The following is a 576,716-nucleotide window of genomic DNA, read 5'->3' as shown; positions in this document are numbered from 1 at the left end:
TGTATAATCGGCGAAGATGTGGATTGCAGGTCGTTTGTGACGCAGAGTAAGGTAAGTAGTACTTGTTGTTGTTGTAGATAAAGACACTCCACGCAGATTTTGGGGAGTGTTATCGATGTTGATGGTCCTTTCCCGTATATAGATCTGACACATTAAGGTACAAGCCTACCCAACCATTTTGGGAATGATTTAATATGACCACATTGAACCTTTCAGGCCATCCCTCCCTCCACTCCCTAGTTTCATAGAGCTTAATGTCACAGAGCCTCAACTGCTAAGGAAACAAGATTCGCCACGGATAGGTGAGGTTGACAATTGTTTTGGAGAAGATATAAATTGTGTTCGCCACCCCTTGAAAGGGTTGCGCTATACAAGCCCTTGAATAATTTGGGTTTCTTAGTCGCCTCTTTCGACAGGCCGCTATTTTCAAATCAGGGGCTTAAGTGGGATGGTTTGTCCGAACGAGTGACAAAAACTTATGCGTCACAAATAGTGGTGTATATTAAAATCCTTGAAAAACATATTCTTCCTTTTTATATGGGTGAATTCTAATCGTTACACCAAGAACCCAAACTGTTATTCTTTTTATAATAAATGTCCTTCAGAAAGAATTATTTCCGAACTTTTAATTTTTTAGTCCGAAAGAAATTATTAAATCTGTACTTTCAATTTATAAGGATGGAACAAAAGTTCGTTAGGGCCGGACTTTTATTCGTCCTCAAAAAATAAAAGTCCGTATTAAATTTTTATTTTCGGACTTGTAAAATAAAATTCCTGTTTTAGTTTTATTTATAGACTTATTTAAAAAAAGTCAGAAAAATAAAAAGGATGTACGATTCGCCTGAAAACGCTATATGGATCCCCGGGATCCCATAAACTTTCACCCAAGGCAATTTTTTGTTTCGGACTTTTTCGACTCAAAACAATAAAAAAAAAAACTATTAGAATTGGACCCTATTTTAAACTAAATTGATCAAATATCAATACTCTTATGTTCATTTTTATAAAAAAAAATTCCTAAGAGATTGGAGAATATACCTTCCCTTTTCTTATTCTGTTATTGGTCTTGAGATGCGATAGAAACTCCTTTGCCACATGTGGATACGAAAAGGAGAAGAACTTAAACATTCTTTCAATAATCTGACTTATCTGAGAATAATTTATTTGAGACCAATTGCAAAGCCAGCAGCGGGGCATTCATATGGCCGAGTGGATAAAGATATCTGCCTTTCACTAGTATAAAGTGTGAATGTTGGAGATTTCGAATTCAATACTCAGCCCCGAGAAGTTAGCTGATGAAGAAGTGAAATTCAGAAACATGTCCTAGTAACCATCGCCGTTTGCAAACTGTAATTTTTCTCTAATATCAATAACGAGAAATAACTTATTTTCTCTGGAATCATATTCACACTTTCTTTGCTTCTTATCGGAATTTCGCAACAATTCAAATAATAAGAAAAACATTTTGGCGATTTACCTTCGAGGCCACGAAATCAGTGGACAGGGTGCACACTGGGTTTTATCACCTCTGCTGTGGACGCTGGTTAGCAACCAGGCTGTTCGACTATGGAGCCGTAAAATCTACGGCGTACATAGATGACATTGCAGTTGTAATAGGTGGAAAATGCCTTCCAACAATTAGCTCCTTGATGGATCGGGCGCTTCAGGATAAACATACCTGAATGGCGAGTTAAACGCTAACGCTGAGCCTTCGGTTATGGTTTTGCTCACCAAGAGGTGTAAGGTCCCGAATTATACTAAGCATAAGGTCACCGGCAGGATTAATCTTGTAGAAATAACTCTAGATAGTAAGTTATCAAGGAAGCTCAAGGTGGAGGAGAGTGTGAAGGAGGCCTCAAAGGCACTTAATGTATTTAAAAGAATGCTGGGTTGTGTGGTCTATCGCTCTCTCTATCTCTCATTGGGTATTTACAGCGATTGCTAAGCCTGTATACCCTAAAATCTTTGTTAGATGGACAGCCTTACAAAAATCCTACCCCCCAAAAAAGCTAGATATACCCTATCAGCGGGCTTTCAATACTTAACATATCGGGATCCCTAAAAAGTATCCTTATGGACTGTATGCCATTTCGAACATAGCGTTAACAACTGTAACGAGATTCAATGCTTCGGGGCAGCTTGAACGCAGACCATGTCGTTAAAGCAGTATAGCGTCATCTAATACTGGACGAACAGAATATTTGATTTAGAACCTGTGCTTCTATGGGGTTTTGGAACCGCAATGATGCTGAAATAGAAGGCCAAGGTTACAAATGCACACATATTGTTTCGAAGTAATGGAATCACTGCATTGCTTTTAAGCGGAAGTAGCCACTGACTGTGATCAAAGCTTCCCTCGAAGCTTGTACTGTGGACTTCTCTATTAATTTGAACGAAATTATCGAGCACGTTTTATGCTAGTGCCTTGCTCTCGCCAGGCTAAGACTCCAGCTATAAGGAGCAATCAGATCTAAAAGCTTTAAGTGGCATAGGCCCAAGAAAGCTTTTAGTATTTGCCAAGAGAACGGAGTAATTTTAAAACATAAATCCTTGTTTCCTTGTAAGGTTTTTCAAATTGGTTGTTGAGGAAACTTCTGGTTACACTACGGGCTCATTCGGTGATTCTCACGGATCGGCAAGTTGAACATTACTTGCCCTACGTCCGATCAGATATAAGTCAAGTTTCTCTTCCAATTTTCCAATAAACATCGTGTAGTGATTACAATCGTTAAAAACGAGCAATGATCGGCTTACAACATGTTCGTATAGAAACACGAGTTGGTCCATTGCTGCATTACAGTGGAGTAGAATGGTAAGTACTCCAGTGGACCACATGTTCCAACAATTTTTGCAGGGATGTCTGATATGTGACTTACGTTGCTGTCGGTGATAAAATCCTACTTCGTGCTACTTATGCCACCAGCACGAGTGCGAGGACACATACGGTTAGACAAATGCGACATACGACAAGCTCAACCCGCCTACAAAGCGGCGACTCTAATACATTGAAGACTAATGCGAAATCACTTTAGGCTTTTCGTATGAGTACTCCTTCTTCTTTAAAAGTTTATATAATTTATGTGCGCCGGCTTTGCGCTTGACAGTAAAGTCAAGATAAGATCCGATTTTGTTGTTTAAACGTTGTCGCTTTTATTGTATTTCATGGCTACCAGTAGTTCCGGTGATCATCGCGCCGAGTCGGCTACTTGAGTTGGAACTTGCAATACGTTTGAACATACGTACATACATATTCACATACATATATCGTTAAGTAAATACATATTTTTGGGTGTTTTTGTTTTTCTTCTTTCATATTCGTAAGAATTGTTTAAAATTGTTTGTCAATTTCTGGCGTTTCCTTGAATTTTCGATTTTCATAATTCTATTATCCACAACTAAGCGATATCACTTGACTGTTCACTGATCACGTCAGTTTTTAATTGCATTGAACGAACACGCCTACCTTTCATGTCTTATTTGTCTGATTTGTTTTCTTTAATTTTATTTTATTGCTTGGTAACCTTTACCTTTTTTAGGCATTGACAGCCTTGTTTATCAACTTCTTTTTGGTTTTTTTTCGTTCTACTTCTTTATTTGATTTGATTATCATCACTGCTCTTTTACAGCATCATCTCACATCTTAAGTGGTCACGCGTTGACTGTAAAACATGTTGACACGGTCGCAATGGATGGATGGCGTTAAGTGATAAACTGAAAGTGTTTGCTGTCTGTAGGATTAATGGGTAGGAACACTCAGTGCGGCGTGAATTTTAACTTGAAAATGAAAACATAAAACATTGCATGATACTTATCTTTCTAGATAGCTGGGATTGTATTTTGAGGGAATGCATTTTTTACAACTCTGACAAATTTTGGATGGAATTCTTGTTGTGTCTGGAACTTAAGACGTTAGAAAATTCTACTTCATAGCGCAGAGTTAAAGTTGTGTTTTTATACCCAGCTATACTTGTACATAGCGTATTTAAACTTTGATTGGATAACGGCTGGTTGTACAGGTATAAAGGAATTAAGATAGATATAAAATTCCACATATCAAAATCATCAGTATCGAAAAAAACTTTGATTAAGCCATACCCGGTCGTCCGTCTGTCCGTCCGTTAACACGGTAACTTTGAGAAAATATTGAAATATCTTCACCAAATTCGGTATACAGGTTTATCTGGACCCAGAATAGATTGGTTTTGAAAATGAGCGAATCGAAAATTTAGAAAAATGAGAGAATTCAAAATCGAATACCGCCAAGCTAATGAAATTTCGTAGGTGGATTGGTTTTATGACGCAAAGCATAAGTTCCAAAAAGTTTTGGAATAGGGGGGTGGCACCACCCACATTTAGAAGAAGAAAACTTGGAAGGTTAACAATCAAAAGCCGTTGTAGATATTACAATGAAATTTGGCAGAGACACTATCCTTGCCAAATTATATAGACTGAGCGAATCGGTACAAAACCACGCCGACTTTTCCTAAAGGTCTAACCTTAACAAAGTTTGCAATAACTCTGTGATATTTAACTACATTTGACTGATATTCTACCTTAGTAGTTGTATGGTTGAGCTAATAACAAAACTTAAAAAAAATTTTAAAACTGGCATGCCCCGCTCCTTTTTTGTTAATCTTTCCCAAATACTTTTAATCCCAATCCGAACGAAATTTTGTAACAACAGCCTTTTCAAGTACCCAGCTGGGTATGTAATGTTCGGTTTCATCCGATCTTAGTCTTTCTTTTTTGTTATATTAAGCTAAGTTGAAATTGCCGATCAACGATCTTACATAGATTTAATGAGTACACAGTGCTATCAGAACTTGTTTTATGAACAAACGGGAAACCGATTTCAAAAACTGGTTAGGGTATCTAAGTTCAGATATCCCCGAATATTATATACTTAGCTAGGAGCTTTTATTGTACAGTTCATATATTTTCAGTTTTTACACTTAGTATTATTGACAGTGGCGGGTTTTGTAAACGATTGTCCACGACCACGATTGGCAAACAAATGGTGGCGCCACGCCCAGTCTAAAACCAAATCTGTCTAATTTCTTGTTATAATGGTATTTTGGAAGTAAAATAGCATTTATATTGTAACGAATGTTAGTAGCACTGAGCAATGCTATCGTCTCTAAGCCGATGCTAACCAGCGACGTGAATGCACATCAATAATTCAATCATTATGTATCTACATAAACGAATAAATAATTGCGTCTACACATATGTACGTATACGAACATCGGAGCGGCAATGCACAAATCCATGCATATATCTTATCTGAGTTGTCACAAGAGAGAGCAATAATTTGTGCACGTAGTTGTGGCTGGCGATTTTGTAGCCGAAACTAACTAGTAACTTCTGGAAATAGAAGAGCCTAGATGTATGCAGCGTAAACTATAAAAGTGGCGCAAGCGAGTAAGAAGTAATTCAGTTTGATTTGAATTGTCAAGCAGTTACGAGTAAGACGATATCTAGCGAGCAATAGCACTATTATTTTGAAAGTCAGTTTCCTTTAAGATATCAGTTTGGTTATTAAGCCAGCGAGTAGCAAAGTATAGGTGTTATTGTGAAGTACTTTAATAAAGGCCATTTTTCCATCATTCAATGTTGGCGTTATTTATTCAGCAGTTTAGTGATTCGAACTTAGCAGAGGATTGCAAATAAGAGGATTTGCAAGCAATTTCGTTACAATATTAAGTTGTTTTTCGCCACGACACTGACCAATGATATTCGCCCAAGGTTCATTCCCTATAAGAAAAGTAATCTATTTACCAAGTTTTGTGTTGACAACTTAAAAGGTTTGTGATTTATTTTATAGAATGTTGTCCACTATAAATTGCAATATCCTACAGCACGATCAGCTTTTCCAGCTGCATGGGCGTAGGCTGAGTACTTTCCAAAATATCTCAAATTACTTTGTGTAGTACTCCTCACGTGAAATGCTCATCTGGATGCTAGTTTAAACAAAGTAACGAGAGCATTCTTCGCCTGCACTAGACTCTATGGCAAAACAAGGGGGCTATCTCCCAGAATGGTATACTGGACATTTAATACTATTGTAAATCCAATAATCACCTATGCATACTGGGTTTGGTGTCCGAAGAGGACGCATAGAACAGCAATAGAAAAATTAAGCAAACTGCTTCGGCTAGTTTGTATTGGCATAACGAGTGCGGTGAGAATGTGCACCTGCTGATGCACTTAGTGTCTTAGTAGGATTAACTTCCATTCCTATTCTAATAGAGAAAAAGGCAACACTTGCTGCATTAAGATCTCAAAATATATCAGAGTGAAAGAGCGCAAACATGACAGGGCATATGAAAATAATAAGATATATCATAGGATATCCCACATTACAACTGTTTTTAGTTTTAAGCCATCTTTTCATAGACCGGGTCACATTTTATTTTATTTTATTTTATTTATTTATTTACTGTATTAAAGTCAACACAGACACAAAGCGGTCGACTACTGGATACAAGATACAGTACAAATAATAAGAAAAAACATAAGTGTAAAAACAAAATTATAAACAATAAAATTAATTAAGTTAAATTTTAATTTTAATCAATATCTAAATCAAAATTAATATTGAAATAAAAAACTGACATCTTAATAAAAGTCTTTGAAAAATATCATCCCAGACGTGAAAGTATTTCCTTACGGATAGCAGCAACCAAATATTCAAAACTAATACAGTTATACAGTTCATTATAGCGCGAGCACCTATTGCGAATAGGGCCAAATTTGCAAAATTTCGCCGGAGAATGGGTAAATGAAAAAGAGCACAGAGTCTCGAAGTTCTCGCAAGAATAGAAAAATTTAGTCTGCACAAGGTCAGTCGAGTCTATCTCTCCGATAATCAGTTTATAAGGAACATTATCCCTAGTAATGTCCTTCTATTCTCTAAAGGTGGCAAACTAATGCGAAGGAGTCTATTTCTATAAGGCGGGAGATGAGAATTTGATTCCCAGTTAAGACCACGTAATGCAAAGATTAGAAACTGCTTCTGTTACGATTTAATTCGATCTGTATAATTTGTATATCCCGGAGACCAAATACAGGAGCAATACTCTAGCATTGGGCGTACCAATGATGTGTAAAGGGTCTTCGTTAGATAAGGATCGCCAAATTCTTTAGCCCATATTTTAATAAATCCAAGTACACCCAATGCTTTGTTTATGATAGATGAAATATGCACGCTAAAGCTTATTTTCGCATCAAAAAGAACACCTATGTAAATTTTTTTACAGTGTACTTTTTATAGATCCGTCGCCATTTTTTATTTTTTTATTTTTGGATATCAATTTTGTTTCAAAGTATGTGTGGTCACGCTTCCATATTACGTTTCGGGCGATCACTGTTCTATTGGCCATATGTCTGCAAAATTTCATCCAAATCCGTCCAGCCGTTCTTGCGTGATTGAGTCAAATGTAGACTTCTCTGACTTAAACTAGCACCCATTTTTGTGCACCTTTTTTCACGAAATTTTTAATTAATTATATTAATTTTCTGTTTCCTGTTTATTAAACACAATTCGTATGATAGAACATACTATTTCAACCTTAAATCAGCACTTTATTTTAAAAAGAATAAAAGAAATTGAAAATTATTCAAAGGTTAAATACAATTTTTTGTATACATACTATCCCCAGTTTTATAAGATAAATTTTTCTCGCTCCAAAGTTTACTTTCTCATGGAACCTCCCTTCAGTATTTTATTTCATAACGCCCTATATCAGTTTATATTCAATATATTTTGAGGTGAATTGAAACGTTTAGGAATAAATCTGAAATGGAGCGTTCAGCCGAGATAGAGTAATAATTCACTCAGCACACTCCAGATTGTTTTTATCAATCAAATTTTATATGAAAGCGTAAAAAAGTGGATTATATATTTTTCATACAATCTCGGATTTCCGCGAAACTCACGTGGAACTAGTTTCACCCCATTAAGTTTTCCACTCATGACGCCCGGTGTTCCAACAGTTCCATCATTATTCCCTTGGCACCTTCAACACAATACATATAGGTAATCTCCTTCGGGAAAATTCTTACATTTCTCTGGTGCTACTATTGTTACGTCTTGTTTTACGGAATTCTTTACTGCGTATCCCAAATGAGCAACCTTTTCTCTAATTTCCATCTTCATGCCTACCTCAAGTCCACGATCGCAAAGTGATATTGTTTTCATTCCTTCATCCCTGCTAAAGGCTTGCTCCAGTTTAACTGCAACTATTTCTTGATTGCATTTGAAGAAACCTGCCCCTATAAAAATCAAATACATATATTAAGTATATTCCCCCATGTAAATTTTGGTGGCTCCCGCCAAATACATATTTTTCCCGCCAAAAATACATTTTTCTCGCCCGAAAAATATATGTATATTCCCACCATCATATACACACGTACATAAAAGCGGTGCATTACAAACCGGCAAATCCCACACATACTTGCACAAAGTTAGCCCATTGTCCTTTTATACTTGTGTCCCTTGCGGTATAATTTTAAATACATATCCCCACGTCTATATTGTTGCGATACCCAGCAGTAAACTCTGCCACATTTACATGGTTTGAAATACCCAGCAGTAAATTCTGCCGCGCAGCCCAACTGCTCGCAGACTACTCTGAAGTCAGTACAACTGGTCCTAGCCTACGAAACTCCTGATCAATAGGAAAACTTCTCCCTTTGGTTTTCTCGTATAAATAAACACCCGGCAATCCCCAAAATTCCCAAAATAGCTAAAGTAAAATTAAGCAAGTCCCTATTTAGAATGACTACCGTGGTCGAAAATAAGTTTATATCCGAAACAGATCTCTTTACGGATTACTGCGCTCGGTTCGACACAACCCAGATTCAGGATAATACTGAGGCATGCCTAAAACTGAAAGATAAAAGGGACAAGGTACAGAGCGCATATGACGCCGTCGTAGAGTCAGATGGCAACGACCTTCCTGACGGTTTTAAGTCCTCAGCTTTCAGTAAATACCGAGCCTGTCTTATAGATTGTGAGGACACAAAGGCAAGAATTGGTGGTCAACTCCAGCTCAGGGTATTAAGTAATCCCGTCCCCTATAACCACCACTCCACATGAAAATTCCGGGATGCACCTCAAAGTACCCGCCTGTGACACCGAAGTCTTTTACGGGAGTTATGATCAATGGCCTTCCGTGACATGTGAAAGGAGGGATTTTTATGTCCGTACTTACGTTAGGCGTGGATGGATGACCGTTTTAATAATTCAACACACGTTTAGGTTTAATTCATTTAACAATTTAATCTCCTTTCATTATTTGTTGTTTTGCATTAATGTTGTTTAATAATAATAATTTATAAAAGTATTTAATAAGAACTGAATGTGAATTAATAGTAAAAATATAAAGTATTTAGAACATGACGGATGATTTAGACTGTTCGCGCTACGACGGTTGCAAGAAGGCTCTTACTGAATAACTTCGTGTTTGTTCGCCTCTCTGCCTCTGCCTCTCATGCCGGGTGACTCGTATGCGCTTATCCTTATGTTTTAGATATAGGGTGATTCATTACAATGAGTTGATTAATACTATACGACCAATCATTTACAGTCGACCTTTCCTGATAAACTTGAGCGCCCTCGCTCAACTCGTTGTGATTTACAATATCTTCATCATCATTCTCGTGCTCGGGTAGTAGACACCAGGGTTTCAATTTGTCAATTGAATAAACTGAACTATAATGATTTCGAGTTCGTCGTGATTCGGGAAGATCTTCAACCACATAACGATCGTGGTCAAGAACTTTCGTAACTAAAAAAGGTCCTTTGTATCGTTGCTCAAGCTTTCTCGACGTACCAGTGCTCGGTGATTCGCATTTTGCTAAAACTAGATCACCTGCTTCAAAAGAACTCGGCGTTGCATATCTCGCATCAAAACGAGATCTTGCGGCTGCACGTTTTTTGTTGATTCTCTTTGCTACTATTTCACGAAGATTAACTAAATGTTCGTCGTCTAGAGCCTCGTCGTTCGCTTGTAGGCTTAAAATAATTCTATTTCGTAGAATGTCGCGCGGCTTATATCCATACAAAAGTTCGTGAGGAGTACAACCAGTGGTACTGTTTTTCATCGTATTTATGCACCATTGTACACATCGAATGTTTTCGTCCCATTTATTATCGTTTGAGTTCCTCGGCAATAACATACACAAAATTGTGCGGTTTGTTCGCTCCGCATAACCGTTAGCTCTTGGTGTTCGTACTGCTGTTAGAAAGTTTTCAATACAATACTTTTCGAATTGGCGAGACGTGAATGCTGAACCTCTATCTGTCACGACACGTAGTGGCATACCCACATAGCTGCTTGCTTCATTTAACGCTTCAATTACATATTTCGTTGATGTACTTTTAACTGGATACAGCATCGTAAATTTTGTAAAAGAATCTACAATTACTAACAAATGTTCTTTCTCTTTCGTGCTTTTTGGAAAAGGACCCAAATGATCTATGTGGACAGTTCTAAACGGGATCGGTTCAATATCGTTGTAGTGGTACTGCATCTTAGTTCTACCACCTTTTCGTTTATAACTTTACCACTGGTGCAAGGAATCTCATCTTTCCTTGAACCCCGCCAAATGTTTCCACATAACTTATGCGAAAACAACTAGTACACTACATACGATTTACAGAATTTCAAATTGTGAGCTTCAGTGTGTTAATGCGATTAAAGATCTTGGTATTATTTTTGATAGTAAGTTCTCGTTTAACAATCACGTAAACTATATAACTGCTAAATCATATTCTATGCTTGGTTTCCTTAGGCGTAATACTATAAAATTCTCAGATCCGTATACGATCAAGTTATTATTCACGGCCTTTGTTAGGTCGCGTTTGGAATATGCAGTTTTTATTTGGAGGCCAAGCCAGCAGACAGCTGTAAATAGAATAGAGCGTATACAGAAGATCTTTCTTAAATATGCTCTTCGACCTTCTCTGAACCTATGCCTCCTTATTCTTCTAGTCTCTTGCTATTAAACCTTAAGACCTTGTTGGATCGTAGATCTATTATCTGCTTAAGTTTCGCTTATAACATTATTAATGGGTTTATTGACTGCCCGTACTTGCTGGAGCGGTTTCGATTTAATGTCCCTCAACGTTCTCTCCGAAATTTCTATCCCTTTTATGGTGATAATCTTAGAACTAATTATGCCTGTAATGCTCCTATTGCCCGTGCTATACGTGAGTTTAACTCACTGAGCGTTACGGTTTCATTGGATTTTTCACTACCAAGGTTTAAATTTTTAATTATTTTAAACTCTGCATTTTAAGTTCTCCGGTCCTTATATGTATATAAGTTTCATACTTTTCGCTCTACATTGAATTTAAGAACTATTTAATATATTTAGTCTGTAAGGATTTATTCCATTGACTGCAAATAAATGAAATGAAATAATATGCGCAATCTACACAAGGCGAAATAAAGCTTTTTACAAATTTGCGCATTCTTGGAAACCACACATACTCTTGTATTCGCTGTAAAGTCTTTTCGACACCCATGTGTCCGCTTGTGTATGACAATCTTGCACTACTTTATGTCGCAATGCTCGTGGTACTAGCCAAAGAAATTTGTCGTCAACTTTGCGAAAAAGTCTTCCGTTTTTCAGTACGTAGTCTTTATCTTCAGCTTTGTTATTCGTTTTAATGTTTTCTACAATTTGTCGGCAGCGGTCATCTTGTAGCTGCATACTAAAAAGAAAGTCATCGTTGTCTATAATTGCTTTATCGGTACGTAAATTCCCTACTTCAATAATTTTTGCATCTTCACATGGAGCTCGGCTTAGTGCATCGACATGCTCCATGCGATTATTAGCTCGATGTTCTATTTCAATGTCGTAGTCTTGGATTCGTAACCACCATCTGGCGATTCGCGGTATGAGTTCCCGTTTTTCCATAGTCGTTTTTAGTGCATTACAATCTGTTTTAATCTTAACTCTTTTTCCGTAAATATAATATTTAAACCGTTCAAGGGACTCTACCACAGCTAGAGTCTCTAGCTTATAACTGTGAAACTTTTGTTCGTCAGGGTTTGCTGCTCTACTATAGTACGCTATAGGTTTTAAATCATTATTTTTGCGTTGCACTAACACACCTGCCAAGCCCAGTGAGCTTGCGTCTGTGTGGAGCTCATGCTCTGCATCTATACGATATGCTGCTAAAATTGGTCGTGTGATATTAATTTATTATTTAACTGCTCGAATGCGGCTTCTTGTGCCTTTGTTCATTCAAATTTTTGATTCTTACGTAAGAGTTTGCGAAGTGGCTCAGAAATTATAGCGTATCCAGGAACAAATTTCCTGAAATACCCACTCATTCCCAAAAATCTCCTCACGTCTGTTACATTAAGCGTTATAGGAAAATTTGTTACGGCTTGCGTTTTATTTAAATACCTTCTGGCGTTAACTCGTGACCAAGAAAAGTTATAGTTTCTGTCATAAATTCGCATTTTCTTATATTCAATGTTAAACCAGCTTTGCGTAACGCTACTAAAACTCGCTTTAATTTATCTAGAATGTCTTCAAATATTTGGCTACCTACTAACATATCGTCCATGTAAATCATAAGGTCATCTTCCTGGACTTGCTCTTTAATTTTTGCCATTAAACGTTGAAAAACTATGGGTGCGTTTTTTAAGCCAAAGGGCATACGCTTAAATTCATACAACCCATCCGGAGTTATAAATGCCGTATATTTTCTACTTTCAGGGGCAATAGAAATCTGATAATATCCACTATTCATATCTAATACCGTGAAAAATTTATATCTCTTAGCCTGGTGTAATTGCTCTTCAATATTCGGAACGGGAAAATTCTCTTTTTCAACAATTAAATACAAACGACGGTAGTCTGCACAGAGTCTATCACTACCATCTTTCTTTTTGACTAATATGATAGGACTTGCAAATTCCGATGACAATTTTTCAATTATGTCATTATCTTCTAAGCTTCTAATCATTTTCGTTACTATTACTCGCTTCGGAGCTGGCACTCTATACGGTGCTTGCGCAACAACTTTTTTGAATTTACAACAATTTGCATTTCAACTAAATGTGACTAACCGATACCATTTAATCCATCTGAGAATACATCTTAGTAATCGCGCAGTTTGTCAGCCTTATCCGTTGGTCTTCGTTACTTACGTCACTTGTTAATTTACTATAATGTTCATCATTAGGTAATACATTACCACGGACATATGCTTCTAATTTTGATTGCCCATTCTCAACTTTGAAGAACACATCTTTACTAGATATCATATCTTGACCAAGTAAAAGATCCGTTTCTAACATGTTATCAGCCACAATATAAACCAACTTATCCAATTTCATTTCACCAATAAATGTTTCGAGCACACAATTCTCTTGCACCAAATATCTACCTCCGCTTATGCCATTCAAATACGTACTACACTTTTCAGAGTTTACATTCAACAAATCAGCAGTTGACTTACGCACTAAGCTGCACTCGCTTCCGGTATCAATTAATGCTTGAAGAATTTTTCCATTCACTTTTATTTCCTTAAAAAAACATTTTTCGCGTTGTGACATATCAGCCTTTCGAACACTATGTGTCACCTGTTTACGCCCATAATTAACCGATTCCTCACGTTTATGAACTTTACCGCAATCTGAACATCTAGGACGCTTTTGCTCTTTCGTACATTTACTTGATATGTGGCCTGCTTCACCACAATTATAACAAACAATTTTCTTCACCTCGTTAGTATAATTTTGTTGCTTCGATATATTCTTCATATCAGTCTTATTTTCAAAATTTTGCTTAAAATTTGTGAATTTTACACGGTAAGTATACCATTCTTCTATCACTTCTCGCATTTGCTTGGCACTATCAAATCTTTGCGCTGCTATAGCCATTTTCAAATCACGGTGATTCCAACCTTGTCGTGTGTATTGAATGATAGCAGATTCACTTAACATAAATCGGTTGCCCAAAGCATATACTCTAAAACAATAGTCAGATATACGCTCAATCGTTTTGCGTACAGATTCATGCATAATACGATACACTTGCGCTTCGTCATACGCTACACTAAATTCTTTCTTTAAATCAGCCGAAAACTCACTCCAGCTGGTATGTACATTCGGTAAAGCATCTAACCAAACACGCGCTGCTCCTTTTAGTCGACTAAAAACTGCTAATAAAATACATTTTTCATCTAATTGATAAGCATTCAAGACACTTCCAATACGTCCAATAAACTGCTCAACTGTTAACGCTTGTGTATTAGTCGGATCAAATTCTGTTATCATTTCTGCTATTTCCTTGATCGATAGAAAACTATGTATAGGTTGATAACCCGGCGCTGCTACACTTCCATCAGCATTTTTGTTTATACGTTGGTCATTTGTATTAGATTCGTCTGTACTCATTTCAGGTGTCTGTTGCTTATCTGGCTGCAACATACTCATCATAGTTTCCATCATAGTACGAAGGTCGTTGATTTGTTCTTGTAATCCAGAACCCACTGAAGTTGGTGCATCAACTTCGTCTGTACCAATTTCATTTCTCAACCGCACTTCTAATTCCGCTCTAGTGCCTGACGTAATTAATCCTTTCTCGCGCAGGATTACTTTCAGCTGATCAATTCTCAAATCTGCAATTTTCGGCATCGTTCTGTTTCTAATTTTCGTTTATTCGTACTTACGTTTAATATTACTTAGCATTCGTAACAACACATATGTATGTATGCACTTCGTGTCCTTTAGGACGTTTCGCGTTTTGTTTTGATTTCGTGATCAAACTCGTTGCTTTCGTTTTGTTTTGTTTTTATCTTCAAAACTCATTAATTTCGTTTCGCTACGTTCGTTTTATTTTCTTTGATTTTCGTTGCACTTCATATCTCCGTTCATGGAGTAGCTATTTACATTTCGTTGACGTTTCGTTTTGATTGCATTATCGCTGTTGCGTAGATCAATGTACTGTTGACCGTTTGATGTCGCTGATGAGTTGGAAGATTTCAATAATAAGGGTTGAATATACGTATACTGCCTGTTGCATGATGTTTGCTTCTCGCTTCCACTGTCGTTGAATATATTGTTACGAATATTAGCAAAACTGAGGAGTGCTGCCATCTCCAGGCCGATGCTAAGCAGTGACGTGAATTCACATCCATAATTCAATCATTCACCCCTATTGCGAGTGTCGACTGAGAATAGATAATCGACTATTAAGCGATTATCGATTATCACCCCTATTGGGAATGTCGATCGCTCGCTCATTTATCGACTGTGAATACTCTTTTGATCGATTGTCTTTCTACAGCCATTTTGCAGTCGTTGAAGCGTTTAAGTGATAGAAAAAAGTGAAAAAATTTAAAAATGGAAGAAAAAAGTAAAAAAATTTGAATAAAAGTAAAAAATGTAAACCTAAATAATAAAAAGTGGTTATTTTAATTGCAGGTCAAAAGTTGTAAGCAATAAACGGCAAATCGCAAGACTGGTGCTGCTAATGCAAGAACATCCTGATTTAGGCAAAGGCGTGTGTGGGAAAGCCCAGGGAAAATCAAGATGGGAATTGATAGCGGCTGAGCTCAATAGCTTGGGACCACCGATGCGTTCTTGGGAAAAGTGGTTAAAGGTAAACAAATTTGTATATAGCGTCCATAAAGAAAATACTGAACATTCCTTTGTAGGTGTGGACGGACTTGAGAAGTAAAACGAAGAAAAAATGTTCGCAGAACCGAATGGAGTACCAAGCAACTGGTGGAGGCCCAAATAACGTCCATACGTTTTCGGCGATAGAGGAAGCTATTATTAGTTTTTTAAGTATTGACGCCTATATTGATCCCCTGGCGAAGAAATTGGAATGGGCAATGTGGTGGTCCAATCAAGAGTTGGTGGTAGGTCGACTGAAATTGTTGAAGATGAGCAGGAAAATGAAGTACCTGAAAGAAGCGTATCATGTGAGATCCAGGAAAGAGCTGCACTACAGGCAACTCCAGCAAGAAGGTCGAAAAATATAAGCGAAAAGGAAAAAAGGTTAGCACTGTTGGAGAAGCAGATTGACATTCAAAGTAAACATTTTAAGGCCCTGAAAAGAAATACATTAGGTATTAAGAAAAGTGTTGTAAATATAGAAGGATACATGAGGAGGTTAGTTGCGCTAAATTTTGAGGCTGTAACTTTAAAGCAAGAGAAACTAGAAATTGAAAAAGAAAAGTTTAAACTGCTAAAAGAAGAAATTATTAATAAGAAAAAGCATAGGAGAGATAAATTAAGGTTGAAAGAACAGATTTTGGAGTTGGAGAAGGAGAGAATTACCAAGGCACTAATGTGTTAAATAGTAACTTTGAAATAATTGGATTTTTTATGTAGATAGTAGTTTAAGATACATTTTTTATTCACACATATTTTTTTTACATGAAGTGATATTTTGATTTATGTTAATAAAAAACATGAATTTTTTTTAGTTAGCCTTAGTTAATTTAAAATAAGTGTACTCTGAATTTAAAATGGACTGAATATGAATTTAAATAAAAATTGTTTGTTATCATCGTAAAACTAGAACTGCATATGTTGTAAAATATTATTTCTAACTGCCCTAGCTTCTTCGTTTGCCACTGAACCACCTTCATATGTTGTGCTATCTTGGAAATCGTCATTCGGGCTTTGATAGTCAGATATTTCTTCATCTGATAATTGAACATTATAAGATAAACAAATGTTGTGAAGAGCTGCGCATACGTTTATTATTTGTGTAGCTTTCTTTGGCTCATAGTGGAGCGCACGAGCCCCTAACAAACACATAAATCGATTTTTAAGGACTCCAATAGTACGTTCCACAATATTCCTTCCTTGGGAATGTTTTCTGTTAAACATACATTCTGCTGTTCCATCTTCTGGGTTTCGGTATGGCGTAAGCATATAAGGTTGTAGGGCGTAACCTGCATCGCCTAAATGTTTACATATTTTACAACCATAAAATTATGAAAATAAGTTAAGCATTAAGGACTCCATACACCTCCTTGCTAACGCGAATATATTTCTTTTGTCTAATACATTTTTTGTTACACCGCTTTTTACAACACAAATATCTTTCTAATTGTTATATTCAAAACAATGAATATTCTTATTTTCAAGCTCACACTTAAATTTGTACGTATGCAATGGCATTGCATGTAAAAATCTAATGTTCGTATTAACGCCCCAAATTTCTAGTTGAATCACAGATTTTGTTGAAAATGGAATCTGTTGGCTGCAGTACTTTAACATGCAAAGGGATTTGTTAAATCTATACAACAGCAAATTACTCTGGCTGAGTTTAACACAAAATTTTTTTGTGTGTACAACAAGCACATAAAAATGTTCAACTTCTTTTGCAAATATCTCTTGACAAAAGCAACATTTTTTATTTTATATTTCGGATTCGCAATACTGGGTCCAAAACACATCTTTTGACACCCCTCAAAATATTTTTGGGCGGGTATTAAGAGCGTCATGCTGTCGTATTCATTTGCTAAGAATTCATATGGAATACTGTGCCTATGGGTAGACTTCAGAAATCACCACGGACCATTTTCACGTTCACAAATAGGTGTATGGAGTACTTTACATACCTAATATTATATTTCTTTAACCCCTACGGTAGTCATCTTCCAATCGTGGTTTCAATGTGGACATGTTGAAAACGTTTGCATCGTGCGTTGCCCCCGGATACTTGGCATTGACATAGCGGATTCTCATGGCATTATCGCAAATCTATGAAATAACAAAAATTATCAACTCCACGATATTTTCCTTGTAAAAGACTTACTATCATTGCATTCAAACTATAATATCCTTTGCGATTATAGTACAAATGCTGAATGTCCTTTTTTGGAGCAACAATTTTGACATGCGTCCCGTCTATGCAACCTATCACGCCTGGTATTCCACTTTTTTCTAAAAAATAAAGCTTTGCTTGACGCTTTTCCTCCTCAGTATATTGAATTGTCACCCAATTTCTGCAAACGTATTCCTCCAAAGCTGGGAATACTTCAGATAAAACTAGGGATACTGTAGATTGGCCGAATCCTATATTAAAGTCATTGCCTACAGTCAGCTGGTATGATCCGTGAGCACAGAACCGTAAAGTTGCTGCAAGCTATAAAATTGTTGGGATAGATGTCTTTCTAACACCAGGTTGTAGTTTAGCATCTAGCAGTGCCAGTAAATCCGCAAATGCAGCTTTCGGTAAACGAAAGTTTTTCAAAAATCTGTATAAATGGGAGCTTTAATAAATTTTTAACTTTAAGACAAATTAAATCCAGATAGTTACATGTGATCTTCCATTTCCAAAGGATTCGACGAATCCCTCAGCTTGCGTCTTTCCCTTGCCAGCTCTATTAGCCTTGTATGTGCATCTTCATCTTCCTCACTATCACTTAACCACAGCTCAACACAATCCATTTATAATATTTATTATAAAATATCTAATTAAATGAAATAAAAATGTTTTGTTATTTTGGTTTTATCAAACACAGCAAAAATGTAAACAAATGGTAAACAGCTGATTGCAATTCAGCGAGTTTTCTTCTTTCTCGTCTTCTTGCAGCGAGTTATTCACAATGGTACAAATTTTTTCCATCGAGTTACACAATACGAAAATAAAAGACAATCGACTCGGTCGACAAATTTCTATTCTACTGCTGATCGACACTCGCAATAGGGGTGATTATGTATCTACATAAACGAATCAATAATTGCGTCTACACATATGTACACATTCCGACGAGCAACATTTACATACAAGGCAACGGGAGATGAGATGTCACACACAGATGAATTTACTTATACGCTTATGTGTGTGCGGGAGACTGTAAACTACAAACTCACATATGTACATCTGAGAAGCGCTAAAAAGTAGACAATTGTAAACAAGTAGAAACTATATGAGAACTATACACACACGAATATAGTTGGTAAGTTCTGGAAATGGAAGAGCCTAGAAGTATGCAGCGTAAACTATAAAAGCGGGGCAGGCGAGTAAGAAGTAATTCAGTTTGAGTTGAGCTATCAATCAGTTTGATTAAGCACGCGATCTGGCGGCCAATAGTAGAGTTTCATTTGAGTTATCAATCAGTTTGGTTATTAAGCCAGCGAGTAGCAAAGTATAAGTGTTATTGTGAAGTACTTTAATAAAGGCAATTTTTCCATTATTCAATATTGGAGTTATTTATTCAACAGTTTAGTGATTCGAACTTAGCAGAGGATTGCAAATAAGAGGATTTGCAAGTAAATTCGTACAATTTGTGTCAGAAGAGGAATTGTTGAATAAATTCCAGAGGACAACAAGGACATGGCAAAGTTCAGTGAATTGAAGATCCAGCAACTAAAGAAGGAGTTGGAGAGCCGTGGATTGAATACAAGCGGCGTTAAACTTGAACTTCAGGCACGGCTACGAGAGGCAATGGAAGCAGAAGGAATTGATGTGGAAGAGTATGACTAAAACTTATTTTTTTCACATACACACATTTTTTCAATCATGAAGTTCAGAAAAAATATGTATATACAATTTTTATTATTAAGACATTCTTCAAGACAATTTAATGCAAATGCTGCTCATGCCCGAAGATTTCGCCAACCATTTCTCCACCTTCCCAGATAATACATAATAGTTGGACAATACAAAAGTTGTGAGCTATTTGACCAGGTAAGTGAAACTCTCTTGACATATGTACCTGGATATGTCTTCAACATCCCGTACCGTATCGTAATTTAAGATAATGACGATCATAGCTGATGTTGGATGTTGTAGTCGCAGGTGAATATCGGTCAAGTTTGTTTGCGAGTGACCTGTGGTTCAAATAGCTCACATCCGCATGCTTTCTTCCCCTGATGAAATAAGATTATTATGTAGTATCTTATTTTGAATGAGATATGAAGAATAAATGCATCATAATCGCATTCAAAAATTAGTCAAAAATCTAAACCAAAACGATTGAAATATATTCACGAATATGATCAGAAAATGACTGTGAAAAGCAGTCAAATATTACTCTAAAACAATTAAAGCTCAATTTTATAATGATATCAAATATGAATAAAAAGCGTTTCGAAATATGAATCATAAATGATTATTCAAGAATAATCACATTTATGGTACATTTTTCTCCCGACGATACGCTAATATTCGAACAGAAAATGCTTTTAAATTTGAACGTTTTTAATCATCTTAGGGTATGATATTTGAATATTTTTTGATCAAAATTTTCAAAAAATACTGGCTGGGTTATGTTTTAGATATAGGGTGATTAATTACAATGAGTTTATTCATACTATACTACCAATCATTTTACACATGTTCACTGCGGTCTATATCAACCACCCAAAACTCTTGAGCGCCCAAAAACTGTACCACCTCAGATACAAGACCCAAGGAAAAGCCGGCCAGATAATAAAACAATTCTCACTTAATGATGACAACTTTGCTCTGGCGTGGGAAGCTCTGAAATCCCGGTATGAAAACAAGAGTCTTGGTCGATAACCAAATAAAGGTCCTCATGAACCTCAAGGCCATTCAGACTGAAAACAGCGAAGATATTCAGCGATTGCAATCTTCTGTCAACAACTTCCTCCAGATTCTAGCCACCCTACAAGTCTCGGCAGAGAGTTGGGATCCCATATTAATATATCTGGCAACCTCTGTCGCGTAAAACCACCAAACGAATTCACCGCAGTGTGCGGTGGGGCGATCCGAAAACACCGCCAACTGTCAGAGCGGCCATTATACATTTTTCATTATTGTCATTGACATAATTTTGCTTTCGTGAAAAACAACATCGTTTGCTTTTTGATCAAAGTTTTCTGATTAAATACTATTGTCATTGCTCATATAGTTTTGTGATAAAAGTCATTTTTTATAATAATAATTGTTCGATGATATAAGGCGTGGACTGTATCTTGAAATTAAATGAAAATAATTGGTCAGATTTTTTGCAAGACAACTCGTTTCTTTATTATAAAATATAATAATGTTCTGCGCACTAGTGCAGTCTAATTGCGAATGCTCCTCAAAACATGAAAACATATTTCCATCAGTGATCTATATTTTTGGGTACCAAGTGGCGTGATAATTTCTATATGCCCATACATAACGTCACCTGATTCTCTGAGAAACAATAGACCCAGTTTTTGTCTTTTATTACATACATACATAGCCTACTATGCGCATTCAAATGTTTGTTATTGGAATTATACTGCGTTAGATACATAAGACCGTACATATTTAGATGCAGACAGATGTTCTGTTGGTTTTTCAATACAATACCTGCCCTGAATGGGTAAAGGGTGTGTCGTGTAGTTACTGTACATCCTCCCCTCCGCTGGAGGACTCCGATCCTACTGAAATTGGCAGCAAAGCTAATTTGGTTATGGGTCTCATGTATTCACCTTTCGAAGTTTGTATCGTTACTACTGACTTTTGCGTCCTCGCTGGGATGTAGTTTAATGACTTTTGCGAGTACCCAATGTGACTTTGGTGCATTTGGTTCCCGAAGAATGACAATATCACCAAGCTTAATATTCGGCTCATCTTTTCGCCATTTTTGTCTTTGTTGTAAACTAGTGAGGTATTCAGAGTGCTACCTCTTCCAAAATTCCTGCGCCATATGTTTCACTTTGTCCCACTGCTTCAATGAGCTTATATTTATTTTAGGGTCAACATATCCTTCAGTCCTAGCCGTAAATGGTTGACCAATTAAAAAATGACCTGGGGTCAGTGCATCGATCTCACCATCATTACTGGGGCATAATGGCCTGGAGTTAAGGAGGGCCTCAATTCTAGTCATAAGTTAAAGCGGTTTCACCAATAACGCGCTTTAAATGTGTTTTGACTGATTTGACTCCACTTTCCCAGAGCCCACCGAAATGGGGAGATGAAGGTGGTATGAAGCGCCAGACAATGTTATTATGTGCAAAGAAATCAGCTGTCTCAGAGCTGTCGTGTTGCTTTCTTGCTATGTTTTGCATTTCGTTGAGAATCCGCTTAGTCCCCACAAAGTTAGTCGCGTTGTCTGACCATACCTCTACTGGTTTACCACGGCGCGATATGAACCGATCTAACGCGCCGATATATGATTGGGTCGTCAAATCGCCCACCAACTCCAAATGAATTGCCTTCGTAATGAAGCATACGAACAGCGAAATATAGCCCTTCACCTTTCGTGGGACTCTGCCAACCTCTACTTGTAATAGAAAGGGACCTGCATAATCACAGCCCACCTTACTGAATGCGCGCTGAAATCGCACTCTTTCGATAGGTAAATCGGCCATCATTTGTTGTTGTGTCTATACAAGGAGGAGATGGGATGTGTGACAGCCTACGCCACGTAAACACATCTGGAAAAATTACATCCCTCACTTCGTGCCATACTAGGGGATAACCTTCTAAACTACCTACAACCTCCATACGCTCTCTTTTAATATTAATCTTCCAGCGTTCATTATCTGTGATCATTATTTGCATAGTGACTAATGAGCCAGCGCAAAAATAACACTTATCATAAAATACTGATACCACATACTCGCCAGTTTGCGAATTTATATGGGTTAAAAGACCGCTGAGTACGACAACCAGTATCGCGAAGTAATTGTAGAAATTCATTTTAGTTTCTGATTCTTTTCGATGCTTGCTAAGTAACTAAAGTAACTAAAGCAAGAAATGTTTTGTGGGCGCTATTTATATACAGTGGTGAAGCTGATGAAATTTTTTTCATCGGTTTAAATACTTTTTGAAACATTTTGCTACTAAATTGGAAACCTTAAATTTAATATTTTATTTCTTATTTTATTCAATTTCAATTTAAACTGGTTAAACCATAAGTTTAAAATATTAAAATTGTTTTAAAACAAAGCCAAACAAGTAAAGGTGTCCAAGTTCTGGTGTAACCGAACATTATATACTCGGCGTGAGCTTCAATTGCACATTTCATTTCAGATAAATTACTTTTCTACATAACACGTTGCACCGCCCGTTTAAAAAAAGTTTCTCCCCATTTCCTCTTACAATAAAATTTGATAAGTGAAATATCATTGATTCAAAATTATTTTTTGCTAAGTTATAGCTTATTATTCTAGTCTATGACCCTTTTAAACTTGTTTTATATCTAAGTTGCCATGGTCTTTAACCGATCCCGTCCATTGTAACAAGAAATATTTTCTGCTATAAGGAAAATATGTGTACACAATTTCATTACGATATGTTAATTTTTCTTCGAGTTATGGTTGCCGAAACATAGATAATTTCTTAGTCATAAAAGGGGCGGTGTCACACCCATTTTCAAAAATTTTAGTGTTTTCCAATTTAATATTATAATTCAATTTAAAAAGTAAAATTCTATTGATACATAGCTCTTTTTCGCTAAGATATAGCTTATTATTTTCGTCTAAATATTTCCTTTACTTACTTACTTACTTAATTGGCGCTTAACCGTCTAAACGGTTATGGCCGTCCAACAAGGCGCGCCAGTCGCTCCTTCGCTCCACCAACCGGCGCCAATTGGTCACACCAAGGGAGTTTAAATCGTTTTCCACCTGGTCCTTCCAACGCAGTGGGGGCCGCCCTCTGCTTCCATAGGCGGGTTCCGAAAGAAACACTTTCTTGGCCGGAGAAATATTTCCCGCTATAGGGAAACCTGTGTACCCAATTTTATTACGATCCGTTAATTTTTCTTGGAGTTATGGCTCCCGAAACATAAAAATTGCTTAGTCATAAAAGGGGCGGTGCCACGCCCATTTTTTTAAATTTCAAGTTATAAAGCTCTTTTTTACAAATATATACATAGCTTATTTTATTCGTCCACGACCCTTTTAAAAATCCTTTATATAAAAGTGAGCGTGGTCCTTAACCGATTTCGTTAATTTTTCTTCAAAGCATTCCCTATAGTAAAGACAACCGCTCTGCCTAATTTTGTTACAATCGGTTTAACGATTTTTGATTTATTATTAATAATATTTGTAAAATTTATTTTGACACACCGTGGTGTGATGGTAGCGTGCTCCGCCTATCACACCGTATGCCCTGGGTTCAACTCCCGGGCAGAGCAACATCAAAGTTTTAGAAATAAGATTTTTCAATTAGAAGAAAATTTTTCTAAGCGGAGTCGCCCCTCGGCAGTGTTTGGCAAGCACTCCGGGTGTATTTCTGCCATGAAAAGCTCTCAGTGAAAACTCATCTGCTTTGCAGATGCCGTTCGGAGTCGGCATAAAACATGTAGGTCCCGTCCGGCCAATTTGTAGGGAAATCAAGAGGAGCACGACGCAAATTGGAAGAGAAGCTCGGCCTTAGATCTCTTCGGAGGTTATCGCGCCTTACATTTATTTTATTTTTTTTTTTATTTTGACACAAGTGGGCGGCGCCACGCCCATTTAAAATTTTTTTTCAAATTTTTATCAAGAGTCCAATATCAGTCCACACGTCAAATTTCAACATTCTAGGTGTATTATTTACTAAATAATCAGGTTTTTTGTGTTTTCCAAAATGATATATATATAAAAAGTGAGCGTGGTTATCATCCGATTTCGATCATTTTCAATACCAATCTATTCTGGGTCCAGATAAGCTGGTGTTAACGGGCGGACGGACGGACATGGCTCAATCAAATTTTTTTTCGACATTGATGATTTTGGTATATGGAAGTCTATATCCATCTCAATTCCTTTATACCTGTAAAACCAAAAATTTATTTAATCAAAGTTAATTTACTCTGTGTGCAAAGCACGCTGAGTATAAAAAGTTTCAAAAAATCTCAAAATACAAACTTGTAGTCACTTCTAGGTCGCAACAAAAGCAAAAGGTTTCAAAAATATAAAAATAGAAACTGTAATAGAAACGTCTGATTTTAAAGCTTATCCTAAGACGTTTTGCTCGACCAAATTTGTGTTTGCATTAATGGTTCTGATTCACAAGGCTCCCTATATCTCCTTGCATCATACGTGCCACCAGGCAGTTCATTTGAACTATACAAGGCACACGCTGACAACATAGTTTCGCTAGTTATTAATAACCTAAGTGATAATCATCTCAGCGTGCTTGGTGACTTCAACTTATGCAATATTGACTGGTCAACTAATGTTTGTAATTTTGGTCTTACACCTAATAATCTCTCTGCAAATCACGAATTATATTTCATTGACAATTTACTTAGTCTTAATTTATTGCAAATCAACAAATGTGTTAATACTTTAAATAGATTACTCGATCTCATATTTATTAGTGATAATATTAATTGTGAAATCAGTGAATGTACAAATCCCATCACTCACAAGGACAGGCATCACCTACCCATGGTTATTAATTTTAGTTTTTATAGTTTTGCACAGGATACTTCTGAAAGCAGATTTACTTTTAACTTTAATTCGTTTGATTTTCCCAGTTTTAATAGTTTTTTATCTGAAATAGACTGGGAAGTGGTACTTGAAGGACTGGATACTTCTAATAGTTTCCTAACTTTCAAATCTATTCTTTTAAATCACTGCCTGCATAAAATTCCTATGAGACGAATGAGGCCTTACAAACTTCCGTGGTATACGAAAGAGTTGAAAAAATTGAGGAATAAATATATGCGTAAGTTTAAACATACGAAGAACCATTTGTTCTTCATTAAATATAAGCAATACTTGAAGAAATTTAATAATTTGGATAAGCTTCTGTACACCAACTATATTCATACAATCGAGTCTAACATTAAGTTGAATCCGAAAACATTTTGGAGCTATATCAAGTCCAAAAAAGGTTGCTCCAGTATACCGTCTGGAGTGTTCCTTGGTGGCCACTCAGCGCGAACACCGGGTGATACAGCCAACTTATTTGCGGAGTTTTTTAAATCAAATTTTTCTGCCGGCGATAGTTATCAATCGTTTGATGCCTCCTCGAATCTTGACACTGCTCTAAACTTTGGTGCCCTCTGTCTCTCTTCTGATGATATTAGTAATGCTATTCTCAAACTTAAATCTTCGTCTCAAACAGACGTTGATGGGTTCTCTTCAGTCCTGTTAAAAAACTGCCCGACTCTAGTTCTTCCTTTAAGAATAATCTTTAATAAATCTCTTTCGTGCGGTACGTTCACTGACGAGTGGAAGCTCACCTCCATTACCCCCGTCTTTAAAAGTGGTAACAAAAATGATGTGCGTAATTACAGATCTATTTCAAAGCTTTCTACCATTTCCAAAATTTTCGAGCACGCTGTTAATGCCAAGTTGAGTTTTGCGGTTAAGTCTTTAATATCTCCCTTCCAGCATGGTTTTGTCGCTGGTAGATCAACAGTTTCAAATCTTGCTGTTTTTAGTGAATATTGTATTGAATCTTTTTCTGCAGGTTATCAGGTTGATTGCATTTATACGGACTTTTCAAAAGATTTTGACAAAATCCATAATAGTGTTTTAATTAAAAAATTAGGTTGCCTTGGTTTCCACTCTTCGTTTCTTTTATGGGTAAAGTCTTATTTAAGTAACAGACAGTGTGTTGTTTCCATTGATGGACAATCGTCTAGTCCGTTTGTAGCCACTTCTGGGGTTCCCCAAGGGAGTATATTAGGTCCACTTTTATTTATCTTATTTATTAATGACGTAAGTAGTTGTTTTTCATTCGCGAAGTGTTTGCTATACGCCGATGACTTAAAGCTATTTTCTGCCATTAAGACGCCAGATGATGCCTTAATGTTGCAGAATGATATTAATAAATTGCACCAATGGTGCCTGAATTCCGGTATCTCTTTGAATCCGTCCAAATGCTTTCAAATGACCTACTCGAAGTCAATTAATCTTCTAACTACAAATTATAGTATCTCTAATTGTGAGCTTCAATGTGTTAATGAGATGAAGGACCTTGGTGTTGTCTTTGACAATAAGTTTTCTTTTAGTAAGCACATAAATTTCATAACCTCTAAATCATATTCTATGCTTGGCTTTGTAAGGCGCAATGCTACCATATTCTCTGATCCCTACACGTTTAAGCTACTTTACACGTCTTTTACTAGATCTAATCTGGAATATGGCGTATTTATTTGGAGACCAAGTAGTCAAACTGCTATTACCAGAATTGAAAGAATACAAAAAATTTTTCTCAAATATGCCCTTCGTCCATTAAACTTCTCTGATCCTATACCCGCCTACTCTGCGCGACTTATGCTTTTAAGCCTTAAGTCTTTAGATAATCGCAGATCAATACTCTGCTTGTCATTTACGTATGATATTATTAATGGGTTCGTTGACTGTCCATATTTATTGGATAGGATTCGATTTAATATTCCTCGGAGGTGTCTTCGCAGTTTTTATACATTTTATTGTGACAATTTTAAAACCCCTATTCCAGTAATGCTCCAATTGCTCGTGCTCTCCGTGAGTTTAACTCTATCAGTACTGTTGTAAATCTAGACTTTTCTGCTCCAAAAGCGAAACTGCTAAATATGTTAAAATCTGCTTTCTAAGTACTATGTATTATTTTTCAAATAACTATCTCTTAACTTTAGTTTGTATCATAGTCTGTAAGGATTTAAGTCCATTGACTAAGTGAAATAAAGAAATAAAGAAATTTTGTACTGAAAATTCAAAAATAACAATTTTTATTTGTGAAAACTGCTTTAAGTTATCGAACCTTTTTCAATAAATTTTGTTAAACATATACGGCATTATGAAATGATCTCTTACACAGTAGGTAAGTAGAGCAACGCTGTAGGAAAAATCTCTAGTTCAAAACTGGTGCATTTCTAGTACATTCGGAAACTTTAAATGCTGATTCTAGTACGATATTAGAGTATTTATCTATACCTCCGAGCCAGGGGCGGATTAAAGATTTACGAGGCCCGGGACTAAAATGAATATGGGGCCCACTTAAGGGGAGCAAAATTATTTTAAGCGAAAGAAGAATGCGCTTAGAAAATGAAAAGGCTAAAATGCTTATCTTCTTAAAGGCCAATCATAGAATGTAAAATTAAACATAATGCAAATTTGACATTATTTTCCATGTGGAAAACACATTATTATAATGTAATATCTACATTTTTTTTCATGTCAAAAACACATTTCAAAAATGTAAAATTCAAATTATTTGATAAATGAAAAAATAGTATGTTTTTCACATTTTAAAAGTTAAAAAACACATTAGTGTTTTTTCCGTGTAGATATGACTTTTCTAAATAAAATTTTTTTCTATTCGATCAGTTTCTTTCTTTTGAATTTTATATATGTATACGTTAGATCTCATGCATAGGCTTAAAAAGCATGAATTCTACTTACTCCTGAAGTAGGTACTTCGGTTTTTTTTTATCAATTTATCTATGATTAATCTTACAGGAATGCGATTCTGTGGCTTTTCCTAATGTTCACATGTTGTTGAAAATCTTGTGCACGCTTCCAGTAACAACGGCAACGAACGAGAGATCTTTTTCAACTCATAGGCTGATTAAAAACTATTTCACAAACACGATGAGTGAAAATCGATTGAATCGCTGTGCATCACTAAGCATCCACAGTGATGAAATTGTTACCGCTGATGAAGTTTTAGATGAAATTGCAAAGAAAAGCCGCCGCATGCGCTTGAGTGTTTAATGTAACCTTTTTCATATCATATTCTAAATACACGTACTTTAATGTTAAAGCTAAACACAACTTTTTTTTTATTTATTTAACAAAAAAATAAATAAAGTTGTTTTTCTTTTTAATTTTTTATGGTTAATGCGTCGAGCGTTATACAAATTCTAAATCTGTTGAACAACCATCTTTTGTTCTACCAAAATAACAAATACAAGGTTGTTATGTTTATTCCAGCGAAATGAAATGAGCGCGTGTTCTTTTTCAAAGGAAAATTTAACTGTACTTAATTGCTCGTTTCTATATTTTTTACAGTTGAATTGTGGTATTAAGTTATACGCGTAGGTTAAGTAATACGTGTACAATATGACCGTATTTTTAACCCTTTCACACATATCGGACAACAAAAATATTTCCTTGTATAGCAAGAAGCCTAGCAATATTTTACTAGTTTTTTCGTTACAAGTTACTTAATCTTATCTGAATGCAGACACCGGAACCGATTTTCATTTAAAGTGTTTATTATAATGACAAAAGGAAATACCATTTCAAAGAGTCCTTTATATTACGAGTTTAAACTATATAGAGCCCCGATTTCTTGTTGGATGTGTAAACTATCTAATTCAAGTTTTCAATTTTTAAAGCTGAAGTATTTCATTCTAGGACTGGTACAGAAAGTTCTGCAAATTTAGAACTCCCTATAAATTTTTTAGTAACGACATAGTAGGATTTGAATTAATTATTTCTCAATTGGTGTTTTATAGAATTTTTATACCCAGCTGCACTTGTACACAGGGTATTATAACTTTGGATAATGGTTGGTTGTACAGGTATAAAGGAATCAAAATAGATATAGAATTCCATATATCAAAATCATCAGTATCGAAAAAAATTTAATTAAGCCATGTTCGTCCGTCCGTCTGTCCGTTAACACGATGATTTTAGCAAATTCGGTATACGGGTATGTTTTGACCCAGTATATATTGGTATTGAAAATGAGTGAACTCGGACTATAACCAAGCAAACTTTTTACACCTTTAATGAAAATGAAAAAATTGTAAGTCCTTAAAGGAAAATAGATAGACCCACCAATAAGTATACCGAAATGATCAGGATGATCAGGATGAGGAGCTGAGTTGATTTAGACATGTCGGTCTGTCTATTTGTATGCAAACTTGTCCCTCAATTTTTGAGATAACTTGATAAAATTTGGTGAGCGGGTGTATTTAGGTGTCCGATTAGACATTGGCGAAACCGGGCAGATCGGGCCACTATAGCATATATCCTCCATACAAACGATTTGTCATATCTTCCTCAATTTGTTAGCTTCAAACTTCACCTTATGCTTTCGTATATGCACATATTGTTGTCTGAAAAAATGGATGAGATCGGTCGTATATATAGCATATATCCCCCACAACCGATTGTTCATATAAGAAACTTTTCGTAATTTCTGCCCCATTTTAACAGCTAGAAGCTTCAAATTTCACAAAATGCTTATGTATAGAGCATATACTGTTGCCTAAAAAAAAATCATAGATATCGGTCGTATATATGGTATGTATCTCATACAACCGATTGTTCAGATAAGAAACTTTTCGTAATTTCTGCCCCATTTTAACACCTAGAACCTTCAAATTTCACCAAATGCTTACGTATATAGCATATATTGTTGTGTTAAAAACTCATAGAGATATCCATATACTGACTATGACTCAGAGCTCTGGTGAACTGACAGAATAAAATTATATGACGGAAAAACTGGACATCTATAGGCCGTTCTTTAAGAAATCGGTGCCAAAGGAATGCTACCCCACTGTTTTTTAGGCAGAAATTCATGCCGGCAGAGAAGGTCTACGAAGTGGCTTACTGTCGGGCAGTATCCTTATTATATCAAACTGCCAGGTAGCCAAGCTTTCTTTGTAGTCTTACACAATTACTTCGTAGCAATCGGGAAGGCATAAACAATGTTTTGTTAGAATGGCTGCACGAGTATCAGGGACATAAAGGTAAAGAACATGCAGACTGCGTAGCCAAGCACTGCGTAATACATATTGGTGCAAAGTCACACTAGGGAAACCATGAGTTACTGGGAAACAAAGCAGTTCAGATTACACTGAATTGAATACCCAAGGCAAAGACAGACGAAATAGTTGTTAATCCCAAAAACGAGAGCACATACGCATTAAGATAAGCAGAAAGAATCTACGAACTCTCACTGGGTATTATACATACGTGACACTATAGTATACGATATCACCTTAGTAAGTTAAATCTATACGACGTACAAATCTGCCGCATTTGTGAGCTAGATGATGAAACTGCACCATCCATTATCAGAGTGCTTTTTATTTGTTATCAAATAGTTGGATATCAATATATTCGTTATGGTAGTGTTACCAATTTGTTGTCGACGCGTTATCGAAAAGTTATAGATTTTGTTATCAAAAATTTATAGATTTCTTATATTAGTTACCAATTAAATAATAAAATATAATTAAATGAAACACAATCCAATTAAATTCCAATTTTTTATCGGCATGTTATCGATAAGTTACCGATCTTGCAAAAAAGTTCGATTAATTATCGAAAAGTTATCGATTTATTTTCGTAGCGTTACTAATTTGTTATCGGCATGTTATCGATTAGTTAACGACGACTTATCGGTATGCTTTGAAACAGATACCTATTAACCTTCAACATTAAATCCATAACACATTTGTAACCCTTCGAAAACGAAGTCGATAATAACCTGATAACAAATCGGAAAATCTCGGATACAAATTCGCTATCAACTACAAATCGAAAATAAAACAATAACTCGTCGCTTGACGAAATTAACTTTAAAATACATTTAAAAAAATAAAGCTATAACTATCAATAAATAAAATCAGAGGCAAATCCAGATGAATGAAATTTATGTTTGTGCATTAATATAGGCTTATTTTAAATAATGTATTAATAATAATATCTATCACCCATGAAGGTAGCCTGCTCAAACATACAAATTGACTCCGCACTATCGTTCTAATCGAACTTATTTCGCTGCCGCTTTGCAAGTAATACCCATAATACTCATTTAACTACCTAGGCTAATAAATAAAATCAAATTTAATTTACATATTAATGCTTATATAAAATACCAGTTAGCATAAATTTGTATGGAAAACTGATTACTGGTAAGCCCACCTGACTTCCTTCATATTTGTTTTGCACTACTAAAAACCCAATGTTCGTTTTGGTTGGTAAGCATGTCCGGTCGTAATAAAATAATCATGTTTTACTATTGAAATTATCATAAATTTACTATTAATTTTAAAATATATATCTGCATGTTTCTGTAAATGTATGTAATTGCAATCTATTAAAAGCACTCGAGCGCTTGAATACACTAATAATTGTAGACGAATTTTATGATGAGTTAATTAACTATGTATATTGTGCAATAACAAATGCTGCACAATTCCATTTTTGTGCAATTCAATGTAATCCAATCGCTTACTAATTACACGCAAATATTGTAATGAGAAATGTTCATAATAAATAAATACTCAACAAATATGAAAAGTTTAGCAGAAAAGAAAGAGTAAACCAAAAAACATAATTGCTGTTGTTGTAAACACGCATACTTATTTATAATAATTTTTCAGCAACGGATCTAAGAAATTTTTTTGGTGGGGATCATAATTTAATTTGCAAGATGTACACTCTGCACGGAATCAAGGCCAGCGAAACGCGCAAAAACTGGGTGAGTAGTATGGATCGGCGATAAAGGTGGTAGGTATCAGGGATTATATCATTCTACAAATTAGGTATGATCAGTAATCAATCGACAAGTAATAATGTAATGAAGTTGTTATTGTAATTTTTATCACCTATTTCTAATTCCAGTGTGGGTAGTCCTACCAACAATACCCACGCCTACCGATGGCGCTGGCACTGATGAATATCGAAGCATTATGAGATGTTTATTTATATTTTCTTGGCAGAAATTAAATAGATTATGATAAGAACTGAGACCATATTCGACGGTGCCGAGAGTAGCATAACCTTCATGAGTAATCTGGGTGACATTTTAAATATAAGATAGAAATAGTTATTTCAGATATGCTACACCGAAAAAATTAATCTAGTAAAATCAACAGCTCCTTAAAAAACAAAAGCAAAATTTCCAAACGATTTTTTGAATTTTCACGATCTCTGCACAACCTAGCGAAGATTTTTTGTCTCATTATTATCGGGTTATGTAGTGTGCCCTTTTTATTTTGTAAGTGGACTTTCTAAATAACTCCAAATATCTCGATCCCTGTCCCATCTAGAAAACTCTTATTCTAAATATAATAACCCAATTGAGCCCAAATCTTCGTTCAAATGTGCAGATCTCTAAGTTATCGGGAAATAGAAAAACTTTTTTTTCACATGAAACAGTTATTTTAGATATCCTCTTGGGTAATCCTACCAAAAGAAAAAATTAATGAAGTAAAATCAACAAAGCAAGCTTGTTTTCCTGAATAAACAATTATTAAATAAAATTTATCGGTTGATTCAGCGGAATTTTTTGTTTAGAAGAAAAACTTGTAAAGTCATTTCAACAGAAGAAAAACTGTTGGCCTCAAATTAAACCATTGATTTCATTGTTCATTTCAACAGCAAATGTAAATGCATCAGCTAATTTTTAAAAGGAACTTACGCTCACGACGCTCATTACTTTGTTCTTAAGAGCATTGCGCGACAGAAATCTTTGTAATATCAACAGCCACTGTTATATATTGTTACGAATATAAGCAACACTAAGGGGTACTGCCATCTCTAAGCCGATGCTAAGCAGTGACTGTATGCACATCAATAATTCAATCATTATGTCTACACATATGTACGTACACGCAGCGGAGAAGCAACACACAAACACATACAGATATCTTATCTGAGATATGCAATTATAATTGGGGAAGTGTCGCTCACAAATACACGCGCATATGAGAGCTATACACGTATATCTGTAGTTATAAATATAGCAGATAACCAACTAGTAGATTCTATAACAGAACCGCCTAGAAATTTCAAAGAGGAAACCAAACACTATAAAAGGCAGCAACAGTAGAGGCGCGAGAATCAGTGGATTTAAGACGCTATCTAGCGAGCAATAGCAGTATTATCAGTTTCATTTAAGCAAGCTCTTAGTTGCGAGTTATAAGTGTTATTGTGAAGTACTTTAATAAAGGCCATTTTGCGTTATTAAATATTGGAGTTATTTATTCAACAGTTTAGCAATACGAACGTTAGTAGAAGGTTGCGAATAAGAGGATTTGCAGTAGACTCGTTACAATGGAAGAAAAGAACGAAATACCGCAGACAGTGACGTGCACAATATCTGCACAAATATCGACAATGGCTTCTTAGCTGGAGTCACAGGAGGCACGCATTTCAGAAATGCGTCGCAAATGTCATCTCAATTGGAAGAACAGAAAACATATAGGTCATCTCAACTGGAAGCGCAAGAGGCACGTATATCTGGAATGTCCACAAAAATTTCGGAACGGTATCATCGCAGCCCTTTGCGAAATTGGAAGAGCAGGATGCAACAATTTTACAACTCGAGGACAAAATTGATGCCGAGATAGAAGCGCTGAAAGGTCTTATGCAACAGTTACAACTAAATCACCCAGCTGTTCCAGCGAGCAATCCGAAGGTAAAAACTCCATGTTTTAACGGCTCTGTTCCTTTCGAAGTATTCAAGCTTCAATTTGAGAAGACATCAGCAGTGAACAACTGGAATGCTGAAGATAAAGTTGCTGCACTGTTCGTGGCATTGAAAGGGCCTGCAGCTGAAATCTTACGGACTATTTCAGAGTATGAAAGGAACAGTTATGAAGCATTAATGGCCGCTTTCGAGCGACGTTACGGAAACGAGCATAGGACACAGGTATATCAAATTGAGTTACAAAATCGCTACCAAAAAGTGAATGGGACTTTGCAGGTGTTTGCGTCGGATGTCGAAAGACTGGCCCATCTAGCAAATGCGGACGCACCCGTGGAATACACCGAGAGGGTAAAAATCCAGAACTTCATAAATGGAATACGGGATTTGGAAACGAAACGCGCTACATATGCGAATCCAAAGCAACCCATTTGCTGGAACGGTATCACATGCACTGAATCAAGAAACAGCCTCACTTTTGAGTAAGTCAGAGTAAAAAGCTCATCGCGTGGAAGTGGAAAGGCCAGACTGGGTGGACACAATTTTGGAAGCACTGAAGGGTTACAACAGAAAAATGCCGGAGTTAGGAAATTTTTCAAGTGCGGTAACCCACTTGCACGTCATTGCAGCACCGGTCCTGGTAGTTCCAACTTGGGTGGCCGTAAACGCAAAGCGGGAGGAGATGAGCAACAGCGTGCCAGATGTAAGAGAGCTAACTCCAGCTGTTGAATGTCCTGTGATATCTGTATCGCAAATTGGAAGAAAATCGAGTAGTCTTAACGTCAGAGGAAATGTGGATTGCAAAGAACGTGTACTGACTGTCGATACGGGCGCATCTCATTCCTTGATCCGATCTGATTTGGTCAACAGGAGAGTAAAGCCCTTACCCGGAGCAAGATTGTGTACGGTTACTGGTGAGTGTGACCAAGTCCAGGGAGTAGTGGTATGTGAAGACTTAATTGGGGAGGCCATGGTTCTACACAAATCCGTTGTAGCGGAGATTATTGATGAAGTCATATTGGGAGTGTACTTCTTAGTTGACCATGACATCAGGATCGACATGCAGAGAAGGATTATGCATTATAAGAACCAGGTGATACCATCTAACTTCAGTTTGGCGAAAGGGTTCAATAGTAATCGAGTACTGGTGGAGAAGAGTCGACAAAGACCACGAGAGTTAAAGGGAAGGGGAGTTGGTGGAATGAATGGGCCAAACAAAGCAAATTCAAAGATACCTGCGAGAGAAACAATGGCATTGACAAACCCTATTGGACGCACTAAAACGACTGAAAGATTTTTCGAGAAAGGTGAAACGTCAAGACGATACTGATGATGCAAAGTCAATCCGTCAAGATCAAGCTCTGCGAAGTAGTTCTTCATTGATCAAACAACAGAGTGCGAGGGAACGATCCAGGATAATGAGTAGTAAGATGAAACGCAGGTACGATGAGAAAAATAATTCGGAAGGTTTCCGGGAGGTTGATTTGGTACTGCTATACAACCCTCACCGGCGGAAAGGTGTTCCATCCGAATTTTGGTGCAGTTGGGAAGGCCCGTACAGAGTTGTGAAGAAGAACAGTGATACCATCTTCCACATACAAACTATTGGTAAACCGCGAAGTAGAAGAGTGGTACATTTGGAGATGCTAGCGGCGGTTAGATCGAGAGATTTGTCTGATCGGTACGATCAGATTTAGGTGGAGGGCAGTGTTACGAATATTACCAACACTAAGGGGTACTGCCATCTCTAAGCCGATACTAAGCAGTGACTGTATGCACATCAATAATTCAATCATTATGTCTACACATATGTACGTACACGCAGCGGAGAAGCAACGCACAAACACATACAGATATCTTATCTGAGATATGCAATTATAATTGTGGAAGTGTCGCTCACAAATACACGCGCATATGAGAGCTATACACGTACATCTGTAGTTATAATTATAGCAGATAACCAACTAGTAGATTCTAGAACAGAACCGCCTAGAAATGTCAACTTGGAAACCAAACACTAAAAAGGCAACAACAGTAGAGGCGCGAGAGTCAGTTGGATTTAAAACGCTATCTAGCGAGCAGTAGCAGTATTATCAGTTTCATTTAAGCAAGCTCTTAGTTGCGAGTTATAAGTGTTATTGTGAAGTACCTTAATAAAGGCTATTTTGCGTTATTAAATATTGGAGTTATTTATTCAACAGTTTAGCGATACGAATGTTAGTAGAAGGTTGCGAATAAGAGGATTTGCAGTAGACTCGTTACAATGGAAGAAAAGAACGAAATACCGCAGACAGTGACGTGCACAATATCTGCACAAATATCGACAATGGCATCTTAGCTGGAGTCACAGGAGGCACGCATTTCAGAAATGCGTCGCAAATGTCATCTCAATTGGAAGAACAGAAAACATATAGGTCATCTCAACTGGAAGCGCAAGAGGCACGTATATCTGGAATGTCCACAAAAATTTCGGAACGGTATCATCGCAGCCCTTTGCGAAATTGGAAGAGCAGGATGCAACAATTTTACAACTCGAGGACAAAATTGATGCCGAGATAGAAGCGCTGAAAGGTCTTATGCAACAGTTACAACTAAATCACCCAGCTGTTCCAGCGAGCAATCCGAAGGTAAAAACTCCATGTTTTAACGGCTCTGTTCCTTTCGAAGTATCCAAGCTTCAATTTGAGAAGACATCAGCAGTGAACAACTGGAATGCTGAAGATAAAGTTGCTGCACTGTTCGTGGCATTGAAAGGGCCTGCAGCTGAAATCTTACGGACTATTCCAGAGTATGAAAGGAACAGTTATGAAGCATTAATGGCTGCTTTCGAGCGACGTTACGGAAACGAGCATAGGAAACAGGTATATCAAATTGAGTTACAAAATCGCTACCAAAAAGTGAATGAGACTTTGCAGGAGTTTGTGTCGGATGTCGAAAGACTGGCCCATCTAGCAAATGCGGACGCACCCGTGGAATACACCGAGAGGGTAAAAATCCAGAACTTCATAAATGGCATACGGGATGTGGAAACGAAACGAGCTACATATGCGAATCCAAAGCAACCCATTTGCTGGAACGGTATCACATGCACTGAATCAAGAAACAGCCTCACTTTTGAGTAAGTCAGAGTAAAAAGCTCATCGCGTGGATGGAAAGGCCAGACTGGGTAGACACAATTTTGGAAGCACTGAAGGGTTACAACAGAAAAATGCCGGAGTTAGGAAATTTTTCAAGTGCGGTAACCAACTTGCACGTCATTGCAGCACCGGTCCTGGTAGTTCCCACTTGGGTGGCCGTAAACGCAAAGCGGAAGGAGATGAGCAACAGCGTGCCAGATGTAAGAGAGCTAACTCCAGCTGTTGAATGTCCTGTGATATCTGTCTCGCAAATTGGAAGAAAATCGAGTAGTCTTAACGTCAGAGGAAATGTGGATTGCAAAGAACGTGTACTGACTGTCGATACGGGCGCATCTCATTCCTTGATCCGATCTGATTTGGTCAACAGGAGAGTAAAGCCCTTACCCGGAGCAAGATTGTGTATGGTTACTGGTGAGTGTGACCAAGTCCAGGGAGTAGAGGTATGTGAAGACTTAATTGGGGAGGCCATGGTTCTACACAAATCCGTTGTAGCGGAGATTATTGATGAAGTCATATTGGGAGTGTACTTCTTAGTTGACCATGACATCAGGATCGACATGCAGAGAAGGATTATGCATTATAAGAACCAGGTGATACCATCTAACTTCAGTTTGGCGAAAGGGTTCAATAGTAATCGAGTACTGGTGGAGAAGACTCGACAAAGACCACGAGAGTCAAAGGGAAGGGGAGTTGGTGGAATGAATGGGCCAAACAAAGCAAATTCAAAGATACCTGCGAGAGAAACAATGGCATTGACAAACCCTATTGGACGCACTAAAACGACTGAAAGAATTTTTGAGAAAGGTGAAACGTCAAGACGATACTGATGATGCAAAGTCAATCCGCCAAGATCAAGCTCTGCGAAGTAGTTCTTCATTGATCAAACAACAGAGTGCGAGGGAACGATCCAGGATAATGAGTAGTAAGATGAAACGCAGGTACGATGAGAAAAATAATTCGGAAGGTTTCCTGGAGGTTGCTTTGGTACTGCTATACAACCCTCACCGGCGGAAAGGTGTTCCATCCGAATTTTGGTGCATTTGGGAAGGCCCGTACAGAGTTGTGAAGAAGAACAGTGATACCGTCTTCCACATACAAACTATTGGTAAACCGCGAAGTAGAAGAGTGGTACATTTGGACATGCTTGCGGCGGTTAGATCGAGAGATTTGTCTGATCGGGACGATCAGATTTAGGTGGAGGGCAGTGTTACGAATATTAGCAACACTAAGGGGTACTGCCATCTCTAAGCCGATACTAAGCAGTGACTGTATGCACATAAATAATTCAATCATTATGTCTACACATATGTAAGTACACGCAGCGGAGAAGCAACGCACAAACACATACAGATATTTTATCTGAGATATGCAATTATAATTGTGGAAGTGTCGCTCAGAAGTACACGCGCATATGAGAGCTATACACGTACATCTGTAGTTATAATTATAGCAGATAACCAACTAGTAGATTCTAGAACAGAACCGCCTAGAAATGTCAACTTGGAAACCAAACACTAAAAAGGCAACAACAGTAGAGGCGCGAGAGTCAGTTGGATTTAAAACGCTATCTAGCGAGCAATAGCAGTATTATCAGTTTCATTTAAGCAAGCTCTTTGTTGCGAGTTATAAGTGTTATTGTGAAGTACTTTAATAAAGGCTATTTTGCGTTATTAAATATTGGAGTTATTTATTCAACAGTTTAGCGATACGAATGTTAGTATAAGGTTGCGAATAAGAGGATTTTCACTAGATTCGTTACAATATTAACAGTTCTCATAGGTGTTTTAAGAGTGACATTAATAGTTGTTAGTTGACACTCCAAATATCACCCCCATTCCCACTCAAACTCTCACTCACTTCCACTCCACTCCAACTCCCACTGCACCTCCACTCATATATGGAATCTCTGTAATACATTTTGAATGCTTACTTTAAATAATTGTGGAGATAAACCGAATTTGAATGTTTCCAAATAGGGAGCGTGTAACCGCCTCCTCTAAAAAAAAAAAAAAATTCTCGTTTAAACGCCAAAACTACTCGACCGATTTTGATATTTTTTGTTTTTTTTTTTTTTGTTCCGTTAGTTATGGTTTAAGGATGGTTTGGAAATATTTTGTTTTTTTGATAGGAGGCTTTGACCGCTCCCTATTTGGAAAAATTAAAATTCGGTTTATCTCCACAATTATATATTATATATATATAGACTCTGGGGGGGGGGGGGGGGGGGGTACGAAGCTTGCCGGGTCAGCTAGTTCCCAACATTTTTATCATATTTACTCACCTTTAAACCTTACCTGGATTTCCAAAATTATTCAAACCCGAAATCGGCCAAATCGGTCCAACCATTCTAGAATTTAGCGAGACTGATTTTTTATTCATAGACAAACAAGTAGCTTGTTGGTTTTTCAAAAAAATATGATGTAACAAATTAGCAAATATCCCATGAAATTTGAATTCTTCTCCTACCAAGAAAAGGGAGAATTTGTGAAGTTCATCGTATATCAACAATCTTACTTACTTACTTAATTGGCGCTTAACCGTCTAAACGGTTATGGCCGTCCAACAAGGCGCGCCAGTCGCTCCATCGCTCCGCCAACCGGCGCCAATTGGTCACACCAAGGGAGTTTAAATCGTTTTCCACCTGGTCCTTCCAACGGAGTGGGGGCCGCCCTCTACCTCTGCTTCCATAGGCGGGTTCCGATAGAAACACTTTCTTGGCCGGAGCATCATCTTTCATTCGCATAACATGGCCTAGCCAGCGCAGCCGCTGCGTTTTAATTCGCTGGACTATGTTGATGTCTGCGTATAGCTCGTACAGCTCATCATTAAATCTTCTTCGGTACTCGCCATCGCCAACGCGTAGAGGTCCATAAATCTTTCGAAGAACTTTTCTCTCGAAAACTCCCAAAGCCGCTTCATCTGCTGTTGTCATGGTCCATGCTTCTGCCCCATATAGCAGGACGGGTACGATAAGTGACTTGTAGAGTATGATTTTCGTTCGCCGAGAGAGGACTTTACTTTTCAATTGCCTACCTAGTCCAAAGTAGCATTTATTGGCAAGATTGATTCTTCGCTGGATTTCAGTGCTGATGTTGTTGCTAATGTTGATGCTGGTTCCCAAATAAACGAAGTCTTTTACTATTTCGAAATTATGGCTGCCAACAGTAGCGTGGTTGCCAAGGCGCATATGCACTGACTCTTTGCTCGATGACAGCAGGTACTTCGTTTTGTCCTCATTCACCATCAAACCCATCTTTACCGCTTCTTTTTCCAGCTTGGAGTAAGCAGAACTAACAGCGCGGGTGTTTAGGCCGATGATATCAATGTCATCAGCATATGCCAGTAATTGCACGCTTTTATAGTATATTGTTCCAGTGCGGTTAAGTTCTGCAGCTAGTATAATTTTCTCCAGCATCAAATTAAAGAAATCGCACGATAGGGGGTCACCCTGTCTGAAACCTCGTTTAGTTTCGAACGGCTCGGAGAGGTCCTTCCCAATTCTGACTGAGCTGATGGTGTTGCTTAACGTCATTTTGCACAGCCGTATAAGTTTTGCGGGGAAACCAAATTCAGACATAGCGGCATATAGGCAGCTCCTTTTCGTGCTGTCGAAGGCGGCTTTAAAGTCGACGAAGAGGTGATGTGTGTCGATTCTCTTTTCACGGGTTTTTTCCAAGATTTGGCGCATTGTGAAAATCTGGTCGATGGTAGATTTACCAGGTCTGAAGCCGCACTGATAAGGTCCAATCAGCCGGTTCACGGTGGGCTTCAATCTTTCGCACAATACACTTGAAAGGACCTTATATGCGATATTAAGAAGGCTGATTCCACGATAGTTGGTGCATTTTGCAGTATCCCCCTTCTTGTGGACTGGGCAAAGAACACTTAGATTCCAACCGTCGGGCATGCTTTCGTCCGCCCATATTTTGCTAAGAAGCTGCTGCATGCGCCTTACCAACTCCTCGCCGCCGAACTTGAATAGCTCCGCAGGCAATCCATCAGCGCCCACGGCCTTGTTGTTTTTCAATCTGGTTATTGCTATTCTAACTTCGTCATAATCGGGCGGGGGGACATATATTCCATCATCATCGATTGCGGGATCGGGTTCTTCATCTCTGCGCGGTGAATTGCTGCCTCCATTTAGGAGAGCAGAGAAGTGTTCCCTCCATAATCTAAGCACTCTCTGGACATCAGTTACAAGGTCGCCGTTTTCATTCCTACAGGAGTTTGCCCCGGTCTTAAAACCTTCCGTCTGTCGCCGTATTTTTTGGTAGAATTTTCGGGCGTTATTCCTGGTGGCTAGCAGCTCAAGCTCTTCGCACTCACGCCTTTCTGCTTCTGCTTTTTTCTTCCTGAAAAGGCGTCTCGCTTCCCTTTTCAACTCACGATAGCGTTCACACACTCCTCTTGTCGCGCTCGCTTTTAACGTAGCCCTGTAGGCAGCGTCTTTTCTTTCGGTTGCAACGCGGCATTCTTCATCATACCAGTTGTTTTTTCGTGGCCGCCGGTAACCAATTTTTTCCTCGGCGGCAGTATGAAGTGCTTTGGAGATATGCTCCCACTGCTCCTGTATTCCTTCAGGATGAGTTGTGCCCTCAGAGAGCAGGTGTGAGAGTCGAGTTGCGAAATCATTGGCAGTCTGTTGTGATTGAAGCTTTTCGACGTCTAGCTTTCCTTGTGTATTAAAAATATATTTCATATCCTGATCCTATCAGTACACAATTGCAGCCACAGCTCAATAGCTGAGAGGTTAATTAGAGTTCAAGCAAACACACAAGAAATGGCTAAATCAACAGAGCTTAACATACTCATGATTTCACTTTACTGATAAATCGATTTCTTCCTATCGTGATTTCAATACAAATATATTCCGGCTTAATATAAATCTGATTATCAAATTTGGTCAAGTTTTTTAGTCAGTTTTTTCCGCTGGTATTTGCAACATGGATGGGGATACGGACCCCACCTATGCATCCGTCTCCAATATAAGTAGCTATATTTTATGAATTTGTTATATATAAATATGTAAATATTTACATAGTTTGCGGTTTAATACCTCTGCTTTAATTGTGAATAATACAATAACACATAAAATGTATAATTATTTGTTTATTTTGCTGCCATGTTTGTGAGTTTTCAATAAATTGCAATGACACTGCAATTGCTACCATAATTTGTGGTGCTGAGTGGTTTGTTAGAAGATATATTAATATACAATTTTGTTTGAACATACATACCACATACGATTATGTAAAACAATTGTCATACAACTAATGTCATGACACTCAATTAATTTTAAATGAGTGGGTGTGTGGACATGATTTATTATTTTTAATTGAAAATCTAATATTTAGCTGTTCCAAAGATTGACTGTTAGCAAACAATCGCTTAATATGATGAAAACTTTGTGGGGTCTGGTCAGTCTATATTTTGAAAAGACAACTGCTTTTATCCATACAATTTCAATCTCATGCCATAATTTCTCAATTTTTAAAATACTCGAAAATTGGAAGAATAAGTTACACTTACGTTTGAATATTTTATCGTTTTTACCGTTGATCACAATCAAAATGAAATATACGTGATCCCAAAGGCTTTTGTGCTATTCGCTTAAAAATTCAAATTTACATACAAACAAGTGAGGAAAAAACTACAATACCACACCGTATGACCTCTCATACTACATGGATCAAATATGAAGAAGCCAGCATACTGCCTAATAAAGGTTAAAAACATCATTAGTGGGACACGCTTTACAAACAATGCACGGAATGTACGGATTCCAAAAAATTATATTCAATCCGTGCAATTTCTAGTATGTTCAAAAATGTATTTATTTTGGGTGACGTGCAATAGTCTCAATGGAACTAACGCCAATTGACATTAATGCGCTTTTGAAGGAGAATTAATGTCAATGAACTTAATTCCAAATCCAAAAGAGAACTAATGTCAATTGACTTAAGTACGCTTTGGGACTTTTAAACGCGGCCCACGTAAAAAGGAGCTGGGAGTAATAAGACTATGGACCGATTTCTCCAACTCGTCTTAACTTAGTTAAGTCATATTTTTTAATTTTTCTGTTTCACCACCAATGCTTAGCTGAGTCGCAAATTAGCCTACCTGTCAGCTGACTTATTCTCGACTTTCAACAGTGTTGCTGTAGTACAAGTTTTGAGCCGAATTAAATGGCAGTATTGATTTTGTTTCATTATGCAAACATAGAAACCCCGCTATTGTGTGAATTCACTGGGTGGTGTGGGCCAAAAATACTATTATGTATAAAACAGCTGATAGGGTTTTTGTATGTCAAATGGGTTTAGTAGCTAAGTTGCTGAAACCGAAAAAAACTTAGCCTCAAACCTGGGCTAACTCAAGTTGCAACTAAGTTTTAGCCTAAGTCGGGGTGGTGAAATCGGCCCTATGACTTTTGTTGCGTTTGTTAGTCCAACTCTGGCGTTGAGTGATTCTTTATTCCAAATTTTCTGATCATATTAGTAAAACAGCGCCGCAGGTGAAAATTTTCTATTCATATTTTTCATTCTTTCACGTGCGGCGATTTTTTTTAATTTTTAAATTTATTCGAGGATATTTTCATATATACATACATAGATCGCATTCGGAATTAAAAATCGATCCACGCGATTTTCGCATGTACGCTTTTTTTCATAATTAATGTAAAAAAAAATTCAAATCTTATTGAAATAGACAACAAATATTTGGAATTAATTTGTGTGACTTTTATTCTAAAGATCGGTAGTGGTGTCCATTAGAAGTTTTGACATTAATTCGCTTTTGCAAAAAGAGTTAATGTCAAATCGGAGAAAAAGTGTATCTGACATTAATTCTCTTTTGAAAACGGAACAATGACGTTGATTCCAGCATGATTCTGACTTTAATTCTTTTTTAGATTTGGAATTAATGTCATTGACCTTAATTCTCTTTCAAGATCGTATTAATGTCAATTGACGCTAGTTCCATTGACACTATTGCACGTCACTTTATTTTCTTGCATCTTATGATATAAAGATCAACCCTGTTTCAACGGTATTCCTTTCAGTCCTCTTACTGCGCTCACGAAACAATTTTTTTACGCTTCGTACTGATGTATGATATAACTTCGCAATGTTGCGCTCTCGTTGTCTCTTGTCGTAGGACATAAACAGTCCAGTTTTGGTAATGAATTATCGCACTTTTTCGGTATCGAAAAAGTGGACGTGGTTATAGTCCGATTACGTTCATTTTAATAGCGGTCTGAGATGAGTGCCCAGGAACTTACATACCAAATTTCATTAAGATACCTCAAAATTGACTTAAGTTATCGTGTTTGCGGACAGATGGACGGACGGGCATAGCTAAATGAATTTCTTTTTTCGCCCAGATTAATTTGATATATAGAGGTCTATATCTATCTCGATTAGTTTATGCCGTTACGGGGTACCGTTTTGGGAACAAATTTAATATACTCTGTTGGCTCTGCTCAGCTGAGTATAAAAAGGAAATAGCTGCTGTTCACAAAGCTGTACTGCAACCAGTATCCTGGAACTGGTATGAGTGCTTCTTACACTGGGACAGGAAGCGGAACCGTTCATATTTGTGCTCAGTTCCAGCACGCAGCAATAAACAGCTGCTACTTGATATCCAGCGATACCATACCGAAATTTCAAAAGAAAGTTTGTAGACTTTACTGACAGCGATCACTAATATATCTTCCTTCTAGTAGGGCCACAACAAGCACGTAGGGCAGACGAAACATATCGAAACTAAGCACTGGAGAGCTTATTGCAGCATTCGACACATTCACGTTTCGAAAATTCGCCTCACAAAGTGTTGAAGAGCGTGTTTAAGCTAAAATGCTGGGTGTTAACAGCAGAAAACCCTTGCCAATGCTTCGGAAAAACGATAGTAAAAAGTCCGATTACTGGTGGAGAGAAGAAACGACAAATATTAAGTGAAACTGCCTAAGCTCAAAACAAGTTTATATAAGGTCAATTCGTTTGAAACGGCCATTTTCGAAGTCCAGTTATATAAAAAAGTTGAAAAATAATTAAAGGCGCTATTATAAAAACTTAAAAGCAGAAAATGTAGGAGGTTTAAGAATACCCTAAGAGCTTGAAAAAAAAAACTTAAAAATATTTGTGTATTTTTAAGCTCGTTCGATCTAAATGGGTTAAGTGCAACTAAAACGAGTTATTTCACCTTACGGCCCAACGATTCGCAAACTTTCCTTGGCATCTTCAGGGGCGGATCTATATTTTTAACAATAAAACATACCAAACAACAACAGTTAATGATTTAAAATAATCCCTAGAAGAACATAGTTTCATACACCAATAAATTGAAAACATTCACTTACATTGGTATTTAAACATTGAAGCTAAAATACGAATTTAGACATTGATTGTTGTCATTAAACTAAAAAACTGATTTTTACAATTAAAAACGATACCATCTAATGTGGTACACTAGTCATCTAAAACTAACTAAATAATATTAAAGCTCATAAGCATAATAGGTAGCTAGCCGCGATACCGTCTGTGTCCTCTTTCTTGTTCATCGTTTTATCTCTGTTTTGCAAAATCCGTAAGCTCTTTAATGTGTATCGTGTTTTTTCTTTGGCTTCCTTGTCGATAATTTTCGCGTTTGCAAAATCAATCATATGCTTGTGTGTTGTTGCGTGTTGCGAGAGAGCTGTGTTTTGTTTTTGCTTCCTAATATCAGCTTCATGTTCGGCTATTGGCGTGCCCAATGCGCGCTTAGTTGTGCCTATGTAAATTTTATAGCAATTTTCATCGTTGCTTCCTTTGCATTCTATTTTATAAACAACGTTGTTTTGTTGTTCTATGTTGAGTGGGGTTTTTGTTTTTGTGAAGCATCTCGATAACGAGTAGTTAGATCGGTAGGCTATTGTGATATTTTGCTGTTTTGTGCTAGATTTTCTGTTAGCCTGGGAATGTGAGTGACACTATGGTATTGCTTTGTTTCTTTATTGGTTTGGTGATTGATTTGAGGTCTGTTGCATTTCATGTAATTTGTATTGTATTAGGTCCGATATGAGGTGGTTTGGGTAATTATTTCTTTTCAGCGTCATTCTTATTTTCTGTATATTAGCGTCATGAAATTGGCTATGGCTTATTGGCAAAACTTTGTTTATAAAATTTTTGGCAGTATTAATTTTGTATTTTCGTGGTTGCGCTGATAGGAAATTGATTAGGCGCCCAGAAGCTGATGGTTTGGAGTACCAATCAAATATGAGGCCTTTATTAACTTTATGTATACGTGCATCTAGAAAAGGAATGCTGTCGTTTTATTCCATTTCCATAGTGAATTGAAGTCTGCCGTGGTATTGGTTTAGTGTGTTTAGTATTGAAGTTGCGTCGTTTCTTTTGATAATGGCAAGTATATCGTCCACATACTTCACCAAGAATTTAATGCTCTTTTGATGTTTGCTGAGCTCCGAGTATGTATTATTTAGAAGATCGTCCATTATAATGTCTGCGATCGTGGGGGAAAAGAGGTTACCCCCTTCTTTTATCAAAAGAAACGACGCAACTTCAATACTAAACACACTAAACCAATACCACGGCAGACTTCAATTCACTATGGAAATGGAAGAAAACAACAGCATTCCTTTCCTAGATGCACGCATACATAAAGTTAATAAAGGCCTCATATTTGATTGGTACTCCAAACCATCAGCTTCTGGGCGCCTAATCAATTTCCTATCAGCGCAACCACGAAAATACAAAATTAATACTGCCAAAAATTTTATAAACAAAGTTTTGACAATACGCCATAGCCAATTTCATGACGCTAATATACAGAAAATAAGAATGACGCTGAAAAGAAATAATTACCCAAACCACCTCATATCGGACCTAATACAATACAAATTACATGAAATGCAACAGACCTCAAATCAATCACCAAACCAATAAAGAAACAAAGCAATACCATAGTGTCACTCACATTCCCAGGCTAACAGAAAATCTAGCACAAAACATAATTAAACAGCAAAATATCACAATAGCCTACCGATCTAACTACTCGTTATCGAGATGCTTCACAAAAACAAAAACCCCACTCAACATAGAACAACAAAACAACGTGGTTTATAAAATAGAATGCAAAGGAAGCAACGATGAAAATTGCAATAAAATTTACATAGGCACAACTAAGCGCGCATTGGGCACGCGAATAGCCGAACATGAAGCTGATATTAGGAAGCAAAAACAAAACACAGCTCTTTCGCAACACGCAACAACACACAAGCATATGATTGATTTTGCAAACACGAAAATTATCGTCAAGGAAGCCAAAGAAAAAACACGATACACATTAAAGAGCTTACGGATTTTGCAAAACAGAGATAAAACGATGAACAAGAAAGAGGACACAGACGGTATCGCGGCTAGCTACCTATTATGCTTATGAGCTTTAATATTATTTAGTTAGTTTTAGATGACAAGTGTACCACATTAGATGGTATCGTTTTTAATTGTAAAAATCAGTTTTTTAGTTTAATGACAACAATCAATATCTAAATTCGTATTTTAGCTTCAATGTTTAAATACCAATGTAAGTGAATGTTTTCAATTTATTGGTGTATGAAACTATGTTCTTCTAGGGATTATTTTAAATCATTAACTGTTGTTGTTTGGTATGTTTTATTGTTAAAAATATAGATCCGCCCCTGAAGATGCCAAGGAAAGTTGGCGAAACGTTGGGCCGTAAGGTGAAATAACTCGTTTTATTTGCACTCAACCCATTTAGATCGAACGACCTTAAAAATACACGAAAAAGTTTACAAATCGATCGGAACCCAATATAAAATAAAAAATATTTTGTTCAGAATGCTAGAAACAATGATTTCCACCCACAATACTTTATTAGAGTATCGCATTCTTATATGCCAAACCTAAGAAAACCAGCATACTTTACAACTTACATGCAGGTCTAATTTAGGTTAAGTTGAACTGGCCGAAGACCTCACATAGGCTGAATGTGTCCACTGTGTTTTCAGAACTTTTATGACGACTAGACTGAATAACTCCAATTTGGTACCACGACTTACGTTATAGCATAACTCTCTCCTCTTGCAAAATACTACACGTTTTATATGGCCTAGCTTAATTGTTGCCTCGAGATATGTCGCCCCAAATAGCTGGAGCCTTGACGACACAGAACGTGCTCAATCATTTTTTTCCTGCTGCCGGCACCTCCTATATCTATTGTTCTGACGAAACCTTACTTATAAGCATTATAACAAACTAGTGGCCAGTTAGTATACGCATCGTGAGCCTTGAATCTGTGTAGGACCGCGCTTTTCTTCACACCTTTTCTGCTTGATAGATCATATGCCACTCCTGTCTACTTTTGATTTCTCCCAAACGATTTCATCGAGTGCTGCGCCCTCCTTTGCCAACTAGTTGGCCATTTTTTTATCTTCGAAATTTTTGCAGTGGTTCTTTGCTGTCCAGGACAATTTTTGAGGAAGTATTGTGTGGGGCCTTGATTGTCGCCTGACTGTCAATATATATATATATATACACTAGCAGACCCGGCAGACGTTGTTTTGCCCTAAATTTGGCCTATATGCATATATTTTAATAAGGTTTTTCCGTCTAACTCTGCCCTCGCCCCTCTACACTTTTTCCTAATCTTTGTATTCACTCCTCCCTCCGTATTTTTCGCTTTACCTATCTCCATCTTTGTCTCATCCTATTTCTTTCTAAGAGTTCCTCTTCTCTCATGTTTTTCTCATTCTTCTTCATATATTATTGCCAGTCCAAGAGGGCGGTATGTATTTTGTTCCAGTCCCTTTCCGAGCCTCAGTCCCAGTCCCACTCCGAGTCTCAGTCTTAGTCCCAGTCCTAGTCATAATCACAGTCCCAGTCCGTCTCTGGTCTACTTCCCCGAAAAAAGCGTCGTAAATATTAATATAGGCAAATTTATATACGAAATTTCAGGCAAATCGAATAGGATGTATGTAAATAGGTATGTGGGTATTATTTCGGTTCTTTATTTCGGCTTCGCATGCATATTTATCAGTTTTGCCAGGTTGATGCGACTAAATCGAATATCACAATGATCTTTAGAGCTCTCAGCAACAGCTTTCATTTGATATCCATAATACACAAACATCCTAGGGGTATCCGGGTCCACGTTTGGCCTATATCTCCGGACCCTAGTCAGCCAGGGGTATGGAAATTATCCTCTACTAAATCACTCATCAACGGCTTTCATTTGTTATCCATATTGTGTAAACATATTCTAAGAGTACCCGGGTCCACGTTTTGGCTTATACTTCGAGACTGTATTCACCCAGGGGTATGAAAATTATCCTGTACTATAGCACTCATCAACAGTTTTCATTTGATATCCATATTGTATAAACACATTCTAGGGGTACCCGGGTCCACGTTTTGGGCTATATCTCGAGACCCTAGCCTCCCAGGGGTATGGAAATTATCATGTACTATAGAACTCATCAACGCCTTTGGTTTCATATCCATATTATATAAACACATTCTAGGGGTACCCGGGTCGACGTTTTGATCTCAAGACCCTAGACACGTACCGAAAAAAGGTATACGTTGGCCGATTCTCAGACCTACCCAATATGCTCACAAAATTTCATGAGAAGTGGTTCAGCCGTTTCGGAGGAGTTAATCCTCTAAAACCGTGACAGAAGAATTTTATATATTAGATATATACTAGCCTTTACCCGTGGCCCCGCTCGCAAGGAGAAAATAAAATATATGGGCTATTCACGTTCGCCTGCTTATCAAGTTATCTGTTTAATAATTTGTTTGTCTAATGTATTTTATTTTTGTAATAGAGTAAAAAAAAGTACTAAATGAGCTGATAAACTGAAAGGTACGCTTACGTGAATTGTACAATACAGTTTTTTCGAATTAAAAAAATACATTTTGTTTTCAAGTTAAATTAATTGATATGGCAGGGGTGAAGGAATTACTATTAATCGAACAAAGGAGTGAAGCTACCATCACCTAATACCAAAGGATCCCGAAAGCCATCCAGAAATGATACCGTAAGGATCCCTAAATCCCGGAATAGTCCCAAAATGTTCCGATATGACCATGACGGGATCCCATAAGGATGCTGAAATGATCCCAGAATGGACCCCAAATGTTTCCGAAATAGTCCCGAAAAAGTTCCGAAATGAACCTGACGGGATACCGGACGAATCTCGAAAACCATCCAGAAGTGATCCCGGAAGGATCCCGAAATTATCCTGAAATAATCACTTACGGATACCAGAAACCATCCAGATATGTATGATCCCCAAAGGATCTCGAAATAACGCTTACGGGAACCCAGATGGATCCTGAAAATCATCCAGAAGTGATACCGGAAGTCTCCCCAAATGAAACTGAAATAATCCTGAAAAAGTCACGAAATGAACTCGACGGGATTCCGTAAACCGTCCAGAAAGGTACCTGAAGGGTTCCCAAATGATCCCGAAATAGTCCCGAAACGACCATAACGGGATCCCGAAAACCATCCAGAAATGATCCCTGAAGGGTACCCAAATTCCAAAACTGTCCCGAAAAGTTTCCTAATGAACCTGACGGGCTCACGGACGGTACCCAAACACAATGCATAAAATAACACGGAAGGGTCCCTAAATTACCCCGTCATAGTCCCGAAATGACAACAACGGGATCCCGCACGGAGAAATGATCTCGGAAGAGTCCCTAAAAGAATCCTAGAATAGTCCAGAAAAAGTCACGAAATGACCACGACGGGATCCGGAGGGGCCCCAAATAATCCCGAAAAAGTCCCTAAAACCTTGACGGGATCCCGGACGGAACTCGGAAACCATCTAGAAATTATGCCGGCAGGTTCCTCAAATAATCCCGTAATAGTTCCGAAATGGCCCCGACGGGATCCCGGAAGGATCCCGAAAACTATACATTATTGATATACAGTATTGACTTTTGAAGGGTCGCCAAATGATCCCGTGATAGTCCCGAAATTACCGTTCCGGCATTATTTCTGGATAATTGTCCGGATCCGTCCTGGATTCCGTTAGGGTAATTTCGGGATCGTTTGGGGACCCTTCCGGAATCATTTCTGAATGGTTTACGGGATCCCGTGAGGGTAATTTCGAGACCTTTTCGGGGCTATTACGAAAAATTTCCGAAATTGCCCAGACGGGACCCCGGACGGATCCCGAAAAATATCTAAAAATGATTCCGGAAGGGCCCCCAAATGATTCTAAAATTTTCCCGAAAAAGTTCCGAAATTACCTTGACGTGATCCCGAAAAAGTCCCGTCGGGCTCCCGGAAGGATCCCGAAAACTATGTAGAATGGATCTCTGAAGGGTCCCCAAATGATTTCGTAATTGAAAAATTCGTGAAATTACCCTGACGGAATCCCGGACGACTCTCCGGAACCATCCAGAAATGATGCCGGAAGGGACCCCCATGATCCCGAAATTACCCTGACAGGAGCCCGGAAGGATCCCGAGAACCATTCATAAATGATGCCGGAAGGGTGCCCAAATGATCCCGTAATAGTCCCCAAATGACCCGGACGGATTCCGAAAACCATCCAGAAATGATTCCGGAAGGGTCCGCAAACGATCCCGAAAAAGTCCCGAATTAACCAGACGGAGTCCCGGACAGATCCCATAATAAAACTATCCAGAAATGATGACCGAAGGGTCCCCAAATGATCCCTCAATAGGCCCGAGAAAGTTCAGAAATTACCCCGACGGGATCCCTGAAAGATTCCGAAAACTATGCAGAATTGATCTCGTAAGGGTCCCAAATGATTCCGTAATAATCCCAAATCACTCGCGAAATTACCCGAACGGATCCCGAGAACCATTCAGAAATGATGCCGGAAGAGTCCCCAAACGATTCCGTAATATGCCCGAAAAAGTCCCGACATTACCCTGACGAGATCCCGAAAAAGTCCTCAAATTACCCCGACGGGATCCCTCAAGATCTCGAAAATTATATAGCATTGATCTCTGAATGGTCCCCAAATGATTCCGTAATACTCCCGAAAAAGTCGCGAAATTACCCGGATGGATCCGGAAAACCATCCATAAATTATCCCGGATGGTTCCCCAAATGATCAAGTGATAGTCCCGAAATTACCCTGACGGGATCCCTGACGGATCCGAAAAACCATCCAGAATTGATGCCGGAAGGGTCCCTAAATGATCCGGAAATAGTCCCGAAAAAGTGCCGAAATTACCCTGAGGAGTCCCGAAATTACCCTGACGGTATCCCGGACGGATCACGAAAACCATTCAGAAATGATTCCGGAAGGTCCCTAAAATGATCTAGCGATAGTCCCGAAGGGTCCGTAAACGATCCCGAAAAAGTCCCGAATTAACCAGACGGAGTCCCGGACAGATCCCGTAATAAAACTATTCAGAAATGATGCCCGAAGGGTCCCCAAATGAACTCGCAAAAGGCCCGAGAAAGTCCAGAAATTACCCCGACGGGTTCCCTCAAGGATCCCGAAATTTATACAGAACTGATCTCTGAATGGTCCCCAAATGATTCCGTAATAGTCCCGAAAAAGTCGCGAAATTACCCGGACGGAATCCCGGACGGATCCGGAAAACCATCCAGAAATTATGCCGGAAGGGTCCCCAAATGATCCCGTAATAGTCCCGAAATTACCCTTACGGAATCCCGGACGGATCCGAAAACCATCCATAAATGATGCCGGAAGGTTCCCAAAATGATCTAGTGATAGTCCCTAAATTACCTTGACGGTATTCCGTACGGATCCGGAAAAACATCCAAATGATCCGAAAATTACCCTGACGGGATCCCGTACGGATCCCGAAAACCATCCAGAAATGATTCCGGAAGGGTTCCCAAATGATCACGAAATTTCTCTGACGTGATCCCGTGGACCATGCAGAAATTATGCCGGAAGGGTCCCCAAATGATCCCGTAATAGTCCCGAAATTACCCTTACGGAATCCCGGACGGATCCGAAAACCATCCATAAATGATGCCGGAAGGTTCCCAAAATGATCTAGTGATAGTCCCTAAATTACCTTGACGGTATTCCGTACGGATCCGGAAAAACATCCAAATGATCCGAAAATTACCCTGACGGGATCCCGTACGGATCCCGAAAACCATCCAGAAATGATTCCGGAAGGGTTCCCAAATGATCCCGAAATTTCTTTGACGTGATCCCGTGGACCATGCAGAAATGATGCCGGAAGGGTCACCTAATGATCCCGTAATAGTCCCGAAATGACCCTGACGGGATCCCAGACGGATCCCAAGAACCATCCAGAAATGATTCCGGAAAGTTCCCGAAATGATCCCGAAAAGGTCCCGAAATGAACGTGACGGGATCTGGGACAAATCCCGAAAATCATCCCGCAATGACTCCGACGGGATTACAAATAAGGTGAAGCTAATTATAAAAGTATGTTAATAAAGCAGGCACGTTGAAGCGAATGAAGAGTTACAAAAAAAAAATTATTTCTAGTAATAACAATTTATACATCATCTACACACATCCATACAAGGCAACGGAGAGATACTCATAAACACATGTAATCATCAGCCGAAGTCGTACTCGCATATACACACGCATATGCCAATGCGACTATAAACTACAAAAACACACGCATATGCCTAACCGAGAGGCTATAAACTACAAATGCACAGTCACCTAGGCCCTTTGCTCTTTGCCCTTTTCATTAATGACTTGCCACAGACAATATTATATTCCCATACTATAATGTATGCGGATGATGTAAAACTTTGCTACACTTACTATCCTACCGATTTGAATTCCTTGGATCTTCTTCAGACCGACTTGGACTCGTTTCAATGTTGGTGCACAACAAATTTACTAGCTTTAAATTGCTCTAAATGTAAGCATATGACATTTCGCGGAGTGAAGCCAGCATTGAAATCTTATGTAATAGATGGTACGCCTTTGGAGCGTATATCTATTGCAAATGATCTAGGTGTCCTTTTTGATCCGAAATTGAATTTTAACATGCATATTTCATCTATAGCCAACAAAGCGTTGGGTTTACTTGGATTTGTTAAAAGATGGGCTAAAGAGTTCGATGATCCGTACCTCACCAAGGTTCTTTACACATCGCTGGTTCGTCCAATACTCGAGTATTGCTCATGCGTTTGGTCCCCTGTTACTCAAAAGCATATAAAGCGTATTGAGTCAGTTCAAAAGCAATTTTTGATATTTGGATTGCGCGGCCTTAATTGGGACTCAAGCCTCCACCTTCCTCCATACAGAAGTAGACTTCTTCTTATTAACTTACCCACTCTGGAAAATCGGAGAATATTACTGGGGGTATTGTTCATCCATAAGCTCATTATTGGAGAAATTGATTCTGCGGACCTCCTCAGCCGCTTGTTTTTTGCGGTTCCCCCTAGAGTATCCAGACTCTACGTTCCTTTCTATTTACCCCTTTGTCGACGAAACTTTGCTAAAAATAATCCTCTTCTTATCTGGTGCGAGCACTACAATGACTTGTATAGCTGTATCAGTCTTGAATGTACTTTTGCCACTATACGTAATGCAATACTTGCCTATCTAATTTAAGAGATACAAGATAGTTTAATTTGCCGACATTTTATTCCTTCCATAAAAGACAGGAACTATCTCGCTTAAGGATGGAGGAACATTTATCAACATGTATCATTAAGAAGGAACAAGACAGTACTGTGTTGATTGGAATCTGGTGCATTCCAACAACGTAAAAAACATGCTTTTTCATGAGTCACTGACCGGAATCGTATACATTCCGGCAGTATAATCTTATGGGTCAGGCATCGAGCTGATTGGAATCCGGTGCATTCCAACAACACAGGTCATGTTACTTTTTTATGCCTTGTGATGGCGTATCCTCATTACACTACTCTTAGCACTGCCGGATTCCCATGACATGCTGATTGGAATCTTGTTGCATTCCAACAGGAAGATTGGAATCCACTGCATTCCGAAATCATGCTGAGCGGAATCTGATGCATTCCGCCAGTATAAGATTTCGGCATAAGTTCTTATTTCTGCTCATATTTCTTATTATTATTATATTCTGAAATTAAAGAGTAATGTCCTTTAATATTTCTTTGTTTGTAATATAACATTGTTGAAATCTCGATATATCTTAAATTTTATCTTTTGAGTTGTATATTTATATATCTTTTTTATTATGCAGTCGACCATAATTTGTCGTCGACTTTAAATAATAAATAAATAAATAAATAAATAAATAAATAAATAAATAAATATAGCTGGTAACCAAGTAGAAGGTTCTAGAGGAACAAACATCTAGGCATTTGTAGAAATATGCGGACAAAGCAACAGAGAGTATAAAAGCAGAGCAAGCTGAGTAATGAGAATCAGTTTGATTTAACACGCAATTAGTTGTGAAGTATAATTGTACTACTCCCTACGTAGTCTAACAAAGACCATTTTGCAATACTGAATATTGGAGTGATCTATTCAACAGTTTAGCGATTCGAACATTAGAAGAAGGTTTGGAATAAGGGGAATTTCACTAAATTCGTTACGATATTAATAAGATTAAGATTGAGATTAAGATTTATATGTAACCGATTACTGGGATATTACGAATAGAATAAGATTATTGCTCGGCTACATTCATGAAAGGTATGAAGTCTTCCGAACAGCCGAAGACAGTCCCGGCCATTCTTCTGTTTTTTTTTGTGAAAACCTAGACTTCTCTGCCATAAAATAGAAACCCAGTTCTGCGCACCATTTTTCACTAAAATATGTGCAATCTAAATTTTAAACCAAATTTTCTTTGGTCGTATATGCAGTAGAAAATAGTTAAAGATTTAGGCTCAAATTTTTAACCGTGTATTTAAATTAGGTTCATTAAATACAAATGCATCAGTTATTTTTCTGTTTCGTGTTTATTAAAACACAAATCGTATGATAGAACATACTATTTCAACCTTACTGAAAAGGTTAAATCAGCACTTTATTTTTAAAAGAATAAAAGAAATTGAAAATTGTTTAAAGGTTAAATACAATTTTTTGTATACATACTATCCCCAGTTTTATAAGACAAATTTTTCTCGCACCAAAGTTCACTTTCTCATGGAACCTCTTGAGTATTTTATTTCAAAATAATTAGTTCAGTTTATATTCAATATATTTTGACGTGAGCTGAAACGTTTATGAAATAAATCTGAAATGGAGCGTTCAGCCAAGATAGAGTAATAATTCACTCAGCACACTCCAGATTGTTTTTATCAATCACATTTTTTATGAAAGCGTAAACATGTGGATTATTTACTTTTACATACAATTTCGGATGTTCGCGAAACACACGCATAAATATTCCCACCGCACAAAGTTGTCCATTCATGACGCCCGGTATTCCAACAGTTCCCTCAGTACTACTCCCTTTGCCTCCTTCAACACAATACATATAATTTCCCTTGGGAAAATTCTTACATTTCTTTGGTGCTACTATAATTACGTCTTGTTTTACGAAATGCTTTAATTGGTCTCCCATATAAGCAACCTTCTCTCTAATTTGCATTGTGTCTCCCACCTCAAGTTCTTTATCGCAAAGTGGTATTGTCGTCATTCCTTCATCCCTGCTAAGGGTTTTCTGCAGTTTCACTGCAACTATTTCTTGATTGCATTCGTCATCTGGAAAAATTACATCCTTCACTTTGCGCCATACTTGGGGATAACGTTCTGCACTACCTACCACCTCCATACGCTCCCTTTCAATATTAGTCTTCCAGCGTTCATTAGCTGTGATCACTATTTGCTTAGTGACTAGTGAACCAGCGGAAACATAAACGGTATTATAAAATATCGTTACCATATACTCGCCAAATTGCGAATTTATTTGTGTTAAAAGACCGCTGAGTACGACCACAAGGATCGCGAAATAATTGTAGAAATTCATTTTAGTTTCTGATTCTTTTCGATGCTTGCTAAGTAACTAAAGTAACTAAAACAAGAAAAGTTTTGTTGTCGCTATTTATATACAGTGGTGAAGCTGTTGAAATTTTTGTGTGCAAGTGCACGGTTAGAAATCTGAGCCTAAATTTCTAACTATTTATCGATTTGAACACTTTTTGAAACATTTTGCTACTAAATTGGAAACCTCTTAATTTATTATTGTATTTTTTAGTTGTATTCAATTCAGGTTCGATTCGAGCTCAAGGCCAGAACAATAATTTTTTTCCAATGATAATTATTGTTATTTTTTAATTTTTCTAAATTTGAAAAATTGTATTTTGTTTTTGGAATAGTAAGTAGAAAATTTTTCAGACAACCTGCCATAGCTGCGCAGATAGATCCATTTCGAAGGGTGCTAAGCCTTCATCATCAGTACGCTTTAGGCATGCTGCGCTAACCATTTAGCTATACAGCAGCGGTGGTAAAAACAAAAAACAATTGTTGTATTCAATTTCTATTTAAACTTGTTTAAACAATAAGTTTAAAATATTACAATTTAAAAAAAAAAAAAACAAAAAATTTTCAAAAAATCTCAAAATACAATCTTGTAGTCACTTATAGGTTTGAAACAAAAGCAAAAGGTTTCAAAAATCTAAAAAATAGAAACTGGAATAGAAACATCTGATTTTTAAATTATCCTAACAGTTTAATTTTTGTTCTGAAAATTCAAAAATAACAAATTTTATTTGGGAATACTGTTTTAAGTTATTGAATTTTTTCAAAAAATTTTGTTATACATACTGTGATGAATATTAGCAACACTAAGAGATACAATCATCTCTTAGCCGATACTAAGCAGTGACTTGAATGCACATAAACAAATCAATCATTATGCCTACTCATATGTACATACAAGCAGCGGAGAGAAACGCACAAACACATGCATATAACTGAGATGCTCGCAAAAGTAGGCAATCATCGGTTGAAGTATCACTCACATATACACGCGCATATGGCTATGCGAGAAGCTATAATCGTCCATCTGTAGTTTATAGCTGATAAGTTTATAGCTGGTAAACAAGTAGTAAATTCTAGAAGAAGAAACGCCTAGAGGTATGCGAACGAGGCAGCAGAGACTATAAAAGGAGCGAAAGCTGAGTAAATAGTTTCAGTTTGATTTAAGCAAGCTATTGGTTGTGAAGTATCAGTGTTATTGTGAAGTACTTTAATAAAGGCCATTTTGCATTATTGAATATTAGAGTTATTTATTCAACAGTTTAGCGATACAAACATTAGTAGAAGGTGTAAAATAAGCGTAGTTCCAATAAATTCGTCACAATACATATGTATACGGCATTATGAAAAGATTTCTTACACAGTAGGCAGAGCAACGCTGTAGGAAAAATCTCTAGTTCAAAACGAGTGCGTTTCTAGTACATTCGGAAACTTTAAATGCTGCTTCTAGTACAATATTAGAGCATTTATCGATACCTCCGAGCCAGTGGGAAAGTTTGGGAAAAGAAATCATACTCATAGTCGAAGTTACTTTAAGCTGGTAGCAGTTTTTTTGTAGATAACATATTTTTCAAATTAAATATGAAAAATAAGAATCAAGCTGTCCATTTTATAGCTGAATAAAATCTTGTTAGTACCGAACTTGTACTTATTTCGCAATTTAGGTCTAGTTTCGAACCAGAAATGTGTATCACTAGTTACTGACTGAAAGGATTTCAGGGAAGCCCCATTATTATTTTTTTTTTTTATAATTTTCAGGAAGACCGTTATACTCTATATTTTAACAAAATTTGGTTTGATCACATATCTCAAACTTTTTCCCGTGTACCTGCAATACTCTCAAACCACTTATTAATAAAAAGTGGCCGCCATGTTGTGATGGGAGCATGCTTCGCATACCACACCGAAGGTAATGAGTTCAAGTGCCGGCCAAAGCAACATCAAACATTCGGAACAAGTTTTTAAATTGAAACAAGTAAGGAAAGCTAAGTTCGGGTGTAACCGAACATTACATACTCAGTTGAGAGCTATGGAGACAAAATAAGGGAAAATCATCATGTAGGAAAATGAACCTAGGGTAACCCTGGAATGTGGTTGTAAGACATGTGTATCAAATGGAAGGTATTAAAGAGTATTTTAAGAGAGAGTGGGCCATAGTTCTAGAGATGGACGCCATTTAGGGATATAGCCATAAAGTTGAACCAGGGCTGACTCCAGAATTTGTTTGTGCGATATAGGTATCAAATGAAAGGCGTTAATGAGTATTTTAAAAGGGAGTGTGCCTAAGTTGTATATGTGAAGGCGTTTTCGAGATATCGCCATAAAGGTGGGCCAGGGGTGACTATAGAATGTGCTTGTACGATATCGGTATCAAACGAAAGGTGTTAATGAGTATTTTAAAAGGGAACGGGCCATAGTTCTATAGGTGAACGCCTTTTCGAGATATCGCCATAAAGGTGGAACAGGGGTGATTCTAGAATATGTTTGTACGATATGGGTATCAAATGAAAGGTGTTAATGAGTATTTTAAAAGGGAGTGATCCTTAGTTCCATGTGTGGACGCCTTTTCGAGATATCGCCATAAAGGTGGACCAGGATGACTCTAGACTTTGTTTATACGATATGGGTATCAAATAAAAGGTGTTAATGAGTATTTTAAAAGGAAGTGGGCTTTAGTTTTATAGGTGGACGCCTTTTCGAGATATCGCCATAAAGGTGGACCAGGATGACTCTAGACTTTGTTTATACGATATGGATATCAAATAAAAGGTATTAATGAGTATTTTAAAAGGAAGTGGGCTTTAGTTTTATAGGTGGACGCCTTTTCGAGATATCGCCATAAAGGAGGGCCAGGGGTGACTATAGAATGTGCTTGTACGATATCGGTATCAAACGAAAGGTGTTAATGAGTATTTTAAAAGGGAACGGGCCATAGTTCTATAGGTGAACGCCTTTTCGAGATATCGCCATAAAGGTGGACCAGGATGACTCTAGTCTTTGTTTATACGATATGGGTATCAAATAAAAGGTGTTAATGAGTATTTTAAAAGGAAGTGGGCTTTAGTTTTATAGGTGGACGCCTTTTCGAGATATCGCCATAAAGGAGGGCCAGGGGTGACTATAGAATGTGCTTGTACGATATCGGTATCAAACGAAAGGTGTTAATGAGTATTTTAAAAGGAAGTGGGCTTTAGTTTTATAGGTGGACGCCGTTTCCAGATATCGCCATAAAGGTAGACCAGGGGCGACTCTAGAGTTTGTTTGTACGATATGGGTATAAAATGAAAGGTGTTAATGAGTATTTTAAAAGGGCGTATCGGTATCAAATGAAAGGTGTTAATGAGTATTTTAAAAGTGAGTGGGCCTTAGTTCTATAGGTGTACGCCTTTTCGAGATATCGCCAAAAAGTGGACCAGGGATGACTCTAGAATTTGTTTGTACGATATGGGTGTCAAACGAAAGGTGTTACTGAGCATTTTAAGAGGGAGTGGGCCTTAGGTCTATAGGTGGACGCATTTTCGAGATATTGACCAAAATGTGGACGAGGGTGACCCAGAACATCATCTGTCGGGTACCGCTAATTTATTTATATATGTAATACCACGAAAAATATTCCTGCCACGATTCCAAGGGCTTTTGATTTCGCCCTGCAAAACTTTTTCATTTTCTTCTACTTAATATGGTAGGTGTCACACCCATTTTAAAAATTGTTTCCAAAGTTATGTTATGCGTCAAAAAACCAATCCATTTACCATGTTTCATCCCTTTTTTGTATTTGGTATAGAGTTATGGCATTTATTCATTTTTCGTAACTTTCGATATCGAAAAAGTGGGCGTGGTCATAGTCGGATTTCGGGAATTTTTTACACCAATACAAAGTGAGTTCAGATAAGTACGTGAGGTGAGTTTAGTAAAGATATATCGATTTTTGCTCAAGTTATCGTGTTAACGGCCAAGCGGGAGGACAGACGGTCGACTGTGTATAAAAACTGGGGGTGGCTCCAACCGACTTCACCTTTTTTCACAGAAAACAGTTATCGTCCTATAAGCTAAAAAAATAAATAAATGTAAGGCGCGCTAATTTCCAAAGAGATCTAAGGCCGAGCTTCTCTTCCAATTTGCGTCGTGCTCCTCTTGATTTTCCCTACAAATTGGCCGGACGGGACCTACATGTTTTATGCCGACTCCGAACGGCATCTGCAATGCAGATGAGTTTTAACTGAGAGCTTTTCATGGCAGAAATACACCCGGAGCGCTTGCCAAACACTGCCGAGGGGCGACCCCGCTTAGAAAAATTTTCTTCTAATTGAAAAACCTTATATCTAAAATTTTGATGTTGCTTTGCCCGGGGTGTGAACCCAGGGCATACGGTGTGGTAGGCGGAGCACGCTACCATCACACCACGGTGGCCGCCAAAAAAGCTAAGCCCCTACAAAATTTCACAAGGATTGGTAAATTTTTGTTCGGCTTATGGCATTAAATGTATCCTACCCAATCAAAAGAAAAAGGGCGGAGCCACGCCCATTTTGAAATTTTCTTTTATTTTTGTATTTTGTTGCACCATATCATTACTGGAGTTGGATGCTGACATAATTTACTTATATACTGTAAAGATATTCAATTTTTTGTAAAAATTTCACTTTAAAAAAGTTTTTTTTTTAAAGTGGGCGTGGTCGTTCTCCGATATTGTTAATTTTTATTAAGCATACATATAGTTATAGGAGTAACGTTCCTGCCAAATTTCATCATGATATCTTCAACGACTGCCAAATTACAGCTTGCAAAACTTCTAAATTACCTTCTTTTAAAGTGGGCGTTGCCACGCCCATTGTCCAAAATTTTACTAATTTTCTATTCTGCGTCATAAGTTCAACTCACGCACCAAGTTTCATCGCTTTATCCGTCTTTGGTGAGGAATTATCGCACTTTTTCGATTTTTCGAAATTTTCGATATCGAAAAAGTGGGCGTGGTTATAGTCCGATCGTTCATTTTAAATAGCGATCTGAGATGAGTGCCCAGGAACCTACGTACCAAATTTCGTCAAGATACCTCAAAATTTACTGAAGTTATCATGTTAACGGGCGGACGGACGGACGGACATGGCCCAATCAAATTTTTTTTCGATACTGATGATTTTGATATATGGAAGTATATATCTATCTCGATTCCTTTATACCTGTACAACCAACCGTTATCCAATCAAAGTTGTGTGAGCTCTGCTCAACTGAGTATAAAAATATACGCACGACCCTTGTACAAAAATGTTGTTGACCAGTGTAATTATACAAATTTTAAAGTTAAATTAATAAAATTTTATCAATTTTCGAAACTTTTTATTAACAGTTTTTAGAAAATTTCTGAATGTGCAGTCTTGAAGCCCATTCAATTGTAGTGTAATAGTGTACAAGTTTCAAGTAGATCAGAATTTCGGTAAATTTTTAAAAATTTTTTCCCCGAGGGTGTTGCCCATATCTTCCATATGAAAACAAATTTTGTTTATGCGGTGTATGGAAAAAAATGCGAACACCCTCTTGAAACTTGCACATTATTACACTACAGTTAGATGAGCTACAAAACTGCACACTCAGAAATTTTTTTAAAGTTTTTAATAAGTTTGGAAAACTGATGAAAATTTGATTAATTGTTGGGAGCTTTGTGTAAGCTTTGAAATGTATATATATATAATTTGTGTTATAGTTAGAACGATATTTTAAATTGGAATTATTAAAAGCGAATAAATAAACGTAATTTGGGAAAAATACCGTTTTAAAGGGAGACCATATCGCTCATTTGCTGCAACGTCGCCATAACTTAAAAAACATGCTTTTGAGTTAATAACACATAAACGTACCCAATATCATGATGTATGTTGTATAAAAAAATATTCGTGATCAATTAAAAATTTAGCACGTGGTATAAAACTGAAAATATGCCTTTAGATGCGCAATATATGGCAGTTAAAATCTTTGAATGGCTCCTGGAAAATTGTGTTTTTTGAGTTATGACGACGTTGCAGCAAATGAGCGATATTATTTCTCACATAACAGTATATCAATATTTATAAGCTTAATGCCTAAGAAAAGCAAGGAAGAGATTTACATTTTCATGAATATCTTTTAGTTTGTGTAGTAATCTCGCATATAAAATTTAGTAGGTATGTTTTATATGTATATTGAAAGCAGCTAATTGAATAGTTTTTCTTCTCTTAAAAATACGACTACTTTCTTATGTGCAGAATATATGCCCTGCAAATACTCGCTATAGGTATGGTAGTCATGCATTCTATCATTTTCGTTCCTTACATTTTTTAATAATCAACAAACTGTTTTGATAAGTTTAATAAATACACAGGTACATAGATTTGATCTCAATAACTGTATTTTATTTGTATGCTTAGTAGGTACATATCGATGGTTGGTTGCACACAGCTCCCAAGTGACGAATTTCAAATTTTGTATACTATCAAAACTTAGTATTAAACGTTTGAACCACTTGAACCGAACCGGTTCGTCGGTTCAGAGATATCCACGAACCGGTTCACGAACCATTCAAGTTTTGCCTGAGTGGTTCGAACCACTGAACCGAACCGCTTCGATTTTCGAGGCGGATTGCAGCCCTGGCTAAATCAACTCAGCTCTTCATCTTGATTATTTCGGTATACTTAATGGTGGGGCTATCTATTTTCTTTTAAGGACTTACAATTTTGGGATTCGTGACGAAGTTAATATGCCATTTCGTTTTCATGAAAGGTATAAAAATCAATACAGCCTACCAAGAAGAAAAATTACAAGTAACAAATAGCAATAGCAAAAAATAGTGACAGCAAAAGCAACATAAGCGTTGCTTGTTGACAGCTAACAGTGACATGAAAGACAACAATGATGTTGTTGATGATGATGGTGCTTGGCTATGTTATGCTATTACAATTGATACTGCTTTTATTTAACGTTTGTTGTTGTTATTGTTGTAACTAGTGTTTGATGTATACTAAATCGTTAGCTTAATGTGAAAATGTGCTGTAACTTTTTTTGAAAAATTTTATTTTAATGCAGTTTTAAAACTGAATTCAAAATACATCGATCACAAAAAAAAAATATTTTAATTTTTAATTTTTACGTGCTGTGGGCAATGATGTGTAAATGTGCTAAATCAACCTGTCCATAATATCAATCTGAATTACTAGTCATTTCTTTGCGCGCGCATTTTATTTATTTATTTAATTCATTCAGTCTAAAAATACATGCCTTGTTGTTATCGTATTAACGATATAGACACTCCCCGAAGGTTTTGGGGAGTGTTACCGATGTTGATGGCCCTTTGCCGGATATAGATCCGGTACGTTCCTGTAACAAAGCACTATTAAGGTACTACAAGCCCGACCATCTCGGGAACGATTTATATGACTACATTAAACCTTCTAGGCCATCCCGCCATCCCCACCCCTAGTTCCATTAGGAACTTGGGGTCGCCAGAGCCTCTGCTGTCAGTGAAACAGGATTCGCCACGGTTAGGTGGTTGACAATTGGGTTGGAGAAGCTATATATTGCAACCCCTTTAGAGGGTTGGGAACACATCCCCTTGAAACTGGATTCACCCAATTGAGATATGCCTTTGGTGTTTGGAAGCTTAAATTTATATAAGCTGTTATTAAAATTAAAAACACTACTGAATCGATTTGCTAGATGTATAGTCTTAGTTATAGGTTCATTCATAGCATAATTTGTTTTATGAGTTATTTTGATAAATAATCTATTATGCCGAAGATCATGCATTGGAATGTATGGAATGAACAAAGTAGATAAATCAGAGCAATTCTTGCTAAAGTTTATTACTTTATGGGCAAGCATGAGTGAGATAAAAGTTCTTCTGGCATGCAAAGCCTGAAGACCAAGCAATTCTGCTTCCCAAGGCAGTCGGTTCTATGTACCGGAGCGACTCGGGATTTTTCCCGACCAAGGACTGTCATTTCAGTGTGACCCCATCTAATTTGCTTCGTCCCTCCCACAAATTGTCATCCCAGCAGCTCCTTGCAGCAGGACTGCTCCATATTCTCTTACTCCGGGAAGACATCGAATCCAATCCGGGCCCGTCTCCTGACCCCGGTCCCGAGAAATGGGTTTGCTGCATCTGCCGGAAAAGAATCTTTTTAGGACGGTCATACTCTGTTCAGTGTGTCTCGTGCAAGGGATGGTTGCATCGGACAGGTTGTTCTGGGTTTGATCCCAAAACCCGACGTCCACGTAACCTTTATAAATCTTTTGTGGCTCCTTGCTGTTCACGCCTAAGGGCGTCCCGTAGTCTACGCGTAAGCGCCCCCCCCCCCCCCCCCCCACTACCTTCCAGCAGCCCTGCTGCTCAGCAAGCCACAACAAGTACCCGCTGCTGCTCGCGCCCCACGGCCCCAACAACTCAAACAGCTGCTACCACTCATAACTACAATCTTCGTAGTAGAGTCGGAAGCAATGCTGAGCAACAGCCCCTGCCCCCGTTTTCTCTCCCCCCACACCCCCCCTCTTTTCCGGTAGCAATCGTGTAGGTCAGGGAAACAGACTCTTAGTCCCTACCTCCGTTTGCACCGTCTGTCAGCACAGAATATATAGGTTTGCGACATCCGCCCAATGCAGCTCCCTGCCTTGGGTGGTGCCACTTTCCTAGATGTTCTGGTCTCCGTGACGGCAACCCCCCGACGGGTTTCATCGCGCCATGTTGCCAGGTCGCAAACCCAAAATCATCCGGGTACCCCAATGCTTGCCCAGGAACACTCAGTCCCAGGGCCACAACAGCAATTGCGTCCTGGCCTTCCACAACCCAGGCGTAGTCACCCCTCACTTACCCCCAGAGTGGCGGCGTCTCCCCTTATGCACTTCAGTATTCTGCAGTTAAACTGTAATGGACTAACTGGGAAGATTACGGAGATAGTCGATTTCATGAAGCGGCATAACATCCGCATTGCTGCGATTCAAGAGACTAAACTCACAGCTAGATCTGCATTGCAGACTTGCTCTGGGTATAATGTCCACAGGAAAGACCGCGAGAGCGGAAATTGAGGCGGTCTCGCGTTTATCATAAACCACTCTGTGCAATATTATATATTTGATCCTGGCATCGACCGCAGGGACAATACCTTAGAACGTCAAGGCCTATCTGTCCGGTCAGGCGATGCAAACCTAGAAATCATCAACATCTACATCCCTCCTGCCACCTGTTGCCCCAGTGGATACCGCCCTAATATCAGGGCCTTACTCACTGGCAACAATCGCATTATCTTAGGCGATTTCAATGCCCATCATGATCTATATTCAAACTTGCGGGCGGACAGTAGGGGTGAGATGTTGGCGGATCAAATAGAAGAAGAAGAAACGACGTTCTGCACAATAAACGGAGACGCCCCACACGTATGGTAGGAAGCTGTCACAGCTCGCCAGATATCTCAATCGTGAGCGCAGAACTCGTAAGCTGCGACAACTGGCAGCCGATGGTAACATTGGCATCCGACCACCTGCCCATACTTATTTCGCTTGAGCGTACCGCCCCGACTTCATCGTCACTGAAAAACGCACTTTCATAAACTGCAAAAAAAGGAAAGTGGGAAGAATATAAATCCTTTACAGACAACCGCTTTGCTGTCCTCCCTATCCCGACTGATGCCCGCCAAGGGGAGCATGCCTTCCGTAAGGTCATTAAATCCGCCTCGGCACATTTCATTCCCGCCGGGAGAATTCCCGAAATCCGGCCCCACTTCCCGGCGGAGGCCGCAAACTTAGCGAGAGAACGTGACCTTATAAGACAGCTTGATCCAGGCGACCCCCAAATAAGGGATATAAAGCAACGCATCAGATTGCTTGTGGATGAACACAAGCGGGCGAAATGGGAGGAGCACCTAAGAGGTTGTAACCTCTCTACCGGTGTGGGTAAACTTTGGTCCACCGTAAAGTCCCTATCGAATCCGACTAAGCACAAAGTCAAAGTTTCCATCGCCTTTGGCGACAAAGTGCTGTCGGACGCGAAAAAATGCGCGAGCGCTTTCTGCCGACAATATATAAAGCATCCTACGGTCGACAAAGATAGACGGAGAGCCAATAGACACGCACATAAACACAAATTCAGCGCGTCACCAATCACCATCACCGCTAAAGAGGTTGAGGACGCCATTGGTCGTGCTAAACCATCCAAAGCAGTGGGCCCAGACGGCATAGCCATGCCGATGCTTAAAAGCCTAGGGAAATGGGATTTCAAATATTTACCGCATGTCTTCAACCTGTCTCTTTCCACCTTTGTCATACCTGAGAAATGGAAAATGGCCAAGGTGGTCCCGCTACTAAAGCCTGGGAAACCAGCTAACATAGGTGAGTCGTATCGTCCAATATCTCTCCTATCGCCAGTGGTAAAGACGCTTGAAGCCATTTTGCTCCCTTATTTCCAAGCAAATTTGCAGTTAGCCCCTCATCAGCATGGCTTCAGAAAACTCCATAGCACTACCAGCGCGCTAAATGCCATTAGCACCCAGATAAATTGCGGTTTAAATCAATACCCCCACCATAGAACAGTACTCGTAGCGCTAGACCTATCAAAAGCTTTCGATACGGTCAATCATGGCTCGTTACTGCAAGACCTGGAAGGGTCAACCCTTCCCCCATGTCTTAAAAGGTGGACCGCAAATTATCTGGGTGGTCGGCAGGCATCGGTGCAATTTAGAAACGAAACATCAAAACCAAGGAGAATTAAACAAGGGGTGCCACAGGGTGGTGTCCTATCCCCACTTTTGTTTAATTTCTACATATCTAAGCTACCTTCACCACCGGAAGGAGTTACAATCGTTTCCTACGCCGATGACTGCACAATAATGGCCACAGGCCCAGGCCCAAAGATCGATGCGCTATGCGATAAAATAAACGGCTCCCTCCCTGATCTCTCCAGTTTTTTCGCCTCGCAAAACCTGGCATTATCACCGACTAAATCTTCCGCGCCCTTATTTACAACATGGACGTCCTAAATGTCGACCATTTTGAACATCCACGTCGATGGCACTACGCTACCGACTGTCCTACACCCCAAAATCTTGGGTGTGACGTTTGATCAGGATCTACATTTTGGTGAGCACGCAGCCGCAATTGTTCCGAGAATTCAGAGCCGTAACAAAATCCTCAAATCCCTCGCTGGTAGTACTTGGAGAAAAGATAAAGAAACGCTCATGACTACATACAAAGCAATTAGCCAGCCGATTACGTGCTACGCGTCACCCATATGGTCGCCAAGCCTAAAAATCACCCACTGGAAGAAACTACAGGCCTGCCAAAATACTGTTCTCAGAATCGCCACGGGCTGTCTTCTTATGTCCCCAGAACACCATCCGCATAATGAGGCGAGAATACTCCCCATCAGGGAGAGAAATGAGATGCTGACCAAACAGTTCCTGTTGAATACCCAGAAACCTGTCGGACCTTTATGCCGGGAATTGCCCGATGAATCCAGTACTTAACGAAAATTATCCAAAACTCGCGGAAGAGGAACGCATACTCCCTGCACAATAATGGCCACAGGCCCAGGCCCAAAAATCGATGCGCTATGCGATTAAATAAACGGCTTCCTCCCTGATCTCTCCAGTTTTTTCGCCTCGCGAAACCTAGCATTATCACCGACTAAATCTTCCGCGCCCTTATTTACAACATGGACGTCCTAAATGTCGACCATTTTGAACATCCACGTCGATGGCACTACGCTACCGACTGTCCTACACCCCAAAATCTTGGGTGTGACGTTTGATCAGGATCTACATTTTGGTGAGCACGCAGCCGCAATTGTTCCGAGAATTCAGAGCCGTAACAAAATCCTCAAATCCCTCGCTGGTAGTACTTGGGGAAAAGATAAATAAACGCTCATGACTACATACAAAGCAATTAGCCAGCCGATTACGTGCTACGCGTCACCCATATGGTCGCCAAGCCTAAAAATCACCCACTGGAAGAAACTACAGGCCTGCCAAAATACTGTTCTCAGAATCGCCACGGGATGTCTTCTTATGTCCCCAGAACACCATCCGCATAATGAGGCGAGAATACTCCCCATCAGGGAGAGAAATGAGATGCTGACCAAACAGTTCCTGTTGAATACCCAGAAACCTGTCGGACCTTTATGCCGGGAATTGCCCGATGAATCCAGTACTTAACAAAAATTATCCAAAACTCGCGGAAGAGGAACGCATACTCCCCAGGGAAATGCGTGTCACTCTTGCTCAACTTCGTTCTGGATACTGTAACAGGTTAAACTCTTACCTATCCAGAATCAACCCCGATATACAAAATGTATGCCCTCTTGCATTGTATCCCCACATGACACCAACCATCTCTTCAATTGTAATGTGGAACCAACGCCTCTAACACCCCTTTCCTTATGGTCAACCCCTGTTGAAACGGCAAGTTTCCTTGGACTCCCGTTAGAGGATATTAATGAAAATTTGTGATCGTTGGCGGCTATTAGGTGGGGAGAGCATTGCTACAACAACAACCAAGCAATTTGTGCCTGCTGATGTATGATGGGAGGCCGTCTGGCCAGTGAAGCATACGTAAAGCAATTTTTGTAAACATTTTTTGAACTTTCTCAATTTTATAGGAGTTAGATTCATAGAAAGGATTCCATATTATTGAGCAATATTCAATACCACTTCTGACCAAGGATCATAGGGTCCTTAAAGTCATTGGTGTTACGTATACTGAACCCAACCATTGCAACCAATTTTGGAACAACGAAGTCAATGTGACTAGAAAAAGAGAGTTTGGGGTCAAAAATTACACCTAAGTCTTTACTCTCTTGATAACGATTAAGAGATTTAGCATTTAGTTTGTAGATAAAGTATGTGGCAGTTGTCTTTATGGAATAAGACACAACACAACATTTGTTTGAATTTAAAAATAAGTTATTGTCTGCGCATCATCCGGCAAAGGAGTCCAGATCAGAACCGTTAGAAATAGTTTGACAATAAATAGTATTTTTGTGAAATATATATTTTTAGTGTTATATTTCAATCATTAAAGGGGAGGGGTGATGGGGAATAATATTGAGTAAAAAGTGCTAAGTCAGGAGAAAAAATTTTTTTTGAGTGAGGAAATTGTGATAAGTCATAAAATAGCTGCTGGGTTAGCATACATAATTTGTATTTATCTTTTTCAAAGCTTCTTTGAAAAATTATTCAGTTTTTTTTGTCTCCTGTAAAATTCGTATAAAGTGACTTAGCACATTTTCACATTAAGCTAAAGAAATGTTATGACATAAAACACCATTAACAACAACACCAGCAACTAAAATACCTATACACAACATTAGGGTCAGATATAGCAAGAAATAAAATAAAATACACTGCGCATTATGGGATTAATGCCAAATCATTCGCAAAAATTGTGATTATAGTAAAAAGCTTACTGAGTTCTACAATCACAGAAGGTTTTTTTGTGTACAAGTGCAGCTGGGTATAAAAATTAAACACCAATTGAGAAATAATTAATTCAAAGCCTATGTCGTTACTAAAAAATGTATAGGGAGTTTTAAATTTGCAGAACTTTCTGTACCAGTCCTTGAATGAAACACTGCATCTTAAAAAGTTTAAAACTCTCATTAGATATCTTACGGATGCAATAAGAAGTCGAGTCCCTAGGTAGTTTAAACTCGTAATATAAAGGACTATTCGAAATGGTATTTCACTGGTAATTTTCCTTGACATTCAATAGATTGCCATGAGCTTTCGTTTTGTTATTATAATAAACATTTTGAATGAAAATCAATTCTAGTGTCTGCATTCAGATAAAATTAAGTAACTTGTAACGAAAAAACTAGTAAAATATTGCTGGGCTTCTTGCTATACAAGGAAATATTTTTGGTTCACCGGTGCCCATATGTGTGAAAGGTTTAAAAATACGGTCATATTGTACACGTATCACTTAACCTATGTCAACTTAATACCACAATTCAGCTGTACAAATATAGAAACGAGCAATTAAGTACAGCTAAATTTTCCATCGAAAAAGAATACACGCTATTTTCATTTCAATGGAATAAATATAACAACCTTGAATTTGTTATCTTGGTAGAACAAAAGCTGTTTGTTTAACTGATTCAGAATTTGTATAACGCTTGACGCATTTGCCAAAAAAAATTAAAAAGAAAAACAAATTAATTAAAGCTTGGCGCGATTTATCTCCGAGAAGATTTGGGCCGAACTTCTCTTCGAATTTGCGTCTTGCTCCCTTCTGATTTTCCTAAAAATTGGCAGACGTGACCTACATGCCGATTCCAAACGGAAGCTGATGCAAGGAAGATCTAGTTCCACTGAAAAGCTTTTCATAGTGGCAATATGCTTGGAGTGTATGCCAAATCACTGCCGAGGGGCGACCGCGCTTGGACATGTTATTATTTTTTATACCTTTCATGAAAATGATATGGTATATTAATTTCGTCACGAATCCCAAAATTGTAAGCCCTTAAAGGAAAATAGATACCCCCCACCATTAAGTATACCGAAATAATCAGGATGAAGAGCTGACTTGATTTAGCCATGTCCGTCTGTCCGTCTGTACATCTGTCTGTTTGTATGCAAACTAGTCCCTCAATTTTTGAGATATCTTGATAAAATTTGGTGAGCGGGTATATTTAGGTGTCCGATTAGACATTTGCAGGAACCGGCCTGATCGGACCACTATAGCATATATACCCCATATATCCGATTTTTCAGAAAAGAGGATATCTTCCTCAATTTATCACATTGAAGCTTCTAACTTCAACATATGCTTTCTTATATTGCGCATATTTTTGTCTGAAAAAAAGGATAAGATCGATCGTATATATAATATATATCCCCCACAACCGATTGTTCAGATAAGAAACTTTTCGCAAATTTCTGCTTCATTTTAACAGCTAAAAGCTTCAAAATTCATCGATTGCTTAATTATATAGGTTATATTGTTGTCTGAAAAAATCATAGAGATCGGTGGTATATAGTTTAACGAATTTTAGCAAACTCCACTTTACACCTTATACTAACGTTCGTATCGCTAAAATGTTGAATAAATAACTCCAATATTCCATAATGCAAGATGGTATTTTTTAAATTACTTTAAAAGTACTTCACAATAAAAGTTATACTTCGCAACCAATAGCGTGCTTAAATCAAACTTCTTGCTGCTTACTCAGGTTTCGCTCCTTTTATATTCTCTGCTGTCTCGTTCGCATACTTCTAGGCGTTTCTTCTTCTAGAATTTACTACTTATTTACCAGCTATAAACTTACCAGCTATGAACTACAGATGCACGTTTATAGCCTCTCGCATAGCCATATGCGCATTTATATGTGAGTAATACTTCCACCGATGATTGCATACTTTGGTGAGTATCTCAGATATATGCATGTGTTTGTGCGTATCTCTCCGCTGCTTGTATGTATATATGTCTAGACATAATTATTGATTTGTTTATGTGCATACAAGTGACTGCTTAGTATCGACCAGGCATGCTTAACGAACGAAACGATATCATTTCGTTACGATAATCAACGCTAATAAACGAAACGAAGTCACTTCGTTTCGTTTATTAACGTTAAGAACGTCAAATTAACGTTAATTTGACGATCTTAACGTTAATAAACGAAACGGAGTGACTTCGTTTCGTTTATTAGCGTTGATTATCGTAACGAAATCATATCGTTTCGTTTGTTAAGCATGCCTGGTATCGACTTAGAGATGATAGTATCCTTTAATGTTGCTAATATTCGTCAAACTGCCCTCCAACTAAGTCTGATGGTACGGATCAGACAAATCTCTTGATCTAACCGCTGCTAGCCTCTCCAAATGAGCCACCCTTCTATTTCGTGGTTTCCCAATGGTTTGTATGCTGTAGATGGTATCACTGATCCTCTTCACAACTTTGTATGAGCCTTCCCAACTGTACCGAAATTTGGATGGAACACCTTTCCGCCGGTGAGGGTTGTATAACAGTACCAAATCTCCCTCCAAGAAACCTTCCGAATTTTTGTTCTCGTCGTACCTGTGTTTCATCTTGCTACTCATTACCCTGATTCGTTCCCTCACACTCTGTTTTTTGGCCAATGAGCTACTTCGTAGAGCTTGCGCTTGACGGATTGGCTGTGCATAATCAGTATCGTTTCGACGTTTCACAACAGTAGTGTGCACTAGCTTGAAGCCACCCTTGCATTCTTTCTGCGAAATTCTTTCCTTCGTTTTAGTGCGTCCATTTGTGTTTGTCAATGCCAGTGTTTCTTTCGCAGGTATCTTTGATTTTGCTTTGTTTGGCCCATTCGTTCCATCAAACTTTACCTTTGACTTTTGTAGTCTTTGTCGAGTCTCCTCCACCAGCACTCGCTTACTGCTGAATCTGTTCTCAAAACTGAAGTTGGGTGATACACCCTGGTTCTTATAACGCATAACCCTTCTCTGCATATCATTCCTGATGTCATGGTCAACTAAGAAGTCCACTCCCAATATGACTTCATCAACAATCTCCGCCACAACGATTTTGTGTAGATCCGTGATCTTACCAATTAGGATCTCACATATCACTTCTCCTTGGACTTAGTTATACTCGCCAGTGACCGTATGCAATTTTGCTCCAGGTAATGGATTTACTCTCCTATTGACCAAATCAGATCGGATTAGGGAATGAGATGCGGCCGTATCTACAGTTGAACTACCAGCCAAGTTGAACTACCAAGACCGGTGCTACAATGACGAGCAATGTGACCTGGTTTACTCAGGGCCTCAGAGAGCCGAGGCGGGCCCCTTGGACAGTTCGCGTTTACGGGCCCCCCTAATACATAAACTCGATCCAGTAAAAAAAATAATATAACCTACATAAATTTTTCAATTCACATTGTCAATTTTATTCATATAAAATAAGATTTACTGGAGCACTTACATAAATGAAATGATAGATTTCATTGTTTGATTTGCTTACATTACCTTTTTCTAAATATGTACATTTTAAGAGCTTGAATCAGCCAAGGAAAAAACTTCCGTGCTTTTTGGTCTGCGAATATGGAAATTACCGATTTAAAACTAATGCTGCGAGCAACGTAAACAATTTTTCACGCGGGTCAATAGACTAAAAGAACGCTCCCCTTCAGCCACACTAACTTACGCTAAAATTAAACTTATAAGGCGTTTGTTGTCCCTTTTTTCTTCGGTTTCTTTTCGCTTTTTCTCAGCTCGTTTCGCTGCTTCCGATAAATGTTTATAATCCATTAGATATAGTTTATACAAAACAAGTGTTTGGTTAAATAAAACTTGTATATTACTGAAAAAAACGCACAGAATATTGTATGATTATGTATTTCACATGCGAAGCTTGGTATTGTGTTTTCACGTGAAACATGTTGCAAATTGCATAGAAACTATTTAAAATCACACTTTCAATATTTAGAATGAAAATTGTATTCCTGGCATCGTTTCCCATCGTATTGAGTTCTTTTTACGCCTTTTTTCAAAACGTAGTGTCCTTGGCAACATTTTTCGCCAACAAAACTTACACATGCACAAATATATCGCCCATTTACTTCAACAGTAACACTTTCCAAAACACACAAGTTTTCAAGAGAGCCATTTTAAGATTTCAACAGACACATTATTTCGAGACATTAAAGTTTAAAGTTGAGTACTTATTGTAATTTCTGGGTAGTAGGATTATGGCCCGGCCATAAACGAACTCTGTGTCCATAAACAAAACTATACAAATATGATTATAACTAAAAATTAGAAAAAAAATTTCACTTTGAGCCTTTTGCTTCTAAATCCCTCATATATTGGACGCGTAAAGCTAGAAATAAATTTTTATCTCAAGCCCCCAATTTTCCACGAATCATTAAGAATTTTTTACACAATATAGATCATGATGATTTTTTTTTTTTTGTGTATTTAACTGTAAAATCGTGATATTTGGAGTTGTGACACTCTTGAAATAAATGAGTGATGCATTAATTTTTTCATTTCATTTATTTAATAGATTCTTACCTTTAAATTTTATAAACCAGTGCTTAGTGTATGTCTTTAGAAGGCCCGTGAAGAATTACAAGCGAAATTACATTCACAAATTAAAAATTTACCAAATAATTGCACTACTGGCAAAAGAAATACGAAGCTTACAACAATTAACGCGAAACTGACCTATGTAAGCTCTTCCGCGGCATACACATATGTTTGTACAAATTTGCGCAAAACAAGTCAAGTGTACTAATTTTTTCAAATTAACGCTATAGTTTATTATCAGCCTATATTTACAAATGTCGATGGCTTTTACAAAAAGCAATACGACCAAACCGGTAGGGGCATATTTATAGTCGAAATAAAGTGTGATTTTAAGTTAGTTAAAGCATTTTTGACAGACAGATAGTGCTTTTAAAATTGTGCCAACAACGTTTATTTAACTTAAAATCACATTTTATTTCGACTATGACTATGCCCTGTAATATTTGATTGGATGCTTATGATTTTAGTTTAGTGATTTTCAATTATAAACCATTTTTTGTAGCAACAGAATATGTATGTATCTATGAAATCCTAGTTAGAGTCCTGTCAATACTGATTTGCCTTGCCGGGCCCCCAAAAATCTTCCGGGCCCCAGGGCAATTGCCCTGGCTGCCCCCTCTCTTCGCGGCCCTGGGTTTACCGCACTTGAAACACTTCATAACTCCGTCATTTTTCTGTTGTAATCCCTTCAGCGCCTCCAATATTGTGCTCACCCAGTCTATCCTTTCCACTTCCGCACGGCGTGCTTTGAAAACTGGCTTACACAGAAGCGACGCTGTTTCCTGAATCAGAGCATGTGATACCGTTTCTGCGAATGCAGGTTTTGGGTTTGCGTATGTCGCTCGCTTCGTTTCGACATCCCGTATTCCATTAATAAAACTCTGAATCTTTACCCTTTTCGTGTATTCCACGGGTGCGTCTGCATTTGCGAGATGAGCCAATCTTTCAACATCCGACGCAAATTCCTGCAAAGTCTCATTCGCCTTTTGGGAACGGTTTTGCAACTCAATCAGCTGCAGGTCCTTTCAATGCCACGAACAGTGCAGCAACTTTATCTTCCGCATTCCAGTTGTTCACTTCTGACGTCTACTCAAACTGTAGCTTAAAGACCTGGAAAGGAACAGAACCGTCAAAGGATGGTGTCGTTACTTTGGATTACTCGCTGAAACTGCTAGGCGATTTATTTGCAACTCCTGTATACGACCTCTCAAAGCTTCTACCTCGGCCTCGATTTTTTCCTGTCGGCCACTGAAACCTTCATGAAACTGGGTTAGTTTCTCTTCCATGCGCGCTTCCAGCTTAGATGATATACGGACTTCCTGTACTTCAAGTTGTGTAAAGGTCTGAGATGATATATGCGCTGAAATTTGTGCCGACATTTCGGATATACGTGCCTACTGTGATTCCAGTCAAGATGTTATTAGCGACGATATTTCTGAAATATGCGTTTCTTGTGCTTCAATCTTCGATGTTATGCGTGTCTCCTGCGATTCCATATATGTCTTCTGTTCTGCCAGTTGAGATGTTATATTTGTCTTTTGTTCTTCCAGTTGAGATGAAACTGTCTATGTTTGAGCAGATATTGTAGCCAAAATCATGTTCAAGTCTGTGCTCGTAACTGTCTGCGATGTTTCGTTTTTCTTTTCAGTTTTTGTTGTTGTCTCGTCCCCATCAGGATGAGAGACATCATCGCCCACATTAATTCCTTTTTCGAAACGTTTTCTAAGTGGATAGAAGCCAAAATACTAAAATCTACAAGTGCACAAATTATTATAGAAAATTTACGAACATTTTTTTTTCAAATTTTGGCTTACCTAAGTAACTAGTGAGCGACAATGGTCCCCCCTTCGGGTTTAAAATTTTTATTGACTTCTGCAAAAGTAATTGTATAGAATGCTTAAGGTCTCCACCATGTCACCCCCTATCAAACGGGAGTGCAGAGCGCGGCGTACAAACGATTAAAAGTGCACAAAAGAAGTTCTTTTTAGATCCAAAGACAAAAACGAAGTCATGGAATATCAAAATAAATAAGTTTTTGTTAAAATATCGATCCACACCAACTACAACAACTAATTATATCCCAGCTGAGGTCGTTTTCAAATATAAACCGAAAACTCTATTAGATCTCCTAAATCCAAAGATTGCAAACAATCGTAATTTTAGAGAAGGAAAAGAGAAGGAAGAGATAACAAGTTTACATAAAAGAAACAAAACCTTTAAAGAAAAATTTTGTAGGTGGCTCTCTAATGAAAAGGTAAGGAAAGATGCTGAAAAATTAAAAGAATTCAAACCAAATAAAACTATTATCGGAATAGTTGTTAAGAAATTGAGTAGAGTAAGATATCTTATAAAAATAAATAAAATAACTAGAGTTGCTCATCGGGATCAACTAAAAAAATTTCAAGGCAAAGCAGTTAGATTTAATCCCATTCTTATTACGTACAAACAAGTACGTGGTCGAAACAGACGTCATAGCGAACACTCAAGTGCTGAGTCAGTATTCAAACGATCTGAACGTTTATGGAGAAAGTTAGATAATTCTTAATTCGAATTTAAGCTGAGTTATTACATTGAATTTTAGTTCATTTAGTTAATCGGTCGAGGGATGATATGAATGTAAATACATATATATATACATACATATAAAACACTCATAGCTGTAAGTTACTACCGTTAAGAAGTTTATTGTGTAAGTGATGCGTTTTAATAAAGGTATGTTTTTAGTCAAACGCCAACCTTCGCCGTGTTTCTTTCTTGACCGAGTATCCGCATACATATTAATAAGTTTAAGATGTATGCACGGTTCAAGGTTTATATAGATGTTAGTCTAAAAGATTGTGTCTTCTGGTTACTTACAGGACAATTTCGGAGATTATATCAAGACAGTTTGGGATATTTTTTAGGATGAAATCGGAACTATTTGGGCCAGCTCGAAACCGTGTATAGAATCTTTTCGTGACTACTTTTAGAATATCTCAGGATTATTTCGGGATTATGCTTGAAATAGTTTCAGAGTGTGTATGGATTAGATACTTTAAGACTATTAAAGATCCGTTTCGGGATTATTTGAGGAACATTTTCATGACCATTTCAAATTTTTCTAATAGTATTTCGGTACCGTTTAGACACTATGTTCGAGATCTTCTTGGGGCTGTTTTGGATCCATTTCTGGATTGTTTTCGTAATAATATCTTTGACAGCTTTTGGGAACTAACTCCATATACATAGTTTCAAGATTGTTTTCAAAAGTATTTCACTATTGTTTAGGGAATCGTATCGGAAGAACTGCTACCGAATATTTTTTAAGTATCGCCGGAGCTGTTCGTTGTTTTGGGAACTATCTCAAATCATTAAAAAAAAGTATTTCAGGGGAGTATTGGATCCTCCTTTTTTAAGAACTCCACTATATCCTTCCTTCTGTTTATCACCGTGTGCTTATCTCCGCGACTGCGAGTATTTTGCGATTTGTTGGGACTTTTTAAAGACTATTTTCTGGCCGATATCGTTATTTTTTTCAAGATCATACCTTGGCATATCGTGCGGACTGGGACACAGTTTTAGGCTAGTTTTACGAATACGTGAAAGATGAACAGACGTTTAAAACCACAACAAATTAACGCCTTATTAACACTTAACGAAAAATATTGATTACGTCAGCCCATTTCAGTTCGAGCAGTGTTGTTCCCCAGAATTTCGAGCACTTCTCCCAACTCTGGTTTTTGGCAGTGTACAATAGAAACTATTAGCAGTTTGGAAAAAACTAAAAATAAAACTAATTAAGTGAACCCTTCGTACTTTTCTTTATTTATTCACTACTAGCACAATTGAACTGTGCAAATATGCATTTATATAAACAAACAATTACTAGGAAATTTTCTTTTGAAAAATTATAGCAAAATGTTTTGTCAAAGCCACGTTCATTTCATTTCGCTGGTACATGCGTAAATTAATTCCGTTTGTTTAGCTTATTAAAAATTTCCATTATAGTTGTTAATTAAATAGGCTTATTAGGCTCATATATCACCCAAAAATTTCCACAAGCTATAATTGATCGAGGCGGCCGCCGCGGTGTTACGGTAGCATGCTCTGCCTACCACCCTGAGGGTCCTGGGCTCAACTCCCGTGCAGAGTAATATCAAAAATTAAGAAAACTGTTTTTTAATTAGAAAACAGTTTTTCTAATCGGCGTTGTCTCTCGGAAGTATTTAGCATACACTCCGAATGTAGTTCTGCCATCAAAAGCTCCTCAGTGAAAACTCATATGCCTTACAGATACCGCTCGGAGTCGGCGTAAAAATATATACGGGTCGTCCCGCAAATTTGTAGGAAAAATTACGAGAAGCAAGACGCGAATTGGAAGATAAGCTCGGCCGAAAATCTCTTCGGAGGTTATAGCGCCTTGCATTTATTTATTCATTTTATTTATAATGGACCGAGTGAAAAGAAACAAGATTTTCTGTTGTGTAGCCTTGACTTTAATTAAGATGTATTGTTGTTATTTAAATTACTGAAATTTTGACTGAAAGGTTATGACCTCGATGGGATCCCAGAATTGATCTCTGAAGGGTACGAAAATGTTCTCGAAATAGTCCAGAAAAATTCCCGAAATTAACCCGACGGGATGCCGAACGGATCCCGAAACCCATCCAGAAAAGATGCCGGAAAGGTCCCTAAATGATCCAGAAATAGTCCCGAATTACCAAGACGGGATCCCGAAAGTCATCAAGAAATAATACCGGAAGGATTCCCAAATAATCCCGGAATAGTCCCGAAATAATTTCGACGGGATCCCGGAAGTATCCCGAAAACCATTCAGAATTTATCCCGGAAGGTTCCCAAAGTGATCCGGAAATAGCCCGAAAAGGTCCCGAAATGAACCCGGCGGGATGCCGGGAGGATCCTGAATACCACCCAGAAATGATCCCGGAATAACCCTGACATAGTGCAGAAAAAGTCCCGAAATTATACCGATGGGATGCCGGGAGGATCCCGAAAACTACCTACAAATGATCCCGGAAGGGTCCCAAAATGATACCGAAATAGTCCCGAAAGAGTCCTGATATGACCCCGACAGGATCCCGGACGGATACCCAAAACCATCCAGAATTGATCTCTGAAGGGTACGCAAATGTTCCCGAAATAGTCCAGAAAAATTCTCCAAATTACCCCGACGAGATGGCGGACGGGTCCCGAAACCCATCCATAAATGATGCCGGAAGAGACTCCAAATTATCCCGAAATAGTCCCGAAAAAGTTCCAAAATAACCCCGACGGGATCCCGGACGGATGCCGAAAGCTATAGAGAAATTATGACGGTGTTCGAGATCCGTCCTGGAGCCCGTCAGGGTCATTTCAGAAATTTTTCGTAACCTTTTTCGGATCATTTAGGTACACTTCAGGTGCTTACAAAGTGAGCAGTGACACCCTCCGTCACCCTGATTTTCAGGATACGTCCGGGATCCCGTCCGAGTTAGTTCGGTACTTTTCGGGAGTATTTCGGGATCATTTGAGAAACCCTCAGGGATAATTTCTGGATGGTTTTCGGGATTTGTCCGGAAACCCGTCGGGATTATATCGGGACTTTTTTGGGACTATTTTGGTATCACTTTGAGTCCCTTCCGGGATCAATTAAGGACCCTTCGAATCCGGTAGTTCAGCACATGTCCCTTTTTAAATTATGAGCTTTTGTGGCCATGTATTTGCTGAAAAGTATTCGTAATTTAAATTTGGTATGTTTTATCTTCAATATCTAACACAGCTTTTTCGTTTTATTTTTAGTTTTTTAAATGAATCCTGTAACGAACTGTTTTAAATATAATTACACTTTTTTTAACATTTTAACCAACTAAATACCCGAAAAAGGAACACTATTTTCATCTTAAAAATTCTCTTTGGTCTTAGCTAATTGTAGTTTCACTCCTTTGTTCTATGGATAGTAATTCCTTCGCCCCTGTCATATCAATTAATTTAACTTAAAAACCAAATGTATTTTTTTAGTTCGAAAAAACTGTATTGTAAAATTCACGTAAGCGTGCCTTTCAGGTTGTCAGCTCATTTAGTACTTTTTTTACTCTATTAAAAAACAAGTAAGGAAGGTTAAGTTCGGGTGTAACCGAACATTACATACTCAGTTGAGAGCTATGGTGACAAAATAAGGAAAATCACCATGTAGGAAAATGAACCTAGGGTAACCCTGTAATGTGGTTGTATGACATGTGTATCAAATGGAAGGTATTAAAGAGTATTTTAAGAGAGAGTAGGCCATAGTTCTATGGATGGACGCCATTTAGGGATATCGCCATAAAGGTGGACCAGGGCTGACTCTAGAATTTGTTTGTACGATATGGGTATCAAATGAAAGGTGTTAATGAGTATTTTAAAAGGGAGTAATCCTTAGTTCCATAGGTGGGCGCCGTTTCGAGATATCGCCACAAAGGTGGACCAGGGGTGACCCTAGAATTTGTTTGTACAATATGGGTATCAAATTAAAGGTATTAATGAGGGTTTTAAAAGGGAGTGGTGGTTGTTGTATAGGTGGTCGCCTTTTCGAGATATCGCCATAAAGGTGGACCAGGGGTGACTTTAGAATATGTTTGTACGATATGGGTATCAAATGAAAGGTGTTAATGAGTATTTTAAAAGGGCGTGGGGCTTAGTTCTATAGGTGGATGCCTTTTCGAGATATCGCCATAAGGGTGGACCAGGGGTGACTCTAGAATGAGTTTATACGATATGGGTATCAAAAGGTATTAATGAGAGTTTTAAAAGCGAGTGGTGGTAGTTGTATATGTGAAGGCGTTTTCCAGATATCGACCAAAATGTGGACCAGAGTGACCCCGAACATCATCTGTTGGATACCGCTAATTTATTTATATATGTAATACCTGCCAAGATTTTAAGGGATTTTTATTTCGCCCTGCAGAACTTTTTCATTTTCTTCTACTTAATATGGTAGGTGTCACAACCATTTTATAAAGTTTTTTCTAAAGTTATATTTCGCGTCAATAAAACAATCCACCTTACCATGTTTCATCCCTTTTTTCGTATTTGGTATAGAATTATGGCATTCTTTTCATTTTTCGTAATTTTCGATATCGAAAAAGTGGGCGTGGTCATAGTCGCATTTCGTTCATTTTTCATGCCAAGATAAAGTGAGTTCAAGTAAGCACGTGAACTAAGTTCATTAAAGATATGTCGATTTTTGCTCAAGTTATCGTGTTAACGGCCATGCGGAAGGACAGACGGACGACTGTGTATAAAAGCTGGGCGTGGCATCAACCGATTTCGCCCATTTTCACAGAAAACAGTTAACGTCACAAAGTCTATGCCCCTACCAAATTTCAAAAGGATTGGTTAATTTTTGTTCGACTTATGGCGTTAAAAGTATCCTAAACAAATTAAATGAAAGAGGGCGGAGCCACGCCCATTTTGAAATTTTCTTTTATTTTTGTATTTTGTTGCACCATATCATTACTGGAGTTGAATGTTGACATAATTTGCTTATATACTGTAAAGACATTAAATTTTTTGTTAAAATTTTACTTTAAAAAATTTTTTTGTTAAAAGTGGGCGTGGTCCTTCTCCGATTTTGCTAATTTTTATTAAGCGTACATATAGTAATAGGAGTAACGTTTCTGCCAAATTTCATCATGATATCTTCAACGACTGCCAAATTACAGCTTGCAAAATTTTAAATTACCTTCTTTTCTTGTCCAAAATTTTACTAGTTGTCTATTCTGCGTCATAAATTCAACTCATCTACCAAATTTCGTCGCTTTATCTGTCTTTTGTAATGAATTATCGCACTTTTTCTGTTTTTCGAAATTTTCGATATCGAAAAAGTGGGCGTGGTTATAGTGCGATATCGTTCATTTTAAATAGCGATCTGAGATGAGTGCTCAGGAACCTACATACCAAATTTCATCAAGATACCTCTAAATTTACTCAAGTTATCGTGTTAACGGACGGACGGACGGACGGACATGGCTCAATCAAATTTTTTTTCGATCCTGATTATTTTGATATATGGAAGTCTATATCTATCTCGATTCCTTTATATATGTACAACCAACCGTTGTCCAATCAAACTTAATATACTCTGTGAGCTCTGCTCAACTGAGTATAATAAAATACATTAGACAAAAATAATTTTTAAACAGATAACTTGATAAGCAGGCTAATGTGAATAGCCCATATATTTTATTTTCTGGTTGCGGACGGGGCCGCGGGTAAAGGCTAGTATTTATATATATTGACTGCGACTAAGCGCGCTTTATCAAGAATTTCTGCTGCTTTCTTCACGGCTGCAGTTTCTACCCTAAAGACTCTGTAGTGATCTAGTAGCCTGTAGGATATACTTTTTGCTGGATCGACACAGCAAACAGCAAACCGGACTCCTTCCGCTAATTTGAAATTAAGGTACACTTGTGTATAGTATGTTCTGCCATTTCGACATACTTGCGAACCCTCCGGCTCTATTGTATGCCTAAGATATCTTTCTATGCTAGGTACGACATCATGTATTCTTTTATTTATTTATTTATTTATTTATTTATTTATTTATTTAGTCTAGTAACAAATGTTTATTACAGACACTTATGACTAAATTACAGAGACCAACTTATATTAAGCTATGGAGAACACTAGCAAAAATGATTTATATTATTACATATTAAGTAATTTTTTAGTTTAAGTTGAAAAGCGTATTTTGAGTCGGAGAAATCAATATCCAAAACACTTGAGAAGCAATTAATTTCTGATAGGGCTTTGTTAATAGGCGCTTTTGAGTTATAAACAGTTCTACTCAGCCCTATGAAAAAGATTTCAAAGTGGCGGAGGTTTCTACAGGGAGTATTTAAGCATAGTCTTTCAAGAAGCAGCGCGCAGTCAATTTTGCCCGTGAAAAGATCGAAAATGAACAACGAGGCCAAAAGAATTCTGCGACTGTTTAGGGATAGGAAGGATATTAGTTGGCATCGAGACTCATAAGACGGGATCGGTTCAGAGAAACGTAATGAAATAAGCGCGAAGCGCATAAAGATTTTTTGAACCCGCTCTAAGCGGTTGATGTGAACTGCGTGGTAGGGCCGCCAAATGAAAGACGCATACTCAAGTTTGGACCGCACAAAGGACGTATATAAAACTTTGAGTGTGTAGGGGTCAGAGAAGTTTGCGGAGTGGCGTCTGACAAAAGCAAGTATTGAAAGCGCCTTAGAAATTGTGAAGCTGTCGTGAGTGTTAAAATTAAACTTTGAATCGAAGTATACCCCCAAGTCTTTAACTTCAAGAGTCGTACGAAGAAAGGTTTCTGCAATATGATAGGAGGTATGAAATGGCCTCAGCAGTTTACCATACGTCACAGTGTGGCATTTACTTATATTAAGGAAAAGACGGTTCTTAACACACCAGATATAAAGCTTATTAATCTCAGATTGAAGAACAACGACATCATTATAACAACTGATCTCAGAATAGATCTTGAGATCATCAGCAGAAAGCAGAAATTTGGTAGATGAGAAGCAAGAGCTAATGTCATTAATGAACAAGATAAATAGTAAAGGGCCCAGAATACTGCCCTGGGGCACTCCAGATGTGGCCCAAAATGGTTTCGAATAAACACCGTCAATATTTACAACATTACTTCTGTTGTGCAGGTAAGATTTAATCCACTGTAGGAACGTAGAGTGGAACCCATAACAAGCTAATTTCGCAATTAAAATTTTATGAGAAATTTTATCGAATGCCTTGGAGAAGTCTAGGTATATTGTATCAACCTGAAAACCCCGCCTAAATGCCGCGTAGCAATCCTCAGAAAAGACAGCGAGGTTCGTTAGTGTGGATCTGGCCGGGACAAAACCATGTTGATTGGCGCAAATCAGGTGTTTAATACTAAAGTAAAGCTTGTCATTGACAACACATTCGAAAAGCTTCGAAGTTGTAGACAATTTGGAAATAGGCCTGTAATAAGAACAGTTACTTTTGTTGCCAGACTTAAAAATGGGAGTGACGGATGCTTGTTTCCAGTCATCAATAAAAATGCCCGATGCCAATGATTTATTGAATATAATCATTAACGGTCGTACTAGCGAAGGACAATTTTTCAATAGAATAACTGAAAGATTGTCAACATCAGTTCTTCGAAAATTGAACGAGGTTTTCATATTTGATGTAGGAATACAGAAATACTCAAAGAACTGAATTTCAAGCTTTAAGGGCAGGTGATGCAAGTTTGGTGGCGAAATTGAAGACGCAGGTTCCGAGATAACAAAACTAATATTATTAGTTACAAAAATTAAATCAAGAATGCGATGTAAAGAATTATGGAAACTATTAATTTGAGATAAACCAACCCCTCCAAAATTATCAATAAGATACGATTCATAAGAGCTGTTAATATTAGTAGGAGTTAAATAGAGATTGTTTTCAAGAGAGATCCAGCTAACATTAAAAAAAAAAAAAAAAACAAACAGCTAACATTACTTAAATTAAAATCCCCCAGTACACATAGCTGCGTTTCTCCTAAACTTCGCTTAATATTTAAGATATTATTTACATGAGCCTTATAAATACTTTTTGGGCTGGACGGCGGAATGTATGAAGCACAAATGAGCAGTTGACCCAGAGAGCCATGAATCCGCACACAAATTTGATCAAGAAGCGTGTCACTAACAGTTAAAGAAATAAGCGAGGCCTGGAGACCGACCCGGGCGGCAATCAGCACGCCACCTCCTCTATTTAGGCCAGTCTTTGTTGCATCTCTATCCTTACGGAAAACATGATAAAGCTTAGGATCAAAAAATTCAGCATCTAAGAAATTACTATTCAGCCAAGTCTCAATGATGACAAATACATCATACTCCAATAAAGAACTAAATAGGCGCACATTTTCGGTCTTGCTTCTAAGGCCAGAAACATTTTGAAAAAAGATATTGATATATTTGCATGGCATGTGATTGACACTATGAACTAAGTCCGCTGTTGTAGTTTTGCGTCCTTTTGAAAAAAACGGAAGTGGCTGATCGTCACATTGACTGGCCACAACTCAGGCTTCATAACTTTATCAAAGTGCAATTCATCTACACCAAGTTTAAAATTTACATATTTACGGTTAATCGACTCCGACTCCTTAGCAAGCTTGAAACACTGCAGTTGATGCTTATTTAGATTAGTATGTTTAATCACATACTCAATAATATCCTCAGGTTTGACCGAGGGTAAAAAAGAAGAAAGATGAAACCATCTGAAACGAGCAGCTACCCCAAGTTCAGTAGACACACAAGAGCCAATCACGCGCCTCCGTGAACGCCTATGATTGTGGTCCCTATATTGATCTTTTTGCCCTATATTGGATGGCGCTATTCTACTATGGCTTTACGGGCTTCACTTAAGCTGTCCCGAGGCCTTAAGCCTTATTGCTGTTATTAAAGGTGCATGCGAAACAGTACAGGGATGACTTTTGTCCTGGCCAGTACAGCTCAGCTACGATGAAGTTTCCAGTCTCCAAACATCGGATGATTCATAGTTTGTCGTCTAGACGGACCATAAACAAAAATCATGATATGCACAACCGAAAGGCTGAATTGCGCGAGTACCATATGGCCACTGAGACAGCTTATTTGATTCTTCTAACAAAAAAGTACAAACCGCTATAAGTTCGGCTGATGGATTGATGGTGAATGATCACAAAGCGAAGTACCTGCTGTCATCATAAAATAAGTAGGCCTTTTGGGTATTTGCAACCACAAAACTGTTGGCAGCCGTAATTTCGAAATAGTAAAAGACTTCGTTTATTTTAGAACCAGCAATATCATAAACAACAACGTCAACATTGTGGTTCATCGAAGCATAACTCTTACCAACGGATGCCACTTTATATCACGGCAAATAAAAACACGCTCAACAGCTGGCTTCTCGTACCTGTCCTACTGTATGGTGCAGAAGCATCGACAACATCCGATGAGGCGGGTATGGGCTTATTTGAGCGAAAAGTTTTTTGAAAGATATACGGACCATTTGGAAAACCATTTAAATTCTATTGGTTTCCAGGGATCTACAGATGCGACTAGTTGGACTTCCAAAACCATTTAACTCCTATGAAGTGATTTATATTCTATTGAAAGATATCGATGAAAGTGCTGCACCAGTTTTGGATTTACTTAGTATGGTTCAATCGTGATATTTTCACAGGCTGGTTGACACTAAAGATGAATCTTCACAGAACTTGGTTGTTAGTGATGTAATGAGTTTGTGCAAGAGTCCTTGTAGAAGACCACCCGTTATTTCATTTAACTGGTAGAATTACTTTACCCCACTAAGAAGCATGCTAATCGCTCCATACATCCCCAGTCTTTTTAGCAGGGAATCAATATGTCTGCAGGGTACAAAAACGTCTGTTTATTTTTGGGTATCAGAAATTGCTCGAGTATAACTTTTGCATAATATCCTGCGTTGGTAGCAAGTTTTTAGTACAAATAATTTGAAGGTTATGTATGTATGCCATTGTTATCCCGAGGGGCTTATTCATCGAAAAATATTCAATGTAACGGCATCACGCTTCAACGCTATCTTAACGGCTACTGAATATCACGACTCATCTGCCTGTCAGTGCCACCGAAATCGTTGTCAACGCTACCGTTAGACCATGTAGCATGTGGCAAATATTCAAGGCGATATTATTTTAGGTTTTTATTTTTGCCGCTTGAAGCCACAATAAGCAATAAAATTTTGTCAACTACGAACACAATCGAATAAACGAGAATTTTGCTTTTCACGCTTCTTATTAATTCAGCGCTATGTTTCATGTTTTATTTATTGGTATTGTTATTGCTTTTCGTTTTTTTTTTTACTTTTTTGCTATAATTGCTTTATGCACGTTATGCCAAAATCTTATTTATTCGAGTTTGAGTAAATTTGGCATTTTGCATGTTGTCAACAATCTGCAGTTAAATTGCTTTCCAGGCATACATGTACCTGTACAAATGTAGGTATGTATGTATATATGTATAATGGCGGCCTTGTTGGTAGGCCACCGTTTAGTTGTTTAGTTGATTGGTTATTTCGTCGCTACCACCACATTTCGTGTTGCGAATTAATAAATGCCACGAATTTGCGTGCTTCCAGCCACGTTTCCACAAAACATAAACATATAAGTTTATATGATTTTAAACATATATATAAACATACAAACATATACAAAACTATAGATTCAATGTGCTCATATGATCACTTGCTTGTTTAAAATTTTGTGGTTGTCTCTTTGTTCAGAAAGACAGATGTTGTTGATACTAATCTCCGTGGCATTTGCTGTACGGCGTTCCTACGCATCGGACAATGTGGCCAACAGCGCGACTTTTGCGGCGGTGACCAGTTAACATTATCGCACAAAGCCATCTCAACAGAATGCAAACACCATTATTTTCATACCTGCAGAGGAACAGTTGTGGACGGATAATTTTTACCAGCACTATTTTTTTGAGAATCGACTAGAAATTATATTACAACAACAATATACAAACAACAAACCTAAAACTTCACTTATTATTGCAACTAGTAATAAAAGCCGTGATCATTTCCTTCCATTTTTTTTAAATATGCAGAAAACCTCAAAACTAACATCTGTACACCATAGCGTATGAGTGCTATTTTTTTATTCTTTATAATATTGTCGGGAGATTTATGAATTCTCGAAAAATTCTTCTTCTGCTATTGTTCCAATCACTGAACTGTCTAACAAATAAATTCAAATTTTCAATTTATTGAAATGTTCTTATTTATTTACTGCACTACTGTGGTGGTAGAACTCTAAAATTGAAATTATGCGCGTACTTCACTTACAACGGTTTAAAATCAAACTGAATGAATCTTAAATAAATTTACATAAATAGTAATAGTCATATTTTCTTTCAATTCTTTAGAGCACAGGAGTTTAAAGTTGCTGTTACCATAATAAATGCAACTGTTATTGCTTTCATTTTGAAAAATTAGATGTTTTCTCGGACCAAGTTTGATTGCGACCTCGAGATCTGGCAACACTACCGCCCAAGTAGCTGGAGACAGACTCTCGAGAGCGCAGGATACGAACACAGAACGATGCTCTACCGTTTCTTTTTGAAGCTCGCACCTTCTACATCTGCTGTTACAGACGAGGCCTAACTTATAAGTTTATAATGCCAGAGTGCAGTCCCCAGTTAGTATGCTCATCGTGAGTCTTAAGGCTTGTCTCTTTAGAGATATGAACAACTTTGTGAGCTTAACGTCGTACGATTGGCACATAATCTTAGAAATCGTATGACCCTGGCTTCTGTGCACGCCTTTCTTACTTGATGGACCATATGTAACTCCTTTCTCTTTTTGATTTCTTCCAAACGGATTGCGACGTCCACCGTCGATTCATCGAGTGCTGCACCCTCCTTTGGCAACTCAGCTGCAGGTTTGTTACCTTCTTTCGCTTTTTCATTGGGAACCAAGAGGTATAGTCCAACAGCTTGTAGGATCTACTTATTTCTGGATCGACACAGTAAATAGGAGACCCGACTCCTTTTGTTAATTCGGAACCATCGGTATACACGTGTTTAGCTTATTCAGTCATACGGCCTGTACTCATGCTGCCTCGAGACATTAAGCCTTGCTGCAGCTGCTAGCGCTATATTTTTTGTCATTAGGTCTGCAGTTGGGATGTGCACGTTATTTTGGTGTGATTGTCCACCAAACTTACACCCCAAAGTAAAGTATGGAATTGACAATTACTGTAAATATTTCATGTGAGAGTTTTGGTGATAGGTCCCACGTGCAACCCCCACGCAACATCTTAATCCTCTTGCATGCATACTCTTGCATCTCTTTCACATGGAGATTCCATTCTATCAAGTATATTTCTTAGATATTATATGCTGTACTTTTCTTGTAGAGTTACCCCTCCAAGCTTAGGACTTATTCATTTAGGAACCTTATATTTCCTAGTAAATAATAGCAGATCGGTTTTTTCGCGTCATTGGTTAACTCGATTTCAAATGCCCATGCATTTTCATCCCCAAGCGCTTGATCAAGCAGAGAGCTGGTTGTTGAAAGACATATGCCGCTTATGATGAATCAAACTTCATCTGCATATGTCCTGAGTTCGACTGGTCCTCTGGGAGCGTGTTTGCAAAATCCTGCAAAAGCCTTCGCTATTCGTAGTGTTAACGCTTTAATAAATACGCTCTAATTATTTTAAAAACTCTTTTAAATTTAAAAGCCACATGAGAACTCTCGCCAAAATTTATTTGGCCATTACTGTTTTATATACACCTAAACAGATATACTCACATTATCAACGTTGACTCTGCTTCATAAGAGTCCACATATAATGCGATTTATGCCACAACATGAGGCATAGTGACGGTCCGCATATTAATTGTACTACTAAAAATGTGTATGTGTTGAAATTAAGGTGTGACTTAAATAATGTTCCTTATTAGCATTCTTATTAATATTTATATTAAATTAAATATGTTTTTTGTGTGTGTTTAATTCATATTATTTTACACTTTTCACCTGAATACGTGTAATATGAACGTGTTGCTGATTAGATCTTGTCAAGTTCATATTGGTGGTTTACATGCCAATTTTCAACTCTTGTACTGGGCTATGTTGTGGTCATCTTCGAATTTTAAGGTATTGTTACCTATATATAGTTTTGAGACTCCCAAATAAATGTTTATCAAACTATAAAATATCAGGTCAAATTAGAAAGTATCAGGCTATTTACTTATACATTTATACAGGTCATTGTAGTGCGCACACCAAATTCGCAGAGGTTCACTTTTTGCGAAGTTTAGGCGACATAGCGGTAAAAGGAAAGGCACGTAGTGTTTCGAAGTCCTAGCGGGAAAAGCGAAATTAAGCCGAGCTAGCAATTCAGAAGAGTCAATCTCAACGATGATCAACTTATGGATGAACAACACCCTAAGTAGAATTCTACGGTTTTCAAGAGTAGGCAGATTGATGAGAAGAAGCCTACTTCTGTAAGGTGGAAGATGAATGCTAGAATCCCAATTAAGACCGGGAAGTTCAAATATTAAAAATTGTTTCTACATAGACTCAATCCGCGTTATATGATTTTTATGTACAGGACATCAGACACACGAGCAATATTCAAGTACCCGGGCGGACCAAGGAAGTGTATAGGATCTATGAACATGTGAAAGCCGAAAAAATTTATTTGCCCCGTCAATTACTGTCCCTACTTTAAATGTGTAATAATTTTCCTTAAGTTGGCACTGTTGTTATTGCTTTTGTATACAAAATTTCACGCAAGTCAATAGACTCGATCACTCTAGAATTGTTGTCAAAATTATCCAATGAAATCAATAGTTCCAAGAGGGTTGTATCATAAGGAAGATGCGGTTAAAAGTGTTGGCTTTAAATAAAAGTAAGACATGCAGAACATACGTCGCATAAGCCATGGGATATTCTGTAACGGTTTAACCTGTTTCAGAGTCCAGATCGAAGTTGAACCAGAGTATGCGTTCTTTCTCTGCGATGTCTGGAAAGCGGAGTTAAAAGAAAGCCACCGAATCTGTGTAGACGCCTTTGTGCGACATTTCCTTTGGATCTAAATGCTATTTCCTATATGTTTAGATCTCATCGAAGTGTGCAGGTATGAGGTGAAAAACTGGAGAGACAAGAGGAATAACTGTTTATATTAGGGCACATATCATCTAGGGAAGAGCCCAGCCGCTGACACGTTGCTATTATTGTGCAATCATCTGTCCAACAAACTGTGAGCGCTGCTTCTTGTGCAGAAGGGAGTTCGGATATTTTTATACTCAGTTGAGCAGAGCTCACAGAGTATATTAAGTTTGATTGGATAACGGTTGGTTGTAGATATATAAAGGAATCGAGATAGATATAGACTTCCATATATCAAAATAGTCAGGATCGAAAAAAAATTTGATTGAGCCATGTCCGTCCGTCCGTCCGTTAACACGATAACTTGAGTAAATTTTGAGGTATCTTGATGAAATTTGGTATGTAGGTTCCTGAGCACTCATCTCAGATCGCTATTTAAAATGAACGATATCGGACTATAACCACGACCACTTTTTCGATATCGAACATTTCGAAAAACCGAAAAAGTGCGATAATTCATTACAAAAGACAGATAAAGCGACGAAACTTGGTAGATGAGTTGAACTTATGACGCAAAATAGAAAATTAGTAAAATTTTGAACAACGGGCGTGACACCGCCCACTTTTAAAAGAAGGTAATTTAAAATTTTGCAAGCTGTAATTTGGCAGTCGTTGAAGATATCATGATGAAATTTGGCAGGAACATTACTCCTATTACTATATGTACGCTTAATAAAAATTAGCAAAATCGGAGAAGGACCACGCCCACTTTTAAAAAAAAAATTTTTTAAAGTAAAATTTTAACAAAAAATTTAACATCTTTACAGTATATAAGTAAATTATGCCAACATTCAAATCCAGTAATGATGTAGTGCAACAAAATACAAAAATAAAAGAAAATTTCAAAATGGGTGTGGCTCCGCCCTTTTTCATTTAATTTGTCTAGGATACTTTTAACGCCATAAGTCGAACAACAATAAACCAATCTTTTTGAAATTTGGTAGGATCATAGATTTTATGACGTTAACTGTTTTCTGTGAAAATGGACGGAATCGGTTGATGCCACGCCCAGTTTTTATACACAGTCGTCCGTCTGTCCTTCCGCATGGCCGTTAACACGATAACTTGAGCAAAAATCGACATATCTTTAATGAACTTAGTTCACGTGCTTACTTGAACTCACTTTATCTTGGTATAAAAAATGAATGAAATCCGACTATGACCACGCCCACTTTTTCGATAACGAAAATTACGAAAAATGAAAAATATACCATAATTCTATACCAAATACGAAAAAAGGGATGAAACATGGTAAGGTAATTGGATTGTTTTATTGACGCGAAATATAACTTTAGAAAAAACTTTATAAAATGGTTGTGACACCTACCATATTAAGTAGAAGAAAATGAATAAGTTCTGCAGGGCGAAATAAAAAACCCTTAAAATCTTGGCAGGTATTACATATATAAATAAATTAGCGGTATCCAACAGATAATGTTCTGGGTCACCCTGGTCCACATTTTGGTCGATATCTGGAAAACGCCTTCACATATACAACTACCACCACTCCCTTTTAAAACTCTCATTAATACCTTTAATTTGATACCCATATCGTACAAACTCATTCTAGAGTCACCCCTGGTCCACCTTTATGGCGATATCTCGAAAAGGCGTCCACCTATAGAACTGAGCCCCACGCCCTTTTAAAATATTCATTAACACCTTTCTTTTGATACCCATATTATACAAACAAATTCTAGGGTCACCCCTGCTCCACCTTTATGGCGATATCTCGAAACGGCGTCCACCTATGGAACTAAGGATTACTCCCTTTTAAAATAATCATTAACACCTTTCTTTTGATACCCATATTATACAAACAAATTCTAGGGTCACCCCTGGCCCACCTTTATGGCGATATATCGAAAATGCGACCACCTATACAACAACCACCACTCCCTTTTAAAACCCTCATTAATACCTTTAATTTGATACCCATATCGTACAAACACATTCTAGAGTCCCCCTGGTCCACCTTTGTGGCGATATTTCGAAACGGCGTCCACCTATAGAACTAAGGCCCACTCCCTTTTAAAATACTCATTAACACCTTTCGTTTGATGCCCATATTGTACAAACAAATTTTAGGGTCACCCCTGGTCCACCTTTATGGCGATATCTCGAAACGGCGTCCACTTATGGAACTAAGGATTACTCCCTTTTAAAATACTCATTAACACCTTTCTTTTGATACCCATATTGTACAAACAAATTCTAGGGTCACCCCTGGTCCACCTTTATGGCGATATCTCGAAACGGCGTCCACCTATGGAACTAAGGATTACTCCCTTTAAAATACTCATTAACACCTTTCATTTGATACCCATATCGTACAAACGCATTCTAGAGTCACCCCTGGTCCACCTTTATGGCGATATCTCGAAAAGGCGACCACCTTAACAACAACCACCACTCCCTTTTAAAACCCTCATTAATAACTTTAATTTTATACCCATATCGTACAAACACATTCTAGAGTCACCCCTGGTCCACTTTTATGGCGATATCTCGAAAAGGCGTCCACCTATAGAACTAAGGCCCACTCCCTTTTAAAATACTGATTAAAACCATTCGTTTGATGCTCATATTGTACAAACAAATTCTAGGGTCACCCCTGGTCCACCATTATGGCGATATCTGGAAACGGCGCCCACCTATGGAACTAAGGATTACTCCCTTTTAAAATACTCATTAACACCTTTCATTTGATACCCATATATGTACAAACGCATTCTAGAGTCACCCCTGGTCCACCTTTATGGCGATATCTCGAAAAGGCGACCACCTTAACAACAACCACCACTCCCTTTTAAAACCCTCATTAATACCTTTAATTTGATACCCATATCGTACAAACACATTCTAGAGTCACCCCTGGTCCACTTTTATGGCGATATTTCGAAACGGCATCCACCTATAGAACTAAGGCTCACTCCCTTTTAAAATACTCATTAACACCATTCGTTTGATGCTCATATTGTACAAACAAATTCTAGGGTCACCCCTGGTCCACCTTTATGGCGATATCTCGAAACGGCGTCCACCTATGGAACTAAGGATTACTCCCTTTTAAAATACTCATTAACACCTTTCATTTGATACCCATATCGTACAAACGCATTCTAGAGTCACCCCTGGTCCACCTTTATGGCGATATCTCGAAAAGGCGACCACCTGTACAACAACCACCACTTCCTTTTAAAACCCTCATTAATACCTTTAATTTTACACGCATATCGTACAAACACATTCTAGAGTCACCCCTGGTCCACTTTTATGGCGATATTTCCAAACGGCATCCACCTATAGAACTAAGGCTCACTTCCTTTTAAAATACTCATTAACACCATTCGTTCGATGGCCATAATGTACAAACAAATTCTAGGGTCACCCCTGGTCCACCTTTATGGCGATATCTCGAAACGGCGTCCACCTATGGAACTAAGGATTACTCCCTTTTAAAATACTCACTAACACCTTTCATTTGATACCCATATCGTACAAACGCATTCTAGAGTCACCCCTGGTCCACCTTTATGGCGATATCTCGAAAATGCGACCACCTATACAACAACCACCACTCCCTTTTAAAACCCTCATTAATACCTTTAATTTGATACCCATATCGTACAAACACATTCTAGAGTCACCCCTGGTCCACCTATGTGGCGATATTTCGAAACGGCGTCCACCTATAGAACTAAGGCCCACTCCCTTTAAAATACTCATTAACACCTTTCTTTTGATACCCATATTATACAAACAAATTCTAGGGTCACCTCTGGTCCACCTTTATGGCGATATCTCGAAACGGCGTCCACCTATGGAACTAAGGCCCACTCCCTTTTAAAATACTCATTAACACCTTTCGTTTGATGCCCATATCGTACAAACGCATTCTAGAGTCACCCCTGGTCCACCTTTATGGCGATATCTCGAAAATGCGACCACCTATACAACAACCACCACTCCCTTTTAAACCCTCATTAATACCTTTAATTTGATACCCATATCGTACAAACACATTCTAGAGTCACCCCTGGTCCACCTATGTGGCGATATTTCGAAACGGCGTCCACCTATAGAACTAAGGCCCACTCCCTTTTAAAATACTCATTAACACCTTCCTTTTGATACCCATATTGTACAAACAAATTCTAGGGTCACCTCTGGTCCACCTTTATGGCGATATCTCGAAACGGCGTCCACCTATGGAACTAAGGCCCACTCCCTTTTAAAATACTCATTAACACCTTTCGTTTGATGCCCATATTGTACAAACAAATTTTAGGGTCACCCCTGGTCCACCTTTATGGCGATATCTCGAAACGGCGTCCACTTATGGAACTAAGGATTACTCCCTTTTAAAATACTCATTAACACCTTTCTTTTGATACCCATATTGTACAAACAAATTCTAGGGTCACCCCTGGTCCACCTTTATGGCGATATCTCGAAACGGCGTCCACCTATGGAACTAAGGATTACTCCCTTTTAAAATACTCATTAACACCTTTCATTTGATACCCATATCGTACAAACGCATTCTAGAGTCATCCCTGGTCCACCTTTATGGCGATATCTCGAAAAGGCGACCACCTTAACAACAACCACCACTCCCTTTTAAAACCCTCATTAATACCTTTAATTTTATACCCATATCGTACAAACACATTCTAGAGTCACCCCTGGTCCACTTTTATGGCGATATCTCGAAAAGGCGTCCACCTATAGAACTAAGGCCCACTCCCTTTTAAAATACTGATTAACACCATTCGTTTGATGCTCATATTGTACAAACAAATTCTAGGGTCACCCCTGGTCCACCTTTATGGCGATATCTCGAAACGGCGCCCACCTATGGAACTAAGGATTACTCCCTTTTAAAATACTCATTAACACCTTTCATTTGATACCCATATCGTACAAACGCATTCTAGAGTCACCCCTGGTCCACCTTTATGGCGATATCTCGAAAATGCGACCACCTATACAACAACCACCACTCCCTTTTAAAACCCTCATTAATACCTTTAATTTTACACGCATATCGTACAAACACATTCTAGAGTCACCCCTGGTCCACTTTTATGGCGATATTTCGAAACGGCATCCACCTATAGAACTAAGGCTCACTCCCTTTTAAAATACTCATTAACACCATTCGTTTGATGCTCATATTGTACAAACAAATTCTAGGGTCACCCCTGGTCCACCTTTATGGCGATATCTCGAAAAGGCGACCACCTGTACAACAACCACCACTCCCTTTTAAAACCCTCATTAATACCTTTAATTTTACACGCATATCGTACAAACACATTCTAGAGTCACCCCTGGTCCACTTTTATGGCGATATTTCCAAACGGCATCCACCTATAGAACTAAGGCTCACTCCCTTTTAAAATACTCATTAACACAATTCGTTCGATGCCCATAATGTACAAACAAATTCTAGGGTCACCCCTGGTCCACCTTTATGGCGATATCTCGAAACGGCGTCCACCTATGGAACTAAGGATTACTCCCTTTTAAAATACTCACTAACACCTTTCATTTGATACCCATATCGTACAAACGCATTCTAGAGTCACCCCTGGTCCACCTTTATGGCGATATCTCGAAAATGCGACCACCTATACAACAACCACCACTCCCTTTTAAAACCCTCATTAATACCTTTAATTTGATACCCATATCGTACAAACACATTCTAGAGTCACCCCTGGTCCACCTATGTGGCGATATTTCGAAACGGCGTCCACCTATAGAACTAAGGCCCACTCCCTTTTAAAATACTCATTAACACCTTTCTTTTGATGCCCATATCGTACAAACGCATTCTAGAGTCACCCCTGGTCCACCTTTATGGCGATATCTCGAAAATGCGACCACCTATACAACAACCACCACTCCCTTTTAAACCCTCATTAATACCTTTAATTTGATACCCATATCGTACAAACACATTCTAGAGTCACCCCTGGTCCACCTATGTGGCGATATTTCGAAACGGCGTCCACCTATAGAACTAAGGCCCACTCCCTTTTAAAATACTCATTAACACCTTTCTTTTGATACCCATATTGTACAAACAAATTCTAGGGTCACCTCTGGTCCACCTTTATGGCGATATCTCGAAACGGCGTCCACCTATGGAACTAAGGCCCACTCCCTTTTAAAATACTCATTAACACCTTTCATTTGATACCCATATCGTACAAACGCATTCTAGAGTCACCCCTGGTCCACCTTTATGGCGATATCTCGAAAATGCGACCACCTATACAACAACCACCACTCCCTTTTAAAACCCTCATTAATACCTTTAATTTGATACCCATATCGTACAAACACATTCTAGAGTCATCCCTGGTCCACCTATGTGGCGATATTTCGAAAGGGCGTCCACCTATAGAACTAAGGCCCGCTCCCTTTTAAAATACTCATTAACACCTTTCTTTTGATACCCATATTGTACAAACAAATTCTAGGGTCACCCCTTGTCCACCTTTATGGCGATATCTCGAAACGGCGTCCACCTATAGAACTAAGGCCCACTCCCTTTTAAAATACTCATTAATACCTTTCGTTTGATGCCCATATTGTACAAACAAATTCTAGGGTCACCCCTGGTCCACCTTTATGGCGATATCTCGAAACGGCGTCCACCTATGGAACTAAGGATTACTCCCTTTTAAAATACTCATTAACACCTTTCTTTTGATACCCATATTGTACAAACAAATTCTAGGGTCACCCCTGGTCCACCTTTATGGCGATATCTCGAAACGGCGTCCACCTATGGAACTAAGGATTACTCCCTTTTAAAATACTCATTAACACCTTTCATTTGATACCCACATCGTACAAACGCATTCTAGAGTCACCCCTGGTCCACCTTTATGGCGACATCTCGAAAAGGCGACCACCTATACAACAACCACCACTCCCTTTTAAAACCCTCATTAATACCTTTAATTTGATACCCATATCGTACAAACACATTCTAGAGTCACCCCTGGTCCACTTTTATGGCGATATCTCGAAACGGCATCCACCTATAGAACTAAGGCCCACTCCCTTTTAAAATACTCATTAACACCATTCGTTTGATGCCCATATTGTACAAACAAATTCTAGGGTCACCCCTAGTCCACCTTTATGGCGATATCTCGAAACGGCGTCCACCTATGGAACTAAGGATTACTCCCTTTTAAAATACTCATTAACACCTTTCATTTGATACCCATATCGTACAAACGCATTCTAGAGTCACCCCTGGTCCACCTTTATGGCGATATCTCGAAACGGCGTCCACCTATGGAACTAAGGATTACTCCCTTTTAAAATACTCATTAACACCTTTCATTTGATACCCATATCGTACAAACGCATTCTAGAGTCACCCCTGGTCCACCTTTATGGCGACATCTCGAAAAGGCGACCACCTATACAACAACCACCACTCCCTTTTAAAACCCTCATTAATACCTTTAATTTGATACCCATATCGTACAAACACATTCTAGAGTCACCCCTGGTCCACTTTTATGGCGATATCTCGAAACGGCATCCACCTATAGAACTAAGGCCCACTCCCTTTTAAAATACTCATTAACACCTTTCGTTTGATGCCCATATTGTACAAACAAATTCTAGGGTCACCCCTGGTCCACCTTTATGGCGATATCTCGAAACGGCGTCCACCTATGGAACTAAGGATTACTCCCTTTTAAAATACTCATTAACACCTTTCATTTGATACCCATATCGTACAAACGCTTTCTAGAGTCAACCCTGATCCACCTTTATGGCGATATCCCTAAATGGCGTCCACCTATAGAACTATGGCCCACTCCCTCATAAAATACTCTTTAATGCCTTTCATTTGATACGCATGGCATACACATTCCAGGGTTTCCCTCGGTTCATTTTCTTACATGGTTGTTTTCCCTTATGTTGGCACCATAGCTCTCAACTGAGTATGTAATGTTCGGTTACACCCGAACTTAACCTTCCTTACTTGTTATTTATTTTTTTATTTATTTAAAATTATAGTCGACTCAAAAACAGAGCGGTCGACTGCTAAAAATTTAAAGTATAATATATATAAGTATATATAAGATTAATATAAGTGTCCCCAGTGGCGGGTCATCGTGAGGAGCTCAGAAGGGAGCTTACGCGAGGTGCTCAGAAAGGAGCTTGGAGCCGATAAGGGGGCTGACGCGACGTGCTCATAAAGGAGCCCGATGCCCAGTAGGGGGAACGCGCGAACCGGTTGAAGTACCGATGTATCCAATCCATCCTTATACGATCGTGCCTCTTTTCTATGGAAGAAATAATAATTCCACCTTTTTTAAATAATAAATTAGCTTGTATCTCTTAGTTTAGATAGGCGCGTATTGCATTACGTATAGTGGCAAAAGTACATTCAAGACTGATACAGCTATACAAGTCATTGTAGTGCGAGCACCAGATAAGCAGAGGATTATTTTTAGCAAAGTTTCGACGACAAAGGGTAAATAAAAAGGAACGTAGTGTCTGGAAACCCTTGGAGGAACTGCAAAAAACAGTCGGCTGAGAAGGTCAGCAGAATCATTTTCTCCAATAATGAGCTTATGGATGAACAATAGCCCAGTCATATTCTCCGGTTTTCCAGAATGGGTAAGCTAATAACAAGAAGTCTATTTCTGTATGATGGAAGGTGGAGACTTGAGTCCCAGATAAGGCCACGTAATGCGAATATCAAAAATTGCTTTTGAACTGACTCAAGACGCTTTATATTATTTTGAGAAACAGGGCACTAAACGCATGAGCAATACTCGAGTATTGGACGGACCAACGAGGTGTAAAGAATCTTAGTGAGATACAGATCATCGAACTCTTTAGCCAATCTTTTAACGAACCCAAGTACTCTCAATGCTTTGTTGGCAATAGATGAAATGTGCATGATGAAACTCAGTTTCGGATCAAAAAGAACACCTAGATCATTTACACAAGATATACGCTCCAAAGGGGTACCATCTATTACATACGGTTTCAAAACTGGTTTCACTAGGTGAAATGTCATATGCTTAAATTTAGAGCAATTTAAAGCTAGTAAATTTGTTGTACACCAAAAATGGAACGAGTCTAAGTCGGCCTGAAGATGATCCAAGGAACTCAAATCGGTAGGACAGTAAGAGTAGCAAAGTTTTACATCATCCGCATACATTATAATATGGGAATGTAATACTATCTGCGGCAAGTCGTTTATGAATAGGGTAAAGAGCAAAGGGCCTAGATGATTTCCCTGAGGTACCCCGGAGGAAACTCCAAACGATTCCGAGAGATTGCACTTGTAAAAAACTGTTTGGGTCCGGTTAGAAAGATAGCTTTTCAGCCACATTAATAGGTCAAACGGAAAGCCCAGTAAATCAAGCTTATTAATAAGAAACTCATGGTTGACGGTATCGAATGCTTTGCTGAAATCAGTATATATGACATCCATTTGCTGGTTCGCTAAAAATCCGTCCATAACTAAAGAGGTAATACTAGCAAGTTTGTAGTGGTTGACCTTTGACGAATGAAGCCGTGTTGGCAAGGAGATAAAAGGGAAGAGCGCTGATATTGAAGTTGACTGGTAACAATCTGTTCAAAAACTTTAGGAATAGCCGAAAGTTTAGAAAAACCCCTGTAGTTCTCAACTTTTGACCTACTACCTTTTTTATATAGGAGTATAATAAAAGACTGTTTCCTAAGTGACGGGAATGACGCAGACCCCAGAGATAGCTCAAATAATTTTAAAATAGGCTCATATATGTTTTCAGCACAGTACTTAAGCGCACAACTAGGAACACCATCTGGTCGCGGAGAAAAGTTGGACTTCAAAGATTGAAGACTCTGAAAAACAATATTACCATCATTAGCAGGATTCCTAATGGAATTCGAGCTTTCTAAGCGATAGGGGTATTGACCGAAATGAAAATCACTGGATGAATACGTGGACTTAAAGAACTCAGAAAATAGTTCAGCAACGTCGTCATCAGTGCAAGCTTTTTTACAACCAAAGGTTAACGAGGAAGGATACCCAGAAGTTTTCGGTTTTGAATTTCCGAAACTGTAAAACTTTTTTAGATGCTCAAAAAATTTAGCTTTACAACAACTTAAGTAATCTTGAGTTGTCTTGAAAACCAAGGCGGCCTATTCGAACACAGGGTATAGCGAGTAGGAATACAGGTATCAAAGAAGCCGTCAAGTGTACTGTAAAATATGGAGATTGCCGAATCGACATCAGTGCATGCATAGAGATCCGACCAATCATGGGAAGCCAAAAGATCGTTAAGCATAATGAAATTCGCTTTGTAGAAACATCTAGAACGGGGTCGATCCTGTACTTGAATCCTGCGGGGTAGACTAATATCAAGTGATATCTCAAGCGTAGGATGCAGAGGGTCTTCTGGAAGGGATAAAGGTGGAACTTGAGTAAGGGCAGTACCCACCGAGCCATCCACAAATACTAAATCCAGCATTTTGTTCCTACTATTTGGAACGTTGTTAATCTGAAGAAGAGATTAGTCTAACAGGCAATTGAGAGAATCATGTTGAGCAGTGGGAATTAAAAAGTTTGAATCACTCATATTAACCCAACTAACTACTGGCAAGTTAAAATCACCAACAACAACAAGTCGATCATTATCACCTAACTGCGAATGCAAATCGCAGATGGCCGAGCTATGACTAGCATAAACATCCATATCCGAACAAGTTGGAATGTATGAACAGCAAACAATTACGCTAGAGGTACCGAATGAAAGCCTAACTGCTATAAATTCGATATGAGAGATATTGTCCAGCAAAATCAACTCAGATGAGAGGTTAGAATCAACAGCAGTAAGGACCCCTCCCGCTCTAGAAATGCGGTCACGCCGATAAACAGCATATTTATTTGAAAATACCTCACAATTGAAATTATCAGGCTTTAGTCAGGTCTCCGTAAAGGCGACTACTTGTGCCGTAAAAGTAAAGCTATTAAGGAAAAAAGGGGCGAGTTTTGATCGTAGGCCACGAACATTCTGGTAATTAATAATGAGATGGAACGAATCAATAATTACCTTTGTGTTGTTGTTTCTGTGTTCGACATTACATTTTTTGGATTTGTATTAACCGCTATGACAGGTCCACCCCTCGACTTCATGATAAATAAGTGTACCACCGTATGTACAGGCCAAAAAGAAGGATCAAGCACCTTGTTGAAGAATGCATCAGAAGCAGATATTTTAAACGAGGAAATGTCTCTCTCATACTTAAATTTAAATTTATAAACATTGATGTTACTGGTGGGCGACACACCGAGCTTAGAGCAGACATAATTAGCAACGTCATGTTCCGTTAGAGATGCACGTGCAGTGACACAAATATGGCCCTACGAGGTGGCACAGCAGTCACCTGCGTAGTAGTAGCAGATAGCACACCAGAAGATGGAGCTACTGTAAGAGAAGGGGCAGTTAACGCGCTGGTTTGCCTAGCGTTGTTGTTCGAATCAGTGAGTAACGTTTGGTTGCTGGAAGCCACAATTGTTGCCAAACTGTCAGTACCTGTGGTTGTACGAGGTAGAGAAATAGGTGGAAGAGAAGGTAAACCTGGGGAGGTTAATGAAATTAACAGTGGTGTCGTGGGGGCAGTCGCTACAGAGGTACCACTGGTAGTTGGAACGGTGTTAACATGGTTAGAAATCACCGTAGCATCGGTATAGATCTCGGCAGACCGTTTAGGGGATTTCTGAGTCACATTAGCTTGATCTGTCTGTGAAGTTGGAGGTACAGACGTATTGGGACAACCTTGTCCCAGACCCGAAACCAAGTTGGTGTTATTATTGGGCATGCATTTTTTGCATTTTGGTGACTCGGAAATTACTTTCAATTTTTTGAAATGAATCTCCATCATTTTAAATCTTTCGTGCAGGTCACGAAAGCCATTGAAAATATTATTAAACTCTTTCTGAGTTTCTCTCATGAAAGCGCCCATGTCATTTTCTACTGTGCGGCAATCATGACAGGTCCAGTTTAGCCCAATTTTGCTGGATATCAAGTCAACAACTAGACCACCTATGTGCGAGAATCCTGAACACGAAACGTGAGCCATGTTTTCACATAGCCAACAGCAAACATAAGTGTCACCTTGGGATATTTTCCCCTGGGAGGTACACTTCTTTGAACAACAATCCAGCATTATTGTTAGTTAAATCTTATACTATGTTCAAACAGAAAAATAAATTGAGGAAATTTCGACTTGAATTGAGTGCTGTTCATACAACTCGATTTAGCTTACACAATAGTAATTTGATAGCTGGTTGGCTCATCTCTACAGCAAGAACATACCTTTGTTCAGACTGTCAAAATGAACACGCACATTATTAGGCGAATGAAATGGAATGAAAACATAAAACTTTGAAATTTTTGTGTGTTGTAAGAAAATGTGTTCAATGTTTTGGTTTCATTTTGAGTTTGCCATCTTCTTTTGACAATTCCTACTCCAGTGAAATGAAAGACATAAAATCAGCTGATGAGATGCGCCAACCATATAGTTCAGCCATGCGTAACTGACGTTTAAATATACTCAATAAACACACTTTACAATGTTGCATTTGCAGTTTGAAACAATTTATTACGCAATTTTTTTTAAATTGGCAATTTATTATTACAATTTATTATATGACAAATTGCGTAATAAATTGCCCAAATAGTATAAATTGCCAATTTGGTGTGTGTTTGAACCTAGTATTAAGCAAAAAAAAAAGAACACAATAACTCTTCTTAAAACAAACAGATGTGGGATTCGATAACACTCTCTGATTAATTCTAACTGGATTACGATGGTTTGTTTTCTAATTTATATGAACGTCTGTGTGTCAAATGGTTTGCGGTCCACTTCCTTAGGCAAACATTGAGAGATTACTTACCTCAGAGAAAACGCCGTTCTAAAATCCAGCACCACCGGACTCAATCCAAGCTTTTCATGTTCATACTTTTTTTTTCTTGAAAAACGAACGATCTGTTGTCAAAACAACAACTTTGTTCTTGAACTGACAACAATTTTCTTGAAAAGAGAACGGCTGGTCACAAAATATGAACAAACATTCTATTAATGAGAACAATGTTCTTAAATTAAGAACAATATTCTTAAATTAAGTTCAAGAAAAAGTAAGGAGGGTTAAGTTCGGGTGTAACCGAACATTACATACTCAGTTGAGAGCTATGGTGACAACATAAGGGAAAATAACCATGTAGGAAAATGAACCGAGGGAAACCCTGGAATGTGTTTGTATGACATGTCTATCAAATGAAAAGCTCTAAAGAGTATTTTATCAGGGAGTGGGCCATAGTTCTATAGGTGGACGCCATTTAGGGATATCGCCATAAAGGTGGATCAGGGTTGACTCTATAATTTGTTTGCACGATATGGGTATCAAATGAAAGGTGTTAATGAGTATTTTAAAAGGGAGTAATCCTTAGTTCCAAAGGTGGACGCCGTTTCGAGATATCGCCATAAAGGTGGACCAGGGGTGACCCTAGAATTTGTTTGTACAATATGGGTATCAAATTAAAGGTATTAATGAGTATTTTAAAAGGGAGTAATCCTTAGTTCCAAAGGTGGACGCCGTTTCGAGATATCGCCATAAAGGTGGACCAGGGGTGACCCTATAATTTGTTTGTACAATATGGCTATCAAAAGAAAGGTGTTGATGAGTATTTTAAAGGGAGTGATCCTTAGTTCCATAGGTGGACGCCGGTTCGAGATATCGCTATAAAGGTGGACCAGGGGTGACCCCAGAATTTTTTTGTACGATATGGGTATCAAATTAAAGGTATTAATGAGGGTTTTAAAAGGGAGTGGTTGTAGTTGTATAGGTGGTCGCCTTTTCAGAGATATCGCCATAAGGGTGGACCAGGGGTGACTCTAGAATGCGTTTGTACAATATGGGTATCAAACGAAAGGTGTTAATGGATATTTTAAAAGGGAGTGGGCCTTAGTTCTATAGGTGGACGGTGCCTTTTCGAGGTATCCCAACTTAGACTTTGTTTGTACGATATGAGTATCAAATGAAAGGTGTTAATGAGTATTTTGAAAAGGGAGTTGGCCTTAGTTCCAAAGGTGGACGCCGTTTCGATATATCGCCATAAAGGTGGACCAGGGGTGACCCTAGAATTTGTTTGTACAATATGGGTATCAAATTAAAGGTATTAATGAGGGTTTTAAAAGGGAGTGGTGGTAGTTGTATAGGTGGTCACCTTTTCAGAGATATCGCCATAAAGGTGGACCAGGGGTTACTCTAGAATGCGTTTGTACAATATGGGTATCAAACGAAAGGTGTTAATGAGTATTTTAAAAGGGAGTGGGCCTTAGTTCTATAAGTGGAAGCCTTTTCGAGGTATCGCAACTTAGACTTTGTTTGTACGATATGGGTATCAAATGAAAGGTCTTAATGAGTATTTTTAAAACGGAGTGTGCCTTAGTTCCAAAGGTGGACGCCGTTTCGAGATATCGCTATAAAGGTGGACCAGGGGTGACCCTAGAATTTGTTTGTACAATATGGGTATCAAATTAAAGGTATTAATGAGTATTTTAAAAGGGAGTAATCCTTAGTTCCAAAGGTGGACGCCGTTTCGAGATATCGCCATAAAGGTGGACCAGGGGTGACCCTAGAATTTGTTTGTACAATATGGGTATCAAAAGAAAGGTGTTAATGAGTATTTTAAAGGGAGTGATCCTTAGTTCCTTAGGTGGACGCCGTTTCGAGATATCGCCATAAGGGTGGACCAGGGGTGACCCCAGAATTTGTTTGTACGATATGGGTATCAAATTAAAGGTATTAATGAGGGCTTTAAAAGGGAGTGGTTGTAGTTGTATAGGTGGTCGCCTTTTCAGAGATATCGCCATAAAGGTGGACCAGGGGTGACCCTAGAATTTGTTTGTACAATACGGGTATCAAAAGAAAGGTATTAATGAGTATTTTAAAGGGAGTGATCCTTAGTTCCTTAGGTGGACGCCGTTTCGAGATATCGCCATAAGGGTGACCAGGGGTGACCCCAGAATTTGTTTGTACGATATGGGTATCAAATTAAAGGTATTAATGAGGGCTTTAAAAGGGAGTGGTTGTAGTTGTATAGGTGGTCGCCTTTTCAGAGATATCGCCATAAAGGTGGACCAGGGGTGACTCTAGAATGCGTTTGTACAATATGGGTATCAAACGAAAGGTGTTAATGGATATTTTAAAAGGGAGTGGGCCTTAGTTCTATAGGTGGACGCCTTTTCGAGGTATCCCAACTTAGACTTTGTTTGTACGATATGAGTATCAAATGAAAGGTGTTAATGAGTATTTTGAAAAGGGAGTTGGCCTTAGTTCCAAAGGTGGACGCCGTTTCGATATATCGCCATAAAGGTGGACCAGGGGTGACCCTAGAATTTGTTTGTACAATATGGTTATCAAATTAAAGGTATTAATGAGGGTTTTAAAAGGGAGTGGTGGTAGTTGTATAGGTGGTCACCTTTTCAGAGATATCGCCATAAAGGTGGACCAGGGGTTACTCTAGAATGCGTTTGTACAATATGGGTATCAAACGAAAGGTGTTAATGAGTATTTTAAAAGGGAGTGGGCCTTAGTTCTATAAGTGGAAGCCTTTTCGAGGTATCGCAACTTAGACTTTGTTTGTACGATATGGGTATCAAATGAAAGGTGTTAATGAGTATTTTAAAAAGGCGTGGGGCTTAGTTCTATATGTTGACGCCTTTTCGAGATATCGCCATAAAGGTGGACCAGGGGTGACTCTAGAATGTGTTTATACGATATTGGTATCAAATTAAAGGTATTAATGAGAGTTTTAAAAGGAAGTGTTGGTAGTTGACCAAAATGTGGACCAGGGTGACCCAGAACATCATCTGTTGGATACCGCTAATTTATTTATATATGTAATACCTGCCAAGATTTCAAGGGTTTTTTATTTCGCACTGCAGAACTTTTTCATTTTCTTCTACTTAATATGGTAGGTGTCACAACCATTTTACAAAGTTTTTTCTAAAGTAATATTTTGCGTCAATAAACCAATCCAATTACCATGTTTCATCCCTTTTTTCGTATTTGGTATAGAATTATGGAATTTTTTTAATTTTTCGTAATTTTCGGTATCGAAAAAGTGGGCGTGGTCATAGTCGGATTTCGTTCATTTTTTATACAAAGATAAAGTGAGTTCAGATAAATACGTGAACTAAGTTCAGTAAAGATATGCCGATTTTTGCTCAAGTTATCGTGTTAAGGGCCATGCGGAAGGACAGACGGACGACTGTGTATAAAAACTGGCTTCAACCGATTTCGCCAATTTTCACAGAAAACAGTTAACGTCTTAAAATCTATGCACCTACCAAAAGGATTGGTGAATTTTTGTTCGACTTATGGCATTAAAAGTATCCTAGACAAATTAAATGAAAAAGGGGGAGCCACGCCCATTTTGAGATTTTCTTTTATTTTTGTATTTTGTTGCACCATATCATTACTAGAGTTGAATGTTGACATACATTTTTTGTTAAAATTTTACTTTAAAAAATTTTTTTTTAAAAGTGGGCGTGGTCCTTCTCCGATTTTGCAAATTTTTATTAAGCGTATATATAATAATAGGAGTAACGTTTCTGCCAAATTACATCATGATATCTTCAACGACTGCCAAATTACAGCTTGTAAAAGTTTTAAATTACCTTCTTTTAAAAGTGGGCGGTGCCACGCCCATTGTCCAAAATTTTACTCATTTTCTATTCTGCGTCAATAAGTTCAACCCACCTACCAAGTTTCATCACTTTATCTGTCTTTGGTAATGAATTATCGCACTTTTTCGGTTTTTCGAAATTTTCGATATCGAAAAAGTGGGCGTGGTTATAGTCCGATATCGTTCATTTTAAATAGCGATCTGAGATGAGTGCTCAGGAACTTACACACCAAATGTCATCAAGATACCTCAAAATTTACTCAAGTTATCGTGTTAACGGGCGGACGGACGGACATGGCTCAATCAAATTTTTTTTCGATCCTGATGACTTTGATATATGGAAGTCTATATCTATCTCGTTTCCTTTATACCTGTACAACCAACCGTTATCCAGTCAAACTTAATATACTCTGTGAGGTCTGCTCAACTGAGTATAAAAAAAAAACGGAATAATTCGTGTGTACTACAATGTTAAATACAACATTTGGCATAAGCTATCAAGCAGTTGTAGTGGCTCAGCGGCTATGATGTTGCGGTTGCGATCGTGTGGCGCGATTTCGATCACCGTCAAACTCTGAAGTTTTTTAAAACAATTTTTTTATATTCTATTTTTTTAACTCTTATTTTTCGTTGAGCTCCATTCGTATATGCATATGTAATTCTCAATCTTGTTATGTAATGTTTTAAATATATATTCAGATTACTTACTTACATAATTGGCGCTTAACCGTCTAAACGGTTATGGCCGTCCAACAAGGCGCGCCAGTGGCTCCTTCGCTCCGCCAACCGGCGCCAATTGGTCACACCACGGTAGTTAAAATCGTTTTCCACCTGGTCCTTTCAACGGAGTGGGGGCGCCCTCTACCTCTGCTTCCATAGGCGGGTTCCGATAAAAAGACTTTCTTAGCCGAAGCCTCATCGTTCATTCGCATATAGCCTAGCCAGCGTAGCCGCTACGTTTTAGTTCGTTGGCCTACGTTGATGTCTGCTTAAAGCTCGTACAGCCCATCATTAAAAATTATTCGCTACTCGCCATCGCCAACGCGTAGAGGTCCATAAATCGTTCGAAGAACTTTTCTCTTGAACACTCCCAAAGCCGCTTCATCTGCTGTTGTCATGGTCCATGCTTCTGTCCGATATAGCAGGACGGGTACAATAAGTGACTTTTAGAGTATGATTTCGTACGCCGAGATAGGAATTTGCTTTTCAATTGCCTACCTTGTCCAAAGTAGCATTTATTGGCAAGATTGATTCTTCGCTGGATTTTGGTGCTGCTGTTGTTGCCAATGTTGATGCTGGTTCCCAATTAAATGAAGTCTTTTACTATTTCGAAATTATGGCTGCCAACAGTAGCGCGGTTGCCAAGGCGCGTATGCGCTGACTCTTTGCGCGATGACAGCAGGTACTTCGTTTTGTCCTCATTCACTAACAGCGCGGGTGTTTAGGCCGATGATATCAATGTCATCAGCATATGCCAGTAATTGCACGCTTTTATAGAATATTGTTCCAGTGCGGTTAAGTTCTGCAGCTAGCATAATTTTCTCCACCATCAAATTAAAGAAATCGCACGATAGGGGGTTACTCTGTCTGAAACCTCGTTTAGCTTCGAACGGCTCGGAGAGGTCCTTCCAAATTCTGACTGAGCTGATGGTGTTGATTAACGTCATTTTGCCGTATAAGTTTTGCGGGGAAACCAAATTCAGACATAGCGGCATATAGGCAGCTCCTTTTCGTGCTGTCGAAGGCGGCTTTAAAATCGACGAAGAGGTGATGTGTGTCGAATCTCTTTTCACGGGTTTTTCCATGACTTGGCGCATTGTGAAAATCTGGTCGATGGTAGATTTACCAGGTCTGAAGCCGCACTGATAATGTCCAATCAGCCGGTTCACGGTGGGCGTCAATCTCTCGCATAATACACTTGAGAGGGCCTTATATGCGATATTAAGAAGGCTGATTCCCCGATAGTTGGTGCATTTTGCATTATCCCCCTTCTTGTGGACTGGGCAAAGAACACTTAGGTTCCAATCGTCGGGCATGCACTCGTCCGCCCATATTTCGCGAGGAAGCTGCTGCATGCGCTTTACCAACTCCTCGCCGCCGTACTTGAATAGCTGCGCAGGCAATCCAGGCTTTTAACGTAGCCCTGTAGGCAGCGTCTTTTGTTTCGGTTGCAACGCGGCATTCTTCTTCGTACCAATTGATTTTTCGTGGCCGCCGGTAACCAATTTTTTCCTCGGCGGCAGTACGAAGTGCTTTGGAGATATGCTCCCACTGCTCCTGTATTCCTTCAGGCTGAGATGTGCTCTCAGAGAGCAGGTGTGAGAGTCGAGTTGCGAAATAATTAGCAGTCTGTTGTGATTGAAGTTTATCGACGTCTAGTTTTACTTGTGTTTTTTGTTCCTTGGTTTTATATTCAGGTTGCATCATCAAATAAGAAGAATTTCTCAATAAGAGGAATATATTAAAAATGCATATTATGCGTTTTTTTTAATCTTTTGGAGTTTTAATTTTAATAATAATTATTTTTGTTATTAATAACAAAAAAATTATTAATAAAAAAAATAAATAAATGGAAACTACTTGAAAAAACTACCTTCCCCGCTCCGCCCAAAGATCAAGCACAAACCATTCTTGAATTGAGACCGAAAAAGGTTAAATCGACCACAAATCGTTCTCGAAGCGTGAGAACGAAAAATCTTAAATCAAGCCCAAATAGTGCTTGAAATGAGCACAGAAGGTTCGCACATCAATACCAAAGTGGTCATAAAATACGAACGGTGTGCTTGGAAAAACTGTTCTTAAAACAATCCCATCGGTCACGAGTTAAGAAAAAACGTACTTAACATACTTTTGTTCGTTCATTTTAGAACGATTTTTTCTCTGAGTGTAGTTAGTGTGTTACAGGATTTTGGTGTGGTGTGGTTTGATATTAATACCTGACACTTTGCGCTGATAAAGTTATGCATTCTACAGAACCCATGATTGGCCATTGTAAGAGTTTCGCTACCGGCGAAAGAGGGATAAGTCGTCGCGACGCCTAGTTTGAGCAGCGTCGGTTCGACCTTAGAAGTGGCTTAAGGAGGGCGGCAGTCTGGTTAAACCCGTTCACTAAATGAAGATGTCACCTTTCTCAATCTCACAACCTGGGTGAGTTCCCTAGGCCAAATGTCCGCTACGTAAAGACCCCTTCATATTGAAATAAAAAACTGCAAAGCCTTCAATAATAACTTTCTTTTTTAATGGTAACCAGACACGTGCTTGCAGGCAGTCAGGCCGATGTAACATCTGCTGATGAGGGAAACTGGCTGACTTCGCTGTTGAAGATTAAAATGTATATAATTTCATACTCCAATAGGAATATGTTCACCAAACAACCTTGATGGATTATATTTAAAAAACTCGAAGCAAAATCAGTCAATACGCAATCGACGATAGATAAAGCCAAAGCATCATGGACGTACGTACCCTGGTTGGTCAGCGATTAACAGAAAGATTCAAGACCGAAGTCTGACAGCCTGACAACCGGTGTTCAAAGCGCACTTTATTTCAAAAGCACTTAAGCTAATTACTAAAATTGCTATGTCTGAATTTGACTTACCTGCAAAATTTGTTCGGCTTTGCGAAAATGGTCCAAAGCAACGCTAGCAGCAGCAAGCTTAGTAAGGACCTTTCCGAGCCTTTCATTTCATTGGCCTTGCAAAAACTGAATGGATTTCTGCCCCCTATGGAAGAAGAGGTTTGCCAAGGGTAGGTTGGGTAGCTGGATGTGAACGTTAACGATGCGAAAAGCTTAATGTCGTCAACGACAATGGGCACATTTAAACTTGGCTGTCACTTTACAGTTGATGGATACAACCCCGAAAGTCTGAAAGACTTCATCAATTTGGCAGCCGACATTAACATGGGTCAGCCTAGAAGTCCAAAGGAAAATCGCTTTTGCCAAAAAGAAAGGTGCTACCTGAGAGTGAATCGACAATTTCGAAATAAGGTTCTCTTCAGACTTACAAAGATTTTACTCAATAGGTCCCTCATCATACCTGTCCTGCTAAAAGATTAGAAGTCGCGAATTCTTTCAAAAGCAGTTGAGATTAGAAGAGTTATTCAAAATATATATAATATTTTTTGTTAGTCAACTGCTACTATCGACAGGCATTAAATCAATAGCAACAACAGCCTTACGCTGATAGGAACATGTATGTGATTTAATCGATTCACCTTTAGGAATACGCTTCCAATTTGCAAGTGACAGTTCCAAACTGACGTTAAATACAAAAATTCATTTAACGAGTGTTGGGTCATTATTTATAGTCGTGTAATGGAAAAATATGCGTAATTCAGCAGGAAACGCAGACAGGCGACAAAGGCATACATACATCACTGATTGTCGCGGTGCAGACACAGACACATGCAAGCCAATTCAAAATAATGACAGCGAAGCCACCCACAGTTTGAACTTTTGTAGATATAAAGTCGTAAAGGCCGAAACACAATTCTACCTGACAGCGAATTTTTCGCCAAACTTGTTCGTCTTTCCAATGGAAACTCAAAGGCGAATGAAAAACATAATTTCTAAGATCAAAAAAAAAAAACTGAAGTGTACCATTCGTACAGTTCGATGTGTATATATACAGCTGTACGTCTAGGTAAGGTTGAGCTGGCGGGCCTTGCAGACGTCACATAAACTGATAAGGTACGTAGAAAAATTATAATTTTAAATTAACTGAAGCTTGCCTAGTTGTTGGTGGTAATCGATTCCTTTTGGATAGTAAATCGATAACAAACGGAAAACAAATTGGCAACGCTCCCATAACAAATCTAATATTTTGGAAAAGAAATCAATAACTTTTCGAAAAAACTTCATCAACTTTTCGATAAAAATAAAAACTTATAAATTTTTGATATCAAATTTATAACTTTTCAGTGGTAAACCGATATAAAACCCATAAATCATCGAATACCCTTTACGGATAACAATTGCATACCATTTTAACTATAAATCGATAGCTCATCTATACCTCGTTGATAATATACGTATAATTATAACAAATCTTTCCTTTCATTTTCTTTCGTTTCTTTTCTTTCCTTTAGTTTCCTTTCCTGGAGAAAACCCGATACGGGAATTAACTGGAGATGAGACTTGGATATTTGAGAATAACCATGAGACGTTTAAACAAGGTCAACTGTGGGTGGAAAAAGGTAGGGATCGGCCACGAAAGCGATGATGTCAATGTCACGTCTGAAAGCTTTTTTTTCAACACGCGTCATTTATTGTGAATACGTTCCCGCTGGCCAGAGAGTAGATGGGAAATCCTATGTTGCCGTCTTGGATAGACTGCGGGCACGTGTTTTCCATGTGCGACCCGAACTCGCCAAGAATGACTGGATCATCATATTGGCGAACAAGAGCTCGAAGAGATTGTGACCGCGGTGCTAAACGTGCTAACTTTGGAGGACTACTAAGGGTGCTTATAATTATGGGAGAAAGATTGGAAACATTGTGTAGAGTTAAAGGGCGTCCATGGGGAAAGTCGATAGAAAAATTTGTCTTAAAACTTAATTTTCTTGTTTTTTTTTTACACATTCCCGGAACTTAATTGCAACATCTCGTAAGTGCACGGAGTTTCTTCATGATACGTAAATTCCTCATCCATTTAGGGCTACTGAAACTTAGAAGAACGATTGATCAAATAAAGAGCGCTACAACGCCCATTTCCAAGGAAATTAGTATTCATTAAGTTTGTTGTTAAAAATACACTTTAGAAATATCATTGACATATGTACGTTTATTTATCCCAAAGATACAATTCGTCCACGGTCCTGTACTCTATTTTATATGAAAGTGGGCGAGGTCCTTATCCGATTTCGTCCATTTTTGGCAAAAATGTTATAAATTATGATATATGTGCTTTAACGGGTTTTTGAGTTATGGCTGCCGAAACGTGAGAAAATGCTTGTTCAAATAGGGGTGGTGCCACGCCAAGCTCTAAACATTTTTTATTTATTTATTAATTTTCTTGTTACAAATGCAATTTAGAAGTACAAAAGCATTGATATAAAATAGGGCGTGGCCCTTTACCGATTTCGGTAATTTTTTTTGAGACTAATTCCTTATGACAAGGCTAATCAGTTTACTAAGTTTTTTATGACAAATCAAATCGATTTTACAACTATATTTTTCAGAAGTAGGCGGTGTTACGCCCTTTTAAAAAAACTAAAAATAACTTTTGGTTATCCCATGTCTTTTACGCACAGAATAATCATATTTTTGGTGTTTTCCAAAATTGTATATACATTAAAATGGGCGTGGCTATCGATGGCAGATGAGTGCCAAAAAACCCACATACCGAATTTCAACAAGATATCTCAAAATTTACTCAAATTATGATACTAACAGACAGACGAACATGGCCAAGGAAACTTCTGTTTTCACTTTGACCATTTTGATATATAGAATTCTATATCAAAAAAGATAATATACTCCCTGACCTTCGCCCAGCTGAGTTTAAAAATTGTTAATTGTGCTGATTTTACTCTAGAAGGGTTATTATTCAGTTTTTTTTCGCCGACCGCTTATAGCCGGAGCGAAACACGATGCCGGACCTATGTATGTTTCGGCTACTAATGTTAGACATAAAGACATGTCACAAGAGGAATAGTTGGGTAGTATTTACACCCCAAAACGAGATATTGAAAGCAAAAACTCCACTTATTTATTTCATTATAAGAGAAATAAGACATTTTGATTGACATAAACAAATATGTAAATTTATAGCATTTTTTGCTGTTCTGACTGCGTCTTACTGAGTTCAAGTTAAAATATAAATTTTGCTAGTGCAAAATGCATCTAGCATTAAATGCACGCTCAATGAACTTTCTGATTGACACAGACGTGCAATTGACTTTATCCAACAGGCCGCATACACATTTTGCTTATTAAAATGTCATAAACAGTGCGAGGAATTAAGTTAATTATATGTGAGTGTGAGTAAATATGTTGCAGTGTTTGTGCGTGACGACATAAAACTCACCAGCAGACATAGCAAAATGTTTAAAATATGTTTTTGTGATGCGTGCAAAATTTATGCAGAAAAATATTTACGTCGTTGTAGGCAATATTTGAAAAGCGTGCAGCACAGTGAATCTATAAATCTTTTAAATTAAAGTCGCTAAATGTCGTTGTACGTACATCACTTCACACAGAATGCTCCGATATTAAAACGGTTTTTTGCATTTGAAAGCCTAGCTACGTGAGATGAATATTTTCAATATAATTTGAAGTTGCATATTATAGGGGAGCGGAAAATTGGCAAAATTGAAATTTCGCAGGCTCGAAAACTATTTTTTTGAGTATGCGTAGTGGAACTTTTTTTCCTGAGCCCAAATCCTATCGAAAAATCTATAGCGCGATATCGGTTAGTAAATAGACCCAGTCTAACGTACATAAATAGCATTCGCTGCGTTAATTAACTTCGGAAGTACATTTATATGTATGGATGTATGTACATATGTATTTTCATATCATATCAGTTTGAAATATGTATTAATGCAACATAAATAGTAAAGAATGCATACATCTCTTGAAAAATACTCATTCGTTAAAAATATTGAACATTTCCTTAAAATTCTTAAACAAAAGTTTTATTTTTTGGTGTGTTTGCATGTATATGCTAATATTTGTGCACTAAGGAGATTTAGTTCTTCAATAAATTTTGTTGTATGCTGATCGTAAAGACAAACTAAATGAGTATCCATTTTTAATGTTTTTTTTATGGCAGCCCTAAAGGAATTATTTTAGAGAGAACAGTTAGTTCTCACGAATTTTCTTATTAAAATGTGTACGTCAGTTGTTTAAGCTGTGCTAATAATTTATTTTATTTAAAATCAAAATAAAAGTAGGCTTTTTTTATTAATATTTTTTTATCAATATTATTGCAAAGGTAAGTACCATATAGTGCGATTTTTTATATTATTTAGTATAATTTTTCGAAAGGACAAAAAAAAAGAAAAGAAAGGGAAGTATAGCAGAAGAATGGAACGGAAAGGAAAGGAAAGGAAAAAGAGGAAAGGCAAGGAAAGGAAATAAAAGGAGTGGAAATTACAGGGGAGGAAAGGAAGGGAGAAGGCAGAACCGGACAGCGAACGAAACGACAGGAAATGAAAGAAAAGGTAAGGAAACGAAAGAAAATGAAAGGATAGGAGAAAAGAAGACAAGAAAGGAGAAGAAATGAAAGAAGAGGAAAGGAAATGAGAAGAAAGGAAGGAAGGGAAGGGAGGGGAAGGGAAGGGAAGGGAAAGGAAAGGAAAGGAAAGGAAAGGAAAGGAAAGGAAAGGAAAGGAAAGGAAGGAAAGGAAAGGAAAATAAAAAAGGAAAAAAGGGAAAAGAAAGGAAAGCACAGGAAAGGAAATGAAAACAATTAATTGAAATAATTATTCTTAAGCTTTCATCCATGCAGTTTAAAATTTTAATAATAATTTATTGTTACGATTTAAATAAGTTTTTGAGCCGAGCTTTTCATAAAAACAAATAAAATGAGAGGAAATTACAGGGGAGGAAAGGAAGGCACAGGACAGGACCGGACAGCGAACGAAAAGACAGGAAATGAAAGAAAAGGAAAGGAAACGAAGGAAAAGGAAAGGAGAGGAGAAAAGAGGAAATGAAAGGAGAAGCAAGGAAATGAAATGAAACGAAAAGAAGGGAAGAAAGTAAAAGAAGAAAAGAAAAGGAAGGGAAGGGAAAAGAAAGGAAAGCACAGGAAAGGAAAGGAGAGGAAATGAAAACAATTAATTGAAATAATTATTCTTAAACTTTCATCCATGAAGTTCAATATTTTAATAATAATTTATTGTTACGATTTAAATAAGTTTTTGCGCCGAGCTTTTCATAATAAGCAAAAAAAGGAGAGGAAATTACAGGGGACGAGAAGAAGGCAAAAGAAAGGACCGGACAACGAACCAAAGGATTGGGAATGAAATAAAATTAAAGGAAACGAAAGAAAAGGAAAATATAGGAGAAAAGACGACAAGAAAGAAGGAGAAATTAAAGGATAGGGGAGGAAATCTATACAAAGGAAAGAAGGGAAAGAAAAAGAAAGAAGGGGCAAGGAAAGGAAAAGAGAAAGGAAAAGAGAAAGGAAAAAGAAAGGAAAGGATATGAATTATCTTTATTTTTTAATTGAACCATTAATTCAAAATGCAACAAAAAATGGCCATTTTCAAACATTGCAACCTGTGTGAAATAAGGTGCGAGTTGCTAGTCATTACATAAAATGTGCTTAGTACAAAGTGACAAGCAACGAGTGCCTTGGAGTTGCCTGATCGGGGCTGTTCTAAAAATACCTTGAAAACATTTCTAGCGGAATAGACCATTTCTGGATATGCTCATAGTGCATACGGCGATGTTTTATTATGCCTCTTGGGGCCGGGGTTAGATCAAGCAATTGTTTGCAAGGGCACCCAGGTTAGCAAGAACTGTCTGTTTAACATTTCATTATGCTCTTCTATGTTGAGACCCTTTTGCCCGACTGTTTAGATAGTATTCAGGGGCACAAAAAGACGATCCGTTGTATTATTTTGGCAGGCCTGCAGACTTTTCCAGTGTGTGTTTTAGACCAGCCGGGCGGCCCGTAGCACATTAGCGGCAGGCCAATTGCTTTTTAAAATGTTAGAAGCGTTTCTTTACCTTCTTCTCAAGTGTTACCAGCAAGGCAATAGAGGATTTTGGTGCAGCGTAAACGCCCAATACTTGCGTCATCTGTTCCTTCCACGTCCTAAACAAAGTGGGCGCGGATTTGGCCGGTGATATTACTAGGTAGTGCGTGGTGAAGAAATCGGAAAAACTGGGGTGATAACTATCTATTTAAGAAATTAATTTGTCTATTGAAGAGCCAGGTCCTTTTGCACTATCGGGAAAAGGAAAAGATAGTAACTCCTTTTAGAGGGGAAGGCAGCTTGGATATGTAGAAATTAAACAGAAGAGGATATATGAGGGGGTATCGTTCCTAAATTGGGCCGTTGTTTACCGATCATTCAGATAATTTCCGTGCCATCTTTTTAGAAAAGGAAGGTGCGAATCTTCTATGCAGGTCAAGTGCCACAAGTACTCTCCCATTAAGGGGTTTTTGCCGGGTTAGGCCGTAATTTATGTGGGTATTTATGGCATTAAGCGCGGTGGTAGAGCTATGCATTTTTCGAAAGCCATATTGATGGGTGGCTAGGCGCAGATTCGTAGTAAAATGAGGAAGGAGAACGGTTTGCAATGTCTTCGCTACTGGCTAAAGGGGTGATATTGGTCGATATGATTCTCTTTCGTTGGCTAGTTTTACAGGCATTAATAGTGAAATTATCTTTGCCGTTTTCCATTGTTCTGTAATGACGGAGCACTTCTACGGCAAGTTGAAAGCGTCCCTCATCGGCTAGGTCTTTCAGCATTGACATGGCTTTACCGTCTGAGCCTATTTCCTTTTTAAAGGCTTCCTATAACTCTGCCGAAGTGATGGTAATGGACCATACGTCACCTTTGTGTTTATGTGCACGTCTGCTCACATGGAGTCTACCTTTTATTCTTTAGATGCTCTTCCTATTTGGCATGTTTGTATACATGAACAGCCGCATAATATCCATGTTGATATTTCTAATGTGGGCGTCTATAGGGTCGAGCTGTCTCGCGGAAGTGGACATCGTTCGAAATGGGGAGACCTGCGAAAGATTGAATTGTCAAAGTTTATATATCTTCCCAATTCGCCTTTTTAAAATCAATAAAAGTCCGGCCTTCAGAGGTGATGAAATTTGCTGATCGCTGTATTGAGAGAAGCAGCGCAGTTTATAAGTCCTGCTCTGATGATTGAAATGTCTGGCGAGCTGTGACTGTTTTCTGCGATTCGAGTGGGGCGTCGCCATTTGTCGTGCTGAAGTCGCTCGCTCCCTGCCTCTTGTGTCGGCTGGCAAGCTGGAACGCCAGAGGCATACTCATTATTGTAAATAGCCTGATAAGCAGTTTACGCTATGTTTCAATTTAAGTTCCTTTCAAAGTTAAAAAGTATTTATCGACGCTCGTAAGAACTGTGAAGCACCGCTCCTAGCTATTCGAGACCAGACGAAGCTTCGGAAAAGGGATCTCCATTCGTGCGATTTCTTTAAACTAATGCTGGGGAAGCGCCAGCTGCCCATTATGTCATATTATTAATTTTGTTGCGTTCACATTTTTCACCATTCTTGTCCCATTGTTAAAATTCGTGACGTTTTATATATGAAACTTATGCGTATATTAATTTTTCTTTTGCAAAGACCTCACAAATCGTTTGTCGCTAACTGCAATTCACACTTGGTAATGCACTAATAATACTCAAACACCATCCCAACCATGCTTGCATTCCCGCAACTGACACATACATACCCATAATAAATTCTAGCAGAGTCGTCCTCCGCCACCATACCAACGGTACCGTCACATGACTTTTTCATAATTAGTCAAGCGTATTGTATGCATTTGCTGCACGGTTGCATTAATGTGATTTGCGATGGTGCGATTGTCACGCCCCGCATATGCTGTTGATGGTGTTGCTGATGTGGTTTGGTTTGCTACGCATACGCACATTGCTACACTATGAAATATTACTAAGCATTTCACTACAATGCTGTGAATGACTATCAATGTTATTTACTGTTTTTGTTGTATTTATTGCTTTATCTATACAATGCACAGCATGTTGTGTTGAGATTACTACTACTTATTGTTGACTGTGACATGACAATATTTCCTGTAAATACAACATTGGAACCGACTAAAGGTGAGCATTTATGTAAATGGTCTGTTATAGCTATTGCCATTGCATTTATTGTTGCAAGTTGTTTGTTTTTGTTCATGTTGTTGAAATGCTATTGTACTATGTTGTCACTGCAGCGTGACTACTACTCACGCATGCAACGCATTACAACGCAACTGTCAATCACTTTCATTATGCCACAAGCGATTCTTCGGCTCCCAAAGTGTTAAGGTTGTGCTTATATAACATTGCATGACGAGTCATACAAACTGTCAAATGATAAATTTATTATACAAAATTTGCATGTTTCTAGTTAGCGAAAGCATAATTTATAATTCCTCATAGTTCTTTGCATTTTTATCCTCAATATAGTTACAAGAAAGAGAGATCTATGACTAAAGCTCCAATCAATATAAAACGGTAACCTCACACTTTGTGTTATAACTGAATTGTGTAACAAACCTGCCAACCATGTACGCAGCGTGCCTAAGTAGGATTACATGAACACAAACATAGCGCGCCTCCTATTGCATAGAGGTTGAAAAGCAATCAAACTTCCTGGGCCATTTTAAGCAGCAGGCTCAGACGGTATTGCCATGCTCAAAAACCTTTGCAATGAGCGAATCAAATATCTAGCGGATGTCTTCAACCTGGTTTTGTCCACTTTCATCATATACGATAAACCCGCTAACGTAAGGGAATCATTGTCCGATATCTTTGCCATCGCCAGTAGCAAAGACACTCGAAGCCATCTGCTCTCGTATTTCAACGCACACCTGCGACTTGCAAATCATCAGCATGTCTCTCGAAAATTTCAAAGCAACACCCCCGCGCTAAACGTCATAAATACACGGATAAATTGCAGATTTAATCAAAAACCCCACTCAAAAGGTGGACTGCAAACTATCTGTCTGGTAGTCAGGCATGGGTACAATTCTGGAACGCAAAATCTTGACAACGAAGAATTAAACAAGGGGTTGCACAGGGTGGTGTTCTACGCTCGCTTTTGTTTTACTTTTACATATCGAAGCTCCCCTAGTCACCTGCAGGAGTTACCATTGTATCCTATGCCGACGACTGCACAATAATGGCAACAGGTCTCGGCCCAACGCGACACCTGACATTGCCACCGGCCAAATCCTCGGCGACACTATTTACAACGTGGACAAGAGAAATGTATGCATTACGCTATCGACTGTATTACATACAAAAATACTGCGTGTGACGATCGGTCGGGATATACGTTTTGGCGAGCATGCATACATCCGTAACAAAATCTTCAAATTTCTTGTAGCAGCACTTGGGGTAAAGATGAAGGCAATCTCATTACCACTTACGAAGTAATTGGCCTGCCGCTTGCATGCTACGCGCCCCTAATATGGTCGGCGATCCAAAGAAATACACACTGGAAGAAAATACAGGCCTGTCAAAACTTCGCTCTCAGAACTGCTTCCGTTGAAGAAATAAAATGCTGAACAAACAGTTTCTGTTGAATAGCCAGAAACTTGGACATGCTAATAGCCATCTGATTGAAGAGATTCCGCCTACCAGGGACTTAAGAAGTAATCTCCACAAGCATTATACGGCACCTGAGAACTTAGGCGCATGCGGAAGAAAAGCACAAAGAGGCCCTCAGTGATATCCATAAACAGTTGTCAGACCTCTATGCCGGGAATTGTCCCGCGAACCCACTTCATAACAGTAGAGGAAAGCAACTTCTCCAGGGAGACGCGGGTCAATCTAGCTCAACTTTGATCCAGAATCAAAGCCGACAAACATTCCTTATGTTCTGCTTTCAACGTGTACCCACATAACACCAAACTGATTGAAGAGATTCCGCCTCCCAGGGGCTTTTCAATTGTAATGTAGAACCAACGACTCTAACAGCCCTTCCTCTCCGGTCTAGCCCTGATGCTACTGCAAGTTTCCGTTAGAGGATATTGATGACCGTTTGTACAGCAACAACGAGGAGCGAGATGAGACTGTATTCACATGTCATCGAAGGAGCCGTCCCGTAAGAAGTGAAATGGAATTACTAAATAGCAGCTAAAGGTAACGTTTTCACAATACTTTTCGGCTTTTTTCATTGCACTTTGTTTTTATCTGCACTATGCTCACACAGTTCATAATTATACTTTATTCTATTCACGTATATCCCATTTTCAATTGAATATGCAGTACAAAATAGGTTAGGTAGCTCTCTAATGCATTCCTCGACTAGCATTACTTTCGTTACTTCTGATTCCCGAATAGAAGCAGTCTTTTCATTTGAGTCTGATTCTGTCAACAGCTACTTGGCTGCAATACGCCGATTCTTTCTTCAATTACACCACGTTTTTATACCCTTCATGAAAATGAAATGGTATATTAACTTTAGCACAATCTCAAAATTGTAAGTCCTTAAAGGAAAATAGATAGACCCACCATTAAGTATACCGAAATAATCAGGATAAAGAGCTGAGTTGATTTAGCCATGTCCGTCTGTCCGTCTGTCTGTTTGTATGCAAGCTAGTCCCTCAATTTTTGAGATATCTTGTTAAAATTTAGTGTGTATTTAGGTGTCCGATTAGACATTTGTTGAAACTGGCCGGATCGAACCACTATAGCATATATCCTCCATACAACCGATTTTTCAGAAAAAGAGGATTTTTGTCATATCTTCCTCAATTTGTCAGAATGAAGCTTCAAACATCACCATATGCTTACGTATATAGCATATATTGTTGTCTGAAAAAATCATAGGGATGGGTGGTATATATAACATATATATAGTGGTATATATAGTATATATACATATATAGTGTACTAGCAGACCAGGCAGAAGTTGTTCCGCCCTAAATTTGGTCTATCTGCATATATTTTAATAAGCTTTTTCCGTCTAACTCTGCCCTACCCCTCTACACTTTTTCCTAATCTTTTTATTCACTCTTCCCTCCGTCTTTTTCGCTTCATCTATCTCCAACTTCGCCTCTTTCTCAGTCTTCTTCTCTCTTTTCTCTTCTCTCAATTTTTTCTCATTCTTCTTCATCTCTTATTGCCAGTCCCAGAGGGTGGTATGTATTTTGTCCCATTCCTAGTCTCAGTCCTAGTCCCACTCCGAGTTTCAGTCTCAGTCCCAGTCCTAGTCCTAATCCCAGTCCCAGTCCGCCTCTGGTATACTTCCCGGAAAAAAGCATCGTAAAAACTAATATAGGCAAATTTATATACGAAATTTCAGGCAAATCGAATAGGACGTATGTAAATGGTATGTGGGTATTATTAGTTCTTGTCTTTGTTCCAGCTTCGCATGCATATTTATCAGTTTTGCCAGATTGATGCGACTAAATCGAATATCACAATGAACTTTAGAGCTCTCAGCAACAGCTTTCATTTGATATCCATAATACTCACACATTCTAGGGGAATCCGGGTCCATGTTTTCGCCTATATTTCGAGACCTTAGTCACTCAGCGGTGTAAAATTTACTCTGTACTAAAGCATACATCAACAGCTTCAATTTGATACCCATAATGTAAAAACACATCCTAGTGTTACCCTGATCCACGTTTTGGCCTATATCTCCAGACCCTAGTCACCAATAGGTATGAAAGCTACCCTGTACTAAAGCACTCATCAACAGCTTTGATTTTATATCCATATTGTATAAACACATTCTAGGGGTGCCCGGGTCCACGTTTTGATCTCAAGACCCTAGGCACGCAGCGAAAAAAAAGGTAGACGTTGGCCGATTCTTAGACCAACCCAATATGCTCACAAAACTTCATGAGAATCGGTTAAGCCGTTTCGGAGAAGTTAAGCCTCTAAAACCGTGACACAAGAATTTTATATATTAGATATATATATTTTATAGAAGATGTAGATAGACTGAAGCTAAACAATTTTTTTAACAGTGGCAGATTATTAACGTCCAAAAGGCATAACAGCTAAACTCAACAATGCAGTCAAACTTTAGGTGTTAAAATAACTTAAGTTTGTACGGCAGCCATAGTTTTTCCCCATTCCACATTTTACTGGAGGTGTCAGGATTTAACGTCGCATAGCTGCTTACCAATTTTCATTATCATACCATTACGACATTCAGATATATGCAGTATAATATATTCCATTTGTATGGGAGGTGCCACGCCCCTGTTTCCCAATTCCATATTTTCTTGGTGGTGTTAGGGATTGACCTCATATAACTCCTCATTGAATTTCAATGTTCTGGCATGTATACCTTCAAAGGTATGCAGTACTAAAGATTCCATTTGTATGGGAGGTGCCACGCCCCTTTTATATATCGAAATTATTTTTAGCCTAAAACCTTCCCGTTGATCGAAAGAACCCATAACCAAAATTTGGTGATGATTGAAGTGTGGGAAATACGTTTCCAGAGCAAACACACACACACAGAATTTAATTTTTATATATATAGATATATATAGTATATATATATATATTCGCAATTCCAGCCCCTTTTTAACAGCTAGAAACTTCAAATTTCACCAAATGTTTACGTATATAGCATATATTGTTGTCTGAAAAAATCATAGAGATCGGTGGTATATATTATATACCCCATATAAACGGTCATTTTTGCCCCTTTTTTACGGCTAGAAGCTTCAAATTTCATCAAATACTTACGTTTTCGTCATATATTGTTGAAATGCGTGATTCGGAGTCATAGTATTTACATGCAGACCACAAAAAACGTGAAACTTTGCATCCTCACACAAAGTACCTACCTATTTTTTATTATACTCAGTTGAGCAGAGCTCACAGAGTATATTAACTTTGATTGAATAACGGTTGGTTGTACAGGTATAAAGGAATCGAGATAGATATAGACTTCCATATATCAAAATTATCAGTATCGAAAAAAAATTTAATTGATTAATGATTTTCTGGATCACCCTGGTCCACATTTTGGTCGATATCGCGAAAACGTCTTCAAATATACAACTAAAGGCCACCCCTTTTAAAACCCTCATTAATACCTTTAACTTGATACCCATATCGCAAAAACGCAATATAGAATTACGAAAAGGCGTCCACCTATACACCGAAGTCCCACTCGCTTTAAAATACTCATTAACACCTTTCATTTGATTCCCATATCGTACAAACACATTCTAGAGTCACCCCTGGCCCACCTTTATGGCGATATCTCGAAAAGGCGTACACCTATAGAACTAAGGATCACTCCCTTTTAAAATACTCATTAACACCTTTCATTTGATACCCATATCGTACAGACACATTCTAGAGTCACCCTTGGTCCACCTTTATGGCGATATCTCGAAAAGGCATCCACCTATACACTGAAGTCCCACTCGCTTTTAAAATACTCATTAACACCTTTCATTTGATTCCCATATCGTACAAACACATTCTAGAGTCACCCCTGGTCCACCTTTATGGCGATATCTCGAAAAGGCGTCCACCTATTGAACTAAGGATCACTCCCTTTTAAAATACTCATTAACACCTTTCATTTGATACCCATTTCGTACAAACACATTCTAGAGTCACCCTGGCCCACCTTAATGGCGATATCTCGAAAAGGCGTCCACCTATAGACCTAAGGCCCACTCCCTTTTAAAATGCTCAGTAACACCTTTCGTTTGATACCCATATCGTACAAATATTCTAGAGTCACCCTTGGTCCACCTTTATGGCGATATCTCGAAAAGGCGTCCACCTATAGAACAAAGGATCACTCCCTTTTAAAATACTCATTAACACCTTTCATTTGATACCCATATCGTACAAACACATTCTAGAGTCACCCTGGCCCACCTTAATGGCGATATCTCGAAAAGGCGTCCACCTATAGACCTAAGGCCCACTCCCTTTTAAAATGCTCAGTAACACCTTTCGTTTGATACCCATATCGTACAAATATTCTAGAGTCACCCTTGGTCCACCTTTATGGCGATATCTCGAAAAGGCGCCCACCTATACACCGAAGTCCCACTCGCTTTTAAAATACTCATTAACACCTTTCATTTGATTCCCATATCGTACAAACACATTCTAGAGTCACCCCTGGTCCACCTTTATGGCGATATCTCGAAACGGCGTCCACCCTTGGAACAAAGGATCACTCCCTTTTAAAATACTCATTAACACCTTTCATTTGTTACCCATATCGTACAAACATATTCTAGAGTCACCCCTGGTCCACCTTTATGGCGATATCTCGAAAAGACGTTCACCTATAGAACTAAAGCCCATTCCCTTTTAAAATACTCATTAACACCTTTCATTTGATGCCCATATCGTACAAGCACATTCTAGAGTCACCCCTGGCCCACCTTAATGGCGATATCTCGAAAAGGCGTCCACCTATAGACCTAAGGCCTACTCCCTCTAAAAATGCTCAGTAACACCTTTCGTTTGATACCCATATCGTACAAACACATTCTAGAGTCACCCCTGGCCCACCTTTATGGCGATATCTCGAAAAAGCGTCCGCCTATAGAACTAAGGATCACCCCCTTTTAAAATACTCATTACCACCTTTCATTTGATACCCATATCGTACAAACATATTCTAGAGTCACCCCTGGTTCACCTTTATGGCGATATCTCGAAAAGGCGTTCACCTATAGAACTAAAGCCCATTCCCTTTTAAAATACTCATTAACACCTTTCATTTGATGCCCATATCGTACAAGCACATTCTAGAGTCACCCCTGGCCCACCTTAATGGCGATATCTCGAAAAGGCGTCCACCTATAGACCTAAGGCCCACTCCCTCTAAAAATGCTCAGTAACACCTTTCGTTTGATACCCATATCGTACAAACACTTTCTAGAGTCACCCCTGGCCCAGCTTTATGGCGATATCTCGAAAAGGCGTCCACCTATAGAACTAAGGATCACCCCTTTTAAAATACTCATTACCACCTTTCATTTGATACCCATATCGTACAAGCACATTCTAGAGTCACCCCTGGCCCACCTTTGTGGCGATATCTCGAAAAGGCGTCCACCTATAGAACTAAGGATCACTCCCTTTTAAAATACTCATTACCACCTTTCATTTGATACCCATATCGTACAAACAAATTCTAGAGTCAGCCCTGGTCCACCTTTATGGCGATATCCCTAAATGGCGTCCAGCCATAGAAATATGGCCTACTCTCTCTTAAAATACTCTTTAATACCTTCCATTTGAGACACATGTCAGGCAACCACATTCCAGGGTTACCCTAGGTTCATTTTCCTACATGGTGGTTTTCCCTTATTTTGCCTCCATAGTTCTCAACTGAGTATGTAATGTTCGGTTACACCCGAACTTAGCCTTCCTTACTTGTTTTATATTTATCTTAAAAATCGTTTAGGTATGTACATCTGTTCACTATATATCTTATCTTATACAGCCGAGTATTTGGAGATTACGTATGGGATAAGCTTATTGTTCAGCCCCATTCGTGAAAGGTATGAAGTCTTCGGCACAGCCGAAGACAGTCCCGTCCTTACTTGTTGGGTTTGTTCTCCTCCAACACAATACATACTTTCTCACTCTTACCGGGCTCGAATAGATCGAATCGAATCAGCTCAAAATCATTTGTACTACTTTTTGCCTTTGAGATTTTCAATGAGATCCCTTGTATAATCTACCTCCTTATACCAGTTGCCTATAAGCTATTAGTCTTCTCATTTAAAGGGTTTGGTCCATAGCAATTTTCCGATAAGAGCAGTGAACTTCGCTGTTCCATCTCAGTCATAAGACTTATTAAACTTCTTTTCCTGAAACAATGTAGATCAATGAGGCCTTCCACAGTTTGTGTCAAAATTATAACTCTCACTCTAGCACATTTAATAATTTGTTATCTCACAAGTGTTTTACTTAGCTGACAACTTTTTCTCTGTATCTGAGCGGTTTTAGACACTTAACAAACCATTGCCTTTCAACAACTCGACACAAAAACAATTGGTTTGTATACTTTAAATTCGAATAGATGAAAAGGGACCTCTCCTATGCAGGAAGATAGTTTCAAAAAAGCAAAAAGCGTTGCTAACATTATGCTTTAAATCTTGGCAATGCTATGCACGTAAACAAGTTGGCTCGATTTTTTCTGTCTCACATATCAATAAAAAGTAAGGAAGGCTAAGTTCGGGTGTAACCGAATATTACATACTCAGTTGAGAGCTATGGAGGCAAAATAAGGGAAAGTCACCATGTAGAAAAATGCACTTAGGGTATCCCTGGAATGTGGTTGTATGACATGTGTATCAAATGAAAGGTATTAAAGAGTATTTTAAGAGAGAGTAGGCCATAGTTCTATGGATGGACGCCATAAAGGTGGACGAGGGGTGACTCTAGAATGTGTTTGTACGATACGGGTATCAAATGAAAGGTGTTACTGAGCATTTTAAGAGGGAGTGATCCTTAGTTCTATAGGTGAACGCCGTTTCGAGATATCGCCATAAAGGTGGACCAGGGGTAGGTAGGTAGGTTGAACTGGCCGGTCCATGAGGACCTCACATAGACTGATTGAGTCCGTAGTGTTACCAGAAGTTTGTTTTAACGACCAAACTGAAAAACCCTATCAAAAACCAGGACCTATGTTATAAAATAACTCCGTCCTCTTGGCAAATACTAGAAGCTTCCTAGGACTTAAGCCACTTGCTGCTTCTAGATCTGACAGCTGTATCACTCCTAATAGCTGGAGTCTTAGCCTGGCAAGTGCAGGGCACGAGCACAGACCGTGCTCGATCGTTTCCTCCTCCAACCCGCACTTCCTACACCTGCTATCACTGACCAAGCCTAATTTAAAGGCATGTGACGCCAGAAGGCAGTGTCCAGTCAGAATACCTGACATGAGTCTACAGTCCTCTCTTTTTAATGATAGAAGCAACTGTGTTAGTCTAAGGTTGTAAGACCTACACATAATCTTCGACACTTTACAGCCCCGCGCTTGAACCCACGCCTTTTCTGCTTGGTCGATCATGTGCACCTCTCGCCTTCGCTTAATCCCGCCCAATCTAATTGGGACGTCTACGGAGCAAGCTTCAAGGGATGCGCCCTTTTTAGCTAATTCGTCCGCTTTTTCATTCCCATCTATTCCCATATGCCCTGGGACCCAATATAGATGTATGCTTCTCCCTGTCCCGATTCTCTCCAGAGACTGCTTACACTCTAACACGCATTTAGATGCTGTGCTATGCGAGATTATTGCCTTAATTGCTGCTTGACTGTCAATATAAAAGTTAACACGGTTGCAGCTTAAGCTATTCTCTTCCAGTGTTTCTACTGCTTTGGTTACGGCTAATATTTCCGCTTGGAAAACGCTACAGTAATCCGGCAGCCTGTAGGATCTGCTTAATTCCGGATCAGCGCAGTATACCGCAGACCCTACTCCTTCCACTATTTGGAACCATCGGTCTACACATGTATCGCCTCGTCCGCCATTTGCGCACCCTTGCGCCAACCGTCCACCTCTATTGTGGCCTTAAGATCTCCCTCAAAGTGCAGGTAGGGAATCATGTAGTCTGTTCGTCTTGTGACTGAGGACGCTATACTACTATGGCCATATGGTCGGCGCTCAAGCTGCCCCGAAGCATCGAGCCTGGTTGCGGTCGTTAACGCTTTGTTCTTTGCTACCAGGTCTACAGGTGGAATGTGCAGAATGGCATACAGTGCAGCCGTCGGGGTTGTTTTCAGGGCTCCCGTAATGCAAAGCATCGATAGTCTGCATACCCCCTCTAATTTTTTGAGGTATGTTGTTTTTTGTGTGGCTTTCCACCAAACAAGAACTCCATAGTATAGAATAGGGCTTACAATCGCTGTAAAAACCCAATGAGAAAGAGAGGGCGATAGGCCCCACGTATACCCCAGCATTCTTTTACATGCATAGAGTGCCATTGAGGCCTTCTTGACCCTCTCCTCCACGTTGAGCTTCCATGACAGCTTACTGTCTAGGATGATTCCTAGATATTTTGTGCAAGGTTTCTCCTGTAAGGTCACCGCTCCTAACTTAGGCCTGGTCCAATTTGGGACCTTGTACCTCTTTGTAAACAAGACCATATCCGTCTTCTCCGCATTGACTTTCAGCCCGACATTAGATGCCCAGGTATGAATATCCCGAAGCGCCCGATCCATCAAAGAACTAATCATTGGAAGGCATTTTCCACTTATGACAATTGCAACGTCATCTGCGTAAGCCGTAAGTTTTACGGGTCCCTCATCGAATTGCCTGAGCAGTTGGTTGATGACCAGTGTCCACAGCACAGGTGATAGTACCCCTCCCTGCGGCGTGCCCCTGTCCACTGATTTCGTGGCCTCGTACAATCCCCATTGTGATGTAATCTTTCTGCAATTTAACATGCAGCCGATCCATCTGATTAAGGCAGGATGTACTTTAATGTAATTAAGAACATCCATAATCGCCCATTTTGCAACATTATGAAATGAATGTGTTTGTACGATATGGGCATCAAATGAAAGGTGTTAATGAGTATTTTAAAAGGGAATGGGCTTTAGTTCTATAGGTGAACGCCTTTTCGAGATATCGCCATAAAGGTGGACCAGGGGTGACTCTAGAATATGTTTGTACGATATGGGTATCAAATCAAAGGTGTTAACGAGTATTTTAAAAGGGAGTGATCCTTAGTTCCATAGGTGGACGCCGTTTCCAGATATCGCCATAAAGGTGGACCAGGGGTGACTCTAGAATGTGTTTGTACGATATGGGAATCAAATGAAAGGTGTTGATGAAAATTTTAAAAGCGAGTGGGCCTTCGGTATATAGGTGGACGCCTTTTCGAGATATCGAGGACCAAGGGTAACTCTAGAATGTTTGTACGATATGGCTATCAAACGAAAGGTGTTACTGAGCATTTTAAGAGGGAGTGGGCCTTAGGTCTATAGCTGGACGCCTTTTCTAGATATCGCCATTAAGGTGGGCCAGGGGTGACTCTAGAATGTGTTTGTACTTTTGGGTATCAAATGAAAGGTGGTAATGAGTATTTTAAAAGGGAGTGATCCTTGGTTCTATAGGTGGACGCCTTTTCGAGATATCGCTATAAAGGTGGGCCAGGGATGACTCTAGAATGTGTTTGTACGATATGGGTATGAAAAGAATGGTGTTAATGAGTATTTTAAAAGGGAGTGGGCCTTAGTTCTATATGTGGACGCCGTTTCCAGATATCTCTATAAAGGTGGACCAGGGGTGACTCTTGGATGTGTGTGTACGATATGGGAATCAAATGAAAGGTGTTGATGAAAATTTTAAAAGCGTGTGGGCCTTCGGTATATAGGTGGACGCCTTTTCGAGATATCGCCATAAAGGTGGACCAAGGGTGTCTCTAGAATGTTTGTACGATATGGGTACCAAATGAAAGGTGTTACTGAGAATTTTAAGAGGGAGTGGGCCTTACTTCTACAGGTGGACGCCTTTTCGAGATATCGCCATTAAGGTGGGTCAGGGGTGACTCTAGAATGTGTTTGTACTTATGGGTATCAAATGAAAGGTGGTAATAAGTATTTTAAAATGGAGTGATCCTTGGTTCTATAGGTGGACGCCTTTGCGAGATATCGCCTTAAAGGTGGGCCAGGGGTGACTCTAAAATGTGTTTGTACGATATGGGTATGAAATGAATGGTGTTAATGAGTATTTTAAAAGGGAGTGGGCCTTAGTTCTATATGTGGCGCCTTTTCCATATATCGCCATAAAGGTGGACCAGGGGAGACTCTATAATGTGTTTGTGCGATATGGCTATCAAATTTGAGGTATTAAAGAGGGTTTTAAAAGCGAGTGGCCCTTAGATGTATATGTGAAGGCGTTTTCGCGATATCGACCAAAATGTGGACCAGGGTGATCCAGAAAATCATCTGTCGGGTACTGCTAATTTATTTATATATGCAATACCACGAACAGTATTCCTGCCAAGATTCCAAGGGCTGTTGAATTCGCCCTGCAGAACTTTTTCATTTTCTTCTTCTTAATATGGTAGGTGTCACACCCATTTTACAAAGTTTTTTCTAAAGTTATATTTTGCGTCAATAAACCAATCAAATTACCATGTTTCAACCTTTTTCGTATTTGGTATTGAATTATGGCATTTTTTAATTTTTCGTAATTTTCGATATCGAAAAACTGGGCGTGGTTATAGTCGGATTTCGGCCATTTTTTATACCAAGATAAAGTGAGTTCAGATAAGTACGTGGACTAAGTTCAGTAAACATATATAAGTTTTTGCTCAAGTTATCGTGTTAACGGCCGAGCGGAAGAACAGACTGTGTTTAAAAACTGGGCGTGGCTTGAACTGATTTCGCCCATTTTCACAGAAAACAGTTACCGTCATAGAGTCTATTCCCCTGCCAAATTTCAGAAGGTTGATTGAAGAAAACAGAAGATTGGTGAATTTCTGTTCGACTTATGGCATTAAAAGTATTCTAGACAAACTAAATGAAAATGGGCGGAGCCACGCCCATTTTGAAATTTTCTTTTATTTTTGTGTTTTGTTGCACCATATCATTACTGGAGTTGAATGTTGACATAATTTACTTATATACAGTAAAGATATTAAATTTTTTGTTAAAATTAGACTTTTAAAAAAGTTTTTTTTAAAAAGTGGGCGTGTTCTTCATACAATTTTGCTCATTTTTATTTACCACATATATAGTAATAGTAGTAAAGTTCTTGCCAAATTTCACCATGATATCTTCAACGACTGCCAAACTACAGCTTGCAAAACTTTTAAATTACCTTCTTTTAAAAGTGGGCGGTGCCACGCCCATTGTCCAAAAACTTACTACTTTTCTTTTCTGCGTCATAAGGTAAACCCACCTACCATGTTTCATCGCTTTATCCGACTTTGACAATGAATTATCGCATTTTTTCGGTTTTTCGAAATTTTCGATATCGAAAAAGTGGGCGTGGTTATAGTCCGATATCGTTCATTTTAAACAGCGATCTGAGTTGAGCGCCCAGGAACCTACGTACCAAATTTCTTCAAGATACCTCAAAATTTACTCAAGTTATCGTGTTAACGGACAGACGGACGGACGGACGGACATGGCTCAATCAAATTTTTTTTCGATAATGATGATTTCGATATATGGAAGTCTATATCTATCTCGATTCTTTTATACCTGTACAACCAACCGTTATCCAATCAAAGTTAATATACTCTGTGAGCTCTGCTCAACTGAGTATAAAAATCTGGCTGTCTTCCAAACATTCAAATTTAAATACATATGAATTTATGGAAAAAATTTATGACAAGTGAACTCTTTTTCGTTTACCCATTAATTCCGGTCACTTTCAAACGTTATAACGTATATGGGCACCATATTTCAGCTTACCTATGTGCAAATGTGTATGAGCTGTTCTTTCACAATCTAAAATGCAATTTATCATGTTTCACCTTTGTATGAATGCATGTATGTTTGTTCCAAAAGAGCACTATTTCACTCTTTTGAGGATATGTCACAGACGCTTTTGTTTTTCACAAATTTATTGGCACTTTTTCACAGAAGCATAAAAATATACACATACCTACCTACTCGTATAGCTGACGGCTTTTACTTACATATATGCTCTGAGCTTTTTGTGTGAGTTTTCTATCTTATTGCTAAAAAATGGAGGTATTTATCAGGGAATTAGAAGCCAAACCATCAGTGTTTAGAAGTTTTGTCGTCTAAATGTATGTTTGTAGCTATACAACTCAAACACAACACTACTGCTTGGTATGGAATACAACTGTCACCCATAAACACTGGCCTAACTTGAAGTAAAGGATCCAATTTACAGCTGATAATGCATTTACGGATTTGATTTAGGTGCATGACGAAGCCTCGAACACCCGCATACATCTAGTTTTAAACAAAAAAAGATCTAGATATACATATATGTACATAAGGGTAGAGCTTACGATTTTTTTCTCGAACGCAAGCGAGATTTTCGAGACCCGAGAAATCGAGAACTCGTCTTCTCGCGAGCTTCTCAACATAAACCTAATTGCTGAATGGACAGTTTTTATACACTTGGTTTATTTTACTTGTGAATTTTTTGTTGATTATATTGATTTCCAATGACATTTAACTCAAAACATATTTATTATACATGTGGAGTGGTCAACGAAAGAAGCAGTCGTTGCTTGACCGCCGTGGAGATAGAACGTCAACCGTGGACGCTGTTAATACGCTAACCGTGGACGCTGTTGATACGTGCTTTCATAACATATATTCGCTTTTCATATACTTGTACATTTAATTACTTGCCATATATTACCTAAAATATATATGTACTTCACTCTCTATTTAAATAAAATCCTACATTTGGGGGCTCAACCGGGATTTGCGCAAGCTAAAAACAAAAAAACATTACGCTTGTTATTGTAAAGCGAACGTATGTGGGAGTATATGAAAGCAAAAGCAGACAACAACTACCAACAAGAAGAGTTGTTACTGAGACAATCGGATGATGTTAACGTGTGAAGGTGGAACCGTGAGGAAAATAAAATAACAAGTATCAGGTGACGAAAAAAAAAAAACTCTGCTGATATAACTGCATGGTTGTGACCTGATTTGTATGCCAAATATAATTTGTTATTGGCATAACGGAAGAAATATCGTGCATGGTGGTGGCCTGATTTGTATGACAAATATAATTTGTTGTTGGCATAACTGCAGAAATATCGTGCGTGGTGGACAGTAATTTCACGCAATAGAAAAAATTTACTTTATGATATAGCAGTAAGTTCAGTAATTTCAGTGTGTTCAGGTCGCATAATGACAAAGAATCGGCGTTCGCAACGAAGGGACAGTGCGGTGGAGGTAGATTCTAGTACTGATTATGGTACAGTACGCTTCTCTGTGAACGATGCTGAGAATATTATTAAAAAATATTCTGGCGAAGACACGGTTCTAGTATCTGCATGGATTGACGAATTTGAGTCTTATGCAGACGCATTTGGATGGAATCCTTTACAAAAATTTGTGTTCGCTAGAAGATCACTTACGGGTGCAGCAAAATTATACATTGAATGCGAGGCAAAACCAATTTCATATGAACAACTGAAAACAGCGCTCACTCAAGAATTTCGTTCAAAACTAACAAGCTGTGACGTACATAACAAGTTGAGGGAGTCGAAAAAGAGTAAAAGCGAATCTTGTCGTGAATTTTTGTACCGTATGCTTGATATGGGTAGTCAGGCAAACGTAGATAAATTGTCTGTCTTTCAGTACATAATCAATGGCATTACCGATACAGTAGTAAACAAAACGATTCTGTTCGGAGCAAAAACCGTGGCAGAATTCAAAGAAAAGTTAGAAGCATATGAAAAGATGAAAACAATTGGTGGGGAAGACAAGTTTGTGAAAACTAACTCCGGTGAACGACCTCATAGCGATACAAAGAATGTAAAAAAGGGTAATACGACTAAAACGCGGTATTGATTTAATTGTGGTTCGTCAGAACATGAATGTTTCGCTTGTCCTGAAAAGTCGAAGGGTCCAAAATGTTTCGGATGCAATAACTATGGACATAAACGAGTCGATTGTCCAACAGCAAAGAAGGTATCGGCTAATATTCTACAAAAGCCAAACATGATTCGTCCAGTCACAATAAACGGTGTAGTTTTGTCTGGCTTAATAGACACAGGTAGTGATGTTTGTATTTTAAAAAAGTGCCACTTGCGTACAATTTGCCCTCAGGTGACATTCAAAGGTACAAAGCTGTCGCTAAACGGGGTAGGTGCAAATATCACAGCTAATGAGTCTTGTCGGGTCAATGTTAATTTGGATGGTGTTGCCTTTGATAATATAGAATTTTGGGCAATCGAAAATAGTTTTATTACTGCTGATGTAATAATAGGAATGAGCCTACTCGATAAAGCCATAGTGAGCATCGATCGAGGACAAGTCACTATAAATAAGCATGAGAATAATACAGCAACGAAGAGAGAATCCAAAGCGGAGGTAAGCTGTTTTCTGGCGAAAGTGGACACTGATATATTTAGTGCAAGCGAACATGACATCATGGCCAGTAATTTGCCCACCAAGGCTATCCAAAAAACAGTTTTCGACTTGATTGTCGGCTACACCCCAGCCAAACAAGTGAGTACCCCATTGGCAATGAAGATAATACCGATAGATGATGAGCCAGTTTACCGACCTCCACGACGATTTCCACCTGTAGAACGAGACGCCATTGACAAGCAGGTCACTGAATGGCTTAAAGCCGGAGTTGTTACAGAGAGTGTGTCTGATTATGCGAGCCAAGTAGTGTTGGTCAATAAGAAAGACGGCACACTACGTCTTTGTATCGATTACAGGGCTGTCAACAAGAAGATCCATAAAGATAGGTACCCACTGCCAGTAATTGAAGACCAAATTGATCGATTACAAGATGCACATTATTTTACCACGTTGGACCTTGAGAATGGGTTTTTCCACGTAAACATCGAAGAAAAAAGTCGTAAGTACACATCCTTCGTAACGCAAAGCGGCCAATTCGAGTTTACTAAAGCACCGTTTGGCTTGTGTAATTCTCCAAGCGTTTTTCAAAAGTTTATCAACTACGTATTTCGAGATTTGATACGTGATGGAATAACGATCGTATACGTTGACGACATCGTAGTACCATCCCGAAACATCGAAGATGGCGTCACTAACTTGAAGAAAACTCTAGATGTTGCTGCCGCGAATGGCCTAAATATAAAGTGGAAAAAGTGTCAATTTTTAAAGCCAGAAATCGAGTTTCTTGGTCACCGTATATCTAATGGAACTGTAGCTCCCTCGTCATCAAAAACGAAAGCTGTGCTGAATTTCCCGGTTCCGACTACAGTGAAGCAGCTTCAGAGATTTTTGGGGCTTGCCGGGTATTTCAGAAAGTATATCGCTAACTTCGCTATACGAGCGAAACCACTCACGGAGTTAACTAAAAACGACGGACGTATCAATTTAGGTCAGCTGGAACTAGCTGCACTCGACGATCTGAAGAATGCATTATCGTCTAATCCTGTTTTGCGAATCTTCAAGTATGGTGCTACGACAGAGCTGCATACCGATGCCAGTAGGCAAGGCTATGGTGCAGTGCTTCTCCAAGTTTGCGATGATGACAACGCACTTCATCCCGTATTTTATATGAGCAGGTGTACAACCGATGCTGAAAAAAATTATTCAAGTTATGAGCTGGAGGTTCTGGCAGTTATAAACGCTGTGAAGAAGTTCCGTATATACTTACTTGGCCAGAGGTTTAAAATTGTATCTGATTGCAAGGCGTTCGAGTGTACGTTGAAAAAGAAGGATTTAACTACACGGGTTGCAAGATGGGCCCTTTTGCTAGAAGAGTTCAACTACTGGGTAGAGCACCGAGCCGGGACAAGTATGCGACACGTAGATGCTTTAAGCCGCAACCCAGCTGTAAATGTGCTGCAGGAGGAGAACAGCTTTCTAGCTAAATTGTTAGATGCTCAACGTCGAGATGATAGTCTGAATGCAATTTTCGAGATGTTAAAGAGTGGACCTTACAAGGATTTCACCACCCAAAACGGTATATTATGTAAAGTTGTTAATAATAACATGTTGTTTGTTGTTCCAGAGGCAATGAGAGCTTCGGTTATACGCGGAGCACATGAACGTGGTCATTTTGGTTCCCGAAAAATGAAGGAAGTTTTGGAAAAGGAATTTTACATACCCGATTTAGACCGACGCATCGACAGGTGTGTAGCTAACTGTATCAAATGCATACTTTCCGATCGCAAGCGGGGAAAATCAGAAGGTTTGTTACACCCTATTCCTAAGGGAGAAATTCCTCTTGCGACTGTACATGTTGACCATTTGGGGCTGATGCTATCGGTAAAGGGCTATCGGTACATTTTAGCATTAATCGACGGTTTTACGAAGTCCTGTTGGCTATTTCCAACAAAAACCCTAGGTACTGAAGAAGTTATACAAAAAATGGAGATTATTGCAGAAACGTTTGGCTATCCGCATTTTATCGTATCTGACAGGGGTGGTGCATTCATATCAACCGATTTCAAAAGCTACTGCACAAACCATGGTATTCAACAGCACGTCACAACAACTGGAGTGCCCAGGGGTAACGGGCAGGTGGAACGCCTACACGCAGTCGTTATTTCAGCGCTAACCAAAGCTTCATTGGACAACCCAGATAAATGGTATCAAAATGTAAAATCAATTCAGAGAATTATCAACTCAACTTATCAACGATCCATAAAGACAACGCCATTTCATTTGCTGGTTGGTACAGAAATGCGTTGTAAAAATGATACGAATTTGATAGAATTGATTGAAACTGAAATGCAACAACAGTATGAGAACGCGCTGCCACAACGTCCATTTAAAAAAAAAAAAAAAAAAAAAAAAAAAAAAAAAAAGGCTGGAATTACGCAATGAGGCAAAGCAAGCAATAGCGCAAGTGCAAGCTGAAAATGAGAAACAGTTTAACCGAAGACGTCGACAAGCAAGGAAATACCAAGTAGGGGACCTGGTAGCTATTGAGCGAGTACAATACGGGACTGGTCTTAAAATACGCCCAAAATTCTTTGGCCCCTATCGAGTAACGTCAGTAAAGGGATTTGACCGCTACGAAATGCAAAAAGTAGGCGAGCACGAAGGACCAAAAACCACCAACAGCAGCATAGACAAAATGAAGCCTTGGATTGAAGACCTAGTTTCGGATTACGAAGATGACGATGAAACCTGCAATGAAAATGAAGGCGATAGTCACTCGCCTGAGGCAGGCGAGTAATATGGATGACCGAGTGTGGAGTGGTCAACGAAAGAAGCAGTCGTTGCTTGACCGCCGTGGAGATAGAACGTCAACCGTCGACGCTGTTAATACGCTAACCGTGGACGCTGTTGATACGTGCTTTCATAACATATATTCGCTTTTCATATACTTGTACATTATTTACTTGCCATATATTACCTAAAATATATATGTACTTCACTCTCTATTTAAATAAAATCCTACATACATATAGTTTTGTTCACAATATTATATTTTTTTAATGAGACATCGAGATCAAGGCTTCTCGCGAGATTCTCTAATCTCGAATCTCGAAATACTCGTAATACTCGCGAGCTTCTCGACTTTCAATTCAGTCGCTGCATTGGCAGTATTCAATACATTTCGGTGTTTTTAGTTGTGTTTTTGTCGAAATTTTCGCTTGTGCTCCAAAAGAAATCATAAGCTCTATATAAAACAGCCGATGAATCGATTAAATTGAATGTCGAGAAGGTCGCGAGCCTTAGGAGCCTTACTAGTCATTCGAGATTCGAGAATCTCGCCAGAAGGCGAGACCCGCGAGAAATATCTTCTCGAACAAGTTTGAGAAATCGTAAACTCTAATTTGTATGGACGAGAGTAAACAGATATCGAGCCATCGATTTTTCGATATGATTTGGGCTCAGGAAACAAAAGTTCCACTACGCATATCCAAAAAAATAATTTTCGAGTGTGCGAAATTTAATTTTTTTGACTTTTTTTCGACTTTGATTTTTAAGGTTTTTTTCATGACCTACTAAAAAAATTTTCATAACTAATAAAATTCTCCCAGCAACTGTGGGGTTCGATTATCCTTGAATGGTTAAAAAAAATTTACACCCTCAAAAAACTGTAATACTGCATAACCAACTACACTACACTTTTCGACATTACTCTATTTTGGTGCTAAATTTGGAAGTGCTCCAAAAATATTTGTGAGTGACGGCTCAAAATTCTGCTTGCAAAAACACTTATCTAGATAATCGTATATAAAATAAGGTATAATATACCCAATCATTAAAAAACACTTACAACCGAAATCCATTGTCGAATGTTGGGGGAATTAAAACACGTCAGCGAGGAGTTGGTAAGGCACATGCTTTAGCTTCGTTGCAAAAATATGGTAGGACGAATCTAAGAAGGGGCTTCCTGCAAATTGCACCAACTATCGCGAAATAAGCGCTCTTAATATCGCTTATAAGGTTCTGTAGAGAGTATTGTGCGAAATATTGAAGCTCTTCGTGAATTGAATTGGAGCACCGGATTTGGTTTGCTCGCAAAACTTGCTTATACGGCTGTGCAAAATGATGTTGAGCAACACCATCAGCTTAGTCAGAATTGGGGAGGAGTAAATTATATTAGCTGCAGAACTTAACCACTCTGGAACAATATTCTTTAAAAACTTGCAATTACTGGCGTATGCTGATGAAATTGATATCATTGGCCTGAACACCCGCACCGTAAGTTCTGCTTACTCCAAACTATAAAAAGAAGCTTAAAATATGGGTCTAATAATGACTGAGGTCAAACGAAATACCATAGGTTCGAAATAGTAAAAGACTTCTTTTGTTTGGAAACCAATAGTAATACAAACAACAACATCAGTTTTGAAAACCAGCGAAAAATAACTCTTGCCCATAAATGCTATTTTGGACTAGGTATGCAATTGAAAGTAAATTCCTGTTTCGGCCAACGAAATCATAGTCTACAAGTCATTTATCGTACCCGTCCTGCTATATAGTGCGAAAGCATGGAGCATGACTGCATCAGATGAGGCGGCTCTGGCAGTATTGGAGAAAGATTTACGCACCTCTACGAATTGGCGACGGCGAGTACCCAAGAAGATTTAAAGATATACTGTACGAGCTTTACGCAGACATTAACAGTAAAGCGATGTTATGCGAATAAAAGTAGATGCTCCGGCTAAGAAAGAATTTGTATCAGAACTTGCCTCTGAAAGGAGAGGAAGATTGCGTCTCTCACTCTGCTGAAAGGGCCATGTGGAAAACGATATTAATCCCATCGATGTTGCCAATTGGCGCCAGTTAGCAGGGCCAAGAAGCAACTGGCTCGCCTTGTTGGACAGCCATAACGGTTAAGCGCCAATAAAGAAGAAGAAAGAGAATTTTGTAGTGCGCTACTGCACCTCCGCTACTCCGGTAACAAGTACCATTAAGGTCAAGGCTGACCATCTCGGGAGCGATGTGGAAAACGATATTAATCCCATTGGTGTTACCAATTGGCACCAGTTAGCAGGGCGAAGAAGCAACTGGGCGCCTTGTTGGACAGCCATAACGGTTAAGCGCCAACAAAGAAGAAGAAAAAGAATTTGTTAGTGCGCTACTGCACCTCACACTCCGGTAACAAGTACCATTAAGGTACAAGGCCGATCATCTCGGGAACGATTTAACATGAGCACATTCAACCTTCTAGGCCATCCCACCCCCTCTCCCAACTCGGGGTCGCCAGAGCCTCGCCTGCTAAATATGTGTATGATACATGCATATTTGTAACAGGATTCGTTTCCCGTAGGTGAGGTTGACAATTGGTTGCGAAAGCTATAAATTGCTAGTATCATCCGATTGTTGTACTGTCTCGGTGGTGTAAAGTTTACAGTTTAGCTGATAAATCGTTCATATCATTCTAAATATCTCAGCCCTAGAGCCAACAATCCGATTTTTTTCTACTTTTGTTTCTCACGGTGCCTTGAATCAAGTGTACGTTTTAAAGTTTCTAGCTTTATAGGAAGCTTCCAAAAATTTATAACAATATTCCCCATGCTCTGTACGGATTTTTTAAAGATCTCAAAATATCTGGATCTGGGCGTCATCTTGTAGGGTTTCTTATCCTAAATATTGCATGTTATAAAACTCTAAATATAATCAAAGTATCAAGCCTTGAAACATGAAGTAACGTGCAAGGAAAATAATACCTGCTATCGGTTTTTCTTTTGCAGTCGTTCAATTTCTTAGCGTTAATTCCGGGGCATTATATAACTCAGATTAACGAAGCTCCTTAGAGGGAATAACAACGTTTTGGTTAACGGAAAGGAATAGCCGTATCTTGATATCATTACATTGTCCATTGTCCACAACTAACAAATAGGAAAACAGACCGTTGACGTCAATGAGTTGGCTGACGATTTAAAAAAATATTATGAAGATACCGATGAGTATCTGCTAAAGTACCAATAGGGATTGACCGTATATGGTCCCGAGACCAAACATTTATTTAGACCAAGCGTGAAGAGGTAGGCTTATTGAGCAGCAAGAGGCGAATGATGTAAAGATATAGAGTAAAAGATTCTATATCAACAATGCTTAAAAAAAAAAGAAGTTGTAAGTTTTCCTGATGGCTGTAAAGAAAGCATGTTCTCCTAACATGAAATTTTCACAGCCTTATGATGAAACCCGACAGAGCTTGTTCCGACTTTCTCTATCCATCCAGCTGCCTTTTCCATTTCTCTAAGGCTCAACCTCTTTTTCCTCTAATTTTTTCTCTTATAATTATTTCAAGTTTACCTTAATCGAATCACTTAATTTCTCTATTCCTTTCATTCTAGTACGAATCTTCTCCCTTTTCCTCCTACTCTTGCTTCACCTCCTTTTATTTAAGCTTCGCACTAACTATTACGCATAATCTTTTCGTGATTGTACTTCTGTTAAATATCTTGTTCCTACTTTTACTCATATCATTATCCCTAATCTTAGTTTTATTCTCACTCTCCCGTTTCTTCTTGTTCTCTTCCCTTTAAATTTGGACTGCCCTCCAACAACCTTTACTTTTTCTTTCGACTTTCTCGATTTTTTCTTTTCTCTTTTCTATCTTCTACGACCTCCTATTTCAATATATGGATTTATTGAGTATGGCTTTCTTCCGCACATTTTATTACGAAAGTAATAAAAGGGTAGGAAATTTGTTCCATTAATTTTCCATGTCTACAACCTAAAAATTCATGGCCGGATTATGAAGGCCGTCAAATTGTTCTACATGTACTACTGATTTCACCTGCCCATTTTACTGCATCATGGGGTTAGACTGACGATGAAAAAGAAGTTATAATTTTCATACTTACTTCAAAATTTCCATAAAGTAAAATGAACAAATATTTTATCTTTGACATTGTTTTAGATTTTCTTTAATGGTGAGTTACTTGAATCTTAAAGTACTTTTATTTGTAATTTTATTACAACATAGACGCTGTTCGGGCTTAGACTTCAAAATATACAACGCTGTTTCAATTTACGTTTCGGACATTTGGATTATACATACATACAATTTTATTATTATTATCATAATTTTTTTTCATTAGATAAACATTTTGATTATAATTAATAAAATAAATAATTTTCCATTTATTTGTGATAACATTTGGCAACAGGGCACAAATGATTTTATAATTATTATACGTATACTTAATGACTACTTTGTATTTAGTAATAATCATAATTAATAATTACAAACAGTACAAGGAATTGAATGCATCGTAAATATGTAGATATGTATGTAGTTCCAATGACACACACACACATCTACATGCACAAAGCAAATATCCATTATGTTAAATCACTAGCACTTAACACGCATCACGATTACCGGCTCTCACATTCACAACATTCGTTGCTAAAATTGACTGAAGATTTTAAATGTTCATTATTCCACCAATTAGTCCATCCTACTTCAGGTGCGCTTTGTAAGCATCTCGTGCTCTTAAACCCAACGTATCCTACTACGGATGAGATGAACCCATGCGTGGTGGTCCATACAGAGAGTATGGTGCGAAATATTGCGCTAACGCCGGGTGTGGAGCCATCTGCAAACCACTCAGAGTATTAGCCGCAGAACCGAGTGGTGGCGGTAGCATGGACGGTTTGCCGTAGGGATGATAACGTGCAGCTGATAGTGGGCTCAACGGCGGTGTGGGATAGGTGCGTTGAAAGAGTGGATGTGTAGGTGGGATACCACCCGCAGCAGCAGCGCTCAGCACTGAATCCGGCAACGAGGCGGTATGTGTACGCAAATGTTGAAATAGCTCGTCGGACGTCCCGAAACGTTTGCCACAATACGCCGCATCTGTACTGATCCACGAACAAACATACGGCATTTGTGAGGCAGCGGCCAGCGCGGCTAATTGTGCATGATATGATGAAGCAGCCGCAGCAGCTACCGCAGCAGCAGCTGAAGAACTGCCTGATTTACCCTCACACTGTGGACATCCAGCTGGACATGGTTGACCCGCAGCTTTATTTAGAAAATGTGGTGAAGATGGACAACCGGTACAGTAGGGATCGCGACATATGTTCGGTGGCATCATAGCAGCCGGATCGATGCCCTTCAGACGTGCATAATTCAAATATGGATGTAGCGCTGCAGCCTTAAACATTGGATGATGTTGTGACATTAATGCGCTTGCTGTCATAACATCCATTGGATAAGGTAGAACGCTCGTTGGCGTACTGCCCGGATAGCCAGCGTAATATGAGCTGCTGCTAGACATCGAACCTGAACTCGTTGTGGGCACGCCAGCTGCTGCAGCCGCAGCATGTAACGCCTTTACATAATTTGCCTCTTTGGCAGCAGCAATAGCCGAATCTGTGGCAGATTGCAAACGTGACTGACTAGCAGCTGCAGCCGCTGCAGCAGCGCTGGTACTTATTTGTGTACCACTACTCGCATGATTGAGCGCAGCGGATTCCTTCGATGAGGCGCGTTGTTGCGGACTGCTACTATTGCTCATACGTGATTGCAAATCTATTACAGCACCTGCGGTACCAATTGGTGAGCCCTTATGCATACCATTCATGCCAGTCGCTGGCGAATCGCGCTGTGAGCTGGCACTTTGGTTTGAATCACAACGTTGTTGTTGCAGTTGTGCTGCTTGCTGTTGACCATTCAACAGGAGCATGCCACCACTGCCATTATTCTTTGGTGTACGTACTCGGTCACCACCATTGCCGATGAGGTTGCAATTATTTGCAGATGCGCCCGTACTCAGATTAGTAGCACGTTCTGTTTCACCATCCAGTCTTTCGCGCATATGATTGCTGTTATTGTTGTTGCTTATATTATTATTTGACTCGTACGGTTTAAAGCTGGATTTGATGTGTTCAACGGAACCGGTTGAGACGGACGACGAGTGACTGCTAACCGGTGAAGATTTGTCCCGTCCATCTGAGCCGCCAGACTTTAGCGTTGATTTGGTTGATTTTTCTATGTTTGCTGCCAAAAGTTTTGGATTGGTTGTGTCCGCACCGATTGCGCTGCACGTCTGGGCAAGCAGGGCTAAGGGACTGCTTTTGGTGTCCAGCTGTAAAGAGAAAAAGAAAATGTAAACCATTAGAAAGCTTGTACATATAAGGATTCTATATATTTTTAGAAAATCTTAAATATAAAACTTATGATTCAATTTTGATTTTGCGTCTTTAACGCGCAAAAGGAAAATAACTTGATCAAGTCGAGATTAACTCATAAAATGTATCTACATATATTCTAAGCACCATATTGTTAGGGATACGATATCGAATTCAATAGTGTCGATATGGTAATCATGTGAAGTATCGCTTTACAAGTATAGAGTGCCCGATAGTAGCGAATTAAGAAGAGTGGATATTAAAATTATCGATACTAAATTGACAAGACAAATTCGCGCATCAATAATAAACCCTGTAACAAGACCTCCATATTTCTTTGGCTATGTAAAATACTTGTTGCAATAAGGCCAGATTTAGAAAGAGGGCTCTGCCATGAGCCTCCCCTTTGCCAGAAGAGCCCTCAAGTTTTCGTTGCGATTTACGTTTTAATAAATTTGTGTAGCAATACCGCATCTAAACTATAAAAACTCATCTGTCAAAGTAAAGCACTGAGCAAAGCGTTCTAGTAAATCTGGCACAGGAATAATCAATAGCAACTTTGATTGTGAAGTTAGTTTTCTGCTTTTTCTTAATAAAATAACTGAAAATTGTTCTGTGCAAAATTCGTTCTTATTCGTAGAAAAAGTTAGAAAGAGATTAGCGCTTACCTTGCACGTATGCCGCCACCTCTTACCCATCCTGTACGATACTGTAGTCGAAGTATGCCATGCCAAAAAGCAACGCCATAAAAGTATGTAGAATAAAGTATCGGCATCGAATGTCAAAATTATCGGTATCGTGAAGTATCGTATCGAAATTCGTGTCCCTAAGTACTGTCTTAACCAAAAAACCGCACACGCCACCCATGAGCTATTAACGCGACCTACATTTGATTGATTCTTCACGCTGCTCTCACTAACCACTGTAACCCATTCATAAGTGCATATTTCTCACTCATTTCCTATCGTCGCTTAAGATAAAATCCTACAGGATTCCTAGAAAGAAAGAAACTCCTGCAGGCGCCTAAATGACGATCTTATAAACGTCGTAGAGGTTATTAGAACTTGATTTATCTTTGCCCAGGGCAGCGGCCGTTGTACAGTAGTAGCGTTCTCCACCTACCACATCCATGGTCTTGAGTTCAACTTATAGACCAGCTTGTTTAGTATACTCTTAGTTTGTCTCTATGGTTCTGATCATGTTTTTGCAGTTACAATAACTCGAAGCTGTTTGCGCTGATGATTGATCCTACCGCCAGAATAGGGGACAAGTGCAACAGAACATCAGCGCACTTGTCAGTTAGCAAAAGAACCAGAAATAGTATTCAATCAGTGGCACTAAAGCCGTGAAAGGTCAAGCTCAGAAGACTTGTACACCCCTTATAAGCTTCCAAGAGTATCTCTTTAGCCTAGAATATCAATGGCTGAAAAGTGCTCCTCTATGGGCAGGGCAGGTAATTGTTTAAGATTGTGGCGAAGATTTAATTGAGCTTAGAGCTTAAACTTGTAGCTGCCTCACAAGCACTAAACCAGCTTATCAGGTTGTGCACAAAGTTAGTATTAATCCCACAGGAAAGGGAGAGCGAGAAAAATGGTAAGTTTTGCTTAAAGTAAGTGGCATAAAAAGTAATGACATCAGATATAAAAGAAATAAAAAACGGAAGTAAATGAAGTGCTACACTACACAGACGGTGTTTATAGTGTGAAATCATACATTGGCACATATTAAGTGCTTTTTGTAGTAACCGCTTAAGGCCTAAATTTCAGCTCGCAGCAAACTCAAATTAAATTTTCTAATTCATATCTGAACATAATAAAAGCAAAGCCTAAATTAGCTGATATGAAAGTGGTAGGCAATAAGCAATAAGAAGCTCTAAACTTCCATAGAAGGCTACCGATCGGATACAACTACACAGCACTAGCTCCTACGCACAAAATTGTCTTATGCCGAGTTAAGCGTTTATTACCTGCCACCACAAAAATATACAAACTCAAATATTAATGTACAAAGCCGTCGGTCCACGCCAAACTGAAAAATTTGCTAAAAAGGGGAACGCTTTAATGTGTAATGCATGCGTTTTCGCATCAGATAAGCAAAGAAGCAATAAAGCCGGAAAGTAAATGTCGAAAATTCATGAATATTTAAGATGAGAATGTCGACAACAAGAAACAAGATGGTCGATATTTGTATGAGGTTTGTCTAAATGATCTTCATTATATTACTAAAGTATCTAACATGCTAGGCACATATATGTACTAAACACTATTTAACCCCAATCCTATATACAACAAATAATAACGTATTAAGGAAATTAGGGAAGTTACGGAAACCAAAAAACAAAAGCAATATATAAAAGCACGTTTGAAAGATTCATCGAGTTCTGACAATAATAACATACATACAATAAACATTACATCAGCTTTTCTCAAAGAAGTAAGACCAAGTAACAGGCGACGAATTCTTCTCTGTGATGAAAGCTTAAAGCTCGTTCTTTTAAGGTAAAAAACCTAAATCAGTTTCAATCTGTATAAGTTGATTCAAGCAAAGGGATTTGATCAGTGCTGATACCTTTCCTCTACACAGATGAGTGGCTTTCTCAAATTTTAATTATTGTTAAGTTAAGCGTCGTTTTCTCATGTGAACTTAAGAACTTATCTGCCCTATACACACAAGTTTTGTTCACAAAAAATGTTTTATCGGACAGAGAATAAGTTAACCAGGGCTCTCTAGAGGGGTTGAATTTAAATTTTCGGTAACAACCGATTCCGACAAGCTATTGTTTTATTATCGAATCGAGAGCGAATTATGATCGTCGAGTTTTCCATATGTTATCAACTTGACATCGTCTTATAATTCCTATCCTACAGGCTCGTTATCGAAGGCATACACATGTGTGATCGTGTTTATATTGAAGATTTATAGGTACTTGTGTCATAATAAACTGACGAGTTAACAAATCGATAAGATGCCGATGGCAAATTGGTAACTTTTTGATAATTTATAGAAACATTTTTAACAAAATCGCTAATTTATCGATAACACGCCGATAACAAATTGGAATTAAATTGCATTGTATTTAATTTAATTATATTTTACTTTAGTTTATTTTCATAAATTTTATTTTATTTCATGTTAATTTATTGAATTTTGTTTGTTCAATTTTTATTTTCATCTCATTTCTTTCATTCTTTATTTTATTTTATTTTATTTTATTTTTTTAAATTTTATTTTATCAATTGTTTTTGTTTTTATTTTATTTTAATTCATATTATTTTATTTTACTTTATTTTATTTTCTTTTTTTATTTTATTTCCTTTTTTATTTTATTTTATTTATTTTATATTATATTGTTTTATTATTTATTTCATTGTATTTTATTTCAGTTTAATTCATTTTACTTTATTTTGTTTTATTTTATGTTATTTTAATTCATGTTATTTAATTTTACTTTATTATTATTTTTTGTAATTTCTTCTAACCCTTCTTATTTTATCTCATTTCATTGCGCTTTATGTTATTTTATTTAATTTTTTATTTTATTTTATTATATTTCGTTTTATTTTAGTTTATTTCAATTTTATTTTATTTCATTTTATTTTGATTTGTTTTATTTTATTTTATTAAATTTTTTTTATTATTTTTAATTTAATATTATTTTATTTTAATTATTTTCATTCATTTTTTGCACTTTATTATATTATATAAATCTAGTCAAATAATGTACAAAGACGTCACAAATAACAAACCCCTAAAAAGGAACACATTTCAAATAAAAAAAAATGTTTTTTTTCAAGAAAACCGCAGTGTAGTTATCACTTCCTGCACTTGCATGCAAAAACATTGTGGATATGCTCAGAGCCTTTTATTTGTATGAAGATGACTTGTTTGCCTTGTGTTTCTGTATGATTTCCCTCATATCAAATGTACCGATACCACACACTAGAACTACACTTTACGCCTACACTTACACGTTCTATACAATATTCCAAAACCCCACACTACGCCTACATTTACATTCTTCATAGCACTTATAAAGACTTCGCCTACACTTACACTCAGTGTGCGAAAATGTCTACACAGCATAAAGCAATATTAGACTTTGACCCCTAACCTCCTAACATATTTTGACGGCTATAATCCATCCCGGCAGACATGGTCAAAGCGCACTATTTTTTTTTTTTTGAATTTATTTGACAGATATTTATTTGATAGAGAATTTTCGTTAAATCGCTCTTCGACCAAATATTTGGTTAGGGCGGTATTAAATCAAATTCTGAGTTAGTTGGGTATTTCAAAGCTGCAATATTCACACATTAACTTTGAGTTTGCTTTAATTTTGAATTTTAAGACGCTTCCTTCCCACAAGTTTGGTCTTTTCAAAGGTAAAAATTTTTCCATAAGATTGTTTGAAGATACAGTTTTCAAATGCCTATACCATTTAAAGCTCGACCGCAAAAGAAAGTCTTCTTATTGCTTAATCATATTGCTTTATTGAAACTCTGTACAACTAAAGCCTTCAAATTGTTTAAGTTTATAATCTTAAATTTCTTAAATATTTTATTGTGTTTAGGCTATGACTTCTTCAAGCTAAACAATCTTATAAGCATTAGTGTGCATACTTGTCAGTGGTTCAAAAGTTGGAGTGGTTTGAGTCCATAATTTACTAAAGATTTAAATTTCTTTAACCATTGAGCTTTTTATTCATAGCACCTAGCATATAGCTGCCTTTTTATCTTTAAAACATATTAAAAATTTGGTATTCTCATAGGTAATTAAAGTTGGGAAAACCTTAAAAAATTTAAAAAAAGAAGTCCTTCAGATAAATAAAAGTTTGTCTTTTAACCCTAAGAGCTTTTTCAAACTATAAGCTTTCCTAGAGCTTTGGAAAGCTTTGCTTCTGGCTTTTCCTATTTCGCAAGATCTTTCAATGTAGGGCAGTTTTTAAACCTTGAACAGCAATTTAGTTTCAGTTTAAAAATGTGCATTTTCGTTTGGTTTGCTGGCTTTCCTCATGCGTAAAACATCAAGCCACTTATTTCTCCCCTATAATGGCCAAAATAAGTGTAAGTAGATATGCCAGATATGATATACATATAATGGTACATAAAGCACATAAGTTCCAATTTACGATACAGCATCTTAAGCGACTGAACGTGACTTTGCTAATCGGCATATTTGTATCCTTAAATCGTGCATCACGGAAGAGTATGAAAGTATCTACACGGTTAAAAGTTTGTGTCTAAATTTAAAAACTTTTTCGTACAATATACATATATGACTAAACCAATTTTGGTTTAGATCACAAATTTGTAAAGTATTTATGAAAATAACAGCGTTGAGTTCAGTTTAATTTGAAAACATTTTGGTTTAAAATTTAAACATCACATTTTCTCAATTTTCAACCAGATCGCATTCAAATTTAAACTGTGTTGATCTTAAATATACATTAAATTAGTGATATAAGAATACAACACATATTAAATCCATTTTCATAACAACTAATATGGAGCTAAGTGCCACCTTTGTCCAAACGTAAAGGACATGACGGACTTCATTGAACTTTTGAAGGTGATGGAACTGTTTCTTATATTCATGGGCCATTTTGGCACTTCTTCGGTCCCGTTTCGTGAACATTTCGAAATGACTCCAAAATCATTTTAAATTAATATCATAGCGAATTCGGAACTATTTCACGATCAAAACTTTCAGTTATGTTTCAAATTTTTTGGGTTTAAATTGAAATTTGTTTGAGACCCAAATCAGTTTTTGTTATTTTTTTTTTAAATTTTTTTTTTTTTTCATATTTAAACTTAAAATTATTCGAAAAGCTTGAGCTGTTCAAAATTTCTTGCAAAAATTAAAATTTAGACTCAAATTTCTCACCGTGTGCCAACAAACAAAAGAATATGACTAAGTCGTAAAATAAATAAATGGGATGCCAAAGCGTATATTCTTTGAATTTGAGTCATTTGGCTAAATGATAATTGGAATACAACAAATGGCAAGCAAAAACAAAACAAGGGCTATTAAAAATGGGAAGAGGATTGAGGATGAATAAGGTAAATGTAGCAAAGAAAGTCAAGACAGTAATAAGTCAACGTAATGTTTATGGCTTTAACATTTTTTCATTCCAGTGTTGCCAACTGTTTCGAACGACCAGAGCAAAGCAAAGCGCAATGGACAAGTGCTGCTTCTTTTGAATTGTCTCAATCATTTGCGATCATTTGCTACTTTAAGAAGTATAAAAGCGTATGTCCACCACTTTTATGCATAATAGGCTTTATACATACAGTGAAATCTCCCTTTGGCGGACACTCACCGTAAGTCAACTATTGTTCGCCCAAGAGAGGTGTCCGCTCAACGGAGTGGGTAGTTATTATACTGCTTCATTTGAAACGTTAAAGCCTCAATAGAGTTGGAAGAGCTGGGAAAGGGCGCCGAAATGTCGAAAGATATGACACACGATAAAACACTCCGTAGCACAGAGGTTCGTGACTCCGCTATTAAGCACTATTCGTTTTGTAGCGAGTTATTTACCCACTTGCAGTCTTCAATAATTGCCGCTAGATGGGTCTATCTTTCACGTTCAACGTTACGATGGGAGTTTTTAAAAAATGCTTTAACAAAAACAGTCAAAATTGAATCTGAAAGACGATGGAGCGCCAGAACACAAGCGGGTAGAGAATGTAGTAGAACTCTTAGAACAATAAGCAGAGGACACGTAACAGCCCAAGTGCCACCAGGAGCGAAGCTATATTTCTGTTGCAAAATATACTAAATTTTAGTTTCATTTCTGGTATGAGATCTTAAGAGGATTGATGGCGTGCAGCTCAGACTACAAGATCCGGGATGAATTGTAGAGAAGCGTATCATGGTCTTAAATCAGACATCGGGAAATAGTAGTACAATTGTGCACACTCAATTCACACGTATTCTTATTCTCTTTAGTTTAGTTGTCGCTGAGAATTTGGCGCAGTAACATTGATTGTGTTCGTCGCTCGCTATGTTGACGAATGTTATTAGCAAGCAAATTGGAAAATATTTAATGTTGACCAACCCTTTTGCGCAAATACAATGTATTTATAAATTTCATTTATGTTTGTAGGTATGTCCACATGATGCCACCTTGTATGATTCCGCCATGGTATAAACCTTTGCTGGCCATTTTGCGCATTAAAAATATAAAACAAACGATCTTGTTTTGTTGCTTGCTAATTAGCGAATGAACTACGCAAACCGATGCATCAAGCGATGTGCGCGATTATCGCGCTCTCTCTAACATATCTGCATTGTGATTTTGCCGATGCCTGTCTTAAATGATTAGCGACTGAACTATCCGAAATTCGATACACTCTCTGTGAAGAAGCAATAGAAAAAACAAAGTCTCTTTGTGAAAAATGAGATATTGATATAGTAAAACGTGTAAGAAGGCACCGCAAGATGCTCGGAGAATCGGCTAGAGATGTTGGTCTTTTCGCAGAATGTGAAATTTCTCGCTTTATGAAAGATCGTCTCGAACAAGAAATACGTACAAGTTTTACACGACTAAATTACCTTTATTCTAGGTTTAGATTTCTCTTAGACGTGTAAGAAGGCACTGCAAGATGCTCGGAGAATCGAATAGAGATGTTGGTCTTTTCGCAGAATGTGAAATTTCTCGCTTTATGAAAAATGTTCTCGATCGTCTCCAACAAGAAATACGTACAAGATTTACACGACTAAATGACCTTTATTTTAGATTTAGATTTCTCTTAGACGTTGCAAATTTGTTAAACAAGGATAACATCGATTTAGAAAGAAATTGTAAGAACTTGGGTGAATTTATAGTACAGATTTCGATGGCACAGAACCTTTTATCGAAATATGTGACTGCAAAATATTACTTCGAATTAGAAAAGAAATTGAACCTAAAACTCCGTTAGGATTACTTACTTTTATAATCTCGTATGGAGATGTTTTTCCAAACTTGCGATTGGCACTTCATATACTCTTGACTATCTTAATATCAATTGCTAGCTGCGAACGTTCATTCAGCAAATTAAAACTCATTTTGACATATTCGCGATCAACGAAGAGGCAAGGTCGCCTAAGTGCCCTAACATTATTTAGTATGGAAAAAGAAAAAATTGAAATGGTAAATTTTGATGATATCAGTGACATATTTGCTTCCTCAAGGAAAGGAAAATTTGCACATAGATATTAGTTTTATTAATGTATTATAATCATATTATTATTAAATATGTATTTGAGTCTACTTATAGATGATATCTACAGCTTACGACTTTATTAGTTTATCAATTTTTGAATATATAAAGTTATATTGTTTTCGTGATATAGGGGAGAAAATAAATATTTGTCCCGGACACAAGAAAACCTCACTACGCCACTGGTGTCCGCTCAGTAGAGGTTTTCCATCCCATTTTATATCTAACTGTCCGCGTCCGGCGAAGAGAGTGTTCGGCTAACGGATGGAAATGTGATTTTGAAATTGTGCTTAAATTTGGTGTATGAAAAACTGCGCGGTGAAGTTGTCCACCTCATAGAGGTGTCCTTTAGGAGGGTTCTCACTGTACATACGTATGTGGTTATAGGGAAGAGAGTTGGCATTGTTTTTTGTTGCGCAACTTCTTTTGCGATAAGAATTTATGATTTCGTTAATGTATTTTTATGATTTTCTTTGGCGATTTTGAATAACTTGCCTTTTTTTATTCACATTTGGTATTTATTTATGTTTCTCGTGTTTACTTATATATTTATATTTTTTCTTACACTTTTTAAGTGTAAGCACATTTGTTTGCCCATTTTTGCTCATTTAGGGGTTTGTTCGCATGCAATTTTCACTGTTTGCTGTCGCAAACATAAGATATTTACGAGTTCTTATTGCGTTTCATAAGCCTTTGCGTTGGAAAATCTCATTTGCTGCACATAATTCTTGTTTAATGTGTTTGGGGTTGCAAATTTTTTTATACTCAGTTGAGCAGAGAGAGTATATTAACTTTGATTGGATAACGGTTGGTTGTACAGGTATAAAGGAATCGAGATAGATATAGACTTCCATATATCAAAATCATCAGTATCGAAAAAAAATTTGATTGAGCCATGTCCGTCCGTCCGTTAACACGATAACTTGAGTAAAGGTATCGTGATGAAATTTGGTATGTAAGTTCCTGGGCACTCATCTCAGATCGCTGTTTAAAATGAACGATATCGGACTATAACCACGCCCACTTTTTCGATATCGAAAATTTCGAAAAACCGAAAAAGTGCGATAATTCACTACCAAAGACGGATAAAGCAATGAAACTTGGTAGGTGAGTTGAACTTATGACGCAGAATAGAAAATTAGTAAAATTTTCGACAATGGGCGTGGCACCTCCCACTTTTAAAAGAAGGTAATTTAGAAGTTTTGCAAGCTGTAATTTGACAGTCGTTGAAGATATCATGATGAAATTTGGCAGGAAAAATTAGCAAAATCGGAGAACGACCACGCCCACTTTAAAAAAATTTTTTTTTAAAGTCAAATTAAAAAAAAAAGTTAATATCTTTACAGTATATAAGTAAATTATGTCAACATTCAACTCCAGTGCAACAACCATGGTGCAACAAAATACAAAAATAAAAGAAAATTGCAAAATGGGCGTGGCTCCGCCCTTTTTCATTTAATTTGTCGAGGATACTTTTAATGCCATAAGTCGAACAAAAATTCACCAATCCTTGTGAAATTTGATAGGGGTTTAGATTCTAGGACGATAACTGTTTTCTGTGAAAAAGGGCGAAATCGGTTGAAGCCACGCCCAGTTTTTATACACAGTCTACCGTCTGTTCTTCCGCTCGGCCGTTAACACGATAACTTGAGCAAAAATCGATATATCTTTACTAAACTCAGTTCACGTACTTACCTGAACTCACTTTGTATTGGTGTAAAAAATGGCCGAAATCCGACTATGACCACGCCCACTTTTTCGATATCGAAAATTACGCAAAGTGAAAAAAATGCCATAATTATATACCAAATACGAAAAAAGGAATGAAACATGGTAATTGTATTGGTCTATTGACGCAAAATATAACTTTAGAAAAAAACTTGGTAAAATGGGCGTGACACCTACCATATTAAGTAGAAGAAAATGAAAAAGTTCTGCAGGGCGAAATCAAAAGCCCTTGGAATACAACTACATATACAACTACAACCACTCCCTTTTAAAACCCTCATTAATACCTTTAATTTGATAACCATATCGTACAAACACATTATAGAGTCACCCCTGGTCCACCTTTATGGCGATATCTCGAAAAGGCGTCCACCTATAGAACTATGGCCTACTCAATCTTAAAATACTCTTTAATACCTACCATTTGATACACATGTCATGCAAACACATTCCAGGGTTACCCTAGGTTCATTTTCCTACATGGTGATTTTCCCTTATTTTGTCTCCATAGCTCTCAACTGAGTATGTAATGTTCGGTTACACCCGAACTTAGCCTTCCTTACTTGTTATTTTTATTATCCTCAAATACCACCAGCGAATGATAGAGTTTATGTGTACATATATACGCCACACTTGCTCGTTCGAACCTAATGCTGTCACATTAGCGGCTATACCATAGCCGGCGGGTTGCTTGCTAATTTGGGCGGTGAACAGTAGAATTACTTATTTTGGCTAATTTATGAGGCTATACTTTTTGCGCAGCCTGCAGTTTTATGGGTATTTTGGAAACTGTGGAAGAGTTTGTCGACTTTGTTTATGTAAAAATTTTTTGCCTTGACCCTAAGGGCTCAATCGAAGTTCTTAGAAAAAAGCTAATGATAGACGAACTTTGCAACTATCAACTTGTTGGGTAGTTTTTTTAGATCTTCAAAACTTTTTGCTTAACTTGCCCTGGTATGTTCCATTGTCACGGTTGGGACAATTGTAAGCAATATTTCATCTTTGTTGAAACAATTTGGTAGAACCAGCTGGGGATTTCTAGTTATAAGTGATAGGTTAGAACCATTAATATTAATTTATTACTGTTAGAGAAGCACTATTTATATTGTTGCAAATTCGAATAAGATTAACAATTGTCACGGGAAGGACAAAAACGTGGCCATAACTTGTGTCATATATTAATAAAACTGCGAATATATGGACGTAGCTTCTTTTGCTTAAATACTTTTAGATATATGAACACTTTCGAATTAACTTCTCTTTGAGATTATATTGCTGTAATCTGAAATATTAGTGACACGGGTGGGACAAGTTCGAATTAAAAGCATTTCATGAACTTTTTTCTAGTAAATAAAGTATTGTGGCGAATATTAGCGATTCCGACACTTCACTATGCCGGTAGAAAATAAATAAATGCACAACCACAAACGCAGATGTAAGCAGATGAGACAACAAATGGCTACGCAGACATGTACATATTAACCAAGGGCTTAGACTACATTACTCACTCATATACATAGAAGACAACAGTGAGTATTAGATGCAAAGATTTGAGAGAAGTTAATAAGCAACTTATTGAAAAAGTTGTGGGCGAAAATTCTGGGCCCAAAGAGAAACAGGAGATCGAGGCAATTGAGAGAATATAAGCAGTGCAGTATGGGAAAGAGTTAGGCAGTTTGAGTTTAACACGAAATAAGTGAAGTAGGCGGGTACATTAATTTGCGAAGTTTTACTACCATAGTAGTACTAAAAGTAGTACTAAGAAGCATTTGGCATACAGAACATTCCAGTTTATATATTCGACAGTACAATGATGCGAACGTTAACAGAAGGCAAGGAACAATCGAAAATCCTTGAAACACGTAACAATTGGTGTCAGGAGAAGAATTGTTGAATAAAATCCAAAGTTTCAGAGGACAACAAAAAGTTGGCCAAGTTGAGTAAATAAAAGATACAGCAACCGAAAAAGGAGTTGGACACCCGCGGCTTGAATACTTCAGGTAATAAGACAGAACTACAACCAACACTACGAGATGTCATGGAATCAGAAGGAATCAACATGTAAGTGTATGTTTTTCATCTTGATGGCGATGAGTTAACAATAAAATTGGTACAGAAAAAAGAAACACCGCAGACAATAACAAACACAAATTTTTACATGATATTGGCCTAAATATCTGCACAAACGTCCACAATATTTTCACAGCTGGAATTGAGGGAGACGCGTATTTCATAAATATCATTACAAAAAACATTCAAGATTGAAGCACGGGAAATAAGTATTTCAGCAATGTCGAGATAAATATCACACAAGATAGCAACAGAACTGGGAGAACAGAAGACATTTATGACATTTGAGTTGACCGAGCAGTTGACAGCTCGTATGTACTTAAGAGGACGAATGCATGAGTTGCAACTGAATCGCCACGCTGTTTCAGCGATTAACTCGAAGGTTAAACCCGCATCCTTTGACCGCCCTATTCAAGTTACGGCCTTAGCAAGTTAAGTTTCTAGAAATGCTTCTGATTTTTAAATACTAAAATAGTTTTACAAAAATATTTGAAAACGTATAGTAATATCCAGGGCTGCCCAAAAATGTTTATATTGAAGTGCAAATCGTAATACATACACAAAATAATGTGTACACTGAAACTTTTTTAAATTGAAAAAAAAAGAAAATTTATTTTAAATATTTAAAGAATATTGAGGGTCCCCTTAATAAATGAACTTTGAATTAAAACGTTTCTCAGTGCTACAATATTTTTGAAAAATTGTTTGTTGTCAATTTGCTAGTGTAAATTTGAATATCATAGCAAAGTGCTTTTTCTTTGCACTTTCATATGAAATTCAGGCACTTTCATATGAATCGCATTTAGTATATTTGAGGGCATATTCGAGTGCTATCAAACTTGTTTTATATTTAAAGTGTGAGTTTATATATGTGCTTATTCTTCAGGACAAAACAAAAACAAAAGTGCTATAAGTGTATAGGTGTTGAGCAGCTCTGGCAATATCTAACCTCACAAGAAATTAGCTCAATGATAAGGGCAGGAAGTGATTCCGGTTTCATTAGATTATAAAATGAAAATGAATTTCCATACATTTGAGCAAATTTTTCTATGATTTTGTTTTCATTTTATTACTCCATAGAACTAAAATTGCGTCCCCGCGTGCACATTTCTCATTTCAACGATGGGGGTGCATTCCCCTGGTTTATATTTCCAATAAACATTTCATAAAAATTCGAACGTTATAAAATTATAAAAGTGGCAGCTATTCGCGATACAATAGAAGTTATAAAAAGCTTTGGAAACAATTAGCACACACAGTGTGCATCAAATGCTTTATAGGCAATTTGTGCATATGCTCATAAATAACTCGTCATAATGATTACACTCATAAAAGTATCACTTGAATTCAGTCATAAATTTTATTACGAAATTGAACAAAGTGTAGGCCATAAAATTGGTACTGATATTGCATTTAATTAAGCTAGCAAAGTACAACTAAGCAATGTTTATTGTGGCTCTTTGCCTAGCAAAATATATACATATAATGCATCGAATTTGAATAAATTCTATATAATTCTGCGCCTTCTGTTATCGTCCGAATCACACAACTGAATTCGAAATACCCCGATAAGCGACAAAAAATCACATAATGCATTAAAACTACTTCACAAGGCAGTTAACATTAAAAACGTTAGCAGAGGTGGGCACACTTCCTGAATGAATATATGTCGAGAGGTTTCACTGCAAATATTCTTCGGCTTATGTAGATGATGCAGGTTAATTTGTAAAAATAGTAAAGAGCATATGAAATCTGGCGGAGATTTATTGTATAGACCACAATAAAACCTAGAAAAGTCGTGTCTGTCTATTAAATATTCCTTTGAGAAAAACTACACTACCTCTTATTTGATCAATGTCGGAGTAACTGCAAAAAAATTTAGGCCAATTAAGTTCTAGTTTCATACGGAGAAAAATTACTTTGAAAAAATTTCTGAATTAAAAAAAATACCGAAAGTAATGCAAAGAGTGTAGTATAGTACATCTGGCCATTATATAAAAGCGCTGGGTGCGTGAAATTTCTAAAAATGTGAGCCGTAGCATAACCTGATTAAAGTTCAGTTGGTCTTACTTATCCTAATATGAAAATATCATTTGTAAAGACATGAGGGGTTGACTATCAACTGAAATTCGACGCGGCCCACTGTTTTATTTATTTGTCTGATTTATGAGGACTGTGACGACTAGTACGTTAGACCTTTCTTTTTTCGGTTCCTTTGCGAAGATTTATTACTAAATCGGTATTTGGTAATGAACTATCCCTTTTTTTCAAATTTCAAATGTGGACAAGGTGGGCATGGTTATCGGCGAATTTTTCCCGATATTAATACCGATTTCTACTGAATTTTTGCGCAAGTTGGACGATACTGATAATTTTAATAAAAAAGAAGTCTATTAGGGGTGAACTTAGGTAAGGTTAGGTTTAACTGGTCGGTCCACGAGGACCTCACATAGACTGAATGAGCCCAAGTGTTGCCAGAAGTTTGTTTCAATGACCAAACTGAAAACCCTATCAAAAACCTTAACCTATATTAAAAAATAACTCCGGCCTGTTGGCAAATACTAGAAGCTTCCTAGGACTTAAGCCACTTGCTGCTTCTAGATCTGACAGCTACATCACTCCTAATAGCTGGAGTCTGACCCTGGCAAGACCCCTGACCCCCAGAACGAGCTCGATCGTTTTCTCCTCCAACCCCCACTTCCTACACCTGCCATCACTGACCAAGCCTAATTTAAAGGCATGTGACGCCAGAAGGCAGTGTCCAGTCAAAATACCCGTCATGAGTCTACAGTCCTCTCTTTTTAATGATAGAAGCAACTTTGTTAATGTAAGGTTGTAAGACCTACACATAATCTTCGACACTTTATAGCCCCGCGCTTGCACCCACGCCTTTCCCGCTTGGTCGAACATGTGCACCTCTCGCCTTCGCTTAATCTCGGGCAGTTTAATTGTGTCAACTACAGATGGCAACCTTGCTACTGCTTAAGAACAAAATCGAACAAGACTAACGAATGAATGCAAAAGGGAGTCGAATCGTGCAACCGTAGCAAGCGGACGTAAAATTGAAGTTTGGTTTTCTTTCTAATAAATTCTATATTAAAATCTCAATTATAATTCTTTAAATCATTTCATTAAATAACTAATATTAAATTCTTAAATATGTGTTTGATTTATTCGGCTATTCGACAGTCAGAGTGGAATAAGAATATCCACAGCTATTAGCATTAAATAGCGACGCCTACAACGTATATATATACATATGTACATCTATCAGAAACGATACAATATAGAGACATTGCATAGACGAAAAATCGTGTGAGGCAAGCTTCACAAAATTCTAGTAGGTCACATTCACCACTTTCCACAGCAGAATTTGTTAAGCTACCACAGTCTGTATTTGTTATTTAATAATTATTTGTACACTTTTTATTCAGCTAATGTGTTCAGAATTTTAACTTTTACTCACTAAAACTCCAATCAGTGTATTTCTGTGCGTAAATTATGTTAAAAATTGTGTTAAAGTTTTTGGTGTGGTGAAAGTGGCCTACTAGAATTTTGTTACGCTCCGCTGTTTTCCACCGAAGTTCGCGCATGCAATATCTTTATATTCAAAAATTTTAGCATCCATATAGGTGTATAAAAATTTACGGCTGCAGAACAGCACAAACAACGAAGTAAACGTACGTAGAGCAGAGAATCTGCGAAGCAACCACGCATTGAGTGGACACACAACATTGCAACGGAGAAGTCGGCAGCGCAAACGCAGGAATTTGCAAACGGCGCAGGGCAGAACTTTTCAACGAAAATTTTGAGCGATCGACGCAGGGCAAAATTCAAAGCAGAAACGACCTTAGGAAAGCAGCAAGGCAAGGCTGTGACAGCGAAGACATTGTTTTTGTGCTTTTTTTTATTTGCAACGACAAACGGCAACAAGCAGAAGTGTTATTTGAGCAGTTCAAATAATAACGACGTTGCAAAGAAAAGCAAAATCAGAATCTAAATTATATGACAACAAGAAGCAACTTACGCTCGTTACGCTATATACGTACATATGTATGTAAGGAGACAAACATTTGGTGGAAGATTCTAGACGTGCAGTACGCTATTGCACAAACGAAATTAAATAAAATATATTTAATAAACAATAATAAAATTTAAAATGTTGAAACTTACATCGTTGAAAGTAACGCAATTAAATGCACTTCTGAGGGCTGATGGAGTGACGATAAGCGGAACAAAAACGCATAAAGTGGCGAAACTTCAAGAGTTGTTACAAGGCGATGAAATCGACCAAGAAGAATTAGAAGAAAGCTCGTGTTCGAACGTGAATGAAGTACAAACGCAAATTGATGGGCTCAAAGATGTTTTGTTAAATTTAACAAAAGCCATCAATACAATGAATGTAAATGGTCAGGTTTCTAATAACAACACAACGATGGAGTCGGTACAGCAAATTAACAACGAGGGTAATGGAAGTGTTAATTCAGGTAATGATCAAATTATAGTGCCCGTGGTAAAACATATGACGATTCAAGATATGGTGGGTGTTATGCCGGATTTTGATCCAATTAAAAGTTCGATAACACCACAACAGTTTATTCACAAGGTAGAGCAGCTAAAACAGTGCCACAAATGGCAAGAAACAATGGTGTTAATTGCGATCCAGCATAAACTTAAGGGTATGGCGAAAATGTGGTTAGACGCGCAACCAGTTTACAGCACATGGGTGGAATTTGTGAATGCATTTTATATTGATTTTCCGACTACAGTAAATGCAGCTGAGGCTCATAAAATGATGGCGAAACGAAAGCGTAAAAACACAGAAGATTTTATTGAATATTACTATACAATGGTAACGTTGGGCCGGCAAGGTGCTATTGACGAAGATTCAATTATTACGCATATTATTGGTGGACTAGGAGATGTTTCACTGTCAAAGACGTTAGCAGCAATCAAATTTAGATCATGCAGTGATTTGTTGGCAGCACTAAGAAGCTTAAAGAGTTCAGGTAATTCAACTGTAACAAGCATGAGCGCACAGTCAATGCAACAATCACCGAAGACGGAGCAGAAAACGAACGTTAAGCCTACAGGTCAAATCAAATGCTATAACTGCAACGATTTTGGGCACATATCGGCTAAATGTACACAGCCGCAACGTAAACCAAAATGTACTTCATGCTTCAAAATAGGTCATAACGCGAAAGATTGTAAGGTGAAACCGACAGTGATGGCTATAGATAATGATAATATCGGAGAGAAACCAGTGACAAAGGCATTTATTGTCGAGGGTAAACAGTTCGAGGCCTTCGTCGATACAGGTAGCGTTTGTTCCTTAATTCGAACAACAGCAGCAAAGGGCATGCACGCACAACATACAGATAAACGTTTTATTGGGTTCGGTGGATGTGAGGTACACGCATCAGAAAAATTAGAGGTACGTGGAGTGATGGGTAATGTTCAACGACTGGTAACGTTATATCTAGTGGGTGATGACATGATACCATACGACATTCTAGTGGGTCGTGATGCTCTGAAGGAGTATGGCTATCACTTAGCAAATGATCACGACATACTACAAATAAATTCAATCGAAAATGAGTTCAACTTATCAAGTGAAATAATGAGCAAGGAGAAAGGTGAGGTTTCAAAACTTTTACTAACGTATCAAGACTGTTTTTCAGAAGATATTCAACAAATTGAGCGGTGCAAAAATACGCAAATGTCGATTGGGGTTACAACGAGTAAACCAATTTTGGGAAAACGATATCAGGTTCCATTTGCGCAAAGGCCAGCACTAACAAATATTTTACGGAAGTTGCAAGATAATGGTATTATACGACCGAATAGTTCTCCTCATGCAGCATCGGTTTTGTTGGTTAAGAAATCGAATGGAGAAGACCGGATGTGCATAGATTTTCGAGCACTTAATGAGGTGACGGTGAAGAAAAATTATTTAATGCCGGTTGTTGAAGAACAACTAGCACGATTGGCAGGCAACGAGTTTTTCAATACCCTGGATATGACATCGGGGTATTACCAGATTCCAATGGCAGAGGAATCCAAACAATACACAGCATTTTTGACACACGAGGGGCTGTTAGAGCACAGTGTTATGCCCTTTGGATTAGTTAACGCGCCCATGGTTTTTCAGGAGGTGATCGTTAAAGTTATTAAAAAAATGAAACATCGAGATAAGGTAATTAACTATGTTGATGAAGTAATTATTGCGACGCAAACTTTTAACGAAGGGTTGGAAGTTTTACGGGAATTCCTTGAGGCTATCCGATGCGAAGGCTTAACATTACGTCCATCTAAAAGCACGATTTTGGCAAAAGAAGTCCAATTTCTTGGACATATTATCGACAAAAATGGTATCAGATCAGGTGAAAATAAAACTAAGGTAATAGAAGAGTTTCCTGTGCCATCGAATTCGACAGCAGTACGTCAGTTTCTGGGTGTTACTGGATATTTTCGGAAATTTGTACCGAATTACGCTATCTTAGCACGACCTTTAACAGCATTGTTGCGTAAAAATAGTAATTTTGTATAGCAGGATTCACAAATCAGGGCTTTTAACGATTTGAAAACGGCTATTACTAAGAAACCAGTTTTGGCTATGTACGATGCAACGAAAACGCACGAAGTACATACCGACGCAAGAGCTTTAGGTTTATCAGGCGTTTTAATGCAAAATGAGAACGACCAATGGAGACCTGTTTTTTATTTTAGCAGGCAGTGTAACGACGCTGAGCGAAATTATGCAAGCTATGAGCTGGAAGTTCTGGCCATAGTGGAAACTTTACAGCGATATCGAACGTATTTAATGGGCCAACATTTTAAGGTGGTTACGGATTGCAACGCAGTTGCATCCACAAAGGCAACGACACCGTTGATTCCACGCATAGCCAGGTGGTGACTGAAATTACAAGAATACGACTTCGAATGCATACATAGGGCAGCAACGAAAAACGCTTTAGCTGATGGACTCAGCCATCATGTGAGGCAACGACAGTCGCTGATTCGGTTTATACAGTGGTTAGCATATCAGATGACTGGGTGGCTGCAATGCAACGGCAGGACGAGAAACTAAAGGATATCATTGAAATCCTCGATGAGAAGTCTGGAAATAATGTGAAACAACTTAAAGATGATTACGTCGTCGAGGGTGCTAGACTTTACCGTAAACTAGGCAACAAGAAATTGTTAGTGGTACTACAAGGGGTGAAATGGCGAGTCAACGGTCTTGTCATGACGAAGCAGGTCATTTCGGAGTAGAGAAGACTATCGAACGGTTGAGCAAATACTTTTGGTTCGCACGTATGCGAGTTTACGTCAAATCGTAGATCGACGCTTGTCCGGAATGTTGTTTAAACAAAGTCAAGGGCGGAAAACGAGATGCGCAACTCCATCTGAAGGAAGTGGTTCCGATTCCTTTCCAGACGGTACACCTTGATCACCTCGGACCATTTGTGAAAAGTAAGCATGGCAATTCGTACGTTTTGGTAATTGTATGTGCGTTTACGAAGTATGTGGTACTGAAAGCTTTACGAAATACGAAGACAGCTCCAGTACTGACAAAATTGCGTGAATACATGACCACTTATGGGCGACCACAGAGTTTAGTAACGGATAGAGGGAAGGCTTTTACCTCTAAAGAGTTTAGCAAATTCATGACAGACTACGGCATCCATCATGCCAAGACAGCAGTGCGCACGCCTCGCTCCAATGGTCAAGCTGAACGCGTAAACAACACAATTTTGGCTTCACTTAAATGCAGTAGTAAGAACGAGAAGGATTGGGACGACGCATTGTACCAGCTTCAGTGGTGCATCAATTCACAAAGCAACGCTACTACCAAACAAAGTCCGAATAGCTTGGTGTTTGGGTATAAACTACGACATGTTACCACCAATAGACCCATACAGGCTATACAAGATGACGATGCTACTGGCGAAGAGCTTTCCAACGAATTCAGATCCAATGAAGTTTGTGAGCGTATACATAACGAGCAAAAGAAATGGAAAGAAAGGTTTGATGGAAAGCATCGAACACCACGGCAATATAACATAAGTGATTTAATAGCCCTTGATAATATACCTTCTCCAACAGGTACGTCACAAAAATTGGAACCGATATACAAGGGTCCGTATCAAGTAACAAAGGTGCTACCTTATGACCGCTATGTGGTTGAAAACCTACCAATGCACAAAAGTCGGGTAGAAATTACACAGGCGTTTTCACCAACGCCAACATGAAACCTTGGTGTACATTAGGTCCTGAGCAAGATGACGAAAGAAATGAATGGTGTCCAGCATACCAATCGTCCCGGAGTGACGATCTATCAGGAAGGGCCGAGTTGTCAACTACAGATGGCAACCTTGCTACTGCTTAAGAACAAAATCGAACAAGACTAACGAATGAATGCAAAAGGAAGTCGAATCGTGCAACCGTAGCAAGCGGACGTAAAATTGAAGTTTGGTTTTCTTTCTAATAAATTCTATATTAAAATCTCATTTATAATTCTTTAAATCATTTCCTTAAATAACTAATATTAAAATCTTAAATCAAACACAGATTTATTCGGCTATTCGACAATTGGGACGTCTACGGAGCAAGCTTCAAGCAATGCGCCCTTTTTAGCAAGTTCATCTGCTTTTTCATTCCCATATATTCCCATATGCCCTGGGACCCAATATAGCGGTATGCTTATCCCTGTCCCGATTCTCTCCAGAGACTGCTTATACTCTAACACTCATTTAGATGCTGTGCTATGCGAGATTATTGCCTTAATTGCTGCTTGACTGTCAATATAAAAGTTAATACGGTTGCAACTTAAGCTATTTTCTTCCAGTGATTCTACTGCTTTATTTACGAATATTATTTCCGCTAGGAAAACGCTACAGTAATCCGACAGCCTGGAGGATGTGTTTATTTCCGGATCAGCACAGTATACCGCAGATCCTACTCCTTCCACTACTTTGGAACCATCTGTGTACACATCCATCGCCTCGTTCGCCATTTGGGCACCTTTGCGCCAACCATCCGCCTCTATTGTCGCCTTAAGATCTCACTAGAAGCGCAGATAGTGAATCAGGTAGTCTGTTCGTCTTGTGATTGATGATGCTATACTACTATGGCCATATGGTCGGCGCTCAAGCTGCTCCGAGACACCGAGCCTTGTTGCAGTTGCTAACGCTATATTCTTTGCCACCAGGTCTACAGGTGGAATGTGCAGAATTGTATACAGTGCAGCCGTCGGGGTTGTTTTCAGGGCATTGATAGTCTGCATAGCCCCTTTTTTTTGAGGAAGGTTGTTTTTTGTGTGGCTTTCCACCAAACACGAACTCCATAGTATAGAATGGGGCTTACAATCGCTGTAAAAACCCAATGAGAAAGAGGGGCGATAAGCCCCACGTACATCCCAGCCATCAGTTACATGGATAAAGTGCCGTTGAGGCCTTCTTCACCCTCTCTTCCACGTTGAGCTTCCATGACAGCTTACTGTCTAGGATGATTCCTAGATATTTTGTGCAAGGTATCTTCTGTAGGGCCACCCTTACTAGCTTAGGCCTGGTCCAATTTGGGACCTTGTACCTCTTTGTAAACAAGACCATATCCGTCTTCTCCCCGTTGGCTTTCAACCCGACTTTAGATGTCCAGGTATGACTATCCAGAAGCGCCCGATCCATCAAAGAGCTGATCGTTAGAAGGCACTTTTCACTTATGACAATTGCAATGTCATCTGCGTAAGCCGTAAGTTTTACGGGTCCCTCATCGAATCGCCTGAGCAGTTGGTTGATGACCAGCGTCCACAGCAGAGGTGATAGCAATCGGACAAACCATCTCAGTGGATGGTAATTCAAGGAATTTGAAACTAAGGGTACATCTCTACCTTAGAATCCTAAGATAGCGAATAATCGGTCTTATTATCTTCTACTTTTTGTCAAATATTAATGCTGTACCCATCATTGTTGATGGTGTAGTAGATATTGGTAATACGATATGAGAGGACTAGCGCTGAAAGACCTCGATTATGCCACAATTCGCTTGAATCGGTAGAAGACCAATTAACTAACGGGGTAACTATACAACAATAACAGCAACAAAATCAAATGTCGCTTTTCTCATCAAACCACATGCATTCTAATTTTTTTTATCAAAGGTATATCATTGCATATATTTCTAAATGATCGATTGCGGTAGAGGGCGCGCAAAATGAAGGAAGCACAGACATTAAAACATCCAATAAGAAAGAAAGCAACCAAAAATTTTCTACCACGTATTAAAGTTATAAATTAAAATCAGGTGAAAATGATTGTGATTCGTTAGCTACGAAGAAGAGATTGCATTTGACAGTTAAGCATAGACAGCAGTTCGGTTTATAACAGTTAAAAACGGCTATCCAAAAATCAAATAGGGCTTTCTTAGTGAGATTAATTTATTTTGATATTTTTTCGGTCTTTCACAGTAATACATTTTTATTTTCAGATATTTTATCAGTATTACTGAGATCGTTTAGTGTGACTTGCTGCCTAAGTTTTTTTTGAAACTGTTATTTTCCGACCGAAATAGGTTTCGGAATAGTACTTAAATCAAATTCTTTGGTATAAGGGAATCCAGAATGTAAGCGAAAGCTTAGATCTAACCTTTGAAAGTGTTTTCTACACTCTAGCACAATTTGGGAACAATGTATATAGATAATAGAGTCGATATGAGCGAAATCAGACAGTTAATCAATTAAGTAAATAAAAAAAAATAAAAGGAAAGGATAGAAAAGAAAAGAAACGTAAGGAAAGGAAAAAATAAAAGAAGGGGATAAGAGAGGACAGATCTGAAGTCAACACTGAAGCAAAAAGGCGAACTGGAATGACGTGTGTCAATTTGTTATGGAAGCGTTAACGGTTTGTTTTCAACTGCACCTTGACGTGAGGGCAAGGCCAGTCAAGGTAGTCATTATCCGTTGTACAGTTCAGCAGTTCGTGTCATTTTAAAAATTTGAAAACAAATCAGCTTAGCTCTGTCATAGTTGAAGAACTAATTTTTCTGAAACTACCATCTCACGCAGATAATGAGTGGACATGGCGGTTTCAAAGAGTATTTATGGAAGCGTAGGATAGAGGAAGATCCTCATTGCCCAATGTGTACCACGGAATTAGAAAACGCAGAACACGTCATGTTCCACTACCCCCGTTTCCACGCAGAAAGACTCACCTTGCATGGAGTCTTTGGGGAGGAACCTACCACGAGAAATTTGGTATCACATACAACATGCAACAGGAAAGAGTGCTGGACTGCAGTGAGCAAAATGGCATTTATAGTAATGACAGCCCTAATGAATGCTGAGAGGGAGCGCAGAGAAATGCGCATGCGAAGCAGTGGCGATTAAATGGACACTCAGAGCAAATAGCGGGAACCTGGACGCAGGGACAACAGTAGCCTCTTAAAAAATGAGAAATATGGAACGCCACCCTGAAGTAATGCGAAAGTGGTGCCGGGGTGGGCGACGGTTCCAGGACGGGGCTGTTTTTTAGTCTACAGACACACGGTTGCTGCGACGGCAGCAATTATGGTGCATTAGGCATTTTTCAGCCTCCCCGCAAAAAAAAAACCCTGGTCCACCTTTATGGCGATATCTCGAAAAGGCATCCACCTATAGAACTAAGGCCCACTCCCTTTTAAAATACTCATTAACACCTTTCATATGATACCCATATCGTACAAACACATTCTAGAGTCACCCTTGGTCCACATTTATGGCGATATTTCGGAAAGGGGTCCACCTATAGAACTAAGGCCCACTCCCTTTTAAACCCCTCATTAATACCTTTAATTTGATACCCATATCGTACAAACACATTATAGAGTCACCCCAGGACGCCATAGTACGAGAATCGCATGCGGAAGACCAGTCGGTTCAAATCACTAAGTTGCTATGTATGGCATGTGATGCTGCCATGCCCAGAAGTCGCGGAAAAGCACAGCGCACTCCGGTATATTGGTGGAATTACGAAATTGCGGAAGAGCGTAGAAAATGTCACAAAGCACGAAGAATAGCGCAGAGGGCACGCTCATCACCACGATATGCGGAGTTACACAGCACCTATGTCGCACAAAGAAAGGCACTTAAAAATGCCATAAAAAAGAGCAAGAAGATATGCTTTAGTGAACTGCTGGATAATGTCGGCGTAGATCCTTGGGGATCAGCCTACAGAACTGTGATGGCCAAAGTTAAAGGACAGATATCACAGCAACCTACGTGCCCGATACTGATGAATATTATTGTTGAAAAACTTTTCCCGGCGCAAGATTGCTGGACTTATCCAAGCGAGGATCTAGAAAGTACGGAAATTCCGCAAATTACAGAGCAAGAGGTGCTGGACGCTGCAAAAAGAGTTAAAATACTCTTTAACACCTTTCATTTGATACCCATGTCATAGAAACACATTCCAGGGTTACCCTAGGTTCATTTTCCTACATGGTTATTTTTCTTGTATGTATCCACGAAAAAGACAATTTTGTCTCCAAAACTCTCAGCTGAGTGTGTAATGTTCGGTTACACCCGAACTTAGCCTTCCTTACTTGTTATTTATTTGAGGCGATGTAAACTCAATTTCCATTTTCCTATAGATGCCGTCTTAAGCTTATTAATTTTTACGAATATGTTAAAGATGAACAGACGATTAAATCGGACGAAATTAATGTCCCATTAACACTTAATACTAGATCTTGATTATGCCAACCCACTTAGCTTCGAGCAGTATTGTTGCTCAAAATTTAGTGCACTGCCCCCAACTATGGTTTTGGAAACAGATAGAGCTAATTAAGTATTTTCTCTATTTGTTCCTTAAAAATACAGTTATTGTACACATATCACATAATCGTTATCAAATTAAGAAATCTATTCACTTGTGCAAATGCTTACTTATGTATGTATATGCAAATAAACAATTTGCTTTAGATAGAGCAAACGCTATTTGTTCAATTATTATTATACCTGAAATTTTATGAGGAAATTTGCCCAATAACTTCTTCAAGCTATAATGGGCGGAGTAAGCAAACTAATTAGCATTTACCTCAATTCATTTAAACTTAGCTAAAAAGTATTCTAATTTCTGAGAACTAGAGGAAAATTTTGTATAAATAGCGCCCAGAAAATTTAACTTGCTTCATTTTAAACATAACAATCGACGGGAGAGTCTTAATATAAAATGAAATTACGCAATTCTATCGCGATCGTGTTTGTGGTCCTTAGCAGCGTACTGACTAATACAAATTCCCAATATCGCATTAAGGGTGGCAGTAATTGGGATATAAAGGATAGCCGTCACTTGGTATCAATAAATGATACCACGAGATATCTTTGCACTGGTGCTTTGATCACTCTGCGAAGGGTGGTTACAGCTGCGCACTGCTTGATAAATTTACTCGTGAATGACATCAGCGTTGGAGCTGGTGTATCGGATTTACGTAATTTTCCCGAAAATGGACAAATTCGCAAGGCAAAGCGTGTACATTTGGCAGATGGATTTGATCCCGAAACATTTGATATGGATATAGCGGTGATTGTAGTGCTTACACGCTTCTCCCGGAGTGATGAAGTAGACAAAATAAAACTTTGTTGTACTGCATTAGACCCGGGCATAGAAATGCAAGTTAGTGGATGGGGTTCGAAAACTCCAGGCAATAGCCCACTTTCGTCTATACTCCAATCTACTATATTTTATGTATCAACAGAGGACACATGTGCGAATCGTTATGCGTTGGAAGGATTACCTTTAGCAGATTCACAGTTTTGTGCTGCAAGTGACGTAGCTCATACGTGTAAGGGAGATTCTGGTGCACCGGGCGTTGTGAATGAACGACTTTGTGCTGTGGCATCATATATGGCAGAGCCTTATGACCCCTATTTTCCGACTGTATATATAAATATAAGTAATCCAAATATTCAAAATTTTCTAAAAAATTTGCCACGAGATTAATTGTACAAATAAATGTTTATAATTGCTATTAAAAAACAAATTGAGTTGTATACAATTAAAGTGTGACGCATGCAAATGCCTTAGGTTGTGAGATCAAACTTTAATCATAGCTTTAAAGTTCCTTCGTTAATGAATATAAGATGAAAAAGAGAAAATTAAGAAATAAGTAAGGGAAAATTGACCGATCCATGACGGTACTGATCCAACCAAACTTATGGAAATCAATGTATTTGTTATTGATATCATAGCATACTGCCTTTGACATAACCTTACAATAGCCAATTAATTCGTTTTTGGTTTTCCGCCACATCGATAAGCTGTAAACTTCGCTAATTTATTCACATTTTGGAGTTATTATTTTTTGTTTTGAAATGTTTTAGCTAAGTAGGTGAGTTTTTGATTGTGTTACTTTTTTGCATTTATTATTTTACTAGCCTTTACCGCGGCCCCGTCGGCAAGGAGAAAATAAAATATATGGGCTATTCACGTTAGCCTGCTTATCAAGTTATTGTTTAAAAATTATTTTTGTCTAATATATTTTATTTTTGTAATAGAGTAAAAAAAAGAACTAAATGAGCTGATAACCTGAAAGGCACGCTTACGTGAATAGTACAATACAGTTTTTTCGAACTGGAAAAATACATTTTGTTTTTAAGTTAAATTAATTGATATGAATGGGGCGAAGGAATTACTATCCATAGAACAAAGGAGTGAAACTACAATTAGCTAAAACCAAAGAGAATTTTTAAGATGAAAATAGTGTTGCTTTTTCGGGTATTTAGTTGGTTAAAATATTACAAAAAGAGTAATTATAATTATAACAGTTCGTTACAGGATTCATTTAAAAAACTCTAAAATAGAACGAAAAAGCTGTGTTAGATATTAAAGATAAAACATACCGAATTTTAATTACGAATAATTTGCAGCAAATCCATGGTCATAAAAGCTCATAATTTAAAAAGGCATGTGTGCTGAACTATCGGTTTCGAAGGGTCCTTAAATGATCCCGGAAGGGTCCCAAAATGGTACCAAAATTTTCCCGGAAAAGTCCCGAAATTATCCCGACGGGATCCCTGACAAATCCCAAAAACCATCCAGAAATGATCCCTGAGGGTTCCCCGAATGATCCCGAAATTACCCTGAAGGGGTCGCGGACGAATCCCGAAAACCATCCAGAAATGATCCCGGAAGGGTCCTCCAATGATCCCGACATAGTCCCGCAAACCATCCAGAAATGATACCGGAAGGGTTCAGAAAAAGTAAACAAATTACCCCGACTGATTCCTGGACGGATCTCAAAAACCATCCAGAAATGATTCCGGAAGGGTCTCCGAATGATCCCGACATAGTCCCGCAAACCATCCAGAAATGATACCGGAAGGGTCCCCAAATTATCCCCAAATGGTTCCGAAATTACCCTGACGGGGTCCCGAAAACCATACAGTAATGATCCCGGAAGGGTCCCAAAAGGATCCCGAAAAAGTTCCGAAGTCACGGGATCCCCGACTGACCCCGAAAACCATCCAGAAATGATGTCGGAATGGGCCCTAAATTATCCCGAAATAGTCTCGAAAAATTCCCGAAATGACTCTGACGGGATCCCGGACTGATCCCAAAAACCATCCAGAAATGATGCCGGAAGAACCCGAAAGGATACCGAATAAGACCCGAAATGACCCTGGCCCTAAAATCATCCACAAATGATGCCGGAATAGTACCGAAAACGTCCCGAAATCACCCTGGCCGGATCCCGAAAGGATCACGAAAACCATCCAGAAATGATGCCAGAAGGATCCCCAAATTATCACGAAATAGCCCCAAAAATGTTCCGAAATTACCCTGACGGGATCCCGGACGGATTCTAAAATGCTCTCAGAAGGGTCCCCAAATGATCTGGAAATAGTTCAGAAAAGGTCACGAAAACCATCTAAAAATAATGCTGGAAAGCTCCCCAAATGAACCCGGAATAATCCAAAAAAAGTCACGAAATTACCCCGACGGGATTCCGTAAACCGTCCAGAAAGGATCCCTGAAGGATGCCCGAATGATCCCGAAATAGTTATAGTACAATCTCCATTGTGATGTAATTTTCATTCAGTTTAACATGCAGCCGATCCATCTGGTTAAGGCTGGATGTACTTTAATGTAATTAATACCATCCATAACAGCTCATTTAGAAACATTGTTGAAAGCCACGACAATGTCTAAGAGGACTCCTAGAGCATATTCCTTATATTCCAGGGCTTTCTCTATGTTTTTTACCACCCTATACAATACCTATTACCAACCGTCCTGTACTAGCCTCTTGCACTCCATCGAACTCCGCAGCATGGGCCATGTAGCAGGATGCCCGGATAAATGCCTGCTTATTATTTTACTCAACGGCCACCACTACGAGGTCCTCAGTAGTGTAATTAGGCACCATATATGAAAGCAGTTGTTTCCTTACCATTACTACAGCTCGCTAAGTCCAGAAACCTTTCCTCCCGATGAGAGCCACGGCTCCTGGCTCAGCGCCACGTCAAACGAACTCTACTCAAGGGTTAGGAGTTCGCTCGGCGCCACTTTACTGTATTGGAGGTTTATCTGTAGGACTCGCAGCACCATTGGGTTCTTTGTCCCCCTCCAGCACCTTTGTCTTGCCGTCGTCGCCCTCCTTTGCCCTTTTGGTTTAGAGTATTCGAGGCCCCCTTCTGCCTCTCGTAAATGCTGTGCTGGGTGTTCCTCTGTACGACTCGCATCACCGTTTGGCTATTGGTCCTCTTCTAACACCTTCGTGGTGACGTCAGCTACCTCCACCTTCCTTTTTATCTTAGGCTTTTGAGGTCCTTGATGGCGGCCACCGTGGTGTGATGGTAGCGTGCTCCGCCTATCACACCGTATGCCCTGGGTTCAACTCCCGGGCAAAGCAACATCAAAATTTTAGAAATAAGATTTTTCAATTAGAAGAAAATTTTTCTAAGCGGGGTCGCCCCTCGGCAGTGTTTGGCAAGCACTCCGGGTGTATTTCTGCCATGAAAAGCTCTCAGTGAAAACTCATCTGCTTTGCAGATGCCGTTCGGAGTCGGCATAAAACATGTAGGTCCCGTCCGGCCAATTTGTAGGGAAAATCAAGAGGAGCACGACGCAAATTGGAAGAGAAGCTCGGCCTTAGATCTCTTCGGAGGTTATCGCGCCTTACATTTATTTTTTTTTTTTGAGGTCCTTTTCGACTTCGCCCACTTCTAGCGTGTTAGAATTTTTATCCTCGGGACTTGTTTTCGCATGTAAATTTTGCCTGTACCAAAGGACATTTTGCCAGCTGCGTGTATAATATATCCTCCGCCTGCTTGCTTATTTGGAAGAGGTAGAACTAACCTTCCTCCGAAGGCCGAAATACAGAAAGTACCTTCCAATCATGTGCCGGCATGTTCGGATTCTGATTCTGCAGAAGTTGCAGTGTATCCTTCGACTTCATCACGCATGGTATCCATACTTTAACTTTTGGTACCGTGGGGATTTGCGCTTTATCCACCACCTCAAACCGCCCGTTCGTGCCTTGCACGCTATCATCTTCACATCATTATACCTTGGACAATCCTTAGTACTGCACGCTACTGCGAGAGAGCTCTTTTACTTCCTCTGCTCCGTACCCTTCTCCACTCCACTACTCCGTTTTCATTTCAATTCTTTTCCAACACAGAGTTCATTTTATCAGCACTACTGTCGCTTCCCGAGTCCCTCTTGTCACTCAGTCCTCCTCTTATCATCGTCCTTATTACAATTTGGTAATGAGTCGTTGATCTTGGTCGTACGACCACCTGCCCGACAAGGCGGGCTAAGCGGTCCAGTATTATATACGAGGAAAGACCCATCCGCCACTGCAGCGCCCCTTACTGTGGTAAGACCATCAATAATTCCCGAGGTGGCCCGGTATCGGGAAGGCTCCGTTCGAATACAGCCGAATTTAGCGCCTGGCTGCAAATCATCCAATAGGCACGGTCCGCATAACACCTTGGATTAGGGGGTTGGCAGTTCTTGGTCACCGACATCCCGCCGCCCTACTATGAGGCGAAACGGCGTGGATGCCAGCCCTAAACAGCACCGCCTCATATTCGGGCACTATGGAGTTCGGCTAAGCCCTCACACCTACTCACTATTCGTATACCTTATTATTCGAATACCTAACCCTACTATTAGAATACCTTTTATTACTATTGGATTAAGTATTTGCAACAAAACCAACTAAGTAGTACCAGTATCATTGGGTGCAGTGAAATAACTCCTAAATGAAATAACTCCCATGAAATAAGTCCCAATAAAAATGAAATAACTCCCAACTTTAATAAATGAAATAACTCCCAAAGAAGGAAATGAAATAACTCCCAATATTTGCCAGTTATTTCATAATGAAACCACAATTCCCAACAAAAAATGAAATAACTACCAAATGAAATAAGTCCCAAAAAAATTAAATAAATCCCAAATAAAAATTTGAATTGGTATCTTTATACTATATAATCAGTTACAATGAGATTGGAAAAATACAGCAAACTATTATGTAGATACATATGTAAAAGTTACAATTACAAGAAAACTTGAATAGTGTCGTCGACCTTTTCACGGCAAATTGGGCAGTTAAAGCTTTCTAGTCCTTCGGAAATACTCTTAGCTTGCAGCATTAGAACACAAGCGTTGCATATTTTTAAATGTTTGCACGGCATCAATAGTACATTGGGATCAACCTCGAAACAAATTACGAATAAAATTTGAGAGCGCGGTATTTCTGATGGCTTTGATGCGGAATCTTGTTCTTCCTCCGCCTCTTCTTCAAGATACGGTTGGTCTCAAAAAAAAATTTTCTTCTGGCTCCATTTTTTGGATACACCATTCGATTAACAAACGCAGTAGCTGTTATGATTCCAGAACGTAGATTTTCGTTGGCTTTAGCAACCAGTTCAGCTTTTTCAATAAATTTCCGTCTTTTTTTAGTTTTTCCCAAAGCTCCACTACCATTAGCCGGCATTTCGAAATTTCGGGACATATTTAACTCCTCTGTTTGTAAAACTTTGATAAATGTATAAAAGTTTCCCTGTTTTGGTATCATTTTTGCCAGCGCTTTATTATATCCCTCGATGGCCGATGTCTTCCGTGTTGTTGTCGCAAAGACTGACATTCCATCTGATCCAATCTTTATTCGATATAAATAAAAAGCAAAAAACAAAACGAACAACGAACTATACGCGAGACTTGTATGAGATTTCGGTAAAAGTCTAGTAGAGGGGTCAACTGCTAATACGTGTCCAAAAATATCGAAAGAGGTGTAAAAAAAAACGCTTATTGTCCTCGACAACAATAATCCGTAGGCGAAAAATACAAATTTTATCTGTGTCCGGAGATATTTGCAGTTGAATTTGGCAATTTTCATGTTGTAATGTTGTTGTGCACTGAAACACATTTGTACGCAGAAGGACATCACCGTGGCGGTAGCCACGGTTATACCAGAAACGATATAATATAGAGACATTGCATAGACGAAAAATAGTGTGAGGCAAGCTTCACAAAATTCTAGTAGGTCACTTTCACCACAGCAAAAAATTATCCACCATAGATTTTTCTGTTAATATTTTAACATAAATTGAGCGAGAGCTTATAAGCCTTTTTTGTATGTTAAGCCTTATTTACTTTGTCAGGTGTTTTTTGTTTTGATAAAGGGTTATATAGTTATAAATACATCAGGTTATTCAAATTTTGCGCCAAAAATGAAAGAATTCAAGAAATCAGCGATCTGATTTTCGATTTCGGTGCGGTAAAGTTTCACGAAGTTTATTTTAAAATTAATATAATTAAAAAGATGCCTAAATTGCGAAAATGCTGTGTTAAGGGTTGTGCCAAAGATAGTGAAATTGTACGAATGTTTTCCTTTCCACAGGACGACGCTGAAGCCGCCAAGTGGAAGGAAAACTTGAAAATTTCACTATCGGAGGAGCTTCCCTACACTCGGTCCTACGTGTGCATCCAGCACTTTGAAAAAGTGCTCTGGGTATCAAATTTTTAAAAAATGGGGCTATCCCAACCCTCAATTTGGGTAAGTTGTGTGTGAAGTGCTAATTAACTTTTAAACAGGTATCTGTTAAAAAAAATATGGTAATGTTATACAAGACGGTACACCCCTTAATTTTTATCGAAAATTATCAAAGGTGGTATCAAAAAACGCGTCTCGACCTCCGTTTTTAGAATCCGAAAGCGAATTTTTATTTCGGTCAAAAGATATAAGCAAAAAATCGGTTGAAATTTTCTTGTGGTTGTTGTTTTTTGGCAGATTTGTTATATACACACACACACTAATGCAAAAAGGTTTTCTGCGCGCATTTAATTTTGATCCCCAAACCGGTGTCGGAGCCACCCAGGGTAATTTTTTATAAGCGCGGCCGAAGGCCGCCAACGCAGAAAGGTGTTCTATACAAAAAAAACTATGGATCGGACCTCATATTTCGGACCCTCTCGGGGTAATTTTTTGGTTTTTTGTGAATAACTTTCGATAGAAATAAAATTTTCGCTTTCGGATTCTTAAAACGGAGATCGAGACGCGTCTTTTGATACCACCTTTGATAATTTTCGATAAAAATTAGGTGATGCACCGTATTGTAAAACGTTACCAAAAATATTTGTATTCACGTCATATCCAACCAAGGATTTTCCTCAGTGCAGCGCTACTGAAGACTTTTGAGGAATGTTTTGTTTCATTCCTGCAACAAAAACACAAAAATTGTTGTGTTATACCCTTCCCTGCAGTCGAACCAAATAGTTGTACCTATACTAGAAGAATACCAGTTTCCCAAATAGTTAAGAGTTCTGTCTCTCTTCCATATTAGCAACACGGCAATGCCATACGAAATATCAATTGCCGTTCTGTATCTCATCGTAGTGCTCACGGAGATGTTTCCTAATTCCTCCTGAAGTAGTACGCGGTGGTTGACTCTGTCAAAAGCTTTTGACAACATGATGGAGTTTTGGTTAGTTCAGTCCGCAATATATCTGGGGTCATGCTGATGGCTGATCGGTAGATACCATTCACCATCGTTAACTGAGTTTCCGGGCATTGGCATTGTGATTATTCTTGCCATTCTTTATTATTCTGCATGTGTTAGGTAGCTGATGCCCTTATACTCAAGCTGTTTAAGCATCGGCATAGCTATTAATGGCTTCTTTAATCTGCAGACGCAACGATGAGGTGTGTGTACGCGTGTTTGTGTTTAGCCTGCGTAGCGCAACCCTTCAGGTTGCCAGCGCAATATATAGTTTCTCCAAACCCAATTGTCAACCTCACCTATCCGCGGCGAATCCTGTTTCACTAACAGATGAAGCCCTGGCGACTTGGGGGTGGGGAGGGAGGGAATGGCCTGAAGGTTTAATGTGGTCACATAAATCGTTCCCGAGATGGTCGGGCTAGCACCTTAATGGTGCTGTGGTACCGGAGGGTACCGGATCTGTATCCGGCAAAGGACCATCACATCGATAACACTCCCCAAAGCCTTCGGGGAGCAACCTTATCGCTACAACAACAACAACATTCTAGTCAATGAACTACAATGTTTGCTGACTACTTTGGCTTTTGACTGCAGGGTTATTTATGTAAAAACTTCCATAAACCAATGGTATACTAAATATACAAAAAATTATAAGTCACTGTTATTGTTATGCCCTAAAAATCAGAGCACTAAGATGGGTGGAATGTTACAGTTGTGGATTGTAATAAAGAATATATGACTCCGTTTTCCTTTGGATCAGCATTTTCTGGTTCTAGGCCAACTGTCGCGGGGCTAGTCTATGCCCTGACATATTTTTGTAAATAATAAGTTTATAACATTAGTGTTACATTATAAATTCAACTGTAAAGATTTTTTGGGGGATCTTCTGATCAAGTTTGTATAATATATCAGAAGGGCATATGTTTTACTTCCGACTCTCAACCGTAAATCATAACAACATAGCTGCAGAGATACAATTAATGCAATTATAATCCTTGTGTATTCCTTTATTTACCATTCCTCAACACATTTTCATGCAGCATAAACCATTTAATTTTGTTGCTGATTATAAGAAAATATTATGTCACTTCAAATATGTGGTATGTTTTGGAACCTTCGAACAGCAACTTTAAGTCATAAAGTGGCTGCGTGCCACTTATGGAAAGTAATTTGTGATTGGATAGATGACTATGAATGCAAATTAAAACTAACTACACGATCAGGGGATGTATTCAGTGAGTGTAACTTTGGAAATGTACATTTTCCTTTCATATAAATTATTGAACAAAAAGTGTATATTTTAAAACACACAGTTACTGAATCTATCCCTTGTACAACATACTTGTTCAAAAAAATTTGTTGGAATAGTTTGAAAACATTTGTTTTTAATTAGGCCACGATGACGTTGTACACACATGGAGTGAGCAAGACCACGAGCGGCGGTGCTGTATTCCTGTGTGTAAAAATAAGGAGCAAAAGCAACAACCACTTTATGCGTTCCCAAGGGACCAGAAGCTCCGCAATTGTTGGCTTTCGGCTTGCAATTTGCAAATTCAAAACACCAATGGACTCTTCATTTGTGCTCGCCACTTCCTTCCCCAATATTTATCTAGATATAAAGTCTTAAAGGGTGGTTTACCTTCCCTTAATCTACAACCCGACAGAAGCCGTTCACCTAGTGTTGCTTCTGATTTCGGTTCTCCTCCCTCAGTGTCAACCCCTAATGTCAAGCCCAAAGAAAATAATACTTCCCAAAACACTGATCAAGATAGTTTCATTTTAATAGAATTTCAAGAATATTTCGAAATGGCAAATCCAGACCAAAATAAGAGCGACAATGAGTCTACTGACATGCGCGAAAAATTTGCAAAAGCTGCTCGTTACTTTATGAAGACTAACGCCAGCCAAGCAAATGAAATAGCACAACTTAAATCCCAATTAAAGGACAGCACCAGACAGGCAAATGAAATTGCGCGATTAAAGTCTGAATTAGACGATTTACGACGACGTGCAATAATTCCTAGCGAACGAGCTAGTGCAGATGCTATCACGTTCCCGAAACTTATCGTGAGATGGGAAACACCATTTTACGAAGAAGAAAAGGAATTAATACTTAATTTAAATTATTTATCCCCAAAAACATATACATTCATGCGAGACGAGCTGAAATTCTATCTCCTTAAAACTGTTTTACCTGGGGTTGATGAAAATGTTGTGACGAACTTGAAAAAAGTGGTCCAAGAAATGTTCGATACAGAAAAAATGTGTGTCCTCTTATTCGACGAAATCTGTATCCGGGCAGGCTTAGCGTACAACAAACCCCGAGATATAATTGATGGCTTTGTGGACAGTGGTGGCGGCGAGAGAAAGCCGGACATTGGAGACAAATGCTGTTTTTTTATGATTAAGGGAATGTGTTCGAAATGGAAGTACGTCCTTTCTTACTACATTTCCAAAGGCAGCGTATGCGGTTCTAATATCAAAAATTTTTTCCTAGAAACCGTATCCACTATAACGAATATTGTGCTTAATATTAAAGGTGTTGTATGCGACGGGGGCTCTTCGAATATCACTTTATATAACATGTTAGGAGTTTCGTCGAGTAGGCCTTATTATGAGCACAATGGCTCCAAAATTTTTTGTATGTACGACTATTGCCACCTCATTAAGAATGTACGCAATATGTTCATAAAGTATAATGGTGATACAGTAGATGGAACTACTAGCTTCAAAGTAATCACGGACATATATGAAATGGACCAAGCGAAACCAAACTTCAAAATTTGTCCCAAAATAACAGAACTACACGTTTATTCCAAATCCTTCGACAAGATGAGTGTTTCACGCGCAACTCTGCTTCTGAGTCATTCGGTTGCTGCTGCCATTGATATGGCCAGGAATCAAAAAATGTTCAAAAATGTGGACGCTTACAAGTATGCCACTGCCACTCAGTTATTCGTTCAACGAATGAACGATTTATTCGACGAGCTTAACGCTAAACGTTTTAATGATTCTAACCCACTAAAATGCCCTTTTAGGCGCGATAGCACAGCCAAAGTAGACCGTTTAAAGACGCATCTTGATTTTTTACGCTCAATAAGTCCACCACAGCAGAACATTAAATGCATTGAAGGTTTCATTTTAACAATCACCTCAATGATTGAATTAAGTCAGGAACTTTTTGAGCGTCATAAAGAAATTTCTTTCCTTTTTCCTGGAAAATTAAATCAGGATGCGTTGGAAAACTACTTTTACCGACTCCGTGCTAGTCAAGCCCTTAATACGCATCCCACAGCGCACGAAATTCAATATATTGTGGCACGCTTATTGACTTTAAATATAATGCGGCGCAGATTTGTAAAAAAAGGCAACAACTGCGAAGACGATGATGACCAAATCCTAGACTGGGCTTTATCTGCCGACGATAATATTTTAAATATCTCTGATAGTAACAATGCTGAATTTGACAACAGTCTCAGTACAACCGAAGAAAGTACAAAGGAATCCGGTGAAACAATTTTACATATTTCTATGGATGATATCAATGTTCCAGATGGAAATTTTCCACAGGAAATTCCGCCCCCTACAAGTGCAACGATATCTGACAGGCTATGGTGTTTACAAAAATATGGCTAATAAATTATGTTGTCAAAAATGTAAGGATGTCTTTACTAAGACTCAAGGCGAGCTAGATTTGTTTCCCGAAGCCCTAATTAAGTCCCGAAGCTACAAAGATGCCAGCGACTTACGGCTTATAAACCCGAGTGATATGGTCTTTGCCGTGTGTCAAAGGCAGATGGACTGGTATGCCCAGCTTTTTTCGAAGTGTGCACATATCCCAAATGTTAAAAGTTGTATGCTATCATTAATTGTTAAATATACTGAAGAAGTTTTCCCAAAATGGTTTTCTGAAGTCCCTGAATGTAAAGATCACCGTATTAAGCTATTGGACTTTTTAATAACGGTGCTTCTTTACAAGAATTCGAAGTGGATAGCACATGAAGAAATGTTGAAAGCGCAAGGTGTCAAGCGTTCTAAGAAATTACAATAATGCGAACGCGCGAAGCAAATTGCAAAGCCGAAGCAATAAATGGAGCAAGGACATTTTATCACGTTGTATCTATTTTTTCAGCATATCGCACGTTTTATTGTAATTATTGTGTAGATGCAAATGACAATTTTCATAATTCCAGATTTTCTGATACCTTAATAAATTAAAATACTTAGTATTTGGATTTATTCTGTTTACAATAAAACGTGCGATATGTTTGTAATTAATTTTTGAGTTGTGTTCTTTATATGTCTTTGTTCAGTTTAAATATATACTTTCTTCCCAGGTAACCTAGGGTTTACATCAGAGCCTAGTTTTAAAAATATTTCCATTAAAAAAATAATAATAGGAGATATTTTTAAAACAGGTGAAAACAATCTGTATACATTTTGGAAAACAACCTACGTACATATATAATAAAAAATTAAATAACAGTAAGACTCCATATCGGTTGTTTCTCAAATGAAACAGGTTTGATTTAATCATTTGATTAAATCGTGAGAGGAAGTACCATTGCACTAAAAGGTATTTTCGAAAATCTTGTTTATGATTGTTTGCCTCGAATAAATTCGCAAATTTGATTATTTGATCATTTGTAACATTTTTCATTAAAGGTACTAATGTGGAATAAATATAAATGATTAAAAACAGAACCTGGAAGCTTCCTCATTTGAAATATATATTGGAAAACCACAATCTCATTCCAAAAAAGAGTCCCAAACATGGTTGTCACACCATGTTTTCATTTGGGATCAAAATTCATCGAATAAAGGGCCAAATCTCAAAGATATGGACAAAATTTTGGTATTCTTTAATTGGCTTACAAATAGTTCGACAATTCACAAATGTGTCGAATTCGTTGTAAAGTCTTTAATTTCAGGTTGTGGTAAAGTACAATGCCACACACACCTTCATTTTAACAATTTATCATAAATTCAGTCCTAAGGGTTAAAAAAAAATGTGTCCAATAGCTGGGTTCCATTTTTTTTTTATTTAATCCTTTACTCTGCCGTTTACCAGTACACCAGAGTCTTCCCACATCCAATCCCTCATCAAGGAAGTCGGCTTGAATGAGGTGCTGTGAAGGAGATGAGGGTACAATAGACCAATGGTCGCAGTGCAATCCTTACTAAAGTATCTTAACCTTAGCGGACCGTTCCGGGCAAAGGATCATCAAAAAACTATGGCACTCCTGAAAAACTTCGGGGAGTGTCTTTATTGCTGCAGCAAGAACCACACGATACCTTCGGCTGCTAAATAAACAGGATTATCCACTGTTAGGTGAGGCTGATAATTGGGTTGGAGGAGCTATAAGTTAGGTTGAGCTGGTTGGTCCGTGAACACCTCACATAGACTGAATGACTGTAGTTTTTGCTAAGTGTATGGCAGAAAGATCGGCCCAACAAATTATAGGGAGATATTTAAATTAGTTTAGCGCAAAATTGGTGCAGAAGCTCGGACTACATATCGCATTTATCTTATTGTAATTAAAAAGCAAATGTTTTTGAAGTTCAGCAATACGAATTATATTGCAAGTCTTTGCAATTATGTTGTTTCCTAAAACGTGAAAATCCTAGTCAGTAAGCAATTATTCAGTTAAAAAAAAAAAATGTAAGGCGCGATAACCTCCGAAGAGATCTAAGGCCGAGCTTCTCTTCCAATTTGCGTCGTGCTCCTCTTGATTTTTCCCTACAAATTGGCCGGACGGGACCTACATGTTTTATGCCGACTCCGAACGGCATCTGCAAGGCAGATGAGTTTTCACTGAGAGCTTTTCATGGCAGAAATACAATCGGAGCGCTTGCCAGACACTGCCGAGGGGCGACCCCGCTTAGAAAAATTTTCTTCTAATTGAAAAATCTTATTTCTAAAATTTTGATGTTGCTTTGCCCGGGAGTTGAACCCAGGGCATACGGTGTGATAGGCGGAGCACGCTACCATCACACCACGGCCCCCTGTTTCGGAGGGACCCGCGGGTCATTTTTCAGGTTTTCGTTAATATCTTTTGAACGGTATAAATTTTTTCTTTTCCGCCTTCGGATTATTGTTGTCGAGGTCATTATGCGTCTTTTGACACCTCTCTCGATGTTTGGTAGCGTATTAGCAGTCGACCCCTCAACTAGACTTTTACCGAGATTTCTTTAATAGAGCTTACCTTCTTTAGCCATTGTTTCTCGAAATATTCCAAAAAGCTTGCAAAGTGCTCGAGGTTTCCAATATCGTCCTTAATTTTTAGAAATGTGGCCACTATATGCTCGGGGGGCAACAGAGGAAGTGACAAAAGCTTGTGGTATTCCAATGACGCCTTACTGTTTTGTCGAATCAATTGAGCAAGTTGTTTATGCTTTGTAGTTATTTGGCATCGTATCGCGTGGCAAAAATGGAACCAACAGCCGTACAATTTTGAATCTAAAAATGAGGCTTTAATAGCCTTCCTTGGGCTCCCTTCATAATCGGCGATGAAGGTCGCATCATTTAAGTTCAAAACATTCAAATTTATGTAGTTGAATAAATGTGTATAGCATTTTGTTGACTTTTTATTTGTCAAAATAAACAAGTAAGGACGGGACTGTCTTCTGCTGTGCCGAAGACTTCATACCTTTCATGAATGGGGCTGAACAATAATCTTATGCCGTTCGTAATCTCCTAATAATCGGATGTATAAGATAAGAAATATATAATGAACAGACCTACATACCTAATCGATCTTTAAGATAAATATAAAATAAACAAGTAAGGAAGGTTAAGTTCGGGTGTAGCCGAACATTACATACTCACTTGAGAGCTATGGTGACAAAATAAGGGAAAATAACCATGTAGGAAAATGAACCGAGGGAAACCCTGGAATGTGTTTGTATGAAATGTGTATCAAATGAAAGGCATTCAAGAGTATTTTATGCGGGAGAGGGCCAAAGTTCTATAGGTGGACGCCATTTAGGGATATCGCCATAAAGGTGGATCAGGGTAGACTCTAGAATTTGTTTGTACGATATGGGTATCAAATGAAAGGTGTTAATGAGTATTTTAAAAGGGAGTGATCCTTAGTTCCATAGGTGGACGCCGTTTCGAGATATCGCAATAAAGGTGGGCCAGGGGTGACCCTGGAATTTGTTTGTACGATACGGGTATCAAATGAAAGGTGGTAATGAGTATTTTAAAAGGGAGTGGGCCTTAGTTCTATAGGTGGACGGCGTTTCGAGATATCGCCATAAAGGTGGACCAGGGGTTACTCTAGAATGCGTTTGTACAATATGGGTATCAAACGAAAGGTGTTAATGAGTATTTTAAAAGGGAGTGGCCCTTAGTTCTATAAGTGGACGCCTTTTCGAGGTATCGCAATAAAGGTGGACCAGGGGTAACTCTAGACTTTGTTTGTACGATATGGGTATCAAATGAAAGGTGTTAATGAGTATTTTTAAAAGGGAGTGGACCTTCGTTCTATAGGTGGACGCCTTTTCGAGATATCGCCATAAAGGTGGACCAGGGGTTACTCTAGAATGCGTTTGTACGATATGGGTATCAAATGAAAGGTGGTAATGAGTATTTTAAAAGGGAGTGGGCCTTAGTTCTATAAGTGGACGCCTTTTCGAGATATCGCCATAAAGGTGGGCCAGGGGTTACTCTAGAATGCGTTTGTACAATATGGGTATCAAACGAAAGGTGTTAATGAGTATTTTAAAAGGGAGTGGGCCTTAGTTCTATAGGTGGACGCCGTTTCGAAATATCGCCAGGGGTGACTCTAGAATGTGTTTGTACGATATGGGTATCAAATGAAAGGTAGTAATGAGTATTTTAAAAGGGAGTGGGCCTTAGTTCTATAGGTGAACGCCTTTTCGAGATATCGCCATAAAGGTGGACCAGGGATTACTCTAGAATGCGTTTGTACAATATGGGTATCAAACGAAAGGTGTTAATGAGTATTTTAAAAGGGAGTGGGCCTTAGTTCTATAGGTGGACGCCGTTTCGAAATATCGCCAGGGGTGACTCTAGAATGTGTTTGTACGATATGGGTATCAAATGAAAGGTAGTAATGAGTATTTTAAAAGGGAGTGGGCCTTAGTTCTATAGGTGAACGCCTTTTCGAGATATCGCCATAAAGGTGGACCAGGGATTACTCTAGAATGCGTTTGTACAATATGGGTATCAAACGAAAGGTGTTAATGAGTATTTTAAAAGGGAGTGGGCCTTAGTTCTATAGGTGGACGCCGTTTCGAAATATCGCCAGGGGTGACTCTAGAATGTGTTTGTACAATATGGGTATCAAATGAAAGGTAGTAATGAGTATTTTAAAAGGGAGTGGGCCTTAGTTCTATAGGTGAACGCCTTTTCGAGATATCGCCATAAAGGTGGACCAGGGATTACTCTAGAATGCGTTTGTACAATATGGGTATCAAACGAAAGGTGTTAATGAGTATTTTAAAAGGGAGTGGCCCTTAGTTCTATAAGTGGACGCCTTTTCGAGGTATCGCAATAAAGGTGGACCAGGGGTAACTCTAGACTTTGTTTGTACGATATGGGTATCAAATGAAAGGTGTTAATGAGTATTTTTAAAAGGGAGTGGGCCTTCGTTCTATAGGTGGACGCCTTTTCGAGATATCGCCATAAAGGTGGACCAGGGGTTACTCTAGAATGCGTTTGTACGATATGGGTATCAAATGAAAGGTGGTAATGAGTATTTTAAAAGGGAGTGGGCCTTAGTTCTATAAGTGGACGCCTTTTCGAGATATCGCCATAAAGGTGGGCCAGGGGTTACTCTAGAATGCGTTTGTACAATATGGGTATCAAACGAAAGGTGTTAATGAGTATTTTAAAAGGGAGTGGGCCTTAGTTCTATAGGTGGACGCCGTTTCGAAATATCGCCAGGGGTGACTCTAGAATGTGTTTGTACGATATGGGTATCAAATGAAAGGTGGTAATGAGTATTTTAAAAGGGAGTGGGCCTTAGTTCTATAGGTGAATGCCTTTTCGAGATATCGCCATAAAGGTGAACCAGGGTGACTCTAGAATGTGTTTGTACGATATTGGTATCATATTAAATGTATTAATGAGAGTTTTAAAAGGGAGTGGTTGTAGTTGTATATGTGAAGGCGTTTTCCAGATATCGACCAAAATGTGGACCAGGGAGACCCAGAGCATCATCTGTTGGATACCGCTAATTTATTTATATATGTAATACCTGCCAAGATTTCAAAGGTTTTTTATTTCGCCCTGCAGAACTTTTCATTTTCTTCTACTTAATATGGTAGGTGTCACAACTATTTTACAAAGTTTTTTCTAAAGTTATATTTCGTGTCAATAAACCAATCCAATTACCATATTTCATCCCTTTTTTCGTATTTGGTATAGAATTATGGCATTTTTTTCATTTTTCGTAATTTTCAATATCGAAAAAGTGGGCGTGGTCATAGTCGGATTTCGTTCATTTTTTATACCAAGATAAAGTGAGTTCAGGTAAGTACGTGAACCAAGTTCAGTAAAGATATGTCGATTTTTGCCCAAGTTATCGTGTTAACGGCCATGCGGAAGGACGACTGTGTATAAAAACTGGGCGTGGCTTCATCCGATTTCGCCCATTTTCACAGAAAACAGTTAACGTCATTAAATCTATGCCCCTACCAAATTTCAAAAGGATTGGTAGATTTTTGTTCGACTTATGGCATTAAAAGTATCCTAGACAAATTAAATGAAAAAGGGCGGAGCCACGCCCATTTTAAAATTTTCTTTTATTTTTTTATTTTGTTGCACCATATCATTACTGGAGTTGAATGTTGACATAATTTACTTATATACTGTAAAGATATTAAATTTTTTGTTAAAATTTTACTTTAAAAAAAATTTTTTTTAAAAGTGGGCGTGGTCCTTATCCGATTTTGCTAATTTTTATTAAGCGTACATATAGTAATAGGGGTAACGTTCCTGCCAAATTTCATCATGATATCTTCACCGACTGCCAAATTACAGCTTGCAAAAATTTCAAATTACCTTCTTTTAAAAGTGGGCGGTGCCACGCCCATTGTCCAAAATTTCCCTAATTTTCTATTCTGCGTCATAAGTTCAACTCACATACCAAGTTTGATCGCTTTATCTGTCTTTGGTAGTGAATTATTGCACTTTTTCGGTTTTTCGAAATTTTCGATATCGAAAAAGTGGGCGTGGTTATAGTCCGATATCGTTCATTTTAAATAGCGATCTGAGATGAGTGTTCAGGAACTCACATACCAAATTTCATCAAGATACCTCAAAATTTACTCAAGTTATCGTGTTAACGGACGGACGGACATGGCTCAATCAAATTTTTTTTCGATCCTGATGATTTTGATATATGGAAGTCTATATCTATCTCGATTCCTTTATACCTGTACAACCAACCGTTATCCAATCAAACTTAATATACTCTGTGAGCTCTGCTCAACTGAATATAAATAGGTAGGTACTTTGTGTGAGGATGCAAAGTTTCAGGTTTTTTGTGGTCTGCGTGTAAAAACTATGACTACGAATCACGTATTTCAACAATATATGACGTAAACGTAACTATTTGATGAAATTTGATGAATTTTGAGGCTTCTAGCCGTAAAAAAGGGGCAAAAATGACAGTTTATATGGGGTATATAATATATATACCACCGATCGCTATGATTTTTTCAGACAACAATATATGCTATATACGTAAGCATTTGGTGAAACTTGAAGCTTCTAGCTGTTAAAATGGGGCAGAAATTGCGCAAAGTTACTTATCTGAACAATCGGTTGTATGAGATATATACTATGTATACAACCGATCTCTATGATTTTTTCAGACAACAATATATGCTATATACGTAAGCATTCGGTGAAATTTGAAGCTTCTAGTTGTAAAAATGGGGCTAAAATTGCAAAAAAAATACATATATACTATGTATATATACTATATATACCATCATATATATATTATATAAAATTCTTCTGTCACGGTTTTAGAGGCTGAACTCCTCCGAAACGGCTGAACCGATTCTCATGAAATTTTGTGAGCATATTGGGCAGGTCTGAGAATCGGCCAACGTCTACCTTTTTTTTCGCTACGTGTCTAGAGTCTTGAGATCAAAACGTGGACCGGGTACCCCTGGAATGTGTTTATACAATATGGATATCAAATGAAAGCTGTTGATGAGTGCTACCCCTGGGTGACTAGGGTCTCGAGATATAGGCCAAAACGTGTACCCGGATACCCCTAGAATGTGTTTATACAATATGGATATCAAATGAAAGCTGTTGATGAGGGCTATAGTACAGGATAATTTTCATACCCCTGGGTGACTAGGGTCTCGAGATATAGGCCAAAACGTGGACCCGGATACCCCTAGAATGTGTTTATACAATATGGATGTCAAATGAAAGCTGTTGATGAATGCTATAGTACAGGATAATTTTCATACAACTGGGAGGCTAGGGTCTCGAGACATAGCCCATAACGTGGACCCGGGTACCCCTAGAATGTGTTTATACCATATGGATATCAAATGAAAGCTGTTGATGAGTGCTATAGTACAGGATAATTTTCATACCCTTGGGTGACTAGGGTCTCGAGACATAGCCCATAACGTGGACCCGGGTACCCCTAGAATGTGTTTATACAAAATGGATATCAAATGAAAGCTGTTGATGAGTGCTATAGTACAGGATAATTTTCATACCCCTGGGCAACTAGGGTCTCGATATATAGGCCAAAACGTGGACCCGGATACCCCTAGAATGTGTTTATACAATATGGATGTCAAATGAAAGCTGTTGATGAGTGCTATAGTACAGGATAATTTTCATACAACTGGGAGGCTAGGGTCTCGAGATATAGCCCAAAACGTGGACCCGGGTACTCCTAGAATGTGTTTATACAATATGGATATCAAATGAAAGCTGTTGACGAGTGCTATAGTACAGGATAATTTTCATACAACTGGGAGGATAGGGTCTCGAGACATAGCCCATAACGTGGACCCGGGTACCCCTAGAATGTGTTTATACAATATGGATATCAAATGAAAGCTGTTGATGAGTGCTATAGTACAGGATAATTTTCATACAACTGGAAGGCTAGGGTCTCGAGATATAGCCCAAAACGTGGACCCGGTTACCCCTAGAATGTGTTTATACAACATGGATATCAAATGAAAGCTGTTGATGAGTGCTATAGTACAGAATAATTTTTATACAACTGGGAGGCTAGGGTCTCGAGATATAGACCAAAACATGGACCCGGATACCCCTAGAATGTGTTTATACAATATGGGTGTCAAATGAAAGCTGTTGATGAATGCTATAGTACAGGATAATTTTCATACAACTGGGAGGCTAGGGTCTCGAGACATAGCCCATAACTAGGACCCGGGTACCCCTAGAATGTGTTTATACAATATGGATACCAAATGAAAGCTGTTGATGAGTGCTATAGTACAGGATAATTTTCATATAACTGGGAGGCTAGGGTCTCGAGACATAGCCCATAACGTGGACCCGGGTACCCCTAGAATGTGTTTATACAATATGGATATCAAATGAAAGCTGTTGATGAGTGCTATAATACAGGATAATTTTCATACCCCTGGGTGACTAGGGTCTCGAGACATAGCCCATAACGTGGACCCGGGTACCCCTAGAATGTGTTTATACAATATGGATATCAAATGAAAGCTGTTGATGAGTGCTATAGTACAGGATAATTTTCATACCCCTGGGTAACTAGGGTCTCGAGATATAGGCCAAAACGTGAACCCGGATACACCTAGAATGTGTTTATACAATATGGATGTCAAATGAAAGCTGTTGATGAATGCTATAGTACAGGATAATTTTCATACAACTGGGAGGCTAGGGTCTCGAGACATAGCCCATAACTAGTACCCGGGTACCCCTAGAATGTGTTTATACAATATGGATACCAAATGAAAGCTGTTGATGAGTGCTATAGTACAGGATAATTTTCATACAACTGGGAGGCTAGGGTCTCGAGACATAGCCCATAACGTGGACCCGGTTACCCCTAGAATGTGTTTATACAACATGGATATCAAATGAAAGCTGTTGATGAGTGCTATAGTACAGAATAATTTTCATACAACTGGGAGGCTAGGGTCTCGAGATATTGCCCAAAACATGGACCCGGGTACCCCTAGAATGTGTTTATACAATATGGATATCAAATTGAAGCTGTTGATGTGTGCTATAATACAGAGTAAATTTTACACCGCTGAGTGACCAGGGTCTCGATATATAGGCCAAAGCATGGACCCGGATACCCCTAGAATGTGCGTGTATTATGGATATCAAATGAAAGCTGTTGCTGAGAGCTCTAAAGTTCATTGTGATATTCGATTTAGTCGCATCAATCTGGCCAAACTGATAAATATGCATGCGAAGCCGAAATAAAGACAAGAATTAATAATACCCACATACCTATTTACATACGTCCTATTCGATTTGCCTGAAATTTCGTATATAAATTTGCCTATATTAGTATTTACGATGCTTTTTTCCGGGAAGTATACCAGAGACGGACTGGGACTGGAATTAGGACTAGGACTGGTACTGAGACTGAGACTCGGAGTGGGACTGGAACAAAATACACACCACCCTCTGGGACTGGCAATAAGAGATGAAGAAGAAGGATAAAAACTTGAGAGAATATAAAAGAAAGAAGGAGACTAAGAAAGAGATAGAATGAGACGGAGATGGAGATGAAGCGAAAAAGATGGAGGGAGGAGTGAATAAAAAGATTAGGAAAAAGTGTAGAGGGGTAAGGCAGAGTTAGACGGAAAAAGCTTATAAAAATGTATGCAGATAGGCCAAATTTAGGGCAGAACAACGTCTGCCGGGTCTGCTAGTATACTATATACGTAAGCAATCGATGAAATTTTAAGCTTATAGGTGTTAGAATGGGTTAGAAATTGCGAAAAGTTTCTTAGCTGAACAATCGCTTGTATGAGATATATACTATATATACAACCGATCTCTATGATTTTTTCAGACAACAATATATGCTATATACGTAAGCATTCGGTGAAATTTGAAGCTTCTAGCTGTTAAAATGGGGCTGAAATTGCGAAAATATATATATATATATACTATATATACCATCATATATATACTATATATACCACCATATATATACTATATATACCACCGATCTTTATGATTTTTTCAGACAACAAGATATGCTACATACGCAAGCATTCGTTGAAATTTGAAGCCTCTAGCTCTTAAAATAGGGCAGTAATAACGAAAAGTTTCTTATCTGAACAATCGGTTGTGGAGGATATATACTATATATACGACCGATCTCATCAATTTTTTCAGGCAACAATATGTGCAATATACGAAAGTATATGGTGAAGTTTGAAGCTTCAATTTGATAAACTGAGGAAGATATGACAAATATCCTCTTTTTCTGAAAAATCGGTTGTATGGAGGATATATGCTATAGTAGTCCTATCCGGCCGGTTCCAATAAATGTCTAATCGGACACCCAAATATATCCGCTCACCAAATATTATTAAGATATCTCAAAAATTGAGGGACTAGTTTGCATACAAACAGACAGACGGACAGACGGACATGGCTACATCAACTCAGCTCTTCATCCTGATTATTTCGGTATACTTAATGGTGGGTCTATCTATTTTCCTTTAAGGACTTACAATTTTGGGTTTCGTTACGAAATTAATATACCATTTCATTTTCATGAAAGGTGTGAAAATACTGGAAAAATCTAGTAAAAGTAACACGAAATTATTTTGGAACCTTATTAATTAATATATAAAAAAGGGTGAGGAAGGGGGTGGGCGGGGCGGCGCCGGCGCCGGCGCGACCGGGCGTAACGCACCCCCCCCCCGCCGTTTCTAACCTTTTCGTAATATTCAATATGAATTAAAATCGACTGCTTAAAACATCCAAGTGGTACAATTAAAGTCTGTTTATTGTTGTTGTTGGGAACGTTTTCACCGATCAGCTTGATTATCTTATCAGATGCAAATACGCAGTACGCAAAATCCTTCGAGTTATGGCAAACTTTATAAAAGGGTGTTTTCTCTTGGCCATCGTGCAAAGTATGTCCAAAGTTATTGAAAATATTTTCTTTTTTAAACATATTAACAGCATCAGTTGGGGTCTTCGGAGATGCTGCAAACACTTTGGCTGTCACATATTTGAGACCACGCTTGATTTTATTAAAATCAACATTTTTCGTCGATTCCTGCTGGCTTTATTAACAAAAGACATTTTTTAACACCCAATGTGAGTTTACACATGCATGTAACACTATTAACTTACCTCATGCATATTTCTTGAAAATTCTCTCGGATTCCGCTGACAGTACTAGATGCACCAAAAGTACTTGTGGAATGTAAACATCTATCCTTTATTTCATTAAGGGCTTTGAGTTCTTCATATATCTCATGTTGATCATTATTATGGCTATGCTCTATGAAGTTTCGGCCTTTCGACACTGTCCGTTTTCCAAAGATACTCGCGATTTACAATTTGTTGCGTAACACGTATATAATATTTTACCATTACTTTCAGATTTTTTAAATAAAATTGTTTTTCATTTTTTATGTACAATAATCTGCTTTTTCTTCTTTTTCCACTCACTATCAAGACTTGCAATTGTTTGCACTCTCACTAAGCACTGATCTATAATAGTAAAATTCTAACAAGAACTGATGGCGTACAGATTGATAATTGAAAAATAACTCATTGTTTTTATACAGATTGCTTTACACCAGTTATAGAAACTGTTAGAAGAACGTCAAAATTTGATAAAATTGTATTTTTAAGAAAATGAAATAACTCCCAATAAAAATGAAATAACTCCCAATCTCAAAAAATTATGAAATAACTCCCAAGGAAATTTTATTGGGGATTATTTCATTTGGGAGTTATTTCATTATGAAATAATTACCAGCAAAAATTATGAAATAAGTCCCAATGAATTGGGAGCTATTTCATTTTTTTGTTGGGAGTTATTTCACTGCACCGAATCATTGCTTACATAGGTAAATATATGTATGTACGTATACACTTGTATGCTCATACGTACAATCGATAGCCCTGGGGTAAATAGGTACATTTTCGCAAAGTTATTATTCTTATAGCGGAAAAGCTAATACAGATATTCCCATAACAAGCTATTCGAATAGAAAGCTTTTATTCGAATGGTAAGCAATTATTAGAATTATTTGAAACGAATAATATTGTTACGAATTTCGGGGAATTCCGATTATTTTCCACCGTCTGCTAATGTTCGTGTCGCTGAACTATTGAATAAATAACTCCGATATTCAGTATTGCAATATGGTCTTTATTTAGTCTACTTTGGCAGTAGTACAATTATACTTCAATATGTACTTCATAACTAATGCGTGTTTAAATCAACCCGATCCCTGATTCCTCAGCTTGCGCTGCTTTTATACTCTAAGTTTTTTCGTTCACCCATTTCTCCTAAGGTCTAGTCATTTCACGAACAGTTCGGGAACAGTTGTATCTCATGCTTGGTTACCAGCTATATACATATATATTTGTATATATGCGTGTTTATGTGTGAGTAACTACTTCGGCTGATGACTACATGTAAGTATGTGGGATATCTCTTCGTTGCCTTGTACATAAGTGTCGCTGCTTACTGTGTTTTGTTGTTGCGATTATTTAGTTACAGCAGAGTGATGTCAATATTCGCCACAATATTATTCGTTTATTCGAATAATGTTAATTCAAATATTATTCCAAAATAATCCCAATCTCTAATCACTATTGTCAATCTCGAATCCTTTTCAGTTAAAATAAACTTTGTAAAATTACCGCTGGTACAAAAATATACGTTGATAGAAAATTTCGCTTTTATAAAATATTTTATTGCTGACCAGCAAGTGATTTTCAAAATCAGAATTTATATCACTTGAACTAAATTTTACACCGACATTAATGTCGTTTAAGAAAGGTAAGTGAACGATAATTTTGTCCTGAAAACCTCATTTTTGCCAAAATTGCTGATGGTGGACATTGAATATTAGCCGACGAATACAAAAATTGAAATCATCGAACCATAGAATGAAAATAAATCATATATCACATGTTCAATTTAAAGTACCTGTTAATTGAACAATTTTGGATTAAAACGAGCTTTATACCAATTTCACACAGAGAGCTAATGAAATAATTAGTGAAGTTTTCTACATTAAAACCCTTATTGAACTCAATCTTCCATGCAAAATACAAATTCCTTATAAACTCATTATTGCTTTATTGAATGCCAAAAAAATGTTCGCTGCAATGCTTATATGGCTTTTTCAAAAATTGGCACACGTGTATTTTGTTAGGTGATATATTCTCATGTATTTTATTTTGATTGCCTTAATAGTTGGTTTTTGTGAAAGCGTACTATTTTTTTTTTTTTTGGGCTGCTGACAGATGTGAATGATTAATGAAGCAAGTAGTCCTGTGTGAAAAAGAAAACTTATTTATTTCATTAGGCAAAATTGTGATTTGATTAACTGCTTTTAGTCTTATTTGACTTTTATTGCCACATCATTGCATAGTCAGTGAGTTGTATGTTCCTCTTCGCCAATTTTCTGTCATATAATTAATCGATAATATTTATGACATAAATTATGTTCATATGCAAAGTGAGCGAATGTTACAGATTTCTAAATCCTGATGCATCAACCAATCAAATGGATATAAAACTGATAGGAGTCTGTACATTAGTAATTGAGCAAATAAATAATTCTTTATAATAAGTGATAGCAGTTTATATGACTTGATGTCATTCGTATAGATACACACCATTAGGGTGTTCAATTTTACTACCATACCGAAGATCCTCATCTCCCAGGCAAGCAATATCAAAAATGTAGAAACAAGTTTTTTCAATCAGAAACAAGTTTTTTAAAGCGGGGGTCACCCCTCGGCAATGCTTTGGCAAACACTCCGCGTGTATTTCTGCCATGAAAAGCTTTTCGGCGAAAACTCATCTGCCTTGTAAATGACGTTAGGAGTCGGCGTAAAACATGTAGGTCCCGTCCCACCAATTTGTAGGGAAAATTAAAAAGGAGTGCAGCGCAAATTGGAGGAAAAGATTTTCTGCATTAACATAGCCAAAAGCAGTTTCAAACATCTCAAAGAGAAAGGTGAGCACATAATCACTTCATTTTCCCCGCACTCTCAATTATCGATTGTTATCAAAAAATCTGACATCGTTTAACAACCAGATTATATATTTACAATTTATGGAGTGGAGTGGAATTTAGAGTAGACGAAGTGACCCCTTTACCCTTTGTGACAAAAACGCCAAGCGAAAACTTAATTGTCAACTTATGGAAAAGAAGATACAACTTTTCGCATATGAGATAACCGCAGCCACCGGAAAACTTCTCGTGCACACAAACTGGAGATGAGATTGTATATAACTATACAATGATACAATATGTGCAGATTACAACTTGACTCGCTTCCTGCGGCGCCAGTTTTTATAGACCATGGTGCATCTCATGGTGAATGAGGACAAAACGAAGTACGTGCTGACAGTGAGCAAAGAGTCAACGCATTAGCGCCTTGGAAACCACTTAACTGTTGGCAGCCATAATTTCGAAATAGTAAAAGACTTCTTTTTTTTGGTAACTTGCATTAACACAAGCAACAACGCCATCTCTAAAATCCAACGAAGGATCCCTCTTGCCAATAAATGCTACTTGGGACTAGGTAGGCAATTGGAAAGTAAAGTCCTCTCTCGGCAAACGAAAATCATGCTCTACAAGTCATTTATCGTAACCGTCCTGCTATATGGTTTTAGAAGTATGAACCATGACAATATCAGAAGAAGCACCTCTGGGAGTGTTCGAGAGAAAAGTTCTTCGAAAAATTTACGCACCACTACGCGTTAGCGAGGACGAGTCGAAAAAGATTTACATATGAGCTGTACGAGCTTTACGCAGACATCAACATAGTGCAGCGAACTAAAACGCAGCGGCTACGCGGGCTAGGCCATGTTATGCGAATGAAAGATGACGCTCAAGCTAAGAAAATATTTCTGTCGGAACCCACCTATAGAAGCAGATGAAGAGAGCGCCCCCTCTCCGCTGAAAGGACCAGATGAAAAACGATTTAAACTCCCTTGGTGTCACCATTTGGCGGACCGAAGAAGAGCGACTGCCCCGTTATAAATTCCGACTGAGGGAAATATATGAGCACTTTATGTCAATTTAATTCTATTTATCCATCAACTGTTTTCATAAATTATTTATTGTCACTCACCAGATGATCGCAATGTCGCAAGTCATTTCGAAGTATAAACAGAGCTTTAAAGGGCCCATACTTAGCATAGACTTGACTTGAATTGAGAACTGTCACTTACAGTTCTGTTAAATGAACATTGCCTGTTACTGATTACTCAAAACTTAGCAACACTTAACTTGACTTAGAAGTCTGTTGAATTTTGATTTTCTATGTAAGTTCTAAGTGACGTTTACATTTTGAGATGCTATTTGTTTGTCTCCATTTCATTTTGACATTTTGTCATACAAATTGACATTTATTGATTATGATGCCAGATTGTATGCGCTAAGTGGAGTATAATCGTGGCTAAGTTGCTAGTTTTACGCCATGTCAAGTCAAGTCTATGCTAAGTATCAGTAATGGGCCCTTAAGATTTCATTTCAGAGTCAATAATCGGATGGCATCGATTGTTTGTACATACATATATCGACGATTTTCATGAATGTGAGAAACATACTACACGTAATGTAAACAATTCGTTCTAATGTTTGCCGATCTCGTGATTTTTGAGGAGCAACGTGATCTGTGGTTGTGACCTTTCACTAACAGCGGTTTTTATCCGTGACTGTGACTGAATCAGAACATATGCCATGGCAATGGGCGCTTTTAGAGAGCACAATTTTTGTTGATATGTTGCAAACATGTGTCCATCAGTTGTGTGAAAAAAATTTTGTTTTATGAACGTCGAGTTGAGCCAGCGTGAAATGAAATAATTAATCTTAAACATAAATAATAGAACAAAAACAATACTAAGTTTCTTTGAAAACCGCTTTACCAACGCACAACTTTACCATATTATGCCATACGAAGTATGGACCATGAATAAACAAAAATATGCAAAGCAGGCAATTGGGATAAGGTTTACAGCAACTAAGGCATGACGTGGCTGAATGCGTTTGTAACACTTCAACTATCGTAGGAGTGCGGGTTCAAATCCCACTACCAGGAGAAAAGGCTTTGAAGAGATTTACAAGGTATAATCGAAACAGCTGTCGCATTGTCCGTCCTGATGTCACTTTGTTTAAATTTTTCCCGAATTTTTAATTAAATTATAAATTGCTTCAAATAAATGTTTTTATACATTTAAAGCAATAAGGGTAATCCCCGCTTAAAAACTCATTAATCTTAAATTTTTTTTGATTTAGTGAAGTTAATCGACATATGTGAGAGAGTACGTAGTAAGAAATATATTTTAAAAGTAGCAATGAAGGCATGATTGAACGTTGTATATCTATTTTGAACCGATATGGTGTGAAGCTGTGGAAATTAATAGAAAAGAATCGAAATAAATATGAATGTATATGTAATAAACATTGAATGAAAAATATATATAAATATATACTAACTGTTTTAATATTTGGGTTTTCCCCCTAATAAAAATTTCGTTACGACATCCCTGTTAAATATTTGTGAGGTTATTTAAGCTTGGAGCCATTCACGATAACTGTCAACCGTTTCCAATCCAGATATGTGATAATATCTGCCATGTTACTGTCAGTTTTGGGATTTAGATACACAAACAAATTTCAATTTTTTCAGTCTCGATAGAAAGAAATCCTTTATTTAATTTATAAGACACACACTAATGTTTTTGTTTGGCATATCTACCATGGTTCCCCCTTCAACTTCTCTAGCGGAGTACTTATTTCACGCGCCATTTTTTACAAATCGAGACTCTATGTCTAAGTCAACCTCCATTTACGTCTTTTAACAATTTCATTTGCTATTTAGGTTGAATCATAAAACCAGCTGCCGCAATAAAAACCGATTTAGCTGTATGCTGTAAATTATAACGATGTTATATTCCAAATACTGTCATAATTCACGTTAAGTATACAAAAAACGGGATGGAGAAAGTATGTTCATAAATGAACCTACAAAACGAATAGCTAGCAACAGCAAAAGACGGCACAATATTAGACATGGATATACATGAGACATTTTTCAAGTACTTTCATATAAGTAATTATGACGAGTATGATATATGATACATATGAGTAACCAAATAACATGTAGCATTAATAGACGGTATCAGATATCTACTAAACGCCTATGTGCATATGTATGTATTTACATTCTTTCTTACCGTGATAAAGTAGTTGTAAGGCCAAGTTAATAGCCCACGTAGCGCAGTGCAGTGAGGCATACAGTAATCCATTTCGAGTGAGATGTTACAAGTCTTCACAATTTCATACAAAAACATGTACATGTACAGGTGAACTTTATTTTTTTTATGACATAGGTACTTAAAAAAGATATGATCGCCTAATATTTATATTACGATGATCCGGTGATCGGGTTATCGGATTTTTCAATGTTCAATACGACTTCGATCAGTATTTTCAACGCAGATGAATTTTTGCTGAGAAGCTTTTCGTAGAATAATGTATACGCGAAGGGCGTGCCAGACCATTTTAGAAGAGCGACCCCAATTCGGAGAAGTGTTTATGAAGTATTTTGATGTTAGCTATCTCGTATTTGAGTCTGAGACCCTTGATTCCATCTCAAATAAATAACTTTAACTTTGTATATGTATGTCTAATGAGAAGCTCCATATACCCCGACGATACCAAGCCGAACGGGAAAGTTGGAGGTGAAGTTTATTGAAGTGACCTAGACCTCCAAGTCTCCTGCAGACTACCCAATCACTGTAGTATCTTCCAGGCAGAAGTAACAGCCATCATGGAAGAATCAGTTGGTATAGGGGCAGTTGGTATTTCTAGCAAAATCTTCAAGAGATAGCCTAACAGAATCGTGCACACCTCACATGAGTACCTTGGCACAGGGACATCGACGGAAATAGCGTTGCAGACTAACTTGCCAGGCAGGATACGACCAGGCAGATTCTTTCTGACCAAGCACGCATAGGTATGCTGCTTGCAACGTGCAAGCTAATGCTAAAGGAGCACATCCTCCATCAAGCCGACGAACACTGAGGTGTCGGAAATCTAGAGAAACCTGACCAAAATGGGATCCGAAAAGATAGCGTCATGTTTACACCCTAAGTAGCGATAAGATTTCCACACTTGTATGAGAACTAAAAGGGCACTGCCTAATACGTAGGCATGCAGAAAGATTGGGAGATCGTCGTTGCTGCAACAGCTGTAACAAGGATGAACCATGTATGTCTCTCTCTCTAACGCGACCTCTTTCATCCCGTTTCCCTTCCATTTTCATATGCCTTTACCGCTCCCTACATTCTCTCATTCCCTTTATATTAACATTCTGTAAATCCATCTCCTTCTCCCCATATATATGACGCTTATTGGGCGTGCCTGTGGAAATTAACTTTTATTTCATCTATTTTTCCTAAATCAGTCGTAATGTTCTTTTTTATCTGCCGTCGAATACGGTTGTCGACAGGAATACTTTCTTGGACAGAGCGGGTTCATGAATTTAGATAAGTTTGAACTGGCTGATCCGTGTGGATCTCATATTATCTGAATGAGTTCGTATTGTTACCACATATTTGCCCAACGACCAAACTGTAAAAAGATATCAGAAACCAGGACGTGTGTTATAAAATAACTCCGTCCTTTTGTCAAGTACTAGAAGCTTTCTAAGACCAATGGTACTTGCTGATTCTAGATCTGATAGTTGTGTGTAGCTGGTGTCTTAGCCTAGCGTGGGCAGCGCACGAGCACAAATCGTGCTCGATCATTTCCTTCTCCAACCCGCCCTTCCTATATCTACTATCACTGAAAACGCCTTATTTAATAAAGAATACCCATTACAAGCCTAGAGTCCCAACCTTTCAATGATAAGAGTAGCTTTGTTAGTCTAAGGTTTTAAGAACTGCACAGGGTGTTCGAAATTTTACAGTCCCACGCTAAGTTTCAAGCCTTTACTGCTTGGTCGATCATGTGCAGCTCTCGCTTTCTTTAATCTCACCCAAACCTATTGAAACGTCTCGGTACAAGCTTTGAGGTATACGCCGTTTTTTGGTCTGAATCTATTAATATATGCCCAGGGATCCAATATACAGATATGTATATTTCTCCATAACCCGGCTTGCTTTCTCTATAACACACTTTTCGCTGATATGCTTTGGGAGACTATTGTATTAATTTTTATTAAATTTATGCTGCCAGTTTAAGAATCAATAAAAGGCGAAATAGTTAAAATTAAAAAATTAATGGAATTGAAACGAATTATTTAAAACAAGTAAGGACGGGACTGTCTTCGCTTGTGGACTTCATACCTTTCATGAATGGGGCTGAAAAATAACCTTATCCCATTCGTAATATCCAAATAATCGGCTGTATAAGATAAGAAATATACATATAGTGAACAGATGTACATACCTAAGCGATTTTTAAGATAAATATAAAATAAAAGAAGTAAGGAAGGCTAAGTTCGGATGTAACCGAACATTACATACCCAGCTGAGAGCTTTTGAGACAAAATAAGGGAAAATCACCATGTAGGAAAATGAACCTAGGGTAACCCTGGAATGCGTCAAATGAAAAGTGCTAATAAGTATTTTAACAGGGAGTGGGCCTTAGTTCTATAGGTGGACGCCTTTTCGAGATATCGCCACAAAGGTGGACAAGGGGTGACTCTAGAATTTGTTTGTACGATATGGGTATCAAATGAAAGGTGTTAATGATTATTTAAAAGGGAGTAGGCCTTAGTTCTATAGGTGGACGCCTTTTCGAGATATCACCATAAAGGTGGACCAGGGGTGACTCTATAATGTGTTTGTACGATATGGGTATCAAATGAAAGGTGTTAATGATTATTTAAAAGGGAGTAGGCCTTAGTTCTATAGGTGGACGCCTTTTCGAGATATCACCATAAAGGTGGACCAGGGGTGACTCTATAATGTGTTTGTACGATATGGGTATCAAATTACAGGTATTAATGAGGGTTTTAAAAAGGAGTGTCGGGTACAGCTAATTTATTTTTATATGTAATACCACGAACAGTATTCCTGCCAAGATTCCAAGGGCTTTTGATTTCGCCCTGCAGAAGTTTTTCATTTTCTTCTACTTAATATGGTAAGCGTCACACCCATTTTACAAAGTTTTTTTCTAAAGTTATATTTTACGTCAATAAACCAATCCAATTACCATGTTTCATCTCTTTTTTCATATTTGGTACAGAATTATGGCATTTTTTAAATTTTTCGTAATTTTCGATATCGAAAAGTGGGCGTGATCATTGTCGGATTTCGACCATTTTTTATACCAAGATAAAGTGAGTTCAGATAAGTACGAGAGCTAAGTTTATTAAAGATATATCGGTTTTTGCTCAAGTTATCGTGTTAACGGCCGAGAGGAAGGACAGATGGTCGACTGTGTATAAAAACTGGGCGTGGCTTCAACCGATTTCCCCCATTTTCACAGAAAACAGTTTTTATTTATTTATTTATTTATTTGGATTAAAGTCGACACAGATACAATGCGGTCGACTACTAAGTTGTATAAAACATAAAATTAATGTTACAATTAAATATAATTAAATATAACCATACATATGAAAGAAAGTACAAAATATCAGGCCAGACGTGACAGTATTGAATTATGTAACTCGGAAAACGAACATTCAAAACTGATGCAGTTACAAAAGTTGTTGTAGTGAGAACACCAGCTTCGCAGTGGATTATTTTTGGCAAAATTTTGCCGGCAAAGTGGTAAATAAAAAGGCACAAAGTGCCTAGACGTTCTACCAGGAACAGCAAAATTTAGTGGGACTAACAAGATCAGATGAGTCGATCTCGCCCATAATGAGCTTGTGAATGAACATTACCCCGAGTAAAGTTCATCGATTTTCTAAAGTTGGCAGATTTATAAGGAGAAGCCTATTTCTATATGGTGGCAAATGCACACTAGAATCCCAGTTAAGACCACGTAGTGCAAATATAATGAATTTCTTCTGTACTGACCCAATACGCTTTATAAAGTTTTGATACCCTGGGCACCAGACACACGAACAATACTCTAAGGTTGGTCGTACCAACGATGTGTAGAGGGTCTTAGTCAGATACGGATCATTAAACTCCTTAGTCTGTCGCTTCACAAAACCGAGTATACCCGTTGCTTTGCATACTATTGATGAAATATGCGTATTAAAAGTCAGTTTAGGATCAAAAAGAACTCCTAGATCACTTACGACAGATATACGCTCCAAAGGCGTGCTGTTTAACGTATACGATGTCAAACTTGGCTTCACTCGGTGAAATGTCATTAGTTTGCACTTCGAGCAATTCAAAAGTAGTAAATTTGCAGTACACCAGCATTGAAATGAGTCTAAGTCTGCCTGGAGAAACTCCACACCGGAAGACTCCGAAGGCAAGTATGATTAACAAAGTTTAACATCATCCGCATACATAAGAGTTCAAGAATGTATGAGAGTTTGTGGTAAGTCATTTATAAACAAGGTAAAATGTAACGGACCCAAATGACTACCCTGAGGCACACCAGACGTTACATCAAACAACCTAGAAATACTGTTTTTAAACAAAACTTGTTGAGTCCTATTCGCGAGATAGCTTTCGAGCCACGCAAGTAAATGCTTCGGAAATCCAAGTAAATCAAGTCTGTAAACTTAAAGCTCATGAAAAGAAGTAAACTCTAGCAAGTTGGTAGTAGTTGATCTACGCGGCACAAAACCATGATGGCAGGGTGATAATATGGAGCTACACATGTGTTGAAATTGACATGTAATTCTTCTGTCAAATGTTTTGGGAATAGCTGAAAGCTTAGCTATACCTCTATAGTTCTCGATACTAGACCTACTACCTTTTTTGTGCAAGGGCATAATAAATGATTTCTTCCAAATCAATGGAAAAGTGGCAGATTCCACAGATAGTTGGAATAATTTATGTATCGGCTGAGATAAGTTAACTGCACAGTATTTGAGTACACAACTAGGAACACCATCTGGACCCGGAGAAAAAATCGGTTTCAAATCGAGAAGGCTCTGAAGAACAATATTCTTATCAATTACTGGATTAGGAATGTAATTAAAACTTTCCAAGTTGTAGGAGTGTTGACCGGGTTGAAAACGTTTAGATGAGTAGGTCGACTTGAAGAATTCTGCAAATAATTCAGCAATATCATTATCAGAACTTGCATTCTTGCAACCAAAAGAAAAGGTAGCTGGAAAACCAGATGTTTTCCTCTTGGATTAACAAGACTGTAAAATCTTTTCGGATTGTTGAAAAATTAAAATTTACAACTGCTTAAGTACAACTTATAACATTGTTGGTTTCAGGGATGCACCTTAACGTTAAGCTAATCGTTTATCAAAAAATTTCCACCGTTTCTGTTGAAACACTTCGAAATATTATCGATAAAGAAATTATCAAGATAAATTGTATCCCGTTTTTAACCGAAACGAAAAGCTTTCGTTAACGTTAAAAACGTTAACAAAAACGTGATACTTTATGTTTGAATTGTGCTGGCAATGCTATAGCCATGGTGAAGCCGTAAGGTGGTAACAGCGAGCGGACATACACACACAAACTCCGTGTAATTTGTTTGTGTAATTCGTTGGTGGCAATGTCAAAAATACTCGGAGAAATGTTCGTACTACCAAAATTCATGAGAAAAGTTGCAATCAGCTTGGCTAATGCTTTCACCTTTAATGACTCCGCCATCAATCAGCTTTGCCAGCATAGTTTGATATTAATAATCAACATAAACGATTTGATTTCGTTTTGATCATAGTACAGGTCTACAAGTAGGATATGTAGCAGCACGCTCACCTGATAAAATGCTTGTTCTTGTTCGTTTTTTTTGTGGATGCTATTTGGCACTGTTGTACTTCTTAGGTCCAAGAAAAGTGTATTAGCTGCTAACGAAAACTGCGTAAAATTTTTATCGTAAAATTACAAAGAAATGCCCTTATTTACTTTCAAACGAGCACTTAATTACATCCACCTTTAAAATCCATATGTTTTGGAAAATTTTATTTAACAAATTGTGATACTTTATTACCGGGGACGATTGCTAAAACACGATCAAAACCGTCGGGGGAGGTATTAATAGACGCGTTTTTGCCTCGCTTCCAATAATTCAAATACTTTTTCGCCTTTGGACTATAGATAACAGGAAAAAAAGCATCTTTTCATTTCTCTTTCCACATTTTTGGACGGGTTATTGCAGTCAACCTCGGTTTCAAACTGTTTTTCGCGGAGAACTTTTGAACGGGTAGAAAAACTTAGCACCCGTGTTTGTATTCTTAATACTGTAATAACTGCGCGTCCTCAGATATCCCAATTCAAGACTTTTGAATAATTTTCTGTAGGACCCATATAGGTCCACTACATTTTCATACCAAATTCGTTCAAAAAATTTACCATTACAGCAACCCATATCTGATATTCCGCTCTTTTTTTTGTTTCCCTGCGTCGCTTCCAACGACAGCAACCCCGGTAATTTTGACACTTCGTTCAGTATCAAAAGCATGTTCCACGCAGGTTCCACTGAGTTCCACAATAGTTTGACACTGACCGAAGTGTCAAACTGCAATGTGTTAGAAAAGGAAAGGAAATGCTTCCTTATCATACATATCATACTTGTAAACCTGTACTATGCGTTTTGATAGGGCAGAAAGAAACAAAATCATTTCTTTAATTTGACGTTCTTAACGTTAATAAACGAAACGAAATGACTTTGTTTCGGTTATTAACGTTAATTATCGTAACGAAATGATATCGGTTCGTTGGTTAAGCATGCCTGGTTAGTTTAGACAATGAAAGTTGCAACGAGCAACCGAATATTTAGAAAAATCGACAGAATATCCTGATCTCTTGAAACATTTATAAAGCCTAGATTAAACATTATTTAGTCTTATAAGTTGTCTTATGAACCAAGGTGGTTTACATGTTCCAGCACTAACACATCGAAGAGGAACACAGCTTTCAAAGAAGCCATCAGGAATACCGTAAAACAATGAAGTCGCTGAGTCGACGTCATTACTCGAATAAAGATCTGACCAGTCATGAGTAGCAATCAATTCATTGAGTTTTATGAAGTTCGCCTTATAAAAACATCTTGATCGGGATCGAGATTTTAATTTTGTAAAGCACAGCTCCTTAGGAGGCTGAACAATATCAATTGCTATTTCAAGCGTAGGATGTAACGGATCTTCTGGAAAAGATAAAGGAGAAATACGATTGAGAGCAATACCTACTGATTCACAAAAATACCAGGTCAATAATCTTATTTTTACAATTTAAAACATTGCTGATCTGTACGAGAGATGTATCTAAAATATTCTTAACGAAATCATGCTCACAGGTGGGAGTCAACGTGTTTGAGTCGCTCAAGCTAATCCAATTTACGGAGGGTAAGTTGAAATCACCAAGAACGACTAAGCGATCTTTGTCTCGCAACTGAGAGTACAAATTTCGAATAGCTAAATTATGGCAATTGTAAACATACATATCCGACGGGGCGGAATATATGAGCAACAAATATATAAGCTAAAACATCGTAGTGAAATCTTTACTGCTATAAACTCAATATCAAGTACGTTGTCCGACAACAGCAACTCGGATGAAAGGCTTGAGTCCACATCAATAAGAACACCGCCTGCTCTAGATATACGATCACGCCGGTAAACGACGTAGTTACTTGAAAAAAGCTCAGCGTTAAAATTGTCAAGTTTTAACCAGGTCTCGGTGAAAGCAACAACCTGCGCTGTAAAAGCGAAACTGTTAAGAAAAAAGGTATTTAATTTAGATCGTAAACCACGAACATTTTGGTAATGAAAGATTATAGAGAGTGAGTCGGTGACTACTTTTTTGCTGCACCCGAGGTGAAGGTCATAGAGTTTTTTGGCACTATATTGGTATTTTTCTTGTACAAATCTATGCCCCTACCAAATTTCACACGAATTGGTAAATTTTTGTTCGACATATGGCACTGAAAGTATTATAGACAAATTAAATGAAAAAGGGCGGATCCACACCTATTTTGTAATTTTTTTTATTTTTGTATTTTGTTGCACCATATCATTACTGCAATTAAATGTTAACATAATTTACTTATATACTGTAAAAATATTGAGTTTTTTGTTAAAATTTTTATTTTTTATTTTTTTTAAGTGTTGGTGTGCTCGTCATCCGACTTTACTAATTTTTATTTAGCACACATATAGTAATAGGAGTAACGTTCCTGCCAAATTTCATCATAATATCTTCAATGGCTGCCAAATTACAGCTTGCAAAACTTTCAAATTACCTTATTTTAAAAGTGGGCGATGCCACGCCCATTGTCCAAAGTTTTACTAATTTTCTATTTTGCGTCATAAGGTCAACCCGCCTACCAAGTTTCATCGCTTTATCCGTCTTTGGTAATGAATTATCGCACTTTTTCGGTTTTTCGAAATTTTCGATATCGAAAAAGTGGGCGTGGTTATAGTCCGATATTTTTCATCTTAAATAGCGATCTGAGATGAGAGCCCAGGAACTTACATACCAAATTCCATTCAGAGACCTCAAAATTTACTCAAGTTATCGTATTTACGGACAGACGTACGGACGGACGGACATGGTTAACGAATTTCTTTTTTCGCTCAGATAATTTTGATATATAGAAGTCTATATCTATCTTTTGTACGAGGATGCAAAGTTTCACGTTTGTTGTGGTCTGCATGTAAAAACTATGGCCACGAATCACTTATTTCAACAATATTGTTACGAATATTAGAAACACTAAGGGGTACTGTCATCTCTAAGCGGATGCTAAACAGTGATTTGTATGCACATCAGTAATTCAATCATTATGTCTACACATATGTCCATACGAGCAGCGAAGAAGCAACGAACAAACAAATGCATATATCTTATCTGAGGTGCTCACAAGAGGGGGCAATAATTTGTGCAAGTATTACTCACGCGCATATGAGAAGCTATAAACATAGTTGTGGCTGGTGATTTTGTAGCTGATAACTAACTAGTAAGTTCTGGAATGGAAAAGCCTAGAAGTATGCAACGGGAAATAAAAAAATATAAAAGGCCGCGACAGTAGAGGTGCAAAAATCAGTTTCATTTAAGCTATCAATCAGTCTGAGTTAAGCAAGCTATCAGTAAGCGAAATATAAGTGTTAATGTGAAGTACTTTAATAAAGGCCATTTTGCATTATTGAAGAGTGGAGTTATTTATTCAACAGTTTAGTGATTCGAACTTAGCAGAAGGTTGCAAGTAGGCGGAGTTTCAGTAAATTCTTTATAATGTATGACGTAAGGGTAAGTATTTGGTGAAATTTGATGCTTCTAACCGTAAAAAAGGAGGCAGAAATGACAGTTTATATGGGGTATGCTGAAATATATGGGACAGAAATTACGAAAAGTTTCTTATCTGAACAATCGGTTGTATGAGATATATACTATATATACCACCGATCTCATCGATATTTTCAGACAACAATATGTGCAATATACGAAAGCATATGCTGAAGTTTGAAACTTCAATCTGATAAATTGAGGAATATATGAGAAAAATCCTCTTTTTATGAAAAATCGATTGTATAGGGGATATATGCTATAGTGGTCCGGACACCTAAATATACCCGCTCACCAAATTTTATCAAGATATCTTAAAAATTGAGGGACTAGTTTGCATACAAACAAACATACGGACAGACGGACATGGCTAAATCAATCCAGCTCTTCATCCTGATTTTTTCGGTATACTTAATGGTGGGTCTATCTGTTTTCTTTAAGGACTTACAATTTTGATATTCGTGACGAAGTTGATATACCATTTCATTTTCATGAAAGTTATAAAAGGGATCTGTCCGACAGTGCCCGTATGACTATAACTCTCCATACGACATGCTCAAACAAAAGGGATCGCTCCAAGTCATATAAAGAGATCAAAACTCGCTATAGTCGCTTATTCCCTTCTTTTTGAATGTAGCCTACCTACAAACAGTAGGTCACGCAACTGGGTATATAATTTTCCATTTCGCCCGAACTTAAACTTTATTACTTGTATTTAATAATTTTAGAATCTTCGTTACGAAAGCTAGAAGATAACACTGTGACCACCTCCTTCCTAGCACTCCTTCCGATTGAACCCTTGAAATTTGTTAAAAATGTAGCTTTATATCCTTTCATCTCTACAATAACAAATTCAATATAGTAAGCATTTGCATAAAGATGAAATGTGCGAACGAGACGCGCCGTAATAAAATAATGTCGAATAAAGAAAACAACAAGCAAAAAAAAAAAAAAAATGAAAGAGACACAAGGCAAACGTGTACTTATGCAAAAATATTTGGCATAATCAAAATCATAAATGTCATTAAATTTCCATAAACGATTTTGTCTGCGATAGTCAAAGAAAAAAACGTGTTTGGAATGCAGGCAACAAAATACAGTTATGAAAGCGTTCATCTTTCAGCTCTTTGAACCGGATACGCTATAATGCGGCGGATATGTAGTACCTATCCTTATACAAATATATTTTATGACATGTGTGCGTCTTTATTTTTATTTTTATAAGCTAAATTGATGTTTTTTTTTTTTACGATGCGCTGCAACCCCACGTTTAGTGAAGTTAAGACACAACATTTTCGCTTTTGCTGCAGTTCCTCTCTTTTAATGCGATTTTATCGGTTATTTTATAATTCCAACTCGTGTTTATTTATTTTTTCTTAGTGAAGAAGCGAGTGAAGGAAATAAAAAGAAATACACAAAAAAAAAAATCGCTATCCTTGTGCGATAAAAAGGAAGTTTATGTGTGCATCTTCATTGAGTATTTGCTGAAATGGCGCTGACAACGTTATGCAATAAATGTACATGTGTGCATGTTTATATACCCTGCAATAAATGCGATTAGTCTAAGATGAATCCGGAATGAGTTGCAAAGGAATATGGGACTAAAGCACGTTTTGATCTCTTTATATGGGTTGGAGTGATCGCTTTTTTTTTAAGCATGTCCTACGGAGAGACCAATTGCAACTGTTTATGTTTGACAGGGTAGTCTCGGGCGGTTGCTCTTTATCCCTATGCCGGTCGGAGGGATCTTGGGATCTTTTTTCTGCGTTATACCCTCACGGATACTGTTCGACAGGTTCTCTTTGTAACCCTTTGAGTAGTGTCGGAGAGGTTCTCTTTGTATCGCAACAGGTACTTTCGGACATAACTGATTAACCACAACTTTACTCAGAATAGTTTGAGTGCAGGCCGTATGGCCTTAGCAGTATAGCGCCATCTCATATCGGGCAAACGGAAAATTTGGCCCCGTGTCTGAGCTTCGAAAATGTTTTGGGGGCCACAATTGAGACGAACGGTTTGCGCCAGGGCGCAGAAATGACAGCACATATCATTTACGTGTACATCGATGGCTCCAAGTTAACGGAAGAGGTGGGGTCTGCTGTTTACTGTGTCTATCCAGAAAAAAGTTCTACAGGCTGTCAGATTACTGCAGCGTCTTTCAGGCGGAAATTATAACCATGAAGAAAGCAGCAGATATTCTGGGGGAAGCGTCAGACATTACTTCGTTAAAAAATGTTTTGGAAAGCAAATAAGTATTGGAATAACTTAAGTCAGGCCTGTAATAGGTTCCCAGTCATAAAGTGATAATAGGGAACGAAAAGACCGATGTAACGGCAAAGGAGGGTTGAAACCACGATAGACATCACAATCCGTTTGTGAGAAATCAATCAGGCTCCAGCCATTAGGGGCGGCAGAGTTGCCAGATCTCGAGGCAGCAATTAAGCTAGGTCCTATAAAACTTCTAGTATTTGCCAAGAGAACAGAGGTTTTCTATAACATAAGTCCTGGCACCTGATTGGGGTTCTTCTGTTTGCCCGTCAAACAAATTCTGGTAACACTATGATCACAATCAGTCTATGTTAGGTCTAACCTAATCCCAACTTTACCCAAAAAAGGGACTAAAGGGAATAGATTATGCGCCAGTGTATATAGAACAGTCGCAGACCACACTCTTTAGGGATTTATCGCCCGATTTTTTCAAGGGTAAGTTCTACTTCAGCCTGTCTTAAAGGATTCGCGCAAAAAACTTTGTACGTTTGTTGATGCATGTATTTAATTCATGGGATGTAAGAGCGGTTTCACAAAGCTGTACGAGCTTGCTTGCTTCATCTAAGAATGCCATTTGTGTGTATGTGTGTGTACGTGTAAGTAAGAATGCGAGGGTGTGCAAATTGTTTATATCGTTGCAGATATTTAAAGACACAATTTCCGTTTTTATGCTTATCCTGTAATTCATGTTTATAGCAGCTATATTTTTTGCGATAATGTAACGCCCGCTCACCAACCCATTTTTCCACCCCTTCCTTGACAAGATCTATGCACATTTCTTCACAAGCATTTTTGCATTTCTTAAGTTTCATTTCATTCGTTTCTATAGAAATTGTGCACATAACGCAAGAGTTAACCGAGGAAAATATGCGAAATATTTAGGAATATGTAAAACGTTGGCGAAGATAAAATTTTGATTTAGAGAGCTTAACTTAAGTGCACAATGGGATAGCAGACCTAATTTTGTGGTCAAAGCCAGTTATGTATACACTGGGCGTGTCATAAGTATATGGCGAGTTTTGTGAAGGTTAGCGTGTTCGTTAGCGAACGAATACCAAAACCATAATTCTGAAAAATCGCAAAGTGATACTAAGGGCTTCTGGTTTACGGCTATAACAGCCTTCGAATTTCTTATACTAAATGCGGATTGTTTATATTTTGAACCACTAACCAAGTCTTATTAATTTGCCAATAATTTTCCATTGTTCAATTGTTAAATTTTTTTCATTTTACAAAATTTGTGATATCAAAAAAGTAGGCGTGGTTATTATCTGATTTCTTCAACACAAATATATTTAAAATTCAGTTTAGCCCATATAGTAAATTTGGTGAAGAATTCTAAATTTTTGCTCAAGTTATCTTGTTATTTGGGGATCGGTTAAGATATTTTTCAATGCCGAAAATGTTGGTAATTAAGTCTATATCTATTTCGATTCCATAATGCCATTACAAATAGCTGATTACAATGAAAGTTATAATAAATACCCTTATGTACAAGTACACACTGGATGTAAAACAAGACTGATGATTTTGAAAGAGGCTTCTTACTGTAAACTTTTTTACGAATTCGGTCTTCGGGTCGAATTTGACCCCTTTGTAAACAAATTATTATTTTAACTTTTCTGGCAGAAATTTTGTGCTTCACAATCATTTGAGCATTTTTTAGCGGGAGTAACAAAATTGTATGGTAAATAAGTTGTATAACTTTATTTTACTACTGAGGTCAAATTTGACCCGAAAAACTTTCAAGGCGCAAATTTTGAAGAAGGCATGAAGGTTAATACAAACTACACGGTAGGTCCAACGTTACAAAATTACGAAAAGTTTCTTATCTGAACAATCGGTTGTATGAGATATATACTATATATACCACCGATCTCAATGATTTTTTCAGACAACAATATATGCTATACACGTAAGCATTTGGTGAAATTTGAAGCTTCTAGTTGTTAAAATGGGCAAGAAATTGCGCAAAGTTTCTTATCTCAACAATCGGTTGTATGAGATATATACTATATATACCACCGATCTCAATGATTTTTTCAGACATCAATATATGCTATACACGTAAGCATTTGGTGAAATTTGAAGCTTCTAGCTGTTAAAATGGGGCCGAAATCGCAAATATATATATATATAGTACGGCCAATGCAGTGATTAAATTGAATTTCGAGAAGCTGGAGAGCCTTACGAGTATTTCGAGAATCTCTCTAGAGGTAAATCTCTCAATTTCTCGAGTATCAAAATTCTCGCTTGTATCCGAAAAAGTCGTAAGCTCTATTTATAATACTGCCAATGCACCCACTATTGAATGTCGAGAAGCCCGCGAACTTTTCGAGAATTTAGAGAATATCACGAGAACCCAAGTTCTCAATTTCTTATTGCATATGTTCGAGAAGAAATTGTAAGTACAAATTCTTAGTTTCATAAAATGATAGCTGCTTTTTTATGTATATGTAGTTCTTCTATTTTTCGTTAACTACGTATCTACAACTAATAAATTTTCGGGATAAAAGTATACGTGGTAAGTGAAAGAGTTAAACAATGAAAATAATTTTTTTTGACAAACTGACTATCACCTCGTCTTTGTCGACGCCTTATGATTCTTCAGATAAGAAACCAAGTTTCTCAAAAAGTAGTATTTTCATGACTATTCGCCGATGCTCTACACATGGTCATATCCAGCAAAAGTTCTCCACCGATAAAAATACACGGAATCAGATCGACAACGTTATTTTAGACGGACATTATGCCTCCAGTGTTTTAGATGTTCGCACGAACAGATAACCTTATATTCACTCGGATTACTTCTCGCTGCAGTCAAAATAAGCGCCCGCTTCAGCAAAGCTAAACGCAAGAAACAAAAAACCCGTTAGAGCTAGACGTATTTTTGGCTCCACGGTAGGAAAGCTAGACGTCGAAAGACTGCAACCGCAGCAGACTGCCTTCGATTTCGCAACTCGACTTTGACATCTGCGCTCTGAGAGCGCACGTCGTAGGAGCATATCAGTAAAGCACTTCGTACCCCGCCCAGGAAAAATTGGTCACCGGCGACCAAGAAAAAACAACTGGCACGATGAAGATGATGATGGAATTAATGTTGCCACACAAGATTATGAAGAAGTGAGAATAACAATAACCAGAATAAACAAGTAAGGACGAGAATCATACCTTTCATGAATGGGGCTGACAGTAATCTTATCACATTCGTAATATCCAAACCGGCTGTATAAGATAAGAAATATATAGTGAACAGATGTACATACCTACGCGATTTTTAAGATAAATTTAAATAAAAAAATAGGTAGGTACTTTGTGTCAGGATGCAAAGTTTCACGTTTTTTGTGGTCTGCATGTAAAAACTATGACTACGAATCACTCATTTCAACAATATATGACGTACGCGTAAGAATTTGGTGAAATTTGAAGCTTCAATCTGATTGAGGAAGATATGACAAAAATCCTCTTTTCTGAAAAATCGATTGTATGGAGGATATATGCTATAGTGGTCCGATCCAGCAGATTCTGACAAATGTCTAATCGGACACCTAAATATACCCGCTCACCAAATTGTATGAAGATATTTCAAAAATGCTCCGCCTACCACACCGAAGATCATGGGTTCACGCCACGGGCTAAGTAACGTAAAAATTTTAGAAACGAGTTGTTTCAATTAGAATACAATTTTTCTAAGCGGGGTTGCCCCTCGGCAGGGTTTACCAAGCACTCCGAGTGTATTTCTGTGATAAAAACCTTCTCAAGGAATACTCATCTGCCTTGCAGATACCGTTCGTAGTCGGCATAAAACAAGTCCCGCAAATTTGTAGGAAAAATTAAAAGTAGCACGACGCAAATTGGAAGAGGATAGTTTGGCGCTCTTTAGGCTCTTCCGAGGTTATTGCGCCTTACATTTATTTTACTTATATTTCAAAAATGGAGGAACTAGTTTGTTTTCGACAGACGAACAGATAGACAGACGAACATGGTTAAATCAACTCAACTCTTCATTCAGATAATTTCAGTGTATTTATTAGTGGGACTATTCTTCTCTTTTAGGGAGTTACAATTTTTAGATTCGTGACAAATTTGATATACCATTTCATTTTCATGAAGGATATAAAAATCACGTCATAGTAATGAGCTAGTACAAGTTGACGCGAACTGAGTCTCTTTTCATAAAAGTCTTAAAAAAATAAATAAGTAGACATAATCTCGTTAATATAATCCAGATATTTAAAAACATAAACTTCTTTCGGAAATAAACTTAAGAAATAGGCATTTGATAAACGATCTGTGATGTGCATATAAATTAATTAACTTAATTACATATTTGCTAAACGGGCCCGGTCTAGCCGGTCGGCAGCGCAGCAATCAACCAACATATTTGCTTTCTAAATTTTCCGATGAGCTCATTACATTCTGAAGACACACCAAGTCACAGTGATAACTACTAAAACATAGTAACCATCAGGCGATAAGAGCCGCGAGAAATGAAAAGAAGATTATTTTTTACCACAGTGATAGGCTAATTTTCTCACGCCAAATGGGTTCAACAAGTTATGTTAACTCCTTGTAAAATAAGGAGTTAACATCGAGTGCAGCGTAGGAAGTATGTATTTATGTCTGATGAGTGGGATTATGCTTCGGCTAAGAAAGAATTACTATCGGAACCCGCCTATGCAGGCAGAGGAAGAGGGCGGCCCCCACTCCGGTGGAAGGATCAGTTTGAAAACGATTTAAATTGCCTTGTTGTGACGAATTGGCAAAATTTAATCCAACGTAGAAGCGACTGACGCAGAGTGCGATTTATACATTATATTTAGCGACACGTTAGCGAACAAAAAGCATAGCATTGGTATAGTTGTTTCAAATAATTTCTAGCGATACAGAAAGTTACTGAAGGTTTAGGGAGTGTTGTTGATGTTGGTCATATTCCAGACGTAGACCCCGCCCGAGCCGCCACTTCTACATTGAGGTTTATCTGTCTGGGGAACAAATTGGTATGGATTGGGAAGTGGAAGCTATAAGGCTAGACATATCATTGGTATGCTGAAATTAATGCGGTTATCTCTTTCTCGTTAAAACAATATCTGGGCAAAATATGAGATACTGAAAATATCACTGCTAGTTTCATCAAAACATGCTTCTACGGAATCAAGTTAATTCTAAAACTTTATCAGAACGTGAAGCACTCAGAAGGGTCCACTGAGGATAGTTTTTAGACGCAACAATTTAATAAGGTTGTGAAAATCTAATCGTCTGGTTGGTGTCTTATATGCTAGTCATATTATGTCTTGTGACATAAGACTTGAGAAGACAGTCTGGACACCTTAGTGTTCATCCAAATATACTGGGAGTGACGATCGATCAGGATCTACATTTTGTCGAGCATGCACCCGCAATTGTACCCAAAGTCCAGAACCGCAACAAAATTCCCAAGTCTCTTGCCGACAGAAAAAGCAAAGATAATGAAACGTTCATAACTACCCAGCGGTTAGGGGGCTTAGAATATATCCGCCTGTCGTCAGAGGCGACTAAATTCCAAATTGATTCAAGGGGTTGTGTAGCGCAACCCTCTCAAGGTATTGCCATAGCTTCTTCAACCCATTTGTCAACCTCACCTACCCGTTGCGAATCGTGTTTCATTGACAGCCGAGCCTCTGGCGACCCCAAGTTCCTCATGGAACTAGGGAGTGGGTAGGACGGGATGGCCTAGAAGGTTTAGTGTGGTCATATAAATCGTCCCCGAGATGTTCGGGCTAGTACCCTAATGGTATTTTGTAACTGGAACGTACCGGATCTATATCCGGCAAAGGACCATCAACATCTTTATCATTAATACAACAACAACAACCTGTGAAACAATTGGCCGCTCGCTTGCGACCCCAATATGGTCACCGAGCCTAAAAGAAGCACATCGGAGGAACCGCGCCAGATTTGCCAGGAGATGAATTCTTATGTCTCTACACAATAAGGCGAGAATACTACCCATAAAGGAGAGAAATGAAATGCTGAACAAACGGTTTCTACTGAATACTCAGAAATCTAGGCTTCCGATTGAGGAGGTCCCCCTCCCAGGAACTTAAGAAGTCATCTCCGTGAGGACTATACAAAAATCCGGCACTTAAGAACTCAGGCGTTGGAAAAAAGGAGCATGAAGCCCTCAGAAACATCCATGAAGTGGCGTCGAACAACTATACCAGGGATTACCCGGCGAGCGCCGTTGTTGTTGTTGTTGAAGCAGTGCTTCGCCGCATCCAATAGGCGCGACCGATCACAAGTTGTAACGGGAGTCCAAATAAACTTGCACTTTCAACAGGGGTGGACCATAGTGAGAGGGGTGTTAGAGGCATTGGTTCTACATTGCAATTGAAGAGATGGCTGTGTGATGTGGGCACACATTGCAAGCAGGACATACATTATGTATGTCGAGGTTAATTATGGATAGGTAAGAGTTTAACCTGTTTACAGTACCCAGATCGAAGTTGAGCTAAGCTGACGCGTGTCTCCCTGGGGCGAGTGCGTTCCACTTCTGCGAGCGCCGTTCTTAACGACAAATACTCCAAACTCGCAGTTATGGAAATCAACCTCCCCAGAGAGACGCGCGTCACTTTAGCTCAACGTCGATCTGGATACTGTAATAGGTTAAACTCTTACTTATCCAGAATCAACCCCGACATATCCAATGTATGTCTTGATTGTAATTTGTATTCACATGACACCAACCATATTTTCAATTGTAATATGGGACGAACGCATTAACACCGTTATCTTTCTGGCCGAATCTTATTGAAAATTAGTGAGTGCTCGACCTATAATTTTATTTCTACAACTTTTGATTATATTTTTTGTTCCTCCACTGTAAACTATAAGCTTAATAGTAGGAAGACGCTTGTTAAGTTTGCATTAAAAACACTTGTGTCAATAATTACTTTAAAGTAATTACCAAATTGTTATTGTCACTATTTAACAAACCAATTAACACAAAACATTTTATTGCATGAAATATGTTTTAATTTTTTTTTTTTAATAATAGTCATTGGTCGCAAGTGTAAGAATTACAATACAAACATGTACATACCCATTAAGTTACTGCTAATCTACAAGTCAACGAAACAAAAAAAAAAAAAACGACCTAAGTGTTTGTACAATACTGGGAAATTTGTTATGGAATAAAGTTAGTACTTTATTAATGTACATATTCTTACAAAAAACGCTATCTTGATAACTACTACGTAAATATACATATGTACAAATGAACATCGTACGGGTATATGGCAAATATCATTATGAAGCTGATGACTCTATTAAGTGCCACTGTAGTGTGAAACAATTACTCGACTGTAGATACTCGGGAGTTTGAAAAAGCAATTTTTGTTTCTCCTCGAAACGAGGTCTGAAATTTCGGTGTTTAGGAGCCTAAAAACGCTTCTAAAAATATGGGACTATACAAATAAGATTGTTGTCATTTCATTACCCATATGTCAAGGATATTTGATTAAAATTTTTCTGATTTGTATAAGCGTGCAACCACTGAAGCTGTTCCGAGGCATGCAGTATCTTCGCATATGTTGGTGCTATCTTCTAGGCACTAGGTTTGCGGATAGAATATAGAGAATGGTATACAATAATGTTACTGACGGGAAGAATGTGTATGGAATAGGCCATAGCCTAATAAAAATGCACGGTCGGATGCTGTATTATAGCGGAAAGCTTCTTTGAGTTGTACTCCAGATGTTCTAGATGAAGGTTGGGGGAAAACCCCAAAAACTGGACATTTTGAAATTTTGTGCTTATTGAAGAGGATTTGAAGATGCTTTAGATTCACAATTCGGTCCGCCTTTTCTGTTATCTTTTTCGGGAATTTTTCCGGGGTAGATTGATAGCAAAACTAACTTATGGTGCGACCTCTTCCAAAATATCTAATTTATCGGACAATTTGCTTGAAATTCGGTACAGGGGTACCTCTTTGCCAGTCACATTATTACTAGGCAGCCTTTGGAAAAAGAAAATAAGAGATGAATGTGGGAATTCGAGAGGGGGGGGGGGGGGGGGGGGGGGGGGGGAAGAGAAGGTGAGGGAGATCAATAAAAGTGTGAGTAGGATATGGGTATAGAAAAGATGAAAATGCGAGAGAAGTTGTGAGAAAGGGGGAAGATATGGAGGAGATACAGCAATCAAACATGGAGAGGATGAGGGAGAGGCAAGAAGATAAAAAAGTTTATTTTGTCCTATATTTAAAAAAAAGCTAGTTTAAAAATTGTATTAATTTTACTTAGTATTGTAGTATGGTATGCAAGCAAAGATATTGAAATCGGTCGGTCAGCTGAAGCAGGTATTCGATATTTGGTATAGATTCCACACTTCAGAAAATTGAGGTGAGAGGCAATGCGGTGGGATGGGGAGTTGTAACGGACTTGAGTGGAAATGAAAACTTTAGTGGTAATAGGAGTGAGTGTGGGAGTAGGAATGGGAGTGGGAGTAGGAGTGAGAGTGGTAGTGGGCCGCGAGTGTGAGGGGGAGTGGGAGTATGAATTTTGGAGTCGTAGTGGGACTGGAAATGGGTTTGGGTTGTAGAAGGGTGATAAATGGAATAAGGGATGGACAAAAATGGTATGAAAAATGAAAGATATGGTAGAGGAGTGTGAGATAGATAGTGAAGAGAAGCTAGGCTAAATTTTTAAAAGTAGGCAAACAAATTTTCGGTCAGAAGGGTACTCTAGTATTGTTTATTTTAAATATTGTACTTTCTATATATCTGTTCTGTATTCTGCCGCAACTTTTTTTTTCCAAGATGTCTTACTCTATTGCGTTTTGTTGTGAAATTATGAGGCTGGATTTTGTACTGATAAACTTTGAGTAAACCGTTTGCCAAAAGCGTAAACCATTAGTGAAAAAAATTAAAAGGTGTGCTGAAAAATATTCACTCAGTATGATGTCCTTCTGTTTATGTTATTGGCATATGCAACCTTGTGACCTTTTTGTACTCAACTGCTAAATTTTTGCTTTGCAGAGCTCATTCTTATGACAAAAAGGCGAATCAGGTTCACCCTAATGTACTCATTTGAGTATATACATATGTATGTATGTTTGACTTTATTTTATTTGACATTTATCTTAACAATTCGACTCAATGTGAAATGTCGACAAACTGCGTTAATAACTGAACAAACTACTTTCCATAAAAAGCAATGCACCGCAAGAGGCACGATATTTCATAAAGGGAGATATAAGTATATAATTGTTTAAAAATATATAAATACTGGGCACGTTAAATACCTAAGAATGCATGATACAAAACTCAAATATAAAGAAACGCTCAAACATATAAAGTAACTTGACTACCAAGTTATAAGGCTCTTGCTGCTGAAGCTACAAGTTATTTGTTATTTGCGATAATTGCTTGGACGTTTTAAGCGTGAACTTGTGATTTGAGATAAATCCGATCAGTCGCGAAAAGACTAGAGAATATTTGTAAATAAAGGTGTTTTTTCACGCATCCATTGCCAAACATTTCTGCTTAAACCGGCGCGTAGACTCAAAATCGCCAATTGATTATCTACGGCGCGAAAGTATGTTCACTTAGCGGGACTTCTGCACGGACGATTAAATCTTTCGCATTGGAAAGCTCGTAAAGATATATCCTTTTTTACGGAGCTATAGATTTTGTTCCACGCCATTTTCCAAATATATACATAAGTTTTGCAGGGGTACCAAATTCAAACGTTGCAGGAAACGGACAGCCTTTTTCCGTGCTGTCATATGCTGATTTGTTCCTTTACCTTGTGTCCTCTGTATTACTTTCTTACTTCGTCATAGTCGGGATGTGGAACCTAGCTTAAGTAAATAGTGTCGACCTAATTTTTCTCCCTCTCAGTGCTACCGCCGGCGCCCCTATAGCATTCCTCATCGTGCGACTTGCCCTTGCGAGCTGGATGTAGCCTATAGCAGCATTCGAAGTTGTACTGAGTGAATGAGAAACATATATGTACTAGCAGGACGTGTGACAGGTTGTTCTGCCTAAATTTGGCCTATCTGCATTTTATAATAAGCTTTTTCCGTCTAACTCTGCCCTCCCCCTCCCCTATTCACTTTTTCCTGATCCTTTTATTCACTCCTCCTTCCGTCTTTTTCGCTTCATCTATCTCCATATTCGTCTCATTCTATTTCTTTCTCAGTATCCTTCTACTTCTCTCTTTTCTCTTCTCTCACCTTCTTCTCATTCTCTTCATCCCTTATTGCTGTCACAGAGGGTGGTATGTATTTTGTTCCAGTCCCAGTCCCACTCCGGGTCTCAGTAACGGTCCTAGTTCTAATCCCAGTCCCAGTCTGTTTCTGGTTAACTTCCCGAAAAAAAGGATCGTAAATACTAATATAGGCAAATTTATATACCAAACTTTCAAATTTTGATTTTTTTCTAAAAAAAAATCATAACTCAAGATGGCTAAACCGATTTGGGATTTCAAAATCAACTAACCATCATCTCTCCTTCCTGTATCTTCCTAAAAATTTCATGGCAATCTTTCTATCCGGTTCTCGAGTTATGGAGTGACAATCAAAATGTACACTTCTTTTTATATACATAGATACAAATTTTTGCTTATTACTTGCAAATATAGTTTTTTTTTTAATTTTTTTCTACCAAAACGAATTCGAAAAAAGAAAAATACTATGTTCAAACAGAAAAATTAATCGAGGCAATTTCGATTTAAATTGAGTGGTGTTCATACAACTCAATTTAGCTTACACAATGGTAATTCCATAGCTTGTTGGCTCATCTCTACAGCAACAACATACCTTTGTTCAGACTGTCAAAATGTGCGTGTTGGTATTAGGCGAATGGAATGGAATGAAAGCATAAAAATTTGAAATTTTTGTGTGTTGTAAGAAAATGTGTTCAATGTTTTGGTTAAAAGTAAGCCCAATATGATATTTTTCCTATAATTATATCAGAAGCTATGAAGATTTTTTGGCCAAACCCTACAATCAAATGCAAAATATCCATTTTGTAAAAGTGGGGACCTCGAAATCGGACTTAGAGCTATTTTAAAAATTTTACAACTCGAGGACAAAATTGATGCCGAGGTAGAAGCGTTGAAAGTCTTATGCAACAGTTACAACTAAATCGCCCAGCTGTTCCAGCGAGCAATCCCAAGGTAAAAACTCCGTCTTTTGACGGCTCTGTTCCTTTCGAGGTATTCAAGCTTCAATTTGAGAGGACTTCAGCAGTGAACAACTGGAATGCTGAAGATAAAGTTGCTGCACTGTTCGTGGCATTGAAAGGTCCTGCAGCTGAAATCTTACAGCCTATTCCAGAGTACGAACGGAACAGTTATGAAGCATTGATGGCCACTGTCGAGAGACGTTATGGAAGCGAGCATAGAAAACAGGCATACCAAATTGAGTAGCACTGAAGGGATTACAACAAAAAAATGCCGGAGTTATGAAGTGTTTCAAGTGCGGTAACCCAAGTCACATTGCACGTCATTGCAGCACCGGTCATGGTAGTTCCAACTTGGCTGGTCGTAAACGCAAAGCTGGAGGAGATAAGCAAGAGCGAGTGAAATGTAAAAATCGAGATCTTGCCCCAGCTATTGAATGTCGTGTGATACCTATCTCGCAAACTGGAAGGAAATCGAGCAGTGTTACCGTCAAAGGAAATGTGGATGGCAAGGAGCGTGTACTTACTGTAGATACGGGCGCATCTCATTCTTTAATCCGATCCGATTTGGTCAACAGGAGAGTAAGGCCATTACCTGGAGCAAGATTGCGTATGATTACTGGCGAGTATAACCAAGTCCAGGGAGAAGTGGTATGTGAAGTCTTAATTGGGGAGGTCATGGTTTTACACAAATTCGTTGTGGCAGAGATCGTTGATGAAGTCATATTGGTAGTGGATTTCTTAGTTGACTATGACATCAGGATCGATATGCAAAGAAGGATTGTGCAGTATAAGAACAAGGATGTGACACTTAACTTCAGTTCCGAGCAAGGGTTCAGCAGTAAGCGAGTGGTGGTGAAAGATATTCGACAAAAACCACAAATGTCAAAGGCAGCAGATCGGGCAAGGATTGATGGAACGAGTGAGCCAAACAAAGCAAAATCAAAAATACCTGCGAGAGAAACACTGGCATTGACAAATCCTAATGGACGCACTAAAACGACGGAAATAATTTTCCAGAAAGGATGCAAGGGTGGTTTCGAGCCAGCGCGCTCTACTGTTGTGAAACGTCAAGACGATACTGATGATGCAAAGTCAATCCGTCAAGATCAAGCTCTGCGAAGTAATTCTTCATTGGCCAAACAACAGAGTGTGAGGGAATGGTCCATGATAATGAGTAGTAGGATGAAACACAGGTACGACAAGAACAATAATTCGGAAGAGTTCTTGGAGGGAGATTTGGTGCTGATATACAACCCCTACCGGCGAAAAGGTGTTCCATTCAAATTTCGGTGCAGTTGGGAAGGCCCGTACAAAGTTGTGAAGAATATCAGTGATACCATCTACCGCATACAAACCATTTGGAAACCACGAAGTAGAAGAGTGGTACATTTGGAGATGCTAGCGGCGTTTAGATCGAGAGATTTGGCTGATCGGGACGATCAGACTTAGGTGGAGGGCAGTGCAACGAATGTTAGCAGATACTATCATCTCTAAGCCGATGCTAAGCAGTGAATTGTATGCACATCAATAATTCAATCATTATGTCTACACATATGTATGTACACCCAGCGGAGAAGCAACGCACAAACACATGCAGATATCTTATTTGAGATGCTCCCAAAATTATGCAAATATAATTGTGGAAGTGTCGCTCACAAATACACGCGCATATGAGAGCTATACACGTGCATCTGTAGTTATAATTATATAGCAGTAACTAAGTAAATTCTGGAAGAGCCTAGAAGTATGCAAACGAGAAATTATAGAGTATAAAAGGCCGCAACAGTAGAGGCACGAGAATCAGTTTGATGTAAGACGCTATCTGGCGAGCAATAGTAATGTTATTTTGGAAGTACTTTAATAAATGCCATTATGCTTTATTGAATAGTGGAGTTATTTATTCAATAGTTCAGTGATTCGAACGTTAGTAGAAGATTTGGAAGAAGCGGAATTTCAGTAAATTCGTTACAGTATATATTATGTCTGAGAAACTCTACTAGGTGAGCTCTGATACCGAGTTCTTTAGAAAACCATGTTTTTTTTACATGTATATACATATGCACTTCAAATTTATATGGACTCATTAGTGTGTAATTTTGTCTACACTTATGAAATTGTTGCGCAAAAAATTTGAGATGCTAAATTTCAGTTTGCATTATGCTCAGTTGCAGTCGAAGCGTGTCTCTACACTACACTATTCTCCACTTCTATAACCGAAAAGGGTGTGTGTCCGCAATTCATCGTAACCGATTCAGCTATAGGTTATGCAATATGACCAACAAATGTGAGTGTCTCCGCTATTCAGTACAAACGGTTTTATAGCGAGTTATTCCCCACTGAGCGTTTTTTTTTTAGCAAATGTAAAAAACGGCTGTTGTTTGAGCGGTACTGAAGGCGAGTACCGAGTCGATTCCAGATAACATATGCCATATCTAGGTCGCTCCCCAAACATGTGTGAATGTTTTTTATCTCTACAAAAACAACTACAATAGCGGTATCTGATCGATAGTTCTCATTCACTGTCGCGTTATTATATTCCATACCACTGATCGCTCACCTTACTTTCCACTCTGACGCTCCTTTTTTAGTACTGTTGGTCTAAATAATTTTGGAAAAGTTTCAGCTTTTGGGTTAGCTACTGGTAAATTTCGGGAATATTCCGCGACCATTTGTGGACTATTTCAAAGTTATTCGGGGATCATTTCATGACTTTCTTCGGGGTTTTATGGCGTCATTTTGGTATTTCTGGATTACAGCTGGACTATTTTGGATTCATGTTGGTCCATTTCGAGATAGTTTTTGAATTGGTTTTGAAATTGTATCGGATCCATTTCGGAACTAATTTGGGAACTGTGATCGGAATCAATTTGGGACAATGTTTGAAATTTTTTCTATTGGACTATTACGAGATTGTTATAGAGACCTTTTCAAGATTTATTGGGCCTATTTCGGTATCGTTTAGAGATTGTGGAAGAGATTTTTAATTAGTTTTCGTAATAATATTGACGATATTTTGTGACTATTTCCAGATAATCATCGTATAGTTTCAGTGTTGTTTCGACAACTTTTCGGCACTAGTTCCGACTGCTTCGGGAATGTTTTCGGATTCATTTCTGTTTACGCGGTGTAGGCTGTCATCCGTCCCATCTCTCTCCTTTTTTATACGTAGCTCTATGAATGTATATATAACCCGTATCTTGCATTGTATTCGATTATTGAATTATATTTTTATATTGAATTACCCACAAAATCAATGAATTGTATTTACCCTTAAATTCCCTATTGGGTCTCCTCATGGACGTGTGGCAGCCTCCACCGCGAAAATCCACCAAATGGAATTCGCCGCAACTACATAGTAGCGATACGGCAGGATCGCTACCTGTCAAAAAACCACCACCGTTCGGCCATATATATCTTTTTTCGTGCGAAGTACAATTATTAAAAAAAAATCTTCACCATCATCGTTTTCTCTTTGAGCTACCGAAAATTGCACAAATTTATCTAAAAAATTCTTATACCTTTCGCGAAACCTTTGTATGCTCACCCGCGAAGTTTTGATAAGCTTACTCCGCAAAATCATCAAGTGTTTACAAGGGTTGAATAAACCAAATACATCATTGTGAGTTCTCCGCCTACTTGTATGCGGCAAAATCTGTATAATTGCCTTAACATTTTTTGGAGTGTGAAATCTAATTGAAATCGTTCAACTATTTAAACATTAAAACCGAGTTTGGCTGTGCCAATACATTGAAACTATATTATTCGTAATTATTTAAGTGGCAAACACAGTTTGTATTGTTGTACGAAGCCAAATAAAGTGAAGCACTTGAACCATCACCGAGTTGTCCATTATTTGATCTGCAAAGTACAGGAAGTTATAGTACATTACCAGGTGGAGATCCGCAAAGCCAAACCTGACGTCTGCAATAACACCAGGGAATTTCCGTCCCGGAGCAACCAGTATCACCACTAGCCATCTAACCCTATCCAAACCAGGAATTGGTGAGTTCCAGCGTGCCACATTGAACATATACAGCAGGTGAGTTGTATTGCATAAATACCAGTGTAACTAATTTCAAGGCTGTACCTATTGCCGAACTATTTCGAGATGGTTTTTGGAACTATTTCACAACCATTAACCCAGCAAACACAGTTTCTGACATTAGAGAAATATTGTAATTTTACATTAGAATTCTAATGTAGTTCTCTAATGTATTTTGATTCGAAAACTAGGTTATAGAACAAGGTTAGAATTCGACTGTGAAACGATTCGAATAACTCTAGAAATGCGATGTTATGATCATTGTCACAGCTATCGATTATTTGCACGACATAATCTCTCATCCTTAGTGTTATACAAACAAAGTAAAAATAGTGAAAAAATGTGTGGAAATAATATAAGCTGCGAAATAATGTTTTTTATTTATAATAACAAACACTACTGAGTGAAAAAAAAGTTAAAAAAATGCCCAGCAAACACAGTTTCTAACGTTAGAGAAATATTGTAATTTTACATTAGAATTCTAATGTAGTTCTCTAATGCAATTCGAATGAAAAACTAGGTTAAAATTCGACTGTGAAACGATTCGAATAACACTAGGAATGCGATGTTATGATTATTGTCACAGTTATCGATTATTTGCACGACATGATCACTCATTCTTAGTGTTATACAAACAAAATAAAAATAGTGGAAATATTAAAAGTTGCGAAATAAGTTTTTTATTTATAATAATAAATACTAGTAAGTGAAGATGAATCAAAAAAGGTTAAAAAAGGAAAGCGAGCAGATTAAGGGCTACTTGAATGGCATGAAGAAAACGCTTCCTCATCCGTAACTCAAACCAACGCTGAGCTCAATCTTTAAGTACGTTTTTAATTTATTATAATAGAAAAAGCCTTTGAAATATGTTCATTCTTAATACATAAGCTTGTAACCAAATAAAAGTACTTGATATAATGAAACAAAAAAATCCGCTCTTTTTAAATAATTGAACTTAATTGCGCATCACTTCAAAATTCTCATTAGAAACTCATTAGAAATTGACGTTAGAATTCGACTAGAATTCTAACCCTTTTCTCGATATCGAGACGAAGTCCTCTTTTTGTCGAGAATGCTATAATTCGCGACAGTTTCGCAAATCGTCCTCTAACCTTCTACCTCTGAGAAATACTTTAGAATTCGATTCGCCTTCTAATCGTTTTCTAACCTAAATGTTTGTTGGGAAGTGATCAACTCATAAAAAAGTGTGAGGGAGGAGTATTGGGCCCCAACATCCAGCATATCCTTCTTCTATGGATAGGTCCGGCTTTTTTCGGACTAATTTGCGATTGTGTGTGCTATAATTTCGGGACTGCAATAGTTGGAGGCTGTATTTCTTTATGGAGGCCGCCGTGGTGTAGTGGTAGAGTGCTTACCCTACCATACCGAAAGTCCTGTGTTCGGTTCACGGACAAAGCAACATCTAAAATTTAGAAACAAGTTTTTTCAAATAGAAAACAGTGTTTCTAGGAGAGGTCGTCCGTCTGCGGTTATTTGGCAAACACTCCAAATGTATTTCTGGCATGAAAATGTTGCCAGTGTAAATAATCTGCCTTGCAGATACCGTTCGGAGTCGGCGTTAAACATGTAGGACCCATCCCAAAAGTTTGTAGAAAAAAGTAAAAGGAGCACGACGCAAATTGGAAGAGAAGCTCGGCGTAAAATCTCCTTGGACGTTATCGCACCTGTTTTTTTTTTTTTTAATTTTATTTCTTTCAGGCGGGACTGAGCAGCATGTATGGTATCATGGACATTTTTGAAAATTTTATGGTAATCCGAACATTTATTAGCTGTTATGGAGCTATGGGGTATCGATCCTCTGAGTTTCTAAGCTTATTTGCAGTTTGATAAAATATATTCATGTATGAATGAAAGCTGAAAGTTGATGATTGTTTTAACTTAGAGCTTTCATTTAACCATACAACGTACATACAAGGTACACAATCGTACTACAACCCCATTGTCTACATTGTCCACATTTTTTCACTCTGACATTCAATGCGATAAAGCGACGAAAGTTGGTAAATGAGTTGAATTTATGACGCAGAATAGGAAATTAGTAAAATTTTGGACAATGGGCTTGGCACCGCCCACTTTTAAAAGAACGTAATTTAAAACTTTTGCAAGCTTTAATTTGTCAGTCGTTGAAGATATCATGATGAAATTTGGCAGGGACGTTACTTCTATTACTATATGTACGCCTAATAAAAATTATCAAAATCGGAGAAGGACCACGCCCACTTAAAAAAAAATGTTTTAAAGTAAAATTTTAACAAAAAATTTAATATCTTTACAGTATATAAGTAAATTATGTCAACATTCAACTCCAGTAATGATATGGTGCAACAAAATACAAAAATAAAAGAAAATTTCAAAAAGGGCGTGGCTCCGCCCTTTTTCATTTAATTTGTCTAGGATACTTTTAACGCCATAAGTCGAACAAAAATTAACCAATCCTTTTGTAATTTGGTAGGGGCATAGATTTTATGATGTTAACTGTTTTCTGTGAAAACGGGCGAAATCGGTTGATGCCACGTCCAGTTTTTATACACAGTCGTTCGTCTGTCCTTCCGCATGGCCGTTAACACGATAACTTGGGAAAAAATCGACATATCTTTACTGAACTTGGTTCACGTACTTACCTGAACTCACTTTATCTTGGTATAAAAAATGAACGAAATCCGACTATGACCACGCCCACTTTTTCGATATTGAAAATTACGAAAAATGAAAAAACTGCCATAATTCTATACCAAATACGAAAAAAGGGATGAAACATGGTGAGGTAATTGGATTGGTTTATTGACGCGAAATATAACTTTAGAAAAAACTTTATAAAATGGTTGTGGCACCTACCATATTAAGTAGAAGAAAATGAAAAAGTTCTGCAGGGCGAAATAAAAAACCCTTAAAATCTTGACAGGTATTACATATATAAATAAATTAGCGGTATCCAACAGATGAAGTTCTGGGTCAACCTGGTCCACATTTTGGTCGATATCTCGAAAAGGCGTCCACCTATGGAACTAAGCTCCACGCCCTTTTAAAATACTCATTAACACCTTTCATTTGATACCCATATCGTACAAACAAAGTCTAGAGTCACCCCTGGTCCACCCTTATTGCGATACCTCGAAAAGGCGTCCACCTATAGAACTAAGGCCCCCTCCCTTTTAAAATACTCATTAACACCTTTCGTTTGATACCCGTATTGCACAAACGAATTCTAGAGTCACCCCTGGTCCACCTTTATGGCGGTATCTCGAAACGGCGTCCACCTATGGAACTAAGGATTACTCCCTTTTAAAATACTCATTAACACCTTTCTTTTGATACCCATATTGTACAAACAAATTCTAGGGTCATCCCTGCTCCACCTTTATGGCGATATCTCGAAACGGCGTCCACCTATGGAACTAAGGATTACTCCCTTTTAAAATACTCATTAACACCTTTCTGTTGATATCCATATTGTACAAACAAATTCTAGGGTCACCCCTGGTCCACCTTTATAGCGATATCTGGAAAATGCGACCACCTATACAACAACCACCACTCCCTTTTAAAACCCTAATTAATACCTTTAATTTGATACCCATATCATAAAACACATTCTAGAGTCACCCCTGGTCCACCTTTATGGCGATATTTCGAAACGGCGTCCACCTATAGAACTAAGGCCCGCTCCCTTTTAAAATACTCATTAACACCTTTCGTTTGATGCCCATATTGTACAAACAAATTCTAGGGTCACCCCTGGTTCACCTTTATGGTGATGTCTCGAAACGGCGTCCACCTATGGAACTAAGGATTACTCCCTTTTAAAAGACTCATTAACACCTTTCTTTTGATACCCATATTGTACAAACAAATTCTAGGGTCACCCCTGGTCCACCTTTATGCCGATATCTCGAAACGGCGTCCACCTATGGAACTAAGGATTACTCGCTTTTAAAATACTCATTAACACCTTTCATTTGATACCCATATCGCACAAACGCATTCTAGAGTCACCCCTGGTCCACCTTTATGGCGATATCTCGAAAAGGCGACCACCTATACAACAACCACCACTCCCTTTTAAAACCCTCATTAATACCTTTAATTTGATACCCATATCGTACAAACACATTCTAGAGTCACCCCTGGTCCACCTTTATGGCGGTATCTCGAAACGGCGTCCACCTATGGAACTAAGGATTACTCCCTTTTAAAATAATCATTAACACCTTTCTTTTGATACCCATATTGTACAAACAAATTCTAGGGTCACCCCTGCTCCACCTTTAGGGCGATATCTCGAAACGGCGTCCACCTATAGAACTAAGGCACACTCCCTTTTAAAATACTCATTAACATCATTCGTTTGATGCCCATATTGTACAGACAAATTCTAGGGTCACCCCTGGTCCACCTTTGTGGCGATATCTCGAAACGGCGTCCACCTATGGAACTAAGGATTACTCCCTTTTAAAATACTCATTAACACCTTTCATTTGATACACATGTCATACAAACACATTCCAGGGTTTCCCCCGGTTCATTTTCCTACATGGTTATTTTCCCTTATGTTGTCACCATAGCTCTCAACTGAGTATGTAATATTCGGTTACACCCGAACTTAACCTTCCTTACTTGTTTGATATGAGAGCTCCAAGCTAAAATATATTTATGGTTAAATGTATATATGTATGCCTTATTAATATAAACTCAAATGGCTTTCAGCTGGATGTTACAGTCACGCAAATACTGTAGTAATGTGCCTTTTAAATATTTTATAAAATAAATAGGAGTAAGCTAAGCAGGGTTTAGTGGTTCGAACCACTCAGGTAAAACTTGAACCGACGAACCGGTACGGTTCAAGTGGTTCAAACGTTTAATACTAAGTTTTGATAGTATACAAAATTTGAAATTCGTCACTTGGAATCTGTGTGCAACCAACCATCGATTTGTACCTACTAAGCATACAAATAAAATACAGTTATTGAGATCAAATGTATGTATGTATTTATTTATGAAACTTATCAAAACGGTTTGTTGATTATTATAAAATGTAAGGAACGAAAATGATAGAATGCATGACTACCATACCTATAGCGAGTATTTGCAAGGCATATATTCTGCACATAAGAAAGTAGTCGTATTTTTAAGAGAAGAAAAACTATTCAATTAGCTGCTTTCAATATACATATAAAACATACCTACTAAATTTTATAGGCGAGATTACTACACAAACTAAAAGATATTCATGAAAATATAAATGTCTTCTTTGCTTTTCTTAGGTATTAAGCTTATAAATGTTGATATACGGTTATGTGAAAAATAATATGGTCTCCCTTTAAAACGGTATTGTTCACAAATTATGTTTATTTATTAGTTTTTAATAATTATAATTTAAAATATCGTTCTAACTATAACACAAACTAGATATATACATTTCAAAGCTTACAAAAAGCTCCCAACTATTTATCAAATTTTCATCAGTTTTCCAGACTTATTAAAAACTTTCAAAAAATTTCTGAGTGTGCAGTTTACTAGCTCATCTAACTGTAGTGTAATAATGTGCCAGTTTCAAGAGGGTGTTCGCATTTTTTCCATACACCGCATGAACAAAGTTTGTTTTTATATGGAAGATATGGGCAACACCCTCGGGGAAAATTTTTTAAAAAATTAACGGCAACTCCCATCTACTTGAAACTTCCACACTACAATTGGATGAGCTTTAAGACTGCACATTCACAAATTTTGTAAAAACTGTTAATTAAAAGTTTCGAAAATTGATAAAAATTTTACTAATTTAACTTTAAAATTGTTATAATTAAGCAATTTTATCTTAGAGCTTTATTTTCAAGCAAAGTGGTGAATTAAATAAGTTAAGTGATTTTTGTTAAAACATTATTTTGAATCGACCCGAACAATTTTTTGGGTGGTTTTCGGTTCGGTTCAAAGCCCCAAATTAGCGGGTGGTTGGGTTCATAAACCGGTACGATTAGAACCGGTTGGCAGCCCTGAAACTAAGACAAATACAACAAAGAGTAATAATAACAAATGTGCGCAACCATAATAATAAATTAAGGCAAACTAATAAAAGCGACAAATAAGCAAAGCGACAAATAAGTAGAGCACACATTGTGCAAATAGTTAAATATGTGCAAGAACTAAAGCATGGAAACTCGAACCTCTCTTAAAGGAATGGAACGCACAGTAAATAAAACTTTCGAGTATGACAGTGTCGGTGTGAAAACAATGTGGCGCATTGTCATAGTCAAAATAAAATCGGTTTTAAATTTAGTTGCAGCTTTTTTGACAGATAACTCATAGAAATTTATGTCAAAAAGCTGCAACTAAATTTAAAATCTATTTCATCTTGACTATGACTATGGCCAATTTTGGTTGTTGCACTACTGACTTCAAGTCCCGCCACATAAGCAGTTTTTCATATAGATGTATTTTACTCAATCTCATGCATTATGATTAGATTGCACGTATTTTTCATGGTGAACGGTACATTGAGCGACACTGGCGCCATCTGACATGAAAAAGTAGCAAACTCCCAAATTTTGTTGCAAGCAAAGCATAAGAAGAATAATTTGACATTTGCTTTGGCTAAGGGTGGTGGCACACTTTGCAAGTGAAATTATTTTTCCCACTCGTTGGTAACTTTTCTAGCATTTTCCGCAATTCAAAACTGCAATATACCAAACGAATACCATACAAAGTATGTTAGCAAGTACTTTCTTGTATAGGGAGAATTTTTATAAAAGTGCTTAGCCAAATTTTGAATGTGAATGCACAAGGCGAAATAAACTTCAATTGCCAAGTCTGAAGTCACTTAATGCATAAGCTTGTTTTAAAGGCATTTATATGAAAAATTTCACTGTGCTGCGGTCTTTCACCTGTCTGCTTTTATTTTATCATGCACAAAATATCAAAATACCGAAAATCCTAATAATTTGAAAGAAGTCCCAAATGTCGTTTGCTGGATGGCGCATTTTGTATACCGAATGCCGGAACTCTATGCCTAACTAGGGATGTGTGAATGTAACAGTAAATATGGTTAAGTGCCAGCAAATAAATGAAACGAATATAAAAGCTTGGCAGTTGGAAAAGTATGGTATAAAAGGCAAATAAGCGTTTAAATACGCACAAACAAAACTACATATATATTTATTCTTACATAAATATTTACATATGTATGTAGGTATGCACTTGTATTTACTCAACAAATTAAAACTACGACACTAACTGCTTATGTAAATAAAAACGCAGCCAATATGAAAATATAATATACGTATATATATCTATATATTTAAGTAATTCATAAACGCGATGAGACCCCAAAAGCCCAATCAACAACAAATAGCTAGCGGCAGCATACGCTATGAACAAGATTGCCACTTTGGTTTATTTGGATAAAAAATTGTCCTTTTTGTTACCTTTTGTTCGGGCAACTCTTCTTCAAATTATTTGCTGTTATGGTACAAAACCGCCTGCTAAGGCACCCATTGCCTTAGTAGAAATTCATATTGAGCCTATCCGAATAGAGAAAGTAGCCACATTTGGTACACTTAGAGTAACGAATATTTCACACCCAATGTTAGAAAGTATGACGCGGCATCTGTAGGTTGTAAGCAAGCTCATAAATAAGTATTATGCCGCGAATCGCACTAGTTTGGTACTATCTCATTAAGTGATGGTACTAATGCTAATTCTGTACCCTTGCACTGCTTTCAACTGACACTTTTAACATCGTGATGTCCTACAAAAAAGCAGACCTTATGAACACGTTTGTAACTGGTTCAGTCGTAGGTGGTTCAAACATATTCGCTGCCTTTGGCTGATTAAGCACTGTTTTATAAGAATTGCTGTCGACTGTCTGATCCTGCATCCGAGAGCAGCAGTTCGGAGGTAGTCATTAAACCTGTAATGCGAAACTGGTTTATTTCGTGACTATCTTAATTTTCTCTCCAGGTTATATATACATTGCAGTTGAACGAAAAATGGCACCGATGGAGGCGCAACGTCATAATCCGAAAATCGTACAAACCAGTCTTTACATGAGGGTGGATTTGTTGGAAAGCCCAACTAACAAAATGAATATTGCAATGGACTTGTGCAAACAGATATGTGTGCTCAGCATAGACGAAACCTATCTTACCTAGGAAGTGCGACTCTAGCTCTGTTCCTGATATTGAATTTAAGGCCTGGAAGGATTTAACTGTACTAAGTATATGATTTGGGGTCAAAATCAATTTATTTTTATTATGATTTATTTAAGTAAAACCTTTGAGTAATTTTGTTAATCATTAAAAAGAAGCAATAAATAGTCAACCAAAAGTAGATTGTTAATTTTTAGAGGCCACAAGTTAAACAGCTCTAAAATTCTTTTTAACCGACAGCCTACGTCTGTCCAAAGAACTCCTATTTACATTTATTTATTTTTTTATTTTTTTAAAGCTCTATAACTTTTATACTTTCAACTCTCATAGATGCAGTTAGATAAGAGGAGCCAAGTAGTTTACAAATTGTAGGTCGCGTTGTGGATCTCGGAGGAAGCGACCTAAAAATTAACCAATCAATTTTTTTTCGATGAAAAGATTTTCTTTTTTTTAATCTGAAAAAATCTACTTAAAATAATTCATTGCCTTCGTTATTTCTTATGACGAAATATTATACCGTAATTTTGTGCTCATACTTCCTCAATAAATTTTTTCGAAAAACTTTCCAAAGGCTTGAACTGGGGGGTGAAGTTATTCCAGCTTTGAAATCATTTTTGGTTTGAAACTGCAAACGGTTTGAAAACCCCTCTGGTTAAGTATTTACTTTGATGGGAAGAAATAAATTTGTTAGAACTTTGGTCCTTTCTCTATACGATTCCTCCTCTTTCATAATGAATTTTTATTTCGACAAAAAAATGCCATGGCAACCATGGCAGAAACGAAATGACACTTTGTCAGCTTTATTTGGCTTTAAGGCGCGCAATAAGGCATTTTAATTTTTTCTTGACAGTCGATAGCATCCATCAAACAAGCTGACAATGACATATTTTGACAGTGACGGCATGACATGACAAATGCTACTGTGAGAGTTACACAACTTGACTACCCTAAAGCATTTTAAATTAGAAGAAGGAAGGGAGGAGAAATATGTACATAAGTTCATACCTATGCATACATAGTTGGTATGTTTAAACATTACATATTACATTATGTATGTATTTAGCTCCAAAAGCAATTTATCAGTCTGCATGCACGATAGATTGACAGTAGAGACATCATCATTATCATCCTACCACTTTTGGTATGAATTTCGTGTTAACGCCAATATTTGCTTATGTTATGGTTAAGATATTTGATTTAAATGGAAATGCCCTTCAGTGTAAGTCGCTACTTCTGAAAACTAATTAATTCTATTTATTCATTGGTATGGAACTAATTAGATGTGTGTACAATGAGTTACTTGAGTTATCAGACATTTTTTTCGGTTATATAAAGGTGTAAGATTTGTATAAGATTTATCTAAATATTAAAAAAAAAATTGAACTAAATTGGTACTTGGCGCGATTTACATCTGAGGAGATTAAGACCAAGTTTCTCATTCAAATGATTTAAAAAACCACTGCCGAGTGGCGACCACGCTTAGAAAAGCGTTTTCTAATTGAAAAACTTGATTCTAATGTTTTGATGTTGCGGGACTTGAACCCAGTATTGAGCCTACCTTTTTAAAACATTCCTTCCTTCTATGGATCTTTGCATGTTTATCTGGCGATTATGTGCGCAATATCTTCGGGATATTTTCAGGACTATTTCCTAGACTATTACGGATTTGTTTTCGGCATCATATTGGGGCTATATTTAAATTTGTGCGCGCATATTTTAGTAATTTATAAATCTCAGGGATATTTTTGAATAGTTTTCGTAGTAATCCAATTATTTATTAGTTATGATGGAGCTATATGCTATGAGGGACCGATCCTCTCAGTTCTTTCAGTAAACTTATTATAACTCCACCTTTACTGTATGTATCTGACAGTGTATCATCAGTAAGTACTCCTGATCCATTGGTGGATCTCTAAAATCTTTAATCTATCTCTACAGGGAAAATAAGCCTACACTAAGGAGAAGCTCGTGTAGGTAGGTAATGTTATGCGAATGGGCAAAGTCTAAAGCAATGGCTTTAAAGGTCTAAAGTTATGACTATTCCTATTGATTCTTGCATTTCGAAACTAAGATGGGGAGACAGGCACAACCCTTATAGTGATCCTAACGTTGAACCCAGCAAACATTTGGAGGCATAAAAGATTCAGAGAGGAATCCTAAATCGGAGGGTTTACGCTCTTTATGAGCTCATTTAGGAGTCTGCACTGAACGAATTCTGATTTCCCCCCCCCCCCCCCCCCTTTGGGTCGTAGGGGCAAATTTTGAAAAATCCCACTTTGAAATGCCTATGTTTTTTCTTTTTGGAGTTTATTTTTCTCTTTAGAAATTTATTTAGTCAGAACATATGTAAATGAAAAAATGAATTTAACTTAGTAATAGAAAAGAAATTTAAAAAAATTATTAGAAATTAGCGTTTTTACAACCCCCTTTTAAAACCAAGGCATCACTGTGATGCATTTGCATGTCGTAAACATAGTTATGTGGGTTTTTTATTCAACCGTTTTAAAAAATGAAGGTATCACTGTGACACAATTGCAGATCGTGAAATTGCTTGTGTTGTTTTTTTTAAGCCACCACAAGACACAGAAAGTAGAATTGAAATTGCCCCTACCCAAAAGTTCGACCCAAAGGGGGGGACATCAGAATTCGTTTTAGAGGTATGGTTCCTTCGGCAAAGTTTCATATTTTGATCCCTAGAATACGATTTTCATAGAGCAATGAGCGATTTTTAAATCGACCCGCCCTAATGTATATATGTATATAGCTCTTGAAATACATAGCAGTAAACATTGACTCAAAACTAACTTTTAAGGAGCACTTCAGGGCGGCGAGGGAGAAAGTTTCTAAAGTTAGTGGAGCCCAAAAGCGAATAATGCCCAACATCGGCGGTCCAGGCGAAGCTACCCGTCAGCAATTATATCACGTAACCAACTCGATAATATTATATGCAGCACCAGTATGGCACGGATCTAAAATGGTCCACCAAAAAGATATTCCAACAGCCTACCGTATTACTGCTATACGAATTGCATGTGCTTATCGGACGGTGTCCTACGACGCTATCCATGTTTTATCCAGGAAAATCCCAGTAGATCTAGTTGAATTGGTCGATCTGTATGGCATTGGAATCAGCCGACCATCTGAAAAAAAGCGCAAGGTACGAACAATAGTTAAGTGGCAAGAACGGTGGCGGAATGGTACGAGAGAAAACAAGCCTAATTAAATTACCACCATACAGATATTCAACGGGCACGGCAACTTCAGGGAATATCTACATAAGCGTCGGACAGAGGAGCATACTTTCTCTCCACACTGTCCCTCCGAATTGGAAAGCGCAGAACACGTAATGCTTTACTGCCCTCGTTTTCATGGCGAAAGACTCTCTGTACACAGGGTTTTTAGAGTGGAGCCTTCCATAAGGAATTTAGTTGATTCATAAATGATGAAATGAAAATGTTTGAGGGGAAGGTATATGTACATATATACAAATACAAAAGAGTTTTCTCCAAAGTTTGGTTTGTATATACAGCTATCTAAAACAATTTATTTTGCTTTGAAGTGTACATTCATCAAACCAACTATCTACAAAGCATTAGTACTTTTTGTTTGCTAAAAAAAAGCCAACATATCAAATTAAATGACATTTGAGCATGAAACAACAAATATGCAATGAAATGTGTCAAAAACACTAAGCTGGAGGCAACAAATCAAAGTTAAGCCAAGCCAAAGTAAACTCATCGTTAGCAATGACATAAAAATTTTGCGCCTACATATAAACATATATATGTACATACATAAATCGTATATGTAAATTTGTATACAAAAGACAAAAGTACTCACATAACATATCACTACATTCATCAATTACGAATTGCCAATGACTTATGCCTGAACTTTTATTTTTTTTCACAGCAAAATAAGTAAAAATACACCAACAAGAAAGAAGAAACAACAGTAGTCACTACCTCTGACATACCTCAAACTGACAAGTGAAAAGTGCAAAAAACATCACATCAATCAGTCCACAAAATGAAAATGGAAATGGAAACCTTCAAGTGCTAAAACAAATCGGCAAGAAGGCGCAGGTGATAATCGGCCTGTATGTACATATGTAATACATTAGATGGGTGCTTATTTTATATAAGATTTTTAACTGTCGGACATAAATTTGATATGTCTCCGGTGTAACTGAACATTGCTTAGGGTCGTTTTCTTCGTTCTGTTATTCACTTATCTATAAGATAACGAAATTTTCGTTCATTCGCGTGGTGCTAAAAACGAAAATGTCAGATGAAGCTATCTGATACATTGCTATCCTCCAGTTAATATATAACTTAACTGGAGATGTTGAAAACGGCCCTTAAACACTCGACTGAGTTTAGTTCGTTTTGCTTCCGTTTTTTCGAAACTAACTATAATTAAAATTGGGCGTGTTTATTAATCGATTTTCCCTGAATTTATTACAAAACAAGGAAGGAAGGCTAAGTTCGTGTGTAACAGAACATTACATACCCAGCTGAGAGCTTTGGAGACAAAATAAGGGGATATCACCATGTAGGAAAATGACTTAGGGTAACCCTGGAATGTGTTTGTATGACATGTGTATCAAATGGAAGGTATTAAAGAGTATTTCAAATGGGAGTGGGCCATAGTTCTATAGGTGGACGCCTTTTCTAGATATCGCCATAAAGGTGGACCAGGGGTGACTCTAGAATGTGTTTGTACGATATGGGTATCAAATGAAAGGTGCTAAAGAGTATTTTAAATGGAAGTGGGCCTTAGTTCTATAGGTGGACTCCTTTTCGAGATATCGCCATAAAGGTGGACCAGGGGTGACTCTAGAATGTGTTTGTACGATATGGGTATCAAATGAAAGGTGTTAATGAGTATTTTAAATGGAAGTGGGCCTTATTTCTATAGGTGGACGCCTTTTCGAGATATCGCCATAAAGGTGGACCAGGGGTGACTCTAGAATGTGTTTGTACGATATGGGTATCAAATTAAAGGTGCTAAAGAGTATTTTAAATGGAAGTGGGCCTTAGTTCTATAGGTGGACTCCTTTTCGAGATATCGCCATAAAGGTGGACCAGGGGTGACTCTAGAATGTGTTTGTACGATATGGGTATCAAATGAAAGGTGTTAATGAGTATTTTAAATGGAAGTGGGCCTTAGTTCTATAGGTGGACGCCTTTTCGAGATATCGCCATAAAGGTGGACCAGGGGTGACTCTAGAATGTGTTTGTACGATATGGGTATCAAATGAAAGATGTTAATGGGTATTTTAAATGGAAGTGGGCCTTAGTTCTATAGGTGGACGCCTTTTCGAGATATCGCCATAAAGGTGGACCAGGGGTGACTCTAGAATGTGTTTGTACGATATGGGTATCAAATGAAAGGTGTTAATGAGTGTTTTAAATGAAGTGGGCCTTAGTTCTATAGGTGGACGCCCTTTCGAGATATCGCCATAAAGGTGGACCAGGTGTGACTCTGGAATGTGTTTGTACGATATGGTTGTCAAACGAAAGGTGTTAATGAGTATTTTAAAAGGGAGTGGGCATTAGTTCTATAGGTCTACGCCTTTTCGAGAAATCGTCATAAAAGGTGGAACAGGGGTGACTCTGGAATGTGTTTGTACGATATGGGTATCAAATTAAAGCTATTAATGAGGTTTTTAAAGGGGAGTGTCCCTTAGTTGTATATGTGAAGGCGTTTTCGAGATATCGTCCAAAATGTGGACCAGGGAGACCCAGAACATCATCTGTCGGTACCGCTAATTTATTTATATATGTAATACCACGAACAGTATTCCTGCCATGATTCCAAGGGCTTTTGATTTCGCCCTGAATTTTCTTCTACTTAGTATGGTAGGTGTCACACATTTTTTGACATGCATTTTTTTCATTTTTCGAAATTTAAGCTATGCCCTTACCAAATTTCACAAGGATTGGTTAATTTTTGTTCGACTTATGGCATTAAAAGTATTCTAGACAAATTAAATGCTCCATATCATTACTGGAGTTTAATGTAGACATAATTTACTTATATACTGTAAAGATATTAAATTTTTTGTTAAAATTTGACTTTGAAAATGTTTTTTTTTTTTTTTAGTGGGCGTGTTCGTCATCCGATTTTACTAATTTTTACTTAGCACACATATAGTGATAGGAGTAACGTTCCAGGCAATTTTCATCATGATATCTTCAACGAATGCTAAATTACAGCTTGCAAAACTTTTAAATTACCTTCTTTTAAAAGTGGGCGGTGCCACGCCCTTTGTCCAAAATTTTACCAATTTTCTATTCTGCGTCATAAGTTCAACCCACCTACTAAGTTTCATCGCTTTGTCCATCTTTGGTAATGAATTATACCATTTTTTCGGTTTTTCGAAATTTTCGATATCGAAAAAGTGGGCGTGGTTATAGTACGATTTCGTTCATTTTAAATAACGATCTGAGATGAGTGCTCAGGAACTTACATAGTAAATTTCATTAAGATGCCTCAACATTTACTCAAGTTATCGTGTTTACGGGCAGATGGACGGACGGACGGACATGGCTAAATGAATTTATTTTTTCGCCCAGATCATTTTGATATATAGAAGTCTATATCTATCGCGATTAGTTTATGCCGTTACGGATTACCGTTATGCGAACAAAATAAATGTACTCTGTGAGCTCTGCTCAGCTGAGTATAAAAATACTCCTCTTTATAAAGGAAATAAATGTAAAGGAGAATTAAACAGGGGCTATCCCAAGATGGTGTCCTATCCCCAATATTTGTCTTATTTCCATATCTCGAAGCTACCTTCCTCGTCGGAAGGAGCTACTAAAGTTTCGTACGTGGATGTCTGCACGATAGCGGCAACAGGTTCGACCCCATCCATAGATGGAACATGCTTTCAAACTAACAGCTATCTCCTAGTCTATCTAGTTTTGTCGCCTTGCGTAAATTGATACTATCATCGTGACAAATCTCGTTTATTTAGCAGAAAGAGGATTGGAAGACCCAGTAGGTTCAATGTGGTCATATCAAATCGTTTCCCCGATAGCCGGGCGAGTATCTTAATGGTGTTATTTTCCCAAACAAACAGGATCAATATTACGCAAAGGACCATCAGCATCGAAGGAATAGACAAAAAATTTCGAGGAGTTTCCTTATCGCTGCAAGAAGAAGAAAAATACCAAATATCCGCCGACCTTACATACGGCATAGTCGGCAATACTGAAACCTACGTCGATGGCACTACGCTTTCGACTGGCAGGCACACATAATTACTGGGCGCTACATTCCATAGTCACCTACATTTCCATGAGCATTACAGCCTATACTGCTCACAAGGTACAGAGTCCCAACAAAATTCTCAAAGACAAAGAAATGTTTATAGCTACTTATAAAGCAATTGGCCAGCTGCTTGTTGCTTACGAGTCTCCGATATGGTCGCAAAGTATAAAAGAAAAAACTGGAGGAGGCTCAGTCCTGTCGAAACACCGCACTCAGTACCGCCACGGAAAGTAATATTATGTAAGAAGAAAGTCTACACAGCCTAATCTACACTTCTTGGTCAGCAAAGTTTTATATCTATAAATGTCTGTAAAACCCCGTTCTCAGAGTCTGATACCCGAAACTCGCAGTAGAGGAAAGCAGGTCTACCAGGGAAACGCGTCTTACTCGAACACAACTTCGGTCTGATTGCTGTACGTACACACCGCATCAACCATCATGGCATCAATCATGTGTGCAATTGCAATGTAAAACTGCAAGTTTCCTTGTACTCATGTGGCAGACTTTGAAGATAATTTTTGAATGGACCCGCCTTTTGGATGGGGAGAAGATTTTTTCACACAACAAAAACAGCTCGTATTATTTGAAAAAGAATAACGCATAAAAAATAGTTTAAAATAAAACAAGTTTTTTTACTTAGTCAAAAGCATATACTATGGGACCGTTTAGTATATGTAAGGTCGTTAATGATCGGTCAGTTCACCCTGGTCAGAAGCATGTTTCCATTATTGCAACTTTTGTTCTTATTTCATGTCCAAGTTTTATACCTTTGAGATCATTAAAGACGGGTTTCCGAGATCTTTTCAGTTTGGATACATAAATCTATAAAGCACCTTTCCGACTTCATTTATGAGTCATAGCAGGATCATTCCGGGCCTTTTTGCAATATGTTATGTTTTTTTTTCATGACGGTGTGAAGTAAAGTTACAAAAAAGTAATCAATGTCAAATTTATCCTTGAAATAATAAAACGATAAAAAAATGCTTTAAGCACCAAGTACTTGTTAATTCGATGTATGAACATAATGTATTGTTTTTAAATTAACCAAAACTCGCTCAGTAGTTGAAGTTAAACCACAGCAGAGGCAAATTTACCAAAAGCACATAATTTCGGGATTTCGTAGAAGAGCTGTGGCGGCTTCTTATCTGTAACAACCGATACCGACAATTTATTGTTGTATTATTATCAGCAAGTTATCGGTTTGTATCGGTCTTTTGTTCTTATCGGCATGTTGTAGTCGTGTAACACACCTGTGGTCGTGTTTATAGTGAAGTTTTATTGTTGTCTGTTTCATATGAAACCGATGAGTCGTTGATAACCAACATATAGCACGCCATTAACAATTTCAAGCGGTCCAAATAATTCTTTCCTTTATCTTCATAATTCCCCAAAGTCCCTAGCAGCAACTCACTTTCTAATACTAGGTATTTAGGTTATTAATGGGTATTGGGTATATTCTATGTGGGCCACTACTCACATCACATTCAGAATTCTTATCAACTTATGTAATTAAAAGATTCGAATAAAAAATATTCCATGTAAAACCACTATTTTATAAGTTAAAATTTTCAAAATTTTTCAAACAGATCAAAACAAATGTGAATATTGTAAAACAAAAAAGAGGAAACAATTTTTAACTATTTCAAATTTCTTGTTACCTTAAAGTTACTACTATTAACTATTTTAGACGTAAGCTGACTTGTAAATTCTTAGCTTAAAATTTTCTACTACAATTAAATTAAATTTTTTTACTAAGCGGGGTAATCCATAGAAACTGAGTATAATTAAAATAAATCTAATCCCCGCAGCATCTGTCTCTGCGCAACCGCGCACACCTATGATGTCTTCAAGATCGATTCTCCAATCATTTCAATCCGCGATGGGTACGGCTGGATAACAAATGGATACTTCAAACTAATTCACATGATCAACCTATCTCGATATGAGGAAATAGCAAGTCGCCTGAAACTCGAAACATTAAAACTAAACGAAACCAACGATTATACAGATGTTCTCTCCTACCACTTGGAGAAAGTTCAAGCTCAGCTCAGTGAACTAAAAGGCCCGAAAGATAAACGGCCTAGACGCTCAATTAATTGGATATGATCGGCTAGGAAATGGATTGCCGGTTCCCCTGACGCTTCGGACTGGGATAAAATCCTACAAGTACAGGATTCATTAATATCCAATAACAATCAACAATACAAGGTAAACTCTGAAATATTTAAAAAATCTCATGAGCTATTGCAGACTGTCAATGGCATCATAACGTGGGCATGATCACATTATGAAGATATCACAGGCAATCATACACAAGGCAAGGATTCTGAGGGACGATGTCAACGAATTGGTCCAAGCCTGTCAGATGGCTAAAGCAGGGGTGGTCAACAGCAACCTGCTAGACAAAGAAGAAATCAACAGAATCATAAGCGAGATAGAGGTCCTCCCTTATAACAATGTTATAGAAGCCATTGAGTACGGAGAACCTTCCATCTACACAAACGGCACAATGCTACTCTACGTTTTGGCCATGCCTAAGGTGGCCGAAACAAGATTCAACCATCTAATCACCAGGTCAATAACAAAGAACGGTCATCGGGTGGAATTGCAATACAGTTCAGTCCTAGTTAACAAGGAGCAAACGTATGGCATCAAGGATAGTTGCACCCACCTTACAAGCGCAATGGTATGTAGGCAAGAATCATTGGACCTATTTCGAGAGGGTGATTGTGTGCCACGCCTGCTTAAAGGTGGAAAAATCAGTTGCCGATATATAAGCTGGAATGACTCAACGATTGAGGCAATCAAGGAGGACACGATCCTCTTGGACAATTTCAATAAAACTATTTGGTCAGACAATACTTCCAATGAATTGAGCGGCTCATATATTCTACAGCTGTACAACGAAACGGTTAGAATCGACGGTAGAAACTACTGGAGCACAAGCAGCTCAGGCATCCAAGTACTACCTCCTGTGCTGTCCACTATTACAAATGGAAGTCTCGCAGTCAACATCAACCTTGTCCATGAGATGACAACAGGAAACATGAAGCTTCTTCGATATCTCAGAGGAAAAACAGACTGGTTTATCACATCGGAAATCGTGGGCTTTGCTATGTTGGTCACAGTCATTTGGTTAATTTGGAAGAGAATTACAGCAACATTAAACATACCTACCTTGAACATTCTGGAATTGAACAAGAGCTTCCGCGGACATAGGCGCGAGGACTCACCCCAAACACCTAATCTACGGGACGCAGATCTTTAAAGGGGGAGGAGTTAACATGCTCAGCCACTGCCAATTCAACCCATTCCCACGTTCGATCCGCAACGTCAGCACATTTTGTGTCCCACCGATCGTTGCATGCGCTACAGCGTAAGCATATTTGTATTTCATCATGAAATGCAATACCAATAATTTAATAAAGCAACGCTTGTGGGAAATCAAGGCCACGGTCATTCTCACCTGTATTGTAACACACTTGCGTAAGGGTTGCGCCGCTGCCGCCGGCTCTGAGGTTTCTTTGGCAAACCGCCAAGAACGTTTGGGCAGTTGCTGTCGGGGATCCGTACAACTAAGTCGACTTGTCAGTTATATACAACCATTTTTGAATAAAGTATGTTTGTTAACTTTAAATTTCAGTGCTTACTAATTTCAACTTCCTAGTTTGTTTGGAGCGAGTTGGCTCCTTAATTTTTTTAAGTGAAAGGATCCGAGATCCTTAAGTTACATATGTACATATGTACTGTTACTTTCATTCAGAAAGATCCTGAATGTGGCATTTCCATTTTACAACTAATATAACTTATTGTTAATTGTAACGAGCACTTTTAAATTATTTTTGAGTGTATATTTAAAAAAAATCCAGTCCAAATATGTTGAAAACGCTATTATGAAAAATTGTGGAACGCTGCGTATGAACAACATTTAAGAAGAAACTTGTGCATGTGTAGGTACATAGCTTTTTAATGCCAATTTCACATAGGGTCTTAATGAAATAATTAGTCAAGTTTTCCACACTAAAGCCCTAATTGAACTCAGTGTAATTGAACTTATCTCATTGTTGCTTTATTGAATGCCTAATCGAGTGAAAAACCCAGTCGGTTTTGCTTGGTGCTTCGAATTTTATTGTCAATGTTACAAATGACAATCAAAAATAAATTATTTTCAATAATTAACGAAAATTTGAAAAAACAGGAAAAAAATTTAAAATTTCATTTTCGCTGCATTTCCTGCAAAAGATAATATGGCTTTTTCGAAAATAGGCACATATTTGGTTAGGTGCAATATCTATGGGTAGTTGCGCATGCATTTTATTTTGATTGTATTTATAGTTAAGAAGGAAACGGCTGTTTTCCATTTTAACTATTTTTTGTAAAAACGAATAATTTTTTGCATGAAAAGGGAATTTTAATTATTTCATTCAAAATAATCGTTTCGATTGAGTTTCTGTGTAAAAACGGTATAAGGGAGCTCCATTCAAAGCTCACACACTTCGAAGTTATGCATGACTTCTGATTTGCGCATTCATGTATACGTCAATAAATTGAGCCTCCCCAAATCCTGAGAAAATCTTTTGTAAAAGCCATATACATATGAAATATGTAAAAGTCTTAAATTGCAATGGCGCATATGTAGAGGGCGGGAATTTTTCGTGTTTCTGAATATTGCATTTTTTTAGTTGATCGCTGATTAGATCTTAGTGCCTGAGCTTCACATACATTACATGTGCATTCAACTCAGTTTGTGGCATATATTTTCTTTTTTAATAATAAGACAAATTTACTACGCTTAAATAAAATTTTTTAGCTTAAGTTAAGGTCACTGTTCAAATTGATGTACTTTTGTGCAAAAACTGCACATCAAAATTTCGAGGTAAGCCAACGTTAATCAACAAAGGTGATTAGAGTAATAACGTATAGAAGAAATATGTTAAGCAGCTTTGCTTGCTACTTGTTTGCATTAACCTCTTATCAAGCTCATCACTCAAGTTGATTTTTTTGCTACTGGGTTTTTGATAATTTTATTTGCATTTTTCCAGCTAACGTTGTAAACCACATGCCTGTAAGCACATACATATGTGCATATATAAAAAAATTTATTTATATTTCAATATTTCTGTAAGCAAAAAGTACATCAAGGTTAGCAGCTGTCAAATAAAATATTTTGCTCACTAGTTGATTGACTGATAAATGGAATTTTTTAGGCTTAGCGAAAATATTTCATACTTATTTTGGCTGTTTTTATAATTCATGTGCCTGTGTTTGTAAGCGAATGAAGACTAATGACATAAAAAAATTAATAATCTATGATCATTTCATCGGTAGATCAGTCAAATAATGACATTGTTTTTACGCCCTTCATTTCGATCAAATAAAAATTAAAAAAAAAAAAAAACAAGTAAGGAAGCTAAGTTCGGGTGTAACCGAACATTACATACTCAGTTGAGAGCTATGGAGACAAAATAAGGAAAATCACCATGTAGGAAAATGAACCCAGGGTAACCCTGGAATGTGATTGTATGACATATGTATCAAATGGAAGGTATTAAAGAGTATTTTAAGAGAGTAGGCCATAGTTCTATGGATGGACACCATTTAGGGATATCGCCATAAAGGTGGACCAGGGCTGACTCTAGAATGTGTTTGTACGATATGGGTATCAAATGAAAGGTGGTAATGAGCATTTTAAGAGGGAGTGGGCATTAGGTCTATAGGTGAACGCCTTTTCGAGATATCGCCATTAGGGTGGGCCAGGGGTGACTCTAGAATGTTTGTACGATATGGGTATCAAACGAAAAGTGTTACTGAGCATTTTAAGAGGGAGTGGGCATTAGGTCTATAGGTGGACGCCTTTTCGAGATATCGCCATTAGGGTGGGCCAGGGGTGACTCTAGAATGTGTTTGTACGATATGGGTGTCAAATGAAAGGTGGTAATGAGTATTTTAAAAGGGAGTAATCCTTAGTTCTATAGGTGGACGCCTTTTCGAGATATCGCCATAAAGGTGGACCAAGGGTGACTCTAGAATGTTTGTACGATATGGGTATCAAACGAAAGGTGTTACTGAGCATTTTAAGAGGGAGTGGGAATTAGGTCTATAGGTGGACGCCTTTTCGAGATATCGCCATTAGGGTGGGCCAGGGGTGACTCTAGAATGTGTTTGTACGATATGGGTGTCAAATGAAAGGTGGTAATGAGTATTTTAAAAGGGAGTAATCCTTAGTTCTATAGGTGGACGCCTTTTCGAGATATCGCCATAAAGGTGGACCAAGGGTGACTCTAGAATGTTTGTACGATATGGGTATCAAACGAAAGGTGTTACTGAGCATTTTAAGAGGGAGTGGGCATTAGGTCTATAGGTGAACGCCTTTTCGAGATATCGCCATTAGGGTGGGCCAGGGGTGACTCTAGAATGTTTGTACGATATGGGTATCAAACGAAAGGTGTTACTAAGCATTTTAAGAGGGAGTCGGCATTAGGTCTATAGGTGGACGCCTTTTCGAGATATCGCCATTAGGGTGGGCCAGGGGTGACTCTAGAATGTTTGTACGATATGGGTATCAAACGAAAGGTGTTACTGAGCATTTTAAGAGGGAGAGGGCATTAGGTCTATAGGTGGACGCCTTTTCGAGATATCGCCATTAGGGTGGGCCAGGGGTGACTCTAGAATGTGTTTGTACGATATGGATATATAATTAAAGGTATTAATGAGGGTTTTAAAAGCGAGTGGCCCTTAGATGTATATGCAAAGGCGTTCTCGCTATATCGACCAAAATGTGGACCAGGTGATCCAAAAATCATCTGTCTGGTACTGCTAATTTATTTATATATGCAATACCACTAACAGTATTCCTGCCAAGATTCCAAGGGCTGTTGATTTCGCCTTGTAGAACTTTTTCATTTTCTTCTACTTAATATGGTAGGTGTCACACCCATTTTACAAAGTTTTTTCCAAAGTTATATTTTGCGTCAATAAACCAATCCAGTTACCATGTTTGATCCCTTTTTTCGTATTTGGTATAGAATTTTGGCATTTTTTCATTTTTCGTAATTTTCGATATCGATAAAGTGGGCGTAGTTATGGTCGGATTTCGGCCATTTTTTATAGCAAGATAAAATGAGTTCAGATAAGTACGTGGGCTAAGTTTAATAAAGATATATCGGTTTTTGCTCAAGTTATTGTGTTAACGGCCGAGCGGAAGGACAGACGGTGGACTGTGTATAAAAACTGGGCGTGGCTTCCACCGACTTCGCCCATTTTCACAGAGAACAGTTACCGTCATAGACTCTATGCCCCTACCAAATTTGAGAAAGATTGGTAAATTTTTGTTCGACTTATGGCATTAAAAGTATTCTAGACAAACTAAATGAAAATGGGCGGAGCCACGCCCATTTTGCAATTTTCTTTTATTTTTGTATTTTGTTGCATCATATCATTACTGGAGTTGAATTTTGACTTAATTTACTTATATACAGTAAAGATATTAAATTTTTTGTTAAAATTTGAATTTAAAAAAATTTTTTTTTTAAAAAGTGGGCGTGTTCTTCATCCAATTTTGCTAATTTTTATTTAGTAATAGTAGTAACGTTCCTGCTAAATTTCATCATGATATCTTCAACGACTGCCAAATTACAGCTTGCAAAACTTTTAAATTACCTTCTTGTAAAAGTGGGCGGTGCCACGCCCATTGTCCAAAATCTTACTAATTTTCTATTCTGCGTCATAACGTCAACCCATTTACCAAGTTTCATCGCTTTAACCGCCTTTGGCAATGAATTATCGCATTTTTTCCGTTTTTCGAAATTTCGATATCGAAAAAGTGGGCGTGGTTATAGTCCGATATCGTTCATTTTAAATAGCGATCTGAGATGAGTGCCCAGGAATCTACATACCAAATTTCATCAAGATACCTCAAAATTTATTCAAGTTATCGTGTTAACGGAGAGACGGACGGACGGACGGACATGGCTCAATCAAATTTTTGTTCGATACTGATGATTTTGATATATGGAAGTCTATATCTATCTCGATTCCTTTATACCTGAACAACCAACCGTTATCCAATCAAAGTTAATATACTCTGTGAGCTCTGCTCAACTGAGTATAAAAAAGTCAGTATTAGTTACTCACAAAGTTCAATGTGTAAACATTAGGGTGTACATCTAGAGAAGTAATGCTTTTAAAACAACTAGAGCAGGCCCAGATAAAACACAACAGAGGTAACTTTACTAGAAACAAACAATGTCAGGTCTTATAAGAAAAGCTTCGTCGGCGCTTATTATCGACAGCTAATTTTTATCGTCGATTAATCGGTTTGTTATCGACGTATTACAGATGTTACATCGATTTTATATTTAAACTCCAGTTATTAGGGGCGGCAGAGTTGCCAGATCTCTCAGCAATTAAGATAGGTCCTAGAAAATTTCTAGTATTTCCCAAGAGGACGGAGTTATTCTATAACATAAGTCCTGGTACCGGATCGGGGTTCTTCCATTCGGTCGTCAAACAAATTCTGGTAACACTATGGACACATTGAGTCTATGTTAGTCTTTATTGACCGGCCAATTCAACCTAACTTTTATCGGTATCTGCTTCACAAGAAACCGATGAGCCATCGTTAACAAATCGATAACACGCCAAGCGATAACTTTACGTTAGGTTATCGCTAATAAATCGATATCCATTCGATAATAAACCAATAAAGAGTCGATAACAATTTGAAATCGTATGTTATCGCTGGAATGTCGATAACTCGTGAAAACCACGCCGTTAACACATTTTCAATAAAACTTTCCTTTCCGGCCAGCGTGATGTGGTGGTAGTGTGCTCCCCCCGGAGCTCCAGAGATCCTGCGTTCAATTCCCGGGAAAAAGCAACAACAACAAAATTTTAGCAATATTTTTCAATTACAAACAATGGTGAGCGAGGTCGCCGCTCAGCAAGGATTCGGCAAGCACTCCGTATGTATTTCTGCCATGAACAGTTTCTTATTAAAAGCTCAAGTGCCTTGCAGATACCGTTCGAAGTCGGCGTAGAACATATAGATACCGTCCCGCCAATTTGTGAGTAAAATTCAAAGAAGCCCCATGCAAATTTAAAGAGAAGGTTGACCTAAAATCTCTACGGAAGTTATTACGCCTTGCATTTATTCATTTTTAATTATGTATTATAGTGGAATCATTGGTTTGTTATCGGCTTGTTATCGACGGATTATAGATGTGTCATTGATTTTTAATTGAAGTTTTTTGGTACCTATATATTTCACAACAAACCGGTGAGTCGTCGTTAAAAAATCAATAACACGCTGTTAACAAGTTGGTAACACTTCGATGACAAACTGATACATTTGCGGTAGGAAATCGATACGCTTTTAATAAGAAATCTATAAAAAGTTAATTACACTCCGAAAGCTTGTGTTACCGCCAGCAAATCGATAGTTTGTCTATATCCCGTCGGTAACACATTTTTAAAAACCATATATGTAATACTCCTATATTGCTAATAGAAAATGCTCGCAATGTGTTTTCAATTCGATATCAAAACAAGAAAGCCTATAAAATTTTTGTGATTGTAGCAACATAAGTGTGACAAGAATATATTAAAATTTAGGTATATTAGATTATTGAATACAAAAACAAAAACGTTTAAACAGCAATATATCGGCACTCTGATGTTGGGGAATGTACCTAGCCTTTTGTAGCAATATAGGAGTATTACATATATGTTAAAAACCTTTCTTTTGCTTTTCTTGCGTTCCTTTTCTTTTCCTTTCTTTTCTTTTCTTTTTTTTTTTCTTGGCCTTGCCTTGATTTGCTGTCTAACTTCGCTCATATCAAGTCTACCAGGTACATTGTTCCCACATTCCGCTACAGTATATTGACCACACTGCCCCTAACATTCTGTACTACCCCATACAGTATACCAATTACACACACCACGCTGAAGCTAACACATTCTGTATAACTCCATACAGTATAACAATACGACATACTACATCTACTCTTACAGTATAGTAATACCACAAACTACGCCTGCATTTACGTTAAACCCTTTAAGCCCGCACGTTGCGTCGGCGCAACGTTTACGGCTTCGCATATATTTCAAAGATTTTCGGAAAATTTAAGAAAAAAACAACTAAAACTTAATAAAAATGAACTTGCTTAAAATACGTTATACCTATATTTGAACGTAGTAAAGATTTATACACATTTATTTTGGTTTGAATCCCCCAATTTTTTGGGTGTCTTTTGTTAAATTATTAAAAAATACTTTCGATTTAAAAGTTAAGAAAATCTCATCGTTATCAGTATTTTGTCTAAACAAATTACCTAAAAATTTATTTCGCAAAATTTTATATTGCAACATATAGCATATATACTCAATTAAAAGTTTACGTTGCGCAAATACAACGTTAGGACTTAACGCTATGCATTTTTCCAACCGGCAGCATTCAGCTCTGTGAGCAGCTGATATTTTTTGTTTGCATTTTCTGTTAAGAAAACGTGTGACGTACTTTCTTTGCAAAATTTTTTCTAAGAGAAGTTTATCTAAAGTGATATAGAAAATATAGTTAAATCGGGCCAAGGGGGATGAAGTCGTAAATAATATAAAAACGCGACTTTCGTTCAAATGATATTGCTGCCTGAGACTGTAAATGCAGTTAGTGATACAGAAGATGTGGACGAAGATGTACAGCTGCTTTCAGATCAAGCCGAGGAAATTCGTTGGGAAGTGGAAATACTTTGCTTGTTCAATGACGACAATGATCGAATTGAAGAAAACCAACTTTGAGAGTCGGCTCCTGAGCAAATGATCATGACAGAAAAAGCTAAGTGGAGTAAGTCCTCCAAATATAAATTTTCATAACAGTCTATTAATTCTTTAACTGAATATTATGGAACCTTGTTTGAAAAACTGGGTAAGAACATATATAATAAAAAATAGTTGTGCAATTTGTATCCGTCTCAATTTTAGTAACACTAAACCCTTACGAGCTCTTTAAACTATTTATTGATGATGACGTGATTGACTTAGTACAAATAACTACAAATAACTTCGCAAATATATTATTATTATATTGTAGTGATACACCATTTTCCAAAGATTTGACAGAAATTCAGACGTTCATTCGAATTTTGTATGTTACTGGATTCAAAACCATGCCATAAGAAGCTACTGGTTGAATTGCCCGTCTTTTGAAAGTGCTTTGAGCAATACCTCAATTAAACATATTTTATTTATTATCATGATTTCCTGTTTTTGAATTTTCGCACAAAGGAAATAAATTTTTGTAAAAATAAAATGAACTGAAAAGTAAAAACTTGTATATCACTAAGACCTAAAGTTGCAACCAACGTGCCCCACCACACCAATGGGTTAGGGCAGCAAATTTGTTTTGGTTTTTTATTCTTAATTGGACCAATTTTTTGACCACAGAAAATTGGTCACCATTGAAATTGACCCAGCCCTTCTATCCTCAGGACTTTAATGGGTTAAATGGATACATATATCATGAATATAGTTAGTATACCACTCACAAAGATTACGCTTATGCTTACGCTTACAACATACACCTTACGCTCACATTTAGGATTCCCCCACGCCGTGAACGAAGATGTTTACACGTCAAAAATGCAGACTGTTCCAGAAGTCTTAATATACGTGACCCGGCCTATGAAAAGGTGGCTTATGACTCAAAAAAGAAATTGCGAGAAACAGCTGTTAAAGATAAAGAAAAACTATCGAAACCAGAAAAAAGTGGAAAAATTTGTTTGAGTCATAAGCCACCTTTTCATAGGCCGGGTCACATATTTTATGAGTGATTGAATCACATTTACTTCACACTCAGTACAACAAGAAAACCACTGCTGCCAGTGATGTACTTTTCCCTTAGAAAAATCCAACGCATACCGATTTTAGTGTTATGTGCAAAAGTGCAAATAGTAAAATTAATTTCAACGTACACATACATACACACATACATACATATTTAAGCACAAACGTCAAATTTCATTTCATGTGTGTCGCACACACATTGTCTCATTGTCAAATCATTTACGTTGATTGAAAATTCAAAAGAATTAGTTGACAAGTTGTACTTTGCATTTGTTCTTTAAACAGCTTTGTATTCTTATTTGTGTATATTTTGTGTTGTGTTTCCTTGCGGGTGGCTTCGCGATTGTTGAATTATACAGGCAAAGTTTGTACATTCAAATATGTGCACCCAATAAACAACAGAAAATATTTGTCAATGGTTTTTGGGGAAATATTTGAAAATTTGAGATTAAATGTTTTATCAAGCACTTGTCAAACATTTATTTCCAGCTTCAACATAATTTGAACAAGTTTTGTGTGTTTGTTCGCTGCGAACCAAATAACCAAAAACTATGTCAGCGATATCAAAGAAAAACAAGGGGAGTATAAAAAGAGAAAGGTAGAGCGAGAGAGAAGAAGAGCGTGCCTACAGAGGAAGAAGTGAAGTGAAAGGAATATCGATGACAATTTTTGAGTGATCGCACATATTGGAAAGGGCGAATCACTGCTACAAGAAGAAGAAGCACAAGGAAGGAAGGAGAACCGCGAAAAAGGAGGAGAAATAAGAGATAAAAACATAAGAGATAAGATAAGAGAGATCAAGGCATGGCGGAACCAGGAACCCTTCGACAAGTCTGCTTACGGCGCAGTATGATTGACAGTAGTCCATCGATTTACAAAAATAAAGTATAAAGTCTAATGCTAAGATTCAGTATGTTCTTCTTCTTCTAGTTTTGTTTTCATTGTTTTTTCGTAATTATTTTCATGATCAATTATGACCCAGAATAAAGAACTTAGGTGTTGACTGTGTTGTGGCGGCCACCGTGGTGTGATGGTAGCGTGCTCCGCCTGCCATACCGTATGCCCGGGGTGCGAACCCAGGCAACATCAAAATTTTAGAAATAAGGTTTTACAATTAGAAGAAAATTTTTCTAAGCGGGGTCGCACCTCGGCAGTGTTTGACAAGCGCTACGAGTATATTTCTGCCATGCAAAGCTCTCAGTGAAAACTCATCTGCCTTGCAGATGCCGTTTGGAGTCGGCATAAAACATGTAGGTCCCATCCGGCCAATTTGTAGGGAAAAACAAGAGGAGCACGACGAAAATTGGAAGAGAAGCTCGGCCTTAGATCTCTTCGGAGGTTATTGCGCCTTACATTTATCTTTTTATTTAGTTTGCTGTATTTGTAACTTTACTAACTAATACAGTCGTGGCTAAATATATGTACTAAGATTGTATTTTATGTGTTTGAAATAAAGTTTATTCTCATTTTCAAAACAGGTTTTCAAATAGAAACTAAGTAGATGGTCATACTGAATACAAAAATAAGATCGAAATCAAAACAACAGAAGTGTGAGTATCATTGTAGTTCTTAAATACCTATAAAATTGAGATATTGAATCAAACAACTGATGTTTTAAAATGCTTGTTGGGTATTAATGTCTTAGCATATGTTAATTCGTTGAGGAATTCAAAAATATTTTGCATCTATTTTTTTTTATATGTAAGAATGTATTATATTTAATTTGATTACAAAGAACACCATTTAATGGTGTTGGCGCCTTTTTGACAGCTCGTAGAAATTTGAAACGCTTTGAAGTTAGGCGTTGACGAGGTGGAGCACACCTCAGCGGAGTAAAGAAAAAATATACAGGTAAGTCGTATATACACTTATGTTCAAAAAACAAGGCAAATAAAATAAATTGCTTTTACTATGCAATAAATAATACTATTTGGGTTTCAAATATACTCTTACACCTTATGCAAAACGCATCGCTAAATAATTCAACCGTGGGTGAGTTGTAATTATTATATATGTAAATACAATTGATCACTTGGAAGGCAGCCTATAAGCGTTTATCCGCTGGTTGCAAATTGGGTTCAGTTTTTAGGGGCATTCCACGGTTGGTAAGGGACAAGATTAACTAAAAACAAACTATAACGTATTCAGTTAAACTATTATTTTCATTTATAATCTCCTATTTGTAGATGAATGCATGAAACATCGATCGATATGAGGCATGAATTCGAGCCATGTTTGCATAACAGTATAAATGCACGTTTTTTTCTTTTTAACATGTGTATTTTCTCTGGGAGCATGCATACCCTATTACTCCATTTGTACTACTTTAGTATGCTTATGGCTGTATTAGTGCGAAAAGAATACAAAATCACTAGAAAAATATGCATGTATACATCCATGTGTATGTTTCTTACGTACGAAAGCACTATCCCTGCATTTATCAATAGGAATTTGTTCTACACGAGCCGGACCCGTGCGCATCTTGCGCAACCAATATAAAAGTCTCTTATCAAATATCAACAGAAATCAGCTGTTTTATCAATCAATCATCTATCAATGAAAACTTACATGCGCTTGTGCTGCCATCTGGCAAATGTTATCAACTGCCTATAAAGCAGTGTCAGTTCTAATCAAATATTCACAATAGTGTCATAGTACAATTAGATTTCTTTGTGTGCTCACAATCGTTTATTTTTAACAAATTATTTTAATAAAATATAGCTTAACAAAAGCACTACGACCAAAATTGCCCAAAGCTCGCTAATACCCCGAATCTCCATATTTACAACCAAAACTTTATTTATAGATTTGGATTCCAAATAAGAGCGAAAAAGGGACCCGTACATAAATACAGCAATTAGAAATAATATATACTAGCATGTAACCCCCGCCCAGTATAAAATGAAAATGTAAATATGTATGTATTTAAGTACATATGATTTTGTGCTAATTAGAATTTGACTCTACAAAAACAATGCAGGGGTAAATAAGCAAACTTTAAACGCTAATATCTCATGAACAAATTAACCAATTTAAATTTTTATAATTTTGTGCAAACATGCTCACGAAAAGCTTTCATTTGATATATATTTCATTTATGTACGTATTGTAGTTTAGCCTAGCCAAGCGCCGTGTTTTAGATTAATACTATAGAAGAAGATGATATGTAATTATAATAATAATAACATTGATTTGATGAGATATTGGGCTACTTGAAGCTATCAAATTGTATTATATGGACCATTAATACACATATAACTCTTACCAGTTTGGTAGAACCCCAACATCCTGAAAAATGTATTCACAAGAGTTCAATGGCGGCATAGCGTCCTTGGCCAAAAGGTCAGCGGTCGTCATAAATCTTCGACATAATCGAAGTTTATTGCTCCAAGTTGCCCAATCTCTCATAAGTTATTCATATCCAAAAGTTCTTTTCGAACAAAGGATTATTTCAAGTACATATGTACATTTCGTAAATATGAGTACAAATAAATTTTTCAACACAATAAAGAATAATCAAAGAGTCCTACTTAATTTACGTTCTGACGAAATTTAAAAAAGTGTATTTTTACAATCAAACGATCATTGATACAGCATGCATATTTCATGCATGCATAAAGATTTTTCCACTCGGGTACCAATATATTGTTCATTCGTTTTCACTAATACAGCACGCATATATAAATTTGGTGGATTTTGGAGTTATCAAGTTTTTCGTGTAGGAACACGTTGAGAGCCGCATATGTGTGTGAAAAATCCAAAATAGGCATGCGTTTGTACGGGACAGCAAAAATCACCGGAATTTGTGGTTACAGTGAGTCAGGTGAAAGTCCAGCAAAACTAATAACAGTTGAAAAACCCCAAACTTGTCTTTGTAGTACCCCAGCAAAAAGTGTGCCCGTAAATTTAAGTAGGTAGTAAAATTGCCCTATCTGTGACGATGAAACACGTGAAATCTTTAGTAAAATTTCTTAAGATCATGGGGAACTTTTTTGACCATTCCATTCCGTTCGTAGCTATTTATGTGATTGCCCATACTGGTAAAACTTATAGGGCAAATGTACACTTATTTTAGGGCTGCACTGTTCGTTTTTGGGGAATAAGATGGGATTCTTTGTTGCTGGCCGACGATTTCCGTCAATGTATTTTTGCTGATTTTTTTCAGTTATTTAATATGCAGGAAAAAAGAACGTTTGCTTAGGAAATAAGGGCCGGTGCTTCTTTGATTTTGTTAATTTGAGTTTTTTTTTCTATACAATTTTTTTTTTCTTTTTTTAAAATTTTTTTCCTAGGCTGATTGGCAGTTCCATGAGGACCTCATATATGTAGACTAAATAAGTTCACAGTTTTTTTTCCTAAGTTGATACTAACTTTAAATTCGTATCTCTAGGTACCTTGAGGTGTGATATATTTAAAAAACAAGTAAGGAAGGCTAAGTTCGGGTGTAACCGAACATTACATACTCAGCTGAGAGCTTTGGAGACAACATAACGGAAAATCACAATGTAGGAAAATGAACCTAGGGTAAACCTGGAATGTGTTTGTGTGACATGTGTATCAAATGGAAGGTATTAAAGAGTATTTTAAAAGGGAGTGGGACATATTTCTATAGGTGGACGCCATTTCGGGATATCGCCATAAAGGTGTACCAGGGGTGACTCTAGAATGCGTTTGTACGATATGGGTATCAAATGAAAGGTGTTAATGATTATTTAAAAGTAAGTGGGCCTTAGTTCTAAAGGTGGATGCCTTTTCGAGATATCACCATAAAGGTTGACCAGGGGTGACTCTAGAATGTGTTTGTACGAAATGAGTATTTTAAAAGGGAGTGTGCCTTAGTTCTATAGGTGGACGCCTTTTCGAGATATCGCCATAAAGGTGTACCAGAGGTGACTCTAGAATGCGTTTGTACGAAATGGATATCAAATGAAAGGTGCTAATGATTATTTAAAAGGGAGTGGGCCTTAGTTCCATAGGTGGACGCCTTTTCGAGATGTCGCAATAAGGGTAGACCAGAGGTAACTCTAGAATGTGTTTTTACCATACGGGTATCAAATTAAAGGTATTAATGAGGGTTTTAAAAGGGATTGGCCCTTAGTTGTATATGTGAAGGAGATATTGACCAAAATGTGGACCAGGGTGACCCAGAACATCATCTGTCGAGTACCGCTAATTTATTTATATAAGTCATACCACGAACAGTATTCCTGCCAAGATCCCAAGGGCGTTTGATTTCGACCTCCAGAACTTTTTCATTTTCTTCTACTTAATATTGTCACGGTTATTGGCATCGCTGAGCTGTACCATCACTAAGGCGATGCTAAGGCCATGCCAAGCAGTATTTATGTCAATAATCAAATCATGTATACACATATATAAGGCAGCCGAAAGAGATGTCACACCCAGATGCATTTACTTATGCGCCTATGTATGCGCGAGAGACTGTAAACTACAAACATTCACATCAATAATTCAATCATTATGTATCTACATAAACGAATAAATAATTGCGTCTACACATATGTACGTATACGAGCAGCGGAGCGACAATGCACAGACACATGCATATATCTTATCTGAGTTGGCACAAGAGAGAGCAATAATTTGTGCACGTAGTTGTGGCTGGCGATTTTGTAGCGAAAATAACTAGTAAGTTCTAAGAAAGCGGGGCAGGCGAGTAAGAAGTAATTCAGTTTGATTTGAGATTTCGATTAAGCGCTATCTAGCGAGCTATAGCAGAATTATTTTGAATAGTAGAGTTTCATTTGAGCTATCAATCAGTTTGTTTATTAAGCTTGCTATTCGTTGCAAAGTATAAGTGTTATTGTGAAGTACTGTAATAAACGCCATTTTTCAATTATTCAATATTGGAGTTATTTATTCAACAGTTTAGCGATACGAACTTAGCAGAGGGTTGCAAATAAAAGGATTTGCAAGTAAAATCGTTACAATATGGTAAGTGTCACACCCACAAAGTTTTTTTCTAAAGTTATATTTTGCGTCAATAAACCAATCCAATTACCATGTTTCATCTCTTTTTTTATGGCATTTTATTAGTTTTTCGTAATTTTCGATATCGAAAAGTGGGCGTGGTCATTGTCGCATTTCGGCCATTTTTTACACCAAGATAAAGTGAGTTCAGATAAGTACGTGAACTAAGTTTTTTTGCTCAAGTTATCGGTGTTAACGGCCGAGAGGAAGGGCAGGCGGTCGACTGTGTATAAAAACTGTGCGTGGCTTCAACCGATTTTGCCCATTTTCACAGAAAACAGTTATCGTCCCAGAATCTAAGACCCTACCAAATTTCACATGGATTGGTAAATTTTTGTTCGACTTATGGCCTTAAAAGTATTCTAGACGAATTAAATGAAAAAGGGCGGAGCCACGCCCATTTTGAAATTTTCTTTTAGTTTTGTATTTTGTTGCACCATATCATAACTGGAGTTGAATGCAGACATAAATTACTTATATGCTGTAAAGATATTAAATTTTTTGTTAAAATTTGACTTAAAAAAAATTTTTTTAAGAAGTGGGCGTGTTCGTCACCCTATTTTGCTAATTTTCATTTAGCACACATATAGTAATAGGAGGAACGGGCCTGCCAAATTTCATCATGATATCTTCAACGACTACGAAATTACAGCTTGTAAAACTTTTAAATTACCTTCTTTTAAAAGTGAGCGGTGCCACGCCCATTGTCCAAAATTTTACTAATTTTCTATTTCTCGTCATAGCGTCAACGCACCTACCAAATTTCATCGCTATATCCGTTTTCGGTAATGAATTATCGCACTTTTTCGGTTTCTCGAAATTTTCGATATCAAAAAAGTTGTAGTCCGATTTCAAATTTCATCAAGATAACTCAAAATTTACTCAAGTTATCGTGTTTACGGACGGACGGACGGACGGACATGGCTAAATGAATTTCTTTTTTCGCCCAGATCATTTTGATATATAGAAGTCTATATCTATCTCGATTAGTTTATGCCGTTACGGATTACCGTTATGCGAACAAAGTTAATATACTCTGTGAGCTCTGCTCAGCTGAGTATAATAAATAATGAGAGCTTTTTGAAAATCGATGCAAATATACGATTTCCCATGGAATGTCCGATAACAAAAACATACATACATATCTATGTAGGGACTATCTGTTAATGTATGTACTCATATGTATAAATGTATGTAATTACTTTTGATTGATATCGACATATTTGGGTGTTACGCCAGCGCAAAGATGTCAAATTAAAGAATTTTGCAATTTTTGTTATGCTTTGTTTTTTGCTGTTACTGAAACTGTCAAAAACACTCGATTCGGCGTAATTACTCGCTAGTTTTTTAAAGTATTTTCTTTGTATATTTTAACAGATGTATTTACTGACTTACATATGTGTGTATCTGTATGTATATATATAAAATTGTAATATAAAATTTAATTTGAGTGCTATGCAAAAAACCTACACAGCAATGAAAGACAAATTGACATGGCATGCCAGCTGTTTGCTGCGTCTGTCACAATGGCAAAAGCGACATAAAAAGTGTCATGCTGTTTCCTTGATTAGATGATTGAGAGTTTATGTCATATACATACATAACTACATATGTAGCTAAGTATATACATTAGACTGGGTCGATTTATTAACCGATATCGCGCCATCGATTTTTGGATAGGATTTGGGCTCAGGAAAAAAAGTTCCACTACGCATACCCAAAAAAATAATTTTTGAGCCTGCGAAATTTCATCGATTTTTATGCAATTTTTTTTCATTTTCAAGGCTCCAAATAATTTTTTATGTATTTTTTTTTTCTTGTCAATTCGTAAACGCAAAATTTGGTAAAAAAATCGACTTTTTTTCGCAGGCTCGAAAATTATTTTTTTGGGTATGCGTAGTGGAACTTTTTTCCTGAGCCCAAATCCTATAGAAAACTCGCACCGCAAGTTTGATAAAAATGTCTCCCCATTTCCTCTTACAATAAAACTTGATAAGTGAAATATCATAGATTCAAAACTATTTTTTGCTAAGTTATAGCTTATTATTCTAGTCTACGACCCTTTTAACTTGTTTTATATCTAAGTTGCCGTGGTCTTTAACCGATCCCGTCCACTTTTACTAGAAATATTTTGTGCTATAAGGAAAATATGTGTACACAATTTCATTACGATCTGTAAATTCTTCTTCGAGTTATGGCTCCCGAAACATAGAAAATAGCTTAGTCATAAAGAGGCGGGGCCAAGCCCATCTTTTTCAATTTGAAGTTTTTCCTATTTATTGTTATAAATCTACTTAGGAAATTAAATACCATTGATATAAAGCTGTTTTTTGCATAGATATAGCTTATTTTATTCGTCCACAACCCTTTTAAAAATAATTTATATAAAAGTGGGCGTGGTCCTTAACCGATTTCGTAAATTTTTCTTCAATGCATTCCTTATAGTAAAGGTAACCTCTCTGCCGAATTTTGTTACGATAGGTTTAACGATTTTTGATTTATGATTAATAATATTTGTAGAATTGATTTTATCACAAGTGGGCGATGCTGCGCCCATTTTAAACAATTTTTACAGATTTTTATCAAGAGTCTCAACATCAGTCCACATGTCAAATTTCAACATTCTAGGTGTAATATTTACTAAATAATCAGGTTTTTGTGTTTTCCAAAATTTTAGATATATAAAAAGTGGACGTGGTTATCATCCGATTTCGCTCATTTTCAACGCCAATTTATTCTGGGTCCAGATAAACTAGCGCACGAAATTTGGTGCAGATATCTCAATATTTACTCAAGTTATCCTGCTAACGGACGGACGGACGGACTGACATGGCTCAATCAAATTTTTTTTTCGATACTGATGATTTTGATATATGGAAGTTTATATCTATCTCGATTCCTTTATACCTGTACAACCAACCGTTTCCAACTAAAGTTAATATACTCTGTGCGCAACGCACGCTGAGTATAAAAAAATTTCAACCACAAGCTTAAAATGTATGACTAAAGATATAAATATGATAAGGATGTGTTAAAACGATATTCCGAAAGACCAAGTATCAGAATAAATTCGCCTTTCAATCTGTTTTTATACTATACTAGTGTTCCAGGCAGACTTTGTCCAGCCAGAAAATTTGTTTGCCTACATTAAAAAAATGAGACTCGCTTCCCCCTTCTCTATCTATACCATTCTCGTCTAATTTATCCTTCTCATTCTTGTCCATCCCTCATTCCATATAACTTTCTCCCACTACAACTCCAATTCACACTGCCGCTCTCACTCCTGCTCCCACTCCAACACTCACTCCCACCCCCACTCCAACCCTCACTACTGATCTCACTCGCATTCCCACTCCCACTTTTACTTGCACTCCAACCCCCGCTCACACTTCCACACCAACACTCGCACCCACTCCCACTTCTACTACCACTCTAATCATCACTCCCATTTTCACTCCAATTTCCATTCCAACTCTTATTTTCACTGATAAAGTGGACCTACTTTTCCATAAATTAATCTTTCTTAACTATTCCTTAACCATAAAAAACAAAGAATGATCGAAATCGGTCAAGCCGTTTTCAGTTTTAGCAAAACTAATGCACAGCAATTCATTTATATATATATAAATTTTGTAACGAATTTTGAGAAATTCCTGATTATTTTGCAGCTTCTGGTTACGTTCGAATCTCTGAACTGTCGTATAAATAACTCAAATGTTCAGTATAGCAGCACGTTCTTTATTTAGACAACTTTGGGCGTAGTGCTTCACAATTACAATTATCGCGTACTTCACTAAAGCGTATTAAAATCAATCGTTCGCCTATTTTCCCTAAGGTTTAGACGTTTCACGAAAATGCCTTCTAGAACAGTTGTATCTCATGCTTGGTTATTTAGCTATATACATGTATATCTGTAGTTTATGCTTTATTGCCGTCTATGTGTGTGAAGTATTCTCTCCATTGTTAGCTGCTGGTTATGTGTGTGTGAAATATTATATTCGCTTCAAGCTGCTGGTCATGTGCGTGAAATATTCTTCGTTGCCTTCTATGTATGTGTGTATATGGCTTACTGTTGTTGCATAGCATTTATTTACTAACCGCACAGTGACGCATCGAAATTGCTTGCATTCGCCACAATATATAGATATCTCCTGAATCATAGGCTTTGGCTTGACAGCTACATAGTTTAGTAATATATAATGAATCTTCGTTATTTTATTTTATATCATAAGAAGAAGAGATACCTAATCATTTAATTAGCAGTGGACACATCGTGCAATTCATTTAAGACGGATGGAAAAGGGACTATGTGCGTGCATATCAACTAATATGGAGCTAAGTACCACCTTTGTCCATGCGTAAACATTTTGAAGGGGATGGAACTGTATATAAATATTCTTGAACCATTTTCGGACGACTTCGGCACCGTTTCATGGACATTTCGGGACGACTTCAAAATCAAATTCGAGACTATATCGAAAACAATTCGGAACAGTTTCAGGATCGTTTCGGTTCAGGTTCTTTTCGAAACCAATTCTCTTTGGCCACACGAACAACAAGCTCATACGCGAAAACATTTTTGCTTAATGACCGGCACTATTTATCTCTAATTGTGGCACTTTATTTATTACCATCAATAAACTTGAAATATCTTTGCAATGCTGGTTACTTACGAGGGCTGTTTGATAATTAAGCAAATTTACAAATTTTTGGCGTAATAAATTTAAAGACAACACTGCGTGCATTAATCGCCAACTATTCATAGGCTGCTGCATTGTCATCGATAGCCTCATAAATTTCTACAAAAATTTAATATATGTAGTGTGCTGATTATTCCTATTTTTTTCTAAAAAAACTATAAACGAAACCAAGAAAGGGCTTGATAAATAATACGGGAAATATGTACTATCAATTTCTATGGAAAGACTTGGTTCCCTTGTGGTTGTACCAGCACAAGTGACCCTGGAAGTTTATATCATCCAAAAAACGTGATCATGCCATTAATAATCGGTAAAATCCATCGAATTATATTCAACAATCGAAGAATGAAATTGCGTAAGGTAAGTTTCTAGAAAAGTGGTCCACAACGCCGGCAGAGCTTCGAAGCCCAATGCACCTTTTTTTGTGTAGTAGTATGTGTTAGAATTAATGAATGAGATGTTAACTGCTTGAAGTACACGATTAAACTGATTGACTGCTCGCTGCGCTCACACGACATGTAGGCGAACGCAGAACAGTTTTCCGAAGTTCTAGAAAAGCTATCATATCCAGCATTTTCTTCAGACTAAGTCCCATCCGCTTATTTTCCTTTAATAAAAATGGCTGGGCGGTTTGCTGCTCGGGTAAAGTAAGAGCTTGGTAAAACTTTATTTATGGAAGAACCCCAAACTTGAGAAAAGATATTACAAAACGTGTCGAGCTTAAATGAGAATATGCGGATACGTAGAACACTGGTTTTCTAAAGAAATAAATGTGTATGTAAAAGTCACCAAAAATCAAAAAAATATCTTATTAAAAATAAATAATATCGGAAATAATGTATACATAAAATTATGTAAAAGCAAATTATCATGGATGTTCTATCAATTGCGTAATTTGTATCTTAGGTGATTAGTTAAGTTTACTTTTTACTTTTGGTTGACAGCTGACTACATCTCAAATAAATAAGCAGTGCAATTAGGCGATCGAAATGATTTTATATACACAAGCATATATACATATATACAGAACGTACTTTTAAAATCCAGTAAATGAATAAACTATTTTACAAAAATGTCCCCCAATAAGTTAATGCTGTTATTAGTTGTTTTTCGTAGCATTGCTTGTCACTGTCTGTTATATCATACTGCTGCCTGTTGTCACCCAGACAAAATGTGGCACATTAATCAATCTCAAAATTTTGACAATTGCAACTTTGCATGTGGCGGCAACAAAATGTCGAACAAATTATGTAAAATTGCCACAAATACTCGTACGCTTGGGTGGTTGTAAGCGGCTGAATAGAAAATTTGTGTGAAACTTAATTAAACGAAAATCAACACAAATTTAATATAAGTAAGGCTTGGTTCTACAGTGCAAGCTTAAACTTCAGGGAGAGTTTAATCATGGTAATGTAGATGCCTAAATTTAGACTAGTAGTTAAAGTTTTCAGCTTTCACTGAGAAGACGGCATATTCTGCTTAGAGCATACCGTGGTAAATAAATGCACAGCAACAGCAAAGCAAGCAGCCATACATATATGTATACAGCAAAGCTAAGAGCGAAGAGAATATTTCACATATATGTAATCAGAAGCTAAGAGCGAAGACGACGGAGAAGGAGAAACAGTCAAACATATATGTAATCAACTAAGATCGAAGATGATACTACTCACGCATACACATGAATATAACTAAAAAACCAATTATATGATACAGAAACGAGGAATATATAAGCAACTATTCGAGAGGGATGTTTTCAAAATTTTAGACCCTAGGAGTAATAGGCAAACGAGGCAGCTGATTGCATAAAGTCAGGGCAAGATGAGAAATAATCAATCAGTTTGATATTAACACGCTATTGTGAAGTACGCGAGTAATTTAATTGTAAATTGCTACTACCATTGTTTTGTAACATTTTGCTTTACTGAATATTCGAGCTATTTATTCAACAGTTCAGCGATTCAAACGATAACGGAAGGTACAGATAGAAACCAAAATCCCCCAATAATTTGTAGAAAAACTTAAAAAAAGGAACACATGCAATATGGAATAGAAAGTCTATCTAGATTTTAAATAGTGCCATTTAAATTTAATTTTTTGAATAAGTTGACTTTAGAACTATATGCGATAAGCTCGTAATTCCTACAGGGCCTCGCACATAGTGATTTTTAGTTTTGTGTGGGCTTTTCTCACTGCAAAGCTTGTCACTTGTCCAGTGTCTTATGCGGTACTTAATCAACATGAAGTTGACGGGTTAATAAATACCATTATTACTGATTTATAGAAGTTATAATTTATGCGGTGACAAATGTTGCAGTAAATAGCTGAAAATTCTGTACAAAGCATGCGCACATTCATATGTTATACATATGAATTGTTTTCAAATTCAAATTACCATATTGTAACTTATTATTAAATGGTTAATATTTGAAATCAGCTGTCACTTAAATGTATGGTATGTAAAATGGGGTGTTCCCTTAAAATAAACGATAATTTTTACAGTCTTACTCAATCAAATGGTAATAATACGATCAAAAATTTTGGCTGAATTTGTAGGTAATGGTAAAATTTTTTTATTCAGTGGGAAGTACTTCGTGAGGGGAACAGAGAGAACTGAGCGTAATCAACAGGGCGACATTATTTTGAGAAAAGAAAACGCCATTATTTCTTTGGCTTTTAATAGGATGTTCTGGACTTCGACCCCTGTGCAACTTACAATTAATCAATTTTGAATATCAGATACAAAAAACATACTTTAATTTTTCCAGTCCCCTTAATTATCTCTTATAGGAACTAAAATTTATTTGTAACATCTTTGACTATGGTGTTACCGGTTGAAGAGGTGGGACTGAAAAAGATTGTTATTTCGAAGTTTAAGGCCCAGTCTAATGTATATGTTAGCTTTTATATGCATTACTTACAAAACGTAACATATTATTAGTAGTTTTTAATGACTGACTACAATTCTAATAAATTGATCAAAACTTATTTTAAATACCTAATAATTACATACCACTTGTTAAAGGCAAAACTGGCAACACTTACCTGCAAAGAAAAAGTATACAAAAATTTAATTAGTTTTTAATATGGATACATTTGAATGTCATGAGAATGTTAATTAAGAGATCTGCCTTAAATAAATTAAATCTCGAATTAAAACACAGCGACTACGCTGAATAGGTCATGCTCGGCGATGTTAAGATGATGCTCCGGCCAAGGAGATGTTCTTATCGACAGGGCCGCCGAGAGTAAATACGGGCCCGGGAGCAAACAAAATACAGGCCCCTAAACTAAAATGAACAAATTCTCAAAATCAAAATGACCGTGTTTTACATATTATATGCTGTCTTTCTCTTGGTGCTTCAATACAGAGCATGCCAAGTCCTGTAAGGTGTTCTGGAGTTGAACACGATCAATGGAAGTTCTTTATCCTTCCAAGAACACTGAAGGAGCGTTCAGCACTAGCTACCGTAACAGGTATCGTGCAAAAAATACGTAGAGCAACACAAATGTTAGGAAAAATTGTAGCTAGATTTAGAGCACAGATAGTATTCGACAATTCAAATGGTGACATATTTTCGTTAAAATTTGCTGAGTAAATGTGCTTCAAGTGGGCCATTTCATCTCCTAAACTCTCGGAAACGTCTAAATTGTATTTGCTGACAAATTGAACGGCATTTTCACGTATTGAAACCTCATCCATGTATACAAATTGCCACAAAAAAGAAAAAGTGTTTTCCAAATTTTTCATGACAGCAAATCGTTCGGTAATACCTGCAATAACCGAATCAAATATCACAAAAAAGGTGTTGTTTGTGGAATCAGTCTCGTGATCGTCGTTGATTGTCTCGTTCTCTTCACATTCATACAAATGTATTTTACTATTCCTTTTTCGAACGTCAGGAAACTTTGGTGAGATTCCCAATCCAGTGGCGTCTGTTATGCATTCGCATAAAATGTTTTCCTATTGATTTCTGATCAGATTTAAATCAGAGATCAAACTTTCTAAGTTTATAATTTCGATACCGATCGTAGTATCCCTAGCTTGCAGAATAATGTTTCCTTCTGTAATAACTGTCAAAATCTTGAGCCAAATGGAGGAAAACAAAATACATTCAAACTTGCTGATGTATTGAATAACGCCATTAACATCACCATATGTTTCCGCTGTCAAATTTAGCCCAAGTAACTCGTTTAGTGCCTGTTTCAATCCTTGGCTACGATTTGCACAAGGCTTAACTGCCTCAACTTATAATTTATTTATTTTCTGTAAACAAAAAGCTTGGATAGCATTTTGAGATTCCCGGGCCCCTCCAAAGCCCGGGCCCGGGGTAAATGACCCCCTCGTCCGCCCCCGCCCCCCTCTCGACGGGCCTGCTTATCGAAACCCGTTTGCGGCAGCAAAGGGAAATGACCGCCCCACACCATTGGAAGGGCCAGGTCGAACACGTTTGAGTTAATTTCTTAGGTCTTACCAATTGGTGCCAGACTGCATAGCGATGAGGCGACTGGTGCGACTTTTTGGACAGTCAAGGCAATTTAAAAGGTTGACCGACGGTTAAGTAAGTAAATACTAAAAACAAAAATTCAATTGGTCAAACCAAAGTATGTTTACGAAAATTTTCCACTACAAATGTCCTGATTTTTTTCAGATCTTGTTTTAATGCACAAGTTCTCAGAAAAGGTGATAGCTCTAGTGTAAACCAAAGTTTATTTTTGAACCAAACAGATCTCGAGTTATGAGAAATTGAATTTTTACCTTGCCTGATTTCTTGGTAACTTTCCTAAAATTTTCATAAATTAAAAACAGATTGATGGCAGACTTTGTTCTGGTTTGAGTAGATGCTACTCTCTGCTACCTCCAACTCTGTACCCATTTTCTGTATTATATTATTCATTTTCTCCCTTTGCCTTTCTCTCTCTGCGTCTCTCTCTCCCTCTCCATCTTTTTAGTAACTTCTTTTCGCTCTTTGACTGGGTGCCAACTATCTCTACCTCTTCTTCTTACTCTTTATATTTCTCAGTCTCTTTCTCTCCTTTTTCTTCTCTCTAGTTCTTCTTACTCTTCTCCATCCATTTTCCCAGTCCCAGTCCAAATTGATCATAAAAGAGGGAAACATTTAGTGATATATATACGATTTTTTACACCCTAACTCATAACAAAATAAAAATAAAAATTTTGCAAAAAACATTTGTTTAACATTAACAAATAAAAAAGGGTTGATTGTCAAAGAAAGATTTGATTATCACAGCAGAATTTTTAAAAAAAGAAAAGAAAAAAAAATAGGGGATGGACTACCCTTTGTATGTTTAGGAGCATAAAAAATAGGTTTTGGCCGATTCTCAGACCTACCCAACTTGCTCACAAAATTTCATAAGAACCGGCCGAGTTATTTCGAAGGAGTTTAACCACAAACACTGACACGAGAATTTTATATGTATTAGATATTCATAAACTAATTGAAGTCTTAGCCTGTCTGCTGGCTCAACACTGGCCAGTAACAACAAAAACGCTCTGGAAAATTTCGTGACGAAAGGTTCGAGACTTTGTTTCTATCTACATATATATTAAAAAGTTTACACTCTGCGGAATCGGATGAGAGACCAAGCCATGTTGCAGAAGGAAAAACTGAGGTTAAAGTGAAATTTGTTCCATTATTTTTACAATACAGTTGACATATTTAAACAAGCTCGTGACCCTGATTATATTAACAACAAAATGTGAACTTAAATCAAAATATCGTATCGTCATTTATCGCTTTTATAAAATCATCACACCTTATTTTCGTCAATAGTCGCTAATCTCACACTATTTTAGTTGCAGCGTCACTAATTTAAATTGTCTATTGAAATTGTCATTTTAAATGCAAACATTAAATATTTATGCATATTGACTTTATAATTAGCTGCTGGCATGATAATTGTGGTCAGCAGTTGAAATATTTTGTGGGAAACGTGCATAAGTACATAAGTATGTATTAACCCACAAGCAGGTAGCCCCATAGGGTATATAGTGCAGATGATAAAAAAGTTATTTCTTTCATTGATTTTCGTCAATGTCGCCATTACTAACTGAACTACTGAAATCTATCCAGCTTTAACCGTAATTTTGTATATTTGTGAAGGTTTCTCAAGCTTGCCCTTTCGGGTTATTATAATGTATAAGAATTTTCGATAAATCTTGCCTTTCATTACGACCGAATCACAGAATTGTCGAAAAAATACACGCAACTGCTGTGGTGGTAGAACTTCACAATGTCTCGTTCGTCTACTTCTCCTCAGATCAAAACTTTACGCAAAAAGCCTTGTCGATTAGTTGCTTATTTACTTCTCTCAAATCTCTGCATCTTTTATTCACTGTTGTTTCTATAAATATCTATGAGTAAGGTTGTCTGCTCTGCGCTTTTTGTTGCTATGTATATGTGTGTAACAGACATCGGCGTTTCATAGATCAATTGATCAGACAAACGGGTTACGCTCTTCACACACACAGGTTGCGCTCTTTGCTTTCCAAATGATTTATTCGTCGCTGAACAAGTGGCGTAGCAGCAACGTGTGTGGCTATCGCATGTTTAAGCAAATGTTAAAAATATACATGAATGTACGTATAATTTTTTTGGTTAGCATAGAAAATTGTTCGCTTTGCATATTGCGCATCAAAAAAATAGAAGTCTTCGTTAGTTGCTGTCTAACAAGTGACTGACATGAAAACGAATTGGTTCGCGCCATCAATGCGCTCTCACTTATCTATACACATGCATTTACAAATCTGCCTACACTTGGTGTATAATGTCGTCTACGCTGTTAACTTCTATGTACGTTGTTTTTTTTTTTTTTTTTTTTTTTTTTACGATGAGGAAGGAAGCATCGAAAGCCTCATAGTCAGTGTGGGACTTAAACCAAACTAAACCTCTTACTGTCTGAGTACCATTTACCCCCCGGTACTACCGTCAAGTATTCCGTCGGGAGGTAGGTTGAGCACTAAGCTCTACGTCTGTCGGGGTCACTTTGCTGTACTTAGATAGTGCCGCGGTATGGTTAACACTGGGACTGACACGCCCTGCTTACTACCTGAATGTGCTTGACGCATACCCCTTCTACGAATATTTCCAAGCATACCTTAAACACTGTGCATATAGTGCTTGTGCGTTCGACTATGTGTGCGTAGCTATTTGTTGTCTCATCTGCTTTCATTGTTGTTGTGGTTGTGCAGCATTTATTTACTACCAGCATAGTGATGTGTTTTTGTTTGTTTTTGCGGGTTGAGATGGAAATGCCGAATGTACCATAACTGCTGCCGTCACAGCAACCATGTGTATGTGGACTAAAAACTAACCCATTTGTTACCGTCGCCCATGCAGGGACCGTAATATCTGTTATAAGTTTCGCTGTCCTTCTGGCCCGTTGTTCAATTTCCCACCGTTCCTACCACAATCTAAACGTTTCTTTCCTGCTCTTTTTCCTAATTACTTTTTTGTTTTCCATAACCGTCTTATGTCCAGCGCTAATAGTTCGATGGAGATTTTTGCGCCAATCACTTGCACGGCTGGTATTGATTCATAGGCTAATGTTCGCTGTACAGCTGTTAGAAGCTTACAGCGATTCTTCTTACGAAGTGTGTTTGCCCAAAGTTCGGAGCCGAACAGTAACGTGGTGATGGGGTGATATGCAGCAGCAGTCTCCCTTTTCCTTTCTGCCGGTCCTCCGATGCCTTCTCAGTCCTGGTTAGATGACTTCTCAGTCGCACGTTAAATTTGCACCCAATACGATATTCGGAAGTCGAACTTACTCCTGGATAGTTGACTACCTTCTTTGATGCTATATTTCCGGAGAAACTTTCAAAGCTAACTTCTAGCGGTATATGTTTCTTGTTAGAAGTATCAATTCTGTGTTTTCTGCTTCCAACTGGAGTCCGCGGGAGTCTAGCCACTCCTTTGCGCTTATCATGACTAGATTGAGCTTTATACGTGCTTCTTATGTGTTTCGGGCTGTCGTAAGCGTATTCAACTAAGAATGAATAATCAGGCTTTTCAAAATTGAAAATTTCATCGTAATTGCTGTGCCACTGGTCAAGACCTAGAATTGATCCCTGTGACTTTATTTGTACACTGACCCTCTGAAATTTGATTTATACGGATGCAATCACTGAGGTAGCTTCTGATGACGTGCTGAAGGTAGCATGGTATTTTTGTCGAAATTGCCAACATTCGCCATAATAATCTCGGTTTATTCTAATAGGCTTAAAGTGAGGACCTCACATATACTGAATGGATCCATAGTGTTTTGACCAAAGAAGAGCTTCCACAGTCGGAATTGCATCTTGTATGAACTTTGTCTGAATTACATGTGAGTTTGGATCGTGCTGAAGTTACTCCGAACTCAATATTTTTGATTATGTCCGAAATGATCATAATATCTATGGTCACAAATCATAACAGCCTTATCCTAAAATCACGCCATCGAAAGGTTGTTAAAATCACTTCGAAACTTTGGTCATACATACATATATTCAAGTTAATTGAAAATCAGTGCTCCAAATATGCATAGTGATGAGTATACTTAAAACCTTTAGATTCGTTTGTGTTTATTTAGCTAACTAAACTTTGGTGGTTCGGAAAGCGAGGAGTAAGTTTTTTACAATTTTAATTAATGTGGTCTTTCAGAAGAACTGGGCGTGCTAAGAACCTGTTATTCCTTGGAATGTATTTAATTGGGGGTAAGCACTTGTGCCTTCGAGGGAAAGCCTGCCTCATTTTGCACCCTATATGAACTAATTGGGGGCGAGAACTTGGGATCTCAGGTATTGCGTGGATGTTGAGCCACCTCATTTTTCTGTAGGAAATCCAGATATGTACTCATTTGAGCGCGAACACCTGGGCTCTGAGGTACAGGCTGCATGTTGAACCTCCCATTTTGCTTTGAAAAACTCATACGTACTCAGTTGGGGGCGAGATTTTGTAGCTCTGAGGGAACAGCTTCCTTGTTTTGCCCCCACCAACGAGCTGAGAATTACATGCGCATCCAAAGAGTAATGAAATAAACACGTGAAAAATATTCAAAGCCAACATCATTCAAACATTGTATGTTGCTGTTGTATATGCAAAAACACATACGAAAGTTTATGGGAGGGTTGCAGATGTTGGCAGTCCTTAAATGAATATAACTCCTCTACGCTCCAGTAATAGCACCATATCGTAATAGTCCGACTGTCGTGTGAACGTTTTCTCTGACCCTTCGCACCTTCGAACTTGTGGATTTCAGTCGTCTATTACGACAGGCATGCATTACCGTGAAATATTCTAGGGCCCTTAATCGGCCAGGCAACTTATTTTGGCTTAGGCGATTATGACTTGTTAATAAATATATTAAAAAACCATATAATTTAGTTTATTTTACTTCAGTGAGTTTACATCCAAATATATATATTTCTTCTGTCCGTGAATTTGTGACTGAACTCTCTTAGACGACTACACCGATCTGGATGGCATTTTGTTGTATGTTCAAGGGGACTTGAGTATAGTTAAGAGTCACAATTTAGTCCGACAAGTGGACCTGTGACCGTCCTATTCCAACAAATCTAATTTATGTGGAGATTCGCTTGATATTCGGAACTGTGGTACGTTTTTGACCAAGATAATATATGAAAAATCAGAAAGTGAACCAGGGGCCGATCATTTCTAAATAAAATTAGGTATAATGCGATTTCCTTGAAAATGGGTAAAGGGGTACTTCCGTGTTTAGCTCATTATTTGAAAATTTTCTTTCCGGGAAGTAGACAGAGAACGACCTATTCCAAAAACCTTAAAATCTGATTGTCCTAGATCGTATCAAGGGACGATTTGCTTGTTATTTGGTAAAGGGGTACCTCCTTTCCTGTCTTAATATTTAAAACACTTTTACTTCCGGGCAGCGGAATAGTAGCCGTGCCTATTCTAAAATATAGTCTTTATTTATGGTGCGATTTTCTTGAAATTTGGTACCGGTATTCCTCTTCAACAAGCTTAATATTTGGGAGCTTTTCTCTGGCAAATAAACCAGAGACCGACCTACGGTGCAAGATACGGAGAAGATAGAGGAATCAAACGTTGAGAAAAGTAGTGAGAGTCAAGAAGATATAACAATTTTTTTTTGCAGAAGTCTCAATATGACAAAAACCTCTATTTTCTGGGAGGGTAGATACATCGCAGGGAAGAATATTGTCATGTAAGAGCACGGCTCAACTATTTATCTATATCTTCTATATAAAAATGATTAGAAGATAAAGGATTGTCCATGCGTTAGTTTCATATAGTTATTTATGTAGACGTTTACAAAAACAGGTATATTTATTCGGTTGGTCAGGTGGAGCGGATATTCAATATTTGGTATAGAGTTTCCATATATGAGGAATTGAAGTGAGAGAGGTAAGGAAATTAGGAGTGGGGGAAGGAATACTAGTGGAACTGGGAGTGCGAGAGGGAGTGATTGTGGATCTTGGAAGGGAAGTGGGAATGGTAATGGGAGTCGAAGTGAGAATGGAAGTGGGAGGGGGATTCAGGTTGGAGCGTGAGTGGGACTGGGAGCGGAAATGGGAATGGGTTTGGAAGAGGGATGGAGTAAAACGGAATAAGGGATGCACACGAATAAGAAGAACAAGTAAGAAAGGCTAAGTTCGGGTGTAACCGAACATTACATACTCAGCTGAGAGCTATGGAGACAAAATAAGGGAAAATCACCATGTAGGAAACTGAACCTAGGGTAAGCCTGGAATATGTTTGTATGACATGTGTATCAAATGGAAGGTATTAAAGAGTATTTAAAAGCGCGTGGACCTTACTTCTATAGGTGGACGCCTTTTCGAGATATCGCCATAGAGGTGGACCAGGGGTGACTCTAGAATTTGTTAGAACGATATGGATATCAAATGAAAGGTTTTAATGCGTATTTTAAAAGGGAGTGGGCCTTAGTTCTATAGGTGGACGCCTTTTCCAGATATCGTCATAAAAGTGGACCAGGGGTGACTCTAGAATTTGGTTGTACGATATGGGTATCAAATGAAAGGTGCTAATGAGTATTTAAAATGGAGTGGGTCTTAGTTCTATAGGTGGACGCCTTTTCCAGATATCGTTATAAAGGTGGACCAGGGTTGACTCTAGAATGCGTTTGTACAATATGGGTATCAAACGAAAGGTGATAATGAGTATTTTAAAAGGGAGTGGGCTTTAGTTTCGAGATATCGCCATAAAGGTGGACGAGGGGTGACTCTATAATGTTTTTGTACGATATGGGTATCAAATTAAAGGTATTAATGAGGGTTTTAAAAGGGTGTGGTGGTAGTTGTATATGTGAAGGGATTTTCGAAATATCACACCCATTTTACAAAGTTTTTTTTTAAGTTAAATTTTCCGTCAATAAACCAATCCAATTACCATGTTTCATCCCTCTTTTCGTATTTGGTATAGAATTATGGCATTTTTTTCATTTTTCGTAATTTTCGATTTCGAAAAAGTGGGCGTGGTCATAGTCGGATTTCGGCCATTTTTTATACCAATACAAAATGAGTTCAGATAATTACGTGAACTGAGTTTAGTAAAGATATATCGATTTTTGTTCAAGTTATCGTGTTAACGGCCGAGCGGAAGGACAGACGGTCGACTGTGTATAAAAACTGGGCGTGGCGTCAACCGATTTCGCCCTTTTTCACAGAAAATAGTTATCGTCCTAAAATATAAGCTCCTACCAAATTTCACAAAGATTGGTTTGTTCGACTTATGGCATTAAAAGTATCCTACACAAATTAAATGAAAAAGGGCGGAGCCACGCCAATTTTGAAATTTTCTTTTATTTTTGTATTCTGTTGCACATGTTGACATAATTTACTTAAATACTGTAAAGATAGTAAATTTTTTGTTAAAATTTGACTTAAACAAATTTTTTGTTAAAATTTGACTTAAACAAATTTTTTGTTTAAGTGGGCGTGATCGTTCTCCGATTTTGCTAATTTTCATTAAGCATACATATAGTAATAGGAGTATCGTTCCTGCCAAATTTCAGCATGATATCTTCAACGACTCCCAAACTGCAGCTTGCAAAACTTTTACATTACCTTAATTTAAAAGTGGGCGGTGCTACGTCCGTTATCCAAAATTTTACTAGTTTTCTATTCTGTGTCATAAGTTCAACTCACCTACCAAGTTTCATCGCTTTATGCGTCTTTGGTAATGAATTATCGCACTTTTTCGGTTTTTTCGAAATTTTCGATATCGAAAAAGTGGGCGTGGTGCGAACGAGAAACGAAGCCGTGTACTCTAGTGAGTGTATATATTTCAGTTAGTCTAGACACGAAAACTCCTGTCAAAGAGACTAGTCCTAATATGAATTAGCACAATGTTTTCGGATAAGCATATATTTGTTAAACACTTATACATATGTACGTATGTAAATATCTATGAAACAACAAATAAGAGCAGTCAACTAGATGACCCTTTAAGCTGTTATAAGTAGGTACCCACTTATTGTTGTTGTTATTAAAGCTGTCACATTGACCTAATACGCGAGAAAGTTTTCAGCCAAATAAATTTTGAGTCGTTGAAACGTTACCAATGTACATACATATATACATATGTGCAATATATGTATGTCTATATGTATATATGTATTTGCATAAATGCGGGGCTCAGATTACCCTGTAAGCCAACTAGTCGCAAACTACATCATCAACCATTGGCACAACTAGTCAATAAAAAACTTTGTGATAGGAATCTTACATGTACAAAATGTACTTAAAAAGTATGTACCCATTGCAATTATGATGTTTTAAAGTTATTTGAAATCCGCCATATCACAATTTATATTAAAATTTTAGGTATATGTAAGTATAAGTATTTAAGAGTTTTCAACGTTTCATTTCTGGCTGCGGAGTCATGGAAATTAGATAACTAATGTCTGTAAAGCTTTCTCCAATTCCGAAAGCTCCAGAAATTTTCAAGAATTTATTCTTGATGTTGGTGAAAGCTTAGATATTTTTCAAACTAATTCAATCTCTTAGAATATATTTGAAAACTGGTCATGTTTCCTAACTAGTTTGCTTTTTGCCTGCGTGGTATGTATTGATATTCCCCAAACAGACCTAATGTGCATGTTAATTTCAATTTAATTTTTTAAATTGATTTGCAAATCACAGCACAAAATCATTGTAAGCAATACACAATGCTTGCGCTTATAAAAACCTGCACATACACAAACAAATTTTAGTTAAATTAATATGTTAATTCTACACATCGCTATATTGGTGCGCTCACGATAAATGAGTTAATACAATTTAGTAAAATGAGTCATATGTTTTGTCATTGACACTCACAAGAAGTCAATTTGTGGTAGCTAACGAACCAGTTTGCATCCAAATTTATGTAGGTCTACATATTATTTGGCACAGGTATATATATTATGGTAACCCTTAAGATTGCGAGTACAAATCCTACAAAAAATGCAACTAGTCTGTGATGAGTCCGTCCGTAATGAGTCGCAAAGGACTGTGCGACCATAGCCAGTTTTGATCTCCTTATATGGGTTGAATTGCTCGCTCTTGTTTGAGTATGTCCTAAAGAGAGACCAATTGTACTTGCTTCTGCCTGAACATTTAGTGGCGGACTGGGCTCTTTATAGCCATACGGGTACGATTGGACACGTCATTTAGACCACAGACTAGAGGGGATCTTTTATACCCTACTATATAAAAAAGAGACCATTCTCAGACTACTCTCTATAAGGATTAATATTATTTAAATATATTTAATTTAATAATTTTTTACAATATAATAAATGTTTCAGACTTGGAAAATTGAAGTCAGTGTTTCTATTATTCAAATTAAAAAAATTTTGACATAACACGTTTTTTATGAACTGACCAACATTTTGTAGCACAATAAGGTTCACCCTAATATGTATACATTTATATCATGATTATGATAATTTGTGCTAGCGTTTGTGCTGGGTTATGTTTGCATGCGTCTAATAGTTGTAATATACAGACATATTAACTATAATAAATTTATCCGTACATATCAACTTATTATCTACGCATTATATCGCATGCAAATTTAAGCGACAATCAATCGCATTAAAGCTGGTAAAGCGTGAACGCTTGAAAGCTGCTCAAAGCACTAAAGTGTTTAAGTACACAAATTAAATTGACTTGTTGCTTTGCTATTGTACTTCTATCTCAGTAAATTGACTTAAATATGTCACGTACGGAAATTTCTTTCGACCAATTATTTCTCTCACTTTCATTCTCAATCGTACTCTTTCTTTCGTTCCGCTCACTCACCCATCTCTTTCTCTGCTCCGATTCCCACTCCTTTTTCTCTTTTTCAGCTTATATTTTTTGTATAACATTCCATTTCCCTATCGTTCTTCCTCTTGATTACACCCCTTTTCAAAACCCTGATTAACACATCGTAATGGTTACCCATATTGTGGAGGCACATTCTGGGATCTCCTGGTCCACATTTTGGTCTATATTTCAGAAAAAGGTCCACATATCGAACTATAACCCAATCAAATCAAATCGCAACATAAACGAGATTTTTTTTGGAACAGGTCGGTATCTGGTCCTCACAAAGGTAAACTTGGTGAAAGGGGTGCACTGTACCGAATTTGAAGCAACCCGAATCATAAATTAGATTTTTCAGAATAGGTCGATCCTTGGCCCACTTTCCAGAAAGAAAAGTTTACAAACAATAACCCAGTAAAGGAGGTAGACCCGTGCCATTTCAAATAAATCGCACCATAAATATGATTATAATAGGACGGCCCCAGCTTCCCAGCATGAATGGTTCTCCTCTATTAACTTGGCCAAAGAGGCACCCCTGTAAAATGCTTAAACGAATTACCTGCAAATATTAAGAATTGTGATAATAACTTATTTAAGAAAAGATTATATGCTCACGCGAAATCAATGAATATAATATAAATATTAGGATTCGAATGAATTTGTGTTAAATGTTTTAAATTCAAATAGTAATTTAAGTTCAATTTCATACACAGTACATATTGTTAATTAATGCAGTAATGTTTCTAAGTGTTGATCTAGGCTCTAAGAGTCGTAATAAATAAATAAATAAATAAAATTTCAAGAATATCGCAAACTAAATACGATTTTTAAGAATAATTCGGCCTCTAGTCCAACTGCCGGCCCCTGGTTCGTTATCAGTAAGATTAGTATGGAAATGTACCCCAATTGTGAATCTTAAGTATTCTTATTGTTCTATATGTGGAAATAAATCAGTTGCTCTCCTTTCCTGAACATTATGACTTTTTTAGTCGATTGCTGTTTTGAACTAGGTATGTGATATATTCTTGTATCAATATCTACGAAGGTACATGAAAAGTTATACAAAAATTTTGTTTGTAATAAAACTATTTACATTTTGAAAATTGTGGTAGTCTTTGAGAGTATATTAGCAAGGTGACATAACCCAAATATTGGAGGGATCATGATTGTCGTTTTCGGAGCAGTCTGTCTAGTAGAAGAAAGTGCTGATGCACCTTCTATCATTACATCAACAACAGCAACCCTTAACCCGTGTCACCGCTCACCATTCAATAGCAACTTAATGCACATTAGCAACTGCGAATATTAGCAACTTCGGTACGTCACTATGACGCTTGTAATAATAGCTGGACAACAGAAACAGCAAGGAAAGCAGATGAAATAGAAAACAGCCACACATAAATGCACACAACAGTAAAGAGCGTATATTACTTGGGCATATACACGCATATACATAGCAGGCAGCAATGAACATGCGATACCGGAATGTACACAGCAATGAAGAGTGCATGTGACCTTATAAAAACTTCGCATATACATGAATATACCTAAATCCAATATGAGATACAGAAACGAGAAATAAATAAGCAACTAATCGAGAATGCTGTTCGTGAAAAGTCTAGACCCTTGAAGAAATAAGCAAACAAGTCAACTGGAAGTATAAAAGCAGCGTAAGCTAAGAAATCTTCAAAAAGTTTGATTTTAAAATATGTAAGTGAAGTACGCGAGTTATTTAATTGTGAAGTAGTACTACCATAGTTCCGTTCTAACAAAGGAACATTTTGCAATACTGAATATTTGAATTATTTATTCGACAGTTCAGCGATTCGGACAATAACATAAGGTGCGAAATAATCAAGAATTTCTTGAGATTCGTTACAATATATTCAACGTTTGTTGGCAAACTAAGAATTTTCCAGATGTTGCCAGTTGCTGGCTTTGCCATGTTGTGTTCCTGGTATTTCAGTCGCCTACAACAGGGTTTATATTAATTTTAAATATTAGAAATGCAAATAATAATTAATGAAAAACAAGCATATAGTTAAAGAAACACTTTTCATTATTTTATTGCTTGTAAAATCAAGGATTATGTACGCTAATATGAGGGTTGGGAGGGAGTGCCAAAACTGCCGGGATGGATACCAAAAGATTTGTCAAATTCTCTGTATCAATAACCTTATACAAATTTGTGACATATGTGAAATGTTTGCAAAAACACAAGCAAATGTTCATATAGTTGTTGGATTGTTCACTATTTTCTTGAACAAACGTATATTCAGCTAAGCAGGCAGGTGTTCCACGTGCGGGCATTTTTTTAAGAGCGCTCGAAGACTGTAAATTCATAAAATTGTTCAACGTAGATATTTTATGAAACCCGCCCCAGACGTTCTTATATTTTGGGTTTTTGTAAATATCTTTTGACAGAGGCTAATTTTTTGGGCGATAGACATTCAGAACCTGGCTGCAGATTCATTTTATGGGCCTTTAACCAGGAGTCTGCATTCCATAGCACAGTTGTGATCTCATTGCATATGCGAAATGGCAATCACTTTCAATATTTGGAGACCCCTGGTTCAGGGTAAGAATGTACACAAATCTGACGACTAATTTCTATAGAACGCTGTTTTCTAATATATCTAAAACAGAGATGCCCTCCGCAGTTTGGAAAAACTATTTGGTATCAATTACATATCGTGTGAGCGCAGCGACAGAAATTCATCAAATCAAGCAGTCAATCAGTTTTCGTTTGTACTTCAAGCAGTAAACCTCTCATGCGTCAATTCCATGCTCAAACGTTCGTCATGTAAACGTATACTACTACAAAAAAGTTGAGGAAGTATTTGAAGCTCGGCTGGCGTTGTGCACATCTGGTCTAAAACATTATTATATAGGTTTACAATTAAGATATGTTTGTTGCCTTCTCTTTCTAACACACTGCCATTTGACACTGACTGAAGTGTTGGGACCGACACAGACATGCAACAATTAGCGAAAAAAGGAGCAAAATTTCAGATATGGTTCGATGTGGTGGTGAAATTTTGAACAACGCATGAAATGTGTAGTGGATTATATGGCACCTATCGGAATTGTAGAATGCGGTATCCAAAGACGCATAGTTATATCTATATTAAGAATCCAAACACGGAGGTAAAGTTGTTCTATGCTTTCAAAAGCTATCTGCGAAAAACAGTACTACAGCTTGTACACACACTACTACCCTATTTTGTACCGAAATAGTGCAACGCTGCCGAATAGGCTACACAAAAAAGGAGATAGAACAAGAATTATGGTCAGGCGAGCGCAGCTGTGAACGAACAGCTGACACATATCTTACTTGTAAACCTTTACAATGGTTTAAAATATGTATACTAATATTTCGCTATGAACTTATCTTGTCCAAGTCCAGCCGCTGTTATGGGAAACCACATTAGTGGTACAAAAACTAAAATGAGTAGTGAAGCGTAATACGACAGCTACAGCACTTAAACATGTTAAAAATAGTTGCTTGAATTTACTGACAGTGACACTTAAAGCTGTCAAAGCAGAGCTGTCATACTCATAAATATCTGAATAAATACCAAACTTTTCTGCTCACAAGCGCACATTAATTTTAAAGTGACAAGTTAAATTGCAACCGACAACTTTCACTCAGCCAAAGGAATGTTGTGGTGTTGCAAATATTTCCCACCAAGCATCCGCGACAATTTAGCATAAACTTTATGTTATTACAACATTACATTTGCAACAACGGAAGTTGCCACTATATCATAAGAGACATAATAAATTAAAAAATGTGATCAGAAAGCCACTCTTATGTGAAGCAAATAAATTGTTGCCTTTCACGCTGAACTTGTTGACATGATTAAAATACTTTTGTGAATTATTTTTTTACTTAGTGTATTGCAAGTATACATATATTGTTGTTGATATTACAAACTCAAGGAAACTAATGAGTGCGTGAACAAATGTGTCGTTATTGCTGTAATTGCACATTTGCATTCACATTTCATTATCGTGAAAAATTTTTTGACAGTTGCATTCACAATCGTGCATCTTATCGTCTCTGTTGTCTTTGTCATCTTTACTTTTTCCTTTACAGCATACGTGGTGGTACTTATTACAATTGTTACTTTTGTTGCTTTTGTTGTTATTGCATGTTTTCGCTGACATGAATTGTCAACGCATGTGTTATGCTTAATTATAAATAAAATGTAATTAACGCCTTGCTTCCCAAATGGGACCAAATACCATTGCTGTAGGCAGTCATAATGACAAAACTCACAACAACAACACTTGCAGTGACATCCACAGTAGCTGCGGAGAAATCACGCATGGTATACTAGGCTAGGTCGAAAACCATTTGATAGCCACTACAATTAAAATCCTTTTAAAGGTATGGAAATGGCGCCAATAGTTTATTTATTGTAAAGCGCGGTATCCACATCATAAGAAAAAGCTCAAGAAAAATGTCGTATATATTTCTTGTGTGAAAATAGTAGCACCCAAAAAATTTTAACATTTCGTTTATCTCCATGTTCTCATTGAAGCGTCGTCAGTTCCCTACACGACATGAAAGTCAGACTCAGCAATGCATCAGAAAAAAATTGTTTAATTTAGAATGTTAGAATTTAAAATGCGTTTAATTTAAAGGCAGTACAATACACTAAACAATAGAATAAGAACATCTGTGCTCAAATAAAACTGATCCAAAAAAATTATTAATATAGTCACTGTTTACCCCTGGTATGTAGCCGATTGTGTTCTTGCAGGGTCTATGCTGAAGAAATAAAGAGAGGCACATATATATCTTGGCGAAACCAGGGGTTGTATTCAGTAAGTGTAAGTTTCATACAAAATATATGAAGGAAAAGTGTACATATTAAAAATCGCAGTTAGTTAATCTACCCCCAGGGCTCTCCGATGCACGTTGGCTAAGAAATCTTTACGAAAAGGTAGCTGAAGCCAATGAGTTTTCTTAAGAGGTGGATGCTAATTGACAAACGATATTTTTCTTGAACAAACGAAAATTTTCGTTTTGTATGGAAGTTTTCATTTCCATCAACTTAGTTTCTCCAGGAAGAATCGCTTGAGCACGTGTTGTGTTCATATCCAGCTATTCAGATAAGTCCTTGAAAACTTTGAGTATTTGCCAAGAGGACGCAGTTATTTTATAACATCTGCAGAGGTGGCCCCTTTAATCTAATCTAACCTACATTCAGAGAAAAAATCGTTCTAAAATGAACGAAATAAGTTCAAAATTAAGAAAATTCGTTGACCAAAGGCTGTAAAGTACGTTTTTTCTTAACTCGTGACCGATGGGCTTATTTTAAGAATAGTTTTTCCAAGCACACCGTTCGTATTTTATGACCACTTTGGTATTGATGTGTGAACCTTCTGTGCTCGTTTCAAGCTCTACTTGGGCTTGATTTAAGATTTTTCGTTCTCACGCTTCGAGAACGATTTGTGGTCGATTTAACGGTTTTCGGTCTCAATTCAAGAACGATTTGTGCTTGATCATTGGTGGGAGTGGGAAGGTAACATTTATTCATTTTTGTATCATTATATAATTTGTTTGTCATTAATAAAAAATATTTATAACAAAAAAACTATTGCTAAAACCCAAAAGATTAGAAAAAACACATAATATACATTTTTTCATATATTTTTCTTATTAATAAATTCTTCTTATTTGATGATTCAATCTGAATATATATTTAAAATATTTCATAAGAAGTTTGAGAATTACCTGTGCATATGTGAATGGAACTGAACGAAAAATAAGAGTTAAACAAATAGAATATAAAAAATTTTTTTTTGAAAAACTTCAGAGTTTGATGGTGATCGAACTCGCGCCACATGATCGCAACCGCCACATCGCGGCTATGATTGATAGTGCCAAATGTCGTTTTTAACATCGTAGTGCACACGAATTATACCGTTTCTTTTTTCTTGAACTCAATTTAAGAATATTGTTCTTAATTTAAGAACATTTTTCTCATTGATAGAATATTTGTTCATATTTTAAGACCAGCCGCTCTCTTTTCAAGAAAATGGTTGTCAGTTCAAGAACAAGGTTGTTGTTTAGAGAACAGGTAGTTTGTTTTCAAGAACAAAAAAGTGAGAACATGAAAAGCTGAATTGAGTCCGGTGGTGCTGGATTTTAGAACGGCGTTTTTCTCTGAGTGTACTTTATAACATAATTCCTGGTAGCTAAATGGGCATTTTCCGATTGGTTGTGAAAAAAATTCTGATAACAATATGGACACATTCAGTCCATATGAGGTCTTTATTGACAGGCTAGTTCAACTTAACCTAAGCTAACTTAGTTATCTCATAACCGGTTTTAAAAATGACAATCCGAAGTTTTATATATTCTTTCGATACACTTTTGAGTTCTGAAGTCGTTTTACATAGTTTGACTAGAGTTGTATACTATCGATAGTGCCACCATAGATAGAATTGATACAATAGAAACAAGTAAGGACGGGACTGTCTTCTATCTGCTGCGCCGAAGACTTCATACCTTTCATGAATGGGGCTGAACAATAATCTTATCCCGTTCGTAATCTCCAAATAATCGGATGTATAAGATAAGAAATATATAGCGAACAGGTGTAGCTCCGATCAAAATGATTTTTTCATGAAATCTTCTGTGATATATTAGAATAAATATCACCAAGTTTAACGTTTTTATATTGGAAATTAAGGGAGAAATTGCCAAAAATCTTTCTATCTCAACGATCGGTTGTATGGGATATAACTATATATAGCTCCGATCAAAGTGATTTTTTTCAAGATATCTTCTATGATATATTAGAATATATATCACCGAGTTTCACGTTTATACTTTCTAAATTGCGGCAGGAATGACCAAAATCGTCTTATCTGAACGATCGGTTGTATGGGAGATATATGTTATAGTGGTCCGATCCTACCGGATCCGACAAATGTCTAATATAATACAAAAGTACATTCTTGTGCCAAATTTCATTGAGATATCTCAAAATTTGAGGCACTAGTTTGCGTTCAAACAGACAGACGGACGGACAGACGGACATGGCTATATCAACTCAGTTCGTCGCCCTGATCAATTCGGTATACTTAATGGTGAGTCTATCTTCTTTATTTCTCTTCTATATTTATATTTACAAACATCGGACCAAAGTCAATATACCATTTCATGTTCATGAAAGTTATAAAGCTGTTGATAGTCTTCGATAGTATCTAAAAAAACAAACCATCGGTAGGACTATCGATAGTAATATGCAGTTAAGTTTTTTTCTAGAATGAATATTTGAACTGCTAAGGAAGTCATATTTACTTTTACATCTGAATTCATAGTCGGATAAACAAATAGGTTAATATTTCTGTTGGACTCATAACAATGGACATTTTTTGAAACTATCAAAAAACCTATGGTCTTCGATAGCCTCAAATTAAATGAACTATCCATACTGCCATAGATAGTTTTGTAAATCTACTGCTAACCGAGCTGTGGCTCATTAAAGTATGATTCTCCTTCAGTTCTGCAGGTCAGCCACTGGACAGGGGAATACTTATGGCCGTTGTAGCAGGGACAACCCCTGCCTTTACACATTATATATAATTTTAATATTGCCATGTCATTGGAGGTGGTGTCCTGCCACACGTAGCAAACTAAATATTTTGAAAAATTTCACACCATTGCCCTTACAACAGCGGGGTTCTGCCACACACTGCAGATCTTTGGGGTATATTTTTTCTCAACATACCCAACATTTAAATGAAGTGCTTTGAGAAATATCCGCCGAACAGGTCCATGATAAAAGGGTAATAAGAAAGTGCATGCCAAGTTGGGTATCTTGCCACTGCTAGAGCAACAGGGACTTGCTTCACTAGCGTAAAAAAAGGGAATTCGTCAAAACGACGGCAGAGCTCAAAAGTTTGTTAGAAGGAAGTGCGTGGATTCTCGAAATCAGTATAATGACAGTTACAAAAATTGGATGTTCAAAATAATCATGTTAAAACAACAGAATTAATGCGTCTGCATGGTGGTTCTCATGAGAGTCATCATGTACGCTTGAGCTTAAGCCGCCAGGTAAAAAAAATCTGCTGTTTTAAGAAATATCACACAGAAATATGTTATTTATAAACCTTCACCTTCACAACCTTATTTATAAACCTTCAAACTTAAACATTTTTTTTTTTTCGGTACCGATCCAATCTAATGCAGACGTTACATTGTGGAGGTAGCTATGTTGACATGTTGCATATGCAGATTATGCATTGCCGATTTGTGTACACTGAGTGAGCGTTGGCTGACAGTAAATGTGAGTGGATTTGTCATGACTTAAGTAAAATTGCACACTACCAATTTATTAAAAAAACAAAACATGCAAACTAATTTTATGAATAGGTATGCGTTTATACATATACATATGTGAGGCAAATAGCAACATTATCACCGCTTCTGTGCATCTGTCATTACAATTTTTTGCGTCGATGGACAAATGTTGCATCTATAGAGCAATGCAAACATTTTTGTCAAACTCCAGTTTGAAGATCGTACTAATAAGCAGTGTCTCAGGAATAGAGATCGTCTTTACACATTAGAAGCAGTTGAAGCGGACGGAGGCCTTCTTTACCATGATGCAAGTGGAGTTAGCAAGCAAATCTCTCTAGTTCCGAGTTAGTTCAGTCGGAGGTGGTACCAAGATAGTCAAAGCCCTTGACTGATTAGCACTGTTAGTACAAGTGTGGCTGCCAACTTTCCCGCCCTGCATTCGATTAGCACTAGTTCGGAGCTAGTCATTCAACTATAGTGTGGAACTGTAGCCCTGAGCTACTGTTTCCTTCTTTCTGCGCGAATTTCGAGTGAATTTTTCCAGACACCTAAAGAGAGTGAATTCATTGTGGCGCTCATCCTGGGATCAGCTTACCTAAGTTCGGCGCTTACAACTGCAAAGTATCTTGTAAATTACTAGCATCTAAAACTCTGCTTAATATTAGATTAAGCTCCGATATTAATGTCCCATTCATCAAGAAAGGCAAATCCTTAAGAATGCCCTTTGAGCAAATCCAATATTCAAGTAAATCTAAACGAATATAAGGTGTACAAATTTTTCATTTAAAATCAAACGCCAGTCATCAGATGCTGCTTTGCCGGGGATTTCACCAATGGTTAGTTGCAGTAAGACCACCGCGCAGAAGGAGTGAAAAGAAGCATGCGTCTGGCTAACGTAGAGGTATTGATTCCTAGCTTACCTAGACTATCGTTTACTATAAAATCATTGCTCACTGCAGCGGGCAGCTTGAGACCAGGTCGTATGGCCATAGTAGAAGATGATGTATTTTCTATTCAAAGCAGCGCCAGACACATTTCTAGGGCGATACGGTCAGCCCTTTGAATTCACACTGGCAACAACTTTTTCAATGGGATTGAAACTATTCAAATATTCCGATAGCAAATCATTTACTATAACACATCCTTTGGTAAGCTCCTAGGCGACAGTACTCTTTTTTAACCCCCCCCCCCCCCCCCCCCCCCCCACTTCTGTCTTGCTCATGCTCTCTCTCTCTCTCTTAGAAAGTCCAGCTTCAAAATTGCATTTGTTTCTGAACTTTTTCTGGATTTCGGTCTTACCTTCTTTAGCTTCTTACGATTATTTGATCAGACAAGTTACAATTCGGTATTTGAGAGCTTCTGCATTTCACTTACAACACTCCAAGTAATAAATAGTTACATGAATATCTCCCTGTCCCTTGGATTTGTATTTAAATGACATGTTTGTGCTGGTAATTAAAATTTTATTTTTTCCATCTTTTTTTACACGTCAAAAGTGCCACTTCCCATAGTTATGCATTTAAGTAATTTTTGAGTGTGCAGATTTGCATAAGAAAAAGCTGTAACCTTGTCAACGAGGAAAATGTAAAAATGTCATGCAATACTTACACATATACACATGCACACATACACTTGAATTTGCATTCACTGCAGTATACAAAAGTCAGCCGTCAATTTAAATGAGTGGCGTGGATGAGTGAATATGCAAAAGGCAGCAAGGCAAGTGACAGCATCTAAGGCAGCTGCACCAACAACAAAACAAAAACATCAACCAATTCAAACGACAGCGTGTACAGAATATTCATTAGCGTTGACAGTTGAAATGCTAATTATTGTCAAATTAATTTAGCCAGCTGTCAGCTTAAATGCATTAAGCGCACAAACTCGTACAAATAAATTGAATACATATCTATATATTTGATACCTACATATACTTATATGCATAAATATACATATACATACATATTTGTAAGAGTGCTTGCTGTTTAAAGGGCAAAATAAAATTCAACAAACTTGTAGTTAACGGAAAAACATAAGAAAATGTATGCAATAAAAGTTGAGAAATAAATAAGTGCTGACAGCCAAGACGCTGAGATAAAGGGATATGAAAATGTAGATAATTATGTATGGAATGTAGAGCGAAATCGCAAAGGTGCTGTTTGTCTTACATAGCCCCGAGTTGAAAAATTTCTCTTACGGTTTCCTTATGATTTATACATGTAACCGACTAAGGAAAATTGCTCTCTCCCCGAGCAAAAGTAACGCTCTGCAAGTCACTCATCATATTTGACCTGATGTATGGGACGGGACTGTGGATGGTGTAGAGAGAAGATGAGATGGCCTTTGTGGTGTTCGAGAAATAAGTTCTCTGAAAGATTTAAGGTCCTGTCCGTAATGCCGCCTAGTATCGAACGAGGTTGTATAGTGGAAAACTGTATAAGCTTTACACCGGCATGAAGATAGTGCAACGAATAAAAGCCAATGGACGAAGACGCTCTGGCCAAGAAAGTATTTTTATGGACTAGCGCATGTGGAAGCAAACTAAGGCGCATATCTCTCCTGAGTTCGGATAGGCAGGCGTTAGTTATTGCGAAACAGGGATAGCTGGCGTGATTTGTTGTGAAACAGCCACAAACGCCTAGGCGGTTATATTGTGAATCGATTCCCGAATACTTAGCTTGATGAAGATTTTTGTTGACTTCTGATCCTCCAATTTCACAGTGATGCCCGATACAGATTGTTACAAACAGGTTTCTCCTTGAGATCATGACACTGGCAAATTTTTTATTATAATATTTTTTGCTTGTTTGAGTAACATGGGGGGAGGAAATAATTTATACACTGACCGGGTGTAGGACTCCCTTACTCCATGAAGGGCTACCCACTAAAATCTAAACTCACATGGCCCGCGCCAATTCCCAAAACCTGGGGCCGCATCCATTTTCTCGTTTGATGAGAAGTAAAGGGCTCACATATGTGCTGACCATATCCAATCTGTCGCTTCGGCAGGTTATGTTATTGAAGACACTGCCCGGGGATAGGTCGCCAAGTATCTCTTCCTTCCTCCTTCGTTGTTCAGCGAAGTGCTCGCATTGTCCACATTATATGTAGGCAGTTCGGGATTACAACTTTGCCCATTATGTGGAGATATTGCAGAAGTAACCGCAACCGGTTAGAAATTGAGTCAGGTAAAAGTCGATCTGTCCATGTCGTTGTCTCAGCCTTCTGTACTGTTCAGGAATTAGTTACCTGCTTCGTACAACAATTTCTCCGAGGGTCTAGACTTTTCGCGAACAGCCGACTCGAATAGTTGCTTACATTTATCTCGTTTTTGCATCTCATATCTGCTTGTTTATATCTTATTCAGGCTTCTATGCACATGCGTGTATATGTGTGAGTAATATCCTCTACGTTTTTAGCTGCTGTTTGCATGTATGTGTAATAACGTCTGAGCGCTTGGTAAGCGCAGTGGGTACAGTACTCGTATCTGGTCCAAAACAAATCGGTTCAAAACCTTCCTAAAAATGTTTATTTATTTTTAATGCAAGTTTAGAGTTCTCTGGTTTAAAACTGAAAACCAGTTACACGCACTATTTTCTTTAAAATCCAGTATAATATAAACCAAATAAAATTTTTCCATATCTTTAGTACAAACTGGTCTTAGAATCATACCCAAAATTTTGCCGTGTACATGTAGCGAGATAAATATATTCGAAGGTAAAAAAAATTGCTTTTTTCTCTAAATTGACCGCATTTTTAGTAAGCGCTCGAAAAAACCAATCAAATGCCAGCCACTCCATGCGACAACTTAATGAATTTCGCATTTGACAAGTACTGTTGCCTGCCTGCTGACATGATTACGCTGTTTAGGCTATGCACACCAAGTGGGCGTTAATGCGTTAATGAATGAATAAACGTGAAATGGTAGCTAAATGATGTGTTTATACATATATATCTATATATTAGGGCGGGTCGATTTAAAAATCACTCACTGCTCTGCGAAAATCGTATTCTAGGGATCAAAATAAGAAACTTTGCCGAAGGAACCATACCTCTAAAACGAATTCTGATGTCTCCCCTTTGGGTCGAACTTTTGGGTAGGGGCAATTTCAATTCTACCTGCTGTGTTTTGTGGTGGCTTAAAAAAAACAACACAAGCAATTTTACGATCTGCAATTGTGTCACAGTGACACCTTAATTTTTTAAAACGGTTGAATAAAAAACCCACACAACTATGTTTACGACATGCAAATGCATCACAGTGATGCCTTGGTTTTAAAAGGGGGTTGTAAAAACGCTAATTTCTAATAATTTTTTTTTAATTTCTTTTCTATTACTAAGTTAAATTCATTTTTTCATTTACATATGTTCTGATTAACAATTTTTGTTGTTATATCGGCCTACTGATTTAAATTATAAAGTGAAAGTAAGTATTGTCGAAGCTGGTACCAAAGACATGCCGTTCAGATTGGCAGGCATATAATGCAGGAAGGAGTTGCATATGATCAACCAAGCAGGAAAGGTGTTGACCCAAGCGCGTGGCTGTCGTGGCGTGACTAAAAAAGGCACTCTTATCACTTCAAATAGGCTCGTGAAAAAATTCTTACAGGACACTTCCTTTTTCATATTTACTAAAGGTTACCGACAAAGGGTATATAGAGTCTACGTAATCTAGGTAAACACCTTTGCTGGGTGGCGCTCGGTGAGCCCCGTTATCTCCGTTGTCAATATACATACATACCAGACCTGTAAAGAAAAAGTACCAGTACAAGTACAAGTATCAGTACCTCGAAAATGAGTACAAGTATAAGTATCGAAGTACTTATACTTGAATTGTTGCACTACAAGTAAAGTACTTGTAAGCACTTTCGAAGTACTTTGATAAGTATTGAACGGTTTTGAAACGGATCAAACAGCACGAACACTTAACTTTGACAAAATGGTTGAAGAAAAGTTTTACGGGTATTTTAATGATACATCAACAGATTTCAATATGCTTTAGAGTTATCCTCTTATGAATGACCTATCACTCAAACTGAATACGGCCTTAGCTTCCTCCGACCCAGTAGAGCGTTTATTTTCCTTAGCAGGCATTGTTTATAGTCCCAGAAGGCAATCAATGACGGACTTTTCGTTTGAAAAACTAGTACTAACGAAGGCAAACAAAAAACTGCTTTAATATTATTAGCTGTTTATACTTATTCAATATGTTGCTTTACTTCTTGTTGCTTTCTAATATGAATTTTCCTCATATTTTCATTTTCCATTTATTAATGAAACTGGTATATTTTATCAGGAAAAGAACTTTCGTGTACTTGCAACTATTTCGTCAGTATATCTACTTGTACTTTTGGATTCGTAGTACAGGTACTTATACTTTGTACTTAGATTTGATATACTTGACTACTTATACTTATTTCGTACTAGTACAAGTATGTACTCATCCCTATAGTCCAACAGTAACGAAACTTCTAGTTTTCCTATATTCCCGTTCGAGGCCTTTGATCACAGTTTGTGAATGGTCGCACCTATTGAATGGGGCGAAGCACTGTTAACTCAACAACAACAACTGTTAGCCCCAACTTAGCTAGCTAATCTGATCCGATGTCATTTGTTCTCTCTCCTCCACATTGATCTTTCAGGGGAACTTACTGTCTGGAATAACTGTCAGATGTGTTGTACGTTGGAACTAGTCCTTACCTGTCACCACAGTTTTAGTTCTGAGCCAAAATTTTTGGTTATAAGCTACTCATCACACCGGCAGAGGTATTTACTGATATTAAGTATTAGCAAATATCAATTATGTACTTTTCTTTCCCATTGACATGTTTTAACCCACTAACAACAACTTTGAATTCCCAATAACATGCACATGCATTACAAAAACACGCATACAAACTAGACTAAACAAACGAACAGGCCTGTGAGCAAATACAGGCAGACATTGCCACCCATTAACTGTCAACTCAATTTTAAATGGCACTTGCCACATTGACAAGTGACAGCATCATTTTGCTGTCATACCAAAAAAAAGATAACAACACACATGTATAAAATACAAACACACAAATGTAAGTATAGCTATGACAAAGTCGGCACAGAAAATGATGAATGCGGAGAAAATACGATTATGTGTGTGCTTGGTAAACAAAAATGGCGGGTTGGTGTAACATGTAACAGACAGTGGTGATGTGTTACTGGGGACTTTCGTCTGGATAAATACATAGCTTTTCTATTATTCCAAGCTTATACATACGTACAAAACAGCTATGAGCTAACTTATGTGGGCAATAAAATAGGTACCAAAATAATCGAAAAATGTGTGAAACTAATGGCGTTTTTTTTTCTGAAAACAATGTTGTCCTCTTGGTTTTTCTCTGCCCTCGTGAGTTTCTGCGTCCCTTTCACAAAATATTTTCTACATAATACATAATTCATACATAGTATATTTTCTACATACAAAGAGAACAATTTTGAAAATCGTTAGGCGACGTGCTTCAAAAGTTAGAATTTAAGAGTGCAACATGAGGGTAACATTTTCTTCTGAAAAGAAAACGCCATTAATTTTGGAAAAAGATATAATTAATAAAGAAAAAGTATAGTTGCGAATCTTAAGAAATTTCTGTTATAGTTCGAATCGCTGAACTGTCGAATTAATAACTGAAATATTAGTTATAGCAAAATATTTCTAAATAAAATTACTCGCGTACATCACTTAAAAGTTTTAAAATCAAAGTGATTGCCTCGTTCGTCTTTTTCGTCAAGGGACAAGACTTTTCGCGAAAAGCCTTCTCTCGAATAGTTGTTTATTTGTTTCTCGTTTCTGTATATCTTATTCTCTATTGCCTTCTATGTATGTATATGTGTGCATTTGGCTGAGTAACAGGCACTCCTAATTACTGTTTCATTTGATGTTCACTGTTGCCTTCTATGTATATGTATATGCATGTGTATGCGAACAGCCTTCTCGAATAGTTGGTAATTTATTTCTCGTGTCTGACCTATCGGAACTGTTAATATTCGAAATTTTTCTTGTTCTGCTATACGAATAGCACAACTGTTCCATACTACAAGGCGAATTCAATATAGGTTAGATGGTAACATCCCTTCAGCTGATTGCCAGTGAAACAAAATAAACGATAACTTTCTTTTGATTTGATATTCTGCTGTACGGACTTGCACTGCATTTTGTCTACCATTTAGGTGTACATATTTTAATGACGATAAGTGTAAATATATGCATATAAAATATTTATTCATGTATTTTGCTTGGTACTGTATAATAAGTTCTAGGTTAATTGAGCTTTGCCTAGTGTGATGAATTTGCGGTTGCATTCATTTGAATGTCAAATTGACGTTGATGACTGTAAATATGTATAAGTGCAATATGTATCTGGGCATGTGAGTGAGAGGGCACTGGGTCAGTAACGGGTTAGTACAGGGAATTTTTTGCACAACAGCAGGCTTTCACAAGGAACGTTTGCCACTTTGAATGCGTACTATATTGTACTTGTTTAACAAATGCAAATACTGTATTTACGCATACATTAGATTGCTTCATTCTCTATAGGAAAAAAAGACGTGACTACAAAGTACTCGTCTAGTTTGAGGTGTAAACATAAAAGTGTAGGTACTTCTAGAAAACCAATGTTTTAAGTTCACTAAAGCACGTCCAGGCGTTGAAGTTAAACCAAAACAGAGGTAATTTTACTAGAAGCAAATAATTGCTTGTTGGGAAGAACTTCGTCAGGATCGTGTCGCTAGTAACCGGCTTAGGCCCGGTTTTTCAGTAGTTGGTAAAGCTAAGCTTAAACTAAGTTTGCTTACACTCTAGTCAAATTTCAACTCCAGTTAAAATACTGAGCAGTCACAGTTTAAGGCTTTTTTGTGCGGCAATATTGGTTTTTTATTATCTTTATTTAATTATTCTTAAACTAGATAGTTCTCGAGTTGATATCCAAAATCATTCTCCAAATACTATCCAACCATTGAGAAATTTTTAAAAATTTAGAATTCATCTCCAACGTTATTATTATTATCAAACTATTATCCAAACTTTGAAAGATTTTGAGAAATGTACAGTTCTAAAATGAATATTCAACGCATTTCTGCAGTTGATATCCTACATTGAATATCAAGTTGAGGTGGAGTTGAAAAATATGTAAAAGGTGGTACCACCAAAACCAACAGCTGTTTACTGTGAGAAACAAACACCTAGTTGATAGTAGTAATGAAGCGTAATTAATGAAAAATAAATTATATATATTTTATTTTATTTTCGTGAAAATACTGTAGTATGGAATCTTACATTTGAGTCCAGTTAAAGAATCACAAGTTGGGAATTCATGTTTTCAACTTAAGTAATAGCATTTTTTGCTTAATAAAAAATTCCCTCTTTTGCTGAGTACGCTATGATTCTCGAGTTGAGCCACTGTTTCGAAAAAACTCTTGAGATTTTAGACGTATGCCTAGTTATCAACATGAGCTCTAATAGTACTCAAGCCCAAATGCTTGTTGGGTATATTCGACGCCAATTCGAACGAACGCAAATAACTGATAGGTTAACTAGAATTTAACCCTGGCAGATCGGCCGCTTAAGCTCAGCTTAAACTTCATTTAAAATAGACTGAGAAACTGCAGAATAAGTTTTAGCGTAGTTAAACTGACAAACTGAGATGAACTTGTACCAAAAAACCGGGCCTAGTTATCAATAGCAATTTAAACCGTCGAGCTATTGGTTTCTTAGCGGCTTGTTGTCGATAGGTTACAGATGTGTCATCGATTTTATATTGAAGTTTTATCATTAACCGATGAGTCGCCGGCACCACGCCGATAACAAATTGATAACACTCCAAAAATAAATCGATAACTTTTCGATATTAATCGATAATTTTTTGATAACAAGTCGATAAATTTTCGAATTAAAGTCGACATCTTGTTGATAAAAAATCGATCACACATCACTAAAATATGTTATCTATAGAAAATGTGTAAATCGATAACTAGTCTTTACTTTGATAAAACACTTTTAACGAACCGATAACTCGTCGATTAGATATGGATAACATGCATATAAATCGTCGATAACGAACCGATAAATAACAGATAAAAAACACGTTTTGCGCTGTCAAAAGTTGATTTGAAATTGAAAAAGGTATGGTATGTGTTTCCTTATCATGGTCCTTCCCAGGACCGAAACCCCACAATAAAGACCAAGGAACTCGTTGACTGTTGGCTTAAGAAGAAAAACAACACACGTTTTCCGTAGTTGGCGCGAAAAGCGTTGCCGCTTTTCAACTGGGTATGGGCAAATGACACTTAGATCTGATGGCACAAGCTCCACTGACCATTTTGTGTCGAAGACCTGATGCATTTTTCTTAAGAACTCTTGGCCTCCGTGTCTCACCATTTCGGTGGGAACTCCATAATTACCCAGCTTTATCTTCGGAAAGCTCATGTGTATTTAAATATTTTTAACCATGACTGAATAAAAGTCGTAAAATATAGCAAACTTCATGATTACGGTAAAGGAAAATGGGAGCACCCTCGTATATCATAATCCATAGGCATAAGTGCATACATATGTATATGTGCATTTGATTGCTGCAATTTTATATTAGGTATATTGTGAGAGTGAGAACTTTGAGTTCCTATAACAAATATTGCAACCCAGTGACAATAACAATACTGCCAAGTGCTATCAACAACAATACAAGAAACAATCCATTAAACAATAATACAATCATGAACTTAGGAATACAAAAGTTCCAATGTCAATATGACAGTTGCACCCTTTATCAACAACGTGGCGTATCTTTAACTCCCCACTTTTTTAAAACAATATTCTTGTAAACGCACTTAACTACAGATGGACACTATAATACCCCACCCGCTTTTGTTCGTTTATATAATTGCTGTGCAATTTTATTTTACTTTACCACAACTCAACCGCCTACCAGGCAGTCAACGAACGCCACCACTCATGATATTTACACAGAGAGGCCAACAGCACTTGAGCTGACAGGTACGACTGTCATTTTGTCATTTGTTTGCTTATTTGCGTCAGCTGGGTCTGTGCACTGCACTATTATTATTATTTTCATTGTATTTATATGTGTTGAGTGATATATTAATGCCATTTTCATATTTTAACTGTCGTGTCGCGATCCAGCGCAACCACATACATATTATGAATGCATTTTGATGGTCACCATGACTGTTGCTTTTATACCCAGCTGTACTTGTACACAGGGTATTATAACTTTAATTGGATAACGGTTGATTGTACAGGTATAAAGGAATCGAGATAGATGTAGACTTCCATATATCATCAGTATCGAAAAAAAATTATTAATATATATCTTCACCAAATTCGGTATACGTGCTTATCTGGACCCAGAAAAGATTGGTATTTGAAAATTTAGAAAAATGGAAAAAATTAGATAAAGCAAAAACGAATACCGCTAAGCTAATGAAATTTGGTAAGAGGATTGCTTTTATGGCGCTAAACATAAATTCCAAAAAAAAATTGGCATATGGGCGTGGCTCCTCCCACATATAGAAGATGAAAATTTGGAGGTATATAAACTCAGTGAAGATAATCAAAATTGGGGAGAGATAATGCCCACTTTTCCTAAAGGTCTAACCTTAACAAAGTTTGCAATAACTCTATGGTATTTAACTACATTTGACTGATATTCTACATCAATAGTGGTATGGTTGAGCTAAGAACAAAACATTAACAAATTTTTAAAGTAGGCGTAGCCTGCCCCTTTTTTGTTACCCTTTCAAAAATACTTATAATGCCATATAACTGCAGATATACATGTATATAGCCCAATAACCAAGTATGAGATACAACTGTTACAGAAAGCATGCTCGTGAAAATTCAAGACCTTAGTAGAAATAGGTGAAAAAAACTAACTGAGAGTATAAAAGCAGCGCGGCGCAAGCGATAACGAATCAATTTGATTTAAACAAGCAATTAGTGAAGTACGCGATAAATGTCAAGTACTATCCCAAAGTAGTGTAAATAAAGAACTTTTGCTATACTAAATATTTGAGTTATTTATTCGACAGTTCAGAGAATCGAATGTTAACAGAAGCTGCAAAATAGTCAGGAACTCCCCAAAGTTCGTTACAATATTTATACAGAGAGGCTAACAGCACTTGAGCTGACAGGTACGACTGTTATTTTGTCATTTATTTGCTTATTTCCGTCAGCTGGGTCTATGCACTGCACTATTATTATTATTTTCATTGTATTTATATGCGTGGAGTGACATATTAATATTATTTTCATATTTTCAACCACATACACATTTTGATGGTCACCATGAATGTTGTTTTTTATTGTAGCTGCTGCATTCGCACATATATAATTTTATTTATGATTACACATTTGTGTCAGTCAATTTATGGGTCACACAATTGCATTACTATTTAAGTAGTGTGATTTCACAGCTGTCAAATTAATTGATGTTATAAAAAGAGCAAATAATATAGCTACATTTGAAAGCTAATTAAATTTATAACAGTTCCAGCTAAATTCACGTTCCTTTTTCGAATTAATTTGACCACAAAGCAACAAATAGTTAACAGTGGGCGCTTTCAGAGAAAAAGGTTTTTATTGATAAGTTGCAAACATGTTTCCGTCAGTTGAGTGATAGCAAAATTCTTCTATAAACGGGGGGTTAAGTCATCTGCCAAATGACATACTGTGCTTAAACTTTAAGGAAAAGGGCTTCTTAAACAATTTTTCGCACTTCACCATAATCATAGGAGGAAAAATTTTGTTCATAACCAACAATTTAAAATGTCAAAGAACTGCCAGACAGCCGAGTAAACACGTTGAGCAAATGTAGCGAAGAAAACTTCTGCTCAGTTATTTGACAAATTTTTCGACACCAATAATTATGTTTATTTGAAACACACCTGCCAAAGAAGTACTTTGTACTCAATAAAAGTGTCATATATGAAATACCGAGATTCTATATCCAATGATAATCAAGATATTGCAAATTTCTTTGCATAATTTTTCTAATCTAATTATTCTACAAATGGCTCTGCTCAGTTACAAAATTATCCATAACAATTGCAGTACCACAACTTAATCACCACATCAACTATCTCTTATGAAGTGGTTTTATTTTATCTCAAAACCTTTAAGGAATCTTTCGAAAGCGGTTCAGATATGATTCCTACATGTTAAAAAAAAAAAAAGCGCTGACTATATTCATAAGCCTCTATCTTACTTGTTTAATACATCTGAGAAGTGTGGAATCTTTTCTCGTTCTTCTTCAAAAAGCGGGAGTAGGTCTTTTATTTAAAACTATCGCGGCATTGCTAAGCTCTAGGCTATTCCAAAATTATTTGAAGCTATTGTTACCAGCCAGCTCAAACTTGCGATCTATACACCAATTGCTTGTTGCCAACACGGATTTTGCAAGGGAAAACCTACAAATACGAACTAGCTCGAATTCACAACTCAGGTATCGATAAGTTTTTTATGGCAAATCGATATGTGATGTATATTGGAACGATTTTCCGTCATCCCTTGTCAAATTTGTTTTCGAGACAAACGGGTCTCACGAAAGTCGACACTGATGATGCCACATCGCCGAAACTGTTTTTTTTCGAAATCTAATTTGACAAGGGATGACGGAAAATCGTTCCAATATATGTACATCATTTATTCACCCTGTCGGAAAATCAAAAAAACAAAATAAGTCAGCTAATCGATATCTTTTGGATACATTTTCGATAACTTGTCGAAAACTTTGTGATAATATACAGATAACTTTTTGATAAATCATCGATAGTTTTTCGACAACATGTGGCCAACTTTTCAGTAATACATCGAGAACTTTTTGATGATATAACAATAATTTTTCGATAGATAATTGATAATTTTTCGAAACTAAATCGAACAAACATATAGATCACATAAGCCAAAAATATTTTCATTTGAAATGAAAAAAGTTTCATTTGATTTAAAAAAGTAATTTGACTTGAAAATATATAGAAGCGCTCAACTCGGTTGCATCCGAAACTAGACATGCTCACAGGTTTTATTAAAATTTTCTACAAATTTATATGAGGTTTTAAAGTCATAGCGCATACGACGAGTGTCATTTGATGTTTAAAATTTTTGCCATTTACTACAGAAACTATATCATTACACAAAGCAATCTAAATTCAGAAAAGGACCTAACCCTCAACATGCCTTTCAACTGCCCTTTAAAGTCACTATATTCCAATCCTTTTCCTTTCTATTCATCTTCTCAACTAACAGTAATTTCCTTTTCATATGTCAAATTTGTTAGTTTTAACTGCAAATTGTATTGTACCGCAAGAGGTTTCACCTAAAAAATTGTGAACTTTGCAAAACCCGGCAATCTTTTAAACTCTTATCAGAGTCATCTACACAAAAGCTGTCTGCCTGTCGGTCTGTCTGTCTATTCAACAGAAATGTTGTACACCTAGTTTTATTTGAATTGCACTAAATTTTTTTGCTTACTTACCCTGTAACATGAACAAGATTGCATTTTACATTGCAGGTAAATATATATACGCATACATGTACATATGCATATTTGCATACGAAAGTGTTTGTATTTACATATTTGTAGGTACTTGCACATAATGGAAAAACACAATACAATGGCCCAAGAGAAATAACAAAACTGCCAAAAGATTCTTCACGCCGATAGGTAAACTAAAGCAAGAAATATATCGCTCATGGCAAAAGCGGACAAACAAATATATTAAGAGATAATGTAGCGGGGGTGTTGTTGGAGGTGAGGAATGGTTATTCAAATTACAAGTTTAACCATTTGAAGCAAGCCCGCTCAACTCATAAGAGTTTGGAACAAAGTTGGTGAGAAAAAGCGAAGAGTACACAGTTCAATTTGTAAACGTATATATGTATCAACGAAGGGCAAACGTGGATTTTGAGGCAAGTGTGGGTTTGGGTGTGGGTGAGCAAATCAAGGCAAGGTAACGAAGGGAAAAGTAAGTAAACGAGAGGAAAGGGAAGGAAAGGAAAGGAGAGGAAGGGAAAGGCAAGAGAATCAAAGGAAAGAAATGAAAGGAAGGGAAAGGAAAGACAAGAAAATGAAAGACAGGAAAGGAAAGGAAAAGAAAATAAAATAAAGGAAAGAAAAGAAGAGTAAAGAAAAGAAAAGAAAAGAAAAGAAAAGAAAAGAAAAGAAAGGAGAAGAAAAGAAAAGAAAAGAAAAGAAAAGAAAAGAAAAGAAAAGAAAAGATAGTAAAATAAACAAGTAACGAAGGCTAAGTTCGGGTGTAACCGAACATTACATACTCAGCTGCCAAATTACAGCTCGCAAAACTTTTAAATTACCTTCATTTAAAAGTGGGCTGTGCCACTCCCATTGTCCAACATTTTACTAGTTTTCTATTCTGCGCAAAAGTTAACGTTTTGTTATCAAAAAGTTCTCGATTTCTTATCGAAGGATTATCACTTTGATTTCAGCAAATTATGGATTTGCTATCGACGACACTTCGGTTTGTTATGAAACAGATATCGATAAAACTTCAATATAAAATCAATAGCCGATGACTCTGCGTTAACAAGCCGGTAAGAAACAGATAAAAAGCATACAATTTTGGTTTCCGGTAAAATTACCTCTGTAAAAATTTAATTTTAAGTTTAAGGAACAAATTCTTGGCTTTCTATGCTTGGTGAGAGATCCGTTGATTTTTGCGTAACAACACTTCCCACTATATCTAAATTATATATAAAACGGTCAGTTGTTACCGGTGTGCTTGAAGGAAAAAGATTTTGGAATATATCAATAAAAAGGTTTTACGGTTGAACGTTCTTTAATTTCCCATCAGATTTTATTAAGGTGGCAACACTTTCTTCAGATTTTGTTAAAAGCCTGACCTATTAGCAGTAGTTTATGAAAATAAAAACAGCATAGAATCGATAATAGCGAAGTTCAGACATCCAAAAGTAGCCAGACCATCTCACCCCATATTCGCAGTCACTTAAATCATGAGCCAGTCACCACTGTATAATACAAAGGCAATCAGCTCTGCTGTCACTCCGTGAGGTGAATAAAAGCTCTTATATCATACGAATTCTGGCTCACACGTGAAAATATGACTCGTTCCGTTGAACATAATATGCCCCTTAATGAAGCTTTTTAACCGAACTAGTGTTTACAAGCCCCACGCTTAAAGCCTGTTCTCATTCGTGTTCTTTGGAGTGCTGCTATCGTTCTAAGGCTTACCCATCACTGGTATATCCATATAATGTGAATATGTGTATGTACATACATATATATAAATCTAACTTAAAAGAGGTGAAGCAGCCAAGACAACACCTTGCAAGGTGTTGCTATTCATTGATAATACGCTTTAGATAAGCTTAACATGGAAATGAATGGCGCTGGTGGAATGCAACTTTCAGAAGAAACGCAAAACACACACACACCCACACTGAAGAAAGGGTAAAGAGAAATTTGAATGAGTAAAAGTGCAAAAAAAATGTTGTGTAACCAAAAGGGAAATAAAGAAGATCGTAAGTAAGGAAGGAAAGCGATTGCTTACATTTGCGAATACAAAGTTAAAATTGCAAATGTGAGTTGTACTTTTTCAAAAGTAAAATCATATACAACTGCATGCGACCACGGTAGTGGTAACAACATAGTTTCAAAATATATACACCTGGAAGAATGATTGGTAACACTAGTGAGCTTGAGGTAGCCGCCTACAGGGTATAGCATGTGCATGTGTGTGCAAATGGGGATTCGGTGGCAAATTTGGATTAGTTCCTTCCATCGTTGCGACAAATGAGAGAACAGGACGGCTTTAAGTGACTTGGCTACTATCGACAGGAGGGATATCGGAAAGTATGAATCTCCTTGGTTCTGGTTTCCCAAGCTTTAATAGCGGTATCGCACTCGCCATTATCAATTTTTTAGTGAGTACGAAGATGTACAAGTTGCGGACAAGCGCCTGGTAGCTCAATCCGTCATTTTAAAAGTTTTTTACATCGCCAAGGCAATCCCGTCCGGACCTACTGGTTTTTAAGGCTTAGCATTTTTGATAGCTTCTTCAACTGCTTTGGTGGTGATGGTACTGGAGGACGCTCTGTGTTTATGTTTTTGTGCGCATCTTTTGGCCTGTGGTCTGAATTTGTCTATCGTACAGCAGGTTATAATCAAAGATAAATCAATCTAAAATCATTTGAGAGGGACTTTGCGCATGACCATAGCTTAACCTGCCGAGAAGTTACAGCCTATTTGCCGGCTTGTGTTAAACCATAAATTGTCCGATGCGCAAGTTTATTTCCTGATTTGAAGACCACCAGGTTCTGCTCGTCCTACAGAGCCACGTTCTCTCATCAAAGTCGCAGCATTCAGAAGTGATGAAACCTGCTTATCATTTCAGTCAGAGGAGTATGGGTGGAGGTTGGTCGGATGCTAGGGATAGTATCGGCAGCGGATTAACGCAGTTGATGAGGCTTTCGCTTTCGAAATGACTAGCTAAAACTACGTTCATAATTTGGAACGTCCTCTCGTCTATTTGGTCTGGCAACACTTTCCTTTGCTGTTTGCTTGCAGCCTGAAACTATGCGATTTTTGATAGTGAGTAAAACTCTAAAGCGGTGGTAACCACTGTAGCTGCAGGTAACAGGGAGGATGAAGATTTTTTTTGATTTCAAGATGTGCATCGCTGAAGGGACAGCCGCTTGGCAGCATGGTGCAACAAACGCAGACAGGAACTGCAATGGGCAGATGGAGCAAATATATATGTTCTGTATTGGCAAACGTTGCCATGGGGACAGTGTCTAAGAATATATTTCCCTGTTCTTCTCGTGTACTGGTGCTGAAAACGGCACGGGCTGGTACGCGGTATAAGCATCGTATATAGTAATGATGGGGGCGGCGGTGTGAGCTAGAACACTCCTTCGATTGTAATCACCCTTTGCACGTAACACACTGACGTGAGTGCGACCATCCTAAATTTATTATTTTCCAGCAATAGCAGTCAACCACTTCTCTTCTGGTGCGGTGTTCGCCAAGTGTATGGGTTCTTCTAGATTTCAGCGGCAAAACACCTGCCAGTTTCGCTTCAGTTACATATGTTTTAACTCTTTCATTTCATTACATCATCATATTGTAACGAATTTACTTGCAAATCCTCTTATTTGCCCTTTTGCTAGGTTCGTATCGCTAAACTGTTGAATAAACAACTCCAATATTGAATAATGGAAAAATGGCCTTTATTAAAATACTTCACAATAACACTTATACTTTGCTACTCGCTGACTTAATAACCAAACTGATTGATAACTCAAATGAAACTCTACTATTGGCCGCCAGATCGCGTGCTTAATCAATAACTGATTGATTGCTCAACTCAAACTGAATTACTTCTTACTCGCCTGCCCCGCTTTTATAGTTTACGCTGCATACTTCTAGGCTCTTCGATTTCCAGAACGTACTAGTTAATTTCGGCTACAAAATCGCCAGCCACAACTACGTGCACAAATTATTGCTCTCTCTTGTGACAACTCAGATAAGATATATGCATGTGTTTGTGCATTGCCGCTCCGCTGCTCGTATACGTACTTATGTGTAGACGCAATTATTTATTCGTTTATGTAGATACATAATGATTGAATTATTGATGTGAATGTTTATAGTTTACAGTCTCTCGCGCATACATAGGCGTATAAGTAAATGCATCTGTGTGTGACATCTTTCGGCTGCCTTATATATGTGTATACCTGATTTGATTTTTGACGTAAATACTGCTTATCGTGGCCTTGGCATCGCCTTAGTGATGGTATAACTTAGTGATGTTAATATCCGTGACACTGCCCTCCACCTAAGTCTGATCGTCCCGGTCAGACAAATCTCTCGATCTAAACGCTGCTAATCTCTCCAAATGAACCACTTTCATTTTGGTTCGTGGTTTGGTAGTGGTTTGTATGCGGTACACTACATCGTTGATCCGTTTTACAACTTTGTATGGGCCTTCCCAGTTACACTGCAATTTCGGGGACAAACCTTTTTTCGTTGTGGGTTGTATAGCAGCATCAAATCTCCTTCCTGAAACCCTTCCGAATTAATTGCTTTATCGTACCTCGCTTTCATCTTGTCACTCATAATCTTTGCTCGTTGCCTTACCAGATCGAGTATCTCTCTCAGCTCTTCTTTCAAGACACCAGTGGATTTCTTGACATTCCTCTCCGCATCGGCATCTATCCCATACTTCAAATCAGCTGGCAGTCGAAGGTCATTGCCATAAATTACCTTTGCGGGAGTTTGGCCCGTTGCGTCATGTACTGCCGATCGGTAGGCCATCAAGAATAATGATATGTGTGTATGCCAGTCCTTATGGTACTTGTCTACAAATTTCCTTAAATTCTCCTCCAATGTTCTATTGAAGCGTTCCACCATACCATCGGACTGAGGATGCAATGCAGTTGTCCGTGTTTTTCGAATGCCCAACTTCTTGCACATTTCTTGGAACACAGCTGATTCAAAATTCCTGCCTTGGTCAGAATGTAACTCCATTGGTGCAACCCATTCGTTTTTAACCACTTCTGCTACTGTTTCTGCTTCTTGGTTTGGGTTGGGTATACCTCTGGCCATTTCCTGAAATAATCCATAACCACCAGTACGTATTTGTTTCCGCGGTTTCTAGTAGGAAATGGACCTGCGACATCCATGGCGATCCTTTCAAATGGTGCACCTGAAATATACTGCTTCATCTGGCCATGACTTCGGGTTTTGGGCCCTTTCGCTCTGTTGCATACCTCGCAGTTGGCAATCCACTCGGTGACCGACTGACGGCAACCAACCCAATTGAATCTCTGCTTAATTTTTTCGAGTGTCTTCGTGATTCCAAGATGACCTCCACTTGGACCATTGTGCAGCTCGCTGAGCACGTCAGGAATCCTCTTCCTGGGAACAACTATCAGTTTCTTCTTGCATTGACCATCCTCACTCTCCCATACTCGATGCAAGCAACCGGATATCAATTCTAAACTGTTCCACTGTGCCCAATATGACTTCGCAATGGGAATCTCTGCTGACATCTCCTCTCTACTTGGTCTTTCGTTTCGTTCGAGACCTTGCATAACATGTGACAGATCTGTATCTTCTAGCTGACACTTTCTTAGTTGTTCCTTGTCCCATTCATCCGTGCACGTTATAGTCATTAGCCGGACATCTATAATGTCTTCTTTAGCCTCGGCCTTTGAGCAGTGCTTGCATTCCAGACTACATGGTCTTCGTGACATTGCATCAGCATTTCCATGGGTACTACCTTTTCGATGCTCAATGGAAAAGTCGTAGCTTTGTAGTCGCTCGATCCCAATTGTCCTTCCGGATTACGGAACTGCAGAAGCCATTTCAACGCTGCGTGATCTGTCCTGGCACGGAATCGCTGGCCGTAGAGGTATTTGTGAAAATGTTTAATGCTCTACCAATGCCAACAGCTCTCTCCGCGTAACACAGTAGTTCCTCTCTGGTTTTCCAATCGAACGGCTGTAATATGCAACTACCTTCTCCTGTCCATCGACCAGTTGTGATAAAACGCCTCCTATAGCATATCCACTCGCATCTGTATCTAGAATAAATGTTGCTCCTGGAATCGGATATGCTAACATTGGGGCAGTGCACAAACGCTCCTTCAATGTTTGGAAAGCCACTTCTTGCTCCTTCTTCCATTCAAAATCTTTGTTTTTTCTTGTAAGCTCATGGAGGCTATGGGCTACGCTGGAAAAATTTGGTACAAATCGGCGGTAATATGTGCACAGCCCAAGAAAACTTCTCAATTCATGTAGGTTCTGTGGTCTTGGCCAATCTTTTACAGCCTCTTTTTTTTCGTTCGCAGTGCAGATCCCTCTGTCGTTACCTTGTGACCCAAATAATTGACTTCCTTTTTAAACAACGCACTCTTTTTGGGACTTAACTTCAGACCAGCGCCAGCTATTCTCTGAAAAACTTCCTCCAAGTTCTTAAGATGTTCATCAAAGTTCTTGCTCAATACGATGATGTCGTCCAGGTACACCAAGCATGTTTTCCAATGTAGTCCTTTCAGTACCTGGTCCATGAGTCTCTCAAAAGTAGCTGGTGCATTACAAAGTCCAAAAGGCATCACTGTAAATTACCAAAGACCATCGCCGACACTGAAGGCTGTTTTCTCATTATCTTCCTCCTTCACCTCCACTTGCCAGTAGCCGCTTTTTAAGTCCAGCGTGGAAAACCATTTCGTACCAGATAGCGAGTCCAGAGTGTCGTCAATTCTTGGCAATGGGTAGCTATCCTTTTTCGTTACGTCATTCAACTTCCGGTAGTCCACACAAAACCTCATTTTTCCATCCTTCTTTTTTACAAGTACTACCGGTAAGCTCCATGAACTAGCTGATGTTTCGATGACGCCGCTGTCGCTCATTTCTTGAATGATTTGACTCACAACTTCCCACTTCGCCAGTGGAACACTACGTGGAGCTTGACGGATCGGCCTCGCATCTCCAGTGTCAATTTGATGTTTCACAACATTGGTGCGGCCTGGTTTAGAATCATCCTGGTCAAATATGTTCGCGTACTTTAGGAGCAGTTGTTTTGCCTTACTCTGAGATGCTTCCTCTAGCCCCTGCATCCATGCCGTGATGTCATTTGAAAGATCAGTATTACTAGCTGAAACGTGTTCCTGGAGCTGTTCACAGTTAATAACTACTTCAGCCTCTTGGCATCTTCCCAAAATAGCTCCTTTAGTCAGTTTGAGCGGTGACTTGAACTCATTGAGTATTCTTACCGGAATACGTCCATCTTGCTTTGTCATAGCCAGGGTTTTTCCTACAAGTATGTTTAGTGCTGATTTGTTTGCTGCTTCGACAACCCACAATTTTTTTTGTCCCACAATGTCCATCAACCTTTGCCCAGATGACTGCTTCGGATTTTGGTGGTATTTGCTGACTCTCTTCCACCAGCACTCGTTTACTGCTGTAGCCTCTCTCGTAGCCGAAATTAAGTGGTACATCCATGTTTTTATATCGCATCGTCTTGCTTTGCATGTCGATCTTGATGCCCTGGTCGGTTAAGAAGTCCACTCCAATTATGATTTCATCAACAATTTCTGCCACTATAAAATTGTGTACTACCGTGACGTTCCCAATTGCGACTTCACATTCTACTTCTCCAATTAGCTGGGTGTCCTCTCCCGTGGCTGTACGTAATCTTGCTCCAAGCAATGGTCTTATCTTTTTGTTGACTAAATCCGCTCGAATGATGGAATGAGATGCACCTGTATCTACAGTCAGTAACCGTTCCTTTCCGTCCACATGTCCTCCAACAGTAATATTGCTCGATCTTCTTCCAATCTGCCAGATAGAGATTATGGGGCATTCAATTGCGGGAGCCAGCTGTCGCCCCTTGCGGCTGACTCGATTTAGTTTAACGATTGAGTGGTCTTGGATATTTGCTCATCACCTTCTGCTCTGCGTTTACGACCACCCACATTGTTGGAGCTATTGGGACCGCTGCTGCAATGTCGTGCAATATGACCTGGGTTGCCGCACTTGAAACATTTAATAACTCCGGCATTTTTCTGTTGTGATCCCTTCAGTGCTTCCAAAATTCGATGTTATGCGTGTCTCCTGCGAATCCAGCTGAGATGACATGTTGGTGGATATTTGTGATGACATTTCTGACATTTGTGCCGATATTGCAGCCAATATCATGTTCAGGTCTGTGTTTGCCATTGTCTGCGGTGTTTCTTCCATTTTTGTTATTTCCTCGCCATCAAGATAAAAGTCATACTCTTCCACATCCATTCCTTCTGCTTCCATTGCCTCTCGTAGCCGTGCCTGAAGTTCAAGTTTAGCGCGGCTTGTATTCAGTCCACGGCTCTCCAACTCCTTCTTTAGTTGCTGGATCTTCAATTCACTGAACTTTGCCATGTCCTTGTTGTCCTCTGGAATTTATTCAACAATTCCTCTTCTGACACCAATTGTAACGAATTTACTTGCAAATCCTCTTATTTGCCCTTTTGCTAGGTTCGTATCGCTAAACTGTTGAATAAATAACTCCAATATTGAATAATGGAAAAATGGCCTTTATTAAAATACTTCACAATAACACTTATACTTTGCTACTCGCTGACTTAATAACCAAACTGATTGATAACTCAAATGAAACTCTACTATTGGCCGCCAGATCGCGTGCTTAATCAACAACTGATTGATTGCTCAACTCAAACTGAATTACTTCTTACTCGCCTGCCCCGCTTTTATAGTTTACGCTGCATACTTCTAGGCTCTTCGATTTCCAGAACGTACTAGTTAATTTCGGCTACAAAATCGCCAGCCACAACTACGTGCACAAATTATTGCTCTCTCTTGTGACAACTCAGATAAGATATATGCATGTGTTTGTGCATTGCCGCTCTGCTGCTCGTATACGTACATATGTGTAGACGCAATTATTTATTCGTTTATGTAGATACATAATGATTGAATTATTGATGTGAATGTTTATAGTTTACAGTCTCTCGCGCATACATAGGCGTATAAGTAAATACATCTGTGTGTGACATCTTTCGGTTGCCTTATATATGTGTATACCTGATTTGATTTTTGACGTAAATACTGCTTATTGTGGCCTTGGCATCGCCTTAGTGATGGTATAACTTAGTGATGTTAATATCCGTGACAATATTATTTGCTGTTCTTTGAAACGTGCGCAAGAAAATTTTCAAAACTCCCACTTTTCAGTTTATCCAATATGGCAAGGTTAGTCTTAATGCCTACAAACAATTCGACTTTGAACATTTTCTGTTCCCTTCAAAAATTGTCCAACAAATTTACATTAAAATTCTTATACTAGTTCGAGTTTGTCCCCTCGCATGCTTTCAACTGACACCTTTAGCATCATGATGTCCTTCGAAATGGCAGAATCCCTTGCATACCTTTTGAATGCGTTCTTGATTGGCTCAGTCGTACGTGGTTCTGAAATAGTAGCTGCTTTTGATTAATTAATGTAAGTACATAGTTCAGACTAAGGCGCTATCGGCACAAGTGTGGTTACCAACTATTCCGCTCTGATTCAGATCAGCCTCAGATCGGAGGTAGTAACTAAATCTGTTTTGCTAAACTATCGTGTTGCGTGATTGTGTCTCACATGTTTTGGACTCGTTGTACTACATATCTGCATTTAATAATGCAGAGGCTGCGGAACCTTCCTAAAGAAAAGGATATTCTCTTCTTTGTTGCTTTGGGAACTCTAAGGTATAGCAAAATAGTTGATCACTTCTGCCGTTATTTTGAGAGAGTGAGTTTTCGTTTACATAAGAACACACAAGATTTTTAGTGCCTTAAGGATTAAGGGTGATCGTTTCCGCGTAGGAAACTTATTTAAGAGAACGAAAATCGACACTGATGATGGCACAACGCCGAAACCGGTTTGTCTCAAAACCAAATTTGACAAGGGATGACGGAAAATCGTTCCAATATACATCATTTATCCACCCTGTCGGAAAATCAACCAAACAAGATAAGAAACTTATTTACATAGAACGAAGTTTCACTTTTGAGCCGAAATTTGCATTTCTTATTATAGAATTTTTACAGAAAAAATTTCCTGCTGGGCAAAATCAAATTCCCTAACCACTCTGTACCGCACCACTTACAGCACACCTTTCATCCTTTGTTGTTGTGCGCTTACAAATTGCACTTTTGTTAATGCTACAGAATTGCAACTTCGTTGCTATACAACAATGTTATTATTGTTGCCATACACTGGATGGTGGCACCAACGCCATTGTTGCCGCCATTGTTAACAGTTTGAAGCGTTGCAAATGAAAAGGAAGTTACATTGCAATTTGTTGCTTTTGCTTTTAGATTATTTTCATTTTCGTTGTTTTATTTATTTTGGATTTCCACACATTGTTCAGCATTAACCAGGCCACAGCTTGTTATGCCCTCCCTGCTACTTCATAATTATATATGTATGTACATTCGTGTACATGAGTAGGTGGTTTGTATGTATGTGGGTGTTGCTCTGCAATAATTTATGCCATGTGGCATTGAAGTTGAAGATGGTGTGAAGTGACTTCAAATGTGGTTTTTAACACATAAATAGCGGAAGTTGGGCGCTAAAAGCAACACTTTTATTCCGGCAAACTTCAAGGGGATAAATAAAATGTCTAGTTATTATTATTATTTTTTTTTTTCTGAACACAGTCCAATTTGGCAAACGGCATCCTAAAGAAGTCATTTTCAGCTCGTTTCATTCCGAATTAATTTTTTTAATCGACAGCTTTGTAACAATATTTTCAGGATTCTATATATATATGAATCTTATATCGCAAATAATAACAATTTACCGGTCTTGTGAAGTTGGTTTATTGAGTTTGTTTGCTTGTTTTTTTTTTTGTTTCGACATTTATGGGCAACGCATTCTGCTAAAGTGAAATTAGAACCAGTATGTGAAGTTAGGTTCAACTGGACGATTCGTGAGGACTTTACATAGAGTGAATGAATCCATAGTGTTACCAGAAGTTTTTTCAAAGACCAAACTGAAAAATCCTATGCTATAGTACAATAACTGCATCCTCTTGGCAAATACTTGAAGCTTTCTATGATCTAAGCTATTTGCTGTTTCTAAATCTGACAAAACGAGTATTAATGTGATACACTAAACAAGACTAGAAAGGAATCATAAAAACAGAAATGAATAGAAAGGAAAGGAACGGAAATGAAATTAAAGGAAACGAAACGAGAGGCAAGGAAAAAATAACAAGTAAGGAAGGTTAAGTTCGGGTGTAACTGAACATTACATACTCAGTTGAGAGCTATGGTGAAAACATAAGGGAAAATAACCATGTAGGATAATGAACCGAGGGAAACCCTGGAATGTGTTTGTATGACATGTGTATCAAATGTAAGGCATTAAAGAGTATTTTATGAGGGAATGGGCCATAGTTCTATAGGTGGACGCCATTTAGGGATATCACCATAAAGGTGGATCAGGGTTGACTCTAGAATTTGTTTGTACGATATGGGTATCAGATTAAAGGTATTAATGAGGGTTTTAAAAGGGAGTGGTGGTAGTTGTGTAGGTGGTCGTTTTCCGAGATATCGCCATAAAGGTGGACCAGGGGTGAATCTAGAATGCGTTTGTACAATATGGGTATCAAAAGAAAGGTGTTAATGAGTATTTTAAAAGGGAGTGGGCCTTAGATCCATAGGTGGACGCCGTTTCGAAATATCGCCATAAAGGTGGGCCAAGGGTGATTCTAGAATACGTCTGTACAATATGGGTATCAAAAGAAAGGTGTTAATGAGTATTTTAAAAGGGGTGACTCTAGAATGTGTTTGTACGATATGGGTGTCAAATTAAAGGTATTAATGAGGGTTTTAAAAGGGAGTGGTGGTAGTTGTATAGGTGGTCGCCTTTTCGAAATATCGCCATAAAGGTGGACCAAGGGTGACTCTAGAATACGTCTGTACAATATGGGTATCAAACGAAAGGTGTTAATGAGTATTTCAAAATGGCGTGGGGCTTAGTTCTATAGGTGGACGCCTTTTCGAGATATCGCCATAAAGGTGGACCAGGGTTGACTCTAGAATGTGTTTGTACAATATGGGTATCAAAAGAAAGGTGTTAATGAGTATTTTAAAAGGGAGTGGGCCTTAGTTCTATAGGTGTACGCCTTTTCGAGGTATCGCAATAAAGGTGGACCAAGGGTGATTCTAGAATACGTCTGTACAATATGGGTATCAAACGAAAGGTGTTAATGAGTATTTCAAAATGGCGTGGGGCTTAGTTCTATAGGTGGACGCCTTTTCGAGATATCGCCATAAAGGTGGACCAGGGTTGACTCTAGAATGTGTTTGTACAATATGGGTATCAAAAGAAAGGTGTTAATGAGTATTTTAAAAGGGAGTGGGCCTTAGTTCTATAGGTGTACGCCTTTTCGAGGTATCGCAATAAAGGTGGACCAGGGCTGACTCTAGACTTTGTTTGTACGATATGGGTATCAAATGAAAGGTGTTAATGAGTATTTTTAAAAGGGAGTGGGCCTTCGTTCTATAGGCGATCGCCTTTTCGAGATATCGCCATAAAGATGGACCAGGGGTGACTCTAGAATATGTTTATACAATATGGGTATCAAAAGAAAGGTGTTAATGAGAGTTTTAAAAGGGAGTGGTGGTAGTTGTATATGTGAAGGCGTTTTCCAGATATCGACCAAAATGTGGACCAGGGTGACCCAGAACATCATCTGTTGGATACCCCTAATTTATTTATATATGTAATACCTGCCAAGATTTCAAAGGTTTTTTATTTCGCCCTGCAGAACTTTCATTTTCTTCTACTTAATATGGTAGGTGTCACAACCATTTTACAAAGTTTTTCTAAAGTTATATTTCGCGTCAATAAACCAATGCAATTACCATGTTTCATCCCTTTTTTCGGATTTGGTACAGAATTATGGCATTTTTTTCTTTTTCGTAATTTTCGATATCGAAAAAGTGGGCGTGGTTATAGTCCGATATCGTTCATTTTAAATAGCGATCTGAGATGAGTGCTCGGGAACCTACATACCAAATTTCATCAAGATACCTCAAAATTCACTCAAGTTATCGTGTTAACGGACGGACGGACGGAAGGACGGGCATGGCTCAATCAAATTTTTTTTCGATCCTGATGATTTTGATATATGGAAGTCTATATCTATCTCGATTCCTTTATACCTGTACAACCAACCGTTATCCAATCAAACTTAATATGCTCTGTGAGCTCTGCTCAACTGAGTATAAAAAGGTGGATAGATAGACCAATATGACAAACCAAACCGAAGCCAGACGGCGTATTTCTAATTTTGTTATTGATGGGTTAACGTTTCCTTGTCAATAACAGCCGTTACCGACAATTTATCGGTTTGAAAACTGGTACAAACTCGAATATTTGTTCGATAGATAATCGACAATAAATCGATGATTCGATACCAAAACAATAACTTTTCGATATTTCTTGCCATTACATTTGCGATAAAAAGTCAATATTTTTTCAATAAAAGAACGATAACTTGTCGATGACAGACCAATAAATTGACGATAACACTCCGATAATAATAACAGTGCGATAACTTTTCGTATTCATAAACGAACTTTTCCGAACCCTGCCAAAGGTTAGGTTAGGTTGAACTTGCCGGTCCATAGGGACCTCACATAGACTCATTGAGTCCGTAGTGTTACCAGAAGTTTGTTTTGACGACCAAACTGAAAACCCCTATCAAAAACCAGGACCTATGTTATAAAATAACTCCGCCCTCTTGGCAAATACTAGAAGCTTCCTGGGACTTAAGCCACTTGCTGCTTCTAGATCTGACAGCTGTATCACTCCTAATAGCTGGAGTCTTAGCCTGGCAAGTGCAGGGCATGAGCACAGAACGTGCTCGATCGTTTCCTTCCCAACCCGCACTTCCTACATCTGCTATCACTGACCAAGCCTAATTTAAAGGCATGTGACGCCAGAAGGCAGTGTCCAGTCAGAATACCCGTCATGAGTGTACAGTCCTCTCATTTTAATGATAGAAGCAACTTTGTTAGTCTAAGGTTGTAAGACCTACACATAATCTTCGACACTTTACAGCCCCGCGCTTGAACCACGCCTTTCCCGCTTGTGCGATCATGTGCACCTCTCGCTTTCGCTTAATCTCGCCCAGTCTAATTGGGACGTCTACAGAGCAAGCTTCAAGGGATGCGCTCATTTTAGCTAGTTCATCCGCTTTTTCATTCCCATCTATTCCCATATGCCCTGGGACCCTATATAGATGTATGCTTCTCCCCCGAACCTTGGCAAAATTATTCCAAAATAGTTTTTAAATGATACCGAAATATATGTACAAATAATCCTTTAGTGTGCCCGAACATATTTCCAAAATGATCTAGAAATTAAACCGAAAATAGCCTCAAGAAACCTAAAAATGGGTTCGAGATGTTTTAAAAATACTGTCGGAATGTTCCCAAAATTTCTAAAAAAACACTCGAAGTGATCACAAAATTATTCGCAAATACTACAGGAATGATTTCAAAATGGTGCCGCCAATAGTACCTACATGACCTAAAAAATATACGAGAGGCACTTAGTATAATTTTTGACATCTTTTAGTCGAGAAAATAACCCAAATAAAAAAGCCCCTACCATTGATCTTATATGATATATGCAAAATACTTGCTTAAACTGAACAATGGCACACATAAATCCCACCCAACTCAGCGGCGTAGGATATATACGCGGCAGGTATGCCTGTCGGTAGAGGCGACATAAATGCTCAAATGAATCAAGCGATTGTGTAGGGAAATCCTTTGAAGTGGTGCCAGGACAATTAACAGATTCTTCAACTCAATTGTCAACCTCACCATCCTTCTTCTTAAGCAGCCATTTTCATCGAAGTAGGGGTGGGGCGCAGAATAGCCTCGAAGGTACAATATGGTCATATTAAACCGGTCCCGAAATGATGGTTGGGCATATACCTTATTTTGCTTGTTACCAAAACGTACTGGATCTATTTCCGGCTAACGATCATCAATATCGATAACGCTCCCCAAAGCCTTCGGGGAGTGCCTTCATCGCTACAACATTTTTCAGTGATATCCTAAATCAAAACTGAAAATCGTTGTAGGAGTCCATCCACTGTCTGACCACTATCGACCGTAACATTCCGTAGGTTTTAAGACGAGTTACATGTCATCAAAACGGCTTTAAATAGCTACTTGGGCGACCAGGGTCGCAGCCATTTCACCTACCTCACCTACCATCCACTATCTCGTTTTTGCTATCCATGAAACATTTCTGGAGAGAAGTACATTTATAGCTCTAGATGCTTAAATTCATACTGTGGCGAATGTCTACTATGCTGTTAGTAAATAATCGCAACAACAAAACACAGCAAGCAGCGACACTTATGTACAAGCCAACGAAGAACACTCCACACTCATAACTAGTAACTCGAAGTGAAGAGATACCACACATACGCATATGTAGTCATCAGCTAAGAGCAGAAGTTGATACTCACACATACACACGCACATGGCTAGTATAAAAGCATAAACTACAAATTCACATGTATATACATAGCTGGTAACCAAGCATGAGATACAACTGTTCGCGAAACGACTAGATGTTATGAGAAATGGGCGAACGAGAAAACCGAGAGCATAAAAGCAGTTCAAGCAGAGAAATCAGTAATCGGTTTGATTTAAACACGCTATTAGTTGTGAAGTAATGTATATTGAAGTGCTCCCAAAGTAATCTAAATAAAGAACTGTTCAGCGATACGAACATTAGCAGAAGGTGCATACTAACCAGGATTTCCCTAAATTCGTTACAATACGTATGCCTGTATAATTACGCATATATTTGAATTTTTAACACATTTTGACCTTCATGTCAACCGGTGGTAAATTCTTCCAAGTACAAACATAATAACGTCAACACAACCGTCAGCTGCTTCCCACTTTCAGAAGCGCCATTGTGATTCAGTAAAACAAATGAGTGCTAAGTAAGGTCAGATAAAACAAGCAACAGAGCAATAATGTTTTATGACCAGAGTTGAGGAACACATACAAGTGTATGCTTGTACAATTTTAATATATAATTTTTTTTTTGTATGAATGAGCGCTGTTTATAAATCGCGTGACAATGCAAACAATAATTCCGTGGCTGGTTGCTGTCAGTTGAGGTAATAAAATCTTGTACGATTCACACGGCAGCAAAATGCAGAAGTAGCAGCAAATGTACAGCAATGCGACACTTTTTGAGGCAGCTGTTTGTAGTTTTGGGATTGGCAAAGACAACAACGGCAGCGGGAAATGCTTGGTTGGCAGGTCGAGTGACACATGCACTACCAACCGACGACATGACATTAAAATATGGCAAGCTGTCATGACGGCAACTTGTTGGCGGTTCGGTTCCGACTGCAATTAAACAAACGAAAGCAAAAATTCAACGTGTAAATGAGAAGGATTAAAAGAGGGGGAGATAGTAGTTATGTACTACGCAGTTGTAAAAACAAATAAAAGAGATATTCGTATTATATATATTTGTGCATACAGTGCCAGATAAAGGTGATTAACTAAGTACTTAGCATTAAAAATATATAGAATGATGATGATGTTCACATTAGGGTACTCCTATTATAGTCTTCACAAATCTCTTATTATCGCTTTTTAAAGTAAAATGTTATAGGCTGCATCCAATTGGAAAAGGCAGTATTCTGCCATGTTCTACTTTATGGTGCGTATATCCAGAAATCAACATAGTATATGTGATATGCTTAGTCCAATTTGGCGTGGATCCGCCCTTTTTCATTTAGTTCGTCTAGAATACTTTTAATGCCATAAGTCGAACAAAAATTTACCAATCCTTGTGAAATTTGGTATGAGCATAGATTCTGGGACGACAACTGTTTTCTGTGAAAATGAGCGAAATCGGTTGAAGCGAAACCCAGTTTTTATACACAGTTGACCGTCTGTCCTTCCGCTCGGCCGTTCACACGATAACTAGAGCATCGATATATCTTTACTAAACTCAGTTCACGTGCTTATCTGAACTCACTATCTTGGTATAAAAAATGGCCGATATCCGACTATGACCACGCCCACTTTTTCGATATCGAAATTACGAAAAATGAAAAAAATGCCATAATACTATACTAAATATGAAAACAGGGATGAAACATGGTAATTGGATTGGTTTATTGACGCAAAATATAACTGTAGCAAAACCTTTGTAAGATGGGTGTGACACCTACCATATTAAGTAGAAGAAGATGAAAAAGTTCTGCAGGGCGAAATCAAAAGCCCTTGGAATCTTGGCAGGAATACTGTTCGTGGTATTACATATATAAATAAATTAGCGGTACCCGACAGATGATGTTCTGGGTCACCCTGGTCCATATTTTGGTCGATATCTCGAAAACGCCTTCACATATACAACTAAGGGCCACTCCCTTTTAAAACCCTCATTAATACCTCTAATTTGATACCCATATCATACAAACACCTTCTAGAGTCACCCCTGGTCCACCTTTATGGCGATATCTCGAAATGGCGTGCACCTACAGAACTATGGCTCCCTCGCTTTTAAAATACTCTTTAGTACCTTCCATTTGAAACCCATGTCATACAAACACATTCAGGGTTACCCTAGGTTCATTTTGCTAAATGGTGATTTTCCCTTATTTTGTCTCCAAAGCTCTCAGCTGAGTATGTAATGTTCGGTTACACCCGAACTTAGCCTTCCTTACTTATTGATTATTCTAATTCCACATGAGTGCTAATACTATATGCTCCCCCGCCATCTGTAGTATTTAAGGATTCGACTGATATTCGAAAATCGAGCGAAACTAACAGCCTCTTTGTGCATGTCACAGTTGGAATCTTCAATAATATTTCTCTTCTATGTTTTGTTTGATGCTGCGCTAATGGAGGCCATCCATTGATGTTCTTCCTATCTAAGTAGCAGGGCTTCGACTCATCGAGTAGATGAGATCACCCACAAATCGCTTTCGATATCCTCTAACAGGAATCCAAGGAAATAGTTTCAACTTAATAAAACCAAATGAGAAATTGGTGCTAAACGCATTGCAACTGAAAACATGGTTGGTGTCATGCGGGAACACATTACATCTTTCCTTCTATTATCGTTCGAATCAAGTCGAATTTTATTACAGCACTACTACGGCAATAGAGCTTCGCAATTCAAATTATTCGCGTACGTCACTTACCACCAGGCCCAACGAGAGGGGAGGAGGAATGGGGGGATTCCCCCCGGGCCCGAAGTTTCTCAGGGGGCCCGTGATTTAGAGAAACTAAGATATTTTTTTTAATTCAGGAGAGTCTTTAGTTGTTCCTAGTGCAAATTTTAAGCCAAATTTCAAAAACAACGAATATTGATAATGATTTTTTGCCTGGGCCTTCGAGCAGTGAGGAGACAATAAAAACATCAAACAAAAATGTATGTATACATGAATCGGGAATCGTAAAGTTTTCGTGGTGACACTGATGAAGGTTCATTTTAAAAAAGTCTTCCAACAATACCACCAACTCTGCATCAAAGGCCAGATTATTTAAGCGATATCGAAGTTATCGGTACCGTGAATAATGAAAGAGGCCTAGCTTTCAAAGGCATCTAAGATCTCATAAGCCATTATGATCCGATACTTAGAGATCATTTGGAGAAGGTTAGGGTTTCACAACAGCAGCACAAACATTTAAAAGTTGACTATCTTTCCCCAGACATTCAGAACGAGTTTATAGAAATTTGTGCAAAGCACGTGAGTGAAACAACATTAGATCAACAAAAGAAAGCAAATTATTTTGCTATTATCGTTGATGCTACGCCTGATGGTAGTCACGTTGACTACGTTCATTTTGCGCTAACTCCATTTCAATTCGAAAGCAAAAAATTTTAAAATTAAGGAACGGTTTGGCTTTCATGAATTGTAACCAAAAAACTGGTAAGGAAATCGCGTATTTAATTTGCATTCTCTAGGTAAACATGAAATCCCAATTAAAAGATTGTCGTGCACAAGGGTACGATAACGGCGACAATATGAAAGGAGCTTACAAGGGAGCACTACGTAACATTCTCGACAAAAACTCGAATGCTGATTACTCGCATTGTGCAACCCACAGTCTCAATTTATGTGGTTTTGATGCTGCAGAATGTTGTACGGCTGCAATTACTTTCTTCGGAGTTGTACAAAAATGTTTTACTATTTTCAGCAGCAGTCCACAACGATGGGACATTCTCAAAAAAAATGTACCTAGCTCTCTTCATAGTCTTTCAGACAAAAGCCAAATTTGACTGCGCAAGCATTCTCAAGTACATGAACAAGTTCGAATGTATCTTGCTGTCCTCAATTTGGTTCAAAATGCTGACTACCATTAATGAAAGAAACATGGTCCTCCAAGCTAGAGACGCCACTATAGATGTTGAGGTCCGCTTATTAGCTGATTTGAAGTTGATCAGGAACCAATGGGAAACAACTTTCAAGGAATGCAAAACAGTTGCTATTCAATTGAACATCTCGCCAAAGTTTCCGGACATTCGAAAGAGAAAACCCAAAACACGTTCTGAAGATAATTTAAATCTGATGATTACGGATGATTCAGAGTCTGATTTTAAAAACAATACATTCCTGGTGATCGTTGATTCGGTAATCACTGGCATTACTGAACGATTTGCAGCTATGAGAAATTTGAGGGAGACGTTTTCCTTTTTGTGGCAATTTGAAGACATGGATGAAACTACGGTTCGGGCGAGCGCAGCAAAATTTTTCGCAAAATACAAGTCGGACATTTCTCAAAGCTTAGAATGCGAAATAATTCACTTTTTTTCAAAAAACTGTTGTAAAAACGTTGGGGATTACAGTTTTTTGAAAAAAAAAAAAATAATAATAATTTTTGGGTTTTGTGGAGTGTTTTGGTCGAAGAATTTACCCTTTGGCCATTTTATTTTCGCAGGCTCGAAAATTATTTTTTTTGGGTATGCTTAGTGGAACTTTTTTCCTGAGCCCAAATCCTATCGAAAAATCGATGGCGCGATATCGGTGCATAAATCGACCCAGTCGAATCTACATACATACATATGTTCAAAATCTGTATACAATTTTCCCCAACATTTGTGTTGCTTTACGTAACTTTTGCACTATACTTGTCACTGTAGCTAGTGCAGAACGTTCCTTCAGCTTCCTTTCAAGAATCAAAAACTTTCATCGATCGTGTTCATCTCAAGAGCGAGTTTCAGGACTTGCCACGCTTTGTTTTGAATCCGTTTTGGCAAGACAGTTAAATTTTGATATTATTATAAGAAATTTTGCAGCGAAAAAAGCAAGAAAAGCCACTCTTTGATATCCGAACCTTCTATATTGAATAATTAAAATTTATAATCATCGTTAAATTTATCAGAAATGTATAAAAATGTTACCAAATAACTAGAAAAGATTATTTGAAACAACATGACAGTTAAAAGGGAATTTTATTTCTACGTTACAATAAAATAGTATAAATAGTAAATATTCTATGTTAATTTTATTTTCAGCTCTTAGTCCAAAAATCATTTAGTTGATGTGCAAACATTTTCTTGATGTAATCCATTAATAATGATTCATGAATGAGACGTCATTAATTAAAATTAATCAAATGTATTAGTGGATTTTTTATAGGGGGCCGTAAAATGTTTAGTCCCGGGCCCGGATTTTCTCTCTACGGCCCTGCTTACAACGTGCTAGAATAAAACAAACTGATTATTCCTTTGATTGCGCGGCCTTTGTACTGTCAATTAGCTTCTCGTTCTTTTCTCCCGAATAGTTTGGGGTATTAGACTCTGAGCACGAGGTTCACCGGGCATAAGACTTTACCGTCGGCAAGAAAGTGCGACTTAGCGCTTTATTAGGCCGATTCAATTCAAGCGGCTGAATCTTGCGTACCGGATTTCGTCGCAATGCTTAATATAGTACCCCCTTGTATGCGTGGAAGACGGGTCTGCACAAATCAGCTGTAAATTAACATCACCAGATTTTTGGGAGTTTAACAGATATTGTTGGATTCATTTTTGTGTATTGATTTTGCGACAGATATTATTTGTAAAGCATTTATTATCGTTTCATATCGTATAGTATTTCCACCTCTTGGTTTAGTTTATGTTCAGGTGCCATTAGTAGACATCACGCCATTACTCTGAGCGCGGTGTTTTGACAAGCGCGGCACAAGAGGACAGTATATATCTGGATATCATCCGCATATGCGTGAATACTCGCATGTCGACATTCAGAGAACACATTATTCACAAAAAGACTAAATAGAAGGGGTCCAAAAATGGACCCCTCGGGAAAACCCGACGACAGTGGACGTAACATAGACAGTTTCAGGTCAACCTTCACACGCTGGGACCTATCTGTATGGTAGCTCTGCATCAGTTGCACAGCAGATGAATAAATCCAAAGTGATTTTGCAGTTTAAGACAAAGAAGGTTATGTTGAACAGAATCAAAAGCTTTAGAGCAACCCAGTAGGCACAGAAACGTTAGAAATTTTTTGTCAAAAGCAATTCTAATATCATCAAGTATTTCTATCATAGCTGTAGAGCAGCTGTGTTTAGCTCTAAACCCAGACTAGAAAGTTGATAAAAGATTGAACTCATTGACATGGGAGTAAATTTGCTCAGACATTATTGATTCGGCAACTTTCGACAAGGCCGGCAATATACTGATAGGTCAAAAATCACTGGGCGTAGCAGCAGATTTGTTTTTGGCTACAGGAAACACAGTGGCAATTTTCCACGCACTAGGGAAGCAAGTAGTTGTGAAATTATGGTTAATTATGTGCGTAAGGGTAGGTAAGATATACGGTAAAATAATTTTTAAGAATTTGATGGGGATGCCAACTTCACCCATAGCATTGGACCATATTCTATACAAGTTTTTCTCCACATCAAGCTCGGTAACTGCACGGAGCTCAAACATTCGACTTGGGGGATAACATCACAGTGGGCTGTGGACAAAGATGAACGCGAACAAGGGGCTAGGGAAGGGAAACATTGTACAAACGCTTCATTCAGGGCCTATGGCGAATAAGATACATCATTATATTTATATTCTGTTTATTGAATCAAATCTTGGTCTAGTCGATTGAAAAATTTAAAATAAAATTGAAGGGAACCACAATCAATGAATAATAATGACTAGGTAAGAATCGTTCTTGGCGTTAGCATATTCCTTTAGTTTCTTTTAAGGACGCATCTTTATAATAAAAAAGATCTATACATAAGAACTTCAAGAGCGACTTTACACTCAAATAAAATCGGAAGCAAAAGTTTTGTAATAGCCAAAAAAAGCACAAAAAATAGGACAAAAGGAACCAATTTAATTCAGTGTGAAAAAATATTTCTGTGGAGTTTTGACAAAACAACTTATCTCAAGATAGGAAATATTTTAGATATTAATTGCATGTAATTTTGTCAATTGGTATGCATTTTTTGGTCTTACTGGTTTATTTCTATGATGTTTAGTTAGAAAGTTACAGTATCCGAAAAATCAACTTAACTCATTTTTTTTCCAAACTGCGTCGGTGAAAACAACTTTTCTCAGTTAAGTCGAAAAACTCAAAAAACTTCAAATAATTGTAATCATTGTAGTTTTCCTATAACAACTTATTTCGATTTAAGGCGGCCATGAAAATAAAAATCGTATTTCACAAAGCAACCTTTTTCCAAATAAATTGTTATGTCAAATTGCAATTCATTTTTTTTGGCAACTTATATTGAAATAGGTTGTTTTGTGAAATTAGTATCGGGGTAATTGTGAAAAAACAAGACGTCTTCTTTTGAAATACGTGCTTTTGTAAAAGTGAAAAGAGTGTTCAATATATTTTTTATCTATAAATAAGTGCTTTTGCCAAGTGCTGTATTGAAAAAATTTCAAAAATAAGTGATTTCGGTTACAATAAAACCATTAAAACTAAATATGCAAAGGGGACGCCAGATGGCAGATATGGCTAGGAAAGTGTCTAAAAATACAAATCTAGTTAATTTATCAGAACCAAGTGTGTCAAAGCCATATTTTCATGATGATGGATTAGTGTTAGAGCCAATACCTAATGAGACAACGACATCTTTTGATACTGGTGTTATTGATATACTAAATTCATATAACGTGCAACAACTTAATAAGAAAAACAGTGAAAGTGATACAGAAAGTCCAGAATCTTGTGATAATGAAGATATTTTATGAGACAGATTTTCTTTACTCGGATAATATACCATATACTCAGTTGAATTTGAGTTCTACTTCGGAGAATATCGAAGACAGATCAGTAGTCGCAAGTTATAGTACTAATTGGGATCTACCCGAAGAAAATGATTCTCCCCAAGAATGAAGGAAATGAAAAAACTTAATAAGCAAAACAAAAAAATGGGTAAAGAGTACTATACTAATAAAAAAAATGCCAGCTAAACAAATTGAAAGGTTAAAAAAATGCCGCAGGAACTGTCACTTAAAACTAAACTTTGACCGGCAGAAAACCCCTTTTAAAAATTATTGGAGTTTGGGTGACTACACTAAACGCCGACAATTTGTATCAAGTTTAATTGAAGTTGAGGCGAAACATTCTGAAAATTTTCGAAAATCAGCAAATCCTCGAGATCGCAAATATAACTATTTGTATCACTTTGAGATCAGTTCCGCAAGACATCGGGTATGTAAAATGTGTTTCTTAAAAATATTTGGGGAAACCGAACAAATGATCAAAACAGTAATTTAATACAAAGTTCAGCTGGAGTGTGGTGGACTTATTAAGGGGGAGCGCCGCGGAAAACACGCTCCATCACACAAACTCTCAATCGAAAAGCATAATGAAGTTTAGGAGCACATAAGCAGCATACCAAAATATCAAAGTTATTATAGCCGTAGACACACCAACATGTTGTACTTCCAAAGTGATCTCAATATTTCGAAGTTATACAATCTGTATGCGGAAAAATTTGATGATCCAGTTTCAAAATCGAAATATTGTGAAAATTTTCGTTGTTTGAATATCAAACTCAAAAAGCCGCAGCTTGATTTGTGCAACACTTGCGAGAAGTTTATGTTGCAAATACAAAATTCTTTGGACGCCGAAGAAAAATCTAGTCTTAAGTCACTACAAAAAGAGCATCACGACCAAGCAGACTTTGCCTAAAGCTGTAAGAAAGCCGATAAACAACTTTCTGTAGCCGACAAAACTGTCATGATGTTTTCAATGGATTTACAACAATGTATGCCGACTCCACGTATAAATGCATCAGTGTTTTTTTACAAGCGTCCGTTATAGACATATATTTTCACAATGCATGAGGGATCTACAAAGAAAGCCCATTGTTTCATTTGGAATGAGACAATCGCAAAGAGGGGATATAGGGTCGTGTATTTTTAAATGCCTTTCAACGGTACCTCCGATGGTCAAACACATTATTTTATATAGTGCCTCATGCCCTGGGCAAAATCGCAATGCCAATATCTGTGCAATGTTCCAAATGGTTTTAAAAAGCACAACTATTGAAATTATTGACCACAAATTTCTTGCAGTTGGTCACATCCATATGGAATGTGACACAGTATATGCCCAAATCGAAAAAAAGAAAAAAAATTCTTCAGGATCTATCCAACATCCAGATGATTGGGCAAACCTTATCGCAGCTGCGAACAAAAAGTATATCGTTCACGAACTAAAACAAAACAACTTCTTTGATTTTTCCGGCTTGTTAAAAAATAACTTTAATTGGAAAACAACAAATAGCTCAGGTACACACATACTTTATTTTATCAAAGTCTGAGTGAAAAATCATTTTAGGTCTGCTGGCGTTTCGAGAAGGCTCTATCTCAGTAATCTACTATACTGTAACGAATTTGCTGCAAATCCTCTTATTTTCAATCCTCTGCTAAGTTCGAATCACTAAACTGTTGAATAAATAACTCCAATATTGAATGATGGAAAATGGCCTTTATTAAAGTACTTCACAATAACACTTATACTTTGCTACTCGCTGGCTTAATAACCAAACTGATTGATAACTCAAATGAAACTCTACTATTGGCCACCAGATCGCGTGCTTAAGCAAACTGATTGATAGCTCAACTCAAACTGAATTACTTCTTACTCGCCTGCCCCGCTTTTATAGTTTACGCTGCATACTTCTAGGCTCTTCGATTTCCAGAACTTACTAGTTTGTTTCGGCTACAAAATCGCCAGCCACAACTACGTGCACAAATTATTGCTCTCTCTTGTGACAACTCAGATAAGATATATGCATGTGTTTGTGCATTGCCGCTCCGCTGCTCGTTTACGTACATATGTGTAGACGCAATTATTTATTCGTTTATGTAGATACATAATGATTGAATTATTGATGTGAATGTTTGTAGTTTACAGTCTCTCGCGCATACATAGGCGTATAAGTAAATGCATCTGTGTGTGACTTATTTCGGCTGCCTTATATATGTGTATACATGATTTGATTATTGACGTAAATACTGCTTATCGTGGCCTTAGCATCGCCTTAGTGATGGGATAACTTAGTGATGCTAATATCCGTGACACTGCCCTCCACCTAAGTCTGATCGTCAGACAAATCTCTCGATCTAAACGTTGCCAGCCTTTCCAAATGGACCACTTTCATTTTGGATCGTGGTTTATCGATGGTTTGTATGCGGTACACTACATCGTTGATCCCTTTTACAACTTTGTATAGGCCTTCCCAATTACACTGCAATTTTGGGGACAAACCTTTTTTACGTTGTGGGTTGTATAACAGCACCAAATCTCCTTTCTGAAAACCTTCTGAATTAATTGCTTTATCATATCTGGCTTTCATCTTGTCACTCATAATCTTTGTTCGTTACCTTATCAGATCATGTATTTCTCTTAGCTCTTCTTCCAAATTACTAGTGGATTTCCTGACATTTCTCTCCGCATTGGCATCTTTCCCAAACTTCAAATCAGCTGGCAGTCTAAGGTCATTGCCAAAAATTACTTTTGCAGGGGTTTGGCCCGTTATCTCATGCACTGCTGATCGGTAAGCCATCAAGAATAATGGTATGCGGGTATCCCATTCTTTATGGTACTTGTCTACTACTTTCCTTAAGTGCTCCTCCAATGTTCTATTGAATCGTTCTACCATACCATCGGATTGAGGATGCAATGCAGTTGTCCGTGTTTTTCGAATGCCCAATGACTTACACATTTCCTGGAACACAGCTGATTCGAAATTCCTGCCTTGGTCAGAATGTAACTCCATTGGTACACCATACCTTGCAACCCATTCGTTTTTAACCACTTCTGCTACTGTTTCAGCTTCTTAGTTTGGGACTGGGTATACCTCTGGCCATTTACTGAAATAATCCATAACCACCAGTACGTATTGGCGCATGGCGATCCTTTCAAATGGCGCACCTGAGTTATATTGCTTCATCTGGCCATGACTTCGTGTTCTGGGCCCTTTCGCTCTGCTGCAAACCTCGCAGTTTGCAATCCACTCAGTGACCGACTGACGGCAATCAACCTAATAGAATCTCTGTTTAATCTTCTCGAGCGTCTTCGTGATTCCAAGATGACCTCCGCTTGGACCATTATGCAGCTCGCTGAGCACGTCAGGAATCCTCTTTCTGGGAACAACTATCAGTTTATTCTTGTATTTACCATCCTCACTCTCCCATACTCGATGAAGGCAACCGGATATCAATTCTAAACTGTTCCACTGTGCCCAATATGACTTCGCAATGGAACTCTCTGCTGACATCTCTTCTCTGTTTGGTCTTTCATTTCGTTCGAGCCCTTGCATAACACGTGACAGATCTGCATCTTCTAGCTGGCATTTTCTTAGCTGTTCCTTGTCCCATTCATCTGTACATGTTATATTCATTAGCCGGACATCTATAATGTCTTCTTTAGCCTCGGCTTTTGAACAGTGCTTGCATTCCAAACTACATGGTCTTCGTGACATTGCACCAGTATTTCCATGGGTACTACCTTTTCGATGCTCAATGGAAAAGTCGTAGCTTTGTAGTCGCTCGATCCACCGTGCCAATTGTCCTTCCGGATTACGGAACTGCAGAAGCCATTTCAACGCTGCGTGATCTGTCCTGACACGGAATCGCTGGCCGTAGAGGTATTTGTGAAAATATTTAATGCACTCTACCAATGCCAACAGCTCTCTCCGCGTAACACAGTAGTTCCTCTCTGGTTTTCCAATCGAACGGCTGTAATATGCAACTACCTTCTCCTGTCCATCGACCAGTTGTGATAAAACGCCTGTTATAGCATATCCACTCGCATCTGTATCTAGAATAAATGTTGCTCCTGGAATCGGATATGCTAACATTGGGGCAGTGCATAAACGCTCCTTCAATGTTCGGAAAGCCACTTCTTGCTCCTTCTTCCATTCAAAAGCTTTGTTTTTTTTTTGTAAGCTCATGGAGGCTATGGGCTACGCTGGAAAAATTTGGTACAAATCGGCGGTAATATGTGCACAGCCCAAGAAAACTTCTCAATTCATGTAGGTTCTGTGGTCTTGGCCAATCCTTTACTGCCTCTATCTTTTCATTCGCTGTACAGACACCTTCTGTAGTTACTTTGTGGCCCAAATAATTTACTTCTTTTTTAAACAGCGTACACTTTTTGGGACTTAACTTCAGACCAGCGCCAGCTATTCTCTGGAAAACTTCCTCCAAGTTCTTAAGATGTTCATCAAAACTCTTGCCCAATACGATGATGTCGCCCAGGTACACCAAGCATGTTTTCCAATGTAGTCCTTTCAGTACCTGATCCATGAGTCTCTCAAAAGAAGCTGGTGCATTACAAAGTCCAAAAGGCATCACTGTAAATTGCCAAAGACCATCACCGATACTGAAAGCTGTTTTCTCTTTATCTTCCTCCTTCACCTCAACTTGCCAATAGCCGCTTTTCAAGTCCAGTGTGGAAAACCATTTCGTACCAGATAGCGAGTCCAGAGTGTCGTCAATTCTTGGCAATGGGTAGCTATCCTTTTTCGTAACGTCATTTAACTTCCGGTAGTCCACGCAAAACCTCATTTTTCCATCCTTCTTCTTTACAAGTACTACCGGTGAGCTCCATGGACTAGCTGATGGTTCGATGACGCCGCTGTCGCTCATTTCTTGTATAATTTGACTCACCACTTCCCGCTTCGCCAGTGGAACACTACGTGGAGCTTGACGTATCGGCCTCGCGTCTCCAGTGTCAATTTGATGTTTCACAACATTGGTGCGGCCTGGTTTGGAACCATCCTGGTCAAATATGTTCGCGTACTTTAGGAGCAGTTGTTTTGCCTTACTCTGATAGGCGTCCTCTAGCCCCTGCGTCCATGCCGTGATGTCATTTGAAAGATCAGTATTACTAGATGAAACGTGTTCCTGGAGCTGTTCACAGTTAATAACTACTTCAGCCTCTTGGCATCTTCCCAAAATAGCTCCTTTAGTCAGTTTGAGTGGTGACTTGAGCTCATTGGGTACTCTTACCGGAATACGTCCATCTTGTTTTGTCATCGCCAGGGTTTTTCCTACAAGTATGTTGAGTGCTGATTTGTTTGCTGCTTCGACAACCCACAATTTGTTTGTCCCACAATCTCCATCAACATTTGCTCAGATGACTGCTTCGGATTTTGGTGGTATTCGCTGACTCTCTTCCACCAGCACTCGTTTACTGCTGTAGCCTCTCTCGTAGCCGAAATAAGTGGTACATCCATGTTCTTATATCGCATCGTCTTGCTTTGCATGTCAATCTTGATTCCCTGGTCGATTAAGAAGTCCACTCCAATTATGATTTCATCAACAATCTCTGCCACTATAAAATTGTGTACTACCGTGACGTTCCCAATTGCGACTTCACATGATACTTCTCCTAGAACCGTGCTGTCTTCTCCAGTGGCTGTACGCAATCTTGCTCCATGCAATGGTCTTATCTTCTTGTTGACTAAATCCGCTCGAATGATGGAATGAGATGCACCCGTATCTACAGTCAGTAAACGTTCCTTTCCATCCACATATCCTCCGACAATAAGATTGTTTGACCTTCTTCCAATTTGTGAGATAGAGATTATGGGGCATTTAGTTTAACGATTGAGTGGACTTGGAGATTTGCTCATCTCCTTCAGCTCTGCGTTTACGGCCACCCACATTGTTGGAGCTATTGGAACCGGTGCTGCAATGTCGTGCAATATGACCTGGGTTGCCGCACTTGAAACATTTAATCACTCCGGCATTTTTCTGTTGTGATCCCTTCAGTGCTTCCAAAATTGCGTCTACCCAGTCTGGCTTTTCAACTCCCACTCGATGAGCTTTGTACGCTGGCTTACTCAAAAGTGAGGCTGTTTCCTGAGTCAGTGCATGCGATACCGTTTCAGCAGACGTTAGTTTTGGGTTCGCATATGTAGCCCGCTTCGTTTCCACATCTCGTATGCCATTTATGAAGCTCTGGATTTTTACCCTTTCAGTGTATTCCACGGGTGCGTCCGCATTTGCAAGATGAGCCAATCTTTCAATATCTGAAGCAAACTCCTGCAATGTCTCATTTGCTTTTTGGTAGCGGTTTTGCAACTCAATTTGGAATATCTGTTTCCTATGCTCGCTTCCCTAACGTCTCTCTAAAGCGCTCATCAATGTTTCGTAGTGGTTCCGCTCGTACTCTGGGATGGTCTGTAAGATTTCCGCGGCAGGCCCTTTCAGTGCCACGAACAGAGCTGCAACTTTATCTTCAGCATTCCATTGGTTCACTGCTGCGGTCTTCTCAAACTGTAGCTTAAAGACCTGGAAAGGAACAGAACCGTCAAAGGATGGTATTTTTACCTTTGGATTGCTTGCTGAAACAGCTGGGCGGTTTAGTTGTAACTGCTCCATACGACCTTTTAACGCTTCTATTTCGACATCAATTTTGTCCTCGAGTTGTAAAATTTTTTCATCCTGCTCTTCCAGTTTCACAAAGAGCTGCGATGATACTTGTTCCGAAATTTGTGCCGACATTTCAGATATACGTGCCTCTTGCGCTTCCAGTTGAGATGCCAAATATGTCTTCTGTTCTTCCAATTGTGATGTTATACGGGTTTCCTGCGATTCCAGTTGGGATACCATATACGTCGTCTGTTCTTCCAGTTGCGAAGAAATTTGTGTTTCCTGTGCTTCAATCTTCGATGTTATGCGTGTCTCCTGCGATTCCAATTGTGATGACATGTTGGTAGATATTTGTGATGACATTTCGGACATTTGTGCCGATATTGCAGCCAATATCATGTTCAGGTCTGTGTTCGCCATTGTTTGCGGTGTTTCTTCCATTTTTGTTATTTCCCCGCCATCAAGATGAAAGTCATACTCTTCCACATCAATTCCTTCTGCTTCCATTACCTCTCGTAGCCGTGCCTGAAGTTCAAGTTTAACGCCGCTTGTATTCAATCCACGGCTCCCAACCCCTTCTTCAGTTGCTGGATCTTTAATTCACTGAACTTTGCCATGTCCTTGTTGTCCTCTAGAATTTATTCAACAATTCCTCTTCTGACACCAATTGTAACGAATTTGCTGCAAATACTCTTATTTGCAATCCTCTGCTAAGTTCGAATCACTAAACTGTTGAATAAATAACTCCAATATTGAATGATGGAGAAAAATGGCCTTTATTAAAGTACTTCACAATAACACTTATACTTTGCTATTCGCTGGCTTAATAACCAAACTGATTAATAACTCAAATGAAACTCTACTATTGGCCGCCAGATCGCGTGCTTAAGCAAACTGATTGATAGCTCAACTCAAACTGAATTACTTCTTTCTCGCCTGCCCCGCTTTTATAGTTTACGCTGCATACTTCTAGGCTCTTCGATTTTCAGAACTTACTAGTTTGTTTCGGCTACAAAATCGCCAGCCACAACTACGTGCACAAATTATTGCTCTCTCTTGTGACAACTCAGATAAGATATATGCATGTGTTTGTGCATTGCCGCTCCGCTGCTCGTTTACGTACATATGTGTAGACGCAATTATTTATTCGTTTATGTAGATACATAATGATTGAATTATTGATGTGAATGTTTGTAGTTTACAGTCTCTCGCGCATACATAGGCGTATAAGTAAATGCATCTGTGTGTGACTTATTTCGGCTGCCTTATATATGTGTATACATGATTTGATTATTGACGTGATGGGATAACTTAGTGATGCTAATATCCGTGACAATACTATATCTGTATATCTTTAAAGAACTTTATGAGGTTTTTCTTAGCGCCCTATGCCAGTATTTTTTTAATAACACCTTATTTTTTTCAGCATAAGCTCAAAACATTATCCACTAAAATATGGGATTTATAGAAAAATTCTGAGATAGAGCGTTATTAAACGTTTTTCTTAGATTTATCGTTTTCGAAATTGCAGCGAAGATAGATTGATAATACATTCAGACTTCGATAATATCTGTAAAACTATGCGAAGTCGTTTTGCTTTTACAAATCTGTTAAGCATTATCATATTATCGCAAGTTATAGTAGAAAATATTTTCCCCGGGTTCACAAGTTGTCAAAAATGGATTTAAAAAATGGAATTAGCAGCACACTTCAAAAATTTCTTTTTGAAATAGTCATAAAGAGAAGTTTTCAAACCCGGAGGCAGCATTTTAAACTTTTGATGATATATATAAATATATACTTCATTTATTCACTTTTAAATTATGTTTTCCCACAGGCGAGAAATTCGAATAGAAAAAGATACGCTGGTTGCGGTATAAAAAGTCTACACCAGGCGTATTGCATTATAAGAATTCCTTTGACTGTAATGAAAGTTTCAAGGAGTTAAATATTAATCAAAGACGACGAAAAAATTTGGAGTTTTCGTTAAATAATTGCTACGCAGGACCTCTGGCTATTTCTTCCAGCAAGAAGAAAGACTTGTTGAATGTGTTACCTTTTATAAATACAGAGTTCCACTGTTACTACAAAAATTTAAAAGTTTAAGGCGATTGCGAAGTGGAAGTAGACTCAGATATTGATGAAATCGAAGAAAATGAATAACGAGATTTTAATAATAATAATAAAATTTAATATTTTAAATAAATGCATATTTAGCTATTCATAAAAGTTATTGCATTTCCATAAAAAATATGTGTTTTTTTCGTTTCACCTTATTTCACATTTGTTTGCTTGGCTAAGTCTTACAAAACAACCTATTTTAAAATAGGTGGAAATTTTTATCTATTTTATGTAGAAAATAGTTTTGACAAAACAACTTAATTGAAAAAAGTATAAGTTTTACATAAAAAAATTTTGACATAACAACATATATAATTTTAAAAGCATTTTAAAGAAAAGTACTGCATTAAAAATTAAGAAATACATTTCAAAATGCGGGGCAAATTTCCTTTTATTATATCCGCTGTATACTTTGCCTTAAATATCTTTCAGTTTTATTCAAATCACATATTTAGCTCTCCTGAGAAGTTGTCAGATTTGAGATAAGTTGGTTTGTCAAAATTCCACAGATTTCTTTCAGCGGTGCTTTTCAAATGCACAAATTACTTTTTCACATAAAATCATTTGTTTTGATTTTACTTTTTTCTGTTATTGCAGCTACCGAATTTGATGTTGTTGTTGGTATTTTTAGTTGCATTAATGTATGAGCGTGTTCAACATTTTCACGCTATGCTTTTGTCATCGCAGTTAGCAGAATTGTTAACGCTCTGGTGTTGAGGCAGCCAGCTAGTCAACCAAACAACAAAAAGACGGCAGCGACAAGTGCAAAAATGTGACTTCCGACACCGACGATATTGCGGCAAAAGGCAAGAATACATTTATATACATACATACATATATACTTTTATAGAAAAATAACAACAACTATTATACTTATAGTAAAATCTTTGCCAAACAATAAGAGCAGCAGCAAACGAGCAACAAAAGCGGTGGCATGACAGTGACAGCTTGCCGTCACAGAGTTGCAATCGTAAAATCGTACAAATGTTGGCACTAACGATGGGCGGGGTGTTGAGTGGGAATGAATAAGAGGGGTGGGGTGGGGGTGGGCGTTCTTATGATGACTAGATGGTTGTAAGTATGTTGGTATGTGTACGTGTCAGTGTGCCAAGTTGGCAGGACGTCGCTCGGTTTAGAGCGAACGACACGGACATGGACATGACAAGCGACAGCAAAAGTATTTTGCAATGCGTATTTAAACTCTGATTGTCGGGGTCTTGCACTATTTTTCATACCATTTTGTTGTCAGCATGTTTTTTTTATACGTTCATCATCATGGCGGTAGGGTTTTGTGTTATGTTAAGTATTTTTATATTCAGCGTGCTTTGCTCACAGAGTATATTAACTTTGATTGGATAACGGTTTGTAGTACAGGTATAAAGCAATCGGGATAGATATAGACTTCCATATATCAAATTCATCAGTGGCGAAAAAATTTGATTGAGCCATGTCCGTCTGTCCTAACTTGAGTAAATTTTGAGGTATCTTGATGAAATTTTGTATGTAGGTTGCTGGGCACTCACCTCAGATCGCTAGTTAAAATGAATGATATCCATATAACCACGCCCACTTTTTCGATATCGAAAATTTTGAAAAACCGAAAAAATGCGATAATTCATTACCAAAGACGGATAAAGCGATGAAACTTGGTAGATTGGTTGACCTTATGACGCAGAATAGAAAATTAGTAAAATTTTGGACAGAGGGCGTGGCACCGCCCACTTTTAGAAGAAGGTAATTTAAAAGTTTTGCAAGCTGTAATTTGGCAGTCGTTGAAGACATCATGACGAAATTTGACAGGAACGTTACTACTATTACTATATATGTGCTAAAAAAAATTAGCCCACTTTTTAAAAAAAATTTTTTTAAGTCAAATTTTAACAAAAAATTGAATATCTTCACAGTATATAAGTAAATTATATCAACATTCAACCCCAGTAATGATATGGTGCAACAAAATACAAAAATAAAAGAAAATTTCAAAATGGGCGTGGCTCCGCCCTTTTTCATTTAATTTGTCTAGAATACTTTTAATTCCATAAGTCGAACAAAAATTTACCAATACTTGTGAAATTTGGTAGGGGCATAGATTCTATGATGATAACTGTTTTCTTTGAAAATGGGCGAAATTGGTTGAAGCCGCGCCCATATATACACAGTCGACCGTCTGTCCTTCCGCTCGGCCGTTAACACGATAACTTGAGAAAAAATCCATATATCTTTACTAAGCTTAGTTTACGTACTTATCTGAACTCACTTTATCTTGGTATAAAAAATGGCCGACTATGACTACGCCCACTTTTTTATACTCAGTTGAGCAGAGCTCACAGAGTATATTAAGTTTGATTGGATAACGGTTGGTTGTACATATATAAAGGAATCGAGATAGATATAGACTTCCATATATCAAAATAATCAGGATCGAAAAAAAATTTGATTGAGCCATGTCCGTCCGTCCGTCCGTCCGTCCGTCCGTCCGTCCGTCCGTCCGTTAACACGATAACTTGAGTAAATTTTGAGGTATCTTGATGAAATTTGGTATGTAGGTTCCTGAACACTCATCTCAGATCGCTATTTAAAATGAACGATATCGGACTATAACCACGCAGACTTTTTCGATATCGAAAATTTCGAAAAACCGAAAAAATGCGATAATTCATTGCCAAAGGCGGTTAAAGCGATGAAACTTGGTAGATGGGTTGAAGTTATGACGCAGAATAGAAAACTAGTAAGATTTTGGACAATGGGCGTGGCACCGCCCACTTTTACAAGAAGGTAATTTAAAAGTTTTGCAAGCTGTAATTTGGCAGTCGTTGAAGATATCATGATGAAATTTGGCAGGAACGTTACTACTATCACTATATATGCGCTAAATAAAAATTAGCAAAATTGGATGAAGAACACGCCCACTTTTTAAAAAAAAATTTTTTTTAATTCAAATTTTAACAAAAAAGTTAATATCTTTACTGTATATAAGTAAATTAAGTCAAAATTCAACTCCAGTAATGATATGATGCAACAAAATCCAAAAATAAAAGAAAATTTCAAAATGGGTGTGGCTCCGCCCATTTTCATTTAGTTTGTCTAGAATACTTTTAATGCCATAAGTCGAACAAAAATTTACCAATCCTTCTTAAATTTGGTAGGAGCATAGATTCTGTGACGGTATCTGTTCTCTGTGAAAATGGGCGAAATCGGTGGAAGCCACGCCCAGTTTTTATACACAGTCCACCGTCTGTCCTTCCGCTCGGCCGTTAACACAATAACTTGAGCAAAAACCGATATATCTTTACTAAACTTAGCCCACGTACCTTTCTGAACTCACTTTATCTTGGTATAAAAAATTGCCGAAATGCGACCATAACCACGCCCACTTTATCGATATCGAAAATTACGAAAAATGAAAAAAATGCCATAATTCTATACCAACTACGAAAAAAGAGATGAAACATGGTAACTGGATTGGTTTATTGACGCAAAATATAACTTTGGAAAAAACTTTGTAAAATGGGTGTGACATCTACCATATTAAGTAGAAGAAAATGAAAAAGTTCTACAAGGCGAAATCAACAGCCCTTGGAATCTTGGCAGGAATACTGTTAGTGGTATTGCATATATAAATAAATTAGCAGTACCCGACAGATGATTTTCTGGATCACCTGGTCCACATTTTGGTCGATATCGCGAGAACGCCTTCACATATACATCTAAGGGCCACTCGCTTTTAAGACCCTCATTAATACTTTTAATTTGATATCCATATCGTACAAACACATTCTAGAATCACCCTGGCCCACCCTAATGGCGATATCTCGAAAAGGCGTCCACCTATAGACCTAATGCCCACTCCCTCTTAAAATGCTCAGTAACACCTTTCGTTTGATACCCATATCGTACAAACATTCTAGAGTCACCCCTGGCCCACCCTAATGGCGATATCTCGAAAAGGCGACCACCTATATACCTAATGTCCACTCCTTCTTAAAATGCTCAGTAACACCTTTCGTTTGATACCCATATCGTACAAACATTCTAGAGCAGGCATGCTTAACCAACGAAACGATATCATTTCGTTACGATAATCAACGTTAATAAACGAAACGAAGTCATTTCGTTTCGTTTATTAACGTTAAGATCGTCAAATTAACGAAATGATTTCGTTTCGTTTTCTGCCATATCAAAACGAAATCAAATCGTTTATGTTGATTATTGATTTCAAACTATGCTGGCAAAGCTGATTGATGGCGGAGTCATTAAAGGTGAAAGCATTATCCAAGCTGATTGCAACTTTTCTCATGAATTTTGACAGTACGATCATTTCTCAGAGTATTTTTGACATTACCACCAACGAATTACACAAACAAATTACATAGAGTTTGTGTGTGTATGTGCGCTCGTTGTTGCCACCTTACGGCTTCACCATGGCTATAGCATTGCCAGCACAATTCAAACATAAAGTATCACGTTTTCGTTAACGTTTTTAACGTTAACGAAAGCTTTTCGTTTCGGTTAAAAACGAGATACAATTTATCTTGATAATTTCTTTATCGATAATATTTCGAAGTGTTTCAACGGAAACGGTGGAAATTTTTTGATAAACGATTAGCTTAACGTTAAGGTGCATCCCTGTTCTAGAGTCACCCCTGGCCCACCCTAATGGCGATATCTCGAAAAGGCGTCCACCTATAGACCTAATGCCCACTCCCTCTTAAAATGCTCAGTAACACCTTTCGTTTGATACCCATATCGTACAAACATTCTAGAGTCACCCCTGGCCCACCCTAATGGCGATATCTCGAAAAGGCGTCCACATATAGACCTAATGCCCACTCCCTCTTAAAATGCTCAGTAACACCTTTCGTTTGATACCCATATCGTACAAACATTGTAGAGTCACCCTTGGTCCACCTTTATGGCGATATCTCGAAAAGGCGTCCACCTATAGGACTAAGGATTACTCCCTTTTAAAATACTCATTACCACCTTTCATTTGATACCCATATCGTACAAACACATTCTAGAGTCACCCTGGCCCACCCTAATGGCGATATCTCGAAAAGGCGTCCACCTATAGACCTAATGCCCACTCCCTCTTAAAATGCTCAGTAACACCTTTCGTTTGATACCCATATCGTACAAACATTCTAGAGTCACCCCTGGCCCACCCTAATGGCGATATCTCGAAAAGGCGTCCACCTATAGACCTAATGCCCACTCCCTCTTAAAATGCTCAGTAACACCTTTCGTTTGATATCCATATCGTACAAACATTCTAGAGTCACCCTTGGTCCACGTTTATGGCGATATCTCGAAAAGCCGTCCACCTATAGAACTAAGGATTACTCCCTTTTAAAATACTCATTACCACCTTTCATTTGATACCCATATCGTACAAAAACATTCTAGAGTCACCCCTTTCCCACCCTAATGGCGATATCTCGAAAAGGCGTCCACCTATAGACCTAATGCCCACTCCCTCTTAAAATGCTCAGTAACACCTTTCGTTTGATACCCATATCGTACAAACATTCTAGAGTCACCCCTGGCTCACCCTAATGGCAATATCTCGAAAAGGCGTCCACCTATAGACCTAATGCCCACTCCATCTTAAAATGATCAGTAACACCTTTCGTTTGATACCCATATCGTACAAACACATTCTAGAGTCACCCCTGGCCCACCCTAATGACGATACCTCGAAAAGGCGTCCACCATAGACCTCATGCCCACTTCCTCTTAAAATGCTCAGTAGCACCTTTCGTTTGATACCCATATCGTACAAACATTCTAGAGTCACCATTGGTCCACCTTTATGGCGATATCTCGAAAAGGCGTCCACCTATAGAACTAAGGATTACTCCCTTTTAAAATACTCATTACCATCTTTCATTTGATACCGATATCATACAAACACATTCTAGAGTCACCCCTGGCCCACCCTAATGGCGACATTTCGAAAAGGCGTGCACCTATAGACCTAATGCCCACTCCCTCTTAAAATGCTCAGTAACACCTTTCATTTGATTCCCATATCGTACAACTAGAGACACCCCTGGTCCACCTTTATGGCGATATCTCGAAACGGCGTCCACCTATGGAACTAAGGATCACTGCTTTTCAAAATATTCATTAACAGCTTTCATTTGATACCCATATCGTACAAACATATTCTAGAGTCACCCCTGGTCCACCTTTATGGCGATTTCTCGAAAAGGCGTTCACCTATAGAACTAAAGCCCATTCCCTTTTAAAGTACTCATTATCACCTTTCATTTGATACCCATATCGTACAAACACATTCTAGAGTCAGCCCTGGTCCACCTTTATGGCGATATCCCTAAATGGCGTCCATCCATAGAACTATGGCCTACTCTCTCTTAAAATACTCTTTAATACCTTCCATTTGATACACATGTCATACAACCACATTCCAGGGTTACCCTAGGTTCATTTTCCTACATGGTGATTTTCCTTATCTTGTCTCCATAGCTCTCAACTGAGTATGTAATGTTCGGTTACACCCGAACATAGCCTTCCTTACTTGTTGATATTGAAAATTACGAAAAAAGAAAAAAATGCCATAATTCTATACCAAATACGAAAAAAGGGATGAAACATGGTAATTGGATTGGTTTATTGACGCAAAATATAACTTTAGAAAAAACTTTGTAAAATGGGTGTGACATGTACCGTATTAAGTAGAAGAAAATGAAAAAGTTCTGCAGCCCTTGCAATCAAAGCCCTTGGAATCTTGGCAGGAATACTGTTCGTGGTATTACATATATAAATAAATTAGCGGTACCCTACAGATGATGTTCTGAGTCACCCTGGTCCACATTTTGGTCGATATCTGGAAAACGCCTTTACATATATAACTAAGGGCCACTCCCTTTTAAAACCCTCATTAATACCTTTAATTTGATACCCATATCGTACAAACACATTCTAGGGTCACCCCTGGTTCACATTTTTGGCGTTATCTCGAAAAGGCGTCCGCCTATAGAACTTAGGCCCACTCCCTTTTAAAATACTCACTAACACCTTTCATTTAATACCCACATCGTACAAACACATTCTAGAGTCACCCCTGGTCCACCTTTGTGGCGATAGCTGGAGGAGGCGCCACCTATAGAACTAAGACCCACTCCCTTTTAAAATACTCATTAACACCATTCATTTCATACCCATATCGTACAAACACATTATAGGGTCACCCCTGGTCCACCTTTGTGGCGATATCTGGAGAAGGCGTCCACCTATAGAACTAAGACCCACTGCCTTTTAAAATACTCTTTAATACCTTCTATTTGATACCCATGTCATACAAACTCATCCAGTGTTACCCAAGGTTCATTTTCCTACATGGTGATTTTCCCTTATTTTGTCTCCAAAGCTCTCAGCTGGGTATGTAATGTTCGGTTACACCCGAGCTTAGCCTTCCTTACTTGTTTCTAAACATATTGTTACAATTCATTTTATGTACACGTATTTGTTTAACTCATTGTTGGCACTAGATATTTATTTAGTTTTATTTTTGTTGTTAACATATACTAGCTCTTGCTTTATTTTTGTTACATTTTTGTTCTTTATTTTTCTTTGGAGAATTTAAGATATGAATAAGCATTGTTGGTATTGTATCTTTATTATTTTGTGTATTTCGCAACATGCCGCTACTGCTGTCAACAGCACAAAAGATGTCGTGAATCCGCGTCAACTCACACCAGCACTGTGCAGTTCCGTTCACTTCACCTAACCCCAACCCATAAAGTTAACTCAATTCAAAAAAAAACTAAACTCAAAGCATGGGCTACTTCATCTAAACTTGTGTCCGCCTTTTCGTTCTTTACCTTTTGTGTGTTACATGTCCTTTTCAGTTTTCTGACATTTTTTCTGATTATCCTTGTTGACGTTAATATTTTGTTGTTATATATATTTTACTCTTTATGTATTTACTATGTTGCGGTATTTTTGAAAATTTTCTATTTTTAAAAACACTTTTGTCCCGTATTTCATTTGTTACAAAGAGTTAGATTAGATATACGTCAAGCGTTATGTCAGTGTTTTATTGCTTAAAATTTGACATGACAGTCATATGTAGCACTATTTTGTTTGAGTGACGTACTGTTAGACTGACTATCTAAGTGACAGACAGACTGACAGCTGAGCAAAGAGTCAAAGAAAATGACTACACAAATTTTGTAGCGTTTTCTTTTCTGAAAATAATGCCGCCCTGTTGGTTGTTCTCAGCTCTCTCATAAGTTTTTAAACTGAAAGAAAAAAAAAATGGTGAAATCAACCGAATTATGGGTTATCACAAATAGCTGTTGAGTGAAATTTGCACAAATTGTTGATTCTGAATTAACTGACTTCACGGTCAAATCAACAAACAAAAGTTTATAAAATGTAAGAACAGCTCTGTTAAAAAATACAAACAACAAATTGTTTTCTAAACATTTTCATGCTACTTTTTCCAGGACTTAATCCTAGGCTTCGGCGTCGTGGGCGTAGCATGCTAGCATCACATCACGGTGGCCAATAAGCTTTGTTGAGCTGACCAACAATTGTTAGTCACCCTTAAAATACTATGGCGAATGTTTACATCACTATGCGGTTAGTAAATAATCACAACAACAAAAAACAGCAAGCAGCGACAATTATGTACAAGGCAACGAAGAACATTCCACACACATAACCAGCAGCTTAAAGCAAAGAAACGATCTCATATACACATATGTAGTCATCAGTTAAGAGACGAGCTTCTCATTCACAAATACACACGCATATAGCTGAATAACTAAGTATGCGATGCAACTGTTCCATCTTCGTGAAAAGTCTAGATCATAGGAGAAATATGCGAACGAAGCAACAGAGAGTATAAAGGCAGCGCAAGTTGAGGAATAACTAATCCGTTTTGATTTAAACACGCTATTAGTTGTGAAGTATAATTGTGAAATACTACTCCCAAAGTAGTCTAAATAAAGATCATTTTGCAATACTGAATATTGGAGTTATTTGTTCGATATTTCAGCGATTCGGACGTTAGCTGAAGATGTATAATTATCAGGAATTTCCCAAAATTCGTTACAATGCCATGAAAACTGTTAAAATATAACAGTGGCAGTTGATTTTACAGAGATTTCTATATCAACAGAAAAATCGGTAAGATTGATTTGAGAATCTGTCAATTTTACAGAATATTGTTAACTTGAGACCAACAATTTCTTTTCTTTTGAATTGGCCAAACCAAATTTGTTCTCTCAATAGAAAAACGGTTGCACTAACCATGATGCGATCAATTTAAATGAATAACTGTAAATTCAAGAACAACAAACCTGATTTGTTGATTTGACTAGCTTCATTATAACATTTTTCAAATGAAAGTGATCCCAAAGAGGATAAGTTAAAACAAGGGAAGTCAGCCTGCTACTCATAGCCAATTGCTCTATGTTTTGTAATTATATTTTTTTTTTCAACTAGACGTGCATAAAATGCCTTCTATACATTTTCGGGGCGTATTTGTGTTTATTTTAACAATTGTATTTAATTGATTAATTAATTCCCTTTTCAAAAATCACAATTGTACAATGTGACTATAGCTTATAACTTATTTAAATTTTTCCTTCTAGATCATGCGTTTTCCTAGCATGTGCAATCGAAGAAGACTATTCTGTGAAGTATTTCAGAAATCTGTCAAACACTGCAGCTTGGGGAGCTTTGCTCGTATTCTTTACCTATTTCTAGTGCTTCCAGAGTGAAGTCCCTAGTGGGTGTGCAAAAAGCATTTTAAAAATCCAATATGATCAATAACAGTATTAGTGAACGGTGTCAATCTCGGCTTCTTTGGCTGACATGACATTTATTATGAGGTGTTCTCTCCGGAAAACAAGCTGGCGATGAGGCAATCCTTGCATATACATATTCTATGGCTGTCATGAGACGTTGCTTTAAAATGGCTTTCGTTAATTTAGCACTGCCTATTACGCACTGTCAGAAAGACTGTAGCTGGATTTTTATTTGCCCTTCGGAATCAAAACTAGTTTAATTTACCTGGAAAGATTCTTTTTTCGAGGAATTTGAAAAGTCCTTGTTAAAAAAGCTATTGACACTTATTTTCAAACAGTCCCATTTTTTCCACCAGAATTCACTCTGGGACCTTCTAGGCTTCCTGCTAGGATTATGTGAATGGTTCGTTGAGAAATCGTGTCTGCTTCTCTTAGTACTCTCAGTTCTGTAGCAATAATACGAGATAAAGCTTGTCTAGGCACCCTACAGGATTCCTACAAGAAGCTTTCCACTTTCATTTTAAAAAATTGGAACACACAATTCGGAAATTCACTAACGGCCATCAGTATAACTAATTCTATGATTGCCCTTAAACTATTGTGTATATCAGATCCTGCTCTCTATCAACAATTCTCAATCAAACATACATTGATGACCTGCTGAAAATGTCAACATTGTATGACAGCCTTTATATTACTTTCAGTATATGAGAGTGCGCAGCAGTGACACTCCTTGATTTACCTTTCTCATCAGTGTTATGCGAACATGTTTTTTGATTGAAATTGGAAATGCGTTCGTTTTAAAATGACAATCAGCGTCAAGTCAAGTTTGACATATGTCACTTCGCACTTTCACGAAATGCGACAATCAGATGAAACATTTGCATACGATTTTTGAATGGCGATGTTATGAAGAAGGTGAGTCCGCTACGCATATGTATATCTGTATGTACTTTTGAACATATATCAAGAAAAGTCGATTCTTTAAAAAACATATGTACATTGTACATTAACTAATGTTTTGTAACTGTAATGAATATCTTACCAAATACCATTTTGAGGACTTCAACTTTATATCACAAGACTCACCTGAAAATATAAAAGAAAAAAGTGAGGTTACAAATTTATATATGCTAATTTCTGGTTGATTACACTTTTCTACTTTAAAAACCGAATAACTAAGCAAGTGGTGACTCACTTCTTACTTAAAAGGAAAACCATTTTTTTAGATCCATACCAACAGGTTACTCATACGCCCCGACATAACGCTTATATATGATAGCAATAACAAGCAAAATAATTTTTGGAAATCTTGTTTAAAAATTCCATGGCTCAACTATATTGTTGGGTCATCTCTACAGCAACAACATACCTTTGTTCAGATTGTCAAAATCTGCATGTTGGTGTTAGGCGAATGGAATGTAATGAAAACATAAAACTTAGCAGTTTTTGTTTGTTGTAATGTAATGTTGTCAATATGTTGGTTTCATTTTGAATTTCCTTTTGACAATCGCTACTACACTGATATGAAAAAAATAAAATCAGCTTTTGGGATGATCTAACCATATAGTTGAGCCATAAAAATTTCTTTCCAGGTCTTACGTTTCAGCAGACTAATTATACTTATTTAAAAAATTTTGCTTTTGGGGGTTGAAACTTTACTTTCGGTCAGAATTTTTTAAACTTTTGTGAAAATAAAGTTATATACCAAGGTTGTAAGAACGAAAAAGGCAGAAAAATAAACAAATTAATATACACACGAGATCGGTCCAAGAGAGGAATAGGAAGAGGAATTGGAATGGGAATTGGGATAGGAATATGAAAGGAATAGGAATAGAAATAGGAATAGCAATAGGGATTATAATAGTAATAGGAATAAGAAAACGAATGACAGAAGGAATAGGATTACGAAAAGGAATAGGAGTATGAATAGGAATAGGAGTAGGAATATATATAGAAATGGGGAATAGGAATAGGATAAAAAGTAGGAATAGGAATAGTTGTAGGAATAGGAATAGGAGTAGAAACAGGCATAGGAATGGGAATAGGAATAGAAATAGGAATAGCAAAAGGAGTTATAATATGAATAGTAATAGCAATAAATATAAGAAAAGGAAGAAGGTTACGAATAGGAATAGCAATGGGAATTATAAAGCAACAGGCGTAGGAATAGGAGTTAGAAAATGAATGGCAATAGGAATACGATTACGAGTAGAAATAGGAGTATTAATAGGATAAAGAGTAGGAATAGGAATAAAAATTGAAATTGAAATCGGAATAGCAATAGGAGTTATAATAGGAATAGCAACAGCAATAAGCCACCGTGGCGGCCACCGTGGTGTGATGGTAGCGTGCTACGCCTATCACACCGTATGCCCTGGGTTCAAGTCCCGGGCAAAGCAACATCAAAATTTTAGAAATAAGATTTTTCAATTAGAAGAAAATTTTTCTAAGCGGGGTCGCCCCTCGGCAGTGTTTGGCAAGCGCTCCGGGTGTATTTCTGCCATGAAAAGCTCTCAGTGAAAACTCATCTGCCTTGCAGATGCCGTTCGGAGTCGGCATAAAGCATGTAGGTCCCGTCCGGCCAATTTGTAGGGAAAATCAAGAGGAGGACGACGCAAATTGGAAGAGAAGCTCGGCCTTAGATCTCTTCGGAGGTTATCGCGCCTTACATTTATTTTTTTTTATTTATACGTAGCGAATTTCTTATTTTAATCAAATTCAAGTATCCCTTTTTCAGGGATGTGGACGGGGAGTGATATATTCGAAACAATTTTTGACTCTACACGGAATCGTCTCACAGCTTGGGTATTGTGCTTCACATATACATAACAATTGTCATTACTCATGAGGCATACAAGTCATAATCATTGATAAGTCCACCTATTTGACATTTTGCTAAATGGATTTGAAATTGAACTTTTTTAACGGTTTTGTATACCATTGGATAGGCCTGAACTCATTGTCTTCGCATGCATATTGGATTATGTGCAAGGCGTCAGTCGCGGTGTGGTGGTAGCGCGCTCAGCCTACCTCTCAAAGCGGACTCCTCCGTCCGCAGTGATTTGGCAAAACCTCCGAGTATATTTCTCAATGAAAACTTATACGCCTTGCATATGCCGGCCGGAGTCCGCGTAAAACATATAGGTTCCGTGCCGCCAATTCGTAGAAAAAAATAAAAGGTTCACGACGCAATTTGGAAGAGAAGCTCAGCCTAATAATTCTATGTACAAACACACTCCAAATTGGCAATTTATACCATTTGGGCAATTTATTACACAATTTATCATATAAATAAATTGCCAATTTCAAAAAGAAAGGCGTAATAAATTGTTTCAAACTGCAAATGCAACCTTGTCAAGTGTGTTCATGTCAAGTAACAAAACGTGAAATAAAAATAAAATAAATCAATATTTTGTTAAAAGTGATGGCGAACAACGTAAATGGTGAGTAAATTTGAAATTTTAAAAGCCAACCGTGAATCCAAACATGATTCTATGGCTTTAAATAACAATACAGGTTTAGAATTTTCCCAGTTTTTTATACTCAGCTGAGCAGAGCTCACAGAGTATATTAACTTTGTTCGCATAACGGTAATCCGTAACGGCATAAACTAATCGAGATAGATATAGACTTCTATATATCAAAATGATGTGGGCGAAAAAAGAAATTCATTTAGCCATGTCCGTCCGTCCGTCCGTCCAACCGTATGACCGTAAACACGATAACTTGAGTAAATTTTGAGGTATCTTGACGAAAATTGGTATGTAGGTTCTCAGATCGCTATTTAAAATGAACGAAATCGGACTACAACCACGCCCACTTTTTCGATATCGCAAATTTCGAAAAACCGAAAAAGTGCGATAATTCATTACCAAAGACGGATAAAGCGATTAAACTTGGTAGGTGCGTTGACCTTATGACGCAAAATAGAAAATTAGAAAAATTTTGGACAATGGGCGTGGCACCGCCCACTTTTAAAAGAAGGTAATTTAAAAGTTTTTCAAGCTGTAATTTGGCAGTCGTTGAAGATGTCATGATGAAATTCCGCAGGCACTTTACTCCTATTACTATATGTGTGCTAAATAAAAATTAAGCAAAATCGGACGACGAACACGCCCACTTTAAAAAAATTTTATTTTTTAAGTCAAATTTTAACAAAAAATTTAATATAATTACAGTATACAAGTAAATTATGTCAACATTCAACTCCAGAAATGATATGGTGCAGAAAAGTACAAAAATAAAAGAAAATTTCAAATTGGACGTGGCTCCGCATTTTTTCTTTTAATTCGTCTAGAATTCTTTTAAGGCCATAAGTCAAACAAACATTTACCAATCCTTGTGAAATTTGGTAGGTGCATAGATTCTATGACGATAACTGTTTTCTGTAAAAATGGGCGAAATCGGTTGAAGCCACGACCAGTTTTTATACACAGTCGATCTTCTGTCCTTCCGCTCGGCCGTTAACACGATAACTTGAGCAAAAATCGATATATCTTTACTAAGCTTAGTTCACGTACTTATCTGAACTCACTTTATCTTGGTATAAAAAAATGGCCGAAATCCGACTATGACCACGCCCACTTTGCCGATATCGAAAATTACGAAAAATGAAAAAATTCCATACTTCTATACCAAATATGAAAAAAGGATGAAACATGGTAATTGGATTGGTTTATTGACGCAAAATATAACTTTATAAAAAACTTTTTAAAATGGGTGTGACAGCTACCATATTAAGTAGAAGAAACTGAAAAAGTTCTGCAGGGCGAAATCAAAAGACCTTGGAATCTTGGCAGGAATACAAGCGTGAAATTACCAGGGCGAAGAGAAACTCATGGAAAAGTTTCTGTACGGACATAGAGTGCTCCAGTGAAACAGCACGGTTGAAAAAAGTCCTAGCAAAGGGAAACATAGTCCAGAGACTAATAAAGAAAGAGAACGGGGAATGGTCACGTGATAGTGAGGAATCCCTTGAGGTGCTTCTCGATACACATTTCCCATCGGGAGACGGTTTAGAAGAACCAGCAGACATCACTCACACTTCGATCACGGAGCTAGTGGTGCCGGGCTTGGTGACCGATACCAAGATCGAGTGGGCAGTGAAGACGTTTTCTAAGTTTAAATCGCCGGGCCCAGATGGTATATTCCCGGCCATGCTACAAGTCTCAAGTAGGGCGGTCGTGGAATGGCTTAAAATAATATTCGATGGGTGCATAAGACTGAATCATGTACCGCACTCTTGGAGAACTGCTCGTGTAGCTTTTCTACCAAAGGCGGGGAAGATCGGTCACGTGTATCCCAAAGACTATAGACCCATTAGCTTAACATCATTTCTGCTCAAAACCTTTGAGAGGCTGATAGATGTGTACATAAAGTCCAACGTGGATGAAAAGCTGCTCTCCACAACACAGCATGCGTACACCAAAGGCAAGTCGGTAGACACCGCATTGCATAGGGTGGTAATAAGCATAGAGAAATCCCTGGAATATAAGGAGTATGCTCTAGGAGTCTTCTTGGACATTGCCGGGGCTTTCAATAATGTTGCAAAATGGGCGATTATGGATGGTCTTAATTACATTAAAGTACATCCTGCCTTAATCAGATGGATCGGCTGCATGTTAAATTGCAGAAAGATTACATCACAATGGGGATTGTACGAGGCCACGAAATCAGTGGACAGGGGCACGCCGCAGGGAGGGGTGCTATCACCTCTGCTGTGGACACTGGTCATCAACCAACTGCTCAGGCAATTCGATGAGGGACCCGTAAAACTTACGGCTTACGCAGATGACGTTGCAATTGTCATAAGTGGAAAATGCCTTCCAACGATTAGTTCTTTGATGGATCGGGCGCTTCGGGATATTCATACCTGGGCATCTAATGTCGGGCTGAAAGTCAATGCGGAGAAGACGGATATGGTCTTGTTTACAAAGAGGTACAAGGTCCCAAATTGGACCAGGCCTAAGTTAGGAGCGGTGACCTTACAGGAGAAACCTTGCACAAAATATCTAGGAATCATCCTAGACAGTAAGCTGTCATGGAAGCTCAACGTGGAGGAGAGGGTCAAGAAGGCCTCAACGGCACTCTATGCATGTAAAAGAATGCTGGGGTGTACGTGGGGCCTATCGCCCTCTCTTTCTCATTGGGTTTTTACAGCGATTGTAAGCCCTATTCTGTACTATGGAGTTCTTGTTTGGTGGAAAGCCACACAAAAAACAACATACCTCAAAAAATTAGAGGGGGTATGCAGACTATCGATGCTTTGCATTACGGGAGCCCTGAAAACAACCCCGACGGCTGCACTGTATGCCATTCTGCACATTCCACCTGTAGACCTGGTAGCAAACAACAAAGCGTTAACGACCGCAACCAGGCTCGATGCTTCGGGGCAGCTTGAGCGCCGACCATATGGCCATAGTAGTATAGCGTCATCAGTCACAAGACGAACAAACGACATGATTCCCTACCTGCACTTTGAGGGAGATCTTAAGGCCGCAATAGAGGTGGACGGTTGGCGCAAGGGTGCGCAAATGGCGGACGAGGCGATACATGTGTACACCGATGGTTCCAAAATAGTGGAAGGAGTAGGGTCTGCGGTATACTGCGCTGATCCGGAATTAAGCAGATCCTACAGGCTGCCGGATTACTGTAGCGTTTTCCAAGCGGAAATATTAGCCGTAACCAAAGCAGTAGAAACCATGGAAGAGAATAGCTTAAGCTGCAACCGTGTTAATTTTTATATTGACAGTCAAGCAGCAATTAAGGCAATAATCTCGCATAGCACAGCATCTAAATGCGTGTTAGAGTGTAAGCAGTCTCTGGAGAGAATCGGGACAGGGAGAAGCATACATCTATATTGGGTCCCAGGGCATATGGGAATAGATGGGAATGAAAAAGCGGACGAATTAGCTAAAAAGGGCGCATCCCTTGAAGCTTGCTCCGTAGACGTCCCAATTAGATTGGACGAGATTAAACGAAGGCGAGAGGTGCACATGATCGACCAAGCAGAAAAGGCGTGGGTTCAAGCGCGGGGCTGTAAAGTGTCGAAGATTATGTGTAGGTCTTACAACCTTAGACTAACACAGTTGCTTCTATCATTAAAAAGAGAGGACTGTAGACTCATGACGGGTATTCTGACTGGACACTGCCTTCTGGCGTCACATGCCTTTAAATTAGGCTTGGTCAGTGATAGCAGGTGTAGGAAGTGCGGGTTGGAGGAGGAAACGATCGAGCACGTTCTGTGCTCGTGCCCTGCACTTGCCAGTTAAGACTCCAGCTATTAGGAGTGATACAGCTGTCAGATCTAGAAGCAGCAAGTGGCTTAAGTCCTAGGAAGCTTCTAGTATTTGCCAAGAGGACGGAGTTATTTTATAACATAGGTCCTGGTTTTTGATAGGGTTTTTCAGTTTGGTCGTTAAAACAAACTTCTGGTAACACTACGGACTCAATCAGTCTATGTGAGGTCCTCATGGACCGGCCAGTTCAACCTACCTACCTACCTGGCAGGAATACTGTTCGTGGTATTACATATATAAATAAATTAGCGGTACCCGACAGATGATGTTCTGGGTCACCCTGGTCCACATTTTCATCGATATTTCGAAAACGCCTTCACATATACAACTCAGGGCAACTCCCTTTTAAAACCCTCATTAATATCTTTAATTTGATACCCATATCGTACAAACACATTCAAGAGTCACCCCTGGCCCACCCTTATGGCGATATCTCGAAAAGGCGTCCACCTATAGAACTAAGTCCCACTCCCTTTTAAAACACCCATTAGCACCTTTCATTTGATATCCATATCGTACAAACACATTCCAGGGTTACACTAGGTTCATTTTGCTAAATGGTGATTTTCCCTTATTTTGTCTCCAAAGCTCTCAGCTGAGTATTTAATGTTCGACTACACCCGAACTTAGCCTTCCTTACTTGTTAAAATAATTTTTTTTTTTTTTTCAATTAAATTTTAAATTCAAAACACCACCAGCTGTCAAATTGCTATTGTGTAAGTTAAATTGAGTTGTATGAACACCACTCAATTTAAATCAAAATTGTCTCAATTTATTTTTATGCTTGAACATAATTAAAATCACTTCGGAGGTTATTGCGCCTTGTATTTATTTATTGTATGTGCAATAACCGCCTAATGTGACATTATCATAATTTCGCAAACTGTTAGGCAATTCGAAATGTCTCCTAATAGTCCTTTAATAAAATTTGATATTGGAAACCATGGAAACAGCTCAAGTATTTAAATTTTACATGAATAGAACACTCTTGTGAATTTTCCATGTCTCTTCTTCATCGTATCCATTTGAATCACACTCATATTCCTTTTTTTTAAACTCTTCTTTATAATTTAATGTACCGTAAAACGTTTTGTATAAAATTTGTCAAAATATCACGTTTTACTTATGCATGTATGTATGTATATTGTTGCTTGCACTGTGACTGCTTATGAACGCAGATAAATTTATGGGTCACAATTATAATCAACGACGAATCCAAATAGAATTGCCTGTAAAATCGACCAAAAAATAGAAAGCTCACTCCATAAATGGTGCGCGAACTGTGCACGACTCACAACAACCCGTCGGCCATATTTTATAATAAAAATGTATACTTAAGTGTGCTGTAAAATGCTTTAAAGCAGCCATAAATTAAACGATCAATTCCGTTAATAAGCGGGCAATAAATTAAAAACGCACCAACGGGCACACAAGTAATAAAAAAAATAAACTAAATAAATTCAAAAATAAAACAACAAAAAATAACACATTAACAATTCAGTGCGATCGTCAATAAATTAGGGGAGGGAGGGGTAAGGAATTTGCAAATGCGATCAAGCGTTCAAGCGATCAAGCGAGCGATGAAACAATTTGTTTGTGTATTTTTTTTTTGCGTTTATTTTCTAATATTTTATGAGGACAGCGAGGGCAAATTCATTTCATTTATATTAATAATTTATGCAATAAAAAATTAAAAAACAACAAAAAATAAATAAAATAAAAAAAAACTTGAACACATTAAAATATGAATTGCGACGAAAAATTAATGGGCGAAATTAAATGAATTCATTTGGTATGCACGTGCGCTAAACTGAAACCGAAAATGATAACCATAATAGTTTTCATTTTATGCAACAACTACATTTAGCCAGAGGCAATGCATACAATGAAATGTACAAATGTGAGCAACACAATTTTGCATAAATGGCACTGCTGACAAATCGATAATTACGTCAAAAATGGGCGTTAAAAGGTGCACATAAAATAAAAAAAACTGCATTAAATACTGCGAAAGCCACTGGGTGCAGGGTAGTCCGGCTAGTGTTTAAAATTGTTTAAAAAAATAAAAACTTAGTTAATGGTTTGTAACCGGTGTAAGTAAGTAAGTAAGTAAGAAATGGATTATAAGTGAGCGTGGTTGCCAACCGATTTTGTTCATTTAGTAAACGATTTTCGATTTGCGGCTTGCAAAGTTTTAAATTTACTTCCACTCACTGTGGGCGGTGCTACGTTCATTTTCCAAGATTTTACTAAATTTCTATTTTTCGTCTAAAAGTCAACCATATATCAAGATGCGTCATTATATCAGTTATCATTACCAAACGAATTATCGCATTTTTTTCATTTTTCGAAGTTTCTATACCGATCGATTTTTTCAAAGTGGTCGCCAACCTATTCCCAGTGTACATATATATTACATTTAGAACAATCTCAATGCCAAATTTCAATATGTTATGATTTACGCTTAAAGACTTTTAAATTTTCTTCTTCTAAATGTGGGCAGTGTCACGCCCATTTTTCGAAACTTCACGAAATTCCTGTTTTTAGTCAAAAAGTCAGCCAACATAGTGAGTTCCAACATCTTATCTATCTGTGTTAATGAGTTACCTTAGTTCTTTAAATTTCTATATCGTTTTTTTTTAAATGGGCGTGGTCGCCAGCCAATTTTTCAAATTTTATAATAGCAAGTACAGCCGCCCTGCAAAATTTCAAAATGATATTTTCAAAGGCTTTGGAATCATGGTTTAGAAGATTTTCAAATTTTCTTCTTCTAAATGTAGGCGGTGCCACGCCCATATTCCACAATTTTTCCAAATTTCTATTTCCTATCATATGGTCAACCTATATATCATTCATGATTTCATCAGTTTGAAGAGGTTTGATAAAGAATTATCGAAATTTTTCTCGATATCGAAAAAATGGGAATGTTACGGCTCCGGTCGGCATTCGCAATCAGATTAATTTCCGCACAAAAAATTTTTATGGTAGAAATAAACTTTGAGCGTATGCGAGAATTTGTTTCTATAGATTGCGATTTTGCTTTATTCGCTTCCATGACACCACGGCGGTCGCTGTCATGTTCGCCAGGGCTGGAAACTCGGAGAGGAAATAGGTCTATCTCCTTACAACCCTCTACACTACAGCTCCTGTACTTGTCGTTAAACTGTATTCCTATTGTCTCTGCGTGTGTGCCAAATGGTCAGTGCCCTGTAATGATGGATGCGATCCTGAATATTTCATACGATTTCTCAACGCGGTCAATGTCATTGTGACCCAACTCTACTTTACTACGACTTAAAGTGAGGTGAGTCATCCAGAGGCCTCATAAGGAATCCTAGTGAATGTCCCTAAAAATTACAGTACAAAATTTGGGAAGTCGCAGCAGATTTCCAAACAATAAATTTTTAATGATTTTGCAAAAAAAAAACAAAAAATATTCAAAAGACAATAAATGAACTACTCTATACACCGTATTCGCAATAAAGCTGGCGTGGGGTGCCAATATTGGCGCTATCGATCGCATATGGAAATCTCATATACCATCAACAACAACAAAATCATTGCACAGCCCATGAAATGTTGTCAGCAAAGTCGCTGCTTTTGGGGAAGGTCACGGCATAAATGGTAGGGCAGCTGTAAGCTTTGAAAATATTTACAACATCAATGAATATTAACGAAAATCTCATAAAACAGAAAAAGCAGCAGCAACAAGCAACAAAAAGCGACAACAACAACAAATCGAAACAACCTGCAACAACAATATACATAAGTGCATACATTTGTATGTATGTACATAAATCTGCTTATAAAGTTGTAATGAAAAATTCTCAGCCATAACGAACACTCCTCAACAATAATCGCTAACAAGTTAGCCTATAAATTACATGTGGGTAATAATGCTTTTGCGGGCTTTTATGAAAGTATGAACGCATTGAGTGAGACAATTTGTTTGGTTGTTTGTTTATAATGAGTCGATGAAATTTAGTGAAAAATTGCAAAAATGCCATGCAGTCAAAATCAAAACAAAATTAAAAATGCAATATTAAAAAGTTAATTTATGTGTTAACTCACTGTAAATTTTACAGTGGGATATGAATGTAAATAATGTATTCAAATTCTGGAATTTCCTCAGACTAAACCATGACGCAATATAACAGACTGGTGAAGTCAGTACAAGGTACAACAACACGCATTTGACGGTCCTCATAATGTGCTCAGGAATTTGAACGTAGTAGGGAGGGAAAATTTTTGGTACTATTTTGATAGTTTTTTACTACTTAAGTAATGAAATATGCCCCACTTAGTGGTAAATAGACGAATTCTATGTTTGTATCTCACCCTAAGAAAAGGGAAATTGAAAGACATGAGAAAAGGAAAGGAAGAGTTAAATTCACAAAAAAAAAAAAAAAGTTAAAAAGTAGAGGAAGTTAAAAAGTAGAGAAGGAAGAAAGACAAATAAACAAGAATAGAAAATGAGCGTCAAAGTAAAAACAAGGATTATGCTTTAAGGAATAGTAGGAATAAGAGGTCTACGGGAGGAGTAAAAATTATATTTAAGTCAGATAAAGAGTAGTAGTGCCAATGAAAGTAAGATAAGAGTGAATCAACAACAACAACCCGTGGCGAATTCTGTTTCTTTAACAGCCAAGAATCTGGCGACCACACGTTCCTTATGGATCTAGGGGGTAAGAGGGCGGTATGGCCTTGAGGGTTTCCTGTGGCCTAACTAAATCGTTCCCGAGATGTACGGGCTAGTACCGTAATGGTGCTTGTTACAGGAACGTACCGGATCTGCATCCGGCAAAGGACCACCTGCCTCGAGATTTGGCAACTCAGCCGCTCCTAGTAGCTGGAACCTTGACCTGGTGAGCACAGGACACGAAAACAGAACGTGGCTAACCAGTTTGCACTTCTCATATCTACTGTTACTGACGAGACCTAACTTCTAAGCATGTGACGCCAGAAGGCAGTATCCAAGTAATGTGCACAACGTGAGCTTTAAATCTTCTCTTTTTAGAGATATGAGCAACTTTGCCAATGTAACGTCGTAGGATTTGTACATGGTCGTAAAAATTTTGCGGCCCCGCGCTTCTATCTACACCATTCCTGCTTCGTGGGTCATATGCAGCTCCTGTCTCTTTTTGATTTCTCTCAAATGGATTGGGACGTCTAACCTCCTTTGCCAACTGATTGGTTTTTCACTACCTTCTATCCCTTTATGGCCGGGAACTCAGTATAGATATATGGCCCGACCTGAGCGAAGTCTTTCTAATGCTTCTTTACATTCCAGGACAGTTCTTACTGAAGTACTGTGTGAGGTTATTGCCGTGATCGCCATCTGGCAGTCAATAAATATATTGACATGAGCTTAAGTACGCTGCCTTCAAAATTTCTGCTGCTTTCTTCAAGCCTTCAATTTCTGCCTGAAAGGCACAGCAGTTATCTGGCGGCCAATAGGACATCTTTACTGCTTGATCGACACAGTAAACAGCAGACCACACTTCTTCCTTTCATTTGGAACCAACGGTATACACCTGCATAGTGTGTTCCGTCAATTATACATTCTTGCACCAACCCTCCAGCTTTATTGTGGACCCAAGATGTTCTTCAAAGTCAGGTACGGCCTTTATCCTCGAAATTATCCAGAGAAAGATATGACGATGATTGCGAAATGGTCCCGAAGGAAAGTCAAATTGATTCTGAAAACAATTTGGCAACCATTCTGAAGTAGTCAAAAATTTATCCACAAAAAAGTCCCAAAATGACGCCAAAAATAATCTCAGAACGATCCCGGAAACCAAGCAAAATCTTAATTTTCTTTTTTTTCTCTGTCTGTTCATTTCTCCAAACTCCTCTTCTTCTTCTTGGAAGAGAAGCTCTCTCTACACATCCTCGAATATATATCGCACCAAGTTATTATTATTTCCGCGGCAGGTATCCTTGTCGTAAGAGGCGACTAAAATACCCAAATTTTTCAAGGGGTTGTGTAGCGCAGCTCTTTCAAGGCAGCCCTATAAGAGCAAAGGACCATCTTTCCTTTAGTATTCTCTTTAATTTAACATCTCTATTTGTGTTAAATGACTTGGTATCTGTCATATCAACTCAACCAATGTTTTGGGAGTGTCAGGAATGCGCTAGCAAAGACGTATACTCTACAAAAAAGAAACGTCACACCGAAAGGAGAGTATATTAAACTTGAGACGATTTTTGATAGCATTAGTTTATGCAATTTCTAGTACTCGAAATCCAGGCAAACAACTGCAGGCACTAGAATCATGTGCATGCAGAGCATACTTGAGTAAAAGAAGAATAGCTGCTATGTTGAATCAAATCGCCGAAGATGGTATCTTTATAAAAAACGCCACCACCTCTCTCAGCATGGAAAAGAACTTCCTCGAGCCCTTGAGACAAAAGGAAGCCTCAGGCTGAAAGCATAAATGAGTTATATTAGTAGAACTTCTGTTTACTATTATATACCGGAAACGATATTAAGAACTAAGTCGTAGATAATGAAATATACGTGAAAAATGCCACCATCTTTCTTAGGACGGAAAAGAATTTCTCCGAACCTTTGAGACCAAAGACTTTTGGGAATCACTGTTCATTGAAGGACATTGTACCATCAAATATCTAAAGCATATAATTTATTTCTAAGCATTTATTCCTAGCTTAACTATTAATCAAAAACTAAATTATATTTACTATTCATTGTCGCATTTTACCAAAATTCTTCGCATTGCTTTCTCTTCGTATTCGCCTAAAGCGTAGAAACACTATTTTCTAAGGGCCAACGGGTCTATGAAAAGAAATAAATGAGACGTATGTAGATTTTTCATATACACATAATTATATATTGCTCATTTTATTATACTCAGCGTGCTTTGCACACAGAGTATATTAACTTTGATTGGATAACGGTTGGTTGTTCAGGTATAAAGCAATCGGATAGATATAGACTTCCATACATCAAAATCATCGGCATCCAAAAAATAATTTAATTGAGCCATGTCCGTCCGTCCGTCCGTCCGTCTCTCCGTTAACACGATAACTTGAGTAAATATTGAGATATCTTCACCAAATTTGGTACACGAGCTTATCTGGACCCAGAATAGATTGGTATTGAAAATGAGCGAAATCGGATGATAACCACGCCCACTTTTTATACTCAGTTGAGCAGAGCTCACAGAGTATATTAAATTTGATTGGATAACGGTTGGTTGTACAGGTATAAAGGAATCGAGATAGATATAGACTTCCATATATCAAAATCATCAGGATCGAAAAAAAATTTGATTGAGCCATGTCCGTCCGTCCGTCCGTCCGTTAACACGATAACTTGAGTAAATTTTGAGGTATCTTGATGAAATTCGGTATGTAGGTTCCCGAGCACTCATCTCAGATCGCTATTTAAAATGAACGATATCGGACTATAACCACGCCCACTTTTTCGATATCGAAAATTTCGAAAAACCGAAAAAGTGCGATAATTCATTACCAAAGACAGATAAAGCGATGAAACTTTGTAGGTGGGTTGAACTTATGACGCAGAATAGAAAATTAGTAAAATTTTGACAATGGGCGTGGCACCGCCCACTTTTAAAAGAAGGTAATTTAAAATTTTGCAAGCTGTAATTTGGCAGTCGTTGAAGATATCATGATGAAATTTGGCAGGAACGTTACTCCTATTACTATATGTACGCTTAATAAAAATTAGCAAAATCGGAGAAGGAACACGCCCACTTTTAAAAAAAAAATTTTTTAAGTAAAATTTTAACAAAAAATTTAATATCTTTACAGTATATAAGTAAATTATGTCAACATTCAACTCCAGTAATGATATGGTGCAGCAAAATACAAAAATAAAAGAAAATTTCAAAATGGACGTGGCTCCGCCCTTTTTCATTTAATTTGTCTAGGATACTTTTAACGCCATAAGTCGAACAAAAATTAACCAATCCTTCTGAAACTTGGTAGGCGCATAGATTTTATGACGTTAACTGTTTTCTGTGAAAGTGTGCGAAATCGGTTGAATCCACGCCCAGTTTTTATACACAGTCGTCCGTGTGTCCTTCCGCATGGCCCTTAACACGATAACTTGAGCAAAAATCGACATATATTTACAGAACTTAGTTCACGTACTTATCTGAACTCACTTTATCTTGGTATAAAAAATGAACGAAATCCGACTATGACCACGCCCACTTTCTCGATATCGAAAATTTCGAAAAATTAAAAAAAATACCATAATTCTATATCAAATACGAAAAAAGGGATGAAACATGGTAATTGGATTGCTATTATTGACTTTGTAAAATGGTTGTGACACCTACCCTATTAAGTAGAAGAAAATGAAAAGTTCTGCAGCGCGAAATAAAAACTCTTTGAAATCTTGGCAGGTATTACATATATAAATAAATTAGCGGTATCCAACAGATGATGTTCTGGGTCACCCTGGTCCACCTTTATGGTGATATCTCGAAACGGCGACCACTTATAGAACGAAGGCCCACTCCCTTTTAAAAAGACTAATTAACACCTTTCATTTGATACCCGTATCGTACAAACATATTCTAGAGTCACCCCTGGTCCACCTTTATGGCGATATCTCGAAACGGCGTCCACCTATGGAACTAAGGATTACTGCCTTTTAAAATACTCATTAACACCTTTCATTTGATACCCATATCGTGCAAACAAATTCTAGAGTCAACCCTGATCCACCTTTATGGCGATATCCCTAAATGGCGTCCACCTATGGAACTATGGCCAACTCCCTCATAAAATACTCTTTAGTGCCTTTCATTTGATAGAAATGTCAAACAAATACATTTCAGGGTTTCCCTCAGTTCATTTTCCTACATGGTTATTTTCTCTTATGTTGTCACCATAGCTCTCAACTGAGTATGTAATGTTCGGTTACACCCGAACTTAACCTTCTTTACTTGTTATATATATAATATTTTGGAAAACACAAAAAACCTGATTATTTAGTAAATAATACACCTAGAATGATGAAGTTTGACGTGTGGACTGATATTGAGAATTTAGATAAAAATTTGAAAAATGTTTTTAAAATGGGCGTGGCACCGCCCAGTTGTGGTTAAACCTATCATAACAAAATTCGGCAGAGAGATTTCCTTTACTATATGGAATCCCTTGAAGAAAAATTAAAGAAATCGGTTAAGGACCACTCCCACTTTTATATACAAGATTTTTAAAAGGATTGTGGACGAATAAAATAAGCTATATCTTTGCAAAAAAGAGCTTTATATCAATGGTATTTCATTTCCCAAGTGGATTTATAACAATAAATAGGGAAAACTTCAAATTTTAAAAAATGGGCGTAGCACCACCCTTTTTTATGACTAAGCAATTCCCTATGTTTCGGGAGCCATAACTCTAAGAAAAATTAACATATCGTAATGAAATTGTGTACATTTATTTTCCTTATAGCAAAAAATATTTCTAGTAAAATGGACGGGATCGGTTAAAGACCACGGCAACTTAGATAGAAAACAAGTTTAAAAGGGTCGTAGACTAGAATAATAAGCTATAACTTAGCAAAAAATAGTTTTGAATCAATGATATTTCACTTATCAAGTTTTACTGTAAGAGGAAATGGGGAGACATTTTTCTTTTAAACAGACGGTGCCACGTGTTATGTAGAAAAGTAATTTATCTGAAATGAAATGTACAATTGAAGCTCACGCTGAGTATATAATGTTCGGTTACACCCGAAATTAGACACCTTTACATGTTTTTCTAATAAATACGCAACAGTTTAAAAAGAATAATAATTCATCAACATATGAAAAGGAGCGAAATGGCAAGTAACAATATGAATTAATAGACATAAATAACAGTGAAACTGGCGTCGTGAGACCACCGACACGTAGCGACAACAAAAGAAATGATAAATATTGTCATAAATTAATGTCGTGTCGTGTAATTTTTCAGATATTCGAAATTAAATATACCTGTACCTATACTTACAGTAGCGGGCATAAAAATATTTCACAAACTATAATTATTATAGATATTCAATAATTATACCTTTCATGAAAATGAAATGGTATATTAACTTCGTGACGAATGTCAAAATTGTAAGTCATTAAAGGAAAATAGATAGACCCACCATTAAGAATACCGAAATTATCAGGATGAAGAGCTGAGTTGATTTAGCCATGTCCGTCTGTCCGTCTGTTTGCAAACTAGTGCCGTAATTTTTGAGATATCTTGATAAAATTTGATGAGCGGTTATATTTAGGTGTCGGATTAGACATTTGTCTTTGCGTTCGTATATTGCATATATTATTGTCTGAAAAAATGGATGACATCGGTCGTATATATAGCATATATACCCCACAACTGATTGCTCAGATAAGAAGCTTTTCGTGATTACTGCCCCATTTTCACAGCTAGTAGCTTCAAATTTCACGGAATGCTTGCGTTTACGTTATACACTCTAAAGCGAAAATCGTAAATTTACTACCAAAATGGTAGTAGTAGTGGCAACACTTTGATCACTATAAATGTGTAATATTACACATTTTTATTTTTATAAATCCTTATTGAATTTTACGCAAAAATTTTGTAATACTTTAGGCAGTTGCTTATATTTACACCCTAAAAACGCGATTTTAAACACTAAGGGCCTAATTTTTGGTAGCGAAAAAGTCGCAAGAAGCCATCGAACAATTGAATTTTTGATACACAGTGGTGACACCTTCAACCACGGCGTCTTTAGCATAATAATTTTTTTGAAAAAATGGACTGCATAGACATTGTAGCTTGAAAACTTTTTATTGCATTTTGGAAACAAACATTCAAACAAATTGGAACTCAGTTCCCTATGCGCATATAAATGCAAATGAAAACTCCGTAATTTGCAGAACTGCTTTGCACACACTTTACACACAAACATTTCCAATATATTTGTAAAGCTTATTCACTTATTTATATTTACATATATTTTATAGTTTATTCACCTATTTATTATTATATTTTAAAGCTTCTTTAATTCTTTCCACCACGAGGCGACGAACGCGACGATTTTACAGAAAATGAAAATTTACAGTTACCTGAAGCAAAATACGGTAATAAGTGACCGAAATTGACACATTGTTGTATGAAATTACAAATCATGTATACTTTTGCACACTTCTTGCGTAAAACTGCGTACTTTTCGTGTGTAAATCAAAATGTTACACGTTTTTTATAGTAATATCATCCATTACTTGTTTTATGCCGACTCCGAACGGCATCTGCAAGGCATATGAGCTTTCGCGGAAGAAGTACACTCGGAGTGCTCGCCAAACACTGCCGAGGGATGATCCCACTTTGAAAATTTTTCTTCTAATTGAAAAACCTTGTTGCTTTGCCCGGGCCGTGAGCCCAGGATCTTCAGTTTGATAGGCGGAGCACGCTACCATCACGCTACTACCACGGTGGCCGCCGAATCCATAACTAGGAATCTACTAAACTTTTGACTTTTTTCCAAATTCGCTACAAATGCAGACCATCGAATACATTAAGGATAAATATCATCCATTTTATTTATCATATGAAAATTACCCAGAAGCCCACTCCGCCCACCAAAAATTGTAATATTTAGTAATTCCTTTTATTATTATTTTGGCCTTTGTACAAATCTTCTTGTGCGCGCTCATAAACAACAATAAGTGAAATCTTCTAGCTAAGAAAAAATATATTCCAAATTACTTAGGATTCAAATGCTTTGTCGGTAGCTACTCGTAAGTACCTACTGCCACACAAAAGTTCGGGGCAATAACTCTTTGTTGGCATTGTTAAAGTGAAATATTAAAATTTATAATCTTTTGCTGGTGCCAGCGAAACGTAACCAGAAAGTATGTTAAAATCCATGAAAGAACAAGTAAGGAAGGCTAAGTTCGGGTGTAACCGAACATTACATACTCAGTTGAGAGCTATGGAGACAAAATAAGGAAAATCACCATGTAGGAAAATGAACCTAGGGTAACCCTGGAATGTGGTTGTATGACATGTGTATCAAATGGAAGGTATTAAAGAGTATTTTAAGAGAGTAGGCCATAGTTCTATGGATGGACGCCATTTAGGGATATCGCCATAAAGGTGGACCAGGGCTGACTCTAGAATGTGTTACGATATGGGTATCAAATGAAAGGTGATAATGAGTATTTTAAAAGGGAATGGGCTTTAGTTCTATAGGTGCACGCCTTTTCGAGAAATCGCTGGGTATCAAATGAAAGATGGTAATGAGTATTTTAAAAGGGAGTAATCCTTAGTTCTATAGGTGGACGCCTTTTCGAGATATCGCCATAAAGGTGGACCAAGGGTGACTCTAGAATGTTTGTACGATATGGGTATCAAACGAAAGGTGTTACTGAGCATTTTAAGAGGGAGTGCGCATTAGGTCTATAGGTGGACGCCTTTTCGAGATATCGCCATTAGGGTGGGCCAGGGGTGACTCTAGAATGTTTGTACGATATGGGTATCAAACGAAAGATGTTACTGAGCATTTTAAGGGGGAGTGGGCATTAGGTCTATAGGTGGACGCCTTTTCGAGATATCGCCATTAGGGTGGGCCAGGGTGACTCTAGAATGTATTTGTACGATATGGATATCAAATTAAAAGTATTAGTGAGGGTTTTAAAAGCAACTGGCCCTTAGATGTATATGTGAAGGCGTTCTCGCGATATCGACCAAAATGTGGACCAGGTGATCCAGAAAATCATCTGTCGGGTACTGCTAATTTATTTATATATGCAATACCACTAACAGTATTCCTGCCAAGATTCCAAGTCTGTTGATTTCGCCTTGTAGAACTTTTTCATTTTCTTCTACTTAATATGGTAGGTGTCACACCCATTTTACAAAGTTTTTTCCAAAGTTATATTTTGCGTCAATAAACCAATCCAGTTACCATGTTTCATCCCTTTTTTCGTAGTTGGTATAGAATTATGGCATTTTTTTCATTTTTCGTAATTTTCGATATCGATAAAGTGGGCGTGGTTATGGTCGGATTTCGGCCATTTTTTATACCAAGATAAAGTGAGTTCAGATAAGTATGTGGGCTAAGTTTAGTAAAGATATATCGGTTTTTGCTCAAGTTATTGTGTTAACGGCCGAGCGGAAGGACAGACGGTGGACTGTGTATAAAAACTGGGCGTGGCTTCCACCGATTTCGCCCATTTTCACAGAGAACAGTTACCGTCACAGAATCTATGATTCTATCAAATTTGAGAAGGATTGGTAAATTTTTGTTCGACTTATAGCATTAAAAGTATTCTAGACAAACTAAATGAAAATGGGCGGAGCCACGCCCATTTTGAAATTTTCTTTTATTTTTGTATTTTGTTGCATCATATCATTACTGGAGTTGAATTTTGACTTAATTTACTTATATACAGTAAAGATATTAAATTTTTTGTTAAAATTTGAATTAAAAAAATTTTTTTTTAAAAAGTGGGCGTGTTCTTCATCCAATTTTCCTAATTTTTATTTAGCACATATATAGTAATAGTAGTAACGTTCCTGCCAAATTTCATCATGATATCTTCAACGACTGCCAAATTACAGCTTGCAAAACTTTTAAATTACCTTCTTGTAAAAGTGGGCGGTGCCACGCCCATTGTCCAATATCTTACTAATTTTCTATTCTGCGTCATAACGTCAACCCATCTACCAAGTTTCATCGCTTTAACCACCTTTGGCAATGAATTATCGCATTTTTTCGGTTTTTCGAAATTTTCGATATCGAAAAAGTGGGCGTGGTTATAGTCCGATATCGTTCATTTTAAATAGCGATCTGAGATGAGTGCTCAGGAACCTACACACCAAATTTCATCAAGATACCTCAAAATTTACTCAAGTTATCGTGTTAACGGACGGACGGACGGACGGACATGGCTCAATCAAATTTTTTTTCGATCCTGATTATTTTGATATATGGAAGTCTATATCTATCTCGATTCCTTTATATATGTACAACCAACCGTTATCCAATCAAACTTAATATACTCTGTGAGCTCTGCTCAACTGAGTATAAACAAGTAAGGAAGGCTAAGTTCGGGTGTAACCGAACATTACATACTCAGTTGAGAGCTCTGGAGACAAAATAAGGAAAATCACCATGTAGGAAAATGAACCTAGGGTAACGCTGGAATGTGGTTATATGACATGTGTATCAAATGGAAGGTATTAAAGAGTATTTTAAGAGAGAGTATGCCATAGTTCTATGGATGGACGCCATTTAGGGATATCGCCATAAAGGTGGACCAGGGCTGACTCTAGAATTTGTTTGTACGATATGGGTATCAAATGAAAGGTGTTACTGAGCATTTTAAGAGGGAGTGGGCCTTAGATCTATCGGTGGACGCCTTTTCGAGATATCGCCATTAAGGTGGACCAGGGGTGACTCTAGAATGTGTTTGTACGATATGGGTATCAAATGAAAGGTGGTAATGAGTATTTTAAAAGGGAATGGGCTTTAGTTCTATAGGTGAACGCCTTTTCGAGAAATCGTCATAAAGGTGGACCAGGGGTGACTCTAGAATATGTTTGTACGATATGGGTATCAAATGAAAGCTGTTAATGAGTATTTTGAAAAGGAGTGATCCTTAGTTCCATAGGTGGACGCCGTTTCGAGATATCGCCATAAAGGTGGACCAGGGGTGTCTCTAGAATGTGTTTGTACGATATGGGAATCAAATGAAAGGTGTTACTGAGCATTTTAAGAGGGAGTGGGCATTAGGTCTATAGGTGGACGCCTTTTCGAGATATTGCCATTAGGGTGGGCCAGGGGTGACTCTAGAATGTTTGTACGATATGGGTATCAAACGAAAGGTGTTATTGAGCATTTTAAGAGGGAGTGGGCATTAGGTCTATAAGTGGACGCCTTTTCGAGATATCGTCATTAGGGTGGGCCAGGGGTGACTCTAGAATGTGTTTGTACGATATGGGTATCAAACGAAAGGTGTTACTGAGCATTTTAAGAGGGAGTGGGCATTAGGTCTATAGGTGGACGTCTTTTCGAGATATCGCCATTAGTGTGGGCCAGGGGTGACTCTGTAATGTTTGTACGATATGGGTATCAAACGAAAGGTGTTACTGAGCATTTTAAGAGGGAGTGGGCATTAGGTCTATAGGTGGACGCCTTTTCGAGATATCGCCATTAGGGTGGGCCAGGGGTGACTCTAGAATGTGTTTGTACGATATGGGTATCAAATGAAAGGTGGTAATGAGTATTTTAAAAGGGAGTAATCCTTAGTTCTATAGGCCTTTTCGAGATATCGCCATTAGGGTGGGCCAGGGTGACGCTAGAATGTGTTTGTACGATATGGGTATCAAACGAAAGGTGTTACTGAGCATTTTAAGAGGGAGTGGGCATTAGGTCTATAGGTGAACGCCTTTTCGAGATATCGCCATTAGGGTGGGCCAGGGGTGACTCTAGAATGTGTTTGTACGATATGGGTATCAAAAGAAAGGTGGTAATGAGTATTTTAAAAGGGAGTAATCCTTAGTTCTATAGGTGGACGCCTTTTCGAAATATCGCCATAAAGGTGGACCAAGGGTGACTCTAGAATGTTTTTATGATATGGGTGAGTAAGGGAGTAATCCTTAGTTCTATAGGCCTTTTCGAGATATCGCCATTAGGGTGGGCCAGGGTGACGCTAGAATGTGTTTGTACGATAAGGGTATCAAACGAAAGGTGTTACTGAGCATTTTAAGAGGGAGTGGGAATTAGGTCTATAGGTGGACGCCTTTTCGAGATATCGCCATTAAGCTGGGCCAGGGGTGACGCTAGAATGTGTTTGTATGATATGGGTATCAAACGAAAGGTGTTACTGAGCATTTTAAGAGGGAGTGGGCATTAGGTCTATAGGTGGACGCCTTTTCGAGATATCGTCATTAGGGTCGGCCAGGGATGACTCTAGAATGTTTGTACGATATGGGTATCAAACGACATGTGTTACTGAGCATTTTAAGAGGGAGTGGGCATTAGGTCTATAGGTGGACGCCTTTTCGAGATATCGCCATTAGGGTGGGCCAGGGGTGACTCTAGAATGTGTTTGTACGATATGGATATCAAATTAAAGGTATTAATGAGGCTTTTAAAAGCGAGTGGCCCTTAGATGTATATGTGAAGGTGTTCTCGCGATATCGACCAAAATGTGGACCAGGTGATCCAGAAAATCATCTGTCGGGTACTGCTAATTTATTTATATATGCAATACCACTAACAGTATTCCTGCCAAGATTCCAAGGGCTGTTGATTTCGCCTTGTAGAACTTTTTCATTTTCTTCTACTTAATATGGTAGGTGTCACACCCATTTTACAAAGTTTTTTCCAAAGTTATATTTTGCGTCAATAAACCAATCCAGTTACCATGTTTCATCCCTTTTTTCGTATTTGGTATAGAATTATGGCATTTTTTTCATTTTTCGTAATTTTCGATATCGATAAAGTGGGCGTGGTTATGTGTGTTCAGATAAGTAGGTGGGCTAAGTTTAGTAAAGATATATCGGTTTTTGCTCAAGTTATTGTGTTAACGGCCGAGCGGAAGGACAGACGGTGGACTGTGTATAAAAACTGGGCGTGGCTTCCACCGATTTCGTCCATTTTCACAGAGAACAGTTACCGTCATAGAGTCTATGTCCGTACCAAATTTGAGAAGGGTTGGTAAATTTTTGTTCGACTTATGGCATTAAAAGTATTCTAGACAAACTAAATGAAAATGGGCGGAGCCACGCCCATTTTGAAATTTTCTTTTATTTTTGTATTTTGTTGCATCATATCATTACAGGAGTTGAATTTTGACTTAATTTACTTATATACAGTAAAGATATTAAATTTTTTGTTAAAATTTGAATTAAAAAAAATTTTTTTTTAAAAAGTGGGCGTGTTCTTCATCCAATTTTCCTAATTTTTATTTAGCACATATATAGTAATAGTAGTAGCGTTCCTGCCAAATTTCATCATGATATCTTCAACGACTGCCAAATTACAGCTTGCAAAACTTTTAAATTACCTTCTTGTAAAAGTGGGCGGTGCCACGCCCATTGTCCAAAATCTTACTAATTTTCTATTCTGCGTCATAACTTCAACCCACCTGCCAAGTTTCATCGCTTTAACCGCCTTTGGCAATGAATTATCGCATTTTTTCGGTTTTTCGAAATTTTCGATATCGAAAAAGTGGGCGTGGTTATAGTCCGATATCGTTCATTTTAAATAGCGATCTGAGATGAGTGCCCAGGAATCCACATACCAAATTTCATCAAGATACCTCAAAATTTACTCAAGTTATCGTGTTAACGGACGGACGGACGGACGGACGGACGGACGGACGGACATGGCTCAATCAAATTTTTTTTCGATCCTGATTATTTTGATATATGGAAGTCTATATCTATCTCGATTCCTTTATATATGTACAACCAACCGTTATCCAATCAAACTTAATATACTCTGTGAGCTCTGCTCAACTGAGTATAAAAAGTCCATACAAATAACTACTACCACAATAACTTAAAGTTCGCCAAATTAAAGAAGCTCATACGTATGAATATAAAAATGTGGCAGCGCCAGCGGACCAAGCTCCAGCATGCACATAGCCATCGGCAAAACAACAAACAAACAAACGCATTATTTACGATGCTTGAAGTTGTAAATCATAAAGTAATAACAGCAACACCACGAACAACGAGCGAAAAGCAATTCCAGTTTTTGTATATTTACACGTATATTATAGTTGGTATGTTTTTTTGTGTTTTTTCAAGAATTGTAAATTTTGCAAAAACCATAGAGAGGAAAAAATATAAAAATAGTAAAGATATATTTATATTGTTTACCAAAATATGCAGGCCATACATAATTTATGAGCTTAGACGTAATTATTAGCAGTGTAGGTATCCATAAACAATGCAAGAATTGAAAAGATGCGGAAATGCGTATCCAATAAGCATTGATATGTACATATTTTTAACTAATAAAATAATTTTAATCAAAATTTTAAGTTAAATGGTTTTATTGATATTTACGTTAAGTAATAATACTAACAGCTAGAAAATAGTTAAGTAGGTCCTAGGTACTAGTCATCACACTCCTGATCGATCTGGGGCGTTGATCAGACAATTAAATAAAAGCGCTGGGCGCGTGAAATTTCTAAAAATGTGAGGCATAGCATAACCTGATCAAGGTTCCGTTGGTCTTACTTATGACTATCAAGAAAAATATCAAGAAGAATTTCCGAGCTCTAAGCCACACATATATATTAATAATAAAAATGCAATTAATTATACTTGCATAATTGCATTTTTATTATTAATATATAATTGAATAATTGAAATCGAAATATCGACAAAATAAATAAATACAACATATATGGTATAATTAATTGCATTTTTATTATTAATATATATGTGTGGCCTAGAGCTCGGAAATTCTTCTTGATATAACTTTTGAAAGGCCGAAAATAAAAATAAAACCAACATCTATCAAGAGAAATTTTACGCGTCCAAGCTTTTATTCCATTGTCTGACCAAAGCCATAGATTGATGAGGTTGTGATAATGATAATAATAATTCTATTCTTTATTTAATTACCTATTATTTCTCATTCCTGATAAATTGTTACAATCTAGGTCCTCAATACATAATCCTTCCAAAGACTTTACTCGACTCAGCGCCACGTATGATTGTCCCTTCTCGAATTCCAAAGTATTTTTCACTTCTACCGGACTGTATGTAATATTTGTTCCAAATATGAACCCAATCCGACCACAAATACGATTTTTTTTTAATATATCGATCCTTGCGCCACCTAGCGCCGATTTCTATTCATGCAGGTATTATGTGTACCAAATATGAGCCAAATCGGACCACAAATACGATTTTTTTTTATATTTCGATCCATGCGCCACCTATAGGAGTTTTTTTTTTTTGCATTGTCATCGGGTTCTGAACTATATTCCATATTTGAATAAAATTTTCCACCTGGACCTTCCAATAGAGTGAGGGCTACCCTATTGCTCTGCTTCCTAGGAGAGTTCCGATGAAACTACTTTCTTAGCCGGGGCATCATCGCTCTTTCACATGGCATGACCTAGCCAGAGTAGGCGCTGTGATTTGATTCACTCCCAGAGCGGCTTCATATGATGCTTTCATGGTCCATGCTTCTGCACCATATAGCAGGACGGGTACGATTAGTGAATATGAGCATATTTTTTGTTTGCCGAGACAGGATTTCAAAGGGTGATTCTACGCTGGATTTCAAAGCCGATGTTGTTGCTTGTGTTAACCTTGATTCCAAAATAAACTAAGTCTTGTACTATTTCAATATAATAGATGAAAACAGTGTTGACATGACGCAAACCCTTTGCTTGATGACAGTAGTTACTTCTTTTTCTAGTTTGGAGCAAAGATGTTGAGATGCGGGTGCTCAGGCCAATAACGTCAGCATACGCCAGTATTTCCACGCTTGTATAAAATATTTTTTCATAGCAGTTAAGTTCTGTAGCTTGTATTATTTTGTCCAGCATCAAATTAAAGAAATCACACGAAAGGGGGTCACCCTGTTCGAAACCTCGTCTAGTTTCGAACGGCTCGTAGTGGTGGTTCCAAATTCTTGCTGATGGTGTTGCTCAATGTCATTCAAGAGTGGATAAGTGTAAATTTTTCGCGGATTTATCCAAGATTTGGCGAATGGTAAAAATCGTGTCGATGGTAGGTTTACCAGGTCTGAAACCGTACTGATAAGATCCAATCAGCCGGTTCATGGTGGGCTTCAATATCTTGCACAACGAGCTTGACAGGACCTTATAGACGATTCCGTGACAGTTGGCGCAGCTTGTAGGATCCCCCTTATTGCGAACTGGGCAAAGAACACTTAGATTCTAATAGTCAGGCATGCACTCGTCCGACCATATGTTGTAAAGCAGCTCCAAAAAAGTGTCGATGGAAAGTACGTTATACTTACTCGTATCGTACTCATTAAAAAGCTAAGTAAACTTATGAAAATTAGTCCGTTACTTATTAAAACTACTCACTCAAAATCGCAATTTCATCAAAACCATGGATATCTAGCAAATGAGACATGTTTTCATATAAGTTTCCGAGGTTTACATTGCTTCCGAGCATTGCGAGAGGTTTGCGAGCATTCGTGAGTTGCTCACTTATAAAGACATTGGTCTATGATGAACGTGTAATAAAATTGCGATACGCCAAATCCTGAAGAAGAAGCCTCCGTAGTTGAAAGCAGAGGACTTTTGGATTGACTTTTTGCACAACGGCGAAAGTCGCCTAGGCGGTTGTTTAAAAGTGCAGTGCAATATTATTTTTGGAGCATTTTTTATGGGATCGTCAAATCAAAGAAAATCTTAGAATACAATTTGGCGGGAATGGTAAGAGCAAAATTTACAAAAGTAGAGGAGACTTTATTGAGTAATCGATATCTCGATAGCTAAGAAGGTACTTGTACGAGGTAATAGACAACGAAAAATACTCATTACTGGAGCAAAGTACGGAGTTACCCGTATCGAAACAACGCTAAGCACGCCACCATCACACCACGGTGCCCGCCTGGCTCTGTTTGACGATATATACAATTATTAATCTCACTTTAAAAATACTAATGAAAACTGTTAGAATATATATACTAATAGTGGATGTGGATATTACAGAGATTTCTGTGCAGGATTGTCATAAGAGCATAGTCGTTTGCGCCGTGAGTGTAAGCTTCTCTTTAAAACTAGCTATATCTAATATTTATAGTTGTTCGCTCTTGAAGTGAGCAAGGAAATCAGTTCTTTTAACAGAAAAATCAGTTAGATTGATCGAGAATGTGTAATTTTTACAGAATATTGTTAACTTGAAACCAAAAGTGTTTCTTCTGTTGAAATGATATGTTGTGTCCTCTTCACAAAAAATTCCATTGAATAAACCATAATGCGATCAGTTTTGCTGAATAACTATTAAATTAAGAACAATAACCCTGATTTGTTGAATTTACTAGCTTCATTTCTTTCGTTGGAAAAAATATATTGCAGCGATAAAATGGCATTGTCTTTGACTCTTTGTGCAATGTTTTTTTTCGAATCTTCTTTTAAAAAACAATTATACTTATTTTTAATTAATGTATACTTTGCTAAATGCACCCAATATGTTATTTAATACTTTACTCATAACTTTTGCAATCAATTAGCTCCGTAAAATTAATAAAAAAAAATTCTTCTATAAAGGCAATCAATTATTAACCATTGAACCTCATCACAAATCTTTCACTTTAAATCACGTCAATGCCGTTGTGAGTGGATATTTTTGAGTACAAAAATTATGTCGGACTAAGTTTGCAATTCATTTTGCCTCGTCAAAATTACGATTCCTGTTGTTGTTAGGAATATTTGTGCAAACCCTGACTTTGTGCACTCTTTAATCAATTTTCGAATATAATATTTTGCACCATATATCATAGCAATAATGGGCGAATATTAGCATCACTATGATGTTAGTAAATAATCACAACAACAAAAAAAGCAAGCTGCCACACTTATGTACATTAAAGCAAGGCAATGAAGAATATTACATACACATAACCAGCAGCTCGAAACACAGAGTATTTCACATTATGCAGTCAGTAGATAAGAGCAGAATCTGTTACTCACACGTACACACGCATATAACTAGAAGTAAAACAAAAACTACAGATATAAATGTATATAGCTAAATAAACAAGTATGAGATACAACTGTTCCGGAAGGCATGTTCGTGAAAAGTCTAGACTTTAGGAGAAATAGGTGAACGAGGCTAACTGCGAGTATAAAAGCAGCGCGGTACATGCGATAATAAAGACGTTTGATTTAAACACGCTATTAGTGAAGTACAATTGTGAAGTAGTACTCCCAAAGTAGTCAAAATAAAGACCATTTTGCAATACTGAATAGTGGAGTTATTTATTCGACCGTTCAGCGATTCGAACGTTATCAGCAGGTGTATAGAAATCAGAAATTCCCAAAATTCGTAACAATAACAATACTTTGGCGTGATTTACCACTGAGTAGATTTGGGCCTATCTTTTTCCAATATGCGTTGCATAACTTTTAATTTGTCATAAAAGTTGACAGGGCGGTACCTACATCTGTTATGCCGGCTCGGAATTATCACTGAGAAGCTTTAATGGGAGAAATTTTTCGGAGTGCTTATCAAACCACTGCCGGTATGCACTGCAAGAAAACCATGATTGTCGCTTACCTTATTCTCGACTAGCCTTTGTGGGTTAAACATAAATTTCAAGTTTGAATATATATTTGGGGTATTCACGACCCTTCATTAACAACTTATATGCCTAACAAATTATTTGCCTTCAGTGTATTTTGTTTTTGTAACCAGTTTGGGACCATTTCAAGGGAGAAGTTGAACTGACCGATACATAATGACCTCGCATGGACTTAGTGAGTTTATCTTAAAAATTGCCCTCTTCAAAGTTCTCTCTCATTTGAAATGTATATATTTATTTTACTCCAAGGTTAGTTATTTTTTCTATACAAACTTATTCCAAAACAAGTAAGGAAGGTTAAGTTCGGGTGTAACCGAACATTACATACTCAGTTGAGAGCTATGGTGACAACATAAGGGAAAATAACCATGAAGGAAAATGAACCGAGGGAAACCCTGGAATATGTTTGTATGACATGTGTATCAAATGAAAGGCATTAAATAGTATTTTATGAGGAAGTGGGTCATAGTTCTATTGGTGGACGCCATTTAGGGATATCGCCATAAAGGTGGATCAGGGTTGATTCTAGAATTTGTTTGTACGATATGGGTATCAAATGAAAGGTGCTTATGAGTATTTTAAAAGAGAGTAATCCTTAGTTCCATAGGTGGACGCCGTTTCGAGATATCTCCATAAAGGTGGACCAGGGGGACCCTACAATTTGTTTGTACAATATTGGTATCAAAAGGAAGGTGTTAATGAGTATTTTAAAAGGGAGTTATCCTTAGTTCCATAGGTGGACGCCGTTTCGAGATATCTCCATAAAGGTGGACCAGGGGTGACCCTAGAATATGTTTGTACGATATCGGTATCAAATTAAAGGTATTAATTAGAGTTTTAAAAGGGAGTGGTGGTAGTTGCGTATGTGAAGGCGTTTTCCAGATATCGACCAAAATGTGGACCAGGGTGACCCAGAACATCATCTGCTGGATACCGCTAATTTATTTATATATGTAATACCTGCCAAGATTTCAAGGGTTTTTTATTTCGCCCTGCAGATCTTTTTTATTTTCTTCTACTTAATATGGTATGTGTCCCAACAATTTTACATTTACAGTTTTTTCTAAACTTGTATTTCCCGTCAACAAACCAATCCAATTATCATGTTTCATCCCTTTTTTCGTATCTGGTATAGAATTATGGCATTTTTTTCATTTTTCGTAATTTTCGATATCGAAAAAGTGGACGTGGTCATAGTCGGATTTCGTTCATTTTTTATACCAAAATAAAGTGAGTTCAGATAAATACGTGAACTAAGTTCAGTAAAGATATGTCGATTTTCGCTCAAGTTATCGTGTTAACGGCCATGCGGAAGGACACACGGACGACTGTGTATAAAAACTGGGCGTGGCTTCAACCGATTTCGCCCATTTTCACAGAAAACATTTAACGTCATAAAAACTATGCCCCTACCAAATTTCAAAAGGATTGGTAAATTTTTGTCGACTTATGGCATAAAAAGTATCCTAGACATATTAAATGAAAAAGGGCGGAGCCACGCCCATTTTGAAATTTTCTTTTATTTTTGTATTTTGTTGCACCATATCATTACTGGATTTGAATGTTGACATATTTACTTATATGCTGTAAAGATATTAAATTTTTTGTTAAAATGTTACTTTAAAAAAATTTTTTTTTAAAAGTGGGCGTGGTCATTCTCCGATTTTGCTAATTTTTATTAAGCGTACATACATGCCAAATTTCATCATGATATCTTCAACAACTGCCAAATTACAGCTTGCAAAACTTTTAAATTACCTTCTTTTAAAAGTGGGCGGTGCCACGCCCGTTGACCAAAGTTTTACTAATTTTCTATTCTGCGTCATAAGTTCAACTCACCTAGCAAGTTTCATCGCTTTATCTGTCTTTGGTAATGAATTATTGCACTTTTTCGGTTTTTCGAAATTTTCGATATCGAAAAAGTGGGCGTGGTTATAGTCCGATATCGTTCATTTTATATAGCGATCTGAGATGAGTGCTCGGTAACCTACATACCAAATTTCATCAAGATACCTCAAAATTTACTCAAGTTATACTGTTAACGGACGGACGGACGGACGGACATGGCTCAATCAAATTTTTTTTCGATCCTGATGATTTTGACATATGGAAGTCTATATCTATCTCGATTCTTTTATACCTGTACAACCAACCGTTATCCAATCAAAGTTAATATACTCTGTGAGCTCTGCTCAACTGTGTATAATTAACTAGAGGCTTTATTGTATTAGTTTTGGCTCCCATAACGAGTTATAGAATTATTGCGCCCCTAAGTGAGGTACGCTATGTTTTTAACGCCATACTCTTTGCGATGAATATTTGCAGTTTTCGATGCGTCCTTATGTCTTTAGTAATAAATGCTGAACAACAACAACAGCAAGGCAAGCAGATGAAATAGAAAACAGCCACACATATGTACATGTACACAGCAATAATGAGCGCATATTACTCAGGCACAAACACACATATTCATAGAAAGCAACAGCGAATCTGAGATACAGATACGAGAAATAAATAAGCAAATATTTGAGAAGGCTGTTCGTTAGAAGCCTTGACCCTGAGAGAAATAGGCAAACGAAGCGACTGAGATGATAAAAGTAGCGCAACCTAAGGAATATTCAATCGGCTTTCAAACGCTGCAAGTGAAGTAAGCGAGTTATTTAATTGTGAAGTATTACTACCATAGTTGTGTTTAAACAAAGAAAATTTTTCTATAGTGAATACTTGAGTAACTTCGAAAGTTAACAGAAGGAATTTTTTACGATTCTTTGCAGTATGTTTCTCCCGGGGATACCAAAATTTAGATAACAAGCAAAACAGTGCTGATGCTCATAAACGCGTAAAGAATTTGGCATTTTTGTTTACTTTGAAAAATTTGGATTCATTTGCTTGGTTTCAAAAATAAAAACTATGTACAATAAAATCATACGTTGACTAAAATATTAAATTAAATAAATACACACAGCAATAACCCACTAACGCCCGATTTTTTGTACAAAAATGTCCAGCACTGTATGCAGCAAACATTCGGAGTCAAAAAGTGTCATAAAATACACCTGAATTGGAGTGATTGATTCATTATCAACTCATTTCAGACCCACAAATGAGTGTATTTCCTTCCGTACAGTGGTCGGTCGATCAGACTATTACTACGCTAATAATTTACTTCTCATATGACTCTTTTCGGAGTGATTTTTATGCATTGTATGTATAGGGTATTAGGATTGCCCCGTTCAGGGCGGATTTATAACGCTAGGCATTACAAATGGGATAGCATATTGGGGAGCCTTGTTGGGAAGTACCATGTCTGGAATGGCACCTCTGAAAGGTGGAGCGACGACAGCTCTAATCAAAGACACATGAAGGTAATTTGTTGTTGCAATAAAAAAATTCAAAAATACTTAAAAACATTGTTTATATGTTGATAATTACGAAATTATTAGGCGCAGGCGTCCATGAAATAAAAACCGCCCATATCTACGTACATATTTATTTACAAAGGGAACAGCAGGAAAAGTTATGATTTTACTCCAATTTTCACAATTGCTTTCGCTTTCCTATTTGACATAAAGTAAGAAACGTAAAGTCCGAACGAAAATCATAGAGAATACCATTGCTAGACGAAATCGTTTAGAGGCGAATCGTTCGTCTTAGCTGTCGTTCGCAATACAGAATGAAGCCCTTAATTCGAGCGAAAATTTTTCCAAAATAAAATATGAATATCTGTTCTAAAATTGCTTTTTTGGCTGATCTCTCTTGCCATTAAGCTCAAAATTTTCACCATATGGGAGTCAAAAGGACTTCCTAAATAAGCCCTTTATTTTGAAAGTGGTATAAGTCATTTCATGTCGTTTAAGTTCAGGGGAAATTTGTTGGTATCTCTCCTCGGCTCCTGTTTGTTAGAGTCCAATAGCCAAAAGATGCAATTCTTATTATTAGTATATAATTGTAGAACCATCTATATATGCGTCCGTTCAGAAATAACAATGCGTTTAAGATCATGAGTTGGAAATGAATCATACCACTAATAAAGGGCTCATATGATCATATTTATGGCGCTCATATTCATCAAATATTCCGGACTCATACCAGATTCCGAAAATGTTTGATTGGTATTATTCGATACATACATATAAAAATCAGTGTATGACAGAAATTGTAGAAATATATCAATCACAAAAAAATTTATATAAAAAATACGTCTGCAATTAACCTTAATGTTTTAATATGTCTAACTCTTTATCGCCTCACTGTAAAAAAAAAAAAAAAAAAACAGTGAAGCAAAACGAAAAAACATGTTAACAATGAATATGTAAAAATATAAATACCCTACCTTGGTGGCGAGTTGGCATATTTCTAAAATGATTTATGATGTCTGTGTATAATTAATTTTAATAAAAATCAAATAAACTAGACTTGACAGCTGTCAGTGTCATCATTTGTTTGTAGAATGCAATGCAAAACTGCGAGCGCGAAAGTCCAACGCCGAAGTCAAATTTATTCAGTAAGTGAGTGAGTGAACCTGGTACATATGACAAGACATGAGTTTATGATTTGTAAAAAAAATAATAATAATAACCGCAATATTAAAACGCTGATGCAAATGACATGACAGCGAAGCAGGCACACAACAAGATCAACTTACCAGAAGAAATCATCAACGCGATTTGCTTAATTACAGCTTGTTGATAATTTGCTGTCAAAAAATGTATGAAAAATTGGAAAGACAGACATGCGGTATTGTCATATACATTATTACATAACATTAAAATCAAATGCTTCAAATACGCAGTTATTTTTGACTTGCCTGAAGCTTCAGTAATGAAATAATACGAAGATTATCGCTTTCCGATTCAACCCTGACTACATACATATATTCTGATAGAATGAGATGTTTCTCTCAACTAACTTGTAGTTTGATTTCTAATTTCTACTCTATGACAATGGCAAGGGCGATTTCTTTACCTGCAGAAGATCAATTCAAAAACTATTCTTAAACAAGTAAAGGTGTCTAAGTTTGGGTGTAACCGAACATTATGTACTCAGCGTGAACTTTAATTGTACATTTCATTTCAGATAAATTTCTTTTCTACATAACACGTGGCATCGCCCGTTTAAAAAAAAATGTCTCCCCATTTCCTCTTACAATAAAACTTGATAAGTGAAATATCATTGATTCAAAACTAATTTTTGCTAAGTTATAGCTTATTATTCTAGTCTACGACCCTTTTAAATTTGTTTTATATCTAAGTTGCCGTGGTCTTTAACCGATCCCGTCCATTTTTACCAGAAATATTTTCTACTATAGGGAAAATTTGTGTACCCAATTTTACTACGATCCGTAAATTTTTCTTCGAGTTATGGCTCCCGAAACATAGAAAATTGCTAAGTCATGAAAGGGCGGTGCCACGCCCCATTTTTTAAATTTGAAGTTTTTCCTATTTATTGTTATAAATCCACTTGGGAAATGAAATACCATTGATATAAAGCTGCTTTTTGCAAAGATATAGCTTATTTATTCGTCCACGACCCTTTTAAAAATCTCTGATACAAAAGTGGGCGTGTTCCTTACCGATTTCGTTAATTGTTCTTCAAAGCATACCTTATAGTAAAGGCAACCTCTCTGCCGAATTTTGTTACGATAGGTTTAACGATTTTTGATTTATGATTAATAATATTTGTAAAATTGATTATATCACAAGTGGGGGGTGCCACGCCCATTTTAAATTTTTTTTCAAATTTTCATCAAAAGTCTCAATATCAGTCCATAACAAATTTCAACATTCTAGGTGTGTCATTTACTAAATAATCAGGTTTTTTGTGTTTTCCAAAATATTATATATATAAAAAGTGGGCGTAGTTATCATCCGATTTGGCTTAGTTTCAATACCAATCTATTCTGGGTCCAGATAAGCTCGTGTACCAATCAATATTTACTCAAGTTATCGTGTTAACGGAGAAACGGACGGACGGACATGGCTCAATCAAATTTTTTTTTCGACGCTGCTGATTTTGATATATGGAAGTCTATATCTATCTCAATTCCTTTATACCTGTACAACCAACCGTTATCCAATCAAAGTTAATATACTCTGTGTGCAAAGCGCGCTGGGTATAGAAAACGAAGGAGTACACTTCACGCCTAATAGGGTCTACACACGATGCGTCTGACACGCGAGTCAGCTGTGTACGTGTTGACTCGTCATGAAAATTAAACTCATTTGGATTTTCACGGGTCAGCCAGAGTAATGTGTAACGAATACCAAAATATTTTCGCCAACACATCGAAACAGACTCTTGACTTTGACTCACTGTGTGTCGACCCTATACGTATTCGCTGTGTGAAGAAATCTGAGAATTTGCCATTACTATTCAGGCCTGGGATCAATTCCCTAACTATGCAAAACTGAAAAATGTACACTTATTGAAAACTCATTTGCATACACAATTTACACTTTAAATGTTCATGCGATTCTGTAGCGTATTGTGCATATTATTTTGCTGAATGAGCGCTGAATGTAAATGTATCAGTGAGAAAATGTTTATGAAACGCCATGAAAATAAAAAAGTTATTCTGCAACAGTGCGTATGAGTTTTTTATGTCACAATAGTGTACACTGACTGTCAAGAAAACTCACGAAGGGTTTATCAGTGATTTTTCTTATTCACATTTTAGCTGTACAGAATCAGATTTTCAAAGCTTACACAATTTCTTGTGTACACTTTAAAACACACAGATAGTGAATTGGACGCCTGATAAGGCCCTTTTCTGAGGTCATTTTCAACATATTTTATAACTTCTACTCGGAAATTTCAGAAAACTATTATAGATTAACGAGAAAGAAAGATAAAATTGGTCTAGCAAATTAAGCTGCATAAATAGCAGCCGCTCAAGCATTTTTTGAGTGCTCATAATTTAAACCTTATGTAAGGCATGCAACCGATTGAGGCAATTATGTGGTGAAAGTTGATTGGAAGATAAATGGAAACACATTTATAAGATGTAATGAAGGAGAGCAACAACAAAGGGAAAAAGATCCATGCGATGTTGACGACGAACATAAAGAGCGTAATAACTTATGAGCAATGCTCTATGTAATTGAAATAGTAATAAATGAAAGAAATTCTTAATGAAATATGATTATTTGTTCAGAAGTTGCCCTGATATACATACATATGTATATGTATGTACACTTTCGGCAAGCGGCTTATAATTTTCGACATATCACAGTCATAAAAGACTCCTATTGGATCATTTTTCTGAGTCCAAAAGTACCCCTACATATTTTGGACTCATTTCGGACTCTTTTTTAATTATGTGTTCCGAGAATGTTTGAGGAGAATAAATCATAAAGTTTCTTGTTGCTCCCCTTGTAAATTTGTAAAAACGCTTGGTTTAATCACATCTGTGAATTTTATATATACCAGCAGACCCGGCAGACGTTGTTCTGCCCAAAATTTGGTCTATCTGCACACATTTTAATAAGCTTTTCGGTCTAACTCTGCCCTACCCCCCTCCCCCCCCCCCCCCTCTTCACTTTTTCTTAATCCTTTGTCACTCCTCCTTCCGCCTTTTTCGCTTCATCTATCTTCGTCTCACTCTATCTCTTTCTCAGTCTCCTTCTCCTCCCCTCTTTTCTCTTCTCTCAAGTTCTTATCATTTTTATCCCAGAGAGTGGTATGTATATCTCTATCTTCGTCTCACTCTATCTCTTTCTCAGTCTCCTTCTTCTTTCCTCTTTTCTCTTCTCTCAAGTTCTTCTCATTCTCCTTAATCCCTTATTGCCAGTCCCAGAGGTTGGTATGTATTTTGTCCTAGTCCCAGTCCTAGTCCTAATCCCAGTCCCAGTCAGTCTCTGGTCTACTTCCCGATAAAAGGGATCTTAAATACTAATATAGGCGAATTTATATACCAAATTTAAGGCAAATCGAATAGGACGTATGTAAATAGGTATATGGGTATTATTAACTCATGCCTTTATTTCGGCTTCGCATGCATACCAGTTTTGCCAGGTTGATGCGACTAAATCGAATATCACAATGGAAATTACTTTAAAGCTCTCAGCAACAGCTTTCATTTTGTATCCATATTACACACTCATTCTAGTGTTACCATGATCCACGTTTCGGCCTATACCTCGAGACCATAGTCACCAATAGGTATGAAAACTACCCTGTACTAAAGTACTCATCAACATCTTCAATTTGATACCCATAATGTAAACACCCATCCTAGTGTTACCCTGATCCCTGTTTTGGTCTATATCTCGAGATCCTAAGTAGTCACCAATAAGTACGAAACCTACCCTGTACTAAAGCACTCATCAACAGCTTCAATTTGATACCCATAATGTAAAAACACATCCTAGTGTTACTCTGATCCACATTTTGGCCTATATCTCGAGACCCTAGTCACCTATAGGTATGAAAACTACCCTTTACTAAAGTACTCATCAACAGCTTCAATTTGATACCCATTATGTAAAAACACATCCTAGTGTTACCCTGATCCACGTTTTGGCCTATATCTCGAGACCCTAGTCATAAATAGGTATAAAAATTACCCTGTACTAAAGCACTCATCAAGAGCTTTCATTTGATATCCATATTGTATAAACACTCTCTAGGGGTACACTGGCCCACGTTTTGGCCTATACATCGAGACCCTAGTTACCCAGGGGTATGAAAATTACTCTCTACTATAGCACTCATAAACAGCTTTCATTTGTTATCCTTATTGTATAAACACATTCTAGGGGTACCCGAGTCCACGTTTTGGCGTATATATCGAGACCCTAGTCACCCAGGGGTACGAAGAATACCCGTATCAAAGTACTCATAAACAGCTTCCTTTTGATACCCATATTGTAAAAAAACACATCCTGGGATTAACCAGGTCCACGTTTTGATATCAAGACCCTAGCCAGAACGGGATAAAAAGTATCCTATGTCCGTCTCCTGGTTCTAAGGCAACCAATTGTCAGCCAAATCAGTTCATCCGTTCTTGAGTTATACATAGTGTAACTAACATCACTTTCTTTTATATACATATATAGATTAGCCTATATAACAGCATTTACGTATTTTGGACTTTTTTGATTGCAACAACAAATTGCCTTCAATTGCCATATATCAAAATCATCAGTATCGAAAAAAAATTTTATTGAGCCATGTCCGTCCGTTCGTCCGTCTGTCCATCTATCCGTTAACATGATAACTTGAGTAAATATTGAGATATCTTCCCAAATTTGGTACACGAGCTTATCTGGACCCAGAATAGATTGGTTTTGAAAATGAGCGAAAGCGGATATAACCACGCCCACTTTTTATATATATAAGATTTTGGAAAACACAAAAAACCTGATTATTTAGTAAATAATACACCTAGAATGTTGAAATTTGACGTGTGGACTGATATTGAGACTCTTGATAAAAATTGGAAAAAAAATTTTAAAATGGGTGTGGCACCCCCCACTTGTGATAAAATCGATTTTACAAATATTATTAATCAAAAATCAAAAATCGTTAAACCTATCGTAACAAAATTCGGCAGAGAGGTTGCCTTTACTATAAGGTATGCTTTGAAGAACAATTAACGAAATCGGTTAAGGACCACGCCCACACTTATATAAAAGATTTTTAAAGGGTCGTGGACGAATAAAATAAGCTATATTTTTGCAAAAAAGAGCTGTATATCAGTGGTATTTCATTTTCGAAGTGGATTTATAACAATAAATAGGAAAAATTTTAAATTTTAACAAGTGGGCGTGGCACCGCCCCTTTTATGACTAAGCAATTTCTATGTTTCGGGCGCCATAACTCGAAGAAAAATTTACATATCGTAACAAAATTGGGGACACATAGTTTCCTTATAGCAGGAAATATTTAAAGAAAAAATGGAAGAGTCCGTTAAAGACCACACCCACTTTTATATAAAAGATTTTTAAAAGAGTCGTAGATGAAAATAATAAGCTATATCTTAGCAAAAAAGAGCTTTGTATCAATAGAATTTTACTTTAAAAATTGAATTATAACATTAAATTGGAAAACACTAAAATTTTTGAAAATGGGTGTGGCACCGCCCCTTTTATGACTAAGCAATTTTCTGTGTTTCGGGAGCCATAACTCGAAGAAAAATTAACATATCGTAATGAAATTGTGTACACATATTTTCCTTATAGCAGAAAATATTTCTAGTTACAATGGACGGGATCGGTTAAAGACCATGGCAACTTAGATATAAAACAAGTTTAAAAGGGTCGTAGACTAGAATAATAAGCTATAACTTAGCAAAAATTAGTTTTGAATCAATGATATTTCACTTATGAAATTTTACTGTAAGAGGAAATGGGGAGACATTTTTCTTTTAAACGTGCGGTGCCACGTGTTATGAAGAAAAGTAATTTATCTGAAATGAAATGTACAATTGACGCTCACGCTGAGTATATACTGTTTGGTTACACCCGAACTTAGACACCTTTACTTGTTTATATGTGCTTTTAAAAAGGCAAACACAAATTAATTAATGATGCAAGGTGGAAATTAATCTCAATATTAACGAATTCATTTTGAAATGCTAAAAAAATAACAAATTTTGAAACAGAAATACATAATACTAATTGACAGACAACTTAAATAGCAGTGCCAGTAAGTCAGTAAAAAAAAGTATAACAAACATATAAATTATACAAGTACATTAATAACGTCAGAATAACGTGTATTTTGGCAGCAAATGCAACAACAACAAGTGTGCGCATGAGAACACGAAGTACAAATGTCAGCTGAAAATCATTAATATAATTAAAACTGTCAGTTTAGTATCGGCGTAAGTTCTGTTTTGCATTACTTATTCACTAAGTATACAGATACATATATATCAAGAGGGTACATATATATATATTAGGGTGTGCACTTTTAAACAGTTTGGAGCTAATTAGCACACTGAGGCCACTAAATTTGTAAGAAGCATATATGTGACCCGGCCTATGAAAAGGTGCCTTATGACTCAAAAAAAGGAAAAACTACTAAGGAACTGAAGAAATGCATTGTTTATCTTTAACAACTGTTTCTCGCAATTCCTTTTTTGAGTCATAAGCCACCTTTACGCCGGGTCACATATAACGCGACTCAATACAATGAGTCATTTTTTTTTTCTCGTACGATTAAAGCTTGGATTTCACTAGATCACATTTGAACACAAACTTGGAAATATCAATGAAAACGGTGTGTCATGCAACTTCAAATGGGTCTTCCGTCTTTTTCGACTACAAAGGACAACTAAATCAAGTTCGCCATTCAAATTTTATTTGCTTGTGCTTGGTTATCATTTGGTCAAAACTACTTACATTAAAAACTGCCTCAAGTTGACCCGCTGGTCAGTTGGGGTCAAAAGCGTTTTCATTATGTCCTATTACTGACACGAAGCCGATAAAGCAGTGCGCGGTCAAAAGCCACGCAAAATTTTTGTTCTCATTTATTAAAAATCCCATTTTAATATTTCCCATTGCTTCTCACGCTGTGGCATTATTTAGCGATGGGACACCAGTTGGCAAACGAAAGTAAACCGCCAATATGTTAGCAAATAAAATTGTATGGCCGAATTTGACAAACTGCTCGGCAATTAACATTTAAACTTATTGGGCAATTGATTGCCACTTTGTAGTAAAAACGGACGGCAAACTCATTCGACGTTGTATAACAAGCTGTTTTCATTGATATGACTATGATTGTGGTGAAAACCAAGCATAACATGTTGGCAATTTATTTTCGTTTGCCAAGTGGCGCTCAATTAGTTAATAATGATACTGCGTATGAAATAACGAAAATTCTGTGAAATAAGTGAACTCAGTATTAAAGCGTGGGACTTAACCGTGCACTACTTTATCGACTTAGAGTCAGTAATGTTACATAACAGAAACACCTTTGACCCCAACTGACTACCGGTATAGTTGAGGCAGTTTTTTTGATGTCAGCCATTTTGAGTAAATTTAACACATTTTTTTCAAACAGGGAAACAAAAAACTGGAAATTCTTACATATGTATCATCTAATTGACACCCATAAGCATAAATATAGCAACGTGTACATAATTGAAACTACAACGTGATAAGTGATAATTAAAACATACGCTTTGCCTATTTCAAAAGAATTTGGAATTTTTTTACCCATTTATTGCATCTACGTGGACAACCTACACACATATTTACATACTTCGATATATAAGAGTGGGTCGAAAAAAATATGCAAAAGGGCGCTGGTATATATAAAGCTTATGAAATTGCCTCCGCGGTATAACACCTTTAAGGGGTGTACAACAAGGCTTCAGAACGTGCTACTCAATTTTTAAGGCCTAGCGTTGAAAATCCGCCCTGAACGTGCTATCCTAATCCCTTATATAATGCATACAAATTACTCCGAAAAGAGTCATATAATTAGTAAATTATGAGTTGTTTACAAGCTTAATAGGAATCTTAATACTCCTATTTAGGGAACTGACTGGTCTCAAATTTAGGGCGACAATTGCAAGAAGGGAAATACACTGTTTTTGGGCTCTTAAATAGGTCCATAATAAGCGTAAAAAATCCGGTTTAGGTATTGTTGTTGTTTTGTGGTGACATATATCCTCACCGAAGGTTTTGGGGAGTTTTATCGATGTTAATGGTCCTTAGCCGGATATAGCTTCAGTGCGTTTCAGTAAGATCCATCCCGACCATCTCGGGAACGATTTAATATAACCGCATAGAACCTTCTAGGCCATCCCGCCGCACATCCTAGTTCCATGAGAAAATTGGGGTCGCAAAAGCCTCGCCTGCTAAAGTAACACGATTCGCCACGAGTAGGTGAGGTTGACAATTGGGTTGAAGAAGCTGTAAATTGCGCTGGCAGCCCCTAGAATCCCTTTAGGTGACAATTTTTTTGACTCCGAATGTTTGCAGGCAGAGCATAGTAACTTTGTATAGTTTTGTATGAGTAAAACTTAAAAACCCAAAGTTTTAGCTTGTTGTACCCAACGAACGTTTTAGGTTACTGTTGATGGCGCAACAGCTATAAAAATATATACTTTCTTTACAAACAAATACAACTACTTATTTTAAGTTCAATAAATGAGTATATCCAATGCGTGTTCGTGTCGGTACTTTATAACAAAAGTGAGTGCTGTCAATTCTTCACTACCTCTAGTTCATGGTGTGACGCAAATAAGTGCCAAATCGTTCGCAAAAACTATGATTATTTTTACAATCACAGAAGGTTTTGCTTTTTTTGTTTTTGTTATCTGTGTCAAGCCAGATGATGTTGGCATTAATTTTGATGAAAACTAGCACAATATATTGCTTCCTTCAATAAGTTTACCGAAGTTTACTGCAAAGTTTGCCGTTCAACCTGAGTGTGGATTATTATGAAGTTCTTCTTGAGTTTCTAACTAAGAAAATCCAGCGTTCGATCCAAAAGGCGGGCAAAGGCAGACTTGATAAAGTTTGCTTTGTTATCGTCCGATTTCACTCATTTTCAAAACCAATAAATACTGGGTCAAAATAGAACCGTTATAGGGTCCATTGTTAAGTATCTACTTTGAATTTATATACTTTAAATTTTGAATGAAAATTTTTTTATTCAAAATATTCCTTTTTGAAGCTATTATAAAATGGTACTTTTTAACAGGTTCCCTGTCCCATGTGTCATATATGATTCATGTTAGCAATTTTGTACCGTTTCCAATACAAAATATAGTGTCGGTTTTTCGAAATGTTCGATTTCGAATAAGTGGGCGTGGTTATAATCCCATTTCGTTCATTTTAAATAGCGATCTGAGATATGTGTCCAGGAACTTACATACCAAATTTCATTAAGATATCTCAAAATTTGCTCAAGTTATCGTGTTTACGGATAGACGGAAGGACGAACGGATACTGACCATAAACCACTAACTCATATTCTAAATTCAAAAACCGATAGATCACCTCGTCAAATTCAACATCTTGAATACATAGCTCAATTTACTACTGATATTCAATTTGTTTCCGCAAAAGAAGATATTATTGCTGACACACTATCTAGAATTCCTGATATTTATGATATTTTAACTAAAATATTAATATTCAAATTTTATATGAAGAGCAGCAAAAAGATAAAAATCTTTCTGATATGTTATCTAATAAAAATTTTAATCGTAATTGGAAACAAATTTGGTGCGAAACTTCTCAACAACCATTTAGACCATTTGTTCCAAATTCTATGCAAAAAATTATTTTTAATAAAATTCATTCTTTCGAACAACTAGACGTCTAATTCAATCGAAATATGGCCAAGTATGCGGAAAGAAATTAATAATTGGACAATGTGTATTAATTGCTTAAATTGAAAATTTCAAAGTATACAAAAATTCCAGTTAAGAAAATTGATATACCTTCCGGTCGTTTTCAACATATTCATATGGATTTTGTTGGACCGTTAGCTTTTCAAAAGAAAATCGGTATATTTTAACTATTATTGATAGACATACACGTTGGCCTGAAGCATATCCACTTAAAGATATTTCAACAAAAACTATTGCAACTATATTTGTACAAAATTATATTCCCCGTTTTGGCATTCCGCTTAATATAACAGTTGAACAAGGTGCACAATTTACTTCAAAATTATTCACTGAATTAACAAAATTATAAGGTTCACATAAAATACATACTTCTTCATATCATCCACAACCAAATGGAATTATAGAAAGAATCCCAGAACATCAAAAACTTCAATTGCAGCGTCTGACGATTCAATACATTGCTCAAATATTTTACCTTGGATTCTTTTAGGTTTCCAAACTGCAATTAAAGAAGACCTTAAATGTTCCTCTGCTGAACTTGTTTACGAACAAACGTTAAGACTACCTGGGGAACTAGTTGTTTCTAATAATACTGATGAAATTGATAATACAAATGGAACTCTCTCTAAACTAAGAGAATATTTTTCAATTGTTCAATGAAAAAAGTTTCATCACAATAAAGAATATAGTTTTGTACCAAAATTTTTTAATAATTGTAATTTAAAATAAAACAAATTTACAAGCACCATTTGAAGGACCATTTAAAGTTATTTCCAAATTTGGAAAAACTTTTAAGATTCAATATGGAAATAAAATTAAGAGAGTTTCAATAGATTTACTTAAACCTGTACATATAAATAACAAAGTTATTATAAAATTGTACTTTTTAATAATCAATAAAATTTAAATTTTTTATTAATAAAATACATACATATATTGGCAATCGATTACATTTGATCATTATAATACACCCGTATAATGAATTTGTTCAATTCATCGTGTTAACGGACGGACAGACTGACCGACGAACATGGTTTAATTAAATTTGTTATCGATACTGATGATTTTGATATATGGAATTCTATATCTATCTTGATTCCTTTATACCTGTACAACCAACCATTATCTAATCAAAGTTAATGTGTACAAGTGCGGCTGGGTATACAAATGCTATATAACACCAATTGAAAAACAAGTAAGGAAGGTTAAGTTCGGGTGTAACCGAACATTACATACTCAGTTGAGAGCTATGGTGACAACATAAGGGAAAATAACCATGTAGGAAAATGAACCGAGGGTAACCCTGGAATGTGTTTGTATGACATGTGTATCAAATGAAAGGTATTAAAGAGTATTTTATGAGGGAGTGGGCCATAGTTCTATAGGTGGACGCCATTTAGGGGTACCGCCATAAAGGTGGATCAGGGTTGACTCTAGAATTTGTTTGTACGATATGGGTATCAAATTAAAGGTATTAATGAGGCTTTTAAAAGGGTGGTAGTTGTATATGTGAAGGCGTTTTCCAGATATCGACCAAAATGTGGACCAGGGTGACCCAGAACATCATCTGTTGGATACCGCTAATTTATTTATATATATAATACCAAGAACTGTATTCCTGCCAAGATTTCAAGGGTTTTTTTATTTCGCCCTGCAGAAATTTTTTATTTCATTCTACTTAATATGGTAGGTGTCACACCCATTTTACAAAGTTTTTTTCTAAAGTTATATTTTGCGTCAATAAACCAATCCAAATACCATATTTCATCCCTTTTTTCGCATTTTGTATAGAATTATGGCATTTTTTTCGTTTTTGGTAATTTTCGATATCGAAAAAGTGGGCGTGGTCATATTTGGATTTCGGCCATTTTTTGTACCAATACAAAGTGAATTCAGATAAGTACGTGAACATAGTTTAGTAAAGATATATCGATTTTTGCTCAAGTTATCGTGTTAACGGCCGAGCGTAAGGACAAACGGTCGACTGTGTATAAAAACTGGCGTGGCTTCAACCGATTTCGCCTTTTTCACAGAAATAAGTTATCGTCCCAGAATCTAAGCCCCTACCAAATTTCACAAGAATTGGTAAATTTTCGTTCGACTTATGGCATTAAAAGTATCCTAGACAAATTAAATGAAAAAGGGCGGAGCCACGCCCATTTTGAAATTTTCTTTTATTTTTGCATTTTGTTGCATCATATCATTACTGGAGTTGAATGTTCACATAATTTACTTATATACTGTAAAGATATTAAATTTTTTGTTAAAATTTGACTTCTCCGATTTTGCTAATTTTTATTAAGCATATATATAGTAATAGGAGTAACGTTCCTGCCAAATTTCATTATAATATCTTCAACGACTGCCAAATTAAAGCTTGCAAAATTTTAAATTACCTTCTTTTAAAAGTGGGCGGTGCCACGCCCATTGTCCAAAATTTTACTAATTTTCTATTCTGCGTCATAAGTTCAACTCACCTACCAAGTTTCATCGCTTTATCCGTCTTTGGTAATGAATTATCGCACTTTTTCGGGTTTTCGAAATTTTCGATATCGAAAAAGTGGGCGTGATTATAGTCCGATATTTTTCATTTTAAATAGCGATCTGAGATGAGTCCTCAGGAACCTACATACCAAATTTCATCAAGATACCTCAAAATTACTCAAGTTATCGTGTTAACGGACGGACGGACGGACGGACATGGCTCAATCAAATTTTTTTTCGATACTGATGATTTTGATATATGGAAGTCTATATCTATCTCGATTCCTTTATACCTGTACAACCAACCGTTATCCAATCAAAGTTAATATACTCTGTGAGCTCTGCTCAACTGAGTATAATAAATAGTTGAAAGCCTACTATGTCATTACTAAACAATTTAAAGGGAGTTATAATTTGCAGAACTTTCTGTACCAGTCCTTGAATGAAATTCTTCAGCTTAAAAAGTTTAAAACTCTAATTTGATATCTTAGAGATCCAATAAGAAATCTGGTCCCTATGTAGTTTAAACTAGTAATATAAAGGACTCTTCGAAATGGTATTTCACTGGTAATTTTCCTTGATATTTAATAAATTGCCATGAGCTTCCGTTTTGTTATTATAATAGACGCTTTAAATGAAAATCGGTTCGGGTGTATGCATTCAGATAAGATTAAGTAACTTGTAACGAAAAAACTAGTAAAATATTGCTAAGCTTCTTGCTATACAAGGAAATATTTTTGGTGTCCGATATGTGTGAAAGGGTTAAAAATACGGTCATAATGTACACGTATCACTTAACCTATGTGAACTTAATACCACAATTCAGCTGTACAAATATAAAAGCGAGCAATTAAGTACAGTTAAATTTTCCTGTGAAAAAGAATAGCAAAATATTTAACAACCTTGAATTTGTTATTTTGGTAAAACAAAAGCTGTTTGTTTAGCTGATTTAGAATTTTTATAACGCTTGACGCATTAACCATAAAAAATTAAAAAGAAAAACAACTTAGTTAATGATTGGCGCGATTTATCTTCGAGAAGATTTAGGCCGAACTTTTCTTCGAATTTGCGCCTTGCTCCCTTTTGATTTTCCCTACAAATTGGCAGACGAGGTCTACATGTTTTATGCCGATTCCAAGCGGAAGCTGATGCAAGGAAGATACACTTTCACTGAAAATCGTCAGAGTTACGAGTACATTGGCAGCAAATGCAACAACAACGAGTTTGCGCATGAGAATACGAATGTCAGCTGGAAATATTAATATAATTAAAACTGTCAGTTTAGTATCAGCGTAAGTTTTATTTTGCATTACATATTTATTCAATATACAGATACCTATCTACATAATCTTCTAAAAGAGTGTGGATTATTAGTTCTTCTTGAGTTTCTAACTAAGAAAATACAGCGTTCGATCCAAAAGGGAGTCTATATCAGACTCCCTCCTATAATGTTATACCATCGATTTGGGGACGCAAAAAGCTGGCAAAATAGATACGTTAAAAGGGAGGGTGCAACTGTGTGTAAAAGACCACATAAGGGGAAAAAGCTTATGATCGCCATAAACTAGGGATTTATTTTGCATGCGTTTCAAGTAGCTCACTACTTCCGTTCGCTTGCAGCCAAGTATCCTCTGAGTAGACACTGAACATCCGTTTTGTGGTCAGCTCATGTGAGAAGGCGACAACCTCAGTCATAAATCATTTAAAGACTAGCAGAGGGACTTCATCATCAGCATCTGATCACCACAAGATGCGGCTGCAAGCGGGCGTCTGTCTTTGATCAAGCGGCTCGCTATTTAAACGTGCTAGCTTCATCCCCTCTGAACAGGTTGTACGCTGGGCTTGGGCCCCGCTACATAAAACCACACTCCAATGAAAAGGAATACAAGGCATCGGACAAGAAGACGATCCTTTACTTATGACGACCCCTCAAACATTTACATGCACCTGGAATGTTCATTCTCTTAACAGGATAGGTGCAGATGCCCGGCCGGTTGATGTCCTGGTTTAAGCAAAAGAATACATCACGACCATCCGAGAAATGTGATGGACGAATCAGAGATGAAAGAAAATCAAAAATTTAGTCATATACTGGGGTGGTCATGCAAGTAAGCGCAGCTTTGGCGGAGGATGTGTGGTGGAAGAGACTTTATCGCCATGTACTGACGTTCAACACCCGTGGACGAATGTCTCACCACTATTCGGATAAAAGTGAAAAGAGGTGAAATGCGCTTTCTATGAACGCTTCGAATGCACATACTAGCGATGCCCCCGCTATGATATAAAAGTCGTGCTTAGCAACCTTAACGTCTGGGTGGGCACACGGCCGGAAAGTTCAGCCTCAACAATGAAACCTCTGCTTATGTCGTCTGCATGCGTCGCTTTCTATTCATGTATGTAATATGTATTCCAAATATCCATGCGCCATCTATGGGAGTTTTTTTTATATTATTATATTGTCATCGGGCTCTGAGCTATATTCCAAGTTTCAAGCTTGTAGCTTATAGGGAACTTACTTAAATTTTAATTACAAAATTTGTTCACAACGGCCGTGCAGGCTCCCGTAATGGCATAAACTAATAGAGATAGATATAGACTTCGATATATCAAAATTATTTGGGCGCAAAAAGAAATTAATTTAGCCATGTCCGTCCGTCCATCCGTCTGCCCGTTAACACCATAACTTGAGTAAATTTTGAGGTATCCTAATGAAATTTGGTATGTAAGTTTCTGGGCACTCATCTCGGAGCACTATTTAAAAGGAACGAAATCGAACTACAAAAAAAAAAAGTGAAAAAGTGGGATAATTCATTACCAAAGACGGATAAAGCGATGAAACTTGGTAGGCGGGTTGACCTTATGACTCGGAATACAAAATTAGTAAAATTTTGGACAATGGGCGTGGCACCGCCCACTTTTAAAAGAAGGTAATGTAAAAGTTTTGCAATTTGCAATTTGGTAGTTGTTGAAGATATCATGATGAAATTTGGCAGGTATGTTACACATATTACTGTATGTGTTCTAAATAAAAATTAGCGAAATCGGATGACGAACACGCCCACTTAAAAAAAAAAAAAGTTTGTAAGTCGAATTTTAACAAAAATTTAATATCTTTACAGTAGATAAGTAAATTATGTCAACATTCAACTCCAGTAATAACAAAATTACAAAAAGAAAAGAAAATTTCAAAATGGGCGTGGCGCCGCCATTTTCGTTTAATTTTTCTAGAATACTTTTAATGCCATAAGTCCAACAAAAATTTACCAATCCTTGTGAAATTTAGTAGCATCTATGACAATAACTGTTTTCTGTGAAAATGGACGAAATCGGTTGAAGCCACTCCCAGTTTTTATACACATTCGACCGTCTGTCCTTCCACTCGGCCGAACACGATAACTTGAGAAAAAAAACGATATATCTTTACTAAACTTAGTTCACGTGCTTATCCGAACTCACTTTGAATTGGTATTAAAAATGGACGAAATCAGACTAAGACCACGCCCACTACCACCAAATTTCGGTAAATGAAAAAAATGCATAATTCTATACCAAATACGAAAAAGGCGATGAAACATGGTGATTGAATTGGTTTTTTGACACAAAATATAACTTTAGAAAAAAACTTTGTAAAATGGGTGTGAAACCTACCTATTAAGTAGAAGAAAATGAAAAAGTTCTGCAGGGCGAAATCAAAAGCCCTTGGAATCATTGCAAAAATACTCTTCGTGGTATTACATATATTTATTAAATTAGGGGTACCCCACAGATGATGTTCTGGTTCACCCTGCTTCACACTTTGGTCGATAACTCGAAAACGCCTTCACATATACAACTAAGGGCCACTCTCTTTTAAAAATCTCATTAATACATTTAATTTGATACCCATATCGTATAAAAACATTTCAGGGTTACCCTAGGTTAATTTTTCTACATGGTGATTTTCCCCTATTTGACAAAGGATGAAGGAAAATCGTTCCAAAAAACATCACACTTGGTCTACAATTTCGTCGATATTTCCCAAACGTATGTGATATGCAATTAAAAGCCACTTATAAACCATCCACGAAACCCTTCCTTGGAACTCATCTCTGCTCCAATTTTTAGTATTACCATTTGTATGTATCCATGAAAAAGACAATTTTGTCTCCAAAGCTCTCAGCTGAGTATGTAATGTTCGGTTACACCCGAACTTAGCCTTCCTTACTTGTTTTAATTGTAAACACTTTTTATAAATTTTTGATGTTACAGTGTCCGGGAATTAAACCCAGGACCCTCAGTGTAGTAGGCGGAGTACGCTACCACCACACCACGGTGGCCGCTAATTAAGTAAGTAAAATGTTTTTAAATTTCTGTTTTTTGAAAGAGAAAAGTGAAAAATTTGTCTAAAAAGCTGGTCCGAAAAAATAGGCACACTTTTGTGACTTTCGCTCCATGTTGTAGTGTAGAATGTCGAACGTCAAACATTTGCGGTGTCACATATTCGTATATCGGTATTAGATATTGACGTATGTACTTGCATTCAAAGTTAAATACATGTCTACGCTTACGGCAGGTAATTTACAGACTTTGACAGCTGTCAGACTGATATGCGCCTTTTTCATCTTCTTCCGTCGCGTTGTCTCTTACTACCACTCAATATGACTCATGGATTCGCATTTGCGTTTTATTTATTTTCGCTGTCAAAGTGTTTTTTTTTTTTTTTTTGTTATATTTGAGTTTTTTCACTGTTTATTTACTTTTTAAAATTTGAAACATAATTTATTGTCAGCATAACAATTTGGGAAATCCTTAGTATCCGCGCCCTCTTTCTAAGCTCGCTGCCATTAAACGCAGATTATGTAAAGTTATGTTTTATATAAGAAAAGCCAACCAATAATAATCCAGGCACAGTCTTTCTGACTTATGTCAAAAAATCCCTTGTCAACCTCATCCACATTTTCAACTCAATGTTTGTGAAGTGTGTCACAATAATGAGAATATTCAATTATGCTTACATCAGTGATGCCATGGCGGAACCATACAAAGTTGCAGCACGGTGACATACCTACAAACATAAATAAAAGTTCCATGCACTTTGTTTTTGTAAATTGATGGACTAATGTCAAAATCGTACTGCACCGGAAGTTGATTTTTCAAATTTTTTTAAAAAAGTACAAATCAGCTGTCGCGGTGTCGCCACCAGTGTAGGGACTTTACTACATTATTGGTAGATCTACCAACTTTTTAGCCCATTTTGCCTTTGTAAGGAAATTAAGAAACGATTCAATCTCGAAGACGAAAAATTACACCTTTTGGAATATTTTGATGCAAAAAATATTCAATCTAGTCAAATGACAACCATTGTTCCCTTACTTAAAGCTTTTCCATTTCACAAGACTTCCACGGAAATTCTTAACAAGGAATGGCGATCATTAATGTTATATGATAAGGAAAAAATAGAAGAGATATTTTCCGACGATATTCTTAAAGGATGGATAAAATTGGGAACTGGAAAGAGTCTTCTAGAAGAAAATTTGAGTGAATAAATGTGCTCCTTAGCAATATGACCTCACAGTAGTGCAGCCGCAGAAAGGTCGTTCTCTATAATGAACGACGTAAGAACCGCCAAGCGTAATGGATTAAAAATTTCAAGAATTTCCAATCAAATATTAATAAAAGAGTATTGTATCGGACGGACTTTTTTTCAGCCTCCAATTGAATTAATAAGATTTTATAAAAAAAATTAATTTGTAGAGGGTGATTTGGTTCCTTGTATTTAATAACACCCATAAGGCACTAGAATCTTCTTATTTTTTTCTGACAATTTTTTTTTTTTTTGTTGAAAATTTGGTTTTTATTTTGAAAAATTTGTGCACAAATTCAATACAAGAAATAAATTTGTTTATGAAAGAAAGTAGTAGTCATCTACTCGCAAATATTTTCCGGCGCTATTTTCATCAGTTTTTTATGAATAATTTTGAACGAAAATAAAAAAGTTTTAAGTAAACGAGAACATGCCAGTGTGGCAGAAAAATACTGGTACATTGGCAAATTGTTGTTTTAATGAGATGTATCGGTAAAGTTTCCTCAGTATTTCAAGCTCAAAATACAGAAAAAAAGTAAGTATCATATAGGCATAAGCTATATATATACAAATTTACATTAATTTTTTGTTTTGTTATATGTTTTTTTTAAGTGTTATTTCCGTGAAATGTGCTTCATTTGTTTTAAAATAAAATATGAATTGTTTTTTACAAATATAAATATAAGGAAAGCTATTGTTTTCTTGGAAAAAAATCTCACAACTTCTACCACTATTTTAATGTTTCGTCTACCAACATTCTCTTTTTAAAGGTCCGTGCACTGGCTGCCACCTTGTATAGTCCGCCATGAGTGATGCCCTCAAGAGCACGGTTGCCACAGCCTGTTGGTCGCCAAAATTCATCGAAAAAAAGGACCAAATTTCAAAAAAAAAGTACCAAAATTTATTTTCATTTACTGGTATACAAACAATGTAATAATGAACAACTTAAAAAGTACAAAACAACACGACGTTGCAAACAAAAAGTGCTTCAATTAAAATTGATGATAATTAAATGCATTTTATCACATATGGGAATATTTTTCAGTCTTATAAACATATGTATGTGTATATATTTAAAACCTTAAAGCATATATGTTTAAGATATATTCTGGGCTACATCGAAAAAACCGTATAATAAAAACAGTTTTATAGCGTTCATTGTATAACTTTTCTAGGACCAGCCTATGTTTTTCACCGACCAAACGTAATGTGGAACTGGGTTTTGCGTACAAAGTTCTTTGGTTAACATTACGTGGTTGATTGAAATAAACTCCAGTTTATTGCGTAATTTGGTTTTAATAAGAGACAGTTCAAAAAATTTTCGCTCTGCGGCCGCCAAACTGTGTGGCAGACTCAGTAAATCATACACAAAACCAAGCAATTCTTCAAAACAATTTTCGCTCATACCATTTCTATAAATGCTTACTTTTTCCCAAAAATCTAAATCGTCTATATCAGGCTTAAAATCACAATTTAACAGTCTCAAAAGCTTCCATTGTTTAACAATGGTATCTTGATCGCACTTTATCAAGTACGAAAAGTTATTTATTAACGATATTATAGAAGTTTCGGCTTCTGCTAATACCTTGTCGAGAGTAATTGTACATAAAACTTGTATATCACATCTAGAAAAATCAAAGCGTTTTTGTATTTGCTTCAAGAGTTCAATATAAAAATCTAAAATATTTTTTTGTATCGCAAGTTGTTGTACATCTGTAAATTTATCGCTTTCAAGAAATACTTCAGCTTTACTTCCAACAAAAATATTTTTTAATTCACGGTAGTAAGTTTTATCACTAAAATTAAAATTTTTCAAGCATGAAATATTTTTTATGTACTCATTATGCATGAATTTGTTCAAGATAAGTTTAAAGTGTGCTTCAATTTGATGGTATAGGAATGGCAGACGAATCTTTTCTGATTGGAACTCTTTATTTAAGGTATTTAAAATTTTAATAATATAGGCGAGAAACAGCATATACGCTTTTATTTCGGGATCTGACATTAAATTTGCTAATTGTATTGCACTAACGCCACTTACTTCGAGACACGAAGATAAAAAATAAAGACGCAGTGCCTCCCGTTGTTCATTTATCCGAACTATGATACTCTCCAGAGCGAGCCAACGAGTAAAAGAAATGCCAAGATTTTGTGTGGCTTGACACCACAATAGTCCTGAAATTCTTTAAACTCATTAATTCGCTTTGGGCTATGAGAAAAAAAATTGTATATATTCCTATACAAACTCTCGATTTCTGCCGGTAGTTGCTTGCACGCATAGCTTGAACATAAATGTAGTGAGTGACAGGTGCACTTAATATAAAACAAATTAGTATCATTCTTTAATTTAGTTTTAAATCCATTCCATTCCGATGGGCGGGGATCGTATTGGCTCCATCAGTGGCGAGCCCTATCAAATTACTTATTGGCACAACGTGCATTTGAAAAAAAAAGCGCTCGCGCATTTCTTCGAGTACGACAGAGTTTATTGCCAAACGGAATGGATATGTTATCATGATTTGGCGATTGACCACAATTTACCGACACCCCCAAAGAGGTTGAAGAGGCCATTTGGCACGTTTGTGTTCATTAACCAGCCGCATAGTATCCAAGTTAAGATTCCTTATAAGAGGGTCTCAAGGATCGAGTTGTCTCGCTAGTTCACTTTCTCTAGCTGGGTTTGCAGCTTCAGCCAGTAAATGTGGTATGATTTCGGGTATTCGCCCAGCCGGTATAAAGCGGGCCGAAGCTGAAGCGATGACTTTGCGGAACGCGCCTTCGCCTTGTTGGACATCAGTCGGAATGGGGATAGTTTGCTTTTTTGAAATAAATAAAAGTTCGCCTTCCAATGGTGATGAAATTAGCTGATCGCTGTATTGAAAGAGTATTGGCAGGTGGTCAGATTGTAACATAAGCAACGCCAGCCATTTAACGCAGTTTATGATTCCTGCACTGACTATTGAAACATTTGGCGAGCTATGACAGTTACCTGCGATTGGAGTGAGAAGGGCACCGCGATTTATTGCGCAGAAAGTCGTATTGTCTATTTGCTGCGCTAGCTCCCTGAATCTGGTGTCGGTTGACAGGCTGAAATACGAGAGTATGACCGTCTGACAAGAGTATGACCGTCTGAGGTGGATCCCTTTCCGGCATATGCAGCAGAACCCCATCCTAGGATCGGACATTGGTTCAATATCTTCCCTGAGCTGAAGGGTATGGAGCAGTCCATCTGCAAGGTGCCGATTCGAGAATGACAATTTGTGGGAGGGACGCAACAAATTAAGTGGGATTGCACGGAAATGACAGCCATTGGTAGGGAAAAAAATGCCAGTAGCTCCGGTACATAAAACTGTGGGAAGCGCATATGGCTCCGCGGTAATTAGCGTAGGTGGCAGCACTTTTCTTTCTAGTAGATTGGGTAAGGAAGAGTATTTGGCGATGAATTCTGTACCACATATCGGACTACAGCGGACCTCGCAAGTGATCATGTCACATTTTCCCCCGTCTAATGTAGCCTTTGAATGGCGTTGATATTAGTTTTTGCACTGTCATTGGAATCCTTCGTTATTTCCGAACAATGGAAAATGGCAACGCTAATTCCGCTACTAAAGCCTGGCAAACCAGCTATCGAAGCCGAGTCTTATCGACCGATATATTTCCTTTCGCCAGTAGCAAAGACATTGGAATCCGTTCTGCTCCCTCACATCAAGGCAAATCCTCGCCTAGCCACGCACCAACATGGCTTCCGTAAAATGCACAGCACAACTACCACCCTCAATGCCATTAACACGCAGATTAATTACGGATTAAATCAGCAAAAACCCCATCATATGACGGTGCTCGTGGCACAAGACCTGTCAAAAGCTTTTGACACAGTCAACCACGGCACGCTACTCCAAGATGTAGAAGGCTCACACCTTTCCGCTTGTCTAAAAAGATTGACCGTTAGTTATCTGAGTGGTCGGCAGGTGTCGGTTCAATTTAGAATCGAAATTTCTAACCCAGAAAAATTAAACCTGGGATTGCAAAAGGTGGTGTCCTATCCCAGCTTCTGTTTAATTTCTACAATCAAAACTCCCTTCCCCACCAGTAGGAGGCACAATCATTTCCTATGCACGATTATGGCTACAGGACCTGGCCCTTCAGTTGATGAATTAGTTTCCAAAATAAACAGTTATCTCCCCGATGTTTCCCGTTCCTTCACCTGGCGCAACTTGGCTTTATAACCGACAAAATCCACGGCCACCCTGTTTACGACGTGGAGGAACAGATGTCGCAAATATTGGACGTACGCGTCAATGGTGTCACACTACCGACTGTCAGTCACCCAAAGATCTTAAGGGTAACGTTCGATAATACTCTAACCTTCAAGGCTCGAGATTGTTTCTAAAGTACAAAGTCGCAACAAAATCCTCAAGTCGCTTGCCGGCAGCACGTGAGGAAAAGATATAGAAACGTTGCTAACCACGTACAAAGCAATTGGCCGGCCGCTCATGAGCTACGCGTCACCAGTCTGGTCGCCTGGTATTAAAAATACACACTGGAAAAGGCCACAGACCTGTCAAAATGCTGTAATCAGAAATGCCACCGTATGTCTCCTTATGATCCCCGAACACCATCTACATAGTGAGGCCAAAGAGCTCAATATTAAAGAGCACAACGAAATGCTGAACAAGCAATTACTTAATTGTCACTAACCAGGACATCCTAGCAAACAACTGCTTGATCTAGCACCACCTTCACGGGGATTAAGGGAACATCTCCTAAAGCACTATGACGAGATCCGACACCTGCCAACACAGCCGTTTGATCCAGGCAAGCATAAACAGGCCCTTAGCCAAATCCACACAGAATCGGTAAACGCCTTTGTCAGGAAGCACCCGGTGAACCCCGTTATTAAACGGTTTTATTTAGGTTGACTTGACAGGCTGCACGGCTGCACGACCGGCCGTTGTGAACGAATTTTGTAATTAAAATTTAAGTAACTTTCCGATAAGCTACAAGCTTGAAACTTGGAATATAGTTCAGAACGTGATGACAATGCAATAATACGAAAAACATCGTCGCTAGGGTTGTGGTCCGATTTGGCTCATATGTGCGTTGGACGTGTAAAATTTCTATTGATAGTCATATATAAGACCAACTGAACCTTAATCAGGTTATGCTACCCCTCACATTTTTAGAGATTTCACGCGCCCAACGCTTTTATTTAATTGTCTGATTAAAGCCCTAGATTGATGAGGAGTGTGATGACTAGTACCTAGGACCTACCTAATTATTTTCTAGCTTTTAGTATTATTATTATTTCATGTAAGTATTGTTTTCAATAAAACCGTTTAACTTAAAACATTTTTTTTTTATTATTTTATTAATATGCAATATCCCACCCTTGCAGAAGAAAGCATATTACCAAGGGAGACACGAGTCCCCTGGCCCAACTTCGTTCTGGATACCGTAACAAGTTAAACTCTTACTTGTCCAGAATCAACCCCGAAATACGTAATGTACATATGTCGTGCATGCGATGTGTCCCCACATGACACCATCCATCTTTTCAATTGTAATGTGGAACCTACGCCTCTAACACCTATCTCCCTATGGTCCGCCCCTGTTGAAAAAGCCAGTTTCCTTGGACTCCCGTTAGAGGACTTTGATGACAATTAGTGAGTGGTCGTGCCCATTGAATGGGGTGAAGCAGTTAATACAACAACAACAACAACAACAACATTAATTTTTGAAAGTGCAGTCAGTCAGTCTACACAAGTACCTTCTCCATTAAATGACCTGACCAAACCCTTATGACCATTTCCTTTCTCATATTCCTCCAACCTTCGAGAAATGTATAGTTTCGTTAAGAAACGACGCTTGAGATGATTTATGGGAGTTCTCATTCATTTATTAGGTAAAAACAAAATTCGATGTATTACAGGGTGTTCCAAAATTTTATGTCTTATTTTTAGTATCTTCTTTTGGCTCATTTCCACCTTTTTTACGAAATACTCTATGTACATTTTTAAAATATAAAATTTCGTATCACTTACCGCATTCGGTGCGGCCAGATATTCTGGCCGCAAATATTGATTGCTGGACTGCAGCAATTTATTGTAATTTGTTAAATCCACTTTGCCGGCTTTGGTTGTAGACCCTGGATGAAGCGAAAATGAAGCAATAATACTTCACTTAGTAGCAGCGATAAGTAGTTGATCTAAACTTGTTCAAACAAGTTGTAAATACAAAACAGAAAAAATATTACAACAGAGAGCGACACTCAGTGCAATGCAGCTGAGAATGACTTGCGCACGCGCGAAATGAGAGCGCATGTATTCGTACGACGTCACCACTGAGTATGTTGTTGAGCTAATTTTCGTTGTTGCTTTTTTTCACGGCTTTATAACGGTGAGCGACGACAGTTGCTGTGGTTATTTGTAGGTATTTTTATTTACGCTTTGATGGCGGCGCATGCGTTGTAAATGCAATACGCTTTGTTGTAAACATACGTGTTTAATGCAACAAATCTTCACTAACGGTTTATGCTGCTGCTGTTGATTTATATATTTTATAATTAACAAATGCAATGCAATTAATTCACTCTTTTTTCGTTATTGTTGTTTAATTATTTTTTTTTAGCATAAAACTGCTCCACATCTATGTATTGTTGTTGTATTTGAGTACATTGCGCGTTTATTTGAAATTGTTTATATATGTATATACATATATATTTTTTTTTTGCATTTATGGCATACAATTTACAAATTTATTACGGTTTGCATAAAACATAAACTTTTTTGCGTAACCTGCAAATAAAATGGTGTTAGTATGTGTAAACATATATGCAGGTATGTGTGTTTGTGTGCTCGTAAACTCGAGCTCGCATGTGTGTGCCCACAACGAGTGGGAGGTGCGCTATTTCGCATTATTAATTTATATGAATTTTCATTAATTTTGCAAAAGTTGCACAATAATTTCATCACGATAAATTTATTCAAACGTTTTTGCCGTTGTTACAATAATTCATTTTTATAGGTTTTTTTTGTTGTTGTTGTACTTTTTATTTATTAATTGTTGCCAAATTTGCTCATTATACCTTTCATGAAAATGAAATGGTATATTAATTTCGTCACGAAACCCAAAATTGTAAGTCCTTAAAGGAAAATAGATAGACCACCATTAAGTATACCGAAATAATCAGGATGAAGAGCTGAGTTGATTTAGCCATGTCCGTCTGTCCGTCTGTCTGTTTGTATGCAAACTAGTCCCTCAATTTTTGAGATATCCTGATAAAATTTGGTGAGCTGGTGTATTTGGGTGTCCGATTAGACATTTGTCGGAACCGGCCGGATCGGACCACTATAGCATATATCCTCCATACAGCCGATTTTTCAGAAAAAGGGGATTTTTTTCATATCTTACTCAATTTAACAGATTGAAGCTTCAAACTTTACCATATAATTTCGTATATTGCACATATTGTTGCCTAAAAAAATTTATGAGATCGGTCGTATATATAGTATATATCCCCCACAACCGATTTTTCAGATAAGAAACTTTAGGTAATTAAAAATTAAAAAATAAATGTAAGGCGCGATAACCTCCGAAGAGATCTAAGGCCGAGCTTCTCTTCCAATTTGCGTCGTGCTCCTCTTGATTTTCCCTACAAATTGGCCGGATGGGACCTACATGATTTTATGCCGACTCCGAGCGGCATCTGCAAGGCAGATGAGTTTTCACTGAGAGCTTTTCATGGCAGAAATACACCCGGAGCGCTTGCCAAACACTGCCGAGGGGCGACCCCGCCTAGGCAAATTTTCTTCTAATTGAAAAATCTTATTTCTAAAAATTTTGATGTTGCTTTGCCCGGGGTTTGAACCCAGGGCATCCGGTGTGGTAGGCGGAGCACACTACCATCACACCACGGTGGCCGCGTAATTTTCGTAATTACTGCCCTATTTTAAGAGCTAGAGGCTTCAAATTTCAACGAATGCTTACGCATATAGCATATATTGATGTCTGAAAAAATCATTGAGATCGGTGGTATACATAGTATATATCTCATACAACCGATTGTTCAGATAAGAAACTTTGCGCAATTTCTGCCCCGTTTTAACAGCTAGAAGCTTCAAATTTCACCGAATGCTTACGTATATAGCATATATTGTTGTGTCAAAAAATCATAGAGATCATTGATATATATAATATATATATGATGGTATATATAGTATATATACATAGTATATATATATTTTTTTTGCGATTTTGGCCCCATTTTAAGAGCTAGAAGCTTCAAATTTCACCAAATGCTTGAGTGTATACCATGTATTGAATTCTGAAAAAATCATTGAGATCGGTGGTATACATAGTATATATCTCATACAACCGATTGTTCAGATAAGAAACTTTGCGCAATTTCTGCCCCATTTTAACAGTTAGGAGCTTCAAATTTCACAAAATGCTTACGTATTCAGCATATAATGTTGTCTGAAAAAATCATAGAGATCGGTGGTATATATGTATATTATATACCCCATATAAACTGTAATTTTTCCCCTTTGTTACGGCTAGAAGCTTCAAAATTCATCAAATTTCATCAAATAGTTACCTTTACGTCATATATTGTTGAAATACGTGATTCGCAGTCATAGTTTTTACACGCAGACCACAAAAAACCTGAAACTTTGCATCCTCACACAAAGTACCTACCTATTTTTTATTTTATATTTATCTTAAAAATCGTTTAGGTATGTAGATCTGTTCACTATATATTTCTTATCTTATACATCCGATTATTCGGAGATTACGAACGGGATAAGATTATTGTGCAGCCCCATTCATGAAAGGTATGAAGTCTTCGGCACAGCCGAAGACAGTACCGTTCTTACTTGTTTTTCATTGCAGGTATGACGATGACGTTGGCATTGGCTGACGCTCGGCTGCTTCACTGTTATTTGCACTAATTGAGCAATAAATTATAATTTTTTTGTTGCAATAAATTTTATAGCCGTTCTTTTTATGTGGATATTTATACATGCATGCATATGTGCGTTGTAGTAATTTTTGCAACAAATTTAAGAAACTAGCGAACACAGAAATACAAATTATTTCTCGAAACATCTTCATAATTTAAACGTCACCGTAAGTACGTATAAGTAAAAAAATTAGATTGCACTTTAAAGTTTAAAATCTTTAGGTTAGGTTGAATCGGGCCGGTCAATAAAGACCTTACAAAGACTGAATTTCTCCATAGTTTTGCCACAATTTTTTACGTCCTCTTGCCGAATACTAAAAGTTTACTAGGACCTAGCTTAGAAGCTGCTTCGAGATTTAGCAACTTTTCGGCCCCTAGAAGCTGGAGCCTTGATCTCACGAGCGCAGCACACCAATACAGAGCCATTTATTTCAGCAGCTCGCACTTTCTACATTTTGCTGTTACTGACGGGACCTAACTTATAAGCATGTGACACCACTTAGCGATCCCTATACGTCTTTAACGATGCGAGCCATTATGTGAGCCTAACGACGTAGTATTTACACATGATCTTAGATATTTTGCTGCTCAGCTGAGTATAATAAATTTTCAGGCAAAAGAAGCAATCACATTTGTGTACATAGTTAAGAAAATTTTTAGGTACGTATTATGTAAGCCGGGACACCGTGGGATTCAGAAAACAGGGTTGCTATTGTAGCAATAAAGACCCTCTTCGATGGTTGTGGGTAGTATAATCGATATTGAGGGTCAACGCGAAGAAACTGAACGTACTACATAAAACGCAATTTCACGATGTAAAGAGACATGGGAAATATTTGGGTTGATGTTAAGATTTTTAAGAGCTTTACGGGACTATGTACAACTAGAAAAATATTGGGCGAATATTAGCATTTTCGAAACGTCACTGTGCCGCTGGTAATAAATGCTGGGCAACAACAAAAGCGAGGCAAGCTAATGAAATAGAAAACACACACATGTAGACAGCAATAAAGAGTGCATATTACTGAGGCATTTACACATATATACATACATAGAAGACAACAGAGAATATGAGATGCAGAGATGTACGCATCAGTTAAGCGGCAGTTACCCACGAACGTACGTACCAAAAACGTTTCAGCTGACACGACCTAACTTATGAGTGTGCAATGTAAACGAAAACTCACCGACGTTCAACGCACGTACGTACGTAGCCCAGAACGTAGAAATCAAAACAATTTTGATTTTTTCCATAAGAACGTGTCAGCTGATCGCTCTCTCACAAGACAGAGTTGCCTATTAATATTTTGTGTGCTATGTTTGGACCAATTGCAGTTATTATACAAAAAGGCCTAATGGTTGTTTCAAATTTTGTTGAAATATCCTAAAATTATTATATAAAATTGGAGGTTACAAACAAATGAACTAGAAATTCTTATTCAGTATTTGTTTCTAACATCCGCACCATGAAAAATTGTAGTTCCAAAAGTTGATGTTGGCATAAGCATGCATGTAAACTGGTCAATGGCAACAGTGCTTTGCTGTAAACAATACACACATAAATATGTTATGTACATGTACACAGACGCACACATTGATTCCTACGGGCTTGAGGGTTCGGTAAAACGTGTTTCGTACGACAAACGTCCGTACGTACGGCACACGTCAGTGGGTAACTGCCGCTTAGATAGCGCATTTCATCTTGTATAAACCTTATCCAATATGTGATACAGAAACGCGGAATAAATAAGCAATTATTCGAGAAGACGTTTAGATCCTGGGAGAAATAGGCGAACGAGACAAACTGAGAGTATAACAGCGGATCAGTCGAAATGATGGTCAATCAGTTTGATTTTCATACGCTATAAGTGAAGTGCCACGATACATTAAATTTTTAAGATCTACTGCCATAGTAGTGGTGTAAATAAAGGTAGTTCAATGATTCGATCGATACGAGAAGTCAGAACTGCAAATCGACCACTTCCTGAAATTCGTGACAATATGTTGAATGTAACTATGAAGTTTTAACAACTCTACTATAAACTCGACCATTTAAGAACTATGTAGGTACAATTATTTACAATTTGAATAACAATTAGTAACAAAACTTATAAACGACGGAAGTTTCCTTCGTAATGTTAAGAACTGCTATTAATTAACGGTTACTTCAAAGACTATTAGCATACTAAGCAAATTTTTAATAGTAGGACTTAATAGGGTTTACTTTAAATATTTCCGGTAGCATTTTTTATAAACAATAATCGACTGCGCTAAGCTTTCGTTCAACAAATTATATCAATCTATCGGGTACTTAGTTAATGTAGCATATTTTCTTTTCAACTAATGTTATGTTACTTAATAGTTTCGACACGCTAGCTTGACTTCATCTAAAACACTAACATTAACGTTTCCAGCACATGCAGAGTAATAAATGTCCATATGCTATGTTAAGTATCTATGCACTGAGTGTATAACGAGTAGTCGTTGGTATGACCGCCCATGCTTGAGCTTCAAAACTCATAAATCATAATTTGCGTCCACTATTATGTAGCCATAAGTGGGTCTACTCTATTGTAGTTTATTAGATTCTTTTTTCTTTCACAATTTTGTATAATAATTTTTTATGTGTTATACTCCTAATGTACTTTTTACGAGCTCATCATAAGCTTTTGTGCATTTAAGTATGTAATTTTTTACGTATGTATGGAAAGTATATGTAGCCGCTTTACTTTCTATTTATGCTTTTAATTTTATTATGAAATGTGGCATTTAATTTATTATGAACACGTATAGCGGATGTGGTAAAAGACGATGCGGGTCGTCGGGCATAAAAATACATAAACACACATCTAATTGCACGTACTTGTACTGTATACTCGAGGCAAACAAATTACTCAAGATCTGACTTCTTTTCATTTCCCTAATGTTTACATATTTTGGTTTTTATCTATTAAGTATCATACCAGTAAAACCATAACAATGCTCTGAGCTTGTTCAATTTCCATCTTGGATATTGTACTATCCATACAAAGCGAAGAGCTGATTGTAAGGGGATAATAATAGATATTCCAAACCAAGTAGCAACTAAAGCTATACGGGTCTTATTCCGAACCAAAGTCGCTTGCTGAAATATAAAGTGTAACGACGTTGCAATATCGAATGCATTATATCAAATCCTTCGCACGATAGTGCTGCTATATCTGGTTGTACTAGTACCCACTACGACTGCGGATAAGAGGTTCAGAATATGCCCGCCGTACCTATACCGGTGGAAAAAGGCGATTAAAACACCACGCTCAAAACACCACCAATCCATGAGTGGTATATTACTCGAAAGGGAAAAATGAGGCCACGTGTAACACTTCCGCGACCTTATCACGGTCGTTATTAAAAACTGTACCCGCAGGGAGCAGGAAAGCAGTTGTATATACTCTATCATATGATACATGTAAGCATGGCCTACGGTTCAGGTCCTACGAGGGAGAATCGCGGGACTGTGGTTTCACCTCGCATGGGAGGGAGCTCAGTTTTATGTCAGAACATACTCAACGGTGCTACGCAGTCTTTTCTCCACTGAAATTGACAATAAAGCATTCTATCTGGAGTAATGCGGTCTCTTCAGCATTCGAAGTTGACAATGAAGCATTTTCTTCGAAGTAATGTGGTCTTTTAAGCCTTAGAAGTTGATAACGAAGCATTTTCTTCGAAGTAATGCGGTCTTTTCAGCCTTCGAAGTTCACAATGAAGTATTTTCTTCGAAGTAATGCAGTCTTTTCAGCCTTAGAAGTTGACAATGAAGCATTTTCTTTGAAGTAATGCGGTCTTTTACGCCTTAGAAGTTGACAATGAAGCATTTTCTTCGAACTAATGCGACCTTTTAAGCCTTAAAAGCTGACATTGAAGCATTTTCTTCGAAGTAATGCGGTCTTTTCAGATTTAGAAGTTGACACTGTAACTCTTTAATATTGTTACGAATATTAGCAAAACTAAGGAGTGCTGCCAGCTCTAAGCCGATCTAAGCCGTGACGTGAATGCACATCAATAATTCAATCATTATGTATCTACATAAACGAATAAATAATTGCGCCTACACATATGTACACATTCCGACGAGCAACATTTACATACAAGGCAGCAAGAGATGAGATGTCACACACCGATGAATTTACTTATACGCTTATGTGTGTGCGGGAGACTGTAAACTACAAACACATGCATATACCTTATCTGGGTTGTCACAAGAGAGAGCAATAATTTGTGCACGTAGTTGTGGCTGGCGATTTTGTAGCCGAAACAACTAGTAACTTCTGGAAATCGAAGAGCCTAGAAGTATGCAGCGTAAACTATAAAAGCGGCGCCAGCGAGTAAGAAGTAATTCAGTTTGATTTGAATTGTCAAGCAGTTACGAGTAAGACGATATCTAGCGAGCAATAGCACTATTATTTTGAAAGTCAGTTTCCTTTAAGATATCAGTTTGGTTATTAAGCTATTCGTTGCACAGTTTGAGTGTTATTGTGAAGTACTTAATAAAGGCCATTTTTCCATCATTCAATATTGGAGTTATTTATTCAACAGTTTAGTGATTCGAACTTAGCAGAGGATTGCAAATAAGAGGAGTTGCAAGTAAATTCGTTACAATTGGTGTCAGAAGAGGAATTGTTGAATAAATTCCAGAAGACAACAAGGATATGGCAAAGTTCAGTGAATTAAAGATCCAGCAACTGAAGAAGGAGTTGGAGAGCCGTGGATTGAATACAAGCGGCGTTAAACTCGAACTTCAGGCACGGCTACGAGAGGCAATGGAAGCAGAAGGAATTGATGTGGAAGAGTATGTCTTTCACCTTGATGGCGAGGAGACAACAAAAATTGAAGAGAAAAACGAAACATCGCAGACGGTTACCAGCACAGACTTGAACATGATTTTGGCTGCAATATCTGCTCAAACATCGACAGTGGCTTCTCAACTGGAATCGCAAAAGACAGATATAACATCTCAACTGTCATCTCAACTAGAAGAACAGAAAACGTATATGTCATCACAAATGGAAGCACAAGAAACGCGTATTTCAGAAATGTCGTCGCAAATGTCATCTCAACTGGAAGAACAGAAGACATATATGGCATCGCAACTGGAAGAACAGAAGACATATATGATATCTCAGTTGGCTCAGCAGTTGAAAGCGCAAGAGGATCGCATATCATCGCAGTTGGAGGGTTTTAGTGAACGACAAGATAAAATGGAAGCTGAGATGGATGCTTTGAAAGATCGGATTCAGCAGTTACAATTAAATCGTCCAGCAGTTTCAGCGAGTAATCCAAAGGTAAAAACACCATCCTTTGACGGTTCTGTTCCTTTCCAGGTCTTTAAGTTACAGTTTGAGAAGACCGCAGCAGTGAACAACTGGAATGTGGAAGATAAAGTTGCCGCACTCTTCGTAGCATTGAAAGGACCAGCTGCCGAAATTCTACAGACGATTCCCGAAGGAGAGCGGAACAATTATGAAGCATTGATGGCTGCTGTAGAACGACGTTATGGAAGCGAGCATAGGAAACAGATATTCCAAATTGAGTTGCAAAACCGCTACCAAAAAGCAAATGAAACATTGCAGGAGTTTGCTTCAGATATTGAAAGATTGGCTCATCTCGCAAATGCGGACGCACCCGTGGAATACACCGAGAGGGTAAAAATCCAGAGTTTTATAAATGGCATACGAGACGTGGAAACGAAGCGAGCTACATACGCGAACCCAAAACTGACATTTGCTGAAACGGTATCACATGCATTGACTCAGGAAACTGCCTCCCTATTAAGTAAACCAGCATATAAGGCTCATCGTGTAGAAGTAGAAAGGCCAGAATGGGTAGACACAATTTTGGAAGCACTGAAGGGATCACAACAGAAAAATGCCGGAGTTATTAAATGTTTCAAGTGCGGCAACCCAGGTCATATTGCACGACATTGCAGCACCGGTCCCAATAGCTCCAACAATGTGGGTGGCCGTAAACACAGAGCTGAAGGAGATGAGCAAATCTCCAAGTCCACTCAATCGTTAAACTAAAGCGAGTCAGCCGCAAGGGGCGACAGCTGGCTCCCTCAATTGAATGCCCCATAATCTCTATCTCACAAATTGGAAGAAGGTCAAACAATCTTACTGTCGGAGGACATGTGGATGGAAAGGAACGTTTACTGACTGTAGATACGGGTGCATCTCATTCCATCATTCGAGCGGATTTAGTCAACAAGAAGATAACACCATTGCATGGAGCAAGATTGCGTACAGCCACTGGAGAAGACAGCACGGTTCTAGGAGAAGTATCATGTGAAGTCGCAATTGGGAACGTCACGGTAGTACACAATTTTATAGTGGCAGAGATTGTTGATGAAATCATAATTGGAGTGGACTTCTTAATCGACCAGGGCATCAAGATCGACATGCAAAGCAAGACGATGCGATATAAGAACATGGATGTGCCACTTAATTTCGGCTACGAAAGAGGCTACAGCAGTAAACGAGTGCTGGTGGAAGAGAGTCAGCAAATACCACCAAAATCAGAAGCAGTCATCTGGGCAAAGGTTGATGGAGATTGTGGGACAAACAAATTGTGGGTTGTCGAAGCAGCAAATAAATCAGCACTGAACATACTTGTAGGAAAAACCCTGGCTATGACAAAACAAGATGGACGTATTCCGGTAAGAGTACTCAATGAGTTCAAGTCACCATTCAATTTGACCAAAGGAGCTATTTTGGGAAGATGCCAAGAGGCCGAAGTAGTTATTAACTGTGAACAGCTCCAGGAATACGTTTCATCTAGTAATACTGATCTTTCAAATGATATCACGGCATGGACGCATGGGCTAGAGGAAGCCTATCAGAGTAAGGCAAAACAACTGCTCATAAAATACGCGAACATATTTGACCAGGATGGTTCCAAACCAGGCCGCACCAACGTTGTGAAACATCAAATTGACACTGGAGATGCGAGACCGATCCGTCAAGCTCCACGTAGGGTTCCACTGGCGAAGCGGGAAGTTGTGAGTCAAATCATTCAAGAAATGAACGACAGCGGCGTCATCGAACCATCAGCTAGTCCATGGAGCTCACCGGTAGTACTTGTAAAAAAGAAGGATGGAAAAATGAGGTTTTGCGTGGACTACCGGAAGTTGAATGACGTAACGAAAAAGGATAGCTACCCATTGCCAAGAATTGACGACACTCTGGACTCGCTATCTGGTACGAAATGGTTTTCCACGCTGGACTTGAAAAGCGGCTACTGGCAAGTGGAGGTGAAGGAGGAAGATAAAGAGAAAACAGCCTTCAGTGTCGGTGATGGTCTTTGGCAATTTACAGTGATGCCTTTTGGACTTTGTAATGCACCAGCTACTTTTGAGAGACTCATGGACCAGGTACTGAAAGGACTACATTGGAAAACATGCTTGGTGTACCTGGACGACATCATCGTATTGGGCAAGAACTTTGATGAACATCTTAAGAACTTGGAGGAAGTTTTCCAGAGAATAGCTGGCGCTGGTCTGAAGTTAAGTCCCAAAAAGTGTGCGCTGTTTAAAAAGGAAGTCAATTATTTGGGTCACAAGGTAACGACAGAGGGCATCTGCACTGCGAACGAAAAAATAGAGGCTGTACAGGATTGGCCAAGACCACAGAATCTACATGAATTGAGAAGTTTTCTTGGGCTGTGCACATATTACCGCCGATTTGTACCAAATTTTTCCAGCGTAGCCCATAGCCTCCATGAGCTTACAAGAAAAAACAAAGCTTTTGAATGGAAGAAGGAGCAAGAAGTGGCTTTCCAAACATTGAAGGAGCGTTTGTGCACTGCCCCAATGTTAGCATATCCGATTCCAGGAGCAACATTTATTCTAGATACAGATGCAAGTGGATATGCTATAGGAGGCGTTTTATCACAACTGGTCGATGGACAGGAGAAGGTAGTTGCATATTACAGCCGTTCGATTGGAAAACCAGAGAGGAACTACTGTGTTACGCGGAGAGAGCTGTTGGCATTGGTAGAGTGCATTAAACATTTTCACAAATACCTCTACGGCCAGCGATTCCATGTCAGGACAGATCACGCAGCATTGAAATGGCTTCTGCAGTTCCGTAATCCGGAAGGACAATTGGCACGGTGGATCGAGCGACTTCAAAGCTATGACTTTTCCATTGAGCATCGAAAAGGTAGTACCCATGGAAATGCCGATGCAATGTCACGAAGGCCATGTAGTTTGGAATGCAAGCACTGTTCAAAGGCCGAGGCTAAAGAAGACATTATAGATGTCCGGCTAATGACTATAACGTGTACGGATGAATGGGACAAGGAACAACTAAGAAAGTGTCAGCTAGAAGATACGGATCTGTCACATGTTATGCAAGGGCTCGAACGAAACGAAAGACCAAGCAGAGAGGATATGTCAGCAGAGAGTCCCATTGCGAAGTCATATTGGGCACAGTGGAACAGTTTGGAATTGATATCCGGTTGCTTGCATCGAGTATGGGAGAGTGAGGATGGTCAGTGCAAGAAGAAACTTATAGTTGTTCCCAGAAAGAAGATTCCTGACGTGCTCAGCGAGTTGCACAATGGTCCAAGTGGAGGCCATCTTGGAATCACGAAGACACTCGAGAAAATTAAGCAGAGATTCTATTGGGTTGGTTGCCGTCAGTCGGTCACCGAGTGGATTGCCAATTGCGAGGTATGCAACAGAGCGAAAGGGCCCAAAACCCGAAGTCGTGGCCAGATGAAGCAGTATATTTCAGGTGCACCATTTGAAAGGATCGCCATGGATGTCGCAGGTCCATTTCCTACTAGCAACCGCGGAAACAAATACGTACTGGTGGTTATGGATTATTTCAGTAAATGGCCAGAGGTATACCCAATCCCAAACCAAGAAGCAGAAACAGTAGCAGAAGTGGTTAAAAACGAATGGGTTGCCAGGTATGGTGTACCAATGGAGTTACATTCTGACCAAGGCAGGAATTTTGAATCAGCTGTGTTCCAAGAACTGTGCAAGAAGTTGGGCATTCGAAAAACACGGACAACTGCATTGCATCCTCAGTCCGATGGTATGGTGGAACGTTTCAATAGAACATTGGAGGAGCATTTAAGGAAAGTAGTCGACAAGTACCATAAGGACTGGGATACACACATATCATTATTCTTGATGGCCTACCGATCGGCAGTACATGACACAACGGGCCAAACTCCCGCAAAGGTAATTTTTGGCAATGACCTTCGACTGCCAGCTGATTTGAAGTATGGGATAGATGCCGATGCGGAGAGGAATGTCAAGAAATCCACTGATGTCTTAGAAGAAGAGCTGAGAGAGATACACGATCTGGTAAGGCAACGAGCAAAGATTATGAGTGACAAGATGAAAGCGAGGTACGATAAAGCAATTAATTCGGAAGGGTTTCAGGAAGGAGATTTGGTGCTGCTATACAACCCACAACGAAAAAAAGGTTTGTCCCCGAAATTGCAGTGTAACTGGGAAGGCCCATACAAAGTTGTAAAACGGATCAACGATGTAGTGTACCGCATACAAACCACTACCAAACCACGAACCAAAATGAAAGTGGTTCATTTGGAGAGATTAGCAGCGTTTAGATCGAGAGATTTGTCTGATCGGGACGATCAGACTTAGGTGGAGGGCAGTGTTACGAATATTAGCAAAACTAAGGAGTGCTGCCAGCTCTAAGCCGATCTAAGCCGTGACGTGAATGCACATCAATAATTCAATCATTATGTATCTACATAAACGAATAAATAATTGCGCCTACACATATGTACACATTCCGACGAGCAACATTTACATACAAGGCAGCAAGAGATGAGATGTCACACACCGATGAATTTACTTATACGCTTATGTGTGTGCGGGAGACTGTAAACTACAAACACATGCATATACCTTATCTGGGTTGTCACAAGAGAGAGCAATAATTTGTGCACGTAGTTGTGGCTGGCGATTTTGTAGCCGAAACAACTAGTAACTTCTGGAAATCGAAGAGCCTAGAAGTATGCAGCGTAAACTATAAAAGCGGCGCCAGCGAGTAAGAAGTAATTCAGTTTGATTTGAATTGTCAAGCAGTTACGAGTAAGACGATATCTAGCGAGCAATAGCACTATTATTTTGAAAGTCAGTTTCCTTTAAGATATCAGTTTGGTTATTAAGCTATTCGTTGCACAGTTTGAGTGTTATTGTGAAGTACTTAATAAAGGCCATTTTTCCATCATTCAATATTGGAGTTATTTATTCAACAGTTTAGTGATTCGAACTTAGCAGAGGATTGCAAATAAGAGGAGTTGCAAGTAAATTCGTTACAATATTGTTGAAAGCTCTTTTAATGCAGCAAAATCTCCAAAATGGTCGGCAAACTTGAGTCAATATTTCAGAGCTGGGCTCTTGAGCTAGAACATCCGTTTTTGTTCGTTTTGAAGGAAAATAAGATGTTTAGGGCTTCGTGAGAGCTCTATCAAATTAGCATAATCCCCTGCATAGAGAAAATTAGTATAAACTTACTAACAAGTATAGTTTGTTTAGTAATGTAAAAGAGTCCATTTCTTGGAGCTACTACTCTTGCCACCAGTGTAGTTACATGTAAAATATATGTGGGGAGTTTGTTGGAGTGGCCGACAGCATATCTAATATCTAATCTAATCTAATATCTAATATATATTATAAATGGGAAAGTTTGGATGTTAAGATGTTTGGATGTTTAGATGTTTGGATGTTTGGATGTTTGGATGTTTGGATGTTTGGATGTTTGTCCAGACGTTTGTCTTTGTGACTCAATAACGCAAGAACGGCTGGACCGATTTGGATGAAATTTTGCACACATATAGCCAATAGTCTAGAAGGATCTACTAGCTATATATTTTTCAAAAGGGGCGTGGTCCCCGCCCCCTAGGAACAGTTATAATTTAATTATTATATTTTTTCGTCCTTGCGACTGAATCACGCCAGAATGGCTACACGGATTTTGATGAAATTTGGGACACAGACAGTAGTCTACTAGCGAAATTTTTTTCGAACATGGAAAGAGGGGTGGGGGTCCCACGACCCTTCGTGAAATTATTTTTCATAATTTTTACACATTATAACTTTACGTATACTGGCCTTCACCAATATCACAGACTCAAGGGGTCAAATAAGTCGAGGGCTTACAAAGTAAGCAGTGACACCCTCCGCCCGCCCCCCTTTATCTCCCCCTCTGGTGTAAAATCCATAAATTGTTATAACTCAATCTAAATTTTCTCCTAAATCAATAGTTTTTGGTATCTGGTACATACAGAACGAGATCTAGACAATTTTGGAGGAACGATCAGTGGTCCTCTCCTCTACTTCCGCCATCCGCCCTCCATCAATTGTTTTTATTAGCACGCTTCTATTAGCTTTACCTGTATGTTTCTATCTAACTTTTTATTCGCTCCAATGCGCCTGCTGCCTTATTAACATGGTTTTATAATTAGCTTCACCTTATTTGTAATCCCGTAAGGGTCATATCGAGACCCTTCCGGGATCATTTCTGGATGGTTTTCGGGATCGGTCCGGGATTACGCCGGGGTAATTTCGGGACTTTTTCGGGGCTATTTCGGGATCATTTTGGGACCCTTCCGGGATCATTTCTGTATAGTTTACGGGATCCGTCCGGGATCCCGTCGGGGTTATTTTGGAATATTTTCGGGACTATTCCGGAATCATTTCGGGACTATTTCGCGATCATTTGGGGACCCTTCCGGCATCATTTCTGGATGGTTTTCGGGATCCGTGCGGGATCTCGTCGGGGTCATATGGGGACTTTTTCGGGATCATTTGAGGGCTCTTCCGGCATCATTTCTGGATGGTTTTCGGGATCCGTGCGGGATCTCGTCGGGGTCATATGGGGACTTTTTCGGGATCATTTGGGGGCTCTTCCGGCATCATTTCTGGATGGTTTTCGGGATCCGTCCGGGATCTCGTCGGGGTCATTTGGGGACTTTTTCGGGATCATTTTGGGGCTCATCCGGCATCATTTCTGGATGGTTTTCGGGATCCGTCCGGGATCCCATTAGGGTAATTTCGGGACTATTAGGGGATCATTTGGGAACCTTTCCGGCATCATTTCTGGTTAGTTTTCGGGATCCTTTCCGGGTCCCATCAGGGTCATTTCGGGACTTTTTCGGCATCATTTAAGATTGGTTTTCAGGATTCGTCCGGTATCCGTCAGGGTAATTTCTGGACTTTTCCCAGACTATTTCGGGATAATTTTGGGACCCTCCCAAGATCATTTCTGGGTGGATTTCGGGATCTGTCCGGGATGCCGTCAGGGTCATTTTGGGACTATTAGGTGATCATTTGAGGACCTTTTCGGCATCACTTCTGGATGGTTTTCGGTATCCGCTCAGGATCCCGTCGGAATTATTGCGGGACTTTTTCGGGATCTTTTGGTGTCCCTTCCGGCATCATTTCTGGCTGATTTTTGGGATTCGTCCGGCATCCCGTCGGGTTCATTTCGGGACTTTTTCTCGACTAATACGGGATCATTTGCGGGCCCTTTCGGCATCATTTCTAGATAGTTGTCGGGATCCGTTCGGGATCCCGTCAGGGTCTTTTCGGAACTATTAGGTGATCATTTGAGGACATTTCCGGCATCATTTCTGGATGGTTTTCGGGATCCGTCCGGGATCTCGTCGGGGTCATTTGGGGACTTTTTCGGGATCATTTTGGGGCTCATCCGGCATCATTTCTGGATGGTTTTCGGGATCCGTCCGGGATCCCGTCGGGGTCATTTCGGGACTTTTTCGCGACTAATACGGGCTCATTTGGGAACCCTTTCGGCATCATTTCTGGATGGTTTTCGGGATCCGTCCGGGATCCCGTCGGGGTCATTTCGGGACTTTTTCGCGACTAATACGGGATCATTTGGGAACCCTTTCGGCATCATTTCTGGATGGTTTTCGGGATCCGTCCGGGATCCCATTAGGGTAATTTCGGGACTATTAGGGGATCATTTGGGAACCTTTCCGGCATCATTTCTGGATAATTTTCGGGATCCGTCCGGGATGCCGACGAGGTCATTTCGGGACTATTTCGGGATCATTTGGGATACCTACCGGCATCATTTCTGGATGGTTTTTGGGATTCGTCCGGGATCCCGTCGTGGTCCTTTCGGGACTTTTTTTCGACTAATACGGGATCATTTGCGGACCCTTTCGGCATCATTTCTGGATAGTTGTCGGGATCCCGTCACGGTCATTTCGGGACTATTAGGGGATCATTTGAGGACCTTTCCGGCATCATTTCTGTATTGTTTTCGGAATCCTTTCGGGATCCCGTCAGGGTCATTTTGGGACTTTTTTGGGGCTAATACGGGATCATTTGGGGATCCTCTATGGGTCGTTTCGTGACTTTTTCTGTTTTATTTCGGGATCATTTGGGGACCCTTCCGGCATAATTTCTTGATGGTTTGCCGGATCCATCAGGGTCATTTCGGGACCATTTTGGGATCATTTGGGGACCCTTCCGAAATCATTTCTGGATCCGTCCGGGATGCCGTAGGAGCCATTTCGGGATTTTTTGTTACTTTTCCGGGATAGTTTTTGGACCCTTCCGTGATCATTTCTGGATCTGTGCGGGATCCCATCTGGGTCATTTCCGGACTATTTCGGGATCATTTTGGGATCCTTCCGGAATCATTTCTGTATGGTTTTCGCGATCCGTCGTTGATTCCCTCGGAGCCATTTCGGAACCTTTTCTGGAGTATGTCGGGGTCATTTGGGGACTTTTTCGGGATCATTTGGGGCTCTTCCGGCATCATTTCTGGATGGTTTTCGGGATCCGTGCGGGATCTCGTCGGGGTCATTTGGGGACTTTTTCGGGATCATTTGGGGGCTCTTCCGGCATCATTTCTGGATGGTTTTCGGGATCCGTCCGGGATATCGTCGGGGTCATTTGGGGACTTTTTCGGGATCATTTGGGGGCTCTTCCGGCATCATTTCTGGATGGTTTTCGGGATCCGTCCGGGATCACATCAGGGTAATTTCGGGACTATTAGGGGATCATTTGTGGACCTTTCCGGCATCATTTCTGGATAATTTTCGGTATCCGTCCGGGATGCCGACGAGGTCATTTCGGGATTATTTCGGGACTTTTTCTCGACTAATACGGGATCATTTGCGGACCCTTTCGGCATAATTTCTGGATAGTTGTCGGGATCCGTTCGGGATCCCGTCACGGTCATTTCGGAACTATTAGGGGATCATTTGAGAACCTTTCCGGCATCATTTCTGGATAGTTTTTGGAATCCTTTCGGGATCCCGTCAGGGTCATTTCGGGGCTTTTTCGGGATCATTTAAGGATGGCATTCAGGATTCGTCCGGGAATCCGTCAGGGTAATTTCTGGACTTTTCCGAGACTATTTCGGGATCATTTTGGGACCTTCCCAAGATCATTTCTGGATGGATTTCGGGATTTGTCCGGGATGCCCTCAGGGTCATTTTGGGACTATTAGGTGAGCATTTGAGGACCGTTCCGGCATCACTTCTGGATGGTTTTCGGTATCCGTTCAGATTCCCGTCGGAATAATTGCGGGACTTTTTCGCGATCATTGGGGTCCCTTCCAAAATCATTTCTGGATGGTTTTTGGGATTCGTCCGGCATCCCGTCGGGGTCATTTCGGGACTTTTTCTCGACTAATACGGGATCATTTGCGGGCCCTTTCGGTATCATTTCTGGATAGGTTTCGGTATCCGTTCGGGATCCCGTCAGGGTCTTTTCGGAACTATTGGGATATTATTTGAGGACCTTTCCGGCATCATTTCTGGTTAGTTTTCGGGATCCTTTCGGGGTCCAGTCAGGGTCATTTCGGGACTTTTTCGGGATCATTTAGAGATGGCTTTCAGGATTCGTCCGGGAACCCGTCAGGGTAATTTCTGAACTTTTCCGAGACTATTTCGGGATAATTTTGGGACCTTCCCAAGATCATTTCTGGATGGATTTTGGGATCAGTCCGGGATGCCGTCAGGGTCATTTTGGTATTAGGTGATCATTTGAGGACCTTTCCGGCATCACTTCTGGATGGTTATCGGTATCCGATCAGGATCCCCTCGGAATCATTGCGGGACTTTTTCGGGATCATTTGGGGTCTCTCCCAAGATCATTTCTGGATGGATTTCGGGATCTGTCCGGGATCCCGTCAGGGTCATTTAGGGGTGCGTTCGAGATCCCGTCAGGGTCATTTCGGGACTTCTTCGGGAATATATCGGGATCATTTCTGGATGGTTTATGGGATCCCTCCATGACCCCTTAAGGGTCATTTCGGGACTATTAGGTGATCATTTGAGGACCTTTCCGGCGTCACTTCTGGATCATTTGGGATTCCTTCCGGCATCATTTCTGGATGGTTTTCGGGATTTGTTCGGGATCCCGTCGGGGTTATTTCGGGACCTTTTCGGGGCTAATACGGGATCATTTGGGGATCCTCTAGGGGTCGTTTCGTGACTTTCTGTATTATTTCGGGATCATTTTGGGACCCTTTCGGCATAATTTCTTGATGGTTTGCCGGATCCATCAGGGTCATTTCGGGACCATTTTGGGATCATTTGGGGACCCTTCCGAGATCATTTCTGGATCCGTCCGGGATGCCGTAGGAGCCATTTCGGGATTTTTTGTTACTTTTCCGGGAAGTTTTTGCACCCTTCCGGGATCATTTCTGGATCTGTGCGGGATCCCATCTGGGTCAATTCCGGACTATTTCGGGATCATTTTTGAATCCTTCCGGAATCTTTTCTGTATGGTTTTCGCGATCCATCGTGGATCCCCTCGGAGCCATTTCGGAACTTTTTCTGGAGTTAGTCGGGATAATTTAGGGACCCTTCCTGGATATTTTCTGGATGGTTTCTGAGATCCGTCCGGGAGCCCGTCAGGGTAATTTCGGAACTTTTTCGGGACTATTTCGGGATCAATTTGGTACCCTTCAGGCATCATTTCTGTGTGGTTATCTGGATAAGTCTAGAATCGTGTCGTTGTCATTTCGGGTTTTTTTGGGACTACTTCGGGAACTTTTGGAAACACTTCCGGGTCGTTTCTGGATGGTTTTCGGGATCCGTCCGCGATAGCGTCGGGGTCATTTCGTGGCTTTTTCTGGATAATTTCGTTATCATTTTGGGATCCTATCAGGTTATCAGCTCATAAAGTTCTTTTTTTTTACTCAATTACAAAAATAAAATGCATTAGACAGAAAAAAAATTTTAAACAGATAACTTTATAAGCAGGCTAACGTGAATAGCCCACATATTTCATTTTCTCCTTGCGGACGGGGCCGCGGGTAAAGGCTAGTCTAATATATATTATAAATGGCAAAGTTTGGATGTTAAGATGTTTGGATGTTTGGATGTTTGGATGTTTGTCCAGACGTTTGTCTTTGTGACTCAATAACGCAAGAACGGCTGGACCGATTTGAATGAAATTTTGCACACATATAGCCAATAGTCTAGAAGGATCTACTAGCTATATATTTTTCAAAAGGGGCGTGGTCCCCGCCCCCTAGGAACAGTTATAATTTAATTATTATATTTTTCCGTCTTTGCGACTGAATCACGCCAGAATGGCTACACGGATTTTGATGAAATTTGGGACACAGACAGTAGTCTACTAGCGAAATATTTTTCGAACATGGAAAGAGGGGTGGGGGTCCCACGACCCCTTCGAGCAATTACTTTTTAATAATTTTTACACATAACTTTACGTATACTGGCCTTCACCAATTTCACAGACTCAAGGGGTCAAATAAGTCGAGGACTTACAAAGTAAGCAGTGAAACACTCCGCCCCCCCCCCCCCCCCCCTTTATCACCCCTCTGGTGTAAAATCTATAAATTGTTATAACTTAATATAAATTTTCTCCTAAAACAATAGTTTTTGGTATCTGGCACATATAGATCGAGATCTAGACAATTTTGGAGGAACGATCAGTAGTCCTCTCCTTCTACACCCGCCATCCGCCCTCCTTCAATTGTTTTTATTAGCACGCTTTTATTAGCTTTACCTATATGTTTCTATGTAACTTTTCATTCGCTCCAATGCGCCTGCTGCCTTATTAATATGGTTTTATAATTAGCTTCACTTTATTTGTATTTCCGTAAGGGTCATATCGAGGCCCTTCCGGGATAATTTCTGGATGGTTTTCGGGATCGGTCCGGGATCCCGCCGGGGTAATTTCGGGACTTTTTCGGGACTATTTCGGGATCATTTTGGGACCCTTCCGGAATCATTTCTGTATAGTTTTCGGGATCCGTCCGGGATCCCGTCGGGGTTATTTTGAGACATTTTCGGGACTATTCCGGAATCATTTCGGGACTATTTCGCGATCATTTGGGGACCCTTCCGGCATCATTTCTGGATGGTTTTCGGGATCCGTCCGGGATCCCGTCGGGGTACTTTCGGGATCATTTGCGTACCTTCGAGAGATAAATTCTTGTGGTTTCCGGGATCATTACGGGACTTTTTCGGGGTTATTTTGAGTCCCTTTAGGCATCATTTCTGGATGGTCTTCGGGATTCGTCCGGCATCCCGTCGGGGTCATTTCGGGACTTTTTCGCGACTAATACGGGATCATTTGGGGACCCTTTCGGCATCATTTCTGGATGGTTTTCGGGATCCGTCCGGGATCTCGTCAGGGTAATTTGGGGACTTTTTCGGAATCATTTGGGGGCTCTTCCGGCATCATTTCTGGATGGTTTTCGGGGTCCGTCCGGGATCTCGTCGGGGTCATTTGGGGACTTTTTCGGGATCATTTGGGGGCTCTTCCGGCATCATTTCTGGATGGTTTTCGGGATCCGTCCGGGATCCCGTCGGGGTCATTTGGGGACTTTTTCGCGACTAATACGGGATCATTTGGGCATCACTTCTTGAAGGTTTTCGGGATCCGTCCGGGATCTCTTCGGGGTCATTTGGGGACTTTTTCGGGATCATTTGGGTGCTCTCCCGGCATCATTTCTGGATGGTTTTCGGGATCCGTGCCGGATCTCGTCGGGGTAATTTGGGGACTTTCCCGGGGTCATTTGGGGGCTCTTCCGGCATCATATCTGGATGGTTTTTGGGATCCGTCCGGGATCCCGTCGGGGTCATTTCGGTACTTTTTCGCGACTAATACGGGATCATTTGGAAAACCTTTCGGCATCATTTCTGGATGGTTTTCGGGATCCGTCCGGGATCCCATCAGGGTAATTTCGGGACTTTTAGGGGATCATTTGGGGACCTTTCCGGCATCATTTCTGAATAATTTTCGGGATCCGTCCGGGATGCCGACGAGGTCATTTCGGGACTATTTCGGGATCATTTGGGATACCTACCGGCATCATTTCTGGATGGTTTTTGGGATTCGTCCGGGATCCCGTCGGTGTCATTTCGGGACTTTTTCTCGACTAATACGGGATCATTTGCGGACCCTTTCGGCATCATTTCTGCATAGTTGTCGGCATCCGTTCGGGATTCCGTCACGGTCATTTCGGGACTATTAGGTGATCATTTGAGGACCTTTCCGGTATCATTTCTGGATAGTTTTCGGGATCCTTTCGGGGTCCCGTCAGGGTCATTTCGGGACTTTTTCGGGATCATTTAAGGATGGTTTTCAGGATTCGTCCGGGAACCCGTCAGGGTAATTTCTGGACTTTTCCGAGACTTTCGGTATCCGTTCTGGATCCCGTCGGAATCATTTCGGGACTTTTTCGGGGCTATTTCAGGATCATTTGGGGTATTTTCCGACATCATTTCAGTATGGTTTTCGGGATCCATCCGGGATTCCGTCGGGGCCATTTCGGGATCATTTGGTGTCCCTTCCGGCATAATTTCTGGATGGTTTTCGGGATCCGTCAGGAATCCCGTCGGGGCCACTCCTGTACTTTTTCGGGACTAATACGGGATGATTTGGCGAGCCTCTTGGTATCATTTCTGGATGGTTTTCGGGATCTGTACGGGAACCCATAAGGGTAATTTCGGGACTTTTTCGGGGCTATTTCTGAATCATTTTGGGACCTTCTGGATGATTTTCGGGTTCTGTCCTGGAATTTTAGTATCATCTTGGGGCCCTTCCGGGATCATTTTAGGTCTCTTCGCAACCGGTAGTTTAGCACACATGTCTTTTTAAATTATGAGCTTTTATGGCCGTGGATTTGCTGCTAATTATTCGTTATTAAAATTGGGTATGTTTTATCTTCAATCTAACACAGCTTTTTCATTCTATAATCGTGTAAGGAACTGTTATAACTATAATTACACCTTTTGTAATATTTTAACCAACTAAATACCCGAAAAAGCAACACTATTTTCGTCTAAAAAATTCACTTTGGTTTTAGGTAATTGTAGTTTCACTCCTTTGTTCTATGAGTAGTAACTCTTTCACCCCTCTCATATCAGTTAATTGAATTTAAAACAAAATGTATTTTTTTAATTCGAAAAAACTGTATTGTACTATTCATGAAAGCGTGCCTTTCAGCTTATCTCCTCATTTAGTTCTTTTTTTTTACTAAATTACAAAAATAAAATACATTAGACAAAATAATTTTTAAACAGATAACTTGATAATCAGGCTAACGTGAATAGCACATATATTTTATTTTCTCCTTGCGGACGGGGCCGCGGGTAAAGGCTAGTATATTATAAATGGGAAAGTTTGGATGTTTGGATGTTTGGATGTTTGTCCAGACGTTTGTCTTTGTGACTCAATAACGCAAGAACGGCTGGACTGATTTGGATGAAATTTTGCACACATATAGCCAATAGTCTAGAAGGATCTACTAGCTATATATGTTCAAAAGGGGCGTGGTCCCCGCCCCCTAGGAACAGTTATAATTTAATTATTATATTTTTTCGTCTTTGCGACTGAATCACGCCAGAATGGCTACACGGATTTTGATGAAATTTGGGACACAGACAGTAGTCTACTAGCGAAATTTTTTTCGAACATGGAAAGAGGGGTGGGGGTCCCACGACCCTTTCGAGCAATTACTTTTTAATAATTTTTACACATTATAACTTTACGTATACTGGCCTTCACCAATATCACAGACTCAGGGGCTCAAATAGGTCGAGGGCTTACAAAGTAAGCAGTGAAACACTCCACCGCCCCTCCCCCCTTTATCACCCCCTCTGGTGTAAAATCTATAAATTGTTATAACTCAATATACATTTTCTCCTACTTCAATAGTTTTTGGTATCTAGCACATACAGATCGAGATCTAGACAATTTTGGAGGAACGATCAGTAGTCCTCTCCTTCTACACCCGCCATCCACCCTCCTTCAATTGTTTTTATTAGCACGCTTTTATTAGCTTTACCTGTATGTTTCTATGTAACTTTTCATTCGCTCCATGCCTTATTAACATGGTTTTATAATTAGCTTCACCTTATTTGTAATCCCGTAAGGGTCATATCGAGGCCCTTTCGGGATCATTTCTGGATGGTTTTCGGGATCGGTCCGGGATCCCGCCTGCGTAATTTCGGGACTTTTTCGGGATCATTTTGGGACCCTTCCGGGATCATTTCTGTATAGTTTTCGGGATCCGTCCGGGATCCAGTCGGGGTTATTTTGAGACATTTTCGGGACTATTCCGGAATCATTTCGGGACTATTTCGCGATCATTTGGGGACCTTTCCGGCATCATTTCTGGATAGTTTTCGGGATCCGTCCGGGATCCCGTCGGGGTACTTTCGGGATCATTTGCATACCTTCGAGAGATAAATCCTTGATGGTTTCCGGGATCATTACGGGACTTTTTCGGGGTTATTCGGAGTCCCTTTAGGCATCATTTCTGGATGGTCTTCGGGATTCTTCCGGCATCCCGTCGGGGTCATTTCGGGACTTTTTCGCGACTAATACGGGATCATTTGGGGACCCTTTCGGCATCATTTCTGGATGGTTTTCGGGATCCGTCCGGGATCTCGTCAGGGTAATTTGGGGACTTTTTCGGGATCATTTGGGAGTTCTTCCTGCATCATTTATGGATGGTTTTCGGGATCCGTCCGGGATCTCGTCGGGGTCATTTGGAGACTTTTTCGGGATCATTCGGGGGCTCTTCCGGCATCATTTCTGTATGGTTTTCGGGATCCGTCCCGGATCTCATCGGGGTCATTTGGGGACTTTTTCGGGATCATTTGGGGGCTCTTCCGGCATCATTTCTGGATGGTTCTCGGGATCCGTCCGGGATCCAGTCGGGGTCATTTCGGGACTTTTTCGCGACTAATACGGGATCATTTGGGAACCCTTTCGCCATCATTTCTGGCTGGTTTTCGGAATCCGTCCGGGATCCCGTCGGGGTTATTTCGGGATTTTTTCGAGGGATCATTTGGGAACCCTTTCGGCATCATTTCTGGATGGTTTTCGGGATCCGTCCGGGATCCCATCAGGGTAATTTCGGGACTATTAGGGGATCATTTGGGGACCTTTCCGGCATCATTTCTGGATAATTTTCGGGATCCGTCCGGGATGCCGACGAGGTCATTTCGGGACTATTTCGGGATCATTTGGGATACCTACCGGCATCATTTCTGGATGGTTTTTGGGATTCGTCCGGGATCCCGTCGGGGTCATTTCGGGACTTTTTCTCGACTAATACGGGATCATTTGCGGACCCTTTCGGCATCATTTCTGCATAGTTGTCGGGATCCGTTCGGGATTCCGTCAAGGTCATTTCGGGACTATTAGGGGATTATTTGAGGACCTTTCCGGCATCATTTCTGGATAGTTTTCGGAATCCTTTTGGGATCCCGTCAGGGTCACTTCGGGACTTTTTCGGGATCATTTAAGGATGGCTTTCAGGATTTGTCCGGGAACCCGTCAGGGTAATTTCTGGACTATTCCGAGACTATTTCGGGATCATTTTGGAACATTCCCAAGATCATTTCTGGATGGATTTCGGGATCTGTCCGGGATGCCGTCAGGGTCATTTTGGGACTATTAGGTTATCATTTGAGGACATTTCCGGCATCACTTCTACATGGTTTTCGGTATCCGTTCAGGATCCCGTCGGAATAATTGCGGGACTTTTTCGGGATCATTTGGGGTCCCTTCCGGCATCATTTCTGGATGGTTTTTGGGATTCGTCCGGCATCCCGTCGGGGTCATTTCGGGACTTTTTCTCCACTAATACGGGATCATTTGCGGGCCCTTTCGGCATCATTTCTAGATAGTTGTCGGGATCCTTTCGGGATCCCGTCAGGGTCTTTTCGGAACTATTAGGAGATCAATCGAGGACCTTTCCGGCATCATTTCTGGATAGTTTTCGGGATCCTTTCGGGGTCCCGTCAGGGTCATTTCTGAACTTTTTCGCGATCACATAAGGATGGTTTTCAAGATTCGTCCGGGAACCCGTCAGGGTAATTTCCGGACGTTTCCGAGACTATTTCGGGATTATTTTGGGACCTTCCCAAGATCATTTCTGGATAGATTTCGGGATCAGTCCGGGATGCCGTCAGGGTAATTTTGGGACTATTAGGTGATAATTTGAGGACTTTTCCGGCATCACTTCTGGATGGTTTTCGGTATCCGTTCAGGATCCCGTCGGAATCATTGCGGGACTTTTTCGGAATCATTTGGGGTCCCTCCCAAGATCATTTCTGGATGGATTTCGGCATCTGTCCGGGATACCGTCAGGGTCATTTAGGGATGCGTTCGAGATCCCGTTAGGGTCATTTCCGGACTTCTTCGAGACTATATCGGGATCATTTCTGGATGGTTTACGGGATCCGTCTAGGAACCCTTAAGGGTCATTTCGGCATCACTTCTGGATGATTTTCGGTATCCGTTCGGGATCCCGTCGGAATCATTGCGGGACTTTTTCGGAATCATTTGGGATGCTTCCGGCATCATTTCTGGATGGTTTTCGGTATTTGTCCGGGATCCCGTCGGGGTTATTTCGGCACCTTTTCTGGGCTAATACGGGATCATTTGGGGATCCTCTAGGGGTCGTTTCGTGACTTTTTCTGTATTATTTCGGGATCATTTGGGGACCCTTCCGGCATAATTTCTTGATGGTTTGCCGGATCCATCAGGGTCATTTCGGAACCATTTTGGGATCATTTGGGGACCCTTCCGAGATCATTTCTAGATCCGTCCGGGATGCCGTAGGAGCCATTTCGGGCTTTTTGTTACTTTTCCGGGATAGTTTTTGGACCCTTCCGGGATCATTTCTGGATCTGTGCTGGATCCCATCTGGGTCATTTCCGGACTATTTCGGGATCATTTTGGGATCCTTCCGGAATCATTTCTGTATGGTTTTCGCGATCCGTCGTGGATCCCCTCGGAGCAATTTCGGAACTTTCTCTGGAGTATGTCGGGGTCATCTGAGGACTTTTTCGCGATCATTTGGGGGCTCTGCCGGCATAATTTCTGGATGGTTTTCGGGATCCGTCCGGGATCCTGTCGCGGTCATTCCGGGACTTTTTCTCGACTAATACGGGATCATTTGGGGACTCTTTCGGCATCATTTCTGGATAGTTTTCGGGATCCGGACGGGGTCATTTCGGGATCATTTGGGGTACCTACCGGCATCATTTCTGGATGGTTTTCGGTATCCGTCCGGGATCTCGTCGGGGTCATTTGGGGACCTTTTCGGGATCATTTGGGGGCTCTTCCGGCATCATTTCTGGATGGTTTTCGAAATTCGTCCGGGATCCCGTCGGGGTCATTTCAGGACTTTTTCGCCACTAATACGGGATCATTTGGGAACCCTTTCGGCATCATTTCCGGATGGTTTTCGTTATCCGTCCGGGATCCCATCAGGGTAATTGCGGGACTATTAAGGGATCATTTGGGGACCTTTCCGGCATAATTTCTGGATGGTTTTCGGGATCCGTTCGGGATCCCGTCGGGGTCATTCCGGGAATTTTTCTCAACTAATATGGGATCATTTGGGGACCCTTTCGGCATCATTTCTGGATAGCTTTCGGTATCCGGACGGGGTCATTTCGGGACTATTTCGGGATCATTTGGGGTACCTACCGGCATCATTTCTGGATGGTTTTCGCGATTCGTCCGGGATCCCGTCGGGGTCATTTCAGGTGTTTTTCGGGATCATTTAGGGTACCTTCCGGCATCATTTCTAGATGGTTTTCTGGATCAGTCCGGTATCCGGTCGGGGTCATTTCGGGACTTTTTCTCGACTAATACGGGATCATTTGGGGACCCTTTCGGCATCATTTCTGGATGGTTTTCGGGATCCGGTCGGGGTCATTTCGGGACTTTTTCTGGACTAATACGGGATCATTCGGGAACCCTTCCGGCATCATTTCTGGATGGTTTTCGGGATCCGTTCGGGATCCCGTCGGCGTCATTTCGGGACTTTTTCGGGATAATTTGGGTTCCCTTCCGGCATCATTTCTAGATGGTTTTCGAGATTCGTCCGGGATCCCGTCGGGGTCATTTCAGGACTTTTTCGCCACTAATACGGGATCGTTGGCCGTTTCGCCATCATTTCTGGATGGTTTTCGGGATCGGTCCGGGATCCCGTCATGGTCATTTCGGCACTATTTGGGGATCATTTGGGAACCTTTCCGGCATCATTTCTGGATAGTTTCCGGGATCCGTCGAGGATCCCTTCAGGGTCATTTCGGGACTATTAAGGGATCATTTGAGGACCTTTCCGGCATCATTTCTGGATTGTTTTCGGTAACGTTCGGGATCCCGTCGGGGTCATATCGGGAGTTTTTCGGGATCATTTGGGTTCCCTTTCGGCATCATTTCTGGATGGTTTTCGAAATTCGTCCGGGATCCCGTCGGGGTCATTCCGGGACTTTTTCTCGACCAATACGGTATCATTTGATGACCTTTCCGACATCATTTCTAGATGGTTTTTGGGATCCGTCCGGGATCCCGTCGGGGTCATTTCGGGACTTTTTCTCGACTAATACGGGATGATTTGGGGACTTTTCGGCATCATTTCTAGATGGTTTTCGGGATCCGTCCGGGATCCCGTCAGAGTCATTTCGGGACTATTAGGTGATCATTTAGGACTTTTCCGGCATCATTTCTGGATGGTTTTCGGTATCCGTTAGGAATCCCGTCGGGCTCATTTCGAGACTTTTTCGCCACTAATACGGGATCATTTGGGGACCCTTTCGCCTTCATTTCTGGATGGTTTTCGGGATCCGTCCGGGATCCCGTCAGGGTCATTTCGGCACTATTTGGGATCATTTGGGAACCTTTCCGGCGTCATTTCTGGATAGTTTCCCGGATCCGTCGGGGGTCCCTTCAAGGTGATTTCGGGACTATTAAGGGATCATTTGAGGACCTTTCCGGCATCATTTCTGGATAATTTTCGGGATCAGTCCGGGATCCCGTCGGGGTCATTTCGGGACTATTTCGGGATCATTTGGTGTTCCTTTCGGCATCATTTCTGAATGGTTTTCGGGATCCGTAAGGGACCCCGTCGGGTCATTTCGAGACTTTTTCTCGACTAATGCGGGATCATTTGAGGACCTTTCCGGCATCAGTTCTGAATAGTTTCCGGGATCCCGACGGGGTCATTTCGGAACTATTTCGGGATCATTTGGGGTACCTACCGACATCATTTCTGGATGGTTTTCGGGATCCGTACGGGATCCCGTCGGGGTCATTTCAGGACTCTTTCGGGATCATTTGGGTCCCTTCCGGCATCATTTCTGCATGGTTTTCGGGATCCGTAAGGGATCCCGTCGGGATCATTTCGGGATCATTTGGTGTACCTTTCGGCATCATTTCTGGATGGTTTTCGGGATCCGTCCGGAATCCGGTCGGGGTTATTCCAGGACTTTTTCGGAATCATTTTGGGTACCTTCCTTCATCATTTCTAGATAGTATTGGGGATCCGTCCGAGATCCCGTCGGGGTCATTTCGGGACTTTTTCGGGATCATTTAAGCATGGTTTTCAGGATTCGTCCGGGATCCCGTCAGTGTAATTTGTGGACTTTTCCGAAACTATTTCGGAATCATTTTGGGCCAAAATGATTCCTGGATGGATTTCGGGATCTGTCCGGGATCCCGGCGGGGTCAGTTAGGGGGCCGTTTGAGATCCCGTCAGGGACATTTCGGGACTTCTTCGGGATCATTTCTATATGGTTTTCGGGATCCGTCCGGAATTCCGTCGGGGTTATTTCACGACTTTTTCGGAATCATTTTGGGTACCTTCCTCAATTATTTCTAAATAGTTTTGGGGATCCGTCCGGGATCCCGTCGGGGTCATTTAGGGACTTTTTCGGGGACAATACGGGATCATTTTTGGACCCTTCCGGCATCACATCTGGATGGATTTCGGGATCTGTACGGGAACCCATCAGGGTAATTTCGGGACTTTTTCGGGACTATTTCGGGATCATTTGGGGACCACTTAGGGTTCATTCCATGACTTTATCTGTATTATTTCGGGATCATTTGAAGACCCTTCCGGCATCAATTCTTGATCGTTTGCCGGATCCATCAGGGTCATTTCGGGACCATGTTGGGATCATTTCTGGATCCGTCCAGGATGCCGTAAGATTCATTTTGAAATTTTTTTTTGTTACTTTTTCGGGATAGTTTTGAAACCCTTCCGGGATCACATTTGGATCCGTGCGGGATTCCATCGGGGTCATTTTCGGCCTATTTCGGAATCATTTTGGGACCCTTCCGGAATCATTTCTTTATGGTTTTCGCTATCCGATGTGGATCCCTCGGGGTCATTTCGGATCTTTTTCGGAGCTTTTTCTGGACTATGTCGGGATAATTTAGGAACCCTTCCTGGATGGTTTTTGAGATCCGTCCGGGAGCCCGTCAGGGTAATTTCGGAAGTTTTTCCGGACTATTTCGGGATCAATTTGGTACCCTTCAGGCATCATTTCTGTGTGGTTCTCTGGATAAGTCTAGAATCGTGTCGTTGTCATTTCGGGTTTTTTTGGGACTACTTCGGGAACTTTTGGAAACACTTCTGAATAGCCCACATATTTCATTTTCTCCTTGCGGACGGGGCCGCGGGTAAAGGCTAGTATATACATATGTAAGAAGTGGGAGCGCTAAAAATTAGCAAACTAGGTATACAATTAATGACGCAACGGACAGATCCAACACCATGTTATGGCAGCAAGAAAATATGTAAGTGTGTGTAGAAAATATTCGGCGTTCTCCTATATGTCGTGTAAGCGTAGCGACAGAGATTAAGTAAAGCACAGTGTCAATCAGTTTTAGCTTGTCCTTAAAGCAGTAATGTTTGGCCGATCACGTGATTTCTGAGGAACAATGTTATCTGTGATTGTGACCTCTCAGTCACAGCGGCTTTTAACCGTGACTGTGACGAAAAAAAAAACAAATACTAGGCCAACAGGAATCAGTTTTGGTGATTCCATACGACAGAATGACACTGCTAATACGCGTCCAAAAATATCGAGAGAGGTGTCAAAAGACGCGTATTGACCTCGACAACAATAATCCGAAGGCGGAAAATATTTTGGGTCTGTCAAGAGATATTTGCGAAAGAAATTGAAATTTTTCATGTGTTTGTTGTAATTTTGTGATACCCACAAAAAAAATTGTGAACATAAGTGTTTTGCGCGGATATAGTTTTGGTCTCCAAACCGGTTTCGGAAGCACTCCGGGGTCATTTTCCGGGTTTTTGTTAATATTTTTTGAACGAGCTAAAATTTTTATTTTCCGCCTTCGGATTATTATTGTCGAGGTCAATACGTGTCTTTTGACACCTCTCGATATTTTTGGAGGCGTATAAGCAGGGTCATGCTGTCATATAGAATTATCCCAGTTTTATATTTTCCCTGCGGATTGTGTTGCGGATTGTCTGCGTAATTTTTTGGGACATCTACTGTTATTCAGTCGCAGCTTAAGTAACTTGCTCATTGTATTGGTTCATAGCATACAAGCGGTTTGTTCCTGTGATGAGAGCTATATTTGAGTCTGTGATTGGTAACGGAAAATAAATGCTGTCACAGGCAATCAGTCATGAATATTCCTTGTAAGATGTCGCTGAAGTGTACTGTGATATTTCAGTAGCTGTGGCAAAATCACATGTACACGGATATTTGCCAACTCTATAAAGCAGTATACCATCCCATGAGCGAATTCCTTGCTCACACATTCTCTTTCTAAACACAAAATAGTTACTGCAAAACAAGGTGCGTATGTATTCGAAGTTCTGCCGACCTTGTGCCCTACTGGGGTACATATATGACTCAAATACGCTGCAGTTAAAACCAAGCTATCCTGGAAATTTAGAGGCCCCCAGCAGTATATAACCGGCGCAGGTATGCCTGCCGTAGGAAGCGACCAAAGTACTCAAACACGCAACCCTTTCAAGAGGTTGCCAGCGCAATTTATAACTTCTCCGAACCAGTTTAAAAACTCACTTACCCGTGGAGAATCCTCTTTCTATAGCAGCCGAGGCTCCGGTGACCCCAGTTTCTTCATGAAACTTGGGGTGGGGAGGGAATGGCCTCACATTAAATTGATGCCGAGATGGTCGGGCTTGAACCTCATTTTTGCTTGTTACCGGAGTTACCCGATCTACATCATGAACATCAACATGGATAACACTCCCGAAAACCTTCGGGGAGCGTCTTTATCGCTGCAACAACAACAACAACTGCAAAAAGGGGGCAGTTGGCATTATTATGCCGTAGTAGTAATTGCAAGCAACTTATAGCTACATCAACCGGCACCGGAAATATTCATTATCTGGATTGCGGGACATTGGGAAATCATAGGAAATGATATGAGGCTCATAAGCTGGCATGTCGGGGCTCAGCGGAAGCAGGTGGAGGAATAGCCAGCGTCGAAATAGGCATACCGCTGGTGGTAGTCAAGAATTCCTACTTCGGAGTTTTTACGGGAACAAAGCTCAACAGAAGTGAAAGAGCAACACGGGTTGTGCAATTTCAAGAGCTACATGGTCAGATTGCAATAAAGGGAGGACAAGTAGTCTACTGGGTAGATCTAGAGCCGATGGACATATGCCTAAGATCATATTTAAACATGCACTTACAACAGTTTTGTTCCAGTGTTTCTCTTTACTTCGTGCTGCCAGGTGCCACAGGTGTAAGGTTTCCTTTGTCGGTTCTCTATAGTTTGTTCATGACTATAGAAGTGAAAAATGTAATGTATGGGAAATCTGGTTCTTTAGCTACCGATAAGAAGCTAAGTGTTTTAAATTAATCTCGTTCCGTGTAAACTGGGACTGAGGTTATAAAAACATGTTCAAACCTGATTTTGTAAACAAAGCTCGGTTTTAGCTCATCATCAAATTAATTCTTCTCTCGTTCATCTAAATGGTACTGACACATAATATACTGGTTGAAAAAATCATATTTTTTTGATGAGTCATCTTACTGTATGTAAGTAAATGCATATACAGTGAAACCTCCTTTGGGCTGACTCTCATCGTACAAATATTTTGTTCTATGTGTATCCCACTACGAAACGTCTTAAACATGATTGCATATTTCTGTGGGCAAGAGTCAAATAGCCGAAGTCTTAGACCTCGCCATCGAAAGGTTGCAGAAAATGCTACAAATCTCGAATAAAAATCTTATATATACACAAATATATACAAATATCATGTAAACAATTATCATTCACAAATAATAGTCCTTATGTACATCATGAAAATGCTGTTGTTGTTTGTTTTGTGCGCTTAATAGTGTTACAAGGCTGCGCAATAATACATATACATATATATGGTTCTATTCTGAACTAATTTTCGTTTAAAAGAAGCAAAACGGATACAGAGGCTAACACCAATGACCTTGAGCGGGTAAGAATGCAGTTTTCCTTCAGATATGGGGGTTCCCCTACTGTTTATTTTAAAATAAAGATATAACAGAACAATAAACATAAACACACAAGTGCTATTGCACTAAAAAGCGTTATTACAAAAAAATGGCAGGGTTATTAACGAAAATTTCCAAATTTTACTAGAAATAGCTTATTACCTGCATCTACGCACTTTTACAAAATCTTTTATATAAAAGAAAGCGATTTAACCGATGTAGTCCACTTTACTGAAAATATTGCCTGGGCATACATGTGCACCACATTTTTCGTCGATTTGTGGCTCCAGAAACGTTATGAAATGCATTGTAATAAAGTGCCACGCCCATTTTTCAAGATTTCAATTTTTCCCATTTCTTGTTATAATGGCACAAAATACGGTTGCTACAAAACTATTTTTGCTAAGATTTAACGACCCTTTTTAAAGTCATTTATATAAAAGTGGGCGTGGTCCTTAACCAATCTTATCCATTTTTACTAGAAATGTTTCCTTCTATAAGGAAAATATTTGTACTCAATTTTGTTACGATATGTAAATTTTTCTTCGATTTATGGCTCCCGAAACATTGAAAATTGCTTAGTCAAAAAAGGGGCGGTGCCACACCCATTTTCAAAAATATTGGGGTTTTCCAATGTAATGCTATAATTTAATTTAGAAAGTAAAATTCTATTGATACAAAGCTCTTTTTCGCTAAGATATAGCTAATATATTTATAAAATAATAATATTTGTAAAATTGATTTTATCACAAGTGGGCGGTGCCACGCTCATTTAAAAAAAAATTTGTTTTTCAAATTTTTATCAAGAGTATCAATATCAGTCCACACGTCAAATTTCAACATTCTAGGTGTATTATTTACTAAATAATCAAGTTTTTTTGTGTTTTCCAAAATGTTATATATATAAAGAGTGGGCGTGGTTATCATCCAATTTCGCTAATTTTCAATACCAATATATTCTGGGTCCAGATAAACTCGTGTACCAAATTTGGTGAAGATATATCAATATTTACTCAAGTTATCGTGTTATCGAACGGACGGACGGACGGACATGGCTCAATCAAATTTTTTTTCGATACTGATAATTTTGATATATGGAAGTATATATCTATCTCGATTCCTTTATACATGTACAACCAACCGTTATCCAATCAAAGTTATAATACCCTGTGTATAAGTACAGCTGGGTATAATTAGTATTTCCAATCATCATATCTCGACTTAGGCGATTATGACTTGTGACCACAGATTTATAGAACGCAAATTTGGTTTTATTCGTGAATTCCCCTTTTTTGATAGGAAAATTCATATGTACGCAATGGTTGCGACGTTTTTCAAACGCCAGTATGTATCTAACGAACACTTCGTTGACGTGTTATAAATTCATATGTATTCTCACATTTCGTCCACTTACCATAGCGGAACGATACAAGGTGGCATGGATACATAAACTTCCGGCGCAGTACGATTTTGAAATTTGTCCATAGAATTTACAAAAATAAAGTACATGGAATTTTTATTTATGTTTGTAGGTATGTCACCATGCTGCCACCTTGTATCGTGCCGCCATGCCGCTTACGAAGAGTTCGCGCCCGTCCGAGAGAGGTTTGTGATTGCTTTGTTATGAAAACAAATCTCAATGTCCGCTGACAAGGAAACCGCGTCCGGCCAAGCATGGCGCAACGATACAAGGTGGCAGCATGGAACAGCTGATTATAAACTTTTTTTATTTGATTTGATACATCAACTTCCGGTGCAGTATGATTTTGACATTTGTCCATCGAATTTACAAAAACAAAGTACATGGAATTTTTATTTATGTTTGTAGGTATGCCACCATGCTGCCACCTTGTATCATTCCGCTATGCGGCCAAGTGAGTAATTGCCTATGAGAGACGGATGTTTTGTACAAATTTTACTTAAAACTTGGTGCATCATAGAGGTGTCCGTTAGGAGAGGTTTCTCTGTATTTATGTAATATTAAATCATTTTTGTGTTATTTTTCGCAAATATTGCGGGCTGCTGATAATTGCCTCAGTGGGTGTTTGGCTTAATTTCATTGCAATTTACGCGAAATTAAAATTGCAGGCGCGCGCATTACATACACACATACATACAACGTACCGCAGCTTTCGGCATAATTTTCATCATACGCCCCACTAGCGCTACGTGCAACAAATTTGCGGCGATAATTGGTTATTTTTTCAATTATAAAATAAAAATTTGTTGTCGTTGCTTAAGCGCATTCGGCTGATGTGTGAACGTAACTTATACTATGTACAAACACACACCAAATTGTCAATTTATACCATTTGGGCATTTTATTACGCAATTTATTATATAATAAATTGTAATAATAAATTGGCAATTTAATCAAAATTGAGTAATAAATTGTTTCAAACTGCAAATGCAACTTTGTAAAGTGTGTTTATTGAGTAGATTTAAACGTCAGTTACGCACGGCTCAACTATATGGTTGGCTCATCTCATCAGCTGATTTTATTTTTTTCATTTCACTGTCGTAGGGTTTGTCAAAAGAAGATGGCAAACTCAAAATGAAACCAAAACATTCAACACATTTTCTTGCAACCCACAAAAATTTAAAGTTTTATGTTTTCATTCCATTCCATTCGCCTAATACCAACACGCACATTTTGACAGTCTGAACCAGGCATGCTTAACCACCGATATCATTTCGTTACGATAATTAACGTTAATAAACGAAACAAAGTCATTTCGTTTCGTTTATTAACGTTAAGAACGTCAAATTAATGAAATGATTTTGTTTCGTTTTCTGCCATATCAAAACGAAATCAAATCGTTTATCTTGATTATTAATTTCAAACTATGCTGGCAAAGCTGATTGATGGCGGAGTCATTAAAGGTGAAAGCTTTAGCCAAACTGATTGCAATTTATTTTTGACATTACCACGAACGAATTACACAAACAAATTACATGGAGTTTGTATGTGTATGTCCACTCGCTGTTACCACCTTACGGCTTCACCATGGCTATAGCATTGCCAGCACAATTCAAACATAAAGTATCACGTTTTTGTTAACGTTTTTAACGTTAACGAAAGCTTTTCGTTTCGGTTAAAAACGAGATACAATTTATCTTGATAATTTCTTATCGGTAATATTTCGAAGTGTTTCAACGAAAACGGTGGAAATTTATTGATAAACGATTAGCTTAACGTTAAGGTGCATCCCTGGTCTGAACAAAGGTATGTTGTTGCTGTAGAGATGAGTCAACCAGCTATCAAATTACTATTGTGTAAGCTAAATTGAGTTGTATGAACACCACTCAATTTAAATCGAAATTGCCTCAATTTATTTTTCTGTTCGAACATAGTATTATAGTAATTAATTTCGAATTGAATTAGTAGCTTGCGCGAGCACACACACACATATGTGTGTACGAGCATATTTGTATGTATACATATATCGGTGTTAAAAACAATTTATACACAATAGTCGTTTGAAATCTGATCACTGCCATGTAATGATCTGTTAATTGGCGCTTTTTTAACAGTAAAAATTTGCTGTTATTTGCTTATTTCACTTTATACAAATTTGTGTTTGTAGGTATATAATGTATCTTTAAGACATCATTTTGTGCAGTTTTAAAGCAGCGAAAGAAATAGAGCAAGTAAAATCAACAAATCAGGTTTGTTGTTCTTGAATTAACAGTTACTTCAGTAAAATTTATGGCATCATGGTTGACTCAACGAAGTTTTTTGTCAGCCCGACAAACTTTAATTCAACAGCAGAAAAACTGTTGGTATCAAATTAACAATATGCTGTAAAAATGACAGATTCTCAATCAATCTAACTAGGGTTTCTGTTAAAAGCACTGATTTCATCATTCATTTGAACGGCGAACAACTGTCGAATGCAACAACTAACTTTAAAGAGAAACTTGCGCTCACTACTTTCTTATTACGACTATCGCGCACAGATATCTCCGTCATAATAATTGCCACTAGGTATGATCACATTGAACACTGCGGCTGCAGACGACAACCATAACAAAGCAAGTATGTATTGGCTATTTGATTACTTTGAACGCGGCAGCTACAAATATAAATTATAGTAAACGGCAGCGAAAAATTTAGAAACATTTATTAATGATGTTTAAAAAACGAACAAGAGAATGATTTTAACTCATATTATCTACTGTTTGCTTCTATTTTACTTTTTATTGACAAAATAAAAAGGACGCCACTCTCTGTGTCTTGACAATAATAGTGCGGATTATACTCATGATGCTGGCTACAAAGCAAACTCTGTCAAATTAATTGTTTCCATTTTGGCGCGACAATCCATCGCGTATGCCGTTGTAGCCATCATAGTCATAAGTGATCAAGTAGCCAAAGCTTGGCTATTGTTGTAGTCAAGCTTTGATTTATTGTGGTTGTGGTGAGTGGAAGGCACGCAACACATTAAAGCCCCCATTACTGAAACTTAGCATAGACTTGACTTGACTTGGCGTAAACTTGGCAACTTAGCCACGATTATACTTCACTTGGCACATACAACCTGGCATCATAATCAGCGTTGAAATTTATTTTTAAATAAATGTCAATTTGTATGACAAAATGAAATGGAAACAAACAAATGGCATCTCAAAATGTAAACGTCACTTAGAAGTTACATAGAAAATCAAAATTTAACATACTTCTAAGTCAAGTTAAGTGTTGCTAAGTTTTGAGTAATCAGTAACATGTAATGTTCATTTAACAGAACTGTGACAGTTCTCAAGCCAAGTCAAGTCTATGCTAAGTATCAGTAATGGGCCCTTAAAAGGGGTTACACTGACATGACAGCTTTTGGTGGGGAAAAATTCCGAGTCGCTGCGGTACATAGAATCGGCTGTCTTGGGAAGTGTATGGGTGTGGTCTGTAGACGCCATGTTGTATGTAATCAGAATAAGATTTAATCTGGCGACAGTGGCATTTTTGATTGATTTCTGCTCTGTCGCGCCGATAATAATGACCCTTTAAGAACGCATATAAGAATAATTTAACAGCTGTCACTTTGTAACCGCCGTCGTTAATGTAATCAGGCATTCTCTTATATTTCAATAAATCAACGCTTGACGACAACCGTAGCCAAGCATTGGCTTCTTGATTACTTTGAAAGCGGCAGCCACCAATATAAATTACAGCGAGCAGTAGCAAAAAGTTTAGAAAAAAATTATAATTATGTTTAGAACACGCCCAAAAGAATGATTTTAGCTTTTATTATCTATTATTTACTTCTATTTTAGTTATTATTGACAGAATAAAAAGTACGCCACTCAGTGTCGCTTCCCAAAAATAGAATTAGGTTGAGTCTGGCTACAACGGCTTTCGTGATTGATTGTCATGCTGCTTTGTCGCGCCGAAAATAACGACACTCATAAGAACACGTGTAAAAATAATGTAACAGATGTCGCTTTGTAGCTGCCGTCGTGCATGTAATCAAACTACATAGTTTTCATTGGTAATTTTAGGGTAACTATTAAATGCTAGTTATTGCAGCAGATGCGGCCACCGTGATGTGATGGTCTCGTGCTATGCCTACCACAGCGAGAAATCTGGGTTCAAGGTCTGGAAAAAGCAACAAAAAAATCTTTTTAAAAAGTTTTTATTTGTACTTGTTTTTATTAGAGATGTGGCTATCATTTGATGAACGTTTTGTTTTTTTTTTTTTGTTGATTTAACTTTTAAACGGTTAATTCAGAATCAACAATTTGTGCGTAGCTGATTTAACTGCTGTTTAAGATGGTTAAATATTGACAGATAAATCGGTCGAAGCAACCAAAAGTGCGGTTGATTTTAGCTGTTTAGTTTATTTCTAGCGTTGTGCTAGCGGCACATTTGTAATTGGAAAATTGTGAGTTCATTTATCACGAACTTCTTTGGTTATCTTTGTACTTTTTTTTTTCTTAACAATTTTTTTTATATTTTGTTGTAGTACTTTTCTTTCATTTCGTTTGCTTGCATAGCATCTTAGTAAAATTTATCTTTTTTTTCATTTGCACAAACCAAATCAATTTTGTTTTTTCACTTCCACGCTGACTTGGAAATTTCCAATTTCTATGCTAAGTCAGTCATTGAATTTTATTGCGACTCATAAGCGCTTTGTTGTAATTAATGCAGGTCATAAATGCCTTTTTATGTTGTTACGTTTTTTATGGACTGGCTTGCGCGCTTTTTTTCCTCGTTTCTTGCTTCTCTTTTTGTTTTTTTTTTTTTTTTTTTTTGTTTTTTCTGCAATTATTATTGCTTAGGCGACATCCGGCCGTTAAATGGCAATTTCAATAAATATCGAATGATACTATTTAATAAAGCACTTCCGTTGTTCATTATTTTTATCAATATTTATGATATGCGCTAACATTTTAATAAGATTAAGTAATTTTATGGAGCAGTCATATTTGTTTACGACAGAGAAAATTATTGCACTTCAGCAGTTTAATACATATTTTTATATAAAAAAATATTAAATTAACTCTTTGTTTAAACCACCTTTTCCCACTCACTTTACATGCAACTTCTAGAACATTGCTAAATTTTCATACTCTAATATTTGCTGTTTTCATTTCTTCTTTTTGTTTTTTTTTTTTATACTTTGTTTTTATTATGTTTTTCACTTACGATTTTCGTCACAAGTATTAAATATATTAACGTCACAATATGTTTATTATAGCGGCGGCCCGCGCGCGCCACTTTGTACGTGAAATAACAAAATTCGACTGAAAATCTATAAACATTCGCCACATTTACTGCATTGGCAGTAGTTAGTAGTAGTAGTGGGGGCAGTAGCGGCATAAAATGCTTCACACGACGACGACGGTTGGCATATAGTGTCGACTTGCGGCGGTGGCGGTGGATTCTCCCATATATCGCATACAATATTCATCGTCGCTTGCCACACACCAACAACGACGCCAAAAACTTCTTCGGCAGCCTTTGAGTTTTGTGTAGCAAACGATAAAAAAATGATATATGTATGTTTGTAATTGAGAAATAAATTTATTGTGTATACAACAAATAAGTAAACACAACAATACAAAACAATAAAATACTTGCTGCTTGTAAATTAGTGTTGCTATTTGCCTTTGACCAATTTATGCCGCCAATGCATTCACTCTTACATAAGTAAACTTGTTATTGTGGTTACTACATATTTGTTATTGTTGTTGTTTTCAACAAGTGCTCCGACAACTCTTTAACAATGTAAAATCTCTATCTCAATTAATAATTTAATTCGCTTTTTGACCACCCTCTTTCGTACTCAACAAAACTCATTTCGCGTAGCTTTTTTCCTTTTCCAAGTTTCTTTTCAACTCACTTTTGCTCATCTGGGCCGGTCATGCACGCCTTCGGTCTCCATCTCATATTCTCTCTCTCGCGCTTGCTCGCCAAAAAGCGTGTTACAGTTGTACTCTACTTATTTATCTTTTGTTATTATTTAAAAACTCGTTATTGCTTAAATGTATTAAATGTTTATTTTATGGATGTGTTGTTGTTGATGATGTTGTTGTTGTTGTTGTTGTTGTAGCAGTGCTTCGCCCCTTGATTTTGTCGTACTCAGCTGTGAGAAGATTGTGCACACTGCGGGAAACTGGTGAGCAGCGTTTATTGGGAGTATTAAAAATGTATTAAATATTTATAAAAATAGTAGCATATTAGTAAATAAAAGAATATTTTGGTATGTAAAAGCGTAGTAGGGGGTTATAGTTACATTTAATCGCACATCCTCACAATAATCAACAAACCAAAATTTGAAAAAATGCTTATGTACATTTTTACAACCTTTTAAAATTATAGGCTCAGGAAAATAAGGGTTTAACACCCGAGGTTGGTTCCACAACGCAATTAAAATGGTGTTATGTGGGCACACGTTACAATGTCCTCATACTAACCACCCTTTGAGTATGCCGTGGTCGATTCTGGGCATGTTAGAGTTTAACCTATTACAGTATCCAGCTCGAAGTTGAGCTGAAATGATCTTGTACTCGATACATGTAATAATGCAAAAGAATCGAGCAAAGTAAGGATACCAAAATAAGTATCGCGGGAAAGTATTCGATATTAACTCGTATCTTTTTCATTAAAAGCTCAGTAAAACTTATGAAATATAATCCGTTACTTATTATAGCAATTAGCTCAAATTCGCAATAACGATGAATACCTCGCAAATGAAACGATTTTTTCATACAAGTTTACAAGGTTTACACTGCTTGCGAGGGACTTGATCCTGAACACCCCACCAAAAAAGGAGCTCCCCATAAACTGCACAATTACCTTATCCTTGTTAAATGTACATTATATTTCTGTTTTTGTGTGTTGGCGTAAATAATTAAAATGGACTTTATTTTTTGTGTCAGCTGGTTTGTGATTTCATTTTTTAGGTAGCATTTCTTCACGAGAAAGATTAAAGGCCAGCGTGTCAACAAACTGATTGGACCTTATCAGTGCGGCTTCTGACCTGGTAAATCTACTATCAACCAAATCCTTACAATCCGCCAAATCTTGAAGAAGACTCCAGACAGTTATTCCAATCAAAGATACTTCTTTTTTGTTATCTGATTCGTTTTTATTTGTTATTAGTTTCTTCAGGCGAATCAAAGATACTTTTTACACCTTTCATACAAAGGGAGTAATACATTAAGTTTGGTCTGAATCTCGAAGTTGTAAGTCCTTAAAGGAGTACAGTTAGACCCACCGATAAAAGTACGGACGTGATCAGGATGATGATCTGAATTGATTTAGTCATGAGCGGGTATATGTAGATATATTGGTTTCTGATTCCAAATATGTCGGAACCGACCGGATAGGACCACTATAGCATATGTTCCTTGGCGAGCTCTCTGGCGCTGATCGATCCCCCTAGACAAAAGATCTTTAAGCGCTTACGAGCCGATTATGCTCCACAGCTTTGCTAGGCTGGTCAGACCTAGGTAAAAATAAGAAAAATTCTATTGGTCCTGAGATTTTTCGAGATTATCGACTTAAATACAAGAATAAAGCTTAATTAAGATTAATTCTTAAAATGAGTATGACATATTTAAAAGAAATGAAGACTGAAGTTCTTCGCGTTTCAAAAATTGGCGGACTGGATCTCTGCTATAGCTTGGGTTGAGTTTTAAACTTTTGGTTCTATACCTCAATCAGGCCACCAACAGGTCACATAGAAGAAGCAACATACACCGAAAACCGCGAATGACCGCTTAGCTTCAGTTTTCAGATTAGTTCGACTTTTCACTACGTTAGGGTAGTAGCACACGCGGTAATTTGTTCGACTTGGGAAAGCTTTTGCTTTTCCACTTTGTAAGAACACACAAATGATAAAGGTTCACCAGCTAAAAATATGTGCCTACGTATTCACATTTGTAACAGGAGCCGTAACGTGTAGGTGATATTTACCCATGGTTGATTGGCTATAATTATAATAATTGATTATAATCAAAGTGATTAAATGAAAGGGGCTAGTTGGAGATAGGGCCGCCAACGTTAGGAAAAGTCAAACGGGGAGACTTGGGTGTTGATGAAGAGTGAAAATCAAAATAAACATTTCAGACGCTATTTTATGGTTTCGCAAATAAACAACAGATGTTTGAGTATAAGGCTAAGTGATTTTTCTAACCCTTCTCATACGTACATATGTACATATATCTTCAATTTAAGCATATGGTTATAATCATTTGGAACCTACTAAAGGATTTTGCATACTGATTTCGCTTATTATTTTAGACAAGCGAAATATATAATTTTTGTTTTGAAAAAATCGACACCTTTTTCGGGTAAATGCTTTTTAACAACTTGAGAACAATTTGAAAACATGCTCGACTTGGGAAATTTTATTTGAATTCATTGTTCTTGAAAAAGATATGCAAGGGGGGCATAACTTTTCTTTTAGTGTTTTGTTTTAATAACTTGGTGAATTCGGTTATGCAGAGCTTACAGAGTATATTAATTTTGTTCGCGTAACGGTAACCCGAAACGACATAAACTAATCTAGATAGATATAGACTTCTATATATCAAATTTATCTGGGCGAAAATAGAAATTCATTTAGCCATGTCCGTCCGTCCATCCGTCTGTCCGTAAACACGATAACTTGAGTAAATTTAGAGGACTCTTAATGAAATTTGGTATGCAAGTTCATCTCAGATCGCTATTTAAAATGAACGATATCGGACTATAACCACGCCCACTTTTTTGATATCTAAAATTCCGAAAAACCGAAAAAGTGCGATAATTCATTACCAAAGACAGATAAAGCGATGAAAATAGAAAAGAAAAAAAATTAGTAAAATTTTGGACAGTGGGCGTAGCACCGCCCACTTTTAAAAGAAGGTAATTTAAAAATTTTGCAAGCTGTAATTTCGCAGTCGTTGAAGATATCATGATGAAATTTGGCAGGAATGTTACTCCTATTACTATATGTCCGCTTAATAAAGGACCACGCCCACTTAAAAAAAATTTAAGTAAAATTTTAACAAAAAATTTAATATCTTTACAGTATATAAGTAAATTATGTCAACATTCAACTCCAGTAATGATGTGGTGCAACAAAATACAAAAATAAAAGAAAATTTCAAAATGGGCGTGGCTCCGCCCTTTTTCATTTAATTTGTCTAGGATACTTTTAATGCCATAAGTTGAACATAAATTTAACAATCCTTGTGAAATTTGGTAGGGCTTTAGATTTTATGACGCTAACTGTTTCCTGTGAAAATGGGCGAAATCGGTTGAAGCCACGCCCAGGTTTTATACACAGTCGTCCGTCTGTCCTTCCGCATGGCCGTTAACACGATAAATTGAGCAAAAATCGATATATCTTTACTAAACTCAGTTCACGTACTTATCCGAACTCACTTTGAATTTTTATAAAAAATGGCCGAAATCCGACAATGACCACGCCCAATTTCTCGATATCGAAAATTACGAAAAATGAAAAAAATGCCATAATTCTATACCAAATACGAAAAAAGGAATGAAACATAGTAATTGGATTGGTTTATTGACGCAAAATATAACTTTAGAAAAAAACTTTGTAAAATGGGTGTGACACCTACCATATTAAGTAGAAGAAAATGAAAAAGTTTTGCAGGGCCAAAAGAAAAACCCTTGAAATCTTGGCAGGTATTACATATATAAATAAATTAGCGGTATCCAACAGATGATGTTCTGGTTCACCCTGGTCCACATTTTGGTCGATATCTGGAAAACGCCTTCACATATACAACTACCACCACTCCCTTTTAAAACTCTCATTAATACCTTTAATTTGATACCAATATCGTACAAACGCATTCTAGAGTCACCCCTGGTCCACCTTTATGGCGATACCTCGAAAAGGCGTCCACCTACAGAAGTAATCCCCACGCCCTTTTAAGATACTCATTAATACCTTTCATTTGATACCCATATCGTACAAACAAAGTCTAGAGTCACCCCTGGTCCACCTTTATTGCGATACCTCGAAAACGCGTCCACCTAAAGAACTAAGGCCCACTCCCTTTTAAAATACTCATTAACACCTTTCGTTTGATACCCATATTGTACAAACACATTCTAGAGTCACCCCTGGTCCACCTTTATGGCGATATCTCGAAAAGGCGACCACCTATACAACTACCACCACTCCCTTTCAAAACCCTCATTAATACCTTTCTTTTGATACCCATATTGTACAAACAAATTCTAGGGTCACCCCTGGTACACCTTTATGGCGATATCTCGAAACGGCGTCCACCTATGGAACTAAGGATTACTCCCTTTTAAAATACTCATTAACACCTTTCATTTGATACATATGTCATACAGACACATTCCAGGGTTTCCCTCGGTTCATTTTCCTACATGGTTATTTATCTTGTCACCATAGCTCTCAACTGAGTATGTAATGTTCGGTTGCACCCGAACTTAACCTTCCTTACTTGTTTTTAGTTTATTGTAGTAATAATGTCCATTATCACAGCTGTACTTGTACACAGGATATTATAACTTTGATTGGATAATGGTTGGTTGTACAGGTAGAAAGGAATCGAGATAGATATAGACTTCCATATATCAAAATCATCAGTATCGAAAAAAATTTAATTGAGCCATATCCGTTCGTCCGTCCGTCCCTTAACACAATAACTTGAGTAAATATTGAGATATCTTCACCAAATTTGGTACATGAGCTTATCTGGACTCAGAATAGATTGGTATTGAAAATGGAAGAAATCGGATGATAACCACGCCCACTTTTTATATATATAATATTTTGGAAAACACAAAAAACTTACTTGATTATTTAGTAAATAATACACCTAGAATGTTGAAATTTTGACGGATGGACTGATATTGAGACTGTTGATAAAAATTAAATTTTTTTTTTAAATGGGCGTGGCTCCGCCCACTTTTGATAAAATTAATTTTACAAATATTATTAATAATAAATCAAAAATCGTTAAACCTATCGTTACAAAATTCGGCAGAGAAGTTGCCTTTACTAAAAGGAATGTTTTAAAGAAAAATTAACGAAATCGGTTAAGGACCACAACCACTTATATATAAAAGGTTTTTAGAAGGGTCGTGGACGAATAAAATAAGCTATTTCTTTACAAAAAAAGAGCTTTATATTAATGGTGTTTCATTTCCCAAGTGGATTTATAACAATAAATAGGAAAAACTTCAAATTTAAAAAAAGGGCGTGGCTCCGCCCCTTTTATGACTAAGCAATTTTCTATGTTTCGGGAGCCATAACTCGAAGCATAATTAATGGATCGTAATAAAATTGGGTACACAAGTTTTCCCTATAGCAGGAAATATTTCTAAAAAGAATGGACTAGATCGGTTAAAGACTACGCCCACTTTTATATAAAATATTTTTAAAAGGGTCGTAGACGAAAATAATAAGCTATATCTTAGCGAAAAAGAGCTTTGTGTCAATAGAATTTTACTTTCTAAATTTAGTTATAACATTAAATTGGAAAACACTAAAATTTTTGAAAATGGGTGTGGCACCGCCCCTTTTGTTGTCTAAGTAATTTTCAATGTTTCGGGAGCCATAACTCGAAAAATTTACATATCGTAACAAAATTGGGTACACATATTTTCCTTATAGCAGGAAATAGTTTTGGTAAAAATAGATAAGATTGGTTGAGGACCACGCCCACTTTTATATAAATGACTATAAAAAGGGTCGTAGGCAAAAATAATAAGTTAAATCTTAGCAAAAAATAGTTTTGTAGCAATCGTATTTTATGCCATTATAACAAGAAGTGGGGGAAAATCAAATCTTGAGAAATGGGCGTGGCACTGCCCCTTTCTTGCAATGCATTTCCCAACGTTTCTGGAGCCATAACTCGACGAAAAATTTAATGCACACGTATGCGTTTTAGCAAGAAATATTTTCAGTAAAAATGTACTAATCTAATCTAATAAATCGCCTTCTTTTATATAAAAGATTAAAATTTCAGAATAGAACCATATGTATACATATGTATTATTGCGCAGCCTTGTAACACTATTAAGCAAACAAAACAAACAACAACAGCATTTCAAGTGTACAGCGGGGTATGTAATGTTCGGTTTCACCCAAACTTAGACTTCCTTACTCGTTTTATCATGTATTTGGTGGCATGGAGTTGCTTTCTTTGCCAAATAAGCGCCCTTTTGCATACGTTTTTAACACGCTTATACTTACATATAAGCTTCACTTGTATCTTTTGAACCAAATAAAATAAAATGTTACGTATACGCACCGGTACCCTCATTTTCTAGGGATATGTTTGTATGTAATTGGAAGGATTTTGATTAAGCAACGATCTTATTTATATTACTATTCATTCATTAAAATGTGTCTATTGCAACGTTTACTTTTTGGCGCTTATGGCTCGGCACTACGAATCTTTATTATACTCAGCCAACAAATTTAACGGAGCTTTTAATAACCATGCGCACGCTCTCTGAGGGCGCATGTTGATTTGACGGAAGTTTAGAGACTGTTATGTCAAAACGCCAACTTTCACACACAAAAACACATACCCATATGTACTGACACAGAAGTAACCGATAAATAAATTATTTACTCTGAGGTTTTATGACAACATTTCTAGTTCTTTCGATACACAGTGCAACATAATTTTGCAGACGAAGAGAGTTCAACTTAAAAAACATCCAGGCACATTTTTGTTCATATGTTCGTTAGTATTTTTTGTGTACATCATATACCTTTATGTTTTAATAATAAGTAAAAGAAAGGGATTAAAATATTATGGGATAGTAAAATATTTTAAAATAATTTGGTACTACATTTGACCGGCTAGCACGAATTAATAATATCGCTTTGACGACTATTTTAAATAGTCAAAATAGTACTGCATTTTAAGGAGCTCTTGAGAACAAGCTCATAACATAAAAATATGAATTATGTTATTTTTAGATATATGTAAAAATCGATAAATAAAATAATTTAAAAAAAAATTTTAAGTTAAACGGTTTTATTGAAAACAATACTTACATTAAGTAATAATAATTAGGTAGGTCCTAGGTACTAGTCATCACACTCCTCATCAATCTAGGGCGTTGATCAGACAATTAAATTAAATGGTTGGGCGCGAGAAAATTTCTAAAAATGTGAGGCGTAGCATAACCTGATTAAGGTTCAGTGAGTCTTACTTATGACTATCAATAGAAATTTTACGCGTCCGACGTTTTTTCTGAGCTTTAGTATTATTCATACTTCATGTAAATATAGTTTTCAATAAAACCATTTAACTAAATAATTGCTTTTAATTATTTTATTTTCAAGTTTTTAGTCTTTATTTAATTGTCCATTATTTCTCATTCTATATAGTTCATTTAGTGACTCATTATTACAAGGACTCCTTCCTGAAAATTTGTTACAATCTAAGTCACCACCTAGCGCAGATTTTTTCTTCTTATTATTGCATTGTCATCGGATTCTGAACTATAATCGAAGTAGCTTATCGGGAATTAATTAAAAAAATCGTTCACAACTGCCGTGCAGCCTGTCAAGCTAAATAAAAGTTTTTAAAAAACAGGGCGCGCCTAAAATTATTCCACACAATTTAGATTAAAAATCATACAGAATTAGTACCCGTATGTACCTAAATGGTGAATAAAGGAATAACAACAAAAATGCAACACTTCACCTAGGCGGCGATTTTAAAGCTGACCAACACGATTAGCTCAGTCAGAATTGGGAAGGACCTCTCTGAGCCATTCAGACATTGTGATTACCTATCGTGCGATTTATTTAATTTAGTGCTGGAGAAAATAATACAAGCTGCAGAACTTAACCTCTCTGGAAATATATTATATAACTACTGGCGTATGATGACACTGATATCATCGGCCTGAACATTCGGGCCTGAAGCGGAAAAGATAAGCCTAGTGGTGAATGAAGACAAAATGAAGTACCTCCTGTCATCACGCAAAGAGTCATAGCGTTTGCACCCTGACAGAAACGCCACCTTTTGCAGTCATAATTTCGATATAGTTTTGGAACCAGTATTGAAATTTTGTCAATAAATACTACTTTGGGTCTAAGTAGGCAACTAAGTGAATAGACACTTATCGTTCCCGTACCCATGAAGATGATGAAGCGGCTCAGAGAGTGTTCGAGAGAAAATTTCTTCGAAAGATTTACGGACGCGTTGGCACCGGCGAGTACTGGCTAGGCATGTTATGCGAATGGAAAAGTAATGTAAGGAATTTACTGCAATTCCCCTTATTTGCAATCTTCTGCTAACGTTCGTATCGCTAAACTGTTGAATAAATAACTCCAATATTGAATAATGGAAAAACGGCCTTTATTAAAGTACTTCACTATAACACTTATACTTTGCAACTAGCTTGCTTAATAACCAAACTGACTGATAGCTTAAATGAAACTAAACTCTCGCGCCGCAACTGTCGCTTTTTTATACTGCCTGATTTCCTCGTTGCATACTTCTAGGATTTTCCATTCCAGAACTTACTAGTTAGTTATCAGCTACAAAATCACCAGCCAAAACTATGTTTATTGCTTCTCATAATACTTGCACAAGTTATTGCCCTCTCTTGTGAGCATCTTAGATAAGATATATGCATGTGTTTGTGCGTTGCTTCTCAGCTGCGTGTACCTACATATGTGCAGACAAAACTGTGACCTTTCCAATCAAGACTTCACATACCACTTCTCCCTGGACTTGGTTATACTCGCCACTAACCGTACGCAACCTTGCTCCAGGTAACGTTTTTACTCTCCTGTTGACCAAGTCAGATCGAATTAAGGAATGAGATGCGCCCATATCTACAGTCAGTACACGTTTTATGCCATCCACATTCCCCCTGGAGGTAAGACTGCTCGATTTTCTACCAATTTGCGACACAGACATCACAGGACATTCAATAGCTGGAGCTAACTCTCGATCTCTACATCTTACTCGCTCTTGCTCATCCCCTACAGCTTTGTTATTAAGACCACCCATGCTGTTGAAACCACTAGGATCAAGATCGCAATGACGTGCAATATGACCGGGCTTCCCGCATTTGAAGAATTTGATAACTCATCCACTCCGCTTTTGCGATCCTTTCAGCGCCTCCAATATTGCATCTACCCACTCTGGCTTTTCTACTTTCTACTGAGAACTGGCTTACACAGAAACGACGCTGTTTCCTGAGTCAGAGCTTTTGTCACCGTTTCTGCGAATGTTGGCTTTGAGTTTGCGTATGTAGCTCGATTTGTTTCGACATCCCGTATGCCATTTATAAAGCTCTGAATCTTTACCCTTTCAGTGTATTCCACGGGTGCGTCCGCATTCGCTAAAGGTGCCAGCCTTTCAACATCCGACGCAAACTCTTGCAATGGCTCACCAGGCTTCTGGAAGCGGTTCAGTAACTCCATTTGGTATATCTGTCTCCTATGCTCAGTTCCGTATCGTCTCTCTAGAGCACCTATCAATGCTTCAGAACAGTTCCTTTCGCCCTCTGGAATGGTTTGCAAAATCTCAGCTGCAAGCCCTTTCAATGTCATGAGCAGTGCAGCAACTTTATCTTTAGCATTCCAGTTGTTCACTGCTGCGGTCTTCTCAAACTGTAGCTTAAAGACCTGGAAAGGAACATAACCGTCAAAGGCTCCATACGACCTTTTAATCCTACTTCTGCCTGAAATTGAGCGATTTTTGTATTCTGTGCTTCCAGCTTTGATTATATACAGACTTCCTGCTCTTCAAGTTGTGTAGATATCTGCGATAATATCTCTGCTGAAATTTGCGCCGACATTTCGCATATTCGTGCCTCTTGTGCTTCAATCTTCGCTGTTATTTCAGATGACATTTCTGCAATACGTGTCTCCTGTGATTCCATATTGGATGCCATATATGTCTTCTGTTCTTCCATCTTGGACGTTATGCGTGTCTCCTGTGATTCCAGTTGAGATTCAATTTGCGACGACATTGATTACTCTCGATGTTTGTGCAGATATTGAAGCCAATATCATGTTTCATTTTTCTCTTAAATTTTTGTTGTCTCCTCGCCATCAAGAGGAGAGTCGTACTCTTCCACGTTAATTCCTTCTGCTTCCATTGCCTCTCGTAGTCGTGCTATAAGTTCGATTTTAATGCCGCTTGTATTCAATCCATGGCTCTCCAACTCCTTCTTCAGCTGCTGGGTCTTCAATTCCCTCCACTTTGCCATGTCCCAGTTGTATTCGAAGTCCTCGGAATTTATTCAACAATTCCTCTTCTCACACCAATTGTAACGAATTTACTGCAATTCCCCTTATTTGCAATCTTCTGCTAACGTTCGTATCGCTAAACTGTTGAATAAATAACCCCAATATTGAATAATGGAAAACGGCCTTTATTAAAGCACTTCACTATAACACTTGTACTTTGCAACTAGCTTTAAACTAAAACTAAACTCTCGCGCCGCAACTGTCGCTTTTTTATACTGTCTGATTTCCTCGTTGCATACTTCTAGGCTTTTCCATTCCAGAACTTACTAGTTAGTTATCAGCTACAAAATCACCAGCCAAAACTATGTTTATTGCTTCTCATAATATTTGCACAAATTATTGCCCTCTCTTGTGAGCACCTTAGATAAGATATATGCATGTGTTTGTGCGTTGCTTCTCGGCAGTGTGTACCTACATATGTGTAGACATAATGATTGATTCGTTTATGTATATACAAGTGACTGTCTGCTTTATTGTTGTTGTGACTTCATTTACTTAGCATCAGACTAGGGATGTGAATATCACTTAGTGTCACTCATATTCGCCACAGTATTTTTATCGAAACACGTCTATGGTAGCATAGGAAGAGGGCAACGCCTACTGCATTAAAAAAATCAGGTGGAAAACGACTTGAATTTTCTTGGAGTGAGCGTATTTTTTACAAGAGAAATATGCGAACGAGGAAATAGAGAGTATAAAGGCAGCGCAAGCTGAGGAATAATCAATCAGTTTGATGCTCCGTTTCCAGACGATAAACCTCAAATTGTTGCATAGTGTTGTTATACATAACTGGCTCATTTGCTCACTCACTTTGTCGGCCATAATTATTAACACGCCATAACGCCTTTCGTGCGACTTGGGTACATAACATTTTACTAGAGTATGCGCTTGTGTAGGGTGAATTGTAAGCATTGCATTTGTGTTTGTTAAATACTCTCTTAAGTAAAGAACGAGTTTCGCCGAACGGTAGTACGAAATGCATTTTTACTATACATATGCTTTGGTGGTAAACACTAAACAGCTGTTTCAGCTTGATATACAAATGTAAGTATGCGTATGTGTCTGGTAGTCAGGAGAATGCAAACTCAGAAGTTGGAAAAGCATATGAAATATTGAAGTTTTGTATGATTAAAAGTATGCGCCATCTTTAAAGTAAAATAACAGCAAGTAAATATATGTAGAGGGTACAATGAAACATATATACATCTATTTCTATACATTTGTGTACAATTTTCGATGGTGTGTGTGCAGTTTACTCGCACAGGGCAAGTGAGAGATATGAGCCAAAATTTATGGACGTAACACACATGCGTTTAGTTTCGAAATTCTTTTGTTTCGTTTCAACGTAAGAGATTATTTATCTCAAAAAGATACGGAAGGATACTAAGTTCGTGCTTGAATTATGGCAATAGATGTTGAACACCATAAACTATTTTGTGTTGTAAATCACAAAACGAAGTGATGGGTGCTGGCTATAAACAATGTACGTACCGAAGTGAGGCAAGAGTACAGTACGACGAAACCCTGAGATATTACTATGCATTACCAAATGGTTCACAAAAAACTAAAAAGTATTTCTCACTATTTTTCTTAAAATCCACACATAGTTGTTGCAAAATATTTGCGGAATACTTGATATAAAAACTGTCCTTGTCAGGTCTCAGTATCAGCGCCTCGCTAAGCGGATTTCATTCAGGCATCACAAGGAAACATTCTGTGCCAGTTGTGACACACTCACAGTTTCCTTCATTGATTTGCATTTATTCCAAGCGATAATATAAAATACAAGGCTGAAAATCGGCCCAATTTTGCCCTCTTGTATTAACCCCATTATTTCCGGAAGAAATTATTGAACAAATTCGTAAACATATGGATTTTTATTTCTTGCTTTTCTTTTTCTTTCATCCCATACTTCCATAGGCGGGTTCCGGTAAGAATGTCTCTTTGGCCGGAGCATCATCTTACATTCGCATAACATGATCTGAAAAGCACAGTCGCTCTGTTTAATTTTCTGGACTATGTTTATGTCTGCATAAAACTCATAAAGATCATAATTGAATCTTCTTTGGTTCTCGCCGTCCGACAAAGTGTAGAGGCATGTAAACCTTTCGAGGTAACCTTCTCTCGAATATTCATAGGGACGCCTTATCAGATGTTGCCATGGCTCCAGCTGGGTGAATTGTTGAACATGATTTGCTTTTTCCGAGAGAAGACTTTACTTCGACAAATGCTTTTCAATCCAAAGTGGTATTTGTTGGCAAGAATGTTTCTTCGGAGTTCTTTGCTATTTCAAATTATGGCTGTCAAAATTGACTTATTTCATTTTATCCACATTCATCTTCAAACCCATATTTTTCCAGTTGGAGTAAGTAGAATTCACGGTGCAGGTTGTTGCTGTTGTTGTTGTTGTAGCCGTGATTCGCCCCATCTAATAGGGGCGACCACAGCAGGTTGTGGTGCTATTGGTCAACGTAATTTGCACAGCCGTATAAGTTTTGCCGCTTTGGTCGCTTCTTTTCCTCCTGTCGAAAGTGGCTTTAAAATCAAAGAAGAAGGCGCATAGTGAAAATCAGCTTGGAGATAGACTTATTTGGTCTGAAGCCTTACTGAAAATTTAATACTAATACTAAGAAGGCTGAATACGGGATTAATGGTGCAGTTTTTGTGGACTGCAGCACACTTAGATTCCAATCATCAGCATAGACATTTTTTCGTGCGCTGTACATCCTCGCCGCCCAATTTGAATAACTTCGCAGGCAACTACGCAGCACCCGCGGTTAATAAGTTATTTGTCAAAGTCGGGTGGGGGAACAATAATTTCATCATCATCTATTGCGAGCTCGAGTTCATCATCGTTTTTGAACATTTCATCGCTTTCTCCATTTGAGAGCACAGTGTTCCCTCAATAACCTTAGTAATTTTTGGACATCAGCTAACAGGTTGTGGTTTCCATTCTTACAAGGGATTTCCCTGCGTCCTATAAGCAGCGTCCTTTTTAACTGTTGCAACATGGCATTCTTTCTCATACCAGTGGGGTTTTTGCAGCCTCCGACAAGCATCGGAACGAAGTGCATTTGGGATAACATTGCTCCAGCACTCCGTCGGGTACACTTGTGCTTTTAGGCAGCAAATGTGAGAGTGGAGTAGCGAAACCGTTGGCAGTTCCTTGCAGTTCAGCCTTTCGATGTTTTGCATTCCTTATATTTTTATTTTTTGCTTTTGTTGTCGTAAATCGGTGCGCACATCTTAAACACTGGAGGCATGCCTTCTGTCCATCGCAAAGAGATAGATCCGATGGCGTGTATTTCAATGAGGAATAGCCATGTTTCTTCATGTTTATTTCAATTCTTGAACTTTGCGCTGGCCATGTCCATACTTCGAGCAGTGGCGAAGTCGATCAGCCTCAGTTCTAAAGGAAAAGTTTCTTTAAGTGGGAGATCAAACACTTTCTTATCCCACCCTGGCGCTAAAGTCGCCAAGTACAACTTATATGTCCTGGCGGAAAAGCGCTCTTGTGCGTTGTGAATGCGTCTTTCATTTCATCGTCTTTTTCCTCCTGCTTTTCTTATGATTAATTTTAATTATTTACTGTATTAACCACAATATTATTCTTTCAGAATGAAATTAGTTTTGTGCACACTTCTTCCCGGATAAAATTGGCTTTCCTCCGCCTGTGGTCAATCCAGCCAACAAAGAATTAAGCTTTTATTGTAAATATTTAAAATTCAGTTTGGGGTTGCAACAGTTTCAGTAAGGAAACGCTAAGCCTTTCATGTTATGAAACACTTCCAACAACTTCGATTACACATTTATTAACAAAATTACAAATATTCGCAAAATAATTCATTTGTAGCAACTGAGCGCTATAAACCAAACAAACCCCTCAAATAAAATTATCGTTCACTATTTCGAGATCATTAAAACTGATATCTACACTAAAATATTATTCATAAACACTTCATTAAATTACAAAGTTGTATGTCTGCTGCAATCATTGCCTTTGATTTTATGAATTTATGGACGAACATTTAAACTTGTACAGCTATATTCCACTTAGCCTCAATTTAACTTGGCTGCGCAATAAAAATCGTTAAATACAAAATTTATTTGTTTACTTTATGCATTTGATATGCCAAAGTCCCACGGCGACACTCAATTAGCGGAACATTAACTTTCTGATTTGCAGTCATTTTTTTGCATTTACCTCTTTTTGGACTTTTTTTATTTGGTTTGATTTTATGTTATGATTATTATGGACTCATTGATTAAATTTTCGCATTTGTATACGCTTTATTGATATTTCCCTTTTGAGCTTGATTTGCATGTTTATTTTATTCGATATTATACGACAAATGGAGAAAACCTTAACTTGTCAATTTTTAGAGCTCATAATTAAAATGCAAATATATATATATATATATATATATATATATATATATATATATATATATATATATATATATATATATCTTATACAAAATATTCGGAATTGTTTTGTTATATTAAAAAATGCCAGTTAGTCATTGAAAATACAGTATCAGAATCATGATCCAATTACTAGAGGTTTGTTCTCCAATGATGACAGAGCTTTGAGACTCCCAAATTGAAAAATCCGGACGGGTTGCTTTTACAAAGTAAGGAAAACGGGAAATAATTGAATCCCCTTCAGCGAAAATTGTAGTAGAAAAGTACCTTTAGTAGTGATAATAAATTTATAATTGCCAAGAGGTTTTGGGTGTATTAATTCATTTTCAACTAAATATTTCGTGAATTGATAAAGAGCTATGTTGGTGTGGTCATTCTTTCATAATTTGTTTGAAGAATGCCGTACGTTAGAATTTTATGCAAATTTTATCAACGTTTTTTTCAACAACTCCCTATCTGAGCATAAATTCAATTCATTTGTTATAAGAGGGACTTAATAAAAATCATTCTGAGATAAGGCGCTTTTCAATCTAATTCTAATATAGGGCGTTTTTGTGACAAATCCTGAAGTGGGAAATTTTTGAAAAATATTTTGAGATAGGCCGACTTTGAACAGGCAGCCGACCTTTATGCGGTCCTGTTACACAGGGATTATTCACCTTCTTATTCTGACATTTCGGAAAACTGTTTTCCGTTAAGTATTCATGCAAGTGTTCCGGCTAAACCGGTAGTTTACAATAATCGGAACAAGTTCGTTTTTGACGCTGAACGATGAATTTTAAATAGGTTTCGGTTTCGTATGTTCGTAGGTTTACGAAAGTGTACGATTCCTTGGTATCCGTACTTTTCATAAAATTACCTATATGCAGCCACACTAGTAGATCATGGCATAGTTAATACATTCCTCATAACATAAAAAAAATGGTTTTAAGAAACTATACAGTTTAGTACTTATCGGGTATTTGTAAACTGATTGCATTCTAATTCTACTACTAATATTTTCCGATAAATCGCAAAGAAACAACACAGTTAACGGATGTCAATTCGATTTGGGAGCAAAATGTCTGTAATTGTCAAAAAATTTGCCAGCCGAGCAAGCCTCTTGTGATTGAATCATGGAACGAAACAAGTTCAAAATTAAGAACATTCGTTGACAAAAGTCCGTTAACCGTCCTGTTCATGAATAATTTTTCTTCTTAGTTCGGATGGGTGGGTAACCGGGTACCAAGGCAGTTCATACGTGGGAACTACTTGTGGTACCTGGGTATCCCAGCCATGAGGACTAGTAATAAAAAACTAATTTATTAAAAAACCATCTTTATGAAAGTATATTTGAAAAAAGTTTCTCTCCTTTTTTTAGAAAACTTATTCCCATAGGATTCCACAAAATTTTAACTCGTTTCTATTTGTAGATTGTTTAAAAATGGCTTTTGAATATACAAAAGGTACCCGGAGGGTTAATTACGTTTTATCTTAACCCGTTACCGGTGGGCTAGTTATACCCAGCTGTATTTGTACACAGAGTATATTAACTTTGATTGGATAATGGTTGGTTGTACAGGTATAAAGGAATCGAAATAGATATAGACTTCCATATATCAAAATCATCAGTATCGAAAAAAAATTTGATTGAGCCATGTCCGTCCGTCTGCCCGTTAACACTATAACTTGAGTAAATATTAAGATATCTTCACCAAATTTGGTACACGAGCTTAGCTGGATCCAGAATAGATTGGTATTGAAAATGAGCGAAATCGGATAATAACAACGCCCACTTTTTATATATATAACATTTTGAAAACACAAAAACCCTGATTATTTAGTAAATAATACACCTAGAATGTTGAAATTTGACGCATGGACTGAATTTGAGACTTTTGATAAAAATTTGAAAAAAAAAAAAAATTTTAATGGGCGTGGCACTGCCCACTTGTGATAAAATCAATTTTACAAATATTATTAATCATAAATCAAAAATCGCTAAACCTATCGTAACAAAATTCGGCAGAGATGTTACCTTTACTATAAACAATGCTTTGAAGAAAAATTACCGAAATCGGTTAAGGGCCACGCCCACTTTTATATAAAAGTGTTTAAAAAGGGTCGTGGACGAATAAAATAAGCTATATTTTTGGAAAAAAAAAAGCTTTATATCAATGGTATTTCATTTTCCAAGTGTATTTATAACAATAAATAGGAAAAACTTCAAATTTAAAATAATGGGCGTGGCACCGCCCCTTTTATGACTAAGCTATTTTCTGTGTTTCGGGAGCCATAACTCGAAGAAAAATTAGTTAAGAATAGAACCATATGTATATGTATTATTGCGCAGCCTTGTAACACTATTAAGCACACAAAACAAACAACAACAGCATTTCAAGTGTACAGCTGGGTATGTGATGTTCGGTTTCACCCGAACTTAGACTTCCTTACTTGTTTTAAGAACAGTTTTTCTAAGCACACCGTTCGTATTTTCCGACCAGTTTGGTATTGATGTGTAAACCTTCTGTGGTCATTTCAAGTACTACTTGGGCTAGATTTAAGTTTTTTCGTTCTCACACTCCGAGAACGATTTGTGGTCGGTTTGACAGTTTTCGGTTTCAATTCAAGAACGGTTTGTGCTTGGTCATTGATAGGAGTGGGAAGGTAATATTTTCAATTAGTACCCATTTTTTTTCATTAATAAAAATATATTTATAACAAAAAATTATTATTAAAATGCAAAAGATGGAAAAACGCATAATATGCATTTTTGTATATATTTCTCTTATTGAGAAATTCTTCTTATTTCATGATGCAATCTGAATATATACTTAAAACATTTCATAACAAGTTTGAGAATTGCCTGTGCATATGTGAATGGAACTGAACGAAAAATAATAGTTAAAAAAAATAGAGGATAAAATTTTTTTTTTAAACTTCAGTTTGACGGTGTTCGAACTCGCGCCACCCTATCGCAAGCGCAGTATCATAACGGCTAAGCCACTACGACTGCTTGATAGCTTGTGTCAAGAACAAGGTTGTTATTTTAACAGGTCGTTCGTTTTTCAAGAACAAAAAGTAAGAACATGAAAAGCCTAAATTGAGTGCGGTGGTGCTGGATTTTAGAACGGCGTGTTTCTCTGAGTGTACGTGTGCCAATACCGATGACGTGTAATGGTGTTAACTGAACTACCGACAATTGACATTAATTCGCTTTTGAAAGAGAGAGAGGCCCTACTCAGAATAATTGTGTATCCTAAATATTTATTTCTAATATAACCTTAAGATATGTTCAAACGTTTAACTCCCTAGCATACCGGGAAATAATTTAAAAGTCCACAGCTGAATTTCAAAACTTGGATGAGGTTTTTAAATATAACTTTCACTACACCATCTAGCAACGGTTTTTCCCTTATGCCGCATTGCCATCGGGTTTCGAAATATATTTCAAGTTTTCAGACTCAAGCCCCAGTTAAAGCCATTCAAGAATTCATTGCAAAATTTCCCATTTTGTATCGTTTGCGGACAAACCTGAAACGGTGCTAAAAGGTATTGAGTAAAAATGGAGTGAAGGGGAAAGGCCGAAAGCAAAACGTACCTTATTCGTCAAAAAATGAGAAAAAGTTCAAGGTAAGAAGGAGCAGGAGATAATCGGAAAAATAAAAAAAATACTTGGAGTTCGCCAAGTGTCACTACAGGCGGCACAATTCCTTTGCTTTGCCTTGCTTTTGCTTCGCTATCCTTTCCTATCCGCTCCTCACCTCTCCTTTCCTTTCCTTGCCTTTCCTTTTCTTTCCTTTTAACTTATTTTATTTCATTTACTAACAAGGCTGTTGCCACCAACAAGAGAAGCTTTACTTAAGGCATGACGTGGCTGAATGCGTTTGTAACACTTCACCCATCGTAGGAGTGCGGGTTCAAATCCCACTCCCTATGATGTCACGTTTTTTAAATTTTTACCAAATTATTAAATAAAAATTATAAATTAAAAATTGCTTCAAATAAATGTTTTCATACATTTAAAGCAATAAGGGCAACCCCCGCTTAATTCATACGGAACGTATTGTCACTTTTTTTGTAAGCACTTTGCATAACAGCAACGAAAATTACAAATTTGATCATATTTGCTGCCTCTGGCGCTATACTACATTTGATGGGATCTTATTGCGTTTGCCTGAGGCCTACTGCTTTTCTCAACACAACAACATCAAACACACGTAGCGTTCATGGTGTGAGTGTAAACATTCTTTCGAAATTTTTTTTACAGCCTACAATTTTCATATATATATCGAATTGTTTATACTTTAGAATTGTAGTTTGGCCGTAAAAGGGGAGCGAAATTTTTAGCTTGGCTATCGGAATCGATCACATAAAATTCCGAATGTTATTCTTGGAAAAAGTGGCGCACAGATATATGAAAAAGGAACCTACTCTTTACATTAAAAGTTCACGTTCTCCTCAAATACAGATTCAAAAAAATCTACTACGGAGTTGATCGAGTGCAGGCCTTCTGGCCACAGCAGTATAGCGCCATCTAATATCGGTCAAACGGAATATATGGTTCGGTGCCTGAGTATCGAAAGCGATCTTGAGGCCACAATTGAGCTGGTGGGTTGGAGCCAGGCTGCAGAACATTTTATGCACGTGTATACGGATGGTTCCAAATTAATGGAAGGGGTTGGGTCTGCTGTTTACTATGGTGATCCAGAAATAAGTAGATCCTACAGGCTGCTAGCTTACTTCAGTGTTTTTCAGGGGGAATTATAGCAATGAAGAAAGCAGCAGATATTCCGAAGGAAGCTGTAGTCGCGTCAATATATATATTGATAGTCAGGGTGCGATTAAGGCAATAATCTCACAGAGTACTTCATCAAGATGTGATCTGAAATGCAAAGAAGTAATGCAGACTGGACACGGCCTTCTGGCGTCACATTCTTATAAGTTGGGCCTCGTCAGTAACAGCAACTGCAGGAAGTGTGAGCTGCGGGAAGAAACGGTTGAGCACGTCCTGTGTTTGTGTCCTGCGCTCGTTAGGTCAAGGTTCCAGCTATTAGGGGCGGCAGAGTTGCCAGATATCTAGGCAACAATTAGGCTGGGTCCTCGAAAACTGTTAGTATTTGCGAAGTGGACGGAGTTATTCTATAACATATGTTCTGGCACCTGATTGGGGCTCATCCGTTAGGTCGTTAAATAAATTCTGGTAACACTATAGACACATTCAGTTTATGATGTGAGGTCTTTATTGACCGGCCAGTTCAACCTAACCTAGTCGCAGCGAAGAGAGAGAGGTTTCACTAGTTTTATACATATAATAGTCCCATTTAATTTACATTGAACCATTGCAACGCGGTAAATATACCAAAGTATAATGGAACGTCGGTTGTAATATTTCAGCTAACAGGTCTCATACGTTTAACGCTTTGTTGGTACTATTTTATTGCGACAGCCAACAGCTAACAGGCAGCTTGAGGCGGCACCAACTGTAAATTGCAGTGTCACGAAGCGTTGGTGGCAGCAAACCGTAAACCGCTAATCAGAAACAAAACTATAAAGCTAGTACGCAATTGCCGAGCTGAGGTGAGAAGTTACTAAAAGTCTATCTCAATTTGAAGCTTCGCAGTATTATTATTATCGGCCTCACTATTTATTAAGATTGTGCCTAACCATCCTGTGTATTACTGTATGTGGAGGCTTTTGTTGTATTTAAGTCCCACCTCAGGCTTTTTACTCTACCTTGCCAAAGCGAAGCATTCGCAGAGAATGTGAGCCAGCGTTACATACTCCAGCTAATAAAAGCAGCAGATTTGTATGTCTGATAGATTTAACTTACTCAGGCGATATCGTAGACCACAATGTCCTGTATAGTACTAAGTGAGAGTACGCAAGTCCCCTCTGCTTTGATTATTGAATTTGACTGTGACTCTCGTTGCTGGCAGTGTAAAAAATATATGACCTGCCTTTGCCATAATCATTCAATCCAGTGTTTTATGAACTGGTTTCCTTTACACTTATTTATAATTTCCCTACTTTGTACTATCTTGAGTCCACAGAAGGTCTCTGGACCATATAATGCTGCTATAGCACCCTGCTTGGCTATGTAGTCTGCATGTTCATTACTTGTTTGTCCCTGATTCCCGGCAACCCATCCTAAAAAAAATTTGTTTTTTTTGTGGCCAGTCAATTAAGATTCCTGAGCATTCATTTACTAGCTTAGACAAATTGTGGGTAGCATTCAATTGGTATCGATTTCTTTAAGTTCGGTTCGGAAGTTTGTTTTTGATAGGCTGCTTGCAAGACCGGCTGTTAAAATTTTGTAAATTCATCAACTTTATGTCTGTGTTCAAGGACATATTTTCCAAGTTTTAAATAAAGCAAGTGTTTAAAAATTGTTTATCTTCCTTTTATTTTAATAATTTTGTTTGCATTATTTGTAACCCGCTGTAAAGCAGTTGGTTGCTACGGTGTCTGGGTTTAAGCCAATTTAGCAAAAACTCTCTGTTTAGCATTGCGTTATGCTCTCAACTATTGAGCTTTTTTTGCCTCATTATGTTCAGGGGTCATTAGACGACATTCCGTGGCAGCCCTGAGTGCTGACGCGTAGCTCAAGAGCGGCCGGCCAATCGCTTTCTAAGTGGTTAGAAATGTTTTTTTTCTTCCTTTTTTCCAAGGTGCTGCCGGCAAGCGACTTGAGGATTTTGTTACGGCCATGTACTTTGCACACAATTACAATGGCATGTGCATGAAGGTGAGAGTGATCGAACGTTACCCCTCAGATCGCGCCAGCTGAAGAAACCTGATAAACAAGAGATAGCTGTTTATTCTAGAAACTAATTCGTCTATTGGACGGACAAGTTCTGTTGCCATTATCGTGCAGTCGTCGGCGTAGGAAATTATGGTAGCTTCTTTTGGTCAAGAAGACAGCTTTAATATGTAAAAGTTAAACAGAAGATGGCGAAGGAATCTACCTTGGGGCACTCCCTGTTAAATTCTCCTAGGTTTTGAGATTTCGTTTCTAAATTGAACTTGCTTATTTTATTAACTGCACAATGGCTCGTAGTGTACGTGTGGAAGCAGAAGAGAAATATTAGGCACGTATGCCGCCCGAAAAGCCTACGTTGATATAAATATAGAAGGGTTTAAATGCGTTTGCGCAGTGAAATCAACATAAAATACTCGAGGCAACAAATCTTGAAAAGTAGCAGTTGGTGTAGGAACAACGACTACTGCACTGAATAAAAAGAGTGACAAACACAAACACCGACATGTCATTTTAAAAATACTTGTGAGCATATATAAACTCATGCGAGGTGTGTTCAAAAAGTTGCGCGAATTTTGTGTTTTTTCAAAAATTATTTATTTATTCATGAATATCTATTTTGTCCCCTTCAAAGTAATCCCCCATGAGATATTATACAATTGTGCCAACGGTTTTTCCAATCTTCTAAGCACTTTAAAAAAATCATTTTTTTTTTATCTTGTTCAGTTCCTCCTTCGATGCCGCCTTTATCTCGTCAATCGTAGCGTAGCGTCGTCCTTATATGGGCCTCTTCAGTTTAAGGAACAAGAAAATGTCACAGGGGGCCAGATCTTGGGAATATGGTGGCTGCGGCATCATTAGTTTGTTGTTTTTGGCCAAAAAGTCGCGTCGAAATTGAACAATTTTAGTACGAATTTCGCGGCGACCCGTCTCATGCCCAAATCATTGATAAGAATCGAATGACACGAGCCAATCGATATGTCTAAGTCCTCTGCAACTTCTCTAGCGGTGATTCGACGATCGGCTAATACCATTTTCTTCACTTCATCAATTGTTTCGTCTGTTGTTGAAGTGCTCGTGCATTTTGTACCACCGTTGCTTCGGTCCACAGTCAACATTCGGAATGCCTCCGCGCACTTAATTTCGTTTTTATACTCAGTTGAGCAGAGCTCACAGAGTATATTAAGTTTGATTGGATAACGGTTGGTTGTACATATATAAAGGAATCGAGATAGATATAGACTTCCATATATCAAAATAATCAGGATCGAAAAAAAATTTGATTGAGCCATGTCCGTCCGTCCGTCCGTCCGTCCGTCCGTCCGTTAACACGATAACTTGAGTAAATTTTGAGGTATCTTGATGAAATTTGGTATGTAGGTTCCTGAGCACTCATCTCAGATCGCTATTTAAAATGAACGAAATCGGACTATAACCACGCCCACTTTTTCGATATCGAAAATTTCGAAAAACCGAAAAAGTGCGATAATTCATTACAAAAGACAGATAAAGCGACGAAGCTTGGTAGATGAGTTGAACTTATGACGCAAAATAGAAAATTAGTAAAATTTTGGACAATGGGCATGGCACCGCCCACTTTTAAAAGAATGTAATTTAAAAATTTTGCAAGCTGTAATTTGGCAGTCGTTGAAGATATCATAATGAAATTTGGCAGGAACGTTACTCCTATTATTATATCTACGCTTAATAAAAATTAGCAAAATCGGAGAAAGACCACGCCCACTTTTAAAAAAAATTTTTTTTAAAGTAAAATTTTAACAAAAAATTTAATATCTTTACAGTATATAAGTAAATTATGTCAACATTCAACTCCAGTAATGATGTGGTGCAACAAAATACAAAAATAAAAGAAAATTTTAAAATGGGCGTGGCTCCGCCCTTTTTAATTTAATTTGTCTAGGATACTTTTAACGCCATACGTCGAACAATAATTAACCAATCCTTTTGAAATTTGGTAGGGCATAGATTTTATGACGTTAACTGTTTTCTGTGAAAATGGGCGGAATCGGTTGATGCCACGCCCAGTTTTTATACACAGTCGTCCGTCTGTCCTTCCGCATGGCCGTTAACACGAAACTTCAGCAAAAATCGACATATCTTTAATGACCTTAGTTCACGTGCTTACTTGAACTCACTTTATCTTGGTATGAAAAATGAAAGAAATCCGACTATTACCACGCCCACTTTTTCGATATCGAAAATTACGAAAAATTAAAAAATTGCCATAATTCTATACCAAATACAAAAAAAGGGATGAAACATGCTAAGGTAATTGGACTGTTTTATTGACGCGAAATATAACTTTAGAAAAAACTTTATAAAATGGTTGTGACACCTACCATATTAAGAAGAAGAAAATGAAAAAGTTCTGCAGGGCGAAATAAAAAACCCTTAAAATCTTGGCAGGTATTACATATATAAATAAATTAGCGGTATCCAACAGATAATGTTCTGGGTCACCCTGGTCCACATTTTGGTCGATATCTGGAAAACGCCTTCACATATACAACTACCACCACTCCCTTTTAAAACTCTCATTAATACCTTTAATTTGATACCCATACCGTAGAAACACATTCTAGAGTCACCCCTGGTCCACTTTTATGGCGATATTTCGAAACGGCATCCACCTATAGAACTAAGGCCCACTCCCTTTTAAGATACTCATTAACACCATTCGTTTGATGCCCATATTGTACAAACAAATTCTAGGGTCACCCCTGCCCACCTTTATGGCGATATCTCGAAACGGCGTCCACCTATGGAACTAAGGATGACTCCCTTTTAAAATACTCATTAGCATCTTTCATTTGATACCCATATCGCACAAACGCATTCTAGAATCAACCCTGATCCACCTTTATGGCTATATCCCTAAATGGCGTCCACCTGTAGAACTATGGCCCACTACCTCATAAAATACTCTTTAATGCCTATCATTTGATACGCATGTCATACAAACACATTCCAGGGTTTCCCTCGGTTCATTTTCCTACATGGTTATTTTCCCTTATGTTGTCACCATAGCTCTCAACTGAGTATGTAATGTTCGGTTACACCCGAACTTAACCTTCCTTACTTGTTCACACAAAATTTGATGCAGGTACAAGCAAAGCAGTTGTCAACAATTAAGTAAACATTAAAAATAGCCGAGCTTGTCAGCATAAGTGAGAGAAATGAGTACCAACATATAAAAAAAAATAAAAAATGTAAGGCGCGATAACCTCCGAAGAGATCTAAGGCCGAGCTTCTCTTCCAATTTGCGTCGTGCTCCTCTTGATTTTTCCCTACAAGTTGGCCGGACGGGACCTACATGTTTTATGCCGACTCCGAACGGCATCTGCAAGGCAGATGAGTTTTCACTGAGAGCTTTTCATCGCAGAAATACAATCGGAGCGCTTGCCAGACACTGCCGAGGGGCGACCCCGCTTAGAAAAATTTTCTTCTAATTGAAAAATCTTATTTATAAAATTTTGATGTTGCTTTTCCCGGGAGTTGAACCCAGGGCATGCGGTGTGATAGGCGGAGCACGCTACCATCACACCACGGTGACCGCCACATCCACCAACATAACACCACAAAAAAATCGAAATTCGAATATACGTAACCCGCGGAAATTCAAAATTCGCGATACTTTTTGAATACACCTCGTATAATGGAATATTTTGCTTTTGGTTGACAGGAACAGCTGTTATGCAATAAAATTTCGCGCGCCGACTCATAAATGTAAAATTTTCCAATATATTTAGATATGTGAGCACGTATTTTATACTCATATCCCCTTTGGCTCCCACACTCATTTATGTACCACACACAACAATTGACATGTACTTTTATTTTATTTGTTTATTTTATGTTTTGTATAAGTGTGCGTGCACGTTGCATGCAATTTAGTGTGGCTGACTTCCACTTTAGCTCTTCTGCTCAACGACAGTTGCTGTTGTCACATGCGCGAACGCATCTGAAATTTATATGCAAATGAAAAATTATAAATTATGATAAACGTCAACAGTTGTCCGGGCTTTGCCATGTTTGCAAGTATGAAGTGACAGCAACAAAACGCAATAACAACAACAATGAAACAACAAAACGACAATGACAAACAGTGGCAGTGTCATTGCAATTGCATTCATTTATTATGTTGCATGCAACAAAGCACATGTGAGCGTGCACTCGTTAAACTGTAAATATGTAAATATGTTTGTAGAAATGCATAAAACTCTTCGCTTATTTGATGGTAAAAATTATGCGCTTACAATAATAATAACAATAATACTGTAATAATAATGCATATTGTGTACAGTAATATCAAAACAAAGCCCAAACAACAAAGAAGAAGAAGAAGAAATACAAACACAAAACCACAAGTGTCGCCTGCAGCTAAATCAACACAATGCCTCAACTCACACACATATTCACTTTTATGACTCTATGTAGGCATATAAATTTTGCTTGTGTACTGCATATGAGCTTAAGTGGAAACTCGGCAGTAAGACACCGACCTCTGCAGACAAAAAAACTAGTTCATGTCTATGAACGAAGCCTTCCGAAAAGCAGTGTAAAAATTTTAGTTTTTTAAGATATTCAATGGAAGACTTGGACGTTAAAAAACGAAGATACAACACAGCAACATTACAGCGGAAGAGATACTGTTGTAAGGCCAAGCATCACCTATGCTTCCCTAGTTTGGTGGCAGAAGGCCACGCAAAGCAAACTGCATCGATTAGTTTGCATTGGCATAAAGGGGGCGATGAGAACGTTCTCTGCTGATGCACTTTGTGCTTTAGTGGGAATACCTCCCTCCCCTATTCTGATAAAGGAAGAGGCAATACTAGGCGCACTAAGACTTGCAAATATTCCGGAGTTGAAGCCATGAAACATGATATGGCATATGAAAGTAATAAGAGAATTCATAAGATATCCCACATTACAACTGCGTGACGTTATGTCCCCTAAGCTCAGAATCTCACGGATCTTTGAAGTGTTCATTGTGGGCAGGACCCACTGGGAAACAGGGAATCCCTATAATGACCCTGACTTGGAGGTCTGGTTCACGGATGGATCGAAATTCGATGACAGAAGAACGGCAGCTGGCATCTATGGGCAGAACTTCAAGAAATTGATACCAATGGGATGCTACCCCACCATATTTGAGGCAGAAATCCATGCAATAGAAGTATGCGGTAGAGAATGTCTGCGTAGAGGCTTAACATCGAAGAGCATCAACATTATGTCGGACAGCCAGGCGACCCTGCGTGCCCCGCAATCCTACACAGTCACATCTAAGCTAGTGAATGACTGCAATGAAACTCATAAAAACTTAGGAGCCAAAAACAAGGTTTTGTTGGGATGGGTTCCCGGACATCGGGACATGAAGGTAATGAACATGCAGATTAACTAGCAAATCAGGGTGCAGCATTCTATGGCCCAGAGCCCTTTTGTGGACTTCCAAAAGCCCGCTGCAGGGAAACTATAAGTAACTGGAAAACTATAAGTAACTGGGAAACTATAAGTAATTGGGAAACTAAATAATTCAGACGTCACCAGATTGACTGCCTAGGGCAAAGACAGGCCAAACTGTTGATACTTCCGGAAATGAAAGTATCAGTCAAACTCATTAATCTAAGCAGAGAGGACCTAAGAGCTTTCACTGGGTACTATACGGGACACCGTGGTCTACAATATCACCTAAGTACGTTAAATCTGTTCTGTGAGCTGGAGGATGAAACGCCGGTCGACATTCTCTGCGAATACGTCGCTCGGGCTAGGCAGAGACTCTCCCATCTAGGTGGTATGACTATTAGACCCTATGTGATATGGAGTAAAAAGAGGTACTTAGAGGTACTTAGATACATCAAAAGCCTACATATATGGCCTAGAAGATTTATTGTGGTCATATTAATCGTTCCCGAAATGGTCGGGACCGTAATGGCGCTTTGTTACCAGAACGTACCGATTCTATATCCGGCAAAAGGACCATCAAGAGCGCTAACATCCCCCCCCTCCGCCCCCCCCCCCCCCCCCCAAAACATTCGGGGTGTCTTTATCGTTAATACAGCAACAACAATATTAGTTGCGGCTATGCACTTTATGAGCAATGGCGGTTGTATGCGAATAGAAGTTACGACTGCTATCCAAAATTAGAATCGAAAGGATATCTCATATAGAAGTGAGTTTCGATATGTAGTAATTAAACAAAAGTTCGATGGATATAAGTGTTCTATCCACTAGCTAAAGAATGTATGATTATCCTTCGTTGTATTATTTCCCAGGCTTTACTAGCCAAGCCTTTTTTCATTTTTCAGAAATGCGAAAGGACAGAGGTTTAACTAGCAGAATACACTAGCAGCTTACCATTGAGCCCACGGTTTTGGAGTGACTGATCTTTTCGGCTTCGGAAATCACTGTAGTTGTGGCGGTAACGGGTCAAATATTAATTTTATTTCTTCACGCTTGCCAGACTGTCTGAATCTTTTCTACCGAAAGACACATCGCGAATTGTAGAAATAAAGCGATTGAACACCCTATTCTGAAATAACCTTAACGCCAAAAGAGACCTATATTTTGTCTTGAATTTATGCGGATTTGACAAGGACTTCCCGTTGCCGAACCAGTATTATTGCAGGAGCAGTTGAGTGGAAAATTTCCGATACTTATGACCTGGTATGAGGCGAGCGGAGTCAGAGTTCAACATCAGTGGGAATTAATGGTTATTGGGATTTTTTTTATTTCAAAGATTGGTTGCTGCGATAGTCAGGTACCTCAGCAAAGTCAGGATTCCTCCAATTTATATGCATTTCGTAGAATAAATTTTATCCTCTGCCATTATAAAAATAGAATTTGAAATAATTTTTTTACATTTCAAAATCATAAACAAACAACAAATGAGGAATCGTACATGAGGAAAAGGCTGCGACTACGCTATAAGCAAACCTGTTTGTACAAATATGGGAAACATATGAGGTGAGCGTAAGGTTTTACGTGAGTACCTGTCGACGTTGGCCTAACCTCATCGATGCACATGTGTCAAAGCAGATTTGGCCAGCCCCCAAGACTCGCATGCCTTGGTCCAAATCGATGATGAGGAGGCCTATATAAAACCTCTTCTATTGTAAGCGGCAACTCTTACCGCATTCGGATATCAACCACAACCACCACGATACTCGCGAATGACTACCGCAAACGAGCAGAAACGGAGCAAGCCCTGCAAGCTGTCTGCTCCCCGTGGTACCACTTAAAATATTGGTCTGGCTTGCGCAGCCGAAGCTATTTCCGGTTGAGTATCCCCTTACTCCGGACCTGCCGCCTAGGGGGGAGGTGAAACCGCATATTCACGAACACACTCACAAGTACCTCCCACGATCACCAATTGTTGACCCGCCGTCTACCAACTCCAAAAATCTCCAAATCATACCTGTTGAGCAAGTCAATAGTCCGACTAGTGTAGTGTATGCACCCTTGCCCATTCAATAGTTATTCCCCAACTGCTGAGGTCCCTGATGCCCGAGTACACCGGACACTCACACAACACATGCGACCAGTCCTTCCGCAACGCATCAAAACGTACGAGACGTATAAAAATCTCCATCTAATAATATGTTTGTTACACACAATCGTTTACTATCTGAAGTTTTTAACGAGTACGTTACGATGACAAGCCGATTCGTCTTCGGAAGGTCTTAATGAAATGTTCATATAGTCGGTCGTATGCCTTCACCCTGTCACCTGTGGGTCACCCTGTCTGAAAGTTCGTCTAGTTTCGAGTTTTGCGGGAAAACCAATTATAGTCATAGCGGCATATGGGAAGCTCCTTTTCGTGCTGTCGAAGGTGGCTTTAGAACCAAAAAGAGGTTTTGTGTGTCAATTATTTTTATTAGTTGGCGCAGTTTGCAGGGTCCCACTACTTTTGGACTAGGAAAAGAACAATTCGATTCCAATCATGGGGTATGAACTCGTTTGACCATACTTTGTATAGAAGTTGGTTCATGCGCCTCACCAACTCCTCGCCACCGTATTCGAATAGCTCCGCAGGCAATCCATAACCGCCAGCGGCCTTGTTGTTTTTTAATCACGTTATGACTATTCTAACTTTGTCAGAGAAACATTTATTCCATCAGCATCGATTTTGGGGTCGCTTTTATGATCTTCCCTGGGCGTTTCATCATTTTCTCCATTCAGGAGCACAAAGCAGTGTTCCCTTTATAATCTAAGCACCCGACGGACACCGGTTACTAGGTCACCATTTTCATTCTTAAAGGCATTTACTCCGGGCTTGTGTGTGTAGTCTAATTTATTTAAAAGTTTAATTTGCTGGCGTTTTTTCTGATGGATAACAGCTCAAGCTCCTCATACTTATGCTTACAGCCTCTGCTTTTTTCTTTATATTCAGGCGTCTTGCGTCCATTTTCAGCTCGCCGTAGCTATAAAACCCTCCACATTTTGCTTTCGCTCTTAACGTGGCAGACAGCGTCCTTTCTTTCGGTTGTAATGCAACATTCTTCATCGTACTAGTTCCTTGAAGGGAAGTGAGTAACTAGTGATACAATCTTCTGGTTCAGAACTAGACTTTAAATATCAAATAAGTACTAGATCGATAGTAATTAGATTCTCACTATTTCAAAAATCGACATATTAGGTTTTCATATTTAATGTTTTCTTTAAAATAGGAGTTTATATTTCAAATGCAGATATTAATGGAGTGGTTCGGAAATATCGAAAAACAAGTAAGGAAGGTTAAGTTTGGGTGTAACCGAACATTACATACTCAGCTGCCAAATTACAACTGGCAAAGCTTTTAAATTACCTTCTTTTAAAAGTTGGCGATGCCACGCGCATTGTCCAAAATATCACTAATTTTCTATTCTGCGTCATAAGATCAACCCACTGACCAAGTTTTGTCGCTTTATCCGCCTTTGGTAATGAATTATGGCACTTTTTCAGTTTTTCGAAATTTTCGATATCGAATAAGTGGGCGTGGTTTTAGTCCGATTTCCCAGGTACTTACATACCAAATTTCATTAAGATACCTTCAAATTTACTCAAGTCAAATACCTCAGCTGGTTAAGGAGCTTATAATATACCCGCGGCAGGTATGCTTGTCGTAGGAGACTACTTAAATACCCAATCCATTCAAGGGGTTGAGTTGCGAGATCCTTTACAGTGGAAGCCGACGCAATTTAAAGCTTCTGTTAACTGTTAACCTCACCTACCCGTGGCGAACCCTTTTTCTTTAGCAACCGAGGTTCTGGCGACTCCTATTCGCTCTTGGAACTAGAGGTTTGCAGCGGGATGACTTATAAGGTTCCCGAGCAGGTCGGGCTTATACCTCAAAGGTGCTTTTTACCGAAACGTACCGGATCTATATCCGACAAAGGGACATCAACATTGATAACACTCTATAAAATCTTCGGGACGTGTCTTTATAGCTACAATAACAAACAACAACAACTAGTTCTAAATGTTTCTAAATTTGTAACTAGTTCGAAACTACTGGAAAGGTAGTGCAGCGGTACGAACTGCTTTTATGCAATCGCTTTCCTGAAAGACATCCTCAGGTAAACATTAAAAGTTCTAACATACAAAATACACTTGACTGCCTAAGTAGGTTTTTGGACTCAAGCTTGTTGTGGCGGTAGTCAACAACTAGTTTATTTAGCTCCAGGATAGTTGCAAAAATGTTGCATCTCAGCATATTTAGGTGGACGCACTAAGTGCAGCGTGGTTGATGTCATTATTTCTCTTCACTTTTATGCTCACCGATTAATGTAATTAATTGCAGGAAACATTATATTGCTGTATGTATTAAAATATTTATTGTGGATTTGGAGCTGCACTTAAATGCATGCAAATATGTGTACGCAGTTTATTGGGTGCAATTTTCAATTGACAGTTACTCATACGCCACGTAGAGCTAATACCATTATATTTTGTTCTACCGCATCTTGCATGTGCGTTATTTTTTAGCAAAATAATAGGGCGAATATTAGCATCACTATGCGGTTAGTAAATAATCAGAACAACAAATACAGTAAGCAGCCAAACTTATGTACATGTACACATTAAGGCAAGCGACACTTACGTACGTAGAAGCCGACGAAGAATATCTCACATACACATATTTAGTCATCAGCTAAGAGCAGAAGTTGATACTCACACATACACACGCATATGGCTAGTAGAAAAGCATTAACTACAAATATACATGTATATATCTGGTAACCAGGCATGAGATACAACTGTTCGCAAAATGACAAGACCTTAGGAGAAATGGCTAACCGAGAAAACCGAGATTATTAAAGCAGCGAAAGTGGAGGGATCAGTAATCAGTTTGATTTAAACACACTATTAGTTGTGAAGTGAAGTATAATTGTGAAGTACTCCCAAAGTAATCTAAATAAAGACCAGTTTGCAATACTGAATATTGGAATTATTTATTCGACAGTTCAGCGATTCGAACGTTTGCAGAAGGTGCATAATTATCAGAAATCCCCAGAACTCGTTACAATAATAATGTCCACATTGAAAGTTCATTTTAGATTCAAACCTTTTTTAACGAGTAGCACGTTATCAACTTTCAATTCTATCGCTTGTACAGTGAGTACGTATCACACGCACTCTTTAGTACTCTTTTTAAGAGTGCGTGACAAACATACTTACTTTAATAAGTATCAAGTAAAAACAATTAACTTCGATGATCTCGCTTTATTGACGATATATCAAAAACAGAGCTCAAAAGAGAAATGCATTTGTATATATACTTGATTGATCTTACTTACTAAAGTTTATCACTAATTATGTACTAATACTTAGAACAAAGAGAAAAGGTTAAATTTGTTTATACGAATAGTAGCCTAAAAGAGAAATTATGTAGGTAAGTTAACATATCTAGCAATAAGAGTAAATATAGATGAAGAGAATAGAGTGGGTGGGTATAAAGATGTAACTCCTCCACCGCTGGTTTTTAAAATACTCCTGGATTTTAAATTTAATTGGTTAAAATTTAGTGTAATTAGACTTATGTATGTATATGTGTTGTTATTCCAAATACTTAAAAAGATATATATTTTTTTGTATTTTTTTTTTTTTTAATTCAAATTGTCTTAGTGTACTAAGTAATATAAATTACGATTAAAAGTATGTATTAAAAGTAAAAAAAAAAAGAAGTATACAAAGATTAGTTTTTGCATTAAGATTTATTTTACTAGTAAATACATCAGTTTTGCTTTTCTATTGCAATGACTACAAAATATTTGTATTTTCATTAATCGGTCTATTAATATTTTTTTTTTTTTTTTTTATTTAAATGTTTTTTTTTTTTGTAATTTTAATTATTTTTGATCTTTAATGTTGTAAAATTTTAATGGACGTTTAATATTGGATTCATGAACGTTATTCAGTTTTGCTTTCCGAAACTTGGGTTTTTCTTTGTGCCTTACATTTAGATAGTTCTTAATAAAACCTTCACATCTATTTTCGATATAATTTTCTCTATTTGCGTTCGCTTTGTCTATGCTTTTAAATTTTTTTAATTCAATTCTATTTTTAATTAATTTTTTATCAACTATATGATTGTGAACGCTGTTTGGCGTACTTTCAATTGTTGAATGGTACGACTTATTATATAACTCTATAGCTTTACTAATTTGATCTCTAATAGGTATCCTATTTTCTATATTTAAAGCTCTTACTTTTTCAGTTATTGTATTGTTTAATCTCTCCACGTCGGAGTTGCCAGTATGGCTATTTGACTTTGAAAAGTGAATGTGTATATCTTCCTCTCGACAAAATCCTTTAACATTAATAGAGTTGAACTCGTTGTCACATACTATTTTCTTCATTTTGCCAAACAGTGAGATATACAATCTGAGTTTTTCAATTAATGTCTTACTATTTCTATCTTCTAAATAGAACGCCGCAGCATGCTTTGAAAATTTATCTAAAAATATAATAAATGAATGTTTTGAATTGATATAAGTATCAATGTGAACTATCTCATTTGTATCGGATGGTGTTTCTGTGATTGAAAACATCTTTTTAATAGGGTCCCTGTCGTATTTTGCTGCACTGCAAACATCGCAATTATTAATTACTTTATTGATTATCTGTTTAAGGTTAGGATAATAAATTTTGTGCTTAAGGTGTTGGTAGTTGGGTATAATACCGGAGTGACCAGATTCCCTAGTGTGAAACAGAGAAATTTGTTTGATGGCTTCTTCTTCGCTTGCCAAATCTTTGGCCAAATAAGCACATTTAATAAATTTAATGTTTTTGCTATTTTGAAATAGTTTTATTATCGATTCTTGGACGGTATTATAAAGTGATTCACTCAATTCGGAATAAATAGCGGTCTTACCAGGTTTAATGTTTCTTCTTACTATATCAGCTATGTTATCAGGAATGTCGTTCCATTCAATATATATTCTTTGATTTCCTAATACATTCTCCTTCTCTCTTACTTTTTCCTCTACAATAAATATTTGCGACCTAAATCGATTAACAACAGTATCTAATATTGGAAAATGGTCATTGAATTATTCTTTCTGTGAATGTATTGTAGCCATAGTTGACATATTACAATCCTGATCTTCTAACGCATTGATTTCGTTCGTATATGAATTGATTCGGCTTAGGAAGTCGGCAATTTTATTATCCTTCCCCTGGATATAGTCAATTTTGGCTTCGTATTCCCCTAGTTGTATCAGCCATCTTTGAAGACGGGGATTAATATTTTTCCCATTGTACTTTGCTTGTAACCACTTTAGTGGTTGGTGATCAGTATGCAAATCGAATTCTGTACCGTATAGATATGGCCTAAAATAGTGAACAGCCCAAACAATGGCCAAAAGCTCTTTTTCGACCGTTGCATAGTTTTTTTCATGGTCGTTCAGTGTTCTGGAAGCAAAGCATATAGGGTGACCATCTTGAGATAGTACAGCACCTAAAGCAAAATTACTAGCATCCGTTGTCAATTTGAATCTTTTATTAAAGTTGGGATATCGCAAAATAGGATGATCGGTTATTAATGACTTTAATTTTTCAAATGCTGATATATATCTTGGATCATTTACATTCACTACTTTATCTTTTTTCAAATAAGAAATCATGGGATAGGCGATTTTTGCGTAATCCCTTATAAACTTCCGGTAATATCCCGTCATTCCTAAGAAAGACCTTATTTGCTTATCCGTTGTTGGTAATTTTAATTTTTGAATTACATCAACTTTACTTCTATTTGGTTTAACTCCTTCGGGAGTTAGGATATGACCCAAATATTCGGTTTCCTTAACTAAGAAATTGCACTTATTGATTTGTATTTTAAGTTGAGCTTTCCGTAGTGTTTCAAAAATTAATTTTAAGTTAACTAAATGTTCCTCTAAAGAGGTGCTAAACACTAATATGTCGTCCAGATAAACGACACAAATTCTATTAATATACTTTTGAAGCACTGAGTTCATGAGCCTTTGGAAGGTTGATGGTGCGTTTTTGAGTCCAAACGGCATTCTAACAAACTCAAAGTGCCCATGTGGGGTTGAAAACGCAGTTTTTCTACGATCTTCCTGCTTTACCACAATCTGATGGAAACCTTTTGCAAGGTCAAGTGTGGTAAAGTACATTGCTCTACCCAATTTGTCCAATATCCCGTCGATATTGGGAATTGGGAACTTGTCTGAAATTGTGTTTTCATTCAATTTCCTATAGTCTATCACTATCCGCCACTGTTTTGATCCTGTGCTGTCTATTTTCTTGGGAACAATCCACAGTGGACTATTATAGGGCGAACAAGATGGTGTAATAATATTTTGTTCTAACATTTCGTTTATTTGTCGATTTATCTCTTGTTCATGGACCTTAGGATAACGATAAATTCTTGAAAAAATTGGATTATTTGTTGTCGTTACAATTTCATGTTGAATGTTTTGGGTAGCTGTAAGCTTTTCTCCTTCCTTATAAAATAAATCTTCATAAGCTAAAAGTACTTTTTCAATTTTAATACGTTCTTCGGTGTTTAGATGTTCCAAATTTAATTGTTTTACTATATTCGTTGGAACCGGATTTAATGTCGAAATATTTTGAATATCGAATGGATATTGATGGAAAAATAGCTTGTTGCCATTTATCTCGAGGAAGTCATTTTCGAAATCTATTTTCGCCTTGAAAGGTTTTAAAACGTTTTGCCCAATAATGGCATTGTAATTCTCATTTCTTAAATTGACAACTTTCCATGATATAGTCCCTTGAGATTTAAATTCTTCAGGGAGTGGAGTAATAATTTTACTAGTTACTCGATTGATTCCATTTATTGTTCTAAAGTATAATTCTTTTTCCAGATGTTCTACAGAAAAATTATTTAAAATATTTGGTCCAATCAAACTTGTAGTTGAACCAGTATCTATTAAACACCTAATTTTTTCCTTTTGAATGGTGATTGTAATCACCGGTAGTCGTTGGTAAGCGAGTCCTCTAAAAAATTTTCGGACTGTTCAACGTTTGTAATATCCATAGGCTCAGCTGTATTATCGATAGGAACTGACTTACGTGTTTTATTAATATTTCGAGACTGAGCTGAATAATTATATCTATTGTTTGGCTGATGATTGCTTACAGCTTGTCTAGAAGATGGTTGCAAATTTTTAAAATACTCATCTTGTCGTCCATTAAAATATTTAGAATATCCTTGGTAACTATTATTTGTTAGCGTCTGATTGCTATTTCGCGATAAAGGTATCTTATTATTATTACTAGTGCTAGTTTGAGCAAATATTTTGTAGTTAATATCATTTGGTTTAAATATTTTTGCTTGCTTTCTATGTCTAAAATCTATACATCTTAAATCATCAAGTAGTTTTAAATTAGAGTATCTTAAAATTATGTCATTTAATGTACTATTCGTTTCAATATGAGCTCGAATCGGGCCATCTATTTTCTCTAACAAAATATCTACTAAATCTCTATTTACGCTGTTAGGTGAATAAAGTGAAGACTGTCTACTATCAAATTCATATAGTTCATTTAAATCGAACTTTGCCTTCTCAAAAATTGAAAAAAGTTCTCGTAAGGTAGACACCTTAACCATTCTACAAAAATTAAATATTTCACCATAAGTGTGACGAGGTCTAAAATACTGCTTCAAACTAGTTTTAATTTCCTCCCAACCAGCGTTTTCTCCTAGCTCTTGTATGGTTTTTCCAGCATCTCCTATAACTTTTTCATTTTTTATTATTTGAAGTCCGAATTCTTTTAATTGAATGTTTCCCTCACAAAGCTCAAACGTTTTTTCTACTGACCTGAAAAAACCGCCAACATTCTGGCTGTCATCCAATGGACGTATATACCGAAACTGGCTTAACACATCTTTTGGACTTAAGTGAAGAGACATGTTTGTTGCTATTTGCTGCTGTAGTTGATTTGTTTGCTGTAGCTGTTGTTGGTTTTGTTGTTGCTGCAGTTGTTGATTTTGTTGTTGCTGCATCACCAGAGCTTCATTTTGTTGTTGCAAAACTTGCTCCAACTCAGCGATTCTTTGTTTGAGTGCTTCTAGGTTCTCCATATTCATCAACGGTCTATTTGAGTCAAATATATTTTGTCGTCTATTCATTTAAATTCTTTACATCAATCGTTATTTCTCTTTTATTTTATTTTTCACTTCTATAATAATTTAAAATTATACTGCTTCTTCTTTCTTAAAATCGTTTGGTTGTTTGTTTCTTTTTTGCATATATGAATGTACACTAGTTAATTGTTTTTCACTCTCCAATTGTTCTCTCATTCGCTCTTTGCTTGTTAATTCAAAACTTGAATATTGTTTTTGTTTATCATGTACATATAGATATATATGTATGTGCGTAACTATTTTTTTTTTTCTTTAAAATTCCTAATTGTTTTATGTAAAAGTTTTCAAACTGTAAAAAGTGGCGCCATAACCAAAATTTCTCGTATGATTTATTTTTCACCACTTTTGTAACTGATTTATGAGCGTCATAACGGTACTCATAGGTTCTGTTATAATGTTTTTCCAAATGTATTTTCTTCGGTAAATTAAGTTCATTTTTTTTTATAAATGATATATGATTTTTTTTTTTTTTTTTTGAATTGAATTTTCACACTTCACTTTTTATAACAGTATTAATTTTCGTATTTTTCTTGGTTTTAATAAACAATTCTTTTAAAAGAGTTCATTTACGTTTTTTTTTTTATTTTTTTGGAATTTAAATTTCTTTTAGTTATCCTACCGACTGCGCCACAAACATACTTACTTTAATAAGTATCAAGTAAAAACAATTAACTTCGATGATCTCGCTTTATTGACGATATATCAAAAACAGAGCTCAAAAGAGAAATGCATTTGTATATATACTTGATTGATCTTACTTACTAAAGTTTATCACTAATTATGTACTAATACTTAGAACAAAGAGAAAAGGTTAAATTTGTTTATACGAATAGTAGCCTAAAAGAGAAATTATGTAGGTAAGTTAACATATCTAGCAATAAGAGTAAATATAGATGAAGAGAATAGAGTGGGTGGGTATAAAGATGTAACTCGTGCGAAACTTCTTTGCCATAAGAGCATAGAAATCAAACTAAATGAGTTTATCGTTGATTTTGACGTAGTGGTCGTTGTACTCTATCGTATACGTATACGGCCGCTAAGATGCTAAGCTCAAGTCAATTCTTGTTAATGTGTAATATTGATTCCCATAATCCTAATACTAATTGGCGGTTAAGCATCTAGGCGAATTTGGCCGTTGAAAAACAAGCCACGTCAGTTATCCCTGTTTCCCAATTACTGACGCCAGTTGTGTGCCTCAAGGGGATCAAGTCTTTCGCCACCTGCCTCCAATAAATAAAAAATAAATAAATGTAAAGTGCGATAGCCTCACAAGAGATTTTAAGGCCGAACTTCTGTCCTGATTTGCGTCGTGCTCCTTTTAATTTTTCTTACAAATTGCGGTACGAGACCTACGTGTTTTATACCGACTCTGAACGGCAGCCACATGCCAGACAAGTTTTCACTGAGAACCTTTTCATGGCAGAAATACACTCGGAGCTCTTGCCAAATACTACCGAGGCACGACACGGCTTAGAAAAACTTTCTTCTAATTGAAAAGTCTTTTTTCTAAAATTTTAATGTTGCTTTGCCCGGGGCGTGAATCCAGGATCTTCGGTGTTGGAAATACCGAAAGAAATATAACCCTTCCGAGGGGAGAAAACTAAGCATGAGAATGAATTGGATAGGAAAGGGTGTTGGAGATGCAGAGAAAGTAAGAGGAAGGTGAAGAGGAGAGCATTGGGAGATAAAGGTGTATATTATAGGGTTGGATAAGAAGTGAGAGACAAATTGATATGGATGTGTGGTTCTGATCTTGCGGATATGTCCTCTTATTATCTTCAGAAGTAGGCCTGCAACAAATATTTGTGAATAACAACTTGTACATAATCGGAGACCGTACCAAGTTATGCAAGGTGAAAAAAAACTTAAGGTATCAGAGAAACAACTCTTTATTATGCAACGGAGTTTATTTTCGGAGCTAAAATTTTACGAAAGCTTTTCCCATATTTCGCAAGGAGCCTTTTGTATGCTCTCTACAACATCTGTGAGGGGGGTGCATAGTTGTGTTTATGTTTGTGCGTTTGTCTGATGGCTCGTCGTCTAACTTTTTCTACTCACCCAAGAGAGGATCTTGCTTTTCAATTGCCTACCTAATCCAAAGTAGTATTTATTGGCAAGATTGATCCCTGCCTGTTTTTATACTCAACTGAGCAGAGCTCACAGAGTATATTAATTTTGTTCGCATAATGATACCCCGTAACGGCATAAACTAATCGAGATAGATATATACTTCTATATATCAAAATGATCTAAGCGAAAAAGCAAATTCATTTAGCCATGTACGTCCGTCCGTCTGTCCGTAAACACGATAACTTGACTAAATTTTTAGGTATCTTATTGAAATTTGGTATGTAAGTTCCTGGGCACTCATCTCAGATCGCTATTTAAAATGAACGAAATCGGACTATAACCACGCCCACTTTTTCAATATCGAAAATTTTGAAAAACCGAAAAAGTGCGATAATTCATTGGAGTAGCACGCAAATGCAAACGGAGTAGAAGAGTGGAGAAGGGTACAGAGCAGAGGAAGTAAAAGAGCTCTCTCGCAGTACCGTGCAGCACTGAGAATTGTACAACGCTTAAGAGCAGTAGTCGACCCAACAGAAGTGGAGATCGAGCGCTTGGAATGGGCCCATGAGGCGGTGGAAGTAGGTCGAAAGCAGTTTAAAAGGTTTGCTGCGAGAAACCCTCGGTTCTACAACCGGTACAAGGAGGAAGAAGCGCCGAATGGCAGAATAACGAGGCAAAGTTCGGCGGAAGGCGGCAAACCTGCTTTCAAGAGGCAGAAAGGACCCAGTCCTAGAGCCTCGAGGCAGGGCAGTCGTATAGACAAGACAAGTATGCCCATAGCTGTAAGACAGATGGGCCTAATAGCGACGTAGCAACTACCTCGAAAGCTGCGAGTCAGGGGGAAGTTCTAACTACGGAAGTAGGAGATAAGCCAAAGGGAGATAACGCTAAGACTCCGGCTTTATCGGAGGTGCTAAAGGGAGTTAACGCTACGACTCCGGCTTTCTCGGATGTGCCAAAGAGAGATAACACTAAGACTCCGGCTTTCCCGAGAAGATGAGTAATGTGGCAAAACAGTCACTGACTGTGGCGTTGGTTGATCGTAGCAGTCCTTTCGGAGAGATGACTACTGATAGGTGGAGATCTGCGGAAAGAGAGCTTATTAACTTAATGCTTAAGATGATGCGGGAACAACCAAGTAAGCCCCTTCCAACATTTGATTAGGGGGGATGGTAAAATGGTGTGAAGATGACAGCGTGCGACAACATCGCCAGCTTACGGTGGCTGGAGGAAGTGGTTCCAAACCTCTAAAGGCAAGGCACGAACGCGCGGTTTGAGGTGGTGGGTAAAGCGCAAATCCCCACGGTACCAAAAGTTAAGGTATGGATACCATGCGTGATGAAGTCGGAGGATATACTGCGACTTCTGCAGAATCATAATCCGAACATACCGACACAGGATTGGAAGGTACTTACTGTATCTCGGCCTACCGAGGATGGTCAGTTCTACATCTTCCAAATAAACAAGCAGGCGGAGGATATTTTGTACACGCAGCTTGGCAAAATATCCTTTGGCACTGGCAAAATCTACATGCGACTCAGGAAAAGAAGTCCCGAGGATAAAAACCCTAACACGCTAGAGGTGGGTGAAGTCGAAAAGGACCTCAAGGGAAAAAAGACAGGTGGATGTTGCCGACGTCACCACGAAGGTGTTAGAAGAGGACAAACCGCCAAATGGTGCTATGAGTCGCACAGAGGAACACCTGGCGTAACAGTTACGAGCGGCTGAAGAGAGCCTCGAATAATTTAACTAAAAGGGAAAGGGGAGGACGACGACGTCACGACGAGGGTGCTGGAGGGGGACAATCAGCCCTATGGTGCTGAGAGTCTTACAGATAAACTTCCAACACAGAAAAGTGGCGTCGAGCGAACTCCTCCTAACACTTCAGGAGGGTTAGTTTGAAGAGGGGCTGATCCAGGAGCCGTGGCTCTCATCAGGAGGAAAGGTTTCTGGACTTAGCGCGCGCGGGTTTGGCGTTTACTACGCGCAAACGGAAGGACGGGTGCGAGCTGTAGTAATGGTAAGGAAAAAGCTGCATACATATATGCTGCTTAATTACACTACTGATGACCTTGTAGTGGTGGCCGTGGAGCAAAATAATAAGCAGGCATTTATCCTGAGATCCTGCTAAAAGCCCATGCTGCGGAGGCTCCACCGATGGAGTGCAAAATGCTAGTACAGGGGGAAGGGCGCAAAGGGCGGTTAGTCATAGGCGCAGATGTAAATGCGCACCACAATGCGTGGGGAGGAGCAGATACGAGTGAGAGAGGCGAATCTCTATTTTGTTACATCCTGCAAACCAATTTGCAGATAGCCAACAGGGGAAATGTCCCTACGTACATTGGGCCATGATCCAGCAACGTTCTGGATATTACATTGAGCTCCGAGCGTGATATATCAAGGTATGATTGGATGGTTCTTAATAGACCATCCTTCTCCGAGCATACGTATATCAGTTTCAGCATCCCTCTAAAGAGGGTAGAGAAGGGAGGAACCTTTACAAACCCTAGGTCAACGAACTGGACTAAATTCCAGAAACAGGTAGAAACAAAACTGGGACAACCCAAAGAGGTTGCTTATGTGGAGGAACTGGAGGAGTTGAATGAATTCCTAACAAGGAAGCTTATGACTGCGTATAACAATGCTTGCCCTCTAAGAAGATTCAGAGGAGCTGAGTTTCTAAGAACACAGGTAAAAGAAATGTTTAAGCTCGCAAAGACCGCGGAAAGCGAAACGTGTCGGGACGAGTACAGGGATCTACTGGGGAACTACAAGCGTGAAATTTCCAGGGCGAAGAGAATCCTATGGAAAAGTTTCTTTTCGGACATAGACTACTCCAGCGAAACAGCACTGTTGAAAAAGGTCCTAGCAAGGGGAAACATAGTCCAGGGACTAATAAAGAAAGAGAACGGGGAATGGTCACGTAATAGTGAGGAATCCCTTGAGGTGCTTTTCGACACACATTTCCCATCGGGAAACGGTTAAGAAGAGCCAGCAGACATCAGTCACACTTCGATCACGGAGCGGGTAGTACCGGGTTTTTGACCGATACCAAGATCGAATGGGCATTGAAGACGATTTCTAAGTTTAAATCGCTGGGCCCAGATGGTATATGCCCGGCCATGCTACAAGTTTCAAGTATGGCGGTCGTGGAATGGCTTAAAATAATATTCGATGGGTGCATAAGGCTGAATCATGTACCGCATTCTTGGAGAACTGCTCGTGTAGCTTTCCTACCAAAGGCGGGGAAGATCGGTCACGTGTACCCCAAAGACTATAGACCCATTAGCTTAACATCATTTCTGCTCAAAAAATTTGAGAGGCTGATAGATGCGTACATAAAGTCCAACGTGGATGAAAAGCTGCTCTCCACAACACAACATGCGTACACCAATGGCAAGTCGGTAGACACCGCATTGCAAAAAGCATAGAGAAAGCATTGGAATATAAGGAATATGCACTAGGAGTCTTCTTAGATATTGCCGGGGCTTTCAATAATGTTTATAAATGGGCGGATATGGTTGGTCTTAATTACATTAAAGTACATCCAACCTTAACCAGATGGATCGGCTGCATGTTAAATTGCAGGAAGATTATATGACAATGGGGATTGTATGAGGCCACGAAATCATTGGACAGGGGAACGCCGCAGGGAGGGGTGCTATCACCTCTGCTTTGGACGTTGGTCATTAACCAACTGCTAAGGCGATTTGATGGGGGACCCGTAAAACTTACGGCTTACGCGGATGACGTTGCAATTGTCATAAGTGGAAAGCGCCTTCCAGCGATTAGTTAGTTGATGGATCGAGCGCTTTGGGATATTCATACCTGGGCATCTAATGTCGGGTTGAAAGCCAATGTGGAGAAGACGGATATGGTCTTGTTTACAAAGAGGTACAAGGTCCCAAATTGGACCAGGCCTATGTTAGGAGGGGTGACCTTACAGGAGAAACCTTGCACAAAATATCTAGGAATCATCCTAGACAGTAAGCTGTCATGGAAGCTCAATGTGGAGGAGAGGGTGAAGAAGGCCTCAACGGCACTTTATGTATGTAAAAGAATGCTGTGGTGTACGTGGGGCTTATCGCCCTCTCTTTCTCATTGGGTTTTTACAGCGATTGTAAGCTCTATTCTATACTATTGAGTTCTTGTTTGGTGGAAAGCCACACAAAAAAAAACCTACCTCAAAAAATTAAAAGGGTATGCATACTATCAATGCTTAGCATTACAGGAGCCTTGAAAACAACCCCTTCGGCTGCACTGTATGCCATTCTACACATTCCACCTGTAGACCTGGTAGCAAAGAACATAGTATTAAAAAGTGAAACCAGGCTCGGTGCCTCGGTGCAGCTTGAGCGCCGACCATACGGTCGTAATAGTATAGCGTCATCAATCACAAGACGAACAGACTATCTGATTACCTATCTGTGCTTCGAGGGAGATCTTAAGGCACAATAGAGGTGGACGGTTGACGCAAGGGTGCGCAAATGACGGACGAGGCGATACATGTGTACACAGATGGTTCCAAAGTAGTGGAAGGAGTAGGGTCTGCGGTATACTGTGCTGATCCGGAAATAAGCAGATCATACAGGCTGCCGGATTTCTGTAGCGTTTTCCAAGCGGGCATATTAGCCGTTACCAAAGAAGTAGAAACCCTGGAAGAGAATAGCTTAAGCTGCAATCATGTTAACTTTTATATTTACAGTCAGTCAGCAATTAAGGCAATAATCTCGCATAGCACAGCATCTGAATGCGTGTTAGAGTGTAAGAAGTCTCTGGAGAGAATCGGGATAGGGAGAAGCATACATCTATATTGGGCCCCAGGACATATGGGAATAGATGGGAATGAAAAAGCGATTGAACTAGCTAAAAAGGGCGCATCCTTTGAAGCTTGCTCCGTAGACGTCCCAATTAAACTGGGCGAAATTAAGCGAAGGAGAGAGGTGCACATGATCGACTAAGCGGGAAAGGCGTGGGTTCAAGCGCGGGGCTGTAGAGTGTCGAAGATTATGTAGGTCTTACAACCTTAGACTAACAAAGTTGCTTCTATCATTAAAAAGAGAGGAGTGTGGACTCATGACGGGTATTCTGACTGGACACTGCCTTCTGGTGTCACATGCCTTTTAATTAGGCTTGGTCAGTGATAGCAGATGTAGGAAGTGCGGGTTGGAGGAGGAAACGATCGAGCACGTTCTGTGCTCGCGCCTTGCACTTTCCAGGCTAAGGCCCCAGCTATTAGGAGTGATACAGCTGGCAGATCTAGAAGCAGCGTGGCTTAAGTCCTTGGAAGCTTCTAGTATTTGCCAAGAGGACGGAGTTATTTTGTAAAATAGGTCCTTGTTTTTCAGTTTGGCTGTTAAAAGCAAACTTCTGGTAACACTACGGACTCAATCAGTCTATGTAAGGTTCTCATGGACCGGCCAGTTTAACCTAACCTAACTCAGCAAGTTTAAGCATACCATAATCGTTAATATACACTAAATATGAATGAGTCCATGGCAGCACTGAGAGCATTTGAAAGACTTGTTGATGATAGTGTAAACAAGCCTACTCAATTACATACATATGTGATCCAACTACAAGATGTTTCATGTCAGCTCCATAAATTTAAATTGGTATACAACAAAAAACTTTATGTAGCAACATCAATTAATTTCCAAATAAAACACAAATGAAACATATGTTGGTGGGTACAAAAAACAACCTCACTAAAAGCAACCCAAATATGTCCACACCCACACATACAATTTTTACAAGAAGGATACTTGACCCGACTTTAATTGAGCACCAGAAAATGAAGTGGTCAGCGAACAGTTTTCAAAGCATATTAAAATTTTAACAATTGCAAAAAGTAAACAAACATAACGAGACTTTTCATAAGGTACTTAGTGAGTTACACACACGCAAATCTGTTCTAGGTGGTTCAAAAAAATAATTCTCAAAAGAGATTCAAAAATTTACTGTAAATTCAAATAAAAGTAACCCAAATACTCACACCTCGATGAATTTGATAAAATAACTGTAAGCTAAGCAAAGCTAAATTAAAGCTCACAAAAACAGCAAAAAGAAATATTTACATGCACGGGTACACAGATCATATTTATTTATGTGCCATTAGGATGTCCATTATTTTTTTTTTTTTTTGTATTGACTGTAATGAAGTATATAATACTAATCTACATATTACTTTCTTATCACACAACGGATTTTTATTCATTTTTAATTTTTCTTGCTTTTTTACGTTATTATTATATCCCCGACAAGAAAATATACGCCAGGAGCTAATTTATTATACCTAGAATGCGTACTAATATGCTTGTGAAGAAAATTACACAATCTTAAAATGTGCGACGGTTACTTGGCTCCACATATGCAAAATCTTTAATTAAGACTATTCCGCATTCAAAAATATTTGTGAGTTTTGATATTTTAGTATCTTTTGAGGAAAAAGTACCATCCTATACTGATTTTGGCATTAAATTTAGAAATAAATAGTTAATGGAAGAAATTATTTACCACAGGCGTCAATTTTTAATACAAGTCATAAAATTTCGGGAGAGGTGTCAAATGAGGCGTGATAATTTCGGAAGCAATAATCCGAAGGCGGCAAAGTAATAATTTTACTCTGTCAATATATTTTTGCATAAAAAAAGTTTAAGACTTTCATATGGTTGATGTAATTTTGGTGATATTGTTGTACACAGAAAAAAATTAACAAAAAGGCGTTTTGCGCTGATAAAATTTTCACAAGTTACGCAGCCGTCTAAGGGTAATTATTCGGTTTTTTTCAGAATATCTATTCATAAAGGAACAACTTTTTATTTCCGACTTCTAATTATTGAATTACATTACAGAATTCTTGAATTCAATTCTGCTGGAATTTCCGTTTGTGTCTTCTATTCCCCTTTACATTTGCCAATTCGTCTTAAAGAAAGCGTGAAATAAAATACGGAATACAACAAGAATTAGCAACAAAAATTTTAAGAACTGCTTGGTACGTGCGCTGCTGAACTACTTCCCCCCTTTATCAACCACTTAGTCTATGTCATGATCGACTTAAGTTCAATGATTTTCTAATGTAAAAGGGACTTACACTTTGCAGGCCCGTGTACAATGCTCAACATTCTAGGTCACTTCTTTCCTATGGAAAATTATTCTAAACTCCCTTCATTTATGCTGACTTTGCGAAGACAAGCCTAAATTTGATTTAACCTGATTATCATTGAATGTCCTGCACACTTATTAGTATCGAGGTTAGACATATCCCTATTCGGTTTCGGGTCTATTAAATTAAACGGCTTTAACTGTTCGGGCCACCTTACAATTAACGTTTGCATCATTTTGGCCGTCAGATCTGTCTTAATGCAAACCACTTTTCTTTACACCATTCTTACAAACTATATAAACTATTCAACATGAATACGAGTGTATGAGTGGATAACCTTGTGGCTTCCTTTGCTTTAAGGAGCCCAACTCCGCTTTTACTACTTATTCATTTATGTTGCGAGATTTAAGTAATTTTTTAAGAACGAAATTAAGTAAATTTTCTTTAAAAAAGGTTGTTCATGTTCAATAATCAATTTTAAATTGACGGCTGATAAAAAACAGAGAATTTTTACAAAATGTTTGCTAATGACTTTTAAATAGAATTGAATGATAATTATCCGCCACCGGATTATGATCAAAACGCGTTTTCAGGTACTCCTTTGACAAATTTTGTGGTATTGTAAGTTTTTGTCAAGTAAAAAATTACCATTTTTTATACATGGAGTCAAGTAACCACGGCTGTAGGGAACAGGCTCAACTTTTAAAATTTCTAAAAAATGTTTTCATAGCGCCAATCAATACCTTTTTTCATGCGGTTACCCTGAAAACTTTGTTTAATATGTCTATGACAGCCCAAAATTTTAAATCTCATTTTTAATTTAGGCAAGATTTTAACTAAAGAGTAGTTTAGTCAGCGACTATGATTACGGGCCATAGAGTTCAAACGATATCGTCTTTAAAGTGGTATGCTATATGAGGGATATATTCATGTTTCAATCACAAGTTTCCTCGGTTGACAATATTTTTGACGATTGCAGCAATCTTTCTCCCAAATCGAATTAACATTCATTAATTGTGTTTTTTCTTTTCAAATTAATGACAAATATTAATAGTACAAATAGGAGGCAAACATTCACAGTGGCTAGATAAGTACTGAACTACATAATCCTTAAGTAGTATTTTTCTAATTTTATGGTAAATTTATTTGATATACCTGGATCTACTACTGTGGCTGAACAAAGGAAACTTTATGAAAACTAGGGACACTTAGGAGTCGTGAACTTCCGTAAACCAACGAATATCCCAACCTAAACCGGAATGTGGTTGACCGTCAAAACGTCGAAAGTCGTAGAAAATCGACTCATTTAAAAATGCCATTAGTTATTATCAGAAACGCTATAACGAAATGTTGTACTCCTTGAGCATTTTCGGAACATTCCTTTATATTCTAGTATTTATTTGATCGTTTCTATTATTGTAATTATATTTATATATTTAGAATATTTGGACCGCGTGAAGTAATATCAAAGGATTGTATTCCGCATATTTTCAATGAACGGTTTATCTGGAACGATTCCCTGAACTATTGAATAGCTCTGTTAGCTTTCTGAAGTTTCCGAATACATAGGTAAATGCAATCCCTGTGTAGCAAGATTGGACCTTAGCTGAACTCTTCCGTCAAAGCCAAAAAAAAATAAAAGTTCTAAGAAAATTATCCTTTTTTTAATTTTGTCGACTGCTGAGGGGAATATAGCCGTTGTTTTTGTTGTGTTAACAGTGCTCCACCCCATTCAATAAATGTGACCACTTACATATTGTCATAAAATTCCTCTAATGGGTGTCCAAGGGAACTAGCAGTTTGGACCATAGGGAGGTTGGTGTTATAGGCGTAGGTTTCACATGACAATTGAAAATATGATTGGTGTTATATGGGAACACATCGCATGTAGGACATGGACTACGTATATCGGGGTTGATTCTGGACAAGTAAGAGTTTAACCTGTTACAGTATCCAGAACGAAGCTGGGCCGAAGTGACTCGTGTCTCCCTTGGTATTGTGCTTTCTTCTTCTGCATGAATAGGATATTGTATATTGATAAGGGGGTTCACCGGACGCGACCTGGCAAAAGTGTATGTGGAAATGGCTTAGGACCTTGGTGTGGCAGGTGTCGAATATCATTATAGTGATTAGGGAGATGTTCAGTTAACCCTCTTGGAGGCGGGGCTGGACCTAGCTGTTTTTTGTTTCACCTTGCCACTTCGAAATCGCTTTATCTCAAAATATGTTTTCAAAAAAATTGCAGCATTTATTTTAAAAGCGGCCTATTAATTAAGTTGAAGATCGCAGAATTTTCTTTTCATAAACGCCAAATAACATGTCAAATGTATTGCATTTGTGTTCAGATAGGACGTTTTGGAACAAATTCTGAGATAGAGCGTTTTTATGTAAAACTCTGAAGTACAGCGTTCTTCAAACAAATTCTGAAATTCTTTTTCATTTCACGAAGTATTTATTAAAATAAATAATTTCCCCAAAACAATTTGGAATTGACAAAATTAGTAACACTACTACTATACTACTTTAGATGCTTTTCCACTGCGGTTTTTATTATTTATTAAAAATTATTCCCCACATTCCTTGGTTCATTTAAGCAACACGTCCTGATATTTAAATTTCGGAATGTCAGAGCAATGCTGACATTAAAGAACAACCCTCTATCGACGTACCATACGAAAAGTAGTAATTTAAAAATTTTTAGAAAGAAATTCAATGTAAAACTTTTGGAAAGTGCTTGTTCTGAAGTACGAGAGAATGCTAGCGCGAGTGAAGTCACTAGTGACAATTTTTGTCTCTTATATTGTTTTGCCATGGGGTTCTGAAGTAAGTTCTTAGTTGCAAGGATATAGCTCTACGCGAAGTTATTCAAATACCTGTCGCAAGATTGCACATGTGTTAAAAGGACTTTCCAAATATTTTGATCCCTGTTCCATACAGACAACTCTTTTACTGCAACCTAATAGAGCCCAAATCTTTGTTAAAAATTTCATGTTTCTGAGTTATCGGTCTGTTCCTTAAAACTCAAAAGATAGATTTCCAAACTCGGACGATTTTTTTAATTTTCGTGGTCCCTGGATCACTTTACGAAATTTTGTCTCTCTCATGTGAAATTGTCATCGGATTATGATGTGTATCGAAGTTTGAAAACTTTAGCTTCCCGAGAAGTGACACAAAAATGGATTGAAAGTTTCCCAATTGTATACTAAAATTTGCGAAGAAACATGAAGCGAAGCTGATATAAAGGAAGTAATAAAAAAAGTATATTACAAATGTCCATACATTTAATTTTTCAAGGCTTTCTTAACACTGCACCTATTCATTATAAAATATTTGCACTTTTTCTAACCTTCGAGATTTTTTGTCTGTTGGGTTTTGAATGAGCGGTTTTAAAAACAAAACCAGCTTGAACAAATAATGAACCGCCTAATAATAGACATCACAACAACATAACCAAAATTATAGCTTTAGTAGCAGCAACATGAGCTTATGAAAGTCAATTCTAAATATTTAACTTGCAAAAATGTGGCATAAAGTTCATTGCAAAGCATGTTTTACAAGCTCCCAACTCGCAGCAGACGCACACACGCAAGAAGTGGATTTGAATATTTGAACCCAAATATGCTCATTTGTATGCCCACATTTTCATATGTCCATTTGAGGTGACTACCGAACCGAAAAAAGGGCAACTGCGGTTTCTACCGTAGCTACCATTTCGACCACATACTTACTGTTGCCAGTTTTCAGTTTGTTGGCGTGTCAGTTTGACCTCACAAAAAAGGATATGCAAAATATATGAGTGTCGAGTTGTTATTGTTGTTGCTTTTATCGAAGCTTTATATGAACTCGCAAACATGTATACGTGCTTTCGCTACCATGCCTTCAACTAAAAAGATTCAAAGTAAATTTTTGTGGTCATTTAATGTGGTTAACATGGATTTGAGAATAATATTCCATTTAACGAAAATGTGTGAGCACAAATTTGAATGAAATTGTTCGTATATTTGCAAGTGGTCAAAGCAAAGGTGGAGTATATTTTGGGTTTTACATATCATTTGAAGTGTGCTTTGTTTATTGGAAGGGGTACTACTGTATGGAGTTTATTTAAAAATGATTTAAGTCCCTAATGTGTGCTGTTATATATAACGCATGGTATTTATTAAGGGATGTGTTTGAAAATGCTTTAAAAAGTATTTTATAAAGATGTGCTACTTTCTGTCGAATTTTATAAATAGGAAAAACAAAAATGAATCCCAACATAATATGAAATGAGTTTTAAGCGGGGATTACCCTTATTGCTTTAAATGTATGAAAACATTTATTTGAAGCAATTTTTAATTTTACAATTTATTTAATGATTTTGGAAAAATTTAAACAACGTGACATCAGGACGGACAAGGCGACAGCTGTTTCGAGTATACCTTGCAAATCTCTTCAAAGCCCATTCTCCCGGGAGTGTGATTTGAATCCGCACTCCTACGATGGTTGAAGTGGTACAAACGCATCAAATTGCCTATGGAGAAAACTATGTAGTATGGACTGTGAATAAAGAAAAATATGCAAAGAAGGCAAATGGGATAAGGTTTACAACAACTAAGGCATGACGTGGCTGAATGCGTTTGTAATGCTTCAACCATCGCAGGAGTGCAGGTTCAAATCCCCCTCCCGGGAGAAAAAGGTTTGAAGAGATTTACAAGGTATAATCGAAACAGCTGTCGCCTTGTCCGTCCTGATGTCATGTTGTTTAAATTGTTTCCCAAATCGTTAAAGAAATTATTAAATGAAGTTGTAAAAGGTCGATGTCTGTACATTGAAGATATTAAAGAAAAATTTATGAGAGTGGTTCTAATTATGCCCACTGAGCCCAAATCCACAGATTGTTAAATTTTTGTTTGTCTAGGTGTCCGTGTGTTTGTACTCGCATCACTCGGAAACCACTGCAAAGAATTGAGTGTAACTTTCACTGCTGCTTTAGCCGAGGTCTAATTTAACGTCCAGGGTACATTTAAAATCCCTTAACCAAAGGTCTTGAGACCCAAAATATCTTTTAAATATATTTGTACTATATGGGTTGTTGTTGTTGTACTAAAAGTGCTTCGCCCCATTCAATGGGCACACCACTCACAAATTGTCATCAAGGTCCTCTAACGGAAGTTCAAGGAATAGGTGTTAGAGGCGTAGGTTCCACATTAGAATTGAAAAGGTGGTTGGTGCCATGTGAGGACACATCGCATGCAGGTTATACATTACGTACATATGTGGGGGTTGATTCTGGACAAGTAAGAGCTTAACCTGTAACAGTATCAATGGTGACTCGTGTCTCCCTTGGTAATGTGCTTTCTTCTTCTGCAAGGGTGGGATATTGCATAATAATAACTGGGTTCATCGGGCGCGTACTGGCAAAGTCGTTTACCGATTCTGTGTGGATTTAGCTTAGAGCCTGCTTATGTTTGCCTGGATCATCACTACAATCTACAATATGGGTCGTTGTTGTTGTAGTTCCTATCAACCAGCACCTGAGGCTCCCCGCACTCATACGGTTCTGCCTCATGCTTTTTTCCTTCTAAATAAGATTATCTTTTTTCTTCGCCTCAAGATAACGGTCCAGCAAAGAAGCGTTACATTTCCCAACGTGCCAGTCGTTTTCGCGGACTCGCTGGAAACCTGTCGTGTCAGTATCAGCTGTATTGCTCGTTGACATTTTCAGGTCGAAGATTGTTTTCATTGAGCAGGCGTGAGAGCCGAGTGGAGAAATCATCATCTGTGTGTTTCATGAGCAGATTTTCAACGAAAAACTTTCCTTGTGCCAGTGTGCGCATTTTCTCTGCTGCACAGAGGCGTTTACGTATCTTGACTGCCACAACGTTGCAATCCGAGGCGATATTTAGACCTCGTATAGTGTACACATCCAGAACACTAAAGCTATGCCTGCCGTCAATCTTGCCTTAGGCCAGAGGAAAGCAAGCATTCAACTGCAAGCAGGTTAATGGTTAAAGCAACTGCAGTTCCCCCGAGTTATCTGTGGTTCGTACATCTGTAAAACCTTTTATAATATCACGAAATTGCCTGACGATAACTACGTAGCAGTTTTTGAAATGATGTTAAGCTCATGAATTCTTAAATATTACGTAAAAATTTAACACACCACAAAAAATACAAACAGTCAAGGAGCTTGGTGTAGTTGGTTTTGAAAACAATTATTATCTTAGGCAGTGATTGGAAATCTTATATATTATTTCTAATTGCTGTTTTTATGTACAGGTCCCTATTTCGCTCCTATTTGGAATCCAAATCTATAAATAAAGTTTTGGTTGTAAAGACGGGGATTCATGCTATTAGCGGGCTTTGGGCATTATTGATCGTAGTGTTTCTGTTTAGCTATATTTTATTAAAATAATTTGTTAAAAATAAACGATTGTGAGCACATAAAGAAATCTATTTGTACTACGGCACTACTGTGAATATTTGATTATAACGAACACTGCATTACTGGCAGCGCAAGTGGTAAGTTTATAGAAGTTTGATTGATAGAACAGCTGATTTCTGTTGATATTTGATATGAGACTTTGGGTACGCTTACACAGCCACCGTTAACCTGAAAAATTGCAACTAGCTGATGAAATCGGCCGGGCTGGTGTTGAAATTACAACCGATTATCGGCCGGCAGCTTTTTTTCTTACATTCTACTTTTTCGCAAAAATACGCTTGCGTTTATGCTTTTATGTGCTTATCCCATAAAGGGCGCCTGTTTTGTACACAATTAATCAATGTTTCAGTCCACCGCACAAATAATTAATTTTTCACAGTAAATGCACGCAATTTATCGGACGATACAATTGAACAAGCGCGAATTTATTGGCAGTGAAAAACGACAACGGCCGACAAAAATTCGGTGATCGGTTGAAATGTACGCACGCTCATCTAAATACATGTGTTTATTTTTATCGGACGATTACGACCGGCATCGGGCGATCAAACCCGGTGGCTGTGTAAGCTTACTCTTTTATATTTGTTGCGCAAGATGCGCACGGGTCCGGATCGTACTATATATTTGTCTTTAGTATTTTGTTTGCTCTTTTACAAACATGAACAGAGCAGAGTCGTAGCATAAAAAAGTCAGCGGATTGGGGGATCAGAATATACCCGCGGTAGGTATGCCTGTCGTAAGAGGCGACTAAAATACCAGATTCAAAGTGCTGTGTAGCGCAACCCTTCAGGTTGCCAGCACAATATATAGCTTCTACAAACCCAATTGTCAACCTCACCTATCCGCGGCGAATCCTGTTTCACTAACAGACGAGGCTCTGGCGACCCCAAGCTCCTCATGTAACTGGTGGTGAGGAGGGAGGGAATGACCTGAAGGTTTAATGTGGCCACATAAATCCTTCCCGAGATGGTCGGACTAGCACCTTAATGGTGCTGTGGTACCGGAGCGTACCGGATCTGTATCCGGCAAAGGACCATCACATCGATAACACTCCCCAAAGCCTTCGGGGAGAAACCATATCGCTACAACAACAACAACAGCATAAAAAAGTGATAGCTTTTCTTGTGCTCTGCTACGAGCTACGTCGTGTTTTAAAGTGGAGCAAATAGCAGATTAAAAACTTCAAACGATATGCTATTTGTAGTGGATAGATGTTTACGTCGATCACTTTATCGGCGGCGGCAGCGTAGCCTCTATTATATACCGGCGCTGGCGGCGCGCCGGCGTACGCCTAGAACTGCGAGTTCGAACTCATACCTTCGTCGACGTCACTTTCCTAGAACTCTAGGTGTAGCTCCGAAGACTTTCTAACGGATGTTTTTGTCGCGGTATGCTGCCGAGCTACAATAGAGGACCCCCTTGAAACGTTTGGGAGTGACTATTCGGCCAAGGATGCCGCCCTCGTAATCATAAGCAGTATAAGTGGATATCATTGGGTAACTCATAGGTGAAAATTGTATAATCCTCGGTGCATCTACAAGATTAAAATTTTACAAGGACCCTGGATAAAGTTTTTAAAATGTAGACAAAAGTTTGCAGACGTTTGTGTTCACAACAATTGATTTCAAGTGTCCTCCTTAAATCACAACGATATTTTAGAATGAAAGTCGACCGATTTTAAGTCGAAAGATGGTACCTGCTGTTTTCCGGTCTTATGATATAAGAGCTAATTATGGATGATCGCGTAGCTCCAGTTTTCAGACTAGTTCGACTGTCCACTACGTTAGGGTAGTAGCACACACGGCCATTAGTTTGACTATCTTGGGAAAGCTTTTGCTTCGCCACTTTGAGTGTTCTTGCGAAGGACAAAGCCTCACCTGGTAAATATATGTGCCTACGTATTCACATTTGTAACAGGAGCCGTCACGTGTTGATCATATTTAAACATGGTTGATAGGCTACATCAAATGTGATACATTCCAAGGGACTAGTTTTAGATAGGACCGCCAACTTTAAGAAATGTCAAACCGAGAGACTTGGGTGTTGAAGGACGAAGTGTGAAAATCAAAATTAACATTTCAGGCGCTATTGTATAGTTTCGCAAATAAACAACAGATGTTTGAATGTATGCTCAGTGATTTTTCAAACCCTTCTCATACGTACATATATCCTCAACTTAAGTATGAGGTAGGAATCATTTCAAAATAGTGTTTATGCCCCTAGAACCTACTAAAAGGCTGATTTCTTTCAGCCAATCGCAATAAACATTTTTTGTTTAATCTTTTTTTTTAACAATTTGAAAACATGTTCGCCTTGGGTCATTTTATTTGAACTCATTGTTCATTATTAATTTTCTGAAAAAAATATGCAAAGTGAGCATATAAATTTATTATATAACTTTTCTTTTATTATTTTGTTTTAATAACTTGGTAAATTGGGCGATGCAAAGTCCGTGTTATGCTAACATCGAAAGAGCCGTTTTTTTAAATAACTTTTGAACAGTCAGAAATAGTTAAATTTCGCAATTAGTTTCTTATAACTGACAGTGATGCGCATCCGTTGGTGCCACTTTCGACCATATGCGACCAATTTTCGACATGAACAATAAATGGCCTAAACAGTCTTAAAAGAGTAAAAAATATAGTAACGCACCGGACGCCGCCGCTGCCGCACCGATATTTTTGACATTCGCCGGCGGCGGCGTTTGTCGGAGGCGTATATCTCTAGTAGTGGAGCGAGAATAAAAAAAAAAGCTAATGCTATTTGCTCGAATGGGGGAAATTTTTTATTTTCTCGCGCTATTACTTATTTATAACAACTTGAACTGCAGCGTGGGAACAGAAGTGAGTGTTCCTATGCTAAAACAATAACAACAGAAACAAGAAGCTACAACAACAACTTCAACAACTCTGCATAACAATGCAAAAAAGAGCAAATAGCAAAAATTTTTTTTTCTCGCTCCACTGCAAATTTCATTTCGTTTAGAATTTTTTTTCCTCTACTTGCTCTGCTCTTAAACTTGACACAGCTCGGAGCAGAGAATGAGAAGTGCTATCATTTTTAAGCTACGGTTGCGCTCTGCGCTCTGTTCATGTACAGAGCCAGAGCAATATCCGAGCATATTTCTCGCTGCTACTGCTACTCTGGAGTAGCAAATGTAAACACCTGGCTTAGGCTTAAAATCACAAAAGCCACTTTCACGTTGTAAACGATTTTTACTTAACGGAATTATAATTAAAATTAATATAATGAATTTTTCAACTCAAGTTAATTAATGCTTTTAAAATTAGCTTTAGCTATAAATCCTTGCTCGATGATATAAAATAAATAGCAGATAAGCATATCTACATTCAATTTATAGCTCATAATTTATTTAGACCTACTTTTCATACTAATAAATGAATGTGTTTCTTTCCCCACTTTGTTTATACGAATATTAATGGCTTTAATTGAAATTCGAAGTTAATTCGAATGAAACCCACTCTGATGTGTTAACGTTGAGCTTGAAATGTGCGCTTAGCAATTTGCTTAACATTTAATTTACGTAATATCAGTTTTAAGTCAAAGCCTAATTAATATTTTATCTATATTCATCAGCTCAAGAGCAGAAAATATTAACAAATTTTATATGTAAATTAAAATTTATGAAATGGCCTTTATCATCGTCTCGCTTCAACCTTTTAACTCGTAAATTTTGAATGAATTTATAATTATCTTTGCTTGTTTAAGATGTCGAATTAATTAAAAATTATATTTAAATATTTTAAATGGGTGATATTAGTCCGTTTTGCTATTTTTCTCTTGTTTGTCGCATACCTTAAAAAAACTTTGAGAATTTACTATTATTCGAAATGTTTAGTATCTCCATTTAAATATTCTAAAAAGAAATATATTATCTGAATTCTTTAAGTATAAAAAAATTAAATAAATTATTAATCGCCACTAAATTTTATTGTTAATGTTTCACATGGCTATTATGCTGTTTTGCCGCTTTCAAAACTAATTTTATGGTGATTTCTTTTCTACGCGAAAATGTCGCCTTCACGCCAACTCTTCAAAAAGTTGTGTTCTGTTGTAAAATCAGTGTAGCCTCAATATAGGGCATCATTATCTTTTGTCAACAATTTCACAGGGCGAAGTGAGTCTTAAAAATGTTTGCCCCTGAAAGTGGCGAGATTTTCGTGTAGAAAAGAAATCACAATTAGATACTATTTTGTCTTTAATGGGGATGTCCACTTAAACTTTGATATTTAGATACTAGGCAGTCTAAGTATGAAAAAATAAAAAAAAGGCGTGAGTACCAACTATCCGTGAAGTTCGATGTGTAAACATACAGTTTTACGTCTGGAAAACTTTTTGTTAATTAACTAGAGCGTGGGGTTAAGTTAGACCACAACACAGGTAACTTTCCCAAAAACAAATAATTTCAGTTTATTAGATTAGCTGCTTATCGGCTGAAACCGATACCGGAGAGTTAGTATTTTACTATCGGCTTATTACCGAAGGCAAATCTATCGTCACGTTATCGTTTTTTTATCGTCTGGTTATCTCCGAGTCAACGAATTCTTATTGGTGTCTTATCGACTTGCAATCGACGGGTTACAGAGTTGTCATCGATCTTATTGAAGTCTTTTCGGTGTTTGTTTCATGACAAATTACAGAGTCATTGTTAACAAATCGATAGCATGCCGAAAACAGATTCCGAATACTCCAACAGTTTACGATAAAAATACGATAAACGAGAAGTTTTCAATGAAAAAACGTTAAAAGATCGATAACTTTTCGGTTTCAAATCGATAATAAAAAGATAACAATTCGATGACAACCTGATAACTTTCCGATAGCAACCCGATAAGTTTTTGCTAACACGTCGATAACTTTTCGATAATCTCTCCATAAATCATCGGTAAATTTCCATAATTTTTCGACAAATTTTTAATAAAAACACCGGTGGCATTCCGATAACAAATTGATAACACTCGACAAATTTTCGGTAATAAATCAATGACAAACCGACGAATCGTCGATAAAACTTTATAGCTTTTGTTATCGTAGGAAAGTTTAAGGCACTTCGATATAAATCGATAACTCGTCTATGCCTCGTAAATGTATAGTACGCTCATATTCCTTCGATAAGAAACTGGTAACTAACCAATAACCGGTTACTGATCGAAAACTTATCGATAACAAACCATTAAACCCTCTAATAAAAAATATTTAACACGCCGTCCAGTCTCGGTTCCAGCTTCGGTTTCGAATTCCAATGATACCTTTTCTTTCCATTCATATGCTTTACTTTTCTTTAATTTCCGTTTCGTTCCTCTCAATTCCTTTCTATGTTTTTCTTCTGAGTATGAACGCAACTAGGCGTGCAACGATTCATAGGCTCGTTAGGGCCGAAATGACTGCTTTCGGTACAATATTCAAAGCATCTGCACATCCAATAATGCTGACAGTGCGCGTTCCTTGAAGACGAGCAACCTATCAATGACAGATAGCAGAGAGTTCAAGGCAATTTCGATCGATCTGCTTAACTGTATGCGTGTTGAGCTTGCGTAAGAAGAGCCGGGTCAATTGATCTCCTGAAATAATCTTGCGAACGTCCTTCTAAAGTTTTTAGAAGAGAAGAAAATGAGCTTATTGGCTTAAAATCATTTGGTTTAGAGTGAGGGACTTTTATCGCCTTTGTTATAAAAAATACCTAAACCTTTCTCCCAAAATGCTGATAAGTACGGGCTAGCATCTTATTTTGGGCGATTTCTTTCACCAGCTGGGATAGTCATTACTTCACCAATTTTGATAGCAAACACACCTGCGAATGCTGGTAAGCCTGTGCCCAAAAGCTGGAATGAACACGACTCTGCGATATAACTAAGAGATGTTGAAGATCTAGAGAGTACCCTTCTAAATCCTCAGCAGATGTTAATATAAATCTCGTAACATAGATAGATCCAAGAAGCTAACTGGGACACTCAAAAAGCTTTTGTGTACGAATTTATATTGGTTTTGTAAAGGTTCCGTAGTCGTCGTCTTTAGTTTGGTTAAAGGCTCCTATGCGAGCTTTTGTAAGTTTATCCAGTTGAGACTACTACCAAGGTGGTTTAGGGGATTCCTTTTTATTTAACACCGGACAAGCCTCATCGAAAGTAGTGTTGCAATGCTGACTAAAAGCGTTGAAGTGCTGATCCAACTCTTCTCTTACTGTGTTGATACACCACCATATGCACCAAACCCCAGTTTATCTTCTTCATATTATGTAAGAGCTTGAGACCATTGCGGTTTCACAATTATTACACGTCTTGTAACACAAGCAAACTTCCTCTGGAAAGAATACTTGTATTTTTAATTTAAAACCCTCAAAGAAACAATAAATGTCACTAAACTGATGTCAAGTTCACATAGCTCTTTTCTTTGTTACATACACTTGCAATTTACTTAGATTAGTGCCTAATAAGTGTTTGTAAAGTGATTCACCTCACTCATTTGTGTTGTTGTTGTTGTTGTAGCGATAAAAACAATCCCCGTGATATCAATTTTGATAGTCCTTTGCCAGATATAGATCCGGTACGTTCTGGTAAGAGCACTATTAAGGTACAAACCCGACCACCTCGATAACGATTTAATATGACCACATTGAACATTCTAGGCCATACCACCCCCACACCCTATTTCCATGAGGAACTTGGGGTCGCTAGACCCTCGGCTGCTAAAGAAACAGGCTTCGCCACTGGTAGGTGAGGTTGACAATTCGGTATGAGCAGCTAAAAATTGCACTGGCACCATATTGAAAGAACTGCGCTACACAACTGCTTGAATAATTTGGGTTTTTAGTTGTCTCTTACGACAGGCTTACGTTGCAATAGCAAATATAAACTACGGATCGTGAACAACTTCTTTCGTTTTTAACATTTCATTTTCTTTCCTTATTTCGTTTTGTATTGATTGATTGCTGGTTTGCTATTCAGTGTTGAAAAAAATAAGCTACAGTTTTTGATGTTGCATATTTGCAATAACGTGGCAAACGCATAGCGTTATATTTTGTTAGTATATTGCACAAAATCATGAACTCGGCTAAAGTTTTATGCCTGCCATGTAAAATTTTTTATTACATTTTTATTTGCAATCTAAGCCGGCGATATTCATTACTTTTAACTGCTTTTAAATGCTTCAGATGTGTAAAAGAAAGCACTAAAACTGAATATGGAATTAATAAAGCTTGAGGAAGGATAGCTAGAAATAAAATTGAGCTGTCAAAATCATCATAACTTTACTAAATATGCGTAGTTATTTTGAATTTAACAATATTTTGCAAGAACATATTTTTATAGGTAGTTCGGACGAGTGACGCATTCATTAGAGGGATCCGCTTTGTCTTGCAAACGGTGCACGGATTGCGCGGATTGTTAGGTCACAACAACAAAATACACGCAAAAAACTATATGCAATCCTTGTATGTATTGAAATGAAAATCAACCCTGCTTAAACGGTATTCATCTTATTTTGCTGACGTAAACATTGAGCAATTGTTTTTATATTATTTCGTCGTATTTTGTTGTTTTAAGTGCCAATTCTTAACGCTTCGTACTGATGCAAGCTATAACTTCGCAATGAGATGTTCTCTTAGTCTTGCATATTTTATCCACCTTGCAAGAGAAAGCGAATCCCCATATTGTGTGTGGTATATTGCATTAATATGCAATGGTTTTTCATATACATACATAGCGCACATATCCAGTAGCACAAGTTTATGCACCCAAAAAAATGTATGCAACGAATCAAAAAACATATCGATGGATATTCGACACTAAAGGTCAAATTATGTATGACGCCGTGACACCACTTTGCGTCGCAGTCACTCACATTCACAATCACCACCACTATGTAATACGAAAAATTTTATAAAGGCATTCAGGGGTACTGTCGCTCACTGAAGTGAATGAATGCTCTACTATAATAGGAATTTTGGTTCACACGACAAAAAATCACTCGTTGTGTTACACATAAAGGCCCGAACACATAAGAATAACCTATTTGACTATCCCCATGCAAACACATGCAGTCAACTCATTTGTCAGCGCACGATGCTGATGTGTTTGTATGGATATCGTCAAATGGTTATTCTTATGTGTTCGGGCCTTAATTTGCCTCTAAAATATTTAATGAGCACAAAACTGCAATGTTTTTTAACATCACTGTACCTCATAAGTAAATTCATAAATCTTTTAAATTATTTTTATGCATAAATTGTATTTCAACAATTAGGTAATAATTTGGCAGTTTATCAAGTTATTTTTATTTAGTAGTATTATTGCCTAATCGGAAATAAGCGTTCATTAGTGAACCATGTAAAAGTGACAAATTTATTGTTCCCGGTTTTTATTTCCATATATTGCATTCCACTTCAGCTCCCTAACGCTTTAAAATGCTGAAGAGCTGCTGGTTATGCGCATATTGTTATTGGTTTCGATATAGCGACTATCTTAGCTTTTGTTATAATGTTTATATTTATATTTTTCTTTTTTCTGACAATTTGTTAGTGACATCATTTGTTGATTAATTAATATTATTTTTCTTTTATAATCATTGGCTTTTGATTGAAATTTATGAGATTGCCTGTTTTCGGTAACATGCCATATATTTTTCAATATTTTAAAGCCAAGATATATTGCTATTGTCAACTTTTTAAGTGGACATTGTTATTATCATAATTTAGCTATCGACATATTTTTAGCTTGAATAATTTGATAATTTTTATACTCAATTGAGCAGAGCTCACAGAGTATATTAACTTTGATTGGATAACGGTTGGTTGTACAGGTATAAAGGAATCGAGATAGATATAGACTTCCATGTATCAAAATCATCAGTGTCGAAAAAAAATTCGACTGAGGCATGTCCGTCCGTCCGTCTGTCCGTCCGTCAGCCCGTTAACACGACAACTTGAGTAAATTTTGAGGTATCTTGATGAAATTTGGTATATAGGTTCCTGGGCACTCATCTCAGATCGCTATTTAAAATAAACGATATAGGACTATAACCACGCCCACTTTTTCGATATCGAATATTTCGAAAAATCGAAAAAGTGCGATAATTCATTACCAAATAAGGATAAAGCGATGAAACTTGGTAGGTGAGTTGAACTTATGACGCAGAATAGAAAACTAGTAAAATTTTGGACAATGGGCATGGCACCGCCCACTTTTAAAAGAAGGTAATTTAGAAGTTTTTCAAGCTGTAATTTGGCAGTCGTTGAAGATATCGTGATGAAATTTGGCAGGAACGTTACTCTTTCTACTATATGTATGTTTAATAAAAATTAACAAAATCGGAGAACTTTTTTAAAGTCAAATGTTAAAAGAAAAGTTAATATCTTTACAGTATATAAGTAAATTATATCAACATTCAACTCCAGTAATGGTATGGTGCAACAAAATACAAAAATAAGAGACATTTTCAAAATGGGCGTGGCTCCGCCCTTTTTCATTTAATTTGTCTAGGATACTTTTAATGCCATATGTCGAACAAAACATTACCAATCCTTGTGAAATTTGGTAGAGGCTTACGTTCTAGGACGATAACTGTTTTCTGTGAAAAAGCGCGAAATCGGTTGAAGCCACGCCCAGTTTTTATACACAGTCGGCCGTCTGTCCTTCCGATCGGCCGTTAACACGATAACTTGAGCAAAAAATCGATATATCTTTACTAAACTCAGTTCACGTACTTATTTGAACTCACTTTATATTGGTGTAAAAAATGGCCGAAATCCGACTATGACCACGCCCACTTTTTCGATATCGAAACTTACTAAAAATGAAAAAAAAAATGCCATAATAATATACCAAATACGAAAAAAGGGATGAAACATGGTAATTGGATTGGTCTATTGACGCAAAATATAACTTTGGAAAAAAACTTTGAAAAATGGGTGTGACACCTACCATATTAAGGAGAAGAAATGAGAAAGTTTTGGAGGGCGAAATCAAAAGCCCTTGGCATCTTGGAAGGATAACTGTTCGTGGTATTACATATATAAATAAATTAGCGGTACCCGACAGATGATGTTCTGGGTCACCCTGGTCCACATTTTGGTCGATATCTCGAAAACGCCTTCACATATACAACTACCACCACTCACTTTTAAAACAGTCATTAATACCTTTAATTTGATACCCATAACCTACAAACACATTGTAGAGTCACCCATATCGTACAAACAAATTCTAGAGTCACCCCTGGTCCACCTTTATGGCAATATCTCGAAAAGGCGTCCACCTATAGAACTAAGGCCCACTCCCTTTTAAAATACTTATTAACACCTTTCATTTGATACCCATATCGTACAAAAAATTCTAGAGTCACCCCTGGTCCACCTTTATGGCGATATCTCGAAAAGGCGTCCACCTATAAAACTAAGACCCACTCCCTTTTAAAATACCCATTAACACTTTTCATTTGATATCCATATTGTACAAACGCATTCTATAGTCACCCCTGGACCACGTTTATGTTGATATCCCGAAAAGGCGTCCACGAATAGAACTAAGGCCTATTCCCTTTTAAAATACTCATTAACAACTTTCGTTTGATACCCATATTGTACAAACGCATTCTAGAGTCACCCCTGGTCCACCTTTATGTTGATATCTTGAAAAGGTGTCCACCTATAGAACTAAGACCCACTCCCTTTTAAAATACTCATTAGCACCTTTCATTTGATACCCATATCGAACAAACAAATTCTAGTCACCCCTGGTCCACCTTTATGGCGATATCTCGAAAAGGCGTCCACCCATAGAACTAAGGCCCACTCCCTTTTAAAATACTCATTAACACCTTTCGTTTGATACCCATATTGTACAAACGCATTCTATAGGCGTCCACCCATAGAACTAAGGCCCACTCCCTTTTAAAATACTCATTAACACCTTTCGTTTGATACCCATATTGTACAAACGCATTTTAGAGTCACCCCTGGTCCGCCTTTATGGCGATATCTCGAAAAGGCGTCAACCTATAGAACTAAGACCCACTCCCTTTTAAAATACTCATTAACACCTTTCGTGTGATACCCATATTGTACAAAAGCATTCTAGAGTCAACCCTGGTCCACCTTTTTAACGATATTCCGAAAAGGCGTCCACCTATAGATCTAAAGCCCACTCCCTTTTAAAATACTCATTAACACTTTTCATTTGATACCCATATTGTACAAACGCATTTTAGAGTCACCCCTGGTCCGCCTTTATGGTGATATCTCGAAAAGGCGTCAACCTATAGAATTAAGGCCCACTCCCTTTTAAAATATTCATTAACACCTTTCGTTTGATACCCATATTGTACAAAAGCATTCTAGAGTCAACCCTGGGGTACCTTTTTAACGATATTCCGAAAAGGCGTCCACCTATAGATCTAAAGCCCACTCCCTTTTAAAATACTCATTAACACTTTTCATTTGATACCCATATCGTACAAACAAATTCTAGAGTCACCCCTGGTCCACCTTTATGGCGATATCTCGAAAAGGCGTCCACCCATAGAACTAAGACCCACTCCCTTTTAAAATACTCATTAACACCTTTCATTTGATTCCCATATCGTGCAAACACATTCTAAAGTCATCCCTGGTCCACCTTTATGGCGATATCCCTAAATGGCGTCCACGTATAGATCTATGGCCACTGCCTTTTAAAATACTCTTTAATACCTTCCATTTGATACCCATGTCATACAAACACATTCCAGGGTTACCCTAGGTTCATTTTTCTATATGGTGATTTTCCCTTATTTTGTCTCCATACCTCTCAACTGAGTATGTAATGTTCGGTTACACCCGAACTTAGCCTTCCTTACTTGTTACTTTTGTTTTATTATTAATTGCGTAAATGTTTGGTATATCATCTCATATTCAAACCCCGAAAATACGAATACTTTAGCCTATTCAGTTTTAGCCTCAATAATAATATAATCTATATGTGACCTGGAATCATGAAACGATCCTATTGTGCGAAAACAAGTGTTCGACAAAAACGCGTTTAAAGTTGTGTTTTAGCTTGACTCTGTGTAGCGGCCGACTGTTGTGAACGAATTTTGTAATTAAAATTTAATTAACTTCCCGATAATAAGCTACAAGCTTGAAACTTGGAATATAGTTCAGAACCCGATGACAATACAATAATAAGAAAAAAATCTCCTATAGGTGGCGCATGGATCGAAATATTTCAAAAAATCGTATTTGTGGTCGAATTTGGCTTTAAATGCGATTTGTGAAAAAACTAACAAAGATAGACCATTGCGCAGGGGCTCTGGGCAATTTGTCGATGGAGGATGCTCTGCTGGATAGCGACGGAGAGGATCCCAACTTCACGGTGATAGAGGCAGGGGAGTCTGAGCAAGCTCATGCTGAGGTTGCTCCAGATAAACCTGCACAAAAGTAAGGCTGCCTCGGCTGCTCTCATCAGTCGCCTTTCTAAAGGCGACGTCGATGTGGTCCTTATCCAAGAACCCTGGGTGAACAACTCAAAGATTTGCGGATTGAGGGCCACTGGGTTTAAGCTCATCCGAGCTGCAGATGAAGGTAAAGTGAGAACATGCATTTTAGTAAAGTCTGAGCTAAATATCTTTCTCTTGCCTAATTATAGCAATGGTGACGTCACAGCGGCCAGCTTGGCAAGCGGAGGCACCCAATTAACGCTAGCCTCCGTTTATATGCCGTACGACGCAGAGGAACCTCCTCCGCAAAAGACGGTAAAGGATCTGGTGGCCGACTCAAGCAAAGGCCATCTGCTAATTGGGACAGACACAAACGCCCACCCCGTGCAGTGGGGTAGTTCCGATATAAACACTCGGGGTGAGTCACTTTTTGAGTACCTTCTAACAACTAACCTTGTAGTTTGCAATGTAGGTAATGAACCAACTTTTATTACTAAGAACCGTAGAGAGGTTATTGACTTCACTATTTGTAGCGAAAGCGTTTATGGGTGGGTTAAAAAATGGCGTGTTCTTGAGGAACTTTCCTTTTCAGACCACCGTTATATTGAAGTAATGTTAGAGTTCTTCGTCGATCAGCCCATTGCGAGACGTAACCCACGTAATACAAACTGGGAACTACATAATGAGCTGTTAGCAAGAGAACTACCAGAACTGCCCCCACAAAGCCCTCATCAACGATGGAGCTAGAGGATCTGGTAGAAACCTTCACATCGGCTTTCTGAAAAGCCTTAGAACAGGCCTGTCCATTGCCAAAACCGCGCGGTAAGCGTAAACCTCACTGGTGGTCCCATGATCTGGACCTACTTCGTAAATCCTGTAGAGAACAGTTTAGCAAAGCCAAATTCTTTGATAACGGGTCACTATGGCTAGAATACAAGGACAAACTAAGAACCTACAAAAATTCCTGAGACAAGCGAAGAGAACTTCATGGAGAAACTTCTGCACTGGAGTCGAAAGTGTCGTGGACACATCTAGGCTACGGTGCGTGCTTTCTAATACGCAAACAGCTATTAGCTTTCTGCGGAGACCGAATGGTACCTGGACCAGCACAGAAGGGGAAACTCTAGAGCTGCTCCTGGACATACCTGCAGCAAACCAAGCTGTGAATATACCCATCACTGAGGAGAGAGTGAGGTGGGCAGTCAAAAGTTGTAAACCTTTTAAGGCTGCTGGACCAGACGGGATTGTACCCGCTCAACTTATCTACTCTTTGGAGGTATCAGCCAACTGGCTGCGGCACATATATACCGCTTGTTTGGCTATGAACTATATTCCGTGTGCATGGAGGAGCGCCACGGTCATATTCATTCCTAAGGCAGGCAAAGCCTCTCATTACTAGCCGAAGGACTATAGACCTATCAGTCTTTCATCCTTCGTATTCAAGACCCTAGGGAGAATAGTTAGCGATTTTCTCACTACAAGCATTGATAGGAATCTCATTTCGGACTATCAACACGCGTATACCAAAGGTAAATCTACCGAGACTGCGCTACACAGCCTAGTCTCTACTATAGAAACATGCTTGTTCGAAAAGGATTATTGTCTTGTGGCCTTCCTAGACATTGAAGGAGCATTCAGCAACATAAGTCCAGACGCCGTTAACATTGCTTTAACTGATCTGGACGTAAATAGACCCCTAGTGGGACTAATTGATGAACTGCTCAGGGGAAGGAAAGTGCTTTCCTCACTGGGGAAGGTTGAGATAACACGATTTGTCGCAAGGGGCACGCCCCAGGGTGGTGTCCTTTCCCCCTTACTATGGAACCTAACGGTAAACTCGCTATTAAGAGATACTAGTTGGGGGAGCGGGAAGGTCGTGGCATATGCTGATGGCCTAGCGATTATCTACAGAGGCAAGTTCCCTCAAACTTTGTGCGACTTGATGCAGGTAGCATTGCGAGAGGTTTCCTTGTGGGCTTCCCGATGTGGACTCAGCGTCAACTCCGATAAAGTAGAGCTTGTCTTATATACCATACGATACAAAATACCATCGTTGAACCTACCAGAACTAAATGGGGTGCGCCTAAGCCTGGCAGATAAAGCCAAATTTTTAGGCGTAGTTTTAGACAAAAAGCTGAACTGGAAGGACAACGTTATCCAGCGACAAAAGAAAACATACATTGCATTATATACGTGTAAAAGAGCAATTGGCAAAAAATGGGGACTCACCCCCAACATATGCAGATGGATTTATACCGCGATTATCAGACCCATACTGCTGTATGGGGTAGTCGTATGGTGGCCAGCCTTGAGCAAGGCGTCAAACCTAAACTTGTTGGGTAAAGTCCACAGATCCAGCATGATAAGCATAAGCGGGGCTCTAAGAACAACGCCTAGCGAAGCTCTTCAGGTCATTCTTGACATCTTTCCACTGGATCTGGCTGGTCATCGAGCAGCGGCAACGTCAGCCCTGCGTCTAAGGGAGTTGTCGTGCTGGAACAACAGGACCACAGGACACTCAAGTATACTAAACAAATACGGTTTTCTTCCTCCTAGCACGGATCGCTGTGCGACCACAACAGTTGCGGAAACCAACTTTAAGATAAACATACCCAGCAGGGATGACTGGACGGAGTCGGATAAGTGCCTTGCTTTGGGCAACAGCATTTCCATATACACGGACGGCTCCAAGCTAAACGGGAGAGTTGGGGGTGGAGTATACTCAAGGGACCTTGACCTCCAGCTCTCATTCAGACTACCCGACCACTGCAGTGTATTCCAGGCAGAAGTTGCAGCCATAATGGAAGCCGCAGCTAGGATAGGGACATACATTGTCGGCAAAGAAATTTTTATCTTCAGCGACAGCCAAGCTGCCATAAAATCTCTGGGCTCCCACTCGTTCAATTCTGAACTAGCACTAAACTGTCGCCGAACTGATCCGATGGCTCAACAGAACCGTGTACACCTCACATGGATCCCTGGACATAGGGATATCGAGGGAAACTGCATTGCAGATGAACTCGCTAGGCAGGGTACAACAAAGCAGGTTCTTCCTGGACAAGAACGCTTAGGTATTCCCCTGTCCACATGCAAGCTAATGCTAAAAGAGCACATCTACCGTCAAGCCGACGAAAAATGGCTACAAACACCGGGATGTCGAACGTCGAAAGAAACCTGGCCTAAATGGGATCCTAAAAGGTCCCGTCACGTGTACAACCTAAGAAGGGATACAATTTCCACACTTGTGGGGGCACTAACGGGTCATTGCCTCATAGGTAGGCATGCAGAAAGGCTAGGAGCGCCTTATCGTCGTTTCTGTAGGAGTTGTAAAGAAGATGAGGAGGAGGAAACGGTGGTTCACCTCATTTACAACTGCCCAGCGCTAAGCGGAGCACGGCAGCGCTTTCTGGGAGCTCCATTTCTTGATACTATGAGTCAGGTTGTGGAGCATGACGTCAGGGACCTGGTAGCTTTCATCAGGTCCTCAAAATGGTTCGAAGAGGAGAGGTAACGGTGTTTTTCGTGGTATCACAACGGGCCTAGTACTACTGGCCTAAGTGTGCCCTCGGGCAGCCACCCCAACCTAACCTAATCTAACTTAACAAAGATAGAAAACTGTGGAAAGAGCGTTAAATTTCCTATAAGAATCACTCAAAAAGTGAACAACGGTATTTTCGCACAATAGGGTCATTTCATGATTCCAGGTTACATATATATAAAATTCAAATTATGAATGTATGTAGGTATAAATCGAGTGGGGTTTTACACGGATCGACCGATCACAACCAAATTTGCACAACCCACTATAAACCTTTCAAAGATGGCCATAGTGTAAAAATAATTTCAATATATACAAGGAGCGTGGCATCTCCCATACAAATGGAATTTTTTGTACTGCTTAACCCTGAAGGTATTGACGCTAGAACATTCAAATTCAATAAGGAGTTATATGATGTCAATGCAACACCACCAAGAAAATGTGAGGTGAGGAACCTGCCATACAGATGGAATATATCATACTGCAAATCTCTGGATGTATTAATGGTAGGATAATGAAAATTTGTAAGGAGCTATATGACGTTAAGTCCTAACACCTCCAGTAAAATATTGCAAATGGGATTTTTCAGAACTATGGCTGCCCTATAAACTTAGGTTATTTAAACAGCTAAAGTTTGACTACAGATTTGAGTTTGGTTGTTATTCCGTTTGGACGTTTAGTAGTCTGCCGCCGTTAAAAAATTTTGTTAACTTCAGTCTGTCTACATCTTCTATATCTATATAAAATTCAAACAAACCATACAACTTATCAAACCATTGACGCAGTCGTGGAAGAATCGCAAATGTGCATTATCCGGTTGAGTTTCTTAACTCCTTGGAGCCATCAGGAATTGCTCCTCATCGATTGACGCTTGAAAAAGGGTCCATAATAATTATGCTTTTTAATTTGGATCCTCCGCGCTTATGTAATGGGACAAGCCTTATCATCACAAAACTTTTACCGAATATTATTGAAGGGGAAATTTCGAAAACAACAAAATTTTCATACTAAGGATTCCATTAATACCAACAGGTATGCCTTTCAATTTTAAGCGGCTCCAATTTCCTGTTAGGTTGGTTGGCTTTCGCAACGTCTATCAATAAAGCTCAAGAGCAGTCATTAGCTGTAGTAGGAGTCAATCTTACCAACTCATGTTTCACCCTTGGCCAATTATAGGTAGCCTGCTCCAGAGTCGGCTCATCGAAAAACCTTTTTATTTATACTCAAAAAAATATTACAAAAAATATTGTATATACTATAAATTCAGCAGTACCTAAATTCGCAAATACACAACCTTAAAATAAGTTTAAATTTTTGTTATTTATTTTGCATACTTTTATTGAAACGTGAGGTGAACCTTTATTAGAGCTTTTCAAAGAAAAATAAATGAAACATCTGGACTTTCCTTGAAACCACGCTTAAAAGATACTTCATGTCCTTGAAAATATGAGTTCGTAATACTAATACTATTGGGATGTTCCATCGTCACGAGTGGGACAATTGTACCCAATATTTCATCTTTATTGTAGCATTCTATAAAACCATCTGGGTATATCCGCTTCTAATAGGTAGGTTCTATTATTGCTGCTATATAAAAACAATCAGAGAAATTCCGCTTATTTGCAACCTTCTGCTAACGTTCGAATCACTAACTGTTGAATAAATAACTTCAATATTTAATAATGCAAAATGGTCTTTATTAGACTACTTTCACAATAAAAATTCTACTTCTCTACAGATAGCGTGCTTAAATTAAACTGATTACTGATTCTCAGTTTTACCTCCTTTTATACTCTGTGACTTCCTTGCTTGCATACTTCTAGGCGTTTCTAGAATTTAAATGATTGCCTACTTTTGTGAGCATCTCAGATAAGATATATGCATGTGTTTGTGCATCTCTCTCCGCTGCGTATACGTACATATGTGTAGACATAATGATTGATTCGTTTATGTAGATATAAGTGACTGCCTTCTTTATTGTTGTTGTGGCTTCATTTACTCAGCATCAGACTGGTGATGTGAGTATCACTTAGGGTCACTAATATTCGTCACAATATCTTTTTATATTTGCAAATTATATTAAATTTTATAATTGTCCTCCGGTTGGAAATTAGCCCTATCCATTATTGCAGTTATATAGATAGTATGCACTGGCCGGTCCATGAGAACCACACATATATTTAATGAGTCCTTTGGGTAACCAGAAGTGTGTTTAACGGCCAAACTGAAAGAACCATATCAAAAACAAGGACCTATATTAAAAAATACTCCGTCCTCTTGGCAATACTAGAATCTTCCTAGGACCTGCCACCGTGGTATGGTAGTACCGGGTTCCGCCTATCACACCGAAGATCCTGGGTTCAAGCCGCGGGCAAAGAAACATCGAAAATTTATAATTTTTGGCAGTGAAAATTTATCTGCCTTGTAGATGCCGTTCGGAGTCGGCATAAAACATGTAGGTCCCTCCCGCCAATTTGTAGAAAAAATTAAAATTAGCATGACGCAAATTGGAAGAGAAGCACGGCATGAAATGGTTTCGGAGGTTATTACACTTTGCATTTATTTTTATATATTAAATGAAAATCAAATGTTATATTAAGTTTGAAGAATCTCAAAATTGTAAGTCTGTAAAGGTTTAGAGATAGACGCACCAGTAAGTATAATGAAATGATCGGGATGATGAGCTGAGTTGATTTAGCCATGACCATGAACGCAAACTTGTCCCTCAGTTTTTGAGATATCTTAATAAAATTTGGTGAGTAGGTACATTTAGGTGTCCGGTTAGACATTTGTCGGAACCTGCCGATTTTTCAAAAAAGAGGATTATTGGCATATCTTCCTCAATTAATCAGATTTTAGCTTCAAAACATCACCATATGCTTCCGTATATTGCACATATTGTTGTCTGAAATAATAGGTGGAGATCGGTCGTATATATAGCATATATCCTCAGTAACCGTTTGCTCAGAAAAGAAGCTTTTCGTAATTTCTCCCCCATTTTCAGCAAAACAGCGACCATTTCAAAAAAAATTTGATGGTAAGAAAACTCGAAAAACGTCGGCTTTCCTCATATGCGCCATTGCAATTTTTATTTTTTACCCAGCCTTTTATTGCTGATTAATGGAGGTATTAATAAATCGAATACACAGTTCGGTAGCTATTTAATTGGGATGACCAATGGAACTCATAACTTCAAAACTTTAGACTTTTGAGTAAGCTCTCTTTCGATGTAGGTACGTAATTCATTAATGATGAATTGGGGAGCGAGTTACGAATAATGGGTGCCTTATGGGCAACGAGATACCAAAACCTATTCAACAAGGCTCATTGAAGGATCCTCCTTAAGATATGGAGTAAGTATAACCATTAAAAAAACACTTAAAAAAACATTTTCATAGCGAACCGTGCTTACAAGTACCGAAAAAATTTCACAATTAAAATTTCAGTCCTGAAATTTCGAGTAAGTGAAAACATTTTGTAATTGGATGCACTTGGTTGTATAGAGGAGCACGTATCAACGTCAAGTCACGCAAAAAGTAACGGAAGAAATGTCAAAAAAAATGTGCTTTGACATCCGCGGGCGTTATCACATGTGCCAAAAATATTACTTGCGCATTGTTTATACTCCCGCCTCTGTTACTTGTTTTCGAAACATAACATAGCAAATCGGTAAAATGAAAGGATGTAAATGGGATATGTACAATACACTCAAACACATAAACACGTCCCTGTGTACGTTGAAGCATCGTCAAAAAGGCTTGCGGGCTTTCACTTGCAATCACTCATTCACGCATTGCGGTGACGTTATAGGCCCAAAGGCAAAAATGCGACAGCGACATCAAAAAGTATTTGACCAGAAAAAATTCGTTTAAAATTCCACAAAAAATACACATATGCTTCTTTATGTTATATATGCTTCTTTTGTTGTTGGTAGATGGCATTTGAACGTTTATTAATGTGTGTGCTTGTGTAGCAGCCCAACATAAAAATTTACATTTTATGCGTTTTTTTTCTTTTTATAACTTTCGGTTGTCAGCGCTTAACTACTAAAGTCGCCACATTTAAAGCATTTACAGTCGGTTGGCTCACGCAGTCTTATATCCATAGTTGCCATTTCAGGTGAGGAAAGGCGAGTACCATCCGGATCGTAGCAATGCGTCAAAGTGATTATTTTTTCCTTGAGAAAACTTTCACGGCAACAATAGCACTCCTGAAATAAAAAGAAGTACTTAGCGTGAGTTATGTGGCGATATGAAAATATGACATAAAGCCACAAAAAATTGAATTTGATAAATTAATTTATAAATATGTCATGACAGCGCAATGCATACGCCCATCCTGCAGCCTCATAATGTTGCAGATAATCCTATTTCCACTTACACGCCACGCTTACCTTGAGAAAGCCTGTTGGCGTTATGACAGACGGTTGCACTTGACTGTTACATAGTCCCTCACATTTATTTACTATCACATCTGCATTGCATGTCCTCTGCATCCTGCCAAGCTCATCGAACTCTTCTTTGATCAAATGTATTTCCGATTTTAACGTTTCACAATTTTCATCACCCGTACCTTGTGAGTAACGCATCGCTGTCACGTGTCTTTCAACTGATCGGCTCAACGCAAAAATGAACACTAAGAGCCATGATATAAAGACACAAGTGGGCGTTGCGTAATTTTGCGAAAACATATCGGCCACACTTCACTTGCACGTATTTTAATATTGCACAATACTCTTTGGTACAAAGGATACGCGTCCTATGAGTCGCTTGGCGACACTTTTCGCTTTGACTTTTGATTTGGCGTATTTATACTACTTGCTGCTATGTTCGTGGTTCCATTATTATGCTGTTCATACATGATTTCTTATTTTATATACCATTATTCTGCCATGTCAAAGGAATATTTATTGTATTATTATGGTTGCATTGATTGAATGTTGATGTCGTTTGTTATTTAGCTTGCGCTTTTAGTGGCACTTTTATGTTTGTAGTCGTTAAGTTAATGAGCTTGATGCAAGTATTAAATAAGCTTTCACATAGGGTTAAAATCGATAAACACGAGTAAGTTAGTAACTTATTTAGCATTTGTTTATGATTAAATGGTTGAATGGCTTGATCCCATCAGACGGTGGCGTGACCTTACACTAAAACGATGAGCTGATGATTTGACATAGTTTGCTATAGTTTGATGTCCATTGGAATGACAAGCAAAGTTTCAGTCCCATCTAGGCCTACTTAATACCATCCGATCTTTTCCTTTTTGAATACCACGCCAGTCACTTCTTCTAACTAACTGGCGCCAATTGGCTACGCCAAAGGAAATTGAATCATGCTCCACCTGTTCCTTTTGGCGAAGTTGGAGCCGCCCTCTTCCTCTGCTTCCATGAGCGCGTTGCAATAAGAGTACCTTCTTGGTTGGAGCTTCACCTTTCAAGCGCATAACATGAGCTAGCTAGCGTGGTCAGTGTGTTTTAATTCGCTGGACTATGTTGAGGTATGCGAAAAGCTCGTACAGCTCATCGTTAAATCGTTTGCGGTCACCAGAGCGTAGAGGTCCGTTAATCTTTCGAAGAACTTTTCTCATGAACACCTAATCTGATGTTATCATGGTCCATGCTTCTGCACCACATAGCAGGACAAGTACGATAAGCGACTTATGGAGCATGATTTTCGTTTACCAAGACAGGGCATTATTTACCAATTGCCTTCCTAGTCTAAAGTCGCACATACTGGAAAAAGTAACTCTTCCCTAGATTTCACAGCTGACGTTGTATTTCGAAATAATGGCTGCCAACATTGATGTCGTTGCGAAGGCGCAAATGTGCTGACTCTTTGCTGGATGATAGCAGGTACTTCGTTTTGTCATTAATTGCACGTTAAATCCGTATTTAATACAGGACCGCTGACCCCGCCTTGATAGGCAGGTAGTCGTACGACCAAGGTGAACGACTCAATATCTAATTTTAATAACGATGACGATAATGGGAGGATTGAGTCGCAAGCTAAAGACGACAAAAAAGCATTAAGCAATGCGTCGGACTAGGGGAGCGAGAGTAGTGCTGATTTAATGAACTCCGTGCTGGAAAAGCATACAACTGAAAACAGAGAAGTAGATTGGAGAAGAGTACGGGGCAGAGGAAGTAAGAGGGCTCTGTCGCAGTACCGTTCAGCACAAACGCTTGGTAGCAGTGGTCGACCCAACAGAAGTTAATTAGAAAAGTTAGTTAAATTGATTGAGAATCTGTAATTTTTACAGAATACTTTTAGTTAACTTTAGATCAACAGTTCTTCTTCCGTTGAGATGATCATACAAGTTTGTCTTCTTGACAAAAAACTCTGTTCAATCAATCATAATGCTATAAATTTTACTGATTAGCTGTTAATTCAAGAACAACAAATCTGAATTTTTGATTTTACTAGCTCCATTTATTGCAGCGTATGTAAGAAAAGCGGGCAAAATCGATAAAGAAACACGCCCACTTTTGAGCAAAAAACTGAAACTATTTGAACTATACGATAGAAGCTCTCACCTAAATGTTAAATGTTAGGTTAAACCCGAACTTAAGTACGAGCTATTTCCATACACTTACAGAGTTTTAATAATAAATGTTTATGCATAAATATCTGTATACGTATCATCGACCCCATTCTGTGTCATTAGAGTCAAAACAAACGACGACGTTGTTGCAAAATCACTATTTGTAGTCTGTAATTATATCGCCGATACGCCCACATGCAGTACTTGCCGTCTTTGTTATTACTCTGCAGTGAAATGCGTACATCTTGAATCTTCTGTCATAAATAGATCACACTACTCCGAAAGAGATGCCTCGGGGCAGCTTGAGTGCAGATCATACGGCCATGGAAGTGTAGTGTCACCAAATATCATACGAAGCTTCGGGGTCGCTTAGCGCCACAATGGAAGTGAAAGGTGAAAGCACAAAGGCGCTCAGATGACAGACGAGGTGATACACTGCTGTACACCGTTGATTCCAAAGCAATAGAAGGAGTAGGGTCTGTGGTATACTGAGCTGATCGGAAAATAAACATATCCTACTAGCTGCCAGATCGCTGTAATGCTTCTCAGTAGCCGTTACCAAAGCAGTATAAGCACTGGAGGAAAATAGCTTAAACTTTAACCGCGTCAAATTTTACAACGTGGGCCAGTATCGTGTGTTACGATTCGTATCGAAACCAAGTTTTCACTCAAACATTAAATCAAAATAGCTCTGAGATCGTGAGTCCAATTAATGACATACATATCGGAACTAGAGACTTCGCGTACTAGTTGGACTTATAGTTTATCCTAATTTGTATAAATAGTTTGGCAGTTTCATATTTATAAATTGAGTGAAGAATGGATTCCGATACGAATCGTAACACACGATACGGGCGCTGGGCATATGGGAATAGATGGAAATGAATAATCGGATGAGCTACCAAAACACGGCGCATTATTCGATGCTTGTACCGCAGACGTCCCTATCAAATTGGGCGAGACTAAAAAACCGCGAGAGTTGCACATGATCAACCAAGCCTGAAAGGCGAGTAATCTTAGACTAGCAAAGTTGTTCTTTTCATTGAAAATATTGGACTGTAGGCTCATGATGTACACAGTTTTCTGGCGTCACATGCTTTAAACTAGTCTTGCCAGTTATAGAAAATCTAGAAGTGCGGGTTGGAGACGGAAAGGAACGACGATGACGCTCGCCAATCTAAGACTCCAGATAAAAGGAGTGACACAGCTGTCAAATATAGAAGCAGCAAGTACCATAGTACCTGGAAAGCTTCTTATATTTGCCAAGAGGACGGAGCTATTTGATAACATAGGTCTTGATTTCTGATAGGGTTTTCAGTTTGGTCATTGAGCAAACTTCTAGTAACACTATCGACTAATTCAGTCTATGTGAGGTCCTTACGGACCGAGGAGTTTAATATAACATAACATCGTCGGAAAGGGATAAAACCCTAAAGGGAAGAGAGGTTAGTTTTTTGGTTACTTGGGGCGGCACAGCGACAAGAACTTGACACAGCAATTAAGATGAGAACCAACAAATTTTTTTAATTTTTTGTATTTGCTACAGAGTTATTTTAAACCGTAAGTACTGGTGCCTAATGAGTTTCTTTCTGCTTGGTCGTCAAACAAAGGGCAAGCACTCCGAGTTTATTTTTGCCATGAAAAGCTGCTCAGTGAAAATAATAATAATAATAATATATAACATGTAGGTCCCGTCCCGCCAATTTGTCGGAAAAACTAAAAGAAGCACGACGCAAATTGAAAGAGAAGCTCGGCTTAAAGTCTCTTCGGAGGTTATCGCGCCTTATATTTATTTATTTTATAATGACTTTATTGTGATGTGGAAGGGGCAAATTGGTGCAGTTACCGAGAAGCTGGAAGAGTAGATTCCACTGATCTAACTTCACAGGGATTGCATTAGGAATTTGACTAAGTTTTAGAAACATTTCAAAATAGAGCCGGGAAATAAAGATGTCCCTCGTAGTTTCAGAATTCAAGAGCTTGACCAGGATCACACTCTTATATGGTATATTGATGACACGTAGACGCTGGAGGGAATCGGAGCGGGGATCTTCGGCCTCAGAAACAAAATGTCCATACCACTAGGAATATATGCGAGCATTTTGGATACACAAATGAGGGAATTGTGTTTCTCAGCTACACTTAGGCTACACTTAAGGCAATATCTTTAATATGAGATTGAACCACCAACAGTCGTTGGGTTCAAGTAAAGGTCAAAATGTCTTGGGGCTAATAACATCATTCGTTTGGATTGGATGGAAACGAGCAAGCAGACGTGCGGGACAGGATAGCAACGGCCGAAATGCAAGTATGGCATGAGCCCATCATGCCTATAGGGTAGGTTACACACTAAAACAGAAGAGCTGAGGCAAAGGCAGATCCGCCTCAGAGAACAACACTGGTGCAGAACTTCGGCAGGCAAAGGCTCTAAAAAAGACACAACTCAAACGTTATTCAGCCATGACTAACCTCCAAAAAAGGAGCGTTAGAAATGTAACAGGCATACTTATATGTCAATGCCGACTAAAGACCCACATGCACAAACTGGGTATACGGTATAATAGTCTCTGCCGGATCTGCGACAGTGAGGATGAGACAGCACAACACACCTGCTTGAATGCAATGCAGTTGCGAGAAGAAGATCAAGGATCCTTGGATCGCTAAAATTAAGAAGTAGGCACATACACTATCTAAAGCCGAGCACCACTCTGGATTTCTCCACAAAACTCGGTTTGAACAAGATGCTCTGAAGAGAATGCGGGCACAATAGACCAATAGGTCGCAGTTCATTATCTTACAATAATCTATTTATCAGCGAGCAAGCTGACGGGTGGGCAAGATGGTAACGGGCGAAAAATCAGTAGGACCTGAGCCCATCATTCCGATATGGATACACACTAAAAGGGAAGAGCTGGGGCAAAAGGAAGCATGCCTCAGAGAACAGCACTGACACAAAATTCTAGGAATTTGACAGGCAAAGGCACTAATAGGAGGATACAGCTCAAAGCGTTATAAAGTCGTGATTAACCTCCCAAAAAGCAGCTTAAAAATTTTAAAAGTCCTACTCACAGGTCACTGTAGACTAAAGACATTGTAGACTGCACGCACTTTGTATGCGGTCTAATAGCCACATACTGCTTGAATGCAATGCAGACGCCAGGAGAAGATTAAGAACCCTTGCACCGCTTAAATATGGAAGTAGACACATACATTATCTACAGCCGAGCATAATTCTGGATTTCTTCACAAAACTCCACTGGGACGAGGTGCTTTGAAGAGAATGGGGGCACAATAGGTCGCAGTGCATAACCTTACAACAATCTATTAATCTATCTATGTCTTTATTGACTAGCCAATTGGCATCTCGTCTTTTTTCAAAAAGGTACTTGGCTGACTAGTTGGACTTGCAGAGTAGTTGCGAGTTATTTTACAACTAGTTGGCACTCAAATTTATCTCAACAATGTAAAATATTTGTATTCATAACATTGAAATAGCAACCAACAGATTTATAGTAAATGTTTTTTATATCGTTTGAGGCCACTGTACGAGTTCCACGCTCTCCAACAGTGGCATCAACAAACATTTAAGTATATAAATATGTAATTAGCATACCTTGTAATTATCTCATAATAAATATTTATTTATTTTCTTACCACATTGCGGCATGCACCTGCATTTTGTTGTAGAGTACAATTTTACCGCTATCCGAATAAAAGGAAAAGTTTTAAATATCTGATTCATATGCGCCAATGCACGCCCAAGGAGAAGACCAATCAGGTAATAGACGTATTCTATGAACGTTTAGAACTCTCATACCAGCGCTTCTTCCGCCATGATATCAAAGCCGTGCTTAACGCCAGAATGGGCAAAGAAGGTGTTATTAGGCTCATGAACTATCGCCCTATCTCGGGTGACGTTTCAAAAATCACATATGTCGGAAAAAGTTTCCATAACGCCCTATTTCAGAACTTGTTTCAAAAAGTCACGGCGAGCAGAAAACTGAACCGAGACGCTTTTACAAGACGAAACAAATAAGGACGGCACTGTCTTCGGCTGTGCTGAAGACTTGATACCTTTCATGAATGGGGGTGAACAATAATCATATTCCATTCGTAATATCCGAAATAATCGGCTGTATTATAGTTAGGTACTTTGTGTGAAAATGCAAAGTTTCACGTTTTTTACGGTCTGCATGAAAAAGCTATGTACATGAATAACGTATCTGAACAATCGGTTGTGGGGGATATATGCTGTATATACGACCGATCTCACCCATTTTTTCTGACAACGATATGTGCAATATATGAAAGCATATGGTGAAGTTTGAAGCTTCAATCTGATAAATTGAGGAAGATACAACATAAATCCTCTTTTCTGAAAAATTCGGTTGTATGTCGGATATATGCTATAGTGGCCTGATCCGACCGGTTCGACAAATATCTAATCGGACACCTAAATATATTCGCTCACCAAATTTTATCAAGATATCCCAAAAATTGAGGGACTATTTTGCATACAAAATTACAGACGGCTAAATGGCTAAATCAACTCAGCTCTTCGTCCTGATCATTTCGGTATACTTATTGGTGGGTCTATCTATTTTTCTATACGGACTTACAATTTTGAGATTCGTGACAAGGCTAATATACCATTTCCTTTTCATGAAAGGGTAAAGATCCAGTAAGATCAAAGACGGCGACCTTATGGAGGGAAAAATTTTCTGTCCTGCTACTTAAGTGGATACAGCGATGTACCGCTCAGTGAAGTTGAGTGCGAGACCTTAATCGATAATGATGGAGTTAGTATAAGTCAGAAGATCAATAACTAGATTTTAAAAAAAACTACGCCGCGGGCGTTGACGAATTGTCTACGGGGCGACGAGTTGATAAGATGTGTTTATCAGCTTCTTTGAAATTATCTTGGGACGAGTTCATGCTTGTAGACTGGAACCTAAGCTTTATTTGCGCAGTCTACTAGAAGGAGGATGCTGAAAGCTGCGCTAACTTTCATGGAATCACCCTTCTTAATATCGTATATAAGGCCCTATTTTGCCTATTGTGCGAATTATTAAAGCCCACCGTGAATCGGTTGATTGGACCTCATCTGTGCGCGCCTGACCACGTTAAATCTACCATCGACCAGATTTTCACTATACGCACAATTTTGTAAAAAAAACAAACAACGAAAAAAATAATAGATAGATAGATAGATAGTTATTTGAGGATCGCACTGCGACCACTGGTCTATTGTGCCCTCATCTGCTTCACAACACCTCATCCAAGCCGACATCTCTGATGAACCCTAGCAGTTCACCTGGCTTGAGGGATTTGATGTGAGTATGCTCTGGCCATGGTGAGCCCATAAACTTAGCTCTACGTCTTGAGATTGCATCGCACTCCAGGAGGACATGGTCCGCCGTCTCCGCTGATCTGTCACAAAATCGGCATGTGTTGTTTGATATTATACCCAGCTTTTGCATGTGGCTGTTCAGTCTGCAGTGTCCTGTAAGAATTGCTGTTAGAGTTCTTAGGTTATTTTTCGAGAGGCCTATAAATGCCCTGTATCGAGTTGTGCAATAACCCCCTAACAGTAGCTTAGATTGTCTTAGGCCTGGCATATTACGCCAGTGTTCTTCCCTCTTTTCCTTTTCTTCTGCCAATAGATGCCCCCTAATTTCCTGCGGGCCCACTGGCAGGAATGGCTCAGGACCAATAGGTCGTACCGTTGCTGCCTCTCTGGCCAGGCTGTCCGCCTGCTCGTTTCCCTCGACTCCCCTGTGGCCTGGAACCCAGGCCAACAGTAATTCATTGTGTGCTCCTAGTTGGTTCAGCTTTTCCACACACTCAAGGACTAGCGCTGATTTTATTTCAAATGCTGAGATGGCCTTGAGGGCGGCCTGGCTGTCACTGAGTATGGCAATTTTCTCATTGGAGTATTTTCGCTGAAGGTTCAGGTCCGCGCACTGGCTTATGGCAAATACCTCTGCTTGAAAAATGCTCGGGTATGCTCCCAGGGGTATTGATATTTTGGCTCTGGGTCCAAAGACTCCAGATCCAATCCCCTCTGGGGTCTTCGAGCCATCGGTATACCATACTATACTGTTTAGCTGCTGAATGCTCTCAATTCTGCTTTCTTCCCACGTACCCTTGTCTCCCAGTTCTACTTTATATCTTTTCTCATATACTATGTGCCTGAGGATGTCATCCCTCGGGAGTTGAGAGATTGGGATCTTCTCTCTCAATTCCTCTATGTTCCGGGACGATATGACTTTACCTTTGCCCGAGCCCTCCTTAACGATATTAAGGAGGGCTCGCTTGGCTGATTGCTCTATCGATATATGCAGCGGGGTCAGATCGAGGATAGCCTCCAGCGCTGTTGTGGGGCATGTGCGCATAGCTCCCGTGATGCACACACATGCCAGTCGCTGAAGTTTTGACAGTGCTTGCCTCGTCGTTGCCCGAGTTGTTCTCGATGCCCAGGCTATTGAGCCATATGTTATCATAGGTTTTACTATCATGGTATACATCCATCTTAGCACGTGTGGGCTACAGCCCCATGATTTGCCTGCTAGACGTTTGCATACCATGATGGACCTCGTGGCCCTAGTCTTCATGGAGTCGAAGTGTTGTCTCCATAAGAGCTTGGTGTCAAAAATGATCCCCAAGTATTTCACTGCGGTTCCATATTCTAGTTCCACGCCATCTATTGTTATTGCTCTCAGGGCTGGTAGGACCCTTCTTCTGGTGAAGGGGATGATGGTTGTCTTAGATGGGTTGATGTTAAGGCCCACATTGGCGCACCACTCCCTTGTAATATTCAATGCTCTTTGTATTATGTCACAGAGCGTACTCTCGAATTTACCCCTCGCAATTATGACGATGTCGTCAGCATATCCTTGGCATCTTATGCCACTGTCTGATAGCCTTTGCAGGAGTTCATCCACTACTAGGCTCCACAAAAGGGGTGACAGGACACCTCCCTGGGGGCACCCTCTCGTGGTAATAACCTTAACTGCGCTGCTGCCTACTTGAGCTTCAGCGATTCTTGTACGGAGTAGACTGTCAATCCATCTCTGGATAGGCAACTGAACTCCTCTTCTCTGCAGTGCTATGTTTACGCTTTCGTGAGATGTGTTGTCAAAGGCACCCTCAATATCAAGGAAAGCGCAAAGCACTGTTTCCCCTGTTTCGAACGCCCTCTGTATTTCAGACGTTAACTGGTACAGAGCTGTGTCCGTGGACCTACCCGCTCTGTAGGCATGCTGGCTATAATGTAAGGGCCAGCTCTTGAGGGCGTTCGACCTGATTTCTTGGTCTATTATCTTTTCCATTGCCTTCAAGACAAAGGAGGTTAGACTTATTGGTCTGAAGGACTTTGCTTGTGAATAGTCCTTTTTACCTACTTTTGGTATAAATACCACTCTTGCTCTTCTCCACATCATGGGTATATATCCCAGTGCCAGGCTATCTCTCATGATTCTGGCGAGATGTGGGATGATCCGTGTCCCTTGCTGCATTAGCGCCGGGTAGATGCCATCCACCCCCGGAGATTTGTATTTCTCAAAAGATTCCACTGCCCATCTGACTCTGGCCTCACAAAAGAGGGAGTTGGCTAGTTGCCAGTCTGATGGGGTTGGTTTAACTCTGGGGAACACAGGTTCCGGTACTTGCGGGGAGGCCTCAGGAAAATGCGCTTGCAGCAAGGCCTTAGCTCGCTCTTCCACCGTTTCGGTATAGGTACCGTCTGGGAGCCTAATTGCTAGGTCTGTCTGTCTCTGCTCTTTGGCTAGGGCCTTGTGTAGCCTTGCCGCTGCAGGCGTGCTGGAAATTCCCTCACAGAAATTCCTAAAACTTTCCATTTTTGCTTTTCTTATCTCCTTATTGTACTTAGTTAGATTTTGGGTGTATTCCTCCCAGTTGCCGGTTCTCCTTGCCTCGTTAAAGAGTTTCCTGACTTTTCTCCTAAGCAGCGTCAGGTCATAAGACCACCAGGGGGTCGCCTTTTTACCCTTAATCAAGGAGACACGGCAACTGGAGTTATAGGCGTCTATCATTATTTGATTTGCCCTTTCCACCCTGCTCTCCAACTGGGTACAATTGGTACTTCTGCCTTTACTCTTAAGGCTATCTATGTTAGCTTCTATAATACTTTTGTAGCTGTCCCAGTCTGTTTTCCTGGGATTTCTTCTGGGGTTGCTTTGCCCCGATACTGCGCCCAGCTCAAACCTTATGATTCTGTGGTCCGAGAGGGAGGGTTCTTCTGAGACCCTCCATCTCGAGATCATATTCTCAGTTAGGTTGTTGCCGAGCGTTATATCAAGGACTTCTGCCCTAGCTCTCGTAACAAACGTCGGTTTACTCCCGACGTTGTATATACTTAAATCATTGCTGGCTATATATTCTAGCAAACACTCACCCCTTTGGTTGGTATCACTGCTGCCCCATTCCGTATTGTGGGAGTTTGCATCGCTTCCTATAATAAGACGAAGTTTCGCTCTTCTGCAGTGAGCCACCAGCTTCTGTACGTTATCTGGGGGGACCATGTTGTCGTCCCCCGGGAAGTAGGCTGCGGCTAGCACAATGCTGGAGTCCTCCCCGTTGACTTTCGCATTTATTTGTACCGCCACCAGATCTCGACTTAAAAACTCTGTAATGCAAAAATAGTTAATATCTGCTTTAAGCATTACACATGCTCTAGGTCTCTGCTGGGAGAGATCCCAAATTACTCTACTGTTACTTACATTAAGGCCCCTCACCTGTCCCTTGTATGCCCAAGGTTCCTGTATGAGGGCTATGCCCAGATCATCCGAGGCAAACCTCCTCGCCAGTACAGCCGAAGCTGCAATGGCGTGGTGGAGGTTGATCTGGGCTATCTGCATGCTTATGCCGGTCATTTTGGCCCGGCCGGCCTCATCGGGTCGTCGTAATCCGACAGCCCGCTTTCGCTATCATCCCGCTTGTCCAGTGCCAGCTCTTGGAGGTCCAAGCCCTCAATGAGCTCCTGTGTGGTGGGTATTTGTTGGTCCGCTTGTTCCGCGACCTCTTCGATATTACTCGCTGCGGTAGAAGAGTTTGTAGTCTCACGAGCCTTGATGGTGTCGGTGCTCGCGTCCGACATGTCTTCGTCCGACATCTTATCTATGTCGGCGTCCTCTACCGCCTTGTCTTCCTGCCGCTCACTATTTCCTGGTAGCTTCTGCCTCCAGGGTCTTACATGGATCAAGCCGTACCTGTAATGCAGCTTGAATCCATTCCTACGTGTGAGCTGGTAGGATTCTTCATCTATGCCTACGTCTAGACGTAGGCCCGTTTCTTCCGCGCTGCTGTTAATAACGCGCCACCTCTGCGTCTTAAGGCCCTCGTTCTGATTAGCGAGGAGCCGTATCGCAAATTCTCTGGGGCGGTCCGCACTTCTGGGGAGGAACATTGTCACGTTATGCGTGGGCGGTATGTCATCCCCGCGCCTTGTGCATAATTGTGCCCCCGTCCATCCCTCAAGTGTTGGCACTACTTCCTCGAGCCATCTTGCGGTTTTCTCGTCCTCGCAATCAACAAGGAGGAGCCCTGCTCGGAAGTACACCCCGAAAAATACTAGAGCATGCCCACACCCCCTGAACACTCCATCCATAATTAGCTCCTGGAGATTTGTCAGGTCCTCTTGACTTAGGGCATCCGCCGGGTAGTTCCTGGGCAGCACAGCCACTCGGGTACCCCTGAGGGCGTCCGAGTAGCTCTGCTGTCTTGGCGCTGCTTCAGCGGGTCCCCCAGTCGCCCTGGTCAAATCCTCCCGGCGCCTGGCTGTCGTGTTCTGCGGAGCATGGGCCCGTTGCCTCTTTGAACTGGGAGTCTCCTCCGGTGTGATCTGCCCGATCCTACGCTTCCCAGCGGGAGCGGGTGTATGCTGGCCAGCTGCCGCTGGCTGTTCTTTACCTCCGACTTTGTTTCTCCGTTCGGCGGTCGCTGTACTGTGCTCGTGGGCTGGTTTATGCCTGTGCTTGTCTGCCCTGGCTCTTGCGTCCCTGGGCGACAGGCCCTCCTCAAGGTATCGGAGATACCATTTTGTCCCAGACCCACTTAGTCCCAGGCGCCATTTATCTGTTAGCGATCCTGGTCTGCCCGGTGGTGGTAGTGCAGGTTGCCTGCCCCTGTTATGCCTTCTGTTAGGCCGCTTCCACTCTTCCCGGTTCCGCTCGAGGTCGCTCCTTTTCTGGGACCTATCGCAGCTGCCTTGTGAGCTGCTTCCAGAATCCTGCTTCGACGGTGAGCGCCCATGTTTACTTGGCTCCCTAGAGGGCCTGCCATGGTTATCTTTGCTACTTTCCCTCATTTGTGTGGAAGTACCGTCGGTGCTACACTTAGTTGTGGCATCTCTTTCCTCGGGGGGCCCGCGCTGCTCTATGGTGGTACTGGGCCCTCCATGGTTCGCGGGTTTGTTTTTAGACGCCTGCCCCTCCTGCTCCCCTTTTTTGATATGCCCGCGCTGCTCACCAGTGGCCGAGATGCCTCTGGGGATCGCGGGTTTCGTCGTCTTTTGCTTGCTATGCTCTTGTGGCCCGCTTTGATTACCTTGGGTTTCTGTAATGCCCTTAGGGTTTACGGGTTTAAGAGCCGGTTCTCTGCGCACTCCAGCGCTGGTGGAGGGAGATTCCTCGTCCCTCATATGCTCTATAAAGAGCATTGCCTCCTCTCTCGAGAGGCTCTCCAGGAATTTCCTGGAGTACCTGCGTGGCCTGCTGCTGCTTTGCCCGCTGCTCTTCTTGGAGCCCGTCTTCTTTGTTGCGTTACTGTTGTTGTTTGTTTTTTTTGTTGTTGTTTTTATTTGCTTTGTTTTCCATCTTTGTCGTACGACAACGTGCTTGACGCGGCAAGCGTTGTTGTCAAATTATTTACATGGGGAACTGGGTTGGTCCGCCGCGGCAGAGCCCCTTGACGCGGTAAGGCCATGATTACTCCCCAAGGTGGCCCGGTGTTGGAGAGGCGCCGTTATAATACAGCCGGTGTTGTGAACCTCCTGGCTGCAAACCAGTCCAATGGGCACGGTGACGCATGACACCCTGGATTAGGAGGTGACAGTTCCTGGTTACCGATAGCATTCGACCACATTTGTCAGGTGAGCGCGGTTGCGCCGCTCCCATCTGACCAATTAGTATCAAATGCGATCGGCATAAGCCCCTGCACCGCTACAAGGTGACTGTCTTCGCAGAGGAAAAAAAAAAAAAAAATAATAGATACATCTCTCAACTCCCTGGCGGCTTTGAAGCAGCCTTCACCAGCACGGGAAGGTGCAGCCTTTATATCGCCAAATCTGAAGTAAACTTATATGGCTATTAAAAATGACATTGGGCAACACCATCAGCTCAGTCAGCATTGGGAAGGACCTCGACACGAAACACTGTTTTATAAGAGCGTGCAATTACTGACGTATTCTCACGAAATTGACATCAACGGCCTGAATACCCAAGCCGTAAGTTCTGCTTGCTCCAAATTGGAAAAAGAAGCGGAACATATGGGTTTATTGGTGAGTGGGAACAAAAGGCAGTACCTGGTGTAAACAAGCAACGAGTCAGCGCATATGCACCTTAGCAACCACGCCTCTGTTGGCAGCCATAATATGGCAACTCTAAAGGATGTGGCGGCCACCGTGGTGTGATGTAGCGTGCTCCGCCTACCACACCGTATGCCCTGGGTTCACACCCCGGGCAAAGCAACATCCAAATTTTAGAAATAAGGGTTTCAATTATAAGAAATTGTTTCTGAACGGTGTCGCCCTTCGTCAGTGTTTGGCAAGCGCTCCGAGTGTATTTCTGCTATGGAAAGCTCTCAGTGAAAACTCATCTGCCTTGCAGATGCCGTTCGGAGTCGACATAAAACATGTAGGTCCCGTCCGGCCAATTTGTAGGGAAAATCAAGAGGATCACGACGCAAGTTGGAAGAGAAGCTCGGCCTAAAATCTCTTCGCAGTTTATTGCGCCTTACATTTATTTTATTTAAAGGATGTCCTGCTATATGGTGCAAAAGCATGGAAAGAAATTGTTTGAAAGTTTTACTGACCTCTACGCGCTGACGACGGCAAGTATCTTTGTGGGCTATAAGCCGTATACATAACGCTTTCAGGTAAACCTTATGCGTGTTGACATAAATACGGAAAAATAAGGAGTAATATAAGAAATACACCATACAACAGATACTCTATACAATTTTAAGGCCAGAGTAGTACAATTGTAAATAGATGCATTTTATTACAACATCTTGGCATTCAAGCAAAAGACACGACTTTTTGGACGCTGCAATATAGTATAGCTTCTCCAACCCAATTGTTAACCATACCTACCCCTGGCGAATCCTGCATATTCAGCAGACGAAGCAATGACGACTCCCATTTTGCTACGGTAGTTGGAGGTTGGATAACCCATAAGAGTAAATGTGGTTATATCAAATCATTCCCGTGATGGTCGGTGTTTTATCTTAACCGCGCTACTTCCCAAATCTTTTTTAGGGTCGCCTTATGCTATGCCTTATGCTATGAAAACCGTCCTAAATTAAAGCATGGGAAGTTCAAAAGTTTTTTTGAAACGGTCTAATTCATATCCACATTATATTTATCAATTCTCATTTACAGCCTGAAGAGTGCACGGAAATACAGAGCAAACCCCTCAACCCATTTGTTCAGTTGCTAGAAGGTTTCGCTATATTGAAATCAAACCGCCAAGAGGTAAATACTTCACCAGCCAGTTTACTAGTCGACAGCTAATTCCGCGAAAGAGGAAATTATAATTCGTGCCCTTTGGCAGATTTATCTGATTGAATTAATGCGCAGTCACAAGCACACACACAAAAATAGGGGGGTAACTGCAATCTAGTAGAAGGAAGCAAAAAACAATCGCAATACTAAAATGTATAGCACTAAAAGACTATTCCACAAATCCATCGTCCACTTTCACGCCATACCAACCAGACCACCGAAAAGCTCAAATCCCTCGGCCTTGATTATTTGGCTGGTTTTTGCGGTGGTATAAAACACATGTTTGTATGGCCAAAACAACAGTAAAAGGACAAACATATTCGATTATGTGTAAGTGGGTTTATGCTGCTTTTAAAGCCAGCTCTGTCCATTCAATAAAAGCACGCGTGTGGTATGAATGGGGTTCGTTTGTAAATTTTGTGCCTCTTCTTTTTTATTCAGTTACTTGCTTTATTTAATTTCATGTTACCCTCTTTGATTGCTATGTGTTATAGGCGCTTATTTTTGAATTTCCCATGTTTCGTAATACTGTGGCTCGATGTGGTCGACTCAATGCCGGCAACGCACATGAGCGCAGATAGGGCGCACCAACAACTAACCAAGATGTGGCAGCAATCACTAGATTGCTAAAAAACAAAAAAAAAAAAGAAACAAAAAATTAAACGAATAAAACAATAAGAGCGGAATATCGCAATTCTGTCAGATCCATTTGCCCTCGTTCATTTAGCAGTTATGTTAACATTTTTGACAGCTCTTTGGCTTTCGGCCTTTTTGTTCTGCACACACACACATTCAGTGAAGTGGACACAAACACTTTTGTATTAATACGTGTCTGTGATTCCCTTGGGCTTTTCGCGGTTTTTTTTCCAGTGGTGGGTAGCAGCTTAAATATTCTGATGTTGACACCATAATGCTAGTGCCTTACCCGCTAGCAAAGCAAATTGATGCCACCATTCCCTACCACCACCACCTCTTAACAATTATTTTGGAAATAATACAACCTGGCACCAGAAATACATTTTTTTAGAAGGACAAAACTAAGAGGTCAAAACTCAGAAATCAAATTTCAGAAGTCAAAATTCTGAAAGTAATCAGACGACAGAAAAAACATTAAATTGTTCTCAAAATTTAGAAACCCTTTTTTATTTGGAAGAATTATATATAAAGAAAAAGTAGTATGATCTAAAATTTTAAATTGTGTGCAATGGCAAGCATGTAATTAATTAAATCCTTTCGCGTTTATCTTTTACAATATTATACAAACGCTGGTCGAAGTCTTTATTTTTTTTTTTTTTGCTTTTCCGTTAGGGTGTGTCCCAACCGCACTTCGAATGACGTTGTGCTACCCTTCGATAGAATTATTTGTACGGACTTCCCTAAATTTGGTGATATTATACATATTTCATAATTCGACACCTTCCAGGCTGAAAAAAAATTCAGTAGAAAAAAATCAGAAAGTAATCAAACAGCAAAAAACATAAAATTTTGCACAAATTTTTACATATGTTTATATTACTTCCTAAATTTTGACTTCTGAAATTTGACTTCAGAATTTTGATTTCTGAATTTTTATTTCCGAGAAAAGGGTTCTGACTAATGTTTTCTGCAAAAATGTGTTTCTGAATTTTTGTTTTCTGAATTTATGGGGGGAAGCGTATTTACACTACGAATTCACTGGAGCCATTGAGCGCCAATGCCGCCATAAACAGTATCCGCTCTAATTTGGTGCACGTTGCAGCGTTACACAGCATAAGTTTCTTGCCACATAAACTTTCTGTGCCTAGTAGAGAAGGCAATGACCCTTTTTTTGCATGGAAACAGCGATTTCCCCGTTGCGAAGTTTGATACAATTCTTGAGTTGGGTATGCTGCAGGACATAATACTCACTCGATTTCTGTATTCAAATAGCTCGCATTAGTGATTATTTTTGCGTTGGTTTCTATTATTGATATCCTATCTTAAACTTTCCTCTAGATATCTCCAATAAAAACTGATGCTAAGCTTTCTTAAAAATTGGAAGTGCCTAAGTAGGCGTTGCCGAGCCCCTCTTGGAAATTAAATGGTTTGTTAAGCGTAATACAAAGCTTTATAGTTTGACAGCCCCAGCGTAATTTTTAACTTTACATACTCGAAACGAATCCTGTTGCAAATATGAATGCCTAATACACACATTGAGCAGGCGAGGATGCGACGACTTCAAATTTCTCATGGAAATAAGGTGTGGAGCGGTGGAATTACCTAGGAAGTTCAAAGTGGCCATATCAAATCGTTACCTAGTACTTTAATGCTTCTGGGACTATCTCTTACATTACAACAGCAACGCATTTCAAGTCTCCTTAATGGGATTGCTCTTCCATATTTGAGTCGTAGCTACATAATCTAAAGAGGTATCCCGTTATATGTACCACCAATACGTTTTTTTCACAAGCGAGAAAGCTGATGAGAAGCTCTTGTAATAAATAAACTTTGCCAAGCTCAGTATTTAAATTTGTATACCCAGCTGAGCAGAGCTCACAGAGTATATTAATTTTGTACGGTACTCCGTAACGGTATGAACTAATCGAGATAAATTTAAACTTCCATATATCAAACTTATCAGGGTGAAAAAGAAATACATTAAATCATGTCCGTCCGTCCGTCTGTCCGTAAACACGATAACTTTAGAAGGTAATTTAAAAGTTTTGCAAGCTATAATTTCCTGGAAAAAAGCCCATTGGTAGGAACCAGACATCTAAAATTTCTATTAACAATTTAAAAGGTTTTGAAAATAGCATGAAAGTTAAGCCAAATATTCAGATATTCGTTGAAAACTAAAACTCAAAGACAAACAAATTTTTCTTGTCTCAGAAAAAATCTTACACTTTGAAATTTTCGTTCTTTCTCTGATTTTTGTTTTGAAAAATTTGAACAACTGAAGGGTTCAGGGAGATAGTTGATCCCACCTTCAAAACCCTTAATATGAATCCAATCAACTCCTAAAATGATATGGAGTTAATAAGTAATCGTGCTATAGAAATAAAAAACGAAATAAAAAAAGTGGTTGGAAAAAAATTAGTGTCAGTTAAAATTAATGCCGCTACTCGGCTTGACCGCTCAATATTAGCCATTAACCTACAGTATGTTGAAATTCAAAATTCAAAATTAGTAGTAGTTGCAAAAACTCTCGGAATGAGACCATTGTCATACCCACACACTGGGGACAAAATAAAAAGGACGGTACTGGAAACTCTTGAAGAATATGATATTAGGCTGGAGCACATTTATAGGTATTGTATACATCAGGGCGCTAAAAAAATTGCTAAACCCCTAAAAACTGTGGTTCCAAGAGGTATCGCGCCTGTTACGGTATCTGACGGAATCTTTGGGTTGGAAACACGGGTATATATACAACGAAATTGTTGCGGATTTTAATTTAGAAGTTATAAAAAATAATTTAAACTATTTTTGAAATTTGAATACTCAAATCAGCTACTATTTTGTCGCGAATCGACCTGAATTCCCCTCGAAAGGCATCCGGCGGATACGAAATAGGCATGAATATTAAAGTCGCACTAAATACTAATATTAGGTGCAATATAATTTATATAACGATCTGTTAAATAGAGAAAGTTTGTTACTTAGTAACGTCACATTGCTTAGCGCTATTTATTTAGATCATCTTTTAAATTTATTACTATCCGAACCGCAAAAGTCATTAGCTAAGGCAAATTTAAAAGCTACTGCCAAAAAAATTTTCATTCTCAACCAGGTAATAATTACAGGATGCAAAATTTTAGTATAGATTATTATACTCAGTTGTGCTTACTCCCTGTTTTGCCCAGACACACAACTGAGTGTATTATATTCAGTTTCACTATACTGCGATTTCTTTATTTCAAATAAATCCTGTTTATTCTCTAGAGCAATTAAACTTCCACATACAAAAATAGTGAACAATTACACCAGAACCACTATGATGACCAGGAGCTCATAAACGCTCACCAAAGCTTAAAACTCAGTACCTTTTTGGTTGAGATGGCTCAAAATATAGTAGCTGTAGTTCCTCATAATGAAGTTTCCGAACTTACTAATATACTTGCTGAAATTGACAACTTAGAAAGCCTATTGCCGGTATATGAAGACATTTTTACTTATTATCAAAATATTCGCTTTACATCTCCTGAGCTGTTTGAATTAGCCTTAGTCATTCTTCATGTCCTTGCTACGCAAGTATCAATAGAAAGATAATTTTCTTTTTTGAATTTCACTTTGGATGAAGGAGGTACAACTTAAGTGATGAAAAGCTTGAAAACCTATTACTTGTAAAGCTTAACTCATAAGTTATTGTTCACTTTATTATATTCAAAAACAAAATTTTTGTGTTGCTGAAAGACAAAAAAAAAGTTTAAAAATCACCTTTTTGTTGATTTAGGGTTTTTTGTTTTACATTTTATAGTTTTTTTCATTGAAATACTAAACAAATAATATTTGTTAACAATTATTTTCAATCTCTGGTAGGAACCGTTTGTTGGTGAAACATTTTTTTTTTTTTATACAAATATAAACAGTAATTTCTTTTCCCCGAAACAATGCCATTCCCAGCTGAAGACTGGAGGTCCGTGAAGCTACATAGCTGTCACCCTACCAAAAAAATAGGTACTAGATCGATCTTGTTGCGATCGACGGATGGCATTCCCATAGCGTTTTGGATGAACGTCCGACTTGACGTCCCAATATCGAGAAGGCTTACTCTTACGACGCAGTCAAATCTGTTCTCTGCGGAAACCTGCTCTAGAGACACCTCATGCCCCAACTAGGAGATCGGTTAATTAGGATGTCTGAAGGGCTCACCAAGGGTCGAGATTTTTCTTACTCGAAACGACGAATCTCTAAGTAGCTAAAGCTTAATTCATCGCTATCTTATATGATATTAAAATGGACCTTGATATTGTGAGTTTGCCCTGCCATGACACCCAATCAATATATGTATAAAAAACGACTACCAATTATTTTAGTTACAGTGTTTTACCGTACGTTTTTCAATTATCTATTTTTGTACAGCTGACCAGAGCAAAATAATTACTTTCCATACACACACGCTCTAATGCCAATTTAAACAAAATTCAGTCATTAAAAAAAAAAATTATATCAAATGTCAAAAAAGTTAAAAATCACTTCCTAAAGATTATATAGCGAAAGAGGAAAGTGGATGAAAGCAGAAAAGCAATGTTTAAAACGTCGAAGTCATTTGTCTTCATCATTTTGTTAAAAATTTAAATTTTTCACTTAAGACGATCTATGTGCACAATTTGTACACTCTTGGTGAAGGTAAAAAGGGGCGGTACACTGCAAAACTGTTATACATGGATGAATGAATAGATAGAAGAATGTTGTATACATAAACTTTAGGATGGTCCACAAAAATTATAAAAAAATTACAAAATTCTTTATATCCACCTTGTATCCAACGACATATCATCCGCTGTATTCTCTGCTTGTATCGCCTACAACCCAACCCTTTGCAAATCGGCTGATTGGACCTTTTCAACGCGGGGTCAGACCTGGTAAAGCTACCATCGGCCAGACTTTCACTATGCGAAATCCTGGAAAAAACATGCGAAAAAAGGTTTGACGTAAATCACCTATTCGTAGATTTTAAAGCCGCCTTTGACAGTACGAAAAGGAGCTGTCTATATACCGCTATGCCTGAATTTGACTTCCCCGCAAAACTTATACGACTGTGCGAAATGGCGTTGGGCAACACCAACATTGCAGTCAGAATTGGGTGGGACCTCTCCGAGCCGTTTGAAACTAAACGAGGTTTCAGATAGGCTGACCCCCTATCGTGCGATTTCTTTAATTTGATGTCGGAAAAAATAATACTAGCTGCATGACTTAACATCTTTGGAACAATATTCTATGAAATATTACAGTCATATTATAGACCTGAACGCTCGCGTCATAAGTTCTGCTTATTTCAAACTGGAAAAAGAAGCGGAAAATATAGGTTTGATGGCGACAAACCAAGATCCTTCTATATAGTAAAAGACTTCGTTTATTTGGGAGCCAACATTAACATAAACAGTAACATCAGCTTTGAAATTCAGTGAAGAATCACGCTGGCCAAAAAGGCTTACTGTAGACAAGAAAATTGAAAAGTTAAGTTCTCACACGGCAAACGAAAATTATGCTCTAAAAGTCAATTATCGTACCCGGAAGATTGCGGCCCCACTCCGCTGCAAGGGCCAGGTTATAAACGATATAGACTTATTTTATGTGACCAATTGGCGCCATTTAACTAAACGAAGAAGAAACTGTCTGCAGTTAGGTCTACTTTTCATACTGGCGACTTAGCAAATATTCCAGTGGATATAAAGACAAGTACATTTTCTCTATACAGCCGATCTGAAAGCTATTTTGGTCGTTACGATTGCAAAAGAAGCAGCAAACCTCCAAGGTTATGAAACATCAAATATTTTGGTGTTTGAATACACGCCTTTTTTGAATGTTTATAATCTTTTCGCATAACATATTCAAGACATCAAAACGCTATGAGCTCAAAGTACTATACTGATTGCCATGGGTTAAACAATCTGGTCGAAGATAAAGATCTCGGAATAATATCCCATTCCAAGTTCACTTCTCACATACATATAAAGCTCGTTATATCCGAAACTGGCAAAGAGATCCAAATCTGCAAAGTTGGGTAATGCAGTAATGGAGATAGGACATGTTTTTTTGCATGGATAAAAAGGCAGTCTAATGTTGATATTGAGCATGGAAGTAAATTTTCGGGATTTGTGAGATTTGAAAGCTATATCGGTATCCCGAATAAGAACAACTTTTAAACTTTCTTTTTGAAATAAGACAGCAAGTTGTTCTTGCACATCTCTTAGACAATTCACCCCATTTTTCAGCTTTATAGTTCTAGCGAGCAACAAGCAGAAGTAACCAAATTTGTGAGAATAAAAGAATATTGAGTTTAAACTAGAACTTACCATTTCTTATCGCAGATTCTAGAGTAGACTGAGCCGCCATATCTCTCTCTCTTAACCAAAGTATTTGCCGTTTCGCTCTTGCGCTATGGAATGCAGACCCTCGCTCTAAACGGAATTATTAATAAAGAATCTTGTTGGGTCTTATATCAAATTAATTTCTAACTCTGTATCGACTGATAAGTGGCATACCACCCTATTTCGTCCACCTTAACGCCTTATTCATTGTTTGTTTGAGGGACGCCCTATCTGAGAATTCGATACAGGAACTCCCTATCTCAGAATTTGTTTCAAAAACGCCCTACCTGCGTTAGAATGCAACACATTTTAACTTGAATTTACGACAAAAACTTGAACGCGCTCCTTAACTTAATTTTAAAATAAAGTACTTTTAAAACCATTTCTGAAAGAGGGTGTTTTTGAAAAATATTTTTGCGTTACGTCTTTACGATGTCAAGACATGGCAACCCTTCACCAACTCTATTTTTCATATATTTTTTTTTTAACAGTGCTTATTTCAGTTATGTGCCAGTTACTGAGCAGCATTGCCTCCGCGACATTCCGCCTTTATTTTCCTCTATAATTGCTTTGAGCGATGTACGAAACAATGCTACTCGAAAAAAATTTGGGCAACACTTGACAGGGCGTTAAGTCACGCGCAATATCTCTTGCAATTTTGCATTAACGGTTTTCTTTAAACATACGACTCATCTTGTAAGCTACAAAAAAAAAAAAAAACATATAACCAAGGGTTCCTGACGCACAGCTAATTCTTATACAGGTTGATCGTCTATGTTATCGTTCGTGAACTGGTTACCTTCTGCAACATAGGAAAAACCCTCATTTTCAGTGGTTTCATCTGACGAAGGGCGCTAAATATCCGCACTTCCGTCATTAAAACAAGTTCCTCATTGACTGGCTTCGTCGTTGTCTTCTCGAAGTAATGCACTTATATCTTCGTGATCAAATTACGACATTTTTGGAGGTTATGGCGTTGCAAAAAGAAAAAAAATTTACCTGACGTACCACGTACTGCTGCGAAATATATGCCCCTTTTTAAAATCTTAATGGAACACTCCTTTTCTCAGAATATTTTTCACAATACACTTTTGGGTTTAGTTAAAATAATCTCGGGATTTCCGGAGCTTAAAAAAAAACGGGTACTCTGCGATATTAACATCCCTAAAAATTATGTATGTAAAATACGCTTCACTCATTCACTTACCCTGGCACTAGTTGACTGGTGCAACAGCAAAACATTAATCAAGTGATTTATGGGCAGACAAAACGGTGTAATTATTAATATTGAATTTCAACTTGGACATAGCATTAATTTTATTTCTCTTTGTTGTTTCCTATTTTCCTTTGTTCCATTTACTCATTATTCAACCCTCAATCCTAGACAAGTTAGTAGTTAATCAGCGGTTGTTTGTAAGATTTGCGAAAATAATTAATGAAATGCTTTTAACTTGGCATTCATACCGAGATATAAATATACAATTAGCATATCATATATTTATGTATTTATGAGCAGTAAAACCTGCGAGTTAAACAAATTATTTAATAACAACTTAGGCAACAACTCATTTTTCATGGCAGGCGTTGTCATACAAACGTAGTTAATCTGTCATTTTGATTGAAGTAAATTACTATGAGTGTATCTGGTGTATGTGCGCGTGTGAGTGTGTGTGACATGGTGAATAGTAATGTATTAAACTAAAATAAAATTAATTGTTATTAAAGCAAAGGTGACACTTTGCAATTAATCATAGAAGCGGCATTTTGGAGAACAATCGCGAAATGCACGCGAGTACAGATATTAACGCTCTTATTACAATGATTACGACAGCAGTGGGCAAGTCTATAGGAGAACAGCTGACGGCATAAATCGGTTAGAGTATAGAAAAGAGACGTTCAATGTAGCAGTTATCGGCACATAATAGTCTATCCTGTTGAGGATAAGGTCACACCTGGCAAGAAGGCTAGAGTGCCCGAAGTCAGAAACCCTTATATGCTATAACTCATGCCGATTTGTGCCAAAAGCTTACCTTTTAGCTTTTTACGTTCTTCTCATTCGGTGGTGCTGCTAGAAAACGCTTAGGAAAGTAATTGCGTGTTTTACCTCGATTTCCTATCTCATTTTTAACCCTTTCTAACAGTCTTCTTTGGGTTTTGTGGGTCTACGTCTTGCCCACCCCTGGATTTGATTTGAAAATATGATCCCGCTACCATACCCGCTAAATGGGCATATTTTACTATTTTACTCATAACTAGGTTAGGTTAGGTTAGGGTGGCTGCCCGAGGTCACACTTAGGCCAGTAGTACTAGGCCCGTTGTGATACCACGAAAAACACCGTTACCTTTCCTCTTCGAACCATTTTGAGGACCTCATGAAAGCTTCCAGGTCCTTGACGTCATGCTCCACAACCTGACTCATAGTATCAAGAAATGGAGCTCCCAGAAAGCGCTGCCGTGCTCCGCTTAGCGCAAATGAGGTGAACCACCGTTTCCTCCTCCTCATCTTCTTTACAACTCCTACAGCAACGACGATAAGGCGCTCCTAGCCTTTCTGCATGCCTACCTATGAGGCAATGACCCGTTAGTGCCCCCACAAGTGTGGAAATTGTATCCCTTCTTAGGTTGTACACGTGACGGGACCTTTTAGGATCCCATTTAGGCCAGGTTTCTTTCGACGTTCGACATCCCGGTGTTTGTAGCCATCTTTCGTCGGCTTGACGGTAGATGTGCTCTTTTAGCATTAGCTTGCATGTGGACAGGGACATACCTAAGCGTTCTTGTCCAGGAAGAACCTGCTTGGTTGTACCCTGCCTAGCGAGTTCATCTGCAGTGCAGTTTCCCTCGATATCCCTATGTCCAGTCATCCCTGCTGGGTATGTTTATCTTAAAGTTGGTTGTCGCACAGCGATCCGTGCTAGGAGGGAGAAAACTGTATTTGTTTAGTATACTTGAGTGTCCTGTGGTCCTGTTGTTCCAGCACGACAACTCCCTTAGACGCAGGGCTGACGTTGCCGCTGCTCGATGACCAGCAGATCCAATGGAAAGATGTCAAGAATGACCTGAAGAGCTTCGCTAGGCGTTGTTCTTAGAGCCCCGCTTATGCTTATCATGCTGGATCTGTGGACTTTACCCAACAAGTTTAGGTTTGACGCCTTGCTCAAGGCTGGCCACCATACGACTACCCATCCATCTGCATATGTTGGGGGTGAGTCCCGATTTTTTGCCAATGGCTCTTTTACACGTATATAATGCAATGTACGCTTTCTTTTGTCGCTGGATAACGTTGTCCTTCCAGTTCAGATTTTTGTCTAAAACTACGCCTAGAAATTTGGCTTTATCTGCCAGGCTTAGGCGCACCCCATTTAGTTCTGGTAGGTTCAACGATGGTATTTTGTATCTTTTGGTATATAAGACAAGCTATACTTTATCGGAGTTGACGCTGAGTCCACATCGGGAAGCCCACAAGGAAACCTCTCGCAATGCTACCTGCATCAAGTCGCATAAAGTTTGAGGGAACTTGCCTCTGTAGATAATCGCTAGGTCATCAGCATATGCCACGACCTTCCCGCTCCCCCAACTAGTATCTCTTAATAGCGAGTTTACCGTTAGGTTCCATAGTAAAGGGGGAAGGACACCACCCTGGGGCGTGCCCCTTGCGACAAATCGTGTTATCTCAACCTTCCCCAGTGAGGAAAGCACTTTCCTTCCCCTGAGCAGTTGATCAATTAGTTCCACTAGGGGTCTATTTACGTCCAGATCAGTTAAAGCAATGTTAACGGCGTCTGGACTTATATTGTTGAATGCTCCTTCAATGTCTAGGAAGGCCACAAGACAATAATCCTTTTCGAACAAGGATGTTCCTATAGTAGAGACCAGGCTATGTAGCGCAGTCTCCGCAGATTTACCTTTGGTGTACGCATGTTGATAATCCGAAATGAGATTCCTATCAATGCTTGTAGTGAGAAAATCGCTAACTATTCTCTCTAGGGTCTTGAGTACGAAGGACGAAAGACTGATAGGTCTATAGTCCTTCGGCTCGTAGTGAGAGGCTTTGCCTGCCTTAGGAATGAATATGACCGTGGCGCTCCTCCATGCACACGGAATATAGTTCATAGCCAAACAAGCGGTATATATGTGCCGCAGCCAGTTGGCTGATACCTCCAAAGATTAGATAAGTTGAGCGGGTAAAATCCCGTCTGGTCCAGCAGCCTTAAAAGGTTTAAGACTTTTGACTGCCCACCTCACTCTCTCCTCAGTGATGGGTATATTCACAGCTTGGTTTGCTGCAGGTACTTCCGGTGCGTTGGTCATATTTCCCGGGAAATGTGTGTCCAGGAGCAGCTCTAGAGTTTCCCCTTCTGTGCTGGTCCAGGTACCATTCGGTCTCCACAGAAAGCTAATAGCTGTTTGCGTCTTAGGAAGCACACACGGTAGCCTGGATGTGTCCACGACACTTTGGACTCCAGTGCAGAAATTTCTCCATGAAGTTCTCTTCGCTTGTCTCAGGACTTTTTTGTAGGTCCTTAGTTTGTCCTTGTATTCTAGCCATTGTGACCCGTTATCAAAGAATTTGGCTTTATTAAACTGTTCTCTACAGGACTTATGAAGTAGGTCCAGATCATGGGACCACCAGTGAGGTTTACGCTTACCGCGCGATTTTGGCAATGGACAGGCCTGTTCTAAGGCATTTGAGAATGTCGATGTGAAGGTTTCTACCAGACTCTCTAGCTCCATCGTTGATGAGGGGCTTTGTGGGGGCAGTTCTGGTAGTTCTCTTGCTAACAGCTCATTATGTAGTTCCCAGTTTGTATTACGTGGGTTACGTCTCGCAATGGGCTGATCGACGAAGAACTCTAACATTACTTCAATATAACGGTGGTCTGAAAAGGAATGTTCCTCAAGAACACGCCATTTTTTAACCCACCCATAAACGCTTTCGCTACAAATAGTGAGGTCAATAACCTCTCTACGGGTTTTAGTAATAAAACTTGGTTCATTACCTACATTGCAAACTACAAGGTTAGTTGTTAAAAGGTACTCAAAAAGTGACTCACCACGAGTGTTTATGTCGGAACTACCCCACTGCACGTGGTAGGCGTTTGCGTCTGTCGCGATTAGCAGATGGCCTTTGCTTGAGTCGGCCACCAGATCCTTTACCGTCTTTTGCGGAGCAGGTTCCTCTGCGTCGTACGGCATATAAACGGAGGCTAGCGTTAATTGGGTGCCTCCGCTTTCCAAGCTGGCCGCTGTAACGTCACCATTGCTATAATTAGGTAAGAGACAGATATTTAGCTCAGACTTTACTAAAATGCATGTTCTCACTTTACCTTCATCTGCAGCTCGGATGAGCTTAAACCCAATGGCCCCCAATCCGCAAATCCTTGAGTTGTTCACCCAGGGTTCTTGGATAAGGACCACTTCGACGTCGCCTTTAGAAAGGCGACTGATGAGAGCAGCCGAGGCTGCCTTACTTTTGTGCAGGTTTATCTGGAGCAACCTCAGCATGAGCTTGCTCAGACTCCCCTGCCTCCATCACCGTGATGTTGGGATCCTCTCCGTCGCTATCCAGCAGAGCATCCTCCATCGACAAATTGCCCAGAGCCCTGCGCAATTTGACGTGGCGGAAACCAGACTTTTGGCGTCGGAGATTTCCGCTTCCACTTCGGGTGCCTCAATGTCCGTGTCCAAAGAGGCACTCGAAAGGGATGCGCGCTGTGCGTCCCCACGGTATACGTGAATTACGACCTCGGCGAAGCCGTAAAATACACTTCCTTTGCTCCGTCTAAAGGGCTCGAGAGCTTCCTTATTCAGGGCTAACACGACCTGTCTCCTAGGTCCTACAGCGTCCTCGACTTGGATGACACTCCAGTCCTGCGTTGGGAGAGCCGGGTTCATCAGTTGCAGCATCCTGAGAATTCTCAGTTTCTACTTTAACCGCTGGAACCCATGCCCTGGCCCTTGGCCGAGCCGGCCCTTCCAGCCGATCCTTCCAGTCGACGACCTCGATAATCGCCCCGGGATAGACTTGTCCCAGCTTTGCCGCTGCTGCCTTGTACAGCGCAACAGACCTTGCGTCCTCGCAAGCGAGTACCTTGATTTGGCCCTGGTACCATCCTGCATCAGAACCTCGCAGCGGACTACCCGGAGACTCCATCAGCACGTCGAGAACGGCGTTACCGATTTCATTCCGGACGTACGGCCACTGGTCTTTAGGGATTGCACCACGGTCATTCCCTCGGTCCAGGATTCCTATAAGGATCCGGCCCTTGGCTACCTCGGCAAAGCTGGGTTTGACTACCGCGGGGTAATTCTGGTGCCTTTTCCGCCGTGGTTTGATGTCCTCATCGGACCTTTGACGCTTATATGGGGTTGCGCTTGTTGGCAGAGAACCCCGAAAATTCGGCAGTAGAGCTCACGCCCTTTCCACCGAATTCCTGGCGTTCTCTGACAGCGTTTCCAGCGGAACACCCTCATAACTTGACATGACTTTTGCAGCCCTTCTCTTGTTCCTGTGGAACGATCCCTTGTGGGACTCTTCTTGAGAAGGGGTCCGACCCGTAGTTGCCCTCGCGGTCGTACTCCCGGATGATGTCTTCATTATGGCTACTTTCTCCTTTGGCTCAGTGTGACCAGATCGTGGGACCCCTGTCACAGCCGTGGGGAGAACAGTCGCCATACCAGCGTCAGACGGGCGCCCAGCATCAGCAGGCGCGTCAGTGTTCGCCGTTGCCAGCGCAACTACCTTCGCCGCCATACTGGTGCTTGCCCCCGTCCGATCACCTAAGACTGTGTTGACTGAGGTTGCCCTCTTGTCGTCCATGGGGAGCCGACCCGTCGTTTCCAACGCAGTCGCTCCCCCGGTTAAAGTAGCTGTTGCGGCCCCGTTTTCTCTTGGCTCGGAGTGGCCAGGTCCAGAGACCGCTGCCACAGCCGTGGGAAAAATGGTTGCCGTTCCGGCGCTTGGTCGGTGTCCGGCAACAGCAGGCGCGTCAGGGTTCGCCGTTGCCAGCGCAACTCCCTTCGCCGCCATACTATTGCCGACCCCCACAAAGTCGCTCTTCCCTTTAGCGTTGGTAGCATTGGTAGCCCTCCCTCGTTCACTAGGGCGTATGGATGCCAATGCTGTTGTCCTTCTCCCTGTGGAGGAGGACGAAGTATCTTTTTCTTTGTTTTTTTGTTTTTGTTGTTCATCTTGTTCGTACGACCCCTTGCTAGACGAGGCCAGCTTAGGGTCACCCTATTGAAAGGGGGAAAAGTGTCGTCCGCCGCGGCAGAGCCCCTTACCGCGGTAAGACCATTTCTACTCTCTGAGGCGGCCCGGTGTCAGAGAGGCTCCGTACAAATACATCCAGATTAACTTCCCGGCTGCAAACCATCCAATGGGCACGGTGCCGCATAACACCCTGGATTGGGAGGGGGCAGATCTTGGTCATCGCTCACCTTAGGACTAGGCCACCGCAGTCATGGAGATCCATGTGAACCTGCATCCTACTGGGTGGCATAGTCCCGTGGTCAGCGACTAAGCCCTCGCATCGCGGCAAGATGTCTGCCCTTCGCGAGGGTACTCATAACTAACATTTTTGTTTAAATAACAAAATGATTAATGACAGTGAAAATAACTGAATATTACTTATAAAGTGTATGTATGTAGATGCCTTTTGAGAAAAGGTGTAATAAAAGGTGTAATAAGTAAAAACTTATATTGGATTATACTCTTTAGATAAGAACATTATACACTATTGCCATTAACACCATCAAACGATAATTCCAACAAACATGCTGATACGACCGCCGTGGTGTAATGGTAGCGTGCTCCGTCTACCACGCCGAACATCCTGGGTTCACGCCCCGGCCAAAGAAACATCAAAATTTTAGAAAAAATTTATTTCAATTAGAAGAAATTTGTTCTAAGCGGGGTCATCCCTCGCTAGTATTTGGCAAGCATTTCGAATGTATTTCTGCAATGAAAAGCTCTCAGTGGAAACTTATCTGCTTCGCAAATGCCGTTCGGAGTCGGCATAAAACGAGTAGGTCCCGTCCCGCCAATTTGTAGGAAAAATTAAAAGGAGCACGACGCAAATTGGAAGAGAAGCTCGGCCTTAAATCTCTTCGGAGGTTATCGCGCCTTTCATTTATTTTATTTTTTTGTATGCTGATGCACATGTACAGAGGAGTTTGATATTGTGATGAGCAATATAACTTTTAGTTACATTAATCACAGTCATTATTGGTTTACCTGAAAACAATGAATTAACCATAAATTCTAAAGAGTCTAGAACTTGGAACTACTTCAAAACCTACGTCCTCTCTCCACAAACGAAAATAATGATCTACAAGTCACTTATCGTATCCGGCTTGCAGAAGCATGGACACTGACAACATAAGATGATGATGCGACGGCAAATGCCGCAGAAAATTTAATAATGTGCTGTATACGCAGGATAGGCCAGGTAATGCGAATGATAAATGATGCTTTGGCCAAGAAGGTGCTCATACCGGAACCCGGTTGCGGAAGCAGAGCAAGAGTGCGGCCTTCACTTCACTGAAAGGAACGCTTGTTGTTGTTGCGAAGGTTTTGGGTAGCGTTATCGATGTTAATGGTCCTTTGCCGGATATAGACCCGATACGTTCCGATAAAAAGCACGATTACGGTATTAGCCCTACCATCTCGGGAACGATTTAAAATAACCGGATTGAGGAACTTTGGGGCGCCAACCTCGCCTGCTTAATATGTGTATGATATATTCATATTTGTAATAGCAATCCCTTCGCGTATGTTGGGTTGACTATTGGGTTTCAAAAGCTGTAAAGCTATAAAGCTTCGCTTATCAATCTTGAATCCTGCTGGAACGGCCTAGTAGAGCACGATTTAAATGCCTTTGGTATTACCAGCTGGAACAAGTTAGCCCAGCAAGATAACGACTAGCTCGACTTATTGGATGGTTAAGCTCCAATTAAGTAAGTTACCTAGCGCCGGAAATGTGATATTTAAAAACTCGACCAAACATAAAATCTTTTGCGGTCGACTTTTAATTAACTTTGCAATAACCTTCAGACCTGTAATTTTGATTATAGCTTAGAGCCCTATTACAAATCAATATTTGGGATAAACAATTCTACTAGGTATCGATATGATTGAAGATATTTAAAAATTATTGGAGAGCACATTGAATTTTCCGATCAAATTTAATTAATTAACTTCCCACTGAGCTAGAAACTTGAAACCTTACATTAGTTCAGGGCAGTGAGATATTGCAACCAAAGGTGAAAATAATGTCCGCTACGTGGCGCGTCGAGATAATAAGAAAATTCATACGAGTTTTGGAATACTGCGATCGGCATTTGAGTAACTTTCCGTTGACATAGGGACTTGAAGTTTTAAACGTGATGCAGATCTCAATAATAGCTTAGCACATATGACAAAACATTTCGCAAGTCGTCGCACGGACCTGGGTATTTAGGAAATTTTTAAGGATAGGATGGAATTTTGCGATAAATTTGCCATACTCTCTATTGAGGTACGAACTATGTACCTGATACTTAGTTGAGAACCCGGTGACAATGCATTTAATAAGAAGCGAGGATTGCTTTTGGTTGGGCATGAGCTGAAATATTAAATAATTTCCTACCAAACGGGAAAATCTGCAAACTGGCAACCTGACATATGGATTAGAGGCAATGCTAAAGAAATTCCGCTTATTTCAAATCTTCTACTAAGGTTCGAATCACTAAACTGTTGAATAAATAACACCACTATTCAGTAATGCAAAATGTCCTTTATTAAAGTACTTCACAATAAATAACTCTACTATTGGCCGACAGATTGCGTGCTTAATCAAAACTGATTGATAGCTTAAATGAAACTGATTTATTGCGCCTCGACTGCTGTTGCCTTTTATACTGGTATCACTGATATTCTTCACAACTTTGTACGGCCCTTCCCAACTGCACCGAATCTTGGATAGAATACCTTTCCGCCGGTGAGTGTTGTATAACAGTACCAAATCTCCCTCCAGGGAACTTTCCGAATTATTGTTCTCATCGTACATTCGTTTAATCTTACTACTCATTATACTTGATCGTTCCCTCGCACTCTGTTGTTTGGCCAATGAACTACTTTGTAGAGCTTGCTCTTTAGGGATTGGCTTCACATACTCAGTATCGTTCCGACGTTTATCAAAAGAAGTGCGCGCTGGCTTGAAACCACCCTTGCATTCTTTCTGGAAAATTCTTTCAATCGTTTTAGTGAGTCCATTAGGTTTTGCCAATGCCAGTGTTTCTCTCGCAGGTACTTTTGATTTAGCTTTATTTGGCCCATTCGACCATTAACCTTTGCTCGATCCATTTTCCTTGACTTTCGTGGTCTCTGTCGTATCTTTTCCACCAGTACCCGATTACTGCTGAACCCTTTCTCGAAAACAAAGTTAAGTGGTATATCCTGGTTCTTATAGCGCATAATCTTTATCCGCATATCGATCTTGATGTCATGGTCAACTAAGAAGTCCACTCCCAATATGACTTTATCAAAAATCTCCGCCACAATGAATTTGTGTAGAACCATGACCTTTCCAATTAATACCTCACATATCACTTCTCCCTGGACTTGGTTATACTCACCTGTGACTGTACGCAACCTTGCTCCAGGTAACGGTTTTACACTCCTGTTGACCAAGTCAGATTGGATTAAGGAATCAGATGCGCCCGTATCTACAGTCAGTACATGCTCCTTGCCATCCAGCTTTCCTTCGACGGCAAAACCGCTCGATTTTCTCCAATTTGCGACACAGTTATCACAGGACGTTCAGTAGCTGGGACAAGTTTTCGTTCTTTACATCTGACACGCTCTTGCTGATCTCCTGCAGCTTTGCGTTTACGGCCACCCACATTGTTGGAAATATTAGGACCAAGATCGCAATGACGTGTAATGTGACCGAGCTTCCCGCATTTCAAGCATTTGATAACTCTTCCACTCCGCTTTTGCGATCTTTTCAGCTCCTCCAATATTGCGTCTACCTACTCTGGCCTTTCTACTTCCACACGGCGTACTGCCTTACACAGGAGCGACGCTGTTTCCTGAATCAGAGCTTGTGACACCGTTCTTGCGAATGTTGGCTTTGGGTTTGCGTATGTAGCTCGCTTTGTTTCGACGTCCCGTATGCCATATATAAAGCTCTGAATCTTTACCCTTTCAGTGTATTCCACGGGTGCGTCCGCATTTGCAAGATGTGCCAATCTTTCAACATCCGAGGCAAACTCCTGCAAAGTCTCATTCCCTCTTTGGTGACGGTTTTGCAACTCAATTTGGAATATTTGTTTTCTATGCTCGCTTCCATAACGTCTCTCGACAGCGGCCATCAATGCTTCATAGTTGTTCCGCTCTCCTTCGGGAATCGTCTGTAAGATTTCGGCTGCTGGCTCCTTCAATACTTCGAATAGAGCTGCAACTTTATCTTCAGCATTCCAGTTGTTCGCTGCTGCGGTCTTCTCAAACTCTAACTTAAAGACCTGGAAAGGAACAGAACCGTCAAAGGATGGTGTTTTTACCTTTGAATTGCTTTCTGAAACTGCTGGGCAATTTAGTTGCAACTCCTGTATACGATCTTTCAAAGCATCCATCTCGGCCTCTATTTTATCCTCTCGACCACTTAAGCCTTCATGAAACTGGGTTAGTTTTTCTTCCATATGCGCTTTCAGTTTCGATGATATACGAACTTCCTGCTCTTCTAGTTTTGTGGAGATCTGAGATGATAGCTGTGCTGAAATTTGTGCCGACATTTCGGAAATACGCGTCCCCTGTGCTTCAATCTTAGATGTTATGCGTGTCTCTTGCGATTCCAGTTGGGATGCCATATATGTTTTCTGTTTTTCCAGTTGAGTTTCCATCTTGGATGTAATCTGTGTCGACATTTCTGACATACGCGTTTCTTCTGATTTCATCTTGGATGTTAAACGTGTCTCCTGCGATTTCAGCTGAGATGCCACTGTCGGTGTTTGAGCAGTTATTGCAGCCAATATCATGTTCAAGTCTGTGCTCGTAACTGTCTGCGATGTTTCGTTTTTCTCTTCAATTTTTGTTGTTGTCTCGTCGACATCAAGATGAAAGAAATACTCTTCCACTTTAATTCCTTCCGCTTCCATTGCCTCTCGTAGTCGTGCCTGAAGTTCGAGTTTAATGCCGGTTGTATTCAAACCACGGCTCTCCAACTCCTTCACCAGTTGCTGGATCTTCAATTCATTGAACTTTGCCATGCCCTTGTTGTCCTCTGGAATTTGTTCAACAATTCTTCTTCTGACACCAATTGTAACGAATTTACTGCAATTCCGCTTATATCAAATCTTCTACCAAGGTTCGAATCACTAAACTGTTGAATAAATGATGCAAAATGGCTACTTCACAATAAATAACTCTATTATTGCCCGACAGATTGCGTGCTTAATCAAAACTGATTGATAGCTTAAACGAAACTTATTTATTGCGCCTCGACTGTTGTTGCCTTTTATACTCTCTGATTTCCTCATTGGCATCTTCTAGTCGCTTCCATTTCCAAAATCTACTAGTGGGCCATCAGTTATCAAATTTCTCAGCTGTAACTACAATTGCACGATTTTTTAGCTTCTCTCATTGCATACATTCGGGAGTATCTCATATATATGCATGCGGTCGTGCGTTGCTTCTCAGCTGCGTGTACGTACATATGTGTAGACATAATGATTGATTCGTTTATGTAGATACAAGTTACTGTCTGCTTTATTGTTGTTGTGACTTCTTTTACTTAGCATCAAACTAGGGATGTGAGTATCTTTTAGTGTCATTAATAGTCGTCACAATATGTATGTACACAATAACATTAAGGTGAAATATATAAAATAATGTAAGAAGTTATTTTCCTTAAAATTTAAGCATATTATGGCGAATATTAGCATCACTATGCTGTTAGTAAATAATCGCAACAACAAAGCAAGCCACACTTATGTACATGTACACATAGAAAGCGACGAAGAATACTCACATACACATATGTAGTCATCAGCTAAGAGCAGAAGTTGATACTAACGTACATATACGCATATGGCCAGTAGAAAAGCATAAACTACAAATATACATGTATATAGCTGGCAACCATCCATGAGATACAATTGTTCTCGAACATATTTTTGCGAAATGACTAGACCTTAAGAGAAATGGGTGAAGGAGAAAACCGAGAGTATAAAAGCAGCGCAAGCTGAGGAATCAGTAATCAGTTTGATTTAAATACGCTATTAGTTGTGAAGTACGTGATATTGAAGTATAATTGTACTACTGTTATTGTTGTTATTGTAGCGATAAGGACACTCCCAGAAGGTCTTGGGGAGTATTATCGATGCTGATGGTCCTTTGCCGGATGAAGATCCGGTACGTTCCGGCACCAAGCTGGGCCGTCTGGGGAACGATTTGTTATGACCACATGCGACCTAATCCCGCCCTCCCACCCACTACTTCCATCAGGAGTTCGGGGTCGCCAGAGCCTCGGCTTTTAATGATACAGGATTCGCCACGGATAGGTGAGGTTGACAATTGGGTTGAAGAATCTATATATTACGCTGGCAAACCCTTGAAAGGGTTGCGCTGCACAAAACCTACGACAGGCATACCTACCGCGGGTAAATTCTAACCTCCAACCCGCTGGGAGAATAATTGTACTACTCCCAAAGTAGTCTAAATAGAGACCATTTTGCAATACTGAATATTGGAGTTACTTATTCGACAGTTCAGCGATTCGAACGTTAGCTTACTTACTTACGTAATTGGCGCTTAACCGTTTAAACGGTTATAGTTCATGTTATGGTTCAGCAAGGCGTGCCAGTCGATCCTCTCTCTGCCAACCGGCTCCAGTTGGGCACACCAAGGGAGTTTAAATCGTTTTCCACCAGGTCCTTCCAGCGGAGTGGGGCCGCCCTCTACCTCTGCTTCCATATGCGGGTTTCGATAGAAACACTTTCTTGGCCGGAGCGTAATCTCTCATTCGCATAACATGGCCTAGTCAGCGCAACCGCTGCGTTTTAATTCGCTGGACTATGTTGAAGTCGTCTGCGTATAGCTCGTACAGGTCATCGTTAAATTTTCTTCGGTACTCGCCATCGCCAACGCGTAGAGGTCCATAAATCTTTCGAAGAACTTTTCTCTCGAACACTTCCGAAAATTCGTTACAGATTTATTTAATTTGGCAATTGGCTAAACTCGCCGATCATAAAACAAAATTTCTATCACTAAATTGACGGAAACAAGTTTGCAACGTATCAATAAAAATTGTTTTCGCTGAAAGCGTCCAATGCAAATGCATACTCGTTTTAGTATTTGACAGTTTGCAGGGGCAATTGATTCAATAAATAAATGTACGCGATTTTAATTGAATTCATTGGTGAAAAGTGTATTTTTTCCAATATTAGTGACACATTAAACTGCTCATTTTTCAAAAGCTTTATTGTACCTCATATTTTAGCATGAAAATATAATAGTACTCTGTACTGAAATGTTTGTCGATGTTCATATGTATGTACGTATTAGACATATCTACACATTTTTAAAGTGAAATGGCGATGAAAGCGCCATATTTTAAACGGGAATGTATCTACTAATAATGGTTATAGGACAAGACACAGATTGGTTAATAAAGCATCTCACACCTAATACATAGATCCCTAGGAAGGAAGAGAAGTAGCATAATAATCGTACCATTATGAACGGATATATATCCGAAGGCCGAAAAAAAAAATTTGTGCCTCTGTCCGGAGATATTTGCATTTGAAATTGGCAATTTTCATGTGGTTATTGTATTGTTGTTGTGCACTAAAAAAATTTTGTGTACAAAGGGATTTTGCACGGGTATAATTTTGATTCCACCTAATTGGTGGACTGGTCACGGTAATTTTTTATAAGCACGGCCGAAGGCCGTCAACGCAGAAAGGTGCTCTGCGCAAAAATACTATGGATCCCACCCCGGTTTCAGATGGACCTGGGGTACTTTTTCGGTTTTTCCTGAACGAGTTAAAATTTTTATTTTCCGCCTTCGGATTATTGTTGTCGAGGTCAATACGCCTCTTTTGACACCTAATTCGATATTTTTGGACGTGCATTATCAGTCGACCCCTGTTCTAGACTATTACCCGAAGTTGTACCTCTGTAGAGATTTGATAAGTCATCCGCCTCCATGTCTGCCATAAAAAGATTCCCAGATAAACTTCACAGTTCAGAGACGCTATAAAAAAAAGGTCTAACCAACCTTGGAATAATTGAAATTAGCAGAGCTCAAATTGGAAGAGAATCATAGACCTATTTTCTCTGTTTATGCGCCACGCCAAAGATTTCCTACTTCAAGACCAAAAGTGGATAAGTAAGAGATAATTTTATTGCAGTATCCAAAGCAAGAGCATTCAACAAATTATAATTGGGAAATGAAAGACTCAACACGATTTATATCACTCTGGCGTTGTTGTTGTAGTGATAAGGACACTGTCCGAAGGCCTTGGGAGTGTTATCGATGTTGATGGTCCTTTGCCGGATGCAGATCCGGTACGTTCCGGTAACGAGCACCATCAAGGTACTAGCCCGACCATCTCGGGACCGATTTGGTATGACCACATGAGACCTTCTAGGCAAAACCGCCCTTCCACCCCCTAGATCCATCAGGAGTTCAGGGTCGCAAGAGCCTCGGCTGTTAATGAAACAGGATTTGCCACGGGTAGGTGAGGTTGACAATTTGGTTGGAGAAGCTATATACTGCACTGGCACTCTTCGATACTATTATAGGATGAGAGTGTGACTAATCTCTACTGTTTATGATAAAACGAGAAGATATATCGGTCCATAAATGCCTTATTTTTTTTCAACACCGAAACCACTCAAATATGCCTTAACTTTCAGTTTCCGCGTAATCATAATCCTTAATATCGCGCATAAGGTTCTATCCAGCGTACTTTGCGAAAGACTGGAAGCTTAAGTCAAGGAACAGATGGGGCATTAACAGTGTGGCTTCAGACTTGGTAAATCTACTATGGACCTGATCTTAACGATGCGCCAGGACCTGGATAATACTAACAATAAAAGAATCGACACTCATCATCTTTTTGTCGACTTCACATCAGCCTTTGAAAGCGCGAAAAGAAGTTTATTCTATGCTGCTAAGACTGAATTTAAGTTCCTTGTTAAATTAATAAGGCTACGCCAAATGAGCTTCAAGGCTTCGCTGGCTATGGCATGTTATGCGCATGTACGAGGACGCTTCGGCCAACAAAGTATTGTAACGAATTTTCGAAAATTCTGCTTATTTGCAACCTTCTTCTTACGTTCGTAACGCTAAACGGTTGAATAAAACACTCCTTTATTAGATTAATTTGAAAGTACTTCGCAAGTAAACTTCACTTCGCAACTGATAGCGTGCTCAAACTGATTACTGTCAGCTTTTGCTGCTTTTATACTCTGTGCCTAAATGTCTAGACGTTTCTTCTGCTAGAATTTTCTACTTGGTTACCAGTTATACGCTGGCGTGTTTATCTGTAGTTTATAGCCATATGCGCGTTCATATGTGAGTACTACTTCAACTGATGACTGTGTGTGATCTGTGTGTGAGTTATCTCTTCGTTGCCTTGTATGTATGTGGGTAAATTATGATTAATGTGTTTATGTAGCTTGCTCTAATGTTTTTGTTGTGATGCATGTACTTAGTAACAGCTTAGAGATGTAATATTCGTCACAGTATTTAAACCGACTGGAGGGTGGGGCCGTGTGTAGAAGTCCACGAAAGTGGGGAAAGCTTCTGACCGCCATTCACCTGGGAATGGCCCGAGCGATTCTTTTGCATGCGGTTCAAGCAGCTCACTACTGCCGGTCGCTTGCGGCCAATGTGAGAAGGCGACAACCTGCCTAGGCCACTCTGACATAATCGGTTTAAGGGCTAGCCAGGGGAGATCTCATCGGCAGCGTCTGTACACCTCTAGGTGCGGCTGCAAGCGGGCGTCTGTCTTGGAGCAAGCGGCTAGCTATATAAACGTGCCAAGTAATATTTTCACCCCCGCTGAGCGGGTTGTGCGCTGGGCTTGTGACCCGCCACGTAAAACCATACCCCAATGAAATATAACAACAAGCCTCGGATAAATACACTCTCTATTGATGACGACCATGGCAAACGTTTGAAGGACAATGAATTGAGGGCATGCACCTGGAACGTCCGCTCCCTGAATGGGATTGGTGCAGATGCCCGGCTGGTTGATGTCCTCTGCAAAGCAAAATCTGACATCACCGCCATCCAAGAAATGCGTTGGACGAAGCAAGGAAGAAAGAAGATCAAAAATTGTGACATATATTGGAGTGGCCATACGAATAAGCGCAGTTTCGGCGTCGGATTCGTGGTGGGAGAGAGACTTTGTCGCCAAGTTCTGGCGTTCACACCTGTGAACGAACGTCTCGCCGATATCCGAATAAAAGCAAAATTTTTTAATATATCATTCATCTGCGCCCATGCGCCGACAGAGGAGAAAGACGATGAGGTGAAAGATACTTTTTATGAACAATTAGAACGCACATACGAGCGCTGCCCTCGTCACGATATAAAAGTCGTGCTTGGTGACTTTAACGCCAGGGTGGGCAAAGAAGGTATTTTTGGCCCTACAGTCGGAAAGTTCAGCCTACACAATGAAACTTCTCCTAACGGACTGAGGCTGATTGACTTTGCCAGTGCTCGAAACTTGGTCATATCCAGCACGAGGTTCATGCATAAAAAGATATATCAAGCTACATGGCTGTCTCCTGATCGAAATACTCGCAATAAGATCGATCACATTGTGATAGACGGACGGCATGCCTCCAGTGTTTTAGATGTGCGCACGATCCGAGGACCTAACATCGACTCGGACCATTATCTCGTTGCAGCCAAAATACGCACCCGCCTCAACGCGGCTAAAACCAAAGAACAAAAAACACAAGGAAAGCTAGACGTCGAAAAGCTTCAATCACAACAGACTGCCCATGGCTTCGCAACTCCACTTCGACACCTGCTCTCTGAGAGCACAACTCATCCTGAAGGAATACTGAAGCAGTGGGAGCATATTTCCAAAGCACTTCGTACTGCCGCCGAGGAAAAAATTGATTACAGGCGACCACGAAAAAACAACTGGTACGATGAAAAATGCCGCGTTGCAACTGAAAGAAAAGACGCTGCCTAAAGGGCTACGTTAAAAGCGAGCGCGACAAGAGGAGTGTGTGAGTGCTATCGTGAGTTGAAAAGGGAGGCGAGACGCCTTTTCAGGAAGAAAAAAGCAGAAGCAGAAAGGCGTGAGTGCGAGGAGCTTGAGCTGCTAGCCACCAGGAATAACGCCCGAAAATTTTACCAAAAAATACGGCGACAGACGGAAGGTTTTAAGACCGGGCCTGTAGGCTTTAGGAACGAAAGCGGCGACCTTGTAACTGATGTCCAGAGAGTCCTTAGATTATGGAGGGAACAATTCTCTGTTCTCCTAAATGGAGGCAGCAATTCAGCGCGCAGAGATGAAGAACCCGATCCCGCAATCGATGATGATGGAATATATGTCCCTCCGCTCGATTATGACGAAGTTAGAATAGCAATACCCAGATTGAAAAACAACAAGGCCATGGGCGCTGATGGATTGCCTGCGGAGCTATTCAAGTTCGGCGGCGAGGAGTTGGTAAGGCGCATGTAGCAGCTTCTTAGCAAAATATGGGCGGACGAAAGCATGCCCGACGGTTGGAATCTAAGTGTTCTTTGCCCAGTCCACAAGAAGGGGGATACTGCAAAATGCACCAACTATCGTGGAATCAGCCTTCTTAGTATCGCATATAAGGTCCTTTCAAGTGTATTGTGCCAAAGATTGAAGCCCACCGTGAACCGGCTGATTGGGCCTTATCAGTGCGGCTTCAGACCTGGTAAATCTACCATCGACAAGATTTTCACAATGCGCCAAATCTTGGAAAAAACCCGTGAAAAGAGAATCGACACACATCACCTCTTCGTCGACTTTAAAGCCGCCTTCGACAGCGCGAAAAGGAGCTGCCTATATGCCGCTATGTCTGAATTTGGTTTACCCGCAAAACTTATACGGCTGTGCAAAATGATGTTGAGCAACACCATCAGCATCAGAATTGGGAAGGACCTATCCGATCCGTTCGAAACTAAACGAGGTTTCAGACAGGGTGACCCCCTATCGTGCGATTTCTTTAATTTGATGCTGGAGAAAATTATACTAGCTGCAGAACTTAACCGCACTGGAACAATATACTATAAAAACGTGCAATTACTGGCATATGCTGATGACATTGATAGCATCGGCCTAAACACCCGCGCTGTTAGTTCTGCTTACTCCAAACTGGAAAAAGAAGCGGTAAAGATGGGTTTGATGGTGAATGAGAACAAAACGAAGTACCTGCTGTCATCGAGCAAAGAGTCAGCGCATATGCGCCTTGGCAACCACGCTACTGTTGGCAGACATAATTTCGAAATAGTAAAAGACTTCGTTTATTTGGGAACCAACATCAACACTAGCAACAACATCAGCACTGAAATCCAGCGAAGAATCAATCTTGCCAATAAATGCTACTTTGGACTAGGTAGGCAATTGAAAAGTAAAGTCGTCTCTCGGCGAACGAAAATCATACTCTACAAGTCACTTATCGTACCCGTCCTGCTATATGGGGCAGAAGCATGGACCATGGCAACAGCAGATGAAGCGGCTTTGGGAGTGTTCGAGAGAAAAGTTCCTCGAAAGATTTAAGGACCTCTACGCGTTGGCGACGGCGAGTACCGAAGAAGATTTAATGATGAGCTGTACGAGCTATAAGCAGACAACAACATAGTCCAGCGAATTAAAACGCAGCGGCTCGCTGGCTAGGCCATGTTATGCGAATGAAAGATGATGCTCCGGCCAAGAAAGTGTTTCTATCGGAACCCGCCTATGGAAGCAGAGGTAGAGGGCGGCCCCCACTCCGTTGGAAGGACCAGGTGGAAAACGATTTAAACTCCCTTGGTGTGATCAATTGGCGCCGGTTGGCGGAGCGAAGGAGCGACTGGCGCGCCTTGTTGGACGGCCATAACCATTTAGACGGTTAAGCGCCAATTAAGTAAGTAAGTAATTTAAACCGACACCGCAGGTTGGAAGGAGAGGAAGGGAGAGGTTGGTGGAGGAAGGCTTGACTTCTTTTGGTGATCTAAATTGGCACGAAATAGGGATAGGTGGCGTGGCTTGTTACGAAATGGCCAAAATCGTTTAGACGGTCAGCGATAGTCACCGATGATGTTGATGATTCGAGTGGGTAGCGTCAGGTAAAGAACCTTCTTTGCTTTCTGCCAATATATTAAACCAATAATATATAACGTTTCTGGCACTGTGACAACTTTTGCAAAGTTTTTTCTAAATGTTTGATGTTGCTCCGACCGAGAATTGAAGCCAGGACCGTCGGTGGGATAGGTGGAATATGCTATAATCACACCACGGGGCCCACACTTGGTACAACCACCTCATTTTTCCACATATTTTCCTGTATGAAATTAGCCGCAACTTTCTTTCCCCTTACCAGAATCGTGCTATACTCTTTCTGAGCTACTTTAGTAAAATAAACGTACATAAGTGATCAAATCCATTCACTGTGCGCTCTCCAAACCTTGTACGCCATTGGCAACGCTGCCGTTGTTGCTATAATAAACTTATTTGAGGCGCACATTTAGCGTGATCGTAAAATGCTTTGCAATATTTGATGGTGTAGCTATTTCTGATGTTGTTATTGCTAGCATTTCCGTTGCTGTGTATGTGTAGCCGTAGTCAGGCAATGAAAATCTCCTTGTGTGCTACCGTTAAAGGCCACCAAATTATGGCAATCTGCGCGCCGCCACCATCACTTCTATTGACTATCTTAATAATGTTTTAGATTTTATAATACCACAAATGTTGAAATTAATGCATGAAAGCGATTTTGCCATTATAATTTGGTGTTTGGAATTTACAAGCCGCGCCACTAATAAATATATAACAACAACAAGCAATAGCCATGAGGCATTCAGCAATCAGCTGTTGGGTACGTTTCTGTTGTTGTAGTTTCCACTGCTCGAGATTATTAGCACGAAATTGTTTATTAGCAATTAGTGAAAATATTTTGTATTTCAAATTAACTGATTTTTAATGACCGCGAAATGTAAAGCTTTGCAGCAGCGACAAGGCGGTGAAAGGCGGCAACGTTTACATATGTCCGTATGTATGTGTGTATGTGCATGGTAACAAACATAGATGACATACTTTCATATGATTTCGGTATGACACTCCCCATGAATAGTTCGCATAAATGTTGTTGCCATAACAAAAACTGTTGCATGTCACTACTTTGTTGCTCATAGTCAGTATTTTTCTGCAATAAAGATTGTTGTTGCAATGGTTTTACAGTAAAACTTTGTGGCTAAATGAATGAATCGCCGACATTAATTGAGTCTATGATGCCGCGCACAGTGTGAAGTCCGCAGATAAGATATGGCTAAAAGTATGAACACTAAAAAAAAAAGATTGAGTATTCAGCTTCTTTGACTGTGGATTTAATTTTTAGCAGTCTTTATTAATGTATGCAGAGGTATAAAAAGCAACAAATCGTGTGTATAGTCCTTCAAGAGATTGTGGCGCGATTGATCCCTTTCGTCTGCAGTATGCTGTAATTTGTATCCACTTGTGCCTTATGGCTATAGTGATGATACAGCAAAATATAATGAAGTATTTCCCAAGGGGTAGAAAGAGAATCTGGCAAAATGTACCCATATGCGATATTCAAAGATCCGTCAGGCATATTGAACATCCACGTCGATGGCATTACGCTACCGAAAATGTCTTACAACCAAAAATACTGGATGTGACGTTCGATCACGATCTACATTTTGGTGAGCATACAGCCACTGTTAAAGCCTGCATTATCATCCCTAAACCTCACCTGGAGAGGTCGCTGGTGGAAACTCGCTGCAAGCACTCGTTGCGCTTCTTTTCCTTTTTTGGACTTTGCTCTACTAAAAACGGTTCCGTTAAATGGCATCAGTTCCTTAGAGCCTATAAAAGAGCTATAGGCTCTCCCTTATTCTTTTACCAGCGACCACCAGGTGAGTGTTTTACCATATAATTTATTTTGTGATTTACATATATTTTGAATAAAGGCCTGTGCGACAGGCTATCATATATATATATATACTTTATATCTTTGGATATTTAATTTATCTGTTTGTTGTTGGACAGCTAGGCACAGCTGGTAAGTTTTCCGTTTCATTATCGCGAGTTTCAAAAACTGGCTCCCCATAGGTTCCCCGTTTCCGGAATTCACGAGGAATTCCGGCTCCATTTATCCCCGCTCGAACATGGTCCTTCGAGCCGGATCTTGAAACATTTTTCATTTTTTTTTGGTAATAAAACCAGCTGCCATTAGTTTTTCCTTTTGCCTATACGCGTCCAACAACAAAAATTCATATCTTTTGTCTTTTCCAACAATGTTGCTTTTTTAAAACCTGTCCACCAACAATTGCCAAGTCCCATTGGAAACCAAACAAACACACACCATACCAAAATCCATTGTGAATAAGCAGTGCAAGTAAGAAGCTGCTTGTTTACATTTTGTTTTTGACATTCAGAACTTAGCCACCAGGAAAAACGATTTTGGTAAAGTGGCTGGAGAAAACACAAGAAATTCGTGTTTTTATTGGACATTTTGCGGCCGCGATCATCTAGAATTTCACCAGGACAGAAAAGGAAGCACCCGGAGCAAAAGAAACGTGTTGAAGGCACAACGACCGCTCACACAGGAAGGTAACTGGTTCTGAACAAAAGGTAAAATTATTGTAATTTACGTGTATCTATCAACATCACACCATAAACGGCATATGCTGCTCGTGAGTTGCTTATTTCCCTTTCCAACTTTCCGTCCACAGCATATAACCCGTCTAATCTACCGGAAAGGAGGTCAGCGACAAGGAAACGCAATAAGTAGGTGAGCGTCAACCAGTTTTCGCTCCGACTCACCAAAAGAGTGTGGCCAGGACCACAATTAGAATACCGGTGCGATAAGGCTGTTAAGCGAACAGTCCCCACCGGTGGCCAGTGAATAAAAGCCTTATTAGTGAAAGTGATTCAAAGTCCCTGAGTAGCAGGGCAGTGAGTGAAAAAAGGTGCCTTAAAAGAGGTTTAATATACTCCCCAAAGAAAACGCTGAGCATACTAGGCCAGTTGTGTGTGTGCAAAAGTCCCTGAAAAGCAGGGCAGTGAATTGAAAAAGGTGCTTCAAAAAGGGTGAACCTACCCCACAAAAAAAGCAGAGTAACCAGGTAAAAGTGCTTGTGAGTAAAGTCCCTGAAAGGCAGGGCAGTGAAGCGATAAAGGTGCCTAAAAAGAGGGTGAATATACCCCAAAAAAGCAGAGCATACTAGGCCAGTTGTATGTGTGTGAAAAAGTCCCTGAAAAGCAGTGCAGTGAATTGAAAAAGGTGCTTGAAAAAAGGGTGAACCTACCCCCCAAAAAAAGCAGAGTAACCAGGTAAAAGTGTTTTTGAGTAAAGTCCCTGAAAAGCAGGGCAGTGAAGCGATAAAGGTGCCTAAAAAGAGGGTGAATATACCCCAAAAGAGCAGAGCATACTAGGCCAGTTGTGTGTGTGTGCAAAAGTCCCTGAAAAGCAGGGCTGTGAATTGAAAAAGGTGCTTTAAAAAAGGGTGAGCATATCCCCCAAAAAAGCTATACGGAGTCATCAAGAGGCAGAAGGTCAGCCACGGTCCAAGATTTCAGACGGTCAGCTATAAAACGGGCATAGATAGAAGGAAAACGTGTGGCAGTTACAGGCCAGGTAAATAATTTATACTGTACTGACTTCCCCACGTCTGTCTGTGTAGATATCGGCCAACACGAACGGCCAACCGCTTTGGAATCGGTTCAGCAGACCAGCACCACTTTAAAGGCCGACACGTACGGCCCACCGAATTGGAAAGATATTGTGTAGCGCAACATTTTCAAGGCCCACACGAATCTTTGGGAATGTACAAGCAGTAAGTCGACAAAACGTTAGGCACTAAACGGGTGAGTTTTTTTTTACTTTGCCTATTTTAAACAATTTTAGTACTTAGTTTTAGTAACCCCTCAAGCTGCGGCGAACGCAAAACCCCTCTCTAGCTTTCCACCCCCCTCCCCAGTGTTAAGGCAATTTTACCTCCCTTGTGTACCCACACGACCGCGAGGAGTGGCCGATTTTTTTCTGATAGGTATTTAGTTTAGCAAGCCCCTTACGTTGCGGCGAACGCAGTACTCCCTTTCTTGCTCCCCACTCCCCTCAACAGCGTTAAAGCCAATTTACCCCCCTTGCATACCCACACGACCACGAAAAGTGGCCGACTTTTTCTGAGGTTGAATTGCAACCTATCTTACCAGTTTGCGAATATTTATTTATCCTGGGTCCTTGAACATGGCCAACGCACAGGATTTCTCTCGCGCTTGTGATGCACTTCTGGAGTTTGAAAATCGGTTCAACGAATCTCCAGGGGCGCATCACACGGTGTTTTATCTCGATATTCAAAAGGAGGAACTTAAGGCCCTTTGGGATACAGTGAAAAAGCCTTTCAGCAGCTATTCCCGAGATCTTAATGACGACGATGACGGGTCCGCGGCCTTGCGAGAAGCGAATGTTAAATACCAAAACTGCTACACAGCATATCTGACGTGCGCAGCCCTGATGGGTGAGACCATCCATAACCTCACCCTTATCCATCAACCCTCTTCCACGGTAAATCACCTCTCACACGAGCCTGATTTGACGGTGCGCTCTAGCGTTAAACTTCCACCGTGCGACACCGAAATTTTCTATGGTGACTACACTGCATGGCCATCCTTTCGGGATCTGTTTACGGCCATATATATAAATAATACGCGGTTAAGTGAAGTGGAAAAGTTATACCATCTAAATCACAAAACTGGGGGGGAGGCCAGGGATATTGTGAAGAAAACCCCACTCACGAATGAGGTGTTTGCCATTGCGTGGCAGAACCTTACCGATAGGTTCGATTATAAGAGAATTATGATCAATTCTCAGCTGAAGATATTATTTAATCTGCCATCTGTGACAGGAGAGCGGGTAGCTGAAATAAAAAATTTACAGCGATCTGTAAATAACTGCATCTCAATACTGCAGATGCATGGCATTGACACCGACAACTGGGATGCAATCTTTATTTATCTGGTATCCAGCAAGCTGCCGGACGCTACACTAGCCTTATGGGAGCAGGGAATTACCAAAAAAAGCGAAATTCCGGCGTGGCAGGATCTGGACAATTTCCTGACGAGCAGGTTCCAAACCTTGGAGACAGTGTCGGACATTCAAGGAGTTCGAGTTTCCCGCGGAGCAATCAGTCGGCACTCGACATCCACCCACGAAAAAAGGAAGGTATCAGCCAATCACGGCAATGTTTCGCAGGCAGGCTGCAGGATGTGCCTCAATGTTCCCCATACTCTGAAGTCGTGCCCCAAGTTTTTCGCAATGAAGGTAGAGGAGCGCTGTAGGGTAGTAAGGAAGTACAATTTATGTATGAATTGCCTCGCGCATTCACACGTTGCACGTAATTGTACTAGTACCTTTAATTGCATGACTTGCCATCAGCGTCATCATTCACTCCTGCATCGCAATCCAAATGGAAACAGGCAACCTCCATCCAATGCCAGTCCCTCCCCCCAACCTAATACGACTCAATCATCTCAGGACCCAACGACCTCAGGGAATGTAAATGCGTTATACGCGGCGAATTTTAAGAACATTATTTTAGGAACCGCCATGGTACACGTATGTCATAATGGAGTAGCATATGAAGCCAGAGCTCTTCTGGATTCGGGTTCAGAAGGGACCTTTATCATGGAGCGCCTCCAGAGACGCATTAAACTTCCAACCGGCGCTGCAAACACCAAGGTAAGCGGCATCAATGCCACGTCCGCTGCAAACGTGCGTAAAGTAGCACTGTTCATTTTAGGATCACCTGTCGACCCCCAGCTCCAAATCGAGGCAAGAGGCATCATTCTCCCCCAACTGACAGGTAGTCTTCCCCAGTTTTCTGTCGACCAAGCCTATCTTGGTCAACTCCCACCGATGCAGTTGGCCCACGTCAACTTTCACAAAAGTCAGCAGGTCGACATGATTATCGGTGCTGACTTGTACCCCGCGGTAATAAAAGGGTGTGTAAAGAAGGATGTCTTAGGCTCCTTATTAGCTCAAGAAACAGTGTTTGGCTGGATCCTAACTGGCTCAGCCCCACTCCCCCTCCAAAACGAGTTCAGAGTCTTGCGTCTCCCTCTATACGGAATTTTCCAGCGCCCAGTTAAAGCAGTTTTGGGAATTAGAGTGAGTTCCCTGACGACACTAAGATTGGACAATCGCGAAGCGGCGCAGTGCAACATTTCATCCAGAACGAAAGCGCTATGTGTCGAAAACCGGAGTTAAAGGAAGAGTACCATAGGGTGCTGCGGGAGTACATCATGCTAGGGCATATGAGTCCAGTGAAGCCCACGGAGGGCAGGAACTCCTCAATTTCCTATTATCTACCTCACCATGCAGTCATCAAACCGGAGAGTACAACCACGAAGGTGCGCGTGGTCTTCAACGCTTCCAGTCCCACGTCGAATGGAGTTAGTCTGAATGATGTTCTCTACCCTGGACCAGTTCTACAGGCCGACCTTACTGCCCTATTATTAAAATGGCGCTTTTTTAAAAATGTGTTCAATGCAGACATCGAGAAGATGATTTGGCAGATCCTGTTATACCCCAAAGACACCCAGTTTCACAGGATAATTTTTCGGGAGTCCCAGAACGATGAGCTGGTAGACTACGAACTCCGCACAGTGACTTTTGGAGTAAACTGTGCCCGTACTTAGGTATCAGGATTCTCATCCAGTTAGCTGACGATATCAGGGTTCGGTTCCCTTTGGCTTCCAGGATATTGAAGCAGCATATGTACGTCGACGACGTTCTCGCAGGTGCCCATGACCGCGAGACAGCACTACAAGCTCGTGACGAGCTCATAGAAGCGCTCAAAGGAGCTGGATTTCCCCTTCGGAAATGGACGTCAAACTCGAAAGAGACCTTGGCAGCGTTACCAAAGGAGCACCTGCTAAAGGAGGAGTTCCTGGAAATTGATGAACTCAGTGAAGCCAGGATGTTTGGTATACGGTGGAATACGGTACACGATATGTTCCATTTTAGCGTCCAGGAAATCCCTACAAAACCAAATTACACCAAACGTGAGGATTTGTCTTATGTTGCCAAATTATTTGACCCCGCGGGATGGTTAGGACCCATAGTAGTAGAAGCCAAAATCTTGATGCAAGACATATGGCTTACGAAGATTGATTGGGATGATAGCCTCCCTCCAGACCCTCACCGGCGATGGGAAACTTTTCTAAAAAATTATACCCACATTTCAAAAATTAAAATTCCACGGTGGATACATTTCACACCGTGGCATGAAATCGAGTTCTACGGTTTTTGCGATGCCTCGGAAAAGGCATATGCAGCCGCCCTGTATGTTAGAGTGTACGACCGCACAACAAACAGGTCTCCTCATGTCAGTTTACTGGTAGGCAAAGCCAAGGTGGCTCCAGTTAAAACCGTCTCTTTACCACGGTTGGAATTATGTGGAGCATTGCTTCTGGCCGAACTTATCCACGCTTTGCTCCCCCAATTCGAAGTTACGCAGCCGACCATCTACAAATGGAGGGACTCGACCATCGTGCTCTCTTGGATGAAGAAGCCATCGTGTTGCTGGACAACCTTCGTGGCGAATCGGGTCGCAAAAATTGATGAGCTCGTCGGAGTGGAGGGATGGAATCATGTGGAATCTAGCGATAATCCAGCGGACCTGGGCAGTCGCGGTGTGACTCCGCAAGAGTTGGCGGACAGCACGCTCTGGTGGCAAGGCCCCAGATGGCCTATCGACAGCCACTTTTCTGGCTGCATTTGAGCGGTTCATATCTCGGCGAGGCTGTCCCCACCAGGTGTATTCGGACAATGGGACGAACTTTGTAGGAGCAAACAAAGCATTAAGGCAAGACTTTCGGAATTTCATGACTGAAGCTGCTCGGCATACCACTATGTCATATGCCCATCAAGAAATCCACTAGCATTTTATCCCACCAGAAGCACCCCGCATGGGAGGACTATGGGAAGCAGGGGTGAAGAGTTTCAAAACCCATTTCCGCAAAATTTCAACTACCATGCAATTCAAAATGGAGGAATTATCCACTCTACTGGCTAAAATAGAAGCCTGTCTGAACTCGAGACCGATCAGTCCGATGTCTGACAACCCCGACTGCATTGAACCCCTCACCCCTGGACACTTTCTGATTGGAAGCCCCATACTCGCGAATGCAGAACCAGAGGTTCAAGGAACACCGATGTCAATCGTCAACCGATGGCAAAAGCTCAAAGCTATTCATCAAGGATTCTGCCAACGATGGAAGGGAGAGTACTTGAAAGAGCTACATAAGAGGGTTAAGTGGCAACACCCCCAACGAAATCTTGAGGTTAACGATCTAGTAATTATCAAAGAGGATAATTTACCCGCTAATGAATGGCGACTTGGTAGAGTGGTGAAGGTTTTCCCAGGCCAAGATAATCGAGTACGGGTGGTAGAAATACGCACAGCCCGTGGTGTGATTACACGGCCAATATTTAAATTAGCCCTACTACCTATCGAAATCCCTAAGAAACCAATTCTCTCTTTTCAGCTTTCTTTTTTCTTCTTTCTTTTTTCTTCTCTTAGATAAAAGTCGTTCAAACGAAAATGGTCCGAGCCAATACTAAAAACACCCATCGATGCTCCTTATGTCAGCACAACCACCGACTTCTGTTCTGTCGCCAGCTGCGCCGTATGGAACCAGAGGAGAGACTACGCGCCGTCCTCCTCCACCGCCATTGTGCCAATTCCCTGTCACCGCGCCATGTAACGCGCAATTGTCCGTCAGCCGGGCGATGTGACCGATGCCATGAGCAGCATCACAGCCTTCTCCACCTATGGGAGACACCACGGCGAGAGGATGACGTGCCACAGAGCCTTGACGAGGTTGAAAATCGGCCAAGTCAGCGACCGCGACCATACCGGGCTCGAGAGCTGTCGAAGTCAAGTGAAGAAATACTGGAGATTGATGCCAGCGATGAAGACCTCCAGCAGATAAATGCTCTTGTGCCAGTCACCGTCGAAACACCGGTACTCAGACCACCCCTGTCGGGTATCCGGTCCATAGTTTCTCGGCCGCCTCCTTCGCCCCACCAGCGTCGAGCACAGCGACACCAACGAAGGCGCGTCGGACAACAAGGTCCACCCCGAGGGCTAAGAGACGCTCGAGAGCGAATTCAACGTGCTGCCAGAAATGCTACGGGTTTTTCTGTCCTTATGCCTACCGTGGTGACCAAAGTAAAGACAAGGGGACGAACTCATGCAGTACGCGCGATCCTCGACCTTGGACAACCCATATCCACCGTATCTCGGTGCATTGCACAACGACTCCATCTGCTGCCACGGAATGAAAGGGAACACTGCAGCCTTACCTTGAAGGGTCTGAATGAGAGTGTGCAAATCCAGGCAAATGTCCTTGGAAGCCTCGTAAAGAGCGCCCCTGAGCGTACTATTGATGCGCATGCCGCCGATGATTTCGACAACCTGCGCCTGGCAGACCCCTCATTCTACCGCTCAAGCGCAGTGTCTCTGATTCTGGGAGTAGACGCATGTGGAGCCATACTCCGTCCTGGACTTAGGCCTGCAACCCCGACGCGACCGGCTGCTCAGAACACGGTTTTTGGATGGGTCATATTCGGAGTAACCCCATACTGAGCTGGCAAGCAAAAACCTTTAGCGTTAAGAAAAATGAATTTATAATGAAGTTTATACGTATTTGAATTTATAATGAAGTTTGTATATTTATATTGAATTTATATTGCAGTGATGCTGCAAGGCGGGCGGCATGTTAAAGCCTGCATTATCATCCCTAAACCTCACCTGGAGAGGTCGCTGGTGGAAACTCGCTGCAAGCACTCGTTGCGCTTCTTTTCCTTTTTTGGACTTTGCTCTACTAAAAACGGTTCCGTTAAATGGCATCAGTTCCTTAGAGCCTATAAAAGGGACGAACAGCTATAGGCTCTCCCTTATTCTTTTACCAGCGACCACCAGGTGAGTGTTTTACCATATAATTTATTTTGTGATTTACATATATTTTGAATAAAGGCCTGTGCGACAGGCTATCATATATATATACATATATACTTTATATCTTTGGATATTTAATTTATCTGTTTGTTGTTGGACAGCTAGGCACAGCTGGTAAGTTTTCCGTTTCATTATCGCGAGTTTCAAAAACCGGCTCCCCATAGGTTCCCCGTTTTCGAAATTCACGAGGAATTCCGGCTCCATTTATCCCCGCTCGAACAGCCACAATTGTATCTAAATTCCAGAGGCGCAACGAAATCCATAATTGCCTGTAGCATTTGGGGTAAAGTTTAAGAAAGGTTCATAGCCACCTATTAAGCAATTGGCTGGTCGCTTGTATGCTTGTATGCACCCAATATGGACGCGAGGCTAAATGAAATACACAGGAGGAAACTGCAGAACTAAACAGTGAGGCGAGAATACTTCCGATAAAGGAGAGAAATGAAATGCTGAACCAACAGAAACCTGGGAATTACAACAGATATCTAATTGAAGTGGCCCCGCCTCTCATCAACTAAAGAAGTAATATCCGTAAGCACTATGAAGAAATCCCGCACTTAAGAACTCAGCCGTTTGAAAAGGAGGAACTTAACAAGGCCCTCAAAAACTTCCATAAAAAGGCATCGGACCACTATGAGAGAGATAGCCCGTAAACCCCGTGCTTAAAGACAAATACCTTAAACAGGCAGTTTTGGAAAGCAACTACACCAGGGAGACGCGCATCACTCTAGCTCTTGGTATGAGTTTTGTTTCTTGAAATGTGGCCACACACGGTAAATTTATTGCAGAATTTTGAAGTGCAACGTTGGGCCAGTCGTCACTGTGTGGATTAGATTTTGGTGATAACGCCTTGAAGGATTTAGGCTTTGTCGTGTGTGCTGTCCGACTGCTGCTAGATTACCTGGGGCTGGTACTTGTGTTTTAGTAGCACAGTGCAAGGAATGCGCTGGTCGGACGGCTGCTATTACTTAGTCCGGAACATCTATAAAGGTAGCAGCGGCCAAGCAATGAACTGCATTGGACTGTGGTCGCAACCAAAAATATCCTTAGCTTCTTGCTTCGTATATCAGCGCGTGGTGTGGGGGACTTGTAGTTGATAACTCATTTTTATGAGAGTGCGTGTACAAGAAAAGGAGGGCGACACGGAGCAAAGGCTGCTGCTGGGCGTTGTATCCATGCTACGTATATTGTAGTGCTGGATGGAGCGTCCGTGTAAGCTGGAGGAGCCCATTGGCCCAAGAAACAGCGGGCAGTTGATGTGGTCTGTTGGGCAGCGTTGCTGCTAGAAGGTGACAGAGTCACGCTTGAGCGGTAACAGCGCTAAGTCCTTGGATGCGAACAGCAGGGAGCCAGAAAATTTTTGTAGAACTTTCGTAGGCGAAGAACTTTGGGTTCTAGCCCAGAACATCCCGAACGATGCAACCGTCTTTTGAACGTGATATTGATAAGAGTATTACCGTCTGAGGTAGAACATGTCCGCAATATGCTATTGTTGGGTTCAATACCTTCCCGAAGCAGGGAGCCAGAAAAATTTTGTAGAAGTTTCGGAGACGAAGAACTTTGGGTTCTAGCCCAGAACATCCCGAACGATGCAACCGTCTTTTGCACGTGATAGTGATAAGAGTATTACCGTCTGAGGTAGAACATTTCCGCAATATGCAATTGTTGGGTTCAATACCTTCCCAGAGCAGGAGGGTATAGAGCAGTCCAGCTCCAAGGAGCTGCTCCGAGGATGACAATGTATTGGAGGCACGCAGAAAATTAAATGTGGTTACACTGAAATGACAGCCTCTGGGCAGGGAAAACAACTTAAAGTCGCCTGGTACATAGAACCAGCTGCCATGGGAAGCGAAGACCTGGAGATGGCTATAGGCTTTCATCTCAAGTTGGAAATAAGAAATAGTAGAGAAACGTCGGTTGACAACATTAACTTTTAATAATGTTCCTAGGGATAGGACCCATGTGAACGTGTAGATTAGCTTTTGTGGTAACCAATATGATATCTTGTCAAATTTTTAGTAAAAGGTTAATTTTGCACTTTTATATCAGCTGGAGTTAGGTTGTTTTAACAAATTGGCACAAAAATATTTTAGTAAATATGTTTCTAATTGCCTGTTCTAACTCTAAGACATGACGAGATATTTGATTTTGAGGCAACTTACTGCAAACATGTCCCATGGTGCAGCGGGGAGTACCTATGCGGACAATGAACATCATGTGCTCAACGTCACTACGCAGTTATGTTTAAATTTTAAATATACACACCAGAAAAAAAAACAAATCGAGTTAGCATTTGTTGCATGCCACACAATATGCCGGATAACGGTTAACTTAATAGAGTGGCGTTGCATCAATACTGTTATTTTAACACGAATACAGATTTCATTTTTCATGCAGGTGGTAATTGCGCTCGGTTATCCAATCTCATAAACATGCATCATAATAATAAAGAGACATTAGATAAATAATTTATCAGCTTTAAATAATTTTTTCAATACGAGGGCTGCTACTTAACTTTTGCAATCTTCATAAATATGTATAAACAAATATTTATTCAGATTTTTTTCAGTTTTGCAGTGGCAGTGGTTGCCGACTTTCAATCAGTTAATAGATGATAAGAGGGCTTAGCCGCACTCCATATGTAATAGTACGACCAAGATGATTAACTCAATATATTACGTTGATAGGAATGAGTAGTACGAAGCAAGCCAGTGAAGACAAAAGCTCTACAAACAATACGTCGGGGAGCAAAAGTGGCGCAGAGTCAAGGAGTTATATGAAAGAACGGCAGGTGAATCGGAACGGAGAAGTCGAGTTGAAAACGAACGAAGCATTGGGAGTAAGAAAGCGCTCTCACAGTACCGTGCAGCGCTTACAATTGTCCAACGCTTAGAAGCCATGGTCGATACAAAAGACCTGAGAGATGAGTGTTTGACCTACCCATTGGTCCAAGTTCAAGAGTTTTGCTGCCAGAAATCCTGACTACTGCAAACGCTATGAGGAGGCGAACAATTGAACCTTCGGACGGAATAAAGAGTCAATGTGTAGAGTTATCTACTTATAATAAATATACTTTGTTACATTTAAACATTTATTATTTTTAGATTGTTTATGGTTAGATATCAAAAATTCAGTCATCAAATATATCTTTTAAAAAAATAAAGTTTAAATATATTAATCAAAATTAAATAGAAAATTATTATTTTCTATACGATGGTCCTAGGGCCGTGAGACAGATCAGGCGTATTGACAAGACAAATGGGTCCAAAGCTGTAAAACATATCGACCTCGAGGTAGCAACTACATAGAAAGCTACAAATCAGACAGGGAACGTGAAAAGTAGCGGTTTGCCAAACTGGATTATAAGCCAAAGGGAAACAGCACTCAGGCTTTGCTGTTGTAGAGAGGCAAAAGGGAAGTAAAAATAAAGTTCCGGCCCTTTCCAAAACGATGAATGACGTGGTGAAGCAGTCACTTACTGTGTTGGACAGATGCGTACCGAAAGGTAGATATGCGCAGAAAGAGCGCTTCTTAGACCAGTAACCTTCGATTCAACGGGGTGTTATAATGGTGTCAAATTTATAGCGTGTTACAGGTAGCATCGAGACTCCGACATAATAGCACACTCATAAAAATTTCAAACATAGTCGATACTACAAAGATCAAACGCCTAAGCTTATACGCCGTTATGGTTAAACTAATACGCTTTTCTTGTACGCTTATACTAGTATATTTAAGCTATAGCCGACTACCACCAAGGAGCCATCGGATAGGACCACAATTCTGGTGAAGAACCTTCTGTACCATAACGTCCATAATACAGCACTTAATATGTAGTGTGTCAATATACAAAGCTTATAGAGAGAGATTTTGGGATTAGATTTATCAGCTTAGACGATAGCAGCACTTTATGACAGCAAGTGATTTCCGTTTGTTTTTCTTCCTTATCAGGACTAGTTACCATGCAACGCTATAAAACAAGTAAATCAGTTACCGTTGTTACAGACTACAATCGGGAGCAACATGTTAGTTCAAGTCTTCCTCAACCTGTCCCTTTCAAATCACTGGAGGTCTTGCTATAGGGGTGCTGTTAGGAACACTTCCTGAGCCGAAGCGTATTCGTTCATTCGCATAACATTGCGGATCCAGCGACTCTTACCAACAAGTGCTACTTTGGACTTGGCAATTGAATCGACGTAAAGAAATCTGTAGAGCGTGATTCGCTTATGGATGGTGTCGAGAGAAGATGAGATGTCCATGACACGGGGATTTTTGTGAGAACGACGTTCATATACTGTTATATTTGTATTCATTTTCGTTGGAAATAATTTTCGTATTACTCTGGTAGTAGCCGAACCTATTGGTGGGCATGCCCTGCTTACTCCAGTGGACCCTTTAGTTGAATATGTCTGGGAGTACCACTGAAACTCCTATTTTAGCACAGTGCGCTGGGAATGTCGAAAGTGTCGGGGTTAGCTACTTATTCATAAATACAGCCACATTCCAGCAAATTTCCACATTCATTTCAGAAGTCTATAAAGCATTTTTGGCTACTCCACAAGAAATCATTGTGGCCAGTAAATACTTTATCCAGATACGACGCTATATTTTTTTATGGTAGCTGCTGTTGCGTTTTTCCATTATTGTTGTTGTCGCTGCTTTCAACAGCTTTTCCCTCACTGCCGCTACATAGCCTTTGATCTTTTACCACGAAAGCCGCGTTATTGACAGTTTGAAAGCAAATAAAATATGCTTTCCGATTGATACGCCAGCAGAGTAAAGTAAACAAAACTTTAGTACCAATTGTTTTTGTTTCTGTCCCATAACAGTTTTGTTATTGCTTGTGTGCGCTTCCATTCAATCGCGCTGTTGACACAGTAATTCCCTTTAATAAATCTTTTAGTAGTCCTCAGCGAATAATTATTATTTCTCCGTTTATTTTATTTTTGTTGTTGTCATCCCTTCCCCTTCTCAATATCGTTTTATCTTTTAATTTTTTAGACGCTTGCGTTTTATCAAGTATTTGGTGGAAAGGCTTAATGCGTTTCGTGAAGTCCGAAATCGCAGTAGTTGGTTACCATGGCAAGAGTGAGAAACCCGTCCACCTCTAGAATTCACAGCAACACTATCTTTTTTGCTGGCTCTTTGAGAATTGATCGTGTAAGGGGAAGGAACGATTAGATTTCCAAACTCTAATACACCAGTTTTTTAACCTCGTGAAATTTGACACTGTCGCCGACCTTATGTACAACGTGGACCGGGCAAATAGCGACAGTTTTGGACACCCACGTCGATGACATTACGCACCTGCACCTGCATTTTGGCGAGCAAGAAGTCGCAATTGTGCCTAACATTTAGAGCCATAGCAAAATCTGCAAGTCACTCGCTTGTTTTAATTGTGACAAAGACAAAGAAACGCTCACGGCTACCTATAAAGTGATTGACCAGCCGCTTGTATGTTGCGCATCTCCGATATGGTCGCTGAACTAAAAAGCAATACACTGGAAGAAACTGCAGGCCTGTCAAAAGACCGCGCTCAGAACTGCCACAGAATGTCTTCTTATGTCACCAGAAAACCATTTATACAGCCGGCCGAGAAGATAAAGTAGAGAAACGAAAGGAAATGAAGAAAAGAGGCCGCTCCTGCCAGGGACTTAAGAAGTCATCTTCGTAAGCACTGTGAAGAAATCCGGCGCACAAGAACTCAGCCGTTTGACACTGATGAGTTTAAAAAGGCTCTCAGTCTCCTCCGTGATGAGTCGGTACAGTCCTTTCTCGATAAATACCCGGCGAACCATATTCTCAATGTCAAACACCTGCAACTCACAGTCAAGGAAAGCAATATTCCCAGGGCGACGCGCCTCATTCCGGCACAACTTCGATCTATCCAGAATCAATACCGGCATATCTAATTTATGTTCTGCATGTAATAAGTCCGCACAAGATACAACCCATCTTTCCAATTTCAATGTGGAACCAACGCTTCTAACGCCCTCATGTATTTGGTCCAACCCGTTGAAAGTGCAAGTTCCCTTTGACTCCAGTTCGAAAATATTGATGGCATACTGTGAGTGATTGCACCTATTTGATGGGGCGAAGCACTGCTGCAACAACAAAAGCCGCTTTCTTCCACATTTTTCATAGGTAGGTTCCGATACGAATACCTTTGGGATGGGCATCTACTTCCATTCGCATAATATGGCCTAGCCAGCGTAACTGATGCGTTTTAATTTAATTGAAAAAGAATGAACTTACGTGGGTACGAATTGTATACTTATTTTACTCCTTCCAGACAACCCTGGAAATCTGAGTTGGTTCTCTCTATATAGTCATAGATATCGGCTAAGCAAACGATAAATCGACTGCTCTTCCGTTCTATTATGCTGCCATCGGTTGTATCAAAGTATCGGTTTACTGGTTTCCTCGTTTACAGTTTCTCATGTAGGTAAATTTGGTAAGTTTTAAGAATAGATATTTTTTTTCATCTATCCAAACATGGACATCATTGCTGTGGGGCCGTTAGCCTAAAAGTGTATTTTTCTCCAGAGTTCTCTCCTCATATCAACTCTAGAGCCAAGCTGGGTCATCTTGTCAGCCATTTGCTTATATCTGACATTACTGTAAGTAAGGCCCACAAAGGGAAATATTGAGATGCCAGAACGAAGAAGACACAAACGAAGCTCCTTCATATATCCAATGAAACCGATCTCATCTAAAGCATGTGCCTTTTTTATTAGCTTTTTTTTTAATATTCCAAAAACTTTGGGATTCAAATCAAAAATAAAATACATATTTAACTTCAAGTCTATTATAAACACAATATTACCATTTAAATTACGAGCCATTGTTAATTTGATCACGTCGTGGACAACGATGGGTATGTACACCAGGAACGCCCAACAATCATTAAAATTTTATATTCAGTTAACCGATATCATATGGCAACACCAAAGTAATAATCACTTGCTTACCAATGATTATAGTGGAAGTATGATAATAACGACAGCAGGCAACGGTCATTACAAACAGGCCAACAGACAGAAGATAAGCTGCTGAGCTGCAGAACCCAAGCTATTTCAGTTGTTGAAACATTGCATTTATCCTATCGTGGCGTACGATCGCTAGACGAAGAAGTGTTGTATGTGAACATTTTTTGTTTGTAAAATATATGGTTAAGGTACGGGTATTTGCTAAACTCGTAAAGCGCCAAAAGGTGGATGTGCAACGCCCAAGGTGACCAAACAGCACTGCGCTTATTTGCCATGTGTCTCGTAAGTGCGGACATAAACACTAATTCAAAACTCCGGCGATGCATAACGATGTATGAGAGCAACGACAAGCAAACCATTTCTCTTGACTTTGATGCCCGTTGCATAGTAGAAGCCACAATGATGGCGGTCGCAGGAGCTGGAGTAAGAAACAACAATTCAAATGACGTCCACGCCAACGCTTATCAGCCGTGGTGGCAGTCGTGGCAGCTATCAACCGTCATCATCATGTGGAACATCATCATTTTGCGCGGTATGTCCTTAACATTAACACCCGCCAACCACTCAGTTAACAGCCGCCGGAATATCAGTTAAATAGGGGGCATGGCCATATACATTAGGGTTTGCCAAAAACAGTCTAAGCTTGTTTTTATTTTGTTGGTCAAACGAAAAAACTTGTTTGTAAGCACCTCTAAACTATCATCATCATTAATTGGCGCTTAACAGCTTATGCGAATACGGCGGTTTCGTAACAAGTCACGTCAGCTATCCTTGTTTTCCGATAACAGGCGTCAATTCGGAGCAACAAGGTTGCCCAGATCTGCATCCACCTGCCTGTCTCAATTGAGCGGAGGTCTTCCCCTTTCTCTGCTTCCAATTCTACGTCTTCATCCATTCGCATACCAGCAAATCCCTTGAGTTTTTAATTGCTGCATTATCCTCATATATGCGTGAAGTTCATCATTATAACTCCATCAATACCGAACGGTAGTAGGAATGGGAATGAGAGTGGCAGTGGGAGTGTGGGAAGGGAAGGGTTGAGTTTGATAAGAAGGGAATAGAGCTAAAGGGAATTATGGAAAGACGAGAACAAAAAGGGGGAATAGAAGACAAGTTCCACGAAGATGGGACGGATAGAGATGAAGTGAAACCCACTTTCTAAATTTAGGAAAATAAATTTTTAAGGTAGATCAATATCTGAACGGAGAGCTATTTGATATAAATAAGAGTTTGTGTTTTGTGTTTTGTATGGAAGATTAAAATCAATATGCCCTTTAAAGTTGAAAACTGGACAGTTTACTTCACAAACTTTCGGAATAGGGAAAACATACATCTTTATCAGGATCCGGGGCATATGATAATAGATGGGAACGAAAAAGCGGATGAACTAGCTAAAAGGATGTATGTCTACCAGATTAAGAGAAGACGCGAGTTGCACACGATCGACCAAGCGGGAAATGCGTGGAGCCAGGCCCTGAGCTGCAAAATGTCGAAGATCTTGTGTAGGCATTACTTCCTTAGACTAGTTACTCTTATCATTTTAAAGAAAGAACTGTAGGTTCATGACAGGTACTCTGCCTGGATATTGTCTTCTGGTGTCACATGGTTTTAAATTAGGCCTAGTCAGTGATAGCAGATGTAGGAAGTGAGAGTTTGAGGAGGAAACGATCGACCACGTCTTGTGCTTGCCAGGGTTCTTAACCCTAGTTAATAGGAGCGATACAGCTATGAAATCAAAGGCAGCAAGTGGCATAAGATGGAGTTCTTTTATAACAAAGGTCCTGATTTTGGGATCGGCCAGTTCAACCTAACTTAACCTCATTTAAATCTCTGTGTGAAATTGTTGATATATTTGAAATAAAATTCACATGGGGTTTTCTACAACTAACCCGAAAAACTTGATGTCTCTAAGATCATCGAAAGTTGGTGGAAATGTCGACTTACGGGATCTCGAAATATCGCTGTTGTTGTTGTATTAACGAAGGTTTTGAGGAGTGTTATCGATGTTGATGGTCCTTTTGCCGGATATAGGTCCGGTATGTTCCGGTAACAAGCACCATTAAGGTACAAGCCCCACCATCACGGGATCGATTAATATGACCACATTCAACCTTCTAGGTAACAATTTTTTTTTAAATTCTTGTAGAAATTTCTCGTACTTTCATAGGTAATTGTGGGTTAATACCAATTTTTTCGATTTTGGGGCTTGAACCTCCAGATTTCATCGGTTTACTGTTTCAAAGCCCAAAAAATGTTGCCCTTCAAAGTTTCCTGTACATTTTTTCTAGGCAATAAATAGACTTTGTCTTAAACAACACCGGGCTGCCATGAGCATATTCTTTCCATTAAAATGGAGAGCCGAAATTTGCGGTGGGTACATTTCAGCGATGCCTAGCAACAAGTTTTTCTGTGTGCCATTCAAGAAAGATTTTTTTGGCCCACCCTTATATACCTACATACATACCTTATTTAGGCATACAGGCATATATGAAGAGCAATTTTGCGGTTTGATGCCACCTTCTCACGTAGCACTTGTTGGGTGCCGCCGCAAATTCGCGATTTCGTGCCGAGTGGGCTGAACGTTCTCCACCGCCACCGGATCCTCAACGCAAAAGATATTGGTAACCTAAAGTCGTACAAATGTAGCTCACAGTTGAGTCTGTCTTGTTGGAGGCATTCACTATATATTAATGTTTGCATGAATGTGATGTGATCTGCTATCTTATCCACAAACATAATCAACTTAATAACAGTTCACGGCCTGAACATAAACACTAAACGTGCGCCAATCTTCCAGGCATAAAATGCACACATACACACACTCGTGTATACAATTACTCGAATCATCATAGCATATAGGTAGGAGGTTATAGCCGCAGAGACTTTGTTCTTCTTGTTTTCTTAAATCTAAACTCAGTAATATTGGACTATATCATTAAGGCTCGTTGGTGTGTGCATAAACGATTTTTAAGTTGCAATAATTGTTAGTTCAATGGGCGCTGAAGTGGATTTGCTAATTAGAGGGCGAATTTCAGCGAAAGCAGCTATAATTATATGTATGAACTCACGTATGTGTAATCTAGTTTGTATTCCAGGAAGATGAAGAGATTTCATATCGTCGGTCCAATGCCAAAGAAACGAATATGCATTTTTGATGTGTTGAGAAAAACGCGTAAGACATTTTTAAAACAAGAGATTTAATCAATAGAGATTTAATTTTGTATTTTTCAACCACTATTGGAAGGTTTACTTTTGTAAACCACTAAGTAATGTTACTTGAAAAATGATTTTTAATTTTTTTTTTCAAAAAAATGCACATTTGTTGTTTTGGCTTTGCAAAATTTGACATATGTACATATAATGTTTTCGTTTAAACAAAAATGGCACATTCGTTTCTTTGGTATTGGACCGATGATATGTAAACGTACTCTTCAGTGCCGGATTCTGGGAGCTTGGACCCACTAAGTTATTTTGACTCTGTTCGAAATGAGGTCATCAATTGTACCACATTGGAGCATTGAAGGATTTAACAATATGTTAAACGAAAATGAATCACGCAGTAGCTGAGGCATGTATACCTACACCATTTTGACCCCAAAAAGGATTCCGAACATATTTTTATGGCAACAAAGATACGCACACAAAGAGCACAGCAAGAAAATTCTGTCATCGAGAAGCCGTGCACAAAGCAAATAGCTGGCATTTTTATACTCAGTTGAGCAGAGCTCACAGAGTATATTAAGTTTGATTGGATAACGGTTGGTTGTACATATATAAAGGAATCGAGATAGATATAGACTTCCATATATCAAAATAATCAGGATCCAAAAAAAATTTGATTGAGCCATGTCCGTCCGTCCGT

The 576,716-nt window shown here is 38.5% G+C and overlaps 2 protein-coding genes and 1 long non-coding RNA gene across 13 annotated transcripts; all 3 read right to left on the bottom strand.

Annotated features, from left to right (window-relative positions):
* Nucleotides 1-143,375: 143,375 nt before the first annotated feature.
* elB (elbow B) lies at nucleotides 143,376-440,331 on the bottom strand. 11 transcript variants are annotated; one of them, XR_010949502.1, is made up of 4 exons: nucleotides 438,532-440,331; nucleotides 400,579-401,331; nucleotides 343,651-343,694; nucleotides 145,481-145,574 (listed from the first exon to the last, which is right to left on the bottom strand). XR_010949502.1 is itself a non-coding variant. In XM_067765590.1 (2 exons), exons 1-2 carry the CDS (start codon nucleotides 435,420-435,422, stop codon nucleotides 143,997-143,999), a joined length of 1,605 nt encoding a protein of 534 aa, XP_067621691.1. In that variant the 5' UTR covers nucleotide 435,423; the 3' UTR covers nucleotides 143,376-143,996. The 11 variants fall into 11 exon arrangements, 1 of the variants encoding a protein (XP_067621691.1); XR_010949508.1 differs by having other exon boundaries at nucleotides 439,800-440,331; XR_010949506.1 differs by having other exon boundaries at nucleotides 439,303-440,330.
* A 72,986-nt stretch (nucleotides 440,332-513,317) lies between these two features.
* Pburs (Partner of Bursicon) lies at nucleotides 513,318-514,144 on the bottom strand. The gene is made up of 2 exons (XM_067769534.1): nucleotides 513,758-514,144; nucleotides 513,318-513,574 (listed from the first exon to the last, which is right to left on the bottom strand). Exons 1-2 carry the CDS (start codon nucleotides 514,052-514,054, stop codon nucleotides 513,404-513,406), a joined length of 468 nt encoding a protein of 155 aa, XP_067625635.1. The 5' UTR covers nucleotides 514,055-514,144; the 3' UTR covers nucleotides 513,318-513,403.
* Nucleotides 514,145-521,162: 7,018 nt separating this feature from the next.
* On the bottom strand, nucleotides 521,163-525,068 carry LOC137242171 (uncharacterized). Its single transcript, XR_010950106.1, has 3 exons — nucleotides 524,646-525,068; nucleotides 524,321-524,551; nucleotides 521,163-521,407 (listed from the first exon to the last, which is right to left on the bottom strand). It is a non-coding gene; the product is annotated as an uncharacterized lncRNA (long non-coding RNA).
* Nucleotides 525,069-576,716: the final 51,648 nt, after the last annotated feature.

This window comes from Eurosta solidaginis, chromosome 2 (assembly GCF_040869045.1).
Source record: "Eurosta solidaginis isolate ZX-2024a chromosome 2, ASM4086904v1, whole genome shotgun sequence".
Classification (NCBI taxonomy): Eukaryota; Metazoa; Arthropoda; class Insecta; order Diptera; family Tephritidae; genus Eurosta; species Eurosta solidaginis.
This window is presented reverse-complemented; position numbering and strand designations above follow the sequence as displayed.

What these genes read in the sequence shown, in the direction of transcription:
- Pburs (XM_067769534.1), bottom strand. Translation starts at nt 514,054, where the DNA reads ATGTTTTCGCAAAATTACGCAACGCCCACTTGTGTCTTTATATCATGG. An exon ending in CGCCAACAGGCTTTCTCAAG is followed by an intron (nt 513,575 to 513,757) that starts GTAAGCGTGGCG and finishes TTTTTATTTCAG; the next exon opens with GAGTGCTATTGTTGCCGTGA.
- elB (XM_067765590.1), bottom strand. Translation starts at nt 435,422, where the DNA reads ATGATGAAAATTATGCCGAAAGCTGCG. An exon ending in AAATTATGCCGAAAGCTGCG is followed by an intron (nt 145,575 to 435,395) that starts GTACGTTGTATG and finishes TTCTCTTTACAG; the next exon opens with CTGGACACCAAAAGCAGTCC.